Below are 498,066 nucleotides of genomic sequence, written 5' to 3' on the forward strand. Positions count from 1 at the left end.
AATTCCTTTTTTTTTTTCCCAGAACATTTTTGATCCATGGTTGGTTGAATCTGTGGATGTGAAACCCACAGATTCAGAAGGCTGACTGTACTTTTTTTTTTTTGATTTAATGTTCTTAAAATTATGTAAAACACTCATGTGATTCCAGATACAGCAGGTTATATTGAGAGAAGTCTAGTTCCATCTTGTTCCCTTCCACTTTTCCTCCTGCCTTCCCTGACAAGAAACCATTTTTATCAGTTTTTTTCCATTGTTTCTTTTTGAAAGTATAAGGAAAAACTACATTTATTTACTTCTCTTTTTTATATAGAAGTTAGCAGGCTCTAAATACCGTTCTGTTGCTTTTCTCACATAATACATCCCGAAGATCACCGCATGGCGGGATACAGACGCCTTCCTGATTCCCGTTTGCATCTGTGACAGTGCGCCACGTGCGGACGTGCCACGGTTTATCTGTGGACACGGGCCTGTGTCTGGGCTTTCGCTCCTACAGATAGGACCATGTGGGGAACCCGGTGAATACATCATTTTCTATTTTTACCAGCATGTCCATGGGATAGTTACCTAGAAGTAAGATGGATGAAACAAAATGGGAACTGCACATTTCACACGTGTTGCCAAGCCCGAGGGGCAAGAGCAGAGGCGGGGAGCTGGCGAGGGGCTTGGGCGGGATGCAGGTGCGCAGGGGTGGTCGCTGACCAGGACTCAGGGACAGCGGGGAGCGGGGAGGGGGTGCGGGTGCTGAAAAGCGCTCATGTTCTGAGTCTGTTCTGGACGTAGAGCCAGAAGGATTGCCGAAGGCCTCAATGTGAAGAGTTAGAGAAAGACGAGTCAGAGGACCCCTGAGTTTTGGCCCGAGGATCTGGTGTACGCCGGGGCAGCAGGGATGGGGCCTGAGATCAGCGGTTTGTTCCTCTAAGTGAGATGTGAGGTCGGCAGCTGGGTATTCAAGTCCAGGCCAGGAAAACAAAGTAGCACCTCACCTGCACATGCGCTAATGTTAATGCCCTCTGGTTCCTACAAGTACCCTGAGAAACAGACAAGGGGGAGGAAGAAATCGAGACAATACTGGGATTCCAAGAGGGCAAGTCAAGTACATTCAATTCAACAAATATTTATCTTGTCAAATGAAATGCTGGAAAGAGGCCTGGCATTAAATGCCACTGGTGCCTGATTCCTGCCCAGGACTAAAGATGTAAAGGTGACCAGATAGATTAGCATCCCTGTTTCCCACCACAGAGCACAATTGAATTAAACTCGATCGATTCCATGACATGCCGTGGGGGTGGGTTTAGACACCTAGGACGATATAGCCAGTACTACCAACTCCCACCTCTGACAAACGAATTTCTCCAGGGACCCTGCTTTATCCCCAGAGAAGGCTTTGCTCCCAAAAGATTCTCATTTTGAGAGTGTCGTTTCTTTGTCTAACATTTTCATTCATTGTTTATTTATATTCATTTGACAAGCATTTATTAGTCCAGCTGTGTCTCGGGGTCTCTGCAGGCTCTGAGCTCACAGAGGAAATGCAGCAGTCGGCCTAGCTGGATCCCAGTCTGGGTGAGCGTGAAGGGCTCAGTCAAAGCCACACAGTTAGGAGAAAGGAGCAGCAAACTCTGGTGTTCCTACTGTGGTCTTGGAGTGCTGGTGTCCTGCCAGCCTTGGGCAGGATTTCTTTTATATCAGGGTAGGCCTGAGCTTCAGATGATGGCTGTTTACACGCACGCATGCACACACACATGCACGCACACACGCATGCACCTGCCACCTCCCGGGCTCTGGACACAACCTAATAGCCAGGCTCAGCAGACATTTCCTGCCCTTGGCTTCAGACCTCCCGGTGGGCCCAGATCCTTCTGACCACACTCTCCTGGAAACTCCTTGGTTTCTAGAGCACCTCCTTGTTTACTTGTCATTCTGTTTTGTGGCACTACTTACTCTGGCTGCCTGAGGTCCCCAGGACTCAGCCTGAGCCATGCCTCTTCCCCAATCCCCAAGCCACACCCAGGATTCTGTGCGAATCATGCTGCGTGCTGTTGGCTCCCAAAACTCTCTCTGGCTCAGGTCCTCCAGCTCCCCTGGACATCTCCACGTGGGTGCCCCCTACTCCTTCTCCCGTCCTTTCTCAAGGCGAAACTGACCCCCGGGCTACCTCTGCAGCTGTTTGTTTTGCCCGAGACGTCACGTAGCCTGCCCTCCCAGGGTCTGGAGGATTTCAGTCCCCATTTGTCCACTGGTTTTGAGCCGACCCTGCAGTGCTCGTCCCAGTCTCTGCTTTCATAGATGACAGGATTGTGCTTTTCTTGCCAGACCCTTTTCATTACTGGGATCAACTGTCATTTTTACGGCCTCCTTGGATTCCTCAGCTGTGTATGCTGAGAGAGGGAAGGCAGGTTACAGGTGGCTTCTGCCAGGTGCCTCTTTTGGAGACAACTCTCAGGTACTCAGGCTCGGAGGGGCCACGTTACGGGATCCAGGCTCATGTAAAATTGTTTGTCCCTCCTTCCCAGGCACTGTATCCAGGGTCTGAGACAATCACACAGAAATCACAGTGTTGAAGAAGGACTAGGATCCGAAGCCAGGTTGCGAACACGTGTGTGGGATGTGTCTGAGAGCTGAGCAGGAGTTAAGAAGGGAGGGAGGTGGAGAGGCAGGGGGACTGAGCCTTCTAGGCAGAAGGGACCACATGTGCAAAGGCCCTGAGGCTCATGTTCAAAGAAGCAGAAAGTTCTTTTTCAGTGGAAGATGGGCCAGGAGCACGGATGGAAGCAAAGGGCCTGTTCTGGCCATAGTGCGCGCAGCTCTCTCCAGCCAGGACCTCTCCCTGCTGTGACTGCCGGGGCCAGCTGCTCGGGTGGAGTCTGCCTCCTGCGTCCCCTCTGACCACTCCCTGGCGTTCTCCTATGGACTCCTGTGGGAGCTCACTGCCCCTACCCACTTCGGGGCTGTTTGTCCAGCTAGCTGCCCCTGCCACTGTGGGAGGACGCCGGCACTGTCACTGGCCCCTGAAGAGAAGTAGAGAAATAGCAGCAGTGCTTTCTAAGATATGTTTTCAGTCAAGTTCCTGTCTCTCTCCCAGGTCTCACCAGGCGTAGACGCACTGTCAAGTGTGACTGTTGGCCAAGGCTCATTCCACCAGTTTGCACCACTAAGTGGAAGGCTCACTGTCCACCCCCGGGGGTCATCTGCACGATCTCCGCTGCTGGCCAGCATGTCAAAGTGCCCCTCTAAAACCTCTCCCATGTGCAGCCCTTTGACTCTCTCTTACATCCTGGACAACCTGGTGTCCAGGTGAGTCGGAGAAGGCCAGGTGGCGGCAAGGATGTGGGAAAAATGAGTGTGAAATGGTGTCCATTGTGGTTTTGATTTGCATTCTCTAATACCAATGATTGGAACATATTTTCACACGCTTATCTATTTCTATATCTTCTTTAGAATGATATCTTTTCAAATCTCTTGCCTGTTTTAAATTGGGCTGTCTTTTTATGATTGAGCTGTAAAAGTTCTTTATACATTCTGGATAGTAGACTCTTATCAGATATTTGATTTGCAAAAGTTTTTTTTCCCATTCTTTGGTTTGTCTTTTTTGCCCTCTTACTGATAACGTTGGACAAAGTTTTAAACTTTGACATAGTCCTATTTACTTATTTTTTCTTTTGTTGCTTACGTTTTTGTTTTCATATCTAAGAAACTTCCCCACTCAAGGCCATGAAGGTTTACTCCTATGTTTTCTTCTGAGAGGTTCATAGTTTTAGCACTTACATTTAAGTCCATGACCCATTTTAGTTCGTTTTTATGTATGGTGTGGTTTTTTCATGTACAGCCTTTATCATGTTGAGGAAGTTCCCTTCTATTCCCAGTTTATTCCTGAATCAGCTTTTATCATGAAAATATTGAACTTTGTCCACTGCATTTCCCATATCAATTGAGATGATCACGTGGCTTTTTCCTTCATTCTGTTAATATGGTGTATACTACACTGATTGATTTTCAGATGTTCAACCATCCTTGTATTCCAGGAGTAAACTGTATTTGGTCATGATGCATAATCCTTCTAATATGCTGCTGAATTCGACTTGCTAGTTTTTTCTTGAAGATTTTTGTGTCTGCATTCATAAGCAAAATTGATTTGTAGTTCTCTTGTGATATCTTTGTCCACGTGAATCATCTTTCAGCGTTTAGTAGAATTCACCAGTGAAATCATCTGGGCCTGGACTTTTCTTTGGGGAAGTTTTAAAATACCAATTTAGTCCCTTTACTTATTATAGGTTTACTCAGATTTTTCATTTCTCCCTGTGTCTATTTTGGTAGTTTGCATCTTTCTTGGAGTTTGTCCATTTCATCTAAATTACATAAGGGCGTATGATGGTCATAGTACCCTCTTGAAATCCTTTTTATCTATTTAACATCAGCAGTGTGTCCCCTCTTTCATTTCTAATTTTAGGCATTTGAGTCTTTTCTTTTCATCAAAAGAATATTTGTCGGTTTTGTTGATCTTTTTCAAAAAACCAACTTTCTATTTCATGATTTTTCTATTGTTTTTCTATTTTCTGTCCATTTACGTATGTTCTCATCTTTATTATTTTCTTCACTGTGTTTATTTTGTATTTAGTTTGCTCTTCTTTTCCTAGTTATTAAGGTGGAGGTTTAGGTTATTGATTTGAGGTCTTTTCTTTTTTTAACGTAGGTGTTTACAGCTATAAATTTCCCTTTGAACACAGCTTTCACTGCATCCTATATGTTTTGGTATGTTGTGTTTTTCAGTTACAATCAAAGTGTTTTCTAGATTTCCTTGTGATTTCTTCTTTGACCCATTGGTTATTTAGGAATATGTTGTTTAGTTTACACTTGTTTGTGAATTACCCAAATTTCTTTGTTATTGACTTCTAATTTATTATGTTGTGTTCAGAGAATGTACTTTGTATGATTCCAGTCCTTTCAAATTTATCGAAACTTGTTTCATGTTTTATGACCTAGCCTAAGGTCTAACCTGGAGAATGTTCCACGTTGAGAAGAATGTGTGTTCTGCTGTCGCTGAGTGCAGTGTTTTACACATGCCTGTGCTAGTTAGTTTATAGGGTTTGTTCTAGTCTTCTACTTTTTTGTTGATGTTCTGCCTAGTTGTTCTAACAATTACTAAGATATTGAAGTTTTCAACTACTGCTGTTGACTTTTCAATTTCTTCCTTTAATTCTGTCAGTTTTTGCCTCATTTGTTTTGGTGCGCTGCTGTTAGATATATATATATATATCTATATATATATATATATAGATATATATATATATATGTAAAATTATATGTTATATGTTAATTATCTACAATTGCATATAATTATAATCGTATGTATAATTTTTATCTTTCTAACTGATTGAACTTTTGGTCAGTCGTTCTCATCAGTAACATTTTTTTTTGTTCTATGATCTATTCTGTCAGATATTATTATAGCCACTCCAGCTCTTTTATGGTTGCTGTTTGCATAGTAATCTTTTCCCATTTAAAAATTTTCAATCTATTTGTATCTTCGAATCTAAAGTGTGTCTTTTATAGACAACATATAGCTGAATTTTAAAAATTACATCTCATAATATCTGCCTTTTGATGAGATTGTTTAACGGAGTTTTGTTTAGATAATGTTAATGATGTGGTTGGGTTTATCTGTTAGTTTGGTTTTTGTTTTACATGTCTCATGCTTTTTTATTCCTCTCTTCTTCCTTTACTACCTTCTTTTGTATTAAAGGACATTTTGTAGTGTAACATTTTAATTCTTTGATGATATTTTAATTATATATTTTAAAATTACTAGCCTAGTAGTTGCTTTAAGCCTTACGATATCTATTTTATTTTGTCGGAATTTACTTCAGATTTATGCTAATGTAATGCCATCGCAATGGAGAATTTACTCCTATATATTTCCATACTTCCCTGACTTTCGTGTTATTATTGTTATACATATCGATATGTTACAAACCCAACAATACATTGTTATAATTGTTAATCTATATAATATTATATAATGTTATATATAATCATATGTAGGTCTTTTAAAGAAGCTAAGAAAAAAATAAGAGCAAGTATATATTAGTGGAATTTATATTAACAACTTACTTATCATTTCTGATTCTCCTCAGTTTTTCCTGTGGATTCGATTTTTTATCTGATGTCATTTCTTTACTTCAGTACAGCTTTGTTCCCACCTGTCTTTTCTGTGCTCTTTTTGAAAAACATATTACATTTCTATCTATTGTAAGCGCAACACTACACACACAGAGAGTTTTATTCAATTGCCTTTTAATCAGTTAAGAGAATAAAAGAGAAAAAATGCAATTCTACTTTATTATACTCACCTACATAATTACCTTCAACAGCACTTTTGTTTTTTCGTAGATTCGATTTCACTGTGTGGTGTCAGTTGCCTTCTGCATGAGGAACTTCTTTTATTATTTCTTTCCTCCTCCCCAGCTTTATTGAGAAATAAGGGACCTTTATTAGTTCTTGTAATTGCAATTTGTTATCAACATTTTTTTCTGCTTTTGTTTATTTGAGAATATCTTTATTTTGCTTCCGTTTAAAATGTATCTATTTTTCCAGAGATTCTTTTTTGTAAGATTTTATTTTATTAGTTTCGAGTATACTCAGAGATTCTTAAGCTCACTTTATATTTGTTATTAAAAAGATCGTTGGCTCCAATAAGGGCGAGAGCCAAAGACACAGATGAATATTATGAAATAATGAAATATCAACACATTTCTTATTCACAATTGAAAAGAACAACAAGCCAATGGAGTAGGACATATTTGACTTTTTAAAAATTGAGATTATTGCAGATTCATATGCAGTTGTAAGAAATAAGACAGAGACGTTCCTTTTACATTTTGCCCAGTTTCTCTCAATGGTAACATTTTGCAAATCTATAGTATAATATCACAACCCAGGTAGAATCCGCTGATCTTGTTCAGATTTCCCTAGTTTTACTAGTATTCATTTGAGTGCGTGCTTGTTGTTAATACCATCTGTGTAGATTTGTGTATCTACTATTATAGTCAATATTCTGAACTGTCCCAACTAGAAGGATTTCTTGTGTTGTTCTTTTATAACTGCATCTGTCTCCATCCTGCCCCTCCCCTCCACTCCATCTCCAATCCCTGGCAACCAACGATTTGTCCCCCATCTAAAAAAATGTTGTCATTTCACAAATGTTACAAAAGTGGAATCATACAGTATGTAGACTTTGGGGGTTGGCTTTTTTTTACTCAGCTAGATATACCTAAGTTGTCATGTCTATGAACAGTTCATTCTTTATTGCTGAGTAGTATTTCATTGTATGTATGTACCACAGTTTGTTCAACTATTTACTGTTGAAGGACATTTGGAATGACTCCAGTTTTGATCTATTATAAATAAGGCTTTGTGAACATTTATGAGCAGGTTTTCACGTGCACATTAGTTTTTATTTCTCTGGCACAGATGCCCAGGAGTGTAATTGCTGGGTCATTTGATAGTTGCATGCTTAGTTTTTAAAGAAACTGCCAAACTGTTTTCCAGAGTATCTGTACCATTTATATTTCTGCCAGTATATGAGGGATCCAGTTTCTTTGCATTCTTGCCTGCATATAGCACTGTCGGTTTAAATTTTAATTATTCTGGTATTTATTGTGATTTTAATTTACATTTCCCTAATGGCTAACGATATTGAATATCTTTTCATAGACTTATTTGCCATTTGTATGTCCTCTTTGGTATAACGCCTGTGCATGTCTTCTATTTCTAATTAAATTTTTTTGAGTCCTTCATATATTCAAGATACATCCCCTTGTTAGCTATGTGGTTTCAGATACTTTCTCCTACTCTGCAACTTTCTTTTCATTCTCTTTACATGGGCTTTAACAAAGCAAAACTTTTAAAATTTGGTGAAGTCCAGTTTATCAAAATTTCTTGTAATGGATCATACTTATAGTATCAAATCTAAGAACTCTTTGCCTAACTAAATCCTGAAGATTTTCATTTTGAGTTAATTTTTGTATAAGATATGAGGCTTAGGCCAAGGTATTTTTTTCTGTCTATGGATGCCCAATTGCACCAACACCATTTGTTGAAAAGGCTATTTTTCTTCCATTGAGCTGGTTTTGCACTTTTGTAAAAAAAAATCAGTTGAGCATATTTGTGTGGATCTATTTCTGAGTCCTCTATTCTCTTCTATTAATTTATGTTCTGTCTTTCTACCAATACCACACCGTCTTGATTACTATAGTTATAGAGTAGGCCTTAATATTGGGTAGAAGAATTCCTTCCACTTGACTCTTCCTCGACAAGACTATTTTAGTGTTCTAGGGTCCACACTTTTCCATATAGATTTTAGAACAAGTTTGTTTATGTCTATAAAAACCTTACTAGGATTTTGATAGGAATTGTATTAAACCTATAGATCAATCAGTTTGGGGAGAATTGACATTTTTTATATGAAATCTTCTGGTTCATGAACATAGTATGCCTTTCCATTTATTTAGGTCTTTGATTTCTTTCATCAGCATTTTATAATTTTAAGCATGCAGATCCTATAATTGTTTTTTAGTGTATACCTAAGTGTTTTTTTTTTGAGTGATTATTACTGGTGTTGTGTTTTTACTTTTAATTTCTTCATGTTCATTGTTAGTATATAGAAATGTGATTGATTTTTATATTTATTTTGTATCCTGCAACCTTAATTTATTTAATAGTTCTTTGATCTTCTGGTAGATTCCTTGGGATTTTCTATGTAGACAATCATATCATCTGCAAACATATTTAGTTTTACTTATCCCTTCAAATCTGTATGCCACTTGTTCCTTTTATTTGCCTTATTGTGGCCAGCTGGGACTTGCAGAACTATGTTGGCTAAGAAAGGCTGGGCCGAGGGACCTCCGGACATCAGATTGTGTAAGCTGTTGAGGCCAGAGGGCTTGGACTAGAGGGCAGAGTTTGAACTTGAGTCTAAGGCAATCTCCAATAGACCAATTTGTTGTATGTTTTACTAACAAGGTTTGCTTTGAAGAATTTATTCTTTCATTTTTCAATAAGAGGTAGTTATTAGATTTCTAAAAACTGCGGGCTTTATTTAAATGAGTCATAGCATTTGGCTGAAGCAGAGAGGACTCCATCTGTTGCCTTTGCGTGGTCCCCAGTTCTGTTCTCTGCAACTGAGCTGTAAGGGAAGCAGGAGAACTTGGTGTTCGGTGAGCTCACCTTGACTGGCCTGCCTGTCAGACACCAGTAAAGATATGGGGAAGTGGACCTTCTTTCCTGAGAGCTTCTCGACTTGAGGTCCCTACATAGCCCACTGTGTTTGCGTGAGAGTGGTAAAGGACAGGAGCCAAGGGCTCCTTGTCCACTGGCCTCTGTCAGCTCTTTCCTTGGAGCACCCTTGAGTTTGCCTTTGGGTGTCAGAAAGGGGAGCATCTACTCCAGGGAGGGTTTCCTAGGTCCCCATCGCCTGCCCTGCCCTGATGCTCTGCTCTGTGTCCCTGAGACAGGAAGACACCTCATTCTGACTGCATTGGCTCTCCGAGGGCAGGTGGCGATGACTCAGTTCAGGAGGGGTCATGGGGGCATGAAACAATACAGGGAAAGGGAACAGAGAGACCTACGACCAGTCATGGCTTTGCCTTGTGCATGTCACTTCCTCTCTCTAAATCTTGCTTTCCTCATCTGGACATCCATTGCAGAGCTGTGGTGGGGGTTAACTGCAGTGATGAATGTAAAGTCTCTGGCAGGTACTAAAAATGACCAGTTTCCTTACCGCCCCCGCCCCCCACCATGGTCTGGCCTACTCTCTTCTGCGTACTCCCCTCTTTCATCGGCGACAGATCATGCTCATGTGCAAAGTGAAAGAAGAGGTGTGCTGTGAGTCAAGGGAACAGTACAGAAGATGCTGACATCCCACGCAGCTCCCGGGCGGGGGCGGGGGTGGGGACAGTGGCAGCTCTGCGGGCGGAGTGAATCTTTCCTGGAGCCTCGTGCTCAATCAGCAGATTGGCCTGACCCACTTGGCTGCTCACATACCTGCCTCTCGCTGGGCAGCTGGGGCCTGGCCTTCCACACCCATTGGAGGTCTGGGCCCATCGAGTCATACCTCTCCACTGCTGGCTCCTCTAGGACAGCCGGCCCGGGAACTCTTGAGGGGCACAGGGATACCCCACTGCTCGCCCGTTCTGCTCTAGTCCTAGAGACGTGGCTCTGAGCTGTCACAGGAAGTACCCTTGCCTATCTGACTCACTCTTATCTCTGCCGGTGGGTGGTATGCTGCCCAGCCAGTATGGCACCTCGGGATATTCTTCCTTCCATGGGGCCAGTTAAAGTGGTTGTGTGGCCCTGTGAGCAGATGCCACCAGCTTTGCCTGATTCTCCTTCCATTTCCCACCTACACAGGGTGTATCATAGGAGTTGCCTGCTCAGGTTTGGTACCTAGGGGAACACAGGCCTGTCGGATTACATCATGAATTAGGAAATGACCAGAGCCTTATCCAAGAGGGCCCCTACGTATGAGGAGTGCTGAGTGGGCCCTGCTCCATGCTGGAGCCAGCCCTGAAGCTGTTCCCTGCAGTCGTGCCAGTAGCTCCGAAGGCCCAGGGAGATAGATGTCCTGTTGGCCACTTTTTAGCAGGTCTTCGGTGGTGAACCATAGCTGCTGTCACTCTGTGCTAAAGCTCAAGACCTGACTCAGCCCAAAGACGTGATCGGCTAACCTTGCCAGCTCCCAGCCAGTGCAGAACCCCTGGCACCCAGACAACCCTGTGTTTGGGGTTAGGTGTTTCCTTTCCTGTACATCCACAAAGCAGCTTTTCCTCCCTAGCAACCAGCAATGGCTCACTTGGACCCCATGTGCTGGAGTTAGGACTGCCAGCCCTGAAGAGGCCAGCACTGGCCTCCCTGGTTTGCTCTAGCTTCCTTAACTTTAGAACAGTAAGATATCCTAGGCTTAACAATTCTACCCCTGACTTTGTCCCCTGACAATGGTCCTGGGGACCATCTATCCTATGGCAGTCTGTGGAGACCTTCCTCGCTTCTTTTCACAGCTGTGATATTCCATTATGTGCTGGACCACAGTTTTATTAGCCAACTCCTACTGAGGACATTGGGGCTGTTATCCTGAGCTTTACTGTTACAAGTAGTTCTCCAGTAAATTTCCAAGCGCATGCATTCTATTTATTTATTTATTTATTCATTCATTCATTCATTTAGTATGTTTGCGCCTGGACCTGTATAAGCTTGGGGTCCATTTGGGGTCCATGCTGAGTTTGTTTTACAGCCTCCTGAGAGGAAGCATGATTTTTTGAGCATTTAGGAATTCCAGCCAGTGCTCTACAGATAATTAAAGACTGATGAAGGAAGTCCCTTTAGAAATGAAACAAGTGTGAAGTGATTTAACTTGAAAAAAAAAAAAGGCTAAATACTCATCGCTTGAGGTTGAAACAACCAGAAGGGTGACCAGGGGACCGGACAGAGGGCTGCGGAGAACAGGGCTGCGCGACGGTGGCAGAGCTCAGCGTTGGGTCAGGGAGTGGACCAACATCCACAGGTCCGTCAGTGAATTAGGTGCGGCCTCCCTCCCTGTGGGGACAGGGTGAGCAGAGGGGAACTTCTGCAACCCAGGAAAAATCTCTGATTTTGCTCAGGGATTCTTTCTTTGTTCCTCCTTTCTCTCATTCTCTCTCTCTCTCTCTCTCTTTTTTTGATCGAAGTGAAATTTCCATAACATAAAACTAAGCATTTTGAAGCGCACAGCTCAGCGGCACTCAGTACATCACAGTGTCGTGGTGCAACCCCCACTCTGTGTCCTAAGACGTTCTCATCACCCACAAGAAAACCTCGGATCCATTGCGCGGCTGCTCCCCTCTTCCTCCTGCGCCCCAGCTCCAGGCAGCCACTGGTCTGCTTTCTGTCTCCACCGATTTACTTATCCTGGATATTTCATGTAAATGGCATCATAAAATATGTGTCCTTTCACGTCTGACTCTTTTCCGTTAGCATGATGTTTTTGAGGTTCGCCCACGTCGTCGCATGTATCAGTGAATACTTCCATTTGGTTTTTATCGTGGTAAACTATACATCACATAAAAGTTACCATTTTAATCATGTTTAAGTACAGAGCTCAGTAGCATTAAATACATTCACATTGCTGTGCAGCCATCAGCACTAGCCGCCACTGGAACGTTCTCCTTTTCCAAGACTGGAACTGTGTGCCCGTTGAACGCTAGCCCTCCATTCCCCCGGGAGCCACTGTTTTGCTTTCTGTCTCTATGAATTTGACTGTTCTAGGTATTTCATATAAGTAGTCCATAAAATTTGTCCTTTTGTATCGGGCTTATTTCACTTAGCATAATATCCTCAACGTTCATCCATATCGTAGCATGTATCAGAACTGCAGATCTTTTTAAGACTGAATAATATCCCATTGTGTGTATTTACCACATCTTGTTTGTCCATATCTATCGATGGACATTTGGATTATTTCCACCTTTTGGCTATTGTGAACAATGCAAGGATTCTTGAGTCTCGGCAGCCCGGTGGATGGTTAGAGCAAAGACATGTAGCGCCACTAAGAGAAGATGCTAAGTTTTGGGAAGGAGTCTAGAAGCGGGGTCTTCCTCCCGTGTCCCAGAGCGCCCTGACCTACTCCCTCACCGTCCCCTCCCACCCCCTCCAGCCGCACTGGTCTGCTGGCTGCTCCCTGTCTGCAAGGCACCCTCCCGCCTCAGAGCCTAAGCCCTTGGCATTTCTTCCCTGGGATGCCCTTCCCCTCCCAGGGTATTTGCAGGGCTCTGCTCGGGTGCCCCCTCCTCAGGGGCCCCCCCGACTCACCAGGACTGGCTCCCACCTTTGTCATTTGTGTTGCCCTTCTAAGCACCTATCGTGCCCTGAATGAATCGGCCTTACCTATTTGTCTTCTTGGTCTTTGCTTGTCTCTTGCACCATAAGGTGAGTTTCATGAGATGAGTGGCCTCGTCTGCCTGGCTCACCACTAGGTCACCGACGTGTGCGGTGCCGCCCGGTGCCAGGCGCCCCCGAGCTCCTGCTGAGGACCTGGTGTTCAGTGAAGCTGCGCACTGGGGCTGCCGTCGGAGCCCGAACCACTTCTGTCCCCCCTCTTGTGTTTGGATGGGATTTACCACATCCTCTGTCTTGGGTGTCCCCTGTCCTCTGGAACTCTAAACTACCTTGGATCTCTGGCACCTTCCCCAGACGCTTCCTCTGCCTTCTGCCAGGCGAGAGCCGGGCTGTACCTGAGTCGGCAGCATTCCTCTCACCGCCCAGAGCTGAGGCCCTCGTCGGCCGCTCCTTGAGGGGCTCTCGTCATCACCTCCCGGGCTTCTGTGGGGCCACTTGGCTTCCTATGACAGCCGTAGAGCGGGGCCGTCCAGCGCCTGACTCACTTGTTCCTGCCAGGCAGGGGCCTTCAGGCCTGCTGCGCGAGCCTGGCCCTCGGACCCGGTCCCTCCGCTCCCGTCGGCCACGGGCCGTGCGGCTCCACCGCCTTCCCTCCCTCGGCACTGCTGGTCGGACTTCGCATCACTTCCCACCTCCCTGAAGACTTTGGCATCAGAATGCCAGGCGCCCTGCCCACTCCGCTTGCTGTCAAGCCAGGGAAGGAAGGAAGGGAGGAAGGAACGAGCTAATGTTTTTCTCAGTGCCTCCTGTGCACCTGGCACTGCTCTGCCCCAGGCTGGGGTCACCCTGGCCCCGCTGCTGGCTCGGTCTGGCCTGGCACTCGGGGCATTCGCCCTACCCCTTGGGAACAGCACTCATCACTCAGTGGCCATGTGCCATGAAGAGTCTGACTGCACGTGTGCTCACGTGCTCACGTGCACGCTCACGTGTGCGAGCACACGCGCACGCACCGCACTCACTCGCATGCATGTTTGCTCACACAGCATCTCATCAGACCTTTTTTCTGTTCTAATCTCCAATCTCAGACCCACAGGCAGATATTTTCCTTATGAGAACGTCTGTCTCGATAGCTTTTCAGTTGGTGAGTTTAATGCCCTCAACATGTGCGAGTGCGTCAGATAGGAACATGGGCATCGCTGGGCCGCGCCCTGGGGAGGGGAAGAGGCGGCGGACACCGGAGGGAGGGCCTTCTCCTGGGCAGGGATGGGTCCAGCCACCTGAAAGGGGTTGATGGCTCCTTGGATGGGAGGTTTTGCCTTTGGCCCCAGCCAGGCCCACAGGCCTCGTAAGAGAGTTAGCCCCCCACAGTAGGCTCAGCGGCGAGGGGCCATGAGGATTAGCCCCTGAGGTGGGAGGGACGAGTGCGAAGGCGGGTTGGGGAGGTGGAGGGGCACTTCCTGTGAGAGGCCTCCCTAGCCTGTCACCTCCCTGGGAATCTCTACCAGCGGGAGGCGGGCTCCCTGAGGGGCTGGTGGGTGGACCAGTGACAGGGGGGATGAAGTGAAGCCCCGGCACCTTCCTGGCGCCCGTGGGCTGAGGGAAAGGGGGGGCGGGAGACAAAGTGCCGCATGTGGGTAGATGTTAGATTTCTTCTGAGGCAGACCCCTCAGAACTGAGACGCAGAAGATCACAGAGGAAAGAAAGGCTGCGGAGTTGGCAAAAAAGGAAAATGGGCCACCATCCCCGTACATTTTTCTGCAACTAGGCTGACACGAAGGTAGAACAATGGGCAGGGTGATGTTGCAGGCCGAAAGGAGGTGATGGCTTTCCTTTAAAAATGTCCCTTCATGCTGCACTTGGTGTTATTTAGAAGAGGGCACGATTTTCCCTCTGGAATATTGAGTCTCACAACCCGAGATGCCATTTTTGCCATTCTGGTCTTCTCTCGCGAGCTCCCGAAAGAACTGCGTTCAGTAGGTCACCACTTCCTTAGCACCGGCCCTGCCTGGGCCTGGGCTGGGTCTGGGCGTTCGGCCTCAAGCTGCACACAGGGTAGGAAGGAGACTGAGGCAGAGAGGGCCCCACAGGCACCGCGAGGGGCTGCCCTGCCCGAGCCAGGGAGGGTCTGCAGGAAGGCACAGCAGGTTTCTGGGGATGGGGACTCTGGGGACTCCAGAGGGCGGCCTGCTTGACCTGGGTTCTGATGGTCGACCTGAGTTCTAAGGAAAGGGCCTTCTAGAAAGAGAGCAGAGCTAAGCGGGCGGGGTGAGGGTCAGGCGAGTGTGCCCTTGCTGGAAGGCAGCGCAGGGGGAAGCTGCAGGGAGGAGGCTCCCCACTGTAGAGGGCTTTGAGGCACAGGGTGAACGTACCCGGGTGGGGCGGCAACCCTGGGCTGAGGGTCTTGGGGCTGGCTGCGGCAGCTGCCGCGGGAGAGTCAGACCTCTTTCAGATGCGCTTCCTGGGCAAGACCGAGTGGGCCCTGCCCTTGCGTCTCGGTCCCAGGCTTCAGACCCCTGTCTGTCCCCACACTGTCTGTCATCGGCCTAACGAGACTTACGGCCCCAGGGTCGTGACAGCACACCCTCTCTCGTTTGTGCCCAGCGTGTCAGCCCCCACTACCGCAGGGGACTGCTCTTGCCCTCATCGGTCTCCTCAGGCCGTCACGCATTCGGTCCGCGAATACTGGCTGAGCCCTGCTCTGAGCCAGGTCCCCTTCGAGCTCTGAGGAGCCACCGGTGAGCAGGTGCGGAGGAAAGACCGGCAGCTCATTTCTCTCTAGGAAGTTCTTCCCTTTCTGCTTTCTTCTTCCAGAGTTTTCTCTGATTCTGGCAGCCCGCATTCATTTATCCCTCTGGGACGCCCCCAAATCCCTGTCCCTGCCTCCCCACACGCACACCTCTGAACATGTAAGTTCTAATTCGTGTGTGATAGAAGGAGTTTGGTGTGTGAGAACACTCACTTTGAATTCTTTTGTGTAATAAATTTGAAATCACAAGGCACAGGAATTGTTTGGAGGATTTTGTTTTCTTACCTGTTATTTCCCGGGCCAAACACGCCCGAGCTGCAGGCCCTTTGTCCAAAGGCAGGTTCTTCAGCTGTAGACAGAGCCAGGCCCAAGAGCTAGCACAGTGCCCTGGCCTGTGGGGGCAAGTGGCAGAAGAGCAGGTGCCAACGGGGTGACTCTGGGAGCTGGGTGGGGTGGGAGTCCTTCCGTTATTTTACTCAGAGCTGAAAACAAGGGCCATAGATGACCCCAATCACAACTCTCTTTTACCGTTTTTGGGTGACAGATAAGTTTTCCTTATTCTAGTATAGAAAGATAAAAGTTATTGCTAGTAAAAGACGTTTTTTATATTTTAAGTTAAAAAAAAAAGCCGGCCTGATTTCTGGACAGAGAGATTTTTGACATTACTTGGGTGTTTCTTTCTCCCCATAAATACACAGTGGACATACTTTTGGACTCCATTGGCGTCCCGTGAGAAAAGAGTTGAGGGGGCTTGGGCCAGGCGGGTCTCGCTGGCCGTCTGGACGAGCGGGCTCTCGGAAACTCATACCCTGGGGTGTTTCCAGGTCCAGCCCAGTGCCCTGCGCGTAGCAGGTGTCCAGCCAGCTCGAGTATTAATGCTCCCCGCATCGTTGCCCGCCCTCCCCCCACCCCGTCTTCCTTCCTGCACCTGGAGCGGGCCGGGGGTGAAGGAGGCCCTTAGCCACCTCTGTGGGTGGAGGGCGTGTTGTGGAGCTGGAGGGCAGGCTGGGTGCCGAGTCTCCAGCCCAGTCTGAAGGCTGCGCAGGAGCTTGTCCAGCTTTCCGGACCAGAGTCCTGGCTTCTGCCCTGGTGCAGTCGGAGTGTGGAGGGTAGGACCCACCGCCTCCATGGTCACGGCATTCTCTTAACTCATCTTGACTTCCAGTTTCAGCAGAATTGGGACGAGAGCTGACAAGCGCAGCACCGTCTCCTCAGTAAAAGGCTGTAGTTGTAGAATTTGCAGGAGCTGGGAGCGGGGAAAGCTGGCTCAGCTTTATGTAGTGACTTCTGACTCCTGATTAGAGCTTCCTAGTTTTAGGAACTTTCCCCTGAGCCAGAAAACTAGGTCGCTCAAGGTTGTCCCCAGGTGGGGTCCCGATACAGATGTCTGTAAGTTTGGGGCTAGATGGGGACCTGGTGCCTCAGTGGCTTAGGCTGGATCACAACTCCTGAGCCACACTTGGGAGCCATGGCACTCCCAGAAGACAGAGCAGGTAAGGGTGAACAGAGGGCTGGCATCGGGCCAAGGCTCTGAGAAGGCTGTGGAGAGGGGGGTAAGGATTTGTCTGTTTGGCCATACGTCCGCTCAGAAAGCCGAGCCTGGCAGGGGGATCCCTGAGTGTCCAGCTGGCCTAGAGGTGCACTTGAAGGGTGTCCCAGTCCCACAGTCTAGAAAGGCCAGGAAGATCCTTAAAATAACATGCCGTGCATGCCATAGGCCTTGGTGCAGGGTGTGGTGTGCTTCGTCCAGACAAACATCAGTGTCCTGGGTTCAGTCCTTATGGTGCCCAAAGGGAAGAGTCCCTAAGGTTGGGGCCCTTGTTTCTACTGGTGTCCCACAGCGGGCCACCTGAAAGCCTAGGAGGGGATGGGAGAGTCCTCCAAGGAGCTGCCATGTGAGTCTCGGCTCTGGGCGGTGACTCCGGCCTGGCCGCCTGCCTGTCTCTGGCCCTCCTGGCTCCCGGCAGGGGCCCCAACACCCCTGGTTCCCTCAGGAATCTCCTGCTGCTGAGCTGTTACCCAGGTCCAGAGGAATGGTGGGGAAAAGGCATTAAGGCACTAAAAGCAGTAACACTCCCTCCTGCCGAATTCTAGCTGAAGAAGCCAGCTCCTTTATTCACTGTAGTGAAACCCAGTGTTTGGGTCCCTTTCCCTTGGAATTTGTGATAATTGGCTGAACCAGACCTTTGTAAAATGTGAATAGCATAAATTTGACTGTTTTCTAACTTTAGCAGGGTCATTTCCTACAAACCTTGCCTAATTACAAATTATTTTGTGTCAATTGATTAAAAAAGCCTGTGGGACTTCTGCTTCCTGTGACCCGCAGACAGGTGTTAGGTGCCTGTTAGGTTCTGGGAGGCCCTGCCCGCCTGGTGTGCTCAGTCTGACCTGAGAGACAGACAGTAAACAGGTAGTGCCTTGCAGGGGCAGCGCAAGGACCTTGGTGGTGGGGGACACATAGGGAGGGAGGCCCCAGAAGGCTCCGCGCCGGAAGTCAGGCTCTAGTGGTGCTGTGGAGGCGGCCAGCTAGCCGTGGAGAGCTGTGGGCATGGATGCAGGCGAGCCCCTGGCTTGTGCAGGGGCTCCCAGGCCTCGGGCAGCGCTTGCACCAGGGGGCACGTGGGTGATGCCCAACACCAGCTGGTGCAGTAGGAGGGAGGGGCCAGGGGATGCAGGCCAGGTCAGCCATTGAGGAGTTTGCTCCATATGCTTCAGGAGGTCTGGTACCTTCTGAAATCAAATAAAAATGTTTATGAATATGTACTTTTCTTCTTCCTAGGGATAAGAGCAAGGTTTAAATCAGATTTATAAATGGGCCCATGCTTTAGAACACTTAGAACTTGCACAGGTGGAAGGCCAGAGAAGAGTGGCATTCGTTCCGAGTTGTAAAATGTTTTCTGGTTAAATATGGTTTCCAAGTACAGAGAAAATGAGTCTCGGATGAGGGAGGGAAGTGTGCCTCTGTGGAACCAGGCACGGGGCTCGGAGTCCAGAGGACCAAGCCTGAGAGCCACCTTCCTGGACTGGTTAGAAAAGCCAACGTGTGTGGGGACATCTAGGACTGTGTCCGAACCTCGTGTGATGCCAGGGAGTTACTAGTGAGGAGCTGAGCAGGTCAGGGGAAACCATGGTTGCCAGCAGCTGGACAGTGGAACAAAGGAAATTAAAAATAGGTATAATTGGTACCCCTGGAGAAGAGAACAAAACAAATGGAACGGAGAACCAGTCAAGGGGAGACTAGCAGACTTTTCCCCCCGAAATAAAGGAACACGTAACTGGAATCCAGGAAAAATAGATATGGAATATTCAAGCGTATTTTGGTGAAGTTACTGAACTTCACAGAGAAAAGAGTTCTGTGTATCCAGAGGAAAATGGTACTCCACCTTGAAGGGGAGGGAGCCCACCAGGCTGGCCCAGAGCTCCCCCGGGAATAGTCAGCACCAGAACACAGAGGGCTGGACCTACCGAGTCCTCAGGCGAAGGAAGTGCGAACCCCAAATTTTATATCCAGCCAAGCCGTTCAAGTTTAACAGCCACAAAGATACGTTTAGACATTCAAGAATTAGGAAACATGATTCCTATGAGCTCTTTTTAAATGAATGAAGGAACGATTGGAGGAGCTCTGCTTAAAGGACTAGTAACCCCTCAATAGAGTCCTTATACAAAGGAGCTGGCAGCTAAGGCTCACTTGCCCTCAGGCAAGCCGTCACTCATGCAATGCCTGTCACAAGCACTGCAGTGCAAGAGACATTCAACCTTCAAAGTTACACTGAACTCGTGGCATTCGATGTTTCAGCTGACTGATGCCCACATATAGCTCTCACGACTCTGGGAAAGCTCGGGAGAGAGGAGGAAGTGGGCGGAGGGGAAGGTCAGAGGTAAACCCTGCGTGCATCCTCTGGCCTCTTTCTGGCAGGGATGAATCTGGCTTGAGGCGGGCCTGGCCCAGTTCTGACTGAGACTCCCCAGGAAGCTGGATGTCACTGGAGGCAAGTCTAAGGCTCTGGGTTTGTTTGGCATCACATGAACAAGTTTGTGGCCTTTGTGCTCATGTGGCCTCCTCCTGGGTTCTTGACAGACCTTACCAAGCGATGGTGACAACTTTCCCACTGATCCTTCTTAAACTCAGCCCTCCGCACACAGCCACTGACGATTACGGGGTAGCAGGAACTTACCCCCATTTTCCATCCTTCTTCTGGATTCTGGAGACTGGTTGGGCCTGAAGGGAACCAAGGCCAAATCAGATCATCCTGAGATGCTTTCAGCCTAGTGGACCCATACAGGCCTCAGGGCTGGGGAACGAGGTCCCCAGGGCTTGCTTTTCCTGCAGTTATGGCTTGGCTCCCCTCTTGTTCCCAGCCTCCCGGGGGCCTTCCTCTCGCGCTGGCGGCTCCCCTGGCCTGTGCTTGTTGGCAGCTGCTCTTATTCCTACCAGCCTCTCTCGCCGCACTCTGTGCCTTCCCGACCCGCCTGCGGTCTCATCCCAAACACTTTTCCTTAGGGACAGCAAAGCGCTCAGAGCTCACTGCCTTAAACGTGTTCTCTGCTGGCCCAGGTAGCCTGGCCTGGGACCAACTGAAGCTTGTTGTTTGGTCACAGGAAGAGTCAACTGCTAGTTTCTAAGTGGAAAGGATGGGTATCTGGGTACCACCGATGGTTTCTTCACGTGCGTTTGTCTGCCCAGGGGTGTGCGCATGCCTCAGTACACACCTGCTGTGGGGGTCGTCACCAGGCTGGCCTGGTGCTCTGTCCCTACCTGGGGCTTGGAGTCTTACTCGGAGTGGCCAGCAGTTTCGAGGGGCTGGAAAGTTAGGAAGGGAGGATGTCAGCCTCTTAGGGAGCTCTGCTTACAGCACGATCTCCCCCAGGAGCCCTGCGTGTGGCACCTTCCCTCCCCACCCCCGCTCCAAGGGGGCATCTCAGGGGCTGAGCCCGGGGGGCTGGCTGCCTGCCAGCCATGGCCTCCTCCGGAGTGCTGCGGCTGCACGCCACAGAGACCCTCCCCTCTGCGCTGTTGCTGGCAGCAGAGCAAATCCTTTTAGGCTCATAGGTGGTCAGGAAGGATGGCGAGGGCAGTCCCCAATGGCTTGGGGCTCCTCGGACACCGACCTAAGTACACCTTCAGTGGGGCAGGGCCGGGGGCGGGAGAGAATCTGGTCTGAGCAAGCCATACGGGCTCTTTTAAAGAGGGAGAGATTAAGTTTTCTCAGCAGTGGCCTCCATGTGGGGGCCCATGTGCTAAGAAGGAGATGAGACGATCAGCTGAGGCATGGGAAGAAGACATGGAAATGCCTATTCACATTTATTTCCAATCTCATCTTTCCAAACTTTTCCATTTGGGGAGATGTGTTTTATCAGTAACGTACATGCACGGACTCAGAGGGGGAAATAGTCATATGTTGGGGACGTGCAAATGTGCTTTATCGATAGGGTCAAAAAGGCAAGAGGACCCTGGCCTGAAAGCAGGGCAGGTAGAGAAATGTTTCCTGTGTGAAAACTGGAAACTTTCTAAACTCAAAATTCTCAAATTTTCCCATCAGTTCCTGTAAGGCTTGCTCCAGGACCCATGCCGCAGCCCCTTCCTCTCTGCCCGAATACACGGAGACCACCGGGGTGGCCAAGCGGGCCTTCCTGGCGTGGGTCTCAAAGGAGAGGGTCCTCCCACAGCATCTGCCCCGCCGTAATTGCCTATTACAGAAAGGTCAGCCATGAATTTATTGAAACCTTGTTTGAAGTTGTGGGGCTCTTCCAGCTGTTCTGACTCGGAAAAAAACAGGTTCTTTAAGGTCACTCCTTTCCTGGTGAACAAAGACAGTGATTCATCGGTGTGAAATATTTCTCTTTCACATATCACACTGGAGGCAGTGGGGGGCATGCCCTAGAATGCCGCCTGGTTTGCCCTCTGGACCCCCCGCCGTCTCTAAGCCTGCCTGCTTCTCCTTCCCTGTGCTTCAGCCTGAGCCGGCCTCCCCGAGAGCAGCTCCCACAGCGGCTGCAGGCTCCCTCCCACCGTGGGCCGGGGCAGGTACATCCCTGCCTGGTGGCTCCGCCCTTATAGATGTACCTGGTGTCTGGAGCACGTTTGGTCACTGGAGCTTGTCGGCCTCATGCCTTTCTTGGAGTTTTCTGACAGCGGGGAGCCCGGCTTCTGACCAGTGCAGTCCGGGTTATTTCTTCCAGCAGTGATTGTGGTATGGCGCAGGCGGCCGGGGGCACCAAGCCGGCCGTGCTCCCCTCCCCAGCAGCCCTCCTGTGGCGTGCTCCTTACCGCCCTGCGAACGAACGGCATTAAGACTTGTTTCTGGCCAGTCAACAGCCTTAAATGCTGAAAGGGGGGAAAGCTGGAAGAAATTCCTCTGTCTTAACATCCTCTACCTCTTTTGTCCATCTTTAAAAAATATCTATGCCTAGGTAAGGCATTTTAGACTCCCCCTCCGTGCCTGGCTTCCAGCCGCTCCCTCACATCTCCGTCCTCTCCTTCTCCACCTACCTGTCCTCCTGTACCTCTTCTGCTTATGGCTGTACCCCTTTCCCTCCCTGCTTGCCCGTCCTTATCCTGGCCCTCCCCAATGAATAGGGTAACCTGAGGCTGCTGGGAGGAGCACTGGCCTCGAGGGGCCTCCCTGCTGATGGTGCATATCCAGGTCTTCCCTGGGTTGGGCTGAGTCCTGCTCTGGGGGGCATTTCCTTCCCCTTTTCCTCCCTCCCCGCTTCTCCACCCAGCGGAGACCTTTGCTGAGAGGGCCTCCTGGAGCACACACCTCTTTTCACCTGGGAGGGCCCTGGGCTGCCGTCTTGGGACTAGTGTCTACGGTTGTGTCACAGACAAATCTCCTGGATCTCTGGCCATGGGTGGACCTTTGTGTCCAAGCTGGACTGGGTGGGAGAAGGCTTGGGCAGGCATGGCGTGCGGCCCGCATGGGGGTAACCCTTCCTCCATGGCTTCTCAGGCTTCTCAGCCTTCAGGTACAGACTCCTCACGGTGCACTGTTGACTGCTCCTCCTCCTGGGAACTTGTCTAACCGCACACGCACGTGTGTGTGTGTGTGTGTGTGTGTGTGTGTGTGTGTGCGCGCTTTGACTTCTGTTTCTGGCATCTTTCTGTTGATGCGCCCCACACATCTTTCCCGGACCACTGCTCTTCATGTGAACTCTATCCTGGTGCTTGCCTGTGAATTGAACCGTTAACTCTCCCAGATAAAAATATCTAGACTTATCTGAATTGAACCCAAGCTCCAACCCATCTCCTGATGCCCACCCCCCCACACACACACCAACTCAACAAAACCCAACCCAACCCTGTGATTTTGCCACTTCATTCCCCATTATCCACCCACCAGTTGGTTTCTCCCCACAGATCCCCCATCTCAATCAAAGGACCACTCCTCCTCGGACCTCAAGCCAAAATAGCCCTGCCGAACCTGCCCTCCCTCTCTCCACAAGGACTGTCGCTTGGAGTATTGCCTCATTCTCACTATTTCCTACATCCACCATTTCCCTGACACAGAGCCAGAGCAGTGTTGTTGGAAAACCTTAGAGGCCTTGCTGTCCATGCCCTTCCCGTGTTAGTTAGTTAGCCCGGAACCTCCCACATTCCCCAGGCGGCTCAGCACACACCATTGCCAGGCGCTGTTCTTGGTGCTGAAATTGCACTGATTTACACCTGCCCTGCCTGTCCTGCACAGTCACAGAGACAGAGCGTGCTCCCTCCTGCCTCCGGGCCTTCGAGTGTGCTGTCCCCTTTCACCTGGGGAGACAGCCCGTCTGTTAAGACCTGGTTTAGGTGTCTCCTCATGCTCGAAGCCTTCTCAGACTTCTGCCCCTCCCCTGGACCACGCGGGGGTTCATCTTGCAGTGATTTGTTTGCACATCTGTCTCTCCTCTAGACTGGAGGCTCCCAGAAGACTGGATCCCTGTCTGATTCACTTTTTTAAAAATTTATTTTAATTAAATATTGAATAGGTGTGTATAAAGAATATAAGAATACTCATGAAATATGTATAAGATGTAAGGATAACAATACAGTGAACACCTGCGGACCGACCTTCCTTGTAAGAGAAATAATTCATTCATACCATCATTACTTATTACAGAGCCTGGAGCTAGTCTGGGGCCAGTACGTGTTTGCAAATAACAGAATGCTCGAATAAATGAATGAACCTCTCCACTTTTCTCAATGAATTTCTCAGTTTTGCTGGGAAAACTCCAGGCGAAGTGGTTGTAACTAAACCATGCGTCTGCCCTAACCCAGCCGCACTCCGTGAGCTCACTGTGCTGCTGTCGCGTCTCTCCGTTTACTGCGCGTGTGCTTACTGAGTGCCCACTCAGGGTCAGGCATGGCGCTGGGGCCTGGGCGACGGTGGGGAGCAAAATCTCAGAGACCTCTTCTTTGCGAGCGGCCACTTAGACAGCCCTTTGGAAAAAAGGAAACATCGGAAGAACTCGAATCGCAGTGCTCCCCCCCCACCCCGTACAGCCTCACTGCGCTCCCCAAGGGAGGCGGTGTGGCGCGGGAGTTAAGGACACGAGCCGGTGGCCTGGACGTCGGAATCCCAGCTCGACCCCTTGCAAGTCACGGTGGCTTTGTGAGTTACGTCACTTCTTCGTGTGGCAGTTTTCTTGTCGTAAAATGGGCAAAATATCTCCTACCCCGTGGGTTTGCTATCAGACTCAAAGGGGTTACTATGGGACAGGTGCTTGGCACTGGCGGGGCTCGTGGCGAGGGCCCAGATGCCATTTCTGGCTCCGTAGTCCGCAGAGAGCTGTATGCGGTAGCGCTGAGGGTGTGGCCAGAAGCCGAAGAGGACTCCACGTGCCGTTCCCGCCATTCTCTCCTCCAGGGAAGGGCGGCGGGCCAGGCTGGTCATGTGCCATGTTTCCTCAGCTCTCACACTTTTGGGCCATGTTTTCCTGTTTTGAGTCATGATGTGCGCACGATCCATCTATTGAGGAAACACATATTGCGTGTCCGGCGTGTGCCCGACACTGTACTAGGCCCTGGGACACACTGTAGAGAAGGTGCCACAGAGGCCCTGCCCACCCAGAGCTGGCAGTCCAATTCAGGGGTCACAGAGGACACACAAAAGCAGTACACGTATTACACGATGACCTGGAATATTTTAAGTGCCATGAGAACAAAGAGGCAGGAGGGACAGAAGCTGCACCTTACATAGTAGTCAGGGACAGTGTGCCTGAGAGGGTGCCAGCCAGAGCGAGCATTTGAGAGAGCTCAAGTGCCAGCAGAGGCTCACGCGCAGAGGTGGGAGTGGGCCTGGCTCAAGGCAAGTGGAGGGAGGGAGAGAGCAAGCCGTAGGAGACGAGGCCTCAGAGGGAAAGGGAGAAAGGGACTCAATCTCCTGGGCCTCACGGGCCACTGCAAAGCCTTTGGCTTTTCCTCTGGGAGAGAAAGGAGGGTTTGAGCAGAGGAAGGCAGTGTCCAACTTAGGTATGTAAAGCGTGACCCTGGCTGCTGCATACAGAAGGCCACAGAGGGGCAAGTGGAAGCGGCCAGGCTTATGCGGAGCGGAAAGAAGAGGGGACAGTGGCTTGAACCAGATGGAGCAAGGAGGCAGTGGGAGTGGCCAGACGGAAGCCACCAATTTGTACTGTTGATTGACATGGGATGAGAGAGGGGAGTCAGAGGCGACTCCAAGGGGAAGCCTGGGAGGAGCACGTGTGGGGGAAGATCAGGAGCTCAGCGTGGACATGTCGTTGAGATGCCTGTAAGACCTCTTGCTGAGGATGTAGGTTTGGCATTAGACAAGAGAGAAGTCAGGGAAGAGGTCTGGGCCAGAGATACACACTTGGTAGTTATCGGTGGGAAGCAGGACTTAGAGCCTTGAGGCTGGGCAGGCCTTGAGACTCAGGGGTTGTGTGTACGCAAAAAGCTGATGTGCACACGGACTGAGTCCCTCCAATGTAAGAAGCGGGCCCTGGGATTGCGAGATGAGGCAGAACCTGCGGAAGAGTTGAGAAGGGCGTGGTCGGGAGGCAGGAGGAAACCCAGGAGAAGGTGGTGTTCCGGAAGGCAGGCGGGGACCTTATTGCAGGAAGGAGGGAGTACTCAGCGCTCTCAGGTGCTGCTGCTGCTGGTTAGGTGGGGTGGGGAACTGAAGAGTGACTGTCAAGTTCGATAATGTGGAGGCCATCGGTGACTGCGCCCTGAGCGATGTCCGTGGAATGGTGGGTAACAGCCAGGTTGGACCGGACTGAGAGGAAGGGAGGAGAGGCGCGGGAGGTGCCGAGTGGAGAGAATTCTTCGCGAGTTTTCCTGCAAAGAGGAGCAGAGAAATGGGGCAGTAGCTGAAGGGGGAAGTGGGTCGACGTTCTTTTTTGGGATGGGAGAAGCATGTTTGTATGCTAACTGAAATAGTCCAACAGCGAGGGGGAAGCGGACGACAAAGGAGGGGGAGAATTCGTGCAGGTGAGAGCAGGCCTTGGGGACAGGAGACGGGCAAGCGGCGGGGACAGATGCGCAGATTCTCCTCCGGTGGCTCCCACTTCCTCCATGAGATGGCGGGCGGATCGTCAGTGACAGTGAGAAGAGGGGCGACCTGCTAGAGGATGGAGGTTAGGCAGACGGTGTGGGGAACAATGCGGGAGGACGGGGGAGCGAAGGGCGACGGCTCCGTGCTGCGCGGACGGACGCGCCTGTGGCCCGCGCGCGGCGGGCATCGCCCTTGCAGAGCCGACTGCGCTGAGCGCAGAGGCGTCGTTTGTTTATTCACTATAACCACAGCAGAGTCGACAGTTAACTTAGGTTTCGATCCTTAATTGTCACAATCCATGTCCCCAGAAAGACTATATCATGACGCCACATTGAATTAAAACATCGCTGTGAACACAGAGCACTGCCTGTCACATATCGGGCAACGCGGATACAGTAGAAACTGCTCAGGTCCTTAGAAGAAACCACAGACCTGGCGCAGCCTGCGAGGGAGGGTCGCAGTCCCTTTGCAGGTTATAAAGGGCTCCTGGAGCTTCCGACAAGCTTTCAAGGACTGTGTTTAAATTCCACCCCCAAGTAATTTAAGTAAAAAATGAAACTATGCATTTAACTGAGAATATTTCTTGAAGATACATAGAAATTAGTCTCCTGAGAGGCCCTAGCGCCCAGGTTTTGAGTGTAAACCATAGATGCTAAAGCCACCACCATGCTGCATCTCAGAGCTGGTGGCAAAGATGGCCAGAGAGGCTAGACCCAGACCCTGGTTCTCTTACCGAAGAAGCAAGTGGTGGGTCTGTGAGACTTGATAGATGGGTACATGCTGCTTTTGGTTGATGAAAGAAGCATCCGATGGGCTTTTAATGGTGTTTCTTTTTTCTGGAAGAGTCTTCAGTAGATGGATGGTACGCCTGTCCATCAGCAGTTCCCCGGGAGCGGGAAGCTGATGAGCGGACCTCCGCAGTGGGCTCTTCCTCTCTCCTCTGAAATGGCTTGTCCTAAGATGTCCTTCCAATTGGCTCCTGAATCTTTTTGGCAAGCAGATGGCCTTTACATAAGGACAGCGAACTTAGATTCTCCTCCAGTTAGTCAGACCCTACAAGGATTGGACACCAGCCGGGGCAGACGGGTCAGGCCAGGCTGCTCCACGGGCAGCTGTGGTCGGGCCTCTGCAGCGGCTCTCAGCCAGTTCACCCTGTCGCCAGGTGCCGGTATCCACCCAAATGAATGCAGACCAAAAAAAGTATAAAATTTCAGGGAAGCAATATAAAGCATTGCTTTTGGCTTTTTTTATGCTCAGCGTCTTTCAAATTAGAAAAAGAAAATTGGCAGAAATGAACTTAAGTTGGGTAAAAAGAGAAGGAATGTGAGAGAATTGAGTTTAGCTTGATGGTTTGCTTTCTACCTCACTGAACTACCCAGTTCTGCTGGCTTGGCCGCAGCTGGGCCAGGTCGGGACGGAGGTAGGGGCCAGGCACACTGGACCTCCTTCTGTGTGGCTCCTCCGGGGCTGGATCCTAGAACTCCGGCCCCACCCGCCCTTACACTAGCAGAAAAGCAGTACTTCACCCATGTGGTGAGCTTGGTCTGGCTGCAGGCCTGCTGGAGGACTTCCAGGAAGAAGGCACCTTGGTCCCTGCTGGACATGGCATTAACTAGGCATTGGGGTGCCTCCTGCACCCATCTCCACTGTCTGGGCTCAGCCTCTGAAAGGGACACATCAGAATGTAACAGACCTGCGAGGGCAGTAGCTCTGAACTTGAGCTGTATCTTGGAGCTACTAAAGAAAAAATACTAATGCCAGGGTCCTGCCCCCGCAGAATCTCATGTAATTTGTCTGCGGTGCAGTCTGAGACTCAGATTTTTTTTTTTTTTTTTTTTTTTTTTTTGGCGAGGCAGCCCTTGGTTGACCTCAGAGATTACAAGGACCTTGTCAGCTTATAATCCCTTATTTTTTATTTTTATGCCTACAGCACCTGGTCTTCCTAGGTGGTCTATCATCCGAGTACTAACCAGGCCCGACCCTGCTTCAGTTCCGAGATCAGACGGGATTGGGCCTGTTCAGGGCGGCATGGCCATAGACGAGACTCAGAAATTTTTAAATCAGCCTAGGTGTTTCTAATGCACATAGGTTTAGAGACTTGGTACTCAAAGTGTAGTCTGCAAACTGAGTAGAGGCATTACCTAGAGATTCTTAAAAATGCAACCCCACCCCAGACTTACTGAAATCAGAATCTGCACTTAATCAGGATGTAAGAAGGACACTCATGATCCTACCGCATGGCCCGGTGCTGAGGATTCAAGTGGAAGATGCTTGACAGGGCCGAGCACAGGGCACAGTCAGCACTTGACACATGGTGCCCGTGATCATGGTGCGAGGCAGGAGGAGGAGCCTGGTGATGGGGCTTGGCGGAGACCCCTGCAGGCTGCTTCTCTAAGATGTGTCTCTAACATAGTCGTTTTCAATGTCATTTCAGCGTTTCCAGGAGACTGGACCCCAAGGAGCCCCTGGGTAGCCAGAGAGCAGCTTCCCCAACCCCGAAGCAGGCTTCTGCTACTGCTCCTGGCCGCGAGAGCCCCCGAGAGACGAGGGCACAGGGCCCAGCAGGCCAGGAGGCTGATGGCCCCCGCAGGACGCTGCAGGTAGACGGCAGGACGCAGAGATCAGGGCGGTCCCCCTCTGTGTCACCGGACAGAGGCAGCACCCCCACATCACCCTACTCCGTCCCCCAGATCGCTCCCCTTCCCAGCAGCACGCTGTGTCCCATATGTAAGACCTCGGACCTCACGTCGGCCCCCAGCCAGCCAAACTTCAACACCTGCACCCAGTGTCACAACAAGGTCTGCAACCAGTGCGGGTTCAACCCCAACCCTCACCTCACCCAGGTAACCACCTCTGCGCCGCTTCCCCCACCTGTCCTCCCACGCCTACCCTGCTTCCCTTTCCCTCTGTCACCAACTCTCTTTTCCTGCTCATTTCCCTTGGCCACCGGCATCTGTGTCTTCCTGGGGTCATATTCTGGCTCCAGAGGTGGTGGCAGAGAACAAGCCCTGGCCCTGGATGCCCTGAGGGATTCCCGTTCCTCCTGGAAGCTTGGGCAGAGGCCCAGAGCTGAAGATGCTTTCTTACCTGATCCCGGTTTGGCCTGGCAAAATGGTGCTGAGAGGGCCAAAGACCGTCTGATGGACAACTTTTCCCAGTGGGTACTCATTTGGAGAGGGCCTCTGAAGAGGCAAATTCCCCTGGCCATAGGCCAGCTTCTCCCCAATTGTGGGCCCCAGAGGGGGATGCTGGGGAGGGGAGCCAGGTCCTAGGGAAGCGGGAAACTGAGTGCCTCCTCCAGGCTCCTGTTCCAGCTAGCTGGGGCGGAGCAGCTGCCCATCTACAGGGAAACAGCCTTGGGGTAGAGACCCAGGTTGGGGGCCAAGCATTCACAATGGGTGACAGTGTCCTATACTCACCAAGCGGCCACTGCAGGGCCATTTCCATGAGATTGGCCTCCTTTCTGCCCCGGATGATCCTGGGTCTACAGCCCCACCCTGGCTTTGCTCAGGGTGCTTTGAGTTGCTGTGGGTGGCTCAGCCACGCCCCAGAGGCTCTCTGGTGACCTAGAGGCTGGCTGCTCCAGTATACTAGCTGAGCCTGGCCATGGCTTTGAAATGAACTGAGCAGGTTTGCTGACTTCCTCCCTCCCCTCTGGGGTAACCATAGAGGTCACTGGTTCTCCCCGCAAGGCTGTGCCCTTGGGCAGGGTGGAGAGTGTCTGACTGTGGCACCGGGCCTGGCCACCTCTGGGATTGTCAGCAGCAGGAGCCGTTTTGACCACATGGGTGGGGGGATGAGTGAGAATAATTGTTCGCAGGCCGGGGTCTATTTGTGACATGAAGTGCTGTGGGTGTGGGACGTGTGGTTTGAGAGAGGTAAGTGTGAGTTTCCGAGGAAGGAGCTGCTGGTGTGGGGAGATGACTCAGTGCATTTGGAGTCGTTCCTGGAGTGTGGGGGCTTCCTGAGGAGGCGTGCACACTCGTGATTATTACATCTGGGATTAGAAACGGCCCATCCCTGCACTGATCGGTTAGGTAAGTGTTTGCTCAGTATCTAGAACAGTGTGATTAAGGCCACGGCAGCTCACTTGGAGAAGCCAGAAGCACCTGGCCTCACAGGACCTGGAAGGCTTGGCAGGCAGGGATGCGAGATGCCCCTAGGGGCATCCCCCCTTGTGCTGGCCTCGCTCTCTGGGTTCCAGCCTTCTTGAGGTGCTCACTCGAGCTGCAGGCCCTGAACAACTTTGGGCGGGGTGGGCAGAGATCAAGGGAGAGCCACACACGGTGGCACCAGTTTCCTGGCGGGCCCCCTAGTCCTTACCACACAATGGGCCCCTCCATGCTTAGGACCGTCGGCGAGGTGGGAAGGGAGCCAGCCTTTGACTGTGCCTGGAAAAACAGCAGAGTGGGAGGACCTTGGCGACACTCAGTCCATCTGCTTCCTTGAGCTGGGAGGAAGTCGAGGCTCAGGGCCAGGAGGAAAGGGGCCTGCAACTTCCCGCAGGCTCACAGCATTTGGAGAAGGGCGGGCCTCCTGGCCCGGCAATTTAGGCACCTGCTGGGCTTGACAAATGCCACAGTTCTTGGCGGGAGACTTCCCAGGGCCTTCAGTGCATCCCGGAGGGCGCCGCGGTCCAGGGCGGGGCTGTGGCCGGCAGCCTTTCCCAGCCTGGCTTTCACAGTGCGTTAGGGCCGCTGTTCCATGGCGTCCAGTTCCAATGCTGACCTGGTCCGTTCTCCAGGTTCTCACTTGGTAGATGCCCTTTCCCGCCGAGGTCTCTTAGCAGAGCCTTCTCTTCTGTATGGTTGGCTTCCAGTGTGTTCCTGTCAAGGAAAAGAGCCATTAGCATGTGTTCCCAAGGGGCTGGCGGCGCCTCATTTTTGGGTCAGAGCAGGTGCCCTTTGTCACTTTGCTAAGAGCAGATTCGCCAACCTAGTCATGCTTCCACGTAATGAGAAGACAAGTCGCAAGTCTTGCTGAAAGATCCACCCTGGTCAGAGCACATCTGTCCGGCACCTCTAACTTGACGTGTTGAGGGTCCCCGTCTGAGGCCGGGAGGTTGTGCCTGGACCTGCTGGTGTGGTAGTGCTGAGCCCTGGTTGAGAAGGGCCGGCAGCCTGGGTCCCGCATCCTGTCTTGGAGGTCAGCAGCCTCCTCCCGAGGGCATGTCAGTAGGACACACTGCTCCTTGGCTTCCCACTGGCAGGGGGAAGGACACAGCAGTCCTGGAGAGGGACGGGGCCACACAGGTGACGTGCAGGGTGCCATGGCCTCTCTAAGGCTGCTAGTGAAGCAGCTCTTGGATCTTTGGGACCATGGGAAATGGGCCTCTTTGCGTGCGTCACGAGTGGAGGATCACCGGCCGGTTTGTAACTCGGGCTGCAGCACGGATTAGGAGCGTGATGGGTCTGCTGTGCCGATGGCTTCGTGAGGACGAATGAGCAGAAAGGAGGGGCAGGACTGGCACCGCTGGGCCGACGGCCACCGGAACTCGGTGCTTCCGTTTTTCTGTCTCAGATCATCTGTCAGGGTCTTTTACTTCAGCCGGCTCCCGTGGGCATGGCAGACCACGTCTGGAGATGAGACTCATGTGCAGGTAGGGCCGTCAGCCCCGTTCGGCCCCAGCGTCTGAGATCTGGAACCACTGCATTTCTGGCCCATGGCCCCAAGTCTCCCCTGTCAGCCCTGTGGCTGCCGGATAGGAACCACACTCACAGGCGTGACGCTGGCTGACCTGTCCGTGCCCAGGCTGGCTGGCGTTCGAGGCCATGACTGCCTCGAAGGAGACACTCGCTGCGTCCTCTGCCGGGTTCCTGAGTGCCTGGAGCGCACGGAGACTGCGTGGCAGTCGGGACAGAGCTCAGGGTGCCCTCCGGCATGTGGGAGGAGACCAGGTTTGGGGGAGTCTTGGCTTACTCTAGGTAATTCTGGAGCAAAAGAGCTGGGGACCCAGGGCCGGCGGCGCAGTCTCCCATTTCCCCTGGGGCCTCGCAGCCCCATTTCCCCCCCCACAGTCCACTGTGGTTTGGAACAAGCAGGGCAACGGGCCCGTTTCACGGTGAAGGCTGTTTCTTCCTGGGATTCTCCAGTCTTGGAGCTCAGGGCAGGTAAATAATTTAACCTGTTAGAAACCATGACAAAAGACTGGGGGGTTCCTTATGGGGTCTGAACATTTCTTGTTACCTCCGAGAGACCATCCCCGTGAGGGCGCTCTGGCCAGGGAGCCAGAGGTGTTAGCGCTTAAGCTCATTCAGTGCCCAGTGATGAGAAGAGGCAGGAAGATGGTTCTCCTCCTCTCTCCCTGCATGTGGGCTCCTAGACAAGTACCTTACACTTGCCGAAGGTCAGGCGACCAGCCTCGGTGGATTTGCTGATGCCCGCCCCAAACTTGCCCAGGGCAATTAGCCCACTTCTCCACTCCTCAGTGACTTAACTTTCAAGCCTGCCACCCTTTCTTTTCTAGAAGGGAGACCTTTGTTGCACTTGTCAAGCCCCTATTCCGATAGCTGGGGGGTGGGAGACAAGGCTTGGCCATGAGCCAGCTGGGTGGACGGCAGGTAGGAAGGCAAGGTCGGGGTGAGCATGGACGTGAGCTGCTGGTGTATGTGAGCAGTGTCCGGGGCAGGCGCAGCCCGCCTCAGGCCTCACAGGGGCCTCCCTGCCCTACTCAGAGTAGCCCCAGCAGCACACCCTGGCCTGGAACTCCCCCAGGTGTGAGTCTGTCCTTGCCCTGGGTGCAGCCTCGCAAGAGTGAGAGCTGTGTGGAGGCGGGGCTGACTGCGCGCCTGTGCTTCCGGGTCGGATCAGCGGAGTTTCCCCAGAGCACTACCTAAACCCAGCCTGCACCTGGGAGGCCCACCCTCTGCCCCATGGGGAGCAGCGGCGGGGGTGCCGCCCCATCCCCAGCCTTCCCGGTCCAGGCAGCCCATCCCTTCCCACCTGCCTCGCTCTTATCAGAATCACTTATAAGCCCCTCGAAGAAAACTATGAAGGTGATCATGGCCTTTGCTCTCCTGTTCCAAGGTCTAGACTTTTCTGAGACCAAGTCAAGATGTTTAGTCCACCCTGCCTCCCCGCCCCCACCGGCGAGCCTTGGGCTTCGGCACTTACCCACAGTGGGTGGTGTGGAGACTACGCAATGGCCTCGGGCCTCTTCCTCTGCTGCCTGCATCCCACTCCTTTCCGGCAGGGGCTGGGGCACCAGATGGCCCGGGGGCGGTGCTGTGAGCGCAACACAGATCCCTTCGCTGCAGCCACCAGCCTTGCCCCCTTTCCTCCGCTCCCTTCTGGCCACAGTGCCGCCCGGGCCTGTAAGGAATGAGGAGCAGGTGTTAGAAGGCCATGGATCAGCAGTGGGCTGATGGGAGGCAAAGGTGGCCTCCTCCTTCCTGGCCCCAGGAGGAGGTGGTACAGGCACGTGTGCCCTGCCTCCCCTCTCCACCTCCGAACAGAAGGGAAGTGGGGCTCCGGGCGGCAGGCCCTTGGGGAGGCCTTTCTCCCACCTCACGTCTAGTCCTTGGGCAGCCTGGTCTGCCTTGCGGTAGTCACTTTGACCCAAACAGTTTTTGAGTCAGTAGGGAAATGCCTCCCAAGCTTTGAGCGGCCCTGGGCAGCCAGCTCTGCTGCCAGTCCATGCTCCCAAGAGAAAGGGCCCTCGGCTTCTGCTTGGACCCCTTCACGGGGGAGGCCGGAGCCATCGGGGACATGCGGAAGAGGCAGCTGTGCAGAAGCGGGGTTGGCTCACAGCTGGGGCCATCGGGCATGGAATGTAACTTTTAGCTATGAAAGCGGGCTGTACAGGTATCTAAGCATGAATGTAAAATTCAGAACAGAAAATATGAAATTTTATTCCTAAACACCTGCTTTTGGATGTGAGGGCAAAAGAAACAGAACAAAAAGAGAATGGAGTAAAAATGGTAGCAAAAAGGAGAAATAATTAAATAAGAACAGGGGGGAGGGAAGAAGGGAGAGGCAGGGAGGGGAGGTGATGGAGAAGGGCAGAGGCAGGAAGAGGCAGAGGAGGAGAGCTCGGCGAAGTAAGCCGTGGCCGGCGGCGACCGTGCTGTGAGCGCAACACAGATCCCTTCGCTGCAGCCACCGTTGGTTCTGCTGTTTCTGCTATCCATTTAGCTCCGCAGGCCTGCTCGTAGCCACTCAGTCAGAGGCAGCCCTCTCCCTTCTTCTCAACCCTTTCTCCCTCCACAAGTGCTTCTTGAGTCCTTACGATAAGCCAGGAACTTCCTTTGATTCTGAAGAGTCGGGTGGAGCTGAAGCAGACATGTCGCGTGGCCCCGTGAAGCCCGCAGGCCGGCGGGAGAGGCAGACCTTCTACCAGGAGCCATACAAGCAAACACTTAGTCGCACCTGGGGGTCGGGGCCGAGGAGGACCAGGAGGAAGGCCAGGGGGTTCTTGATGTGATTGTGCAGCAAGACTGTTGGGGGCTTTGGCAAGGAGGGGAAATTAGGCCATAGGATATGACACTGAGGCTGGACTGGAGGCGGGTGGAGGCAGGGGACGCCTGAGGGGGAGCGCGTGGTCCAGGCGAAGGCCAGGGAGCAAGAGGGCACGCAGATCTTGCTGGGGTCTCTAGATGTGATTTCAGGGGTTTTGCAGGGTGGCAGTGGGAAGGTCAGCGGATGTGCATTTAAAAGCACTTTGGAAATAGATAACAATGATGGTTGCGCATCATTATGAATATATTTAATGCCACTGAGTGGTACACTTAAACGGTTAAAATGGCAGATTTTGCATTATGGCACACTCTCCATCTATCTACACACCCACACGCACCCTCTGGCTGCCGGGTGGAGGACGGCACACAGAAGAAGGGCGGGTTCTGGGCGCAGGCTGGGGCCGGACCCAGCCAGGGGCGTGTTGATGGTCGTGGAGAGCCTCAGTAGATTCCTGGTATATTTTGGAGGCTAATCAGACAGGTTTTGGAAACGTCTTGGACATGAGGGTAGGGAGTGGAGATGGAGAATTTTTCTGTTTGGGTCATGTCAAGTTGCGGTGCCTGTGAGCACACGAGTGGCGTCTCGTAGGCTGACGAATCTAAGACCCTGGCGTGCAGCCGACAGGTAGGGGCTGGAGACCTTTGAGAGTCACGAGCATGTATCGACATCAGTATGGTTCCCACTAAGCACTGAAGCACTCATTGTCAATTAGAGGTCAGTATTTGTTTAAGGTTCTTTTTCAGGTAAAATTTACACGGAATGAAATATACAAAGCTTAAGTGTACCATTCAGTGAGCTTTGACAAATGCGTGCGTCCGTGCCACCCAAACCCCTCTATCAAGATGAAGAACGTGCCCATCACTGCACAAGTCCCTTCGGGCCCTGTCCAGCCCTTCCTTGCCCCTCTGCCCGAGACAGCTGCTGCTCTGATTTTTATCCACCATATGCAAGTTTCGTCTATGCCAGAGCTGCATATAGATGGATCCTACAGAGTGTACTCTTCTGTAAAGGCTTCTTTCACTCAGCACAGTGTTTTCTGAGGTCCGTCCACATGGACCACCCTCGAGAAGCCTGGCTGAGAAGGAGCAGAGAGCACAGGCAGTAACTAGGGAGGCTCTGCAGACAGGAGAGGGTTTCTGAGAAGCGGGAGATGATGCACTGTCCGGGTTCCGAGAGGAAAGGGGTGCCAAGGGACATGGGAAATGGGGCGCGGGCCTCGAAGAGGCAGGCCTCAATCTCGAGTTGTCGTGTGGCTCCTCTTGAAGACATTGGAAACAGGGCCACCATGTGGGCCAGAAAGCAGGGGAGGGGGCAGGAGAAATTGAACCAGCCATTGTGAAGAAAAGCTTCCTGGAGAGATGGGGTGAGTTAACCTGGCAGGGCCCAGGAAGGTTAGGACTTATTTCATTTATGGTGGAGCTCATTTGCCTGGTGCCCATTCGGCTGCTCGGGTGAGGGCCTGGAGCAAAAAGCTAAGCAGTTGGGTCTAGTTCTGAAGCAGACGCAGGTTGAAAGACCGTAGACATTTAGCAGGGCGACTGGAATGACATCAGATTCAGCAGGAAAGGAAGATGCGTGAAGGCCAAGGGCCCACGGACGAACAGGAAGCAGAGGCTCAGCTGGGAGGGCTCCCTGAGGCCCCAGGGCTACTAGTGGGGAGGCCTGGGAAGTGACCCAGACAGCTGGAGGAGGACAGGGGCAGCGCGATTTGGGAGGAGATGCGGTTCGCAGGTGAGGTTGAGGGATAGAGGTGTTGGGTGGGGAGAAGGGCGGGGAAGCCAAGGCTGAGCCTCAAAGACCCCCGGGGTTCCAAAGTGGAGCTGAGGCGGTGCCGAAGTCCAGGGAGGAGCATGTGGGAGGGGAGCAGGGGAGTGGGCTTTGTCACAAAGGAGAGGTTTTACAGGGCATGGTGGATGGGCCTGGAGGGAGGGGAGACCAGGGCAGAGTAGGGGAGTCGAGGGAGATCAGGCGGTGGAGGTAGATGTGCCTAGACATCAGAAAGGGAGCGGACCCTCCTCTCCATGGAGCGCCAGGCCCGTGAGGCCTTCCAGCCTCTACTCCCCGAACTCCGGCCTTAGGTGCTAGGCAGGTTCCTAGAGCCTCCCAGGGAGACTGGCACAGGCCTCCCCTGTGGGCCAGCCCTGGCCGATCTGGCTATGGATCAGTGTGCCATGCACTATAGGACCCTGTGGTGCCCGCTCCGAAAACTGGGGCCAGCCAGCTGACAGGTGAAGCAGAGAATGGGCGCATTTGAGCCAGCCGGATGCTGAATGAGCAGGTGCTGTGTCCAACGCCGTGGGCCAGCCCTGGCTCCCTCCTCCAGCCCACCTTGTCCATGGGCCACAGTGGGATGTGTACCTCAGTCAAGGCCTGGCTAGTGACTCACAGCCCTGAAGGGCATGGAGTCACACTGGCTGGTAGAGCCCCGCAGGAACCTCTGGACTTGGCACCAGCAGGGAGGGCTCATTATAAGCTATTTCTGTGACGTTTCAACTTGTACGAAAGTGGAAAAAAGCATGAATGCAGGACCAGGCGTGATGTCAGTGCAGAGCGATCCGGCTCACTGAATGCCCGCCCTCCAGGGAGGGCTGGGCCTCGGAGGCAAGCTGCTGCTCTCCGCAGGAAGGCAGGCCGGGTGACATCTGCACCCCCCTTCCTTGTTGGTGGGGAGGCGGGAGGGGAGGGTGGAGAGAGAACCTGAGCCTGAGCCTGCTGAGGGCCACGGAGCTTCCTGGCAGCCATGGAGGTGGCAGTGAGGCAGGTCCCCTGGGCAGGAGCAGGTCCCCTGGGTAGCATCCTTTGGGGCCAGACGTGGCAAGCACAGCTGGACCCTAAATCCAAGGCTGGGGCTGAAATACAGTGGCCAGGCCACAGTGTCACCGGTATCCCTGTGGGAAAAATGTCGAAGCCCCTTCTAAGAACCGTCCCCACTCCCCTTCCGGCCAGTGGAGGCAGCAGCAGGGCGCGGCCATGCAGATAGGTCCCAGCTGGCGGCAGGTTTCACGTGGTCCGCAGAGTCCGCAGGCCTCTGGCGGGCGGTTCCACTTTCGCTGCCCTTCGGCACGTCGATCAGTCCAAGTCATGGAGCAGCTGAGAACGGCTCTTCCAGGGGAGAGAAAGTCCCTTCGGAGCCACAGAGCCCCCAGGGCCCTGCCTTTGTGAATCTCTGGCAGGCTCCCCTGGATGGCGCCCTAGGGGAAGCCACTTTCCTGTAGCTTCCGCTTCCCCTGCCCTAAACCCCTCCTGGCCTGCACACCGCCCTGCCTTCCCATCCCTACTGCCGCCCGGCCTCTGCTGGGCTGAGCTGCACGGGCATCCACGGAGGCCCCCGCCAGCCCTCTGACATGGCAGGATGGCTTCTTTTCTGTCAAGAAGGGTCACCTTGACAAAAGCTGGTATCTGGCAGAGCCATCTGCCTCGTGGTGGCCCTGGAAAGTCCCCTTAGCTCCACCACTAGCTTTTAGGACATGGGGTCTGTGGCTGGTGGCCTGCCCATCTCCTGGCCATGTGCCAGGTCAAGTTCATGGACAGCAAGGCCATTTCCTCTCATTATGGTGGGCAGCTGGCTTGGAAGGTGCCAAGGAGCTACAGTCATTGTGTATTTTTGAGGAAGATTCTCGCTGCTACTGGTCCCAGGGCCAGGGGAGTCTGCCCCAGGCCTGGCCAGGCAGACCCAGCCTAGGTGGGCAGGTGGGCTGGGGGTGTACAGCCACCTCTCACTGGCCAGTGGACAGCATGCATCCCCCTAACACAGGAGTTGGGGCCTCAGAATAGGGAGGAAGAGGCTGAGGATGAGCCCAACCTGGCAAGCTCCTGGCAATCCATGGGGGAGGCAGAATGGGAAGCCTTGCTGGGTTCAGAGAGCTCCTCCGGCCAGTGTCCTCCTTGGGAGGACTTGCACGCTGGGCCTCTCCGCCTGGGCCTGGGCTTGAGCCTGGGAGGGGCTGGGAGAGGGTGCGGTCAAGGCTCCTTGCTGTCTGGAAGAGGCTGGATAGAAATAGCTGCACCCATCTGGGCGATGAGTCACTGAGGGGCATTTCAGCCTTTTCTGGGAGAGGTTCTATTTTAGGTGAGACGCCTGTTGACAGCCCGGGTGACGGGGGCTGGTTAAGGGAAGGTCTGGTGGTGAGTGCAGGAGTTTTAGCACGTGCCCTACCTTGTTCGACCCTGTCCAGAACCCAAGGGAGGGTCACCCTGAAGTCCCAGGATAAGAATCCTTACCTACCAGATCTGTCTTCTCAGTAAGGCTTACCTCACAGCATGCTGCAGCCCGCAGGCGCACGACAGAGAAGGTCTCGGGTGTGGGCTGGGCACCCACCACGGGCACTGAGTTTGGGCTGCTGCCCTTGACTAGAGGATGGGCCTCCCCTGCGGAGGGTGGCCCCCTCCCAGGATGCCTCTGAGAGCAGAGGCAGCTGGCCCAGGAACTCTCACTTTGGTAGGAACAAGCCTCTTCTCCCCACAAGAATGTCCTGTCTAAAGGGGTCTTTGGACTGAGTCCCGGGTTTCCTCTGTGGCTTTCTCTGTCCCAATGTAGACAAAGCTGCCTGGGGTCTTAAGAAACCTCTGGTGGAGTTAACAGTTCCCAGCTGGGGGCGGTGTCACACCCCAGTGCTTTGACATCACTGTTCTTGGGTTTCTAGGGCTGGGCTTGGTCCTTGAGGGCTCTGCCAGTGTTTTGCAGGGGCGACTTCTGGAGCCATGACTTGACCTGCGTGAGGCTGATTAGCCTCCGGAAGAAGCAGGAATGCAGAAGGCTCCAGGCTCCAGATCACAAGCTCTGCAGGGCTGTCGGGGCCCTAGCTGGGTAACCACAGAGCATGTCGCCAAATCCTATCAGACCCTGGCTTTCTCTACTGTGAAGACAAAACGAGAGATTGCCCGTGAACATGCCCTGTGCGGCGCAGGGCCCCAGGGGCGCTCGCCAAAGCGCGGTTTCTCCGCCTCGTCTGGCGCTGCTCTAGGGCAGCCAGGCAGGACGGCTGAGCAGGCTACCCAGCTGGCGAGTCAGCTGCAGCCCAGCAGCCACACGGTCCTGGGGCCTCAAGGCAGAGAGCGTGCCTAGAGGCACCCGAGGGTGGAGAGAAGGGGCTTTCTGTCCCAGGGATCAGACTGGACCTACAGCCTGGATCAGGCGTGGCCCCCACCCAGCTATGGTTGAGGAGGAGGAAGGAGCCTCCCCACTGAGGCACTGAGCCTCCGATCTCATGGCTGAGGCCTTGTCGGGGCTGCGCCCCCATGAATGGGTCGTCAGGATTAATCCCGCAGGCAGGCCTGTCCGCAAGAGCACTGCTCTGTGCCACTCACAGCCCAGTGCTGACAGTACCTCACCGAGCGCTCATAGGGGGACAGGAGACAGCCAAGGAAACGAATTCGTAGATAACTTTACGGAAGAATTAGTCCTGTGAAGAAAATAAGCTGGATGAATAGCTACAAGGTGCCCGGGAGGTATTTTAGATCGCGGGAAGATTCTGGTAGGGAAGTGGCACTTGATCTGAGACCCACACAACCAGCTGCGCTGGGGGCAGAGGCCATCGTGAGCGCGAAGGCCCTGGTCCAGAAGTGAGCTCAGAGCACCACTTGGCGGAACAGGAGGCCCAGCCCGTCTGGGGAGACAGCTCAAGAGAGATGGCAGGAAAGAAGGCCAGAGATGGGGATCGGCTGGGGCGGATCCGGGGACCTCAGGGGCCATGGTAAAGAGTGCCCGTGGGAAGCATGGCAGGAACCCACTAGAGGGTTTTGAGCCTATCGGCGATGTGCTCTGATTTATATGTGGATTTTTGGAGGGAAAAAAAATATTATTAGCTCCTGTAACTTGAAATCCAAAGGTAGACTCAAGGGTTAGCGGAATCCTGAGGATTAAATGAAGTCTCTCTGTCTCGGCTCCACCTCTGACTGTCGGCTTCATTCTTAGTTACCTCTCCACGTGTTGGGAAGAAAGGCCACTAACCTTCCACAGCAGCATCCTTCTGCGTGGTAATCCAAAAGGAAGAAAACCCTCTCTCCTATTGTTCATTTATCATGTGCCAGGGACAACAGGGACTGGCTCAGACTGGCCCTGTCGGCAAGGTCACATGCCCACCCCTGCACCACTCGTTAAACCACCGATTGGCCCAACTCGAGTCACCAGCCCTTCTACTCAGGGAGGGGTTAATGACAGAAAAAACTACATGTCTGTCGCTCGAATAGCAACACGCGTCTCGTTTGGTCTGGAGGCACGAGCTATCCCATTTTCTTCAAAAACTTGTCTTCCTTAAGGAGTAAAAGGGCTTATTTCATTCCACTGACATTATCATTTACATTTGCTCGCAAGATTTTTCACCTCTCGTCCCCTCAGCGAGACTCCGTGCTCCTCTAGGACAGGAATCCGTGTCTTTTTATTTTCTGCGCCCTCCTCTCCCACCCTCTTCAGGAATTTATTCTTTCTGCAAGTTTTTGCTGAATACCTGTTGACTAGGCACTGCTGGCTTGCCTTCCCTCCTCATTTACATTTTAAAAAGTCCCTCTGTGTGGTAACAGCCTGAAGGGAACAGTTTGGGAAGGAGAGTGACCAGCTGGAGGCTACTGGGGTCATCCAACCAGGAGGAAAGTGGCGTGGATGGTGAGATGGGGCGTGGGGCGTGGGGTGGAATGATGTACACCAACCTAAGGTACAGCCGGTGGGCAGCGGGGGAACTCCGAGCAGGGCGTCCGGCAGGCAGTGGGTGGGTTGGTGCTTGCCGGGTGGGGTGGGGAGTGTGTGTGATTGCCTCTTCTGCTCCGCTCCACCGGCCCGGCAGCTCCTAGCGGGCAGGGCGGTGCCATCTGCCCTGTCAGCCCTACCCCCTGGCAGCCCGGGAACAGCTGAGCAGAGCTGGGTGCTCCTGCCTGTGCTTGGAGCTAGCCCTGGCTGCTGTGGGGCCTGCAATGACCTGGGCCACGGCACCACCGGTCCTGGTCACCATGCTGACCGTGATGCTTCCTCCTCAGGTGAAGGAGTGGCTCTGTCTGAACTGCCAGATGCAGAGGGCTCTGGGCATGGACATGACCACTGCGCCTCGCTCCAAGAGCCAGCAGCAGCTGCACTCCCCAGCCCTGTCTCCTGTCCACTCCCCAGCCAAACAGCCCCTGGGGAAGCCGGAGCAAGAGCGATCTCGGGGCCCAGGGGGACCACAGCCCCGCCCCCTCCAGGCCGAGACGACAGCCAGAGCCACCTCAGTGCCGGGGCCTGCTCAAGCGGCTGCCCCTCCAGAGGTGGGGAGGGTGTCTCCTCAGCCCCCTCACCCCGTCAAGCCTTCCACAGCGGAGCCCAGGCCACTTGGAGGAGAGACCCTGGCCAAAAGTGCCACCGCAGTGCCCTCTGGGCCTGGTGCTGCTGAGCAGACCCAGGAGGGCCTCACTGGGAAGCTCTTTGGCCTTGGTGCATCGCTGCTGACCCAGGCAAGTACCCTCATGTCTGTGCAGCCTGAGGCCGACCCCCAGGGCCAGCCTGCCCCCACCAAGGGCCCGCCCAAGATCGTCTTCAGTGATGCCAGCAAGGAGGCTGGCCCAAGAACCCCAGGCTCAGGGCCTGGGCCAGCACTTGGAGCCAAAACTGAGCTTGCAGCTAGAACAGGTCCTGGATCTGGGCCTGGAGCCCCAGTGAGAACTGGGGGAACAACCAGTCCAAAGCATGGCAGAGCAGAACACCAGGCAGTGGCCAAGGCTACTGCCAAGCCAAAGACCATGCCGAAGGAAAGGGCCACCTGCCCACTGTGCCAAGCCGAGCTCAACGTGGGCAGCAAGGGCCCAGCCAACTACAACACCTGCACCACCTGCAAGCTCCAGGTGTGCAACCTCTGTGGCTTCAACCCGACACCCCACCTGGTGGAGGTAAGAGAGCTAGACCAAGCATGTTGCTCTGGGCCTTGGTGAGGGGCCAAGGCCTGGGTCATGGGGTCAGGGGGAGCATGGGAACCGGAAAGCTGTGGAGAGCCGGGTCTGCATTAGTCACAGGCCCATACACCGCTGGTGCTGCAGAGGGCTGTGCTTCTTCTCCCGTCCCGGCCCCAGGCCCCTGCTTCCACCCAGAGAACTAACAGGTGCGTTGATAAGGTAATGGTACCCTCTGCCTCTGAGGAGCTGACTAGTCCCCTGAGGCTGGTCCCAGAGGTAGCCAGGCTCCGGAGGCCCTGAACTGACTTCCCCATTCCCAGCTATCGTGGGCATGGCCCTGATGAGAGATACCCACCTCCTCTACTCAGGCAGGAAGAACTCGAGGTCCCACCACGCCTTCAGTCTGTGACCCTCACAGGGAGTTAAAGGGCTGTTAGAGGATTGTGCCCCTGTGCCCAAGGCAGGGCAGAAGGCTTTCTCACAGTGGGGCAGGCCATGTCCTGCCGGCCAGGCTGTAGCCCGGCCAGGTGCTGTCCACCCTCCATGCCTTTCCGAGGTCATTGGTGTCGGAGTGTCAAGTCTACGTCAAAGCCACACCTTCAATCTGCATGTTCCCCCTGGCTGGGACTGGCTCCCTCAGCACCCAGGGTGCTTGCCTGCAATACTCTTTTTTGCACAGGAAAGTTTGAGGGTGCTGGGGTCGGGCCTTGCCCCTGCGGTCCCTGCTCCAAGGAAGAGTGGGGCACTGTGCGGAGCTTGGTGGGAGGGAGCAGGGGGCCCAGTGTTCTCTCGAAGCAGAGCCCAGGTGCCCCGGTATCTGGCGAAGCCGGAGCCTGCTTCTGACGCTCCCCTCACTCACTCTGCCCGGCTCAGGGCCACCCGTGTGAACCCTACCTTGGACATTCCTGGGCGTGTCCCCTTCTGTGGCATGCCCTTGGGGTCTATGGTTGGCTTATCTTGGCGAGCGGGTGTGTCCCCGCTGTGTTATGTCAGGAGATGGTCAAGCCAAGGCCCCGCCCGCACACAGTCAGCCACCGGAGCCCGTGGGGCTCCTGGACTGAGCCAGGCATGGCAGATGGCAGGGCACAGGGGTATGGAGCGGCGTGCAGACCACTGCTGGCCAGGATGGGCCCATAGAGGAGACCATGGTGTCGCCGTGGTCTGCGTGGCACCTTTTCTGACTCGTCTTGGCCAGGCCCTCGCGGGAGCTGCCGCACGATGGGGAAGACAGCTTGGCTGCGGCAGGCCATTCTTACCAACGCGCAGGAAGGGGCAGCGCTGGGCAAGGCAGGCGCCTCCTCATGTGACGCCCACGTGGTCCTCCAGGCCCCACACTGCCGCGTCCCCGGGCCCTAGGTCCAGTGGCTTCCTGGAGGATGGAGGACGGCTGGCCTCCCTGACCAGGGCGGGGAGGGTGCACCAAGGAGTCACCGCAGGGCCAGAGGAGTTCCAGTAGAGAGCCTGCAGGCAGCCTTACTGCCAGTGGGTGGGGCGCCCCGACGCCAAGGGACCGTGCGCCCCACTGGGCTGCTGAGCTGGCCCAGCTCAGAGAACCCTTATTCCCGAGAGACCTCCCGGCCTGCATTTCCTCATTTAGCAGGATATGCACAGAGGGGAGGGGTAAACTGTCGGTATCCAGGAGTGTGAATGTTCCTGGCAGCTCGTTCCAGCGGCCCCTGAGCCAGGCTAGGGGAGGGGCTGCTGATTCAGTCCAAACAGAAATGTCTCAGCCTCGTGCTGGCCCTGGATGAGTGTCTGGATTCTGATCTACACCTCTCGTTAGCTGCCGGGTTCTCGCCTTCCCGGACCCTGGAGCTTCTGCCTCTCCATGGCCAGCATAGCCCCCTGCTCCACTGCTACTTCCTCGGCCAGAACCTCCCTGGCCTCCACAGGATCTGCCGGGTTCCATGGGCCTGACGGCAAAGCTGCTGGGCATCCTGGTCCTAGCTCCTCCCGGCCCCGTGCCCTCTGCTTCCCTGCCTCCTGCGCCTGATGGCAGAGGGCAGCCTGGCTTCTCTTCCTCCTTTTTCCTCGTGGCTCTGCCTGTTAATGCGTCTATCCCTAGAGGGCCTATGGCTGCTCCCGGGGAAGGTGTGGATGGGCAGCCACGATGCCCACACCCGTGCTTCCCACCACGGAAACCAAAAACCGTGCTACCATCCACCGTCAGGGGTGCAGGCTGGCAGCCTGGGCTCTTCCTCAACTTTCCTCCTCCAGCCTCAGCATTCTCTCTGCAGACCAAGCCCTGCCGGCTCTTCTTCCCCGCTGTCACTAGAACCTGGCCTCTCCTCTCCGTCCTCATGGCCTCAGCCCTGGTCCAAGCCCTTATCCTTTTTCACCCAGACAGTGACCAAAACCTTCTCGTGGTTCCGACCACCTTGGGTCTTGCAAGATGCTGGTGGGGAGCGGCGGATGCTCACGCCCCCTCCCTTCCCTCCCACTGTTCTTCACTCAGCCCCTAAAGCAGACGATGGGCTGTCTTTGATCACCCATCAGCGAAGGGCCATTTGGCGTTCAGTGCTTCTCTGTGACCTACTTAGTGTGTTCCCAGTTAGAGGCTCCTGATTTCTCAACGGGGACCCCGGACACATGCTGCCTTGGGAATGAGTGGCGGGGCCAAGAGGTACTTCTCCAGGTCCGAGAGATAGGTCTGCCCCGGCTGTCTGTCCCGTACTTTGCCTGGCCCAACACACCCCCGCCAGCCTTGGGATGACTGTGCTGTCTGCACAGTGTGAGGGAGGGACGGACCAGGGGAGCCTCACTGCCAGCTCCCCGCCGGCCTCTCAGACCTGCTGCGGCTCCACCTGAGGCTGGAGCCAACTGTCTGGGCTGCCAGGTTGGGAATTTTCCTCAACATCGCTGAGCTGTGAAAATCTCTTTACCTTCTTTCTAGACAGGGAGTCCAGAGCACACAATGCAAGAGGCAGTAACACCAGATCCCTTTTCCCTTTGAAATTTCCTCTGAAAAAATTACCATAGTGCTATTTAGTGAGTCATTTCATAATTAAGAGTTGTTGATTCCAAATTTTTTACCTATTTATCTTTTTGAAGGATAATAATACCCTCTGGCTTAATTTTTAATTGGCTTTCAGTTCAAAATAGCGTTTGGGAAGAATTTAGTAGAATCGGAATGGTTACAGTAACACTGCCAGTTTCTTATCTTACTACAATTGCAAAATACAAGCCGTGCCCTTGAGAAGTTGGGCAAAGGGCCTGGCACCTGTGATATGTGAGGCAAGGCCTGAGGCGGGGGCATCAGGCAAGAGGCCGGCAGCTGCCTGTACTCCAGCCCTGCCTCAGGCCGCCTCTGGGGTGGTGACCTCAGGGAGCCCGGTCTCCTCCCACGTGGAACGGGGTGACAGTACTCCCGTTTAGGTTTCCGTGAGAACCAGGCGAGATGCCATACCTCGGAGACGTACACAAGGTCCAACACGCTGGCCGCCCTCGAGTCCGGAGATTGGCACCAGAGTGTCCGAAAAGGGAGTCTCTGCGCGGGGAAGAAAGCGTCCCCGCCAGCCCCCGACTGTCTGGGAACGAAGCAGCCCTGTGGCCAAAGCACGACCCTGGCCTCACGAGGCGTGCCCCGCAGGGGGGACATGGAGCTGCAGCGCGGGCAGCGCGGCCCAGCCGCAAAGACGCACGTCGGGGACGCCAGGAGGCAGAGGCCCAGAAAAGAGGCGCTTCAGCACGTCTAGGGGCAGGAAGGGGCAGGGTCACAGTCAGGAGAGGAACAGCAGCCCCCGTGGTCCAGTGTCCGAGTTTGGACCCTTTACCTCTGGGCACCCTTTGCTCTGGAATTTTCATCCACTGTCCCCTGGCCTGGCAGTGGGGCTGGGGGGTATGTTGGGCCAGGCAGCCGGACACAGGGTCTTGGTCAGGCTGGAGTCACTAACCAGACTGACATGTAGGCTGGCTCCACATTTAAAGAGGGTGTGGTCTGCTGGGTCATTTGGCCACAGTGTGGAGTGGGAGGTGACTTCCAGTGCAGCCTCGCTGGCCCATGAGGCAGAGTAGCCAGTGGTCCCCAAAGGCAGCAGTTTTCACCTGCCCGTGGGGTTCCCCACCAACTCTCTCAGACGACTCACTCCCCTTCCACACCCTGAGCTCCCCCAACTCCATCCAATGGTGTGTGTACCTGCACCTCTCTCTCACCTTTAGGTTCCGAGAGCCCTTGGGGGACTCCTACCCTCCTGCCCCCAGAAAGGAACTGGGCAGAGGGAAGCAAGGTGGATGTAGTCACCAGAGCTTCCCACTGTCCTTTCCCAGATCCCAAATCGTCCCCTGCCTACTTGCCAAAGGGGGACGGGCCAAGGGTGAGCAGGCAGCCGCTCCCCGAGGGCCGGGGCTGGTGTGGGTGACTGAGAGAGGGAGCATGCCAGCAAACGAATGCATGAGGGAGCACACACTGAGGGGGGAGAGCGAAGGAACGAATGAACGAACAAGAGAATGAATGCGCAGGGGCAGGACAAGGGCACTTTGGTGAGGGGCCGAGATGACGGCAGAGTGCACAAGGAAATTGGGGCCTGGGCAGCAGCCTGCCCGCCCCCGGGCACAGAGATTCCGCACGGCCTGCCTCCCACCCACCCTCATTCCCCAGAGGACTTCGGCCTGGGCCAGGTCTCCCAGGGCTCCACCCCTCCTGGCCCCAGTGCCACTACCCCCTGAGGGCTGGAGAAGGGCCTTCGGCAGCCAGGTCAGGTGTTTATTTTTAGCTCTCGCCTCACATGCCTCCTCCTGCCTGCCCTCTGTCTCTTCCTGCCGGCTAAAGCAGAGCCCGGAGCAAGAGGGCGACAGGGCAGCCCCTTGTGCTGCCCGGCCCCTCGTGAGGAAGCATGGGAAGGAGCAAGGCCCCAGGGGGAGGGGCAGGTGACCAGAGCTGCCAGGTTCTACTGAGGGCTGGGCCTCCAGGCTCAGGTAAGCGGGCTGCTGCCGGGGCTTGCTTCTCAGCCCTTGGCGTCACATCTGCCTCTTCTGTCCAGGCCATGCTTGCAAGGTGCCCTTGCTTCATTTAGTTAGGCTGTTGCTTCTGGGATGCAGTCCGCAGGCCAGAGGTGGGGGTCAGAGGTTTGCCAGACCACTAAGCCAGGGCAGATTATGTAACCTTGGAGCCTAACCGGGTGCGGCTGCACACAGGGCCCCATGGCAGAGTCAGGGCAGCGCTGCCTCGGGCCAGCCCTGCCCTGGGCCCTGACCCTAACCCCATCCTGCTGACCTTGGGGCTGCCTATACCACTTCCACCTGTCCAGGGTCTTTGTGCCATCTCACAGTCCGCTCTGATGGGGGGGGCGGCATTTCCATTGCATCCCCAGGCGATGCCAGCAGCATATGGGAGGGATTCCCAACTCCGACTCTGTACTCTCCCGTTGCCCTGCGCATCTCAGAGCTTGTCTCCGCCTGTCTGGCATGCTCCCAGACACCTCTAGGGTAGACCCCGGCAGGCCAAGAGAGCCTGAGGCCCAGCAAGTAGCCAGCACCCATCGCCCCATCTGAGCTTGGGATCCGTAGAGCACTGGGTGTGGCCCAAGGGAGTCAGGGCCATGGGCGTCAGCAGTGGTGCGAGGCCTTGGTACTCCCGCCTCGCTGCCGCTTCTCGTCCCAGGTGCCCACTCAGGTTCCTGCCAGCAGCTCGGCCACTAGAATGGGCCATTAGGAGAACCACAGGACACAGAACCTCAGGGCCGCAGAGCCAGGAGACAGGGCAAGGAGGTAGCCCTTGGCCCTTACCAGCCCCAAGGGCCAGCGACCTCAGCAGCCTTACCTTACTTACACACTGACTCCAGGCCCAAGTCAGGCCCTACCCCATCAGAGCCTAGGAAGTGTGACACCCCCAGGGTGCCTGCTCTCAGCCTGGCATCTTGAGGTTACTGTAGAAAATGCCACATCAGTGATTCTGCCCTGGTTTCCTGCCCACAGAGCTACACACCGCATCTCTGCCCTCGGCCCTTGCCCTAGGTGCGAGGCCCTTCAGGGAGCAGAGGAAGTACATGAAGGACCCCTGAAGAGACCCGTCTTAGCCGCGCTCCTCAGCCCGGACCTGGCTGTGGGATCAGGTCTCAGGGCAGAGTCATAGCTCTAGTCTCAGGGGGACAGTCTCAAGGCCCTGAGGGACAAGCCCGTGGAGCAGACGCACACCTGAACACACACCAGAGCTCTGTCACCTGCTGGGCCTGACCTCGGCTGGAACCCACGGCAGAGATGTGGTGTGTAGCAGCACTGGCCTCAAACAACGAGTTCCTGGCCCCAGCTCCCGGCTGTCCAGACCCTGTGCCACCTGCGGCCTCTCCTTCCATACAGTTCTCCTCGTCTGGCCAGGCGGAAAGCTCTCTATGGCATAAACAAGGACCTTTTTTGGGGTTCATCATTTCGTTCTGTGTGTGTGCATCTAAAGACTGGGGGCGGCTGCCATTTGGGGGCATCAGATCTCTCGGTCTTTTCCTCCTTGCGCCTGGGATGTCCGCTTTGGCAGACCCCTCCTCACGGTTACAGAAATAGTCACAGAGGTGCTCTTCACTATCTTTGTGACTCCATCAACTCCCCTCCCTTCTCCTCCTGTTTCCTTACAGAAAACCGAGTGGCTCTGTCTGAACTGCCAAACTAAGCGGCTACTGGAGGGCAGCCTGGGGGAGCCGACGCCCCTGCCGCTGCCCACCTCACAGCAGCAGCCGCCCGTGGGGGCCTCTCAACGTGCAGCTGGAACAGCCCCTCCGAAGCAGAAAGGGCCACAGGGGCTGGGCGAGCCATCAGGCCCCATGCCCACCAAGGACAGCCCCCTGCCCTCTAAGGCCAGCCCCCTGCCCACCAAGGCCAGCCCCCTGCCCGCCAAGGCCAGCCCCCTGCCCACCAAGGCCAGCCCCCTGCCCACCAAGGCCAGCCCCCAGGCCAAGCCCCTCAGGGCTTCTGAACCTAGCAAGACCCTGAGCAGTGCCCAGGAAAAGAAGACAGGAGTCCCAGCTAAAGCTGAGCCTGTGCCGAAACCACCTCCAGACACTACCCTGCCCCCTGGGACTCCAAAAGCAAAGACCGGGGTGCGGAGGACCGAACCTGCCACCCCTGTCGTCAAAGCCGTTCCGGAAGCCCCCAAGGGTGGGGAGGCAGAGGTCAGTCCCACTCACTTCACAGGGACCCTAGCTCTCAGGTGGGACAGTCTGGGGACAGGCTTGTTTCCTGGGGGGCTGGAATGTAGGCCCAGGCCCAGCACCTCGGGGTCACGGGAGAGGGCAGGGATGCCCTGTTGAGTCCCTTGTGGGCCTAGTGCCTGTGAGTTCTAAGCTGGTCCTGTGTCTGGCATGTTGTTGGATGCTTTTGCTAGGTTTTGCTATCATTAGATCTGGTAAAGATTCTCTTTGAGAACCTAGGGCTGATTGGGGCTTACCATGGAACCTATAAGTTATTCAAGGCCAGAGAAATGGAATGGGTGGGGGGCTCTGGTCCCTGGGGAGGTAGAGGGACCCTTCCCTAGGGCCCTGGGATTGACGGAGAGGGCTGAGCTCCCTGACAAGCTATCTGCCATGTGCAGTCAGCGTCTGCTTCTCGTCCTGCTGCAGGAGCCGGTGGGCAAGCCTTACTCGCAGGACCTGTCTCGGAGCCCACAGAGCCTCAGCGACACGGGCTATTCCTCCGATGGCGTCTCCAGCTCCCAGAGTGAGATCACAGGCGTTGTGCAGCAGGAGGTGGAGCAGCTGGACAGTGCAGGGGTGACAGGGCCACGCCCACCGAGCCCATCCCAGCTCCACAAGGTGGGGAGCAGCGTGCGGCCTTCGCTGCAGGCCCAGGGCCTGGCCCCCGGCGGCGAGCGGAGCAAGCCGCCCTGCGGCAGCAGCGGCGAGGAGCAAAAGCGGCGGCCCCACTCGTTGTCTATCATGCCTGAGGCCTTCGACTCTGACGAGGAGCTGGAGGACATCCTGGAAGAGGAAGACTCTCTGGAGTGGAGGCGCCAGAGAGAGCAGCAGGACACGGCTGAGTCCTCAGATGACTTTGGCAGCCAGCTGAGACATGACTACGTGGAGGACAGCAGTGAGGGTGGCCTGTCCCCCCTTCCGCCCCAGCCCCCAGCCCGGGCAGCGGAAATGACTGACGAGGAGTTCATGCGACGGCAGATACTGGAGATGAGTGCTGAGGAAGACAACCTGGAAGAGGATGACGAGGCCGCCTCCAGGCATGGCCTGGCCAAACATGGCGCCCAGAAGAGCGGCCCCAGGCCCAGGCCTGAGCCCAGCCAGGAACCGGCAGCACTGCCCAAGAGGCGCCTGCCCCACAATGCCACCACGGGCTATGAGGAGCTGCCCTCTGAGGGGGGCCCAGCCGAGGCCGCTGATGGCACCGGGGCCCTGCAGGGCGGGCTCCGCCGCTTCAAGACCATTGAGCTCAACAGCACAGGCAGCTATGGCCACGAGCTGGACCTGGGCCAAGGCCCGGACCCCGGCCTGGACAGGGAGCCTGAGCTGGAGATGGAGAGCCTGACAGGCTCGCCCGAGGACCGCTCCCGCGGGGAGCACTCCTCCACGCTGCCGGCCTCCACGCCCAGCTACACATCAGGCACCTCTCCCACCTCCCTGTCCTCACTGGAGGAGGACAGCGACAGCAGCCCCAGCCGCCGGCAGCGGCTGGAGGAAGCCAAGCAGCAGCGCAAGGCCCGGCACCGCTCCCACGGGCCGCTGCTGCCCACCATCGAGGACTCCTCGGAGGAGGAGGAGCTGCGGGAGGAGGAGGAGCTGCTGCGGGAGCAGGAGAAGATGCGGGAGGTGGAGCAGCAGCGCATCCGCAGCACCGTCCGCAAGACCCGGCGGGACAAGGAGGAGCTGCGGGCCCAGCGGCGGCGCGAGCGCTCCAAGACCCCGCCCAGTAACCTGTCGCCCATAGAGGACGCCTCCCCGACGGAGGAGCTGCGGCAGGCGGCCGAGATGGAGGAGCTCCACCGCTCCTCCTGCTCCGAGTACTCGCCCTCGCCCTCCCTGGACTCGGAGGCCGAGGCCCTGGATGGCGGCCCCTCCAGGCTCTATAAGTCGGGCAGTGAGTACAGCCTGCCCACCTTCATGTCCCTCTACTCACCTACGGAAGTGCCCGTGGGCAGCTCCACCACGCCCAGCTCTGGCCGGCCCCTTAAGAGTGCCGAGGAAGCCTACGAGGAGATGATGCGAAAGGCCGAGCTACTCCAGCGGCAGCAGGGCCAGGCAGCAGGGGGCCGGGGGCCCCATGGCGGCCCCTCTCAGCCCACAGGCCCCCGGAGCCAGAGTTCCTTTGAATACCAGGAGCCCCCAGACCATGACTATGGCAGGGCTGCTCAGCCTGCCCCGGACGGTACGCCGGCCGGCCTGGGAGCAGCCGTGTACGAGGAGATCCTTCAGACGTCACAGAACATTGCCCGCATGCGTCAGGCCTCCTCCCGGGACCTGGCCTTTGCCGAGGACAAGAAGAAGGAGAAGCAGTTTCTGAACGCCGAGAGCGCGCACATGGACCCCATGAGGCAAAGCGGCGGCCCGCTTACCCCCGGTACCAGTCCCACCCAGCTCGCTGCCCCCGTATCCTTCTCCACCTCCACCTGCACCTCCTCCGACGGCAGTGGGGGCCGAGTCATTCCTGACGTCCGCGTCACTCAGCACTTTGCAAAAGAGCCTCAGGACCCCCTCAAGCTACACAGCTCTCCTGCCTCCCCCAGCTCTGCCTCCAAAGAGGTCGGCGGAGCCTTTGCCCAGGGGCCTGGGACCCCAGCCACCACAGCCGTGGCTCCCGGTCTGCCTGGCCTGCAAAGAGGGTATGTGACCCTGACATCCCCAGTGGGCTCGGAACGCAGCCCGTCACCATCTTCCACGGCCCACAGCTATGGACAGGGCCCGACCACCGCAAACTACGGGTCCCAAACCGAGGAGCTGCCCCAGGCCCCCAGCGGCCCTGTGGCCAGTGGACGGACCGCCAGAGAAAAGTCCCCGAGTGTGAGCGACAGCAAGAGCGGCACCCCCCAGGGGTTCTCCTACTTCTCGGGTGCCAGCCCGCCTCTCTCCCCCTCTTCTCCCTCAGAGAGCCCCACATTCTCTCCTGGCAAGCTGGGCCCGAGGGCCACTGCCGAGTTCTCTACACAGACGCCAAGCCCTGCCCCTGCCTCAGATACGCCACGGAGTCCCGGCGGCCCAGCCTCGACCCCCATGGTGGCTCAGGGCACGCAAACGCCACACCGGCCCAGCACGCCGCGCCTGGTCTGGCAGCAGTCCTCTCAGGAGGCCCCCTTTATGGTCATCACACTGGCATCCGACGCCTCCAGCCAGACCAGGATGGTACATGCCAGTGCCTCCACCTCCCCAGTGTGCTCGCCCACCGACACCCAGCCCACCACCCACAGCTACAGCCAGACAACGCCCCCGAGTGCGTCTCAGCTGCCCTCAGAGCCTCCTGGGCCGCCTGGCTTCCCGCGGGCACCCAGCGCTGGTGCAGACGGGCCCCTGGCAGTGTACGGCTGGGGCGCCCTCCCTGCCGAGAACATCTCCCTCTGCCGGATCTCCTCCATCCCCGGAACGTCCAGGGTCGAGCCCGGCCCCAGGCCCCCTGGCAGTGCTGTGGTAGACCTCCGCACAGCCGTCAAACCAACGCCCATCATCCTCACTGACCAGGGCATGGACCTCACCTCTCTTGCTGTGGAAGCAAGGAAGTACGGCCTTGCCCTGGATCCGGTCCCGGGACGGCAGTCGACCGCCGTGCAGCCTCTGGTTATCAACCTCAACGCCCAGGAGCAGACTCATGCCTTCCTCAGCACCGCCACCACCGTGAGCATCACCATGGCCTCATCTGTGCTCATGACTCAGCAAAAGCAGCCTGTGGTCTATGGAGATCCCTTTCAGAGCCGGCTTGACTTTGGCCAGGGTGCGGGAAGCCCCGTGTGCCTGGCTCAGGTCAAGCAGGTAGAGCAGGCCGTCCAGACAGCCCCGTACCGAGGTGGGCCCCGGGGAAGGCCCAGGGAGGCCAAGTTTGCCAGGTACAACCTGCCCAACCAGGTAGTTCCTCTGGCCAGAAGGGACGTCTTGATCACTCAGATGGGCACAGCCCAGAGTGCTGGCCTCAAGTCAGGCCTGGCGCCAGAGCCTGGTGCGGAGCCCCACCGGGCCGCCCCCGCGGAGCTGCGGTCTCACGCTCTGCCGGGCCCCAGGAAGCCACACACAGTGCTGGTGCAGGTGGGCGAGGGCGCAGCAGGCACTGTGACCACACTGCTCCCAGAGGAGCCGGCGGGAGCCCTGGACCTCACTGGGATGAGGCCCGAGAGCCAACTGGCGTGCTGTGACATGGTCTACAAGTTCCCCTTTGGCAGCAGCTGCACGGGCGCCTTCCACGCTGCCCCCAGCGCACCTGAGAAGAGTGTGGTAGATGTCGCCCCACCTGGCCAAGGTAGCAGCCCCTTCTACAATCCTCGGGACCCCGAGCCTCCAGAGCCCCCCACCTACCGAGCACAGGGGGTAGTGGGGCCTGGGCCGCATGAGGAACAGAGGCCCTGCGCACAGGGCTTCCCTGGCAGGCTGTACTCCTCCATGTCTGACACCAATTTGGCTGAGGCTGGCCTCAACTACCACGCCCACAGGATGGGGCAGCTCTTCCAGGGCCCGGGACGAGACTCGGCTGTGGACCTGAGCTCACTGAAGCAATCCTACAGCCTGGGCTTCGCGGACGGACGCTACCTCGGGCAGGGCTTGCAGTATGGCTCGTTCACAGACCTGCGTCATCCCACAGACCTTTTGACTCACCCACTCCCCATGCGGCGCTACAGCTCAGTGTCAAACATCTACTCAGACCACAGATATGGCCCACGGGGAGAGGTAGCTGGCTTCCGAGAGGCCAGCCTGGCCCAGTACAGCGCCACCACGGCCCGTGAGATCAGCCGCATGTGCGCGGCCCTGAACTCCATGGAGCAGTACGGAGGGCGGCGTGGCAGCGGTGGCGGCCCTGACCTCGGGCAGTATCAGTCCCAGCCCGGGCCTGGGCTCGGTGCCCCACAGGGCCTGGCTCCCCTCAGACCTGGCCTCCTGGGGAACCCCTCCTTCCCGGAGGGCCACCCGAGTCCTGGGACCCTGGCCCAGTACCGGCCCACAGCAGCCCAGGGCGCAGCAGTCAGACAGCTGCTGCCATCCACGGCCACCGTGCGTGCCGCCGACGGCATGATCTACTCGACTATCAACACCCCCATCGCTGCAACACTGCCCATCACCACCCAGCCCGGCTCCGTACTGCGGCCCATGGTGCGCGGTGGCGTGTACAGGCCTTACGCCTCTGGGGGGGTCGCGGCCGTGCCGCTCGCCAGCCTGACGCGCGTGCCCGTCATTGCCCCCCGGGTACCTCTCGGGCCCACAGGGTTGTATCGATATCCTGCGCCAAGCAGGTTCCCCACTGCTTCCAGCGTCCCGCCTGCTGAGGGGCCTGTCTACCTGGGGAAGCCTGCCGCTGCCAAGGTGCCAGGGGCTGGGGGCCCTCCACGGCCAGAGCTCCCGGCGGCGGCGGCTCAGGAAGAGCCTCTTGCCACAGCCACCCCTGCTGCTGCCAAGGAGGCTGCGGCAGCCCCAGCCCTGGCCCCCATGGCTGTCCAGAAGCCACCCGTAGATGCTGCTCCTGGGGGCGGCAGTGGGGCCCTCAGCCGGCCAGGGCTGGAGAAGGAGGAAGCGTCGCAGGAGGAGAGGCAGCGGAAGCAGCAGGAGCAGCTGCTGCAGCTGGAGCGGGAGCGGGTGGAGTTGGAGAAGCTGCGGCAACTGCGGCTGCAGGAGGAGCTGGAGAGGGAACGGGTGGAGCTGCAGAGGCACCGGGAGGAAGAGCAGCTGCTGGTGCAGCGGGAGCTGCAGGAGCTGCAGACCATCAAGCACCATGTGCTGCAGCAGCAGCAGGAGGAACGTCAGGCCCAGTTCGCCCTGCAGCGCGAGCAGCTGGCGCAGCAGCGTTTGCAGCTGGAGCAGATCCAGCAGCTGCAGCAGCAGCTGCAGCAGCAGCTAGAGGAACAGAAGCAGCGGCAGAAGACCCCCTTCCCTGTGGCCTGTGAGGGACCCGGCCGAGGGCCTCCCCCAGCGGGCACCGAGCTGGCTCAGAATGGCCAATACTGGCCGCCCCTGACCCACGCTGCCTTCATCGCCGTGGCGGGGCCTGAGGGGCCAGGGCAGCCTCGGGAGCCCGTGCTGCACCGCGGTCTCCCCAGCTCCGCCTCGGACATGTCGCTGCAGACTGAGGAGCAGTGGGAAGCAGGCCGCAGCGGCCTCAAGAAGCGGCACTCGATGCCACGCCTACGGGACGCCTGCGAGCCAGAGTCGGGCCCTGAGCCCTGCGTGGTCCGCAGGATCGCAGACAGCAGCGTGCAGACGGACGACGAGGATGGGGAGAGCCGCTACCTCCTGACCCGGCGGCGCCGGGCTCGGCGGAGTGCCGACTGCAGCGTGCAGACAGATGACGAGGACAGTGCCGAGTGGGAGCAGCCGGTGCGCCGCCGCCGGTCCCGTCTTTCCCGCCACTCGGACTCGGGCTCAGACAGCAAACACGACGCTACTGCCTCGTCATCCACTGCCGTCAGCACTGCGAGGGCCATGAGCAGCGTGGGCATCCAGACCATCAGCGACTGCTCCGTGCAGACGGAGCCCGACCAGCTGCCCAGAGTCTCTCCAGCCATCCACATCACAGCCGCCACTGACCCCAAGGTGGAGATCGTCAGGTACATATCAGCACCAGAGAAGACTGGGCGTGGAGAGAGCCTGGGCTGCCAGACGGAGCCGGACGGGCAGGCCCAGGGGGTGGCCGGGCCGCAGCTTGTGGGGCCAGCTGCCATCAGCCCCTACCTGCCTGGCATCCAGATCGTCACCCCAGGTTCCCTGGGCAGATTCGAAAAAAAGAAGCCGGATCCGCTGGAGATTGGATACCAGGCCCACCTGCCCCCGGAGTCCCTCTCACAGCTCGTGAGCCGCCAGCCCCCCAAGTCCCCACAGGTCCTCTACTCACCAGTCTCACCCCTGTCCCCACACCGGCTCCTGGACGCCTCCTTTGCTTCCAGTGAGAGGCTGAACAAGGCTCACGTGAGTCCCCAGAAGCACTTCGCAGCCGACAGCGCTCTCCGCCAGCAGACACTGCCTCGCCCCATGAAGACCCTGCAGCGGTCCTTGTCTGACCCTAAGCCCCTCAGCCCCACCGCCGAGGAGTCTGCCAAAGAGAGATTCTCCCTCTACCAGCACCAGGGGGGACTGGGTAGCCAGGTATGGGCACAGGGGCTGGTCCAGGGTGGGGCAGGGGTCTCTGCCTAGTCTGGGGGGGCCCCACAGGGCGGTGCTTCTCCTGGGGTGGGGGTGGAGTCGCCTCCAGCTCCAGAGGCCCAGAGGAAGGGGCCGAGGACGGAACCTTTCTCGATGCGCATCTGGCGGAGCCCGCAGCCTCGCAAGGACATCCCAGGCAAATACATTCTCACACCTGGGCCCCCACAGGCATCCACCCAGACACCACTAGAAACTTCAGCCTCCCCTTACTTGTCCCACCCTGCCTCCTCCCCCTTCACCACCTCCTTAGCTCTCCCCTCCAGTCTGGGCCCCTCCTACTCCAAATCCCTACTGCAGATGCTTCCTGAGAAAATCAGTCACACTCGCAGGGACCTGGCTGGGCTGCTCCCCACACCCCAGCCCCGGCCTGGCTTCCGTGGCCCCCTAGGAAGCCCAAGCCCCTTGGCCTAGCGTTCGAGGCCCATCCAGGGAGCTGCAGCATGCTGTCTGCCTCGTCTCATCACCTGCCCCTATCTGGCCCTTGATAAATCTGTCTACACACCTTCCGCTCCCCTAGACAGGGCTCCTGGGTCATAAACTTGCCTTTGTCTGTGGTTTTAGTCGCCAGTAATGTTCTTGGACTATGAGAGGTGGCCTGCCACGGCTTGCCGTAGGAGGGGAGAGGGGGGTGGCAAGGGCCTCACGCCAGACTTTGAGTGCCAGCCTGAGGAGAGTGGCCTCTTTTTGAAGGCCCTTGGAGCCTCTGGGTACCTTAGAAAGCTTCCTGGGCAGAGTGTGGGCAGATGGGCTGAAGGAAGAGACTACACACTTGCCCTGGATGGGGGGTAGTTGCCAGAGGCATCGTGAGGCATATGTGCCTGTTTTCTGGGGGGCTGGCAGTGAGCGCTGGTCAGAGAGGCAGGCGGTCTGGCTCCAGGCTAGGGCGGACCCAGAGGTCTCAGGGGCTGGCCAGTCCACAACAGGCCAGTCCACAACGGGCGCCAATGGCGTGCAGCCAAAATAACGAGGTGGACAACAGAATGAGGAGTTCAAAAAAGGAAATTTATTCCATTAAAGGCCCACCCTTCGTTCCGAGGTGCTGGGGCACACGCTCACTCCCCTTACGACGTGGTGAAGTAGGCGGGAAGTTTTTATGTAGTTTCTTGGCAAGGCAAAATGTAAGGAGCCCAATGTCAGTCCCCAGTGTACTTGAGGGGTTTTGGTGGTCCATATAAGTCTGAAATCCAGGTGCATTCTGGGAAGACTACAAGCTAGAGGCAAAGGGAAGACCCAGAGCAAACATGCCAGTAACATGGAGTTTCAGGCAATGTGGAGCATCAGGGCAGGCGGGGAGGGCCCCACAGGGGGCAGCGTTAGGGAGCCTTGGCCAGGAAGCCGTGCAGCAGGAGACAGGGCTGGAAAGACCTAGCGGGGTGCTGGCGGCTCTAGAGTGGCGGGCTGACGGGGCTGTGGAGGGAGCTGGGGGCCAGGCTGAGAGCACAGCCCAGAGCGTTAGGCCGAGGGTGCAGGGCAGCCGGAGGGGGGTCGGCAGGCAGCGGAGTTGCGTGTTGCTTTGGAGAGGTGTAGGGCAGGAGGCAAGAAAAGACCAGAGCCTGCAACGACTGACAGACAGTCAGCGTGTTCCCCTTCCTCGGATCCTCTAGGGAGCCTGGCGGGCCCAGGACCCACTCCACTCCCGTCCATGTCACTCCACGGCCCTTGGCCCCCACCAGCTGCTAGCACCCAAACCCCGAGCCAGACCTGTACTCGCCTCACCTCAGTACACTCAGTGGGAGGTCGAGGGTGGCGAGCCCACTGGACACGTGCAGGGGTCTCAGAGCCAGGCCAGTACTGGAAAGCAGCATAGCGGGGCCTCCGCGCCTTGCCCACCCTCCTGCTGCCCAGAGCATGGGAAGGAGAGGGCCTGTAAAACGACCATAAGCCAGCGGTGGTCTCCAAGGCCAGGGGGTGGGCAGGGCAGGCCTGAGGCTGCCCAGTGAATCAGGGTGCTGACAGCATGGAGCCCGGCCCCTGCCCCAGCCCAAGCCGGGGCTCTTTCACCCTGCGCCCTGCCAAGCCGTCCGCACCTCGGGTCTCAGTGCCCCGCCCTTCCCTCTGTCTCAGGTGTCGGCGCTGCCACCCGACGGCCTGGTCCGCAAGGTGAAGCGGACACTGCCCAGCCCGCCTCCAGAGGAGGCTCATCTGCCCCTGGCTGGCCAGGCCCCCCCACAGCTGTACGCGGCCAGCCTGCTGCAGCGCGGCCTGGCAGGGCCCACTGCTGTCCCTGCCACCAAGGCCAGCCTGCTCCGGGAGCTGGACCGGGACCTGAGGCTTGTGGAACATGAATCCACCAAGCTGCGCAAGAAGCAGGCAGAGCTGGATGAAGAGGAGAAGGAGATTGACGCCAAGCTCAAGTACCTGGAGCTGGGCATCACACAGCGCAAAGAGTCCCTGGCCAAAGACCGGGGCCGCGACTACCCGCCCCTGCGTGGTCTCGGCGAGCACCGGGACTACCTGTCGGACAGCGAGCTCAACCAGCTGCGGCTCCAGGGCTGCGCCACGCCCGCCGGCCAGTACGCAGACTTCCCTGTCACTGCCGCCGCTCCCGCCACCCCCTCCGGCCCCGCCGCCTTCCAGCAGCCCCGCTTCCCGCCTCCAGCCCCACAGTACACTGCAGGCAGCAGCGGGCCAACTCTGAATGGATTCCCGGCCCACCAAGCACCCAGCTACCCAGGTCCCAGCACGTACCCAGCACCTGCCTTCACTCCCGGCACCAGCTACCCAGCCGAGCCTGGCTTGCCAAGCCAGCAGGCTTTCCGTCCCCCAGGCCATTACGCAGCCCAAACACCCATGCCGACCACGCAGGGCACGCTTTTCCCAGTAACAGCCGACGGCCGCGCACCCCACCAGAAGCCACGCCAGACGTCACTAGCCGACTTGGAGCAGAAGGTGTCCACCAACTATGAGGTGATCGCCAGCCCTGTTGTGGCCATGTCTTCAGCCCCATCTGAAACCAGCTACAGTGGCCCAGCACTGAGCACCAGCTACGAGCAGGGCAAGGCCCCTGAGCTGCCTCGAGCCACCGACCGCAGCAGCGTGAGTCTGAGCCCCGCCCCCACCTACCCCTCTGACTCACACTACGCCAGCCTAGAGCAGAATGTCCCTCGGAACTATGTGATGATCGACGACATCAGTGAGCTGACCAAGGACAGCACCTCCATTGCCCCTGATACCCAGCGACTGGAGTCTCTGGGGCCAAGCAGCAGTGGGCGTCCAGGGAAAGAGCCGGTAGAACCAGATGTCCTCGAGGGGCCCCCGCTGCCCTGCTGCTATGCCCGAGGGGAGGAAGAATCTGAGGAGGACTCTTACGACTCCCGTGGGAAGGGCGGCCATCACCGGAGCATAGAGAGTGACAGCCGACCAGCTAGCGCCCACTATTACAGCGACAGCGACTACCGCCACGGGGCTCGCGCTGAGAAGTACGGCCCAGGCCCTACGGGGCCCAAGCATCCCTCCAAGAGCCTTGCCCCGGCTGCCGTCTCCTCAAAGCGCAGCAAGCACCGGAAGCAGGGCATGGAGCAGAAGATCTCCAAGTTCTCGCCTATCGAAGAGGCCAAGGATGTGGAGTCAGACCTGGCCTCCTACCCCTCCCCAGCGGTCAGCAGCGGCCTAGTCTCTCGAGGCAGGAAGTTCCAGGATGAAATCACCTACGGGCTCAAGAAGAACGTGTATGAGCAGCAGAGGTCCTACGGGGTGTCCAGCCGGGACCAAGTGGAGGAGGACGACCGTGTGTACAGTGGGAGCGGCCGGTCCCGGGTGACATCTGCATACAGTGGGGAGAAGCTGTCCAGCCATGACTTTGGTGGCCGGGGCAAGGGATACGAGCGGGAACGGGAGGCTGTGGAGCGACTTCAAAAAGCGGGCCCCAAGCCCTCATCCCTGAGCATGGCCCACGGTCGGGCCCGGCCCCCCATGCGGAGCCAGGCCTCTGAGGAGGAGAGCCCTGTCAGCCCCTTGGGACGGCCCCGCCCCGCCGGGGGCACCCTCCCACCCGGGGACACCTGTCCGCAGTTCTGCTCCAGCCACTCCATGCCCGATGTCCAGGAGCATGTCAAGGACGGACCACGGGCCCACACATATAAGCGTGAGGAAGGCTACATCCTGGACGATGCCCACTGCGTAGTTTCCGACAGCGAAGGTAATGGCAGCTGGGGGTGATTTCTGCAGATGCTCGGCACCTGGGGGGCCTGCCTGCCCATGGGGCCCTGAGCCCTGAGATGTCCCAGTGGGGCCCGGCCTGGCGCCTCGTGCAGTGGGCCTTGCCGCTGGCCGCCCTCCTCACCTTCTCCACCCGCGCCCTGGCCCCAGTTGGGGGAGGGTGGGCCAGGGGCCCAGTGTCATGTTTGTGGCTGTGGCGCCCACTCTGGTTTCCTTGCATGGCTTCAGCTGGGCCTCCCCCTGCGGCCAACCTGGGGGTTGACGGTGTTCTGTTTTTGGTCTCTGAAGCGTATCACCTGGGCCAGGAGGAGACAGACTGGTTTGATAAGCCCCGGGATGCCCGCTCTGACCGGTTCAGGCACCATGGGGGCCACGCAGTCTCCTCCTCCTCCCAGAAGCGAGGCCCTGCCAGGCACAGCTACCACGACTATGACGAGCCCCCCGAAGAGGGCCTGTGGCCACATGATGAGGGTGGCCCGGGGCGCCATGCCTCAGCCAAGGAACACCGGCACCACAGTGACCACGGGCGGCACTCAGGCCGCCACGCTGGCGAGGAGCCGGGCCGGCGTGCTGCCAAACCACATGCTCGGGACCTGGGTCGCCATGAGGCCCGGCCTCACCCTCAGCCCAGCTCTGCCCCGGCCATGCAGAAGAAGGGCCAGCCTGGGCACCCCAGCTCTGCGGAATACTCACAGCCATCCCGAGTTCCGTCAGCGTACCATCATGCCTCTGACAGCAAGAAGGGCTCCCGGCAGGCCCACGCAGGGCCCGCCGCACCGCAGCCAAAGCCAGAACTCCCGTCACAGCCTCAGCCGCAGGGCCGGCAGGCACCTCCAGGGCCCCAGCAGTCCCAGCCGCCGCCACCCAGGCAGACATCCTCAGCAACATCACGCCAGCTGCAGACGCAGACGCAGCAGCAGCAGCCGCCGCCGCCGCCGCCGCAAGGTCACGGGCTACAGCACCCCCAGCAAACCCCAGCACAGGCTCGGCTGCCACAGCAGGGCCCGCCAACTGCCCGGGGCCTGGCCTCTGCTGCCAGCCAGCCAGCAGGGAAGCCTCAGCCAGGCCCCACGACAGCCACAGGCCCCCCGCCAGCAGGACCGGTAAGCTGGGCTCCAACGCGTGGGCCCTGCCCAGGGCGGGTGCTGCAGCTCCAGCTCGCACATCCCCCTGGTTCCAGGCTGGGCGCGGGCAGAGTCGGCATGTGGAATTCAGCTCTGGTTCTGTGTTGCAGCCACGAGCAGAGCAGGCAAACGGCTCTAAAGGGGCAGCCAAAGCACCCCAGCAGGGGAGGCCTCCTCAGGCCCAGCCACCACCGGGACCTGGACCCACAGGTGAGCCTACCCTTTGGTGCCCTCAGCTGTGGCCCAGAGAACCTGGGCTGCCCTCCCTACACCCACGGGCACCCCGGCCGCCCCTGAATTGCATGTCCTCACTGCTCCCTGAGAAGTGCCCAGTGGGTTAGAATGAGCAATGGGGTCACCAGCGCTGGGGCCTTAGGGCCCAGGCAGCACTGGGCAGGGAACCTGGAAGGGACAAGTGAGCACGGGGCCAGGACCCTGGCTTCTTACTCTCTCTTCCGACTTCATATTCTCTGTTTTCCCTTCCTTTCTCCTTCTTTACTTTCTTCAACTTCCTTTTATCTGTTTCTTCCCACCCTTTTTATTCCTGCTCTTCTCTTTATTTCTCTATCTCCCTCCTCTCCCTTCCCCTGCACAGGGTACCTGGTGTTCAGATTCCCTCATGGCTACTCTCCCACTGGGAGCCTGAGGAGCCAGGCCACGCTTGGCTCATGATGGCGGCTTCTTTCTCCCTAGGCGTGAAGGCCGGAGCCAGGCCCGGAGGGACCCCAGGGGCTCCTGCCGGCCAGCCGGGTGCCGATGGGGAGAGTGTGCTCTCCAAGATCCTCCCTGGTGGGGCAGCAGAGCAGGCCGGCAAGCTGACAGAAGGTAAGCGCTGCCCGCAGCCGGGCCCGGGGGGCAGCTGCTTCAGGCCCCGGCGGAGGTTGGGCCTGGGGAATGATTCCAGGCTCGGTCACCCAGGCGCAGGCCGCCCCAGTGGTTCTGGGGGGAATCCCTGCCCCTTGGGCTGAGTTTGGCTTCACTGCGCCAAAGGACCCTGACTCTAAGGGGGTCTGGCTCAACTTCCTGACGCCTCTCCTTTTTTCTATGTCACAGCCGTCTCTGCTTTTGGCAAAAAATTCTCCTCATTCTGGTGACCGTGCCCTGCAGGGTGAGTATGAGCTGCCTGTACCCAGCCTCCCCCAGGAAGGGTCTGAGGTGCTCACGTGGGGGCTCTAAGTCCTGAGGGCCTCTGGGAGGAGCCTGGTCTTCAGCAGCAGGTGCCGTAGACAGAGCTGCGGTGTCCTCTCCTGCAAGCGTGGGTGGGGGAGGAGGAAGAGAAGGGTCCCTGCACGCAGAGGCCCCAGCAGGCGGCCCGCTCAGTGGAGGTCCCCAGCAAGGGGAAGCTGGGGCCCCCGTCCCTTTGTCCTGCTCCACCACCCCCTGTCCCTCTTGCAGCTGAGTTGGCCTTAGGTCGGGTTGCGGGGGCCCAGGGTGCAGCTCCCCCCAGCCCTCCTCTGTAAATGCTCCACAGGCTCTTGAAGAGACGAAGGGAGATGATACCATTGCTGTGGAAAAATCTCTGGAGTCCAAGGCCTGGGCGCAGCTCTGGACTCTGCGTATAACAGTGAGTGTCAGGACTGAGGGGCGAGGGGTGCGACCGGCCGGGGCCTGGCTGACTAGACGCCCCCCAGTTCCTACAGGCAGGGCCTAGGAAGGGCCTGGTGCGCTTCCTTCGGCGGCGACTGGCCCAGAAACTACCTGGGAGGCAGAGACCACTGGGCATGGAGTCAAGGCACTGTTGACTTCACACGCTGTGACCCACAAGAAGGAAGAGCAGAATGAGCAGGAAGGCAGACAGGAAAGGGACAGAGAGGAAAGGGAGGTCACCAGGGCAGGTGGTCTCAGCCCCAGGCCAGGTCACCCCAGGGAGAGAGTGGAAGGGCCTCGGGATGGGAGCCCTGGCTCTGTCTGGGCTGCAGTGGCCAAGGCGGGATGAGACGCCTCCTCCTGGAAACTTCTCCGGCCTCGGCCCTGCCTCTGCAGGGGAGGAAGAGGAGGTACATCATTCGGGATGGTCGGAGGGTGGCCTGGGTGCTCTGTGCACGGCCGGGGAGAAACTCCTAACATGCCACGGCCCTGGGGCTCTCGTCCTCTCTCCCTGGGCACCCCTCAGGTTGAGTACAGACAATTGGGCGCTTCTCGTGGTAGGCCGGCATGTGTGCGGCAAGCCCGAATGGTCGCCAGGCCAATCAGAAGACAGCTCTGCAGCCAGGCCTGCTGGTGCTCCAGAAAGGGCCACCTGCCTCTGGAGGAACAGTGCAGGGCCTGGGAGGGCCCAGTCTTCCATCTGCTTACTCATTTATTTGTCGAGCCCTAGGTAGCGGCCGGGCTCTGTTCCACGTGCTGGGGATACAGCAGGGAACAAAACCAAGTCCCTGCCCTGACAGTCCGTTGAGGGGGACAGAGAATAAATACTTTAAAAACTAAAATTTAGATTTAAAAGGTAACCTCTGAAGGCGATGTGCTCTGAAGCCCACGACGCAGGGTTATGGGCAGAGGGATCTGCTCTGGAAGAGCAGGTGGTGCGAGTTAAGGCTCAAGGGAGGAGAGGAGGCAGGATGCGCCCCGGTGAGGGGACGGCACCAACAGAGGCTCTGATGCCACACGAGACAGGCGGGACTCGGGGACAGACGAAAGGCCTGCGCGGCCGGCGGCCAGAGCAAAGGCCGAGGGGCGGGAGCCAGCCAGGGTGGGCGTTGTAGCCAGAGAGCCTGCGGCGTGCTCCGGTTTCGGTGGCCGCAGTGCCGCACCCCCAGTGTTCTTCCTGCCTTCGCCCCACGATGGCAGGCTCCCTGCCCGGCCAAATGTCTCCTCACAGCGGCCCCGGAACAGACGTGGAGTCAGCAGTTGTGCTGAGGGAGGCGGGAGCTCAGGGCCAGGTCCCGGGCGGCACCCACCTCGGGTTTAGGGCCGGGGCTCCGTCCCTGAGGGGGGAAAGGGGCCGCAGGCGTGGCTCTGTCCTGTGTCCTGCCACTCGGCGTGCGTGGGCCGCCGAGGCTGCTCGCTCGGGAGCTAAGGCATCTCCCGCGAGTTCTAGCATTCGGCCAACGACAAGGCTGAGCCGGCGGCGCTTCTGTGAGAGTCCCGTCCTCGCGTCTTTTATGGTAATTTCACCACTAGGCTGGGTGAGGCCCGCCATTTTAAACAAAAGCCCGTCTTCCTCACGCAAGTGAAACAAAAAGCAACTTGTGTTATGTTATTGTCCCTTCCCGGCCCATCTGATTCTTCTTTCTTCCTGTCCTTCTCTCTGTGACCTCAAAGCCGCCCGAGCACCCCTGTCCCCGAGCCTCAGTGGGTGGGACGGGGTGCGTGAGGAGGAGGCCGGCCGCATGTGACGGCGGAGAGGAGCGCGGGGTGGGGAGCAGCTGCCGCAGTTCTTCACAAACTCCTTCTTTCCTTCCTTTCCTCCCTCCTTCTCTCCTCCAAGCATCTCCGATCTGGCGAACCCCTGGCCCACAGACCCTCCAGGCGGGACGTGGCGGGTGGCCTCGGTTGAGGCAGGATGTTTTCCCACAGCAGCTGTCTGGGTGAAGCATCTGCTGGACGAGTGGGACCACTGGCCCGGGGGACCTTTGATTGTCTTTCCAGAGACCCTGCTCTCCCCGGGGCACCATCTTCGAGGCGTCGCGGGGTCGGGAGGGAGGCGCCCCCTCCAGGAGCCCCGCCGCGCCCGCCCCGCTGCTCTCCTCGCAGCCGCCTTCCGCGGCCCGGCCGGCCGGGCTCCCAGCGCGTTATACACAGAGTCTGGGCGCACGCCGCCTGCGTCGCTGATGCCGCCCACCCTCCACGATGCCAGAGCTTTTTCCACAGCCTTGGAGAGGGGCTTTCACGGAGGGCGGGGCCCCGGGCTCTGCTTCCTTCACATTCCAGCTGGTCCGGACCCCTCCGCGGCCACAGGGCCCTGCCCCTCTCACCCTGTCTTCCGGGTGACATCGGAGCAGACTTCCATGTGGCTAGTGTGGGGTTGGGAGAACTTTACAAACATTAGGACCTAACACTGTCTTACTGATGAAATTCGAGGCCATAGCTCCGAAAAGCAGCGTGGGCGCTGGCTGAGGCTTCTCCCAGCCCATGGGTGGCAGCACGCGAGCACACCTGCCACCCTCTCAAAGCCATCCCCCCAGACATCACGAGCATCCCAGCAGCACCGCCATTGTCTCGACCAGCCGGCTCCTCGTTTGTACACCTGGGGATTTCTTTTGATTTCAAGAACAGCCTTAATTATTTCAGTTTGATTTACGTGTATACCTCATAAACATTTTTCTTTTGTTCCTCCTCTCTCCTCTCCCCTCTCTCTGCTCACCTCCTTTCCTCTCCCTTCCACCACCCCCCGTGACCGATGGTTTGGTTTCCTCTCTGCTCTGTCCCTGCTCAGCACAGGGAGAAAGTTGACTTAGAAGCAATAGTGGGCAGCAGGCCACCAAGAGCACAAGCCCAGGGCGCGGTCTGGGGAGGCCCCTCGGCCCGCCCGTTTACTGTGCAATTCCAGTCCTTCTTAAGCCATCACCAGTGGGCGCACTCGGAGCGGGGGGGCCAGGGCTTCTGCCGGCCGAGGAAGGGCCCAGAGCCCCGTGTTGGGGAATGTGGCACCATCCGTCCACCTAGTGGACTGGGCAGCATTCCTCCCCAAGGCCCTTCCCTTTGGGACTTCCTTTCATCTTGGGCACAGCCACAAGTCTCATCTCTAACGTTCTATGCAATGAAATATAAACCCTCAAAGACAACTGTTAATATTTAATAAATTCCATGTTATGTATAAGGAGTTAATTGCAAACATGCAATTGAGAAACTGGATAGATACGCTCATATTAAACCCCCCACCCCAGCCCACCTCGATCCCGTGTGTGTGAAATTCTCAGTCTGTGGCATGTTTGACCTGTGGCAAGACTCGCTGCTGTCAGGCGAGTCCCCGCCTGTCCCGCAGCGGAGCATGCACAGCTCACAGCCTCTCTGCACGACTTCATCCATTTTCAATGCTTGACCCTCTTGCTTGGAGTTCTTTTTGCCTCAAAACCTCTCCTTCAGGAGCGCTTCTAGCTGACTTCTGCACGAGCTAGTGAGGACCTGCTGGAATTGTCGCCTGAGCATGCTGGGCTGCGGGCCAGGCAGCGCGAAGCCCCACATGCCCTGCAGGTTTCTCTGACCAAGGTGGCAGGTAAAAAGGAGTCTCTGGAGTGGACACGCTGGGGGAGTCTGCGCGGGATGTGTGTGCGCGTGAACATTCAGGTTTCCTGTGATATTCTGAAGGTTTCCACCTGCAAGTCGCTCCCCCTCTTGGCAGTCCCTTCCCAGTGACGCACTGCTCAAGGGCAGAGCTGGGCCTTGCTGTGTCCTAGGGAGTCCAGCTCCTGACTGTACTGCTCCATGCCTCTCCTCTGTAGCCAGGTGGCTCAAAGGTCTATGAGCCAAGAGTTGGGTCCAGGGGGTCAAAGGATGCTCAGGAAGAGCTGGATATGTGGCACTTATGTGAGAACAGCTGACCGTGTCATCTTGGACCAGAGCAGGTATTCATATAGACAGTGGCTTCAAGCTGAGTTTCTTGGGAGGCTTCTCAACAGCAAAAGTTAGAGAGTCCTGTTGTGACCTTCTCTGCCAGAATCCCTGCCCACACTCATCTCTGAAGCCCGAGGATCCTGCTGCGCACCAGCCCCTCTACAACTGAGCCTGGCCCGCAGCAGGCAGTGGCCACCCGGCCCCCCCGGGCTTGGCTCCCCACCAGAGTGCTCTGGTTTGCATCGTGCACTTCTCAGGGTCCACATTTCTCATGCTCTCCCACAAGGTCTACTCATCCCTTCAGAAAGGGTCCTGGTACACCTCTGGCAGCCGTGAGTGGGACAAGAGGCTATTGGCCTGAGACCCTGGTCCTCTAGGATTTGAGCCTCACCCAACCCATAGGACACCTTCCTCTCCAAGATCAGGCCTGGGCTGAGGGAGGCCACCCTCCATCACCTCTGACCACCTCTGACTACCCAGGGCCAGGTCGATGTAGGGATATGCCTAGCAGTTGGATACATGGGGGCCCGAGTTGGTAATTCTTCTCACTAAAGGCCAGGGGATTGGGACCAGGAACAAGGACCAGACAGGCCAGCCTCCATCAGAGCCAGTCTCAGGCTCTAAAATACTGACTTTTCGGCAAATTTCCTTTCTGGCCAAGCCCTCTGAATTTGAAATTTCTGACTTCTGCCACTCCCCACCTCACAGTGCACCCACAAGAAACATCTGTACTGATCACCCCTTGTGAAGGTAGCTGGAACAGGCTTCTGGGCCACGGGTGTCCTGGCCTTTGTGTAGATGTGGCTGTGGCTCTGGGCGCACTGTGGCCAGAGGCTAAGGGACCAGCACTTGGTGCCTTGGGCAGTGGGGACCATCAAACACATCTCCGAAGGGGTACAGGGTCTCTGGGATGTAGCCCAGGCCTTCTTCACACCTGCCTCCCTAGTGTCATTAGCAAGGGCATTGCCTCCTCTGCCCACTGCAGGGCCCAATCCACTCACTGCTCAGTGACGCCACCCCTTCTCCACCGTCTGCTTAGTCCTTGGGGAGAGAGCGTGGTCTCAGGGCCCGTGAGGTGAGGGCAGCAATGGCAGCGGCTGTGGCCTGTCTTCTGGAGCCTGTGGGGAGTTTTCCGGGCAGATCCTTCGCCGTGGCAGCATGGTCCTGACCTGTTGGCCCCTGCCTGCTCTCATGATCCCCTCCCTCCATTTTGTAAATACTTGTCATCATGGACAGGCCTGATCAACTGAAACTCCTCAGAGATGTCGCCTCTGTCTCCCTGGGTACCCGCAGCGCTGCTGCTGTGCGTACTGGGATGGCACTGGAGAACCGTGGAAGTCGTGAGATATTGTGTGTGCATGTGAACAAGCGTGCGAGTGGGTTGTGTGCGTGTCTGCCTCATTCGGCCTCTGGGATCGAAGCAGCGCCTCTCTCCAAGTGCAGTGCCCCGGAGAGTGGTGGCCTCCCAGCGCCTTTCCTCCGCTAGCTTTCATGTCTTGTTTTTGCTTTCCCCTCCCTCCCTCCCTCCCTCCCTCCCTTTCTTTCCTTCTCTCCTTCTTTATTTGAGGGGGGAAGAGTGCTGTACAAAGTCAAACAAACAAGTTTACAGTTGTAAGTGCAATGACCCGAGTCCTCCACATGACCTTGTGAAGTGTGTGCCGTCCTCCTGTGCTCTGTGAGAACTCGTGGTACTTCAGCGTCCCTCCCCCTGTATTGTGACAAGGTAATTCTGTGGTATCAGAATAAAAGGACTTGATATAAACAACCTACAGACTGTCTCTGGGATGGTGTCTGAAATGGGAAGGCTTAGCTGGAGGAACGAATCCCCGAACCTGTGACGGTCCTGTCTGCTGACAGTTAAAGGGAAAAGGGCGAAGATGCAGAAGTGTTGGCAAGGCCAGGGCGGAGTCCACGCCAAGCCGTCCAAAGTCAGGGGGCCCTCCGCAAAGGCCCCCAGGTCAGGTCCCAAGCCTGGACTTGGAGGGGGTGGTTAATTCACTGCGCGGGTCATTGAGGGATGGTGCTTCCTTCGCCCCTGAGTGTCCAGGCGGCACAGTTTTCTGTGGCTCCTGGGGAGACAAGTGAGCAGGTGCTGCCCCCTGGCTGTCAACAAGCCCCACGTCTGTCTGCCTGGCCGTCTACTGCAGCCCCTAACCAACTAGGGCCGCCAGACCTTAGCCCTTCTCTAGGACAGGAGAACCTCCTTACCCAGAGCTGCTAGAAGCTTTTTTTTAGAAAGTTTTAAAAACAGATAAGTAAAGAGTATCAGCCTTGCTTCTGGTCTTCGCAGAGTAGTATCTTGATGCAAGTCCTTCCTGTTTTTCTATTTTTCATTTTAAACAGGAGTCAGAAGCTGTGTACCTCCTACTTAGTTCTACATGGTCATCACAGGTACTTAGATGGCTGTCTTCCAATGCTCAGCCTCCAGAAAGCTACATCATGATTTTACAGCCAGTCTACTGCACATGCCCTGAAGGACAGTCACCATGTCCCTAGCTTTCCTATTACACTTTGATAAACATCCCAGTCCCACCTTTCCCCCCAGATTGGTGGCTGGTGCCACTCTTTGTATTCCCAATTCTGGCTTTGACATCCTGCACACATTGGTTACTCACAAATGCAAGTGGCCTCAGAAAGTGGGGACTGTTTCTACTTAACTAGCCCAATGTGGTTGATGCGGGAAGGGCAGCTGCTGGCCAGGCAGGTGGGATCTTGGTCAAAGGCAAGGCAGGGTGCAAGGATCCAGGGCCCTTAGGTGTGGAAGACCAGCCAGGCTCAGAGTACATGGAGAAGGGTCATCCATGCTGGCCTGACTGCTGCCAAGCCTCTCCTGCCATCCTTCGCCATCATAGCCCACTCAGTCCTGTGCCACTGTGCGGAGGGAGCCTGCCTGCCCAGGTTCTGCATCCCACAGGAAGCTCTCTGGCTCTGCGTGCAGTCCAGACCCGCCAGGGCCAGGCCCACGGCACCCCAGAGCTTGAGTTCAGGCCTGGGGAGGCAGGCAGAGAGCCACCAGCTCACGATGCCACTAACCGGGGAGGGTGAGGGTTGCAGGAACAGATAACTTTTGGAGTTGGCCTGGTGGCTGATAACCCCAGGCGATACCCTGAGAGCTCAGCACCCGCCCTTCTTTGTTCTGCACCCTAGGGGGTTATCATCCCAGGGCTCCGTGTGCTCACTGGGTGCAGATCTCGGTCCTTCTCTCCGTCTGCCTGCGAGCCCCACCCAGGCCAGGGCCTGGCACCATCTGGTGAATGTTTGCCTCCTAGAATCAGGAGGGACCCGACCGTCTACCCTAGAGTGGAGGGGGTGGCGGGGGGCGGTCCCTGCTGGGAAGGCTCTCTAGGCCCCGCCCCTCCCCGAGCTGTTCTGGTTAGACCCTCACTGGCTCAGCCCCGCCCCGGCCCCCATCTTCAAAGATTCATTGGTCTGAGTCCGGCTGCTCAGGGCCTGGCCCACCCCGTCCCGTCTAGTTTCTTTCGCCTCATAGCCTGATCACGACTCAGGCTTCACCCGCTTCTTACGTGGGCCCTATAGTCCCTCACTGACCTCGCCTCTCCCGGAAGACCCACTCCGGTATTCCGTTTCCACAGTGCCGCGCCCTCTCCTTGGAGGTCCCATTCCCTCCTCTCCAGTAAGACGGCCTGGAGCTTGGCCCCCGACTCCGCCTCTCACCAGCCTCGCGCGCCCGTAAAGGGCCTGCTCCAGTCCTCGAGGCCCCTGTCCCTCACCCCCAGGACGCCCCCGGGTGCGAAGGTCCCAGTCTTCCCTCAAGGCCACGCCCCTCCGCCAACGGCCCCTGCCCATTCGTCAGAAGTCCCGCCCCGCCCACCGCGCGGCCCGGGGGAGCGGAGACCCGGGAGCCGCTCTGGGCTCCGCCCCCGAAGCCTCACTTCCGGGCGCCCGCACGCCCCGCCTTGCCCCGGCCACCGACTGTGACCATGGAGCGGCAGGTGAGGGCTCGGTCGGCGGTTCCCGTGGTCTTGGCAGCCCGGGCCGGGCCTGACACTAGTGTGTCCCCTGCGCAGGTGCTGCTGAGCGAGCCCGAGGAGGCGGCGGCGCTGTACCGGGGCCTTAGCCGCCAGCCCGCGCTGAGCGCCGCCTGCCTGGGCCCGGAGGTCACCACGCAGTACGGGGGTCGCTACCGGACTGTGCACACTGGTGTGTATATGGAGGGGAATCCGGTGGCGGGCCCACTCGGGTGGAGAGGAGGCGGGTGTGCAGGGCCCGATGCTTGCCAGTGCACACGGGTGTGTGGAGGAAGACAGGTCTTGGGATGCATGGGGGTGGAAGGGTGCACCCCCTATGGGGGGTATGTGCACACAGGTGTGTGGGGTTGGCTGTTCTCGGTTTTCAGGGTGTCATGGGACGGTTCCCATGAGTGCATGAGTTGAGGGGGTGGGAGTAGAATTTAGACTTGGGTGCTGGTTGTGGGACCTATGGGGCTGATCCCTGTCACCCTGTCTCAGACCTGGCAGGGTGCCCTTAAAGTTCCAGGGTTGGTACTGGGAACAGTAGTGGTTTCCCTCCAAGAGGCCATCACCTCAGGCTCTGGAGACCTAGGCTTGAGTTGTGACCAAGTGTTGTCCATCCTGCACCCAGAATATCTGGAGACAGATCGAGGGAGGTGGGCTGACCCTTCCTTGGGGTGGGGTGGGGAGAGCCTGTGCGGAGATGGGCTAAGCTGAGCAGCGTCATGCCTCTCCTCACAGAGTGGACTCAGAGGGACCTGGACCGAATGGAGAACATTCGATTCTGCCGCCAGTACCTGGTGTTCCATGATGGCGACTCAGTGGTGTTTGCAGGGCCTGCAGGCAACAGTGTGGAAACCCGGGGGGAGTAAGTTTGAGGGAGGAAGAATGTGAGCAAGGCCACAGCCATCTTCAAGGCATTTAGGAATGCCTGCCATGTGCCTGTGTGTAGAAATGAGGCCAGGAGCCAGCTTCCTGCCCCTTGGGAGCTCATGCCGTCTCTAGTGACATGGCCTGATAAACACTGGAGGTTTGCTCCCGACTTGGGCCTGGGGTAGAGCTCATGGAAGCTCAGGGAGGCTGAGGAGAGTAGAGCCCATGCCCCAGGGAGGAGAGGCAAGGCCAGTTGCCATGGAGGGACTAGAAGGGCTGTAGGAATGGATGTGGGTCCGAAGCCTCAAGAATCTTGCCTAAGAGGTTGTGGCCAGTAAGGGGGCAGGATGGGGCTATCTTTGGGTGGGAGATGATCCTGACCTGCCACCCCATGTCTTCCTCAGGCTGCTGAGCAGAGAGTCTCCTTCAGGCGCCATGAAGGCCGTGCTGCGCAAGGCTGGAGTCTCAGGCCCTGGGGAGGAGAAGCAGTTCCTGGAGGTGTGTCTGCATGGGACCAGGTGGTGGGCAACTGGGGCCACATAAGGCTCCGTTGGGGGAGGCGGGGGCCAGAAGCCTGATGCCTAGATGTCCTCAGGTCTGGGAGAAGAACCGGAAGCTCAAGAGCGTGAGCCTGTCGGCGCTGGAGAAACACGGGCCGGTGTATGAGGACGGTGAGGCAGCTGCCTGGGAGCAGGCAGGGCGGGCAGGAGGGGCGGCCACAGCCCTGGGCTCCCCCTGATTGGCACTTCCTCACCCAGACTACTTTGGCTGCCTGTCCTGGTCACACTCGGAGACACACTTATTGTACGTGGCAGAGAAGAAGCGCCCCAAGGCTGAGTCCTTCTTTCATACCAAAGCTTTGGACGTCAGTGGCAGTGATGACGAGATGGCTAGGCCGAAGAAGGCAGACGAGGCCATCAAGGTGCTCAGGGTCATGGCCAGTTCCTGCAGGCCCCGCAGGCCTCAGTGTGTGCCTTGCCCACACTGCGCCTGTCAGAACTGGGGAGGCACTGGCTTCCAGGGGACAGGGCAGGCTCTAGCAAGACAGGGGATTGAGTACCTTGTGTTCTCAGGGGGATCAGTTTGTGTTTTATGAAGACTGGGGAGAAAACATGGTTTCCAAGAGCACTCCAGTGCTCTGCGTCCTGGATGTCGAGAGCGGCAACGTCTCTGTGCTTGAGGGAGTCCCTGAGAGTGTGTCCCCTGGACAGGTTAGCGCTGACTCCGCCTACATACTCCTCGAGGCTGGGCGCCCTGCCTGAGCCACTGCCCCTTGTTCACACCTGCCCTGTGGTCTTGTTCACAGGCCTTCTGGGCCCCTGGAGACACAGGTGTAGTGTTCGTAGGCTGGCAGCATGAGCCCTTCCGGCTAGGTGTCCACTTCTGCAGCAATCGCAGGTGAGAAGGCGGGCGAGGCAGGGCGCTTGGCAGCTCATGCCGGCCTTGAGGTTAAGTGTCGCTCTGGTGGTTCCAGGTCAGCCCTGTACTATGTGGATCTCATCGAGGGAAAGTGTGGTAAGTGAGGTGCCCACCGGTGCTTCGCTGACACTCGCCCCGTCAGCCTGCACGACGCTCACGTTTCTGTCTGACCCAGAGCTCCTCTCGGATGACTCTCTGGCCGTCTCTTCTCCCCGGCTGAGTCCAGACCAGTGTCGCATCGTCTACCTGCAATACCCATCTCTGATCCCCCATCATCAGTGCAGTCAGCTGTGCCTGGTGAGCTGGAGGTGGGCGGTGGCGGGGCGGGGTGAAGGTCAGCCTCGTCTCCCCACGAGCCCCTCCTGGATGCAGGGATGGTGTGAGTCTTTCCTGTCCTCTCAAAGCAGAGCCTGGAGGCGGAGTGCTGGCATGGGGGGCTTTGCACTGTCAAGACGCACTGCCTTGAGAGCATTCTTTGTCAACAAGAATGCTCCTCCCTTTGCTTCTCCGCTGCACATGGCAGGCTCTGCAAGGGGCTGGGGTGTGGTAGGCAGTTACAGTCTTAGTCCTTGCCCGAGAAGAGCTCTAGTGAAAGTCAGAGGCCCTTCCAGACATCTGGTCCAGATCACTAGAAAGCAGATAGGTCAGGCACTGCCAGTCCTCTGGTTGACCATTACGTTCTCTTGCAGTATGACTGGTATACCAGGGTCACCTCGGTGGTGGTAGACATAGTGCCTCGGCAGCTGGGAGGTAAGGGGTGTGTCGCCTGGTGGGTGTGAAGCTGGTTTTCTGCCATCTGTTATCCAGGCGATGGGCTAGCCGCCTCAGCAATTCCTTCCTGGGTTCCTTCTGAAGTCTCCCTCCCTGCTGGGCCAGCCCCATGTCCAGCCTCCACAGGCAGCAGAGCCATCACCATGGGGAAGGGTTCCGATAGAGAGAGTCAGCTGGCCCAAAGCTGAGATCAGAGCGGCCCGAGCTGGCTGAGGATTTGGATTATTTCATTCTCATGCTGTAGCTCATAGTTAGATTTCTTTCTTTTCCAGTGGCTTCCTAAAGCCACTGTTCCTGCAGGGGTCTCAGAACCTGCACCAGGTTGGAACGTCCTGTTAGAGAGTCTCTGAGCCCAAGGGTGCTGCTTTATCCCACTCCACACCCCCACCCAACAGTGGTCCAGGCCAAGCCATTGAGGCAGCAGGTCTCTGGGAGGGTGGCCCTGGGCCGACAGGCTCTGGGCACAGTCTCAGGTGCTCCCAAGCTCTGCTGATCCTGGACATCAGGGGAGAGAATCTCTTTTCTCAGGCGGCCTGGTCAGTTCCAGGAGTCCAGTGGACAAGGGATGGCCTCCTCCTCTTCGGGCTGCAGGGATGCAGCATTGGGGACCTGGCCTGAACCCCAGCTCTGACCCATTATTAGCTGTGTGTCCATGGACAATGTCCTGGCCTCCCTGAGCTGCCATTTCTCCATTTGTGGAGCGGGTGGTTGTCCCTTCCTTTACAGGACTGTAGTGCGGGTTAAACGAGTGATGAGAGCAAAGGCTAGAGTTTAGTCAGCGCTCCGTGACAGGTGCTGTGCTAAGCACTATAATGGACAGGCAGCACCTGGTACCTACCAGGGGCCAAATAAGAGCAGCTCGTAGGGAGGCAGGGGTATTTCCCCCGAGCCCCTGCAGTTGCTCTCGGAAGCTCCCGAGCTCTTCCTCCCCCAGACCTCCAGAGGCCTCTGCCCCTCAGCGCCCTCTCCAGGCAGGTCCTCATCACCTAGGGTGCCCCGACGTGTGGGACTGCCATCCTGTCACCGGTGCAGGGGCCCCAGGTGAATTCCTGAGCAGCCCTGCCTGCCTCAGTCTTGACCCCCTGCACCTCCTGTCCTGGACATGGCCCCCAGGACAGAGAAGTTCTCTGTCCTGCCTTCACAGAGTGCTTCTCTGGGATCTACTGCAACTTTCTGCCTCTGGGATGCTGGTCAGCTGACAGCCAGAGAGTGGTTTTCGACTCGGCTCAGCGCAGCCGGCAGGTGAGGGGCCCTGACTGTGCTGAGAGGCGGCCCCTGGGCCCAGGGTATGCGCGGCACATGCGCACCAGTGGGTGGAACACCAAGCCACAAGGTCTCCCGGGCCCTTAAGGGCCTGACTCCTTCCCGGATTCACTTTTCCTTGGGATGTTGGCTGCCTTGGTGGCCTCAGAGGCCATCCTTGGTCCTGGTATCCTGTAGTAACTACAACAGAGCCCCTGGTTTTTTTTTTTTTTTTTTTTTGTGAGGCATAAATACAGTCCCGTTCCGCCAGTCCTTTTAGCTCAGGGACAAGACAGCTGCCACTAGGGTGGGCCCCTGAATAAACAGTACACGGGGAGCTGATAGAGATGGGACAGGGGCCTTCTCCCAGGAACTGGGTGGGCACACCCACAGTGTGCCAGGCTCCTTTTAGATGTGATATCACGCGGTCCTTATTCTGGCTCAAAGGCACTCCTTCCCTTGCCCGGCGTCACCCAGCACGTGCGACAGGGCCGGGGTTTGAATCCAGGCCCTTAGGCCACTCCCCACTGTCCTGAGTGGCCATCACTATTGTCGCTCGCAGCCCTGGCCGGGCCCGGCCCCGGGCTCCCTGAGAGTAGGGAGGAAATGGGGGCAGGACCCACGGGGTTCTTGGCTGTGGTGCCACACGCGGCCTGCTTTCTGCTCTAGGACCTGTTTGCCGTGGACACCCAGATGGGCACTGTGACTTCCCTGACGGCTGGTGAGTGGGCCAGCCAGGCCAGGGACTAGGGCTCAGGCATGTGGGGTAGTAGTGGCACTCTTGGCCACTCTGCACCAGTGACTGTCCTGTAGCCTTTACTGATAGTCTCACGACGACCTTGCCCATGCAGCACCCTTACCTACCCAAGAGCCTGCCTCCCTTGCCCCTCTCTGCTTCATATGTCCTGGCCCTGCCTCCACGTGGTCCCCACCTGTACTCCGTAAACGTACAGAACTCCCTCTTGCTAAGATCTGCTGGTCCTTCCCCCTCTCCGTACCTTAGGCAGAGGCGACTCTGCTACTCACGGCTCAGGAGGAAGCCTTGTTGGCTCCCTCATCTTACCCAGGCCTGGCGATTCTGCCCCTGTTGAGTCCTCCCTGACTATACTCTGACTATACTCACTCCTCACAAAGCTAGCAGAGTACCATGTTGTCATACAGGCCCTGCTTCAGAATCTCCTTGGACCCCACTGCCCAGAATCAGCACTGCCCCAACCCCCTGGGCCTAGCTGCCACTCCTGCAGGCTGCAGTCATCAAGGGGTGGATGGGATGTGCCATGGTGGTCTGGGGTGTCCCCAGATCTAGCAGTTCCTGGGCACAGCCAGTGTCAGGTGGATTCACAGTAGACTGAGCAGGAGGCTCCCCAGGGACCGTGGGTGTTTGTGATAGTCCCTTTGTGGGCATCCCATTGCGTCTCGGGGTAGAAGGGGCGCCCTGCTGTAGAGCTTCCAAGGAGTCTGGCTCTGCAGGGAGTTGGGTGGGAAAGGTGGTGGCCCCTGCCAGGTGCTTAGTAGCATCTACATTCTTCAGGGGGGCCAGGTGGAAGCTGGAAGCTGCTCACAATTGACCAGGATCTCATGGTAGTGCAGTTCTCCACGCCCAGCCTACCCCCAAGCCTGGTGAGTGTTAGTGGTCCCCAGGCCAGGAGGAGGGGGTTCTGTGCAGGCCCAGCTCCCCAGGTCAGAGAACTGGCCCGAGTCGGACTATGGCCAGTCAGCACGTGAGAGGCCAAGCCCGCAGCAGGAATCCGTGCTGTGCCCCCTGGACGGGTGAAGGTCCAGCATTGCGAAAGCTGCCCACCTCCCACCCTGGGCAGAGGTGGAAGGGCAGGGAGGCAGCCAGGCCCCCCGTGACGCACTCTTTCCCCTCGGCAGAAAGTTGGGTTCCTGCCTCCTGCGGGGAAGGAGCAGTCAGTGTTATGGGTGTCCCTGGAGGAAGCCGAGCCCATTCCTGACATCTCCTGGGGCATCCGGGTGCTCCAGCCGCCCCCAGAGCAAGAGAATATGGAGTATGGTGAGCTGGGCCAGGGCAGAGGACGCCTTCTCCAAGTTCCCCAGCACACAGCATCTGTGGTCACCTTTCCTGCCTCCTGCCTCACGTTGTGGGGTTTCTTGGGATTACCTCCAAGAGGTTTTCTCTTCTTCTTGTGGGTGGTCATGGGAGTAGCACCCAGGCATTTGGGTGTCTGCTCTGAGCATCAGAGCTTGGTCTCACTGGGCCAGAGCATGAGCGTCCTCGGGTTTGTGTGTTGCCGTGTGGGATTGCCTTAGCCAGGTGTCTGTCCCAGGGCTCACCCGCAGACCTGCAGCACCCGCTGAGGGCTTGCCTGGGGCAGGCCTTGGGCAGTAGCAATGGCTCTGCTAACTGCTGCCCTCTCCTTGCAGCTGGCCTTGACTTTGAAGCAATCCTTCTGCAGCCCAGTGATCCTCCAGATAAGACCCAGGTGCCCATGGTGGTCATTCCTCACGGTAGGCATCTGCCCTAACTGCCCCTGCCCTCCCACCGCCCGTCCCAGCTGCCTCTTTCATCCTCTGCTCCGTCTGCAGGGGGGCCCCACGCATGCTTTGTCACTGCCTGGATGCTGTTCCCAGCCATGTTTTGCAAGCTGGGCTTTGCAGTACTACTAGGTGAGTGAGCAGGGCCCTGCAGCTCTGTTAGGACTGTAGGGGCAAGAGGGTTTGTACAAGCACCATGGGTACCACCCTAGTCTCTAGGCCTCGCTGTAGCCCAGACCTGGTAACCGCTACCAGGAACTGCCCTGGCCCAGCCTCTGGCCCCATAGCATGGCAACACCATGGACTAACTGGGGACCTCCATGAAAAGGGCACTGTGGTCCCTAGAGAACAGCCTCAAAGCTGTTGGCCCCTTCCCTGTGGCAGTCTGTGTGTTGCTGGCCCCAAAGCCCACTTCACAGATGGGCGAAAGGGTGCCCAGGGAGCTGGGAATGCCACTTGACCGCCTTATCTGGTCCCTCCCTGGCCTCCAGTGAACTATCGTGGCTCCACGGGCTTTGGCCAGGACAGCATCTTCTCCCTCCCTGGCAATGTGGGATACCAAGATGTGAAGGACGTCCAGGTAGCAGAGGCTGGGGCTTCTGAACAGGCTGGAGGGTGGAGTTGGGGGTGTGGCAGGCAGCCAGCTGGTAGCAATGTGCTCTGCCCCACCCTATAGTTTGCAGTAGAGCAGGTGCTCCAGGAGGAACACTTTGACGCAGACCGAGTGGCCCTTATGGGTGGTTCCCATGGGGGCTTCCTCTCCTGCCACCTGATTGGTCAGTACCCAGAGACATATGGCGCCTGTGTGGCACGGAACCCTGTGACCAACATCGCCTCCATGATAGGCTCCACTGACATCCCTGACTGGTGGGTGTGCGCCTCAGGTCCCTGCCCTTCTCCCCTCCACCCCACACCCCCATGGAGTGCCCAGGCCCCCGAGCTCCAGGGGATGCGTCAGCTCAGTCTCTTGCAGGTGCGTGGTGGAGGCGGGCTTCCCTTACAGCTACGACTGCCTGCCAGACTTCGGCATATTAGCTGAGATGCTGGACAAGTCACCCATCAAGTATATACCTCAGGTACACAGCCTGCCCCCTGCCCGTGTGCTACCAGTGCGTCCAGAGCCCAGGGCCCTGCTCACCATCACGCCCCACACACCCAGGTGAAGACACCGCTGTTGCTGATGCTGGCCCAGGAGGACCGGCGTGTGCCCTTCAAGCAGGGCATAGAGTACTACCGCGCCCTCAAGGCCCGGGATGTGCCTGTTCGGTGAGTGCAGCAGGACAGCCCTGGAGGCTGATGGGCTGGGGAGCAGGGGAGGACCCTCCAACCTCAAACGCTGCTGCCCGACCTCTCCAGGCTCCTGCTCTACCCCAAAAGCACCCATGCGCTGTCAGAGGTGGAAGTGGAGTCAGACAGCTTCATGAACGCCGTGCTCTGGCTGAAAACGCACTTGGGCAGATGAAGCCCTGCCTTTCTCCCCATGAGCTGGTTGGCAGATGCCACGCTTGGCTCTTGGAGAGCCTTAGGGTCTGGCAGAGCAGCGAGCGGCCTCCTGGGCTCAGGAGTCCATGGATGATGGGTGAGCAGAGAAATGTGGGCTATCTGGTTATAATAAATGAGGACAGAGTCCGGTTCCTGCTGGTACTTCGTGCCAAGCCATTCCTAATCCCAGCCCCACCCTTGGGGTTTAGAGTACATTGGCCCCAGGTGTGGTAGCCATAAGGCTGGAATCTACATCCAGTGTGAGAAGGGGAGAGACAGTGAGAATTTCAGCCGCTACCTTTCCTGGCCAACTGGGACTCCCCCAAGCTAGCTCCCTCTGCTGCAGCCCCTTCTGTTAGAAACTGCCCTGCCCCACACCCCTCCTCTCCCCACAGTTTATGTGGGGGACTAGTGAGGCCCTGCTCCCCCACAGCACCCACGGGCTAAGATTGTCCTAAGGTTCGAATCGCTCAGCCCAGGGCTCAGGCCACCCAGGCCCTAGTAAGGAGTTGCCAATTCATTCCCTAGAAGCAGAGGCTAAGAAGCACAGGCATAGAGAGGAAAGGTGCCTTTATGTTTGACAGGAAGCCTTGTCCTTCCCCAGCAGCATGGGATTGAGGGCGGGCCTAGCTCAGCCTCATGACCTTGTGGATCCAATCCACAAAGACAGAGACACGTGTGAAGACGGCTGGCCAGCGGGGCTGTGCACACACTCGGTTGGGGATTATAATTCCCTCCAAGACCCAGCAGTCATGGGTAAAGCAGGCAAGTGGGCCCCCGTAGTCACCCTGGGAGGGGGGAGAGCTGGTGAGGTGCCTGGGCCATGGCAAGGACTAGCCCCCTTGGGGGTGAAGCGTGACATTTTCGGCTTCCCGGACCCTCCCTAGCCTGGCCAGGGGCCCTGCCACCGACCTCGCAGGCGCCCGCAGGGGCCAGCAGTGCCTTTGTGCACATCTCACTCTCACGGACGCGTCCTCGGTGCTTGAGATTGCATTCCTGATTGGAGATGACGTTCAGCAACGCCACGTTTAGGACCGAGTTGTTCTCTGTACCGTGAAGGGGATGGGAAGGAGGGGTGGGCGTCTGGGGAGGGCCCAGGGCTGGGCCCCCCGGCCTGCAGCAGTCCTTGCCGCTACACTGTGCTCTTACCTTTGCTCTCACCCCAGCCTGCGATCTCACACCTGGTCTCTGGAGGCACCACAAACCGCTCAGGGGGCAAGCAGATCAGGGCCACGTACTGGTTCAGGGTCACAGGTCTTTAGCAAGAATGAGGGCACTCAGGGCATGAGGCCACAAGGCCCAGGCCCAGCTCACCCTCTTGAATTGCCACACACCTCTCCAGCTTGAGCAGAGCAAGCTGGGAGCCTGAGGGCCCGCACACCATCTTGGCCACTGAGACCCGCTGCAGGCCTGGCTCCCCGGGCTGCGGGTTCTGGAACCTGGTGCCGAGCCACACCTCATAGCCCAAGAGAGACACATGGCTGGGAGAGAAGCTCTGCTAAGTCAGTCACGACTGTCTGCGGCCCCATGGCTCACCTGCTGGCTGCCCTGGGGAAGGTGAAGGCAGGGGTGGGACTGGGCAGGTCCCCAAACCCGAGGGAAGCTCACCACGAGGAAAAGCACTGCTGTGCAGTCAGTACCCACTGCTCCTTCACTAGGGACCCCCCACAGAAATGCTGGCCCTGCCTGGAGAACGAGAGATAAGAGAGGGAACAGTGAGTCTTGCACACAGGCTGGACCTGCCATTTCTTGGCCAGAGACAGGGACAGATTCCCACCCTGCACAGAAGACAGAGCCTCAGCTCTTCTCTTGGGGAGACGGGCAGTTGTGCCTCACCGGTTACGCAAGCTGACTGTCCAGGGTGAGTTCCCAGGATGGCCCCCCACCACACGCAGCTTGGAGCCATGCTGGTCCAGGTGAGGCGCCCTCTTGCCACACTTCTCAAACAGCACCTTGTCTGGGGGATAGCATGGGCTGGATGAAACTCCAACTACCTGAAGATGAGGGGCAGAGGGCCCCGACCCGCCTGGGCTCAAGCCCTTACCTGGGGGCTCCAGGATGGACGGCGGATGATCATCATCTGAAAGAGCCAAGTTCACCCCACTTAAGAGCCAGACAGCCAGACACTGGCGGTGGAGGCCAGGGGGCGGGGTCTCGGGAGAGTGTCACCGGGGCTCACCGCAGCGCTGCAGTGCACAGTAGTCGAATGGAGTCCCCGGGTCCGTAGTGTAGCACCAGGGCCCATGGCTATCCCCGTCCGGGTTCCGGCAGAAGTTCTCCTCCAGCTGAGCGTGTGGGGCGGAGGTGGGCGTGAACCTAGGCAGGAGCGGGAGCAAAATCATAGGGTAATCCCGAGGCCCCGCCGGGCTCCAGTTGGACAGGGCGCCGGCGTGTCGCGTAAGAGGGGCCTGGCGCGCCCACGGACTCACAGCGACTTGTGCGGCTTCTCTGCGGACCAGCGCTGGCACGGGATGCCTTTGCGGGTCTTGCTGACCGAGCCGCGGTACTTCTCGCCCGCGCCGTGGTAGCATTCTGCGGCGGGCGGATGGGGGCGGCCGTCAGCCGGCGCTCGCCGCAGCCCTGCAGCTGGGTACCATCGGCCCCACCCCCGGCCTTACCCTTCGGCCGCACGTCGTCGGTGCAGCGCCGGATCTGGTAGCAGAACGCGACCCGCATTCCGGGCCGCGACGTGAAGCACCAGGGCGCCTCCGAGCCGTCGGGGTTCCGACAGAAGTTCTCGCGCAGGTCCCTGGGCAGGCGCTCCTCTCAGCGCAGGCTCCGGCGCCGCCCCGGGCCCCGCCTCCCTCCGAGCTCCGCCCCGGGCCACTCTCCTCAGGTCCCCGCCCCGCGGGAGACCGCCTCCAGGGACTGCCCGCCACCTCACTTGCACGCGTATTTCTCCGGCGCGAAGCGGTGCGGATGCGGCGTCTGCGCGTCCCAGCGCTGGCAGGGCACTCCCGCCGTCGTGGTGTTGGCCGTGCCCCGGTAGCCCTCGCCCTTCCCGCGGAAGCAGTTGAGCGTCGTGGCTTCGCGCCTTGGCTGTACCTCGGACCCTTGGATGGACCGAGGCCGGTTGGTGGCGCAGCCGGAGCTGAGACGCGGGCTGGGGCTCAGGCCGGCCGAGCCCCACTCTCCCGGATCCCCTGCCGGATCACGCCCAGGCCCACCCCATTCTCCAGCTAGGCCACGCCCCCACATGTCCCAGGGGTCTCCCAGGCCAGGTCCTCGCGTCCTACCGCAGCTCGGGAGGTCGCAGAACTCTCGCTCCACTTGCGGGTCTGTGGTGTAGCACCAAGGCCGCTCTGAGCCGTCTGGATTCCGGCAATAGTTGTCGTCCAGGTGTTTGTCCAGGAACCTGGCGGCGGTAGCGGGGCGTGTACAAGACCCTGGCTCTCAGTCCCCGACCTACTGCCTCATGTCGGGCCCCGCCCTCCCTAAGCCCGGCCGGATTGGCGGCCGGCCCTCCCTCGCGTACTTGCCAGGCTCAAAGGGGTGCGGGTGCGGGTGCTGCAGGTCCCAGCGCTGACACTCGCGTCCCGACTTTGTGCGGTCCACTGCGCCACGGTAATCTTCGCCATTGCACAAAAAGCAAGTGGCTGGAGACACAGGGCCAGTGAGTTCGTGGCCCGGCGTGGCCATGCTCCTCCCGCTCCCGGAGCCGCTTACCCTCCCGGCAGGACTTGATCCCGCAGCTCTGGAAGCGCACCGCAGGGTCTGTCGTGTAGCACCATGGACCTCCCGGGTCTCCGTCGGGGTTGCGGCAGAAGTTGTCCTCCAAGCCGTTCCGGAGTGTGGGCAGGTACCTAGGTGCAGGGAGCTGCAATACAGTGCGTGCTGGGGGGCAGGCGCCCGCCAGGCAGGGACGGACGGGAGGTGTCTGCCTCACCTGTGGTCATTGGGGAACCTGTGGCTCCAGCTCTGGCAGGTTATGCCACCCGTGGTGATGGCGACGGTGCCCCGGTATTCGACCCCATTGCCCATGATGCAGGTCCGCACATAGTCTGGGAGCAATAGACCCACGGTCAACAAAGTCTGAGGCCCCCGCACCCCCATCCCCAGCACGTCCTCCTCCGCAGCCACTCACCTTTCTTTTGGAAGAGATCGCAGCGCCCTGAACGCTGCAGCTGAGTGTGGGGTGAATTCTGGGTCCATGGCAGCAACTGGCAACCGTGGCTGCTCACGTTGTAGTGGAAGGCCCTGGGAGGAGGAGGCACGTGGTCACCCAGTGCCCAGGGTCCTCTGCTCCTGGTCTTATTTAGGTTCTGTCACCACTCGCCTGCAGTCCAGCAGGGGCTTGCAACGCCCTGCACACTCCTCGGCATCTGCCACTTCCTCTTGCCAAGGCCCAGGCCTCCTCGCGTGTAGCAGGTGTTGCAGCTCTGTACCCCGGAGCACCTGGAAGTCATTCAGAGGCGAGCGCTGCCCTGCATGGTGGGCATGCATGTCAGGTCACGCAGATCAGCACATCCACACTTCATTCATTCAGGAGATCAAAGCTACAAGGCTCTGGGACGGACTCCGTGGATACGTTCAAGGGTCAGACCCCTGTACAGGATGGGAGATGCAGTCCCAGACAAGGTAGTGCCTATGTCGTGGGCAAGGCACCAACCAAGCTCAGGACTAAAACATGCTCTCTGTGAGAGAAGTGGGAGGTGGAGCTTGCCCTCTGGAACGTGTTTCATCTCATCTCTCAGCTGAGAACGCCAAGGCTCAGAGCTGTCATACTGCCCAGGCAGAGGCCCAGCCCAGGCATTCCAGCTCCAAGTCTGGTCTCTCACCAGCATGAGGACATATGCTAGGTACAGGCTTAGATCAGGCTCGCGAGGGATGCTACCTGCACGTGTGCGTGCCTGTGTGCCTTCCCGACACTGCCTTCATGCTACAGCAGATGTCCTAAGGCGGGCCTGAAAGGCAGCGTTTATCTGCATTCCTGGGGCCACCAGCTCTATGCAAGAAGCCAAGATCACTCACTCCTCCATGCCCAGTAGAAAAGTGAGCTTCTGGCTTGAATAGCAGCGTGGGCTGGAGCTGACCCCTTCCTGAAGGTAAATGGGGATCAGTAGGGGTTGGGGGGGCACTCACCAGGAGCCCCTGAGCACTGCGTGAGAAGGAGCAGGAGTGGGAGCCAAGCCATCCTCCTGGTTGGAGGCCGCACTGTGATCCGCTGCAGCCCCATCCGGGAAATTATGAAACCTGTCCCTACAGGATTGGGTGACTGGCTCCACACCCCCACTCCAGGCCTGCTGGGACCTGACCTGAGACCCAGTGGCAGGAATGGGGGTGGGGCCAGGTCTCAGGCCCCCTGGGTGAGGGGCAAGGGCCTTCACTCTGGCACAGCTATGAGAGGCCTCCCTATGTAGGGAGCAGGGATTGGAAAGGTTTAGGGGGGACTCTTGAGGTGCTCTGGGGTGGAGGTGGAGCCCCCTTGCAGCCTGAGTTGCTCCGAAGAGAAGGGCAGTATGAACATGGTTGCTGCCAGAGGCCTGGGTTCCAGCCCCTAGCGGTGATATTAAACCTTTCTGAGCCTCAGTTTCCCTCAGGGAAGTGGGGCGTGTTCCCCGCCCCAGCTACAGGGCAGCCTGCCCCTTTTGCTGACTTATCAGCCCCAGCTGTAGGCGGATCAGCTCACGCCCCTGAGAGTAGAGTCCGGAGAGGACGCCTCTGCCCCACCAGAGGTGCCATCCTGGGGGAGGTGAGCGAGGGCACGAGTCTGGCCTGAATGGATGTGGGGATAAGAGGAGGCAGGGACCCTGACAGGAGAGGCCTTCAGACGTCCTTAGGGGATATCCGGGCCGGGCCTCCTAGTACGGGCAGGAGTCGGGGTAGGCGGCCTGGGGCTCCCGGTCAGCACACTGCGTCCCGACATGGTCGGGCGAGGAGCGCCGGCTGCGCAGGCGGGTTCGGCGGTCGGGCGGTCAGGCCAGTCAGGGGCGGGGAACAACCTGGCCGCAGGAGGCGGAGCGGAGGGGGCCCCCTGGCGGAGGCCGGTCGCGGGCCGGTGCGCGTGCGCGGCGGCGCTTAGTTTGACCCCGGACGGGCGCCGTAGCCGAGAGGCTGGGCGGATGTTGTGAGCCCGGACGCGGCGGCCGAGGCTGGGGGTGAGTGAGGGGCAGCCCTGGCTCCGAGCGGGGCGGGTCCCCGCGGCTCCCCCTCGCGGCCCCGGCCGGTCCAGTGCGAGAGTGCTCGCCGCGCGGGGGTCGCAGCCTGTGATGCAGGGCTCCGGGCTGGAGCTGGCCTGGAGGATCCCCCGGAGCTTGGGGCTGGGCGGAGGCGACTTGGGGGAGACATGCGCTGCCCTCCGCGTCCTTGGGCTCCGAGATGGGGTCGGTTCTGCTCCGAGCCCAGATCTCTCGGTGGGGCTGGGCGGGATCGACGTGGCAGGGAGCCCCTGAGCAAAGTCAAGATTCACCTCTCACCCGGGTCCTCAGCACCTGACACAGTGGATGTCTGGAAGGTTTGCCCATCACACGGGTGACCGTGTCTAATCTGCCCTGCACCTGCTCTGGTGTGAGAGCGGCAGCGGTCACGGACGCCCGTGGGCGGCCCGCGGTGGGCGGCAGGGCAGGAGTCACCTTCCCCAGGGACAGGCGTGGTGGTACAGACTGGGCATGGGCAAGGGTGTGTGATGGGAGCGGAGGACCTGTTTGGGGTGAGATAAGAAGGGCGTGCTGTCTAAGCGAGTGCTGGAGGACCAGGCTCTAGACGAGCGCTTTCTAACAGAACTTTCTGCGGTGGTGATGGGAGTGTCCCATATTTTCCGTGTCTAGGACAGCAAACACTTGCCGCGTGTGGCCACTGAATCCTTGCAATGTGGCTAATATAACTAAGAAATTGACTTTAAAATTGTTTTAAACTTTAATTCAAATCCAAATAGCCACATGTGGCTAGTGGCTACTGTATCGGACAGCACAGGTTTAGACAGGGAGGCTGCCACCAGCAACTTAGCGCGGCTTCTGAAGCAGCCGCGGCAGCGCCCGGGTTAGGGGGGACAGCGGTGGGAAGGCCTACATGGTCCGCGATGAGGACTGGGCAAGGGTCGTGCTCCGGTGGGGTTGGAGGCAGTGTGAGTGTGAACAAGAAAACTAGCGGGACTTGGGATGAGAGAAGGGAAGATTCTCAAACTGGGGAAGGAGGTCCTGGCCTGGGGTGTCGGCAGGACTGTAGCTGAGGTGGCACCAAGCCCTCGGATGGTAGACTACACGCGGGGCAGTGTGGTGTAGGGTTCCCTCTTCTGGATATGACTTTGAACCGGCGTAGCTTATGACCGAGAAGGATACAGGGCTCTGCTGCTAGGCCCCTCGCTTTGGATGCTTTGGTCTGATTTTCCCGGAGTTGGAGCATTTGGTTGGGTTCAGCAAACATATGCCCTGTGCTGAGCACTGAGACACAGTGGGGCCCTGTCACGTGAGGCCCTACCCAACCTTCCTTCCCTGTGTTGGAAGCGGGAGCCCCTGCTTTACTCTGTCCTGGGTTGGTATGTGTATGAGTGTGCATGCATGTGGCCTCACCTGCTCCCAAGCTTTCCTGCCACCCTAGGCCTGAGGTCGGTGTGGGAGCCCTTGGTGGGCTTCAAATAGATAGCCTCTGCCTCTGGCTCAGCCTCCAGGACCACTGGCTGCCCACAAGAGATGAAGGATGGCGTCCAAGGGGGCCGGCATGTCTTTCTCCCACAAGAGCTATAGGCTGACCTCGGACACTGAGAAATCCAGGGTCACAGGTAAGGACTGGCAGGGCTGGGAGGAGGCACCTTGTGTTGAGGAAAAGAGAAGGAAGAGACAAAGGCACCAAGGGCCCAGGTCTGGTGAGCCTCAGGCCTTGCCGCACCCCTGTACCTGTCAGCCAGCTCTTCCCCACCAGCCGCCATGGAGCAGTGCGCCCCCCATGACTGCTCTCCTGACCCCTGCGGCTGGCTTAGGACCAGGAGCCTCTGGGGCCAGCAGAGGCTGAGAGCCGCACTCACTACATGACCCTTCTTTCCCTTCCGACCTGCGGCCCAGGCATCGTGCCCGAAAAGCTGCTGAATGACTACCTGTCCCGCATCTTCTCTCCTGACCGTGCGTCCACCGTAGCCACCAGCAGGTATGGCTGGGCGGGTCACCCTCCTCTCTCTGAGGGACCAGACTGGCGACTGGAGGCTGCACTGTGGGGAAGGGGGCCTGGGCCCTGGGTAGGCTGGCACGGGCTTCGTTCTCACTCTGCCACTCCTGGCTGTGATACCTCCGGCCAGAGTGTCTGCCTTCTGGGTAGCGTTTTTTCCTCTCCCCGGCAGTGCTAGAACCTCCCTCTGGGGGCGTTGTGGGGCGTAGGGGGGCCGCGCCCGTCAGCGCTCAGTGCAGCACCTCACACCTCCACGGTCAGCCCCCTGTGTATCTGTCACACTGGCCCTGCGTAGCCTCTGCCTGAATCTATAAAGCACGTCCCCCAGCAGCCCCTTTTCCTTGCAAGCTTAATGCATTTATGTTTAGTCCATATCAAAGTTATAAGGGCACTTTGACAGACACTAAGAAGGAAAAACACCTGTTGTGTTACTCTAACATGACAATTTAAGTGTGATATTTTTCTATTTATCTCACAACGTTCGTAGTTTGAATTATGGTGTATACAATTTTTTTTTAATCAAAAAAATTTTGTCACCGTCAGTCCTTTAAAAAAAAGTTTTGTTGAGGAATGATCGGCACACAGTGAACCACATATTTAAAGTGTACAACACAAAGAGTTTTAGTATAGATAACCTGTGAAACCATCGGTACCAGCAAAATAACGGGCCTATCCCTCCAAAAGTACAGATGTTTAAATCCTATTTTTGTCATCAAACAGTATCCCCTGAGTGTTTTTCTGCATTACGAATGGACCCTGGTGGGCATCTTTCAGGCCAGCGGTCAGCCCTTAGCCATGCCCTGGTTTGGAGGGGCTTTTGCTTTTGTAAACAATGTTGTGAAGGTGCCCAGGGATTTTGGGATCGTGTGGCTGAAGTGTTTGAACTGCAGTCACTTTTGCTAAATTACTTTTTCAAAGAGTCGTGCGAATTCTCCCTCCCTGCAGTGAGGCCTGGCTGTCCCTGTCACTCAGCCCCCTTGCCAGCCTGGGCTGTTCTGTCTCACGGTCTGCTTTCTGGGAAGGCACGGGGGACGGGGGGTTGGGGCGCAGCATCGTTGCCTGTTCCGTTTAAGCGGCTGTGGTGGCCACGGGGTTCCTACTTCTGGAGGGCTGCTGTCCACCTCCACCCCAAGCCTGGTCCTGGCCTGTTCCCAGGGCCATCTGATCCCTATTTCGTGTGACACCAGAGATGGTCCTGCTGCTGCTGGTGCCGTGGCTGCCAGGAAGGAGGGCAGGTGGCAGGGCCATCAGTCAGTGGTTGTGTGGATGGAGAGCCCTGGGCTGGGACCGGGACAGTCCAGAAAGGGCAGGCGAGTGCTGGGATTGGTCAGATGGCAGTCCTGCAGGCGCTTAGGGAGGCAGAGTCTCAGGCTGCCTGCCCACAGCTGCTCTTCAGGCAGGCGTGAGAATGGAGCAGCTCTCCCAAGTGCAGGCCAGGAAGAACTACTTTTGAAGAAACCTGTTATCCCTGGACCGTTGGGATATTCAGAGATATGCAGCCTTCAGCACTAATGACTGAGCATCCCACTGTGTGGCCATCACCTGGCCTTGAGCTTCTGGCTGGCTCTGTCCTGTACCCACCTGTATAGGCCAGTAGAGCACATGGACCACCTATCTGCCACATCACCTCAGTAGGAATAGGGAGGAGGCTTCGTGCATCTTCACTTCCTGCAGTTCAGGGGCAGTCGTAGCTCGCAGCAGGGGAGCATGTAGTCCCTGAGCCAGGGTTGAAGCCGCCTTGCCAGAGAATCAGTGCTTTGGCCTGTCTACCTCCTCACCCAGATCCTGCCCCAGGCAGATGAATGGGGTAGGAGCTGGGATTAGAGGTGGAAGAACAGGTGCCGGCCATCTGCGGGCTGGATCCGGATGCGCATCGGGCCTCTGCTCTGGCCGAGCTCTGCTTGTTTCCACCACCCCATTCCCTGCTATTCTTAGCAGCTGAACTCAGGGGCAGAGCTGGCCAAGGTTAGACAGAGCCCTTCCTCCTCCGGTTATGTGTGCTGGGAGCGTGAGGGGGCACTCAGACAGGTTTCCCCAGCCCCTTTGGCTGGGGCATGTGGCCGATAGGTGGTCCCTGTGCTCTACTGGCCTATACAGGCGGGTACAGGACAGAGCCAGCCAGAAGCTCAGAGGGCTGAGCCCTTCATGCTGCCAGGACATCTCTGATTCAACACACAGAGTTCCCTGGCGGTGTGGTGGGGAGACCGGAAGTCTGCCCCCCAGAGGAACCACAGGCCTGGGGTCAAGGGCCGGAGCAGCTGTTCTTGGTACTGACCACCCTAGGGGCTGGCATTTCTCCCAGTTTTCCTCTCCTAGGCACAATCAGCACAGCCACCTTCAAGAGCAGGCGGGTTGCGGGGGTATGCGGGGAGCACGCATCATTCCCTGGAGTCTTTACAGCATCTCTGATGTACAGCTACTGTTCCTTTCTACAGATGAGGGAATTGAGGCGCAGAGAGGACCCTCCTATTGTAACAGTCCTGAGGTGCACCAGATTGGGCTAGTCCTTATTTTTAGTGTAGCATATAATCTAGTCTTCTGACCTCCAGCATGCTAGAATCTAGGATTAGACACAACCCTTTCTCTGGAGCCTCAGCAGCCAAAGCTTGGGAAAGTGGGTAGGAGAGGGGTTTTGTGTCATCTGGCTGGTTTGAAGGACTTTTGGGCCCCTCGCAGCCTCTCGCTCTCCCCAGGACCCCCCTGAACTTCCAGAACCTTCCAGAGCATCTGGACCAGCTGTTACAGGTGGACAACGAGGATGAGGAGAGTGAAGGTATACGGCAGCTTCTGAAATGGGATTGGGGGGCCCTGGGGACCCCCTGGTAAGCTCACTTGTGTTCTGCATTCTGTCACACCTGTGCCTTGCTCAACCCCACATCTGCCTCTCCTCCCTTCAGGACAGGTTGAAGGGCGGCTCGGCCCATCCACTGTGGTCCTGGACCACACAGGTGGCTTTGAGGGGCTTCTTCTGGTGGATGATGACCTCCTAGGGGTGAGTGAGGACAAGGCACGGGGCCCCAGTTCAGGGCCCTCCTGACAGCCCTGGATCCTCTTCATGTGGCCCTGGCGTCTACCTTCCTTGACGAATCACAGCCACAGACCCCTGCCGATGTGGCCCATTGAGTCCTTAGCCCCCAAACCCTCCTGACATAGCCCTGAAACCCTCTTGGTGGGACCTCAGCGCCAAGTTCTTCCCAACATAGCCATGAGCCCCTTCCCATCATGCTCCTGACCCAGAGTCCCTGCTGACACAGGCCTAGGCCCTCCCGTCCTGTCCAGGCATGGGTGGCGTTGGCCGTGACGGGCACGCACCGCCAAGGCGAGCTGAGTGGGGAGTGGGGCCCTCTGGGTGCCCGGGAGGAGGTTTTCCACCCCTGCTCTCCACCCAGGTGATCGGACACAGCAACTTTGGTACTATCCGCTCTACCACGTGCGTGTACAAAGGTGAGGCCATGCTCCGCTGCAGCCCAGCGAGTGCGGGGAGGTTCAAGGGCCCAGGCCTGATGGCGGAGGCCGTCTTCGTTTACCTGCTGGGCCTGACTTGGCTTTTCCCAGGGAAATGGGTCTACGAGGTGCTCATCTCCTCCCAGGGGCTCATGCAGATCGGCTGGTGCACCATCAACTGCCGCTTCAATCAGGAGGTTCGTGTGGGAGGGGCGCGGCCCCCCCAGGGACACCTGCTACTGCAGCCCCCAGACTGCGGAGGGTCTGCCCAGGACCCTCAGCCGACTACCCTCTGACAACGTCCTGCCCCACGCCAGGGCCACCCAGCCCAGAGAAACAGCCCTCAGTCCTTCTATCAGAGCATTAGCCCCCTTCTCTGGAGCCATGTGGGTCTGAGGTTGATGCTGGTGGGCTCTGCCCAGCCCCTGCCCACTGCCCCTGGACCTCACGGACCTTCCTCCCCAGGAGGGAGTTGGAGACACACACAACTCCTATGCCTACGACGGCAACCGGGTGCGCAAGTGGAATGTGACCACGACGAATTACGGCAAGGTGAGGGCCAGGCCCACCTGCCCCGTGCCCGTCCCCGCAGCTTGGCAGAAGCCACTGGGCAGCCGTGAGGGACTCTGGGGCAGCAGGGAAGGGGCAGGGACTCAGGTCCCCTGTACTCGGGGCCAGTCTCCCCTGAGCGGCGGTGGAGACACAGCCTAGGGGGCAGAGTGGGCAGGCTGCTGGGCTTCCGTGCACATGTAAGGCCTCCTCCCCTGGCAGGCGTGGGCAGCGGGGGACATCGTGAGCTGCCTGATCGACCTGGACGATGGCACACTGTCCTTCTCCCTGTGAGTCTCCCGCCTCTCTCCATACACCTAGCCTCGACCTCCCCAGGCTGCTCTCAGTCCACCCTGTGAGGGGTGGCCCGAGGGTGGACAGCCCCAGCAGAGGCTGCTCACTGGCCCGTGCCAGCACATCCTTCTCAGCGCTGGCTCACAGCTCCTCTCTCCTGCTCCAGGAATGGTGTGTCACTGGGCACTGCCTTTGAGGACTTATCCAGAGGCCCAGGCATGGCCTACTTCCCAGCCATCAGCCTCTCCTTCAAGGAGTCCGTGGCCTTCAACTTCGGCAGCCGTCCTCTCCGATATCCTTTTGGGAAGAGGGCTGTGAGGCTGCTCGGAAAGTCTTGGGGAAGCCGAGAGGGGGGCTTCCTGCCTCAGGAGCTCCGTGGGCTGGCGGTGGGCCCCGGCAGCCATGAGGAGGAAGCCGGATACAGCTGCCGTGGGTGCCGAGGACGATAGCTCTTGTGGCAACCTTGTTGGGTGGGAACTACTATCGCCCCCGTTGAACGAGTGAAAAGCAAAGTGGCAAAAGTGTCGCCCCACGGAAAGTGAGTGGGAGAGGGTGACGCGAAGCAGGCCAGGTGACCACACGGCCCTGCCCTGGAGCCAGGGCCCCTCCTCAGGGGGCTCAGTGGGGAGGGGCGACTGCGTCTGGGCCACAGGGCCAGTGGCACTGGCTTAACTCTGCGACACCTACCCAGTGGCGGGCTACCGGCCCCTGCAGGACCCGCCGCGTGCCGACCTGGCGCGGGCGCAGAAGTTGCTGGGCTGCTTCCGGGCGGTGCTCAGGGTGGAGCTGGACGCCGTGGTGAGCCGGGGTCCGGGCCGGGGGAGCCGGGGGCCTTCCACCACCCTCCGGCCCTCACAGGCCTCTCTCCTCCCCAACACAGGAAGGGCGGCTGGTGGACAAGGAGAGCTCCGAGTGGCAGCTGCAGGGCCAGCCCACTGTCCTCCTGACGCTGGCCCACATCTTCCATCGCTTCGCGCCGCTCCTGGTGAGGGAGGGGAGGCGGCAGGCGCCGGAGACGTGCCTGCGCAGGGGGCTGGGATGCCGGGGCCCCAAGTGACAGAGCCCTCAGACCGCAAGGGTGCCACCCAGCAAGGGAGGAGACACTGCCCGCTAAGGGTCTCAGGGGATGTCCTAGAAGGAAGATGGAGGCGTAATGACCTCATGGGCCAAGGGGACAGATGTGCAACACCCCAGAGGGACAGCGGCCCTCGCGTCTCAGTCAGACCCCAGAAGGGTTCATCTGTGTCCTGGGGTTGCCTGTGGCCTTGGCCACGTGCCAGGACGGGGGTGTCCTGCGTGGGCTGGGAGGCTCCCTCCTGACCAGCGCCCGCCCTTGGTGCAGCGCAAGGTGTACCTGGTGGAGGCCGTGCTCATGAGCTTCCTGCTGGGCGCCGTGGAGGCGGGCACCCCCACCCAGGCGCAGTCCGTGGTGCGCCAGGTGCTGGACCTGCTGTGGCTCTTCATGGAGGTGAGGCTCAGGCCGGATTGCCCGGCCCCGCTGAGGAGGGGGCTCTTGGGAACGGCCGTCCTGGAGCCTGCCCCCAGCCCGGTAGCTGTGCAGCCTGGCATCTCTCCCTTAGGACTACGAGGTACACGATTGCCTCAAGCAGTTGATGATGTCCCTGCTGCGGCTGTACCGGTTCTCGCCCATCGTCCCAGACCTGAGCCTGCAGGTGGGCACTCCTGCTGCTGCCCCGAGCCCCCCGGGCCTCACCCGCCCACTCTGAGCACCCCCTCCCCACAGATCCACTACCTGCGGCTTACCATCGCCATCCTGAGGCACGAGAAGTCCCGCAAGTTTCTGCTTAGCAACGTCCTGTATCCTCCCCTTACACCCAGGCAGGCCAGACATGTGGTACCCTCTGGGGTCAGCAGAGGCCAGGGAGGGCCGTGTGCCCCTGCCCAGGAGTCCCCAGGGAGGCTCAGGAAGACCAGAGCCACTTAGTATGTGAGTCTTTCTTCTAGGACGAGCCCTCCCAGCGCCTTCTCCGCAGAGCGGGGAGGATAGGGCCAAGGTCCAGGCGGGCTGGCCAGCCCGAGCTGGGCTCCCCAGATGGCTGCGGACTCACGGGCCGCATGGAGGTGTGCAGGCACCAGCAGGGCCCGCCCCTTCAGCCGAAGCACTGCACTTCTAATCTGCGTTCCCCGCGAGGCGGGGCTCCCACAGTACCCAGGAGCCAGCGCTCCCTGCTCCCCGAATGTCGAGGATGCGCGGCTTGAGGAGGGAGAGCGGAGCTCTGGGCCCCCAGCTGGGAAGCCGGAGTTGCTGGCTGTCTCCTCTCTCTGGGGTCTTCAGCCTCTAGGAGGCAGAAACAAAGCTGAGAGATGGAGAGGCCTCCAGGCCCACTTCCCAGCCCGTCCACAGTCATCTGTCCCTGTGGCCAGCCTTGACTGTGCCCTCGTCGGAGCTCAGGCTTGGGGGGCTTGACGGCTGCAGGCCTCAGAGCTGTGGTCGGCCGGGGAGAGGGGCAGAGCAGCGGTGGCACGTGAGGGGTGGGGGCGCCGTGGTGGGCGCGTTCGGGCAGGGCATCCCGCGAGGCCCCCTTCTGTGAGCAGAGCTCCGCCTTGACTAGCGCCAGCTTCGACGTGCTCCGGTCCGCCGTCTTCTTTTACATCAAGAGCCCGCTGCGTGTGGAGGAGGCCGGCCTGCAGGAGCTCATCCCCACCACCTGGTGGCCGCACTCGGGCAGGGAGGTGGGTGGGCCCCGAGGGGTGGCTGGGTCAGTGAGGGCCCGCCCAGGGTGCCTGAGCCCCGCCCCCCACACACAGCAGAGGGGCCCCTTCCTCAGCCGCGGCCCTGCGCGGGAGGGGGGGGGGTGGCAGGCGGGGCCAGTCCTGGACGAGCCCCGCTGCCTTTCCTCCCTGCCCCCGCCCAGGGCAAAGACGGTAAGGAGGCGAAGGACGAGACCGCGGAGCAGCGGCAGCGGCGGCGCGCCTACGAGCGGGGCTGCCAGAGGCTGAAGAAGCGCATCGAAGGTCAGGTGCTGGGGGCTGCGGCGTGCGTGCACGTGTGTCCTCGGGGCGCGAGGTGGCGGCCGTGCCCAGGCTGGGCTCGGGGATCCTGCCGGTGCAGCCCCACCCAAACCCGGTCCCCTGCCCCGCCCCTGGGAGCCTGAGGGCTCAGAGTGGTGTTTCCCACCCCGCCCCCAGTGGTGGAAGAACTGCAGGTCCAGATCCTGAAGCTGCTGTTAAACAATAAAGACAATGGGGTGAGTGGCTCCCAGACCCCTGCGTGGGTCCCTGGTGGGGAGCGGGGCTGGCTGGCTCAGGTCCCCGCAGCAGGGTTCCGGCTCAGGCACGGGCGCGAGCTAGTCCAGCCCGGGCCAGCATCCTCCGCTCATCACGGCTTCATTTCTCCTTCCCCTGAAGGGTGAAGCTTCTAGGTACATCTTCCTGACCAAGTTCCGAAAGTTTCTGCAGGAGAATGCCAGCGGCCGGGGGGTAGGTGTCCACGAGGCCAGCCGACCATGGGCCCTGAGCTGCGTGGCAGGGGCTGCGCCTCGGCTCCTGGCGCCTCTCAGCTCTCCTCATCCCTGCCGAGCCCTGCTCCTCGGCTGCCCGGCTTTCCTTCCCAGCCCGGGGTCCTGGGGCAGGCCCTGGGATGAGGAGCGGCTGGGCTCCGCCGGCACAGACGCATGCCTTACGCCCTGTGCCCACAGAACATGCCTATGCTCTGCCCCCCTGAGTACATGGTCTGTTTCTTGCACCGTCTCATCTCTGCCCTGCGCTACTACTGGGATGAGTACAAGGATTCGAACCCGCACGCCTCCTTCAGTGGGGGTGAGTGATGCCAGGGCCTCCAGTCTTGGGGCATGGGCAGGACCAGGTGCAGGGCAGGCCCTAGCATTGATGTGGGGCGCCGGGCTGAGGGTGAGCGTGGCGGTAGCTGTCCGAGGCCTCCTGCCCAGTTGAGTCTACCCCGTCAGCGGGCAGCGTCTCCCCGGGGGCAGCAGGAGCCGTGCACCCTGAGACCGCCGAGCCCATGCTCGCACTGCCCCAGCCCGAGGCTCCTTTCATGGGTCCCAGCCTGCCCAGCCCTCTGCGCAGTCCGTTGTAGGGGACACTGTGGGTGGGATCCGAGGTGCTGGGGCCCTATATTTCTGCGGGAAAGAGTCTTCTAGGGTCAGGTGGAGCCCTATGTGCCCTGGATGGGGGAACACTCCACCAGACTGAGCTGGGACCTTCTCCTTGTCCCCTGAGTGACTCACAGCCAAGAAGGGCCCCTTCATCCCCAGTTGCGCAGTCCTGGAGCCGATCTGAAATGGTGGAGGCGGGGGGATTATGGGAGAGGCCACACCATATGCCTGGGTGGGTAGGTGGCCAAGGCCAGGGGTCCCCTCTGTGCTAGGTCAGCGTAGAGGGGCGGCCTCTGGGAAGGTCTTCCTACTGAGCTCTGACTGCTGGCCTGGCCTCCCAACGCCCCCCAGAGGCCTACATCCCGCCCCAGATCTTCTATAATGGCAAGGTGGACTACTTCGACCTGCAGCGCCTTGGAGGCCTCCTCTCACACCTGCGGAAGACCCTCAAAGGTGTGTGCAGACCTGCGGGCAATGAGCAAGTCAGGCTGGGTGGGAGGGTAGGCCCTGAGCCGGCTCTGCGATGAGTGCTGTGCTGTCCTCGGTCCACCAGAGGGCGCCCACGTATAGACCTTTTCAGGCACTGAGCGGCTCGCTGATCTGCTCACTCTGCCCCCTGGTTTGGGGTCCCGCTACCCCTTTCCTCAAGCACCCACCCCAGGGGACGTCTTGGAGCCTTATAGTAAAATGGGGGCGTGTGTGCTGACATAGGGGGGAACCACAGAATCCTGGAGAGGTCCCTGGGGTGGGAGGGGGATGCGCGTAGTGACTGCCCGAGCAGCATTTCAGGAAGAACACAAGTGGCTCCAGTGCAGAGGGCTGCGAGCTCAGCGCCGGCACAGCCAGGGAGGCCAGCAGTGGCCCGGCGTGGCCCGGAGACGGAAACCGGCGTGCTGGAGGGGAAGTGCCAAGCAGGGAGCCACGGGAGACGAGGCCACGGCGTCTCAAGGGCAGGGTCTGAGGGCCTTGCGGGCTGGACGGCAGTGTAGGCTCATTCCAGGGCAGTGAGGCTGAGGATGTGTGTTGTAAGACGCCCCCTGCGGCTGCCGCCTTGTTTAGAATGGGGCGAGAGGGCCAAGAAAGAGGGTAGCCAGTTGTCCAGGCAACACGAGAGGTAGGGAGAGGTCGAGGCTGAAGGAGAGGAGTCGGCGATGACCCCAGGCGTCTCTCCAGAGACCGAGAAGATGGGGCACCATCGGGGAGGGGGGCTGCAGGAGGAGGCTGGGATGACGAGGCTGTTTGAGGTGCCCAGGGACGCAGCCAGGACCGGGGCCTGGTCTAGAGGTGGAGACGGTGGACCCCCTGGGGAGCGTGCACAGTGAGGCCAGCAGAGCCTAGGCAGCCTTGGGTCTCCTCTTGTTTATAGGGCAGGACAAGGAAGGACGTGACGGAGCAGCCAAGAGAAGTGGGTGGGGAGAGGGCAGGAGAGCGCGAGGTCCTGGGACACAAGGACGGAGTGACAAGGGGAGTGTGCTGGGGTCGCCTCCTGCTGCCAGATCCCTGCACGACGAAGGGCCCTGGGATGCGCAGCGAAGGCTGTTGGAGTCAGTGGCGGGGCAGGGTGCGGGCACAGTGGTAAACGGGGCCCGCGAGACCTTCTGCCATGCTTTCCAGACGACCTCGCCTCCAAGGCCAACATCCTGATCGACCCCCTGGAGCTCCAGGCGGCCACCATGGATGACCTGGACGAAGACGAAGAGCCAGCTCCGGCTGCGGCCCAGGTGCCGCGGTGGGGGCAGGCTGGGGGCTTCACGTTAGGCTGTCCGTCTCATGCGGGCAGGGGTGTCACCCAGGGCCATCTCCCCCTCCGTGCAGGCAAGGAGCTTCCCACCGGGCAGGTGCCCTTACCATGGGTGGAGGCACAAAGCTTCCCTTCCCGTTCCGCAGCCCCATGAATCACGGGAGCCCCGAGTGGGCCCGAGTCCTGGGGGGTCGTGGGGGGCTGAGTGGTGTCTGGCCTCCTCTCTCCACCACAGCGCCCCACGCAGGCCCTGGCCATTGGGGGCGCGCTGCCTCTGCCCCGGCCCGGCTGGCTCAGCTCTCCAACCCTGGGCCGAGCCAACCGCTTCCTCAGCACAGCAGCCGTGAGCCTGATGACCCCGCGGCGGCCTCTGAGCACCTCGGAGAAAGTGAAAGTGCGCACGCTGAGCGCAGAGCAGCGGACGCGGGAGGACAGTAGGTGTCCGGCAGGGCAGGGCCAGCGTGACTCGACGGGCTCTGTGTACAGCTCCCCGCCCCGGGCAGAGCCAGGACACCCCCCCACTGTCTCCCTGTCCTGTGGCCTGACAGTCTCTCAAGGGCGTGGGAAGTGCACTCTGAGGGCAGGAAATCGATTCCACAGAAATAGGCCCTGGAGCTGCAGGAAGCTGCCCGCCCCTCCCCCTCCCCCGTGTTCTCCCTGCAGGTCCCTCCGGGGCCCAGGGGAAAGGGCTTCCTCCTGGTGTGAGGCCCATCCTGGCTCAGCAGGCAGGGGAGAGAACTCCAATGGCCTCTGACCTTGACCTTGCCCTTCCCTCACTCCCTAGTTGAGGGCAGCCACTGGAACGAGGGCCTGCTGCTGGGGCGGCCCCCCGAGGAGCCCGAGCAGCCCCTCACCGAGAACTCGCTGCTGGAAGTCCTCGACGGCGCTGTGATGATGTACAACCTCAGCGTTCACCAGCAGCTGGGCAAGGTCTCAAGCCGCTGACCCGGGCGCATGTCGTGTGGTTCTGCATGTTCGGGTGCAGCGTGTGTGTGCGCCCACACACGCGCCCAGCCCTGCAGGGTTGCCTGGGCATGACTGGGCACGGGAGCGTGTACCACAGCGACACCGATTCCTGCCAGTGCTTAGGCCCGACCTGCTTGACTTTTAGGGGAGGGGGCCGTCTTGGACCTAAGGTTGGGCGTTTGGCAGGGCTGGGGTCCGGGCTGGGTCTGGAAAAACCTGGGTGAGGCGCCCGAGGGTCACCGTGGACGTGCCGTTTCCCTTGCTCTAGATGGTGGGTGTGTCCGACGATGTCAGTGAGTATGCAATGGCTCTGAGGGACACAGAGGACAAGCTCCGCAGGTGCCCCAAACGGGTAAGGCCTGCACAGGTGGGTGGGTCTTTGCAAGGGCGGGTGTGGCAGAGGAGTGCCTTACCCAGGTCCCTAGGTCAGTCCACAAAGGAAATCTGGCCTGGCCTAACCCTGCCCCTGCCTGCTGCCCCAACAGTTTTTCTTGGCGCCCCCCCACCCCCACCCCGCCATACCATGTCCGTGAGAGGTGGGGCTGGTGCCAAGGCTGGGCGCAGCCAGAGCCCTATCGACCAGCCAAAGCCTGTGCCAAGGTGCCCCCACCCCGGCCTGCTAAGTGCTGATGCATACCCACACTCATCAATTATGGATTCGACCCTGAGTGCTTCCTCAGTCACTTGCAGAGTCAGCAGGAAGCGGGGCCTGGCTCCCCCGCTCCCCTCCTGTGGCTCTCCCGGCCTGGGGAACGGGGCCAGGCAGGCCCAGGCAGGCCGCCTGTCCCCAGCTATCCGCAGAGCCCTGGGCTTGGCCAGGGAGAGAGCAGCTGTTGGAGCTGCAGTTCGGTGTGGAATCCCCGGGGTGTCCTGGCCAGGGACTCACAGACCCCCAGCTGCATCTAACTTTTTCATTCTGAGGGATGGCCGCGGCCCTGTTCGGAGGCTTGCTTGGCTTCGACAGTGGGACAGAGGCAGGGGGCATTAGAAGAGTGGAGCCGGGTCTGCCTGACCCTCTGCCTGCCGCACGCACCAGTGGGGCCCTGTGAGGGCTGCCTGGGGAAGGCAGGGTGGGTCTGATCTTCCTTTCTCCTTGGGTGGCAGAGGAAGGACATCCTTGCGGAGTTGACCAAGAGCCAGAAAGTTTTTTCAGAAAAGCTGGACCACCTGAGTCGCCGTCTGGCCTGGGTCCATGCCACCGTCTACTCCCAGGTGAGCAGGCGGCCTCTCCAGTCTCACCGACCATTCGCAGATCCGGCAGAGCTATGCCGGCCCCTCGATGCTCCCTGCTGCCCGGGCCTCTGGCACACGTGGGCCCCCTCCCTGCTCCTCATCCTCCCTTTTACCGCCCCATGCCATGATCCAGGCCCTCTCATAACCTATGAACGTGAGTAGATGCCATTTCGAGACTCCCCAGTTCCCCTCCAGTTCATAAACCCTCTCCTAGAGGAACAGAACCTGTCTCTCCCCTCCTCCCCGCCTTGCTGCCCCTCCCCTCATGACCGCCCCCCCACCATGCATCTGGGGCTTGTCGAGGCCTCTCCCAAGCCACACCCTCCCTCTACATCTTCTCTCAGACTTGCCTCCCGCCTTGAGGCCACGGGCTTGTTCCCACTCCCTCATTCACTCATTCATTCAATAACATGTGCCCAGAGCCTGGCGTATGCCAGCTGCCGTCCTGACGCTGGGGCCACTCAGCAGCGAACCAGAAAACCAAGGCTCTGCCTCCCCAGGGCAGTCGGCCTCCAGGGGTAGAAGGACGCACGGACAGATGGTGCATTCCCTCTGACCGTCCTTGGACCCCCAGGCCCCCGACCCTCGGACTCGTTTCCTCCCCCCAGCCCCCGTCCTGGCACCGCTCCCTCTGGCGAGCGCCTGGTTGCCCCTGAGGCGCCCATCCAGGGCAGCCGTCTACCTTCTTGGGCAGGCCCCGCCCCCATAGCCGTGGACCCAGGCCCTTGGTGTCCCCATCTCTGTCCTGCCAGCTCTCCTTGCTCTTTCTCTTGGCAGCTCCTCCCTAACCCTACAGCCTCCGCCTTCCACCCCTTCCTGTCTCTCTCGGGAAGACCACCTTGCCGACAGCCCCGCCAGGAAGATCACCGCCAGGGCCCTTCTCCGCACAGGCCTTGCCTGTCCATCTCCCTGGGCACTCCCTCCCCTAGCTCCTTCTTAGGAACCTTGCCTTCCCATCTCTGTACGTTTTTCTTCTTCTATTTAAATTGTGATAAAATAGACATAACTTAAAACTTATCATCTTGGCCGATTTTTAAAGTTGTGGCAAGATACAATGTATAACCTACCATCTTAGTCGTTTGAAGGTCCCGTTCGTTCAGTAGCGCTAAGTGGGTCCACGTGGCTGTGAAACGGAGGTCTGTGAGGAGACCTGCTTCATCTCCCCAGACTGGCGCTTACACCCGTTAACTCCGCACCCCACCCCCCAGGCCCCAGCAGCCACCTTTCTACTTTTCGTCTCTATACATTTGACTTCTCTTGGTCCCTCATTCAAGTGCAGTCGTACACAGTGTTAGTCTTTATGCTTATTTGACTTAGCATCATGTTCTCACTGTTCGTCCACGTTGAAGCACATGTCAGGATTTCCTTCGTTTTTAAGGCTGAATAACATTCCATTGTACGTGATACCACGTTTCATTTATCTGGTCATCCATTGATAGACACTTGGGTTGCTGCCACTTTGGGGCTATTGTGAATAATACTGCTCTGACCACGGGTGTACAAATGTCTCTTTAGGGTCCTGTTTTCAATTCTTTTGGGTCTATGCTCACAAGTAGAATTGCTGGATCATATGATCGTTCTATTTTTAATTATTCGAGGAACTGCTGTATTGCTCTCCGCAGTCGCTCCACCGTTTTCCAGTCCCACCAGCCGGGCTCAAATGTTCCAGTTTCTTCCCATCTTTGCCAATGCTTGTTACTTTTTTTTTTTTTTTTTAACTCTTTTCCCATTTAGAAAAAAAAGTGCAGCTCACTTCCAGCATTAATTTAACATCATGCGTGGGAATGCGACGTGTTCTAGGATCTGTGTTTTCAGCAATCGAGAATCATTATATTTCGTAAATGGAAATAGAATACTATAAATAGAATGATGTCATTTGTTTTCAAAAACTATCAGTGTGCAAAAGTGACACAAAAGTAAAAGTGAGATATTTCATGGGACACTTCAGGGGTGAGGTTAGGACTGTAACCCACGAGTTACCTCGGGGTAGACGCTGCAGTGGCAAGCACCGGCGAGTATTCTCGGGGCAAACCGGAAATGGGTTAATATGATGGCCATCCTAACCTGTATGAAGTGGTATCTCATTGTTGTTTTGGTTTGTAGTCCCCTAATGATTAGTGATGCTCAGCATCTTTTCATGTGCTTACTGGCCATTCTTCTTTGGAGAAATGTCTATGCAACTCTATTTGCCCATTTTTTAATCAGATTGTTTTTTTTGGTGGTGGTTGTTGAATTGTAGTTGTTCTTTATGTATTCTGGATATTAACCCCTTACGCGGTTATGATCTATGAATATTTCCTCCCATTCTGTGAGTTACCTTTTCACTCCGTTGATGGTGCCCTTTGATGCAAGGTTTTTAATTTCGATGTAGTCCAGTTTATCTATTTTATCTTTTCTCGACTATGATTTTCTTGTCATATCCAAGAAATCATTGTCTAATCTAAGGTCGTGAAGATTTTCTCCTCTATTTTCTTCTAAGGGTTTCGTAGTGTTTGCTCATAAGTTTTGGTCTTTGATCCATTTTGAGTTAATTTTTGTATGATATGAAGCAATGGTCCAACTTTACTCTTTTGCATGTGGATATCCAGTTTTCCCAGTACCATTGATTGAAAAGACTAGTCTTCGGCACCCTTGTCAAAAATCATTTGAGTGTGCGTGTGTGCGCGCGCGCGTGTGTGTGTGTGTGTGTGTGTGTGTGTGTAATCTTTAGGGTTTTCTACATATAAGACCATGTCATCTGTGAACAGAGATAATTTGACTCCCTTCTTTCCAACGTGGAGGCCTTTCATTTCTTTTCCTTTCCCAATTGCACAGACTGGAACTTCCAGTACTGTTAATAGCAGTGGTGAAAACAGGCACCCTTGCCTTGCATCCTGCTCATGGAGGGAAAGCCTCCAGCGTGATGTTAGCTATAGGCTCGTCATAGTATAGCCCTTATTATGCTCAAGTGCCTTCTTCCTCCCGCATCTTCAGTGCTCACTCTGCTGCCTCCTCATTCAGTTTCTCCCGTCAGTAAAGGAAAAAGCCCATTACGCCCTGCCCTGACTCTGCATCCAGGTACAGTCCCCACGCCCTCCTCCTGCTCTGTCTTAGCTCATCTTTCGTTTACTTTTGGCCTCAGCACAGTCTCCTCCATTTCTCACAGGGTCTCTCTCAAGCCCCACCCCCTCCAGCCCAGGTGCACACATACCTCTACCCCCATCACAGTGGCCCCTTGACTGCATCGGCGCCATTGCCGTCTTCCTGGCCTTCTGGCTCACTGACCATGTGCATGCCCAGGCCCAGGCCCACTCTCTGACATCTGGCTTACATCTCCTCGGGGTCTTAGGTTTGAGAGCATCAGAGAGCTGGTGTACAGTCCAGATACTCCAGCGCCTCCCCGAGAGGTGCGGTCTGGGGGCTCACTCTAGTCCCCTCTGTGGGATCCCGACAGACTGTCTGGGAACTATACTGTGGGGAACAGGGCCCGTGGCAGGTTTTGTCTGCTTCCTGTGACCTCTGTTTCACCAGCAGTCACGCTGCCTCCTGCCTTCCCAGCATCTTCCCCTTGGAGCTCCAGACCGCATTTCTACCTTCCTCCTCCGTGGCCACCTCTCTGAGGGCATCTGCAGGCACCTTGTGCTCCACGCGTCCTAAGCCACATCCCTTTGCCCTGTACCAGGCCTGCTTCCCCTCCAGTGCCTGTGCTCTCAGTGGGGCTCTGTCACCCCCAGAAATGCACTCTTTTATTTTATTTTTTTATGTTTTTTAGGCAAAGCAACCCTTGGTTGACCCCATATATTGCAAGGACCTTGTCAGCTTATAATCCCTTATTTTTTTTATTTTTTATATCTACAGCACCTGGTCTTCCCAGGTGGTCTCCCATCCAAATACTAACCAGGCCCGACCCTGCTTAGCTTCCGAGACCAGCCGGGGTCGGGCGCGTTCCGGGCCGCGGCCGTGGATGTGTGCCCCACCCTTGATGCGGCAGTGCCCTTGCCCCCACCGCCCATTGGCGTGTCCCCGTTCTTGGCCCTTCGGCCCCCTCGTCTGCTGTCTTGGGCCTGCATGAGGCCGTCGCTTCCTCACTCCCCTGCCCCCACTTGCCCCAGCAGCCCCTTCTGCACCGGGCAGTGCTCCGACACAGACTTCTGGTCACGTGGCACCCTCTCGCTTAAAAACTTCTGCGCCTTTGAAAAATATAAACCCGAGTTCTGATCTGGGTGACAGCGCAGCCCTTCCAGGCAGGGTGGGCCCCCCTCACCTGCTGAGTCCTCCAGCGCCACTGCCCCCACTTCCTGGGATCAGTTCTCAGTCCTCACGTCGTGTTCCCGGAGGCCATTCTGGGTCCCCAGACTGGGCCACGCCCCCAGGAGCCCTTCCCTGGAGCAGCCCCGCCGCGCCCTGTGTGCCTCCCGCAGGAGAAGATGCTGGACATTTACTGGCTGCTGCGAGTCTGCCTGCGGACCATCGAGCACGGCGACCGCACGGGTTCTCTCTTTGCCTTCATGCCCGAGTTCTACCTGAGCGTGGCCATCAACAGCTACAGCGCTCTCAAGAATTACTTCGGCCCCGTGCACAGCATGGAGGAGCTCCCAGGTGACGGGGCCATTCAGGCTGGGAGGGGCCCTTCGGCGTGAGCACCGGGGGTCCTGCTCTGAGGCCTCGGGGCCCAGCGGCACACATCTGCGGAGGGAGGAGGGGAGGCAGCTCCTGCCCTGCCGCCTCAGACAGGCGTTTGCTAAAGCCTCACGTGGCGGAGAGCCCGGCCGGGTGCCAGCGCCACGGAACCAGCAGCTCCTTCCCGGGGCTGGGAGGTACACGGACAGAATGGATCCCCACTTTCACTTCCTTCTTGGTGTCGCTGTGCTTTGGAAGCCAGCTGGCCTCTCACCTTGCCTTCCTGGTACTGGCCACAGGGTGTGGCAGCTGCGCAGGGCAGAGTGGGTTGTCTCCATAGATCACAGCAAGGAGCCGGCCGTGCCAGGGGCCGCATAGGATCCGGGGCTTCCTGCAGACCACTGTTTCCAGGCTGGCCTGGGTGGTCCACGTCTGGCCTGCCCCTGCCTGCCTTTGCCCCGCCGCTGGCCTAGGCGCAGGCTTTGTCCTCAGAGGTGGAGCCGTGGGTACCCAGGCACTTTGGTACTGAGCCAGCCATCAAGTGTGTGTGCTGAGATGGGTTTGGGCTTGGTTGGGTCTCTTGCCAGGACCTGCCCCTCCCCCACAGTGAGTCTGTGCCTTAGCCTCTCACTGGTTGTTGGTGATTGCCGTGCCTGAAGTCCCCAGGTGCTGGCTTGGGCCCAGAATTGCCCTTGGAGCCAGGCCTGGAGCCCACTACCCAAGCCCACCCACTCTGCCCAGGGATGTGCCTGCCTCTGCAGCCCCCGCTCTCAGCCAACAGCTCTGACTCCGCACCCTGCAGGCTATGAAGAGACCCTGACCCGCCTGGCTGCCATCCTTGCCAAACACTTTGCCGACACACGCATCGTGGGCACTGGTGAGGTGCCCTACAGAAGGCTCGTGGGGATGGGGATGGGATGGCGTCTCTGGCTGGCTATTTTCTGCACAGAATGCTGGCCAGATGGGCAGGAGGCACGGGGGCCAGGGCTCATGCTAGGTACCTGCTGAGGCCTGGCCTGTCCCAGCAGACATCCGTGACTCGCTGATGCAGGCCCTGGCCAGCTATGTCTGCTACCCACACTCCCTCCGGGCGGTGGAGCGGATCCCTGAGGAGCAGTGAGTAGGGTCTGGGGGTGGAGCATGCACCCCGCCTGTCACAGCACTGGGCCCAACCTTACCCTGTGCCTGCCACCCCTTGCCTTCACAGGCGCATCGCCATGGTGAGGAGCCTCCTGGCTCCCTATGAGCAGCGGCCCTGGGCCCAGACCAACTGGATCCTGGTGCGGCTCTGGAGGGTAAGCCTGGCTAGAGGGGAGCTGGCCATGGCTGGCTGGAAGGAAGGGTTGCCCTGCCCCACTGACCTCCCACTCACCCCACCCCTCAGGGCTGTGGGTTCGGCTACCGCTATACACGGCTGCCACACCTGCTGAAAACCAAACCTGAGGATGCCAATTTGCCCAGCCTCCAGAGTGAGTATCCAGGTTGAGCAGGCAGGTAGCCCTTGCCCACTGCTCTTGGGTTCTCTCAGACTCCTCCACTTCTTCCAGCCCCTCCCTGGGCCCCAAACTCCCTCTTTCCCCTGGGGTTTCCATTCCGCAGCATCCGTCCAGCTCAAGGACACTCTGGGACTGCTCCCCCTTTCTCTCCAGTCCCACATGTGCCCTTTGGGCCTGAAGCTGTGTGTGGGTCACAGTGAAAGGGGGCAGTATCTTCCCAGGCTACTGGCAGCTTGCGCAGGGCGAGGACCCTGTTCCCTGATCTCCATCCTTGTCCCAGCACCATGTCCTTTTGCCCCTTTTTGCCATCTGCTGGGGCCAGGTCTTGGATACTTGAGTCCAGGGAGGCATAGACTGGGGGTTGGCGAGAGCTCCAGAGGGTGTCCATGGGCTTCCTGGAGGAAGGGGCAGCTGGTTGGAGCAAAGGCTGTGTTCTCGCCTGGGGCCATGGCGCAGCAAAGCCCTGTGAGCCTGAGGTCCTCCTCCCCGGCCCGGCCCGGGGCCTGCCTGCACATGCGGTACCCACACCACGCGATAGCTTGGTGGCCCGCAAGGTGTATTTCTGCCTTGATGGCCTGAAAGGTGTCCCTAGAAGCCAAGTGCCTTGTACAAAGTCACCCAGCAAGTCCTTGCGAGTTGCCTTGTTCCTGACCCCCGGGTGGAACTGAGCTGCAGTGCACAGTGGCAGTGCGGCTGGAGCCCTGTCCTGCTGCTGCAGGAGCTATTGATTCACTTGGGGGGAGGGGGGGAGGGGAGTGGGGTTTCTGCCCAGCCTGGCTGCGGCTGAGGGCTCTGGTTACTGCTGCCTCTCAGCCCAGACTTAGCGCCCACCACTTTGGCTACATGCCAAGGCCAGCAGAGGACAGTGGAGGACGGCAGGGCTCAGAGGAGGCTTCTGGGGAAGTCGGCCTTACTACGAGCAGCGAGGAGGGGTCTAGGTCCCTGAAGGGCCTGCGACTGAGAACTTGCTAGGGCTCAGGCTGGGGCTAGGGGTGCTGCTCTAGGCCTAGGGGGCGCTGTGGGGCTAGAAACAGCCACAGCCTGTGGCTTGCTCAGCAGAGGGCAGGCACAGATTTAGCCCGAAGCCCCAGGCAGTAGTGCACCCCGTCCTCCTGCCTGTGTGGCCTGAGCACTTCCAGAGCCATCTCTGTCCTGCGCCAACGGCCCACCGAGTGAGGGCAGAGGCAGCCAGGCAGGGCCGCTGACCGGAGCCCCCGACGCTGCCGCCTGCCCATGCCCCTGCAGAGCCCTGCCCCTCCACCCTGCTGCAGCAGCACATGGCAGACCTGCTGCGCCAGGATCCTGACGTGGCGCCCAGCTTCCTCAACAGCGTCCTCAACCAGCTCAACTGGGCCTTCTCTGAGTTCGTCGGCATGATCCAGGAGGTGGGTTGTGGTGGGACCTTGTAGACCAGTACGATGCAGAGGGTAAGGCACGATTTGCAGCGGCCAGGCCACTGACCACTGCCTGCCCACCCGCTGGTGGCTCAGATCCAGCAGGCTGCTGAACGCCTGGAGAGGAACTTTGTAGACAGCCGGCAGCTCAAGGTATGTGCCACCTGCTTTGACCTCTCGGTCAGCCTGCTGCGTGTCTTGGAGATGACCATCACACTGGTGCCTGAGATATTCCTCGACTGGTCCCAGCCTACCTCTGAGATGCTACTGCGGCGTCTTGCACAGGTGTGTGCATCCAGGCAAGGAGGGTGGGCGGGACCCGGGGTGCCCCAGGGGTGAGCCCACCTAGCCACCAGCATACTCCCGCCCTCACAGCTGCTGAACCAAGTGCTGAACCGCGTGACAGCTGAGAGGAACCTATTTGACCGTGTGGTCACCCTGCGGCTGCCTGGTGAGGACTTAGGGGCCCCGCATTCACCACGCCACAGGCTTCGGTTCCTCTGCCAGGAGGAGCAATGCCCGATTCTCCATTCTGCACCACGATAGCCGGACTTGGCACTCCCAGCTTTAGTGTGCCTCTCTGTGAGGAGGACGTAGGATGGGCGGATGGCATCAGCCAGGAGCCCCTGGGCAGCTTATCCCCTTCCTCCCTCCCGTAGGCCTGGAGAGCGTGGACCACTACCCTATTCTGGTGGCAGTGACAGGCATCCTGGTACGGCTCCTGGTGCACGGCCCAGCCTCAGGGTAAGTGAGAGGGACCGTGGGCCCCGAGGAAGCTGAGTATGTCTGATGTGGAGAGGGCCACGCAGGGCCTCCCTGCGGTTCAGTTTCCGCACCTCTGAAATGGACCTCCGGATCAGGCTTTGAGGCAGAGGGCAGGCGGTGAGGTCTGCACTAAACCAGGGGCAGTAGCAGCGGCTCTGAGTAGGGGAATCCGGGACTCCGGCAGAACAGGTGCCTCAGCGCCTCAGGCGGGGACAGGGTGCCACCCTGCGATGTCCAGGACAGCACTGCTGGGATCAGGAGCTGAGCACACACACCGCCGCCTGCGTCTGCAAAGGCTTCAGCAACGAGCATGTCCTACCTTTATTAAGAAACTCCATGACAACTGGATCCTGGACACTCGTGCGGGTGCCGCCTCAGCCCCCACACAGGAGTAGCCCCAGCCCCCCTTTCCTGCCTCCCTGCAGCGGGACGGGGGAGACCGATCTGAGGCCAGGGCACTCCCATTAGGCAGAGACCAGTGCCAACTCTTAAGAGGCTTCTATTCTCGAGGGACAGTGAGTCTCGGCTTCGCCCTTCCGTCACGGCCATGCTCAGCAGGCTCTTTACTGCTGAAAAGCTGGGAGCACAGGGCCATGGCACCCTTCCTACTGTCCCAGGAGCTCATGGGAGAGGCGCTGCCCTCAGAGTACCCTGTAGATAGCCCAGCCACAGAAGGAGCAGGGCTGTTCTGGCGGGGGCCCAGGCCAGGCCACCTGCGGGTCTCTTAAGGAGCCTCCCCTGCCCCTTGCCTGCCTACCAGACTCTGAATGGAGTCGTGAAGCTGAAGGAGACTGGAAGTAGGCTAGACGCTGGTGCGCGGAGAGTCCCAGCTCATCAAAGAAGGGCTTGTTTCCACCTTCCCCCGCCGGGGCAGAGCCGGGGCTTCCTTTGGAGCCCTCCCCCTTCCCATCCCCTTGGGAAGGAGGTGGAGGGCGTGCTTCGGTGCTTCACCGGCACTCCTTCATAGCTGCCTTGGCTCCTCGGGGTGGACTCTGATGCAAGGGCTCTTCCTGATAGGCCTCAGTTCCAATCCTCATGGGACATTTGGGCACCAGGTGGTCCCAAGGAAAGGAACACAGGCAGGCAGGCCCTGTGCTGAGGTGGAGCAGGAGAGGGTGGGGACCCCAATTCCTCTACCAGCGAGTGAGGCCACTGTGGTGTAAATGGAGCCCCACACAGGAGGCTGGAGGACCAAGCCCAGTGCTCCCTACCAGCGCCTGGCAGTACTCTGCGTGACGGCAGGGAGCAGGGCAAGCAGCAGGCAGGCAGTGGGGGCCCTGGGCAGCCTAGGTTATCACCAGCCCCTCAGAGCCCATGGAGCTGGTGGACTCGGAGCCGGCCTTGAACCGCAGGCTCACGGGGTTGTAGAGATCAAAGTCCTCAGCTACGGCCAGCTGCACACGACCGTTGAGGCCATTCCTGCCGGGTTCCAGAAAGACCACATGCTTGTGGACACTGGCCTTGCGGCTGGGTGCGTCAGGTGGCGTGGTGCTGAGCACGGAGGACTGTGCGCTCAGCTCCTGGAGTGGGCTGGGTGCTCGGGGCCAGCGGCGGCAGCGGCAGGTGCGCTGGTAGCAGCGGCGGCAGCCAGGACAGGGTGGTGCAAACAGGTAGAGCAGCACCAGCACCAGGCCCACGGCGCAGCCCAGCAGCGTGGTGTAGCCGGTGTTGAAAGCCTCAGGCTCAGGGTTCGTGAAGTTCACAGTCACGTTGTACTCGTGAGTCTGGCTGTGACGCAGGCGGGGCCCAGTGGCCAGGCACACAAAGACACCCTCGTGCCATGGCTGCACGTTGCGGATGGCCAAGCTGCCATCAGCCAGCACTGCGATGCTGCCGTTGCGGGATCCTGGCGCCACCAGCAGCTCATGCTGCGGGGAGACCCAGGCCACGTGAGCGGCCGGGGCGCTGGCATTGCACTGCAGCCTCAGGGACTGACCCGCCTGCACTTGCAGCTGCTCTTCAGGCTTCTCTAGGCTGCCAGCCAGGGGAGCCGAGCAGTTCTCAAAAACTCGGCTGTGCTCAAAGAAGCGCACGCGGGAGGTGGGTACTTTGAAAGCCAGACACACGTACTCACGCGCGAAGTCGCTCACAGCGCTTAGTCCCCGCTGGCGCCAGCGCTGCAGCAGGTGGTAGAGGTGGCAGTCACAGGGCAACGGATTGTTGTGCAAGTAAAGGCCGTTCTTGAGAAAGGCAGGCAGCGAAGCCAGGTCAGGGGCCTGGATACGTCCCAGGCGGTTGGAGGAGAGATCCAGGGTGCGGAGGTGGGCCACGCCCAGCCCGTGCAGGTGGTCGAAAGAGAAAGTCGTGAGTTCGTTGCAGCCCAGGTAGAGCCCGCGGAGCGCGCTCAGGCCCTGGAAGGCATTCGGGTCCAAGTGCGCCAGGCGGTTATGGAACAGCAGCAGCGTCTCGAGCGCCTTCAGCCCTTCGAGGTCGTGGCCGCTAAGCGCACGCAGCGCGTTCCATGATAAATCGAGCAGCTGCAGGACGCTGGCATTCTCGAAGACTCCGTGACCCAGCGCCTCCAGCTCGTTGTGACCTAGGCGCAGGGTGCGCAGATGGGAGAGGGGCGTCAGCCACCCGGGGCGCAGGCGCTGGAGCGCGTTGTGGCTCAGATCGAGATCTGCCGCAGAGACAGGTAACGGGGCTGGCACGTCCTGCAGCCCAAGTCCTGCGCAGCTCAGGTGGTCGGCAGCGCAGACGCATCTGTCGGGGCAGTTATGCAGCGCCGTGGGCAGGAAGTCCTCGGCGTCCAGGGTGCCTAACCCGACGCGCAGCGTGCACAGCAGTGCGCCCAGCAGCGCTGGCCAGGACATGGCGGCAAACGACCCGGGGCGGGACCCGGCAGCTCTGCGCGGGGCACTGCTCCAGGACTCACCCCCTTCCGCTCTGGCTTGACTTGCTGCTGGCCGCTCCCACTTCTCGGTTCCAGGTGGTGAGTTGCGGCCGCGCTCCACTCAGCAAACACCGCCTCAGGCTGTCCTAGCTCTCCGAGCGTTTTCCTGATCACTCAGCTAAATACTCTTGGGGAGGTGATTACCCAGGGGCGGAGCCTTGGGCTCCCATTGGCTCCTGTTGGAGGGGGCGGAGCAGCCGCGACCTCGGCCATCAAGGGACCCACGTGGCCGCCAGAGGGAGCGCGAGTCCGGCCCCAATGCCCAGCCCTGCACTTGGTTGGCGGCTTTCTGCGGCAGAGGAAGCCTGAGGAACACCGCAGCCTTTAAGCTCCTAATTACCTATTTTCTTGGAAGGATTAATGTATAAGGGGCAGGTGAACTTTCACTATCTTCTGGTAGCTCCCCTGAGCTTTTCTTAACCTGGTACCCGGGTTGTGTGGGTCCTTCATTGGGGTCTAGAACTTTCTGGAGGTGTGAGGAGAAACAGGGATATAGGGTGGGCTGAAGGAGGCAAGGACGCAAGTGGGCTGGGTTGTCACACCGCCCCCACCCCTCTGATAGAAGAGTTTCAGACAGTCCTCAGCCTCTTGACTACTCTCACACCCTCTCCCACCTAGGACGGACAGAGCCACGTCGGTGCTCCTGGCTGACCCCTGCTTCCAGCTCCGCTCTATATGCTATCTTCTGGGGCAGCCAGAGCCCCCCGCCCCTGGCACTGCCTTGCCTGCCCCTGATCAGAAGCGCTTCTCCTTACAGAGCTGTGAGTGGACCAGGGAGGGTCAAGGAACAGGGATTTGGGGGGCTGGGCCAAGTCAGGAGTCTGAAGAGCAAATCTCCAGATTAGGGGTACTCAAGAGGCACTGGCTTCCAGGGCCGTGTTTGACCTGACACCTCCTACCACCACCCCCCTCCCGCCCCCCGCACCAGACACAGATTACATCAGTGTTGAGGAGCTGGCTCAGGTAGAACAGATGCTGACACACCTGACCTCTGCGTCTGCCCAGGCAGCAGCTGCCTCCCTGGTGAGTGGCGCCGCAGCACACGGGTCCACCCCATCTGAGTGCACGTTGGCACAACTGTGTGCATGCTACATAGGCACGGTGTGCATCCACTGGTCTGGGCATCCGACCCCAGCCCACCTGCATTCTGCTCCCTGCAGCCCACCAGTGAGGAGGACCTCTGCCCCATCTGCTATGCTCACCCCATCTCTGCTGTGTTCCAGCCCTGTGGCCACAAGTCTTGCAAGTAAGTGGGCCACATGGGCACAGGAGGCTGGAGGGGGATGGGGAGGGAGGAGCATCAGGGATACACAGGCCACCCCCTCCCTCTCCCCCTCCCCCTCCCGTTGTAGAGCCTGCATCAACCAGCATCTGATGAACAACAAGGATTGTTTCTTCTGCAAAGCCACCATCGTGTCTGTAGAGGACTGGGAAAAGGCAGCTAATTCAAGTGCTACTTCCTCGGCAGCGTAGGCATGCTTAGCCCACACAGCAGGAGCCTACCCCCTTGAACCTAGACCCAAGCTGGGCCCTATTTATGAGCTAGCTCCCCTTGCCTTGCCCCCATGACCCCTGCCACATCCAGCCTCCTTGCGTGTGTGTAACCTCATTGGTGGGAGCCCCACCAAGCCCTAATTGTGCCTGAGCTTGACTTTCAGTCAGGGCCACAGTGAGCATTAAATTATTATTCCATACAGCCCTGGCCTGGCCCTTCTTCAGGGAGTAGGCTGTGTGGGGTATGCCTGGCAAAGGTCCTGCCAGATTATGTCCATAGGCGAAGGCAAGTGTCCAACAGCTTTGTCCTCATCCAAGCCTCCCCAGACAAATGGCAGTGAATCCAGGGCCTCCTGACGTGTCAAGCTGGTATTCCCCTTGCCAGTGGGAAAATGGAGGCTCAGCCAGCCCCACAGCAGCCCCTCACATGATGATGCGAGGCTCTGGCACAGACTCGCCAATGGACTTGTGGGGCAGCACGCTGGCCCCGTTGAGGTACAGCTCGTCGTTTACTATGACGTCCTCCCCCAGCACTGTCACGTTCTCCATGCGCACCTCGAGGAGGGAGGGGCAAGCCTTGTCAGTGAGGCAGACATGTTCCCTGCCCTTTTTCCCACCTGGCCCAGCCCAGAGGCTTACCCACTGGCCCACGCGGCAGCGCCAGCCCACGATGCAGGACTCCAGCCAGGAATGGGAGGAGATGTGCGCGTCTCGCAGCACTGTACACCGCCGGATACACACGCCATCCTCCACCACCACACCGGGACCCAGGCTCACGTTGGGGCCAATGCTGCAGTTCTGGCCAATGCGGGCACTTGGGTCCTGAGGACAGTGGGAAAACAAAACTGAGCCATTTGTCCCCCAAGACTGAGGGGATTAATGATGGGCCGGGCAAGGGCCTCACCACAAGCACGTTTCCCACAATGCCAGGGCCTGAGCACAGCTGCTCAGGCTTCTTCTGTCGCAGTGACTGTAGGAAGAGGCACATGCCGGTGAGAAAATCCTTGGGCTGCCCAATGTCCATCCAGAAGCCTGTAGGGAGGGAATGCATCAGGGGGCTCAGCCCAGCCACAGACCACCCCCACCCTGTGGCCTCCCTGCCTCACCCTGCAACTCCATGGCATAGAGCTGCCCCTCCTCAGCCATGACAGGGAAGACCTCCTTCTCAATGGACGTAGGCCGCAGCTGTGGGAGTGGGCAGCTCGTGAGCAGGGTCATAGTGATGGCCTGCCCTAACCCAGCCCACCCACAGTTTGTACACACCTGGATGCGCCGCAGCACGGCAGGGCTTAGGATGTACATGCCCGCGTTGATCTTGTTGGACACAAACACCTGTGGTTTCTCCACGAACCGGTGAATGCGGCCTGTGTCGGCCTCACACACCACCACACCGTACTTGGCGGGTTCTTCCACTTTGGTCACCTGAGTGCAGGGGGACCTCAGGCCTAGTCCAGAGTTCCTGAACCTTGATACGCATGCTGTCCTAAATCTCAAGGGCTGTGTCCCAAATGCTTAATGACATACTGCGAAGCTTGGCACCCACAGCATAAGGGGGTAGTTCAAGGCTGGCGGGGTGGGGGGGGGAGCTGGCCATGGGGGACAGGAGTGCCAAAGAAAGGCCTGGTCCTTACCACAATGGAACCCTCCTGGCCATGGTACCGGTGGAACTGCACCATGGCTTGGAAAGGGAAATCGCAGATCACGTCGCTGTTGAGGACGAAGAATGGGTCTGTAGTCTCAGAGAGCAGATCGCGGGCCAGTGCCAGGGGTCCAGCTGGGGTAGGAGGACAGGTTGCCTTTTTCCTGGGGGTCTGAGACCCTGGATCCAGGCTCAGCAGGCTCCACGCAGTCTGGGTCTTATCCCCCCTTCCCAGCCCTAAACCCTCCCCAAGAGACCTTCCTGTCTCTACAGACCTGTCCCCAGCGGTTCCTCTTCATGGGACATGGAGATTCGGATTCCTAGCTGGAAGGGAGAAGCCCCCGTCAGGTTCCTCCCACCACGGTGGGAGATTGGGTTGGGACGGAGGGACAGGGTCGAGTCGACTCACCCTCTGCTCCTGGGCCTTCATTTCCTTCTCCAGCACCTGAGACATGTAGCTCACAGCCAGAATCACGTGGTCCACTCCTACCTGGTAGAAAGGACAGAATCCGCCAACCGGCGGGCTTAGCCCGAGACAAGAGCGTCCGCCACCCACTTGCCGTCCCTCTTCTTGTCCTACCACGATCCCGGCCGGGCCTTACCGCGGCCAACGCCTCCACTTGGTGCAGCAAGATGGGCTTATTGCAGAAGTCCACCAGTGGCTTCGGGATGCTGAGTGTCAGTGGCCGCAATCGCGTCCCATAGCCGCCCACCAAGATCAGTGCCTTCATCGCGCCTGCAGACGGGCGGCCGGAGAGACTGAGTTCCGGGCTCCGAGGTGTCCGCGGTCCGCCTGGCCGACTCCTGCCGCTCACTCTCGCCGCCGGGCCCGGCCTCGCACCCTTTACCTGCCAGACTGACCGACTCTGGATCTACCTTGTCCACCCAGTCCGCCCTGACGCTGGATGCCGGCCACCACAAACCGGAATGCGACCGACTCCAAACTCAGGCCGACCCGGGCCGGACGATGACGTAAGCCCAGGCGGACCAATTGGCTGCCGTATACGTGGCACGGTCGCTGGCGTCAGAGCGCCGGGGCGCGGCTCCGGCGGACGCAGCCAATGAAAGGTCGAGCGCGCACGGCTGCCATGGGGACCGCAACAGGACCCGCGGGTCAGCTGGCCATTGGCGGATCCAAAGGCGGAACTGGCGCCAAGGGCGAGGCTGCCTTCCTTCCCGGTGCCTGCAGGACCCGCGCCGCCCCGCCGCTTCCGGCCCGGGAGGAGCGAAGGGGCCTGGGGCCGCGGGCCGGGGATGGCTTATCTCCCGGAAAACGTAGGTCTTCACGAAGACACGGACACGCCTGAGTTTCTAGCGGCTTTATTTTGACATACACGACCTTAGACACAAGCAGGGAGGGCAGCGCAAGGTGTACAAAAAGGGGCAGGCAGCTCGGCTCGGCCCAAGGCCAAACACCCCCTACCCCCGCACGCAAGGTCCCGAGAACACGCAACTGCGCCCGGACTCAGTCGGAGCCACGTATCCTATCCCGGCGCAGGCCTCCGGCGACAAAGACAAAAAAAAAAAAATGGAGCAAGAAAGCGATTCCCAAAGGCGAGGGCTTACAGTTCCCGGGGAAGCAAAGGAACCAGGGCCTTCCCTGGGTGCTTCATTTTTTCTTCCTCATTAAAACATTTTTTAAATCGGCACAAACAAAACCAAATTGAACAGCTTTGAAGTTCAAAGATAGCTGCACCTGGGGGCGTGCTCGTGGCCAGGTGTCAGCGAGTCAACAGTGAACTAGCCTAGGCCTTTGGCTCCTTAAAGGAGCCTCCATGCCACTGCACAGGCCCCGATGTGAGGGGAGGGGTGGGGTCCCTGGCAAACGGCCACACTGGTCCCCTTCCTCTTTAAGCACCGCCCGATCCCACCCCACCCCCCAGGGGCTGGTGTCGACTTGGCACAGGGATGCATTATAGAAAGGGGTCACTTGAGCGCTGCAGTTGTGACCCCACGCTGCACTTTGGTCCCAAGTTGGGGCTGGGAAGGCAGGGCCCGGCTGGGACAGGGCTCTGGCAGAGAGCGGTGAGTAGTGGCAAAGCGCATGTGCAGACGTACCCACCACCTACCAGATTAAAGAGCTGGGTCTCCTGATGCCGAAACGGCTCTGCCCTGGGAGGAAGCGGCAAATCCTGGGCCCACTGCTTAGTGCCAGGAAAACACTGAATTTGAGTGCGTACAACCTCTCTCGCTATGAGGTCGGGAATGGGGAGGGGTGGACTGCTCCTAAACTAGAGAACTCAGGAGGCACAGCACATCCCCAGGCTGGAGAGGGAATCCAAGCGGCCCCAGACCCTTCGTCTCAGCCTCTGCCCTGCCAGGAAATAACTGTCTACACTAATGGCTACTGCCCCTACAGCTGAAGCCACAGAATAGTAGTGGAGAGAAGGTGGTCACTGATGACCAATAATAGGCAAGCTGCCCCTCCCAAGAATGGGAACCTGCCCACCACTGGCACCAGGGTCAGAGGACTGAGAGACAAGGTCCATCAAGGTGCCCATTTAAGATATGTGAGGCTGCATCTCTAAGGACCAGAAATTAGTCCATCAGTTATCAAGACCTCTCACAGACACAAGCTGGCAAGCTTACCTTTAATGCCCAAACAGGGACATGCCGAAAGTGACCATGACAGTGGCCCTAGGCTTGGAGGTGAGGGCACTAACCTTGGCAATGGTTAGATGAGTGCAATGTCACCTCCTGGCCACATGTGTTAGAAGTGGCAGGTCTCTGTGCCATTAAGGGTTGGCAGTAAAAATAAAAACTATGAGGAAGGGGTCGCCCACTGGGCCTTCCCTATGCCATTGTCAGTGCTGACACCACACTCCAGGCCCACAGAGGGGGGCACTGGGCCGGCAGGAAAACACCCCCTACAATTCAGTTTGCTACCAGTTCTTTGTAAAAAGGTAGCACCTGCTAAGAAAGGGCACAGGGGTGAAAGCTCCCCTCAGAAATAGGAGAGAGTATTTTGCTGAGGAAAGCATGAGGAAATCAATATTTACTAACGAGGCTACACCCCAAGGGAAGGATCCCAAGAGACAGGGACTGGCAGATAGACAAACAGACAGGCTGAGGGGCCCCAGAACTGTTAAGACAAAACTCTCATTAGCAGTGTCTGGGCACCTGCTCCAGGGCACAATGTCCCTATGTGCAGCTAGGCTTGATTTCTCTCACACAAGCCTGGAGCTCCTCGTAACGGGCTGTTGCGTTGAGCCGGGCCTGGGGAAAGGGGAGCCCCTGAGCCCCGGGAGGAGCACCCCACCCAGAGGCAGCACAGCTCTCGAAGCTGGAGGACAGGGACTCTCACCCACAGTACAAGAACTGCAGATCCTGTTGGGCCAGAGCCACCAGAGACCGGGGCCTGCTGGGACACAGATTTTTCCACAGCAAGCAGAGCAAGAGCCCCTTCAGTGAGGCAAGAGATGGTGAACTCCTTAGGCCAGGATCCTGGTGAGAAAGGCTGGCTGGGGTGTCCACGCAGGAGGAGCAGGTTCAAGTGCCAGAGGGCCTTGGGATCCCAGGGCCCGCCCGCTACCGTAAGCTGACTTCAGCCCATGAATCTAGCCTCATGCAGAAGTTAGAACCAAGGATGGGTCCAGCCATGTGCAGCCGGGAGCATCAAAGAGTGGCTGACACCCGCGACACTAGAACATCCCCAAGATGGGCACTCAACTTCTCTACTACTGAGGAAAAAGAGATGAGTGGGCATAGAAGAGCCCTGCAGCCACAGACCTCAAAAACGTAGGCAAGAGAAACCAGTGTCCAAGGGCTGTTCCCTGTCCCTGCTGCCAAGCCCACCAGGGGCAAATCTTCCTTCCTAAGACAGCCGGGACACGGCAGTCAAGAGCTGTAGAGCTAAGGAGCCTGGCTGAGAGGATGTGTGTTCTGCCCTCTTTCACTTTATATATATATGGATTCCAGGCTACAGCTAAAAACATTTCTTTTAGTTTACACCAAAGAGAAATATAACCCTTTAAAAGCAAGTCTGTATCCTCACGGCGAGTTCAGATCAATGGTCCCTGCCTGCGGGTGGAGAAGAAGGGGCTCTGGAGGCCCAGAGCTGGGCCTACTGGTTTTCGTCCCGCATCTGTTCTATGATGCTGATGAGGTTCTCTAGGCCAAACACATAGCCTCGGTCCGGCCCGTCATGCACGGTGGGATCATCCCGGAAGCCCTTGAACGTGCTGTGTGCAAAGTCGATCATGCGGACATCCACCTTGGGTGGAGTGGAGGGGCCCGCCTCGGGGCTGGTGCTGCTGGGGCTGGTGCTAGGGCCACAGGGTGATGCCACCTCAGGCACCCCTGTGTCCAGGTGCTTGAGACGCATCTCGGACCGGCGTTCCAGGTAGGACTCAGCCCGGCACTCCTTGCCATCATAGATGACAAGCAGGGAACTGGAGTAGAAGCGGTAGGAGGCCTGCCGTTCCAACACTGCTTTCAGGCCCCGCAGTTTGCTCAGGATGGGCTCGAAAAGGTCGCGGCGCAGGTCCAGGCCGTTGTGCAGGTACTGATAGAGGGCATTGCAGAAGCCTTCGATGGAGAGCCCACGGCCGTAATACTTGTTCCTGCAGAGGTAATGCCCTGTGTCTAGCTGGTACACCTGAAACCCCAGGAGACAGACAAGGGTGAGTGCCAGAAGTCGGGCAAGCACTGTCTGGAAAGTACTTCTGACCAACCTGAGCTTTCCTGCTCGCCCCTCCACAACTGAGGTGCGCGGGCCAGGTTCACCTCAAGTGTTCCTACAGTTAAGCCAGGAGGGAGCAGGCCCACGCCTGCAGGTTCTCTGCCATCACCTTGGAAGCCCTTCTCCCGGCTGCCCTGGGGCCCGCTGGACTCAAACTAAGAACTTACTGACCAACAAGAGTCTCACGCTAAAGTCAAGGCAACAGGCTCTCACAGCAGCTCTGTACCTGAAGCCCAGACCAAGGGCACCAGGAAAGGACAAGAAGAAGGGTCAAGAAACATACTTCTAAGGATGTACTCAGCACCTCCCTCCCCATTAGAGAAGATTCTGGACCAATGTGGTCAAGGCGGACACTCGGCAGGGGTAGCAGACAGGTCCGTGGCAACTGAAAACATACCAGCAGCAGCACCTAGGCTCTCACCAGACAGGAGGCAACTCACCTGCATGCCACAGACCCTGACACCCAGCGTGGCTGACGTACTCTGCTCGCACTTCCTCATCTGCCGGGCTGCCTTCTCAGCTGAGGCGTCATCACCATGCTGCCGGGTGCCCATCTTCAGGTCCAGCACACAGGGGTACTTGAAGTGGTGCACCACGTTCTCAAGCAGGAGGAATTCTGGGCCACGGTCAAGGAGAATGACAACCACACTTACCACCAGCAACGGCCAGGAAAGCACAAGCGAGTTTTCCTATAAAAGGAGGCAGTCTCATCTAATGCAATTCGTATTCACCTCACAAACTCTCAAATGTGAGCTCACACCACTGGCTTATTAGTTCTTTAAAAAAATTTTTTACTGTGGTAAAATATACATAAAGTTTGCCATTTTAAATATATTTAAGTGTACAGTTCAGTGATATTAAGTAGAATCACATTCTTGTGCAACTGTAACCACCATCCACCTCCAGAACTTCATCTTCCCAAACAGAAAATGTGCCTATTAAACACTAACAATACGCATCTCTCTCCCCCTCAGTCCCTGGGAATCACTATTCTACTTCCTGTTTCTATGAATCTGCCTATTTTAGGTACTTCATCTAAGTGGAGTCATGATATTTGTCTGTTTGTGTCTGACTATATCACTTAACATAATGTTTTCAAAGTTCATTCATATTGCAGCATGTGACAAAATTTCGTTCCTCTTCATGGCTGAATGATATTCCACTGTGTGTTTATACCACATCTGTTCATGTCATCATTTTAATTTTACTCTTTGGATTCATCTTACAGCCATACAAACTAAAAAATAAAAAAGATTTGGCAAATTCACATCCATCGCTGGCACCATCAATAAATGAAGTCCTCACTCAAGCAAGCGCTTCACCCATGCCTAGGAAATAAGGAAGACACCTCTGTAGCACTACAAAAATGAGAAATTAGATTTAACATTCTCAAATGGAAATCTTTAGAAAAAGTTGGTTTAAATTCCTATGTTGCCATTTTCTGTCTTAACTTCAAACCGGCAACCTGTATCTTTAAAATTTATCCCTTAGTACTTCTAGGATCATTTGCTACAAACAGCTCTATGGTCCTGACTCCTATCATTTATATATTCATGTCTCCATTTAATCTACTGTCTGCGACAATCCTAGATAAAGGTACAGGCTTGTCACATGTCTGCCAAAAGCCCTTGGGACTCGCAACTGGACTTTAATTCCATATCTGGAAACTATTTCATGATCAAATAATCTTAGAGGACAAGAAGACACTCAGCATCATGCTGACGATGAAAATGTTAACATTTAATTCTTTAAATAACTTATAGAAAACCATTCAATCTGGCCTTTAATTAATCTCATCACCTGCTATAAGTGAAAATAAAACTTAAAGAAAGCTGTAGAAAACCTCACAGTACCTGAGAGCCTCGGCTCTTGAATCCTGCTTTGGCCACTTACTGACTGGGCAAAACACTTACTTCCTGTGCTTCCCTTCATCGAAAGATGAAAATCCTAATAGTTCTTCCTTTAAAAGACTGTCATGAAAACTGAGTAAATACAAATGAAGTGCTCAGCACACTCCCCCTCCCAGTTTCTCAGTATAAGTTATCGTCTACTACTGCAAAACACTGAATGATTATAAGGATTCGCATCTCATAATACTTTTAACTTTAACATCTTAAAATTATTTAACATTGTACAGGTATGGTGTTTAAATTTTTTTTAAAAACCAAACATTTTACTTCTAAATTACTATCTTGGGAGGGAAGAAATACACGTGTGTGCGCACAAACACACGCACCTAATTCTAGACATGGACTAATTCAGTAGCTGCTAGCCACATCTGGTGATTTAAATTTAAAGCTTAACTGATTAAATTTATTTATTCAGTAACTCAAGTCACAGCAGCCACACTGTATATACTCAATGTGCTAGTGTCTACCACACTAATAAAAAGCACAGATACAGAATACTTCCATTGTCCCAGAAAGTTCTATTGGACAGCACTCTTCTAGACTGCCAAGTTTAATATTCAGCCTTAGCGACTCCCAAAGGCAGAACAACAACATGTTGATGAAATGAGAGGACGAGAAAGAAGAGCCTATGAAAAAAGGAGATGAGAACAAAAGAGGGGACCCCGAGCAGTGGGCCTCAGCCACGGTCCTGGAAAGCACCCTGTCACAGGCCCCGCGGCAGACACCGCTGAAGAAGCAGTAACAAGGATACTGTAGAGCTTCCGGTCCTTGGACTCGGAGCGCATGCGGCTCAGCTGCTGCTTGTGACAGCGCAGGCTCCAGGGGTTGTGGCTGATCTTCTCAGAACTCAGACCGCTGTTGCCATCTAGCATCTGGAAAGGGACATCCGAGTGGCTATGCAGCTCCACCTTTGGGCTCTTTCCCTCCTGGGAGCTAAGGAAGAAAAACATACACATTGCTAACAGGCTCGGACAAGTCTCCCTCTGGGGTCGCACTGTACAGGGTGGGTCAGGCCTAATCTGTTACCCACAGACCCTGTTGGTGGGTGGAGTGGCGGCCCCAGATGCACGAGCACGTACAAATGAGTAAACGGTATTAGTGTGTCTCCAAACAATGTCCAAAAAACAATTATTTGCATTAAACTGTGTGATGAAGATACCACTTCGCACCCAAAGGGAGGCTAGTCCAAAAATAAACTGGCATGAGCTTGGAGGAGGAGGAGAAACTGCAGCTCTCATGTGCTGCTGGTGGAAATGTGCAGTGCTGCAGCCACTGCAGGAAAGGCTGGTGGTGCCTCGAAAAAAGTTAAACACAGAATTATCGTGTGATCCAATAAATACCTAAAGAACTGGAAACAGAAAAACAGGTACTTTAAACCAATGTTCACAACAGCATTACTGTAAATGAGAGCTGGAAACCACCCAAGTGTCCATCAGTGGATGAAAGGACAAACATATGCATACAATGGAATAGTATTCGACCACAAAAAAATTAAATGCTTGATACACGTAAAACTTGGATGAACCTCGAAACATTCTGCTAAGTGAAATGAGCCACACACAAAAGGAGAAATATGGTGTGATTCCACTTATACAAGGTAGCAGCAAATTCATAGCAACAAAAAGTAGAATGGCAGTTGCCAAGGGTTTGGGGCGGGAAGAACAGAGTTTACTGTTTAATATGTGCAGAGCTCCTCCTGGGGATGGTAAAGTCATCCTGCAAATGGACAGTGGTGATGGCTGCACAACAATGTGAATGTACTTACTGTCACTGGACTGTATGCTGAGAAAAGGTTGAAAATGGTAAATTTTATGCTAGGTGTATTTTACCACAGAAATTGGTAAGCATATAACTTCACACTTAACGAATATAGCATGGAGCACAGAATGCCGCCGTCAAGGGCAGGAGAAACTATTCTTTCAGACAAGAGCGTAGCACCCACAATATCTATAAGAGAATCTTTAGGAAGACGTGAAGAAAGCAGATGCTGACGTTATGCTTATGAACGTCTGTCTGCCTTTGTACTGGGCCTGGAAGAAAGAGGGAAGTTTCAGAAAAGAAAGGGCAAGACCCAAGGAACCTGAGTTTCTCAGTGGACAAGATTTGCACCTGTGGAAAGCATGAAGCCATCTGAGTATGGGAATTTTGTTTCTAAAATAAGTCAAACTGCAAAGGGGGTTTGGTGAGAAAATGCCTCCAACTGAAAAGGCTGTAACTTCACCACAACTTCATTTCCCCCAACATAAAAGTCTTGGCCTGAAGTAACCTGCATCGCTGCTTCGCACTCTGCCGAGTCGTGAAAAGCGAAGTGCTGGCGAAGCCACGTGCCCTGGAAACGGCAGAGACCATGTGCGCCGCGGGAGTGTCCATGCCACTCCCCTCTCAGGACTGCTGGCCTCTCCTCCAGCTGTGGAATGGGTCAGCGTCAAGGTGACCACCAGGGCCAGTGCGTGCCAGAAATGCTGGTGCTCCCCAGCAGGGGGGCTGGGCCGGCTGGGTGACACTGGCTAGGAGGCGCTGACAGAGATCCCACTGCTCTTCAACTAGAAGCAGAGGAGCTGTCGGTGCCTCGCAGCGTGACAAAACTATTTCCTTCTGGAGAGGGCACTGCTGCGGCCATTCATGGATGTCTTTTTGTAATCTCCTTTAAGAATCGGCAGGTGGACTTACTTGCCAGGTCAACCAAGGAAGTTTTGTGTGTCTACACAGGGCACCCATGGCCCCTGGCACGACCCTTGGTTGTAGCCCTGGCCCTAAGGAAGAAACACACTCTACTCCTGGGAGTGACTTAGAGACGCTGCTAACAAGCCCAACGGAAGTCTGGTCACTGCAGACAGAGATGTTACCTTCAGAGCAGGGCCTTGAACCTGGATATGGGCAGACCTTGTGATTCTATGTTCTCTGGCTTTTCGCCAGATGACGTAGGAAATAATTTCTGTACCTTAGGAAGACAAAAGAAAGCCCGCTCGAAGAGCTGTTCAGAGCAGCATCAACTGCCAGCTATGGGCTTGGGGACCATTCTTTGTCACCTGAACGACCAAGCGTAGGTCCCACAATCAGTCATAAGGAAGCCCCATGGGAAATGAAGAGGTGGCCCAGGAAGCCGTGCTCTGCAGGCCGGAGTCCATGTTCCACAGAACGTTCAGTATCTGGAGACCCCGACACAAAGTAGAGATGATGCCCTATTCTGGCATCAGAGATGCAGACCTGGCCACCAAGGACCCCAACCGAGGACACAAGAAGTGAGAAACCACACTCTCAGTCAGAGCCCCGTGGGGCTCTGGGCTCCTTGAGGAATGTGTGCTCCCTCCCATCAGAGAGGATGGCCAGGTGTGCCGTGTGCTGCTGGTCTGACGTCAGAGACACACTGTGGGCTGCCACATCTAAGAAAAGCCCACCTCCAACTGAGTCAGGCCGCAGGGCATCCTAGTCATAGAAACTCACTTTTGAGTGAAATTGAATATAATTTAATCATACAATTTTGATTTCACTTTGTTTCTGGAAGCTCACATTCCTTTTAGTTTACATTAGTTTATTTTGGGGGGTTTTGTTTCATTTTGTTGTAATTCAGTGGTTCTTTAGTATATTTGCAAGGTTGTAAAATATGACCACTATCTAATTTTTAGGACGATCCATCACCCCATCACCATTAGCAGTTACTTCCCACCCTCCCATCCTCCCCCAGTCCCTGGCACCCACTAACATGCTATCTCTATGGATTTGCTTATTCTGAACATTTACATAAACAGAATCATAAACATGGTTGCTTGTGTCTGGCCTCTTTCACTGAGCATATTTTCAAGGTTCATCCATGTTGCAGCATGTGTCATACTCCACTCCTTTTTACAGCAAAGTAACGTTCTACTGTATGGATAGACCACATTTTATTTATCCATTCATCAGCTGATAGACACTTGGGTTGTTTCCACTTTTTGGCTATTAGGAACAATGTCGCCACGAACATCTGTGTATGAGTTTTGTGTATGAATATGTTTCTTCAATTCTCTTGGGTATATACCTAGGAGAAGAAATGCTGTGTTTCACTTTTAAAAGAATTCACTGTTTTCCAGCGTGGCTACACTATTTTACATTTCCATCAACAATGTGGGAAGGTTCCAATTTCTCTACTTTCTCATCAACACTTTTATTGTCTGTCCTTTTGATTATAGCTACCTAGCTACCTTAGTGGGAGTTCACATTTTTTGCCTGAAATATGAAGAAACATAATTCTTTGACAACTTTCCTAATTCACAAGAAACATCTATGTCCAATGCAATAAACTAAATTTCAGGTGCGGGGAAAGGGTTAATGGCTGATAGAGCGTCTCAGAGAGGCCTGACGCCAAAGCCCTTAAAGAACACTGGTCTGGATGGCCTGGTACTCCTGGGCTCCGACATATTCCAGATTAGAAAGCTGCTGCAGCCTCTCAGGGGATCGATGCATTTTGACAAGTCTTGGGGGTATGACACATGACAAAGCTGGAGGGCGCAGGGCGTCCTTGCTTCCCAAGAGTTTGGAGAGCTGCATCTCTTAAGCAGCTATAGCCGTAATGAGGCGGGCATCGCTGGGGCGATGTGGCACACAGTGGATGGCTGCACCTACGTGGGTGGCCCGGAAACACCAGCCACTTCCCCAAACTTGGGCCCCGCTTCCCCGCACATGGTACGTCAGGACTCTAGAAATGTCTTGAGCATCTATGCTGACGGGGCCAGAGATGCGCCCTCAGACCTGCTCACCACCCCTCTACCTCTCAGAGGTCTCAAAGGACAGGCTGGCTTTCTCCTCCTTGTGGTCACTGCCACTGCCTGACCGATGCAGGCTCCGGCGGGAATGCTTGCGTCGAGGTTGCTCCCGCTCTGGGGTGTCATCCTGTTCCACGGTCTCACTTTCCACGTAAGGGTAGGCCACCAAGTTGATGTAACCATCACTGTCCCCCTCAAAACAGACAGACACCACACCTGTTGAAAAGAAGACGGCCGGTCAACAAAGGTCCACACAGGCTGGATCCATGCAATACGCACTGCTGACACTGACATGACCTGCCCTGAATGAACTGTCGCTCGAGGTAGGAACAATGACCAGCAGACATCGTTCCAGAAAACAGCTGACTATGCATTCCCACTCTAAGTCTGTTACTTACCTTTGATCTTGGATAAATCTGTATTTATTTCCATTCTCTTACTTTCAATTACTGACTTCTGTACCATTCAAAAGAACTGTGCTCCCTCGGTGACATCCACGCCTGACATAATTTAACCCTCTACTTACTGAACTGCTCTATGATGCTGTCATTTCCTGTGTCCTCTTCTAGATCTGAGTTTCCTTCTGCCTGACAGTGTCACCTAGAGACCTCAAGACTTCTCCCTCCAAGAAAGTCCTAAAAGTATGTCTCCTGCCCACACTGATCATCAGGCGATTCTAATCTTACCAGACAGAACTTCTGCTCACCAAACTACTGGCATTCTTAAGTTGAGACGGCTTTGTATTTTCCATGCTGTACTCATGCAAAACAGCTTGTTGCATCCATTTTTATTAAACAGGTTGTTCATAGTTTCTTCCAGATCATTACCAAAGCAGTTAAAATGCGATACCTAGAAACCTAACTCAAGGAGGAAGGTTTCTGGCTTTTTTAACATCCAGACTGCACTGCCTTCTAACTTCTGCATCCAACCTTCTGTCTGCTGTGTCTCTCTTCACTCTTGGTGTGCACAACTAGCTCTATAATGTGAAGATCTGCAAGAAGCATTTATGAATATATCAATATGCCAGACCAAGGATAGCCTTCTCTTCAGCCCATTTCCTTCTCCAAAGGGGCACTGCTCTAACCCCTAGACCCTTTTAGGGGAAAAAAAAAAAAAAATTCCTTGAAACATCAAAGTGAAATGGGTTATTTTTACATTCCCATTACACTGCTCAAACATATGCTTCGCTTTAGGGGGCTTCACGTCAGTACTCCGGCTTTCTTATACAGACCACTGCCTCTCCTGAAGCCCTGCACCTCTGAACTCCCTCTCTGTCTTTACCAGTCTCAAGTCTGTTCAAACCTGAATGCCCTCTGGTCTACGACCTTGTCTCCTGGGCACTCCCCATGCTCTGATCTAGAGTGTCCTCTAGGTCTGCCACACAGCTCCCATGCTGACTCCCTCTCTGCTGCAGCAGACCAGAGTGAAAACTATCTTCCATGATCCTCTACTTCCAGTTCTTGGCTTACTCCTATTAGAGTGGAATACTCAAGTAACTTCCTAAGGAAGGGTGTTCAGGAGATCAATTTTCTGAGTTCTTTGCAGGATTTTATTCAACTCCAGTACTTTATTGCTAGTTTGGCTGAAGACGGAATTCTACATTGTGTGCAAATAAAGAGTTTTACTTCTTCCTTTCCAATTCAGGTGCTTTTGATCATTTCATTTTTTGCCTAACTGCCCTGGCCAGAACCTCCAGTAAAATGTTGACTAGAAATGGAGAGCATGGACAACCCTTATCTTATTCTTGATCTCTGCGGGGAACGCCACTATTTGATCATTAAGTATGATGCTAGCTGTAGGTTTTTCACAGATGCCTTCTATCAGGTTGAGGAACTTTCCTCCTATTCCTAGTTTGCTGAGAATTTTGTTATTTTATCAAGAATGGATGCTGGATACTATCAAACGCTTTTCTTGCATTTATTGAGATTATCACTTTTTTTTTTTAGGTTATTAATATGATACATTAGTTTAGCTTTTGAATGTTAAACCTACCTGCAACCTACCCTGCATTACTCATCTCAACCCTACTTGGTTGCAACATATTACCCTTTTAACATATTATTGGATTCAGTCTGCTAAAACTTTGTTCAAATTTTTTATATCTCGGTCCTTGAGGGACATTTACTTTCTTATAACAGACTTACAGAATGAGCTGAGGCATATTCCCTCTTCGGTTTTTTGGAAAAGTTTGTGTAGAACTGGATAATATTTCTTTTTTAAATCTTTGGTAGAATTTACCACGGAAGCCGTGGGGGTGGGCCTGGAGTTTCTTTGTTAGAATGCTGTAACTCTCACTTTGATTTGTTTAATAGACAGGACAATCTAGATTATTTCTTCTTGAATGAGTTGTTACAGTCTGTTTCTTTTAAGAAATTGTCTAGTTCATCTAAGTTGTAGAATTTATTGGCACAAAGTTGTTCACAATATTCTTTTATCTTTTAAACATCAACAGAATGTGTTTCCAGTTTTTCATCACCTCAAACAAAACTCGTAACCATTAAGTAATCACTCTCCATCTCCCCCTTGCCCAGAATCCTGAGTAACCCCGACTCTGTCTCTACAAATATGCCTATTGTAGGTATTTCATGCAAGTGGGACCATGTAATTTTTGTCCTTTTGTGCCTGTCTTGTTTCACTTAGCAACATGTTTTCAGGGTCCATACATCTTGCAGCCTATATCAGAGCTTCATTTCTTTTTACAGCTGAATACTAACTATTCCAGTGTAAATACATAGCACGTGTGGTTTATCCATTCATCCGTCAATGAACACTTGGGTTGTTTCCACCTTTTGGCTATTGTGAATAAGGCTTCTGTGAATATTAGCTTACAGGTATGCGCTTGAGTATTTTCTGTTCTTTGAGAATTATCCCTAGGAGTAGAAGTGCTGGATCGTGTGGTAATTCTGCGGTTAACTTTTTGAGGAATTGTCAAACTTTTCTGTAGCAGCTGTACCAGCTATATTCCTATTTCTGCACATCCTTGTCGACACTTATTTTTCATTTTTAAAATAAATTATTATAGACATCCTGGTGTGAAGTGGTACCTCATTGTGGTTTTGATGTGCATTTTCCTAATGACTAATGATGTTGAATATCTTTTCGTATGCTTATTGGGCATTTGTGTATCTTCTCTGGAGAAATGTTTAAGGCTGTTCCTCATCCTTCGGTCCTTCAAATCTCCCCAGATAGTCCTTCCCTGATCACCTCATAGCAAGTGTTCTATTCCGGAAGCCTTACTATTTTTAGCTGCAGAAACTTAGTTTCTTCATAGCATTTATCACAATCTCTAACTGTTTGGACTATGTTTGTTTACTCTTTCTCACATTAGCATGTAAGCTCCTTGAAGGTATGGACTTTTTTTTTTTTTTGCCTTTTACACTAATGAGCACAGGATCTGGCATTTAGTAGATGCTCAAAAAATATCTGATAAACGAATGAGGCAAAGTTTTGCATAAGGATACAGAAGCCTAGATCTTCACATCCAGTACTACAGAATGTTATCGGCATTTTTCATTAGCTTGGTTGAGTTTTTAAATTACCTGTGTGTCTGGCAATACAGATGTGTGTATATATGCGTGGGTTAGTATATATACATGTATTTTCTAGATCTGTCTACTAAAAGGGCCTAAAAGTAATGATATTCCAGTACTACTCAGTATATCTAGTGCCAAGATCTTATCTTTTCTAAACACTATTCCTACAAAAAAAGAAAACAGAGTTCTTTAAGAGAAATGGTTGGTTCCTTAATGGAGGAGGAAAAATACAAGACAAGCCCGGAGAATTCTGTAGTATAACCGAAAGTAAAAAATGTAGTAAAATATATGGGAGTATACGTCACAAGAACATAAGAGCCAATGTAAAGAGACCCAGTGACCAAATCAAGGATAATTTGAGCAATAAAATATTAAGTCCATACCAATAAATGGATGAGAAGGGATGATTCTTCCTTACAGAATTGTAATTCCTTCCAATTAATACAGAAAGAATGATAGAAACATAAGTCACTATGAGGCATGCATCACAGTAATAATTGCTGTAGGCAAGAACTATTGATGGATTCTAAAATTAGTGGACTAAAGAATGATAAAAAGCAGAATATCTGTAGTCTCAAAGTGTCTCCCCTAAGATATTCATTAATTACAACAGGAAAAATAATAGCTTTACAGTGGAGAAGCCTGGCTGACAGCACCTAAACCAAGTGAACAGAGTTAAATCACCAGTAACAAAACATGTACCCTCGACATGATGAGCTGAGGAAAACAGAGGGTCATTTCTGTTGCCCAAAATATATAACCTCAGTCTGGTCATGAGGAAATATAAGCCAAGTCTACATTTAGGGACATTCTACAAAATAACTGCTAGGACTCTAAGTGTCGACGTCACGAGAGACAAAGAAAGACTGAGAAACTATCCCAGAGTGGAAGAGACTAAGGAGTAAATACAATGTGAAATCCTGAACCAGAATAAGGACATAAGTGGGAAAACAGCCAAAATTTGAATACGGTGTACGGATTAATTAATAGTATTATATTAATGTCCATTTCCCGGCTTAGGTAATTATAAGTTGTACTATGATTATTTTTTTTAATATGATGCATTTATTGATACGTAACTTTGATTATAGTATAAGTCCCTTTACCAATAATACACATGTAATAGCACCATTTTTAAAATCTAAACCCTTTAAAATTGAAATTCATTTAAGGATCTTGTAAGCAGTGTGAAAAGGGGGCCGGTTTTTTGCAGGCCCTCACCCACTCTGTATGGTGGCTGGCACCGTCGTACTGCATGGTCACGCTGCAGCCTCCTTTCTGCTGGAGCAGACCACGGCACATTTGCCACAGTGAGTTCATTCCCAGTGAGCCAGAGGCTCTTCCCAAGAGCAGAGATCATGGAGACAGCAGCTTCTTAACTTTACTGCTTCCCCCTTTTAGTTGAAGAAAAGCTATCTCTACCCAGCTATTTATAAGGGTTAAATTTACAGCATTATGCTTCTGGCCAGACAGAACAAAAAACATGCAATGCTCCCTTCTCCTTTAATGTGACTCATCATTTGGACACTGAACTTCATTTGAGTCTTTAGGACATTCTTCCAAATTAAAGTAATACTCAGCTGATATTCATCGAGGGGCTGTTCTTTAGTCTGCTAACTTAGGAGTCAAGGTTTTCTGGCATGCTCTTGACTGCTGAATGCATGTAGACAGTGGATAGGACCCAGGAGTGGTCACAGAGCAGCTGGTACAGGGGCAGGGGAGGGGAGGCGGGGTGTGCGATGATCACGATGTCTGTCAGCACCTTGTAATCTTTCCCAAGACTGAATTTAAGTCCAGTGTACTGAGCAATAAAGCAGCGGGCTTATCAGCTTGGATTATGTTGGTTACATGCAAGTGCGCATCTGGCACTCAAATCACCTCGCAGAGACCATCAACCATAGCTTTCAATTCATACATGTTTTAAAACACCATCTCAGCAGGACTCGAGAGCTCCATCGACATCGTGGGAGCATTACAGGAAACGGCATACAGGAACTCTACAATTTTTGCAACTTTTCTGTAATGTAAAATTTATTTCAAAATTAAAGGTAAAAACCCTATGCTGTTGGTCTTTGAAATATATGAATTGGACCAATAATATTTTCCATTTCCTTTCAATAAATTGGACTGCATTTGATTTAAAAAGAAGGACCAGTTTTAGTTTCACTGGATTGTATTTTTGAGAAAGTATATTTATTATTTTTCTAGTGAAAATGCAGCCAAAGCAAAGAAAATCAAGTAGATACCATGGATTCACTTCGGCTTTTAAAGACTTCTGGTCCCCAGTCTGAAAGAAGGCTGAAGCAGGGGGACACTGAACCAGTACTACGACTGACACTCTGTCCCCAGGAGGCACCTCGATCCCAACCTGTCCCAATTCTGGAAGATGTGATTTTGAAAATCTTTCTCTGGAACTGGCCTCAACTCCCTCTCCTTAGCAGCAGGACTCCATGCGCTAGCACGGCCTGTGCTTTCAGCCCCAAATTTTGCTTAACGAAGTGACTGAGCTGCTTTGAGACAACGGAGACCTACGATCACATCGCAGGGCAAACAAAACAAGGAAAACTGAGTGGAGGGCCGAGCCCAAGGCTGCTGCTCTCTCCAAACTGGCCAGTGACTAACCTTTGTACTCAGGGGTGAACTCCTTCATTTCGGGGGGTAGGGACTCGTAGAAGCGCTGTTCCCGGGAGATGAGGGGCTTGCACACAGTGTGGTCGTCGTAGCGCATCATGCTGCTGTGTCCGCCCACCTGGTGGATGAAGGGCTCCAGGAGGACTCCCCGGTCTCCTGCCCGACTTGCGTTCTTGCCATACTGCCCCACTTCCATGGTTTGACAAACACACATTGCGTAGGGGGCCAGTTGCACACTGAAGGCAGAGGATGCAGCACATGGACCACAAAAGGAGAGCTAGGCAAGTCCTTCGTGAGCTGAAAGCCAACAGTCAGAATCTGTTCAGCTTATTCTTCTTTCCTAACATAAAGGAAGAGAGGAAAAGAAGGGATCAAAACATCTGGCAAGCTATGATTTCCCTAGAGTTCGCAGAACATCTGCTCCATGAGTAAGAACACGAATTCTGTTTTGTTCGCTGCTCTGTGTTCCCCAGCATGCACAACACTGCCTAGTGCCTGAGAGGCAGCTGGTATATTTTTGTTGAATGACGCATCTTTGATCACCTCCATCCATCTTTTTATGCACAATCTCTTCCTTTCTCAGTTCTCGGATTCCATCTAAGTTCTCTAAAGGCTTTAATTTTAGAGCCACAGTATATTACAACCATAGGAAGGAAACTGTCTCTCTTCACTTCACATTCAAAAGTAAGAGTTCAGGAAAAAACCACAAGGTGACACAAATTTATTCTGTCCAGACTTCCCACGACAGTCAGTACTGTAAGGGTCTCTGCCTGACTCAAAGAAAAGGTTTTGCCTGAGAAATCAGGTCAGGCTAGATTCCCAACTTTTCTGCTGAAGGTGCAAGGATCAGGCAGGGAAAACCATTCTGGGCTGAGCTATAGAATCATAAAAAAGTTTTGCTTTTCCCAAAGGAATTCGGGCTTCAAATTTCTTCTACTTGAAATCTATGGTCATCAATTTATGACCATGTCTCATACCACAGAGCTTCCCTTTCTGTCTGACTCTATACTAACCAGTGGGACAGGAAAAGCTCTTTGTAATGTCAATTTTCTCTCAAGAAAGTAGTTGGCACCTTCTTTTAAAAGATTTTTTAAATTAGGAATATATCAGCAAGACTACATCTGAAAGATTAAGTTTAAAAAAGAAAAACAAAATATTTGTAGAATAGGAATATGATTTTACCTGCAAGAGACAAGCCATTTTTTTACCTGAACCTCATAATTATGGACTTAATGGGCTATACAAGAATACTGCTGTGTCGACAGCCTGCCACCCTGAACAAGCCCAATCCTGTCTGATCTCGAAAGCTAAGCAGCATTGGGCCTGGTTAGTACTTGGATGGGAGACCATCCAGGAAGACTGGGTGCTGTAATCAAGTTTAAAAAAAATATATATTTAATCCAAAACTGCCCAAGAAACAATGTTCTATTTCACTGCTATCGATAAAACTGTTCTCCACTCCCACTCCCCCAAACAGATTGGCACCATCTAAATGGACATACTTCTTTGCTTCTCAGACCTCCTTTAGGATAAGGCGACTCCTGGTTCCAGGGAGCTTTCCCAGACTCCACTCTCTTTGACCATGAGTTCAGCACATACCTCTGTGGTCCCTAATGTAGCCGACTATTGTTTTCTGATGAAAAGGAAACTCCCAACTACTGAAGAACAAGCCCTTCGCTGATAACAAAGGGCGCCCTTCCCAAGGCCGAGTGTGGGACACCACAGCTCTATAATCTTTCATGTGTCTCTGAAGGCAGAGAATCTGAATTCAATCCAGGCCACAAGGCTGGTACCAAGATACTAAAAAAGAACCTGACCAAGAGATAATTCATTCTCTAATAACTAGTAATGAAACTGTCCAAATATCCAGATAATTAGCTAAGAACTGATTCTGTGATTCAACAAGAGGCAGACCATAAAAGAAACTTATACTTTACACTTTTGCCAATTTAGAATCTTACTGAACATGATCGTTTACACACTCATCTGAATATATGTCAATAAATGCTATTTTCCAGAGTGTAACTAATCCTCAAAGATCCTCTGACCTGATTTCAAGTAGTTTATGCCATTTTAGACACCTACAGCTTCTGTAGTCTTCTTCTAGACTTAAATTAAGGAACTACTAACATAAAGGAAAACCTGCAAATTCTTTAAAAGCTACGAAGTAGCAAAAATGTCAGATAACTGAAAAAATGAAGGACTCTAATTTCATTGCCATGAGTTAAACAACAACAAAAAACCCCACTAGTATAAGTTTTATTTGTTTTTGTTTTTGTTTTGTTTTGTAAATGACTCCAAAGTCTTCCTTAGGGGAAACTATAAATGGTCCTCTTTTTCCCACGTGGCAATAAACGAAGGGTCCCTATTTGGTTTGCAATCTAGTGGTGTTTCCCATGCGTCTGCTATCCGGAATTCACACTGCTCAAGTACATAATGTGCAGGGAAATCTTTGGCTAGGACAATAGTAACAGGATGGTTTTTAGGTTGCGACTAATAAAAAAAATACTTGTTTTTAAAAATATAACTACTAGACATCGTCTGCAAATATCACAAGAGCTCATGCAGGAGAAGAAAAGGCTTAGGTAAATAACCTACATATTATAAACATCTCACAAGTCTATTCATTCAAATACATTAGGACTTGCAATGTTTTTTTTTTTCTGTAAAAATCACTTTCCTTTGTAATTGCACCACTCAGAAATTCTTCCTTAGCCCCGCCCCCAAATGTTCTTTGATTCCTTAAGCAAAACTGTAATTTCCCATTTTGCAGTTTCTTCATAAGACCTGCACACTCTTCTCAAGATGCAAGTGAGGGCTCACTACACAGTTAGACTTTGTTCAGGCAAGAGCTGCAGGAGCAGACAGAATCTTCCCCTCCTATGGAACTCCTAAGGCATGTGAACAGTACAAGGAAAACAGGTACAGAAAGGAATCTCTATCTGAAACCACGCTGGGAGACAGAAGGGAAAAAATGGAAAGGCTCATTTCTCAGAGTCATCAAGCTGAAAGAAGGAATGAACAGTGAAAGGCCAATCAAGAACCAAGCTATTTAAAGTTCCTCAAGTTTCCATGCTGGGGAGGACATATACCAACTTTAAAGGAGGAAAGAAAAGAAGGGGTGCTGTAGGCGTAAAAAATAAGAGATTGTAAACTGACAAGGTCCTTGCAATCTGTGAGGGCAACCAAGGGTTGCCTTGCCTAAAAAAAAGAAAAAGAGAAAAATAAGAGGGGGTTGATAGCCAAGAAAAGAGTACTTCAACTCTATAGTCTTTTATTTCTTTTTTAAAAATTGGAAACATTGGTAAAATTGGTAAAATTTTAACATTTTTAAATCTACGTGTCAAGTACATTAATATTGTATTATCCTCTGAACTTATATTTCATTTAGAAAAAGGCTTCACAATGCTAAAAGCCTGATGTCAACACACAGTAAATGACAGAAGAACATACTAGCGATGGTTCCAAAGCGGGGTACGAATACTGTCACAGTTCCCTGGAAGTGGGAAGAAAATGTAAGCACTCCGGGATCTGGATTCTTCCACTCTCTCATCTTCCTACTACTCAGTCTCCTTTCCTGGTTCTTCGTCCTGGTCCTCTCTTGAACACCAAATTCATATATCCAACCGCCTTTTTGATCTAGGAAGTTTAAATTTAACATGGCCAATACAGAGCTCCTCCCCCACCCAAAAAGAATTCTTCACGACCTGCAGTCTTCCCCATCCCCAACCCCATTTTTACAGCTGCTCTCCCCAAAACCCTGGCAGTCATTCTTGATTTCTCTTTCCTTTAAACCCTTATCATGTAATCCCACCAACTCTAACTTCAGAACATATCCAGACCCAGCTACTTCTTCCCACCACCAATGCTACCAGCCTAGTGTGACCGCCAACATCTCTCACCTCCTAAGTGGTACCCCTGCTTCTATCATGACCTTCCTAGTCTCTCCTCAACACAGCAGTCACAGTGACACTTTTATATTCAACTGAGAGAGCATGTCTTCTCACTTCGAAACCCAGCGATGTCATCCACCTCACCCAAAGTAAAAATGCAATTTCCTTACCATAGCCTAGAAGATCCCGTAAGATCTGCATTCCTCCCCACCCATTTCCTCTCTGATCTGATTTTCTAGCCCTCTCCCCACTGCCTATTAATTACCTCACCCTCGTCACAATGGCTAGACACACAGGCACACAGCCACTTCATGGTCTTCGCGCCAGCCACCCCTCTGCTTAGACCACCTTCTCCCACATATCTCACAGCTAACTCCCTCACCTCCTTCAAAAGTCTCTGCTCATGTATCTTTCTCAATAAGATCTCACTGCCCTAAGTTTAAACTGAAAACCCACCTGCATGCTCCGTCCCCCTTAATCTGCTTTTTCTTTTATTCATGGTATTTTCCCCCTTCGGACATATGTTTTATTAATAATGTCTTTTTTTATTGTTATTATGATGTCAGCTCCATGAAGGAAAGGCTCTTTGTTTAGTTCATTATATATTATCTTAAATGCCTGGAGCAGTGTCTGGTACACAGTAGCCACGCGATAAAAACAGCTGAATAAATGCATGTATGCATGCATATAATACATAACAGGTGTGTACAGTAAGCACACAACATATGAAAAAATGTTTAAGGAGGACAAGTTCTTTTTTTTTTTTTTTTAATATTAGGGTTGTAAATCAAAAAATGTACAGACTTCTAACCTAGGGCTGCCAAAACCAGAACAAAGAGGTAACATGGCTTTACAGAGGACAAAGTACTTTGGCCAGAGAGGACAGAATTCCAAATCAACGAGAATGCAAAATTCTGTGCTTCAACTCTAAAAAGAATTGATATATGAAAGAAAAACAGTTGTTAAATGTCCCTGGATAAAGTGACAACAGAAACTAAACAAAATATGGAGGAAAAAGAAGACAGCCTAGGAGGAGCATCATTAGACCATTAAGGGTACACAAGAGAGAAACAAGGGCGTATTAGGCAAACGTACCGATAGTCTCAATTATAAAGAATGAACCAGATCAAAGAACTCAAACCAAATTTAGAAATTATGTTTTTTTAATTCAACACAACAAGCCTAGAAAGTGGCAATGAATAAAAGAAAGAGAAATTGCAATCAGATATGGTGGTGAACAAGGTCAGGACTATTTTAAGAACTAGGAAGGCACTGTCTCCACAGCAAGAGCGAGACAATACCTGGTCACCAAGCTCCTTAGTGGGGCGGGCACAGACACACCTCAAAATGGGGACCAGCAGACATGCATTCTAAGAAGCCTGGTTAGAATTCCAAATTCTGTGGCCAACATATTTTTATAACCCCAGATTAACCACTTGAGTTTGACATGGAATCTTTTTATAAAGAGAAGAATCTTTGGTGCCTTCACGTTGCATAGGAATGTTTGCAAATTTCCTCAAATTTTCATAAAAATTAGTTTTTAAACTCCATATTTCTACTAACTCTTCTAAAATGAAACATATCCATTCAAATACTAAAAGCGTAATGATGAAGTATCATGCTCTTTAAAAGTCGTATGAAATTTATTTAGTTTTTTAAAAATTAAACTGGTAAAGCAGAAATGTTAAGTAAAATTCTGGCAAAATTCCTCAGCAGAAAAGAACACAATGGACTGATAAATCACTTTAACCAAAAAAGAACTCACAAAGTTTGGGTTGTATAGCTCTGGACTTTATGAAAACTAATTTCAGAAATAATAAGCTGATCTAGACTCTGACAGAAAAAAGAGCAAAAATACCTTCAAATTCATTGACAAAACCACAGCGGAAAACTAACATGAAAGCTTGTTTGTTCTCTAAAGCATACACGGAAGGGAACCTAACGCCTTTCTAAAGTCCAACCCGGTCCTGCGATCACATCGGTGCTGATACAGATTAGGTGCGCGCAGGAGGGTGTGAGGGAACAGCCATCTTTTCCCCCACCCCACGCACTGGCTTGTTTCAAGCAGATACTCTTGCTTCTTCTCTTGAGAGGAGGGAAATCAGAAGGAACATTCTGGAGGTTAAGCAGGGCTGTGGACCTGAGCCTGCCCAACAGGGACTGGCACATCCTTCACCCAGAAACCAGAAATGTGTGCAGAGGCTGTGAGCAATCTGGGAGGTCTGCAACAAAGAGAAGGCAAAAAGGCTTAAAGGTATCTGTTTTGAGAAAAGATCACTGTTTAGGCTCCTGGGGCCTATCCCAGGAGCAAAGGACACAGTGGCATCTTCCTCGAGGATACCAGGCTGACAGCAAACAGGGGGCAAGAAGGAAACATGCCTGGCGGCCGGCCTTGATGTGCTAGCCCAATCAGAAACAGCCAGAACGGAATTAGTTTAGAGCAAAGGAAAAAAAAGCTAGAATCCAGTAAACCCATTTCCTGTTTTTACTGGACTCTAAAGATTAGAACCCTGTGCGTCCACTTATATATACGTGTGTGTGTGTGTGTGTGTGTGTGTGTGTGTACATAACAGGTTCGCCACCAGAACACTGCTAAATCTAGGCTAAAATGGGAAAGGAAAAGACTCACATCAACATTGTCATCACTGGACATGCAGACTCTGGCAAGTCTACCACTGGTCATCTGATCTACAAATGTGGTGGGACAAAAGAACCATCAAAAAATTTGAGAAGGAGGCTGCTGAGATGGGGAAGGGTTCCTTGAAGTACGCGTGTGTCTTGGATATTTTGAAAGCTGAACTACTGATATCTCCCTGTGGAAATGTGAGACCAGCAAGCATTATGTGACCATCGCTGATACCCCAGGACACAGACACTTTATCGAAAACGTGATTACAGACACATCACAAGCTGACTGTGCTGTCCTCATTGTTGCTGCTGGTGTTGGTGAATTTGAAGCAGGTGTCTCCAAGAACAGGCAGACCCCTGAGCATGTTCTTCTGCCTTACACACTGGGAGTGAAACAACTAATTGTTGGTGTTAACAAGATGGATTCCATCGAGCCACCTTTTAGCCAGAAGAGATACAAGGATATCGCTAAGGAAGTCAGCACCTACATTAAGAAAACTGGCTACAACCCTGACGCAGTGGCATCTGTGCCAATTTCTAAATGGATTGGTGACAACGTGCTGGAGCCAACTGCTAACCAGCCTTGGTTCAAGGGATGGAAAGTCATTCCTAAAGATGGCAACGCCAGTGGAACCACGCTGCGTGAAGCTCTGGATTGTATCCTGCCACCAAGTCGTCAAAATGACAAGCCTTTGTGTCTGCCACTCCAGAGAGTCTACAAGATCTGTGGTATTGATACTGTCCCTGAGGGCCAAGTGGAGACCAGTGTTCTCAAATCTGGCACGATGACCACCTTTGCTCCAGTTAATATAAAAACTGAAGTAAAGTTTGTTCAAATGTACCATGAAGCTTTGAGTGATGCTCTTCCTGGGGACAACGTGGACTTCAATGTCAAGAACATGTCTGTCAACGATGTTCGTCATGGCAATATGGCTGGTGACAGCAAAAATGACCCAGCAATGAAAGCAGTAACTTCACGGCTCAGGCGATTAGCCTGAACCATCCAGGCCAAATCAGTGCCGGATATGCACCTGTGCTGGATTGTCCCCTGCTCACATCACTTGCAAATTTGCTGAGAGGAAGGAGAAGGCTAAGCATCATTCCAGAAAATATCCAGAAGACAGCCCGAGGTTTTCTGAAATCAGGTGATGCTGCCATTGTTGATGTGGCTCCTGGCAAGCCTGTGTGTGTTCAGAGCTTCTCTGACTGCCCTCCTCTGGGCCGTTTTGCTGTCCATGACATGAGACAGTCGCTGTGGGTGTCATCAAAGCAGCAGACAAGAAGACAGCAGGAGCTAGCAAGGTCACCAAGTCTGCTAAGAGGAAAAGAATATTATCCCCAATACCTGCCACCCCAGTCTTAATCAGTGGTGGAAGAACAGTCTCAGAACTGTTTGTCTCCACTGGCCATTTAAGCTTAATAGTAAAAGACTGGTTAATGATCACAATGCATCATAAAACCTTCGGAAGGAGAATGTTTTGTAGACCATTTGGGTTTTTTGTGTGTGGCAGTTTTTAAGTTATTAGTTTTTAAAATCAGTTATTTAATGGAAACAACTTGAGCAAAAATCTGTCACAGAATTGTGAGACCCCATTAAAACAAAGTTTAATGAGGAAAAAAAGAAAATGTCTCAACTGTGCTAAAACAAATGGGAAAATAGGGGTTTGAGGACAGAATTTTAAGAACACAGGTCCCAAGTGTTACACAGGAAATGAAAGAGAGAAAATCAAAAGAAAGGAGAAACAAAGGTGCCCCATCCTTCTTACCTGAAACACTGTCTGCTCACGATTTGTATGGGGCTGTCCTTCACCAGAAGCCTCAGGAATACCCATGGTGTGACTACACAGTCTGCAGGTGAGCCATACCTGAATCAAGTCAGTCTGCCCAGCACATTCACGACTGAATCTAAACACAGTCAAACCCAGAGACTGTACATGTGGAAGGACAGGAGAAATGGTTCTAAAAGGAAGACAAAAACCACAAGACACTTAAAACGAGGCTGTCTGCAACGCTAAAACATGGAGCAGGGAACTTCCCGGACGTCCTATCTCCTACCGCCGATTCCACTGACGGCCCAAAACAAAGAAAGACGCTTCTGTACAACTGAAAAGAAGATGCGAAGGGACAGTACGGGTCTGTTCTCACAACCAAGGGTTCCAACATGACTGGTAACTCTCGTTCCTTCTCTTCACCTCCCTCTTGCTCTTTGGGGGAGAACCTGCTGCTCCACACAGGGGCTGACATCAGCCCAGGTTCTCTCCTCCAAGGACCATGTTCTTGGTATCCTATTCCTGCCCTCCTGGGAGACCTCTTCCCCTCAAGGCCCACAGTGTCGAGACTTCAGGGGACAGATTCAACAGGCTATCCCTCCAATCAGCACCGCACACAACACACTATGAAATATCATAACATCCATCCTGTGGATGAAGATTTTATTAGAGAGCACTCAGAAGCAGATGAGCAACACGCAGTTATAGTGAACATGGGAAAGCCTGTAAACAGAATAGGTAAGTGACCTGTTTAATGCCTCACAAAATGCAACAGTTTAATTGCTTCAAGCAGATTATATTCTAGCTGTGTTCTATCCGACAGGAAAACGCCAGAATTACTACATCTAAACAACTTTAAATAACAAAAAAGCACTTCTATCTATGTACAACCTATAGTTCCAGACAGATGGGGACTTCCACCCCCACACACAAACCCATCAACAACTTCCCAACTTAGAAAGTGTAGTGATGTCTTCAAAGAAACATCATTCCTTAAAAGTTGGGTTCCAAATCTCTTTGCTCCTCACACTTCCTTTCCTGACCCTCATGTAACTCATGAGACTCAATCTCAAAGCAATCGCACAATAAGTTATGTACCCTTCAATACATTTAATTCAACTATTTTCACTGTCAGTGAGTTAAATCTGAGACTATTTGTCCTATGTGCTTTACAGGATGAGGCAATATATGAGAAAACACTTTAAAAGTCTATACTATACTGATGTAACTAAAGCAATGTTAAAATTTTATAGCTTTAAAAGTATTAGAAATATAAAATTAATGACCCAAGGTTCTCCTTAAGAAGCTAGGAAAAGACTAAAGCAGAAAAAAAGGAAATAAAGATATGAACAGAACTGAATAAAACAGAGAAAAAAAGAAAATACAGTGTCAAAAACAAGTTTTTTAAAAAAAATCAATATAATTGATAAATCCTTTAGAGAAATGATCAGTAAAGAGAGACACAGATTACCACTTTCAGGGTTAAAAAATGGGAATATCACTACAGATTCTACAGGCTTTATAAGAATAATAAGGTGATATTATGAACAGCTGTATACCAATAAATTCAACAACTTAGACAAAATAGACAAATGCCTCAAAAAATACAACTTACCAAAAAAATAAATAAATAAAACTTACTAGAACTGATACAAGATAAAATATAAAATCTGAACAGCCTTATATTTATTGAGAAAATTGATTTTATCAAAAATCTCTTAACAGGAAAACTCCAGACACAGATGGATTTCACTAGTGAATTCTATCAAATATTTAAAAAAGAAATCACTAATTTTGTAAAAATTCTTTCATAAAACAGAGAGAAAAAACACTTTCCAACTTGTTTTATGAGGTCAGGTGTCCTGAAAAAAAAAAACCTAAGAACAAAAACACTTATCAAAAACAGAGGAGGAGGAAAAGATTCTAAACCAATATCCTTCATGAACACAGACACAAAAATCCTTTTAAAAAATTTTAGCAAAACAAATCCGAAGATATATAGAAAAAAATAATACATCATGACAAAATGAGAATGCAAGGTTGATTAAATACCCAAAGAGTAAATCGATGTAAATCATAGTATTAACAGAAAGAAAAAAAATATGATCATCTCAATGTCCAAAGGAGAAAGCTTAACAAAATTCAATACCCATTCATGATTAAAAACTCTCCAGCAGCAAAACTAAAAATAGAGAAACTTGCTTGCCTGATAAAAGGAATTTATGGAAAAACCTGAAAAACCTCTAGCTGACATCATACTCAATGTGAATTTTTTTAAAACTTCCATTGTACAATTAAAATAGGGCAAAGATGTCCATTCTCACCATTTCTATTCCACATTTTATCAGCTAGTACAATAAGGCGAGAAAAAGAAATCAAAAGCATAAAAACCAGAAAGGAAGAAATAAGACTTTATATAGATAACATGGTTGCTTACAGAGAAAATGCTCAGGAATCTACAACTTCTGAAACTAATAGGTGAATTTGGTAAAGCCATAAACTACAAGGTCAATACACAAAAGTCAATTATATTTTTATATGCTAGCAACAAACAAAAAGAAAACAAAACAAAATTTAAAAACAGTTCATGAGAATGACAACAAGGAAAATGGCAGAGTAGGGAGCTCCAGGATGCTTCTCTCCCCCCAACCAACTACTGAGATAGCAGCAACTGCCTGAAGGAACTGTTGGAACTCTGAAGACTAGTTGGAAAACATGAAGCTTTCAGGGTAGAACCTGATGAAGAGGCTGGTGAATTTTGGTAAATTTCAGCCTTTTTATGTAGCAGTTTACCCAACCCCCAGCCTCACAGCAAACAGCAGAAGGAAGGCTGCCCTAATTCCCCATGCAGCTTCTGGAGGCTAAGGTGGGCCAATAAAGACCTTGTCCTCCAAATATTAGGGTTGTGCATTCTGATTGATGATGGCTGCTTTTGATCACCAAGAAGCAGGCAGAAGCTGATGACCATTGTTTCAACACACACAGTCTGAAATGGTTTCCAATGGATTTAAGATGATAGTAGTTGTTTTATTTTTCCTTTTTGGGGAAGCCAGACATTTAAGGAAATCTTAATCATGTCACTGGCTAACTGAAGAGATACATGAACAGAAATTTCAATGACCACATACAACAAAGAATAAATTAGTTTAGAAAAGTCACGGATAAAAGTCTCTACCACTTAATAAGCAAAATCTAGCAATCCCCGAGGAGTGGGAGAATCAGATTTCTCCAGTTACCAGAACACAATATTCAAATGTCCAGTTTTAACAGAAAAAGACAAAATGAAAAAAAAAAAATACAATTAATGCCTATTCACAGGGAAAAGACTTTTTGACTCCTTCCTCCCTAAAAAAAAATCCTCAAAGAAGCAAAGACATTGGAATTATTATTAGTCAAAAATGTTATATCAATTGTCATAAATACATTCAGTGGGCTAAAGGAAACCACGGACAAAGGAAATCAAAATGATACATGAACAAAATGAAAATATCGATGAATGACCAAAATTATAAAAAGAAACCAAACAAAAATTCTGTAGCTAAAAAGTACCCTAACTGAAATGCACAGGGGTGGGGAGGAGATCACTGGAGGGGTTCAACAGCAGAGCTGAGCACACATAAGAAGTATCAGTAAACCTGAAGGTAAGACAATTGAAATTACTCAGATGCAAAACGTAAAAAGAATACGGAAAAGTAAGAAGGACCTGTGGGATACGACCAAATGTAACAATATATGCATTATAGAAATTTCAGAAAGAGAGGAGAGAAAAGAGGGCAGAAAAAATATTTATAAAAATAATGGTCAAAACCTTTCCAAATCTAAAGAAAGACAAATGTCTCCTCATACAAGGAAAACATAAATAGATAGATAGGTAGGTAGGTAGGTAGGTAGGTAGATAGAAAGAAAGAAAGAAAGAAAGAAAGAAAGAAAGAAAGAAAGAAAGAAAGAAAGAAAGAAAGAAAGAAAGAAAGAAAGAACGAACGAACTACATCAAACTAAAATGTTTTTGCACAGCAAAGGAAACCGTCAACAAAATGAAGACAACCTACTGAATGGAAAGATATTTGCCAATGATACATCCGATAAGGGGTTAATATCCAAAATATATCAAGAACTCATACGACTTAACACCAAACATTCCAATTAAAAATGCGCAGAGGACCTGAATAGACATTTCTCCAAAGCGGACATACAGATGGCCGACAGACATGAAAAAATGCTCAATGTCACTATCAGAGAAATGCAAATTAAAACCACAGTGAGATACCAGCTCACATCTGTCAGAATGGCCATCATCAGTAAGTCAACAAACAAGTGTTGGTGAGGATGTAGAGAAAAGGGAATCTTGTGCACTGTTGGTGGGACTGCAAACTGGTGCAGCCGCTATGGAAAACAGTATGAAGGGTCTTCAAAAAATTAAAACTAGAACTACCATATGACCCAGCAATTCCACTTCTGGGTATTTATCCAAAGAAATCCAAAACACTAATTCGAAAAGATATATGCCCCTCTATGTTCACCGCAGCATTATTTACAATAGCCAAGATATGGAAGCAACCTAAGAGTCCATCAATAGACGAATGAAAAAAGAAAATGTAGTATATACATTCAATGGAATATTAACCATAAGAATAAAATCTTACCATTACAACAACATGGATGAACCTAGAGGGTACTATGCAAAGTGAAATAAGTCAGACAAAGATAAATACAGTATGATTTCACTTATATGTGGACTCTAAAAATCAAAATAAAATAGAAACAAACTTACAGAGAACAAATTGATGGTCACCAGAGGGAATGGGTGTTGAAGGGCTGGGTGAAAAAGGTGACGGGATTAAGAAGTACAAATTGGCAGTGACAAAAGAGTCACGGGGATGTAAAGTACAGCATAGGGAATACAGCCAATGACATGTAATAACTATGTATGGTGGCAGGGCACACTGAGTACTGATACTCCCTGGCTTTGTGGCCTAAACATCTTATTCTCAGTTTCCTCAAATGTAAAATGAATATGCTACTGCTTATCTCAAAAGGCTATTAAAAAAGAAATTCCTTCTCTCATCCATTTAGTTATTCAAGAGAAAAACATGCAGACCAAGAAATAAGGATTCCAGTTGAACAAGAGGAATATTCCATATAGGTTCTCTCTCCTAACAAACTATAACAAATACCTTAAATGACAAAATATAGATCCTTAAAATTTTTTAACAAAATGTCCTCCGAAGACGCAGAAAATTTAAAGAGTAATTTTCTCACCTCAACAAACTCCCACATGAAATTTTCATTCATTTAAGTCGCCACTTTACCTTCCATTCAGAAACTATATTAGCAGCTCTATAAGAATCAATTTCATTATTTAAAAGATTTGGAGAGCTTTAAAAGAGAATTCTGATAACCAAATTCTTGACTACAAAGAAACCAGCAGTTACTGTACACTGTCCCAAAAAGTCAATAGTGAAACAAAATACAATATGCCAAACAGCGCTTTGAAAAGGCAGAGTGTAAATGATTTTTAATGGGAGGGGAGATTTAAAGGATGAACACTCATCACCAAAAGCAAAGCTTGCTGCTTCCAGAAATTAGAACACCAGGTAGGATCCTCTGGTTGGTGCTAGTTTTCAAATACCACACATGGAAGATTATCAGACAAGGAAAGATGAAGCTTTAAAAAGTTACACGTGAATTATGTTCCCAAATATGTTCCACACGAACAGCAGTCTAATGAGGTAGTACCCACCGTGGTAACTGGGCCTGAACACATTACGAAGGCACAAATCGCCAAGGCCAGGCTCCACAGAGAGATGAAGGATGAATTTTGTGAACCCTGTGCATGACCAAGAAAGAAGCCTCCTGGCCTCCATCAATTAACAGAAATCTAGAAACGTAACAGGTATAGAAATAAATTCTAAAGCAAATAGATCTCCCACAATCTAGAAGCTTATGTCTACTTGCAATAGTTCCTGATTATTTCAACATCCAACCTCAATAGAGTATCCATTAGTTCCTGATTCAGTATGGGTAGATCTGGAAATCTGGCAAAACTGAAAAATAAGGCTTGAAGTTGAGGACTACGAGGGAAGAAAAGCAACAAAGCTGGGCCCAGAGTCCGTAGGGCTGCTCTTCAACTTTCCCTGACGCAATGTCCCTCCAATGCAGTCTGGGAGTTAGAGCAATTCTACTGTTAAGTATTGATTCAATGAGAAATTAAAACATATGCACACATAAATACTTGTACGAGAACATTTATTGAATTTTTATTCATAACCAAAAACTAGAAACAATCCAAATGCCCATCAGCAAATGGTATAGCCATATAACAGAATACTACTCAGCAGTAAAAAGGAGCAAACACAGCAAAATGGATGAACCCTGAAAACATCATACTGAGCCACAAGAAGCTAGATACAAAACACTATATAATCAATTCCTGTTATTTATAGTAATTACATCTATAAAGTCACTGTGAACACCGAGTTAGTAAATACTGAACCAGTGCTCCTGGGGTTAAGTTTCTGTGAGCCTCTGATCAAACATTTTTGTTAATCAATCAATACATAACCTTCCAGAATTATATACATACTATACAGAACCTCTTATGTATATTTCTGTTTAAAGACACTTTAATATATATTGTTGACTCAACAATGAACTCTCAGCCAATGGCACAAAAACTCACGCCTAAACAAAACTTTACACTTCTTCATAAGTATGGCACATCTTGTCCTTAGGAAGAATAGATAGCACTATACTTGGGAGCCATTTGAGGCAACAAAATCACCAACAAAATTTAAAAAGCCAAGGCATTTAATACATCACAAAAAGACACTTTGTTTACAGTATTAGAGCCGAAACAAGAAAGCAGACTGGCGCCTTGTCCCACCTCAGCTGGGAACATGCACATCAGGCAATTCAAAATTTTTACCATTTCTGGTCTGTGAAGGGTATTCTTTGTCCAGTGAAATGGCTCAACTTTAATACATCGCCAAATTTAAAAGCCAGGAAATTTCACATAAAAATCCAGATTTCTGGTTTTCTTTAAAGATCAAGGTCACAAGATGTGGTAACAGATGGCTGGAACTAAGCGAGTGACCTTTGAGATAGGGGCTGTGCTTAGTTGACCCTACTACTCCCCACCACTCCCCACTACATTACACCCCGCTTCCCGAATTTACTGCCACCTGGCCCCTGAGGTAAATGCATCATTTAACAACCCGAACGTTTATAATAAATTGCTGACTGAAGAAAAGTCCAAATCAGTATGTACAACATGATCTCATTTTTGTAAAAGTTACAACACAGGGGAAAATTTCCGATTATACACTAAAACACTAACAATGAAGTTAAGGATGACCCTTTATTTTTATTTCTTCTTATTATTCATATATTTTTTTAAACTAGTGAATGTTATTTATATAAAAGTTTTCATAACAGCTTTGAAATATAATTCACACATACAATTCACCCATTTAAAGTGTACAATTAATGGTTTCTAGTATATTTGCAGACGTGTGCAGCCATCACTACAACTTTAGAACATATTAATCACCTCAAAAAGCAATCCCATATCCTTCAGCTATCATTACCCTATCCTCTCATCCACCTCCAAGCCCTAAGCAACCCCTGATCTACTTCCTGTCTCTACAAATTTACCAATTTGGGACACTTCATATAAATGGAATCATATGTGATCTTGTGTGTTAAGCATAACGTTTTCCAGGTTCATTCAGGTTGTAGGATGTTAGCACTTCATTATTTTATATTGCTAAATAATATTGCATTTTATATTCATAGACATTTTATTTATCCATTATCAGCTGATAGACATTTAGGTTGTTTCCTCCTTTGGCTATCATGAATAAATGCTGCTATAAATATTCACATACAGGTTTTTGTGTGGACAGATGTTTTCATTTCTCTTGGGTAAATAACTAGGAGTGGGATTGCTGGGTTATAATGGCAACTCCATGTTTAACAATTTAAAGAATTGCCAGACTGTTTTCCAAAGCGGCTGCAACATTTACATCCTCACCAGCTGTGTGCGAGAGCACTGGGCTGGTTTCTCCACACCCTCGCCAATACTTGTCGTTATCTGATTTTTTGAGTCTAGAATAATCAAAGTTCACAAGTGTTAATTCCACCATAACACACCCAGGGTTTTATATATTTCAAGGTATTCTTCATGGACATTAAATTTTAGACTTCAAGAGTCCAGTCCTAGACCTGCTCCCCTAGCCTGCCCACCTTTAGTAAAACGAGGAGGCAGGAATAAGCGAGCTACACCCCCACCACAAATAAAACTTTTACAGAAAAGATCAGCAGCAGATTTTCTAAGCGTTCAACAAAACAAAGTCCCTAACTGGGATCTGGCACTGAAATGAACATGTGTTCCCATCAAAACACATTTGTAATGCCTCCCACATAAATGTAACTTCAAACCATAGCAGCACACGTGAGTGTCTTGATCACCTTTCATAAAAGAACCAAGATGTCTTAGGTTTTCCCAGTCAGAATCCATCACTCAAATCCTGCTGTAGTAGGAAAGGAGAAATGAAATCTGATTTAACATTGGGGCAAACACACATATCCAGTGGCACAAACATACACAAGGCCTGGCAGCGCCCTCACCCCGAGCCAGAGTGCACTAGACAGCCTTCCCCAGCTCTGCCCAGCAGTGCTCAGTCTCAGGGCAGCACTGGGAGAAGAGCAAGCAGCGAATACTGCGGACAGCAGCCCACGGTAGCGCTGAGGACAAGCGCCAAGAAGAGGGTCTAAGAATTTTAGCACCCAGGGAGTGACACACTCACCCAACACATATTTTCCAAGAGTAAAACTGGCAACTTAGCCAGGAAGGGGGTGGGCCACACAGTCCCCCTGAGAATTACTGCTTTCGGGCCTCCATTCTGCACTCTGAGCAAGGGACTCCATAAGGCACTGGAGTCAACTTGTGGTACCTACCACTTCAGGCAAGGCAGAAGATGGAGCTCCATGGCCACCAAATCCCCCGTTTCTACTTGCCCATTTCCTTATTTAATTAAGAGGGTGTTTCCAACTCTAACAAATTTAGCACATTTTTGTAAACATTTACTCCTCATCTACTATATATATGCAGGTGCACAAAGACACAAAAATAGTCTCTGTTAGGAAAAGGGATTAAGTCTTATCAGAAAAAACAAAAATTATTTTTAAAAGAGCAAATACTATTGTTTTTGTATAAGAGCAATACTACTACTGCAGTTCAGAGGAAGTGGAGCGTCCCAGGAGCTGAAATGTTAGGGGAGTGTTTTGCAAAAAAGGTGGGAAGGGCCTGAGCTGGACTCTGGAGAAAAGAGGAGCTGAAGGAAATGGATATCCCAAAGTGGGCAAAAGCCACTGGATTCAGCCGGCAAGAGGAGTTGTGTAGGGAAATAACTAACGTGTGTGGAAGGTTTAGTAAACTACTTAGTTAGCGGGGACTAGGCTAAACCCTAGAGAGGCAGGGGCTGAGGCCAGCAGGGCAGCAGCGCTGTACCTTGAATGCCACAAAAGGACATCGGATCTCATCCCATAAACCTGACGTTAGGGTAGGATCTCCATCCAGTCAATGAAATGTTGTGTTGCTCCTAGAATTAAAAGTGCTGACATTTACAGGTAAATTATGTAAAGAAGAAGTTTAAGTGGAAGGAGGATCCACTATTGTAACAATATTCTTACTCATTTGCACTTAAAAATGCCCAGCCCAGAAGTACTGTTTTTAACTATCTTTGGGTAAAATCAAGCTGAATCAAGCATTATCTACCTCTCATAAATATTCATGAGGTTGCAAAAACATTAAACAAAGGCAATAAAAGTTCTTAGATATTCTACAATTTCCTTGGGGCAGCACTTCTAACAGAGGATTACACCAAAGATGAACTTTAACGGGCCCTTGATCCCTCCCCCCAAAAAAACTGTATGCAAAAGTTAGTGTTGAGAACTTAATAAAAAGAGTGTCTCTACGCAAAGAAATCCTAAACAGGTGAGAAGTTAACAGACTAGATCCTAACTTAGGGATATTTAAACAGAAACCAGCAAGAATTTAACTCTGTGGCTGCCTTAAATTTCTAAAGGAAGCCTTAATCAAAGGGGGGAGCTGGTCAGCTTGGGACAATTTTGAGAAGCTCCTAAAATGTTAATGCCTCCCTCCTTTCTTATCAAGAACTGCCCAAGGAAATGCTCTCACCAAGGTCAAAACTCATTCAAGAGTCAAAAAATGGCAGGAGGAAAGGCAACGAAATAAAGACTACTGAAAAAAAGACTCTTCTCACAAGTAAAGCAGCCAGCAACAGGCCACCAGCCTCCTCTGGTTTCAGCGTCTGTTCTCCAAAAGGATCTCACTGAGGAGCTGGTTTCCTTCAACATTCATTCTAAAGATGACAAGATCCAAGCACACAAAATACTGCTGCCTTACTTAATGGTCTTGTATTTTAGCAATACAATGAGACTGTGCAGAGAAGCCAAGAGATCGCAGAGAAAAAAAATGTGTTTTGGAGCACTCAGAACTCTCTGGACACCTAGCCCAGGGTCTCACAGGAAGAGGGCCCTTCAGTCTGTTTTCACTGGACAAGAGACATTTAGTCTGTTAAAAGTTCATTTGGCAATTCCATACCATCCACAAGGACCAAAAACCAAAAAAAGTTTCATTTAGTTTTCTGATTCTACACTTCCTTTGTCTCGTTATACAGGAAAAATATATCTTTAGGAGATAAAAATCAACCGAGTCATCACCGTAAAACTCACTTTCTCCTAGGGTAAAATGAGGAAAATCATACAGCTCCACAAAGTGGTGGTCGAGAACCAAAAAATTACGCCGCAAAATAGAAGTCGGGCATCATGGACATTTAACCAGGCCCTTCAGGAAGAAACGAACCGTGATGTCCAAGGAGCACAGGAGACAAACGCCGGGCAGAGGGCCTGCGCCCTTCCAGATCGCAGGGCCGTGACATCGGCCTGCCCGGTCGCGGGGGCTTTCGGCTGTTTCGTCTGGTCTTAGTCTCAAGCCGTCTGAAAATCACTCGCAGGAGCGACATCTAAAAGGTTCGTGTATTTCTCACCCAGGAGCGACACAACGCCCCGGAGAGCATCAGGCTGGCACTGGACACGTTTCAGCACTGCGGGTCGGCAGAGCCCAGGGCTTCCGTCAGAGAGGCTAGTTTCCCGCTGCCCCGCGAGCCGCCCTCACGCACGGGGCTCCCGGACCCTCGAGGCCGTTCGCCTCACCTTGGCGCCACCACCTAGGAGGCTCCGCGGGCGGCCAGTCTTCAAATGATGCTCGGCCGATACCCAGCCCTGCGCGCGCCCGCTCCAACCCCGCGCCCGCCGCCGCCCGCCCCGCGGCCGTCAGGCCGGTCTACCGGCCCGGCTCCTGTCACTCACCGGACTGGCCCGGGCAGCGGGCGCCCACGGCTCCCCACGGGAGCTGGGCCCCCCGGGCCTCCAGGTTTCTGCCCGCCCCCTGGCAGGCAGCGCAGGTGGCTGAGCCCCGCAGCAGCGGCCCCGCACCAGCCGCTCGGTCCAGCTCCCGGCGCTGCCCACTGGGTACGGATCAACAACAAGATGGCGGCCAGCCGAGGGGGCGGGGGCCGGGCGTCATAGTAACCAGGGCTGCAAAGAACCCGCCCCCAGCTGAGGCTTTCCCCAATCAACAGCCTCGATGTCCGACGCCGTGGGGGGTGCTTCCCACTGACAGGTAGTTTGACCTGTCATTCAGAACCAGCCTCTCTCCGCCCGTGCCGAACGCTTCGACACGTGACTGTGACGGCACGGGTTGGCGCATGCGTGCAGTTCCGGGAGTTGCTGGCGGCAGAGGTTTTGCGGGTGATTTCGAGGCCGTAATGCCCTTGTTCTCTGCGTACGCGGCTCCGGTGCGGACCCAGCAGCGTCTTCTCACACACGCGCGCACACTTAGGGAGCGTCTGCTGAGTGCTATTTGCAGTTTTTGTCAACACCCCCGGAAGGGAGGGGTTGCTGTCCCCATTCAATGGTGAGGAAACTGAGGCGCAGAACCGGAGGCCGAGCCAAGGTCACGCTACATCTGGAACTGGAGGCACCGGGGCTCACACCTTTCCTACTGGCTCCAGAGTATAATGCCCTCTTCCCAGCGGCTTCCGCAGCATTGCCCCGCATCAGTGCAACCACCTGTGCTGCCCCAGAGCCGGATCCTGGCCCACTGCCCACGTTTGTCCTTCGGTCTAGAGTTCAGGTCCCCGCACAAGTCCTGGCACACAACGAGTACTCTTTTTCTGCCCTAGAGCATCTTGTCTTGAGTTCCTATGACAGCATATTTTGCCCTAGCCTGTCATGCTCTGCCTCTGAGGCCAACTGTGAATCCTGGATGGACTGGTCCCCCATACAGGGCACCTAACCCTGGGCGTGGCTTCAGGGTTAGGAGCCCAGATGCAGTCACACAGTCTAGACCCACATCAAGTACTACAAATAGCTAGCTAGCTCTGTGACTTTTGAGCCTTGGTTGCCTCATCTATAAAATGAGGATAACAGGCTCTTGAGAGATGAAGATTTAATTAGCCCTTAGAGGAGAGTAAGTGCTCAGAAGTCTGCCTGCAGCCACTTCCAATAACAACCCGCGCTCACATCTCTGTCCCTGAGGGCAGCTCAAAACCCTCACTTGACTGGGAACACTGTAAAATGTGTTTTTCCCACAGAAGGCACGCAGCTTCTCTCCCCACTTGGGACATCATAACTGGCTTCCAGTGACCTGAAAGGATTCAGGTCCACAGACTTGGCAGAGGGGAAAAGATTGAGAACTTAGAGATATCACAGTAAAGACCTCCACCAGACAGCAGGTACTCTTGGAAAGCTGGCAGCATCCTGGTACCTGATGCCAAGGTGGGCACAGGAAGCGGGCTAGCACTGCATCCAGCAGAACCCTGCCCTTCTGCAGGTTACTGCAGGCCACCTGGCTGTGTGTGACAGCTCAGCTCAACACAGAGAGGGCTGAGGGCCAAGGAACCAAAAGAAACACATCAGGAAGAAAAGGGAGCAGCCTCTCAGAAGGCGGCTCCCATCAATCCCTCCATGGCCACCCATGCCAGGTCTGCACCAACCCACACTTCAGTGCAAAGTCTCTAGATCCTTCCCAAGAAAACTTCCACACACAGTCCACAGACTGCCCCGTAGGTTGGTGGGGCCCTCAAATGAACAATTCCTCCTGGGCCTTTTCCACCTGCTAGAGCAGGTGGCCTCCAAGGTGACAGACCCCCTCGGTCACTGCCAGGACTAACAGCCTCTTACCTCTGGCAGAGCATTAACCACTGTCAATCAAAGTACGGTACAGTGCCTTCTTAAAGTAACCTTACTAGTCCCTAGAGTGTTCCCACAAAGTAGGGAGTTCTCCAAGTAAGAACAAGGAAACACAGATCTCAGAGCTTCTCCCACGTGTGGGTTTCAAGGCTGGGACTTTCTGCTTGTAATTTTGTTTTTTATTGAATCAACTTGAAAACACAGCCCATGATTATGCGAAGAAGAAATTCCCACGTAGTGAAGCAGCTTCTTGGCCTCAGAGCCAGCGCCGGGCTCCCGTGTGTGAGTTGAACAGGTAATCTCTGCCTGTACCTGTGCTCAGATGGTCAGGAGAGAGAGGCAGCACTGCTGGCCTCAGCAGAACTGCCTCCCACCTCTAAGGGTAGGAGAAGATGTCCCAGGACCCTTGGTGTGAGGACCACCCCCCCTTTCTCCTGTCCAACCTGTCCTCTTTCTCAGCATCTCCTTTGAGGTCTGGTTCAAATGCACAGGAAGCATCTTTGATTCCCCTGATTCCCCAACATTGGGCACCAGTTTCCCTAAGCCCAATGCCAGATTACTCTGCCTTAATTCTCTGGTACAAATGGAATATCTGGGGGTCTCTCCTCTCGCTACTTTTCTCCCTTCCCCTATGGGCAGGAACCAGATCAGCTCTGAGTCATCACTTGGTCCTGCAGGTGTTTGGCAAACATTGGCTGAGAGGTGAGTGGGGGTGAGAACAGACCCCCTTCACGGAAAGAGTAGACGATAGATGCCTGGTGGTAGGAGGAGATACTGAGATGGGTTAAAGAGAGAACGTGGGCCAAGGTGGCGAATGTATTGGGGATAGAGAAACTCACAGGAGTCCTGTGCTCTGCCATCGAAATGCTGCTGAGGGGAAGAATGAGAGGGTACAATGAGTTGAAACCCACCCACAGGGAGCCGGTGGAGGCCTGCTCCCAAGGGGATCAGGAGCCCACTTGCCTCCTTCCTCCTGTTGGTGCTGGCATGGGTGCTCCCACAGGGGTAGCTCTCCATAAGGAAGGGGGCAGGCTGGGCAGGGGAGTATTCTAGAGCAGCCTCAGTGCCCACACTACACAGGATAGTGGGTTGACATACCAGGTTTGTGGATGCCTGGAGTGTGTCCATCATCGGTGCCTCCATGAACCCCTCAGCGGACCCCTCAGTTCCTTGGATACTGAGACAAAGTAGAAGCAGGAGTATAGGATAAGGCTCCGGGGCCCGGCCTGAGTTTAAGTAATGGTCCTGACATAGAGGTATGCAAAGAAGGCTGACCTGTTTAGCAGCAGAGCCTGAGCTGGTTTGCTTGGTGCCCGTAGCACCTGGGCCAACCTAAAGTGCCGGGAGGGGGGACCAAGCATGAGGGCAGCAGACTTGCTGGCTCCAGCAACCAGCACCATTCATTTACCCCTTTATACTGGGGGTAGCCAAAGTCTGTATGCAGTGTCCGTATTGTTACCCCCGCCTTCCTCTGCGTTCAGTCCTGTGCCCACAAGAAATTCAGTTTTAGGGGCATATCAGGTTTCAAGTGGCAATCAGGGGTCAAGAATAGAGTAAACGGTCTATTGCCATGCCACCCTGAACATGCCCAATCTCGTCTGATCTCGGAAGCTAAGCAGGGTTGGGCCTGGTTAGTACTTGGATGGGAGACCATCTAGGAATACCAGGTGCTGTAGGCATTAAAAAAAAAAAAGGAAGAAAGAAAGAAAAAAAAGAATAGGGTAAATGCCCAATGCATGACACACTCGTAGTCTGCAGCCCTGGGCCTCATCCACACCCATCCATTCCAAGACCGACAATGATGGAGACAGCTTCCTTCCATTCATTGTCTCTCCGCCTCTAATGTCATGACCTCTAGAGGGAGATCAGCCCTCCTTAATATTGGTTTGTTTGCCCATCACCATGGGCATTGTTGTCAAACCTTGGCTGAAACCACTTCTCACAGATGGGGTCCGTTAGTGGGCTGGGGAGAGGCAGGAATAGGAACCCTACCCCCCGAGGAGTCTGCTGAGAGGCCAGCCCAGGGACAACAGGAGGAGGGCACCGGTCACTGTCAGCACCACCACAAACCAGGGGTCCGGCTGCCAGAAAGCCTCTGTGTCTGTCACAAGCAGGGGCGTCACCACTGAAGGCACCTGAAATGAGGTCACAGCCTCACCACTGCCCTGCCAAATGCCATGATCTTCTAAACTCCTCCAAGAGCTGGGCCACCCCATCCCCCAGATTTGCTCTCCCATATTGCTCTTTGCACTCAACGTGCCCCTCTGAGATGCCTTCCCCATCATCCACCTGGAAAACTGGGGCTCTTCGCCCTCCAAGGTCCTCTCTCCCCACCCCACAAAGGCCCAAGGACCGCCCCTCACTGTGGCTCTGTGGGTGCTGGCGGCCACTGTGCTGGCCTTCCAAGGAACTAGATGCACAATGACGGTAGCTGTGGTGCTGAGGTGGGGGATGGAGGGACCTGCATCGGCCACACGGATCAATAGCTCGTAAGTATGGGGCCGTTCTGGCCAGGGGGCCCCCGGTTTAAGGTTGTCGTGCACCAGGACGGCTCCTCGCAGGCTGAATTGGCTCTGACTATTCCCTGAAAGCAGAGTGGCGAAAGAAGGGAAGCACTGCTGGCCTTGCCCATGCCTCCCACAGCCTGGTGGCACCCAGGGTCCTCACCTCCCACGATGCTGTAGGAGAAGGCCAGGCGCTGTGGCTCCTGAGGGATCCGACATGACACCTTGGTCACCTCCATGCTACGGCCCAGGGAAGTGTGGACGGTGAGTTCTTGAAATGGGGGCTCACACTCGGGAGCATGGTCATTCACATCCTGCAGGAACATAGCCAGGTCACGCACTTCTTGAATCCCCGGGCCAGCCCTTCAGCATGCTCTGTAGACCTCAGCTGTCAGGCAATAGGCTCCAAAGCTTTCCGCATGAGGCCCCGCCCCCCTCCAGCCAACCAGTGGAGGAAACAGAGGCACAGAGTGGAAAATCAGCATGCCAGAGTGAGATTTGAACTCTTTTTAATTCTTTCTAAGGCCCTGGGGCTCGATTACCTCAATCTCAATGGTAATAGTGCAGGAGCCAGAGCGGTGGTAGGTGGGGTTCTGGTCTTGGCTATGGTCAGTCACCAGGACAATGAGCCTGTACACCCTCTGCTGCTCATAGTCCAAAGGCCCCAGGAGGCGAACCTCCCCTAGAAGCGGGGGCCACAGCCTCAGCCTGCAGAGTCAACTCTGACTCTACCCCTCCATTCCAGCCCTGGGGTGGAAATACCACTGAGACGGTCCACAGTGAAGACGGCAGACCCGGCAGAGGTGTGGTATTCAATGCTGTCACGTGGGTAATCCATGTCCATGCCCACCACAGAGCCCAGCAGGGTGCGGGGCGCTGCATCCTCCCGAACCCGGAATGTGCGTGTGACGCAGGCTGGAGAGAACTCATTGACAGGCGTCACAATCACCAGTACTGGCACCTCAGCTGGAAGTTGTTAGGCAGTCAAGGAGCTGGCCTGGGGTGCCCAACCCTGCCCTGGGGATCTGAGGAGGGAGATTCGTCCCTGCCCTGAGGGGGTCTAAGGAGAAAGAGGGTCTGGAGGGAGGGAGGGCAATATTCCTCCCCTACTGGGGGCATGTAGGAGAGGAGAGATGTGCCCCGTGCTAGAGATCCGAAATGGAGACAACCCCATCCTACCAGTTTGGGAGGGAGGAGAGATGTCCTGAGGATGGGGACAGGGGTACTGAATACCCAAGCCCCCCTGGGTGTGGCCACTCACTGGACATCGGGGGCTGACCGCCATCGAACACCAGGATGGAGGCTGTGTGCTGAAAGCAGGCCCCAGGAGCGTCGCAGTCCAGTGTGGCATTCACCTGGCCAGAGGGGCCAGAATGTGAGGCCCAGCCACAGCCTGGGAGAGCCTCGAGCCACTCTGGGCTGCCTCAGGCAAGGGCATCTACAGATGGCCTACCCTGACCCCAGTTCTCCAAACTGCAAAGCAGGTAGGCTCCACCACCATCTCCTTCACCCCGTGGTCTCCGCTCCCACAGCCCCTTGCCGCCTCCCTCCCCCCACCCCCCACCCCCAGACCAAGCACCCTTCCAGTGGGGCTGGGAATTGCGGCAGGGGGCACCTTCAGGACCCTGTCGCTAAGGCAGAGGCTGGTGGGGACAGAAGGGCTGTGGAACCGCAGCTGATAGTCCATGGTGGAGCCAGGAGAGTCCAAGTCGGTGCAAGTGAAGGTGCCCAGCACCGTGCCCACAGGTGCAGTCTCGGGGATTTGAGTCCTGGGAGCAGAGCGCAGGAGGTAGGGCGGGAGTCGGGGCTTGACCGTGAGCGGTGGCTGGAGGAGACCCGGTGGCCTAGGTAAGGCTCAGGTGTACTCACACTAGGAGTGCTGGGAGGCAGCGTGGGGGCCAGCGGTTGACCCGACGCACATTCACGGTGACATTGAGCTCAACGCTGGCCCACGGCTGGAGCCGCTCGAAGGCCTTCACCCGCAGCGCAGTGACTGCTGCTCCCGGGGCCTGCGCCAACTCCAGAGGCGCAGTGGTTCGGATCACACCATCCTCTGGGCCAGGTGGGAGGGTTGGGGTGGAGGGGACGCAGAGTTCGGCCCCGCCCCAAGCTCAACCCGGTTCCCACCCTCCCACTGACAGGTTAGGGCGCCGAGCCTGGCACCCCTCGTTGCCTCCTCCAAAGCTCGTCTGTAGCTCTGGCCCGGTCCCCAAACGCGACCTTGCCCCAGTTTCTGCCTCAGCTCCAGCCTCGTTTCTCGTGAGGGTAAGGCGGTAGTGCGGGTCACCTCTGGACAAGCCGCAGAGGCACTCCCATACCCCACTCCGCGCCCCTCACCGCGTCCGATGGAGAAGAGCGTGCAGGGCAAGGGAGACAGGATTTCGTAGCGCACGTCGAGGCCCTGGGCCTTGACCTGAACCACCTGACTCCCAGGAACAAGGTCCTCGGGGATGGTGATATTCTGGTCCTGCTTCCTGGACAAAAAGGGGGCATTATTTCCTACCCATGCCACCCCTGGAACCTCCTGCAAACCGCAGCTAGCTGGGACATTCCTGCAGCCCCTCTGTGACCTACTCCCACTTCCCCCGATGCCAGGCCCTGCGCCCCCACAGTCTCGGGGTAGGGGAGCCTTACAAGAAAGAAACTTGGCTGGAGGGAACAGGCAAAACTTTCACCACCAGCGTCCCACGGCAGCTTCGGCCTGGGCCAAAGGTCACCAGGATCTGAAGCTGGAAGACCTGACGTGACACAGAGTAGAAAGGGACTCACGGTGTACGTCTACCTGTATGTCCGTGCCCAGACTTCCCATCAAATAAGCAGCCCCCATATGACCTCCACAAGGAGCCCCGACGCTCACTCTTCCCCAGACCTGTCACTCTGCTGACAGGTATTCCTTTGAGTCCCATTCTTTTGAGCCATAAATCCATCTATCAGGATACAAACAGCCCCCACGAGAGCGATATCTGAGTCATTCACGTTATGCCTTATCATCTTAGAGTTGCTAAGAGCCAGTTACTAAGTTGTACAAGTTTTAAAGAAGGAACTTCTCTAACCTGCACTAGCCGCCTCACCCAGAACTTTTCTCTCCCGTCTTCTCTGAACACTCTCATTTCTACTCAAGACAGCATGAGCCAGGGATCCCACTTTTTTTCTGGAACTCCAGAGCCCAACATAGAACCAGGCCGAGGTGGGGGGACAGCCAGCACGGGGCAGCGAGTACAGGTGTGGGCAGTGTCTGTGAGAAGCAGCATAATGGAGGAGGCCAAGGAGGCCACGAACGAGCAAATCTCCGGAGGGTGGTGGCCCTGCCCACTGTATGCCTCATCCATGGATATACCCGGGTCCCAAGTCATGCTCACCTTTTGAGCCTGGCCTTTGAGGCCCTGCGGTGGTGCCTGCAGCCAACCTTGCCCATTGATGGAGAAAGGTCCAGGAAAATATGGAGGGTCCTGGGCACTGGTGATGTTCATCTGACAGGACAGAGATGCTGGATGCTCAGTCCCCAGCCTCCAGTGCCCAAAGTATGCCTGCCAAAGTCCCCAACAATCCAGCAGGTACCTGCCCACACCCAGTTCTACCAAACCCCGCCACTGACATTCACCCTAACCTGGGACCCCAGACCCCTGATCCTCAATACTTTCTGCTCTAAACCATTTATTTTGTTTTTAAACTACATTTCCTTTTTGGATTACAAAAGTGATACACTTGAAAGAACTCAGCCCCTGAGAGGTTCCTGTAGGAACGGCCATGGTCACTAGCGGCGAAGGGGCCCTCAGTGGCTCTCTCCAAGGGCATGTATCATGCAGAGGCTCAGCTAAAGGGTTCCTCTGAAGTTCTCTGCTTGGCCAGGCAGGGACTGAGCTCGGTCTCCCCATGCTCACTCCTCCACTTCACTCCCCCTACTGCCCATGTGCTGGTCTTACCTGGGCTCCCTGGAGTTCTAGGCCTGGGAACAGCAGAGTGTATAGCCGGGCCCCAGGTGTGATTGTTTCTGGCACCTGAATGATTTCCCCAGCTGGCCAGAGGGGAAGTTAGGAAGCTCTGTTCAGGCTACACCCGCCCACCCCTTGCCTGCTGCTGCTGGCCTCACCTGGGCTGGCAAATGGGCCAGCACACTGGATATGGCCAGGGTCCCGCTGCACATCCACAAAGAGTGATCCCTCCCACACGTCGTTGCCACACGTGTACTGCAGCTGCAGCTCATAGTGGTTCACTGCCAGGGCATCCAGCCGGGCTGAACTGCTCAAGGTCACCTATGGCAGGTAGGCAGTGCCATGTGGGGCCTAGGCTCTCCCACCCGCCACCTCTGGCTTTTGTTTCCCCATGGTTCCCAGCTGTGCCCATGACCCTACCTCTCCCATGTACATCCCTTGCCACGTGGTTAAGCTGGGTGGGTTGAAGAAGGTAGAGGGCGGCTGCACGCCGAGCAGCTTCAGGGAGGGCATGTGAGAAGTACAGCTCAAGTTGAAAGAGTGAAGGATGGTGCCAGGTCCCTGGTTCTCGGAGACATTTATGATCCAGGGCAGGTCGTGTACAACTATGAGGAAGAGATGATCAGGCTGGAGGCCCCCGTGCTCAGGGAACCACAGACTAGAACATAGTCCTGCCCTTCTGCCACAGGGCCTGGCCGAATCTTGGGACCAAGCAGCCAGAGCCCGCCCTTGTCCCCCACATCCATCCATGGGTCAGCTCATTTCATAGATTAGAAGTGAGGATTTGGTCGAGGAAGCAGCCAAGATAAGAATGAGGGTCAGGGGTTCAGAGCCCTTTCCTGGCTTTCCTCCAGCCCCTGCCATCCATGGTAGACTATCTGAAAAGGGTCAGGACTCTTCTCCACAGTGGAATGGGGAGGTGAGAACCGGGGTTCCCCCAACCCACCAGCTCCTTACCAGGGACAACCAGAGCAAGAAGAAGTGCCAAGGGTCTGAGTAGCACCATCGTGTCCTAAAGATACAGACAGCAGAGGAGACTTCGGAAAGCCAGAGGTGTTTGTCAGGCCCGTCCCGTTGCCAGGTCAGTTGCTCAAACACACTGGGTAGGCAGGACTTCCAGGCCTCCCAGACTGCAGTGTCACCCATCCCTGGCGACTGAGCTCTAGGCTCCAGACGGGCATCCAGAGGCCTAGAGAACCCTATTTTTTCACTGCTTCCAGGGATTTCCCTCATTTGTTACCACAACCAAAAGCGGGTGTGAGGGGAGAGGTATCAGCTTCAGTTGGGGAAACAGGCTCGGGGAAGGCCTTGGAGACAGAGTAAGACAGTACCCAAGAAAATTGGGCCCAGGACCTGCTACCCCACAGAGTCTGAACTCTAATTACCCACACCCCATTAGAAAACATTATCTGACTACAAAGCCAAGCCCAACCTCAATAAAATCTCTCAAAGTTGTTTACCTGCATCACGCTAAGCGAATCCTTGTTGATAGAAATCAAATAGTAGTTATGGGATATTAATTGGATACAGCACAAGGTGGCCTCCTGGAGTGGCTAGGGATATCATTTATTTTGATCCGGGTGACAGTTGCACAAGTGTCTACAGACAACCTTTATTAAGCTGTTCTTTTGAGAGTTGTCCATTCATTGTGTGTGTGTGTGTGTGTGTATGTCAATTTTTAAAAAGTTGTCTGTACTTGCTCTCTCCAGTTCCTTATCTCTCACTCTCACTCTCCTACTCACTACAGTCAAGCTTGTCACTCTTTCCATGAAACTGCCCTTGTCTGAGTCTCCAGAGATTTGTGTACTACTGAATTCAGTAGTTTATTCTCCACTCTCAATTCCTTGGCGGCATTTGATGCTTGCTCCCTGTGGCTCCTTAAGTGCCCATACTCTCTATTTCCTCCCACCTCCCCAGCTGTTCCCGCTTAGCTCCTTGGCTGGTTCTGCTTCCCTACCTGCATCCACTGGGGTGTTCCATGGCTTAGTCCCGACTGCTGCTCTAAACTCATCTCTCCCATCACATCTGGGCACATAGCCTTAGGTACCATCCAGTAGTTCTGTCTCTCAGAACCAAGATTTCAGTGCTGATCTCTCTCCCCAAGTCTAGTCACACACCCATTCAGTGGCTGACCCCGCATCTCTTCTCCGATGTCTAACAGGCATCTCAAAGGTCACATGTTCACAAAGGATCATTTGGTTTTCCTCCCCAAACCCACTCTTCTCCAGTCTTTCTTGGATCGATTCATGACAATCCCATCCAACCAGATGTTCAGGCCAGATCTAGGAGTCATGCCGAATACCTTCTTTTCCTACCCATATTCATGCATCAGGCAGGTTTGATTTTAGCTCCAAAACATATACCAAAGTGACCCCCTTCTGTGCACCAGCCCCGGCACGGCCCAGACCAGCCCCTCCCTTGCTGGATGAGGGCAGGAGCCTCCATTCTGATTACAAACAGCAGCTGGGATTATCTAAACAGGAGCCAGCCCAGGTCACTTCCTGCTCAAAAGCCCTCAATGCTCCCCATCACATCAAGAACAAAATCCCATATTCCTTTCTGAAGCTGCTAGGCGCCTGGTTTTGCTGACCTCTTCACTACTGCAACTACCAACATCATAGACCCCTTAGGCCTTCTTGATGTTAAGCCCTGTTCAGTTCCTGTCCTCTCAGGGCCTTTAACTGGCTTATCCTTCTGCCTAGAATGCCCCTCTTCTTGATCTCCCCACGAAGGCTCATCCAAACAGAATGCCACCTCCTCTGAGAGTCCTCTCTCCCAAACCAGCCCGTCACCCTCATTCCCCAGCATTTTTCTGTCTACTGACTCGTCTGTCTCCAGTTAGACAGTATCCTTGAAATGAGCCTGAAATCATGGAGGACCTCTGGGAACAGGCTCTGACCATTCCCGCCAGAGAGGGCCGCCCTAAGCCCCTGCATTCACTCTCAGTCTGCACGTGATGCTGGGCCGAGGGGATGCGGATGTCACCTCAGGAAATGCGGCTAACCGCGCGCTCCCCACAAGAGGGCGGCCGGGCCTAGCTTGGGCCAGACGCAGGGCGGAGAGGCGTGGGCGGGGCCTTGGCTGAGGCCCCTCCTCCGTGCTCCTGCGACGTCCCTCGCTCCAGGAGGCCTCAGAGGAGGCAGGACCCTCCCATCACTTCCAGGGATTGTCAAGGCCCGCTCCAGGAGCGGATCCAGTGGGTTGGGCCCGAAGTGGGCCACAGCACTGAGGAGCCCGAGGACTGGGGGCGCTCCGCCGGTACATGGGCGCAGCCGGGGACCCGCGTGCCCACCGGGTCTTTGCGGGAGGGACCGCAGTTCTATCCAGGGAAAAATGGGGAAGCTGAGGCTACAGCGGGAAAGCGACTTCTGGGTCGCGCAGCGAACCCGGAGTCAACTCAAACGCGCGGGGCGTCGGGAAGTCCTGGGCCAGACCGCGCCCGGCTTTCAGCAGCAGCAGTCCCGCCCCTCGGCATAGGGCTGATGCTGAGAGCGGGAGTGGGCGTGGGGATCGTCCACACGCGCCTGGGGGCGGGGCCGCTTCGGCCCCGCCCAGGCCCCATTGGCTGCGGCGGCAGGGGCGGGGCGCGGCTGCCAGATGTTGGGGCGGTGGCGGCGGCGGCGGCGGGAGCTACGGAGAGCGAGGAGCCGCCGGACAAGATAGAGGGTGAGGGCGCCGCTGGCCGGCCCGCCCGGCCCCGTCCGCACCGCTCTCGCTGGAGTTCGCAGAGGAACTGGCAGGCCCGGCGAGGGCTCCGGCACGGGCATGCACAGCACTCGGCTTGACAGCTTCCTGGGCCAGCTCCGCTGGGAACTGGTGAGGCTTGGGAGCGGGTGTGATTCGTAAGGACGTGTGTGGGGTGCCAGGGTTCCGTCCCGCCCGAACGACACACAGGTTGGGGGCCGTCCCGAGTGCATATCCAAGGCAGGATGGGGGCGGGGCGGCCCAGATGGCCCAGATGGCCCGCGTCGGGTTTCGGACGGTTGAGAGTTGCGCTGGGCATCAAGTAACAGCAGCCCAGCTGGCTGTGCCGCCGGGGCGGCTAAGGGAGCTGAGGGGGGTAAACTTTTGGGGTGGAGCAGTCCGCTGCAGGAGACTAAAGAGCTGCTCGTGCTGCTTGGAATGCCCGCTATCCTAGGCTGGCCTGTACCTTCTTCCTCTACCCCCACTTGGCAAGTGCTCTGTCCTTCTCCGAAAGACGGTTTGGGCTTTGAGCAGCTGAATTCCTCAAGAGGCACGGATGCTCCCCCACCCCAGCCCTGAGCAGGACCTACTTCCCGAAGCAGGCCCGCAACCCTGCCTCCCGCCCTGGTGGCGGGTGCCGACTTGCCCGGCTCTGCGTGCCGAAGCCTGCCAGACTGCCACCAGGTCGACTTATGGGAACCACACGAGCTTCGTGTGCCAGCACCCCCATGCCCTGTACCCACTAGAGGCCTTGCCGCCTAGGTCTGCAGGCCCGTCCAGCTCTTCTGGGCCTTCCGTTCTGAGACTGGCCCCCCGGAAAGCAGGCGTGGCAAGCGCTGCCCCTCCAACTTCTGTTCTCTCTTTCTCTGCAGCTGTGTGGCCGGGACACAGGCTCACCTCCCATGCCTGGCCCTCTTCCGCCACCCCCTAAACCTGGCTCAAGTGTCCGGCTCAGCCACCGGCTCAGGGCCTCAGATGTCTTGGATGAGGACTCAGTCTGCTGTGTGGAGGAAGAGGAGGAAGAAGGTGTAGGGACAGGACGCAGGGGTGTAGGCTCGGGGGGCCCTAGGGAGCACACCCTGGATTGGGACTCTGGCTTCTCCGAGGTGTCTGGCAGCACGTGGAGAGAGGAAGAGCTCCCCGTCCTCCAGCATCCAGCAGCCCCAGCATGGCGCCCCCATAGACAGCGCCTCTCGGCTAGCGGCATCCCCCAGTCCAGTGGGGTCCCTGCGGCCAGGGTACCACCTGCCCACCGACCGCGGCCCAAGTCCACCCCAGACGCCTGCCTGGAGCACTGGCAGGAGCTGGAAGCTGAGGACTGGACAGCAGCCCTGCTGAGCCGAGGTCGCAGTCGCCAGCCCCTGGTGCTGGGGGACAACTGTTTTGCTGACTTGGTGCACAATTGGATGGAGCTGCCTGAGGCAGCAGGTGAGGGGGACGATGGAGGTGGGCCCCGTGCCCGTGCTCGGCCCCCCCAGTTCCTGCTTGGTCTCTCTGAGCAGCTGCGGCGCCAGCTGGCCAGGGCCCGCCGGGCGGCCATGGCAGGAAAGCGACTGTCATGCCCACCTCGCCCTGAACCCGAACTGCCTGCAGACATCTCACGCTTTGCAGCTCTCATGAGCTGCCGCAGCCGCCAGCCCATCATCTGCAACGATGTTGTCAGCTACCTCTGACCCTGCCCTCCAGCCTGGGACAATAAAGGCCTTTCTCTGGACTGTCCTGGTTCCATATGCCTGAGTCTCCAGGAGGCAGCCCCAAGCTCTTTGAGGCACAGCCCAGGCAGGCGAATCTGAAGAGCCTTTCCCTCCCTCCAGAGGTCCCTGTGTGCCCTTGTCACACCCATGTGCATTGCCGCCTTTCGTCCATCCTCTTCTTTCCTTACTCTTTCCTTCAACAAGCATTTATTGAGTATCTATTGTGGTCACAGGATTCAGGGCTCAATATTGCTGTGCAGCGGGGCTGCTTCCTTGCACAGCTCGTAGTGCAGGGGTGGAAAGGTAGTGTCTTCGTCCTCACCCTCACAGCTGAGCTCCAGTACCAGCACCTGCTGCTCTGGCTCAGGCACCTGGCCTGTCACCTGCTGCACCAGTTCTGTCACCCTGGTGTGTGTTGGGGGGAGAATTGGGGGAGATTTGGTAGATGAGCAGTGGCAGGAAGAGAGTAGCCTGGCATGGACTAGAGGGTGCTGCTGGGCCATAAGGAGCCTGAGCCAGGAGCAGGAGCAGCTCAAGACAGGAAACATCTGAAACTATTTTCAGAGCGGCTGGGGCTGGCAGGGCAGGCAGGAGGCAGGAAATTGCTAGTCCCCTGGGAGTGGGCTATGAAAGGGGGCTGACTGAGCAGGGTGTGGAGAAGCTGGTGGGGGCTAGCCAAGCAGGCAGCTCCTGGAGGCCCCTCCTTGCCCCACCCCCAACCCATTTGCTGGCTCCATTTGGCAAAAGGAAGCTTCAGGGTGAGAGGGGACCAAATGGGGCTGGGAAGAGGAAGGGCTTCGCGTCCCTCACTTCCAACCTCCAGGGACAGAACAAGACTTGGCTAAGGCCAGGTGTGGGCTCACCTAAGGGACAGGCACTGGGCCTGCTTTTCAGGTGACCATCTCACTGAGTAGAGCATGGCCTTCCCTTGCAGCAGCATATTCACCTTCAGCCCATGTTGTTCCTAGAGAGAGATGGGTCAGGTGCCAGCTGGACCAGGTTGGGCCAGACTTGGGAGTGGGAAGGAACAGGGCACACCTGGAGGTGGTCCAGGAGTGACTTCAGGGTCCTCTCGGGCTGCCCAGCAGGCACCTTCAGTCTGTCCCAACAGGTCCATGTCAGGCTGTTGAACTGGGGGGTGATGGTGGAGAGAAATGAGAAGCTTCCCTCACACACCCTCCCCTACCCCAGTTACCAGCAGCTGATGGCCCCTTTCCTAGGGGAGGAGCTGGACTAGAGGCAGGAAGCAGAAGCCAGGAGTGGGGGTGGAAGGTGGGATCTTGGCCCAGAGTCTCAGCACCCTCCCCGCCCATGCTGGGGCCAGCACAGGAAATGGGGCTATGGGGCCCCCACACAGGGAAACAAGCGATCCATCACACAGGCAGGTTGTGTGTGGGGGGTGGGGGGCGGGGCTTCCTGAGGAAGCAGGAGCAGGGCCGCTGAAGTCGCTGAAGCTCCGATAAAGCAGCTTATTCCTCAAATGCAAGGCTTGGAGCTGGGGACGGGGGTAGGTTCATCCTGTCCCCTTGTGCTGTACTTCCAGGGCCTTGGACTACTCATGGTCACACACAGGCAAGGGGCACAGTGGCCACTGGGTGGCAGGCAGGCAGCCAGGGAACAGGACAGGAGGCCCTGCCAACCCCCCAGAAAATATAGAGGGGTCAAACAGAGACAGGACCAGAAGTGAGTGGGGAGGTCCCCCCTCCACATCCACCATGGACAAAGGCAGCTTGTGTGCTAACTAGAGGCAGGGCCCCTCACAAAGGGGCTCTGTGCAGCTGTGCCCTGAGGGACCCCAGAGCGACTTAGCAAAGGGCCCGCGCAGGCCTATGACCTCTCCCCTCTCCCCTGGTGAGGACATTCTCTCCACCCCCTCTTCTGTACCCCAAGGAAATGCCAGCTACGTAGAGCCGCGGCACATAGCCAGGGCCATTCATAGCCCTGCGGTTGAAAGAACACATGCACACAGGCCCAGGAACACCCACTCGTGTACTCACACGCACACCCATGAGAGCCCACATTGAAGAAGAGCCCTGCACGCTCATCTGGTACACAGATGTGCAAGCATGCTCTCTCCACGCCCACATGCCACAGGGCCAGGGATGCCCGGATCTCAGCACACTCACACTTGTGACACGAACGCACATCCCCACAGGGCTGCAGACCCCACATCCATGGTGGCAGGGAGCTCAGTGCCCTTTAACTCAGCTCGGGCCAGCCAGGATCCCCATGGCATGCAGGCGGAAGTCAGGCTCCGCTCTGAGCTAGGGCCCTAGTCCCCCCTCCCCACTACCTCCCCCTCAGGGGCACTCCTGGGAAGGAGGGGCTATGGGGAGATGTCTGGCTAGCTAATGAGTTAAAGCTGCAGCTCCCCCAGACAGGGCAGCAGAGGGTTGGGGCGCGGGGCGGGGGGCTGACTGCTGCTTCCTGTGTCTGACAGGCCCCAGCCTGGCTTTGCAGCAGCAGAAGGGGGGCTGAAGGGAGTCTTAAGGACTCCCCCATAGTCTGGGTCTTGGTTTGAGCCAGAAGCCAGAGCAGGGCTTGTTTCCATAGGTGTAGGGAAAACCCAGGCTTGGTTGGGTGGGGAGTCAGGGGCTCACCTTCTGGATGGCTGGGGCGCTAGGCACCCAGCGGCTGAAGGAGTTTTCAGCCAGGTGCAGATAGCTGTGGCGAAAGGCTCTGAGGGGTCGTGGCCCGCCCACCACCTTGTACAGCTCCAAGCCCACCAAGCCCGCCACAGCCGCTGTACTGGTAGCGATGGCTGGGATAATCTGGCCCACGATTCGCTTGCTCTGTCAAGGACAGGAGATTTGGTCTGGGCCCAGGATGTAGGGCTGGATTTTGACCCAGACCTCCAGGCTGGAGCCCCAGCAGGGTTACCTGGGCACGGTTAGCTGGTGGGATCCCATAATTCTGAGCTCTTAGGCTTGCTGCTGCCGTCACAAAGTCCACATGGAAGTTGCTGTCATCATCCTGTGAGGCCCAAGTTACAGAAGCATTAACACTGTTCTGTGCCCCTCACCGTGGCTGACCATGTGCCACTGCACAGATCTTCCCACAGTTCTCTCTGTGGATGCTCACGGCTCCCTACTTATCAGATAAGGGAGGAAGCTTTGGCTCAGGGAAGGTGAGCTGCTTCTGGGGTCCTGCCGGGAGAAGTACTCAGGCCAGGGGGCTCCAAAGCTACCCTCTTAGCTCTTGACCTTCCCCATAACTCCCTCCAGCCTAGCTCTACACCCCTACTTGAGCTCCTACCTTCTCAAACCTCAGTGGCCTCAGCGGGGCATCCACACTCCAGACTTTCAGGGCTTCATGTAATCTCTGCACCTGCTCAGGGCCTGTCAGGGGAAGGAGCTATTAGGGCAGTCCTCAGCCCCCATCTCCTGCATTCTCCCTGGAGCCCGGGGCCTCTTCTTGGTCTCTGCCAAGACCTATGGTCTCCACCATTTTCAGGAAGACCTCTGTCTGATGGATGCTGCTGTCTCCTCCACAGCAGCTCCAGCCCACCCGCTCCTTCTCCGTGTATATGTGCATGTGTGCGTGTGTGCATGTGTGCGTGTTATGTGTATCTGTATGCACTCGCATGTGCTATGTGACGCTGTCTTCACCTGGGCACCATAGCTAACTGCTCCCCAGGGCCCAATGGTTTGTGCTTTTCTGCTGAAAATCTGTTAAGGGAATGGGGGCTGGGGATGGGGTAGACAGCAGGAATAGCACACACTGAGGGGCCAGAGGATGAGAGAGAAGCAAGGTCAGAGGGCCTGAGAGATAGTGAGTTCCCCTCAGGGTCCATAGGCGCCCTCTTCCTTTTATGGCACAAGCTGAGGACAGGGTAAGGCCCTTGGGTGGCAGCATGGGGGAGGCAGGGCCAAGGACCTCACCAAGCTTAGCAGAGGCCAGGTCACTAGGAAAGACGGGGGCCAGGTCCTGGGGGCCAGGCAGTGGTAGCACCTTCAGCATTTCCCTGAGCGCAGGCTGGTCCTGGGAGCCAGGCAGCCCATGCATCTGGGCGTACAGATTAGCCGCCGCCAGCACATAGAGGACGTGCATGTCCTGCAGTCAGACCAAGAGCAGGGGCAAGTACGTGAGCGTGAGTGAGCATGTGTGGGTGCACGGGGTGGGGGTCGCTGCCCTTTCGAGGCTCCGTTTGAGTGCCTGCCTCTGCCTCACGTGTGGACACCTACATGTGCCCAAACGCGGCTCCGTCTCCCAGCATCTAAGCATCTCTACAGAATGCGGAGGTGCCCATTCCTGTCCTCGGAGGCCACATTCCCATCCTGGGACTCCCAAGAGACCCCCTACTCACTTGACCGGCGTCAAACTCCAGGGGCTTGGGACGCGGCGTGGGATCCGACCAAAGAAGTGTTCCATCCTTAAGCAGAGGAGATTACGATCGGAGGCTGCCGGGCTCAGTCCCCGCGAGCCCTCAGCCACCTGGCCGCTTAGCCACCCACTTCATTAGGCCTGAGTAGCTGCGCGATGCCATCATGGAAGCTTAGTTGCCAGTGACCGAGGGCCCACATCACACAGTCTCGCCAGGTCCGTGGACGACTTCTGAGGGCACCCAGCACCACCGGCAGCAGCGCTGGCAAGTTTGGCCCGTCCGTGTCTGCCAGTGAGGTAAGTGCCCTGCGGAGATGGAAGTTTGAGACTGAGCCCTGAAGACTCTGTTGCTGGGGGTCCTGGACTCCCATCCACCCTTATTGGTGGCCTTACTGTTGGCGGTTGATGGCCTCGGCAGACTGACGAAAGAGCCCCTCAAATTCACCCCGGGCCCACTGTTGGGGAGAGAGGAACCATGAGGTATCAGTGGGGAACAGGTCTGTAGCTGAGAACTGAGCCAAGGGGCAGGGGATCGGGGTCTCTGGGGTGCTTCTCACCTGCAGGGTATGCTCGACCGTGCTGGGGAAGTACCGCACGGTGCAGACGGGATACGGGGCATCCTCAGAAGGAGTCGAGGCGGGAGCTTTGTATTCCTCAGTCACATGCGGTATGAACACAGAAGCACTGCCCCGGGTGCCCTGCGTGCCCGCCTCCAGCAGTGGCTTCAGATAGTGGGTGCAGCGGGCAGCCACGTAGCGCCCTGGAAGGGGGACAGAGGGTCAGGAGGGGGGCTGGCATGGCCTTAGACAAGGGGCTGAGCACCAAGGCTGAGCACTCACGGGCTTGGAAACTGTCCAGGGCGGCAGCCACGCCATCCACACGGGAGAAGAATTCGTCCCCATAGATGTGCTCTGTAGTGGAGTCCAGAGGGTGAGTGAGCGGGGTCACCCTCAAGTCTGAGTTCAGGCGGTGAGCAGCCTCTGCAGCCACCTTTGCCTTGGGCTTCTGAGGAGAGAAGAGGGAGATGCTGGGTGGGGGGCGAGGGGTTTTGTGAGAGGGCAGTCCAGGACCGCGGGGTGGGGCAGGAGCAGGCACTCACGCCAATGTCCTGGGTCCTGAAGAGGAACTGACGGCTGAGGTTGGAGCGCTCGATGTGGTCCATGTCTGCGACAGTCACGCCCCCGCTGCCCCCGGCCCCCAGGCCCACCAGGGCGAAGCCTTTGAGCAGCTCGCAGCCGATAGCACCTGCGCCCACCTGCCAGCAGGAGCGGCCTTAGCCAGAGGGCCTGGCTCGTTGGCCCTTCCACAGACGCTCCCAGTCTCACCACACAGCTCACCAGGAGGTAGCGCTGATGGCTCAGCTTCTCCTGAAAACCAGCCCCAAACACTGCGATTTGCCCATCGTAGCGGCAGCATCTCTAGGAGACAGACACATAGGTCAGCGATGGCCGCTGTCCTGTGCTGCGCATCCCTCTCGCACTGAGTTTTCTGGGTCAGGACTTCGGAACTGTTCCTCCTGTTTCTACCCTAGTCATGAGTTTGGATGAGGCGTGCACCCCCTACCCCAGGTTCTCACCGGGGAGCAGTCCTCGGGATTGGGAAGGTGCTCCTCATCTTCCGGGAGGCAGTCAAGGGCATCAAAGTACAGCCACTGGTCCAGGGGCATGAACTTCCCGGAGACTGCCTAGAGGCCAGCGCTTTAGTCTAGGGACTGATGCCACATCCTGGCCCCTCAGATCCAGGCTGGGGGCTGCACCCAGGTCGGTGAAGCCTCCAGGGTCACTGTCTGGCACCCACAGCGACCTCTGCACCCCTCCCAGCCCCACCCTGCCTGTGCCTGTGCCCACCTTCAGCACTTCCTGGGCAGCCACTGCACCCAGCACGGCTGCCATGGGGCTCAGGCTACCAGCACTACTCAGGGCGACTGTCCGCACGAGAGCCTCGTCCAGTGGCTTTTCCAGTGGCTCTCCTTCTGTCCCCCTCAGTGGGTCCAGGGCCCGAGCCAGGCCCACCACCCTCTCTGCATCAGCCTGTGGGGGAGGACTCTGTGGGCACAGCAGCCCTGGCCTGAGCGCCACTCCCCCACTCAAATCCTTCAGGCAGCCACCCCACTGTTGTTCCACAGAAAAAGAAGCAGAAGCCTGAGTAGGGAGCAGACGATGCGCCCTCACCAGAGGACGCCCAGCACCAGACCTGGGTGCAGCTTCCAGCCCGGATCTGAGCGGTTAAGAGGCAGCAGGGGGCCCCCAGGCTTTGTGCCTGACACTTTTGGGGTCTCAGCCTCTGGTCTGGAGATGTTTATCATCTCCTTTATAAAAGTGGGAAACTGGCTCTGGGATTCGAACTTGGATTCGTGACAGCCATTGGTGCCTCTGGGCATCTGAGACGCTGAGACAGCGCAGGGGCAGGGGCAGTGCGGCCACTCACAGGGTCCCAGGGCTGGGGCGGACGGCCGCGGAGCTGCTGGAACTTGTGCAGTGCACGGAAGGCCTGATGCAGACAGTGGGCTCGGTGAACGTCCTGGGGACTCCGGGCCACCACGCGGGGCTGGAGCAGAGCTGCATCCAAGGGCTCCTACAGGTGTCGCTAGTCTCAGGGACAGATCCAGAACGCTGTGGGCCCCTCGAGGCTCCCAAGCGCCCCACCTCAGATGCACTTGCACTCACATGGCTCACAGTCCGGGAACTCGTGACCTCAATGACAGCCCCGCCACGCGAGTAACAGGAGAAATTGGACGTGTCTCCAATCTCCAAGGTCCCGTCCTCTGGGGGAGATCCGGCCTAGTTAGCATGACCTCTGAACCCCACACCCCATCCTGTCTTGCATCTGTGTCCTCGACCTTGCCCCAGCCTGAGGAAGGCAGAGGCAGAACCTATCTTCAAGGACCAGGCTGCATCTGCCCCCAAAGGGAGCTGGGGCACTGGGCCTGGAGTTGGAGTGGGGTTGGCTCACCCTGCACGCGGATAGGCCGGGGATCACAGTGGTTGAGCTCGACCATGCCCTCAATGCCCGAGAAAGTCACCAAATCCCCATCACGGAAGTAGTGGGCACCAGCCTCTTTTCTCAGGGTGAGAATGCCAGGGGAGCCCTGGGGAAAAGGTGGCTTGGCTCAGGGGTGCCTGTACCTGCCTTCCACAGCCTCTGGCAGCCCCTCCTTGGCCCACACCTTAATGCCCACCTTGGAGATGTGCTGAATGGCAGCTGTCAGGGGTTCTGCCTCTGTAGGGTCCTGCACAGTGAAGTTCTCACCAAAGTCACAGAACAACTGCCTGTGATGAGGTGGTAGGTGTCACAGAGATGGGTAAGTGGTTAACCACATGACTGTGATAAAAGGTGGGGGACAGCAGGGCAAGCCAAGAGGGCCAGAATGCCGGGAGGGGCTGGGGAGCTGGAGTTTGAGGGAGTTACTGGAGCAGGCTGGGGCGACGGAAGCAGAGGGGCGGACAGAGACCAGGATGAGGAGCGGATGCGAGGATAGGTGTGGGGCTGGGTGCAGGGGTATTCGAGCAAGCCTGGCTCTAAGGACAGCCGTCTGAGATATGGCAGGTTAGGCAGGCAGTCTCACTCACCCCACGAGGCCCCGGGTGTCAGCCACCAGAAAGCAGACTCTGTGTTTGTGGCACAAGGTACCCACCTTCAGCTGTTCCTCTAGGTTCGAGGTAGTCAGCACCACCACCTGAGTGGACCTCATGGTCAGCAGGGCCACAGCCACTGCCCAGCCTGCTCTGCACCCATGGGCTGGAGAAGGGGGCTGGACTGGCATGGAGAGAGGGGCTGGGAGGGCACCTGGAAGTTCTGCAGCAGGTCCTCGGTGATGTCGCCTGTGTAGACGTGAACCTGAACAGCTCCGTTGAGTTTGGCCAGAAGTTCCTGAGATGCCTCGGCCCTACTCCTTGCCAAGTCCTTCTCTGAGAGGAAGAACTAGAGAGAGAGACCCAGTTTGGCTTGAGCAAAGAGATATCTCTTGGGCCCTACCCCCACCCTGGTCTGAGAAGCCATAGCCCCCCGGGACCTTCACCTGGGCAGCCAGGTCGGACCAGCAGGTGGGGTGAGGATCATGCAGAGTGAGGCTGCCCACACCCATGAGGACCAGGTTCTTGGCCACCTCAGCCCCCAGCCCCTGAAGACCTGACAGCAAGACCTTAGCCCCCTGAAGCCTCTGCATGGCTGGCAAGCCCAGCACATACCTGTGGATGGGAGGTAAGAGAGCAGTCAACTGGAGATCAGAGCTCAAAAGGCCACCCCTCTCCCCTCCCTACCTCGGGCCTCACAGCTGCCGCGAGTACAGTTCCTCGTCCAGTAACTTGGAGGTCTCCAGGACATCCATTCCGAGGGCTGGGGCTGGACAATGGGCTGCAGAGCTTACAGATAGGGGCCCTGTGCGAGGCGGTGCCAGCAGACGCCAGTGCCCAGCTGTGGCTAATGCAAACAGGCACTAAGGCTAAGGGAGCGAAAGACTCTGCTGGCTATAGCTTCCTTCTTGGTTTCTCTGTCATTTCTGGGGAAAACAAAACTGAAAGTGAAACTAGACTCAGACCTGGTTCCTGATCCTGCCTCCAGCCTGCACTGGCCTGGCAAAGGTGAGTTTTGGCAGCCCTGAGTCACAGGTGAGGTGGGAGTTCTGTTTGACCTCTGGGGGAGCAGGTAGGGGGCGGGCCATGGGAGGGACCCATGTGGGTTGCATACAAGTCTCCTGTGGCTTCCTAGGTGTCCGAACCCTCAGGCCCCTGTGCCCCTCAGGTGCCACTGCCTGAATGGGCTTCCTGCCCGCAGAGTGCTGGTGGCAACTCCTTGTTCTGAGGACTTGCCCCGGGGCCTGGTATCCCCCACACAGAGACTGAGAGACCCGGGAGCAGAGCTCGTCCCAGCCTCAAGGCTGTGGGAGCTTATGACCACTATGTTGTCCCACCCACAGGGCCCCAACCACAGACCTGGGTGGAGCCCGGCACCTTTGGGAGTGCCTGCTGGGCCCTGAGCTATCTCCTCAGAAAATAAGGATTCCTCCCTGCCCACAGCTGCAGACCAGGACAGAGAGCTGGAGGACAGTCCTGGGTGTCCAGTCAGGGGTCAGTCCCAGGCCTCAGAGAGGGCAGTCAATCTCCCAGTGCCAGCCTTCAGAGTGGGAGGCATGGTGCAACCATGATCACGTGTGTCCTTATTTTTCCTTTAAAATTGTATTTTGAAATAATTATAGACTCAAAGGAAGTTGCAAAAATAGTACAGAGCTTTTGGAGGGTGGCGACAGAGCCTATGAAGGCGGCCCAGGAGCCAGAGCTGTCACATCCCCTCCCGATCCACTTCCCCTTGCAGCCAATAAAAACCCTTCGAACTGTTAAAAAAACAAACAAACAAAACAAAACAGCAGAGAGAGGTCCCGGGTAACTTTCACCCACAGATGGTCATTGTGCCTTCTTAGGAACTTGGGACCAGTCCTCTGGAGGATGGACCACAGCTCCCTACAAAACTCTGCAATAGCTAAACCAGGCGCTATCACGCTAGCTATTTATTTATTTATTTATTTATTTATTTATTTATTTATTTATTTTTAAGAGAGGTAAAATTCATATAACATTAAAACAACTATTCAAAGCGTGGCAGTGAGTGTACTCATGGCGTTGTGCGAGCACCGCATCTCTCTAGTTTCGAAACTCTTTTATAACCCGCTGAGGAACACCGCGCCACAGTAAATCGTCCCTGCCCACCCCCTAACCCTGTCCCCTGGCAGGCACTCATATTCTTTCTGTCTCTAGGGATCCGCCTAGTCTGAGTATTTCATATGAAAGGAATCATACAAAAGGTGACCTTTGGTACCTTTTTTTTTTTTCACTTAGCATAATGTTTTTGAGGTTTATCCAAACTGTAGGATGTATCAGTACTTCCTTCCTTTTTACGGCTGAATAATATTCCATTATATGCATAGGTCGCCATTCGTTTATCCAGTCACCTGTCGATGGACATTTGAGTTGTTTCCACCTTTCGCGTATTATGAATAGTGCTTCTATGATCATTCTCGAACATGTATTTGAGTCCCTGTTTTCAATTCTTTGGAGTATATACCTAGGAGAAAAATTGCCGGGTCATACGGTTATTCTGTGTTTAACTTTTTGAGGGACCAACAAAATGATTTCCACCAGCCATGTGCAAAATTTCTATTTCTCGACATTGTGGCCAACACTGGTTTTTCCTTTTTTAAAAAAATTATACGCATCCTAGTGAATGTGCAGTGGTAGGTAATTGGCGGTGGGGTTGGGGCCGGGTGTGTGTGTTTTCATTCAATAAACATTTTTTGAGTGCGTCGTATGTACTAGGTAGAGAAACCAGGGCCAGATTCTCTCTGACTGGCTGTTTCAGTCAGCAAATGTTTCAAAGTCCATCTATATTGTAGCATGCTACCGAATTTCCTTCTTTTTAAGGCCAAGTGAATATTCCATTGCTTATTCATTCGTCTGTCAATGCACGCTGGGTTGCTTCCATGTCTCAGCTATTGTGGATAATGCTGCTATGTACATGGACGTACAAATATCTTTGAGATCCTGCTTCCAATTCTTTTGGATTATACCCAGAAGTGGAATGGCTAAATATGGCAATTCTATTTTAAATTTGCTAAGGAACTGTCGTACTGTTTTCCACAGCAGCTGTGCCATTTCACATTTCCATCAACAGTGCACGAAGGTTCCAATTTGTCTAAATCTTTCCCAACACTTTTTTTATAGTAGCTATCTTAATGGGTATGAAGTGGTATCTCATGGTAGTTTTGATTTGCATTTTACTAATGATTAGTGATACTGAGCATCTTTTCATGTGCTTATTGGCCACTTGTAAATCTTGGGAGAAATGTCTGTTCAAAACTTTGGCACATTTTCGAATTGAGTTGTTTCATTGTGTTGTCGTTTAGTTTTAGAAGTTCTCTATACATTCTGGGTATTATCTCTTATCAGAGAGATGAATTGAAAAGACTTTCTCCCACTCCGTGGGTTGCCTTTTTACAATGTGGATGATGTCTTTTTGGTGTTCTTTTTAAAAATGTTTAGTAGAATCACCGGTGAAGCTGGCCCTGGGCTTTTTTCGGGGGGAGTTTTTAAAAATATTTATTCAATCCCCTTATTAGTTATAAATCTATTCAGATTTTACATTTCTTCTTGAGTCAGTTTTGCTAGTTTGTGTTTCTAGAAATCTATTCATTTTAATTGGGTTATCCAATGTATTGGTGTACAGTTATTCACAATATTCCCTTATAATCTTTTTTATTTCTGTAAAATTGGTAGAAATGTCCCTACTTTCATGTCTAATTTTAATCATTTGAGTCTTTGCTCTTTTTTTCTTAGTCAATTTATCTAAGTTTGTCAATTTTGTTGATCTTTTCAAAGAACAAGATTTTGCTTGTGTTGATTTTATTGTTTTTTAGGATTCTAATACCGGTTGCATTGTGTGTATTTATTCCATACCACCAAGCAATTCTCCAGCACCAGCTGGGTGTCCTACAATTCAACTTAATTCTGAAACTACGTACCCGGAGATAGCATCAGATCTCACAGGCTAAGGGATAGGTCCTCCTCCCTCAACTGCAGATGCCAATCATAAGTCTAGGTTGTCACCTGTATTACAGACTGGCTATAGATTAGAGGTTAAATACACTTGCTAAAGTAGCCCACAGAACTCAGGGAAACATTTTACTGACTGGATTACTGGTTTATTATGAAAGGACATAACTCAGAACACCCAGACGGAAGAGACGCACAGCGCACAGGGCAAGGGGTGGGGAGGGGCACAGAGCTTCCACGCTCTCTCTGGGCACGCCTGTCTCCCAGCACCTCCACATGTTCACCAGCCCAGTCCCTCTCTGAACCCCATCCTTTTGGGTTATTATGGAGGCTTCAATACATAGACGCAATTGATTAAATTGTTGGCCATTGGTGATTGGACTCAATTTCCAGCCCCTCTCCCCTTCTAGAAGGTGTATGGCGGGTGGTAAGACTGTAAGTTCCAACCCTCTAATCAAAAGGTTGGCTCCCCTAGCAACCAGTCCCCATCTGCAGGAGCTTTCCAAAAGTCACCTAAGTAACATAATAAAAGGCACCTCTATCAGTCTCACCACAGGAAATGCCAAGGGTTTTAGGAGCTCTGAGCCAGGGGTATATGGAAGACCAAATATGTATTTATTATGAATCACACTCTCACATTTTTCTATTTTCTATCTAATTTATAGCTAATCTCATCTTTATTATTCCCTTCCTTCTACTAACTTTGGCTTTAGTTTGCTCTTCTTTTCCTAGTTCCTTAAAATATACAGCGGGGTTATTTAGATTTTTTTTTTTTAAATGTAGGTGTTTATAGCCATAAATTTCCCTCTCAGTACAACTTCTGCTGCATCCCATAAATTTTGATATGCTGTGTTTTCATCTTCAATCTCAAGTTTTTCTAAGTTCCCTTGTGATTTCTTTTTTGACCCATTGATTGTTTAAGGGTGTTGTTTGAAGGAAGATGGCAGAAAACTCCAGAAATCCACCCCTCCAATGAAACAACTGAGCTGAGCTGAAGCAAGTATTTTGGAAATGTAGAGTCTGGTGGAACTTTCAGCATCCAGAGGTGGAATTGATGAACAGGCTAAGTTTCAGTAAACTTTGGTGAATTTCTACTTTTTCTCATAACTGTCAGGGAACCATGTGTACGGAAAGTTTCCACATACCCCTTCATAGTACAGTTTCCCATTAAAGAACATCTCCACTGCTCCCAATTTTGAGGGGCAATTATAAATCACTACAAATGTGTGCGCAGTTTTGTGCGTTCTTAACTTACTTAAATACCTAGAGCACAGTTGCTGTTTAGCTTGGTGAGAAACTGCCGAAGGGTACCATTTTTGCATTCCTATCAGCGACACCATGAGAGTTCCTGTTGTTCCGCATCCTTTCCAGCATTCAGCGTTGTCAGTGTTGTGGATCTGGGCCATTCTAGGTGTGTAGTGGTATCTCAATGCCATTTTAATATGCACTTCTCCAGTTACATGACGTCGAACGCCTTTTCATATGCTTCTTTGCCATCTGTGTATCTCCTTTGGTGAGGCGTGTGTTCAGACCTATGCCCGTTTTTTAAATTGTTTCATTATTTTTTAACTTTAAGAGTTCTTTGTATGTTTTGGATACCGGTTCTTGATCAAATACGTTTTTGCAAAGCTTTTCATTCCCAGCATTTTTCATAGAGTGGAAGTTTTAATGAAGTCCAAATTATAAAATTTCCTTCCATGGATCATGCTTTCTTTCAGTGTTGTTTAAAAAGTCATCACCAAACGCAAGGTGGCCTGGATTTTCTCCCATGTCACTGTTATTTTCTAGGAGTTTTATAGCATTGTGTTTTCCAGTTGACTAAGATCCGTTTTGAGTTAATTCTTGTGGTGTGAGAACTGTCTAGGGTTTTTTTCCCATGTGGATGCCCAGTTGTTCCAGCACCATTTGTTGTGGATTACCCTTTCCCCATTGTATTACCTTTGCTCCTTTGTCAAAGATCAGTTGACTATATGTGTGTGGGTCTATTTCTGGGCTTACGCTGTTCCACTGATGTATTTGTCTATTTTGCCAGTACCGTAACTGTTTTGATCACTGTACCTTTACAGTATATCTTGAAGTTGAGTAATGTCAGTCCTTAGACTTTGTTCTTTTGCAGTATTGTCTTGACTGTTGGTCTTTTCCTTTTCTGTATAGACGTGTGTAGAGGTAGAGGTTTGTTGAAATATAAACATTTGAGAACATGTAAGATAGAATCCATATGAACTTTTGAATCAGTTTGCCGATATCAACAAAATACCTTGCTGGAATTTTTATTGGAATTTTGTTCATTCTCTAGATCAAGTCAGGAAGAAGTGACATCTTGACGATATTGTGTCTTCCTATCCATGCACCTGGAATCTCTCCGTTTATTTAGATCTTTATTTCATCAGAATTTTAATGATTTCCTCACATAGATTTGTACATATTTTGCTAGATTTACACCTAAATATTTTGATTTCCTCCTCCTTGGTACTACTGTGATATTTTTAATTGTTCACTGCTGATAAATAAGAAAGCAATGGATTTTCGTGGCTCTAGCGATAGTGAATCTTTCATTTCAGTTATTGTATTTATCAGTTATAAAATTTATCAGTGAGCTTCTGTCAAATTCTTCTTCCTGTAAATGAGCCGTACTCTCCTATTTATTTCTATGCTTGGTGAGTTTTTGTTGAGAACTGGATAGTCTAGTAGAGTTACTGTAACTCTGGAAATTGAATTCTCCCACACCTAGGGGTTGCTAAATTTTGCTTCTTGAGAGCTGAAGCTGTTCATTTGTGACTTTTTCAAAATGCTTTTGTAAAGTGTGAGTTCCTTGTGTTTGGTCACTGAAGTTTCTGTTCCGTTATCTCTGTAGTCAGCTAAGTGCCTGACAAAGACTTCCTGGCTAACAACAATAACAAAAAGGCACTGGGTACCGCCTTGGCCCTTTAAATCCTCTGACAGATGCTGCCACCAGAGAAGGCTGAACCCAAGGCAATTATCTCAGGGTACATCAGATTCGCCAAAACACACCACCTCAGATTTTTGGAGGGCAAGGTCCCCACCCCTGCCCTGGCACCCATCACCTGCTTTCAGAACTGGAGCTGCTGCCCCCACGGGCTGCAGGATGGCGGTTGGTGGCTGGTTCGAGCACAGGCTCTGCCTTCATTCAGGACCTTCCTCGTTGTTGCCTGATCAGGTTCCAGAGTTTGAAATAGTTGATTATAATTGCGTCTCTGTGTCCCCATGAAGCCCCGCACGTTCCCCAGATCTGCTGGAGAGCAGCTGGCCACTCCCGCCCTGAATTAGTCACTTACCCTCTCATTCCCCATGTCAGGCCCATGCCGGGCCCTGCAGGAGTAGGTGAACTCCCAGACAGCGGTGAGGGGGAATGTTAGGGGGCCTCATCCAAGCTGCGGGTCAAGGAGGAAAGTTTTCTAGGAGGAAGTGCTCTTGAAGCTAAGACCCAAAGGCTGGCAATTTGGCCGGCAGGGTCGAGAGGGGGAAAGGCGGGGGGTGCCACTGGTTATTCGCTGTGCTTGCTGTGAGTTCCCTGTAACGAGACCTCGGTTTACCGATTTCCCTTCCTGCTTGTGGCTTTTGGGTTAGAGTTTGTGGCCAAAGCTGCAGTGATTTCATTCTTGCTATGAGAGGGCACATGCCTAAGAGCGGAACCGCTGCATGAGTCCAGGTGAAGGTCGCGCTTTAGAAAGTCATGCCAAACAGTCTTCCAAAGGGCAAACGTACACTCCCAGAGCCAGGAAGAAGAAAGTCTATCATTTTTACTTTTAACATAGAAATCTTGCCCTCCCCCCATCTTCTCCCCCACAACCATCCCCCATTCCCCATTCCACTTGGCCCAGGCCACACCTAGCAGCGAGTCGGAGGCAGGCAGAAGCCGCCTGAGAAACCTCAAGCCTTTTGGTCCACACGGTCAACAAAAGACCCGGGTCTGGAGGAGCAGAAGCAGCTCCACCACATCTGGTTAAGGCCATGAACGGGAGCCAGCCCCGCCGCAGAACGGCGACCGGGTCAAGCGGGTCGCAGCTCCCACAGGTCGGCCCAGCGTGGTGGGGGTGGGGCAGGGTAAGTGCAGCAAAAGGACCATCCCTGGGCCTCCCCCTCAGTCCATCTTCTTGCCTCAGGCAAGCCCCTACTCCTCTCGAGGCTGCTCCTGGAACAGGGGCCATGCCCCCGGGCCCCCACTGAGCTAGTCCTTGGCCTGCAAGTCGAGGCAGGTATCTGGCCATTGACCAGACCCACTGTTCTCACGACCACAGGAAGGTATCCAGCTTAGCCTGGGATGGCGGGAGCATTTTCTTGGCTCCCGCTCTCTGCTTAGTCTTGGCCTTGGGCTTAACAGGCAGTGGGCGGATCATAGTTGTGTCAGTCTGAAGGTAATGTCAAGGAAAAATCCCCGAGAGGGGACTGGAACGCAGGGCAGGGAAGGCTGAGACTGAAGGGTGGGCTGCCCTGCTGTGCTGAGCGAGGTCTGGCGCTACACACCTGAGGCTGCAGTTCCTGGCAGGCTGGGTCTGGGGGTGCAGGTGAGGGATGGTGTGGGCTCTACAACTCAGCTCAGCCAATGCACAGAACAAGGATACAGGCTGGATGAATTTTGTCCGGCCTCCGAGACCATCGAAGCCTGTCCTTACCTAAAGTAGAAAGAAGAGGTGAGTGGGCCAGGCTGATGGGCGGGGAGACTGGCCACCCAGTCCCCCCTGCCCCAGAGAAGGCTGGCACTTGCCACTGTGGGAAGCCATACTCACTGCATCTGTGCTGCGACAGGGCTCTGTCCTGGCCTTCTTGAGCTGTTTCTGGCCCAGGACAGCGTTCCGGATGAAGACAGGGAAGGCGCTCGCCAGCTCCTCATCCAGTTCTCCCACACAGTGCTGGCCGCCCAGCGAGAGCTGGGACTCCTGCGGGGAGACCCCAGAGGCAGACTCGATGAGCTGGATGGCAGCACGGGGGGGGGGGGGGGGCAGTGGTAGTGGAACAGGATCAGGATCTCTGGCGCCTCACTGGGAGGCAGGAAGGATAATGAGTAGGGTTCCAGGGGTGGCTCCAAAGTGCCTCAGTCCTGGGCCAGGAGAGACGGTGCTCAGGCAAGCCCCTGCCCTCTCCAGCTGCACACTGCGTCCTGCCCAGGGCTGGATGGTGACTGCCTGAGCTCCCTCTGGGCAGCCTTACCTGCCTGGGGCCTTTGGGCACCTTCCTGGGAATGTCCTGAACGGGAGAGCTGCAAGGGTGAGACATAAAGGCGAGAGGCTGGTGAGCAAGACACAAGGAACAGGGCAGTCAGGCTCAGCACATGCCCCTTGCAGAGCCACCGTGTGGCACAGCTGTCATGGCTGTGTGCTAGGCAAGGCGCCTCAGTGACCTCCCACCCCAAACACAGGTCTGTGAACAGTTGGACAGCCACAGTCACCCACGGCAGAGGCAGGAGAGGCTGGACCATGTTCTGATCTCGTGGTTTCCGGTCAGGGCTACGCTAATGCCGCGCCCTCAGGCACCTCGCCGTGTCCCAGGCTCTACATGGGGTGGAAAGCTTGACTGAGTCACCACCCACAGGAGGAAAGCCGGTCATCCCCTGATACAGACAAAAGCATGTGTGAGCTTGGGGCTCACTCTGCCTGCCAAGAGAGGGGCCACCACTTCCACGAGACCCTTAGTGAATTAAATACCCACAGAGTACTCTCAGGACGCAGGGCTCAGCCATCTTCCTCGACAAGCTAGATAAGCCACACGGGCAGGGTCTGGGCCAGAACAGACCATAGGTCCAGGCCCTGGTCCCCCGTTCCCAGATCCAGAGCTACACGCTGTTTCCATCCAATTCCTGGGGACCCTGGCAGCTGGATACCTTCCCAAGTGGGTGGGAAGATGGTGACCTGGTGGCTTCTCAAAGCCATGAACACAGGGGCAGGATCCTGGCCTGCTGACTCTGGACCCCTCTGCTTCTGCCCACATAGCCTGTGGCGAGGCTACATGAAGACCATGGCAAGGCTCTCTACCTGCTGTGAGTCTGGGCCTGGGAAGGGTGACCCAGATCAGGGGCGTCCTGGGTGCCCTCACACCCCTGCAGGCCCCGGCTTCCCACCTTCAACCTTTACAGCTAGAGAAAAGTAACCCGAGGAAGCCCGAGTGTGGCACAGGCACGGACAAACCCCGACTGCAGCCCATGTCTCCTAGGTTTCTCACTGCTTCCAGGCCTGGCCCCGCACGGCACTGGCACCTCCGCCCCTGAGGTCGGGGAGAGGTGGAGCGCCCAGCTGGCTTTCCCTTCTGCCCTCCCCCAGGGCCTCATCCAACTCTACCGCCCAATGGCTCAATTTCTCTCTCAAGTCCAAAGCCTTTGATTAAGAGGCAGCCTGCTCAGCCCTTGACCTCCCTCATCTGAGTAGCACGTACCCACCTGTACGTATGAGAGGCGATCCCGTCCCCACGATTGACTACACTTGGCCCGCTCGGCCAAGCAGATGGCTCCCCACTCCCAATCTCACTGCATCCCTAGTGCAGGTCCCGCCCACCCCACCACAGTTCTACACAGCTCCACACCTGCCCCTGTGGGCTGCCGCCCGGGCTCCACGGTTTGATGTGGTCTTGCTTCAAGCATAAACCTGAAAGGTTCACTATGGAAGAGAAAGTTCAGAGTCCATGGCTCAGGGCTCTGGCGGGCAGGTTCTCAAGATATTGGGAGCCCACCCCGCCAACATCATCGGCCCAGACTTGCCCCCACTGGAACCTCTGTGTTCTCTCCAAGTTACATGCCAACATCTTTTCTTGAAAGATGATGGTGAATATTAATGAGATAAGCAAGGGGAGGGCTTGGCGCAGAGTGAGTACTCAGGAGGGGAAAGAAGAGGTGTGTGGAACCGAAGCCATGGCCAAGCCCTGGTCACCCTCACTGCCCCATCGGCCACTCAGCACTATTAGGACAGGGCCTGCAGAGCTCTCCGCCCTCCGGGCTATGGACGGGGCCAGAGACCACCACTTACTGTGTCTTCTCTGTGCAGAGCTTCTTGGCATGGCCATGCTGGATGCCAGAGGGCCGGGCTGGAGGCGTGTCTACGTCAAAGGTGGCATTGAGGTCGATTTCATCACTGAAGGCTGGCCGGCGAAGCTTCAGCATGTCCACAGGCGCTGGGCTACCAGACACAGAGAGATTGGTTACTCAGGGCCACAGTGGCAGCCCAGGACAACAGCCCCTCAGGCGGTGGAGCGAAACATTCAAAGCCTACCTTCCCAAAAGAGAACGAAGGCCCTGGGCAGACCCATCACCTGTGTGGCATGGAGGCAGTCAATGTGTCCTCCATGAACTCATGGCACCTGGCCAGCCTACTCTAAGCAAAGGCTTCGCCAACTCCCTTCCGCCTGCACGTCAGGGACCCTTAGGGTTCATTGAGAGAGGTCTTCTGAATACCCCCTCTGTAGCTGGGGGTGATAAGTCACCTCCTGAGGCCTCCCTAAAATGACAGGAGTGAAGGATAATCCTACTGCAACAAATGGAAGGGGCAACCACCCTCAGTACCCACGGCTTTCCCCAAAATTCTGGGAGGGAGCACGGCCAGGGGACAGCGGAACTACACAATAAGCAGAAGCCACAGCAGAGGGCTACGAATGCAAGGGGGACAAAGGGAAGGTCTGGATGTGCAGGAGCATTAAACAGGCCTGAAAACTGGGGTAATGATGGAAGGTCGGAGCTTGGCTCCACCCCTTCCTATATCTGGACTGCCAGAAGACCAGGCAGCCAGGCTGCTACCATGGGCCAAGAAATGGAAGACTCTTTCCCAAAGACATCAAGCAAACCATCTGTGGTGATTTAGGGCAGCCTGTACTGGACCCAACAGTAAAGCTCTCTGCACCGTAAGTTCTGGAAGACTCAGTGTGATGTCAGTTCATTGCATACTCCCCCCGAACCCTATCTACATAGGCTAGGTTCCCAGGCAGTCTTTCTGTTATTCCTCCTCAGAGGGTCACAGGCGGCCAAGGACCCCCAGGCATGGGACGGAAGTCCAAGAGAAAGGCCATGACCTAAAAACACTGACCCCAAGAGAAACAAGAATGCTAGCCCATAAAACAAGGAATAGCATATTTTGCAAAGGATGCACTCAGAGAGCAAGAAAGAATGCTTGCAAATTTAAAATGGGATTGCTTAAAACGGAAGGAAATTCTGACACATGCTCCAACATGGATGAACTTGAAGACAATATGCTAAGTGAAATAAACCAGTCACAAAAGTACAAACATTATTAGATTCCACTTACATGAGGTTGCTAGAGCAGTCAAATTGATAGAGACAGAAAATAGAGGGCCGGCATTGCCTGTGAAGGGCTCAGGAGGTGGTAGAGGCACGGGGAGCTGGTGATGGCCACACAGGGGGCCAACTATGGCTCGACCCATGGGGGCTGATGGAAGGTGGTGGCCGAAGAGCTGTACCTCTCGTTGGGTGCACACTTGCTGCCCACCCCGTCTCTCCTGCCACCACCACCACCACTATCACGGCCTTGCAAGTGCATCTCAAGTTGGGCTGGCTACATTGCAAGAGCTCAACAGCCACACAACGCCAATGGCTACTGTACTGGACCGTGCAGTGCTAGATGGGGAGGCAGAAAAGAAATCACGTGGATTCCACGTCAAGTGGGAAAAGTGAATCCCATCCCGGAGACCACATTACGTTTAATTGTCCTCTCCCTCCCTCCCTCCCTCTCTCTCCTTTCCTCCCTCACTCTCTCCTTCTCTCTCTCTCAGAGGTAATCAATATAACATTGTATATTAGTTCTAGGTATATTACATGATTTCTTTTTCTTGTGATGAGAACTTTCAATAATAAAAAAATAAAGCATAATGGTGATTGCCAGGGGTCAGAAGAGGAGGGAATGGAGAGTCAGTGTTCAATGGGTAGAGTTTCCACTGGGGAAAATGGAAAGTCCTCTAAATGAATGGCAATGATGACTGTACAACGATGTGAATGTACTTAATGCCACAGAACTATACACTTAAAAATGGTTAAAGTGGTGAATTTTGTGTTATATTTTACCACAATAAAAAGTAGATCGATGAAGTTAAAAATTATGAAAATTAAGAAATTCCAATTAAAATTAAGAAAACCTCCCAGAATGTAATAGAACACAAAGGTAAAACCATGAAAGACCCGGCCAGGAGGTGAGACGTTAGACCTGCAGGTGTTCCAGAAAGGGAGGCCGGACAAACCAGAAGCCGCAGAGTCTCAAAGGTACAGCACAAGACAGTTCCTGGAGCGAAGGACTCGTGTGTTCACACTGAAAGGTCACACCAAGGGCCAGGGGGTCAATGGAAAAGACCCACTCAGAAGTGCTGTGGGGAAGTCGCAGAAGCTCAAGGGCAGAGGAAGCAGCCTAAAACTCTCCCGAGAGGAAACATAGGTTCGCCTTTCTACAAAAGGATCAAGAGGGAGATAGGCATCAATTTCTCAGTGGCAATACCGGATTTCAGACAGCTGGAACACAGCATCTGCAGGGTTCTGAGGGGGGCTAACTTTCTGAACTTTAGCAAAGCAAGGAAGCCGATCGATAAAGGGTAAGACATGAGATACGAGAAACAGTGGCTCCCACCCGGGAGAGCCGGGGAAGTCCCGGGACGAGTGCCTTGCCAGCTCGCCTCTCCCCCTCAAACTCGGGGGCTCCCTGTAATGCTTTCTGACAGCGTGGAAAACTGGAACTGCCCTGGCTATCTACTGAGGGGGGTGGGTGCCTGGGCGAACATGGCTGTGCGCTCCGCACGCATGGGGTGGCAGGAGGGAGAACATGCATCTCTGCAGACTAATCTGAAAAGACATTCCAGGGAGCCATATTTCAAAGTTATAGAATGACACTAAAGTACTAAGAAACACCTAAAATCAAACCCTGAATGACCCCAAATTGCTGTGTATTTCTCTGAGATCTTCATCTGTAATGAAGCAGAGATCTAGGAGGGCACATCAAGCTGGTGACCTGGTATGCTCTGGGCTAGAGTGCAGGTTCAAGGAACCACTGATGGGTGATGAAATGAAAATCAGAGATGTACGCACTCCCACCAGAGCAATCGTCCTCGAGCACCCTCGACAGCCTCCATTATCCTTAGGATGAAACCCACAATCCCAGGCTGTGAAGCCCTGCAGCGATTTGGTCCACCTGCCCCTCTCCCCCAAACACGCCTTGCTGTCAGGCCTCAGGGCCTTTGCACCTGCTGTTCTCGCTGCCGGAACTGCCCTTCCTTCAGATCTGAATACCGGTTGATGGAATGTGCCTATATATTGTGATGTATCAGGAAAGCTTAGGCTTCTTCCAGACCCACACGACAATCTGTCAACTATCACAGGGGAAAGGTGAAGGTAGGGTCTTTAAGGGGTCCTGTAGTTTTGAGGGTCTTGACACCAGAGCACAAAGAAGATAGAGCAAAGCTGCTGAGGATTCAACGACTATTTTTGAGAGCTTAGGGCTCTAAGAGAGGACCCTGAATTTAGAGCAGACTGTGCTTAGTTAAAGGAAGGGCCAACATTAAAAGCGACAGACCTGCCACCCAATTTTCATGCTCACAAAAATACTAGAGAAAACAAGGAATGAAGTCACCCTGCGTGCAGCTTGGTGGGAGGCCCGGCCCAGCTTTGACAGATGTAGGCCTGTCAGATGCGGTGTCCTGCTGGCCTGACAGATGGGGGAGCTGAAGCAGTCCTCCTTGTGCCAAGGCGGGCTGCGGGCTCTGGCACGGGGCCCACTCGGAATGGAGTGGGCTCATCCCCACTTGGAGCTACAGACCAAATTCTATGATGTGGTTTGGCGCTTCACCATCTAACCCCCAAGGCTGTCTATCCCACTGACCCTCAAGCTCCAAGAGGCCAGGGGGAGCTTGATGCACAGCAGGCACTCGGTAAGGACCTGTTGCGAGAGTCCGGGCCCCAGAGCAGCCTAAAGTGGAGAAGAGATGCACAGAAAGGCAGAGGGGCAGGAAGGCAAGGAGTGCTCCGCTGCGCTTGACAGTATGATTTGGCTAAAGCCTAAAGATCCACCGCAGCCCTCAAGTCTGGCTCCAGGGGGCTTTAAGCACAGTGCCAAGGGGTCTGGGAGTGTTGGGTGGAGGAGGAGTGGTGTGATGCCCAGGGGCTGATAAAGCTGGGCTGGTAGGATGAGCGGGAAGACAGGTCACAAGCCATATGGACAGGTGGTAGCCAGAAAAGGGGCAGGAGGCACCGCAGAGGTTAGACGGGCAGGCTCCAGCAACTGACTGGACGGGGGACAGAGGGGGCATGACGATTTTCCAAAGGACATTGAAAAGTAGCTCAAACAAAAGGCTGGTCCCTGGCGCCAGCGTTTTTCTGTCTGGGCCCTCACTGGGCAGCTCTGCCTCTTGGCTCCCTCTGCTGGCAGCTTTAATGCACACATTCCCGCGATCAGAGGGGACTTGTTTTGGTGGAGGATTTTGCTTGTTTTTAGAACCTGGGGCAGACAGATGCATTTGGTGAGCTGTTGCATGAACGGGCTGCCCCAGACGGTCAGTGCCCCTGCCCCGCCTCTGACCATCTCTAGGTCCTCCCTAGCCTCCCCTGGCCTCCCCTTGTCAGAGACCAGAACTTGCCTCGCAACTGCTTTCCAGCTAAATCTTGGCTGCCTCCCAGGGCAGGAGATCCACAGGTTTCACACCCACATGGACCACCTGCCCACCAAAGCCAGGAGCAAAGACCCCTACCAGGGCACTCTTCCAGCTTGGGGTCCCTGCACCATCCCAGAGGGTCGACGAACCTCTCTAAAACCAGGCGGTTGACAGTCTCGCTGGCCACTGGCGGCAGGTTCAGGGTTTCCTGCAGCATCGTTAGCTTTTTTTTCAGGCTCTTGAGGAAGAAACAAGAAGAGTGTGAAAGAAAGGCGGAGGCACCAAGAGAGACTGACAAGGACATGACCGACAGGCACGAAGGGCCGGCCCACGGGGAACAGAGCGAGGCCTGAGACCCCATCATTAGGCTCAGGAGTCCAGGACCACCAGGCCCCAGCACCTCTCTCTGGTGAAGACCCTCCCCTGGTGACCTCAGGAACGTAGGTAGAGGACAGACTGTGAGGGAAGACCCATGGGGCTATCTGCCCTCAGCCAAGGCCTAGGCTCCGGATCAGGGTCAAGGTGCACATCGTGACCCACCCTGACCCGGGAGGATGCAGGGAGCCCAGAACCACCACCACTGACTGGCGCACAGGTTCCCAGGCAGAGCTAGCCCAGCTCTGCGTTCTGCTCTGGCCAGGGGTGACCCTCACCGCGATTTCCTTGTCAGCGCTCTGTAAGTCCTTCTGGGCCGATTTCAGCTCCAACTTGGCCTGGTCCAGTTCAGAGTAGACTGTTTGCAACTATAAGGTGGAGGGAGTAGAGGATGAGCAAGGGGCGGCCATGTGCCCTGCTCCTGCCCTCTGCTACCCAGTGCATGCTCACGGTAGCCGAGGGTCCAGAAGAGTGTGGGAGTACGGGGGAAGATGCTAGCTCTGTGGGGCTGGGCTTTAGTCTGGAAGTGTCCATCTGGAGCTGCCTAGGAACAAGGGCTGCTTCCTACACCCTATAGCTCATGGGCGCACCAGGCCCGGAAATAAAAGCAGCCAAGCTGACCATATCAGGTTCCAGGAGTCTTCCTGCTCTGGGCCCGGTACGAACACAGATCTCTGAAGCTGTCCCATTTGGGAGCTTCCTCTCCGGCCAGCTGAGAGGTGCCCAGGAGCCAAGAAGAGCAGAGGGGAGCATAAATGTGCACGCGTTAGGAGAGTACCTGTATGACCTGCCACCCTAAGTGGACAAGCCACAAAACCAGAGCCGGTGCCCAGGGAGGACCTGTAACCGGTTTCTGTGCATGACCCAACAGCCCCATGCAGTCAGTGGCAACATCAGGCCCCAGGGCCTTGCTCAGGAGACATGAATGAGCATGAGAAAAGGACAGCCACGCCTCCCTTCCCCCTCTGCTCCTCATTAAGTTACCTTGCTTCTGGAAGAAAACAAGTCCTTCTTCAGCTTGTCAGCTAGCTCTCCTGAGACCTTCCGAGCCTCTTTTAGATTCTCGTACTCTCTACGAAGGAGCCATGGAAAGATGTCAGAATGGGCCACCCTGCTGGTCAGACCGAGCCAGAGCACCAACCCAGCAGCCCAGCCCCAGCCTTCACACGTCCTCCTTCCTACTCCGACTCCCGGGCCCAACGGCGGGGCTCTGCGGAGGCCTGCATCCATCGCCAGGACAGCCGGCGGGTCTGTTTCCTGCCTGTCCTACAGGCACTGGTGATTGGAGAGGGTGTGCAAGAAGTTGGCCTCATGGAGGACCTCACTTAGGAGGCCCCCTATACCACCTGGCCCCCACAGGGGCCATCTGGGATCCTCTGTGACTGTCAGCTAAATGGCCCTTTCCCCAGCACCATACCCACAGCACTGGGGAATCTGAGCCAAGTGTCTGATGCAAGGCAGGCAGGTTCAGTAACCGTGCTGATGGGAACGGGCTCCAGACATGACGGGGCTTACAGTTCACAGAGCTGTGCCAGCCTCCCTAGAAATAAGGCTTTAATTCACTCTCAGTTCACTCAATAACTCTATGAGGCAGGTTATTACTATCTCCATTCAGGAAGCTAAGGGTCAGAGAGGCTGAGAAACTGGCTCCTGGCCACACAGTGAGAGGTGGGGTCCGTTCAAACAGACAACATGGCTCTGGGACTTGTCCCTTAACTCCACCTACTCTGCTTTGCAACAGAGGGGCAACAGATGGCAAGGCATGGCTGAGGCGCTATGGCTTAGCTCCTAGGCGTGGACACAGGGGCCCGAATACACACTTCTTGAGGGACACGCAGTACACAGCCAGCTGCTCCACCGCTGAATGTCCCACACCCATGTCTCGGATCATCTCCTCCACCTCGGGCCTCTGGCTCTGGAGTAGGAGCTCAATCCTGAAAAACACCCAGCCCACGGCATTTAAAATCTGGAGGCTGATGGGTAGGTACCCAGTGCAGCTCTGCCTCCCTTTTCTGCTGTTGCTATGGTGACAGCCTAGGCTGCTAGGATGCTTTAGCAGGCAGGTCTGCCCAAAGAAAGGCCCCACAGCAGAGCTGCGCACAGGTTCAGGGATGCTGCTGGGGAAGAAGAGGGGCTGACAGAGGTCCTCGAGATCAGGGCTCCCCAGAGGTACTTAGAGCAAAAGACCTGCCAAGTTATCTGTCCACAGACAACGGAGATAGGAAGGAGCGTGGCAAGGGTCACCACAGAAAGTAGAGAAGCCCATAGAGGCTGAGCAAAGAGACCCCGTGCCTACATCCAGATGGCCTGAGCCCTCTACAGCCTATGGAGAATTGAGCCACAGAGATGACCCAACCCCTGCTGCTGTCCTGAGAGCTGGGCCCCCAAAGCTCACCGCTCCATGGTCTGCATCTTGCTCCGGAGTCGGCGGGCCTCCTCCCGCGCTTGTTTGGTCTCGTCCTGCTGCTGCTCCAAGAACTTCATTTGTTTCTGAAGAGTAAACACTCCCATACATACCCGTTGCTTGGAAGATCCCAAGGCCATGGCTAACGTCATTGCGAAAGCTCTACCCTAGGACCTTCTGCTTTTGAAGATGCTAATAACCACACATCCCCAAACCCCAGAACATAAGGCTGGGGGCCCCACTCAAGCTCGTGTTTCTTTCTGCTAAGAGGCCCTAGGCCAGCGGCTTCCTCACCTCCCTGCTTGCTTCCTCTTAAGATATGTCTTACCATATGCTCAGCCCACTACCAGCATCCACAGGCCCGTTGTGGACTGCCAATGCCCTGTGGCCTGGGCCTCATGGTGCACGTCATGCAGGAAGCTGAAGAAGCCCAAAGCACAAATCCAGGCCTCATTCTCCACCATCTAGACCCATGAACAGTGGCCAGGATAGCAGAACTGAGTCAGAGGCAGCTGGCTGGATAGCCAGCACAAGAACACTCCATCGCTACCTGGGGATGCCATCAGAGACTCCTGCTCTGCAGCCAGGTGCTGGTTTGCTCCTTCCCTTCCACTGGCCGACTTTGTGATCCAGACCAGTCACCAAACAGAAAGAGAGACAATGAACACCCTGGGGCCCTGTCTGTTCACGAGGAAGGCTTCTTTTCCCTTTCAAAGGGCATCCAGAAAGGACTGCTCCTTCCTACAAGGCCAGAATATCAATTGTGGGTTTAGATCAATCGCCTCATGCCCCTTGGAGAGCAAGAAGCTCAACAACCCAGGCTGATACAAAATTCATCTGGGTCTAGAACGGCTCGGCTCGCTCCACAGGCTTTGATCTACCCGGTCAGCTCCACACAGCCAACTTCAAAGGCCTCTGCTCCTCCCTGGGACACTGTTTGATCTGGCCCCGGAGAGCAGCCCAGCCAAGGACTAGAGTGCGAATGGAGGTTTCTACAGGCTGGCTTCGTCAGTGGAGTACAAACCACTTTTGGAAACATGGCTCAGCCTCAGCGAGGTCTCGGCTGAGCAGCCCCTCCATGAAGCACTGGGAAGGCCTCACTTCTTCCTAATACTACCCAGTACAAGATCTAAGAGTGCGGCCAATGTGGCCCTTTTCTTACAGGCTGGGCGGGTACAGTACGGGAGGCCTGGGGAAGAAGGGATTTGCCTCCATTTTACAACTGCGCAAACCTGGCTACTGACCAAGGCAGAAGCAGAAGCTAAGCGAAGAGTGATGAGCCCAGGACTGGGGCTTTATCTCCCCACCAACTTGTGCCCCCAGGACGTGGGGACCCACCTTGAGGGTGGAGCACAGCATTTCGGCTTTGTCCAAGGCCTTCTGCAGAGATTCCACAGTGGCGTTGCGCTCCTCCAGCGTGTCCCGCAGGCTGTCGATGATGACCTGGCTGTCCCGTTTCTCCCTTTCTGGAGTAGGGATGGAGGTTGGAGAGGGGAGAGTTCCGACCACTCATCAGCATGAGAACCGGGGCCTTTGGCTGCAGCACCCCACCCCAGAGTCACATGAGGAACAAGTCCTAGGCCAGAAAGTTGGGGGGCTGGCTTCTCTTTCTGGCATGTGCCAAACCAGGGAAGCCAAGACAGAGCCTCTTTGTTCAGGGCAGGAGACCTTTTTTCTGCTGCCTGGAACTATCTGAGTAAAGATTTCCCTGCTCCCCATTCCCATGGGGATAGTTAATTCATCATCCTAGAACTCATGCAGGTTCCTGCCAAACTGGCAGCTGACAAGTACTCTGTCACAAGAGGTAGCCCCCTCCCAGCCTGGGTCCTGGACAAGAAGCCTCAGACAAAGAGAAGAGATTCATCCGGTCTAGGTAGACGACTTCGGTGACCTCCCTTTCCTCTCCTTTTCTGCCAATCGTAAGAGCTGCCAAGACTCTTGGACATACAGAGCAAGGGGAGCCCCCAGCTCTGCCACAAAGCTGGAGACCTTCCTCCCACGGCCCCTCCCACCAGTGCCCAAGTCACAGGCCTCCCAGTGCCCCTTGTCTCTTGCTAACTCACCTTTCTGGGAAAGCTGGGCTCTGATATTATCCAGTTCATTCTGCAAGGCAATGTCCATAATAAGCAGCAGGAAGGCATCACAGCTGGCCTCTGCTCAGCCTCCCCTAAGGCTGAGGGGAGTCCCAGGAGGGGATATTGAGGCCTGTAGGTCCAAGGAGGCATGGACCCTACTGTACCTCAAGGCCAAGTTAAGCCAACAATGGAGAGATGAGCCCTGCTGTATCTCTATATGCCTTTTTAAGAAGTAGGTAAGGCTACAGCCATGCTACCCTGAACAAGCCCGATCCCGTCTAATCTCAGAAGCTAAGCAGAGTTGGGCCTGGTTAATACTTGGATGGGAGACCACCTAGGAAGACCAAGTGCTGTAGGCGTATAAACAACCAAACACACAAATAAATAAAAGGTTGTAAGCCGACATGGTCCTTGCAATTTGTGAGGTCAATCAAGGGTTGCCTCACCTAAAAGGAGGGGAAAGAGAGAAGACGAAGGAGAAGAAGTAGGTAAGATGGAGGAAAAGGATCTCAGGTACAAGAATCCAGGACGAGGAAAGAGGCAGAAGAGAATCAAGAGAAGTGAAGTTAGGTCTGTGCGATCAGTCTTAATAGCACAAGTTTCTGTCACTTCCTAGGCCCTGTGCTGGCCCTCACCCCCTCTAGGCATCAGCTACACTCTAGGCATCAGGGGTCACAGAACTGGGATGACCAAGGACCTTGGGCCACCACTCCTTTCCTCCACCCTAGGTCCTGCCTGCTTCACAATCTACCTCTCTTCCAAGCTCTAAGCTGGCTCTATGCCATGAATCTTCAGCCCCAGAAGCCAATACGTTGGTAAACTGGGACAACTTTGTGTCCCTGGGTGAAACCTCACATGTGGTAGGCTCTAGCCAGACTGTTGTGAGCATCAAATGAGCCTCTCGAAGCCCATGTGTACTATTCAGAGCCACTGCCGCAACCACTGAGACGCTGGGGCAGATCTGAGCCCAGCTCCCATTCAGGAATCCAGATCATTCAACACCCCTGTGGGCAAGAGAGACACCTATTCCATCAGCAGGAAGACCACCCTCTACAGAACCGAAAGGCTCGGCCAGGGGTCCCTGGTGGAAGCTGAATGGAATCCAGGCAAATCTTCCTCCAGGTCAACACAAGACTCAGAATCCCACATGTGACCAACACTAAGGCCCAGTCTCAGTGGGTACATAAGCCCCCTGTGGTCAAACTCTCGACCCAGGACTCTGGGGCCAGGTGCTTTTGGTGGCTGGGCGGGCCTGTGTAGGCTGAACGTCTGGGGGTGGAAGTTGCAGTTGAGAAGGGCACGTACGCACTGCCTGGGAAGAGATACTAGCCCCAAACTATCCTAGGCCCACTGGCTCCCGCCACATCTGAGCACAGTGCCTTCCACGCCCTTGCTCCAAAATACTCAAGATGTTGTCTCCCTGTCTCCTAAATCTGGCTTTGAAAGCTGGAAAGATGAAGATGCCTTTGTTGTCTTTATCGCAGGGAGGACACAGCTTAAAACTGGGAGCAGTTACCATGACGATGAACATGCTGGCTTTAAGCACAAAAGCTCCACATTCTTGAAACAGTGAGGTTCCAAGGACATCATGGCATCCTGGAGCCAGGACTAAATGAACCCTGATCTGAAAGATGCCCAGCAAATTAACCCTTGGAGACCAGATTCACTTAAAATCCCCAATCCCACTTCCTCTGCCAATCCAGCCCCCTTGGTGCACAAAGAAAGCTATATCTTAGATTCAGAGGAAAAGCAGTAGAAGAGTAGGAGGGAATCCACCCATTCTCTCCTGCAGTGTGGGTTTCTACCATGACCGCACGGCTTGATTCCAGGGGCTCTGCCCTCTATTTCTGGTCTAAGACAGACACAGGCACCTGGTATATACCAAGTTTTCCAGGCAGTTTTAAGACACAGCCAGGTTTGTGAACAGTGGGTCCACACATCTATCTTTCCTGGCTGAGGACTGGAAGCAAAGTGGGCTGGGAAGGAAGGCTGTAGATCCTTTGCAAGGTGAGGGGACCTTGGGATAGGCACTCCGACCTCGGGTCGGGACTGCTCTGGACTCCCAAGCGGCGGGCTCACAGTGTACTTCTCCAATGACTGTGTCTCATCATCACTACCAAGTCCCCCCTCCAGAACTCCACCCCCACACTCTACAGACCCTCCCTGGGTGGGACCAGAAACTGAACTCTCAGAGGGCTTAGGGTTCAATAGAAAGAGATCAGTTCTGGGTACCTTTAAGAATTCTGCATCCAAGCCTCCCTCCTCCTCCTGGGCAAAGTCAAAGAAGAGCTTATTGATAATGGTTCTTCTGCCAACCTGGAAGGGAGACCAAGAAAGAGCAGGACTGTATAGTTGGGTCACAGGCAAGGAGGACGGGATGTACGTGCGGCCTGACATGCAGCCAGGCCTGTGCTCAGGCCTGACCTGTCACACGGCATATCCCCTGGAGTCAGACAACCTCTGCAGCCCTGGTTTGGTGGTTACTGAAGTCACGCCACTGCAGACTCATGTGGTGACCACTCAAAAGACCCCAACTCTAGGGCACTGGGCATTGAGAAAATGGGGAAAGGCACGGAAGGGGGCCAGCTACCCACGGGCATGAGCAAGCCTCCTGAGCCACTTAACAGCAGGAGTGGGGCTCAAACAGCCTCAAACCATGAGGGTGCAAAAGGGTCAAGATATTACTCAGCGTCTTTCCTCATTCTTGGCTCCTGGTGAGGAGAAAATGTCTTCAGCTGAGGTGTTTTCACCCCAGTACCCTCACCTGGATTCGGCACTGTGGGCAAGTCCGACTTGGTGCTGTATCAAACCACTGGATTAGGCTGGAATGAAAAGCAGAAAGACAGACTGGTGAGCCCGGGCTTGGCTGGAGACACTCAGGCCGGGCAGGCACCCTGACCACAACAGGGGCTGTCCTGCTCCTCCTCGACCCAGTGCCTGCCCCCAGGAGGGCAGTGCCACAGGCAGGCACAGCACAACCCACAAGACCCAATTAGTAAAAGCACTCTGACCACTTGGCCCTTTGGCTTAGCCCTCCCTACACCTGAGCTGCTCTTTTGTGACCATTCTAGGCTTTAACTAGGGGACAACGGCCAAAGAGCTATATTTTCAAGGGAAGGGTAAACTAGAAATAAAGGCAAGTAGCAGTAAAAGAAAACACAGCCCAGCTTTGCATCATCTATCTAGCTAGTCCAACAAAACTTTAAAATAATCTCCTACTAGAAGTCTCTCCCACCACGCAGGGACAAGAGAGAAACAGTCCTTTCTGGAAGATGATACCATCATCAAAGTTTTTTCTAAAAATAATTTTTCAAATACTATGTACAATGTACAATCGAAGCTAACTATGCAGAATGGAATACTACACAGCAATGAGAATGAAGGAGTCTACAACTAAGAACTTTATTATGAATGAATCACATAAACATAACACGGGAAGAGAACAGATACAAGAAACCGTATATTGTGTATGACTCCATCTACACAAAGGAAAAAGTACGCAGAACTCATCTATGCTGCCGGAAGTTCAGACAGCAGTTATCCTTCTTGTGAGGGAGAGGCAGCCAGTGGGAATAACTGGAAAGGTGCACAAGGAGGACTCTAGAGAGCTGATGTCTCGTTTCTGGTCTTCAGTTTGTGAAAATCGTGCAAGCCATGTACTTAGTATATGCATATTTTTATATAATAAAAATAATTTTTATTATATAAAAACACTTCAATAAAATGTTTTGTGGTGTTTTTTTTTTTTTAAAGTAAACAGTCATGCAGGGGAAAAAGCACTACAGTGCAAACCAAAACATATCCACAGAGACTTCAGATACAGAATTGTCGGACACCGACCATTTCTTTTGATAAAGGGATCAAAATCGAGATTGAATATATCAGGAGAGAGTTGGAAAATAAAAGGTGGCATAGTAGAATTTAATAAGAACCAAAAAGAAATTCTAAAACTGAAAAAACGGCCAAAATTAAAAATTCAGTGGATGAATTTAAGAGCAGTTTAGACACACTTCAAGAAGTAATAAACTGAAAGACAGGTCAGAGGAAACTATTAAAAAGATAAGCAATATAGAATCTATAAGCAATATAGATACTGTGAGAGGGTCTAGCATACATAGGAGTTTCAGAAGGAGCGTTAGGTAGAATGCCCTCCCCACCAAGAAGTCTATATTCTAATTTCTAAAACCTGTGAATACGTTATCTTATGAGACAAGGGTGATTTTGCAGATGTGATTAAGGGTCATCAGATGGGGGATTATCCAGGTGTGCCCCGTGTAATCACAAGGGTCCTTATGAATGAGGCAGGAGTGTCAGAGTTATACAAAGAGACGGAAGCTATAACACTGCTGGCTTTGAAGATGCAGAGAGGGGTCATGAGCCAAGAAAAGTACAGCCCCACTTATGACCCTTGACGTTAACACAATAAGACCCATTTTGGACTTCTGACCTCTGGAACTGTAATATATTTGTGTTGTTTTAAGTCACTAAGTTAGTGCTAATTTGTTATAGCAGAAATGAGAAACTAATATAGAAAGAAAATACATCATGGAATAGAGGCAACACATAAAGAAATAATTGCTGATAATTTTCCAAAACTAATTAAAGAAATCATTGTACAATCTGAAGGAACTTAATGAATCCCAACCAGGCTAAGTAAAAATAGTAACAAAAAGATAGCTGACGTGCCTACATAATTGTCAGACAAAATAGACTTTAAGTCAAAAAAACATTACAAGAGACAAAGGATTTCACATATTAATAAAAGGTTCAATCAAACATGAAGAAATAACAGTTATAAATACATATGCGCCTAACAAGAGCTCAAAAATATATGAAAGAAAATTGGACAGAATTGAAGGGAGAAATAACTCTACAATAAAAACTGGAGACATCAATACCCCACACTTTCTTCCTTTTTAAAAATAATTTTTAATTTTTCAACTACAGTTGAATACGATATTATATTAGCTTCAGGTGTACAACGTAGTAATTAGACATTTATATAACTCCCGAAGTGATCACCATGACAAACCTAGTACTCATCTGGTACATTACATTAGTACAATATTATTGACTAAACTTTCAATGCCGTACTTTACATCCCCATGACTATTTTATAGCTGCCAATTTGTATTTCTTAATCCCTTCCCTGTTTCACCGCCCTCCTAAACCCCCTCACATCTGGCAACCATCAAAATGTTCTCTGTATCTATGAATTTATTTGTTTGTTCATTTATTTTATTCTTTAGATTCCACATACAAGTGAAATCATATGGTATTTGTCCCTTTTTTTTTTTTTTTTTTTTTACTTATTTCACTCAGCATAATACCCTCGTGGTCCATCCATGTTATTGCAGATGGCAAGATTTCATTCTTTTTTTTATGACTGAGTAATATTCTATTGTGTATATGTACTACTTCTTTATCCATCTATTGTTGGACACTTAGGATACTTCTATATCTTAGCTATTGTAAGTAATGGTGCAATGAACATACAGATACATACATCTTTGTTTTATGGTGACATTGGTTAATAAAATCTAGTAAGTTTCAGCTGCACACTTTAACGGTAAGGCATATATATATTTACAGTGTGTTCACCTTCCATAGAGTTCTTTCTGTTAGCACATATTTGACCCCCTTTACCTCATCTACCTCCCCCTCCCCCCACAAACATCTTTTTGAATGTTTTGGGTTTCTTCGGATAAATACCCAGAAGTGGAATTACTGGGTCCTTCTTTGTCATTTTGTTTTAAAGTCTATTTTGAAAGGTATACGAATTGCTATACCAGCTTTTGTGTTTGTTTCCATTTTCATGAAATATCTTTTTCTATCCCTTTACTTTCATTCTGTCTTTTGATCTGAAGCGAGTCTCTTGTAGGCAACATATGAAGGGTCTTATTTTCTTATTCATTCAGCCAACCTATGTCTTTTGATTAGAGCACTTAATCCGTTTACATACAAAGTAATTGTTAATAGGTATGTATTTAATGCCATTTTATTACTCATGTTATTTTTCTTCTTAAAGAGGTCTCTTTAACATTTCTTGTAATACTGGTTTGGTGGTGATGAACTCCTTTAGCTTTTTCTTGTCTGGGAAGCTCTTTATCTATCTTTCGAGTCTAAAGGATAGTTTTGTTGGTAGAGTAATCTTGGTTGTAGGTTTTTCATTACTTTGAATATTTTGTGCCAATCCCTTCTGGCCTGCAGTTTCTGTTGAGAAATCAGCTGACAGTTTTATGGGAGCACCCTTGTAGGTAACTTAACTGCTTTTCTCTTGCTGCTTTTAAGATTCTTTGTCTTCAACCTTTGCATTTAAAATATGATGAGTCTTAGTGTGGGCATTTGGGGTTTATCTTGTTTGCAACTCCCTGTGCTTCCTGGGCTTTCGTCTGTTCCCTTTGGCAGGTGAAGGAAGTTTTCCATCTTATTTCTTCAAACAGGTTTCTAATTCCTGTTTGATCTCTCTTCTGGTACCTCTATGATGCAAATGGTATGCTTGATGTTGTATCAGAGGCTCCTTAAACTATCTTCATTTTTTTGGATTCTTTGTTGTTTTTGCTATTCTGATTAGGTGTTTTCTGCTACCTTATATTCCAAATCGCTGATTTGATCCTCTGCTTCATCTAATCTACTACTGATAGATACTCTCTAATGTATTATTCACTTCAGTTATCGTAGTCTTCCTTTCTGATTGGTTCTTTTTTAAGTTTTCTATCTCCATTTTTATATTTCCTATCCTTTTGTTAAAGTTCTTACTGAGATCACTGAGCATTCTTATAACTAGTGTTTTGAACTCTGTATCTGGTAGATGGCTTATCTCCATTTTGTTTAGTTCTTTTTCTGAAGTTTTGTTCTTTCATTTGGGACATGTTTCTTTGTCTCATTTTGGCTGCCTCCCCATGTTTGTTTCTATGTATTAAGTAGAGTAGCTGTTATGTCTCCTGATCTTGGTAGAGTGGCTTTATGTAGTAGGTGTCCCGTAGGACCCAATGGCACAGTCTCCCTTGTCACCTGAACCAGGTGCTCCGGGTATGTCCCATGTGTGGGTTGCGCCCTCGTGTTGTAGTTGAGCCTCGATTGCTGTTGACATGTCAGTGGGAGGGGTTGACCTTCAGGCCGATTGGCTGTGAGGACTGGCCATGACTACAGTGTAGGAGCTGCTGTGTGGGGGCCGACCCTATGGAGCAGGACTGGCTGTAGTAGGGCTCCGGTGCCTGCCGAGTCTGCCCTTTGGGGGTGGTTTGTGGAGGTGGTTGGATGGTGCTCTGGTGTGATCTGAAGCTGGCTGCCAGGTGTGTTGGTTATGGGGCCTTTTGGGACGGGCTCTGGTGCAGGCCAAGGTTAGCCTCCGCCTGTGCCCTGCTTGGGGCCACTTGATAGGAGCTACAAAAGTGATCTTCAGATGGTTGCTACCTGTGCTGGGCTTGGAGGCGCCTAGGAGAGATTAAGCTGTGAACTGAGGCTGGCCGCTACTAATGCTGGGATTGGGGCCACTTAGCAAGATATAGGGGACACGAGGGGCCGGATGTTGCTTGTTTGTGGTTTGTGAACCTTTGAGAGATTTTAGTAAAGTCCACGGCATGAGCCAAGACAGGCTGTTTATATGAAAAACAAAAAAACACTGGAAGGGGCTTGGGTGAGACTGCAAGTTGGGCAGGGCAGGTCTCACGGAATCATCAGGGTGAGGAGAACGATGTTCGCTAGGCTGATGGAGACTCAGGTGCCTACCTGTGCATGCAGGCAGGGTGTGGGAGGGCTCAACAAAGGAACAATGACTTCTGTCAGCACTTCTGTCAGCGAGAAAGCTGCCCCTCCAGCCCTCGCCCTGAAGCCAGACAATTCGGTTCCTCCTCATGCGTCTCTGGTGCCTTTGGAGCTGCTGCCCAGTGCCGGAGCCCAGAGTAAGTGAGTCCGTTAGTGAGTAAATCCATACACAGGCCCATACACAGGCCCTTTAAGAGGAATGCCTGGGACTCCATCCGCCCTCTGTATCACCCAGCCACAATCTTCACTGGTTTTCACAGCCAGAAATTATGAGGACTTCTGTCCCTGGCACTGGAACCCTGGGCTGGGGAGCCTGGTGTGGGGCTGGGACTCCTCACTCCTTAGGGGGGACCTCCGTAGCTACAATATCCTTCCTGACCAGACCGTTCCACATCTCCAACCTCCTACCATCCCAGAAGTAGTTCTGTATGTCCTTAGTTACAGACTTTTGTTGAGCTAGATTTCAGGTGATTCTTAATAATGTTTGTTCTGTAGTTTAGTTGTAATTTTGATGTGGTCATAGAAGGTGAGCAGTTTACCTACTCTGCCATCTTGACTGGAAGCTCAATGTCCTATACTTTCAATAATAGATAGAACAATTAGATGACCAATAGGGAAAGAGGACTTGAACGATGCTATAAACCAACTAGATCTAACAGATGTATACTCCACCCAATAATGGCAGAATACACATTATTCTTAAGTGCACATGGAACATTCTCCAAGATAGACCATATGTTGGGCCACAAAACAAGTCTTAATAAATTTTAAAAGACTGAAATCATATCTTTTCTGATCACAATGGAATGAACTAAAAATTGGTAACAGACAAAAAGTGGAAAATTTACGAATGAGGAAACTAAAGCATACACTTTTACACAACCAATGGGTAAATAAGAAATCACAAGAGAAATTAGAAAATACCTCAAGATGAATGAAAATGAAAATACAACATACCACTCCTTATGAAATACAGCAAAAGCAGTGCTAAGAAGTAAAATGATAGCTATAAACACAAATTTAAAAAGAAGACAGTTATAAAAAACAAAACAAAAACAGAAAACAAGTGTTGGCAAGGATGTGGAGAAACTGGAACAGTTGTGCATTTCTGGTAAAAATGTAAAATGGTGCAGTCAATGTGGAAAACAGGAAAGTAGTTTCTCAAAACATTAAACATAGAATTACCATATGATCCAGCAATTCCACTTCTAGGTATAACTTAAAAGAAATGAAAGTGGGACTCAAACAGATACTTGTACAACAATATTTACAGTAGCATTACTCATAGTAGCCAAAACATGGAAACAAACCAAGGCCCATTAATAGATGAAAGGATAAAAAAAAAAAGTGATATTTCCACTCGATTGAATATTATTTAGTCATAAAACGGAATGAAATTCTGACACGTTAAAATATAAATTAAACTGGAAAACATTAAGTTTAGTGAAATAGAATTTGTTCAAGAGAACAAATATTGTATGATTCCACTTATATGCGGTACCTAGAATTAGAAAATTCCAGGAGACAGAAGGTAGAATAGAGGTTTCCAGGGGCTGTAGGGAGGGGAGAATGGAGAGTTATTATTTAACGGGTACAGTGTTTCTGTCTAAAATGATGGAAAAGTTCTGGAAACAGACAGTGGTGATGGTTACACAATGGTATTAATGTACGTAAGGCCAATGAATTAAAAATGGTTAAAATGGAAGGCATCTTTGAGCTCACCGAGGAAAGCTCACCTTCCCAAATTAAAATAAATTTATGGACAAAAATTTATCATTGAAATTAAATGGTAGCAGCCACGCTCAAGGAATATTGCAAGAATTTGATCTCTTCATGAATCTTATGATAGATAATGGCAACCAGCGGACAACAGAATAATATTGAAATGGTGGCAAAACGAGGAAATAGTATTTTAAGTCTTGGAAAGAGTATAAACGATGGCTGTTTATAAATCAACTGCTTTCACATATCTTCTTTCCAAAGCATCTATTTTAAAATTGGGTCGTGCACTTTTTCATATTAAACTTTTTTGTTAAATAAATTTTGTAACAGTCCAAAAAAAGATGTTAAAATAGTAAACTCTTTTATATATATGTTTTTACTACAGTAAAAAAAGTATATAGTAAAAAAAAAAAAAAGGAAAAAATGGTTTAAATGGCCCATTTTCTGTTCTGTAAATTTTACCCCAACAAATAAAGGAGTAAAGGAGCTCTAACTCAGCCTTTCCACAGCTGTCAGCGGAATCTTTTCCCACCAGCTGTACTCAATAGAAGGGTTCTCTATCGGGTCGGCAGGACAGCCTGAAAAGGGAGCATCTCCTTGCCCTTTGATGTTAACTTGAGTTTGCTTACGTCACCGAATACACTGCAGTGTTGACCAAAGAGGTGAATCTGGATATATCATTCCACACAATCAAGCAAACCGCAACGAATCGAGTAGCCAAACTCCTACCAGGTTTCTACCTCGAAGGAATAAAAGGGCTCGTCATTTTGGTGAAAGCTCACCTCTGCCCGTCATATCTCTTTGCAAGCGGATCAAAGAAGCCCTTACTCAGTCTTCACTGAACCAACTCTGTTCCCCCAGACTCAGCTCAGCTGTCACCTCCTCCGGAAAGCCTGCCTTGATCCGCCTCTGCCAGGTTGGGAACTCCCATAAGGCTCTGTCTAGTGACGTTCTAATCACCCGTCTGGACTCCAGGGACTGGTCGCCCGGAAGTCCGACACTTCACAGTCCTGCAGCCTTACCGGGGCAAGTGCCCGGCCCGGAATCAGCGGTCACTCACCACTGCAGGTGGAAGGTGTGGCCGCAGTGGATGGCGGCCACGTCGCGCGAGTGGTCGAAGAAGTCGGAGCAGATGGTGCACAGCGCACGGATAGGCATGATGACTGGATTCCAGGGGCCCAGGTGGCCAAGGAAACCGCGACTAATTCAGCTTTGTGGCTGCCCCCCACTTCCCGCCTCCGAACGCTTCAAATTTGGCTCCACTGAGCGACTTCCGGGATAGGGCCGGAAGTGGTTATACGAAACGTGGAGGCGGAACCTGAAGGTTGGGTCCGGATTGGACGAACTCTCAGGGGCGGGACTTAACGAACCTACCGCCAAAGAGAAGCCTGGGGCGGCTCTCGGGAGCGCAGCTGGTACCGCAGGAACGCAACGTTGGGTCGAGACCCGGAGTAGCTAAGTAAGCTACCCGCAGGACCACTTTCGGGGGCGAGACAGTTCGTTATGTTCCCAAACCAGAGCTGATGCGAGGCGCGCCCGGCACGGGCTCCTCAGCCCTGTTTTCTCAAAGCAGCTTCTGCACTTCGGGAGAGTCAAGACTGCGGCGGCGGGGGAATGGGACGATGATCCCAATGGACAGTGGGCTCCCTGCATTTGGGCAATGCTGGACCATACGCTGGAAGCCTACAGTTCCCACAGACCAAAAGAATGCTCCACCCTACCAGCCCTCGGCTCTCAAATGATCCCTGTAAGATAGGCATAGGACCTAACCCCTTGGAACGCCCCAAGCTCTCACCCTGGCTTCATCCTTAAGTTCGGAGGTGGCAGTGCGTTACCCTGACTTTAGCTCTTTCAGGAGGATCAATTACGCTTCCGGACCATAGTGGGGTTGGAATTTTGGAAGCCCTGATGTGTCATAGACCAGCGACTAACAAATCCTTTTTCTTATTCCCACATCAGAGAAGTTACCTATGGGGTCTTCCCTGAAAAAGAGCAGCATCCCCGGTGAGTTCATCTGGGCACGTGAGAGCTGGAACAAGTCTTCCTAGGAGTTTTCACACCTATTTTTTTGCAGTGTTACACCTCTCTCCCCAAAAGAAACCTTATGCAGAGCCTCATAGTATAAAGCCGATTCATTCCACCTGAAGTAGACTCAGAGTGAATGTTTTTGGCCTATGTGGAAAGCACAGGTGTTGTTCCTAGGAAGGAGGAATCAGCACGAAAGGAAACATAAAACCTTTGTGCGATGCCTACCCTGAACCTTCTCACAACCCAGGGAAGCCCACTTTGGCCATAGACAAGGTCTCTCCCTATGGTGGCTGGTCCTTGGTGGGTTCTAGTTCTGTGCCTAAGACCAGGGCTCCTTGTTAAACAGTATTTGTCAGGATGGCAGCCCAGAGGTTATTCCCTGGCACAAGTCCAGCACAGGACCCACAACCCACATGGATTACTAGAGCCCAGAGGGCCCTGCCACCATTACCAAAGAACACACTGTCGTCAGGATGATCTGTAATCTCAGCCCAAGCAAGCCACATGGCACTGAGCACAGGCCACTGTGAACCCGCTCCCAGCCTCTTCCCTCCCCACTGCCTTCCAGGGGTCCCTCCCCAGTAAGACAGAGGAAGCAAAGGCAAGAGAGTAGCCAGAGGCTTTGGCAGGGTGACATTTATTTGCCAGGTTCAGCAGGCATACATTTAGCCCACTGACCTTCATACACCAGAGCAGACCCATAGGCATGCAGGAAGAAGGGCAGGACTGCCACCAGAGTGCTGAGCGAGGGCCATAACCAGTGTTGGCCGCCTGCCCAGGATGTGGTGGGGTCTGACAAAGGGTACCTGCCAAGAGCTTCCATCAGGAAACTGGGGAGCCTTACTCCACTTCCTCATCCCAGCACAAGCAACTGAGCAAGGCTCAGTGGCACCTGAGCCTCTAAGCCCCAATAGAAGGAGAACTGGGTCATAGACATAAAAGGGGTTCCTCTCTGATTTTTTGTTGTAAGAGAGAGAAAAGGGCAAACCCACAAATCAGACTATGTGACATGGCCATGCAACAGTCCCCCTGGGATGGAGGAGACCGTAGGCTGATCCTGAGGGGGCCATCTGGGAGGAGCTGGGGATATCAGCCCTCTGTTTGGCCCAGGGTAAGGACCCAGCTGGGTTGGTGCACTAGGTGCTAGGCCTGCACTATGCCCTCCCAGTTCTCATTGCCACATCCTAAGTGCCCCTCCTTCTCCGTACAGGTTCATGGACTCAGGGCACAGGGCAACACACTGTAGGACCCGGGAGGGCAGGAAACAGCACAAGGGGCTTGGAAAGGGCTTTCTGGGGACAAAGATGGAAGTTTCTACCCTCCTCATTCTTTTTCACTTCTGAGGACCCCCACAGCTACCAAGCAGTGCCCCCAGCCATGCACCCGGCCTTGTCTTAAAACATATTGCCCTAGATTTTTGCATTCTCGATGCCGGCCTGTGTCCACTCCTAGAGCAGCCCACATACCACAGGCACATACCTTAATGTGTAGGAGCCTAAGACCGCTGACAGGGCCTCGCTGGAGGACCAGCTCTCAGGGCAAGGCCACCCAAGTTTAGGGCCTGGGAGAGGATGAGACCTGCAGGGCCCGCCTGGGGGTGTGAGGCAAAAAGGAAAGGGAAAGGGGAGCAGGGACCTCCTGAGTATCCCTAGAGCAGCATCCCACAGAGAACAAAAACTGATAAAGCTAGCGAAAGACAGAAAAGCCACGAGGAATCCATGCAGGGTCTGGGGCCGGTCCTGCCTCTGGCCTGCCCACCACTCACACACATACACACAGGAGATGAGACTGCTCTCCCGTGGCCCCCAGACATGCCCCACGTTGGGAGGCAGGGGCTGGGGGTGGGGAGCGAGGGCATCATGCCATTGACTCTATGTACAGTGAAAAGCCCCTCATCCACTCTCCCACCCTCCTGCCCGTCCCCACCCCCCCGCCAGCCTGCCCACTCAGCTGGTCTCCTCCCTCCGAGACTCCTGGGCAGAGCCAGCAGCCTCTTCCCCTTTACTAGATGGTGGAGCCTGGCCTGTTGCGCCCCCTGGGGCTATGCTGTCCGGCTGGGACAAAGCCAGCTCAGGGGTGGCAGCTGCCTTGGTGGCCGGTGTGGCACTGCTTTGGGAGGTGGGCACAGTGCTCTCTTCTGTGGCTGGTGTGGCTCTCCCATCGGTGGCCGGAGTAGCACTCCTGTCAGTGGCTGGGGTGACGCTCCCATCGGTGGCTGGGGTGATGCTCCCGTCGGTGGCTGGGGTGACGCTTCCGTCGGTGGCTGGAGTGGTACTGCCATCTGTGGCTGGGGTGGCACTACGGTCTGCAGGGGCTGCATTATCACTCTTTACAGCAAGAGCAGCATCACCTGCTGCGGCTGAGGTGGCACTGCCCCCAAGGGCTGGGGCAGCTCCACTCGCAGCTGTAGCGCCACCTGCAGCCCCGGAAGTGGCAGTGTCTGTGGCTGGGGCAGACTGAGCTGCGGCCGTGCCAGACTGCTCAGGTGCCCGGAGCCGTTTCATGAGGGTGGTCACTCGGACAGCTTTCTGAAAGGAGGATAGCGAGAGAGGCTCAGAGTGGGCTTATGGAAGCTGGATCCATTCCTTGGCGAAGGCCAAACCCAGACCATCCCATGGCTCCCTGATTACCCACCCCAGGGCTAGGGACCCAGATGCTCAACACACCCACTTAAAATAGTAGCTTATGCCACATAGTGGGTGGAGCAAAGCCTGTGTGTGATGCAGGCAAGAGACCGTGGGTGCCAAAAGGAGCACTTGGGATCAGTCCAGGAAAGAGAGCCATCCAAGCCTTACCTTCCACTTAGCCCTGGCAAAGTTCTTTTCAATCTGGGCACAGACACCATCCTTGATGTTCTTATCAGAAGCAGCATTGCCAGAAATCCTGGAAAGGGTGCAAATGTGTCTGGCTTTGAGGGGGATGGACTTTCACGGAGACTCTACCCAGCCCTTTCCTTGAAGATCCAGGGATTACCAGGCAGATCCTCTTGGCTGGCCTGAGCTCTGGCTGCCCCCCAAACCCCACCCAAAGCCTCAAGGATAGGGGCTGCTAAGGAACTCCAGCCTCTCCTCCCATCCCCCCGGGCCCTGCTCACCATTCATGGGAGATGGCCTCTTCTGCAGTGATCCGCTGATCTTGCTCCACCTCCATCAGCCTGGTGACCAGGTCTTTGGCTGGGGACAAAGCCAGGGAGAGGCTAGGCATGGCACCCCATCTCATTGTCTAGAGGTGATGAATGGGCTGGGGGGTAGGAGCAGAGTCCAGCAGAGGAGGCTGAGAACAGGTCCCCCACACCAACCCTTCACTCTACCCAAATGCTGGGCACCTCCTCACCCGCCTGTGAAATATCATCCCAATATGGAGAGTCAAATTCATAGTCGCCAGCCAGGATCTTCCGGAAGAGATTCTTGTCATGGTTCTCGTAGTCATCTTCCTCCACCTCTTCATAGAAAGGTGGATTCCCTGAAAGCCTGCATGGAAGCCAAAGGGCAAAGTCAGCCAGGAAGGCCATGGACATCAGCTTCTACCGTACCTAGCTGTAAACTTCTTTGCTTGCCATCCACTCACAAGATGTACATGATGACTCCAATGGCCCAGCAGTCCACAGGGCGTCCATACCGCTGCCGACCTACCACCTCTGGGGCTGCAAACACAGTACCAATTGGTCAATATCAGGCCTGGCCAAGCCTGGTACCATTCACACCCACTTCCCCACTACCCAGAGCCACTCCTTGAGAGCTGTCTCCCCACCCTGCCCCTGCATCCCCTCTGCTTGCCCAGGTACTCAGGGGTCCCACAGGGTTCCTTGATGAGGCCATTCTCTAGCTTAGCCAGGTGGAAGTCGCTGATGACAATCTTTGAGTTCTTCAGCCGATTGTAATAAACCAGGTTCTCCAGCTGCTCCAGCCAGGAATGACATATGGGTGGGCAGAGAAAGACTCCATGAAGTGAGGACTTCAGAGGCTAGACCAAGGCCCCAAAGTGCTTCCCACCACAGCCCCAGGCCAGCTGCCAACTGACCCTTCGACTAAGTTCCTGGCCTCACCTTGAGGTTCCTGTGCACAATCTTGAGTGAGTGCAGGTAGGCCACGGCCTCCAGGACCTGCCGCACCACGTTGCTCGTGTCTCGTTCCGAGTAGTAGCCCTGGTCCAGGATCCAGTCAAACACCTCCCTCCCCGTGGCCCTGAGGGACACCAGCCCCTGAGCCCGGTTGTGGGCGGGATTGGGAGTGGGGCAGGAGCACTCGGGCAGGCTGCCTACACCAGCGAGCTGGCTGGGCAAGACCTGGGACCTCAAGGGTCCAGAAAGGGGGCTGGCCGCAGAGGGTAGAGGAATCCTGGGACCCTAGGCCCACACTCACAGCTCCAGGAAGATGAAGTACTCCTTGCGGGTCACAAACACGTCCACCAGTTGCAAGATGTTGGGATGTTTCACCCTGGCAGCAGCGAGAAGAGCCAACAGTTAGGGCTGGATGAACCCCTCAGAGAGGCTGTGCTTGTCACTGTCAGCCACAGCAGACCAACTGGCCAGAGGATGATACTGCTTGAGGCCCCCTGCCCTCAAAGCCCTGCCCTGTGACCTCCAACCCCACCCCACCGCAGCCCCAGGCCTCACACTTACATCTTGAGGATGCCTATCTCGTTCTTGGCCGCCTTCCGCACTTTGCGCCCGTCTCGCTTCTGGAACTTCTTGCACGTGTGCAGCTTGCCCGTTGTCTTGTCCTTGGCCCGGAAGATCTCACAGAACTCCTCACTGCAGCCGGCAGGCGCCCCGCTCAGCCCTGGCTTCAGCATGGGCTGCACTCCACACCCCTTTCCCCAGCTCTTGCCCACCCACCCTTGCCCACCAAACTGGCACTCACGTCTTGATGACCTGTCCCAAATCATATCTGTCAGTCACCTCCGATGGCTGATTATAGTTCTTCTTGTCACCCAGAGTCACACACCCAAACGGCATTGCCAGGCTGAGCTGTGGGCAGGATGGGGTCTGGCTCAGCTACACCGCTCCCTACTTTTCTCTGCACCATAGAGGTTGCTTCTGGGAGATCCCAGCATGGCTCAGGCCAAGCCAGGGGCAGAGTCTGGGGCAGGAAGGGCCAGAGGATAGTCAGGCTCAGATCCTACCCCTGCTTTTCTGGCCATACCTCTAGCCACTCGGTTTCGCTGCCTGAACTACTATAGCCCAGCTTAAGAAAAATGTATTAAACTGACATATCAGGGAATCACATTATATTATACACACTGAAAAGATCGATCAAATGATTTATTTACATTTCAGCCATTTAACAGATAAAATGAGCTATAACTACCCACCCTTCAGATAGTCATCTCCAAAAGTCTGAAGATAACCAAGAGTTGGCAAAGATGTGGAGAACATGAGCACTGTTGGTGGAGGGCAAGTCTCCCCTTTGAAAAATAATTTGCTAAAACTCCAGGAGTCGAACATATCCTGTGAACTAGCAATCACACTGCTAAACACATGTCCTACAGAAATGCATACGTTTATGCATACTCATACAACAATGTTCATAGTTGCAATATCCATAATTGCTTAAAACTTGAAACACCCCAAATATCCATCAACACTGTGATATTGTGTATGTATTATGGGACAGTAACACAATGGAATACTACACGACAATGGAAATGAAGTAGCTACAGCTATACCCAAGCATAAGGTGAATCTCACAAAACAGTGTTAAGTAAAAAAGACACAAATGAATATATATATATAATGTGATTACATAATCTATAATCGATGTTATTAATTATAGATTTGATATAGGGTTCAAAACAGGCAGAGCTAAGCTCTACTGTTTAAGGACATAAACATGTTGGTAAAACTATAAAGTAAAGCTAGGAACCAGAACACTTGGGGGGATTATGCTGGACCTGTTTCTGAACCTGAGTAGTAGTTTCACAGCTTTATAATAATTTGTAAAAATGTAAATACAAGTTTTGGCACATTCTGAGGTTTTTGTTATATTTCACGATAAAAAGTGTTAATAAAATTTATGACTACCCATACTGAAGAATACTTCGTAGTTATTAAGAGGAATCAAGTCGATTAAAATACGCGGTTGTGGACAGTCTCTGAAATGCTTTGTTAAGTGAAAAAGCAAGGGACAGAATGGTGGTTAAGGGCTGCTGTTTTTTGGTAAATTTTTAAAAGTTTATATACCCATGCACACTCACAAATCCTCTCTGGAAAGACAACTAAGAAAATAAGAGTTCTCTTTGGGGCAAAGAATTGGGTGTTGGAGGGACAGATTTACATCTTTTGTTTACTAACTTTCTGTTAGGACTGCTGTTATGATTACTTTCATTAATTTCATAAATACTGCATGCAGGCACAGTGCTTGGGGGATTCCTCAGAGGGAGGACTCCCTTCTGGGTAGAGAAGTAACGAAAGGCTTTGGCAAGAAGCAGCATTAGAGCTGGGCCTTAGAGGGGAAGGATGCACCAGCAAGCATGCAGGGGTAATAGCCCAGAAAAGCAAGACAAGCCCGGCTAGTGCCTCACTGCCAGGGCCCACAGGGGACGTGAGCAGTCAGGTCCAGGGGACGGGCCCTGGCCAGGTGGTGTTCCAGGAACAATGGCGACCACTGCAACTGACTGCAGTGGGCTCCAGGCATTCTGGCACCTGTGGCAAGGCGCCCTTCGGGTCTGCAACCCTGCCAGCCCTATCCTTACCTGCAGTGCTGGGTGGACTGGCTCCAGCCCTCAAAGGAAAGGCACTCGTAGCCCTTGCTCAGAGGTAAACTTCGGGAGGGGAGTTGGTGACAGTGCCAGGACCTTTGCAGACCTGACCCAAAGTCTGCCACCATAATGCCTGGTCACTGTGACACTGGGACTACAGCAAGCTCTGCACCAAAACTGCATGCAAACTGCTCTGCCTCTGCCGGCTGCACGTACTGTCCCCTCACACGGATCAGCACTCGCTGCTCACAGGCCGGGTTGGGCCTTGCCATCCCAGATGATCCCCTACCTGGGGTCACGCACAGCCACAGGATAATGCAGATGGGAGGAAAGAACTTGGACCAGAGGAGTTCTGCCAGCCAGGGTCAAAGGCCAGGACCTACACAAGCCCCACAGCCAGCCCTGGCTATTGCTTGCTTCCTCCCGGGCAGAGGCCATCTGCTTCCCAGGGGTCACAGTCCTTTAAGTTCTCCTCAAATTTGCCCTCAACATCGGGGAGCAAATCCCATTATTCCTTCATCTGTGTTGTTTGGGCTCAGGGAACGCAAACACATTTCATCAGCGTGATTCAAGCCAGAGCTTAAGCCATCTTGTGAGGCACTGCAGAGGCGAACAAGAGACGCTTTGAAGATCGTCCCCGACTGTGTGTCTTTGCCACCATGGTCACAGCCCTGCTCCTGCGTCTGCCGGCGAGGAGCATGTGGCTGGAATCCCACTCTCACAGCTGACAGCAGAGGCACAGCCACCCACCACTGCCGGCCACCCATCTTTGCGCCCTGACAATCCGGTGGGGGGTGGGGTGGGGGTGGGGATCGGTCCTCATTCCTGTGCAGCAATTCCCTTCTCTGGCTGGAATCCAAGGCTGTGTACTGAGCAGAAGGGTGGCACCTCAGCCTGCAGGTCCCTCAAGAGGGCTGGGAGGGACCTGTGTCCCCGCTCTGTGGCTTTGCTTACACCGTTCCCTCTGACAGAAATGCCCTTCCCCCAAAGCCTCCCAACAGTATCCTATTTGTCACGGCAGTTATTTATAACATGAAAAAAATCAGCCACTACCTAAACATTCAACAACAGGTGACTCGCCAGCTCAACAGTGTCCACTCAATGGCAGGAAGTGTGGGCAATGCCTGTCTCGGCCCCCTGCGGAGCACCTTCCACGCGAGCTAGGTGCTGGCACCAGAGCTAAATCTCTTCTTTTGTTGTGATTTCTGACATTCTAAGGTTGTCTGTGCAACAGATTGTCTAAAACAATCCTGATGCTCCAGACTCAAAATGGCCCTTCTCTGAAATATCTTCCACAACCTCCACCTCCCCCCGCCCCACCTCACTAACTCCCTGTTCTGACGCATGGCGTGGGAGGTTTGCTATACGCCTGTCCCTGATCTTCGCCCAGCTTTTGGCCATCCACATGCACTTGTGTCCACAGGGACCCAGGGCTGCTCTTGAGGTCCATGCCTTTGCTAACAGTCACATCAGCCCGAAACCATGTCTTAAAGCCTCATGGCCAGGGCAGGGACAGATCCGCCTCCCTGCTACCAAGGCCGCCCTGATCTCAGCCAGTTTCTTCTCCTCACCAGCCTAAGGGCGCTCACTTGTTCCATCCCCAGCCCGGCCCCGGGGCAAAGCGAGAAGAAAGGGGGGCCCTGCAGATTAGCGCCTTGGTCTCCTCTGCCCCCACGGCTCTACCATCTGCCACCCACTGCTGCTGCATGGGAGGCTGCCGGTGTGTGTACCAAGCTCCCGGCACCTGCCTCCAACAAGGGGGGGTCTCGGCCCAGAGGCCGGGAGGAACAGCCAGGGGACAGCTTCCAGAACCGGAAGGCCAGGCAGAAAGGGATTGGCATTCCTCACCCTCATGGCCCCTGACAGCCCAGACTCAACACCCAGCAGCAGAGAGCGCTCCTTCCAGTGACATGGGATCTGTGCTATGCCTCGGGTCCACACTGGGACACGGGAGGGCACAGGAGCCCTGTAGCAGCCATTTCCCTAGGGACATGGCTCTTCCCATTCTCTGCAGAGAGACCGGTGCACAGGGGACTGTCTGAAGGGAGCTTGGCGGAAGTGCAGAGCCTGGCACTGCCACTGCCTTCCTGCTGGCTCTAAGGGAGCCTGAGGGCCAAGCGCTCCCCAGTCTGACCCCTGGGCTCAAGCGATAGAACCTCAGGAAACCCCGAGGGAGCCTCTGCCTGTTGGTGCCCTGGTAATAAAGGGTCCTCTAGAGGCCCTACTGCACTTTAAGGTAAGTCAGGCCCAGGGGATGCCTGAGTGGGACAGAGGACAGCTGCAGGGGCCCAGAAGTCCCACCTGGGAGCCCTGTCCTCTTCTCCACTAGGGTCAGTCTGCTTCAGGTCCCACCTCCTTAGCCATAAACAGGAGTTTCCTGCTCCCTGCTCCCCTGCCATGTGGGGCACCAGAGCTTGCAGCAAACCTAGGGAGGCCAGGAGGGGCCCAGGAGGCCTCCCGCTGCCTCCCAACAACTGTGGACAACACCTCCCGATTTAGTGGCAGCTGTGAACACCAGCCTGCAGGCACCCCCTTCCCTTCTCTGTTCTCCTCTCTCAGAGACTGGGGTCAAGTTTCCTGCCGTAATGCCCAAGGCCTGCCTGGTCCACCGCTGAAGCCTCACTCACAGGACCAGGGGAAATAGAGACCTCACTCAGGGTCTGGCGTCAGGAGGCAGAGCCAGGCTTCTAGCCTACCATCCAGCTGCCCTGCCCTTCAGGGAACTGGGCAGGGGGCTGCCCTGGCTGGGCCTTGGGCTCTAGCTAAACCACAGCCCACAGTTCCTGCTGCTGACTCTCTCCTATCTAATGAGGGAGTAAGGGGGGTACCTTTCCAGTCTCGGGGGTGGGCATACTGTCCAGGGCTGCCTCTAGAAAGTTCAGCCCTCAACATGTAGGCAGAGTCAAGAGCCAACTGGCCCCTCCCAGGCACCTAGGGTCCCAGCCTTTGAACCCCTGAAGGAAAACCCACTGCCCCCTTATGGGTGGAGGAGGGGAAATGCAGGGGAGGGCTCCAGAGCAAAGGGTCGCTACAGTGATGTGATGGGAAGTTTTGAAACCAGGGGAGGGGGCAGGGAGCAGCGTTGGCCAAACTCTTTCTCCAAGAAGTCCCTGAGGCTTTGGTATGGTTCCTCTCTCAGGGTTTCTCTGACCCTGGTCCCGATCAAGGAAGGGGAGGTAGGGAGCAAGAGGGACTGAGAGAGGGGCAGGGACACAGAGAGACAAAGGCAGAACCTGCTATGGACGTGAAGCAAAGAGATGACAGAGTAAAAAGAATGCAGCCACCAGGATACTGAAGGAGAAGGTGGGCAGGAGGTTCTGAAGGGGCCTGTGGGCGCCCTAAGGCCTCCACGGCCCTGTGCTCTGAACGCCTGGGCCTGAAGCTGCAGGGGCGCCTGGACCTTGGAGACTGAACCCTCCCGCAGGAACTCGGCGTGGGAGGCACAGCGTAGCCCTGGGGGAAGAGGCCAGCGGTTGCCATCCCCTAGGTCAGAGGTTGCCATCCCCTAGGTCAGAACGGAGTTCCTCAGCCCCTCCCCTGTCACCACAGCAGCTTAGGTAAGGCTGGTCCCACCTGGAGAAGGTACAAGCGCGGGGGATGGAAATGAAGCCTGGAGACCCGGCCGCGGCCCTTCACGGTCCTCCTCTCAGTGGCCGAGCTCTGCCTGGACTCCCCGGCCACACACACCCACCCCCTTCCGCTATCTTCTTCAGGCTGTGGGTCCCCAGGGCCCCTCTTGCAGCTCTGCTTGATTCTCCGCCACTGCCGTCCCTCTCTTAACAGTGGGTCCTGTCAGGAGAGCCATAAATGGCACCCCAAGCAACCTATAAACAGGATGACAACCACCTTCCCTTGCCTCAGTTTCCCCGGATGGAGATCATGGACTCTGTGGCCTTCTCCCAGGGCAAGGACGGATGGCCTACTAGTGAATGGTGGCCAGGACATGGGCTAGAGGGGAGGGCCAGCAGCAGATATGGAGAAGATAGTCTATGGCACCTGCAGGTCCCCACCAAATGCTGTAAAAGAAAATGAAGGGGTCGTCTGCTGGACCCTAAAGGGAAGTAGAGGAATGGATATCCCAGCTGAGAAAATTGCGTTTCCCCCTCCGCCCCCCACCCCCTGCCCCGGGCCCCCTCACCCCGCCCCCTGCTGCAGATGGCTAAAGCTGACAGGAATCAACAAGGCTCCCCGCCCCCCCAACCCCCACCAGGTCTCCCAGGCTCCGCAGGTGGCCTTTGGGGGGTTCAAAGCCTGGGCCTTGACGGAGGGTGGCAGGACAGGGGCCCGACTGTTGCAGACTGAGCTTTTGGTGAGGGACAGAGGGCCCTGCTGCCCAGGAGGGCACCTGGTGGAGCAGGCTCTCCGAGGGGGTGCGGACAACAGCAGTTCGGCAGAGCCGTGGGGGGCTGGGAGAGGCTAGGGTCTCTGCCAGACATCACGGGCTAGGAAATGCAGACTCTCACTGCTCATTGTCCACCTCCCCCCAGCCAGGGGCCCTGCCTCCTGCCGCGGTGCTGCCCTGACCCCCTTCCCCAGTGCTGCTGACTCGCCCCCGCTGGCACAGCAACACACATGCGGGAGGCACACGTGTGAGCACCAAGCCCCGCACCTCCCAGCAGAAACATGTGCGTCCCCCGCCCCCACCGCCCAGCGCTGAGTCGGTGCCCTGGACCCCCGGCTGGGCCCCACGTTTGGGCTTGGAAGCTAGATCTTGGCTGGGGGCTACTGGCCCGCAGGGGGTTGGAGCCCCCTCCCCCACTCGGCAGCCCCGCCCAGCCCCCTCCAGGTTGTCGCCCATAAAGAACTCTCCGTTGTCATGGAAATTAGTGACTGCTTTGTGGGAGGGAGGGGGGCGGGGGCAGTTGGGAGGGGCAGGAGGCGGCTCTGCGAGTCAGAAGCTACCGCTCAGCCTTCGGCCCCTACCCCCAGTGGGGCACCACGAATGTCCGAGGGTTGAGAGTCTCACATTTAGGAGCCTTGCGAGACTGGGGATGAGGGGTGGGCAAGGTGGTGGTGGGGACAGGAAGAGGAGATTTGCCTGGTCTTGAGTCCCAGAGGCTTCCCCTGGGACCCCCGAGCCGACCGGGGTGACAGGGAACTTTAGCCCAACCAACCAACCTCGCACGCCGCCCCCTGAATCTGCAGAGCCCGCGTGCTCTGTCCTCTCCGGGGCCCCAAACCCTCGCAGGGCCCCTGCATACTCGGCGACCCAAACCTCGAGCCAGAGACCCAATCCCCCAAGACCCCACGATGTACGTTCGGGAGGCGCCCCCCGCCCGGCCCGCCCCGCACCTGCAGCGCCGGTCGATCACAGGGAGGAAGCGATCGCGACTTCAGTGGGGGCACCGAGGGCTCCGGGGGCGGCGGGAAGAATCTGCTCCGGGCACGCGGGGCAGACGCGGCGCCAGCTGCAGCCGCTTTGGCTCACGAACCTCCAGCATCTCCCGCCGCTCGCCCGCACCGGATTTGCACCCCGGGCCGGGGGCGGGCTGGGGGCGGGGCTTCCCTCAACCGGCTCCGCCCCGTCCCTGGAGGAGCCGGAGGCCCGAATCCCACCCCAACGCAGGCGGATAAAGAAGTGGTAGTGGAGTCGGTGAGCACTGACCTGCCTGTCCCCGCCTGGCTCTCAAAGGCTCCCTTAGGCCCTGGGACTGACTGGGCAACAGGGGTCGGAAGGTCCTTCTTCTTACGCCCATTGTAGGGACTGGGGAGTGGGAGGTGTGGGGAAAGCCTGAGTCCCGGACCAGCACAGGAGTCTCTTGGCAGGGGGTAATCCCCAGGGGACCCGTGCTCTACCCAGTTCCCAAAACATGACCCAAAGGGTGGAACTCGCTTAGAAAAACCAAGTAAGCAGTTGCTGGGGTAAGCTGCGCGGCAGACTAGCATCCCCTAGCTAAGAGTAGTAAACACGCGCGGGGGGGGGGGGGGGGACGTGTGTGCAAGCGGTGTGTGCAAGAGGTCCGTGAGGGCTCCAGACCATGGAGGCAGAATCTCCTTTCCAGCCCAGCCTCCGCTCCCACAAGGCCAAAACCTTTTCCATCCGCAAGACCACGTCAGGGGGTCTGGCTCAGCCTGCCCCTCCTTTGTGGCACTAAATCTCCTAAGCTATAAAAGTCACCTATGGCATAGTGTGGAATCTGCCTTCTTCTCAGCTGTATCAGCCTCAGACACTTCATGAGCAGCACCACCATCGGTGGCCTGGGCTGAGATGTGGGGATACAGGAGAACTGGCCCATAACCACACCTGTCCTCTGACTGGAGGAGGCTGCGAACTGCCAGGCAGGAGCTCTACAGGAGCTCCTTGATCATTTCTCTGTCCCTTGTCAGGCAGGCACACGGACCCAGTGATTGCCCGCTCCCCTCACAAGCCCTGAGGCCAGTATCTGAGGGCCAGACTTATGCTTCCCAGTGCCAGCCCAACCTTCCTAGTTAGCTTTCTGACCCCATCCTGGGTGGGGTCCTCTCCAAACTCTTCACCATGTTGAGTGAGTCTCTCCTGCATGGCTCCCCAAGGCCGCCGGCAGGAGGGACTGCCCAAGGGAGGAAGCCGGGGCTGGGGCTGGAAGGCTAGCCTGGGAAACGACTGTTCAAACAAGGCCCCTCAATACCTTCCTCCAGAGGGGGTATTGAGGAGCCCTTTACATTCTTCCCTGGCTTTGGGTCACCTGTTCCAGGTCAGGCTGGTGCCACCTCTGGGTGGTCTCGGTCCTGGCACCAGCTCCACCAGTGAGCAGGAATCTCCCGGCACGCTGAGCATCTGCAGCGCAGAGCCTGTCTCTCATCTCGGTGCACTCAGTTCGTGTCTGCAGAATGAATGAATGGCCCGGCACTCAGTCCTTCCTTCCGTCTGCCCACCGTCCTTGAAACACTGGTTCTCTGAGTTGTATGGTGCAGCTGAGCCATAGCTCGCTGACCTCACACATGTCACACACGTTTTCTGTCTTTCCCAAAGGTCATGGATATCCAGGCATGGAGAAACTGGGCTGAGGAGAGGCTGGAATGGGGGGTTTAGAGGTAGGGGAAGAGGTGACTTGCTAGAGCCCTTCCTGCTGCTGGCAGTGCTCCACCTTTTCTTGGTCCTGTGCACACTCCATGTGCCTGTGGGTGAGAACACGTGGCAGGGTGTGCATGCACACGTGTGAGTGTGTCTCTGTGTGTGCGCTCTTATGCTGAAGGAGAAGGCAACAGTACAGTGTGTGCAGTGGTGCCCAGGGGCACGTGTGTCTGGATTCTGTGAGCACCCAAGCGTGCTTGCTCGCACGTGCGCTTGGATGCTGTAACTAGTCCCTGGAGCTAATGGTCCCTGGACACACTGGTCCCCGTCCTGCCTGGCATAGGCGTCGGGACTGTGGAGACTGAATCAGGATGTGAGGGCAGGACATGGGAAGAGGCTGGGTCATGCCCAGGGGTAGACAGAGGCTGCAATTATCCTATGTCATTGGCTGTTTCTAGTCTCTCCACCTAAGGCAGCCCCTCACTCCCAGATGTGTGTGAGTGAGTGTGTGTGTGTGCGTGTGTGTGTGTGTAGTGGGGTGGGGAGGTGTAGCCAGGTCTTTGCCCTTTGTGAAGAGGGTAACCTAAAGAGATGAAAACCTAGGATTGGAACTGCGTCATGGCTTGCCCCTCAGCCCTCAGCCAGAGAATCACGGGCAGGGCAGGGCTCCATTGTCTTGGCTCCGATCTCCAGCTGCCCTCCAATCAAAAAGTAGCAGTAACAGCTGAATGCCATCCTTTCAGCTTTCCTAGAACCAGGGACTGTGCCGACAGAGCTTCATTCCTAACCCGAATCTCAGGGCCAGACAATCTGGGGCCGTGGCTTCTAGCCACCCCCTGGCTAGAGGATGGCGGGAGGCCCTAGCACAGGGCAGAGTTTGGGATAAGAGCAGAGTCAGTTGGCACTGGCATTGCCTGGTAACCTCTATGAGGACCTCCTGAGGAGGCCTGTACTCTGACCCCAATGTGGGCGGGGCCTGCCTGGGTTGGGAGGCTGAAGAGAGAAGGGAACCCAGAGTTGGCTATTCTAGCTCCCACCAGAGCTAGACCAGTCCTAGAGTGGCAAGACGAGGTGCGAGGCTTTGTATCCACAAAGCCTACAGGGCAGGCCAGAGCCTCATCTCCCAGTTCAGGCTGTACCTCTGCCCCCAGAAGCCAGGACTTATCTGCCCCCCTACCCTGACTTCCTGCCCCAGGGCAGGCCAGCACTCCCATGCCTTCCTGTTCTGTCTGGTGGACAGAAGCCCCTGCCAACCTAGCACAGAGCTCTCCAGCCAAAGTTCAGACTTTAGGAGGTACCTGCATTACCAGGTGAGCTCCCCCAAGAAGCCCAGACTCTGACAGGAGCTGCCTCTTGGGGGCAACAATGCTCCAGGCCCCCAGCCATCTTTGAAATTGTTGGGCTGTTGTCTATGTTGCTGGGCTCAGCCCCCTGTAGAGGGCCCAAGATGGGGGAGGGCAAGTAGTCTTCTCCTCTGGAGCTAGGGGAGGGGGCTGCCCCCCCTCGTGACTCACTCCAGGCTGTGTGGGTTATTACATTATGTTTGAAATTGCCATGGCAACCAGCTGGCAATCAAGGGTAATTGCGCTTGTCGCCAGGGCAACGGGGCAAAACCCACAGCAGCCACTCTCTGTGTTTGCCCTTGGGGTGCAGTAAAGGTCAGGCTAGACCAGAGCCAATGCCAAGGGGCTCTAGGGCTCTCTAGAAAGGATAGAATTGCCAGGACCTATAGAGTGCCAGTGTACAGAGACAGGGTGTGCCTTAGGAGTGCCGAGGCCCCCATCCCTGACCCCGTGCCAAGACGCCTGCCCTTTCCACACCATCTTGGGCCTAAAACATGCCACAGAGCTCCAAGTAAGCAGAACCAGAACTTTTATGCGCTCACAGGTGGTACTTGTAGATGGCCCATGGGCCTTCCTCCTCGTACTCACGGCGGCTGAGCCATAGGCTCTGGAAGGAATCCCGGGACACCATGATGGAGCCTCCAAGCCAAGCAGCAACAGCACGGTGGGGAGAGGCCAGCACAGTGGCGCAGGGGCCCAGCTCCTGTCTCAGACGCTCAGGAAAGCCGCTCACCAGGGTGCTGCCACCATCCAGCACCACGTTGGCCAGCAGCTGCTCCTGCTGCTTGGCCTCCAGCCGGCTGATGCTTAGGAGGGCTAGTTGTGGGAGGCCTGGCTGGTTGAGGCCTAGCAGATTGGGCTGGAAGAGGGCCTCAGGGCAGCGGAAGCGCTCAGAGCCTAGCTTGATGACCTGCTTGTCTGGAAGCACAAAGTCTACCCGGGCCTGGGTCTCAGCGTGGGCCATCTCGGCTGCCATATCCCTGGTCACGTAGCAGCAGGCCTCTTTAATCTGGTTGACCAGGCTTGCCTTGGGCGGTGAGTGGCCTCCTGCCAGCAAGAGCTGGGCCAGGTACTCCGTGAGATCAGCCCCGGCCACATCCAGCCGGTAGGTGTCAAGTGGGGCTAGATCCCCAGTGAGGATGGGTGCCACATAGGAGGTGCCATGGCCGCTGCCCAGCACCAGCCCAGTGGTGCGCCCGTAAGCGTAGAGCGCCAGCAGGGCCTGATGCACCGTCTGCATGGCTGGCACGTGGAAACACTCAAAGAGTATTTCAGCCACCTTTTCTCGGTTGGTTCGCGGCGAGATGGGCGAGTCGGCCACGAGCACTGCCAGCTCCTCGGGCTGCATGCCCAGGCTGCAGTAGAACAGATGCTGCCACAGCACCTCCAGTGCATCCCAGTCGGAGACGACGCCTCGATTCAGCACCGAGCAGGAGCCCTCCAGGTTCTCGGGAACCACGTACCGGGGCTGGCCCTGGACTGACTGCTGCAGCAGCTGGACGCGGGAGGGCACCACGCTGAGCACGTGGTCCTCTCCAGCCAGTCCGCACTTGGTGAAGCCCGTGCCTGTGTCAATCACCACAGCCGTCATGTTCTGGTAAGGGCCCAGCGAGTGGCGGCGGAGCACTGTGGGCTGTACCGGCACATCGTCCTTGGTGGGCACCAGCTCGTAGCAGGCCCCATGAAGCAGGGAGCCTGGAATGTCTTTAGCTGTCAGCTTGAACTGGGAACTCTGGGGCTCGGTGCTCACCATGGCCATGGGCAGGACCCTGCAGCCAGTGCCAGGTGTGGTGAATGTGATCAGAGAGAGCTGCTCCTCCCGGGCCCTGTGAGGGCTGCCGGGTTGCCAGGATGGGCGCCGGGGTGTGCTGGAGCTAGTAGCAGCACCCATGCCCACCTTTTCACTGCTCACGTAGACGCAGGTCTTTTTGGGAGCCAGGGACCCCCGAAGTACCCCCGCATGGGTGGATAGACCCAAGGGCTCACCTTTCTGGCATGGGATGGAGGCCTGGCCAGGCTTCCTGGTGGTGGTGGGGGAGCAGCCTCTTGAACGGATGGGCTCTTTGGAGATGGGGGGTTCTTGGGGAAAGAGAGGCTTCCCAGTGAGAGAAAGCTGCCCTGCAAGAGGGGCTCCTGTGAGAGGGGGCTGACCAGGAAGGGGAGGCTGCTTGGTAGGCAGGGGCTGCTCGGCTAAGGGAAGGTATCCAGAAAGGTGGGTCTGGCTGAGAAAGGGCCACTGCTCAGAAGAGGGGGGCTGACCAGTTGGAGGAGGCTGTCCAGCAAGAGGGTGCTGCTCAGCTAGTGGGGGCCAACCATGAAGGTGGGCTTGCCCAGCACCTTCAGCCAGAGGGTTGTCAGGGTGAGCAGTAATGACCTCTTTCTGGTTGTGCCTGCCTATACCCCCCTGGGGCAGAGCTCCGGGCGCCTCCTGGGGTTTGGCTGAAGGAACAGGCTCATGAGTCTGCTCTGTATTCATCCACTGTGGTTGGTTGGCCTGGACCATGGGGGTGTCCTGCATCCCAGAGGCATCCAGCATCCAGATGGTACGACTAAATTCATCTTTTTCAGCATCAGGTTTGGACCAGCCAGGATGATGGACATGGCTTAGTGTCCTCTCACCAAGTTGAAGGGGCATCCCCAACGGAATAGGCCTAGTGAGCATCCCCACCCTGATGGGTGACTCAGTACCAGGGGTGACTTGTGACTCCAGATTGAGCCTAGCCTCCTTGGGAACCAAGGCCACCTCTCGGTAGCTGCCAGATGAGAGGCTAGAGGGCACAGGGCTGGACAGCATGGGTGAGGTGGACCAAAAGCTGGAGCGATTTCTGTCAGGGGGGAAAGCGGGCATTGCCAATGGCCGAGTGGACACCATATTTTCAGAAGCATGAGTGGATGGGTGGTTGGGCATGAGGCCCACCAGAACTGCCCGTGAGCCCATGGGGTCATGACACATCAGCCCCATCCTGGTGTTGCCCGTGGCCATATCAAACACCAGCACGTGGTCTTCCTGAGTGTCCCAGAGCTGGCAAGTAGGGGCACTGGAAGGGGCGCTCTGCATGGCTTCTCTAGGACACTGGGCTGGGGACTGCATGTGGCGGATTGCTTGGTCAGCAGAGAGTGGCACACTGGAGCAGGTGTTGTCACGAACGTTCAGGGGCTGCTGCACCTGCTGAGAGCAGCGGATATGGCTGCTCCTCAGGGACTTGGGGGTACCCGGGGTTCCTGAGGCTGCTGTGGGGTTGCCTGGCCTGGAGGTATAGATGAGGGTTTTCTCTGCTGAGTTTTCAGGGTGCTTGGGTCCCACCTGCTTTCTGGCAACCTCAAGCTCCTGGGCATGGTCTGGGGACTCTTTCGCAGTGACTGCTGGGGTGGGAGGCTCCTCCTGAGAGCAGAAATTCGTTCTGTCCTGGCGTTGGGTGCCACACTTCTTGAGCAGGTCGTCTTGGGACAAGCTCTTGGTGATGGCAGTGCTTTCAGTTAAGTGGTCGCGGTTGCAGGTGTACGGTTCAGCTGCTCCTGGCATTGGTATTGGACCCAGAGCTGGAGTATTTGCCTCAATTGGAGTGGGAGGAGCCTGAGCTGGATACAGGCATTTGCCCTGGCCCTGGTCTTGGGCTAGAGCCAGAAGAGGACCTTGGGCTGCAGCTGAGCCATCCTCCGCTGAAACGAGGCCGGGTACCCACTGGCTCTTCCTAATCCCCAAGGGGGGATTCTGGTCAGGCTTGCAGGAACCTTTGCCCCAGCCTACCAGGACTTTAGCGGGAGCCTTGCTGTCCCTCGCAACCTGCACCTGAAACCAGGAGCGGCATCCGTGCTGGACCATGTCACTGGTGCTGTCACTGCGCGTGAACAAGGGTAGGGCCAGGGTCTCATTATCCATGACGAGATGCACTTGGGCTTCCGTGGTGGGGCTTGGAAACAGGCTAGTGGAGGAGAGTCTCGGGGCATCCTGGGAGGCCCACTCATAGCCACAGTGGGAGCTAACCTCAGCAGGGTCCTGGGGTAGCTGGTGAATGGGCTCAGGGATGTGGGCCTGGGAAGCTGGGCCACAAGCCCCATCAGTCATGGCCTCATTGGACAATGACAACCCCTGCCTGAAGTATCTGGACCCTGAGTTTATCAAATGTCCCTGGGACTCTCTGAGGCCACCCCCCAGCTGCTGGCTGCAGGCTGAGGGGTGGCCCTGGGGGCCCGATGGATCAAGGCCCCCCACCTTCTTGGTGACTTCCATAGTCCTACTCCATGCTCTAGGTGCCCTGCCCCCACTTCGTTGCCATGGCAACTCCACACATCACAGCCCCCAGTGACCTGGGGAGGTGACAGAGTGTGGGAAACCAGGGGCCCCACCCCCTTGAGAAATGGAGGCCTGCCCAGGGAACCCTGGGAGATAGAAAGGCCCAGGGAGCCTGCCAATTCTAGGCCCGCCTCCTCTCCCCTTACCAGCCACGCGCTCTCTCTGCCCAGGCCAGCTGTGGAGTGAGGGCAGTGCCGGGGGAGCAGGGGGCTCGTGTAAGCCCAAGGGAGAATCGTAAGGAAAAGATGAGGAAGCCGCTGGGCTCCCAGTCTATCTCAGATGCCACACTTGGCTCTTTCTCCTCATTTCCCATGTGGCTAGTTGAGACTAAGCCCTGACCGAGGGGCGCAGCTACAGGTATGTGCCACGAGGCCCTTCGTGGGGTCAAAGACCCTTTACCACGCAGTCCTGGGAGCTAGAAGAGGGCGAGGGGCCCAGGCCCAGGCCCAAGCTCCCCTCCCCCATGTTCCTCAGCTCCCGCTCCAGGGACAGCAGCTCCCTGGCAATCTTTCTGCTCCAGATGGTTCTCTGCCTGTGCCTCACAGAGCCCCCTCCCCAGAGCCACATGTCCTTGAAACCTAAGACCAGTATCCCACAGAGGTGGGGATGGGGACTGCAAGGGTGGGGGTGGGGCCTCAGCTCAGAATTCTCAAGTCAGAAGGTTCTAGCTCTTGTTACATAGTGTCAACTTCACCTTGGCCAGAAGGCAGACAGATCAGTGGGCACAGGACTAGGCTGCAGTAAACATGGGGCCAGCCAAGTGGCAAGTACAAGATGGGGACACAGTAGTGACATAGTGGTTACGGGGTTGTCCACACAGTGGGCACAGGCTGGTTCCCAGTGGGGCATGGTGGGTGCGGGACTGGACGCACGGCGTGCTCAGCTACAGTGAGGACAAGTTGGACAAAGGACTGGACCCAGGGTGGGCATCGTAGCTATTAGACCAGGTAGGCAGTTCCACCCTGCATTTCCTAAGTGAGCAAACAAAGGGCCACGGAGAAGTGGAACCTGCCTAGACCATCGCCCGGGACCAGACATGCCCCACAACCACAGAGGGCAGGCCTGGGCAGCAGTTTGGGGAACCGCCCACTGCCCAAGGCCTGGGACTGGAGGTCCCCGCCTGGGGCGGGGCAAGCCCTTCTCCCCTCCGCCAGCTGTGAGCTCTGGGCCTCTTCCCTCTGTCTTCTAGGGCTGTGTCCTTTTAGCCCTCAGTCTTTCCACCCAGGAAACAGGTTTGTGGAGAACGCAGCTGGAGGCTTGTCCTCTGAAGCCACATGTTTTCACAGAGGTTAAAAATAGTGCTTACAGTTGGCCGTGGGGTGTGAAGCGACGTGACGAGGGACCAAGGCTAGCACTGTGCTGCATCTGCGCCTTCCCGACTTGACTCGGCACTGGGCAGAGCCTGACTCAGCCGGGTTTCAGGACCCCAGGGCCCCCTCCCCCTTCCCCGGATTCTGCCTTCGGTTAAGAATGGGGACAGATGTCTCTGGACACTGCTGCTGGCCACACACCCTGGGAAGGTGGCAGAGCCCAAGGGTCTGTGGGATGCACACACACACACACACACACACACACACACACACACGCACACACACACACACATACTTGCTGGATACTTCATTAATCTCTGGCTCTGAGAAAATCGGGTTTGGGGGATTTTCTTTTTCTCACAGTAGGAACAGTAGTAGCAGCCTTTAGTGCCTATGCAGCACTTGAGACAAGATGCACCTGGGAGAGCGGCGGGGGCATGGAGGGAGGCCCCAGAAACCCCTTGACTGTCCAGACACTGAACCTTCCCCCAGCTCCTGCAGAAGTGGGCTCGATCTGGTTTTCAAGGTTGTGTATTTGTGAACAACTGACCGGACGGGCGTGGCCCACAAATGAACGAAAGCCAAAGAAGGCAGTCTGAAGCCAGAAGACCCTCCTGGCCTGAACAAACAGCCCTTATAGCAAGAAGAAGGGCGGCCGTTATTGGTTGGGTCCTTCCTCTGCGCCAGGAGTGCTGAGCACTTGGAACCCAGCCCCACAGCAATTCAATGAGCCTGCACTATCATCCTCATTTGACGAATGAGGAAGTCAAGGCACAAAAGAGAGAGAATTCACAGAGTTCTCAGCTAGTGAGTAAGAAAGCCAGAATCCAAAGCCAGGCCACTAGACTCTGGACCCACACTTCAGGAACCTCTGGTACCAGGGTCCTGTGGACATGGATCCTGCTGAAGAGAGGCCAACATGCCTCCCTTCTGAGTACCACAGCCCCACCCACGCTGTGACCCCCATAGACTTGCTCCTCCTCCCTATCGCTTAGTGGGTGGCCTCAGCCTGGGAGGGGGTGTTTTCCCTGTTGGTGCCATTAAGCCACTGCCCTCCCCCCAGGAGCTTAGTGGTGCTGAGTAGGGGCCCGCTACACACCCTGAAGGATGAGGCTGAAGGTCTTTTATACTCAGAATTCTTGGCAGCCAACCCGCTCCATTTTATCCACCTGAGGGGAGGGGCAACAGGGCAATGAGGGTCCCAGGCTGGGGCCTTTCTGCCCAGCTCCAGGGATCCGGCAGGGATATTGACCCTGTACCCCTCCCCACCCTGCGTTTTTAAATAGTCTTTCACCAGGAAGAAGGGCATCCAATTCTATTTCTGATTCTGGAAAGTGAGGAGGGCCAACGTGTTTCCATGGCAACCTAGAGAGCCCCTCCCCCAGGCTGAGCCCATTCCCCAGGCTGAGGGCTGTCTGGGATGGAGGGACCAAGAAAGAGCTCAGTTCAAGGGGAAGGCCAGACAGAGTCTCCTCTGCGAGGGCAGATCCAGGCATTGCCTCCTCCCACACTTCACCTGGGCCCCTCCAGGCAGGCTTGGGCGAACGGCCCCCAGCCCTGTGGAGACAGTCAGACTTCAGGAGGTGGGGAGAGTCAGGTCACTCTGAGAGAAACTTCTTTCCTGTGGATTAGGCTGGCACCCACTGGGGAGGCTTCAAGGGTGGTGGGCAGGAGGGGCATCAGCAGAGAGGCAAAGAATGCCCCATTCTACTGGATGCTTCGTGACTACCCAGGTTTCCCAGACCTGCTTCTCCAGGGCACATGTGTTTTTGGCTCTGTCGTGTGCTCGGCAGACAGCTCTGTCAAGTCCCTGGCCCCACGCTCTTACAGTATACCTGCTCGTTCCTCCTGTGCCCTGAGAAGACTCTGGACATCTCCGAACGTCTAGGAGCAGAAGGAGCCTGAGGGCTCCCAGCACAGTGAGCCACTGGAGGCTGGAGTGAAAAGCAGGCCTGTTGCCCAGAGGTTCATCCCTGCCTGCTGTCCAGGGGCCCGGACCCCAGCCCTTCAGCTCAGAGGCTGCAGATGGGTAGACTTCAGATCTGTGGAGGGCGGGCATTCCAGATAGGAGTGCAGCCCACGTAAAGGTCTGAAAAGCCCCAAATGGCCATTGTGCTCTAACTCCCTGTGGGTGCTGATGGAAAACCGAGATTCCAAGGAGGAAGGATTCGCTCTTGGTCTCCCAGCGCCACACCCAGCTCTCTGTCTGTGTGTTCCTCTCCTGACCGACCTCCCTAGAGCTATATCCAGGTGACCCGTGAGCCCTAACCCCTGCTTCCCTGTAGTCTCCTGGCCAGAGTGCATCCATTCCGTGGAGCCAGCTCCACGTCTGACCCCAAAGGGATACAGCCAGGGTGCACAGAACCCTAGCCCTAGGGAAACTACAGTGGGTAAAGGGTGATAATCCACTCCTATTCCAGGCTGCGGAAGGCAGAACCCAAGAGTGCCAGGAGGATGTGGATTTGAGCTCTAAGGCATAGGCAAATTTAAATAACAGATGTTTAAACAACCTTCCCTGCAAGCCTCGGTGCAGTGACCCCTCTGCTGTGATGTGTTACAGCTTAAAAATAGCCCACAATGAACCGCTCTGAGCTCCAATTGACTCAAGCTTACGTAACTTCGGGAAAGATGGCCAGCCGCAACAGCCTGGAGGGAGGGCAACAGCGCAGCCGCCCTGACTGCTGCCACAGCTGGCTTAGGGGCTGGAGGAGCGCCTCACCCTCTCTGGGAGCAGCCCCCGACCCCGTGGCCCGCAGAGGCGGGGGCAAAGGCAGTGCTGCCAGAAGCACACGTGGCTTCGCAGTGGCTGAGAAGAGACTTCCGACCAGACCTGCAGAGGGGACGTGAGCTCTGCCCTCCTGCAGGAGCCCAGGACCAATGGAGGGCGGGGTGACTTTAAGAACAGATGGCTGGGTCACCCATGTGGACAAGGAGATTGGGACCGCCCAAGAGATTCTTTTCCTCCTTTAAAGAGGGGTGTCCCCAGCTCTGAGAAACATGTCAGCTGGACCGATGCCTGGCTGAAGCTGTCACTGCCATGGAGCCCAGGCGTGGCACTGACTCCGTTGGGGTCTCTGAGTCTCTGCGGTCCAGGCTGCACAGGCAGGACTTGTAGTGTGAGGGAGCGCGCGCCGACTTCAAAGCTGATTGCGTTTCCTGATCTGTGCCACCAGCTGCTCTGAGTCCCCTGATGCATTCCCAGATCCCGAGTGCCAGTCCAGGACTGACTACAAGTGTACAGGTTGCTAAACCAATGTGAAGAGGAGCAGAGAGGAGACGTGAGGGTGCCCCTGGCACTGGGAGCCTCGCGTGCTCCCTCTGCCTCTGCCCATGCCGAGCCCCAGGGATTCAGCAACTTCCCTCAGCTCCCACCACCGGAGCTCGAAATAGAAACCATCATGGACTTGGCCTCTGTGCTCCCACAGAGCAAAAGAGAGACTTCCGAGGGCCAAACGCGGGGGTATCCTGCCATCTTCACAGCACAAGGCAGCCTGTCAGGGCCTTTAGTGCCTCTGCTTCCCTTCCAAGCTCAGGGCTGCCATTCGGGTGGAACAGAGGTTGCTGGAGCATGGGTAGCCACGCAGACGCAGAAGCTTGTCCCGGGCTCTTCATCCCACCAAGCGAGACAAGAGCTCACTCTGCAGGGCAGCACGACAGTCCCTGCTAGGCCTGGCATGAACATCCTGGGATCAGAGACAGAGGATGCTCAGAGTATGGAAGGAATAGAGAGCAAAATTCTCTGAAAGGCTGGGGCCAAGACATAAAGGGAATCTTAGACCCGGCTCATCAAAGTGCAGGGGCCATGGGGAGGCTCAGGAACAGAACCCCTCTTCCTCAGAGAGGCGGGAGCTGTGAGTTCCTGTCTGGGATGGACTGGAAGGGGTGGGGGTTCAGGAGAAATGGACGTTTCTGAGTGTGTCTGAGGGGTGTCAGAATGAGGTTGCTAGGATCCAGGTGCCATGTCTCTGGACTGAGCTATGTCAGGCAGGCTCTGCCACCCGCTGGGCATGTGCTGCATAGCTTTGGGTAGAGGACTCCCACCAAGAGAGGACCAAGAGTGAAAACCACGTTCCAGGTCACCATCCTTAGACCAGAAGAACCCAGCCCACCCAAGAGGCCATCACAGCCAGAGGCGATCATGGCAGCTGCCCCGGCTCTCTTGGCATCTATGCTCACTGGGTTCAAAACTCCAACTGAAACAAGCCCCAAAAGAGTGGGAGGGGAGACTGAGGGCGCTTCAAACAATCCCCATTCCTCCAGGCTGGTGTCCCCCACTTTTGGGCTGCTTGGACTCCCACATGGGCAGAGCAGAGGCCGTAGGTGAAGAGATGCTCGGTTTCTGGGGTCTGCACCGAGGGCAGTTCTTCAGGCCAGCATGTTTTTCATCAGGGCCTGGAGGGTGGAGGCTCAGTGCTCAGCTACCGATTCCTGGGATCGCTTCTCCTCAGTCAGAGGCAAAAATTTCAAGGGATGCAGCCCAGGCCTCCCTGAGCCTCAGACACTTGCGGCAATGCCTGTGTCTCCCACCCCATCTCAGCACTAGAGAGCCCCACACTCTCTTACAGGTGAAGGGAGTTAGTTCATGGAATGGCATCAGAGGTAGACCCAGAGCCTCATGGTCTGCGTGAGTGACTGATGAAGCTGCTGTCCCAGGAAAGTCCTGGGGTTTGAAATAGAACTAAATCCGGAGCCCTCTGGTGTGACCCCATAAAGAGCATTTGGATCCCTGGGAAAATTCTCTGAAGGGCTGGGGCCAAGGCATAAATGGAATCTCAGGCCAGGCTCATCAAAGTCTCCATCAAATCAGATCAGTCCGCCCCATGCATGCCTCCAGGTGCCAGACGACAGTGACACCGATGGGCAGTCGGGAGGGTGTGAGTCATCTGCTGCTGCCTCGGCCCGGCTCCCATCCTTGCCTCCCTCCAGCCTCTACTGGCACCTGCTTGTCCCCATCCCCAGCGGGCTGCGGTGGAGAGAAATGAGGCAAAGGAGCTGGCGACTACTCTCCACAGCTCCTGGTGGCGAGGCTGGGCCTGGGAGACACCTCTGCTCATGTTGTCCCACGCTAGTGGCGAGCCCATGCCTGCCAAGGCCACCAGTGATCTTTCCCCTGCAATGGCCACGCATCATACCTGACATGCTACTCAGCCTCCCCACAACGGAAAGGCAGCCCTGCCTTCACTAGCTCTGGAAGCCTCTTAGAAGCCTCCTGGTCCCCCAGGCCTAGAACTCACCCTCCCTTCCTCATCCCCCTGGTGGCCTAGTCAGGAATTTAACCCCAAAGCAGTTCCAGCTCTTGACACTCCCGGTAGACTTGGGACCATCATGGGGCTCTGAGCTTGAGGGTTGCAGCACTGGTGGAAGGGGGTGCAGATATGCCACGATCCAGGAGCCCAAGCGCCTGCTTACCTGGGCACCTCCACCGGAGGATCCTGGGCCCAGAAACAGGCCCCAAACGCCACATTCTGGCTGCAGGGGAAACCTAATACCCCTTGAGTTTCTTTTCTGTCTCCCTTCTCTGGGACCCCTCTCCTTGCTGAGCTTCTCTCTTATCCAGAGACCCCCTTCCTCCGAGCCTCTCCCTTATGAACACGTGAGCCAGTGGTCTGCGAACGGCCGAAGCTCAGTGGGAAGGAGCCTCAGTCCAGCTTCGAAGAAGCCCTTGGGCCTTCTCCTCACTCCCCATCCAGGGCCTGGCGCTCTAAGTGACCCTCAGACATTCAGGATGAGGGGAGGCCACAGGGATTGCAAGTCGGAGGGATAATACCAATTAACTGGTGTTATAGGGACCACGGCTGTGGGAGTACCGAGATGTTCCACTCGCCTCTCTCCCGGCCTCAGGAGCGAAACAACTGTCCACGCCCCCCGCAGAGACAAGGGGTCTCTGCCTGAATGCAAGGCTACTACCTCCTCGGCACCTGTTTCGGGTGGGCGGCAGTGGTCTGACAGGCAGACAGAGTCTGTCTCTATCCCTCTCCAGCTCATGCGCCCCTAATCTTTGGACATCTGCAAATGACTAGAAGAGTCTCGTTTTAAGCTTTACCCACCTGTCCCCAGGGTCCTTAGGCTTCCCCAAAATGGGCCTCCTTCTGGCCTGAGGTGACAGTCCGTGTGTGACAGGACAAAGAACTGGGGACTCGCAGGAGAGGGAGGGTACTCCCCTTGGGGTGAACTGGGGTCTCCCAAACTGGCAGGATAGAGGCTATGAGGGTCCCGAGCAAGAGACGGGAGCCACCACGATGCATGCTCTGGCACCCCAGGTATCCCCACCAGCAGGGCCCAGCTGCCTCTCAGCAGCCAGGGAACGGTGAGGGTTAGGATGAGACCGAAGCCGTTCCCCCTCTCCGGTGGTACCTGCTTCTCTAGTGGCTATTATAGAGTGGCCTTGACAAATATAAATAACCTGGGCAGTCAGCACCTTGACGCTGATGCCTGGAAAGTGTGGAGCTGAGACCTTGCTGCCGGCTCGTCTCTCTCAAGGCTACAAGGACAATGCTGGCAGGGGTGGGGGATGGGGGAGCAAGGCTCCATGCCCTGACAGAGTATGTGGTGGGGGAGGAGGCTGGCGGTGGCGCAGGGAGCTCTGGTGGGGGGCTGGGGCCCAGGGAGGAAAACAGGCAGACTGGGTGGTGGGAGAAGCCCTCCTGGCTGCTGCGTGCCTGAGTACTCACCCCACCCGTCTCGGTTCCATCCCCGAATCCTAGGGGGCCTTAAAACCTGCATCCGGTCTTGCCTACCTCCCTATTCTCTGGAGCCTTCTTGACGACCGAAGCCCTTTCCAGCCTTAGGATCTCTGTCCCTCCAGCTCTGCTCCCGGCACAGCTCCCGCCTCACAGTCTCAGCAGAACTGTCCCCGGCTAGGGTGACCCTCACCGCTGCACTCTCCTTTCTATCTAAAGCTGCCCTGCGTTCTCCCAAAGCCACCTGTCTTTTCCTTTCAGACCATTTACCACGATTTGCGCTTAAAGAGTTATTTTGTTTAATTTACTAGTTCATGGGTCAATGTCTGGTCACCGTTGAGTCCCTGGTGCCCAGTGGGCCAGGCACACAGCTGGCGCTCCATAAGTACTCGCTGCATCCAGGATCGCCCTCACTGGCTCCCTCTGTGCAGTGAGGGGCCAATGTGCCCTGCTCCCCTCCTATAGCTCCTGAGTGTTAAGGAGCAGGGACAGGGCAGAGGGCAGCTCAGGCCACCCCCCGGCCTGGCGTGGCCTGGAGGCAGCGTGGGGTTGACTCCTCGGAGGGGCCATGCAGGTCCGGCCCCTCAGGGTCTGCCCAGGGCTGAAGTCACGTGGGTCGTGTCGGCTCTGAGAGGGGCCGGGGCCGCCCAGTGCTCCGGTGCACGGGTGTGGACGGCGACTGTTCTAGGGGCACGTTTGCCTCTTCCGAGGTGCTAAGGCCCAGGTTCACGTAGGCTGCAGGCAGTTGCACGTAGTGGTCCCCACGCAGAGCTGCCGCCAGCTGCTCTACTTCTCCTGCTAGTGCTCCAAAGGTGGGTCGTGCCGCAGGGTCCGCTGCCCAGCAGCGCTGCATCACGTTGTACCTGCAGGAGGAGGAGAACGTCAGGGCCAGGGCATAACCTCACCCTCTCTGTTACCCTGCCGGCAGGCCGCGCAGGCGTGAGGACCGGTAACGGCACCCAGGGCCTGGCAGAGCCCAGTCCCGGGCGGCTCTTCTCACTGCGGTTGCTGTTCCGGTCCTGCCTCCCCAGCCTGGTAGAGGTCGAACTGCCTAAGAGGTTAAGCGCCTGGGCTCCTGTGCCCTCTGTGTCCTGGCCTAAGTGACTCTGGACAAAGTCCTTAATATCTCTGTGCCTCTGGGATCCTCTGATCCCAGAACTCTGGGGCATAAGGTGACAGGATGCTCACGAAGTGTTAAGCTTAGGGCCCGGCTCACAAGCTATCAGGGTTATCATCACACGTCTAGGGAGGAAGCCCAGGTCCAGTGAAGTCGGGGTTAAAAGTCCTGAGACAGGGACGTGAGAGGCAGCACCCGTGGCACCAGGGTTCTGCAGCTGCGTTTCTCTGGGTTTGCCTGGTGGGTCCTAACACTTGCCCCTTTGTCTTGGGAATGCCATCCCTGCCTTAAATGATACTCTAAGTGCCCTACACATGACAATTTCACATAATTCTCAGACTCTCTGAGGGTGGTACTGTCACTGTCCCAACTCTATAGATGAGGAAACTGAGGCCCAGAGAGGAGAAGGGCCTTGACCTGGTGTGGTGGATGTACCACCCAGATCCCCTCTTCATTCTCCCGTGGCTGCTGACTGCTGGAGCCTGAGGTCCTCTTGGGGAACTGCCCTAGACAGAAGAGAACTGCCTCCTCCAAGTTCACACTTCCTCCTCAGGGACAGCTGTGACCAGTCACTGATTAGCCTGATGCAAAGACCTGGCCCCTCGATCTTCATTTCAGAAACTCTAAAGGGCCATCCCCGCACGAGCAGCCCCCGTGGGGTGGGCTGCAGCCCATTTCATCTGCATCGCAGCCCGATTTCCCTGCCTGCCCGGTCCTGCTTCCCTAGCCCCCGACCTCCCAATAGACCCCCTGCACATAAATCTCCAACTCAGAGTTTGTTCCAGGGAGCCGCACCGGGAGGCAGACAGGCAGTGAAGTTGACTTCCCTTACTTCGAACCGGAAGTGTTAGTGAAGTGAACAATGAAGACCAGACCCCAGGCAGCCAGGGCTGTGAGGCGGGGGTACTCGTTCCTTCTGGAATGCAGCCTGAGAGAAGACCCATGACCTGGTCCTTCCTGATCTAACCACAAAGGCCTGAGCTGCTTAAGATGAACTTGGACACCAAAGCCGCTCCACATGCACTTACGGCAACACAGCTGCCATGCCTCCAGGAACAGGGACTCTCTGAACCTAGATCCAGTGGAAAAACATCTGATCTAGAGGTGTGGCGGGGGCCAGTGTGGGAGCTGATGGAAGCTTTCCTTGGGTGAAGTGAGTGGAAAAGATGGAAAACAGCCCCCCTTGGCGGGGGTGGGAGGAGAGGAGTGCTGGGAAATCAAATCACTGGCCTCAACCCAGACTCAAAGTTGGGAATGCTGTTACCGTGGCAACCATGATATCATCCCAGCACCCAGCCCGGAATGGGGGAGGAGCCAGGCCACAGATGAGGAAACTAAGGTCCAGACAGGGTCCCTTTCTGGGTCAACCAGAAGATGAGAGCCAGGCAAGAAGCAGGCAGGACCGCTGTCTCTGGCTGGCTCCTTGTCTCTGGGGCCCAGCTCCCTCCCCATCATCACCGCCACATACTCACAGAGAATCAGGGCAATACTCAGGCTGGGGCAGGCGGCGACCCTGGGCCAGGAACTGAGGGAGGTCAAAAGGGTCAATGTGGGGATATGGCGGGGCGCCCCGGGTCAGCAGCTCCCATAGCAGCACACCAAACGACCACTGTGGGACAGGAAAGGTGAGGAGACTTAAGCCTTACTCAAAGTTTGGGGGAGGTGTAGCCCCCAGGTCTTCTACCTCCCAGATCACTCTAGCTGGAAATGGGGGCTCCACTCTCCTACCAGAGCCCTTCCTCAGTACCTCACAAGCATCTTCCCTAAGTCTCCTCCCACCACCTGAGCCTTTCGGAGTTGGCACTGGGCGGGGCCTGGAGGGCCTGTGAGGAGCCAATGAATTCATAGCTTTCTCCTGCCCAAGAGGTAGGCAAAAGGGCTTTGGGGAGGGGGAGCTGCCCAGCTTGGCGATCCCCTGGGCTCAGGTCATTATCCACAGCTGAATGGGCAAAGCTCGGTGTTCTTCCAGGACACTGAAGCTACGTAGACTGAGGGAGGTTGGGGCCTCACCACATCAGACTTGGTGGTGAATTTGTAGGTCTGCAGGCTCTCCAGCGCCATCCATTTCACAGGCAGGCGAGCATGGCGGTGCTGTTGGACACTGTAGTATTCCTTGTCCAAGACGCCACGGGCCAGGCCGAAGTCAGCCACTTTGACTGTGAATGACTCATCCAGCCTGGGAGAGAGGAATCACAGATGAACTGGCCCCCACCACACCTCGAACCTACCTGTTTCAGGTCTTCACAGGGTTTCAGGGCCACAGAATCCAATCTAAACTGTACTGGACAGACATGAAAACAGGCCCAGAGAGGGGAGGCCATGCCCAGGAGTGTGTAGCAAAGGCTGCAGCTTAGGTCCTTCCCTGAGGTGCCGTTGGGGCAGCTATAGAGCCTGGTGCCCTGGCCTATTGCTTCCCCACAACTGCTTTGGCCCCTCACATGCAGTTCCGAGCAGCCAGGTCCCGGTGCACAAACTTCTGTTCTGCCAGGTACTCCATGCCACGGGCTACCTGCAGGCCAAAGCTGATGAGGTCCTTCACTGTAGGGTTCTGGGGGCAAAGATGGGTTAGCAGGCAAGTGCAGAGCAGCTCCATCCCCAGCTGCCTCCCAAGCCCCCTGGCCCAGGGCCCGCTGAGCACCGACCCGCTGGGGTGAGCGGATGAACTGGAGCAGGTCTCCGTGGCGCATATAGGGCAGCAGCACCCAGGGCAACCCTTCGGGTGGCAGCACGATCCCAATGAGAGCCAGCACGTTTGGGTGATGCAGGCCGCGCATGATCAGCCCCTCGCGCAGGAAGGCCTCCACCTCCTGCAGCTCCGTGATGCCTGCAGAGCAGCGTGCGTCAGGCCCAGGGCACAGGCATGCTTTACAAGGGTCAGATGGGGAAACGGAGAAGAAGAGTCTCTTGGCTAAGGGTCACTCAGCGAGGTGGTGGCACAGCAGGGATGAAGACTGGCCCAGCCTCGGCCCCACTTACGACTCAGCGACTTGATGGCGCAGTGGATCCGATTCTGGGCCTCGTCTGTGTATTCTCCGTGGTAGACGACTCCAAAGTGGCCTGATGAGGGGACATGATGAGACGTGCCCCAGTGCCAGGCGCTCGCGCCACACCTTCTCATTGGCAACCAGACCTCAGAGAACCAATTAGTCAATCCGACATTAAAAGCAAGCAGAAGCTACGTGACGGCACCCTCCCAGGCCCGCTTAATCTGCACCAGAACCTCCTGGAGACAGAACTAATTACTATTTCACAGATGAGCAACTGGAGGCTCAGAGGGGTTACGTGGTTTGCCCGAGGTCACACAGGTTAAAAGAAGGTCAGAGCAGAGCACTGTCCAACTGTCCCTTGAGCCAATGTCATCTCAGGATTGCAAACCTGCCCCAGCACCACCTGGCCTGGCCCCATACCTTTTCCAATGACTCGGTCACTGTGGGTGGCTACCCGCTCATGGGGAATGAGCACATCCTTGACCTCAGCCAGGAGTGCAGAGTCCAGGACTCCCAGCTGGATGGACTCTGTCTGCAGCAGTGGGATACCAGACCCATCCCCGCTGTCTGAAAAGGATGCTCTGTGGACCCGAGTGGTGGAATCCAGACCAACCACGGCAGGGGCTGCTGCAGAGGAGAGGGAGTGAGCGTCTTGTCAGGCAGAGGGTATGGCCCCAGCTTCTGGCACCTCTACCATCTCACCAAGGCCATTTCTGTAGTCACAGCCCGAGCGGAACACAGGCAGAGGTGTGGCTCCAGTGGTTTGGTCCAAGGAGGCTGGGTCATCTGGGTTCAGAGAAAGGACTGTGGAAAGACAGCCCATGGTGGCCAGACTCTCCAAGCTCCTAGAGGCCAACCCTTACCGCGGAGGTGTGGGTGGACCCCCAAGGCCTGAGCAGAGAGAGGACATAGGGACTTGGAGATACCATTGTTTGGGGTTAGGGACTGAGTCAGGATGGGAGTGGAGAGCTCACCTAGCTGCCTCCTTCGCCGGTAGTTGAAGACCAATGCAGTGGCCAGTATAGCAACAAGCAGGAGCAGGGCCAGCAGGACACCTAGGAGCATCCCCTGTGGGACCCCTTCCGGGTCCAGCCGCACCACTCTGCCCAGGATGTGACATTCACCATCCACACACACCTGGGGGCAGGTGACAGCTCAGGCCCAGGCTGCAGGCCTTGGCCCAGGTGTCCTGTGAAAAGCCAGCTAGCTGCCTACCTGCAGTGGGGCGCCATCCTTGTCCAGTTGCAGGGAGACGGGCAGGGGGCAGATGACGACATCCCCCCGGAGCTCGTGCTTGCAGCTCTTACCACCCACAGTCACGTTCACACCCACACAATCAGCCACAGCTCCTAGCCCAATGTACTGCAGAGACAGTCATGAGGACTGGCCAGTGCCCCATCTCCCTTGGGCAGGCTTCAGCCCTAACTCTCCACCATCCCTGGCCTCCATCCTCCACTTACCTGGAACTTAATGGCATGCTCCTCGGGCTTCAGTGGGGCCAGGTCCGTGCTGGGTGGATGGGGTGGGGGCAGGAAGCGAAAGCCAGGAAGTGTGAAGCCAGCAGCTCCATCCCCCCGGGCACTCAGGCTCCCTGTCACCCACTCCTGGGGGCCTTGGACCACGTATTCTGGCAGGCGGCACCAATGCTGCTCCAGGAGCTGCCCCTCACACTGCACGGAGCCCACACGAGAGTGGTTAGCCAGGCACCCCACCTATGGCCACCCCAGTCTCATCTGGCATGGGGTGGGGCTAGAACTCAAGGGACCGGTCCAGCCTTCCTCCCTCCCGGTCAGTGCCCACTTGGAAGCTGCCAGCACCCACTCACCCTGTTTTCTACTGCACTACGCCCGTCATGGAATGACACCACTAGGTGCCACACTGAAGTCAGATGTCGGCCACGGACAGTGACATGAGAGCCACTGTGGAGGAGAGCAGGGTGGTGGGCTTCAGGTGCTCTGTGAGCCTGGCTCCCTCAGTCCTAGGAGACCAGAGTGTTCAAGGTGACACTTACGCGTAGCCACAATTAGGGCTGATGCCCAGCACGACGGGATCTTCCAGGTAGTCAAAGGTCCAGGAGCCAGGCACCTTGGCACCCCCCACCTGCAGGTGAATGGGAACGCTGGCCAAGGCAGTGCTGGGGGGTGTGGCGCATAAAAGCTCTTCATCGCTGATCCTGCAGAACAGGGAGACTGGGCTCAGGGTGGAAGGTCCAGAAGGATGGCCCAGCCCTCCTTCTCCAAGGGTCTGCCAATCCCTCCCAGTTCCTCTGCTGGTCATCTGCCCACCTGCCCATACTCCATGGGTTTATCTAAAGATAGGGCAGTTCCACTAAGACCTCCAGAAAGGTAGAGAGGAAACGAGTTCCTCATGGCCTTGGCTGGAGCCAAAAGACTCTGTGATCCTCAAACCACCTGTGTACTGGAAGGGCCAACAGACCCTTCTTCCTGAACCCGACCATGTGACTTAGCCCTCCTCCCTCTGTCTTGACAGGGATTCAAGCCCCACCCAGTGACTTGGGTTGATCCCCATGGCCTCCCATCATCCCCTTGCCTGACAGCATTTACCGTTCCAGTGGGCATTCAGTCCCATTGACCAGTATAGCCCGGCTGGTACCTATAGACAGGCCCTGGCCCTTAAGGGTGAGACGGGTGCCCCCTGCCCGTGGGCCAAAGAGAGGTTGTACTTCCTTCAGCACTGGCTCCTAAGAGGATGTAGAGGTAGCTCAGCTTAGTGTTGGAGACCCTCCACTCCAAGCCCTTCCCTGCCCAACTGGCCAAGAGCACAGACAAGGCAAGCTGGCCTTACCATGAAAGAGAAGCCTTGTATCATGGAGGTGCCATCTACCTGGAAGTACTTGCCCGGTGGCATGTTGGTCACGTTGAGGCTGATGTTAGCAGGCCCGGCTGCCTGTGTGCCCACGGGCTCCAGCACACATTCAAGCTCCTCTACAAAGCCCTTCGAGGAAAGTGGGCTGGAGCACCAGGGAACTCAAGGTCAGCCGGGGTCGCACAGGCCTGGTTGCATGCCCAGCACAAACCGCAAGTCTGCTTTGAGCCTGAGGATGGTCTCTCTCCATCCATGCCTTCTTCCATGGCAGGTAGAGTCTAGCATGGCAGGGACTAACTTTACTCGGACTATGACTCAAGAGATAGGTAGAGCACATGCAGGCTCAAGAAGGGACAGAGTTGTCTCCCTAGACACAAAAGCAGCCAGAGCCATTCCAGCTTGCTTCATGCCTCCTGGCCCCCAATAAGCAGAGGGTAGGGTCTCACAGGGGAGGGACTGCTGGGTTGCCTCCATCAGGGATAGAAAAGGCAGGAGGGACCAGTTGTACCTGTGGTTTGAACTGTCCTTGGGCAGCAGTCGGCAGGGACTTTGGCCCACGGTGATCTGATGGGTGCCTTTAGGCACCAGACCCGCAGGGTGTAGGTAGAAGTTGGAGCCACACAGGGTCAGCTTAGTGCTGCCCCTCAGGGGTCCACTGTGGGGATGGAACTGGAGGGGGAGCAGAGAGCCTGAGTCTCTCTGTAGCCTCTCAGCCCTGCCTGCTTCCTCCAAACCATTCTGCCGCACCCCTTACCTGGCCCACACCCCGGTCATTCTAGGTCACTTGATGGTCCTCACTCAAGCGTTTTTCTGTCCACATCTTTGCATGTGCCATTACCTCTGCCAAGAATGCCCTCCTTATAGCTATTGAGGACACCCCAGGCCTGAGGACAATCATGATCATGGTCAAGACCTACTGACCCCCACCCCAGGCGCAGCTTGTCCCACCCTTATCTGTGCCCTGCAAGGCAAGCCATACCTCAGTAAGCTCAGGTGGGCAATGGTCCTGTTGCCAGGAGCCAGGACACTCCTTCTGCCGGCCACACATGCCCCCACACCAGCCACAGCCCATGAACCGCTGTGCCCGCAGACATCGCTCACAGGTGAGGAAGTGGCGGCAGCCAGGACCCTGGATAGGTACCTGGAAAACCTTTGAGTGGCAGAAAGGTGGCTCAGGGGTGGCTGAAGAGGGATGGGCAGCGTTGGCCCCAGAGTCCATAGATCAGTAGATCAGGGTGGTGAGACCTGTGGGTCAAGGCCTCCCTTAATTGGATAGGAAGGCTGTGCTCCCACAGCCCTGGCCCCGGGCCCTGCCCCTCTCCACCTTACCTGGTCCCCAGAGGCAAAGAACAGGTGGTCTCCAAGGCGACTGACATCTCGTCGCATGGGCTGCCCCTTGCTGCTCAGTGAGAAGTTGGACACATACAGCAAGTAGTTGAGAGACCTGGCCAGCTCCACCTGGGACAGTCAGCTGTTAGCAAAATGAGAATGGGGATGGGGACCCAGGGACAAGAGGCTGGGGAGAGGAGGGACCTACCTGTAAGATGCGCCCATCGGTCGTGCCCATGTGGGCCACTGTGACATTGTCGAGGTGCGTCACGTACAGCGCAGTGACCTGCACTGGTCCTAATAGCCCATTGAACAGGTCCACACGTGAGAGGCTGCTGCTGACCAGCAGAGGGAAGTGGCGGCAGCTGTTGTTGGGGCTGGGGGCCTCGAGGCCAGGCTGGGGGGATCAGGGAAGGAGTCAGGGCTCGTCCCCACATACTGACCCCTTAAGGCCTCTGTCAGTGACCATAGCAGCCCAAACTCCCACCCCTCACCTGGCCTGCGTGGAGAAGGCCCCAGGCCTGCCAGTGACTGCACCCCCTCATGGGGCTCTCAGAGGCGACAAGGCCAGGGAAGAAGGCCCAGGCTGGAAGGCCAGACTCCCTCTACACCTTGTCCTACCTCTCCTGCCGTGTCCGTCCTGATAATGAGTTACCGAGTCTTACAGACTCAGCCCCATTCTGTCCTCACAACCCATCTGCAAAGTGGGTGCTCTCTTCACCTCCATTTTACAGGTAAGGAAACAGGCTCAGAGAGGTCCCCACACTTGTCAAAAAGGCCTTAAAGCCCCTCAGGAGAGGAGCCAGATTGGAAGTCTGAGCTTTTGACCAGGGTCCTCTTCTGCCCCCTGCTGGTTCTTCCCTGCACTTCTGCGAACTCTGTACCCTCTTCAGGCTTCAGTTTCCCCACCTGCACAGGGGGGCTGACCTCAAGTTGGCCAGCGTGGGGTTGGTAACATGGTCCTTTCCTGAGACTGCAAAGGTCCTTATGTACCTCCAGCTGCTACCTGTACCTCCTTCAGGGTACGACAGGGATACACCAAGGCCCGAAGGCCTGGGTGCCAAGCTAGGCCCCAGGAATGGGGAAATACTAACCTCTCCTCTGCTCTTAACACAGTTGAAGGGGGGGGGTTGGGAGCTGTTCCAAGGCAGGGCTCTGGAAGCTTCTGGGAAATCAGGAAGCCAGGGTGTGAATGCAAGGTATCGGAGCTGGGAGCAAAGTGCAAGCAGAGCTCAGCAGCCCTCACAGTTGGGAGCCTCCCTTGCTAACTCCAAGGGCCAGAGCCTTGCGGCTCTCATCAACCAAGTACGCCTAGCCAGTCATCAGACCTCAGTGCTGATCAGGAGCCCGGAGGGTGAGAGCAAAGACACTCTGGGTCTGTAACCTCAGTGGGTTGGGATTGGGGCTCTGTCCTCACTTGAGGAAAGAAAGGGGCTTGGTCCTAGCCGGATGCCAGTCAGGTGTTTTCAGCATGACTCAGGGACAGGTGGGGCTGAGGGGTAGAAAAGAAGCCCTACTCCAGTCGGGGCCACACCCCTCCTGCTTGCCCCTGGGTTCCAGGGCCTTAGCTTTGGGTTCCCATGCTTGTCTAGACACCTGCGGCTCCTGGAAACACTTAAGTGTCCAATGCCCCACAGAGGAGGGTGACTGCTCCAAGGCTCACACCCTATCTGAACCCACGGAATGTAGGTAGCAGCTCTGAGCCCCTCCAGTTTCCTGAGACCAGCCACAACGAACCCGTAGTGGGGGCTGCCCTGGCGGCTGTGTGCCCAGACACTGGACAAACACCATACTAGCTGGTTTGCACACCTCCCAGGGGCTGGGCCAGCCTGTGGGCAGGGCTTCAGATTAGTCCTCCTCGAGCCTGGCACTGCCAAGTCATGCCAGGTATCTAGACCACTGACCACTAGCCAAGTTGGGGAGAGATTCTGACTTCCCAGAGGGAAGGAGAAGAGGGCAGGCAGGGCTACCAGGCCCAGACAAGGGAGCCCCAGCCCAAGGGCCTCCTCGGTCTAAGTGGGCTCAGCTGAGGGAGGCAGGGTGCAGATTCCCCCCTCCTCCTTGTGTGTAATTCTTCCCCCACCTCTGAGCCACCCATAGAAGCTGGAAAGGAGTCAGTGGCGAATGTCACAGCAGGGCCAGGGCCACAGGGCAGCCAAAGACTCAGAGCAGTAACTGTGGGTCAGCTTGTTGAAAGACCCCTTGTCCATGTCATTCACCCCATTTCCTTGGCTTAATCTCTTGAAATCTAGGGTAAGACTGTTTCAGCGGCTTCAAGGAATCAGTTTTGGTTTTGACCTTAGCATTTTAAGGACTGTCATATTTGTATCTCCTCTAGCTCCCTGACACCATGGCTGGAGAGAGCCTGGGCGGGGTCTGCTGGAAGAACCCTCCAGTTCAGCATGGGCTGGGAGACCCCCTGCCTGGGGTGAGTGAGAAGGGGGGACTGGAAAAAAGTCTGGGACACTCAAATGATGACCCAGTTCCAGCCAGCTGCTCCTAAGCCTTTACTCATCCACTGGATGTTTACAGTTGCTTGCACAAGACTGGGATGAGTCTCCTAGAATCTACCAGAGAAAAGCCGCCTTCCCATCATGTCCTGGGGCCTCCCAAAATCACCCACAAAGGACAATCAGGAGTGAGTGTGTCACTGAAGCCCAAGCTACACAGGCTCCCCCAAAAGCCCCCAAATTTCCCAGGTGCAGAAAGCTCCCCAGAACAGGGGTGGGGGGGCATTCTCTGACAACTCCTGCCCACCCTCTTTGGAAAGCAGAGCAAAACAAGTGATCCCATAGGGAAAGCGAAACTGTGTTGGTGAGCAGCCGAGTCTGTGAATCTGTGAGCATCTGCCTGGGTGTGTGTGGGGAGGGGTGTTTTTTGAGTGTGTCCCTGAGGGCATGTGTATTGGGCAGATAGAAGGGGACACCCGTCATTCTACCCAGAGTTTGGCACTGTGTCTGGCAGATAGACAACTATGATACAATCCAGTTCTCAGTTAACCAGGGAAACTGCCTAAAAAATCAGAGGCCATGGATAGGTGAGCGGATGGGAGAGCAAAATGGGTAGTGACAGGAGCTGGCCCGGCTGGGAGATGAGCCTCCAGTGTGGCCTGTGCCTGGCTCGCTCCCTCACACCACCCCCAGCACTAAGGAAGAGTGTAGAAGAGGAAACTTCCCCCCTCTTTCCCTCCCTGTTCCCAGACCCCCTCAGTGGTGGAGGAGAAGCAGCCTAGAATTAGTAGCCACCTGCACGCTGCGCACAGGGAGGGCCCCTTCTTTTTCTGCTCACCGGGTTGGGGCACAAACTGGGCGACTGGAAGAAGTCGAGACCTCGCCGGAGGCCCGGGAGGACCGGTGGCTCACAACAGCGTTCTACACCCCGCTCAACGAGAGTGTCCAGCAGGTCGATGGGGAAGGCACAGACAACAGAGCTGGGACCCACGCCAGGGTCGCTGTCTCTGCTAGTCGCAAAGACCCCAAATAGCACTTCCTGGCCCTCGGTGATGCTCAGTTCAGCGGCCAGTCGGCCACCCACCATAGCCGTGTGGGCAGCCCGTAGCACTGGGTAAGGGTGCCCGCCCTCAGAGGTCCCGCGTCGCCTGCGTTTGGGCGCATAACTGCAGTCAAGGACCAGCTCGCGGTAGCTGCCCAGGCCCGTCTCGCCCGTGCTGAGCCGGGCCAGGCGCGTGTGTAAGGCTCCAGGAGCAGCTGCCACGCTGACTGGCTGCACGGTCAGGAAATAGACAAAGGCTCCTGCGTGGAAGCTGTACACGTATTCGATGCGGTAGGAAGCGAGGTGCGCGGGTAGCACGGACAGCGATGAGAAACCTGGAGCGAATCCCGAGGCATCTGCTTTGAGGCGCCGGATAGACACCGAGCGTGGGCTGAAGCTAGCGGCCACCTCCGCGTCCAGTGAGGATGCCACGTAGAAGTAGGAGGCATGGCCCTGCTCAACCACGGTCACGAGGGTGCCCAGAGGGCTGGCCACGCAGTCGGGGCAATCTTCAGGCCGATTGTGGAGCGCGGAGAAGAGGCAGTCTGGCGGAGCCAGGCGCAGGGTGGTCCCATTAGGCTGTAGTTCATGCAGGAAGCAGCGGCCATGCAGGCTGGAGCCGCAGCTGACCAGTGCGGGCAGTGCCGGCTCCAGCGCCAGCACCTTAGCATCTGTGTCCTCCGCTGCACTGCGGGGATCCGGGCCACAGGCCGCGCACGTCTGACAGTCCGGGTCCCCCGCAGGACCCGTAACCAGGCTCTCCACGGGCTGTAGGCCAGGCCCAAGCACATGCAGGCGATTGCGCGTGGCCACGAACACAGCACTTCCGTTCCCTTCGCCCTCGTAGGTCAACAGGGCCTGCACCGGCCCGCCGGCGGAGAAGCTGGGCACCGCGTACTCCACGTCAAAGTTGCGGGAGGCGGAGTAGGGGGTGCGCGGGCACTGCCAGGACCCGCCCACCGCGGGCACCCCGGGCACCGCGGGAACCGCGGGAAGCAGCAGCAAAATTAATAGCGGCAACAGAGACAGCTGCGAGGGCGGCGGGAAGAGCTCCATCGAGGCCCGGACGGGGTCGGGTGGAGATTCCCGCAGGCCAGGACCTGGCTGGGGGCAGACTCAGGGCTGGGACCAGCATCCGGCACCGGTCTTGAGAGCCCGCGGGCAGCGGACTCCAGCCCAGGGTTCCGGCGATGCCCACCCTCCTCCCCTGCCCTCGGATCTGAGCACCTGGCGCAGGCGAATACACACACACACACACACACACACACACACACACCACCACCACCACCACCACCACCCCCCGCCCCCGACAGGAACTAGGGAGGCCGCCTCACCTGCCGCCCCAGCTGCCGCTCCTAGTCTGCGCTTAGAGCAAAGTAGGCGGGAAGGTGGAGGCCAGGCGGACGCGGCCGGGGGCTGGGGGCGGGGATGTGGGCGTGGCCTGTGGAAGGCCTGACCGGACCGGCCCAGTCGCTCCACCCACTCGACTGTCCCGGCGCTCGGAAGCCTGGATTCTACTCCTGCGAGCTCTTCTCTCAGAGGCCTGGGGTGGGTGTGGCTGGAGTGACCTGGAGAGAGGTAAGCGAGCCTTAGCCTTGCCATCCAGGCTCCCACAACGCACTGGGCCGGGGCGTGGAAGGGGCCAGCGGCACCCTAGTACCGGTGAGGGGGTCGAGGACCCCCTGGCTCATTTCTTCTTTAGGAGCCAGTTTACAGCAACATCCTCAGTTGCTGGTTCCCTGGTAGGGCCTGGGGGACCCACCTGGTGGGGAACAGAGACAAGTAATGTGTTTGGGACCAGCGGGGAGACCTTAGGAGACCCCAGGAGTGGCACCATCCTCTGTGGGCTTGCCCTGGACTGTCTGCGACAGAATAGTATCGGAGGGAGGTACATTTACGCCTTGTCTGCTCAGGGTTGTAGGAATTACAAGATGTGGCCCGCGTGGCTGGACCACAGTCACAGGAGAGGCAGCTTCTGTGGAGGCCCACCTCTAGCTGGGCACCGCGTACTCCACGTCAAAGTTGCGGGAGGCGGAGTAGGGGGTGCGCGGGCACTGCCAGGACCCGCCCACCGCGGGCACCCCGGGCACCGCGGGAACCGCGGGAAGCAGCAGCAAAATTAATAGCGGCAACAGAGACAGCTGCGAGGGCGGCGGGAAGAGCTCCATCGAGGCCCGGACGGGGTCGGGTGGAGATTCCCGCAGGCCAGGACCTCCACACTGCCTCAGTATGTGGAAGCTGTAGGACAGGAAAACACGATGCTGGCCTTCCTTTCTGGGTCCGACTGGGCAATCCCCACCCCCACTCTGCCCCCAATATGGAAGAAGCATGGGCACCTCTAACCAGCTCTGTAAGCCTTGCTGGGCTCAAAGTCTCTCCGTCTCTGAAATGAGGATGTCGTTCTGGCTAGGTGGTTTCTCTTTCAGGCTGGGACGTGTATGGAGCAAGGGTACGGGTGGGTGTGGGGGGTGGCACCTGGACCTCAGCAGCTTCCTCTTGGTAACTGGTGTGGATGAAAAAGGGACCACATATGACAAGCTCAGGAGAGGCCAGCATGACTAGCCCTACAAACTCAGAGACTGAAAGTAACCACGTAGAGTGGTCTAAACATAAAAATTCCTAACTTAAAGCGGGTCATGGAGAGTCGTCACACCCTAGGCCTGTAGCTTCCTTGACAAAGGTTAATTTTTACCTTAAGCGGGCCGTCTGTTGTCTTTTTGCATCTAAGATAACATACCTTTGAAACGTCTGAGTAATTTTCTTTCCCAGACCCCCTCAAAGGCACAACTGCCAGCACCGGTGCACCAGACAACCACGGCATGAGAACACAGAAGCCCTTATTGTTATCTCGCCCCCCGCGTATCATTTCTATGTGCTATAAATGTTAACCATCTTGTACCCAGCGATGTAAAAGAAGTATGTCTCTGTCTTGCTTTCTATCCAATCCTGGAAATTTCCTCACTTTGCTTTCTCCTGCCTTTTAATCTGCCTCCAGCAGATTTCATGTGACCCTCCTTACGTCTCCTCCTTTGATTCTAATGTATAAAGTAAGTTGAAAAACTGCCACTCGCCAGAGCATTTTCTCAATCCGTTGAGATTTCGTTTCCTGGCAATTGTCAGTTTGACTCAAATAAACTCATAAAAATTCTCTACAAGTTTGGATATTTCTTACTTCAACGCTGGTCCGCCCTTAACACTGGAGAGGGGCCCTATGGGACATCCTCAAACTGACAACCCCCTTCGGCCAAGTAGGTCTGGACCCCGGGTGACCTTGGGCTGAGGTGAGAGGGACCTGTGAACCATGGGCTTTGGAGGGTAAGGAGGGTGGAGTAGAGAGGAGTCCTCAGCCCAACAGGATTCAGCCTGGCCCTAAGAGCTGTATCTCCTCAACTTCTCCACCCAACCTGTATTCCTGTTTCCTCCTTCCAGGAGCACCTTTTTCCACTCCTCCTCTTGCAGCTTAGGTGGCACCTCCTCCAGGAAGTCTTCCTCATCCAGACGGTGGCAGGTCTATTTTGTGGGTCTCATAGCCCCTATACTACACCCACTCTAGCACAATTGACTTTGGATACCTACTCCCCACTTCCCCCATTGCTAGTGCTGGACTCTCCTCCCCCTCCAGGCTGAGCACCTGGTGGCAGAGGAAAGAGCACCGGTCAGCCACACCCAGAGCTAAGAGGATAAGGTGCCTGAGGTAACGTAAAAGGCACTCCCTTCTCTAACCAGAATTGGCCAGGAAATGAATAAACACAAAAGGAAAATCTTGGCACAGTTTCTGTGTGTTCCGCAGTCAACATGTCTAAAGATGGTCATACAGGGCAAAACCAAAATGAAACATTCTCCACCTGGCGCAGAGACATGGTTCTGGTAGCCTGCATCCCATCTCGGGACAGAGATTTCAGGGGTCCTCCTTGATCACCCAGTTCTCCCCCCAATATGGGAGAAGCATGGGCACCTTTAGGGAGGGGGTGGGGGTGCAGCAGTCAACAGTTGGTTCTCTGCTGCCTCCATGTGGCCAAGCTGTTGGCTGCCCCCAGGCCAGTGTCCCCATGCTGGTGGCCTTGGTCTTGACAGCAGGTGTCCATAGGAGTGCCTCTTCCTCCACCCCCATCGCTGGCTCTGCAGGAGGTGGGCAGGGCAGGCAAGCCCTGTAGGGGAGGTCGGTTAATGGGGCCTTGCAGTGCCCAATACAAGCGCTCCCCCCAAGGTGTATTCACAAAGCCTGGCCCATATTTGGCTTATGCCAACTGCCCTGGCATCTGTCACCTTGAAGGAGTGCTAGCCACTCTGCTTTCTTGGGGCTCTCACTCCCCTCTGAACGCTACTTCAGAGAACTAGTACCAGCCTCCTTCTCCAGCCCAAGACATCAGCTTAGTGACAGCAAGGGGAAATCTCTTACCGTAATAGAACCCCATCATTCTGCATCTTTAAAACATTCAATGGCTCTCCACCGCCAGACCTTTACCTGCAGTTCGAGAACCCTAGATTTCGAAGACTCTTTCAGCTTCACTATAAACCAATCATACCAGGTCCTTCCCTTCGCATAGGCTGGTTCCTCCACGAGGAACATCTTTCCTGTCGGCCTGTTATCCCTTCCTCGATGTCCAGATAAACTCCCCACTCCCAGGTGCCTACTCTCCTAGATAAACACTCATCTAATTGTGACCCCTCCTTCTCACCCTTGCTCAAAATAGGAGCTGGACTGCGGAGAAGCTGAGACCCCTACAGAAATCAAGACAGTCGACAAGGGTGCCTCGGGGCTGACTACTGACCGGAACACGAATAACAGGGACAGCTGGCCTGGCGTCACCCTGGGCCCAGAGGCCATGGTTTGGTGCCCTGACCAGAAGCATGGGGAACGGAAGCAGGAAACAGGCAGAAAAAGAGACCCAGGGGACGTGTGCAGAGTGAACACCACCCAAGCCTATATCTACTCCCTGGGGGCTTTGGAGTCTAGACAGGTGGCCTGCTGTCATGCCCATTCTAATGTGATCCAGGCTGGGGCAAGGGTAGGGGCTATGCTGCCATTTCCTGGCACAGTAAGTAGAATCATTCCAGTGCACCCTTGGCTCATGCCACCCACACATGGACATACCCTCCAGCATGGGTTGGTTTTGGTGGCAGAGTATCTTGGCCTAGCTCTGAGACTGCGTGAGTGTGATTCACTCTACAGTCTGGAGACCATATTCAGTAGACACTTTTCTCCTATAAACACTCCCTAGGTCTTTTACTCCCCTGGTTGATGAGATGGTTAAGTTGTGGCAGAACTGAGAGAGCCCCTCTAGCAGTAAGGTAGAGTTCTTCCATACTGAGCCTTGGGCTCTGCCCAAAGGGGGGTCTTGTGATAGAAAGAACGGGACTGGGCCTTCACTGCTGAGCCTCATGTGACCTATGTAGGCTGGGCCACGCCAGGGAACAGGGTGACTGAAGAGGGCCCAGTGTACCTAGTGGCATCAGCCCTTCTCAGGACAGAATCCACTCATGCCCAGAGATCAGCTGGGTCTTCTCTCAGGCCCTCCAGCTCACTCCTGGGGGCCACTCTGAGGTCTTTTCTGAGGCCATTCTTTTCTGAGGAATGTGCTGGCCAGAGGTAGGGGAGCTCAGGTGGACAGCCCTTCATGAGAAGGCCCAAGCTGGGACAAATTCCCCAGAGTCCTACAGCTACAATAAGGCTGGACTCCGATTTGTCTGCGCCAAACACTGTGCCACCTCACTAAGGGCTCCCGCCTGCTCCGAGCTCAGACTCTCCCCACCTGCCAGTCCCATCTTACTCAGCTCAGCCCCCGCTAAATTACAGCAATCCATTAAGCAGGGCCACAGCCAGGGCTCTCAGTGTGGTTGGGTGGTCCTTTGGTGGACATGGCTAGAGACCCCACTAGGAAGTGAAAGGGAAGGCACCAGGAGCTCAGATTGAGTATGGGGGAGGGGCTGTCGGAGGCAAGGCCAGTGGGTGCTAGAGAATCCTTTCCAAGTGGCCGCACTTCAGCTGAATGAAAACAGCCCCAGTCCAGGGTCTGACTCTGAGCTCATGTGGCCTGATGCAGTGTGAGGGAGGGAAGAGAGGGGCTCAAGTGCACATGTGCCCCGTGCATGGAGAAGCATATCAGGCACTAGGGAGGAGGATCCAGTGGCTGTATGTGAATGAGTGGGTGAACAAAGGAACCAGTAATGAGGCCTGACGAGTGTCTCCCCCAAAGCCCTTTAATGCACGCACTGATCCACAGTCCCTGCCTGCCGCCTGGGCAAGAGAGGCCGGCTCCACCTGGAGGCCCCCACACTCCCAGGGCCCAGCGGGCTTGGGAGGGCCAAGCTCACACATGCCCATCAGTAGGTGAGGGGCGTCAGGATGAAGAGGCGGTCTTCTTCCTTGCGGATCCAGCGCATCAGCTTATGGATGGCACTAACGGCTGATGCCTTGGTCCCCAAGGGGCTGTAGCACATGTAGAGCTCAAAGGCACCTGTCACCTGGAAGAGGGGGAACAGGCTGGTCATCCAGGTTAGACACCCCTCGTGAGCCTTGACCAGGACCCCAGCGAAGCCCAGCCCCTCCCACGGTCGCCTTACCCAGGCCAGGAGGTTCTCGTTGGGGCCTGTGTAGTAGATGGTCTTGAGAGGGCGGGAGGCATTGTGGGCGCGGCTGTGCAGGTACTGGTAGAGGCCCAGCAGCCGCTCCTGCTCCTCTTCACTGGTGTACGGGGCCTCAATCTCAGGGCTGGAGATGGGGAAGTGGGTTCGCAAAGGAATGACTTTCATTGTCTTCTCTGGACATCTAGGAACGCCCGCTCCTTGCCAGGGAGACTCTGCCATGTGTGTTACCCTCCAAATGCTCCCCTAGGATGGGACATTGTCTTCCCGCCACAGAAGACTCCCCAGGATAGGGTTGGGACCACCCAGGCTGCCTGTTCCCAAGTTCATGGCATCTTTGGGGACCCTCCCTTAGAGAGGCCAATCTGAGTTTAGGTGTCTAAGACAGAGTGACAGATCTAAAGTGGAAGAAAGGTGAGCTGGGAACCCTCGGGACCCAAAAGGAGAAAAAGGAAGAGAAAAGCTGCCACATCTGGCCCCAGCCCCCGTCCCTGTTGGAGGAGGAAGTTGGAGTTTTACAACCTGGATGGGATCAAAGTGACCTCTGAGGCAAAGTTGCTCCAAGGCCAGGCACCCAGGAGCCCTGTTACAGCTTCCTTCCCTGGGTGTATTGGGCGTTTCCGGGGCATCTGGGTAATGAAGTAGAGAGGCGTATGCCCGTGGAGAGTAGGGTGATAGGGAGACAGGGCCCCTGTGTCAAGAGTGAAACAGACCCGGCCTGTCCATCCATTCCCAGAGGGGTCGTCAGCTACAGGGCTGCATCAGGCTCAAGCCCAACCAGGAGGCCCCACGCCCCTGGCTCTCTCAAGTAGTGAGAGACCCTCCCTCACCTGGTGAAGAGTCCTGAGCTCTTTGACTTATAGAGGAAGTGGCGCAGGTCGGGGATGCCCACTTGGGCAACACTGTAGAAGGGCGTGCGCAGCGCCTCTCGCAGCGCCGCGTGGGCTCCGCGCTTCCGCAGGCGCTCCTGGAAGCGGCGGCGGCAGTCCGAGACTGCGAAGAAGTCCTCGCGGTCGGTGGAGACAAGCAGGAGGCAGAGGTCGGTGTCAGGCTCCAGGTAAGAGATGTGCGCGTGGAAGAAGCCGGCTGCGTTGAATTTGGGCAGGCACACGGGCGTCCAGGCTTCTCCCTCACGGAAGGACGAGGAGGAACTGATGAGGTTGAAGAGCAGGTGCAGGTCGATGGGGTGCAGGAATTGGTCCTTGCGGCGCACAAGCGCCACGAGCTGATTGCGCGCCAGCAGGATGGAGAAGACGAGGCTGCGCGCGCGCGCCTGCTGCAGACTGGCGCTCACGGCGTCGCGCACCGCCGCCGCCAGGGGCAGGCAGCGCGCCGCCCCCATTAAGAAGCTGGGGTCTCGAGCCATGAGCTGCAGCAGGTTGTCAGTGATGCGCTCCGAGCCCGAGAGCAGGCGCCGCAGGTCATAGTTCTGCTTCTGCTGGAAGATGTGGCTCAGCTGCGCGCCCGTCAGAAGGCTCAGGATCTGGTAGTAGATGTAGAGCAGCTCCTGCGCCAGTTCCTGCGCCGACTGCCGCGTGCGGGCGACTGCCACCAACACCAGTGGGCTCCGGCGAACGAATACTACCTTGTAGCCATCTGAGGACGGGGTGGGGGAGTCAGGGTGGGATGTCAGCTTCAGCCCTTCTCCGGAAAGCCCTCCCGGACTGGCGGGCTGGCCGAGTCCGGATCCCTCTGAGCCCCGCCTCCCGCTCAGTTTGTGCTTTCCACCCTCCCCCACCCTCCCTCGGAGCTCTGCACGCAGTAGGGGCTTCAGGATGATGAGGAGAAAAACAGCAGCTCAGGGCCCCCTTTTCCTGCGGGCTTCGGGCCTGTCCCTGCAACTTGCCTCATAGACTGGCACCAGCTGAAATGCTGGAAGCACTTCAGAAAAACACATTCTTGTGCTGAATGGCAAGAGCTGGGTGGGCTCAGGACCTGGGACATTCTGGTCACCTCCCCAGGCTTCTCACCCTCTCCAAGGGCAAAGCCCATATCTAGCCCACCTTTGGCCCTCAGGGTGGCCCTAGAAAGCAGTCAGAACTGTTCCCCTCTGTTCAGATGAGACCCTGAAGCCCAGTGAGTGGAGAGACTGCTCTTGCTCACACGGCACATTCCGGCCGTCTAGGCCAGCCCCGGAGGGGAGGGGGGGGGTCCTCAAAACTGCTTTGAATTAATCCTGGCCAGGGAAGCCCTTCTGGCACCCCTCTCCAGGCGGCTCACCTGCGTGGATGGAACGGATGGCATTCTTGTCCGCTTCCAGGAAGGACACGAGGGCCACCATGACACCCATGGTGCTGGAAAGTGCCTCCTCTGACCCATAGCGGGAGTACACAGGCTTCCCTGCCTCGCTCAGCACGAAGACATGCTTCTGGTGCAGTCGCCATGCCTCGGCAGCCTCCTCCTCATCCCCCTCGCCTGTGCCCTCCCTAGGGGGCTCTGTGGCTGGTCTCCCAGCTGCCCCTGCGGGCTCCGCCCAGTCCTCAGAGCTTCCTGGCAGCATCTCCTCCTGGAGGTCTCGGGCGACACCGGTCAGCTGTGTACTCAGCTCACTGAAGTCCTGGCTGATCTGGCGTATGTCTGCAGGCAGTGGTGGTGGACCCCCAGCACCCTCCTTGGGACTCTCCCCAGAAGCTGCCCCATCCTCCGATTCGGTCAGGTCCTCGTAGGAACGGGCATGGACGAACATGGCACCCTCCTGCCCAGCACCTGCCGGCCGAAAGCGCTGGTGCTTAGAGCAGTAGCCACTGGCAGACTACCTCACCAGCAAGGTGCCTCGTCGACACTCTAGCTTCACTGCCTGTCCTGATGAGGCAAGTCACTCTTCCCTCCTGCTACTGTCTGCTAGGGTCATGTCTCCCTGCTTCCTTCAGACCACCAGTCTCCTCCCATCGCCCTGGGAATGAGACCCAAGCTCCTCATGGCTGTGGGGGCAGCTGGTATCTGCCTGCCTCTCTCACTCTCATCTCGCGCTCCTTGCACACCCCAGTCGCACTGGGCTTTGTCTATCTGCTCTTGGGACACCCTCAACCCCATCCCACACCTACCTCAAGGCCTGTGCACCTGCTGTTCCTTCTGCCTGGAAGGCATTCCCACCTCCTCACATGGCTTGCTCTTTGTTACACTTCAGTTCCCCGCAAAGATGTCAGTTGCCTCCTCACCTGACTTCCAACCCCAGGTATGCTATCGTGTTTCCCTCCTTGATTTCCCTATGGCACTTGTCCGTTATTGTCCTTCTCCCTAACTAAAGTGAGGTTCCCCTCCAAGGGCAGGAGCCTGGTTGTTCACTGCTGTGTGCCCAGCATCTCTCCTGTGCCTGGAATACCTCCCGTGCTCAGTGAATCTCTCCCTGGGAGAAGGCGCCCCGACCCTGCTTAGGCCATAGCTCCTGACCGACTCCTCTGTAATGGCCCCATTAGCCTGTGGCTTGCCCGAGGGAGGGACCATGTCCGTCTCCCTTTACTGATTCTTTCTCCCCCCAACCCCCCCACCCCACCTCTTTAATTTCCCACCCCATATTTCCACCCCTGACTTATGATGTTGCCGTTTCCCCTTAAGAACTGGATCTCTGAAGGTGGGCCATCTCCTCCCACAGGATTATTTCTTTGACAGAATAGTTCAACAGATATATTTTGGGTTTCTATTATGAGTTTTGCACTGTATCAGGCACTGGAGATACAACTGCTCTGTGGTCAGAGAGCTCACAATCTTGTGGATGAGAGATGGGCAACATATAAATAAAATTACAAAGTAACTCGTCTTCTGTACAGAGCATGGTCAGAGCGGGCTTAACTTGCGAGGTGACATTTAAGCTGAGAGCTGAGGGAGGGAGAAGGAGGCAGGCAGGTACATTGTAGGCACAGGGAATAGGAGGAGAGCCCACGCTGGCAGCCAGACAGCACAGGGCAAGTGGCCCAACATGAAGTGCAGAGGATGGCCGGAAGCGGTCTGAGCGCGGTTCCCTGCAGCAGCCCCGGCACCTAATAAATACCCAGTGGGTGGCTGAACACATGCATGAATGAATGGGAAGGAAAGAGTGCTTGGGAATCCCATTTGCCCAGAGGCCGCTCTAGCTGTCAACTGCCTGGGGCTGTCCGCCCTGCCGTACCTGGCTCCATTCCCTGGGCCAGCCCTGGTGTGGGGCTCTCGGCTCTCTCCACACTTTGCCCATCAGAAGGAGCCAATGTGCCATCGGGACAGTCACTGCTTCTCTTCCTCTGCAAGTCAGCAGCCATCCTTTGGGCTCTCCTGTGGGACAAACAAAAGCGTCATCAAGGGGAAGGTACTGTTGGCAGGGGTCACTGGCAGAGTTAACAGTGGGAAGCACAGGAAAGTGTCCCTCCCCAGAACCCAGCTAACTCGAACCTCTGAGGAATGGGCTCTGAGCATTCTCCTCTGGTTATAAAAGGAAGAATTCATGGTATCTATTCATTGAAGAAAACTTGGAAAATACAAAAACTTAACAAGAAAAAATGTCATCATTTTCTCACCATTCAGGATCTTTCACTAGTCACATTTTAATATATTTCTTTCAAGTCTTTTTAAAAATGTATATAAGATGTAAATAATTTTTGTTTTTTGTTTTTTAATGATCTGATAACAGCAGCTAGCACTTATTGAATGCCAAGGCAGTGTGCTAAGAAGTCGATGCGGATTATATGATCTAATCCTGATCACTGCTCCCTGAGGCAGGTGCTCCTATCGGGCTAGCTTTCCAGATGAAGGAACTGAGGCTGAGAGAGTTTAAGTACTTGTTGCAATGTCACCACAGAAAAGACGCATGGGAGCTGGGAGTGGAAAAGATTCTCTATCCTGATACTTTTCACTGCACATCCGACCAGGAACATTTCTTCAATCAAAACGGAGTTCAGCAATAGTTCTTTTGAATATTTAGACACTTGCAAAGAAAGAAGCGAGGCAGAGGAAACGGGCTCGCCTCTCTTCAGGCTGGAGCCCGGCTTTTCTGAGTACACGTCTGTACCTTCTGCATTTGGCACCAGGGCTTGCCTTACCAATTACAAACAACTATCAATGATTTCTATTTCTAGCCACGCTCTCTCTTGTGACTTTTAGAGGCACACATTTCCTTGATGTTTGACCTTAGATGTCTTACAGGATCTCAAAGTTCTCGATCCAACACTGAGTTTCTGGTCATTGCCTTAAAATGTTGTTCCTGTCAGAGCTGTTCATCTCAGTGAAACGCAATTTTATCCTTTTAGTTATTTGGTGGAAAATCTTGGAGTCATCCCTTATGCCACCACACCTCAACAAACCAAACCACCAGCAAGTTCTGTCGGCTGTACTTCAGAACACCGGCACACCCAGCAAAATGTCTCCCTAGTTAACATTTTCCCCATAGAATGCCTCTAGGTTTTTAACACCCAACCCTAGTAGCCAGCCTTCAAGACAGTTCCCCAGGAAGCCACAACTTCCGGTATCCATGCCTTTGTGTGCTGCCTGCTCCCATACTGAGCAGGGCTCATCCATGTAACCAGCAGGATAATGTGAAAATGATAACATATGACTTCTGAGGCTAGGTCATAAAAGACATTGTCACTTCTGCCTTGCTCTCTTTGACCACTCTCTAGGTAGAGCCATTGGCCATGTTGTGATGACACAAGCAGCCCTGTGACGAGAAACTCATGGCAAGAAACTGAGACCTGCAAATGGCCAGTACTAACGTGCCAGTCATGTCTTCTGGTGACTGCAACCTCGTGAGACTGTGAGCCTGAACCAGCCAGCTAAGCTGATCTCAAATTCCTGCCCCACAGAAACTGTATGAGGTGATAAAATAGTCGTTGTTTTAGGCTGCTAAATTTGGGGATAATTTGTTACGCAGCAATAGATGACTAATACGACAAATGTGTATTGATTCAGCTTCTGTTTTTACAGCATCAAAACGATCCACATTTTTAACAAAGTAATATGCATTTAAAGCCTTAAATTAGGTTGTGGTTCCATAGTGCAGCGGTTAGCTTTACATGCAGAAGGTCCTGGGTTCATGTCCCAGTGGAGCCACAGTCCATGGTCTATGGCTATTCCACCCTGAACAAGCCCGATGTCTGATCTCAGAAGCTAAGCAGGGTTGGGCCTGGTTAGTACTTGGATGGGAGACCACCTAGGGAGACCAGGTGCTGTAGGCATAAATAATAATAATAAATAATAATAAAAAAATAAAGCCTTAAATTACATTCCAAACAGAGCTAATGGAAGATCACTGAGTGCCAACAAAAGGGGCTTACTTGCATCATGCTGCTGCAGGCACTAGGAGAGGCCATGAAACTGGATCAAAGCAACACACATTGCTTGGTGATCAGGAGGAACTGTTTTAAGCATTTTGTATCCTAACGCTATAATTTATTGGGCATATATCAGGTATATATTTTCCCTGTGTTTTAGCATCATTTTAGAAAATTGGGGATTTGGGGTTGCTGGGGGAAGCATTATGCGTTTTCCCTTTTAAATAATGGGAAACAGACACTGAGTTAGTGATTCCAGACAGAATGTCCAACTTCTGCGTCACGGATTACTGATGTTAGGTGGGAAACGTCCATATCAAGACTCTGTCTACTTCTCATCACCTCTGCCACTACCGCGAGGGGCCAAGCTGCCGTTCTCTCTCTAGAGGACCGCTGCAGCCATCTTCTAACCAGTCTCCCCACTTCTGCCCTTGCCCTGAACAGTCTGTCCTTCTCACAGCACTCAGGGAAACAGAAGTCAGGTGACATAATTCCTCTGCTCATGACTGTAACAGTTCCACCTCACTCAGTGAGAAAGCCAGTTTCCTCGCAGCGGTGCACAAGGCTCACTCCATCCACACTCCCCCACCCTCATTACTTCTTTGACCTCATCTCCTGTCCCGCCCCTTGTTTTGCATCAGCCCAGCCACACTGACCCCATCGCTTTTCTTAAGTGTAATGTAAAGTTAAACCCTGGGTACTCTACTTCAGAACTTTGCCCCTGCTGAACTTCCTGTCTGAACCACATCTCCCTGCATTCCGCCTTGCTCCACACCTCACCTGATCCGCTGCTTGGGCTAGATATCAATTTGACTTTCTCACTTCCTTTAGGGTGCTGCTCAAGTGTTGCATTATCAGAAAGAGCTTCCCGCAATATCCCTGATTCCTACCCCCCTGGCCCTCCTTTATTTTTCTACATTGAAGGTCACCTGTGACCTGCCATATATTTCAAAATGTCAGCTCCGCACTCAGGACATGTTTAATTAATGTTTGCAAGATAAATAACTTTGGAAGGGAGAAGGTGAAACATCTTAGAAGAACACCCCGTTACAATAAAGCCTCTGGAGCCCCCTGACTGTGGGGGAAGACTTGTCCTTGCTAGCAGGAACAATGGCTCTGGAGTCAGAGGGAGCTGGACTAACCTGGCTTGGTTTTATAAATCTGTTTTCTCATCTATAAAGTGGGGATAATGATAGTACTGATTCATTGAGTTGTGCAGGGTTAAATGAGATAATTCATGTAATTTGGTTACCCTGGCACAGAGTAGGCACTTGTATACTCAGCTGCCATTCGCACATGTTTATTCTCACTTAGCATTCAGATCACGTGTAGCTGTACTTATACATGATCCAGTGGTCTCTGCCATGTAAATCAGTTCTTTGAAAGTTTGCTCACTCTGAGCGAGGTCCTAAATGAACTGTCCTGGGAAAATGAGCTTCTGACCGTGTGAAGCCAGGTAGGCTCTGGCCTGAAGTGACCCATCTGTGATGTTGGGCCAAACTGCTGTCTATAAGACTAGGGCCCGGATTCTGGTATTTATGGGCCCTGGAATTAGGTCTCTGCTGTTCTTATAAGTCTCTCCCGAGTTGAATTGTGGCCTTGCACCTTTGACTCAAAGACCCAAACAAGGTCTGCAGAAGCAAACCCAATGTTCCGAAGGCCCCGTACCTACTGATCTCTCGTAGGCTTCAGGGGACTGAGCCTAGCCTGGCTGAGTGGTACCCAACATGGTACCAGCATTAAGTGGGGACAGGGTCAACTGATCAGGGCTAGTAGATGCCTCCTTCACCATAGTTCTCCTGCCAACCTGAGGTCACACAGCATCTCAACATCTCCAAGGCCAATCTGGGGACTCAGTCAGAAGCACTCATGAAGCAAACAGTTCTTCAGACACTTAACTCTGGAAACTAGGCAGGTGAGTGACTCACAGCAAAACCCACCCAAACCCTCACTGGAGCCATAACCTGTCTAGCTGATGCTCCTGGGAGGCTGAGCCTGAAGCCGTTAAGCAAGAGAGGTCTCTTAGAACTAGTCTCAGATGCTCGCTTGGACCCTGTTCTCAGAGAGTTCTTCTAGAAACTCCCAGGGCTTGCTACTTTCCCTCCAAGTTCTCTGCTATGACATGAGCAATGCCACCAAGCTGGCTGGCTCAATCAGCCCTTCTAGTACACCTCCCTCCCCCAGGTGCCCGCCCTGAAAGGGGGAAGGACCTTGTAAGAGCCCCTCCCTACAGCCGCCTCTTCCTGCTTAGATAGTGCAGCATCCAACCTTGACTCTTTGGGGAGTGGCCTCCTCAAAGCGGGGTGCCAAGATCCACGGGTGTACGGCAGACAGGACCCAGGTGAGGGTGTCTGTGCTGTAGCTGCTTCGGCATGATGTCTGCTCCACGAAAAGAGCGGGGCCTGGTACTAGTCAGGGCTGGTAGCCACTCGTCTCTCTGACAAAGGCTGTTCACCCTCCGCTAGCAAACTAGAGCCTGGAAAGGGTGGCTCACCCAATACGAGGGGCAGCCCAGTTATCTGAACTCGGGCACCCTTCAGAGCTAAGTCCCAAGCCCAGGACACTTTCAGGAGGTGTCCCACTCAGCCCACAGTCGCCTCTGCCGCTCTTTGAAAGAAGCCTATCGGCCGAATGTGTGTGCTTTGCGGAGCGGGTCCTACCTGGCCACTGCACCCTAAAGGACTTCGCCTTCCCAGCCAAAGGATGGGTTCCAGGCCTCGCCTTTTGTATTTCCCAGCTAGAGGGACAACTGGCTTAGGGAACCCCAAAACACCCAGTGCTCCTATCGCAAAGAGCAGCGTAGACGGCAGGAGACCCCAGTCTTCAAGCCCTTCCTTCCAAGGATGACAGCTCTCCAGTCTCGGCGGCCCCAGGGTACATGGGTTGGCAGGCGGACTCACCTGTTCCTCCGGGGGAGTCAGGACGCGCAGAGATTGCAGGTCACTGCCTTCTGCCGGACCCCCGAAAGGGCACTGCTGTCCGGCGGGGCCGGAACTCAGGGCGCAGGTTCGCGGGGTCACGGCACCCTGCGGACGCAGACATGGCCACGGCGCGGACCACCGCCCCTTCCTACCTCCCCTCGCCCGGCCGCCGGCCCAGGAAGACAGCCGTCGCCGGCCTCTCGCGGCAGAGGCCCGGCTCCAGCGGCTCAGCCCGGCCCTGCCCGGCCCCAGGGTGCGTTATGGGAAATGTAGTCCATAGCGCACCTGCGGCGCCTCGGGGTGGAGGGGCGGGGCGCCGGGTCCCCGCTGCGCTCGGGCGGGGCCTGACCTGGGCGGGAGTTGTCTCACTAGGCACCGCCTTCTCCAGGCACCTCCTCCGAACCCTAATCCCCACGTGGACCGCAGACCCCATTCCCTGGCCCTTCTGCCCTAGCCAACTGGATGTTTATTTAAAGGGAGAGAAAGAGATGTTGGTGTTGCTTCCTTCACTGATCGTGGGAGGACGGTGCAAGTTTGAGGAGCTGTATAAATGTCATTAGTGGGCCCGGCACATTGGCTGTAAGAGATATAGGCGCACGGATTGTTGATTTAAAAAAACAGTCTGTTAGTCACGTTTTGATATTATAGTATGAGGCTCTAGCACAGTAATTCTCAAATCTGACTGCACATAGAATGATCGCGGGAACTTTAAAAAAAAAAACACACACAAAAAACACGAATGCTTGGCCACCACCCCTAGACAATTTGATTTAATTGAACTGGGATGGGACTCAGGCAACAGTATCTTAAAAAGCCTCCCAGGTGATTTGCCAGGGCAAGGAACTACTACAGAATTTGTAATTTCCTAGATGCAAAGTAATAAAAACAACAGGAAAACATAAAGCTTTCCCAAACAATTTTATTTCTGGGGAACAGTTTGAAGATGTAAAATTAGGGATTAACAACAATACTGCTTGTGTTTTCTCAGAAGCAATTAAATCACTTTACAGCCTCGTGGTTAATTCACCCAGTGGTTCTGGGATGAAGGAGAAAGCCTGAAATCACTCCTTTGATTTCTTCTGCTGTTTAAGCATTTACAATGCAGTGTACTGTTCGTATCTTAGCCCTACACGGGAATTGAGGGAGAGCTCTGCCCTTGGGCTCAGCTCGTGGTCTCAGATGGCTGCCACTTGGCACTTACCTCCACAACACTGGCCTGTGACTGACATGGTGACAAAGCTGTGACCTTTTACCAGAGATGGCTTTGCACGGGGCTATTAGACTCTTGCAAATAATTTAAGATTTCTCCTCTCTTTTAGGTAAAAAATGCCAGAAAAATGCCCAGTCTATTTATTTTCCTAGAAAGGAGAGGAGTCGCCTTCATTTTCTTTCACTGGCTCAGGTGTCCAGGCTCCCTCCCTGAGGGTAAATATCATTTATATTGTTTTGCTTTCGTTAATCTCACATATCATAATGTAAGAGTTTCAGCCAAGAAGCTCTCATATAGCCAGAAATATCCTGGCTATATTCCATTAACCAAAAATTGGACCCCATCGAACCGATCCCAAGAGAAGACAAATTTAAAGCTTTCTAACATACAGAATCAGTTTCCTTCACATCTCCATGTTGACCTAGTTTCCTCGAGTCTCATTCTTGCTTTCATGCACATCGGCTCCACTAGATAGCACCAGTCATTTGGAAGTATTGTTTCCACCTAGCCAAGTAAGTGACCTATACATACCTTATGTGCTTCTGGCTAAGATTTGTGCCTAGGACACTCTCACAGAGCTGTCGACGTAAGTAATGTCCAAAACTGTAGAGAATTTTTATGAGTTTGAGCCCAAACTGATGACAATTGCTGGGAAGCAAGCTCTCGAATGCTCTGGAGAGTGACAGCTTTGCACTTTCTTTTGTGCATTTGGTATTAAGGAGGGAATGTAAGGAAGATTACACGGAGGTGTGGGAAAGCAAAACTGGGATTGGATTACAGAATAGTTAATAAGATTATGTGCTTTCTTGAGGGTTAACCCCCCTTCCAAGGGTATTCTGGTATTTCAAAAGTATGTTAACCTTGATGCACAAGAACTATGGACAGGACTCACCTAAAACAAAGATAAACCTTTTATTGAAAAGCTACATGCCTCAGGCGTGTCAACCCACCATGACCTACCCAGTTAGGAATATTTGATCAGATCACTCAGTGATGTTATTTTCAGTAGAACTTTTTTTTTTTTTCATCAAATCATTGTGGTCACTTACTAAAACATTTTAATGTTATTTAAAACTCCATTTTAATCCACCCATTGAATTATATTTTAATATTGGGACAACCCTTTCCTTTACTTTTGCTGATAGGATTATCAAGAAATAAATCTTGGTCTTCTGGAATAATAATAAATATCAATCCCATGATAACTCTACTGCCCTATGTAATTGATGCTGCTTGAAGATTTGGGCTTTGCCACAAACAACACTATATGCTATCCTGCACCTTCTGTCACCCTCCAGGTAGGGGGCACCTTAAAACCTTAGCTTTCTGTTTTGTCTAGGCCTATGATTTTCATGGACCCAGCATGTCATCTCCACAGACCTCTTGTTCTTCCCCTTATTCTCTTCTTTCATAGCTTTAATGGACATTTCAGAACCTGAGGTACTGAGAAGTTGTGGCTAAAGTGAAAACTCCTGATTATATCCTGAGGGTTCGATTCGTCCTCAGACCTGTTGCTATTGTGCTTATGTGACCCCAGAGCAAATCCTTTAATAATGACTCTTACAGCGTCTTCAGCCATTTTCCCCTTATACAAATACAAAGTATCTAATGTGAAGTATTCTGAGCTAATCATAATAGTTGGTCCTTCCCTGGAAATTTTGAAGGGGTTTTCATTCCTGCCTTTATTACTTTGCAGCTCCTGGTAAGGCAGCTGGTTTTTCTGCTCTGCTGGAAAATTTCATCTGTGGTCTTGAATCATCTCTATCTACCTCTCCTAGTTCCTGTCTCTCATTTTAACATTTGATCAAACTCCTACTTTCGATGTTGAAGAGCCATGGCCCCAAATGAGACTGCAGCAACAAGGAACAGATAGGACAATATCTTTCTCTTTGTTGTGTCCTGTGAGGATGTAAGGGCTGAAAATGAGCCCACCTACCTGACTGGACCCTGTTCTCCCCATTCCATGTGAGGACACTGCTTTGGTTTAGCTTTTCTAAATAGCTCATACTTCCTGGTCTTAGGCAGTAAAAACAACCTTACAAGTACCCTGGGCCTATGTAAGTAAAACAAACAAACAAACAAACAAACAAAAACAAATCCAGATGCTTCCTCTAAAAACTCTTATTAATTACCTTAACAAAAGGGGGAAAGTAGTCAGGAGCAGGTGCCTTGGAGTAGGACTGATCTGGGTTGAAATCCTCCCACCCTTTACTTTCTTGATGTGGGCAAATTACTTAATCTTTCTGAGCTTTGGTTTCCTAGCTATAAAAGGCATATCATATGGTTATTGTGAAGATTAGATGAGATAATAAAATGCCAGCCCAACGCCAGGCATGTAGTGTGATAAATAGTAGTAATTATTACTACGCAAGAACACTGGGCATAAGGCAAGGCTAATTAGTCACTTAATATAGTTCACCTCTTTAGAGCATAAGTACTATCTGATAAGGGAGCCTGATGCACCAATAATGGCCCAGTTTGTGAAGCAAAGTCAAAGTACCTACAGTTTTTGTAGCTGTTCTTCCTCTTCCCTGGAATCTCTTAATGATGGTGTGTCCCAGGGCTCAGGGCTGGAACTCTGCTCTCCTCATCCAAGTTTTTGACTTTAGATACCAGCACTAGTAATATGCTGATACCTCCCATATTGGCATCTTACTCTCAACTCCAGACTGAGGTATCTAATTACCAATTTCAGTTTTCACTTGTCTACTAGATGTGGAAAACCCAAAACTGATCTCTTTCTACCAGAACTGCTCCTCCCTCATTCTTCCCTCTCTTCCCTCATCCAAATTGGTCTCCTGTTTCCACTGTGACCACACAGGTAAAAGTATCATCCTTCTGGTTGTATCATTGCAGCAGTCTCCTACCTGGATGCCCTGCTTCAACCCTTCCCACCTTCAGCCTATTCTTTACACAGCAGCCAGAGGGATCCTATTAACATAGAAGGCAAATCATGATATTATTTTATTTAGAGCCCTCCAAGAGCTTTCCATTTCCCTTCTTACAGAAATCACTCATTTAAGCAGAAACTGTATATCCTGTTTAACTTGTCTCCAATAATTGCCCCCGACTCCATCTCCACTAGGGCAGCAAAGTTTTTTTTTTCCCCTGTATTCCCTGTACTTGATACAATGCTTGGCACACAGCAGGTGCTTCAGTTATTGAAGAAATGACTTCCAGACAAGATGCCTGAAAAATGGGAAGTTAATTTTAGAGACTATTTAACCCAACAACCTCCTTTCTTTACAGATAAGGTTTGCTTTATTTGAGAATGCTTTGTAGGGTGTTTCTTGTAGCAAACTTCTCCGCCCCCATGATGTTGAATTTGGGCTATAAAATCTGTTTACTTTCCCTAAGGGTCCACTGACAGGGATGCCAGGTGGCTGGAATTAGCAAGCATTTCAACAATGTAGACAATGCACCTGGAGGCCTAGAGCTGGCCATTTAAAGAATATTAGCCTGAAAGAGACTCTGGAAGTGAGTTGTAAACTAAAAGCTGTGATGTCCTTCTTTTCCACTAGATTGCTGATTTGCAGATAGCTTCCAGTTCCTCTGTGACCTCACACAAATCACTCTTGGCCAGATTTATTGCCTGAGAACTAGCAAGGCCCTGTGGAAGTTTGGCGGACTTTGCTTTATAGGCAGGGCTGCCGAACCTTCAATACAGCTAAGGATATTATAAGCTTACCGCCTGGTGGTCTTGAGCTGGGGATGCCTAACTTGAACAAGGTATGAACTTCTGTGACTACCGCTTCTCTAATTCAAGTACTTCTCTCGCACCTATCCTCGGTTTTGGGCAAAAGGGCTAAACTCCTGGACTGGAAGGGCCAGCAGTCCCTTGGAAGATTTCACCGTTGAAGGTTCCCTTCCATTTCCTCCACACTAACGGACAACACTGCGGCCTCGAGCTAGGCAGGCCAATGTCGTATTCACGCTTTCCGGCGGTGATCAAACATCAAGAAGACCATGCCACCACCACTGGCTCAAATCCAAAGAGAGCGAAGGAAGACGACTAGCGTAGGCCAGAGGTCAAACCACAACCCCTAGCAGGTCCTGCGCAACGGGGCGGAGAAGCGCCCTCCCATTGGACGCGGGCGAGCAGCGTGCCCTCACGCCCCGCCCCCGCGAACACACCTCCCTCCTTCCTCCGCCCCCCGCGCGGGGCACGGCGGGAGTGGAGTCGGCGCGACCCGCCGGCGTACTCCATATCCCGGCGGGCCGAGCGCTGAAGGCGGCGGCGCGGCGCCTTTGTGGAGGCAGCGGCCCGGCGCGGAGGAAGTTCCGGTCCCCGCGACGCTGGGTCGGTGGCCGCGGCTGAAGATTAGGAGGAGCGGGCCGTGGAGGCCGCGCTGCCTCGGTAAGGGCCTGGGGAGGTAGGGAGGGCGTGCCAGAGCCTGCGGGAAAGCAGCTGGCCTGGTAGGCCGCTCTGGACGTCGCGGGCCCACGCGGCCTGGAAGCTGTGGCTTCGGTGTCGCGGGGCGGCCGCGACTTCGCTCGGGAAGAAGAGAGCCAAGTGGCGGTGTGGTGAGGGAGGCACCGCCCACGGGAGGAACGCCTTGGAACGGTCTCGGGTCCGGGGCGGGGCCCGGCACGGCGGTCAAAATACCGGTCCATCCTCGGGGCTGCGGGCTACGGGGTCGCGGTCTGGCGCGCGGTTGCTGTTCGGTGCTCCGGCTCTGCGGAGCCGCAGGCGGGCCCTGTATTCCTGCTTTTTCCCCTCCTGCTTTTGCAGGAATCTGATTCAGTTCTAAGGTATCGCTCGACAGCTTCGCCCTCAGACCTGGACAGACAAGAGTGGGCTCGGCGGGACCACAGGGCGCGAGAGCTCAGATCCCAGCACCCTAGGCAGTGGAACCTGGAGGGGGGAGGACTGGTCTGGTGGGTTCTGCGCCCGTTGGGCGAATGTGGGAGGAGCAGGATGTTTTCCTCGTATTCACTCTTTAGATTCGTTTTGGCGTTGTAAATCTATGTGTGTGTGTGTTTTTAACTTTAGAATTGATATTATGCTACTGGGTTCAACTCTGGGAGTGTATTTTTTAATAAAAAGAAAGGGCGTTTTTTCATAAGGTAATTGTATTTTTTGCATATTCCAGGTTTGCTTGTGAAGGTCAGAGTTGCTGGATCTTAGTGAAGGATTTCAGTAGACTGATGCACCTGGTCACCTGGTTCATTTTCTGAACTCTGGATTGTGTCCTAGGTTTGTTAGTTTCCAACTTCCTGTTGAGTAATGTCTCCAGTGTTAATGGTTTAATGAGGTCAACATCAGCAAACTTGTGAGGACTCTAGGGAGAGGTATCAGGGACTGATGAGTTTTGGTAGGACTGGCAAGGTCTGCAGTAACTAATGATGTTAACATTTGGATGAAACACACAAAAGTTGGACCTGAACCTTATCTCATTAACACTCAACTAGTACCTGACCTATAGAATAGGCACTTGATCTCTCTAGACATCCTTAGCACCCATATTTGCAGAATTCTGTTATCAGACTTGGGTTTACTTTTGTTGCCTTTAGGATCCTAGGTTCTTCTGTCCTCTGTGAAGACAATTGTCGAATGAGCTCTATGGTCTCATTGCAGAAACTTGGGGGCAAGGTTATACTCTTCTGCTAATGTTTATTGTATATACTGGTATTAACTTGGTTCAGAGTTGTAGTAATATTAAAACTATCAGAAAGTTCTCAGATTTTAAAGATCATAAATCATTCCTTTGATGAACTCTTCTAGCTATACGTCAGATGTTTAGAATTATTTTTTCTGCTAGTCTCCCACCATACACTGTTTGTCACATTCACTTAGTGGGGCATCTATTGAGTGCCTTTTATAACCCTCCTATCACACTGTGGGACTCAGTTTAAGAACTCTAGAATCTGATAGAGTTTTAGTCCCTGACCACTCCACTGCTCAGTGTTATTGGACAGACTACCTAACTTCAGTTTCCTCATATGTGAAATGAGGTTAAGAAATGTAGCCACCTCACAGTTTGTTGTGAGGTTAACGTAGTACTTGTAATGCCCTTAGAACAGTGCCTTGTGTGTAGACTGTTCACTAAATGTTAGCCACCAGTGTTACGTTTTTTCATAAAACAGCTTTTTGAGATATAATTCACACATATAATTCACTTATTTAAGTTGTATGATTCAATTTTTTTGTATGTTAATGTTACTAATTTTTTACAAAGTTGTGATAAATATATTTTTTATTGTATTATAACAAAAGTTGCCATTTAAATCATTTTTAGATGTAGCATTCTTTAATTACATATGCAATGTAGGGCAACCATCACCACTATTTTGAAAACTTCTTCATTACCCCAAACAGAAACTCTAATCATTAAGCAAGTAACCCTCATGGCCCCTGCCTCCAGCACCTGGTAAGCTCGAGTCTATATTCTGTCTCTAAGAACGTGCCTGTTCTAGGTAGTCCATATAAGTGGAATCATAAAATATTTCCCCTTGTTTCTGACTTATTTCCCTTAACATAATGTTGTCAAGACTCATTCATGTCATAGCATGTATCCAAACTTCATTCTTCTTTAAAAATTAGAAACAAAGTTGAGTTATAGTTGATATATATATATATATATTTTTTTTAATTTATGCCTATACCAGGTCTTCCTAGGCGGTCTCCCATCCAAGTACTAACTAGGCCTGACCCCGCTTAGCTTCCGAGATCAAACTTTTTTTTTTTATAGTTGACATCTTTATTGTCTTTTAAGGCTGGCTAATATTCTGTTGATGTATATAGACCACATTTATCTGTTTATTTGTTGGTACATAATTAGATTGTTTCCACCTTTTGGCTGTTGTGAATAATGCTGCTATGAACATGGATATACAAATCTCTCTCAATGTCCTTGCTTTCAGTTTCTTTGATATACCCAGAAGTGGGTTTTGTGATAATTCTATATTTAAGTTTTTGAGGAACGGCCATACCGGTTTTCCACAGCAGTTGCAACATCATTTTACATTCCCACCAGTAATGCACAAAGATTCCAATTTCTCTATAATTTTGACACTTGTTATATTCTCTTTTTTTTTTCATAATAGCCACCCTAATGGATGTGAAGTTTTCTCTCTTTCTCTTTCCTTACCATTTTTAAATGTACAGTTTAGTGGTATTAAGTACATTCACAGTTTCCTGCGACTATCATTACCATACAGCTCCAGAACTTTTATTATCTTCCCAAATTGAAACTATGTACCCATTAAATAATAGCTCCCTATTCTCCCCTCCTGGCCACTGGCAACAACCATTCTACTTTTCATTTCTATGAATTTGCCTATTCTAGGTACCTCGTATAAGTAGAATCATAAATCATACAATATGTGTCCTTTGTTGACTGACTTATTCATTTAGCATGGTATCTTCAGGGTTTGTCCATGTTATAGCATCTATTAGAATTTATTACTTTTTGAGGCTGAATAATGTTCCGTTGTATGTATACCACATTTTGTTTATCTGTTCATCTATTGATAGACGTATTAGTTCTTTCCACCTTTTGGATATTGTGAATAATGCTGATGTGAATATGGGCATACATATATCTATGAGTCCCCGATTTTGTATCTTTTGGATGTATTTCTAGAAGTGGATTTGCTGGGTCATATAGTAATTCTATTTTTCATTTTTTGAGGATCTGCTATACTTTTCCACAGTGGCCATTTGACATGCCCACTAGCAATATGTAAAGTTCCTCACCAACCTTTTGTTTTGTTTTGTGTTTGACAAAGGCCATGTTAATGGACGGGAAGTGACATTTCATTTGTGGTTTTGATTTGCATTCCCTAATGTTGATGATACTGAACATCTTTTCATGTGCTTATTAGGCATTTGTATATTCTTCTTTGGAGGAATGTCTATTCAAGTCCTTTGACCATTTTTAATCAGGTTTTGTTATTTAGGAGTTTTCTGTATATTTGGGTACTAAATAAACCCTTATTGGATATATGATTTGTAAACATTTTCTCCTTTCTGTTGGTTGCCTTTTTAAATAGTGTTCTTTGATGCAAAAAAGATTTTACTTTCAATGAAGTCCATTTTGTCTATTTTTTAAATTTTGTTAACTGTGCCTTTGGTGTCATTCAAAACACCATTGCCAAATCCAATACATGAAGCTTTCCCTTTATGTTTACTTCTAAGAGTTTTTTTTTTTTTTCTGGGTTAGGTTTTTTTGTTGTTTTTTAGGGTTTTTTTTTTTTTTGGCTTTATTGAAATATAGTAGATAGTTGCTCGTATTTACATTGTACCATTCACTGAATTAAAAAAAAATTGTAGTCGGCATACAATAATAGTTGTACAGGATAGTGATTAGTGATCAGTATAACTCACAAAGTGATCACCCACTAAATCTAGTACCATTCTTCACCTTACACCTTCATTACAATTATGAACTATTTTCCTTATGCGACACTATATCTTCTTGTCTATTTTGTAACTGTCCATTTGTACTTCTTAATCCCTTTGCCCTTTTTCGCCATCCCTCCCAACCCCCCTCTCATGTAGTAGCCCTCAAAATATTTCCTGTATCTGTGAGCTTATTCCCATTATTGTTGTTTATTTTGTTCTTTAGATTCCATATGTACGTGAAATCATGTGATATTTGCCTTTCTCTTACTTCATTCAGCACAATATCCTCTGGGTCCATCACCATCAAGGCAATAACTTTTTCCTTTCCCTTCCTTTTATCCTGTCCTGTGTATGTCTTTTAATCTGAAGTCTCTTGTAGGCAGCATATGTAGGGGTCTTGTTTAATTTCTGTTCAGCCACAATCTTTTGGTTGGAGCACTTAATTCTTTTCCATCTGGGGTACTCGTTGATAGAAATGTAGTTATTACCATTCTTTATTCCTGGTTTTGATACATGTTTTTTCTTCTTAAAGAAGTCCCTCCAACATTTCCTTTAATACTGGCTTGGTGTTGATAAATTCCTTTAGCTTATTTTTGTCCGGGAAGCTCTTTATGTGTCCTTCAACTATGAATGATAGCTTTGTTAGATAAAGTATGCCTGGTTGTAGATCCTTGGTTTTCATTATGTTGAATATTTTGTGCCAAGCCCTTCTGTCTTGCATATTTTGTTTTAAAAAATCAGCCTCCAGTCTTATGGGAGCTCCCTCGTAGGTAACTAACTGCATTTCTTTTGCTGCTTTTAAGATTCTCTCTTTGTATTGAATCTCTGGCATTTTAATTATAATGTGTCTTGGTGTGGGCCTCTTTAGGTTCATCTTTTTTGGGACTTCTGAGCTTCTTGGGGGATTGTATGTCTGTTTTCTTTACCAGGTTATGGAAGTTTTCCATCATTATTGTGTCAAATCTTCAACTTCTTGTTTTCCTTCAGGTACCCCTATGCCACGGATATTTTTACATTTAATGTGTTCCATAGGCTCCTTAAATTATTGTTACAGTCTTGGCTTCTTTTTTCTTGCCATTCTGATTGAGTGTCTTTGGCTTTTCCATCCTCTATCAGTGGTTCGATCTTCTTTAGCCACTCTGTTGACTCCGTCTAATATACTCTTCATCTCAGATAATATGTTTTTCATTTCTGACTGGTTCCCTTTTATAATTTCCATTTCCATTTTTATGTATTTTATCTCTTTGCTAAAATTCTCTGAGTTCATCTACACTTCTCGTAAGTTCATTGAGCATCTTTATAACCAGTGTGTTGAACTCTGGATCTCTGTTCTGTTCTCTCATATGGTTTCTGCTTCTTTGTCTTCCCATTGTCTTTTTGTGTCTGTTTCTATGAAATAAGCAGAGCTCCTACGTCTCCAAGTCTTATTAGCATGGCTTTGTGAAGTAGATGTCCGGTGGCACAGTCCTGAGAGGGGTTCAACTCAGGCCAACTTTAGCTCTTGCCTGTGTCCCTCTGGGGCCACCTGTTAAGATTCAGCAAGCAATCCACAGATGCTGGTGCCTCAAGAGGCCATGCCAGAAACTGAGATCAGCTGCCACTAATGTGAGTCTTGGCACTGCTTAGCAAGAAGAACCTTGCAAGTCTGAGTCCGGAGCAGCAGTGGACTCACCCAGGTCACAACGGGGTGGGGCCCGAGTTGGGGGAGGTGGAGTATCAGGGAATCCTCTGGGCGGAGCAGCCTCTGTTACCAGTTTAATGACCTCTCACCTATGGTGGTGCTGAGGCCGTACACTGGGGTGGAGGGAGGAGAGGACTCAACAGAGGAACAGTGGATCCCGCTAGCACTTCTGCCTAGGAGAGAGCCTTGCTTCCTCCGGCCCTCACTCTGACAACTGTGTATCCTCCCTTAAGTCTCTGCCCACTCCCCGCCCCCGGCCCCAGTACAGCCAGCCTGGTGCTGGTGCTCAGAGTGAGCAGGTCCATCATAGCTAAAGTCCACTCTCGGACATGGCTCCTTTAAGAGGCGGCTGCCACTGCCGTAGCCTCTGACCCACTCAGCCTCAGAACCAGCCAGCCTTGCCACTTCGCCCCCTCCTACTTTCTGCTGTTGCAGGGTGGTCTCTTATTTCTTTCCCTAGTTGTAGTGCTTCTATTCATCAAGATTTCAGGCGACTTTGCTTGCCGTTTGCTCCGTGTTTCTGTCACAACTTCAGTGTGGTCACAGGAGGGATGAACAAAGTCTCTATCATTTACGCCATTTTTTCCGTGATCTCCGAAGGATTTTATCTCATGTTTAGGTTTTTGATCCATTCTGAGATAATTTTTGTATATGATTTTAGGTAAGGGTCCTACTTCATTCTTTTGCATGTTGATATCCAGTTTTCCTATGACCATTTGTTGAAAAGACTTTAACCGATTGCGTAGTGTTGGTACTGTTGTTGAAAATCACTTGACCATATGTATGTGAGGGTTTATTTCTGGGTTCTTTATTCCATTGTTGTTTATATCTGCCCTTATACAAATACCACACTTGATTACGATAGCTTTATAGTAAATTTTGAAATGGGAAAGTGTGAGACCTCCATTTGTTTTTAAAGATTTTTTTTTGGCTGTCCAGAAACCTTTGGCATTCCATATGAATTTTAGGATGGGTTTTTCTAAGAGCATTGGCTTCAGAATTGTATGGTCTTGAATTTGCACATTGACTTTTCCTCATATTTGTTATATTGTTTCAGGGCAAGTGTCTCGACCTATTTGATCCTCAGTTTCATAGTCTATAAAGTGGAAGTGTTAACAGAACTTACTCCATGAAGGACTTGTGATGATTAAATGAGAGAACCCATGCTAAATGCTTAACTGTGGCAGTCAGCGCTCAGCTTGCCTTTATTAGTCTGGTTTCAGAGAGTAGGAATAGACATACCCAGGAAGGTCCCTTCTAGCTTAAAATTATTATGATTTTCAATACAATTCTAAGCATAGTAGCAGTAGTAATAATGTTTAATACATTGTTGCTTTAAAGTTTTTCAAACTTTTTTTGGAGACATAATTTACATGTAAAATTCACTCATTGTAAGATTCAGTTTGATGCCATCATCACTATTTAGATTTAGAGTATACCAACACCTCAAAGCATTGCCTAGTTCTGGTGAACAAACAATACAATATACAGATAATTCATTATTGAATTGTACACTTGAAACCTGTATAATTTTATTAACGAAAATCACCCCAGTAAATTTAATAAAATTAAAAAAATAACAGGATGGCATGACAGTGCTTTGAAATATTAGCTAAACACAATAACTGACTAGCCAGCTAATTAAATAAATAACTAAATGCATAAAAAGGTTACCTAGTTCCCGTTTGTTTTTATTCCCATTTCCCACTTCAACTGCAAGTCCTAGCATGCACTGATCTATTTTGTGTCATTGTAGTTTTGTTTTCTAGAAATTTCCTATAATTGGAATTATACAACTAGCAGTCTTTTGTGTCTGTCTTTTTTCACTTGAAATGTTTTTTGAAGTTCTGTGTTATTACATTCTTTTTTATGGATATCTCACATTTTGTTTATTCAGCTACCTGTTGATGGACATTTGAATTGTTTCCAGTTTTTGGCTGTTGTGACTAAAGTTGCTATGTATATAATTGCTTCTTATGCATGATCTGATTTACTCTTTATGGTAATCATACCCAGGCAGTATTAAAACAGGCAACAGGCCTATAGTCTTGAAACTTTTACCTTGGACTACCTGAAAGAAATAAAAATTTTCCCGCTAAAACTTTGAAAACCTTATTTACTACCTTGCACGTTTCTAAGGTAGCATTTTAACATCTCTGTAATAAATAGCTGCAAAGGATATGTTTTCTGGTATAATATATATTGGATACATGCTTTGAATGTGTATTTGTCAAAACCTTGGAGCTGCAGACTTAATTCATGAAAAATGTCTGTCATGTAATTGGCAAATCAGATTTAACGTTATTTAGCCAAATCAGACTGCATCAATGGGAATGCATTCCAAATCTCCAAAAAATTTTAAATTAAACCCTTTAAATAGTAATAGATAATATTTACTGAGCATTTATTTATCAGGCATTGTCCTCACGAATTTACATTGTTGTTTTATCCTATAACTCTATGAAGTACATATTATCTTTATCCTCATTTTACAGATTAGTAAACTGAGGCAATAAGTTAAATAAGTTGCTTAAAGTCTAGTGTGGCAGAGCCAAGATTTGCCTCCAAGGAGTCTAGCTTTGAACCCAAGCAGAGTATGTCCTAAGAGTGTACTCTTTAGCCCTGTACTGCCTTATAGAGCTCACTCTTAAATTAGCAATCTGACTAATTTGCTGCTAGAAGGGACCAGGACATAAGAAAGAATATTTAAAACCTGGGAAATTTCTGTTCATAAAAAAGCAGCTCTAATGAAGTATTAAAATGTTTCTCTGTAGTAATAAAGTCAAAATGCAAATTAGTATGCAAGTTTGAGATTCCTCTGGGATAGCCAAGTGACAATTTCTGGCAGGCATTCGGACTTTATAGACATCTAGGCAGGAGATGGAGAAGTGGAAATTATCATTGAGGTGGTAGATATGGTTGAATTGGGAATGGATGAGATTGCCCAGAGTCAGCTTGGCTGCTATAACAAAATACCATAGACAAGGTGGCTTAAAAAGTATAAATTGATTTCTGACAATTCTGGAGGTAGGGTCAAGGTCAAGGTTCTGGCCGATTTGGTTCCTGGTAAGGATCCTCTTGGTTCTGGGTGATTTGGTTCCTGGCGAGGATCCTCTTGGTTTGCAAACAGCTGCTTTCTTGCTGTATTGTCACATGGTAGAGAGATCATTTCTCTTTTGTCTGTTACAAGGACACTAATCTCATTCATGAGGGCCCCACTTTCATGGCCTAATTATCTCCCCTAAGCCCCACCTCCATATACCATCACTCTGGGGATTAGGGCTTCAACATAAGAATTTTAGAGGGACACAGACATTCAGTCATCCCCATGGCACCTGGGGATGACATGTGGACCAGGAACAGTGTTGGGGAACAGTATAGAGCCCTGGAAGATTAGCAGTATTTGGCAGACATTCATTTATTTATTCAACTATTTAAAGATGTTGTGTGTGTTGCATAAGAGAGACTTCAGTATGTTTACAAACAAAAAGGAAGCAGTCAACAGAGTGGTAACAGAGGCAAAATAAGTTAAGTAATAGAGCAAAGTAAAAGGGTAGGTTCTTCAATCTACAGTCTTCAATATTGGGGGACACAAAAACATTCCAGAGAGAATGTGGGCATGTAAATTTTTAAAGGAATTAATAAGTAAATCTGAACATAACTGAGTTTTTAAAGAATGGATCTTGCTCCTAAATGTAAGGGCTAAAACTATTAGACTTTTAAAAGAAAATGAGGAAGCTTCATGCATTGGATTCAGCAGTGATCTCTTGAATAACAACAGAATACAGTTAGAAAAATAATATACAAACCGATTTCATTAAAATTAAAACCTTCATCAAAGAACACTAAAACGGCAACCCAGAGAATGGGAGAAAATATTTGCAAATCATATGTCTGACAAAGGCTTAATATCCAGAATATATAGAAAACTTCAAAACTCAACAGTAACAAAACCTGAATAAAAAATAGGCAGAAGACTTGAATAAACATTTTTCCAAGGAAGGGTATACAAGTGGCTAAAAAGCACATGAAAAGATAGTATCATCAATGATTAGGGAAATGCAAATGAAAACCACAATGAAATACCATTTCTTACTTCTATAGGCGGCTATTTATCCAAGACAAATAAGCAAACAAAACAGATTGGTGAGGATGTGGAGAAATTGAAACTTAAAACTTAAATTATTCTACTAGAGCTGCATAACAAAATACCACAGACTGACTTGAAACAACAAAAGTTTATTTTCTCACAGTCTGGGGGTTGAAGTCCAGATCAAGGGTCTATCAGAGTTGGTTTTTGGAGAAGCCTTTCTTCTTATCTTAGCTTTTTCTCTTTGCATGCATTCCTGATGACTCTTACTTTGATACTTGTCCTGTTGTATTAGAAACCCATCCTTACAACCCTTTTTAACCTTTATTACCTTCTTAAAGGTCCTATCTCTAAATATAATCACATTGGGGACTAGGGCTTCAGCGTATGGATTGGGGCAGGGGATGAGGCTTGGCAAGATTAAGTCTGTAACAGAATCTTGTGTACTGTTGGTGGGAATATAGAATTGTGTAGCTGCTGTGGAAAACAGTATGGTTGTTCCTTGAAAAATTAAAAATAGAATTATTATATGATCCAGCAATTCCACTTCTGGGTATATATCTAAAATAATTGAAAGGAGGGTCTCAGAGATATTTGTCCATCCATGTTCATTAATCTCAATAGCTAAAAGATGGAGGTAACCCAGGTGTTCATCATTTGGATGAATGGATAAACAAAAGGCGATATGTAAACACAGTGGAATGTTATTCAGCCTTAATCCCTTCTCCTTTGCCCTGAGAATACTCACCAGCTGCACTGGAGGTTGCAGCATTTACCCTGAGATAACCTGTGGATTACAGTCCTGACCTCACCCCCAAAGTTTGCCAGACATCACCTATGCTTTTCCGAGAATTACATCAAAACGGGACTGATGCAGTTGGAACAGCTTATTTAAACAGAAAACAGATCCCAAATGATCTTTAAAAAAGGATTGTAAAGGGGACGACTCCAGCCAGATTCTTTGGTGAATTTATGGCACTGAATGGTGTGACAAGGAGATGACGATGTTGTCAGCACTCCGCGATGATACTGTGATTGTAGACAACAGAAATGGAAAGAAAACTAATGTGTCATTGAGAATTATAACGAGAATATGGGAGCAGTGGACTAGGCTGATCAGATGCTCAGTTATCCAACTGAGCACAAAAGGCCAAGTTTTGGTAAAAGAAATTCTTTTGCCACCTTCTAAACATTGCAGTGCCGAGCTCCTCCACTCCTGTTCAAGAAGGACAATCCTGAACACACTATCAGCCACGTAAACTTCAGACTGACATTAATTGAAAGAATTCTGGAAAAGTATCACAAACCAGGGCAACAATGTCTTCGAGGTCTCCTGTCTGGAAGACATTCCTCCAAGAGCATAGCACCAACATCAGGGAAACTAGCTGGTTGCTGCAAAGGTTGCTGCTCGCACAGCGACAAGGACGGCGAGAAGGTCCGGAGAGGACTGCAGTATTTTTGTGTGGAATGTGAATGAAGTTCCGCTTTGTGGCGTTCTGCGCTTTGAAATTACAACAACAAAAATTATTAAATACTGATCATATATGTTTCTGTTACATTAAGATTAGAGACATTTTCTATTTAGAAATAACTCCAAGAATAGTTTTTTATATTTTATTTTCACATTGAAAACCAGTCAGATTTGTGTCAACCTCAAAGAGTGTGTTTATGTAAAATTAAATTAATGCTGGCAGCGAGCTGCACTTTTTTTCCTAAATGGGCAATGGGTTAAAAAAGGAATGAAATTCTAATAGATGCTGCATTATGGATGAACCTTGAGGACAGTATGTTAAGCTAAATAAGCCAGTCACAGAAAGACGAATATTGCATGATTCTGCTAGTATTATGAGGGACTTAGGGTCAGAATCATAGAGACAAAGTAGAGCGGTGGTTGACAACGGCTAGGTAAAAAGGGAAATGAATACAGAGTTTCAATTTTGCAAGATGGAAAAAGTTCTATAGATGGGTGGAGATGATGGTAGCACGGCAATGTGAATGTACTTAATACCACCGAACTGTGCACTTAAAAATGGTAAATAGCAACTTTTGTACAATGTATATTTTACAACAGTTTTTTAAAAATTAAAAAAAAGAATGGATCTTATTGATGCTTCTTATTCATCTCCCCTTTCTTAATAACTTCTATTTCACTTGACCCAAAAGGCACCGCAGCATTTGAAACCTCATTGAAGTACGCTACCCCAGGGAGGAAAACCCTTCAGGATACCGAACAGTGTTTATCTCAGCTCCTACTGAAGGATATTTGGGTGGTTTCCATTTAAACAAACTATTATGCTGATCCTCGTCTGATCTTGGAAGCTAAGCAGGGTCGGGCATGGTTAGTACTTGGATGGGAGACCACCTAGGAAGACCAGGTGCTGTAGGCTAAATAATAAAAAATAAGGGATTGTAAGCTGACAAGGTCTTTGCAATCTGTGAGGTCAACCAAGGGTTGCCTTGCCTAAACAAACAAACAAACCAAAACTTATGAATAAAGCTGTTGCAAATGTATTTGTACAAGTCTTTTTGTTTCATTTACCTCCGGTAGATACTTTGCAGTGGAATTGCTGGTCCTAGGGTAATGTTTGTCAGACCAGTTTCTAAACTGGTTGTACCATTTTGCATTCTTTCTAGTGGTTTACCAGAGTTCTGATTGCTGGAAATTTGCGTATGTTTGATTTGATGAGTCTTGTTAATTTTAGCAGTTCTAGTGGGAGTGTGCTGTTACTTCATCGTGGTTTTAATCTTCCTTATGATTAATAATAGCGCTTGTCAGATATGTGTTGCAAATATTTTCCATTCTATAGTTTGCCTACTCAGTTTTAAACATTGTCTTTTGAAGAACAAGTTTTAATTTTAATCTTTTTCTTTTGTGAGTAATACTTTCTGGATCCTTTATAGGAGTGTTTGTTGACACCGAGCTCAGAAAGATTTTCTCCTGTTTTCGAAGTTTTATCATTTAGCGTGTGCATTTATTTCTGATTTAATTTTAATTTTGAGTATGCTGTGATGGTAGGCAAAGCAGGTGCCAATGGGGAATCAGGATATGATTCTGGAGAGAGAGAGCCTGAGAAACTACTGCCACATCCAGGGAAGGCAGCAGGCCTGCAAATTCCCACTCCAGCTCTGAGGAGGACTCTTCTGAGGCCTTGTAAGGGCAGTAAATATACTTAATATCTTTTAATGGGAATTTTTTGGTGGGGACGAGAGTGCTGTGAGCAGCCAGTAATTCCAGTTCCTATATTGCATATTAAAGTTGCTAGTGTTTAAAAGCTCATAGTTGGATTTTAGTTGGGTAGGTGTTCAAACCAACAGCGCCCCCTTGATGCTCTTAGCTGAGTGTCTTCTGGGGCCTAAAGCATTTACTTTTGGAATAATGAGTGTTTAAAGCAGAATAAAGCGTCTGCATACTGCAGCTATAACTAATAGAGTAGGTCCCTCCGTGCCCCGGTTCTGCTTTGTTGGCTTTTGGAACCTAAGTCATGATTAAAAAGTTTTTAGCTCTGAGTATTGTTATTACGCAGCTAGAGTTGAAATTCTTAGACCTGTGCAAAATAGACCAGAATGAAAGCATTTGCCAAGACTGGCTTCATTAATCAGGAATGAAAGGTGGAGGAGATTCGAAAATAGTCTGCTACCATCACAGTTCAGTCTTAAAGGGTGCAGACTTGCAGATGGAGAGGCTTTATCCTCAAATCCACTGGTTAGCTTCCAGGAAACCAGAGTCTTTGGGTTCTGGGGAAGTGTGTTCGAAAGCTGAAACGTAAAGGAATTGATAGAAGGGCATTGCTGGGAGTGTAGCCTGTAGCTTAATGTGATGCTTGCCGTCTTCCAGGACCAGCTGACCCCCTGTTAGCTGCTATTCATGTGGAACCATCTTTCACTTAAATCTTCAAAACTCTCATTTGACTGCTTATTACTACCACCAGATCTGCACCTGCAGCAGCTTCACCCAGCCTCACATCCTGATCTTGAGAACTCACCGTCGGGACATTCTACTCACTGCTGTGTAGCATCTGTGTGGAGTGGGATCTGGGCAGTTTAGGTGGCAGGTCCTTCCCATTCCTCCTTTCATGTTCACTGCCAGCCACACTCGTGTATAGAATTGATGTTTTAGTGCCATTTATTTTCAGGGTTGGGTGATAACAGACTCTTTACTTTTTTTGTTTGCTGTGTATATCAACCAATATGAGCTTCAGCATTTAAAGCCTTAGCTTGGCATTCAGTTCATCCCACAGTGCCAGTTCTGCTTACCAAAAGTGACCCTTGCTCTATGTCAGCAGCTCAGAGTTTTTACCCATTTAAAATTTGAGAATAGTTTGAGATCATTTTGGCCCCAAGGCTCCTAAATGATTTGTTTTGCTGGATTAAACTGCATGTCTGTAGGAACTCCAGCTAACCTAAGAAAATCTTTGGAGGGAACCACTGCCAGGTGGGTCGACAAACCCGTTGTCCTATTCCCTCCAGCAGTGTACGAGTGTGCCAGTATCTCCACGTATTTGGCAACTTCAGATATCTCGCTGTGGTTTTGATGTGCATTTTCCCTTATGGGTAATGTTGAGAGCATTTTTCCTGTGTTTATTGGCCATTGGTATATCATCTTTGGAGAAATGCATGTTGATAACTTTTGCCTATTTAAAAAATTGTGTTGTCTTTGTTAGAGTTATAAAATAGTTCTTTATATATTCTAGATCCAAGTCTCATCAAATATGTGATTTGTACAGCTTTCTCCAATTCTGTGGGCTGTCTTTTCACTTTTCTTGATTTCCTTTAAAGCACAAAAGTTTTACATTTTGATGTAATCCAGTTTATCTATTTTTCTTTTTGTTGAGTTTCTGGTATCTGTCTTACCTAAAAAACCATTTCCTAGTCCAAAGTCATGAAGATTTATGCCTGTTTTCTTCCTAAGAATTGTATAGTTTTAACCTTTTAGATATTTAGGTGTTTGCTTCATTTTGACTTAATTTTTATATATGGTGTGTGTTAGGCATCCAACTTCATTCTTCTCGCATGGAGACATCCAGTTGTCCCAGTATCATTTGTTGAAAAGACTGTCCTTTCTTTATTGAATTGTCTTGCTACCCATGTCTAAAACACTTGACTGTAAATGTGAGGTTTCTGGACACTCCATTCTCTTCCATCAACCTATATGTTTATCCTTATGTTAGTGCTACACTGTCTTAATTTCTGTAGCTTTGTAATAAGTTTTAAAATTGGGAAGTATGAGTTGAGTCCTCTAACATTGTTGTATATATTATATTATATTTATTTATTTATTTATTTTGCACAGATGATACTATATTACAAATAGTATTTTGCACATTTTTATTTTTCAATTACAGTAAATATTTAATATTATATTAGTTTCAGGTATACAGCATAGTGGTTAGACATTTATATAACTTATGAAGTGACCCCCTTTCATAAGTCTAGTACCCACCTGGCACCATACTTAGTTTTTAAAATATCATTGGCTTTAGACCCTATGCTGTACTTTACATCCCCGTGACTATTTTGTAACTGCCAATTTGTACTTCTTAATCCCTTCGCCAATTTCACCCAGCCCCTCAGCCCTCCTCCCATCTGGCAACCATCAGATTGTCCTCTGTATCTATGAGTCTGTTTCTGTTTCATTTTTCTTTGTTTATTTTGTTCTTTAGATTCCACATATAAGTGAAATCATATGATATTTGTCTTTCTCTGTCTGACTTATTTCACTTAGCATAATACCCTAGTTCCATCCATATTGTTGCAAATGATAAGATTTCATTCTTTTTTATGACTAACATTCCAATGTGTATATGTACGATATCTTCTTAATCCAGTTGTCTGTTGATGGACACTTAGATTGCTTCCATATCTCAACTATTGTAAATAATGCTGCAGTGAACATAGGGATGCATATGTCTTTTCAAATTAGTATTTTGCATTTCTTTGGGTAAATACCCAGAAGTGCAATTGCTGGATCATAGGTAGTTCTAGTTTTAATTTTTTTTTGAGGAACCCCCAAACATTTTTTTCATAGTGGTGGCACTAATTTACAATCCCACTAACAGTGCATGAGGCTTCCTTTTCATATATATCCTTATCAACACTTGACGTTTGTTGATTTATTGATGATGACCATTCTGACAAATGTGAGCTGATAACTCATTATTGTTTTAATTTGCATGTTGTCTCTGATGATTAGAGATGTTGAGCATCTTTTCATTTGTCTGCTGGCCATTTCTATGTCCTCTTTGGAGAAATGTATATTCAGGTTCTCTGTTTATTTTTTAATCAGATTTTTTTTTGTGTGTAAGTTGTATACACAAGTTACTTATATATTTCAGATATTAACTCCTTATCAGATGCATCATTGGTGAATATCTTCTCTATTGATGTTCTTTCATTTTGTTGATGGTTTCCTTCACTGCACAAAACTTTTTAGTTTGATGTAATCCCATTATGTTTATTTTTTCTTTTATTTTTCCTGCTCAAGAAACATCCCCCCCCAAAAAAAAAAAATTTACTAAGAGCAATGACAGAGTTTACTGCCTATGTTTTCTTTTAGGAGGTTTGTGGTTTTGGGTCTTATACTTAAGTCTTTAACTATTTTGAGTTTATTCTTGTCTATGGTATAAGAAAGTGGTCTGGTTTCTTATTTTTGCATATATCTGTCAATTTTCCCAATACCGTTTTTCGAAGAGACTATCTTTACCCTATGTATATTCTTGCCTTCTTTGTCATAGATTAATTGACCATATAGGCATGGTTTAATTCTGGGCTCTTGTTTCTATTTTATTGATCTATGATACTTTTTATGCCAGTATCATGCTCTTTTGATTATTATAGCATTGCGGTATAGTTTGATAACAGGTAGTGTGATACTTTCAACTTTGTTCTTTCTCTCAAGATTGCTGTTTTGAACTTATTTTTAAATTTAATATGTAATAGCTTATGTCAATTTACGTAGCTTATTTTTTGGAGAAGCGTAGTGTTTCAGTAGTACAAATATACTGTATTGATGTACATTTAGATTTTATAATCTTTCATTAGTACAAACAGTGCTGCACTATGTGCCATTGTAAACATGTCACTGCACACTGTAAATTTCTAGAGAATGAATTCCTAGAAGAGGAACTGGTAAGTCACAGGGATGTGCACTGAAAATTTTGTGAATTTTATGTTATTTCTTAACTTCTTCCCATTTTGGTCAGAGAAGATACTCTGTATGGTATTTATCTTTTAAAATCTATTGAGACCTGTTCGTAGCCTAACAAATGGTCCATCCTGGAGAATATTCCATGTGTACTTGGGAAGATGTGATTTTTGCTGTTATTGGGTGGAATGTTCTGAATATGTTAATTGGGTTCAGTTGGTTTATCATGTTAAGTTCTCTATTTCCTTACTATATTCTGTCTGGCCAATCTATTCATTATTGAAAGTGGAGTTTGAAGTTTCCTACTGTTGTTATAGAAGTATTTATTATCCCTTCAGTTCTTTCAATTTTTGCTTCATATATTTTGGGGTTCTGTTATTAGGTGCATAATGTTTTATCTTGTCATATTTTTTTGAACCTTTTAATCAATATATAATGTCTTTTGCCTTTTGTATCTTCTTGGACTTAGAAGTCTTTTTTGTGTGATATTAGTATAGCCAACCCAGCTCTCATTTGGTTATTATTTGTGTGGAATATCTTTTTCCATACTTCGTTTTCAACCTGTTTGTGACTTTGGATCTAGACAGCATATAGTTGGATCATGGTTTTTAATCTATTCTGCCGGACTCTTGTCTTTTGGTTAAAATAGTTTAAACCATTTACTTTTAAAGTAATTACTTTTCACTATTTGTTTTCTATATGCCTTATAACCTTTTTTTGTTCTTTCATTATTGCTTTCTTTAGTTTTTAGTTGTTTTTAGTTTTTTATTTTTTGTAGTGAAACGTTTTGATTTCATTCTCATTTTCTTCTGTGTATGTTTTATAGATTTTTTTTTGTGGTTATCATGAGAATTGCATTTTATATCCTGTAGTTCTAACAACTTAATTTGAGTTTATACCAGCTTAAGTTCAATAGCATACAAAAACTGTTTCTACGATTCCTTCCCTCTTTCTGTTATTGATGTCGTAGATAACATTTTTATAAATTGTGTTCCCATTGGTAATTGTTTTTTTATGCATTTATCTTTTAAATAATGTAGAAAATAAAAAGCGGAGCCGTAAGCCAAAGTTAAAATACTACTAGTTTTTGTAAGTGCACCTGTTTTTATCTTTGACAGAGATCTTAATTTTTTCATGAGGCTTCAAGTTATTCTTTAGCTTTTTTTCATTTTAGCCTCAAGAACTCATTTTAGCATTTCTTGCAAGGCCCATTTGTGGAAACAGATTTTCTTAGCTTTTGCTTATCTGGATATATCTTAATTTTATCCTCATTTTTGAAGGAGAGTTTTACCAGATAAAAAAAAAATTTTAAGTTTTATTTTCCAATTATAGTTGATGTAGAATTCTTTATTGATAGTTTATTTCCCCTGCAACATTTAATATATCATTCACAGCCTTCTGGCCTCCAAAGTTTCTGATGAGAAATTGGCTTATAACTTTATTGAGGATCTCTTGTACATTACAAGTCTCTTCTCTCTTGCTACTTTCAAGATTCTTTATTTTTTGACTGTTGGATCATAATGTGGCTTGGTGGGAGTTTATTCTACTCGTACTTCATTTAGCTTCATGTATTTGTAGATTTATGTCTTTCATCAAACTTAGGGATCTTGGGGGCCATTATTTCTTCAAATAGTCTTTCTACCCCTTTCTTCTGAGACTCACATAATCATATTTTGGTCCCCTTAATGGTCTCTTCAGGCCCCTTAGGCTTTGTTCACCTTTGTTCATTCTTTTTTCTTTCTGCTCATAAGAAAATTTCAATTTTCCTGTCTTTATGTTTGCTGATCCTTTCTTCTGCCGGTTCAGCTTGCTGGTGAACCCCTCTAGTGAATTTTTCATTTCAGTTATTTTACTTTTCAGCTGCAGAGTTTTTGTTTGGTTTCTCTATTAATTACTGTCTCTTTGTTGATATTCTCATTTTGTTTACGCATTGTTTTCCTGATCTTTCCTTTAGTTCTTTGTCCATATTATCATTTAGTTCTTAAGCATATTTAAGAGTTATTATGAAGCTTATGTCTATTAAGTCTGATGTTTGGGCTTAGTTAGGGATGGTTTCTGTTGATTTGTTTCTTTGAATGGGCCATGTTTTCCTGTCTCTTTGTATGCTCTGTGATTTTGTTGTTGTTGAAAATTGGGTGTTTGACCATTATAATGCGCTCACTCTGGAAATAAGATTTGCTGCTGTCTTGGGGTTTGCTGTTTGTTTGTTTGTTTGTTTGTTTGTTTTGTTTTGTTTTTTTTGAATTGTTGAAGACTCTAGTAGTCTGTTTTGAGATTGTTTCTAAATTGTTTTTGCAAGGATTATTCTTTGTCATGTGTGATCACTGATGTCTGCGTGTGTTTTATTTAGCTCTTGTTTGCTTAACATTTCAACCAAGATTTCCTTGAATGTCAGGAGCTCAAACAAATCAAAACAAACAAAAAACATACTAACAGGTACAAAAAAAAGAAAGAAAGAAAGAAAAGCAGGAAACAAAACCCTCTCTGTTTTTGCAGATTGGTTCTGTGTTGAGGTGCTCCTTCATCACTTAGCTAGGCCTGCTGTGAGCCTGTGGATCAGCACAAGGGGAGAGCGTGTCTTCGCAGGTCTTGTCTGATCATGTGTCTTGCCTGAGTATGTGTGTGGCTTTCTTAATTCTCCCATATAGGTGTTGCTTTGGGGTGTCCCAGTTTCCCAAAGTGTTTTCACCCCAACTTCTCCATATATGTGAGTTTATAGTCTGCTTTGCAGCCTTCCCTCCCCTATCCCAACCCCAGAGATTTGAGGTAGGTGAAACAGGCAAGCACCTTGCATCAGTCCTTCAACTATCCCCCAGACGTGTTAGAACAGGTGTACACAATACTTTGCAAATCAAGGTTCCGTCTGATTTGTGGGAAGTAGCTGGGAACTGGACTGCCACTGCCCCAAGACCAAAACCACTGCCATGTTAGGGGTGGGGCAGGGATGAGTAGTAACACTACAGAACTCTCATATTATTTTGAAGATTTTTTTTCTTGACTGAGCATTTGCTTGGTTGTCGTAAACCTTTGACTGTTTTCTAAAGCTCCAACAAAGTTGGTTCAAACAGTTAAAGCTTGTTTTTTGATGTTTCTGTGGAGGAAATAGACTTTGAAACTTCCTAATCTGCCATTTTGCTGACCTGCAGGTTTTTTCATTTTCTTGATAGTGTACTTTGATGCATAAAAGTTTTTTAGATAGAGATGAAGTGTATTTTGTTTTTTCTTTTGTTCCTTGTGCTTTTGGTGTCATATTAAACCATTGCCAAAGCCAAGGTCATGAAAGTTGGCTTCTTTTTTAGTAGCTGCAGCAAAGTTCTTGCAGTTGACTTCTCAGCTTCACTTGGGATATATGCTCATCATCAAAGCATCACTTTGGTGAGGGTAATAGATGATTCTGGTTGGCCAGGCTGGATGATATAATGTCAACCCACAGGGACCAAAAATGGTGTTAATGCTAAGATGCAGCTGTTTCCAAAATGGAAGATAGAATGGCTGCTGGAAAAATTAGCAAATATTTAGTAAATGTGAAGCATTCTTAGTCCACTGAGAAGTTTATGGTGTCTCAATACACATTTTTGATTTAAAATATATTTTTCTTGTTATAAATTCATATGTAAATGTTTAAAAGTGATTTCCAAAAATATCCCTGTCAAGCGGGAGGAAATTAGTTGAGTCTTTACTTAATGTTCTAATGTCCTAATTTTTGTGGTTTGTTTTGTGCAGATACTGCTATAACCAGAGTTTTGTAGCAAAAGGATCTACTTATTAGGCCCTCGTGATATAGAGATGTGGGGGGATTCTCGATCTGCTAACAGAACAGGACCTTTTCGGTAAGTCTTGAAATCTGAATATTGAATTTGTCAGTATTTTAATGATAAAGATATAACATTTTTTTGTCTACCATAAAGGGGGCTATTTTCTTTGTATAGAAATAGCCCTGGTATTTTAAAAGTAGAAGCTATTTTTAAAATTTATAGTCATTTCTTAAGTGATTTTGAGACTGAATACCCAAAATGCCAAGTGTTTGGTATTATAGTATTTTTTAACCATTAAAAATTATCTCCCAAATAAAGAGCTTATTTATTTATTTAATCTCTTTTATCAAAGTAATACATACTTCACTAATAAAGAAAGCTAGCATAAATGTTTATAAATGTACATAAAAGTTTCATTAAATTCATGAATTTATGTCTAGAATCCAGAGGTGGGTGTGTCTTGTCGGTGACACATTGTCTTTCAGCTACCAGAAATAGTTCTGAGAAAGAAAAATTGCTTGATGCCATTTTCTAAGCTACATTTCAGTTTTAGGGGTTACTGGGTACAAAGATAAGTGGAGAAGGTGGTACCATTCAATTGTAAATGGATTATATTTTAGATTTATAGGGAGTTTATTTTTTATAACCAATATAACAAACACCGATGATAGTATTTTAAAACTTTTGCATTGTGTTTACAATTAATAAAATGCTATAAGAATGGTTTCACTTGATATATGACAAAGAAATCTTACCTTTAAAGTGATGGTTAATGCTCCAGTTGAAACTCCTGTTACTAATAAATTTTCTTTTGGATTGACGGTATGCAAGATTTTATTGTGCAAATTCAACAGATGTTCCATTCATTGTTCTCAGGCTTTGGGTTCAATGAAAAATTTAGGTAGAGAACTGAGTTTTAAAAATCCATATATATTTAGTAAGGCTAGTGTTTCAAAAATACTAATTGATAGGGTTCTTTACTTTCTGCTCAGTGATCTTTAAAATAAAGCAGTGGTGGTGATACTAGGTATGTTCTTCCCTTCAAAATATTAGGGCCTGGGTCAGTGGCCAGCAAACTACAGTGCTCAGCTTGTTTTTGTTTTATTGGAACACAGCCGTGGTCATTCATTTCCAAATCATCTGTGGTTGCTTTCATGCCACAGTGAGTGGCAGAGTTGAAGGGTTGTGACAGACACTGCAAAACCTAATGTAATTACTATCTGGCTTTTTATGGAAAAAGTTTGCCGATCCCTAGTCTAGATCAGTGGGCTTGTACTTCAACATTGTTAAATATTTAGATTATGATCTGATTATTTTGTAAGTGAGCCTGCTTCTTATAGAATTAACCTATTTAAATTGTTTAGGTAAGCCTTCAGAAACAGTAGGTAACTTTTGCTGTATTCCTTAATTTAAAAAATCTTTTTAGAACATTTTTTTGACCAGTTATTTGAATTTATATTTCCCCACCTAACTTTAGTTTAACTATGTCATTACATATTATTTTTTAAGATCTTTGACTAGAAGGGAAACATAGTTTACAGAGCATAACTTTTTGGGGGACTAATTTAGATTACAAAAAGGTGTCTTGCATCTGTCGCCATGCCACCCTGAACAAGCCCAATCCCGCCAAATCTCGGAAGCTAAGCAGTGTCGGGCCTGGTTAGTACTTGGATGGGAGACCACCTAGGACGACCAGGTGCTGTAGTTGTAAAAAATTAAAAAATGAGGAATTCTAAGCTGACAAGGTCCTTTTAATCTCTGAGGTCAACCAAGAGTTGCCTCACCTAAAAAAAATTTAAATTAAAAAAGAAAGATATCTTGCAGGAAAATGATTTAACAACTTCTTAAAATTTTTTTATTTGGTTAAAAATTATTTTCATAGCCACTGTTATTTTATATTAATAGAACTATTCCTTTACTAGTCTGCATAAAATACAGTTCTGAGAACCCTAGTACAGTAAGTTATTCTAGATCTCTGTGATCTTCTCAACTTAAGAGGGTAAGATAACCCTTAGGACAGTGTTCACAGTCGGGTATATTCTGGTCAGAAAACAGGCAGATTTAGGTGACTCAGCATTCATCCCCTAAGTCTGCTGAGGCTTAAGTCTTCCTATTAGCTATTGGGATTTGAATGATTAAATATGAGAGACACTAGAGTTAGTGATAGTGTCTTAATTTTAGGGTTAAATTGTATTACTTATGAAGAACATTTAAACTCGTTTTCTTGTAATGAATCACATAGACATAACTAATGTTAATGGGAGCTAATGGAAGTTGTTATGTTCTGAAAATCCATTTAATGTGTGTCATTCTAAGGTTTAGGTTACCGTTAACTTCCTAAAACTTTAAGAAAGGGTTTCTCTTGAACTGAGTAATCTAAAATCAGTTGTCTTTTGAATCTTCCTAGTGTAATGGTCTAGTTTGAGATTAGATGGGTTATATAATAGAACCTAATCTATTCTGGGAGAAGAGAACTTAGTTGGACATGATCTCTTAATATTTTCGTTTTACTGCCTAATAGCAGATAATCCTTCAGATCATTTGTTTTCCTTTTTCACTCCCTTCTCTCCCCCTCATGCTCAAGATCCTGGGTACCTAATTGCCTATTTAAGTTCCTTAATCATTTACCAAAGCCAAAACATGTAAAATGACCTGGAGGTTAGGCAAAGGGAGGAAATTGGGCCAGTTCTCATTTATTGCTTGAGTTCTATAAACTGGGACCGTGAATTTAATACTATGCTTTTTAAAAAAACATATTACCATAAGGCACTGAAATCCACAATATCAGCTTCTTCATTTGGGACCTGGGGATAATGCTTGAAGGCCTAACGCTTTCCCTAGGTCCCTTTTAGCATTAAGCTTCTGGATGCTGTTGCTTGGCTTAGTCAACTTATACATGCTTTGTGGCATGATTCATGCTGCCTTGGGTAGTTATGATAGTAGGACCCAGGTGAGAATGCTTCTAGGGAGGGCCACTGTAGAACTGGGGTTTAGATGCAGCCGGGTATGGTGCTCAGCTGGTGATTTATAACCAGTGTTTTTCATTTTGGGCCTGCATTCATTCCGATTGATGCCCATGCTGTAGCTGTAATCAGATATTTTGGAATGTTTCTCCTGTATGCAGCAATGAGAAAGACACCTGAAATTTACTGTAAGAAATTTATAGTGCATTGATTTTTCTGATGTATAGGAACCATCATTTTGATCTAGGATAAGTTCCCTGGCTGTAGGAAATGGAAATTTCTGTAGCCTGTCACCATTGCTAGCTTATCTGGTGTTGCGGATTTTCCCTGTTGCAGGACTGGGTGAAAGCTTTTTCTGCAGCAGTCATATTGAAAACCTTGTGTTGACTTTCCTCGTGTTCTGAAATGGGAGCATAAAAGTTTACTCCGCCACTTCGTCCTAAAATAGCAAAACCTTGCTGTTTTCTGCAGATCTAGGACCTTGTTACAGAACTCTGCCAAAAAAAAAAAAAAAATGTTTACAGAAGAATGTGCTGTGATTAGAGAAGAATATGCTGGTGTGTAGATTTCAAACTCTCTGGACAATATGAATAACACTGTCTTTGTTTCTACAGTGGGAGCCAAGAAGAAAGGTTTGCTCCCGGGTGGAACAGGGATTATCCTCCTCCTCCCCTTAAGAGTCATGCTCAAGAGAGACACTCTGGCAACTTTCCTGGCAGAGATTCACTTCCCTTTGATTTCCAGGGGCATTCGGGGCCTCCCTTTGCAAATGTAGAGGAACATTCTTTCAGCTATGGAGCTAGAGACGGACTGCGTGGTGACTATCGAGGAGGGGAGGGATCTGGACATGATTTCAGGGGGGGGGATTTTTCATCTTCTGATTTCCAGAACAGAGATTCCTCACAGTTGGACTTCAGAGGTAGGGACATACATTCTGGAGATTTTCGGGAGAGAGAAGGACCGCCTATGGACTATAGGGGTGGAGACGGTACTTCTATGGACTACAGAGGTAGGGAAACATCCCACATGAACTACAGAGACAGGGATGCTCACACCGTTGACTTCAGGGGTAGGGATGCTCCTCCATCTGACTTCAGGGGCCGGGGCACTTATGATTTAGATTTTCGAGGCCGGGATGGATCTCATCCAGATTTTAGGGGAAGGGATTTATCAGATTTGGATTTCAGGACAAGAGATCAGTCTCGTTCTGATTTTAGGAATAGAGATGTATCTGATTTGGACTTCAGGGATAAAGACGGAGCACAGGTGGACTTTAGAGGCCGAGGTTCAGGTACTAGTGATCTAGACTTTAGGGACAGGGATACACCACATTCAGATTTCAGAGGCAGACACCGGTCCAGGACTGATCAGGACTTCAGGGGCAGAGAGGTGGAAACATGTATGGAATTTAAGGATAGGGAGATGCCCTCTGTGGATCCAGACATTTTGGATTACATTCAGCCCTCTACACAAGATAGAGAACATTCTGGTATGAATGTGAGCAAGAGAGAAGAATCCACACATGACCATGCAACGGAAAGGCCTGCTTTTGGCATTCAGAAGGGAGAATTTGAGCATTCAGAAACAAGAGAAGGAGAAACACAAGGTGTAGACTTTGAACAGGAGTCTTCATCAGACTTTCAGAACAGCCAAAGTCCACTTCAAGATCAAGACAAGTCACAGCTTTCCGGAGGTGAAAAACAGAGTTCTGATTCTGATCTGTTTAAAGAAGAAGGTGATTTAGACTTTCTTGGCCAGCAAGACACTGATTATAGAAGTATGGAGTACCGTGACGTGGATCACAGGCTGCCAGGAAGCCAGATATTTGGCTATGGCCAGAGCAAGTCTTTTCCAGAGGGAAAAACTTCCCGAGATGTCCAACAGGACCTTCAGGTATGTTGATGAAGTGGATTACTTTTTTGTTTTTTCTTTTTCATAAGGCATTTCTGATTTCAGAATGGATATCTCCATATAAAGGGCCTTCAGCTCAGATCATATTTTTGAGGTGTGTCTCTTCAATATGTTGCTTTATGGTACATATTTAAATGCCTTGGAATAATTCAGTTTGAAAACATCTATCTTTGTGAGTCGATTCTCTCAGCTCTTGCAGAGTCAGGCCTTATGGCTATTTTGGGTTTATTTTCTTATTTAGACTCATTTAGGGAATGCCTAGGAATCTTTCCCTGGTCATGAGGATGAGGAAGTAATGTTAATGTCCCAGGTAGATGGATCTTACAGCTAACTTAATTGACTTAAATGTTGAACTTCTAGATATAATATATAATCTAACATATATGTAATCTAAGTGAGGAGAGTTGTGTTTGCAGTTGGACAGTGAAAGTATTTTAAAATAGATTTTACCCATCTCTACTCAGGTTCTTGTTATATTGGACAGTGATCCTAAGACAATGCCTAACCAAAGAACAATCTTGAGAATGTTAGAGCTCGGTGACCATGTAATATATTGTTCATATCAGGACACTTTCAAGAGTAAAAGTGGACACTATTGATAATTATGGCAGGACAGTAGGCATAACTTGGAGGTGGGATCACTTAGTTATAAGAGACTTTTTCTCAAAAGTTAAATCCTTTTTAAAACTTTTGGAATGGAGGGAAATCAGTTGAGTAGAGACTTCTGTGAACATGGAAAATGCAGATTTCTCTGAATTGTGCTGTCAAGTAGTATAGTCACGTAACACTTTTTGACTTTGTTCTGGAATTTGTTTATAGATGACATCTTTGATAAATGATACCTGGTTTAATTTTTTTTCCTATTTTCTCATTCAGAAAAGAAAATATAGTTTTGAGAATGTCCCCCATCTCCCCCCCACCCCAATTATAAAAGTCCTGGTCAGTGTTGTTTCTCTTAACATTCCGCTTTACTGTTTCAATTCTCTCTCAGTGAGCCTTGGTCTTAGTACATTTGTATTCTGATGACTTGAATTCAAATTTTGGAACTCAGAAAAATATAGAAAATTACACTTTTTTTGTATCTTTATGTGATGCAAGTCAATTTTGATCCTGAGTACCTGTGTTTCATGTTCGTTTTTATTAGCATATGTGTTTATTTCTAAAAATAATTTATTCTGGATTCAAGGATCAAGATTATAGGACTGGCACAAGTGAGGAGAAACCAAGCAAGCTTATTCGATTAAGTGGGGTGCCCGAAAACGCCACAAAAGAAGAGGTAAGTCTCTTTTTCTTGTTCTTTTTTTTTTTTTTGATCAATTAAATTTTTTTAAACTTTTTATTTTGAAAAATTAAAGATTCACAGGAAGGTGCAAAGAAATTTAAAGGGAAGTCTTGAGTATCCTTCACCAGCCCCTGGCAGTGTTAACATCCACTGTCGTACGATAGCTAAACCAGGAAATTGGCTTTGGTACACCCAAGAGCTCATTCAGATTTTACTGGTTATAAATGCACTCACTGATATGAGGTTCTTAGAAAATGGGGTGCTGCCTAATTCCTCAGTGTTAAAGGACTGGCTGATTAAATTACAGCTGAACATACAGAACAGTTTGATCAGAATAATACATCAAGAGCAAACCGTGTTTGCTTTGTGCCAGGCATTAGTTCATTTACTGCTCATATTATATTCACAGTATCCTATGAATAGGTAGTCTTAATCCTTCATTCCAGATATTAAGCACTGTATGCCAGACACTGGTCTAGACACCGAGTGATATAGGAGTAAATATTATGAAGTCACTGCCTCCATGGATAATAAAAATGTAGGCAAGAGGTAGATAACAATTTCAGGCAGTGATAAATGCTCTGAAGAAAACTAAAGAAAAGATTTAGAGTGTCACGGGGGTAGAGACTATTCTATTCTAGATCAGGTAGTTAGGGCAGGTCATCACTGAGGCATCAGGCCTGAATGCAGTAAGAAAACAGTTTATTTGAAGATGAGGGAAGAACTGACTGGGCTGAGGGACTGGAATGAATTCACGGTCTCATCTTATTTTTAACAGATTAGAAACTGAGCGCTGAAATGTTACACAGCAGGTGAGCAGGAGAGGTTCGGAACGCAGGCCATCTGATTTCAGGGCTTGAGCTTGAGCTCGTGACAGCTGTGCTGTTCTGCCTTTTTACATATACTTGGGAGTTTTTGAGTAATGATATTCAACTTATTCAACTGTTTTGAATGCCAAAGTGCGTGGCTTAATTTTGCCTTTATAAAGTAATCATAGCTTTAAATTCTGTAGAACAAAAAGAAAATCTGTAGAGTAAAAGCCAGTAGGGAAAGTATAATACTCAATATTTGATTATGGTTTGTATCATTACTATAAATACTGTATTCTTGCAGATTCTTAATGCCTTTCGGACTCCTGATGACATGCCTATAAAGGACTTGCAGTTGAAGGAGTATAACACAGGTGAGTTGCTTGGGATGCATGTGGCCTTGGGTTAGGGTAGGGTCTTTGTTAGATCTCTGCACTGCGTGCTAGTCAAAATATTTTTAAGAAACCACAGTTAAGATGTCCAGAGGCCTCCTGTTGGCGCCTTCAAATAACAGCCAGCTTTAGTATTAGCTGTGGTTCGTTGGGGTTGTTTGTGCACACATGGGCGATGAGGGTGCATGCTCCAGTCCTTCTGAGTGCCTGTGCGATAAAGTGAGTGCTGCAGCATTTGTCCTTCAATACATTTTATATAATTAAATCATTAAACTTGCTATTTATGTTCTTCGTGGTGGTGGAATGTTTACTTTGGAGTCTTAGGATTTAATAAACGTACTGTATTCACTTTTTTTATGTTTCATTGCTTCACCATGAAATTTACAACTTTCCAGAGAAATTGTACAAAGTAGTTATTTCTTGAATTTTCAATCTTGCTTTGAGAACTGAGTCCTGCAACAGCTATTTTGTTGATATCCATAAACAGATAAAGAACATTCTCTTTGACCTTTGTTCTGTGGTCTGAATTGCAGATTAAACTCTCTAAAATATCCTAGTATTTTAGCGTAATGAGTTCGGTCATTTCCTTCAAATCTTACTACAGAAAATGTAGTCAGAAGAGAAATGCCAAGCACTTACGGTATTGACCAATATTTTTAGGACTACCTAATATGAAATGGTTTAAAAATGAAAGTAATCTTTGCTCTATTTTGCAGAATTTTAAATTGAAGAAAGTAGAGCATTAATCTTTCACAGAACTTAGATTTCAGTAATCCGTGTTAAAGAACCCTTCAAGTAAGAGCATGCCATATTTTTGAGGATATAGCTTACTTTTAAACAGTTTACCATGGAATTAAGTTTTTGTGTTCACTAGATAGCTTCTTCAGATTGGTTCTGCAGAGGGAAACTATCCACAAAAATAACTTTTTGTGCTTGAAATAATCTTGTGCTGAAATAAACTTAAATTAAGTCCAGAAATTTCTGTAATTTGAGAACAAACTCAAACATTATTTCTCAGAAAACTAATCATTTCTTTGTTTTAAAAGCAACTCTGAATTTGTGGAAACATGACCAAGAATACTTATGTTGTTTTTGCACACTTCGCTTTTTTTTTTTTTTTCTCTTTTGTGGGGGCGGGGGTTGCACGTGTCTCATACATATTTTCTTCATTTACTATTACCTTTGGGAACTAAAAGTAGAATTTGTAGATGGCAGTCGCTTTGTAACTGGTAGGATAATAACCTCAGCTTTGATCTTGTTTTACGAACTGTGCTTTCATTGGTATATTTAGGGAAGAAGAGCTGTCTTGATGTTTACTTTACACCAACTTAAACTCTTCCGTTCTTTAGTACTTATTGACTTTATATTGTCAGATTTATTAGCAGAATAAAACTTACATTGATGTATAGGATCCACAAAGGAAGCTCTTAAATTGCTGGCCTTGGTAGCCATGAGAGTCGTGATTGACCATCCAAAGATATTGATGTAATTGTGAAGTCGTTTAGAACATTGGTTTAAAAAGTACACCTTTCTGGAAATACAGTCTTCTCTTGGCATTTTATTATATGAAGTGATAGTATATTAAATACATATACGTGTATTCTTTTTTTAATGAAAGGGTTGGATTACCAATCCCATGTTATCCATATTACATCTCTGTGTGGCAAGAGTGAACTTTTGAAAATACCACTCAGATCATGTTACTTCCATGCCTAAAATCCTCTAATGGCCTTCTATCTCACGCAGAGAAATTTCCAACTCCTTGTCCTGCATGAGCTGGCTCTTGGCTGTTTTCTGACCTCATCCTGTGCTGCTCTCCACCTTCTCACTCTCCGGCCACACCAACCTTTGCTCCAGTTCATGACCACGACAGACTTCTTTCTCTGCCGGGGCCTTTGCTCTGCTCTTCCCTCTGATTCTCTCAGAGGCCTTGCCTCACCATCCGGTCCAAAATCACACTCCCCATTTTGCATCATATCCTAATTTGTTGTCATAGGATCTATTGCTGATATTTTTCTCGGTGGTTCTGTGCAGCTTATTCTTCTCACTAGAGAGTTAGCCCCATGACAGCAGGGGCCTTGTCTGCCTTGTTCCATCCTGTTGCCTCAGTGCTTGACAGCCTGCCTGACACTGGCGGGTTCCCAGTGTGCATAGAATGAGTGCCTGTTATGTGTATGGAGAGCAGCTGTGATGTCTTCTGAGGTGAGGAGCGTTAAAAGGAAGCTTAGGTTTCACAACGGTGCCGTCTCACATATGTGCTGAAGAATATGCCTTGGCACAGTCAGGTATTCTGAGAACTTTAACATTTATTTTTAAAAAGATCGTGTGTGAATTTCAGTGACTTTTATAAATGGCAGTCAGTTTTTTAAGGCAGTGTGGTAAGCTGCAAAGACCATGTAGGGTGGATGCTGCTCATAAGAGGGGTGTTGTAGGGTAGAGTTCATTCTTCAGTTCATGTAATGGGGAGCCGGCCTGTAACAGAAAAGATCGATGCCTGTTTACTGACTCTAGTTAATTATTAGTTTAATTTTTGTCTCACTTAGAGCTGTTTAAGTATAGAGGCACAACTTTTATCCAAAATCTGCCAGGTCAGTGGAGTTTTGAATTTTTCCGAATATAGAAAGGTAATGTGGTCGTTACCTAGATCATACATGAAAATATATCCCTAATGGGATGTATATCAAATACACATCTGATATACTATGAAGAGACTCAGTGTAGTGGAGGTCAGGATTTATCTCCAGGTGACTTCACTGAAAATTTACCCAAAAACTTGATATTTGAGGGATTTGGGGATTTTGTAATTGCAGATAAGGGATTGTGAACCTATATATGTTGTGTATATTTGAGATTTTATTTTGCCATTTGCAAATACACTATAACCCTATTCATTATAACTTACCTTGAGTTATATGATTATATTCCTGGGAAAAGATTCAGGAGTAAAATGTCTTTTGGTGACTAGGCAAACAAATTCTTATATACACATACAATGCAATACTACTTGGCAATAAAAATGAAGAAACAGCTCATACATAGCAACAGGGATGAATTTCATTGGCATTATGCTGAGTAAAAGAAACAAGACTCAAAAGGCTACACACTGCCATGAAAAGGAATGAAGTACTACTACATGCTACAACTTGGATGAATCTTGAAAACATGGTAAAAGAAAGCTAAACGCAAAAGACCACGTATTATGTGATCCCATTTGTATGATATGTCCAAAATAGGCGGTCCGTAGAGACGGAAAGCAGTTTGCTATTTTGGTAGTTATCAGGGGCTAGAGAAGAGGGAAAAGGGAAGTGACTGCTTACTGGGCATGGGATTTCCTCTTGGGATGATGAAAATGTTCTGGACCTAGATAGTGCTGGTGTTTGCATAATGCCATGAATGTACTTGATGCCACTTAACTGTACACTTTACAACAATGCGTTTTATGTTGTGTATATTTGATAGTAATTTTTAAAAAGGACAGCATAATATAAGATTTTATTTATACAATATTTTGGAAAAAGCAAAATTAGAGGAATAGAAAGTAGTGGTTGTCGTAGTGTTAGGGGAAGGGTTTGACCATAAAGTGTGGAAGCATGAGGGAGTTTGGGGACATAATGGAACTGTTTTATAGATTGATTGTGGAGGTGGTGTATCAGTGTTAAATTCACTGAAGTTGATAACTGCTGTGGTTATGTAAGAATAGCCATCGTCTTAGGAAATACACACTGACATTTTTAGGAGTAAATGGCTATGATGTATGCAGTTTTCTCTCATATGGTTTAGAAAAAATACTTGATGTACATGGAGAGGAGAGGAAGAAAGTAATGATAAAGTACGTACACAAAGTGTATCGGATGAATCTGGGTAAGGAGTATATGAGTGTGTTCTTTGTACTATTATTCTTGCAACTTTTTTGTAATTAGGAAATTATTTCTGATTAGATGTTGAAAACTGACATACAACTGATGTATTTTATTTTTAAATGATCAGCAGAAATCTTATAAGATAAAGACTACAATGAACAGCTTCTGTCAACAAGTAGACTGTAGAGCAGTGGTTCTCAGAGTGGGTCCTAGACCAGCAGTGTCAGCAATCCCTTAGATATTTCTAGAACATGTTAGGACTACGAATTCTCAGCCCCTGCCCCCTAATCAGAAATGCTGGGGGCAAGGCTCAGCAACTGCTGCTTTAACAAGCTCTCCATATGATTTCGATGTGCCCTGAATTACGACAACGACTGTATTAGATTAACTATTTGTTCATATTCTTTATTCTAAGAACTTTTTTTGCATAGTTTAAAAGAGACATGGTAAGCAAGTGGACCTTCTGTAAGTAGAAAAGACTCATTCATATGCGACCGAGGAGCCCACGGCAAGCCCATGCCTGGCCCACCTGATTCCAGTTGTGCTCTGCAGAGCAGGAACAGGAGCGACGGTAGTTTTGATGTCATGTCATGTCCTTAGTTGTTCTTTCTGTTTACGTAGCATACTTCCTCCAGAGATCTTGAAATGGTTGTAAATGTTCTCATTTCTCACGGTGAAGGTAGACACAATTGCTTTTGGTTTTCGGGTAGACTTGTGTATATATACAGTGTGTAAGCTTGCCGTGATGTTCCTTCCAAAGGAATTCGTATCATTTAAGCAAAAACAAGATCGTTTTGGGATTATTTTTCCTAAAAGTCTGAAACATAGGACATAACTCTGTAATAACTGAAGTGCTGCAGAATTATTTTCATGCTGTTCCATTAAGTAGTGTTGCAAAGTTAGAAGGTGAATAAGGTGGTATTAATAGGAAGAGCTTGGATTCAGTCAGTGTTCATGTAGTGAGTGGGCAGTTTCTGTGGCCCTGCGGAGGAAATTTCTTCGTAGGAAGTGAGTGTTTGCAGTGACCAGGTTACTTGGTCTCCTACCCTAGCATTTTGGGTATGCCGAAGGTGACATTGTATTAGAGGCCCCATACCTTCTGCATTTATTAAGGGTAGTAACAGGCTCATATCTTCTTGTTTTTCAGTTGAAATGGTTCGAGTTTTTGCCTTCATGTTGATAAAACAGAAGTGTCTTCCTTGAGAAAAGAAAAAAAACCCAAAGAGGACCTTTCCGTTTAGGGACAGAAACGCATTGTGAAATGGATTGACGTGACAAAACATGCATAGTTTATGGTATCCCAAATGGAGTAGCGTAGAGACACCACAGCGTAACATTTAGGACAAATGTATTATAGTTGGAAAAGGCAAATATGCAGTTCTGTAGTATTTTTGGCATTAAGGGAATAGACAAGTAAATATTTTTAGTTCTTAGGGAAAAACTGACCAAAGGCTAATTAGAAAATATCACATGTACTTGTCACATTTGTAAAATTGCAGAAGGTGTTTTCAACCAGGAGTTTTATCAGGTTTGGTGTCAGATTTGGGGAGAATGTTTATGGATGAGCCTTATGGAAAGGTGGCCGATCTTTAAAAATCAGAATGTCTGGAAAGCTAAGAGGGCTGGGTGAATCTTGGGGCAGCAGGGGATGGACCCTGTGGCTGAGCGGAGAATAGCACACCTAGAGAAGAATCGCAGGATGCGGTGCTGGAGGGATCAGGGGAGCCTGGCGAGAGGTGCTAGGGTTAGGGGTAATTCTAGTCAGCTTTGGAATTACCTCAGATTTGCCTTATTTATTTCATTTTTAAAGTTTCCCACTCCAAAGGCTTCGAGTAGAAGATTCTGTTAGAAAGTATGCGAGTTTTGTAATCCTTACTTTATTTTAGTGGATTACTTCATGTGAGATGTTACCGTGGTGTGTGTGTACATCCTGGGAATGCAAAACCTAGCAGACTACCTTGAGCAGAGACGAGCAAGTTGTTTCTGATTATGATATATTTTAAACGTTGTTAGGTGGTAGAGGTTCACTGGACCATTGCAGAGAGTGATAGCTTGAGGTCCCTATTGCCTTTCCAGGGGCATTGAGGCTCTAAGGTTTAGTGTCTAAGGGGTGTTGGAGTTTAGTTCTGTCAGCTAGTGAGGGGCAGGGTGGCCTAAGAGAATACAAGTATCTTTTCAGGGCTTGGTCAGGGCTGGCCACTTTTGAGGGCTTGTTGCTGACTTTAAAGGAGAAATCCCAGTCTATGGCCATGCCACCCTGAACAAGCCCAATCCTGTCTAATCTTGGAAGCTAAGCAGGATTGGGCCTGGTTAGTACTTGGATGGGAGACCACTTTGGCCGACCAGGTGCCGTAGGCATAAACAATAAAAAATAAGGGATTATAAGATGACAAGGTCTTTGCAATCCGCGAAGTCAACCAAGTGTTGCCTTGCCTAAAAAAAAAAAAAAAAAAAGTAAGTCCCAGTACTGCTTTAGAAAGCAAGATTTTAGGATTGCTGGTTTAACTTAACTGTAGAATAGCGTTTTTCTTTTGGGTAGTTAACTTTCCTGACACTTAAAGGGAAATTCATTTTCTATTCTGGGAACTGACTCATTCAGTGTAAGTTCCCTTGTTAAAACCCTTTAAGTTAGCAAGGATGACAATGGTAGATTGCAGCCTTGGTAGGAAAGTTGTAATATTGTTGACTTTTATTGGGCTCCCCACATGCTGCCTTTCCTTAGGGCTTTGGGGTATTTATCGTTCTGGATCTGAGAATGGGACAGCTTCACAACCCAGCATCACTTTATTTAGAAACAGGGACCACAAGCTTGGTTGTTTGGGGTTGGTGGACGGTGTAGCCTTGGAGGTCTCTACCCAAACCACACATGACATCCGGAAGTAGAGCAGATAGCTGTTTGAAGAATGTAGCCTCTCTGAGATGAGGAAGGTGTTCGAACTCTGTTTACAGTTCTCTGTCCGTCCTGAGTTCCTCGCTCATCTCTTAGTAAAATTGCTGCTGGCTTCTGTAGTCCTCACCTGTGTCTTTGGACAGAGGTTCAGGAGGCTACGGCCATGTATATAATGGAGTCTTCCAGGTATATAAGGCTGTATGAGGCTTCCTGCATCTTTTGGTGGTTAGGAGAACTCACTGAAGAGTCTCCTCCTTAGGAAGAGCAAGAAGAAAAGGATCATTAGTCAGCCTGGATGGTGGGGGAGCCTGCTTCCCTCCCCGCCTCAGTCCCGGGAGGAAAAGTCACACAGGTGCCTTCAGTGGGCAGCAGGTAGAGACTATCCATAAAATCTGTTTACAGGATTTGAAAATACTTTGACTTCTTCCTTTCGCTTTCCTCTTGCACCAGACCATCTGGTCTGTGCTCCTCTCTTCTAGCTTACATTTTCTACCTTCAAAATGAAAAATAAGTCAGTGTTTACCTTGTTGCCATGTTTCATGTTTATTACTTAGATTTTCTACCTAATTTAAATATAAGCCTTCTCAAAACTAGGTGGTGGTGATGGTTGCACTACCTTATGATTATAACACTGAATTATATGCTTCAAAAAGGTGCATGGTATGTGAATTATATCTCTGTTTTTAAAAATAAGCCTTCTTGGAAATTGGTTGACAAGTCATATAAAGGTTGATTTCTTAAAAGTGTTTTCATGAGTTTAGAGCACATTTACAGTTTTGGCACAGATATTAATGGCCTACTAACTGGTAGTTATACTTTTCTGGTAGAGTTCATAATTCATTGTCCCTAGTCTCAGATATGCTAAAAATGTTGTTATATCTTCATCTTTTTAATTAAAATAGCACTCTGTAACCTTGAAAGACTGGTAATTCATTCTTTGATGTTACTTGTAAACATGTGCCATTCTTTCTAGTGTATGGATCTACCTTTGAAACTATTGGACAGTATTATTGTCTGTTTATTGATTCACTCATTCGATCAGTATATACAAGTGTTGAGATATGCCAGTGAACACAAGCAAGCAATGTAATCTTTGTCTATAAGGGGCTTTCATTTTCATGGAAAAATGGATATCTGGGATGAGATTCTATATTCCTCTTCTGAATAGGCTGTAATATCTTATAACTCAATTTTTCTAAAGGAATCTTGGAGTTCTCACATATCATGAGTTCTTCTTGGCTGAAAGTTTGAAGAAGTTACTACTGTGGGTAATTTGATGAAAAATGTTCAAATCCTAAAGTCACTAAAGGATGAAAAGAATAGGCTACAGGGAAAAGGGCTCAATACCTAAATAGATGCTTGGAGGTAATCATTGGTTGGAGATCAGCAGATAATTTTTAGTGACGTCCCCTGAGTTTCAGAGAGGCGAAATAGAAATCGGGACTTTTCGCGGTGTTACAGGACACGATCACGCAGTAGTAGAGAAGAGCGCATGCAGATGGACCCAGCTTTTGGTGTGCTCCCTGGAAGGCTCTTGTACCTCCGTTCCAATGCATATTTTTATTTTTTAAATTTATCTGGGGTAACATTGTTTAATAACAAAATTTCAGGTATACAGCTTTGTAATATGACATCTGTGTACTCTGTTCTGTGCTCACCACTAGTCTCCTCCACTGCATATTTTTTAAAAAGACTTTTCAGCCTCTAAAATGTATTTGAGCTGTAAGGATTTATAAAATCCCAGAGATGAGCTGTTTTCTACCCAGCGGACCTTTTGGAGACCTTGAAAAGTCTTGGGTGCTTCAGTCTCAGTGTTGGGGAAGTTTCTTTATCAGTTCTTCCTACTGAAAGAGGGCTGCTTTCCTTTAGGGGTCTTTTTAAATGACCAGGAGCACTTTGAGGATGAGGGCTCTGACACCTTATTTTTAAACCACTTCAAAATGTACCTTACAAACCAGGATAGGGGGAATCTTAATATTTCTTTTGTGGGACTTAGTTCTGGCTCTGTTGAGAGAATGTTAGCTTTGCTGTAGTATTCTCTTTTCGGTTGTATTGGGCCTGGTTTAATGGGTTTATGGGTTTTGGGGTGTTTTTTTTTTTTTTACCACTATTTTTAAAACTAAATTTGGCCTGGAAATAAGCTATTCATTGTCTTGATCTCTATCTTCTATGGTTCGTTTACTTACTTTTGGTGCTCGGGATCAAGAAAAACAAAACAACATGTTATTTTTAATTCGAATGCCCACAGGTGCTTTTACATTTTCAAAAGTGAACTTTGGTTGTCAGTTGTCAAATGCATATTAGAAAATACCATGATACAGGAGCTGAGGAGGGGCCTATGGATTAAAACTTCATAGCTCTTCTGAGGTAAAGTGACTAGATAATGTTATTTTTAAAAATGATTCAAATGTTCCTGAATGATGGTTGACAGGGTAGGAAAACCGTTGCATAGCATAAGCTTCATTAGGTTTTTCTTAGTAATTTACCGACTGGATTTGTGCCACAAACTAAATGATTTTCTGCTTTTGCTTGCCTTCAAATCAAAGAAGAAAATATTACATTGTCTTATATCACACTCTGAGCTCCAAAAATTCCTGGAAGCAATGTAGATGATGTATGAATTGTGGTTACAAAATATTTATATAAGTATTGAGATGTGTTTCTCAAACCCCAAAGTATTAGTTAACATGTTTATGCAAATTCTGAAACTAAAACATCGGATGAGTAGAACCACACAAGAAATTTGTCCTAAAAAGGTATTAATGGACTTAATTTCTAAAACTGTCCAGTAGTGTTATGTTGAGGTAGTAGAATTTTCTGTTCTGTTGTTTGTATCATTATAAATAATTTAAAATACTATATTTGTTAGAAAATTTAAAGTTTTCATTTTAGCTTTTGGACTAATATCAAACCCTAGAAAGTATTCACCTTGTTTATCAGACAGTAAGTGTGCTTGACAAGTGCATGAGCATATCTGCTGAAATGGACCTTTTTTTGGGAAACCTTAACCAGGAGTAGTCCTGTATTTTAAAATAGTTGCGTGGAGGACAAATGCTGTCGGTAAGTTAGCTGATTACAGAAGCGTTTACACTTGAACTTGGGATAAAGTGATGGTGTGGGGCAGTGCCGACTTCAGGTAAATTGAGAGATGGAGGTCTGAATATGTTCAGGAATGACATCAATGGAAAGCAGTATTTGCCTCCCATGTCATATAGGCAGAGGGATGATGATTTTTTTCCCTCCTGACATCAACCAATTCTGGCACCAAGTGGTTGTCCTATAATTCAGTTCTCTTGTGACACTAACTACCATCCAGAGTTAGCATCAGAATCTGTAGGTTTAAGGATTCAGTCCTATAAGACTGTCCTTACCTTCAGGTGCCACTTACAAGTGTCAGAGCCCCAGGTCATCAACACTTCTGTTGGAGGTTCTCACGTCCCCCTTTTCAGGTTTGATAATTCATTAGAATGGCTCACAAGACTCAGGGAAACCCTTACCAGTTTATGATCAGTTTATTATAAAGGACCAGGTGGAGAGGTATATAGGTATGTAGGTCTGGAAAGGTCTTGGAATGTGGACTTGTTCACCAATCCGAAAGTCTTTTGAACCTTATAATTTAGAGATGTTTATGGGGGTCGCATTATGTAGGCGCCATTGATTAAGTCACTAACCATTGCTGACTCACTCAGTCTCCAGCCCCTTTCCCCTGCCCTGGAAGTTGGGGCATCGTGGAGGCTAGAAGTACCAAGCCTAATTCAGGGCTTGGTCTTTCTGATGACCAGACCCCATTCTGGAGCTATCTATGAGCCTACCAAAAGTCACCTGATTAGAAGAAAAGATACCCATATCACCTTTGTCACTCAGGAAAGTCCAAGAGTTTTAGGAGCTCTGTGCCAGAAAACTAGAACAAAGACCAAATATCTTTTGATGACACTATAGTTGGGGATCCCAAACCCGGATCTAGCTTGTACCTAGTGTCTGGTTGGTTATTGATTCTGTTACAAGGCATAAATGACCTAGGCTTGTGGTCTGATCAAAGTGTGAGTCTTACAAAATGCCTGTTGCCTGACCCTCCTCTGGATGCTAGTTCGCTTTTGGAATAGCTGAGTGGCTGGGCCAGTGTGATCTGTTCTTATTCTGAGCAACTTACAGCTCAGAAGCTACTGTTATTGTGGAACCTTCCCAGAATCCCTTAGAACAGTGGTATGTGTGCCTTTTTTGCACGAGAGCCAGGGCAGTGGGGAAAAAATGTTTACGGACCATATTTTTTTTTTCCTGGTCAAAATGAAAATAGCTTCATGACCTTTGGGAGAAGCAGATATATTCTTAGTATACACTAGAAATCAGTGAGGAAATGCATCAGTACTATAATTTTAGCAGCAGCACAGAGGCAGCTGTCTGATCTTTAGTCCCTGACAGTGCTATGTAATAGAAACTCAGGGGTACTGAAATGCATTATCTCACGAACCCCTGAAACCACCCTGCAAAGGGGTTACCATCATTGCCACTTGGCACACGGGCTAACCCAGTCCCAGAGAAAAGTGGCTTGACTGAGAGCCCATGGCGAGTGAGCTGTAACTTCTGCCTATGTGTAGAACTATAGACGTTATTTTCTCTGTGTTGTTCCAGTGAAGACGCTCACTACAGCTGATGCGGCATTGATTGAGCGTCATCGCATGCCAGGTACTGTGCTAGTTTTGGAGTTACAGAAATGAAACGAAGACCTCATGCCTTGATCAGGGACCTCTCTTCTCTGGATCTGGGATCGTGTCTCTGCGTGGGCACTTCGCTGCAGCATCGATGCTGCTTCTCTCTCGAGTGATTTTTTGCCGTGCCTGCACCATTTTTCCTCCCAAGCTGCAGTGTTCTTAGCTGGGGGAAAAAAGCAGATCTTTAAAGACTCCTCTCTTACTCCTGACAGTTGCTCTATAAGTTTTTTTGTTTGTTTTGAAGTGAACAAAAATGGGACTATATCATTGGCTCTGTAAAAGATCATTGATCTCAGATAAATAAGTCCTGGGAATGCAATGTACAGCATGGTGACTACAGTTAACAATACTGTATTGTAAATTTGAATGTTGCTAAGAGAGTAGGTCTTAAAAGTTCTCATCACAAGAAAAAATTGTAATTATGTGTGGCGATGGATGCTAACTAAACTTATTGTGGTAGTCATTTTACTATATATTTATACGTATCAAATCATTATGTTGTATACCTAAAACTAGTACAGTGTTATTTATATGTCAATTATAGCTCAATAAAAAAAGGATTCTTGTTGCCTTGAGGTGGTCTGTGCCTGTCTACTTGTCATAACTCTTATTAGGTTAAACTCTAAGGGCAGCGTTCACATAGCATTGTTATTGTCAGTGAGGTCGAAATGAATAAGGGTGATGTTTCCTAAGAAATGTTATCCTGGGCCCAGAGAACCATCATGAGGATGAAGTGACCCTAGCATTAATTTTGGACTTTGAAAACTACTTGAAAATACAACACCCCCCCCCCCCCAATTTTTTTTTTTTAAATAACCAGTTGGTACAGATATGGAGAAAGAAATAGAATCATAATGCTGTTTTCAAAAATTCAGCAGGTATTCATCAGTGTACATCTTGCCTGTTTTATCTGTTTTATTACAAACCAGCACCTCTTATATGCATAGTCGAGGGGGGAGAGAATTGAAAGTGCTTATCCAGATGTCGAAATGATGAATATCATGTGGGCTGATTCCATTCTTCCCAGATGATGGTTTGACATATAAATCAGATATTTTGCTGTTTTTCCTGATGCATGTTCACTTGAAGTTTTAACAGATCAAAAGTACCTGTTGGAACTCCTTTGTTCTGTTATTCTCATTGATAGAAATTCAAATACTTGGATCAATTCTGTTTTGAGTCTTACTAAAACCTCTAACTTGATAATATTTTACTTTTCTTCTAAAAAACCTATATCCCCAGTGAAATGGAATTCGGAAAACAGCACCTATAAAACTAAGCCCTCTTGAATCTCTATTAAGATTTTTTTATGGTGCCTTTATATTCATAGAGCTTTGTTCCCACAGAGATAACATTTCTTGTTAAGAGAGAAAATGTGTTTTCTTTTCTCTCAAAGATAAAGAAATAAAATAAAGAAATCTCCCCCCCCCCCCGTCCCCCACCGCCTATGCCCTTTAAAATCTTGATCTTTTTTACATTTCATATTTGGTATGTGTATTCTGGGTTTTTTCAAAGTCAGCTGGTACTCTCCTAATGGGAAATTCAACCGGACTTCTTTATGTTATTTGGCTTTTCCTAGATCAGTTCGAATACAGGGCTGCTCATCTCATTTGTCTAAATAAATAAAAGTCAAACTTGGTGTAGACTTAACAATTAACATGAATGATCTGGAGCCATGTCTGTCAGCATCACTGAGTCAGCTCTTCTGGGTGCAGAGACTAAAGAATTGGTTCTGGGAATGGGTATTACTTATCAGGGCTTTATTTTCTGTGCCTTGTTCCCCCATAAACACCTGCTTAGCTTTTATCACAGATACTTTTTGGGGGGAACAGGTAACCACATGGTTAATGAAAATGGAAAAGAATGGAAAATTTAATGTTACCTTTATAGAGTTCCTCCCCTGGCTCTGTTCTCATCCTTCTCAGCTGCCAGAAAAGTATAAGGAACGTTCACATTTCTGGGAGAAATCTATGTTATCAGGTTATAAAATGGAGTAAGGAATGCTTTTTAATAGTCATATAAATAAGTACTAAGACCTATGTATCCGCCCACCAAACTTCTTCCCAGCATGTGACGATGGAAGAAAAAGGTAATAAAAGAGACTTTTTGTTTCTCTTTTTAGGTAAGAATCTGTCTATGGGACCGTTAACACTGGGTTTACCATTTTGATGAATCCAGATAGTTCTTAGCAATTCTGAATGCTAGGTTGGTTGGTTGGTTGTCTTTAGAATATTTAGGTCTCTGGGTGGAATGAATATCTGCTGTCTACTCGATTTTTTTTCTGTGAATCCTAAAATTACATTTGAGAAATAAAGAAGAAAATCCCATTTATTTCACTTGAATAATCCAATCACTGTAATCATTTTTTTGTGTGTGTGCAGTTGTGTGACGTTACATCCTTTTCAGATTTCTATGCACCTGTGCTTGCTTAATCCCTTGCCTCCGTCTCACACCCCATTTTCCCTTTCATGAAGTGAGCACAAGGGGTGAGGATGTGACTTAGCTATGGCTTCAGTTGGTCTCTATTCCCAAGTGTCTCTTGAGTGTGAGCATCCATTGTGCTGGCTGTGATTCTGTTATTTAAAGTGATATATTTTTCATACATTACGGCCGTTAAATGCAAGCCACCCTCTTCATCTGGTGTCAACCAAAAGGAAAGCGATCTGTTGCGACGCTGGAGGAAAAACTGGCAGTGTTGGACTTAACCTATATTAAGAGATGGTATGTTCTTTACCTTCCGGTGTCCGAGTATGGTTTTTTTTTCCCCAAGTATGATTTTGACATTGCATGGTTTTCATCTCATATGCTGACTAGTCTCTAACCTCTGAGTTAGATGTGACTTTATTGTATTTAATTCTAGTCCTTTTTCCTACACATATTTTATGTAATTGTCCTCCTTTTTAAAGCTTTTAAAATATATTAAGTATATATCAAGTATCTTACCATATTGTAACTTTTATCGCCATCATTTATAAGACTTTGGGGTTTTTGTCATTTCAAAAGAATTTGGATAGCCAGAATCATCAGTCCATGAGAGTGAATGTCTTCTAACTCGCACATTCAGGCCCGTTCAGTGGTTCTGCCAGAGATATTTTTAGAATAAGATTAAGTGTTGTGCTGTAAATCTCAGTATTTCTTAACTATAGACATAATCTTACCAGTGCTCAAGCATGTCGGACCCTTCCTGTACTCGGGCTCTGGAGGGTTCAGAATTCAGACTCCTCGTATCGGTCGAGGATCAAAGGGTGAGAGGCTGTCCTGTGTAGTGTAATGGCGTCAGTTCAAATCTGGACACACAGGATGCCTGGGATCAAGATTGGGTACTTTTGAAATTTTTATTTTTTTTTAAGTTTTAGGCATTATTACACTTTAAATGTGTTTTCTCGTTTGATAACTAAAGTTTCAGGGAAAAGCAACCGAGCGTTGGCTTTGTGAATTTAATATTAAATCTGAAGTACATCGTCAACATACAGTATTGCAGGGTTGATGTATAAAGATGCTGTTACATGCTCTTAACGTCTCCTGCAAACTATATCTTTCCCTTCCCAGTGACAAAGCATGACTTGAGTGAAATATGAATGTTGTCATGAATTCTCTCTCTCCGCAGATTCTGCGCTTTCCTGTGGGCCACAGTAGTTACTTGTTTAAGCACAGAAAGGAAACTCAAGGCCAACTTGGCATTAGTGCCATGTTTTCATTTTGGCAGTTATGGAAAGGATTGCTTTCCACACACCTGGACACTCCCTTGCCATGTGTTATAGCAGTAATCAACACACCTTGTTGTATAGCGGTGATCAGCACACTTGAGAGGACATCTGCCTGTTCTGAGGCTGGCCTTTCTGTTGTTGTTGGAGACGTGCATTTGAGTGTTTGCAGTAGATACCTGGTAATAAAAGTCACCTTAGTTGCTCTTGCCATTCTACAGTTTCCCAAGAACATGCAGAGCTCTGTACACAGTGCAGAATGTTTTAGTATGAGATGTTTGGGAATTTGATTAAGAAAATCCACTAGAAAGGAATTAAGTAACAAAAACAATTTCCATTGTTAATAGGATATACATACAAATAAAACACAGTTTCCCTAAAGTAGTTTCATGTTTTCAAATAGTTACCAATCAAAGGAGACTAATGTTGTTTGTAAATTTATATGGGGGTTGCAGGGGTTGGTTTTAATCTGTGTTGGTCAAAGCTGGGTACCAAAATTGGGTAGAAAATCTCCGTCAGCCTAAGGTGGTGCTGAGATTTCTGATAGCTTTCTTTTCTTCTTCCTTATTTCCTAAAATTCAAAGCAAGAATCACCCTAGACCATTGTAACATTCCATAATGAACTTGGAATATTTAACAAATCTAAAGTTTAAGCTTTATTACTATCATAATAAAACATTTCAGGTCATTCATTCCACATGACAAGGAATCCACACATTTTACCAACTTCAGTCTACTTTTTAAATTATATTTTCTGTTGCCCTAGTTTTTTGGTTTTTAATTTAATTTAATTTTATTTTATTTTATTTGGTTTTTGGCCTTCGATACCGTAAATCGATACCAGTTTCCTGTTGTTACATATGCTTTGTGCTTGGGATCGTCCTCGGTTTTATGTTGTTTATCTTTTCCCGAGTTTTACTTCTCATCTCAACAAATCACATCTTTTTCTTGCTGTTCCATTTGCACAGTGTCGCTCCTAAAGATGAGCCGCTTTATCCTATGAGGCAGTGGGGGAAACATGGAAGCCACTTGAGGAACATTGCACTGAAAAGTGTATTTTTGTAGTCAGATGGTGGCATATCATGGAAATCGTTGAGTGGGTTAGGGTTAGAGTTCAGCATTCTGTAAATCCCATGACTTCCCAGTCTCATGGGTCACAAGAGCCACAGATAACACTTGCTCAGGAGAAAGGCGAAGGATGTTATAACTAATGATACGTACAATCCTTGAACATGTATTGATTGCTAACAACTGCTAACAACTGCTGTCTCTCCTCCAGCCTACCCCACCGCCAGTCTTTGCATAAGCACAAATTTGGACCCAGCTCTTTATGCTTTTACACCTTCTTCCTTTCATAAAGATTTTAGCTGGTTTATGACTTGAGTTGAAACAAGGAAAAAATGAGGAGACCTGCAGTGGTCTGTCCCCTGCCAACCAGAAGCCTCCTGTGGTATCCAGACAGAATAGTTCCCTCAGTCTGTCAGCACTTCTGTCTTTGAAGGTGGTTTCTGCTTGAAAAGTGGTGACTATTAGCATAGCTTTGGGATAATTGCTGCTTCTTCCTCTTTCGGGATACTTTTTTTTTCCTCAGATACTTTTCTATTCTTGTTGACTTTGTTTTTGCAGAAGATACAGCCTGTGGTTAAAATGGTTTGGGTCCCCACTTGAACTTTCTGTGGGAGTACCCAATTCTGGGGCACCCTCGCCACATCATCAATGCAAAAGAGTGCAGAGGATCTTCTTGGTTAATAGAAAAAGCCATTTGGAATGACTCTCAAAGTCCAGAAACATCCAGACTTTCCTTCAGTACTTTTTTCTGTTTGGGGTAGCAGCTTTGCCTAGTACAGGGGAGGGAGGGGCTAGCTGGGAGGGCTTGTGATTAAGGGGTTCAGGAACAGGGGATTTAAGTGTGTCTTTTGTGTTTGCAAGGCACTAACACCACTCCCGTCTGTATTTAAATGCTGTCCCCAGGTTACGACTATGGCTATGTCTGCGTGGAGTTTTCACTCTTGGAAGATGCCATCGGATGCATGGAGGCCAACCAGGTTGCTTTATACTTCGGTCAAATGATGCTGGAAGGATATATTTTTATGTACGGGAGGGAGGGTTTCAAATGATTAAACTTTGGAAAGGCACCAGAAATCTATATTTGCAGCATCCCACATTCCAACCAAAAAGTGGTTGTGGAGAGAAACTCTAAAAGAGGCTGGGAAAGTTCTAGAAGAATTAATGGGCATAGAGTGTATTTTAAAAACTAGAGCCCAGTTGTAGTTGGACTATATTCCAAAGACAGTAGATGGGGGAAAAAAATGACAGGTCTGCAGTGCTTCCCTGTGGAGTGCGACTGAGCTGGGGATCCTGATGCAAAGAACGGTCCTTGAGTGTCTGATCTCAGGGAACTGCCTAGCACAGGAATTCTGGGTCAGTACTTATATCCAGACCTAGGATGAAGACCGCTGATGGCAGCTCCTTTGGCACTCAGGTCCTGCCTGCATGTGCTTCTTTCGCAATAGGGCCATTGGGGAGGAGAGAGTTGTGGGTTATTTGTGTCTGTTGCATTAATCGTTGTTCTTTGCAAACTGGAGTTTTGTGCTCAGGTTCTTGGCTGCATATAGTTAAAGCTGGTGAATCCGAATCTGTACTTACCTTATGTTTGAAACACCTAGATGTATTCAGCTTGTCACCTAGATCTCTCATCTGGGTCTTTAATTGAACCCTGCCTGGTAGTTTTGAGAAGAATTATGAAACGGATAGAATCTTTCTTGTGGTGTTTCTGTGGGAAAAGTTGTGTTTTTGTCGTGGTGTCTTAGTTGCTCCATTCGTAAAGTGGGAGAAAGAAGCTTAGTGATAATATTTGATTTTTATGTACCCACTGCCTATTTTTTACTGTTAAGATTATTGGGGTGACGTTGGTTAATATCCACTGCCTATTCTTAACAGCGTGAATGCAGTGTGCCCAGAATCTTAAAAGAAGGCTCTGCCGGAGAAGAGTAGTACCGCATGTGAACTCTTGCTCTCGTATGGCCTGATGCCTTTTTATCAGCTTGATCTATCCCGCTTGCTCACTACACTTAACCTCTTCCCTTCTTCGGCCGTATTCTCCCTGAATGGAGATGACATGTTCTAAACCCTTTGGGAGTGAGCACCAGTTAAAGGAAACTTGACATATCCATTCCTGTTTTTGGTAGTATAAATACTGCTAGGTCCTCAGAGAATGATTGGATTAGGACCATATCCCCTCGACAGGGATCTGGTTGACTAATTTGTTGCATATCCGTCCTTGAGTCAGTCATTTAACAGACACTAATTATATATATCAGAAACTGTGCAACCTTCTAGTATTTGGAGAGAAGAATGAAGGTCCCAATCTGTATGCTTATGGTTAATTCCATTCTGACAATCTGTCCTAATTTGAGAACACTCATTTAATTCATAAGCATCTTGTTCCTATCTGTGAACAGTCTTTAAGTCTTTCGCTGCTGTACGAAATAATAATGTGAGTGTTGGAAACATGGAGGAGCCGTGGCAGATGCCATCTGTTTTGTACCGTTCTCCTAACTGTGCGTTTCTCCTAGGGGGGGGTGTTGCTTTTTATCAGAGCCATTTAATCGTTGATCTAAATGGACAGTGTTGTGCCTTACCTGCCTCTTCCCACCATCCCAGCAAAAAATCTTGTCTAAAGTATCTAGCTCCCTAAAGAGTAGTGTCAAATAGAATTAGGGTAGCCTTCTTTTAAAATAAGGTTTATCCTTAGGGTTTCTATTAGAGCCACATCTGGGAAAATGTCCATTTACATAGCAGTGTCGAGGGGGTGCAGCCTATAGACTTTTCTCCCCCATATTCCCCTCCCATTCTGTGAACACTCTTTAGGGCCCCCAGATCCCGGATGAATGACCCTTGCCCAGTGAATGGGACATCAGAACAAAGGAGGAGCAGGGCCAGAATTCTTCTACGTGTGAAACAGAACGTTTTGACAGGTAGCCATTCCTCGTGCGTAGGGTACCATATGGCACTCTGTGCAGGAGTACAAAATAAGAGAGAGCCTCTGTCTTCTAGGACCTTATAATTTTAGGCTAAGAAAGGCGACAAAGATTATGTGGTACTCATGGATCCCATAGAGTGTTCTCTCAAATAAATTCCAAGTTTTTGTCTTATGTCATTTTCAATATTCAATATTAATAAGACATCACCATATTCTTATTCAGGCGACCCCATTTCTTAGATTTTTATTCTTGCCTCGTCATGGGACAGAGGGCCTGCTGCCAGCACTGCCACACAACAGAATCATGTTCCAGCAGCACTTTTAATAGCCTTTACCACAACGCAGAATGTGTGCAAATCATTTTCATAGAAAAAAATTTTTAGAATGAGTTCTCCAGGGAAATTTTTGTGTGTAGCATAGAAGAGAGCCGTGTAGGATCTGCAGTTAGATGTTACTTCCTGGCTGGGTTGTTCCTGGCGAGGTTCTCGACCGTCCTCAGCCTCAGTTCCCTCTGTTATCGGTACCTCCTCGGGCTCCGGTGTGGATTAGATGAGATCATCCATTCACAAGCGCCTGCTGTGTGCCTGGCATTTTTCTGGATGCTGGAGATGCTGCAGTAAACAAGACAGATTGTATAACCTCTGTTTTCATGGTAGAAGACAGAGCAGAAACGAGTAGACAGATTTAAAATAATATATGGTAGTGCTAAGCGCCATAAAGATAGCAGGGCATTGAGAGAATGTGTGGTGGGGGCAGTTTTAGATGCAGGTGGTCAGGGAATCTTCTTGAGAAGTGACATTACATTTGAGTAGTGACTCTGAGTGAATAATGCTTACACAATACTGCAATAGCATCTGGTACCTAGTAAGCATTTCAAATTAGTCATCTCCTCCTCCTCCTTCATGTCAAGTCATATCCAATCATAATTCTAGGAAAGTAAATATATTTTCACATTTGGATGTTCTTTAAGGAAATGGATATGGATCAAGCTCCCAAGAACACAGTAGTTCAAGATCTTCTGAGAGACATAAGAATGTGAGGGAGGAAGTCATTACTCCTTTGAGTATGTAAAGCAGATGTTATGGAACATGAATGTCTCTGTCTATTCATCCACTCTCCTTCCCTCAGTTTTACTTATAGACCATACTGGTACAAATTCTGAGTCACCGTCTGCTAGGCACCTCTGAGTAGAGTCTATGTATGCTCCTGAGGAGGTGTCTATGAAATACTTTGGATTGAATTTTTAATAACTCTTCACTATCCTGACTCTTGATGTGAATTTTTTTCCATTTATCATTGACAGTACTTATAGGTGTAGGGGAAAGGAATAAAGGAGCCTTCTGCCAGCTGGCTTTGTCACGTATTGTGGGGTGTATGCGTGTTAATGATAGAGTATATGGCTAAAAAAGGATGTGGTTCAGGATGGCGACCAAGGCCCCTCCATCTCCTTCCCAGTACCTTCATGGAAGCACCAGACTGTAGGATGCTCTGCAGCAGAACTGAGCACTGTGGTCAGGGGACCCATCAGGGTGTCAGGCAGCCCACAGCTGTCTGTCTGGGAAGGTCGTTTCTGACAGAGGTCTCTAGGCTCAGACCCGCACCATCTCTGTCTAGGAGCAGCGGAAGGCCAGCAAATACTGTGAGGCAGAGCCTTTCATTCTACTCCATACTGGGAAAGGTCATATTAGCAGTGTCACATACCCTCCGGTTTTTTTGTTGTCCAACTCTCTGGGGATTGGGGGTGAATATTCATTCTCTCCTTCTGCGAAGTGTGCCATTGTACTGGGACTTGGGGAGGCAAGTAAGTAGCAGGTGTTGAGGTAGCAATTCCTTGCAGTGGTTACCCACTTATACTAGCTCTCTCAGACTGTTGTCATTGGTCTGCAGGAACTAGCATTTTATTTTCTCAAATTTGCAGGTGTGATTTTTTTTTTTCTCCTATTCACATTCGGCCAGTCATTAATTCCCTTACAAAAGCTAGCTCTGGGAGAGGAATTCATTTCTCTGGAATTTTTACTCAGATTTCTTAGCATCAGTGGCCTTCTTTAGCCAAAAATGACTTGGCTATGTGACAGAATTATCTTAACTTTATAAAGTGCGAGGAGACGGATGCTGTTAGCACCTGACGTGAATATTCCTTGAGACGCTGGTCTTCTCTGGTGTGGGTAGATAAAGGCTGCAGAATACATGAAGTTTTATGAAATAGTGTTTGTGTGTGTGTGTCAGCAAAGTTACAAGTTTGGGTTTTTGAAGATAACTAGGATGGCCAGGTTGTTTCTGAAGGTATGTACAGAAAGCCACATCTTAAATGGGCTGTGTCTTTGTGATTAAAATGATATCAATAGGGAAAGCTGCTGCTTTGGGACACGGGAAGACTGTTGTGAGACCATGATGGAGAAATGGGTGAAGGCCCAATTTGTTGGAATCTTATTCAAGTTGATGTCAACACTGCATGAAACACTTCAGTCGCTCAAGTTGCGCGCATTCCAAGTTAAAACAACAAAATATTTATAAATCCCTGCAAAGTTGTTGTGTTGCCTTAAACCCTCATCCCGAAACTACGTCACTGAAGAGAGTGTGGACTCCTGACCAGAGCTCTAACTTGTGGCTTGAGTCGCGCTTTTTTTCCTGGAAACTTTAATTTCAGTACTTTCTCCGAATTGCCCGCAGTAGAGGTATTGGTAGGAAATTGCATCCTAAAATGGATGAATCAACAATTATTGAAGATTCTTGCACTCTAGAGTGTTTCGGAATTAAACATGCTTTTAAGGATTAGTGATTTGATTCTGTAGTTCGGTCACCTATCCAGTGATCGAGTCTTAACTGGGCACGGGGTAGTATGTTGTAGGTAAACACAGACTCTAGAGGCAGACTGCCTGTGGTTGCACGCCAGATGGCAGATAGCCTAACGTCTATGTGTCTCAGTGTTTCTCATACCTGTAGAGATTAAATGAGCTATGCCTGTAGAGTGATTACAGCTCCTGGCATGCAGGGACCACTGAGCATGTATTCGTAATTGCAGCAGCTTTTCATCTGACTGGACCCAGGAAGTCTTAAGTTAACAGTAACTACAGTCTTGGCTTCATGGAGTAGGTGGCTGAAAAGGATGTGGTGACAGAGCTCAGGAGGATTATTTTTGCATCGGCAATACTTCCGATTCAGCCTGTTGACTGGACCGATTATAAAAGGGGCTGCTTCCAGGTCTTTCTAGGAGTTTCTATTTCCTTGGCCTTCAAATCTTAAATTCTCTCAAGAGAAAGCGGGAGATATACCTGGGGCTTGGAATACGGGCAGACCACACTGGAAATAATCTGGTCTGTGGCTTTAAAACCCTAAGCTCTGATAACCAGCTGCTGGCCTTGCCATTTCTCAGACTTTCTCCAGTAATTATAAGAGGTGCTTTTCACTGGATTCAGTTTAATTTTCTTGAACTTGAACAATAAACATTTATCATTTGGCAGTTGTAAGGGGAACTTCCAATGTGTGTCTCCTATGATGAAGTTTATAGTTACTTTGGTCATACATGTATCATGGTTCACTTCTGTGAGTTGAAGTAATTTAGTTCTTAATTTCTTTTAAATTGGAAATGTGCCTACATAGTTTAACTTTGTGCTTTGATATCATATCTCTTTCAGCTTGTATTTTTAGTTAATGTTTGACTTTTTATAAAAATGGGGTTATATGAAGTGCTAATTTTTAGTCTCGTGGCCTTTTGGAACTTGATTATTGATAGTTACTGGAAAAGCAGGCAGAATATGTGTAATTCCAGTAAACTAGCTCAGGGTTACAGAGGCACAGTTCATGTGATCTCGGTTTTAACTTTGGTTTATGACTTTGTATGTACCTCCAGACAGTATAGGGCGAGAAGCACAGACAGGTTTAGGGTTCCAGCTTCATCACTTCCTAGCTCTTTTGTAACTTCTGAATCTCAGTTTCCTCATCTGTAAAATGGAGGAATAATCATAGTACCTTCCTCAGAGCAATTGTGAGATTAGAGTACATAACGTATGTGACGTGCTTGGTATGGTGGCTAGCATGTGGTTCGCGCTCAGTAGCAAAAGGTGATTCTATGACACCGAACTCTGCTTAGTTGTCCTCCTTTTCCTCGGCTGCTTAACTGCCTCTTGTAACTCAGATACCTGAAAAGTGGTGGTGCTGCTTTGAGGGGCAGCTAGCTAGGTCCTCGGCAGCCAGTTTGCTTGGTGGTGTTGCCCAGGGCCTCTTCCGTGAGACTGAGACGTCTGGACTGAAAGAGCCTGGGTAGCCTGTCCTGACAGCGTCTGAGGGACACACGCTCAGGCATCCAGGCATGTGAGAGCAGAGGGCCATGGCCACATCACTTCTGTGATAGAGAGCCTTATTGTTTCTCATGGTTCTTTTATCACAGAATTTTCTTAGTCCACAGGTGGCATTGGATGTCGTTAGGTGTCCTCTCCATCCCAGCTGAACTTGGAAGTTATGATAAGATCCTATTCTCCACAGGGCCAAGTGGCCCGGTGTCATTACGCCCTCTAGCTCCTTTATATATGAGCTAGATGTATTACATATAACGTACGTTTAATATGGACATGTTTCTTGTTGAGAGTATCGATGGCGATGGTATGACTTTGATGATCATGGATAAGCTTATGTATCTGGATTAATCACTATTTTACATCTCACATGGTGAGAGTAGTAATGCTAATATTGTGTATTACCAGAATCAATGGTTAAGTGAAATTTATGTTTAATCTGTATGAATGCTATTTCCAAAGGAAAATATGTAGGAGAAAAGTTTATCACAGAAAATAGATTATTGGTTAACAGGCACTTAAGGAGGGGATGAGGTGAGCAAGAGGGAAAGTGAGCGACTGCTAATGGATAAAAGACAGTGTCTCTTTTTGTTCTAGAATTAGATAATGGTTATCGTTGACCAACTTTGTGAATATATTAAAACCCACTGAATTGTATACAGTGTTATAAAAGTGAATTTTATGTATATGAACTGTATTTCAACATTTTTTTTTTTTTAAAGTCTTTAAACTTAGCATGGAAACTAAGTTCAGGGTCCCAGCCTGATGTGAAGGAATGAGTCCAGGTCTAAAAATAAATCTGGAATCATTTACAAAAAGGAAGAAAGGATGTGAAGGGTGGGGAGGAGTGGGAAGGGGAGGGAGAGAGAGAAAAAGAAAGAAAAAAAATTAGTTTGTCTTGAAGCTAGAGATTTGAAGCTAGAGGTTTAAAACCGTGATCTCAAAATGTATGAAGAATTTCTTTGCTAAGTAGGTATCTGTAGCATTTAAGCGAAAAATCTGAAAGATGATGGATGAAATTGGAAACAAGCCACATTTGAAGTGGCCCCGTGGTTTGTGCACAGCAGTTGCTCAGTGCAGTTAGGGAGGCTTTCTGCTTTAGTATCCACACGATTACGAAGGAAAGGAAAGGAAGACTATTTTCAAGTGGTTTTAAAATTAAAACGCCACTTAGGAAATCCTCGGGCTTTTTTTTAGAGGCAGTATTCCTTCCTGCTTTCCTGGAATTGTTGACCAAAGCTCAAAGCTTGGGGCAGGGTCGGGGAGACGTGAGTCACTGCTGAGTAGGTGCCTTCCCAGTGTGTCGTTCTCAGGGATGCTTTCCAGCAGCACTGACGGTGTTGCTGTAGTCTTTGACCTCTTGTACAAGGTAACAGAGGGTTGTTTTTGTTTGTTTATTTATTCAGGAAAAACGTTGTTGTGATAATTTTTATATCATAAAATTCACCCATTCTAAGTGTACAACTCAAAAATATTTAATAAATTGACCAGGTTATGTAACCATCATTATAATTCAGTTTTAGAACATCTTCATCACTCTAGGAAGATCCTTGTTCAGGGGATATATGTGTAAGTCAGTATATATAAAATATGTATACACACACATATTTTAAATGATTTCAGTCTTAAAGAAAAGTCACACAAATAGTACAGAGAATTCTCGTGTGCTTCGTACTCAGATTCCTCAAATGTTAACTTTTACCACATTTGAATGCAGATTTTTGAATAGCAATGATCCCTTCTCTTGAAAAGAGGCTTTATTAACTTGTCCTCCCACCACACCCTCCTTTGGTGGTTGGGTTTGCTCTTCTGGTGGGGTGAGTGGATGCTTTGGAAGGTGATTGGGGCTTAAGTTATCAAATCAATGCTCCCATGAGGGTCCCCTGCTAGACAAGGGCTTTGGTTGAGGTTGAAGGATGGGAAATAAGGCCAGAATCAAACCTCCCACTCCTGGGCACAGTGAGATTTTAGTGGGGCTTTTCAAAAAAACCAACAAATGTGCTCCTCCATGAGAGAGCTGGCATCTCTGTGCTTGGTAGCATTAGACCAAGAAGCAAAGCAGCCAGGGGAAAAAGGAGTAAAGTCCACTGGCCTGATGATGGTTTTTGTAAGACAGCGGTTCTTAACAGTGTGGGCAGGGTAGGAAGCAAATTTGACACCCTCTTCTTTCCTCGCCAACCACTAGACATTTGGCAATGCCCAGAGACATTTTTGGTTGTTACTACTGTCATCTAGGGGATGGAGGCCAGGGATGACACCAAACATCCTACAATGGATATGCCCATCCTACAGTGGGCCCCCCTAGTGAAAAATAATCTGGCCCAAATGTCAGTAGTGCCAAGGCTGAGAAATCCCGGTGTAATGCAACAAAAGATGTGGTTAGTCAGAGAGGAGGACCCCAGGTTGCTATGGATTGTCTTTTAATGAATCTCCTTGCCTCCCTCCGGGTCCTAAAAAATTGGATAGGGGTGGGTGGGGTTAAGAGTGTAGCGAGTGTGCAGACCCGGCTCCTGCCCACCCTCCAGACTACCAGTCACAAGCTTACCCTGTGCCCTTGGGATAGGAGCTGTAAAATGGAACCTATTTGATGTATTGACCAGAATAAGTTTTTCAGATAACCAACGGTGACTTTTAGAATCAGCCTGGGATATAATGAAGGTTTTCTGTTACAATCCAGTAGACAGGCCTGCTGGATGTGGGGGGTGGAGTCCAGATGACACGCATTTGGTAGCAGTTACTGGAAAAGCCAAACAAGTTGAGATTTCTCTAAACAGTACAATTGTACTTAACATTTCAGATAGTTTTCCAGGGAACATTTAAAATATGGGTGCTGATTTTCATAGCCCATGATTTATAGTGTATCAAACATTTGAAGTCTCTTTGGATCATCTTTTCATTTGGCTTTATTTTGGAAGAAGGTTTTACAGAGCCGTGTAACCGGGGCCAGCTTGCTAAACTAATTATAGAGACTAAGCTCAAAGTAAAAGGTGCATATATTTTTTCTTACTAGGACTTTGCTCTAAATGGGATCTACTCTAATACTAATTGTTCTGTCTGGGATCACACTGGAAATATCAGAAGCAACTCATTTTAATTTTTGTTAACATGGCGAATACTAAGCACCTCCTATGTTATAGTGAATTCAGTGGACATGTCTCATGTTCTAGTGGGACAGGACTGGTTACAAGTTTTTAAATTTCTAAACTTTTCATTTTGTAATAATTTCAAACTTTATTATTATTATTTTTTAGGCAAGGCAACCCTTGGTTGACCTCACAGATTGCAAGGACCTTGTCAGTTTACAATCCCTTATTTTTTTATTTTTTACAGCTACAGCATCTGGTCTTCCTAGATGGTCTCCCATCCAAGTACTAACCAGGTCTTACCCTGCTTAGCTTCCGAGATCAGATGGGAAAGGAGTTGTTCAGGGTAGTATGGCCGTAGATGGAATAATTTCAGACTTTAAAAGGGATATAAAATAGTAGAAAAAATACCAGATACTCTTCACTCCTATGTTTCATAGTACAGTCATCAGAATCAGGAAGTTAACATAGTTACAATATTGTCTAATCTACAGAACTTTTTCTCATTTTGCCAGTTGTCCCACTAGTGTCCTTTTTCTGGTTTGGGATATGGTCCAGGATCCCATGTTGTGTTTAGTTGTCATATCTCCTTTTTTCCTGTGATAATTCCTTAGTCTTTCTTGGTCTTTCATGACCTTGATACTTCTGAAGGGTACTGGCAGGTGTTTTTCAGGGCATCCCTCAATTCGGATTTGTTTGTTTCCTTGTAATTAAATTCAGGTTATGCATTTTTTGGTAAGAATACCACAGGAGTAATGTGTCCTTCCCTGTACATCCTCAGGTAACGTGTGGTTTTGTTCCCATCACTAGTGATGTTAACTTAGACCACTTGGTTAAGATGGTGTTTGTCAGATTTCTCCATGGTAAAGCTATTAGGTATAGTTAATTGGATTTATTGTAATTAATTAACAAATCTTATGGGGACATACTTTGAGATTATATAAATATCTTATTTCTCAGCATACCCTTCTCCCTTAATTTTAGCATCCACTGATGATTCCATGTCTGACTGCTACTGCTGTGGGGTTTGTCTAATGGTAATTTCTGTTTCCGTCATTCCTTATACATTTGTTAGAATTGTATTATTAGGAAAAGCTGTCCTTTCTCCCTTATTTTCTTAGTGAACAGAACAAAGTATATGGTATATACAAACATGGATATCTATCTCTGTGTGTGTGTGTGTATAGTTAAGAACTATTTCATGATGAAAACTTCAATTCCAGTTGAATGTCACAGAGTTCATTTTAGCTTTACCCCAGTCCTTATTTGTAATTCCTTTTTGCTAATGGTGAAAATTCTAGCTCTCATTATCTACAATATACTTACTTGCTCCACCCTAAAGTATACATAAGTAGTTTCAGAATTGTCGATTCGTACCCCTGTGAAGAACTATAATAGTACAGCATTTGAGTAGTTCTTTTTGTCCTTAGCCCGAGAGTATGTAGTCAAAATAAATTTTCTAAGGTTACTTAGATTAGTTCTTCACTACCCTGCTCATTTTCAATGTGATCGGTATTCATTCTGCTGTAGAAAACATGGAAAACAAGTTAAAAGTGAGAGTTAATGTATCCAGTCATTTCCGTACTGCTATTATTATTTTTTAATTAATGGACTTTTTTTCCCCTTTTAAATAGACTTTGTTTTTTAGAGCAGTTTTAGATTCACCAAAAGAAAAAAGAAAGAGCATGAAGTACAGAGAATTCCCATAATCCTATCACAGCGCTGCCCCCACATCACAGCTTCCTTAACCACACCGCGTGGTACATTTGTTACAGTCAGCGAACCCACATTGACACGTCATGATCAACCAAAGTCCCTAATTAACATGAGGGTTCACTCTTGGTGTTGTACATTCTCTGGGTTTGGAAAAATGTATAATGACACGTATGTATCATGGGAATACCATGCAGGGTAGCTTCACTGCCCTAAACATCCTCCGTGTTCCACCTGTTCATCCCTTTCTCCCCCTAAACCTCTAGCAACCACTGATCTTTTTACTGCCTCCAGTTTTTTCCAGAATGTCATATAGTTGGAATCGGACAGTATGTAGCCTTTTCAGATTGGCTTCTTTCACATAGTAATATGCATTTAAGGTTCCTTCATGTCTTTTCACAGCTTGATAGCTCTTTTTTTTTTCTTTTTTAAGTTCTGAATAATATTCAGTTATCCGAATGTACCGTAGTGTATTCATTCACCTACTAAAGGACATCTTGATTGTTTCCAAATTTTGACAATTATGAATAAAGTTCCATAAAATACATCCTTGTACAGATTTTTGGGTGAACATAGGTTTTCATCTTCTTGCATAAATACCAAGGAGTGTGATTGCTGGATTTCATGGTAAGAGTATATTTAGTAAGAAACTGTCAAACCATCTTCCAAAGTGGCTGTAGTATTTTGCATTCTCACCAGCAGTGAATGGGAGTTCCCATTGCTCCACATCTTTACCAGCATTTGGTGTTGTCAGTGTTCGGGATTTTGGCCATTCTAATAGGTATGTTGTTGTATCTCATTGTTTTAATTTGCACTTCTCAGATGACATGTGCTGGGGAACATCTTTTCATATGCTTATTTGCCAACCATAGAGGGTTTTTCCCTCCTGTGATGTTCTTTATCAAATTGAGAAGGTTCCCATCTATTCCTAGTTTGCTAAGAGTTTTTATAATGAATTGGATGTTGGATTTTGTCAAATGCTTTTTCTGCATTTATTGATCATATGACTTTTTTCTTCTTTAGCCTGTTGTGATGGATTTACATTATTTTTGAAAGTGAACCGTCCTCGAATACCTAGACTAAATCTTGGTTTTGGCGTATAATTCTTTTTATATATTGTTGGATTTGATTTGCTAATATTTCATTGAGCATTTTTACATCTAGGTTCATGAGAGATATTGGTTAGTAGTTTTTTTCTTGTAATATCTTTGTCTGGTTTTAGTATTAGGGTAATGCCTGCTACATAGAATGAGTTAGGAACTGTTCCCTGTCCTTCGGTTTTCTAGAAGAGATGGTAGAAATTTGTTAATTGTTTGGTAGGCTTAATTGATGTACCAGTCTGGGCCTGGTGTTTTCAGTTTTAGGAGATTATTATTGATCCAGTTTCTTTAATAGATGAAAGACCCACCCAGATTGTCTTTTTCTTGCATGAGTTTTGGCAGATCGTATTTTTCTAAGAATTGGTCTTTTCCATCTAAGTTACAAAATTGGTGGGCATAGAATTGTTCATAATATTTTTATCCTTTTAATGTCCACGAAATCAATAGTGATGGCCCCTGTTTCATTTTTGATGTTAGTAATTTATATTTTCTTTTTTTCTTAGTTATGTTTAATGCCCCATAACATACTTTACCGTGATTTAATTCTTTATTTAATATTTTGAGGTCATTTTATTAAACAATGCTGTGAAGAATATCCTGGTAGATTGTCATATATCATTAATTATTTCTTTAAGTTAATTCCTCTAGGTAGGCTTGCCAGATTACATGGTAAGTATATTTCATGACTTCACAAATGTAGTCAGATTGCCATCCAGAAATTACCCAATTCTTTTAACAACAGCGTTTGAGAGTACCTGTCTTCCCTGTATGCCAACCAGTGAGTGCCACATGTTAGTAACAAAATGCTTGTACTGGGTAGTGGTACGTGGATATTTGTCATTGTAGTCCCAAATTTTCTATGTGTTTGACATTTTTCTTAATTTTTAAAACCATGTTAACAGTGTAACAAGAAAAGGGAATGATTTAATTTCCTGTCCTAGGTTATTAGTGAGATAGAGCAGTTTTATATTTGATTACTAGTTATTTGTATTTCTCTTATAAATTCTTGGGTTCTTGATATATATATATATATTCAACTAAAAGTAGAAAAACAGGACATCTTAGTTACCCTGTCTAGTCTTAAAGGCAGATACATATAGGGATATCTATTAGAAATGTTGAAAATAAGTGTATTATCTGAATATGAAGTGGAGTTTCCCAGGAATTTATCCCTCAAAGAAAGATATAATCAAAAGATGTTTTCAACTTAGGATAAACTTCCCCACAGTGACATTCTTCACATATTCAAAATCTGATATATCTCTAGCAACTTAACAGTTTAAATGAAGTGCTCTAGAAAATTTCTAGATGACCTAAAATGGCTCTATTGGTGATTGAAAGAAGTGTGGGATGTAAAGACTTAAATAAAGTAAAATAGAAGTATACAAATGGAAGGGGCAATGTTTCTAAATCTTTTTTTCTTTAACTACTGCATACATGCAAAAAAAGGAACACAGATCATAAGCTTGCTGTTCAGCAAATTATCACTAATTTAATATATCTGTTGGCTTAGTCAGCTTGGGCTGCTCTGACAAAATACCATAGACGGGGCAACTTAAACAGTGGAAATTTCTCACAATTCTAGAGACTGGAAAGCTCGGGAACAAGGTGTTTGTTTCCCGCTGAGGGCCCTCTTCCTGGTTTGTAGAAGTCTGACTTCCTGCTGTTTCAAGAGAAAGATCATCTTTCTCTGGTCTATGAGGGCACTGGTCTCATTCATAAAGGCTCCCCTCTCATGACCTAATTACCTCTCCAGCATGTGAATCGGCCGAGGCGGGGCCGCACAGACATTCAGGCCACCGCACCTGTGTGATAAACAGAATGCTGCTCCATGCGCCCAAGCCCCTCCCGCCTCTTTCAGTTCTTCTCCTTTCCATCCTTCCCAGAGGTAGTCACCGGCTTGGGTCTAATACCATAGAGGCCGTTGACTCGCTTTTGAGTCTTGTTTCTCTTGGCGAGTAGATGTGCTCGTTTCTGAAAATATACGCCCACGAATGGGCCTGTGGGATTTTGTGTGTTCAGTCTGCCGTCTAGTAGTTTACATTTTCATTAATTGCTGCCTAGACAGAGTCATTCAATAGCTGTTGATCCCCCTACTGTAGTAGTTCTCCTCTGTGGTTTCGCTTTCCACAGTTTCAGTCATGTGTGGTCCGAAAATATTAAATGAAAAATTCCAGAAATAAACTCTTCGTAAGTTTTAAACCGTGTGCTACTCTGAGTAGGGTGATGAACTCCTGCGCCGTCCCGCCCGCCCTGCCTGGGACGCGACCCACCCCTTCGTCCAGCGTCTCCGCACTGTGCCCCTAGCCGTTAGCCACTTAGGAGTCTTCTCGGGTATCAGATCGACTGTTGTGTCACGATACGTGTGCTCAGGTCACTCTCGTTTTACTTAATAATGCCACATTCACGGAACTTTTACTGCAGCATATTGTTATAATTGTTCTATTTATTGTTGTTTATCTTTTTTATGCGCCTAATTTATAAATTAATCTTTATCATAGGTATGTATGTATACGAAAAAACATAACATATAGGTTTCGGTACTATCCACTGGGGGTCTTGAAACGTGCCCCCACAGATAAGGGGGACTACTATGTTTATATGTCTGCCAGTGTGTAGGTATTGAGGGTACAGTCATAATTAAGACTGTTATTTTAAATTTTAATATACAAGACTAAGTATAAGTAGACTAATTTTATTCATGTCCTTAAAAGTTTATTCTTTCAAGGTCAGTCAGATTGCATTTTGGCCATCTTTTTGTTGGGAAATGGAGGTTTCCTTCTAGTTAAGAGTCCTCTAATTTTCAGGTACATGCGGTCATTGGGAACCTGAGCTTTGGGTAAGAATCGGGGTGTGATAAGGAGGGTGCGTGAGGCAGTGGTGGGCATGGTGAGAGAAGAGCCCGGAGGCAGTGCTCACTGAGAGGCCGTAGGGCCGGGGTGGGTTAGGCAGGCCTGGGTATGGCCAAGAGGAAAGAATGAAATAACTGAATTCCTTTGTTCTGGCAGTAGTCCTCCAGCCCTGAAAGCTTTGGTTTGGTTTTTTGTTCATTTGTTTTAATTGAGATATAATCCACAAAGCATAAAATTCACCTTTTCAAAGTGTACAATTTAGTGGTTTTTCCTATATTCACAAAATTGTGTGACCACTAATTCTTGAGTATTACCCCCAAAAGAAACCCTGTACCCTTTAGCAGTTACTCCCATGTCCCTCCACTCTCCCCCACCCTATGCTCTAAACGTCCACTAAGCTACTTTCTGTCTGTGTGGATTTGCCTGCTCGAGATGTTTCATGTAAATGGGATCATGCATTTTTTGTGGTTGGCTTCTTTTACTTAGCATTATTTTCAGAGTTCATGCATGTTATGCTATGAATCAGTACTTCATTCCTTTTTATGGTTGAATATTCGATTGTATGGATGTAACTCATTTTCTTTATTCATTAATTAGTTGGTGGACATCTGGTTTTTTTCCACTTTGGGCTACTATGAATAATGTTATTATGAACATTCATGTACAAGTTTTTGTGTGGACATATGTTTTCAGTTGTCTTGGGTATATATCTAGAAGTGAAAATGCTAAAGCTTTCAGTTTTTTCCAGGAGCTTTCTCCAAATGGATATCCTGTTAGACTCATATTGGGAATATTCACAGTTCCAGTGGCCAGTTTTCCATTCTGGTTTGGATGCTTCGGGCGTTCTCATTACCATTTTGAATTCTCCCTTGTGCTGTGGGGGTTTATTGACCAAATGCTTCAGGGCACTTGTTGCCCCGGACATGGATCAGTCTTTGCTATTTGGGTTTTGAGCATATCTATGATCTGCAGTTGACACTTGAACAACTGATTTTCTTCTTTGCATTCCTTATAGGTTCTCAGATTCGACCATTAAATGGCACGTTTATTGTTTCTGCCTATGCATCTGATAATGTTCATGTTATCTAGTTCCTTGGGGTATTTTAGTTTAAAGGTACAGGGTAAAGGTCCTTTTCTTTCCTTTCCTCCCCTCCTTTCCCCTCCCCTCCCCTTGAGTTGATTCCTGTGTATCGCGAATGCAGAGCAATGAAGGATGTTGGGTCCCACACACGCTGGAGGAGTGCCAGCTGAGAGACATGTTTGTGTTTGTTCCTATCAGGTTTCCAAGCTCGGCTGGACCTCTTTCAGGTCAGAGAACATTAGTTTGGGCACCTTGCCTGGAAAAATGTTTCTTGTGGCTCTTCTGAGTACTTGAGGTGAAGGGGGCTTTCTGTAGTCAGACACTTGCTTAGGTAGTTTTAAGATAGTACTGGGGCCCTGAGAAATATGGAATAAGGGAGTAAATAGCTGAACCAGCCAGAGGGTAATGACTAGCAAAGGTCTCCATACAGTAAAGCAGATGTCACTGATAAAATTGGACACCTCAGGATCAAAAGTTCATGAGGGCCGGGACCATTTCTTTTCTTTTTAACACTTTTTTCCCCTTCACTACCCAAATGGTTTAGAGCTCTACCTGACAACATGCTACACTAAATAAATGTTAACTGGATTAATAAATGTTGAATGAAGTGGTTTCTGGTGCTGTATTCCTTCTTCATCACCCCTAGGGATCTTAATGCAGAAGGCCCTAGTCCTCTCAACCTGAGCAACCTCTGGACTTGCCAGATTCTGGTACTTCTAATAGCTTTCCGCCCTGTAATCTTTATAGCAAATAGTAGTATACTATTTCTGTTCTGACAGAGATAGCCACATCTTTTTTGTTCTAGCTTCTAAATTCCTGTCTTGTTCTCGTGCTCTGTACTCTGAAAGTAGTGAAAGGAATAACTTGGAAAGTGCAAGGTAGGTTGTCAAGGGCCTTGCATTTAGTCTTTAATTTGAAGACGTGAGGGATACACAAGAATGTAACATAATTAAAATGACACTGTGGGGAAGCTCTTCTTGTGGTAGCATGTGGATTTGACTAGAGGGGAAAAACTGCAGAGGGAAAGGTCTCTTAGGATCTAGAGCAGCAGCTGAGATGTGGGGAGATAATGGCTTGCACTAGGAACGGAAGCAGATGCAAAACGGAAAGTCAGGTTTGAGCGTTTGAAGTATCTCTAGGGTTTGGCAACACTGAGTACTGAATAGAGGGGCAAAAGAGAGGGCAGATTCAAAGGCCACTCAGGTTAAAAGGGTGGTAGTACCTTGGATAGAGATAAAGCATATGGAAGGGAAAGGCATTTGGGAGGGGGAAATGAATATGATTGTTTCAGACGCGTTGAGTATGAGGTGACAGCAGGACCAACAAACAGGTCACCGTTAGAGATGAAGGACTGGACCTTGAGGGGCGGAAAAGGAGGTTTTTCATTGTCGCTTTTTATGCCTTTTGTTCTACTACTTAACTAGGTTTATTCTACAGCTTTCTCTTGATAGTCTAAATCTTTTGAGGAAAATACCTACCTCTGCCTATCACCAGTAATTTCCAAAAGCATCTGTATCGGTTAGGATTAGATTCGGCTGAGGAACAGAACACTAAAAATAACAGGCTTAGATGAGTATTTCTGTCTAATAAATGAAGTGTAAGTCATAAGGCTTTCTTATGGTGATGCCAAGATCATCTGGGACTCAGGCTCTTTCAGTTCTCATCATGTGACTTAAACTTTATTGTCCAAGATAGCTGCTTGAGTGTTAGCCGTCACTTTGATTTGCTGACTTAATGGGAAGGAACCAGGGCTGAAAATGGACATGGCCCTCCCTTTGAGAAAACTTCCTAGACTTTGCAAGCACTATTTATGTTTATGTCCAGTTAATTAGAATTTAGTTATGGCCACACTTAACCACAAGGGGGGGCTCAGAAATGTCTTTATTCCAGGCAGCCTGTGCCCAGTTAAAAGTCAGGGCTTTACATCCAAGGAAAAGGAAACAGGCATTAGGAGACTACTCAGAAGGAGTCTCTTAATTTTCCAGATTAAGAACCAGTCTCCAAATTCTTTCAGATTATAGAATTTATTTCTCCAAACCTTAATTGTCCTTATAATAATCAAAATGTACTAAATGTTAAATATGTATAATTAAAATGTATACTTTTGTTCTTGTATCCTTTAAAATGACAGACTGATGACTGGTAGCCAAAGCCTCTGTTAGGGACTAGACAAACATTGGTATCAGTGTCTGCAATTTGAGTATATGATCATTAGTTTCAGAAGCCAGAGAACTTACAGTATGGTAAAGACCATGCATTGCCCGGGCTGCTTTGGATATAGTTTTTCTGCATGAGTTGTTCTAAATCTTATTACATACAAACATTCAAGATTTAAGGAGGGGACAGAAGTAGAATGCCTTTTGTCTGAAAGTACCAGCATTTTTGTGAGGCCTATATTAGCAACGATAAGAATATATCCTCAATCTACGGCCATGCCACCGTGAACGGGCCCGATCTCATCTGAGCTCAGAAGCTAAGCAGGCCCGGGCCTCGTTAGTACTTGGATGGGAGACCACCTAGGAATACCAGATGCTGTAAGCATTAAAATATATATGTATTATAATATATATTATATATTCTCAGAGAAAGATAAATATCGTATGATTTTATTTATATACAGAATCTAAGGAACAAAAAGAACAAACTAATCAAAAACAGACTCACAAATATAGTGGACATTTTGCTGACGGACAGAGGGGAGGGGGATTAGAGGACTGGGAGAATGGGGTGAAGGGTTAAAGAAGTACAAATCAGTAGTCGATAGATGGCCACGGGGATGGGGAGCACGGCATAGAGAAGGTAGTTAGCATTAATATATTGGCTAGGTGGAAAACCAGAGGAGAGAAGGAGCAGTTAGGGGGATCATTTTATAAACTATATAAATGTCTAACCAATGTACCGTATCTTAAAACAATTTAAAATATGTATGTTTGTGTGTGTGTGTATATATATATCTTGATATTACTTATTTCTGGGCTTTCTCACTTCTTAAGTGCGGCTTACCACTTCTCCTCCCCGAGTCACACTCAGCTTTTTCTGTTGTGCGGGCGGCTCACAGCACACTGCGCACCTGAACTGTTGGCTGTGTCAACATAGGTGACACCTTTCAGCATGAACTGTCTCACTCTCCTTCTGTCTCTCTTCACTAGCAGCCGTATTAAAGAACTCTTTCTATTCCGTACGTTTCCTGATAGGAATTTCAGATAGAGTTATGTGCTGTTTGTTTAGAGTGAACTTGTTTCTTGTCCTCTTGCTTTAAAAGCTGATCTTCTGAGAGTACTCTTAAGTTTTGTAAACGGCGAAAACCCCCATACCTAGTTAGCTGTGAGAAAATATTTCTTCTTGCATAAAAAATACATATCCTGTTCTGGCTAATGATTTGGGGGGTGAGGAGGTGGTAGGAAAAAGGGTAAAGGCATTTTTAATCTATAAAACTGTGGAAGTCTTCCCCCAGATGTGTGTTGTAATGTCGACCGTCTTCCTGAGCCTCAGATTGGTTTGCACCACCTGACACATAGCCTTTCAAGGGGACAGAACATGAAGTTGGAACTATCTTAGAAAATCTAGACCTGCAGGCTGTTCTGCATAGCGGAAACCTTAAGATGCTTCCTAACATTGCTCAAGGCTCTCTTTTTTAATGTATTTTTTTTTTCCAGGTTTCCTGAGAAAGAAAATTTCAATTATATGATCATTTATCTTAGTTACTTTGATAGCCTTCAAACAGATATAAGGGATGCCTTCTAGTCCACTAGGTGGTCTGAGGGTGTTTAATACATCCAAGGGTTAATTAAGTCTGTGTTAGATTTCTTGGACATATAAGTCTGATCAGGAGGGTTTCTGGATGGCTGTGACCTGTGCCTTTGTAGCACTTAGCGTTTGGGAGTCGTTAGAGCTTTCTTGACTTTGTCTTCTCCAAACTCTTGGATTACCAGAGATTTCTGCCCTGTGCTGAGATCGTTCCCTCATTCTCTCTATATAACTGCGGTAAGCACTGTGTATGATACTATATACCGTGATACTATAGCTCAGCAAATGTTGCTTCCTCAATATGGAGTAATTTAGCTTGCTTATGTCTTAAATGTGTAAAGCCACCCCTTGTTTTTATTAGGGGCTGAAATGTGATGATTCAGTGTTATTTGCCAGTGAGAATGAGTAGAACTAAAATGATTAGGGACTTAACCTCCTGTCCCAATAGACCTTTTCTGACTGGAAGCTTCCATTCTTAGCCTTGTAGCTTCTGTCAGAGTGGCATTGGGTCTGTAGCTTTTTGCCTAGAATAGAAGAATGGTGGTGGGTGGTCACCTCTCCAAAATGGTGGTTAAACAGTATGCATTCAGAAGTCTGGCAGCTCTCTCTATTTTATTCATCTTTTCAGGGCAAAAGAAAATATCAGCAGGGTTCTCTGAAATGTCTGAGTAAGGACATTATAAATTCCTTCAAGGACATCGAAGCCAGAGAGCCTAATAGGGAAAGACTTCATGAGAGCTAAGGTTCTTGGTTGGGAGGTGGTAGATAAAGAGCCAGTAGAAGTAACCTCTTTTCAGTGGTGAGGCCGGAAGTTAGCTGCTGGCCCTTTGGAGGATGCCCGGGGAGCTTCGTGCAGCCTTTGTGGTGGGCTCAGCAGTGTGGCCTGTGCAGTGTATTAGGACGCATCTGCTCTTGGCTCTTCTTGCCACCTCCCGCCATCTGCTCTGTAAGAAAAACAAATGGGAGAGAAATGGTTTGCTTCTGTTATTCAATAAACGCAGCGAACTAAGAAGTTTTTCATTTTCCACATTGATGTTAGAAACTCCCTTCTGTGGTGATCGATTTAGAGACCCACACAATGACGCATGTGTATGTCTTGAATTTAACCTCTACTTTTTCCGGAAGAAAAGAGCCAGGGGAGCTAGGACAGTAGTCATCTCAAAATTACAAAAGTGTTGTAGAGCTGCCTGCCACTCAGCTGGGTGGGAAAATGGTCCTAATTACACTGAAAGGGAGCCTCTCTTTTATCTGGGGCTAAAAACCTCTGTCTTGCATACCCCACAATGATTTTAGGGTTAATTGAGAGAATTGTTAAAAAAGAGCAAGCTGTGTGTCGTTTCTGTATCTGTTCTGCTTGATGAGTACTCCAATTGCATTACAGTGTGGTCGAAACCAACTCAGAAATGAGAAAAATGAAATAAAATGGAGGTTATAGAAACCTGAACTCTGAAGGGAGTTCTGAGGATTATCAGTAAGATATGTTCAAGCATAATCTTATACTTCCACTAAGAAATAGATCCTATCTTTGTTAGGAAATAAATTTTCGATTAGCAAGGGAAATCTTAACTAGAGCGAGGTCCTTATAAACATTGGATGAAACGGTGCTCTGAAACATACAAAGTTATAACCAAATGTTTCAAAAATATCTGCATTTGAGTGGTTCACAGTTGTTCAGTTTCTCTTAAGTTCTAACAGCTGGAGCTCGTAAGTCATTTCTTTATGGGAAGATGTTTGTGGCGAACAAATTTGCTAAATGCCCATCTGCCTAGCAGTCTCGTTGTCTGGTAGAGCCTCATCTGCTCGAAGGAGAGAAAAGATTTGGGGCTGTTTTGATTATTTACTTATTTATTTATAGATTTGTTTATATTTCGCCTCTTCGTTTTTGACACAGATGACTCTTAGATCAGGAGAGTCTTGTGGATCCCTGGGTAGATAATTCTACTCTTTCTGAGTCTTCCTGGACCTAAGTTAACGAAATGATCTCCGAATCTGCGGATCGCTGATACTCTTTTGTAATGATGAGAGGCATTTTCTGGAGGAACTTGGATCTTATTTTGAAATATACAAAAGACTGGAAAGGAGAGTGGGTGGGGTGGATGGAATAATCAAGTCTCTGTATGTCAGGGGCTGGTCTACGGTGTATTGCATTGCGTTCCTGGGGCAAGAGTTCGCTTGAGACCCTGACCTTGGCCAGCTCTGAGCCTGGCGGGTGGGGCTTAATGAAACACAGGCCAACCATGTTGCCTCAAAGAACAGAAATAAGGTTTTAGCAAGACACTGGTTGTGTCCTCTTAGGAAATGACAGATTAACTGGCAGGTAGTGAACAGTGTTAGTGTTATTCAGGAGGATTTCAGAAAATGTTTTGTTGTGCTTTCATCTCGACAAGAAAAGATATCTCAAGATAAGTGGCAGCCAAGAAGGCAATGTCTTCTTGCTCATCTACCTTAAATTAATTGGACCCTGGTTTGGGATCTGTTTCCAGTGCAGGGCCCATCAGGGCCTCATCTCCTGGATGCTCAGAGGGCAACTCCAATCCTGTCGGGTGTAAGGACAAAGCTATAGCGGTGTCACAGAGCATTCTGTGCTTCCCTCAGGATTTCTGGCCTGTACTCCCTCCCTCCCCCTCCTCCTTTCCTCTTTCTGTCTCATTTTGTATTTAGCCTTTGGGAATGCCGAGTTTTACAAAATAATGGACTGTAACAGATCCTTGTCCCAGAAAGAATGAACGTGGTTGCCTTGCAGAACATTTCTATAAAAACTACCCTTTTATGCAAAGAGGAATGACACACATATGTTTAAACCTGTTGTTCGTTCCTCTTGTTTCATTCTTTCTGCAGGTCCATTCGATTGTCATGCTTGTTGAAACTCTTGATAGGAGCTGCTTATTAGCAGCCTTCTTTGTCTTAGGCACAAGTAGCTGTAGGTGGTTTAAGAACATAAAGACCCCCTTGAGCAGGCTAGTTGGGGGGTTGGCAGGGTCTTTATGGTAGTCTCTCTCAAAACTCCCTATCGGTCCGTTGCTTATGAATCTCTTTAGACTTTACCTTGTGCCTCTTTTTTATGAGAAGCCACCTCTTTGGTGTGGCAAGTATTATGAGTTGGCTGGCTCCTTGGACATTTAAAACAAAAAAGAATCAGTATGGCGAAAAGAAAACTCGGCTTCGTACGTTACTAACTAGCTCTGTGATCTTTGGCAGGCTGCTCCGTGTATCTCAGCCATACTTTTTCCCTTGTGGAAGTAAGTTTTATATATGCTCTACTTGTGAAGATGGAGCGAGATGACATTTGTGAAAAATGCTTTTGTAAACTGTACTTGCTTTGTGAATAAAGATTGCTATCTCTGATAAACAGTACCAGTTCTCAGCCACCAAGTAACCTGATTCTCCCATCCTGTGTTTGGAAGAAGCACAAATCTACGAAGAGGGATTGCTGAGTTTTCAGTGTGAGTTGTATTCACAAGGCTCACATACTTTTTCCCTGCCTTTTGATCCTGTCTGCCTCTCCATGCTTTAATGAGATGATCTTTTATATCACACAGCAACCTATTCTCAGTACAAAGTTTAACTGTGACTGTGCCTGTGTTGGAGGTCTTCAACAAAGATGCAGAGCTCCTGGCCACGAATGTTCCATTTTCCCTGTCTGTTTGCCTTGCACCTCCCCAGCACCTTAAGAATCCTTGGGCTTGATTATGAGCCAGCTGGAGCGTAGCGTAGAGTTTTAATTTTCTGACCCAAGTCCTTTTCACAGATTGACAGTCACAAAATGGAGTTACGAAGTCTCCAAGAGCAGCAGCTAAAAAGGGAAATGGAAATGTGGGTGTCGAATTCAGCCGCCCTCAGACACAGGGTGTGCTCCCCCGCAGTGTCTCCTGTGGAGGAGAAGGACTGGCTTTGCTGTCGGGAGGGCGAGTGTCCCCAGCTTTTTGCAACTTGACTTTCAGACCCCTTGGGATATGCTTAGGAATACCTGTATATGACTGTCAGGCAAGAGCTTTGGCTTGGGAGGATTTTAGCAGGTTTTAATCTCCTCTAAACATAATCTAACACTACTGAGAAAGAAGGTACCTTTGGTTTTCCTTTTAAATATATGATGCCTTTTTAGGAGCCAGACCTGGTTATCAGACGCGTGGTCTTCATGGTACCTTTGCTTTGAGAGCTTAATAAATGACCCAATAATTCGATCAATGAATGAAAATTCTAATATGCAAAGATGGTAGATAATAGACAATTAAAAATGGACGACCAAAAAGTGGTGAAAACATCCTACCCATTTATTACCCAACAGATGGCTTCCCTGCGAGGTACTGGCAGATCTTTGCTCTATGAAATCTGAAGAAAGGACATCACAGGGATAGGGAGGGGGGTAGTGTATGTCACACCTGCACTTGGTTTATATATGTATGATAACAGCTGGGCAATGAGATCGCGGATGAGCCTGTTTATTTCCATTCAAGTTGTTCTTGTGTCTTTGTTCTTACTAAAACAACAGTGATGTTAAAACCATTCCATATTCTTTAGCAGTGGTCTCTGGCAGCCTTATGTTGAGCTTTGTGCAGATCAAAAAGAAAGGGCCGCCTTAGTTCTAAGGGATGAGAAATCATCGCCTTTGTAATACATGAGGTAGAGGTAATCTTCTCAAGGTTGATAGACCAATGAGTACTTCGGCAGGGAATTTTATTTTCCTGCGCTCACAGAAAGAAAGTCATCCATGGCTCCTGGAACTGCGTATTTGTTACCTGGGAAGTATAAAGTGCTCCTTGCCTTATAAATTCCTGCATCTACTAATGCCTCCAAGTGGTGAAATCAAAATTTGCAGTTGACTGTAACTCCCAGTAGTGCCTTGTTCCGATGGCACTGTTCACTGTTCTAGTGGCAGCCCACACGTTTTATGGGCTGGGTGTACGATGTACTCTGTGACAGCAGTGCTCCCTCCAGAGCCACTGCGCGCTAAGCATGCCTGTCTTCTGGGGACAGGTGGAGCCATTCAGTCTTTTTTCATAAGCACTTACTAAGTTCCTTTTACCAGGTACTGTGTGTGCTTGGTACTGATAATAAAAGACCAGCAAGATTACCCCAGATGCTAAAATTTGGCCCAGCAATTGACAGCTAGCGCTGAGTGCTGTCATAAAGATGCAGGTTCTGATGTGCAGTGACCATTCCCTCTGACAGCGTGGACTTTCAGTAGGGTGAAATGAGCAGTGAAGTATCACTACCTGACGAGCAAGGGGACGAAGTGAGTGACTGTTTGACCCTGTCTGGTCTCCGCTGCTGGTGCTGGTTCTTGTCTGGCACTTAGGTCTTGAAATACATTTATCGAGCCTTCACTATATGCCACGCTAAACTCTTACATGTGTTAATTTACTTAATTATCATAACCACCTTATGAAGTAGGTACTGTCATCCCTGCTTTACAAGTGAGGAAACTGGAGTGCAAAGAAGGTAAAGACCTCACTGAAAGTCCTGGAGTGGAGGCAGGATTCACACTCAGGGAACGTGACCCAGAGTCCATGTTTCTAAATGGTGTGGTATCCTGCCTCTGGGTGGAAGGATACCATCTCGAGGGTAGAAACTTAGCAGCAGCAGTTCCCCGACCCTCCTTACCTGCCAGAGCTTTGCTCTTTCTGGATTGGCTCCTCTCCTGAATACTAAGCAGGAGGTAGTGGATGTGGCAGGAGGTCCCTCCTCTTTGGCCCCAGCTGTGAACCAAGCTCTGCCTTCCACCAGCTGGGTGACCCTGGCTCTCTGACACGTTTCCTTGTCTGTAAAGTGGAGATAATGTTACTTCATGGCATCACTTGGGGGATTAAATACAATAACACCCTTAACAGTTTCTGGCTCTGAGTAAGCACCTAATAAATGTTAGCAAAATTTTATGATCGTCCTCTAGCCTTGGGAACAAGCCAGGAGATGATTTCTCAGAAACCAGATTCTAGGACCCAGGTAGGCAGGCAGTTTTCCTTTGGTTTTGACAAGACAATAATTTTATTCTATGTATTTCTCTTGACTCTTTTGGTGTGAAAAGCAGAGAGGTAAAGCATTATTTGACAGATGTATGGATTCAAGCAAGAAACTGAGGTCCAATTGCAAAGAAATGCCTTGTATAACTCAGAGCCCTGTCTGAGGAGACACAGAGGACCCTAGAGGGCGGAGCATGAACAGCGCAGGGGCTAGTTCCAGAGTCGCATCTCGGTTAGTTCACTTACAAGTGTGGGGAGGGTCCCTTGTCAGTAGGCAGAGATATTTTTTCCTCTGCTTTAACGTGTATCTGCTGGCTAGTGTTTATTAAACAAAACTAATTTTTGCTTGATGTGAAATCTGCGACTTGTCCAAAATGCAGAGGCAAAGGAGTTCTGTAACTGCAGGCTTGTCGAGCCCTTTCCCCGCCTGTTCCTGGGCCGGACTTTCCCGAAGTGCTTATTTGCCAATCACTGATTCTCAGATCTCAGGGCCAGCTCACTCTGTAGGCTCCGAGCCAGAGTGCTGCTGCTGCCACCACCACCACCACTGCTGCCACCGCCAGCCATTCAGTTTCCTGATTTAAAAATGCGACCCGCTGTGAAGCTGTCCCCTTCTTCCTTCCTGTCTTCGGTGTTGTACCTCTTTATCCTGGTGCTTTTGCCATGCAGCCAGTGTTCCACAGAAAGTTTTCAGGCACCAAAGTTAAGAGCCCTTACTACCCCTCCAAGGAGATTTGAGTTAGCCATGGAGAAGAAGATTAGAATCGAGAAGGCTCCTGTGCCTCTGTGCTGCAGAAGGAAGTTTGCTCCTGGATAGCATGCTAGCTCCTGACCCAGGTGGGAGACTTTCTGGGGCTCATACGAGAGTACACCACATGACCTCTGGAGGAATAGACTGGGCCTGACCTGCCCAAGGACAGCGCCCCAGCCCGCAGGAGCCAAGGCTGAAGACTGATTTCACCTTCTCCCCTTCCCTAAGCTTGAGCTTGCTCTCCCACACTGCCCCGAGTCTGTGGCTTAAAACAGCCATTTCCTTTTGCTGATGAATAAGCTCACTCTTCGTAAAATGTTTCAGCTTGGGGACTGGAAAGGCTCTCTGTGCCTTCCCGTCTCTCCATGTCTCTGAGGATTGATGTTGATGGCTCTGTCTTTGTCTTCACAGGGAACTCTAATGATCCATGACAAAGAGGTCACCCTCGCGTATGTACCGAGCCCGGATTTTTGGTACTGTAAACGGGTAAGTGCCAAGAATTCCTTTCCTTAGAAGTAAGGAGCTGATGCCACAGCTCCTGGTAGCGTGCATTGCCAAGGGCAAAGCTCTTCTTCCTTGGTTCACTTCATATGAACTAGAGGTCAGGGCAAGGCCGTCCATAGTTCCTGCTTCCCAGCTGCTGGCTGTGGCCTTAGAGGGTTCTAGGCCTGCAGTTGGAAATGCTTTTCCAAGGGCATATGTCACACTTTCTGTTGATAATGAACTGAAAGAATAACGGTTCCTCAACTTAAAACCTCTCCCTCATTACCCTTCTTCAGGGCTATTACAGGGGAATTAGTGTTTGGAATGATGGATTTAGAGAGGCTGGTCCTGTGTACATTTGGGGGATATCCAGAGGTTTCCAAGGATGTAGAACTTTAGGTACCGAGGCAGTTTACCTCTGCTAAACTCCATATTCTTGTGGAATGGCATATTAGCTGACTTTAGTCTATATTCATTAGAAGTCCAATTTGATTGCAGTTGAGTATGAAAATATAATTTGTCATTTTTCATTGCTACTAGTTTCAAAAATAATTATGAAAAATTTATGACGTTTCTGACCCATGAGTCATTCAAAGTATTAGAAAACTTAATAAAAATCAGTAAAAACTTTAGCTTGATATTTTATTAATCTCAATGAAATACAATTTGGATAACTGTGGTTGTCATTAACCAAAGCGCTCATATTTCATGGATGTACTACCTTAAGATGTCAATTTAGGAAGACACTTAACTTTTTTAAAAATTGTGGTAAAATACACATAACATCAAATTTGCCATTTTATTCATTTAAAGTCATATAACTCAGTGGCGTGCACAATGTTGTGCAACCTTCCTTCTACACTATCTAGTTCTAGAACTTTTGTATCACCCCAAAAGGAAACCTTGTGTCTGCTCAAGTTAAGCAGTCACTCACCATTCCCCTTTTCCTTAGTCCCTGAAACCACTAGTCTGCTTTCTGTCTCTGGATTCGCCTATTCTGACGTTCCATATAAGTGGGATCATACAGTATGTGGATTTAATGTCCTCCTCCTTTCACTGAGCACATTTTCAAGGTTCATCCGTGTTGTAGCCCATATCAGTACTTCACTTTGACGACTCAGTAGTACTATATGGCTCTACCACACGTTGTTCGTTTATCTTTTATCAGTTGATGGACCTCTGAGTCGTTTCCATTTCTTGGATATTGTTAATAAGACTGCCATGAATATTTGTGTCTAATTTTTGTTCGAATATCTCTTTTCAGTTTATTTGGGTATATATCCAGGAGTGAAATTTTTGCATCATGTGGTACTTTGTTTTAACTCTGAGGAACCACCAAACTGTTTTGCACAGATAGTGGCTGCTCCGTGTTAAATTTCCACTAGCAATGTCTCAGGGTTCCAGTTTCTCTATGTCTTTGCCAACATTTGTCCCCCCCCCCTTTTTTTTTGTAAGAGCCATTGTAGTGGGTGTGAAGCAGTATCTCATCGCGATTTTGACGTGCGTTTCCCTGATGACTGGTGACACTGAGCATTCTTCCAGGCGCTTATTGCCTCTTATATATCTTTGGAGAAATATTAATTCACGTCTTTTGCCCATTTTTAATTGGGTATTTGTCTTTTTGTTGTTAAATTATATACTCTAGATATTAAACCCTTGTCAGATACATGATTTGCAAATGTTCTCTTCCATGGTGCGGGCTGTCTTTCAGTTTTTTGATAGCATCTTTTGGTATGCAAAAGTTTTAATTTTGATAGCGTCCAGTTTATTTTTTTCTTTTGCTGCTTGTCCTTTGGTGTCATGAAACCATTGCCAAATCCAAGGTCGTGAAGATTTACCATTCCATTTTCTTTTAGGAATTTTAAAGTTTTGGCTTTTACATTTAGATCTTTGATCTATTTTGAGTTAATTGTTCATGATGTGAGGCAAGGGTCCAACTTCATTCATTCTTTGGCCTGTTGATGTTCAGTTGTCTCTGCACCATTTGTTTCCTTAACTATTCTTTCCCCATTGAATGGTTTTGGCCCCTGTGGAAAAACAATTGACCATAGATCTAAAGGTTATTTCTATAGATTCAGAATTATACTGTCAATCTATATCTTTATGCTTATGCCAGTGCTACCCTATTTTGATTACTGTAGCTTTATAGTGAGTTTTAAAATTGGAAAGAATGAATCCTTCAAAAGTTTGTTCTTTTTCAAAATTGTTTTGGCCATTCAGGGTTTCTTGCAATTCTGTATAAATTTTTAAGATCAGCTTTCCATTTCTGGAAAAAAAAGACCATCAGAATTTCATAACATATAATATTTTAATAGTGTTTGCCTCTATGTCTTAGGGTTCTAGGTGATCCCCCCCTTATATTTTCAATATCAACTATCATGCACTCTGTTGTTTCTTTTTTAATTGGAAATCGAAGACGCTAGCATTTAAAGAGAAGATTTTGACTCTTTTTTATGTTAATTGGCATAAAACAAGTCTTGATATCTGATGTCCAAATTATATAGCTATTGCCAAGGCTATTGCTTGAAAGAACAGAATGGCTTGGATACATTGTCCCTTAAAATAATAGGCCACTTGCTTAGCTATCTCAGAGGTACTTTTAATTTCTGCACTTTTTTGGGAAAGGTTGAGGTGCCAGCTCTTCGTATGCAATCTTTAGCCTGATATGGAATGCACCGACTTTTTAAAAATATAGCAGGATTATTTACCATAGTCAAAAGATGGAAGGAAACATCCCACGTGTCCATCATCTGATGATTGGATAAGCAAGATGTGGTATAGCCATACAGTGGAATGCTATTTGGCAATAAAAAGAAATGAAGTCCTAACACATCCATGCTGCAACATGGATGAACCTTGAAAAAGCTATGGCAGGCACAAAAGATCTTACATTGCACAATTCCGTGAGACGGGGGTGATGATGGGAAATGAGCCTACTAGGTTTCTTTTCGAGTGATGAAAATGTTGTAAAGTTAGATTGTGACAATGGCTGCACCATACCATATAGTAAAATCATTTATTTGGACACTAAAACAGGTGAATTTTATGGTATTTAAATTGCACCTACTGAGGTTAGGATCCTGGCTCTGCCACTTAGAGCCCTGCTGTAAGAACCAATAGCCCCCATATCCTAGTGACTTAAAACAACAGACATGTTCTCCACTTACAGTGCATGTCGGTGGCTTTGGGTCATTGCTAACAGTTTTGCTCCATGGCTTCTGGGTTCTCATCTGGCACCCAGGTGGAAGAAGCAGTTCTGATGTGAGACTGGTGTTCTCCTGGCTGAGGGAAAGAACAAGCGGCTCATTAGCACAAGCTGTAGCTCTTAAAGGTGCTGTCAGACCTTTGTAGCTCACGTTCACTCACACTCCATTGGCCAAGGCTGAAAGTGGATTGGGAAAGCGCTCTCAGCCTGTGGGGCAGCACAGTCACTTGACAGTGGGCAGGGCTGTGTATATGATCCGTTTACAGAGAAGGGAACAGTGAAATGATTGACCGTGATGGCCCTTCTCCAGGCCTCAGTTGCGTCATCTACAAAGTGGAGGTGATAGTTGTCTGGATCAGTAACGACGACATGTAAAGTAGGCATGGAACATGGATGTGTGCTATTTAGTCATTAGTCGCTGCTGCCATTATTCTCGCCTCTCTTCCATATTCGGCACACTTTTTCCTACAAGGCTCTACCCATATAGCATCCTCTTCATGGGTCCTGCCTTTTGGTTTCCTGCTAGTCACCACACTGCCCTCATAGCTCTTGGAAGTTCAGGGGCTTTGGGGCTAGGCTGTATGCATGCCATTTTGCTCATAGATTTAGACAAGAGCTACATTCACGTTGCAAAGTGTTTCTTCCCTTGTTCTGGGCTAGTGAATGTTCTTTTTCTTTTTAACATTCTCAGAATAGCTGCTAAAGGCACAACTTGCATGTCTTCCTTCTCCTTCCTTGTCCTTTTAAAAAATGTGTTTTAGAAATTGATAATTAAATTCTTCTCAGTTCCAGCCAAGCCTAAGTGGGGGCTGTCATAACCAGTTCAGCACCAAATTTTGGGTGCAGACTGTAAGCGGCAATGGCTTTGGGGCAGTCATATCCATAAACCACTTAACAGTCCAGTTTCCTTAGCTAAGTTTGTTACCTATAGAAATCCTTGTCCAGGGCAAGACATTTGGAGCCGTACCAGAGTCCAGAAGCCCTGTTAGAAGGCAGCTCTCGAACAGCAGCTCTGGTGGGGGGCGGGGGGGCTTTCAGAGCCCTTCAGGCTTACGGTGATCTGAGATATGGCTTATTTCATTTTGGGCAGGTGTTCCTGTGTCGGATATGCATAGGTTTTTTAAATGGTTTTCGTCGCATTGAGTTCTCTCTCTTGCTCTTGCAGTGTAAGACCAGCACGGGTGGACACCGATCTTCGTGTTCGTTCTGCAAGTGCCCAAGGGAAGGTGAGTGGTGGAGGCGGTGGCAGTGGTGGTTTTATTTCATGAACTAAGCAAACAGATTTTATGCTTTCCTTTGCTTTAGAGTAGTCATGCTTAAATATAAGTTGATCTGTAGTTCTTAACCCATTTCCTGTTTGCCCCAAGAATACTCGAGTGACTTGCGGATTACAGTCCTAATTTTACCCCCAAAGTTTGCCATGAAATATCTTGCTTTTATTATTATTTTCATATCTCTCTAGTATATTGATAGTCTTTTTAAACAAATGACATTCTATTTATAGCATTCTGTTTTTAGTAGTGGTATTTCCACTTAATAAAAAATAATAATTCTCAGTTGCTGAAAATATCAAATCCTAGAAAACATAGCATTCCTACGTGTGGTGTTAAATTAATGCTGACAGTGAGCTGCACTTTTTTTTGTCTAAATGAGAAACGGGTTAAAAGTGCAGCGTGATATCCAACTTCGTGTGACCTTGTAGTAAATGACTTTGGATCTCAGAGTCCCACCAGGGAAAAGATATGGGTTGCGGGCTCTTCACACTGAGGTGATTAAATGGACAGCTGAGCAGAGGTCAGTAGTGCTGTGATTTAGAGCAGCGGTCCCCAGCCTTTTTGGCACCAGGGACCGGTGCTCCTTTGAGAATCGATAATGCCTGATGATCTGAGGTGGAGCAGCTGAGGCGGTGATGCAAATACAGACGCAGCTTCACTCACCCGCCTGCTGTGCGCCTCCTGCCGTGCAGCCAGTACCGGTCCGTGGCCCAGGGGTTGGGACCCCTGATTTAGAGTACATTGAAGAGTGCAGGGCTGAGCAAGAGTCTACGTGGCATTAGTTCATGTGACTCCTCACTTCATTGAAGCTATTGGTAATCTTTTGCTATCGATACTATTTTCTCATTTACACTCTATGTGAATATTTTAGGATCTTCAACAGAAAATAAATTTGTTAAAGAAACAGTAAAAATAGAAAAAGAGAAAATAATCAGGATTGAGGGTGTACGTTATTTTTATAAAGGAATAAACCTACCAGCATGTCAGTCACTTGACTTTAAATTTCTCCAGGGAACCTCTAGGTAGACAACCTTAACGAGACTGTTAAAGGCGTCCATAGCAGTAGTCCTGTAATCGTGACAGTCATGTGCATGTTTCTGATATTATCCCTTATGGGAAGTTGGGGTGTCACTATAAAATACAGTTCGGTGCATATCCATGTAGCCTTCTGAACAGCCTAACGTAGTATGCATAGTTTCTCAGCTGGGCTTTTGGCTGACAGTGGAAATCCTCTCTGACGAATTGGGGAAGGCACTGCATGCTCTAGAAACCAAACCACCAAGTGGGAAGTTCAGTAAATTACTGAGGCTTTTAGCCTGTTGTGTTACTTGAGGCAAAAATGTGTTTTTTTTCCCTCAAAAAGACTTCTTTCTCGGGCTATTCTAACAGAGATTGTTCATTGAAAAACATTGGGCGCCTTACCGCTAAGATGGCTGAGACAGCTTTAACCTGGAAACAGCACAAGTGCTCACTTGCTGCCTATCACTGCTGTTAATCTCTGCATTGCTTCCGGAGAATGTCTCTTTTTGAGTCACATGTCTCTTTTTGAGTCACATGACTTCCTGCGAACCCTCAAAGAATGGATGAATTGTAAAAATATGCCCCTCGTTAACTGGGCAGATTGTTCACATATAGAAGGAGATTTGCAAGGAATCACTTATATTTTGAAGGACATTTGCCCATTGTAATTATTTGCATGTGAATGAGCTATGTGTAGATAGGTCTTTTCTTAGCTTGTCCGTAGGAGAGGGGCCTGTAGTTTTACAGAATTGGGGATAGCTGTCTTACTCCCATAACTCCGGAAGAAGCAAGGCTCCTAGATGTGTTTGGGATATATGTTTCTACCAAACTTAGCAAGCGCCATGCGCTGTCTCCTTAGCTTTGCTTAGTCTGTCAGGACTTTTTCGTAGATATTTCTGAGACTGTTGAAAGCATTGCAGTATCAGTATTTGATGGCAGATGAGGAAGCACAGCGGTTGGGTATTTTGGATAAAACCTGGAGATTCTCTTTCTGTTTTTGTTCCTCTAGTGACAGAGGCCAAGCAAGAATTAATAACCTACCCTCAGCCTCAGAAAACATCCATACCAGCATCATCAGAAAAACAATCCAGCCAGCCCCCGAGGTCCATTGATAAGGAACCTGAACCCAAAAAGCGGGAAGAAGGACAAGAACCACGCCTGGGACATCAAAAAAGAGAAGCTGAAAGGTATCTGCCTCCTCGAAGGGAAGGGCTTGCCTTCCGAAGAGACCGAGAGAAGGAGCCATGGTCGGGGGAGACACGCCAGGATGGGGAAAGCAAAAGTAAGTGGTTCGTCAGGGCATGTGCCAGGCTGTGGCCACTGCAGTTGGCATAGGTGGCCTGTGTCGTGGGTCGGGACCAGCTACTTCCCTCAGCCTGATCTAGAGGCTTCTGCTTTCTGCCGGCCTTGCTGCAACTGGCTGAAGGAATCCTCATTCTTCAAATAGCAAGTTGCTATTCAGATGCAGCAGGGGGAGACCACCTAGGAATGCCAGGTGCTGTAGGCGTTTTGAAAAACAAAACAAAATGCAGCAAGACATAATTTTAGATTTCTAAGTATTGGTGAAGAAAATCATGAAGTCTTTATTTGACCAGCATTTTGTTGTAGAACCAGCCTTGCTAGAGGAAGTAGTATCTACTGTCATCTGCAGTAAAAAAAAAAAAAAACAATCAGGTTCTGAGGACTTTAAAAATTAACCTTTCTCTCTCTTTCCTTGTCTCTCTCTGTTCGTGCTTGGTTTGTTCAGCAATCATGCTCAAACGCATCTATCGTTCCACACCACCTGAGGTGATCGTGGAGGTGCTGGAGCCCTACGTCCACCTGACTACTGCCAACGTCCGTATTATCAAGAACAGAACCGGCCCCATGGGCCACACCTACGGCTTCATTGACCTTGACTCCCATGCGGTGAGTTTCCCCCACCTTACTGTGGCCTAGGGACAGCTGGCTCTAGAAACCTCAAGAAAGTCTAAAGGATTTCTTTCCTGATGGAATTCTCATGTGCTACCCGGTATCATAACCTCTCTCGTTCTTTCCTTTGGGTTTACTGTTTATTCACGTGAAGCAACCACCCTTGAAACTTAGGACTCTGAGTGGTTTCCCAGATCAATTTTTGTCTTGTGGCATTTATAATCTCCAGTTAAAATAAAGGAAACTTAGTCACTTGTGAAGAATCTGGGTACTGAACCTTTAAAGAGTTTAGTAAATTTTCTGATTTCTCAAACTTGTTCTGCTCAACCACAGATGGTTTTATATTTGATGGTAACACACTTCTTTTTCCTCAGAGTGTTGCTTTAATATGCTTGTGGCTTAAGTTTTTAGTTGTGGGGACCTTTTCTATGGAAGTAACATGAAGATGATAATGAAAATTATTGGTGTTTCATAGATTTCATGCTCAAAAATCACAAACTAGATCTGATACGAGGACAGTTGCAGCCTAAAAGAATAAGATTTGAGTTTCTGAAATATATACCAGAAACTGAACAAAAACAAAAAGCAGAGTCATAAATATGGGTTGATTATGCTGTCTTCTCTTCTGGAGCAAACCTTAAATCTGTGTAATTCAGAAAAAGGGATGCTCAGCACAATAAAATGTTTTCCAATAAAAGCAAAAAAAGAAACTGACGTCTACTCTGACCACTGTTCTGGTCAGCCCTTCATTAAGAGTTGCCTGTTTTTACCAGTGTGCTCTTCCTATGACAGTAATGACCAAAACATACTGTTCAGTAAATTTTCCTTTTGAGAAGGAAAATTCCTGTTCAGTTCTTTTTCAGAGGACATGGCCTTTTCTCTCTTTGGGCTCACGTGTGTCTTTGGTTCCCCAGGAAGCTCTTCGTGTAGTGAAGATCTTGCAGAACCTCGATCCACCATTTAGCATTGATGGGAAGATGGTAGCTGTAAACCTGGCCACTGGCAAACGAAGGTAAGGCGGAGGGGTGGGGTTCGCTCGTGCTGCCTCCGCTCGGGGCTCTGCGAGGAAGCTCCTGTTCCTGGCCGGCAGGGCAGAGGTGGTAAGACAGGATGCATTCGCAGTGCGATTGCTTCAGACATGCGCAGATATGTTTTCTTTTTCTGAAGCTTGCCTCGTTCCAACTGCAGATTTTTTTTCCCCTTAAATCATAGGCCAGGTACTTCAGTCCTCCCTTTTGTGACTGCCTGGTATCTTTGGGTGCCAACGATATACTCAGTGATAATATAGTCGTGGATGTGCAGAAAAATCTTGATACAGCCTTGTCCCTTAGAATCCTGAGGAAATGCCGTCCTGACTTCCCACTCCCTGACCTCGTTCAAACCTCAGTGGCCCTGGGAACTCTGATTCCTCTTTACTCCTTCCCTCATCTCGACCCAGGAGAGGTACTGGAAAATGGCTGCCTCAGAGAGTCAGGCTTACAGGGATGGGGACAGTCTGGCTCTTGCCCCCTCAACTCAGTTGCTGTTTCGCTCCAGCAGATGGCTTTGTAGAAGTCCCACTGCTCCTCCCCTCGGGAGTCTCTGCACCACCAGACCTGCTTACTGTCGGTGCCGATTCCTTTCCCTGCAAAATGGAGGAAAGGGAGTTGGCCAGTCTGTAGGGTTAGACACTTCCCAAGTGGTTTTGGTAGCAGGCGCTTGACAAGTTGTATTGTTTGTTGCAGAAATGATTCCGGGGACCATTCTGACCACATGCACTACTATCAGGTACGCTTCAGCAGTTGGGGAGTGTTCTGCTAAAGTCCTCCAGTGACTGAAAGAGTGACCTTGAATTCTCTGCGGGGCTGACTATAGGTTAATGGCTGTTGGAAGTTCTATGATTTTAATTTGCCTTTCTTTGATAGGGTAAAAAATATTTCCGAGATAGGAGGGGAGGTGGCAGAAATTCAGATTGGTCTTCAGATACAAATCGACAAGGACAACAGTGTGAGTGACTTTTGTGTTGTTTCTGTTGTTCTTTCTGGTTTGACTACTCATTCATTGAAATCTTGGTCACAAAGTTAGCAAGAGATGCTGCTGACTGCGGGTGCTCATTCAGAGAGAGCACCACCCACAGGTTCTGCACCTATTTGGGTTGGCCAGTCTCATTCTTGGTGAGTCCCCAGCAAGGGCTTCATTGGCCAGGTACTAACACTGGCTCTGGTTTATTCTCTCTAGCATCATCTGACTGCTACATATATGATTCTGCTACTGGCTACTATTATGACCCTTTGGCAGGAACCTATTATGACCCCAACACCCAGGTAAGTCTTTGGCTGTGTTTGCCTTGTCAATGATTCTTTTGAAAAGAGTACCTATAATTATTACTTTGAAGATTTTATCCCCTGGATTCTCTGGTTGCTCATTGCATGAAAAGTAGAAAAGTTTAAATCTGTGGAAACGGAATATTTCTCCATTCTAGGCAGCTGCTTCGACTTTTGTACCTCATGGCTAGTCTGGTGTTTTAAAAAGTTTAGATCTTATATTGAGTCGTATTTATTTAGGTGGATTTTAAAGATGATGACTTTTATTTTAACTGTTGTCTGTCTGGAAAACCATTGTGGCATTACAGCGCTGCTCTTGCTACAAGGCACTGGCAGTAGTCTGGATGTGTCCTGGCCGCTTGGGGTGGGTTTCGACTGTTTGATAGGGTCTCTTCTCAGGCTTGGCAGTGAGAAACCTGTTCTTTCCCCCAGAAGGAAACTGCGCTCCTCAGACCTGGAATCACTGGGGAAGTGAAGCATTCTGTAGACTTAACTGTTTCCCACTGTGTTGCAGCAAGAAGTCTTTGTGCCCCAGGACCCTGGGTCACCTGAGGAAGAAGAGATCAAGGAGAAGAAACCCACCAGTCAAGGAAAGTCAAGTAGCAAGAAGGAAACGTCTAAAAGAGATGGCAAGGAAAAAAAAGATAGAGGAGCGACAAGGGTGAGAGGCCTTGTGAGATGAGGTTGGAGATGTGCTTTGTTAAAAACCAGGCAGTCTCTGCCTCTCACAGCCAGGGCTCTTTTACAAATGCAAAAACCGCGGGCGGTAGAACAATGACTCAGCTGTAACCCCAGCACCAGCTCCAGTTTCACTTTGCCAAGTTCCCCCTGTTCAGTGCTTGGCTCTGTGTACACAGTTCTGTGAGTGTTTCTTTAGCAGAGGATGCCATTTCGTATTTTTTATTCACTTTCTATTTGATCATAGTTTTTCTATGTCTACAATATTTTTAAATTATTATCTTGGCGCCTCACTAGTAAAAATGGTACACTGGTAAAAGTGTACCCTTGTTTTCTTTATCATTCCTGCATTGTTTGTCTTGTTTTCTAATCTTATACTGTTATAATGTACACCATTTAGCATTTTATTTCTCCTTTTAAATTATTCCCTTAGAATAAAATTTCAAGGTCAAAGTTGAACATTTTTAACATTTCTTAACATAAAATTAAATTATTTTCCAAAGAATTATATTGATTTACCCTTACACCAGTTACGTATTAGTAAAAATGGATGAATGCTTTTGGTTCAATTCATTACTTGTCTCTTTATTCCCTTCTAATAGTGCTAGTTGTTGGCGGGGCAGGCTAGGAACTCAGATTTTAGAGTCACATTGGCTTAATGTTAGATTCTGCGTTTGCTACTTATTTTTTCCAACTACATTTGCAATCTTTTCTGTATTCTTCCAATTTTAGTATATGTGCTGCCTAAGTGAGCACCTAATCTTTTCTAGAGTGAGGCTATTAATGCCTGTCTAGGAGGATTGTAGTAAAAGCTGAAGAAGATAATGCATGTAAATGTCTCATCTGGTTCCTGATAGTAATCTCTCAATATATACTAAATGTTATATGTTTAAAGGTTTTTTTATTTTGAAATCATAACATTATAGCTATTTCACAAATTAGGAATGTTGATATAAGAAACATCCAGATCTATAGAGGCTTTTTTTTTTTGATAAGGTTATTTGAGTGAAAGTGACAACATGCCAGGAAACAAGATCTCAGATGCTGGAGGAAATAACAGTTTTGCAGCTTCTTTTATACATTTGAAATTAAGGAGGGAACGGAAGGAAGATTACATGGAAGTGGAGGAAAGCGTGGTGGGGATTGGATTACAGGGTAGTTAACAAGATTATGCGCTTTTTTTTATTTTGACAACGTATTTCATTTACTTATTTTTTTAATTTTTATTTTTTAATTAGAATTGGTTTTAAATATTAGTTTCATCATAGTCGTTAGACATTTATATAATTTACAAAGCGATCCCCCCAGTTAGTCTAGTCCCCACCTGGCACAATACATAATTATGACATTAGTTTTTGCTATATTCCCCATGCTGTACTTCTCATCCCTGTGGCTGTTTCGCAACTGCCAGTTTGTACTTCTTAAGCCCTTCACCATTTTCACCCATCCCCGCCAACACTCCCGCCACATCTGGCAATCACCCGTTTGTTCTCTCTCTCTGAGTCTGTTTTCATTTTGTTTATTAATTTACTTTGTTTCTTAGGTTCCACATATAAGCGATATATGGTATTTGTCTTTCTCTGTCTGACCTATTTCACTTAGCATAATACCCTTTAGGTCCATCTATGTCAGTTGCAAATGGTAAGATTTCATTTTTCTTATGGCTGAGATATTCCAAAGTATATGTACCATAACTTCTTTATCCAATTGTCTGTTGATGGACACTTAGATTGCTTCCATATCTTGGCTATTGTAAATAATGCTATGGTGAACATAGGGGTTCACATATTTTTTCGAATTAGTGTTTTGGTTTTCTTCAGATAAGTACCCAGAAGTGAGATTGCTAGATCATAAGATAGTTCTATTTTTAACTTTTTGAGGAACCTGCAAACTGTTTTCCATAATGGCTATGCCAATCTGTAATTTCACCAGCAGCGCATGAGGGTTCCCTTTTCTCCACAGCCTCTCTCGCCAACACTTGTTTTGTTTTGAACTATTGCCGATAGCTATTCTGGCAGGTATGAGGTGGTATCTCATTGTGGTTTTAATTTGCATTTCTCTAATGATTAGTGATGTTGAGCATCTTTTCATATGTCTGTTGGCCATCTGTATGTCCTCTTTGGAGAAATGCCTGTTCACGTCCTCTGCCCCTTTTTTAATTGGTTGGGTTTTTTATTTTATTTCATTTTGTTTTGGGGTTGAGTTGTATGAGTTCTTTATAAATTTTGGATATTAACCCTTTATCTGATGTCTCGTTGGCAATATCTTCTGCCATTCAGTAGACTATCTTTTAGTTTTGTTCATGGTTTTCTTTGCTATCCAAAAACTTTTTAGTTTGATTTAGTTCCATTTGTTTATTTTTTCTTTAGTTTCCCTTGATTATGTGCTTTATTGAGTGGGGTATTACTATTACTATTTCAAAGGTAGGTTAACCTAGATGCATGAAAACAATGGACAAGGCTGGCTTAAAACCTATCTCTAAAGAAGTTATAGGCCTGGGGCATGACTACCCACCACGACCTGCCCAGTGAGGAATTTATGATCAGATCACCCTGTGAGATTACTTCCATAGAACCCTTTTTTTCTCTCTCCACAGGAGGTTTGGGAAATTAGACTAATTACAACAGGGTTAACTCTTAACCTAACTATTATGAGTGTCATATGAGAATTACCTTTGGTTTGATCAGTTTCAGGAAAATGCCAGTGAGGGGACAGCACCCCCAGAGGATGTCTTTAAGAAGCCCCTGCCTCCCACTGTGAAGAAGGAAGAGAGTCCTCCACCAGTAAGGCTGAGCGGATGCCCTGGGCTAAGGCTGGGGCTGGTTCCTAATGGGAAAGGAAGTTCAAGGCTGATGTCTCACTTTGATGTTGGTCCTTTAAGCTCTTTTGTCTCCCAAAGGACTCCTCTTGAGTATAAGCATGAAGTAAATTTTCATATCTGCTAATTAGGAACATAACTGGAGAATCAAAGACATTGATCTGTCTTCTTTCCTTTGACCCTGCACCGTTCCCACCAGTACGGGGCATGCCTGGCCTTTTTTAAGTTATAAACTTGATTGTGTCAATTCTTCTCTTCTAAACAACCAAAGAAACCCATTTTCCTGGCCCTCATGTTTCCTGTCTTAAGTTTTCTATAAGCTGCTGATAAACACTCTTTGCCTGCTCCACATCATTAATTCAGTTCGTTGTGATGCTTCTATCCTTACCACGCCTTTGCCTTTCCCTTTCCCAGGAGCTAGATCTGTCTACCTGAGTGCTTATCTTTCAGTTACTTTAGTCCACTTTCTAAATCCTTTTTGCTCTGGAGGTTCCTGTAGCCTTAATAAAATGTGTCCCTCCTCTTCTCCATGTGACTTGGAGATGACCGCTCTCTCTTCCATTTTTGGAACTTGTAATTTTATAACTGTTCTCCTATGTACTAAGTTGGTTCCCTTGTCTTTTCCTTCTCTTCACCATTCTGTTGTTAGAGTCACTTCTAAGGGAACTTTTCTGGCTTACCTGAATGAGTGAGGAGAAAAGTCAAGCTTTGACCACGTTGCCTCCATCTGAGAAATGACCAGTGTGGTCAGTGGGCCTATTATAAACCCAGCTCATCTTTCAAACTAAAGGAAGAAACAAGATGCCGACATCAGAATATCCAGAAAACAGGCCCCAAAATATAGGTTGGGTTTGAGTTTGGGGTTAATCCTTGGCCTTCTTTTTCCAGCCTAAAGTGGTAAACCCACTGATCGGCCTCCTGGGTGAGTATGGAGGGGACAGTGACTATGAGGAGGAGGAGGAGGAGGAGCAGCCCCCTCCTCAGCCCCGCACAGCGCAGCCCCAGCAGCGAGAGGAGCCAACCAAGAAGGAGAACGAAGAAGACAAACTCACTGACTGGAATAAACTGGCTTGTCTGCTCTGCAGAAGGCAGTTCCCCAATAAAGAAGCCCTGATCAAACACCAGCAGCTCTCAGACCTGCACAAGGTATTAGGGAAAGGGGCCCTGACCATAAGCCTTAAAGCAGCCACTGGGAGAGGCTTGGAAGAATTTTTTAAAACCTGTACTCATAGAATGCCTTTTCTTCTCAGCAAAACCTGGAGATCCACCGGAAGATAAAACAGTCTGAGCAGGAGCTAGCCTATCTGGAGAGGAGAGAACGAGAGGTGAGCTTCAGTGGCCTGGTACTGCCTTGACTACAGCTCTTTGTTTTCTGGTGTAAAATTTATAGGCTGTTCTAAAGACAGAGAATTCAGAGGCTCTGAGAAATGGTATGTACGTTTCTCAAAACTCATCAAACTACATTAAAATAAGTGCATTGTATTATTTACAAATTATACCTTAATAAAGTTGGTATTTTTAAAGCTGGTGCTAAGGGTCTCTGGGTAGATCAAATAAATAGCACTCGTCTTTCCTGCTCAGTTTTTAAAATCAATGAAGGAGTGTTAGATAGGGCTGCTGAAGTAACACCCTTTACTGCTACTAAAGGCTGTTAGAGGAAGTAGTTTTCCCAAGAAAGCCAAATGGGCTTGCCACCTAGACCACACAATAAGGCAGATCACCTACCCAGCCTCAGGCTCCACCAGCACAGGGCAGGCCTTAGGTGATGGTAAGGAACCAGGACATGGAGGCCTATGGGAGATCTCTTCTTTCTCCTCAAAAGAAAAAAAGACAGCTGAGCCAACCTTACCAGCTTATTATTAGTCCCAAGTTGGCCGGTCAAAGGAGCCACTGCTTTTTCAGGAGGAATGTATGAAGGAGTGAGAGGTCTGGGAGCTGCCAGGTGAACGTCCTTTCCATTAGAAGTATCAGGAATAAAGTGAAGCTTCTTCACTCCTCTGTCCCTCAGATGGAAATTTCAGGGTCTGTTCTTCTGGTCACCAACAGGGAAAGTTTAAAGAAAGAGGAAATGATCGCAGAGAAAAGCTCCAATCTTTTGACTCTCCAGAAAGAAAACGAATTAAATACTCCAGGGAAACTGACAGGTAAGCGAGGAGTCTTGACTTAGTGTTGCCCTCAAGACCTAATGACGAAACCGTCTCCTCCTCCGCTGGCGCAGCTGTTTTCCGTCTCAAGGAGGTGAGGTTATCAGGAGCAGGTTCTGTCTGCACTCTGAGTGTGAGGTTCGCTCCAGCCTTTTGACCACGTGTCTTTACACAGGGAGTATGTATATTCGCGTGGAAGCTTGGCTGGCTGCTTAGCTGCTCAAAGCCAGGGCTGGAGTGGCCGTTGTTGGAAACCCTTACTCCCCTCTTTGGTCATGCTGTGCCCCTTGTGGGCCCGATAAGCATGCCATGCTCTTCTTGGGCCTTTTCTCCAGGGTACTGAATGAGTGGTTGGCTGCTGATAGACCTATGTGGTCTATAGCTCCCTGTGCATGTTTCTAGTGAGGTCACCCCCAAGTTGTGGGCCCTGAGTTATAGACTTCATTGATAACCCTCTGGGTACAGATGCTGCACTAAATGCAAGGAGTACTCAAGGGGACAGACATGCATTGTCCTGGGCTGTCTGAACACAGAATAAGGAAGGCTTAGGTGACTCTGTGTCTCAGGGCAGACACAGAGACCTAGTAGAGAGGAGGGGGCATTTTAGTAGGAGGGGACTGCGTCCACCGTGGGTGAGAAGGAGTACGGTCATGGTGCATTTGGGAAGGTCTAAGAAGCTTGGTGGAGCTAACCACTAGAGATGTGTGGTTGAGTGGCGGGAGATGAGGCTGGCTCAACAGATCTGGAAGCCAGTTCATGAAGTTCATGCCCCCTGAATGCCATGCTAAGACTTTGGCTTAGGGCAGTGGAAGCTTATAAAATGATGACAAGCAAGGTATTGATCTAGTTAGACTTGAGCAGACCTGTATGTTGTTCAGTGAAAGAACTAGAAGCCAAGGTAGATTATGTTTGTGGGGAAGAGAGAAATTACATATGGAGAAAGTCCCCTGAGGGAGGCCAGATGGGGCTGGGGCTCTGGTGTTTCAACTTACTTGCTCACAGCCCACCATACGAGGTTATTTTTGAATCATGGTCCAGTAATTGTGTGTAACTTGAAAAGAAATCTTCATAAAAATACTTCTTTACTGTGTGCAATAAACTCTGCTATTTTTATTCTACTCTTCTATTTGCATTTTTAAAAAGTATTAATGTGGGACAACCTAATCGATGCAAATCTCATTGGGTCATTCTCTGCAATTTGAAAGACGGTGGACTCGGACTAAGGTGCTGGAGTCAGCCAGGAGGAAGGACACCTTAGCCCTGAGTCGGTTGGGCTTGATGCAGGAGACCCTCTATTTCCTGAACCCTTCGCACCGCATCCTACTGGCTCTCCTCCTCCTGTGCTGGGTGGTTCCGGATATTCTCCAGGCCTCTGCCTTCAGTTTTCCTTTATTCTTGCTGCTCCACCCTCTTTACCTGAAGTTCTAAGGCAGCGGTCCCCAACCTTTTTGGCACCAGGGACCAGTGCTCCTATGATAATCTAATGCCTGACAATCTGAGGTGGAGCCGAGGCGGTGATGCTAGTGCTGGTGAGTGGCTGCAAGTACAGATGAAGCTTTACTTGCTCTCAGCTCACCTCCTGCTGTGCAGCCTGGTTCCTAAGAGACCACAGATGGTACCGATCTGTGGCCTGGGGGTTGGGGACCCCTGGTTTAAAGTACCCAAAGTCTCAGCTGCCACTAACAGGTTAACAAGTTCTCTGGCTTCACCTTAATTCAGTTTCGTTTTCTGAACTCGAAACCACTGCTTCTGTTTACCTTCTGGGCATCTTGATCTCTTGGACATCTCTCCGGCTTCTCACCCCAAACAGTTACTCAGTGTCATATCCCACATCCCGCGCCAGTCCAGTCCTGCTGAACCTGCTGTGCTTCTGTTTCAGAGTAATAATATCACTGCGTCACAGTCCACTGGTGTGACACAGCCTGTATTGTTAGTGGCCATATTTCTAATTAAACCTCGCCCCCCCTTTCTAGCTCACCTCAAACTGGACTCCCTAATCTAAATCTTTGCTCTTCAATCTTCTGTCCATTCTCTACCCTACCACCAAAATGACCTTTGTAAACAGAAATCAGCTCCTACAACTCGTCTTTTTGTGGAGGTAGAACTTGCCTAGAGGGAAGCTGGGGTGTCAGGGGTTTTTTTCATTTTTTTTCCCCCCAGTTGGTTGGGGTTTTTTTCCTGAAGGATGAAATCCAGAGTCATGATTCAAGCATGATGTTTAAGTATTTTACAGTCTGACCCAAGTGGCCTTTTGTCAATTACTGCTGCTCCTCTCCTGGGCGAATTGTATTCTTTCACTTCTCCTTGCTTGTGTCTTCCTTTCCTCTCATGCTTTTTTCCTAGTTCATAAGCTCCTCATTTGTCAAGACCCAGTTCAGCTGTACTTTTTTGGAATTACTATCATTTTGGATGATGCCCCTTCAAGGTTTGTGTTCCCTCTGCTTTATTTCCATAGCATGTCCACTGTTGCCATATCCATGGCTGAGCTCTTCAATGTGCTATAAGCATCAGTTGACATATTTTCCTTCCACGTGAACAGGGTCAGGTCTTGGTCATCTCTGTATCCCCAGGATGGAGCCTGTTGCATAGATAGCAAACACTCAGAGATATCATTTAATATACATAAGAGGAAACAAATCTGAACCAAGGGGACAGAGGTTTTTATTAGGCTCACAAACAGATCACTTTGATGGTGTCTAAGTATGTCTGCTTCTTTTGCAGTGATCGTAAACCTGTTGGTAAAGAAGGTCTTGACAACAGCAGCAAAGGAGGCTGTGTCCAACAGGCCACTGGCTGGAGGAAGGGGGCAGGCCTCGGATATGGCCATCCTGGACTGGCTTCAGCGGAAGAGGTGAAATGGTTTTCATCTTGTTAGGGTCCCCAGTGGACCTGGATTATACTTAGCTTCCTCTCGTTCTGTGGCCCAGAGCTATTTCCCTGCCTTTTAGCTGGGCTTTCTCCACTGCCGGCTGAGGACATGAGGGCTGAGGAACCCATCAGTCTTGGTTACTGGGGTATAGCTATGCATGCTGCCCCTGAGGCTCATCTTATTTTTACATGGAATAAGAGGTGAGGCATTGTGGGAATTAGGCAGTTTGAGACTGAAGAATAATTTGGTGAAGGGATTCAGGGAACTAGGAATAAAAGGTATAAAGGCACGTCTGAGAGGGATTGTCATCAGAGGTCTTAGATGGCTCAATTTGAGGATCATGAAGTTAGCCCTGGTTCCCAGGAAGGCTTTGGCCCCCCTCAGTTTTCAGGAAGAGTAGAGAAAGCGATAAGAGGAAACACTGCCCGTTTTGTGTTGGCTTAGTCCCCCTCTGGAATTTCCAGCTATAGGAGATTGGCTTCTGATATTTCTGGTGTCGAATCCTAGATCCCGAAATCCTGGTGTCACCGCCCTCCTTACTCATCTTGGGTATTGTTAAACATCTAAAAATTCTTCTGTATCCTGCTCTTTACTGGTCCTGAAATGGTTGTAATCAAAGACCATCCCTGAGGCTAATTTAATTTCTAGAGCTCACTTTATTATTTGCCTTTGTTTTTCAGACTGAAGGCCGGATGAGGGGGCCCGGTGTTGGGGCTCCAGGAAGAACCAGCAAGAGACAGTCCAACGAGACTTACCGAGATGCTGTGCGAAGAGTCATGTTTGCTCGGTATAAAGAACTTGATTAAAGCACGGAGTTGAGTCCCGTAGGACACAACCTCCTTCTTGTTTTGTTTGTCCGTCTCTCCTTTTGTTTTGTTACTGTTCTTGCTGCTAGAACTTTTTTAAATAAACTTTTTTTCAATGTGATTTTTTGAGTTGTTAAAAGTTTTCTCCCATAGATGGGTGGGGGTAGGTTAATGGTGGAAGGGAGAGTTCCTGGCCGTGGGCCCATCTGCCATGATGCTGAATGGAGAATGCTGCAGCGAGCCTTGAACCACCGTCTGCTCTCAGCCTGGTGGGTTGCAATGACCTTTGAACTCTAGCCTGTGTGAATACTATCAGATTTTTTTAATGGTTTTTCTAATCTAATTAGTGACCATAGCACCTCATTGTTTGCTTCTATTTCTTCAATAACTGCCTAGGCTGAACTGTTTCTATAAATTGGTTCATTATTCTGATGACCTTTGAAAGTCCTCTTCTTCTGAGTTCCCCATTGTTGGGAGGTGGGGCAGCAGCAGTTGTGAAAACTCTGAGCGCCTGCTGGGTGCTCATGCTTCACACACGGTGATCACCACAAGCTGGCACAGTAAGAGTTACCACTTCGCTGCAGCCATCATTCAGCTTTTCCTTCCCTCCATGGCTAAAACTCCCCAAGAGGTGTCTCTCCCTTTCAGATCTTTCTTAAATTTTCTACCATATCACTCATACCATTTCACAGGGTAGTTTTCTTAATTCTTTACAGTTAAAAGGACTATATCCTATGAACCTGTTAAAACTTTAACAAATAATTTCTCAGGATGACATATTATCATAGTAAGAATTTCATTTTTCAGATATTTCAGGGGAAGACTATTTTAGGAAGAGAATTGTGTGTTTAGAAGAACATCTTCATTGTATAAGGTGGGAGCTTATAAACTCTGTAAAGAGCCAGACGGTCAGTATTTTAGACTTTACAGTCAGGTTTCTGTTGCAACTACTCAACCCTATTGTACTGAGAAAGCAGCCATAGGCAAGTGATTATAAACAAGCTGTGTTCCAATAAACTTTACAAAAAGAGGTTGCAGGCCAAATTTGGCCTACAGGTTGTGCTTTGCCAGCTCCTGTACTAAGGGCAGAATCTGGGTGCATCAGGCAGGACCAAGGAGGGCTCTTTAAAAAGAAAGGGAGTGGGGACTGGCATTTTGGAGGGGATGTGCAGTGAGTCGGAGAGAGAAGGGGAGGTGGCCATACACCAAGGAGTAAACGTTTCTAGCAACAGTAATGATAAATGTGAATTTAAATTGTTTGCCTCCAAAAGGGAAAATAGCCTCAGGACCACCGTGGATTTGGGAGGGAGGTGCCGCAGGTTCTGGGCCTGGCTACCGCCAATGCCGAGTTGCAGGTGGCCCATTTGAGTCTTTCAGTCCCAGACAGATGCACTCCAGGAGCCCTTCTGGTCTAACCGATGGTCTGCAGGTACACCTGCGGTGCATCTCATTACTTTCTGTCTGACCATCACTGAGTAGGTCTCAGAACACTTTGGAAACTGGTCCAGGTTTGTCCTTAACCAACCAGACCAGGTTTTCCTCTAACCCTGTGCCATTGTGTTGGGCCAAGAGTAAGCTATGGACATCAAACACTTCGCTGTTGAAGACTCATGTAGGGGCTACTTAGTTGACCCAGGTTATGTTGGCTGCCCAGCAGAAGCACCATCAGGTTATTAAGTAGTCGTTCCATGAGTGGTTTGAGAATCTACTTTACTTCCCATTGGGGCTTGTAGCAAGACCAGTGTTGTTCTCTGTGGCCGTGGGACTCAGTCTACTGGAAAGATGGACGTTAAGGAATCACTGACATGATAAGATTTTTGCTGGAGAAGTACAGCGAACTATTGTGATGGTCTGACATAGACTTCTCATTTGGTGGCAGCAGCATCTTCCCTGAAGACAGACCTCAGAGACTAGTTTGAGCCATTGCCTAGTTTAATTTTCTAGTTTTATTTTGCCACTTTAATGGAGATTTTGCTGTTGGAAATAAGGTTTAAAGTATTCAATACATTTTAAAAGCAGTACTTTGAGTATTGACGAAAGTAGAAATGACATGAAGAAACTTTCCTGGGAAGTTCCCTGAGGACTTTGATCAGAATGCCAGCTTCTTAAGGGCAGGGATCTTGGGTAATTTTTTTCACTATTATATTCTAGCACCCGGGACAGGACCTAACAATTGGCACTCAATAATTGAATAATACTGAGCTTGTAGATCTATGAAAAATGATTATTGAATTAAATTTTGATTGCATCTCTGTTTATCAAAGCCCATCTTGACAAAAGAAATTAGTTTGTTGGTATAGGCAAGAGTTCTCACATAAATCTCTTTTACTTTATATTCTATGGCAGTAGTTTCCAGCCTAGGACCAAAACATGTGAACTAGTTTTTTTCTTTTGCCAAGTGGTGGAAGATTAAGGTGGTGGGAATGGGGGGAGGACTTAAGATTATTATTTCATTAAGAAGAAAACTTCTACATCAAAAAAGCAGGAAAGGCAATCAAAGAAATATCCTTTATTCTATATTGAACACATGTGGATTTACTGTTTCCTTACTTAGCTGGAGACTTAAACTTTTCTAGACCCACATTAGCCAGAGTGGACTTTGGGGGCACAGCTCTGGAGCTCAAGGGGGCAGTGTCCAAAAGAAGGGCAGCAAATTCTGAATGGAATCTTTTTTTCTAGGCACCTCTCTCAGAATGACTTTGTACCTTTTATGAGCAGCCATATGGCTTTTATGGCTGGCAAGGAGCCCAACCCAGCAACACCTCAAGAATGTTCGGAAATGCTTGTTGAACTGATTTGGAAAGAAGGCAATTGACTGCTGGTGGTCATTAAGCCTAGCAGGTTCTGGATTCTTGGCATCTGCATCATCTGTTGCAGGGTTGCAATAACCCCATCTACATTTAACTTTTTAATTAAATATTTGAGTACCTTCTGTGGACCACATACATTAACTTTTTCTGGTAATAAAAGTTTTACATATATACTCCCCCCCCCCCAAAAAAAAAAAGTTAGAATATCATCACATATTTCTATGAAAAGATAGAAATGTGCATGCATGTAGAAAGGGGTATGGTCTGAATGTGCTCACCCCCACTCCCAATTCATATCTTGAAACCCTAACCCCCAAAGGCAATACTATATTAGTAGGTGGGGCCTTCAGGAAGTGATTCAGTGATGAGAATGGAGCTGTCATAAATAGGACTAGTGCTCTTATCAAAGAGCCCACAGAGCTCCTTAGACACTTTCATCATTTGAGGATACAATGAGAATTGCAACCCGGAAGAAGGCCCTCATCCAACCATGATGACACCTTGATCTTGGACTTACCAGCCTCCAGAACTGAGAAATATATCTCTTTTTATAAGCTACCCAGTCTATGGTATTTTGTTATAGCAACCCAAAAAGGCTTTAGATGATAGGTTAGGTAGATATAGATAAATAGAGAGGAGAGAGGAACAGAAATAATTTACCCATTATTCTGAAATCCAGATTCCTACCTTTCCACCTATTTTCATGTTTTTAATTACCCAAAGAATTTCCAGTGTTAGTCACTTGATGTCCTTGATGTAGAAGGATAAGCCATAGTTAGAACAGGTTTAAAAATGTTTCAAGAAAAAGATTTTTTTAAATATATTTAAAGCTTCTGGTTTGAAATATGACATCCACTCATTTTTGAAAGATTTCTTATAGAGAAGAGTATATAGGTGCGATTTTCCATAACTGATATCAGTATCTTCCTCTGTCTTGTCAAGGTCTATTTTTCAGTCCGTGTATGTGACCTGAAAACTCAGTTCCATTAATAATACATTTATCTATAATGCCAGGGGGCAAGTTATGCTAACTGGATGCTTAGGACTACCACCTCACTGGCCAGAGTCCAAAACATCTTTGAATCACCCAAGGATTCCTGCTTTCTGCTACAAATGATACACTTTTAGGTTTGGTGTTGGGTTAATTTGTTCATTCAACAAATATTTACTGAGTGCATACGATATGCCTGGGACCAGTGGAGGCACTGGGAATATAGTAGTGAACTAAAAAGTTTCTGACCTGGAGTTTACATTCTAGTGGTTAAGGGCGTGGACTCTGAAATCAACTTACTAGTTCATATTCCTAGTTCCACCATTAGCTGTGTGTGACCTATTGTCTCTGTAAAACAAGGACAGTGATGATTGCTTTGGCTATTTCTAGCAGTTGCAGCTAGAAGTGGTCAGATCCTAGAACTATTTTGAAGGTAGAATCAAAAAGATATGCTGTTGGATTGGGTGCGTGGAAAAAGTCATAGATTTGTCCTAAGTAATAAAGTGGGGAGTTGCTATTTATGAGCTAGGGAAGGCGGTGAAGGAGATAAGGTTTGCTTTTGGCTGTGTTAACTTTGAGATGCTACTAGACTTTTCAAGTAATAACTGTTAAATTAACCCTGAAAAATGACTTTCCTGAGCCCTTGCTTAAACTAGAGACCATTTCTTCACCAGCAAAATAGGTTATGAAGATGAAAATGGATTTTTGTAAAGTAGCCTACTAATCTAATCTGGCGGCCAATAATGCAATATGCGATCAGCTAACGTCCCTTCTCTTAAAGCCAGATTAAACGTGATATTTTATATCATGTCATTGAAAGCAAACTGTAGTCTCTAAGGCACTTGTCAGAAAGGCAAAGAATTACTGTGCCTAATAAAGGTAAGAGCTCTAATCCCTGTCTGCAAAGGCAGTTCTGCAACTCCGCCGCGGTTTAGAAGAAAGCGAAATACGCAAGAAATTAACACAGGGCGTAGTGACAGGCGCCCTGGCTACCACATTTCCCAGCAGCCCTCGCGCAGCCGGGTCCTTCGCGGATTGGCCGCCGCCTCAGGAGGCGGGTGTTGGGGGAGGGGGCGGGCGCGAAGTACTGTGGGTAGGAGACGGCTGTCGACGGAGGCGCCATTTTGTGAAGCGGCGGTATCCTGTTAGAGATTCTGGGGCATAAAACCGCTACTTCTGGTACTTCAGTCCCTTTTGAGGGTAAGTGCGGCGGCCAGCCGTGACGACCGGCGGCTCTTGCGGTTGTGGCAAGGCCTGTGGAGCCTTCCTGTCAGCCGCGGGCGGCGGCCGATCAGCCCCAGCTGGATCTCTCGGGGGGCTAACCTACCCGGGGCATTGGAGGGCCGCGCCCCTCTTCGCTGCCAGCGCTGTCAGGTTTCAGAGGGCGTCCTCCCGCCCAGCCTTAAGCTTGCTGCCTTTGGGCTCTGTGCTCCTGCTGGGATGCGTTTCCGACTCCCCAGCCCAAGTGAGCTTGGAGCCATCTCCTCCTGTCCCTCGGGTACTTCTCAGAGGCGCCCCGGGCAGTCTCTAGCCACGATCGCCCCGCAGCTGCACCTAATCCGCCCTCTCCAGAAGGCTGTTTGATGAAGGCTGATCTGCTGGCTCAGAACCTCTTGGGGGGTGGGAGAGGCGTGTGCAGGGAGGAAGGGAAAGTCGGACGCCCAAGTCGGTCGCGCAGGCCGTGGCGCCGCCATCTCGGTCGCGACACCCCGCGGAGGTAGGTCCGGGCACTGCCCAGGAGACACTGGGTGGTATCAGCAATTCTGCCCGTGGCCTTATTTCTCCCAGATGGTTCTCTTCCATTTATTAATTGAGCAAATGTTTGTTGGGTGCCTGCTCTCGAGCAGGAGCCAGGCAGGGATGTCCGTTAACTAGTTTCTCGGACCTCGCAAGCATCGAACGCGTTCTAGCTGTGTGTGTGATGTTTTAGCAGTGCTTGGGCGCTGCGGGGCCAGGCTGTCCGCCTCAAGAGCCCGTGGTGGCCCAGGACTGGCTCAAGATGTGGTTATTGTTACCGAAGAATTAAGTCGTGTCGAGGTTTGCCCTTGTCTGATTGGAATAACTTTGGATCAGCCGTTGCGTTGTAAATGGTGTTGGTTTAAATCAGTTCAGCCATCTCGGCTTCTAAAAGGTTTTAAATTTTTCATCAGAAATTTTTAATTTTGTTCCTTGTATTAATAATACATTTTGATTAATGTGTTAACGATCATCTACCCCTTTGGAGTTTCTTTGATGCAGAACACGGAGCTGATTGCAGCTCTGTCCTTTTTGCTTTGTAATTCTAAAGTAGGTGCAGAGAAGGAATCTTCTACTTGCATCCTTTACGGGTTTGTTATTTACTATAGAATCTAATATTTTAAAGTATGCTGTCATCTTCCTACTTTGCTCGTTGTTAATAAAATGTTAGGATGATTTTAATGTTGACAGTTGGTCCCCACCTTCTTCCCTCCTTAGATAATCACTTCTGTAGCTTTAGTGAAATTCCAATCTCAGTATGTCTCAGCTTATAGAATGATTGACTTAAATGATCTCTCAGATTTGTAGCAACCAATCTCTCTTTTCTCCTAGAAAAAAACAAAAATTTGAACCTTTTGGAGCAGTGTGCTAGATCTTCAGTAAGACAATGGGTTCAGACAAACGGTAAGTTACTACTTTACATGCCTTTGATGTTAACATTTCAGTGGGAACTGAAAATTTTTTATTTGAGTGTTTCTGTCAGGCATTTCTGTGAGTATCTACATGAGCCTTGCTCTCACAAGCTTGCAGTTTAGTGAGAGAATTAAAGTACATTGGGACCCATGCTATGAGAAAGGAAGTTGAAGGTGCTGTTAGATAGAACACATAGGAAGTGTGTGTATTTCTGGAAATGGCCAGGAAAGCTTCCTGGAGAAAGTATTCTCTAATAAAGCCTGAAGGGTAAGTAAGAATTAGACAAAAAAAAGGCAGGGTGGAATGGGTCACTGAGGGCTCCCAGTGTAGATAACAACTTGTGCAGAAGCCAAGAAGACCTACATTCTGGCACTTTGCACAGTACCTGGCTGTAGTAGTAAGCAGTCAATGAGTGCCACTTCTTATCATCGTCCCCAGCATAGCAAGATAGTCCAGATTTATAGAGCTGAAAAGTTTTGGACCATAGGTTACATAAAGAATTAGTGGATAATTAAGATGAGAGTGTTTGCCTGCTCTGTTATCTGTGAATTCTCACACTCAAACCATTTGCTTTAAACACACAATCTTTACTTACTCAGCCATCTGCCTCCTTAGTACTGAGGCCAGTCCCAGGATTGGATCAAATCGATGGCCCAGAGGAACTCAGAAAATGTTCATTCACGTGATGTCAGTATTTTAATTCTGCGTCAGCAGTCCATGGTTCCAAATAACATATTAAATTAACATTTACCCTTTTAGGGTGTCTCATCCCCACACTTTACATCATTAAATAGGCTTAGACTACTTGTTTTCATTGGTTTCTTTTATTAAATGTGTATACTCTAAATGAGGTCCTTATAAATCTTTCTTTTGTCTTATCCTTACACAGTAGTTTTATGAATCTGGTAAACAATTTATGAAAGAGCTATGTATAGTTGTGGTCAAATGGGTGTAAGCTTCTTGTTTTTAGATTTTCCCATGAAGCCCAGTGCTGCCCAGTAACCAAAAGTAAACCTGATGTTATAGGAAATAATGTTCTCTGACAGTGCTAGTTATGTCTAAGAAATAAACTACTTATTAACTGCCTGATGGAAAAAAGACTTACTTAACTTACCCAAGCTGTTGGTTCGTTTTCCAGTAGTGTGACACCCTTGAGAATGGATGCATCAAGATGGGTGAAATGCTAATAATTGCTTTTTTCCCACCTTCGTTCTCTAAGCTCTGAATCAGGGATGGATGCGGTGATACATAAAGCACAGGCTTGAGAAAACACAGGATGACTCGGACAACCTGACCCTTTCTCAGAAACGTTAAACTCAAACATTTGATATCTGTATTTTCAGATTTAGCATGAATTCCTAAAAATTACCTTTGCATTTAGGAGTGTAGATGTTCTCCCAGTGGTTGACTTATGAACTGGAATTTGGCAATTAATTATAAAGGATACATTAAACTATTTGGCTGTCTTATAAACTGAGCTATGGGATATGTGTTTTCAACCATGTTTTTTAAACGTACAAAATGTGATTTGCTGTAAAGTAAATGAAAATTCTTTTCCCCGGCAGAGTGAGTAGAACAGAGCGTAGTGGAAGGTACGGTTCCATCATAGACAGGGATGACCGTGACGAGCGTGAGTCTAGAAGCAGGCGGAGGGACTCAGATTACAAAAGATCCAGTGATGACCGGAGAGGCGATAGATATGACGACTACCGAGACTATGACAGTCCAGAGGTGAGTGACCAGCAGCTGTTCATAGAGTTGTTAGAATTATGCTAGCATTCTCGAAATAAGTATACCGAGTATGGAAATTCTCTCCTCTTGAGTATTATGTTCCAATGCTCTATAATTCTGAAATCTATTGAGTTAACTATAACCCTCAAAGACAAATTTAGCCTTATAGTAATAGACACATTGGCCAGGATTTACATAGGGCTCGCCATACGCCGGGCACTCTTTCAGGCACTTCACTTACATGAACTCACTACAACACTTCGTGTAGGTGTTATTCCTGTTTTAAAGATGAAGCAATCGGGTGTAATCATATACCTGCCCTATGCCCCAGCTAGTGTTTCTAAAAGTTGTGTTTCAGTCACCATAGCTTTTTTCATATTCCTTTCCACATGCATACATAGATTGAATTGTGCTACCCATATAATTTTGTAGTTTTTCCATTGTTTCTATGCACATAATCTTTGTAACAGGTAATAGTATCGCGTTGCATGTTGGTATACTGTGCAGTGAATCATTAAACCATTCTTCCCAAACCAAATGACAGGTTCGGGGGCGTTGTTTTGTGTCATTTGTTAGGTTGGGTTTTTTGTTTGTTTGTTTTTTTGTTTTTCTTTTTTTTACAGTTTTAAAAAACATTGCAGTTAGCATCATCATGGAGTTCTTGAATCGTATGTTGTTCCCCTTTGGGAACAACAGATTGTTAGGAATGGATCAAAGGGTATAAGTGCAGTGTGATTTTAATTGTAATTTTGTTTATTGTAAATCAGAGAGAACGTGAAAGAAGGAACAGCGATAGATCTGAAGATGGCTACCATTCAGATGGTGACTATGGCGAGCATGACTATAGGCATGACATCAGTGATGAGCGAGAGAGCAAGACCATCATGCTACGCGGCCTTCCCATCACCATCACGGAGAGCGATGTAAGGGGAAACAGCAGTTCTAATGAGCAGTCTAGGAGGCTCAGTGAACTTCGAGCTTCTTCCATTATTTTCTCATGTTACTGTTTTATCTCAAGCTAATGTCTCAGCTACTGAAATGTTTCTGTGTTTAGGGTAGAGTTCTCTCAACTTGGTTCAGAGGTAAATTACCATTTATATTTAGGCTTTAAAGCTCAATGTAGCATTTTCAGAAGTTCCTTAACTGCAAGGAGCCAATTTTGCGTCTTTAGTTTTCCTTACAAAGTAGTCAATACATTAATATTGAAAATTGGTTACTTATTTGGTGAGCATGTATGCACAAAAACACTTTTTTCATGGTTTGACTACCCTTTGATTTGATGAAAATTATACTATCCATTTGAAACATCTGAGAAGCCTATTAAAAAGGAAAGCCAATCCCTGATTCCCCACTCAGACTGGCCAGCTGGGGCCTTGGTGGACTGGACGCTGCCTGATTTCCAGTGGTATGTGTGGCCCTCACCCATTCCTTCCCGGTGCATCCACCACCCACTTACCCTGAAGGCCACTGCTAATATGTCTTTTTCTGCTTGAAGGCTACTTTCTGTGAAGCCTTTCCTGATCTGCCAGGCAGGATTTCTTCTTTCTTACTCTCTTCCCAAAGCACTTAAGAATTCATGACAGTCATGTAGCACTTAACACTGTGGCTGTCAACATGGCACATCTCATTTCCCTTATAAGACTATAGATCTCTGAAAATAGGCTGTCATGTGAACTGGTTATCTCTATGTCCCCAACCTTTGAATGCAGGAAACTGCTCAGCCAATGTTATTGGCGAAATGAATGTGAAATTTTGAAATATGTTTTTAAAAGCTATAAACGCACAAATTTCACAGCATCATCCCAGTATCTTATTGTATTGGAGTATCCAAAGTAATGTTCTAACTAATGTTTAATGAATTTTGGACATAGCTGAAGATAAGTATTGGGTTCACACAGCTTTGGTCTTCTAAACACTAGAAGTGACAAATGTGGCATGGGATGTTAGAGTTGATGGTGGGTAATTATAATTTGTAATTCATTGCACACCTGCTATGCCCCTTACTATGTTAGATGCTACAGTGATGCAGGGCCATGGATCCTGTCTCAAAAAAGCTTATGGATAAATAGCTAAGGTCAGCAGATGAGCGGACACCAGAGTAGAAAGGGATTGGTGTCGAAAGAGGTACTGTTGAGAGTCCTGCAAAATGGCTCTGAAGGCTTCTTCGAGGAAGGTTGTTTCTAGTGGAGGGTGAGGAAGCACTCCCGGGAGGTATTAGTTTAGTTGAGTCTTAAAGGATAGAAATATTTTGGTCTGGTGGAGAACTGGGGGGAAAGGTGTGATGGACAGACCTTCTAGGCAGAGGACCATATGAATAGACCTGGGAATAGAAAGATACTGAATCTAGATAAGGCCTTGCAACCAGCTTGATTTGACTGAAGTCAAGGGCTGTTGATAGAAGAGAGATGGATGGGAAGGTGCTATTGGGGCCAGATGCTGGAGTCTTTGAAAGCCCAGCTAAGTATAAAAGAAAGTTCCTGAGGCTTTTGCCTGGAACCAAAAGCCATACAGGTTAGAATGATGGAAGGACAGAATGGTGGTGGGTAGATAGTGAAGGCAGAGCTGATTTCTGGTAGTGCCAGCAGTGAGCATGTGGAATAGGGGATGCAAGAAATGCTGCAGGAGCCAACTCTGGAAAGGTTGCTTGTTGATCAGATTGTTCCCTCGAGGACCCTGTTAGGCCTGTTGCCCTGGGAACCCACAGAGGAAGTGGGTGGCATAGGGAGAGCAGTGCCCTTGCTGACACTTTAGGACCTCTCTGCTGGTAATGAAACAAGATTATGATGCTCGTGTGTTTAGGCTTTCAGGAAATAGAAGTCTCTACCATAGATGGCTGGTTTTCAAAGTAGAATTTCTGAGGTTCCCAAATATTGGACAGTATTCTTAGAAAATTTGATTGTCGGCAATTTTAAAACATTTTAAAATTATGGCATTTAATCTTCTCCAGAACTTCAGTTTATCACCTTCATTATCATTTGCCTTTTTAGTTTGTTCCCCAATTGACATGTGAATTCTTAGAGTAACTGTCTTTAGTAACAGTGTTGCTATATATGTTACTGTATCACTACTGTTATAGTAACTGTCTTTAGTTACTCTGGTGGCTAACTTTTTAGTTACTATGTTGCTAAACATGAACCTGAGTCACATGATTTTGTCTGGCTCAATGTAGCACTTCTCACTCTGAAAAATAGTTTTCCTTTTTTGTGGCAGTTAATGTCTATAAAGTCACTGAATACTGAACCATTGCTCCTGGGGAAAAATACAAAAGTTCCCGTGAGCCTCTCTCTGGTCACAGTATTTTCATCAATGGATCAGTGCATAAGCCTGTTTTATGTGCACTTCTGTTTAGAGACACTGCCTTATTGAATACAGTTGATTTATTAGCATTGAATTCAGTGGCCAACAGCACTATAACTCATGCCTGAATGAAGCTTAGCAAAAATTTTTTTCTCTCTGTAAGGGACATCATGGCCTCGCACTTACGAACACTAGGTAGCACTTAGCACTGCAGTTGGAGGGTCATCTAAACAGTGAAATCACCAACAAAAAGTACAAGAATCTGAAAAACTTGGCACTAAATAGACTGTAAAAAGAGTACTTGTTGACAATATTAAGGGTGACCCAAGGCAAGGTATCATTGCCTTCAGGCGGGAACATGTGCACCAGGTGACACAGATCCTTCACTGCTCTGCAGATGTCTGTGCATGCACATGACAGCACCACAAGTATTGACTTGGAGTTACAAATTTAGTGAGTAGGCAAGTTCGCAGATCCAGAATCCTCAAGTAACAAGGATCGACTATATAGTCCTGCAGCCTTTGCACATAATTGCAGAAAATTGGGGCCACTAAGAATCTCTGTTTCACAAGGTTAGCCCTGTTTGTTTTCCTGGAAGTTTCACTTGCTATGATGATGGATAAAGAGATTAATTTTTTTTTTTTTCCATTTCTTTTTGCAGTAAGGACTTGGTCTGCCAGAATTGTTTCTTGTGAGCCCAGTTAATGTTTATATTGATTTAGGAGCCTAGCAATGTTCGAACTTTGTTCATTTTCACTATTAAACTAAATGGAAGAAAATAATTTTTTTCTTAAGATGGTGTGCAGAAAATGTTTACTTTCGGAGAGTTCCTCATCTTTTGGCTATTGTTTTTTAATCATTAGAAGACAATGATACATCCTCTGCCTCTTTTAAATCTCATTTTCCCTCTGAGGGACCACATTACCATGAGCAAGGCTTGAATCTAACAAATGTGCCTGAGGGAAATTCCCAGGCAGCATATAAAGAATGTCTCTAAGGCTGTGAAAGTACATTGGTTTCCATGATAAGTGTTCCTTTTATTCCATTTTTAGAATAATTACATTTGGGTGATAGAAGTTAAAAATTGGCTAATTAAACAATTAATGTAATCTCCAGTCTTTGAACTTCCTTGTATGTGGAATAGTTTGGCCGAAGCCTAATTAACTATGTATAAAATCCTGTGCAGATTCGAGAAATGATGGAATCCTTTGAAGGCCCTCAGCCTGCGGACGTGAGGCTGATGAAGAGGAAAACAGGTGAGAGCTCGCTCAGTTCCTGCTGTTCTGGTTCTCTTCCCCATGACCACCTCAGTCCCTAAAGACCATCCTGATACCCCCAGTCTTCAAGCACATGAATTCAGAATGAAAAGTTTGCCATGGCAAAGGAATGTGACTCTTTGAAAACGATGTTAGAGAGCATCTGAGGACCTTATAAAAACTTTGTTTTTAGGGACTTTTTTTCCCTTCGGTAAGTAGCGATTTATAAACTCCTTGTTTGACTGTTCGTAGTCGGTTGCATGGTTACTTTTTAAGCGTGGAATCAAATCCAGTGGCATTTAGTTCAGGCGGCTTGGTTCCTTGCCATGGCAAAGTATCAAGAAGATCCCCAAGTCAAGTCACATTTGTAAAGCTGCTTCCCAATTGGCTTTGTCACGCAGTGTTGAAGCAGTGGGAGAGAGATTCACCTGTTATAAAGGAACTGACTAACACGAGTATCCCGTCTATATCTGAATGCTGTCTCTAGGTGTAAGCCGTGGTTTCGCCTTCGTGGAGTTTTATCACTTGCAAGATGCTACCAGCTGGATGGAAGCCAATCAGGTTGCTTCACTCACCAAGTCTAGATATTCATGAAAATGGAACAAGTCTGTACAATTTAAAAAAAAAAGGTTGAAGGAGTGGTTTGTTCCAAAGGAGTGACTTTAAAAAACGAAAAGCTTTGTATATATTAAAATTGATATACTAGACTGATAGTACCAAGGACTGCATTGCAGAATTCACTCTGACTTTAGACATGGCTACCTGGCAGGGCATTGTTAACCACCGAATACCTGTCTGGGTAATTACCAAAACATCTCGATGTTCCCGTTTTCCCAACCTGATTATGTTCATTGAGAGTAATCTTAGAATATCCAACTCTCAATTTCAACAGAACAAAAGAGAGGTCTGCTGCGGGCATTTTATAAATAATCTCTTATTTCTGCCTGGAGACCACAAGTTTCCTGGAGGCATTACTGCTCGAATGGGTCTTCAAGGACTATTTAAGGACCTAGTAGAATTTATGAACAATGTCTGGTGAGATTAGCCTGGGCACTGGTGTCCTGCTGCTGTCTAATCTAGTTAGAGTGGCATTAACATTCTAATCTCCCTGAGAATGCCTGTTACAGTCTGTTCAAAGCGAATTATTGATGGTTCTTTGATGTAGCATTAACCGAAGTGTCAAGATAATGTTCAGTGCTTGGCACTTATATAATGTTTCTGCTGAACTCCAAAGCACAGTATTAAATACCTTAACCAAGTGCATTCTGGGAAGTTTGCTTAACTCATGTTGCTTTTGTGCAGCATTTTATGATTTGTCACCCATAAATGAGAGTTATAGTCTTTGATAATATATTGCCATCTGTAACAAGACTCACTAATGAAGGTATCATTTTGATTGATTCGTTAGATTTTTAAGCCTCTCATTTTCTTAACCCAGAGGTGACAACCTGTTCTCGTTAAAGTTCAGCTTCATTCATTTCATACCATGGACACCATCCTAGTAAATTCAGAACATACATAAGCTTCATGTGAGTCTGTTTTCTTGACGTGACCGCATCCTCTGATGCAGTGGACGTATCAGAATGACTTCCCTGGGAGTTTAAAACTCTTGAGAAATTAAAACCTGTACGACATTTAAAAATCTCCACAATTTTAATGTATACAAAGCTGTGCTGATGTGTAATACTTCATTACAGTTCAAATTCACTCCAGAAATAAAAGGCCAGTAGGATTAGGGACTCAGTGGTAGTTTGGAGTCTCCCCCAGGACACATCTGTTGACATATCTCCCAGCTTCTTTATTTTTGCTTCTGTATAACACAAGGACCAGATGGCCCTTTAGCACCTTCCCTCTTGGCCAGACATGCAGTCTTGCCTTTAGATGTTGCAGAGACAACATTCACAGCATGTCTTAACTCTTCCAGGATTTGCAAGAACCAAATTGCTCAACAGTATGTATGTTTTTAGAGGGGTTAGAGTCCTTTTAAAAATCTGGATATCTAACCTACCGAAATCTGTTCTGATAGTGTCAGAACACCCCACTTCCTTCCCCTCCTCCCCCCAAGAAAGAAGAAAGGTGCTCCTATTAAATGAAGGCTCTTTGGGGGCAAGTGCTGGGTTTACTTTTGGCTAGACTGACTCAGCTTGGAGTCTGGACCTTTTCAAATTAAGTCCCTTTTAGTCACATGGTTGACTTGAAGGATGAGGTGGTGTACAAGCATTTACCAACTTTTCCTACCCCCTGAAGAAACTTCATTGGCCTCCTGGTTACTCATTTTGAAGAGAGTACCATCTATTTCAATGAAAAACACATCTGTCACCTAGGACATTACATGGTTGCAGTTGGCAGGAAGAAATCTCATTTAGCTGTTTTAGAGTCGATGGCATTCAGAATAGTCCCTCTTGAGAGAGAGTCGTAACCAGATTCCCTTTAAAAATGAGTTTCCCTCCCTTTGTCCCCCAAAGGACACATCCTGAAGCAGGAGTTTGGGGGAAGGGGAAATATTAAGCCTTTTGCTTTGCATAGGATGGGGGACTGGGGGCAAACCGAAGCGAAGCCCAAGGACACCATGCTAAGGGCTTAAGTAGGAGACAACTCAGAATTGGGAGAGTTGTGTTTTCTGCTTTTTGAAATAGACTGTCACTCTCAGGCAGCCTGTCAATGCTGAATGTTAGGACTCCTGTCTCTGCTGGAGACAACGGCCTGGTGCATGTCAGCGTTTAGTGTTTGGCAGCTTTCTCAGCACTCCCTGACTCCGTTTACCTTTACTCCGCATCCCATTCTCTTACTGCCTATCTGAAGGATTGGATGGGCAGAGTATAGGTGGCGGTGGTTGGTCCTCCCCGTATGTTGTCCATTTAATTCCAGAGCACTGATTTTTCCGAAGTGTGCTCTGCCCTGGGAAAATGGACACATGTTCCCCACAATGGGAATAACTAATTCCTTTTTTTTTTTGCAGAAAAAATTGGTGATTCAAGGAAAGCACATTGCAATGCATTATAGTAATCCCAGACCTAAATTTGAAGATTGGCTTTGTAACAAGGTAAGCCTGTGTTCTCCTCAAATAGAACTCTTTTGGGTTTTTGTATGTTCATCCAAACAAGGAAATGAAAGTATGCAATCACCAGCTTTTATCATAGGGTGGTATTTGGGTCGTCCTGTGTACACATTAGAGGATAGAATCTCTGGAACACTGGAGATTTTGTTTATTAAGATCCAGGTTCTAACTAAGCCCCGTGTTTTAATTAAGATTTTAGGTTTGTTTTATTTTACTGTTTTTTTGTTTCGTTTTGTTTTGTTTTTTAATTCTAGAGCTCTCAATTTTTGGCAGGCTCTTAATTACATTAACTAAAATACTTATGAACCCTGCTCAAGTTATGTAAGGTCTATGATAGTCCCATTACCAGTGTACCATTTTGAACTTGGATGTTACCAGTGACATTATGAAAGTGCTCAGACTCTTTGTTCTGCATGCCTCCCATGTCCAGTAGGAGGCTAGACAGTGTTCCGTTTACATTGTGTTTGTGTACACAGAACGGTCCGTATACTGCTCTTCTGATACAAGGAAGAACTTTGCCAGTGGCTTGCTGCAGGGGTTTGGGGTGAGATGACACTTTTCCCCAACTTGATAAAAATGAAATTCTACTTCAAAATACTCCAAGATTTGGTTTTCTTGGAAGAATTCACATAACAAAGCATTCTAATTTTTAGGTTAATGTCCCTTTGTCTGGATACATGGTAGCACTTTCTGCTTTTTATGTTGCTCACTGGGACTTGCCCACGGTCCCACCGCTCTAACCCGCATTGTCACTAGTCAGCCTGGTCTACTATGAGAAATAATTACAGGTAAAACTTTTTTTTTCCAGTGCTGCCTTAACAATTTCAGGAAAAGACTAAAATGCTTCCGATGTGGAGCGGACAAATTTGGTAAGCCCAGATTCAGCTGTTTGGAATATGCATTAAAACTTGACTGATTGGGTTTTCTGTGAACCAGAGGAAAAGTATAGATTATAGGGCATTTAATCGAGTAACTCGTGTATTTTCCTTAAACCTTCTTACCTTAGGTTCGGGAGATGCTGCTGCTGGTTATGAGAGCGCAGAGTGTTCTTTTATTTTTCAAAATTAAGTCTGCTTGCCTGGTTTGCAGTCTGCATCTGCTTTTCTTTAGTACAGAGATCATGTCATTTCCCCCACGGGCCCAGTTTTTGCATCCACGTTTATCATGTCGAAATTAATGAGATTTTACTATAGCCACAAATACTTGAAAAAGAAATCACTTCATTTACTTAAAATTAAGACTTTATTGTTTGAATATATTTCTTTATTAAAAAGACATTGCTTTATTTATCGTTTGCCTTCAATCACGGAGTCTCCCGCTCTCCTTCCCTTCTTGTAGACTCGGAACAAGAAGTGCCCCCTGGAACCACCGAATCGGTTCAGTCTGTGGATTACTACTGTGATAGTAAGTTCACGTGTAACCTTTTGGCCCGTTTATGTTAGAAGCTGACCCTAGTTGGAAGGTTTTGTTCTCTTACCCTGTTTTAATGAGCAGCAGCAGCTTCTCGTCCTGTAAAACACTGGTTTTTAGAATCTTCTCCATGTCAGAGTGAAAGATATACTAAGACTCTCCCGGAATGGATCTGTTTGTTTGTTTGTACTTAAACGTGCCTTGAAAAGCATATATATGTAATTTGTCTCATTCACCCCCAGCAATCATACTTCGAAACATAGCTCCACACACTGTGGTGGATTCCATCATGACAGCGCTGTCTCCCTACGCATCCTTAGCTGTCAATAACATTCGCCTCATAAAAGACAGGCAGACCCAGCAGAACAGAGGCTTCGCGTTTGTACAACTGTCTTCTGCAATGGTGAGGTGCTCGCTGAATCTTTCCCTTTATAAGAAACTGAGTTTTTGAGAGGCAGTTGTGCTTCATCCATTTGTGATACTGTCTGTAAGGCCCCTGGAGCCCACAGTTCAGGACTACATGTAGTGACAGTTATTGCAGTGAGAAATTACAGGCTGATTACTTTGATAAGTGGTAAAAGTAATGCAGATACTTCTGGATAACTGGCAGAACTGGTTTGAGCCACAGGTTAGTTCTTTGTACTTTGTTTTAGAGTGAGTTAACACTTATTCCTTTAATAATACTAGATACCTTTATGTCCTGGTGGAAGGAGGGATATTTTATTTCTCAAGGTTTCTTATCTGTAGACAGTAATGAATGGCTAAATTTTTTTAAAGAGAAAGCTCTGTTTCTTCTAATAGGGTAGGTAGTAAGGAGAGATTTTTAATTACACGATGAAATTGTTCTTCACATTCTCCTTCAGGATGCTTCTCAGCTGCTTCAGATATTACAGAGTCTGCATCCTCCTTTGAAAATCGATGGCAAAACTATTGGGGTCGATTTTGCAAAAAGTGCCAGAAAGTGAGTGGCTTTATTATCCTTATTTCAAGCTGCCGCATAGGCACACACGTCCAGAGATGCTTTACTAACTGCACCTTAGGCCCTTGTTCTCTACCCTGAGACACTGTCCTCCCTAGTTACCAGTTATCTCCTCTTGGAGCTTATTCCCGCCTGTCCTTGATAACCACTTGCCAGAAAACTTCAGAGCAGGACAAAAGCAGACGTGGCAGATGGATTTAGAATATGTGCTCTGCTGACTGCTTTAAGATAGCGCAAACCTATCTGGATATAATCCTTCCAGAACAGCATGCTAATAGCTTCATGTATTTAGATCTTCAGTCTAGCAATGTAAATTTCCCATTTCCAGTATCATTGCTCATCCAACACCTCATTAGGTGGCAGGGTACAAAGCAGAACAGTGATTCTACCGGGATCCTCACACACTGGGGACTTTGCTCGTGGAAACCCATTACTGCTCCGAAAAGTGGCCTTGCTGGCATTTGAGACCTCCCAACAAAGGCTGGAGTGTATTGCCGGTCCCTTGGCCATGTGGGGTTGCTGGTTGCCAAGATGGAATCACATGATTGGATCTTTATGGTTTCAGAGACCTGGTCCTCCCAGATGGTAACCGGGTCAGCGCCTTCTCTGTGGCAAGTACAGCCATTGCTGCTGCTCAGTGGTCGTCTACCCAGGTGAGACAGAGGATCTTTTTGCTCAAAGTAGTATGGTGGTATTGCTCACGTCACAGAAGTGAGCTGTGGCGCTTGGCGTGGAAGCTCTCCAAGCTCTCCATTTGTAGGGGGCACTTTCTAGTTTCTTTCCTTGGTGTCCACTGAGTTTATCTGTTCCCTCTTTTTTTTTTTTCTTTTTTTTTTTTCTTTTTTTGGCATTTTGCAGTCTCAAAGTGGTGAAGGAGGCAGTGTCGACTACAGTTACCTACAGCCAGGCCAAGATGGCTATGCCCAGTATGCTCAGGTAGGTCATGTCGACCAGCATCCACTTTGTGGCCTCCAGAGTGTGTCTGAGACAGCAGCTTTAAATGTGGACTTTTCTTCAGTACTCACAGGATTACCAACAGTTTTATCAGCAGCAGGCTGGAGGATTGGAACCTGATACGTCATCTGCATCAGGTAGCAAACTTCATCTCCCTTTTCTTTTCTGTGTGAACACCTCCAGTTGAGGAGCTATACCTAGATGTTCCAGCTAGACCCAAAGCTCTTAGTCCTTTTCTCTGTAAGGCTTGGGGTGAGGGGACATTCAAGTGCTCACCTGGGTTCAGGTGAGCAGAGAGAGAGAGAGGCCCTGGAGCCTGGTGCCCAGACATCAGTCAGAAGGTCCGCTGTAAGAAGCTGTTGTTTTAGTTTTTGTTCCAGAATTATAAAAGCCTTATAGTTAAATTTTTTCTTAACCGTAGTATAGATAGGGATTCTTTCATCCCTTCCTTCTCCTTAGCTGTTAATACAGAATGTTTAACTTCGTGTGTCACATTCTAGTAGGATTATAAAAATGAAAATGTCGTAAGTCTGGGGTATTCAGTGTCAGCTTATTGAGGATTGACATATACAAAGACAGAAGGCTAGACTGGGCATTACAGATAAAGATATTTGGCCTAGAGTTCAGTGCCTCGGCTCTTCCTAACCCTCGTGTTTATATCCTCAGGCACGGCAGCGACCACTACCTCATCGGCTGTAGTGTCCCAGAGTCCCCAGCTGTATAATCAAACCTCCAATCCACCCGGCTCTCCGGTAATCCTGTTGTCCTAAATATAGAACTGGCGACTGTTGGGAAAACTCTGTTTTGCTGTACAAGTATTATCCTTCCTGCTGTCTGAGCCAGGATTGAATAATACACATTCCAACCTTAACTTGTCTCTGTCTGACAGTATTAGGTGATAATTTTGTGTATATATTAATTGTAAGATTCCAAACAGGGTGTGTTTATACTTCCTGCATGCTTTAACTTGACTTTAGGAGGAAAGTTGTCAGCATGTGTCAGCCTCAAGGATTGCCTTAGATCGTTGCTACAGTGTGCGTGTCAGGGGAGCCCTTCCTCCGGGGTGATTGTAGTGGTTTAGTTATCTTAAGAGGCTGTACAGTTGAAATTATATTGAAGCTGCTGTTCTTTCCAGACTGAGGAAGCACAGCCTAGCACTAGCACAAGTACACAGGCCCCTGCTGCTTCCCCCACTGGTGTAGTTCCTGGTACCAAATATGGTAAGCCAACCTCATGGGGCTCCTGATAGTCGGAAGGTCCTAGTTGTTGCCTTTGTTTAATAAGAGTTCCTCCCCCTTCGTGGGTATCAGAGGGACACTTGGGGATGTGAGAAAAGAAGACCATTAAGGCCTGCCGCATCTCAGCTGCTTAGAATGTGAACACAGCCAGTTGCCTGCCTGGGATGACCGCTGGGGTTTGTTTTTGCAGCAGTGCCTGACACGTCCACTTACCAGTATGACGAATCTTCGGGCTATTACTATGATCCAACAACAGGGCTGTACTATGACCCCAACTCACAGGTAACTGCGCTGTTTTCCTCCTCGGTTGCACAAAAATGTCTCAGTTTCACTTAGCCCATTGATGAGGCAGGAAATGAAATATCCTCTGCAGTGGAGCAAGCGGCCCAGGTTAGTTTTGACTTTTCAAAACCATCAAGATGTGATTTTTATTTTAGGTTTTTTGTTGTTGGTGGTGGTGTTTTTAATTTATGGGTTAGAAAAACTTTTGAGGTATAGTGTACATGCAGAAAATTGAAGTGTGCAGTCCTTTGAACATCGACGTGTGTACACACGTTCCCGGCGCACCGCAAGTCCCCCCGTGGCCCTTGCTGGCCAGTACTCTCCCCCTTCTGTACCTACGGTTCTGACTTCTGTTACCGTGGATGATTTTGTCAAGTTAAAGGTGACAGGTGACTGTTAACCTTTCCATGAAGACCTAGATAGAAGTTTTCAATTGTGATTCTTCTGTACATTTTTTTTTAATTGAGGTAATAGTCACATAACATTAAATTCACCATTTTAACCATTTAGAGTGTACAATTCAGTGGTTTTTAATGTATTCACGGTGTTGTGTGACCATTGCTACTATCTAATTGCAGAACATTTTATTGCCCCCAAAAGAGGCCCTGTACCCATTAGTACTCCCTAGTCCCTCCTCACTGCGGCAGCCACGGTCTGCTCTCTATCCCTGTGGGTTTGCCTGTTCTGGACATTTCAGATAAATACAGTCAGGTGACATGTGACCTTTTGTGTCCACTTCCTTTTACTTAGTATTCCTGTGTATTCTTGAAGATAGAAATTAGATATGTGGAGGGACATTTTATTTCTGGTGGTGTATGTAAATTTTAAAGAGGAAAAGCGACTTTAACACTCTATAAATAAACAGCTATTTATGACCAGAAGCTGTATATATAGAATAATAAAATAAGTGCTTTTAGCAGGAACTAGGCTTTGAGAGCTTGTGGTTTCCGAGAGGTGTGAAGCTACACGGGACCTGCCTGAGCAGGCCGAGCCTCTGCGTGGTGCTTCCGCTTCTCTCCTTTGTGAAATCTGATCATTTCCCAGGCGGTTCTCCTTGGTGGCCATAGAAGTTGTGACTTCTGCGTCTGTGACCCATACCATCTTCCCCGGAAGGGATGTAACAGTCTCTCCTGGGTCCTTGTTGGGCAGGTAGAGTGAGTGACTGGGAAATACAGGACACAGATGCTACTTATCTGCTGTGGCAGCTCTTCCCACAGACTGTAGATAAGTTCCCTTCACCTGTCACCTCCGTCCAGGCTTCTGAACTAGTCTTGTTTTACAGCACCACGTTCGGTTGCCTCAGAGTCCCAAGGGTTCTGTATGGTTAAACCTGGGGACGGGCTTTTAACTGGTTGTCACGAAGGATGTGTGAATGAGACCTCCTCCTGAACTACCTGTTCTGGCCATCTGGTTCGTATGAATGGTCCATCTGAGGACAGGAGTCAGATTCATTGCTCTTTGGGTGCCCTCAGGGCCCAGGGATTAAACCAATAGGAATTAGACTGTCAAGAAGAAACCATTAATTACTTTCGCCCAAGAAGTTCCCCACCTTGGCTGGCGGTCATCATCCTCACCTATCCCAGGTGTACAGCAGCTCCTCTGAGCAGGAAGTGTTACTGGTTCACAACATACTTTGTGTGTGTTTAGGTTTTTTTGACAAAACATTATTGTGCCTTTTTGACAAAATAATTCTTTAAGTTCATGGTTCGCCATAGCAAAAAGTCTGCATAATTTTTTTTTCTAGTACTACTACAACTCCTTAACTCAGCAGTACCTTTACTGGGATGGAGAGAAGGAGACCTACGTGCCGGCCGCAGAGGCTAGCTCCCACCAGCAGGCGGGCCTACCTCCTGCAAAAGAAGGGAAGGAAAAGAAGGAGAAACCCAAGAGCAAAACAGCCCAGCAGGTGAGAATATGATCCAGCCAGAGGACCCACCGTTCTCTCTAGGGTATTGGGCTTAATTTTTTGTTTTGTTTTTGGTTGTAGAATTTATGTTAGCTTTATTTGGGTTCCTAAAAACTGGGCCACACATCTTATTTACACCAAGTTCGCAGAAGATTTTGCCATTTCGTAGTGTTACCATACATTGTATGTTGGTTTGTATATGTACTTAAGGGGAAAATCCTGAAAGACTCATGCTTTTGAGCGGTTTTCATTAAAGGCTGTGGTTGTATGCAGTAGCATCTCATGGAGACATTTCGAAGGAGAAGGGCAAAAGCGGCTTTGTTACAGAGCATGTGGTTGAGATAAGACCCTTAATGGCTTGGTACAATGGCACAGGAGATTAAGTGTTTTCCAAGTCTGTACCTAAATGTTTTTCCTCGCGGTTGTTTTGACATTAGATCGCCAAAGACATGGAACGCTGGGCTAAGAGTTTAAACAAGCAGAAAGAAAATTTTAAAAACAGCTTTCAACCTGTCAATTCCTTGAGAGAAGAAGAGAGGAGAGAGTCTGCTGCAGCAGATGCTGGCTTTGCTCTCTTCGAGAAGAAGGTAACAGCAGCAGGAGTGGCCATACTTCATAATGGGGACTTAAGTAAAACGTGAGGCTTAAGGCTTATTCTGTTTCCCAGGGAGCTTTAGCTGAAAGGCAGCAGCTCATCCCTGAATTGGTGCGAAACGGAGACGAGGAGAATCCCCTCAAAGTAAGGATGCACCACCCATGTTTCAAAGACTTATCTGTGGTGTGTGTCTCGCTCTGAATCTCAGCTGCGTCTTGGCTCATGTGATTTCTACTTAAAACTGGAAGTGGTCGCTGTTGGTGGGTATTTGGAGTAGAATCCCTGTTCGGGGCTTTGTTTTCCCTGTGTGAGAGCAGGTGAGATGAAGTGAATGAGGCCTGACTTCTTAAGCTCAGTTGGGTTTTATTGCATTTGTAAGTAGTTTTATTGGTCTGGGAAGAGAAACTTAAGACAAGAAAGAGTGTTACTTTATCCAGTTACATAGCGTCACTGTCTTCCTGTTGTACACTCCCAATGATCCACTTTCCTTTTCTCCCCAGAGGGGTCTGGTTGCTGCTTACAGTGGTGACAGTGACAATGAAGAGGAGCTGGTGGAAAGACTTGAGAGTGAGGAAGAGAAGCTGGCCGACTGGAAGAAGATGGCCTGCCTGCTCTGCCGGCGCCAGTTCCCGAACAGAGACGCCCTGGTCAGACACCAGCAGCTCTCGGACCTGCACAAGGTGGCTGTGCTGCTCCAGGCCGGTCTGCGGCAGGGAGGGGAGGCAGTGAGACAGTCAGAGCCCTGACAGTAGTGAAAGTTCAGTAAATGCCCGTGCTGAGGCCTTCTGGAAGGCCGTTCCCGATTACACAGGCAAACCTCAGGTGTCACAGGCTCTGGTCCAGATCATTACGGTAAAGTGAGTTGTGATCTTTTTGCTGGTGGAGGGTCTCGCCTTCGATCTGTAAAAAACACACTATCCATGAAGCGCAGTAGAGTGAGGTGTGCCTGTGGTCTATGGTAGGTGTTAATAATCTTGTGTTTCTAATTAGGATGATCTGAATTCTGACTGTCTGAAATTTCTCATACAGCAAAACATGGACATCTACCGACGATCCAGGCTGAGCGAGCAGGAGCTGGAAGCCTTGGAGCTGCGGGAGAGAGAGGTGAATGAGGGGTGACATGCCACTAGAAGGAGTATCTTGGGGTCGCTGCCTTTAGCTTTTATTTGTAGCGCTTGATTCTATGTCCCAGGGGTAGAGTAGGATTTGTCACATACTCACCTGGCCGCTGTGGTCTCTGTAGACTGGACTCAGACTGTGCTTTGTGAGCCCTGCACTGTCCCTGTGTGGGGAAGCACGGAAGACTCCCCGAAGACTGCTCACAGTCCCGAATGCCAGATGCTTGCTGGTGAAAGACACTGGATTTGTGGAAGGAGAGGGATCTCTTGGCCTAGCCAGGGACGCCTTCGTGGGCGATGAAGGAGGCTTCAGACTAGGCCCAGGGGACAACAGGGTGTAAGATGATTGCAGGCGATGTAGAAGGAAGCAGTGGATAGGGCAGGGCAGGGCAGAGCGAGGGTGAGGGCAGGCGAAGGCTGTGAGGCCAGCAACAGGCAGGGTTTGGTGGTTACCGAGGCACTTTGAGGGCCAGCCAGGCAGGGCTGTAAATGCAGATAGAAGCTAGTGGGTAAGTTACTTGGAATTTCCTACCCCAAGTAGTTCCGAGGTATCTGTAGTTAGGGCTGTTGCTTTCCTGTTTCTTTCCACTTGCGGTGCCACCTCCGGAAGGACCGCTCAACAGGCCTGCTGGAGCCTCCTTGGCACTGTCTGTCGCTGGAGGTGGGCCTGTCCAGACGCGGAGGGGAAGTGGCAGCTTTGCCCTCCTCTTCCTCTAGGACCTTGGCAGGCTGAGGAGTGTGACGAGTGGCGGCTGGCTAAATGAAACTGCTTGTTGGAGACGTCATTCTTCCCCAGGCTCCACGCACAGTTCATGTCTCTCAGCCTGCCGTCTTAGATATAACTAAATGCAGGGAGGGAAGCCAGGGCCGTGGACCAGTACCAGTCCATGCCTGTTAGGGACCGGGCCGCACAGCAGGAGGTGAGCAGTGGGCCGGTGAGTGCAGCTCCACCTCAGATCATCAGGCATTAGATTCTCATATGAGCACTGGTCCCTGGCGCCACAAAGGTTGGGGACCTTAGAGCCAGAATATTTGGTACATCAGAGGCCGGACTCCGTGTTAAGAAAATCCTTGAGGTCCCGGAGCGTAGACGCGTTAGGCGCGTACAGAGTGAAGTGTGAATGTCTCTAGCAGTGTTTGTTCTGCCGCGTAGATGAAGTACCGAGATCGAGCCGCAGAGAGACGGGAGAAGTACGGCATTCCAGAACCTCCAGAGCCCAAGCGCAAGAAGCAGTTTGACGCTGGCACTGTGTACGTGTGATGCACGTTTTCCACTTCCTTCGCTGGGGCTCTGGCCGTTGTGAGTAACTCTGTGTTTGCCACCGGCAGGAATTACGAGCAGCCCACCAAGGATGGCATCGACCACAGCAACATCGGCAACAAGATGCTACAAGCCATGGGTTGGCGGGAAGGCTCGGGTTTGGGAAGGAAGTGTCAAGGCATCACGGCCCCCATCGAGGTAAGCAGGATCGGGCTTCGGTGGCGACGTGAGCTCGATGTGCCACAGCCTGCCTTTACCTAGGTCACGCCATTACTGCTGGAGTGGGAGCGCTGGTCCCTGAGCTCTCCCGTCACCCTCCGTTTAAGATGCCCGTTGGGAGGGGTGGCGCAAGCACCCTTGCTTGATTTTTCCGGTGTTTTGGTATCTTTCGATAAAACCTATTGTGTCCTAAGGACTCTGTATTTCTACGTCCTTTGTTATAAACCCTTATCTAACACCAACTCAGATCCGTGCCTTGGATTTTTAAAAGGTAACGTGCTTTCTTTATAAGCAGTTTCGGTTACGTATGAAACAAATTATAATTTAGTAGTATTTTCGTTCATGATGAGAAATCCCTTAGTTGCTGAGAGCCCTGACTGAGAAACAGTCCCGGGGCCAGAGCCACACCCAGGGGCCTTGTAGATAAGAGCCGGGGCCAGTCATCATGCCCTCTCGGACTCGGAGACACTGCGTAGGTCAGGCTCTACAGACCGTCTCTATCCTGTGCACACGAGTTCTGCTGACACCAGGCTGTCCTGCTGTGATCTGTGCCCGTAATTACCAGGTCTTTCCTGGGCTTCAGGGGAGCACTTGGGGCATCTTCGAGGCACGGATGCTCAACAGTCACTGGGCGGTGGCGGTCGGGGGCTGTGGCTCCACCTGCCTGTCTTCCTTCAGTCTGCGAACCTGCTCTGGGTCTCCAGTGCAGTGCATAGCCCACCTGCCAGCTGCTGACAGCGGTTTTGTTCCCCCAGGCTCAAGTCCGGCTAAAAGGAGCTGGCCTAGGAGCCAAAGGCAGTGCCTATGGACTGTCAGGTGCGGATTCCTACAAAGATGCTGTCAGGAAGGCCATGTTCGCCCGGTTCACTGAGATGGAGTGAGGAGGAGGCGCTCCAGGAGCACAAGGAGCGGTCCGTCTTTTCAGTTCACTCTTGCCACCCGTCTCTTAAAGGGCATGCCTTGTGTTAATGGTTTTTAGGGCGAACCACTGCATTTGGCAAGGTTCTTCCGCTTAAAGGAACTCCCCTCGTATGGGATGACAGGTGAATGGCCTTCCTTCCTGCCAGAGGGCTTGTGAGCCGGCCAAGGGGACAGTGGGTCTTTTATACTTCAGTGTACATATGTAATGTAATGTGTTTTACATGTGTAGCCTACGTTGTGGCCCATCCACCCCTCACATCCCCGGGGGTGTTGCGATGCCCTAGGTGGTATGTGACACCAAAGCCGCCTCTGTCATTTGTCGTTGTGCTGTCTTTTCTTGGCAAAAGCCTTGTGTATATTTGTATATTACACATTTGTACAGAATTTTGGAAGATTTTCAGCCTACTTGCCAAATCTGGCTCCTTTACAAAAGAAATACCTTGAAAAATGAGTGTCTGTTTCTTTTTATTCTTGGGCGACAGGGTGGGCGATGCATGTCTGAGCCCGTCGAGCCTGGCGATAAAATAAATGTGTTAAAGTTACTTCTAGGTAGTATTTTATACTATTTTCCATGCCCCAGTCATATTCAGTTTTTTAAGTTCAAGGGTTTGTTAACATGTTTTAAAACTCGTGATGGAAACGCAGTCATAACTGAGTCAGCTTTTCCACTTCCAGTTTCTGAAGACCAAAGCAAGTGTGAGCGCTTGTGCTGCCCCAGGTTTCACAGACTGTGTTCCAGATGTGCAGGGGCTGCGGGTATTACTGCTCTGCAGGCCGCGCTGCGGGTGACACCTGGTCCACCCTCCGCCAGGGCAGAGACACTGGGCTGCCGGCTCTCGACCCCAGCAGAGCTCCGCCTCCTGTCACCTCAGCTGCCGAGGAGGTGTGCAGGAGTGACGCAGGGTTCCATTCGGAATGACGTCACTCCATCCTTGTCATTTTGTCCAGCAAGACCATGCTGTGTCCCTGGGTCCGAATGTGCTCCCAGGACCAGAGGAGGTGGTGATTGGGGGTACCCACACTGCCGACCTGGGTGAACTGCTCAGGCTCCACGCTTGGCATGTAGTTGCGGGGTAGGGGTGGGGGAGCGGGGGTAGAGTTGTTCTTAAGCCAGAACTCGGCGTGTTGTGGATGGTCGCATTTTCCTCTTTCCAGGCAGGCCCAGCCTTAACGAAGTTAGGATGGAAAGTACTCAGGAGCGGTTTTCGTGGCATGGGTCCTCACCCCAGCTCTCAGGGATGCCTGGGAGAGGTTGAGCCCAGCTTTGCCCGGCAGATGTAGAGGCAAATGCAGAAGCCCCAAACTTGGGTTCCTGGGATGAAGGCTTGGGAACCTCAGTTGAGAGTCCGATCTACAGATCCCTGCGTTCCCAGGTCAGCCCTGGGGGGAGGACGCAGAGCCCTTGCAGCACGTGGAGGTGCTGGTGCTCTAGCCTGAGCAGCAATCAGCAGCCGCCTTACGTGGATCTGACGCCTTAGGCGCATCTGACGGGTCAGTCTGAGGCTCGTCCAGGTGAGCGCACACATGGGATCTGGGATGCTCTTAATTACACACATCTAGCTCATCAGGCTGAGTGGAAGCCGCCTTTCCTGGGGGAGCCAGGACTCCAGCCAGCTTGAACCTTGACTTGACTTCCTCACACTAGGAAGGGCATTTAAATCTGGACCACAGCATCTGCTGTCAGCACGGGTGTGGGATTTCCTATGAATGTGAAGGTAGTGTGTGTCTGTAAGGCTCTGAGCCACCCCCTTTATAGAAAAGCTGGCGACCTCCTCTCCTAGCTTGCTCCGTAGCCACATCTGTCACCAAAATACCTAGCCAGGTGACTATAGCCCTCACTTTGCATCTGAAACCATGGCCCCATTTCTTGAGTCTGTACCTTGGCCTTGAGCTCAGGGGAGACCATATTTGGGAGATCCTGCTGGTGCTGAATGGCTCACTCCCTGAGGATCTGAGGCTGAAGCCTCAGGGGCCCAGCCAACCCCGTGCCAGCCCTTCAGGGTCTGCTCCAACCCCAAGCCCTGGGTAAAAGTGTGCTGTGTACCCCTGGCCGCTGCTTCTCCGGCCACGTCTGACACAAGCGCGGTGAGAGCAATGCACACTTCCCAATCACGGAAACCCAAATTCCAAATTTGGAAGGGTCTCTTGCTGAACTAGAGGGAGCCTCCAGGGATCCCAAGCCCAGCCTGCCCTTGGCTGGGACAGCTGCTGCAAATGAAGTTCAGGGCTTTGAGGGCCGTCCAGGGGCAGCTGTCATGGCCGCGCATCAAACGAGTTTCAAAGCCCAGATGAGCAGCCAGGCCTGAGCTAAGCTCCCCAGGCACGCAGTCTGGCTGAGGGTCTCAAGGGCGCCCAGAATCCAGCCACCAGCCACCCTGATTCCCTGAGGGACAAGGGACGAATGCCCTCAAACAGGTGGGCTGGGGGTGCGGGGTGGTGGGAATTGTCCTGGTGGGGGTGACTGTGCTGCCAGTGGCCACCAGGTGGCAGCACTTTATCATCTATCTGGCAAGACTGGATTAGGTGGTGGTGGAATCGTGTCTCAGCAAGTCCTGGGGTGCAGGAGGGACCCAGGGCCTCTTCCAGGTCTCTGGGATTCAATAAAACTTGGCCAGAACTCCAGCCTTGAAGCTCTGTGTGGAGCCAGGCACGCACGGAGTTTGCAGGCTTTGCAAGTTCTTGATAGGTCCCCTATCCTGAGGGATCCCCACAAAAAAGTTGTTGCCCAGCTGTGGGGCAAGGGCCAGGCTGGCCCTGTGCCCGATAAGTGCTTCAGCCTCTTAATTCTTTCCAACCCAGGGAAGCAATGTCTGCAGCCAAAATGTATTTCTGCCTCTCGCTCCCTTCACCCATCGGCCTGATTATTCACCCTCCCGGAGCCCACGTCGGATCCACAGCCTCTGTCTCCACGGCCCTGGGAGTTGGGGCTGAGCTGGCCCGGGGCTCTCGGAGGCATGGGATGCCCACTGTCCTCATTCTGACCCCTGAAGGGTGGGAGGAGGGAGCTTTCCAACAGGAGGCACAAGCCAGGGGCAGAGCCCTCTCATCCCACTTAGTCCCGGTACCGCTTTCTTCTGGTTTCAACAGGAAACTGAGGCTCAAAGCAGAGCAGTTGCTGGAGGTTACCAAATTGGGAAATGCTGAGCCTGGGTTCTGATCCAGATGTCCCTGCCTGGCCCAGCTGGCCCCTAGCCAAATGACTCACTTGGTGAAGCTGGGTCCCTCGCTGCAAGCGCAGGGTCAGGCTTCCACTCTGGGCAAGACATGCTCCAGCTGATGTGTCGGGGGTGGAGTGAGCTCAGCCTTGGGACAACCCCCCACCCCCAATGCCCTGGGGAGAGAAGATGGACGGGGAGGCAGGAGAAAAGACAACTGCAGACAAAGCAAGGCCCAGAGGATGCTGGGAAGAGAAGTGGAAAGGTCTGAGGCTGTTAGGGGCGGGAGGAAGCTGCGGGGGCCAAGATAACGCAGGGCGGGGGCCGCCGGGTCTGGGGGAGTCGGATCCGCTCCACCCCCTGGCTGCCACCAGATAAGACTGCCTAAGACAGCCAAGCAGCAATGGGTGAATTCTGCACACAGACGGGGAGGTGAGGCCGCAGCAGGCAGTGGGGAGAGAGGAGGGGCACGGAGCCCTGGCCAGGACCCTCGCTGCCTTTCCTGCCCGACCGAGGCCCCCAGCGCCTGGCGCACCCAGGCCAGGCTGCCATCTCCAGGCAGGCACCTCTGCTCCAAGTCTGGCAGGACAGAGCTATTTGAGAATGACTCATGGATGTAATTAAGTGTCCCCCCACTTCCTTCTCGCTCGGCTCTGGGGGTGGTGCAGATGTGGGAGCCCAGCCTGCTGTGCGAAGTTTGGATTCAGTACCCCATGATGCCCAGGCCAGATCTGTGGGGCCTGAAACAGGCAAGGCTGGGCTCAAATCCTGGGGTGGGGGGGCACCATGCGGGCGCTTCCTTTCTTCTTTCTCCTCCACCCCCTGGCTGGGCTGAGGGGCGACCCTGCGCGCTCACGGGCATGCAGCAGGAGTGCACGTGCACGTGCACGCACAGGCCCTGACGGCAGCGGCAGCAGCGGCAGCAGGCGAGCTTCCCCGGCACTCTCAACGTGTGCCGGAGGCGGACATGCAGCTACCTGCAGACCCCAGTCTCCCCCCACACCCGCCCTCATACATGAAGCACGCGAGCTCACGCGTGCCGCTCCCCAGCTAACCACCTGTCGGAGGCAGGCCACGTCATGAAAACTCCCCCTGTGCACCCTGCTCCAGCCCCAGGAGGCGGGAAGCAGACTCCCTTGCTAGCCCCAGAAGGAGGAAGCCAGTTGGGAGGCGGGAAGGGCAGGCACACCCTCGCTCACGCACGCAGTCACTCTGCGGCTCCCCCGTTCCCAGGGAGGTGGATCTTGGGGGCGTCCACCCCGAAAGACTCCTGAGCTTACCAAACAAGATCCACTGCTCAGCTCTAGGGTCAAAAGGCAGAGCCGAAGGGGGAGGGGAGGCCGAGAAAGGGGGCAGATGCTCCTCAAATAGATTGATTGGCTCAAGGCTCAGGACCTTTCCTTCTAATACCTGCAGCTTCTCAAACAGACTGGTAAACTGAGGCTCAGACACGGGCAGCAGCAAACCCCGGCTGACACCAACAGCTCGTGGACACCCAGGGCTCTTGCCTCTGCCCATTGTCATTTCCCAGGGTTGGCGACCTATCCCACCCGAGACGGGGAAGCCTCTGCCATTTCCTCAGACTGGGAGACCCTAGGACCAGGTTGGCTCTTCCAGCCCCCTCTGGCTAGATGTCCCCAGAATCACTGGGCTCTGCCATCGCCCCTCGGGACTCTCCTAGGACTGGGTGGACACTGCTTCGCCCCTCAGACGAGGCTTGGCTGTGCCTCTCCTCTAATACCGGGCGCCCCGACCTGAGCCACTCGCTCGAGCCCCACCAGCCTCCTGCAAACCCTGAGCAGTAACCACACGCGCACCCCCCCCCCATATTTCTGGTTCTTATTAATGTAAATGAAATCTGCTCCAAGCGTCCTTAATGGAAAGCGTTCCTGGAATTTGACTGTGCACACGTGGTGGGGGGGGGGCACCCTGGGATTAACTCTTGTGCAGCCAGACAGACTCATCGGGCTGCAGTGAGCCTGGGGCCTCAGGCTGGGGTGGGGCTTGGGAGAACCAGGACGGTCACCCAGCCCCTCCCAGAACTGCGTCCTGGGAGGACGTCAAGGACAAGGGCATCAAGGGTGGCAGAGCATCGTCCATACAATACCCTCTGCCCTGAAGCCAGTTGGCAGGTCCAGAGGTTTCTCAGAGCCCAAGGAAGGGGGCCTTGACAGGAAATGAAGAGCCCTAGAAAGTCCTTCATCAGGGAGGGGCCCAGCCAAAGGCTGCAGGGGCCAGGGGGCAGCTGACAGGCTGTCTGTCCATCGTGCCCTCACCTGGCTCTAGCAGCAGGGCCTATCTCTTTGAACCTCCTCACCCTGAAAAAGAAGACCCCGCCTCTGGGATGCACCCCCATCTCTCCTATGCCCACCTTACTCCCAAGATGGATCTGCCAGGACAATCAGCTTTATAACTATGGGGCAAAGAGGGGAGCTGTAGACCCCAGAGTGGAAGTCCAGCGACGGCCGGGTGTGGGGGTGAGGGGCAGAGAAGCCCTGGCTCGGAGCCCACAGCGCGCCCTGCCTGGCTCCCTCTGCAAAATCTGGATGCTTGTTCTGGCACGGCCCTTGCCGGCCCCAGCGGAGCGGTGTTTTACTGCCTTTCGTGGCCAGGACAGGGATGTCTGCTTCACTGGCGGAGGTAGAAAAAGATTCTAAGATTTCAATTTCTCCCAGGTGTGGCTCCGTCTGGAGGATGCCTTGGGGAGGCTGGCTGAGGGGCCAGCACCTGGGGGGTGGGGGTAATGCAGGGAGGGGGAGGGGCTCAGGAAGGGGAAGGAGGCCACAGAGGGCGTCTCAGGGAGGGAAAGGGGACTCAGAGGGGGTAAGGAGGTGGGCCCGGGGAGAAGAAAGGGGCTCTGTGAGGGGCAGGGGGCTCGAGGAGGGGCTGGAGGGAGAGGAGACAGAGAGGGACCGACTTCAGTGGGGGACAATAGGCTGAGATCCTCCCTCCCACCCACACCTGTCAGGAAGGCTGGGGGAGGGGACTGACCCACTTAGCTGTCTCCCTCCCGGGCTTCCACTAATGAGGCTCTGGGCTTTGGGAGGCAGCCTCCCCCCCAGGCTGTGCCTGAGGCTGTCCCTTCCCCCACAGCCCATCATTATCTACCGGGGGTGTTCACTGGCTCCAGCAGCCCCCTTATCTGCAGCTGTGCCTGCTTATGGCAGTGAGGAGGAGACTCTGGGTCCCCAAATGTGCCCTCTCTGCCCCTAGCTCCCTACTCCCCAGCACCGAGGAGATGAAGGCGCCCAGCTCCCTGCTGAGCAGCTCGGCTCTGAGCAAAGAGCTTTGATTCCACCTGTGGGTCCCACCAGCATGCCAATGAGGAAGGGGGCGGGCCGTGCGCGCAGGAGAGCTGGGACCGAGGCCCCGACCGGCCTCCGCTCTGCTCACCCTGGGGTTTCCAGGGCCTGAGGTCAGGAGTCCCGCCTGACGAGAGGAGAGGGGCTCGTGCTGGGTGAAGGGGGTCTCCCGAGAGCACAGGGCGGGGAGTAGCTTGCGCAGCCCAGTTCTGGGAAGACCGAAGCGTGGCTCAGGGAGGACGCGGAGTATGGACCCCAGTTCTGCAGGCAGGCGTGGGGAGGTGTGGGAGAGGCGGGCGTGGGGCACGGCTTGCGGACTGTGGCCCTGGGAGCAGGGACGGGGTGTCTGTCGGAGCATAGCTCTAGGAGGGCTTTGCGGGTAGGAGGACACGATGCGGGAGCCCAGGGCTCAAGGCTCCTCGGGGGAGGACGGTTCGGGGAGGAGGCTGCCATATCTCCTGTAGCCTTGGCCTCTTCCGGCTACTCCTCCCCCACATTCCTGGGGTGCATGGGGAGGGCCGGTTGCTGGAGCATTCCCAAGTGCCCCCAGGCTTTCCTAACTGTCCCGCTGTCCATCTGTCCGCCCCCTCCCCAAAGATCCCAAGGCCCAGGTGGCACTCTCCCTCACAGCATCCTCATTAGGGAAGGGCTTTGAGATCCTGAAGCATCTGCCCCCACCCCCACCCCCACCCCCAAGCCAGCTGCAGGCTCAGGCCCCTGGAGCCTGATAAATATTTATGACAAGATAAGCTGGATCTGCCAGGTCCCAGCCCAAATCTTTGTCCTGGGGTTGCAGGGAGACGTCAAAACCACAGAACTTGAGTTTCTGGGGGCAGAGCTAAGTCTCCAGGCCCTGGGTCTGATCCTGGGTCCGGCTGGGCCTGACTGGGTGGGTAGACCTCCCAGGCTCCACAGTAGTGAGAGGCTGAAATGGGGTGCAGCTCAGGAGCAGGGGGTGAGCAAGGGGGCTGCCTCCAAGGCGCCACACTGGCCAAGGCCACTGTCCCTGGCCCCGGCAGGTCTCATATTGGAGTCAGGGGTACACATTGTACTTGAGGCACATTTAATTTCTGCTCCGGTGCAGACAACTCTGGTGCCCAGGGTGGGACCGGCTCCGCACAGGGGCACCTGAACCAGGGTATTCAAAGCAACCCTGAAATTGAAAAGGGATCTTCGTCTTTGTTAATGGAGAATCCGGTGAGCTTCTGGGCATTCTTGGCCAGGGTGACGGTGGAGAGAGGCGATCCAAGGGGTCACCCAGCATTCCAAACCTGCCCACTAGGAGCAATCCCCATACTGCAGCCAGCCTACACTGCCAAGAGGGCTCAGGGCCGCTGATGAGAGGTGGGGCCTAGGGGAGGAGCCCCACCTCCCCCACCTGGCGCCTGCCCCGTGGGCCCCAGATCTTTATCTTTCCAGGCTCACCGGCGAGCCGCCAGCCCCCCTGGGTCCTGCCTGGCCGAGCCTTCTAAGAGAAAGTGAAAGACCAGGCACTTGTTGGTGCAGGGCGGAGGCGGACGTGGACCGGCCGCGCTGGGGGCCTCAGCTGCGGGAGAAGGCGGGCCTTTCGCATGCAGTCCGAGGTGTTCCCAGGTGCTGCCATGCGTCACGTACCAGCTGAGGCTGCAGTGCCTGCCGCCGACTTGGCACAGCCAGGGATGAGGGTGGGGACCGTGACTGATGCAGGCCCCGGCCACAGGGCTTGGGGGCAGCTCCGGGATTCCTGCCCTGAAGAGGGGCTGGCCATCTCGGGGGAAAGTGCCTCTTGGCCAGAGCTCCCAAGTCCTGGTGGGCAAGCTGAACTGCGCCTGTGGTCCCTGCGTGGAAGCGCCTACGTGTGTGTGTGAGAGAGAGAGAGAGAGAGGCGAGGGCTGGGTGCACCCGAGCCCCTACCCGCATCGGGGTCAGGGTCTGTGCCTTCCAGGCCGGGTGGTAGATGCCTCATCTGACCCCAATCCGGCGCTGCCTTCCATGGCCTGGCTGTGCCAGGGCAGGTGTTGGCAGCAGCGGGCACGTGGGGCCTTCGCCAGGATGGTTTCTGTGTTCAGCAGAATTGCTGTTGCTGAGGGCCGAGGGGCATTGGAAATTCATTAACCTGGGACGACGTGATCTAGCGGGGAGGAGAATCAGAGCAGGGAGCCCTGGGCCGGGTCTCCCCTCCCAAGCTGGGGCAGTTGGGCCGGGGGCCCTGTGCGAAGCATGGACCTGCCCTTGGGCCGGGGGAGCCAGGGAGGCTCCTCCCACCCACCAGCGTGCAGCCTCCTGGAAGAGCAGGCCCAGGCAGCGTCTTAAAGGAGGGCGGGAAGCATCGGGGTGCCTTAGGTTCTTCCTCAACTTCTGCAGTCAGGAGGTGTCTCTCCCGGCCTGAGGGCTGCCTTGCCCTTAGACCAACTTGCTCCTCTCACTACCCACCCCAGGTAGCCCCTGGAGGGTGTCACACCACCTCCCTGGGTAGCCCAGGAGGCAGCGGCCTGCCTGATGCTCCAATGTCTGCTCAGAATCTCTGCCCAGGCCATGCTCTCAGCAGAAGGAAACTCTGCGAGTGGGCCTGGGAGTCTAGATTGTAACAAGTCTGCTTGAGGCTGGCAGGCTGGGAAGGTAGACATCCCCATATCCTTTGCTGACTGTCCTGTACGCGCGCGCACACACACACACACAGACACACACACACACACACTGAGCCAGGTCTCCAAGGCCACAGGCAGCCCATGTAATCTCTGAACCTTGGCTACACTAATGCATTAATGGAAAAGCCTGAGAGTCCGGAGCCGAGATGCTCCCAGGTGTGTCTAACAAGCATCTTACGGCGTCACGGGGAACCCCAGAGACTGACTCTGATGGTGGATGTCAGGCCGCGGGGCCAGCAAGCCTGAGTGTCCAGCCCTGGGCCCTGAATTCACGGATGTGAGCGGGCCAGTTGAGACCAGTGATTGCAGAAGTCAGTTCCGAGCCGACGCCATGACCTGTCAAATCTGACCTGTGTTTCTGTCTGCCGGGCTGTCTTGGGCTTCCCGAGAGTGTCCTCGGTGGTGACAGAGCAGGAGCCCTTCTGCCCCTCCCTGGACTGTCACACTAAAGCAGGGTCCTGGCGGCAGGTCTGGAGCCCTGGAGGCTGGGTCCAGAGCGGACGCCTGCCGCCTCCGGAGCCGCCCTCCAGCCGTGTGTGAGCTGTCCTCGGGGTGCCACGCAGCTGTCCTCCGGGCCTCATGGACCTGTTTCCTGGCCATTGCACTTTTCTTTTTTGGGACCAGTGACTGATGTGGCTCTCAGACCACTACTCCCTAAGGTCAGGGGCCACTGGGATGCTCTCCGAGCCTGGCTCTGCCCAGTTAGGCAGGTTCAGAATCCCGTCGGGGCTCCTAGGCCAGAAACGTGTGAGATAAGGGTGGGTGGTGGGGCTTACTCCCAACAGTCTTTCTCCTCTGATCCCACTGCCAGAGCGGAAGCACCCAGCCTGGCCTCCTGGCCCCCAAAAAGGTGGGAGTAAGCGACCCCAGGCTGCATAGCACCCCCCACACCACAACTGCTATAGCCCAGGCCCAGCCTCCCCCGCCCAACCCCTCCCCTCCGGCCACATCCCAAATCCCCAATCCCAGCAGCAGACCTCGGTGTTTGCCTGTTGCCATGGCAATGGGATGCACCTTTATGTTACCATGGCAACCAGCCAGGGGTTTTTAAAATTCAGTTGAGGTAATTTCCACCCCTCAATCCTCATCCTCAGACACCTCATTCTTCTCTTTTCTTCTCTGAATCTTAGAAGGCTGAGGGGGGTTGGGGTGTGGCTCACAGCCACCAGCCAGACGGCCAGGCCAGACGTAGAGAGTCGGAGGGGCTGGTGGGAAGACTCGGTCCCATTCCTCCTTGACTCCTCCACCCAGGCTAGACCCTGGGGAGTGGGGCCGCCTTTTCCCCATCACCTCTCTAGGCCCAGGTTTACAGTGAGAAGACAAGGGCTCTGCATGGCTGGGCAGGCAGAAGCCAGCACACCTTGGGGAGCCAGGTCATGGGTGCAGCCCGTGAGGCCGTGTGCATAATGCAGGATCAGGGCGGGTCAGCGGGGACCCTCCCCAGCCTCCCCACTGTGTCCCCAGGGCTCATCTGAGGGTCTCAAGGCATCAGGGCCCAGACCCCGGACAACAGGGGACAGATGTTGTTTATGCTGCGTCCTGCGGCTAAGTAGCTTAGCTTAGTGGAATTCCAGCTCCCCGGATTTGGGCAGAGGGCGTCTGAGAAGGATGGAGAGATGGGCGTGCAGGCACAGTCCATTACCTGGTGGCCCCTCCCTCTCAGGTCCTCCGGGGCACTGGCTTCATTAGTCAGGTCATCGTAAATTCACAAGGCCCAGCAGCCCCTCCCTGACCCCATCTGCCTCCTGGCTGGGAGAAGAGGAGCTGACAGCCCAGGACAGACAGGTAGGTACCTCCCTGAGCAGAGTAGATTGGCCACCAGGTGAGTGAGTGCCAAGGCCAAAGAGAAGTCACTTCCAGCTTCCCTGTCTCTTGAGTTCAAGGGCCAAGACCCCATAGCAACAGCACTTCTGGGGGATAGATGGGTAGGCCAGCCTCGGTGGAGTACACAGAACCCCTAGCTGGAGCCCCACCGCCTGAGGCCCTGCCCACTCCTGCTCCCCCCTCACCTAATCAGGGGCGCCCAGGAGGCCAGAGGCTGGTTTGGGAAGCACTGCCCTCCCCATGCTCGGTTCAATAGCGACCCCGACCCCAGCATCCGCTCCACTCGGGTCAGGGGTGGGGGGCTCCCTGCTGTCCCCACACCAAGGGCCCACAAGGCCCTTTCAGGGTCCACAAGTGCCTGAGCGCCTGGGTCTGTGGCCCCCCACATGCAGAATAATAAAGTCTGTGTTTGCCGCTTTTCAGGAATCATCGTTCCCATCAGCCCTGTAGGCTCCCTTGGCCCAGACGAAGCCACAGGTTTCTCGAGGGCAGATATGGTTAACTCTTTTCTAGTCTCCTGCCAGCCAGCGAGAGAGGTGGGGGACGGAGGGTTAAACCAGAGCCTTCTGGGAAGGGACGATGGGGATGGGTCGGGAGGGGGTCACAGGACGGAGAAGTGTTGTGGGCGCCACCCACCACCCGCCCACTTGTCTTCTGTCCCTCCCAGGCTCCCAGACAGAGGAGCACCAGGCTAGGCTGGGAAGGAGGGAGCCCAGACCAAGCCCTAGAGGAGAGTGGAGATGTCCTCGGTGGGGACACCCTGCTCCCTGAGCCTTTCTATGGGAGTCTCTGCTCACATCCCAGTCACATCTACAGCCCGACCCCCCTCCCCCAGGGTTATGGACCCAGGGGGAGCCATCCCTCCTACCCCAGTAATCTGTGGCTCCTGGGCCCCCCAAAGAGCTTCCCAAGACCAGGGAACTGATCAACTGATCGTGAGCCAGACCACGGCTCGGTCACGGCCTCCATCCACACTGCTAGGGGTTCCTCGTCCGAGTGACAGGCGTCTGATGAGCCTTGCTCAGTGAGAGCTGCTGACAGGGGCTGGACACCAGCGGCCACTGTCTGGCCAGGCAGAGCCTCTAAGAAGGTCCACTGGTCCTGGAGGCTTGTGCAACACTGGAGCCCCCATTCGAAGCCAGAAGAGGGGTGCAGAGGAGAGAAGGGCCATCAGGACAGGACAGGGGTGAGCCAAGCCTTCGGCTGGGGAGGATGGGAACAGAGACCGCCCCTTCCTAGGACACCTGATGGCCTAGACTCTTGGCACCTTCTCCCCTCTGGGATCAGAGCCAGCATCCTGTCCCCCACAACCCACATCACACATCATGAGGGGAGCAGGCCTCATACTCACTGGTGGGATCCCTGGACCAGCCTGATCCCCAAACGCCAAGGAACAGGAAGGTGCTCTGTCCCGGTGGAGAGGGGTCCCTGGGGCTGCAGAACCGGGAACCGGGGCCCAGAGCCTGCCTCCCCAGGGGCCTTTTAGAAAAGAAGCTGGGAAAATGCCAGCAACTGTTGATAGACCGTGGAATGTGCCAGCCCGAATCCAGGCCGCATGCCCTCTTTCTTGGCTGGCCACCTGCTGGCCAAGGGGCCAGCATCCCTGCTCTAGAGCTGGGGGACCCCAAAGGTTCAGAGACAGCAGGATACCTAGGTAAAATCTCACAGCTCATGATCTGCGCCACCCCGGGAGCCAAAGAGTGGGGGCGGGGGCGATGCCTAATTCGGGGCACAGTGTGGTGGGAGAGGGCTCTTGGTCTGGGACGAGGTGGGTGCCCTCATCAGTGGGATTCTCCAGGTAAAGATTGAGAAGACCAGCCCCCCCTTGGGTGGAGCTAAGGCTGTCAGACTATCTGTAGGGGTGGGCATAGGGGTGTCTGCTAAGGAATGGAGAATATAAATTTATAAATTGTTCTGTCCGTGGCTGAGGTGACTCAGCCACAAGACCAGGGGGCGGATCAGAGCTGGGAGTACAGGGTCACTGGGTGTCATCGCGGCTGGCTGATCAGGCTGGAAACATAGAAACTCAGGAAGTCTTCTCAGCCCACCCGCCCGATGACAGTGTTCTCCGTAGAGCCCCTGAAGGAAGCACCCCGGACCCCCAGCCGCCACGGCCCAGCCAGTGTCCTGGTGCTCGGACAGTCCGTCCCCCTCAGATCTCTCTGGGCTCCACGGCGCCGACTCCCTCAGTCCTGGCCCCGTCCTCTTGGAAGATTCTGAGCTCCGGACAGGCGGAAACCACGTGTGGCTAATGCCCAACACCGCTCCTCACCCACCGCCCACCTTAGAGCCCAGGAAATATGGGCACATCAGCCAATGAACTTGCCTTCAAGCTTGGAAACGTACCTGCTGTACCCCGTGATCCGTTACTCCCTCAGCTGGCTGAGTGGCTGCCCAGTGCCGCCAGGACCTGGGGACCAAGCGTGACTGACACAGAATGGTCCCCACCCTTCCAGAGCTCTCAGTCCCATGGGAAGGGAGGATAAAGCAGATACAGAGCGGTTCGACTGTGAAAGGGGCCACAAGAGATGTACGATACCAAGGAGAAGGGACTAGGTCGGCTTCTTCCAGAGGAGGTCCCTAGGCGGAGCTGGCCGGGTCCCTGAGCCTCCAGTCTGCAGCCCCGTCAGGAGGCAGGAAGAACAGCTCACGGCCGGAGCTGCCTCCACTGCCTTCCCTGACAGCGGGTCTCAGTGGAGGGTGGTGTGAGGAGTATGTGGGGGACACCCGTTGTCCACACGGATAGCCTGGGGATGTGGGGCCAGGACAAGGCAGCGGGCAGGGCCTGGGGTCACTGCCAGTCAGCCACCTGAGCTACAGGCAAGCTTAGATCTTACCACCTGGAGACTGAGAACGTAACCAGGAAGTGACCGAGGGAAGGTCAGACCAGAAACAATGGGAGCAGAGTGTGGGGGCCGCTGGTCACCTCGGCCTTATCTGAACTCAGGTATGTCCTTTCCCAGCAGGCACGGCACAGCTGCTGGGGGCGCATCCCATTCCCGGGCACCGATTCGTCTCCCCCAGGGCCTGCCACGGGGTGCGTCGGGGTTCACGCCCTCCCAGGGCCGCAGGGGAAGCCCATTTCTCACCAGCCTCCTTCCTGGGGAGCCATCTGTCCAGCCCAGGTTGCTTGCAATGGGCGCCAACATCTGGACAGACAGCCGTAGAGCCGGGCGGAGTGGAGGTGGGCGTGGGGAGCACCCCCAGCCCTGCTCTGGAGCTCTCAGAGTTCCCACAGCCACCCGCTGCCCAGTCGTGCCCGGTGACCATACAGACCTCCAACCCCTCAGCCCCCTGACCGCCGCCACCCACATTCAGCCAGGCCGGAGCTGGCACACCCCGGGGGCTCTCTGGGGCGGGCGCTCCCAGGGACGACCCCTGGCCAGTTCGGACCAGCTGTTCTTCTTGCCCCTTGGCCCACGTGATTTTACCAGGCCCGACCTGCACCCCTGGGTGGGACCTGCCCATCTGAGACTCACAGTCAGTCTACTCAGGGAAAGAAGGGACTGGCGGGCCCCGCCCCCCATCCTGTTTCCCTCACACCTGGCATTGCCCCGGGCGGGAGAGGGGAGGAGGGTGCTGTGACCTGGGAGGAGGAGCAGCCTCTCTGGGCCTCGGAGCTCTCTAAGAAACGGGAACGATGTGCTGCCAGGACCTGGGGACCAAATGTGACCGATTCAGGGGTGGCCTCCCTTCTCCCGGAGCGCGCGGTCCCACAGGCAAGGAAGACTAGCCGTGGGGCTGCTGAGGGCGCAGGGCCGGAGCTCTTGGTGCCTGGCACCCTCAGCCGGCGTGGGCCTCCGCCTTGCCTGCTGCCAGGGGGTGGGAACAGGGGGTGTACCCACCTCAGTGCGTCTTTCCCCAGAAGGCCCGTCAGTGCTCTGTGTCTCCCGACGGGGAAGGGTGGGGCCGTGGGGTCCTGGGTGCCTGTGGGGCTATGCAGGGGCTCCCTGAGGACCCGCGAGAAGGGCGCACGGGGGTCCCTGACGGGCCTGCCTGTACCCTTGCTGTGAGACCTGGGCCGGTGGGGAGCATGAGGCTTGCCAGCCCCTCCCTCTGGTACTCCCGAAAGCTGCCGAGTTCATCCCCCCAGGTTCATTCCCCATTTCCTGTAGGTCGGGTCTCAACCTGACAGGCATCCCCTCTCACCTCCCAATCGCCATTCCTCCCGCCCCTTCCCCCTCCCCCTGCCCCCTTTCCACTCCCCACCCCTTCCCCCCTACCTAATCAGGACTCACCCACCCCCAAGGGGGGGCTTCCTCTCACAGCGTCTCATTCCCACCAGAGAGCAGAGGAGGCCATGGCTGGGCCCCTGCCGCCCTGCAGTCCCTGTCCTCACCCCTCTGCCCTTCAGGAAGCCCCCACCCCATCCTGAAGTACCCCACCCTTCTGGGTCCCCCTCCTTAACCTGAGGTTCAGCGTCCCTGGGCCCCCACCCCCAGCAAACTTGGCTCCTTTCGGCTCCCCTCCCTCGCGGGCAGAGGCAGGGCGTTCAAGTCCATTTAATCTTGGCAGAATGCAATTTCCTGCTTCAGGGAGCTGGCGGGTTTAGGAGGCTTAATGAGGGGGGAGGGGGGTGCCGGGGAAGCTGGGAGGCTAAGCGGAGATGGGAGATGGAGAGCAGCCCTTGAGAGGGGTGGTCCAGGAAGCTCGGGGATGTGTGTGTGTGTGTGTGTGTGTGTGTGTGTGTGTGTGTCTGGGGGTGGCCTGGGGGGGTCTTTGGGATCACGCTGGGGTCAGCTCTTCAGCTTCAGGCTCCCACTGGTAGGTCAGGGCTGTCAGCAAACCTCCCGCCCCCAGCTATGTGGAGTGAAAATGGGGGGAGGGGAAAGGCCTCGAAGTGGCCCACTGTCAACCATAAAATGCGGGGAGGGCCAGAAGCACTTGGGTCTGAATGACCATGGGGTGGGGGGTGCGGGTCCTAGGGCGCAGGTGGGGGAGAGGGGTCCCAGGGAAAGTGTGCAGGTGGGGGTGTTGGAGGTGGGTTATGCACTCTGGGCAGGTCCTGGGGATGGCGTGCAGCTGGCAGGCCCCAGACCCCCAGGCGGGGGAATGGGCCACTGGGCTGGAATTTCAGCCCCAATGGGATGCTTATCTGGATACCACCGCTGAGGAGGTGGAGAAGATAAGGAACAAAGGGGCCTCTGAGCTGCTGGAAGCCCCGCACCTGGTGGGGGCAGGGCAGCCGGGAGCCCTGCCTGACACCCCGAACACAGGCAGCTCCTAGGGGAAACTGAGGCTGGGTGTCCTTGCGGGGTCCCTGCCTGCAGCTGCGCTTGGCTCCTGTCTGCGTCCCTCCCCATCTCTCCCCTCCTTGCCCCCACCGAGCCCCAGTGGGTGGGGGGCACCGCTCATGAACTCACGACAGAGAGTCCCCAGGCCTGATGGGCAGAGGCGGGTGGCCAGAGACTTCCTGTAGTGCAGGACCACAGGAAGCAGGCAAGGGGACAGAGCGGAGGGGTACCGCTGGGAGAAACAGGTAGCCTGGTGTCCCCCAGGAGCGACGCCCTGGATAGGAAGGCTCTGCCAGGCCTGGGTCCCTGGAGAGGGGACAGGAAAGGAGGGTGGAGAGGGCTTGAAGGCTCTGGAAGGCAGGGCTGAGGCGGCTGGAGGCACCCCAAAGCCAGCTCGCCGTTAGCACCCACTCTTTCTGCTGGGAATTCTCACGTATGGGGCCTGAGCTGAAGGCCGGCGGACACCACCCAGCCCCTCGGCGCGTCGGGCCCTCCTCTGCTGGACCTGTTTCACCACCGGTCAGTAAGGGCGCGAGGACAGGATCCCTCAGGAGGGGCCGTGCCTCTTAGAAGCAGGTGGGCCCTTCCCCGGGCTAGGGGTGGTCAGTAGGCGTGCCTCGATGGCAGCCAGGTGTGTAGAGGACACTAGGAAGCTGGGGAGGGCAGAAGGTCTGAGAGCGACACAGCCTGTGGCCTTGTGCCCTGGGAGCCTGAAGGTGTCCCACTCGCCGCCCCTGGTGCAGGTCCTCCAGGCAGGGCACCCTATCCCTCAGGGGGAGAGCTCAGTCTACCAACACCCTGTGCTCAGGGGCGGCCAAGGCCCGCGGCCCGGGGCTCTCTAGGGCTGGCCTGGTTCCTCGGCCTCTGCTTCCCGCTCTGGCTGGCTCACCAGCTCTCTGGGGCCGGCGGCTGCCCCCTCGCTTGATCTTCCTCTGGCCCGGGTCACTCCAAGGGCTGTTCCAGGGCCCACATCTGCCTCTTTGCTGAGCTCAGCCCCAGCCCCTCCTGGCTCTCGTAAGGCCAGTCAGAATGGAGGTCTCGTGCCCCTGCTGCTCCCCACCCTGCCCCTGTCCCATGTCCATCTCTAGGTGGTTCTGACACTAAGTCTGGCTAATGACACAGCTCCACAGTCTGGCCTCCGGGACTCACTGACACATCCCGCCCCGGGCTCTAGCTCAGCTTGTTCCTGCTGCCTTCGGGCTAGACGATCTCTAATCAGTTCTTTAAGGCCCAGAGGCAGCGTCCCCCTCTGTGCAGCCTTTCCTGGCGCCCGAGCAGAGGCAGTGGCGGGATGCAGGGACCTGGCCCTGCCGCAGTGCACAGGTGCAGCAGCCCCGGCCTGCCGGCCTCGCCCTTTGGGCAGGTAGAGCGAGGCACAGGAAGGTCGAATGGCTCAGTGGCCCCGCCTGCACCTGCCACGTTCCACTCCACTGGAGGCGCCAGCGGCCGCTTGGACAGCAAGGCCAAAGCCGCAGGGCTCTGCCACTGGCCAGGCTCACACCAGTCCCCGCACTTACACTTACGTGGGACTCGGGCTCCTCTAGAAGCCGGGCCCTTTTCTGCCTGGGGCCCATCTCCCAGCCTGCACGAGACCTCTCCAAGGTGTCGGTCCGGGAGAGGCCTGGGCTCTGCAGGGACTTGAACCCTCGACCCTGTGCCATCAAGATCTCCCGTAGTGGCCCCCAGCCCTCGGCCCCAGGCCTGTAAGCCTAGCCCACCACTCCTTAGCAATAACGCTATTGAAATTTCAGGCCACACAGGGATGGAGAATCAGCAGTGGGGAGTGAGGATTTGTCACTCCCAGTGAGCAGGAGCCCAGTGGCAGTCTGGCCCATTCTACCCATCCCCCAGAACCAGTTAGGGGAGACTCCACCAGCCCGTCTGGCGTTCATGGTCCGGGATGGGAGTGAGAAATGCGGAGGTGCCAGCCTCTGTGGATTAGTACTTGGCACAGGGTTGAGCGCATATGATGTCTGTAGAATGGTTGAATGAATAAATGACATTTGACTGAGATACAAGGCAGCGTGCGGGGTTCTCTCCGGAAGCTCAGAGGACAGAGACTAGCTGGGTAAACAGGGAGGCTTTGGGGGTGACGGCATTTTCGCCAGGCAGGAGAGACCAGGAGAACCTCCCTAGGGAGATGGGAAGTCATTCCCGGCAGGACCCTGGCCTGAGCAAGGGCTTGGAAGCAATGTGCTTGTGGAGGCGATGAGGCTGTGGCCTCCAGGAGCCACGGAGGGACCCGAGGACCTGCACAGCCAGTCTGGGTGCGTGGCTCCCCGGCACTGAGGCTTCACCGGGAGCCCCTGCAAGAACATCTGCCTGACCCGCCGGTCCCACCGCAGGTGACCCGGGGTTTTCTGATGCGGACTTTCGGGAGCCTCAATTTGTTTTCCAGTTGGCCTGGCCTGGTGGAGGGTGGGGTTCGGGGCACGGGAAGGTGTCGAGACCCCGTCCTAGAGGAGAGCAGAGGGGTAGGGGCCAGTTCTCTAGAGCTCAGTCTGCGCAGGGGTGGGGAGGAGTGCTCTTGATCAACAAGCGACGATGGGAACAGGTCCTGGCACCCCCCACAACAGGCCCCCTCATGAGAAAACGGCAGGTCCCGGGGAGCAGAGGAGGGAGGGGTGGTGCCTGGGGGTTTAACATGGTCAGAACTTCTCCCAGACTCTGGCCGGCGGGGCCATGCTTTATGTCCCTCCCCAGCGCAGCCTTGACCTCCTCTTCAAAGGCCCCTTCCCCAGTCGAAGGCCCCAGGATGATGGGGACCCAGCCTGGACCATCTTGTGTAGCCCAAGGCCACAGAGCCTGAGACCTGAGCAAACCAGTGGTCCAGGCCTGGGTCCCCTCTCCGGCTGACTAATTCCCACAAGAAATAATAGTGTTATTCAGAGAATGGGCCCCAGAGAGCCCTGCCTGGCCCCTCCCATAAGAACTGGGTCCCCACAGCCTAGCCTGGACCCAACCAGACCCTTGGCTGGGAAACATGGGCTTCCTAAGGCCTTGTTCCGTCCCGCAGCCTTGGGGTGCTGCCTAAGATCTCAAGGGATTCAGGTCGTCTCAGGCTGGGGTACAGATGTCCTTGGCTGGGAGGCACTGACTGCCGGTGTGGCAGCTGCAGCAAGGATAGGGTGAGGCTTGAGACAGCCCGATGTCAGGGAGGGAGCTGAGATGTTGTCCATGGGACTTGCCCCTCAGGGGAATCTGATGCCGGCTGGGATGGAAAGAAGTTGGGGCAACTTGTGTGGCCGTGACTGAGGTGGAGGTGGCCCAGAGTAGGTGCTCAGGCAGGCGTGCACACCCAAGTGCATCCTGGGTTGCAAGAGCAAGGTCCCCCGAGTTAGTCTGGGGGAGCTGAAGATAGACAGGCCGGAGGGCGGAGCTCGGGTTTCTGAGCTCTTTCTTTGCAGGTCCTGCTCCCCCCCTCCCTGCCCTCCCCCCTTCCTTATCCTTCCATCTAGGCTGGTCCCTGTTCCCTCCTGCAGGCGAGCTTTGCAGAAACTTGTCCTCTGATTAAAACTTAAACCGCTGTCTCAGGAGCTGGGGCAGGGAGGCTGGCCAGCTAGGTCGAATGTGGAGGGTATACGGGGGCCAGGGAGGAGGCCCCTTTCCCCACCCCAAAATCTCAGGTCAGACACGTTGTATGGGCTCCAAGGGGACCGAGGGGACCGTGGCCAAGTTCGAGGATACCCAGTGGCACACCCGTGATTCAGCCGAATCCCTGTCCCCTCTCTCCTGAGTGCCCACGGTGTCCTTTGTGGCCCCCAGGAGCTAGAGGGATCCTTTAAAATCTTAAGTCGGACTGTGTCATATACCTCATTACTCTCAGGCTAGTCTTAGTCTTTTCTCAATCCAAGGCTGCACCCCAAATTCTAGGGATTCGAGCCTTGTGTCCCCCACTCTTGTTCACTCTGAGCTCACATGAAAAGCGACTGCTGATGGGTCCGAGGGGACCTTAGTCTGCAACCCCCAGACGAGTTCGCCCAGGCCCCTACCCCTCAAGGCCTCGGTTTTCCCTTCTGTTAAATGGGCACGTGGTGGCGTTTTGACCAGGGTGAGCAAGAGGCCTAATCCTTCTTAGGATTCCACATATGGCACAGTTGGACTCAATCCCTGGGTGCAGGGTCGGAGTCCGGGGATGGCCAAGGGGTCTGTTCTGTTGAGTTATGTTTGGAAATCAAACCCCGACAGCACAGGAAGGCACCCTTTCCTGGGGTAGGGAGCACGGCCTTGGCTTTGCTGCCCTGCCAACCACAGCACAGGGAGCAAAGAGGCTTATCATCTGGGCGCAGTGCTTAGCTGGCACGAGGTTGGCCAGGGCAGGCCCGGCTCCCCGCCGCCTAGCAGTAGCTAGCAGTAGCGCTGCTACCTGAGCCTCCTCCCAGCCACCGAGGCCTGGAGCTGTAAGGAGGAGTCTCTCAAGGACCCCTCCTCCCTGGCCAGTCCCAGCCCTTCTGTGCCACAGAGGACTTGCAGCCCAGAACAGGAGACAGTGCTGGCCAAAATCTTCCATTTCCTGGCTCAAGGCAGATGGAGACCAGGATGGGACGCTCTGGCCTGAGATCTCTGGTCCTAGGGAACAGACCGTGACCTCCTATTACAAAGCCCTTCCTTGCGGAGGACCTGGAGCCAGCCTTAGGGAAGAGGACCAGGATGGCAGGGTGCCCAGGGTCTGCCCACCAGCCCCTCTCCCTTCCGGGGGGCTGCCTTCATCTGGGCCCCACTTCCCCGCTGGGAGTGATGGACCAGGGGAGGCCAAGCAGTGGCTGTCACGGAAGGGACATTCCCCAGTCATTTGGAACTAAGTAAGTCCAGATCCCAGCTTGCAAGCCTGGCTGCAGGACCTTTGCTGGGCCCCCTCCCGCAGGACCGTGGCCACACAGACACATGAAGGGGGCGTGTACAGCAGATGTGGGCCTGGGAGGCGGCCAGGAACCCCACAGGATTAAGGCCTATCGCAGCCAGCTTTGTCAGGGAGCTGCCCGGGTCTCCCCTAGCTCCGAGGTATATCACCTCTGCCTCAGGGACTATGCCTGCCCCTGGGGGGCTCACAGCTGGAGCTTCACTGCCTTTTAAGCAAAAGCCAAGTCTGCCTGAGTCCCTGCTCAGCCTAGCTCTCAGGTATGAGAGGTAACAGCCAATGAGCACCACCCTGCTCCACACCCTGCTCCAGGTGAGTGGGAGCGGAGGCCCCAGGATGAGGGTAGAAAGCAGCTCACAGCCCCTGATCAGAGTACAGCGCCCCCTCCCTGCCCCCAGCCCCAGCCTGGGCCCCCGCAGGCTTTCAGCCGGGAGCCCTGAGGCTGGAATGTGCCTGGTGTGGGAGGAAGAGTGAGGAGGATGTAGCCAAGATAAAAGGGCAGGAGTCAGGGAGGTGGGCAGGGGGCCGCACAGTCGGCCACCTGAGGATGTGGCTTTAACTCCCAACAAAGTAGGAGCCACTGAGAGCTTTGAGCAAGAGAGAGACATGACCTGGCTTCCATTCTGACAGGGTCTGTCTGGATCCTGGTGGACTAGATCACAAGTTCTGCAAGAGCAGAAGCTGAGAGTCCAGTAAGGAGCCTCCAGTACCTGTCAGGCGGGAGTCGAGGTTGTCTGTGGAGGTGGTGCCTGCAGAGACAATGGCCGCAGAGCTGGTGGCCAGGGAGAAGGTAGGAAGTGCTCATCTGATATTTCACATAGTTTGAAGGTGAAATTGAAAGTATGTGTTGATGGTTTGGATATGGATGTGAGCGAAAGAATCCAGGCCGATTCGAAGGCCTTTTGGCTTGAGCAGCTGGAAGGCTGGAACTGCCCCAGCTGAGCTGGGAGAGGCCAAGGAGTTGCTGGGAGGGGCTCCCAGGTCTGGCTCCAGATCCAAGGTCCTTTCCGCACAGACTCTGTCTCCTCACCTGGGCTCCACTTGAGCCCCAGAGGCCAGGGCTGCCCAACCATTAGAGACCCAGGGCCCGAGCACCCAGAGACAAGGCCTCTGCCAGGGAGGCAGAGGAAACCCAGAAGCCCCCATCCAACCTGGTGAGGAGGCAGATAAGGATTGAGCTCTAAGCCCAAAACCTGGGCTTCCCAGCAGGGACCGGGCCAGCCCACGTGGTGATGGATGGACGGACGGCTGTCTGGCCTCTGTCTAAACAGGATATGCTTAGGCTAGCCGATGGTCATGGGTCACTTGGAAGCCAGCCAAGCTTGGGCCCACCCAACCCCTACCTCCCTCATTTCGCCGCCATGCGCAGCCACACACGGGATGGGGGGTGCGGGGTAACATTTAAGGATCAGAGACCTACGTCTCCCACTCTTGTTCACTCCGAACTCACATGAGAAGCTGTTGCTGATAGGTCCGTGTGGGGGCCAGCTGGAAGGACACTGGGGGTCCTGGGGCCTGGACAGGATCTCTAACTGGCTGGGTGGGGGTGCAGGGCCTGCGGGGGCCCAAGGAGACTCTTGACCCAGCCATTAGGCTTGCTGGGAGATAATGTCTTCCCAGACGCCTGAAGGATCTAGAAGGAACTGGGAAAAGCGGTCCAGGCACGGGAGAACAGCGCGTGCAAAGACCCAGAGACGAGGGTGTCGAGATCCTTGAAGAGGCTTGGGACGCCTGGCTCCAGTGCAGAAGGGAGGATGAGGCTCAAGAAGGGAGGCCAGGCCACTGTGCCGGCAGGGGACGAAGGTGGCCCAGGGCTCTGGTCTAGAGGAAATACAGGGTTTATGCTGGCGCTGAGGTCTGGGGAGAGCATTCCTGGTAGAGGGGACATCATTGGCAGAAAAGGCCTAGAGGCAGCTTTGGGGAGCAGCCAGAGAGGTGGGTCATTCCAGCTCTTGATGGGCTCAGAGCCAGCCCCTGGGGCAGGCAGGGAAAGAGAAGGCTGAACCGAACCCCATCCTGCGCCTGAACTGCGGGTGACTCCTCAATGCCCGCCCCCTCCTGCTGCTGCCTAAGCAGCCTCCCTGTCCCCTGTCCCCCCTCCTTGGCCCCCTTTCCAACACTCCCCCTCTCTGGGATCCAGTTCCGGGCGAGTGGGGGCTGGGCCAGAGAGCAGGCAGCGCCTGGGGCAGCAGGGAGATGAGAAAACCAGAAAGTGGGGAAACCTGAGCCAGCAACACTGGGGCTGGGCGGGCCAGGGCTTGCTCAGCCTGCCAGGCCCGGGAAACAGGTTCCCTGGAGACTGGGCCAGAGGAGGGGAGCGCTGGTTTATCGCCACCTTCACTCGGGGGGCATGGCAGGGCTCTGAGGCCCAGGCCTTCCAAGTCCAGCCTTCTAAGTTTGGCCTTCCGGATGCAGAAGCCAGAAGGGCCGTCTCTCTCAAGGTTACCCGGTAGAGTGGGCTTCTCCCTCCCGACCTGAGGACAGAGGTGGTAGGGTAGACAGAGGATGGACAGGCAGCAGGAGGCCCAGGGCCGCACTTAGGCCCCTATAGCACAGCCTAGAAGAGCCAAAAGGAAAAGAAACAGGCATGAGCCCTGCCAGAAACAAAGGCTGGGCCGGGCTGGAGGGCTGGGGGGTGGGGAGAGGAGACCTTCAAAGCTCTCCTGCCCGCTGGCGGCTCCATAACCCAGGGTGGGGGCTGGGACAAAGGGGGCCAATTCCTTCCTAACTGCAGCTCGCACTGTTGGGCTCTATGTGGCACCTCAGAAGCTAAGCCATGAGCCCCAAAACTACACAGTCTGGATGTCGTCTCGAGGGCCTATCTTGTAGGCACTCAGAGCCCATCTGTGAAAGGAGAGGAGGCTGCTTTAGAAGGAGGACCCCAGAGGCCGGCCTGTGGGGGAACCAGATCTGGCCTAACCATCTCTACGCCCCGCCCCCACCACCACCTTGTGTGTCCAGACCGGTACCAGGGTGGGCAGTGGGGAGCTGGAGAAGCATGCCTGGGACCTGCGTGTCCCACAGAGGAGGGAGGGAGGCCTGGCTGGTGGTCAACCCCACGGGGCATCCGGGGTGGCTCTCAGGTGGAGCTGGCGCAGCTGAGCGGCTTTTGGAGGGGAAGACAGAAGGACTCTGGGTGGCAGAAAGAGCGTCGGGTTCGGGCAGCCAGTCCAGAGGGGCTGGGTCACAGGGCGGGGACTTGGCTTCTGGCCACTTGGCTCTTGGCTCTGATTCCCTCTCTTATCTGGCGCTGCAGAGATTTGCTCTCGCATTCATTCAATGAGGACATCCTGACCTCCGTGAGTGCCAAGTGGGGCTCCACCACTCGCCTCCCCTAGCTCCTGTCTGAGTTGCAGGCCCTTGGCTCCACGTGGGCCCCATGGCCTGGCCCTTCCCTCCGGGAGCCTGCCCTTAGCTCCTAAAACCGCCGCCTTCTTCCAACACCGCAGCCTCCTCTTCCTCATCCGTACAGTGTGGACGCCGGGACCTGCTTCAAGGCATGACTGTGAGGTGCTTCAGGTGAATAACTACAAACCAGCTTGTAGGGCCCCCACCGTAGCATCTGGAGCTGGTTTCAAAGGGTGTTCGGACCCCTGAAATGGAAGGCAAAATTGTGGGAGGCACAATTTCCTCCTAATAATGCAAATTTCATACATCCATACATACACAGATATGTATATACATGAACAACACATATAGTGATACAAAATCCTCAGCCCAGCGTGGACGCAGGATGAGGGCGCAGTGCGGACTCACTGCTACGGTCATCATTGTTCTTACTGATATTGATTACTCGGCCCTCTCAAATTGTTTAGGAGAGACCTGGCGTCCCACTCTGTGTAACAGACTCGGCTCCAGCTCCCTTCCCTCTGCCTGTCCCCTGCCCTGCAAGGCCTCTGGGCCCTGGACCCGTTCTGCGTGTGTGTGAGTGGAGCTCTGTGGACAAGGCAATTGAGTCTCTTTCCTTTTCTTTGGCAAGTCCGCACGGTTGGTTCTTCTTTAGTGATCATGATGATCATCATTATGCTGGGGGTGGTGACAGAGGTGGCCAGGCCATGAGGAGACCAGGGAGGCTGGTGGCAGGGACGGCACTGGAAACTATAGTGATGGTAGCATAAGCTGCGCTGCTGATGGTGGTTGGTGGTGGTGACCTTAGGGGTACAGGAGAGTGAGGATGAGGAGGGATGTCTGTCACAGTGTCTTAAATGAGGTCTGACAGAAAAGAGAGATGTAGGCACTGGTCACTGTGGCCACATGACTCCGGGCTGGGGTGTCCTCCCTCAGACGGTCAGCCTCTGCCTGGAACGTGTGGCCAGCACTCGAAGGCCCATCGGCAGGATCCCTAGCACCCCACTGCACCCCACATTCACAGTCAACCAGCCGATCGGTCAGAGGGAGAGATGCCTGCTCCATAGGGCCTGGTTAGCCAGGAGGAGAAGGGGGAGGAAGAAGGAGGAGGAGTGAGAGGGGGAAGAGAGACAGGAGGAAAGGAATGGGGAGAAAGAGGAAGGAGAGGAGAGGAAGAAGAAAAAATAGGGAGAGAGGAAGGACAGGGAAGGGGAGGGGAGGGCAGAGAAGGGGAAGGGAAGAGAAGGAGGGAGAAGAGGACTGTGCAGAGAGGAGGGAGAAGGGGGCGGAACAGGGGAAGAGGGGGAGGGAGAGGCCAAAGAGGGCCCATGCCCCTGGGGACCTGGGCAAAGTGCTCGGGGCAGGGCCAGACTGTGGGCCCGGCTGGTTTGCCCATGGCCTTGGGGGTTGGGTTGGTTGGTTGGAGGGCCCCTCCTGGCTCAGATGCTAGGCCTTGGGGTCATCGCGAGGCCATTTGGAAGCCAATGTCCCTTTTAGGAGAGGAGGCCCAGCCTATCTGGCTTCTCCAGGGTATGGAACCATAATGGGTGGGTCCCTAGGGCTGCTGGCTTGAAACAAGGCTGGCGGTTGAGGGGATCACAGGGAGCCCTTGAGTGGCTGGACGGAGCTGTTGGGCTGGGCTGCCGCTACCCGGCCTGGGCTGGAGGGTGGGTCAGGTCCAGCTGTGCCAGCCGTCCCAGGGGCTGCACTGCCACCTGCTGAGCGGCCGGGGCAGTCCTGGGTCCTGCGCGGAGGGGCTCACGCCAGGCGCGGCCCACCGCGAGTGAGAAGGAGCGACACCACAGGGGGTGCGCAGGTGAGCTCAGGCTCATTGCTCCCCGGCGCACTCGCCCTTCCCGCCTGGGAGTTGAGCGCCCGGGTAAACACCGGGCGCGGTGTGCGCGGTGTATCCACGGAGAGACAAAGCCGGGGCGGGGCGGGGGCGCCGCCCGCGAAGCCGGGGCGGGGGTGCGGGGCGCAGATCAGCCTCCCCTGGCGCGGCCGGCCCCCACCGCCTCCCAGACCCCAGCCTAGCCCGCGGACAGGTGGAGCGGGGGCGGGGCGGCGGCCGGGCGGGTCCCGCCCCGGGGGTGGGGCCGGGCGGGGCGGGGCCGCGCTATGCAAATGTCGCCCACGGGCGGCCAATTGCCGGCGCTCCCCGCGCGGCTCCGAGCGCCCTGTCCCGCCGGCGGCCGCGAGACCAGAGCGAGCGAGCGAGCCAGCGAGCGGGCGGCCGCGGTCCGGCGAGCCCCGAGCGCAGCGCAGGGCCAGGGCGCGCGGCGAGGAGCGGCGCAGCCCCGCGCGGCAGCCCGGCCCCAGCCCAGCAGCCAGGCGGGCACAGCGCCACCGGGCCGAACCGAACGCCGCGTCCCGAAACCGAGCGCACCGTCGTCCGCGCCCCGCTCCCGGCGCCGGGGAATGCGCCCTCGGCGCGCCGGCCAGGGGGCGCCCGCAGCCCACCCGGGGGGAGGCGGCCCCGAGCGCCCCTGAGCCTTCCCATGGCCCGGGCCGGGGCCCGGGGCCTCGGCTGCTGACGCGCTCGCAACCCTCGGAACCCGTTAAGCCCGGGCCGCGGCGCCGACCCCGGCTCAGGCACAGCGGCGAGAGGGCGCGGGCAGAGCCATGGCCCCGGGGGGCCGCTAGCGCGGGCCGGCCCAACCGGGAGCCGCTCTGCCGCCGCCGCCCGTGAGCCCAGGCCCCGCCGCCGCGGAAGAGGTGAGTGCGACGGGAATCGGCAGGGAGCGGGCAGGCGGCCGGGCCACCCCGCGATCCTGCTGGGACCCGCGGCACTGCAACTCCACGGAAGTGTCCGGGGCGCGGGGCTTGGAGAGCCAGGAGGCTCTCCGCGGGCGCAGGCGCCGCAGGACTAGGGTGGGCGCTGTACCTGTCCGGTCTGTCCCGACCCTTTGCATCAGTGCGACAGGGGAACGTGTGGACGATGTGGCCTGCGGGGTCACCAGTGTGCAAAGGAACTTTTTCCCGTAAGGTTCTGGATGGGTGGGTGTTCCTTTACGCCCCCCACTCCGACGTTCTGGAGCGGGAGTCCGACGCCCCTTCTGGCACAGCTCTCTCTCCCGCTAGCGCCTCAGGCAGCGCTCTGCCCGGGTAGCTGCGCCCGCCCTGCCTCAGTGTCCCGATCTGACGGTCGTCTGCTGGAAAGGAAGCGCTATCCTGGCTGCCCCCACGTGGAGGGTCTCCCGGACCCGCAGGGCAGGAGGACCGCCAGCCCCTAGGCTTTTCTCCCAGCACTGTCCCAGCCCCTTGACCCCCCCAGCTATTAGCTAGGGTTTGCTTTTCCTGCAGGGAGCCTTGCTCATTTAGGGGCCCTGCTGTATGTGGGGTGTAGGTGAGCCGAGAGAGCCTGCAGTCAAGCCCCCATCTGGGCAGGCTGGGGCCCCAACGGTGAAGTAGGCAGGGGAGACTAGGAGCTTGGTGGGCTCTTCTAGAGCAGGTGGGACCAGAGAGTGTCAAGGTGGCCCAGGAATGAGGCAGAGATGGCAGGAGGGGTCATCTGGAGCTGGGGCTGGGGGCCTGGCTGGATAAATAACTTCTCATTCTTGAGATAACTGTCTTGTGAACACCATGCCTCCTGGGGGCCGGAGCGAGCTGAAGGCGCTGGTGGGTCTGCCCTGGAGCTGGGCCAGCTTGGGGGTTCCTGTCCTTCTGAATTCACCCAGATCACCTCCCAGAAGCCCCTGTCCTATTTGCAGAGATAGGCAAATTGCACCCAAAGGTTGGGAGGCTCATCCCAGCCCAGGGGGTTGTTTGAAGCTGGGGCTTTATCCCAGGCTGCAGAAGGAGTGTAAGGTGTCCTGGAAGGTGAGGGCACTGGGCAAGCCTCCCCAACTGCTGCACCTCAGTTCTGAAGGAGCCGGGTCCGGAAGTGCTGGTGGGGGAGAGACCAGTAGCCCAGCCCCAGGCCCCCCCGGCCCTGCTAAGCATACCTTGAGGGGGAGGCTAGAACCGAGCCCAGGTGACCTTGACTGGGAAACCCCAACCATGAAAGCGGGGGTTTCAATCCCAGCTCTGCTGGGGTGGCTCTGCTTCCTGGTCCATGGGGTGTTGCGGGAAGGGGAAAGCCAAGGAGCCTGGAAGGAGCTCTGGCCTCGGAGGGGGAGTGTCGGAGGAGCCGGGTAGGGGGTGGGGATGCTGTTAATAATTTCCTCCCCATGTTCCCCACAGCCCCTTCTGCCTTTCTTCCATCCAGGCAGTTCTCGGCTCAGAGGAGGCAACCTCCTTTCCCCGAGGCAGGCTGTCCGCCCCCCTCACCCCCACTCTATGCCTGGGAGGTCTGGAGCAGGCTGGACAATCCGGCCACCTAGCCCCCTACCCTGCCCCCAGGTGCCTCCGGCCCCCCTCGAGCCACCACCCCTTCCCTGCACCCCTTGCCAGCCCCAGCTCCTCGGTCCTTTGTTTGAGCGTCTCTCCTCCGTCCCTCCCTCTCTCCTCCCTCTCTCCTCCTCCCTCCTGCCTGCCTCCCTCCCTTGCTCCCTCCCACCAGCCTTCTTTCCTTCCTTCTCTGCTCTGCTCCTGGTGGGCTCCCAGGTGGCGGTGGCTGTTCCTTCTCTGTCCACCCACCTGGGCTCGCCGACTGGGGACTTCTCCGAGGCCGGGGCTGAGTAGAATGCATGTGGGGGCTTGCAGAGGGGAAGCCGGGACAGAAACGCCCTCCCCTTCCCTCCCTCTGTCCTCCTCCTCTCCTCTCCTCCAGCCCCCAGGCTGCGGAAGAGGGGGCTTGGGCCTGGGCCTGAGGCTCCACCAGACTTGAACATTCCTCATTCACCCCTTTAAGGGGCCGGAGCATTGTCGGAGGTCTCTGCAGGGGTCCATTAGGGTAAGGCCCTCCACCTGCCAGAGCACCCTGGAGGATCCAACACTGTCCTCGGTGACCCTGACCTTGTCACCGTGAAAATGGAAGCAGGAGAAATGGGGTCACGGGGAGGGGGGAAGTGAGTCAGCCCGAGCCCCCTGATACTGGGATCAAAGCTCTCTGAGGGACCCAGACTGCATCTCGCTCTCCCTCGGCCAGGACAGCATCTCCCAGCTTCCTCCAGCCCCACCCACTAGCAGGTCAAGTTCTTGAGCAAACACATGCCTGCGAGGACGTGCGCGGGCATGCGGACGTGCGTGTGCATCCACAACTGTTAGTGGGGGCCTCCCAGGTGTACCCCGAGGGTGATGGTAGCTACACAGCCCTTTCTCCCACCTGCCCCCCTCAACAGAACCTGCCATTCAGTCAGCATCAGCTTGATGCCCCAGCAGACAGGGGGAGGGGCTGGTTCGGATCCTCCCCTCCCCCAGCCAGCCTCCCCAGAAGGGAGCATCCGTGATGAGAGGTGTGTCAGGCACTCAGGAGAGGGTGTTCCCACAGAGGGCACCACGTGGGGAATGGGCGAGGGGGCCCGAAGCTGCGCTTCCTGCCCGAGGAGGAGCCCGAGCGGCTGGCCCTGGCAGAAAAGGCAAGGGTTCTGGGAAGCTGGGTCTGGGGAGGGCCCCAGGGTCTGTCAGGCAGGGCCTGACAGTCAGATGTGGAGTCTGGGCCTCGCCCCAGCACCCCAGCACCCGTCAGCCAGAGCAGGGCCCTCACAGGCATAGTACCCCTCGCCCGGGCCCAGGGTCCTGAAATTGGCCTGGGGTCGTGCCTCCCATGGGAGAAGGCAGTAGCTCGGGCAGGGCAGCCCCGGGGAGCGGGGCTCGCGCTGTCATGCTCGGTGCCCCCACCGCCAGTGCATCTGGGCGGGGGTGTTGGGAGTTGGCGCCGGCTTTTGCCGGGAGGGAGCAATATGTTGCGACAACTGCTGCTGGGATGCGTTTACCCAACAGCCAGCCTGCCTGGGGAGACAATATTTGAAAAACAGTATCAAAACTTGGACCCGCGGGGGGCGCGGGAGTTCTGCAGGGGAGGCGGCAGGCCCGCCCAGGCCCGCCCGCCGTCCTGCTCCCCTCCTTCACCCTCTGGACGCAGAGCTGGCACTTTTCCTGGCAGGAAGTCCTTCCTGTATCTGACCTGGATCCCTCCTGCTGTGATTTCCGTAAAAGTAGACTCTGCAGTTCTTTGCCTCTCCTTTTCTGGCTGCCGTCTCGCTTTCGCTTTAGGCCATCTCCGTGTGCCTCATTCATCCTCCACTCTCTCCCGTGCGCCCCACCCCAGTCATCAGATCCAGATTGCCCTGTACTGGGAGGAGAGGTTTTGCCGGAGCAGGCAGGGCTGGACGCACCCCTTTCCCCCTTTCCTTGAGGTGTGAGAGGGAAGAGGCGGTCCATTCGGTTGGGGCTGGATACAGGGAAGAGAGCCTGTTGGGAATGGATGGAGAGGGCTGTGGGATCGCCTGCTCGAGCTGGGCGCTGGGAATGGAATTCAGGATGCTGGGGCGAAGGCTGGGGCCGGTGGGTCTCCAATGTTCCCTGTTGACTCTGCTGACCCCAGGCCGCACCTGGTTGTTTGGTCTTCGGGCCTATTGGTTACACCTTCCCAGACAAAGGCAGGGATGAGAAAGTATGTGAGGATCGCACACTGGGGCATTCGTGGCCCCAGGCTGAGGGTGTGAGCAAGGAGACACCCATCACCCTCTTTGTTCAGCTAGGGAAACTGAGGTACCTTGGGCAGAATTACACAAGGAAAAGATTGTGTGTAGGGCAGGACTCCTCTATCTGTCTCACACATTCCAATCTTGGTTCCCCCTGTCCAGGTGTCCAGACAGCAGAGCCTGCTTCCTGGGCCCTAGGCCCCTCCCACAATGCCTGTCGCTGGCCTCCTCCTCTGGGCTTCCCTGCTGACTGGGGCCTGGCCAGCCGCTCCCACCCAGGACCACCTCCTGGCCACGCCCCGGCTCCGGCTCTCCTTCAAAGGTAAGAGGCCACCTTGCCGGTCCCCACCGTCATCCTCTGTGCTCAGCACTTGGCCCTGTTGCACAAAAGGGTGAGGAGAGGTCAGGGCAAAAAAGGTCCCCCTGAGTGTGGGTGACCCGCTGGGGAAGGCTGGAGACTGGGCCACTCAGACATTTTTGAGAAGGGTCCTGAGTCTGGGCGCCTTCTGGACTCAGATGCGAGGTCTCAGCTGGGTGGCCCTGAGTCTGCGGGACGGCTTCTCCTTCAAACTCGCATTTGCAGATGCCCTGCCTTACGCTGCTACGCTTCTGGCCTCGGCCTGGGCGGTCCCTGGGGTGGAGGGTCAGACAGTCCTGCAGACACTGAGGCCTCAGGAAGCTGGAGGAGCAGAACCTGCTCCACGGGGGTGTGGGTGCTTGCAGAACCTGCTGGGGGCCTCTGGGTGGGAGGGTCTCCCAGGACTCGGGGAGGCCGCTGTGATGGGAGGGTAGGCTGCCTGGTGAGTTCTGGGGGAGCACACGCTGTGGGACAAGCCTGAGCTCCCCAGCGGGCACTTTGCCTTGGAAGTCCCTGAAAGGTTATAATAGTGGGTTAGGGTCTGCAGAGTGAGAAGCTGGTCCCCAAGCTCCATCACCTTTACACCTGATCTCCTGGGCGCATGGGACACATACCTAGCTGTCCAGGTGGAGCACTCGCTAGCCACTTCCTCAGAGGGGTGTGTGTGTGTGATCAAAAGGGTCTGCCCTCAGCCCAGGGTAAGGGGTAGTCGTTATGCTGAGACCTGGGGGGCCTGGGGTCACTGCTGGGTTCTCAGCCTTTGCCCTCCTCTAGCCCGAGGTTACTTCGTTCAGCCGCTTGCCCTGGGTGGGGCTGACTCAGCCCTGGCTGGCTAGGTTTCCGGGCACACATATTGGGGTGAAAGGCTGGGCTGACCTCTTTCCTTCCTCAGGCTCGGCCAAGGCCCAGCCCCCACCTCACCAAGTTCCCATGTTCCCCTGGTCTCATCCCGCCCCTGCAACTTGATGGGGGCGTGGGGCTTGAATTTCTAAGGATGTGCCGAGAAGGAGTCATGTTCAGGGCCCGAGAAATAGGCAGAAGAGTGAGTCCATCTGGTTTGTAAAGGCAGCCCCCCTCTCTTAGGCCTGGAAGATGGAATATTTATCCATCTGATACCCCCGCCCTTTGCTGGCAGAGTTTCTCAGAGGAGATTAATAAATCTTGAAGTGCCTGATCCCCCCTCTTACCCGCTTCCCAGTCTGGGGTGCAGGTGGGGGGAGTAGAGCATCCCCTCCCCCTATTGGAGGGTGGGGCTTGGTCTCCATGGCCCTGGGACCCAGGAACCCAGATATCCACTCTGGGTGTTATTTTTGTCACCACCCTGGAGAACCATGAGAGGAAGCAGGGGAACAAGATATAGAGAGGTCCTCCGTATGCGTCTTTTAAACCTTCTTGGACCTCCAGGAGCAAAGGCTTCTGTTCCAGTTTTCCACAGAGAGAAACCGAGGCTCAGGCCAGGGCGGGGCCAAGGTCAGGCAGGAGGCAGAGGCGAGGCCAGAAATAGAAGCCTGGTGTCCTGGCCTCCTCGACGCCTGACGCCCACATCAGTCAGGTCGATTCCCTCTCAATTAGCTCTGAAGCCGACACCCGCGGTGACTAAAAGCCCAGCTCCTGGCAGGCAGCCTGTGGCGGAGCCGTCCGCCCTGGCATCCTGGCGTGGGGCTGAGCGATACCTGGGGCCACCCCATCCCGGGGCCTCCGTGCCGTCACGTGCACACGCAGGCTCTCCTGCCCCGAGTGGCCTTTCTGGTTCCCCATTTGACCCTGTGTCTCAGTTTTATGCTTAGACGTCACTCAGTTTAGCAGAGACTTGAGCACTTACCATGCACCAGGCCCTGTGCTGAGTACCGGGGACTCTGCAATGAACAAGATTGGGTGTTTAAAGTCAGACTGGCTGAAGGACAGTGGGACACACAGTTAACCTGGGAGCCCTGTGCCGGGCGGCCTCGGCCGGGTCGTGGATGTGAAGTGGGCCTCGTTGAGGAGTAAGCCTTCACCAGGTGTTGGTGGAGTGAGGACGGAGACCCAGGCCTGCGGAAGCTGGGATCCCACGGCCAGGTCAGGCACTGCGGAAGGGGCGGGGGCCTTCTGGCCGCACGAGACGGGCACAGAGAGGGTTGCTCTCAAGCATTGGTGGTCACTCTGGCTCCGTGCCTCAGTATCTCCATCTGTGCCATGGATGGATACGGCAGCTGGTATACTAGGGCTCAGTCCAAGCTCATCCCCTCCCCTGCCTGCATCCTGCTGTGTGTGCTAGTTTCAGCCCGGTTGGACCAGAACTTCCAAGCCGGAGGTGCTAGCATGAAGGCCCATAACTGCCCAGGGCAGATAAAGGAACAAAGGCAGGAACTGGGCTAGACTCGGGTTTGCTGCCTGCCCATCCGCCTGGGCACCCCAGCAAGGCCTGAGGGTATAAGGGAGAAGAGACTCGGGGCTCGCTCAGAATGGGGGGATCCTACGGCCCGCCTCCTAAGCTTCCATCAGCAGTATAGCCAAGGTCAGGCAGAAGCGAGGGGTCAAGTGGGGAAGATGGCCAGGAGCAGGCTAGGTATTATTATTCATTGAGAGCTCGGGGATGCTTGGGACTAGAGAGCCCGGAAGCCAGGACCCTCTCCCCGCTCCACCCCTCCTTGTTTGGGCCTGGAGTCTTAACCCCAGAGTCACTGGCCAAGTCTGGCGAAAAAAAACTACCCCCCCCCCCCACCGCCGTCCCAGAGGGCACCACCTCTGCCGAGGGCCCTGCCAGTCTTTTGTTCAGCTTGGGGAATGTTTACTTTTTCCCAGGAAGCCACCCACGATACACCCCTGCTGCCCGGGCTGGCTTTGGCCAAGAGGTATTTGTTGGGGAAAAGGGGTCTCGTGATGACATGAGGTGGCTGGGCTACTGAGGAAGCCGAGGCAGGAGAGCGGAGATGGAGCAGAAGGTCATCGTGCCAAGGGAGGTCAGGAAAGATGCAAATAATAGAAATAACAGTCCGTGTCCCCGGTGATTACAAGTGGCTGTCCCTCCAAGGCCTGAGGAGGGGCCTCCCCAGTTTTCCTGCCCTGAATGGCCTTTCCTGTTCCCCCTGTAATCCCTGGGTCGTCTCCAAGTCACTTAGGAGCAGGACTAAGACGGAGCCTGGCTCTGCATGATGCCTGCGGCTGCCCCAGGTCTGAGAGCGGAGGGTAGGGCTGGGGATGCAGACACAGCCCTGTCCTGCGAGCCAGGGACAGAGTTCCAGGATCCCGCAGCACCCGGTGCCGCCTTTCCAGCCTCATTTCCCAAGGCGGGGGCTGGGGTTGCACCAGCAGCTTCTCGTGCCCCAAGGGAGCTCCCTCCCTTCAGAGAAGGAAAACCGGCGTCCTGGAGAGGAAAGGGCTCCCGTGTCCAGAGCGGTCCTGGGGACTGACCGTCTGTGACTCGCGCATCACTGGCTTGCCTGGTGGAGAAGGATGTTCTGTAGCTGGAGGGGGAGTGGGTGGGTGCCGCCCGGTCCCACCTGAGCCTCGCCTCTGAGCCTGGGGGGCAGCGCCACCACTTAGAGCATCTGCGAGCGCTTCAGAGAGCCCGTCTCCAGGTTTCCTTGTTAAGAAATGATGAGATTTGGGGGTTAGGAGGGTCACAGTGGGTGGGGGTGGGAGTGGGGGGTTGTGCAAGCCTTGATGAAGCACGGCCCCACCCCCAGGCCTGACTGCACAGGCCTGGAGGTGGGGCTGGGGAGCTATACAACCCGCCCTTGCCCCCCAGGGGCTCTCTGGCCAGCCAAACAGGCTTGGAACTTAAGATTGCAAGGGAGGAGGTGAGGAGCCCCCTGGAGTTTCAAGGACTGGGTGGCACCAGGGAGCTGGGCCGTGGCCAGGTTGCTCCGACAGCTATAGGGAGATTTGGAGCTGTGAACCGGGATGGGTCTGTATTCCAGGATGAGCCAGGAGAAGGCAGGAAGGAAGACCTGACGTGTGAACTTGAGCCCAGATGCCTGCATTTGGGATCAGTTTTCCTGGAAATGGGAGCTGCCTCACTCCTGAGAGGCCACTTGGAAGAGGCCACTTTGGGAGTTGGGAAGTCCTGTGCGCTGGCTGCTGGCTCCTCAGCTGGCCAGAAATGGCCCTCAGAGAGTGGAGACAGGTCCTTGTGCTTGCAGAGAACCTGCATGAGTCAGCCAGGCCGGGGGGCTGGGACCTTCAGCTGTGGTCCTTCCTGGTCCAGCCAAGCTCGGGATGGGACCGCCACTGGCCGGGCCTCAGCAGCACAGGCCTTGTTTCTGGTTCCCTGGCACAATGCCCACCCCTCCCTCCCTGGCTCCAGCTTCCCTTGGCACCGAGTGAGGAGCTGGTGCATGCTCAAGGAGTAAATCATGTTCCTTGGCAGCCCCCACTGCTTCGTAATCGTAAAGAATTTAAAGAGAAACCGCCAAGATAAAAATCGCATCCCAGCCCATAAAAGCATCTTTCACCCTGCGGCTTGGGAGGCAGCAGCCTCAGAGTGGGCTCCTGGCTGTCTGCACCTGTGTGTGGGTGCCCCCAACCCTGTGACCCCTCCAGAGGTGGGGGGGGTGCCTTCAGAGCCGTGGGCACCTGGTTTCTGACTTCTGGGAGGCCTCCTGCTCCTCCCCTAGGGCAGGAAGTGGGGCGCTGAAATTTAGTAGAATGCAGGGGTGGTGGTGAGGTGGTGTCGGTGGTTGAAAGGACTGGCCCTGAAGGCAGACAAACCCCATTCTGTCCTCAGCTGTGTGACCTGGAGGGGCCCTGGGCATTCCAAGGGCCCTGAGGGCTCAGGGTGGCCCGCTTGCATCCTGGCCATGGGGAGACCTTGAGGAGCAAAATCCCTCTGTGTCCCAGCTCCCTTGTCTGTGAAATGGGGCTGCGGGTGGGGCCAGCCTCATCGCGTTGTCGGGAAGGTTAGCTTTGGGAGTGCAGTCGTGGCCCTGGCGAAGAAGTCTCAGTAACTAGGAGCTCCTCTGAGGAAGGCAGACAGGTGGGGGTGATGCCTGAGGAGCTCCATACTGCCTCACCCTTCCCTCTGGGTTTCTAACCTCTGGGGAGGGAGACGGTTTGGAACGGACTTCAGCAGGCACCCTGAGTCCTGTGGGCAGAGCCGGGTCAGGAAGAGGAGCATGGCTACTGTGGGCATCCAGGCAGGCTTCGTGGAGGAGGCTCCATCTCAAACAGGAGAAGGGAGACTGTGGGAGAAGGAAGAGCAGCAGCAGAGGCAGGGCGTGTGTGGCGTAGCACCTGGGGAGAGGGCAGGGTGCTGGGTGGAGTCTTGTTCTTGGTGCCAGGATGTAGCTTGCACTCTCTCCTTGTGATTTTTAAGCTCTTTTTAATCCCGGCAGAGGTACCACGTACACATTGTGGGGAAAACCCTATGACAGAGATGCGTTTGGGGAGGGGATGCCTTGGAGGGCTTGCTCCCCACGATCAGCTGCAGTGACTTCCCCTGCAGCTTGTGCTGGGGTGACCAGACCTGGCCCTCTCACTAGGGCATCTGCACACTGGGCTGAGAGCACACTGGCCTGGCCTGGCCCGGCCTGGCCTGGTGTGTCCTGGGAATCTGAGCCCTGCCTCAAGGGGGCCCTTGGCGCTTTGGAGAAGCAGAGAAGATTCCTGCTGCATTTTTCTTAGAAATAGCAAGGGGGCCTTTGCCAGAGGCCTGGATGCCAGAAGGCTCTGGTCTGAATCCCAAGCCCAGCTCACGTGGGTGCCTGAGCTTGGCAGGCCTGCAGCCCCCACCCCCCACCCCCAAGGTGGCTGAGCAGCCCCAGGGAGAGGGCGGAGGCCCCCTGGACTCCAGACCCTGACCACTCGTCCTGACCCAGCAAAGAACGGGGCCTGGGTGGTGGCTGTGGGGGACGCGGGAAGCCAGCCGTGGGGGAGGGAGGCCGTAGCGAGGCTGACTTGTGGCGTTCTCAGTGGAGCTACCCTGCAAGTAAGTGCTGGCTGTTTGCTATCTCTCCACGGGCAGGGACAGCCCCCAAATCACAGGCCCCTCTGGGGACCGACAAGCCTCTGGAGCGTGAGGCCTCAGCTCGAGACCCCCCTTCCCCCACTCTTCTTGCTTCCTTCCTCCCCCTTGCCTCCACCCCTCCCTTCGCCACCCTGACCCCTCCTCGGCTTCCTACCCGGACATGCTCTTTCCTCTGAGGTCTCTGCGCCCAGCCAAGAGCCTTGTTTCTTCCCACTCAGCGCTCGGCGCTGATGCCCTCATTTCCCTCCCGGGCCAGAGTCCGCCGCCCGCGTCCCGGCCGGTCAGCCAGCATCGCTGGCTCCTGCGGGTCACACGCTGTCATTGTCAGACTAGTGGCTAGAATGTGGGGGCCTCGTGGGTTCCTGTATCACCTGAGGTCGAGTGGGTGACCTCTGCGCAGAGCCGCCCAAACTGTCATTTCATTCCACCCTTTCCCGTCCCGGCCAGGCCTGTGTGAAGGGCTTCCGGCCTTCCTTCCCAGGCCGTCCACTCAGCCTCACTGCATCCCCCGGGGCCGACCCTGAGCGCTCCTCTGTCTGCGTGGTGCCTCAGTTTCCCCATTCGAATGTCAGGGAGGGGGTTAAGACGGTCGGGGACATCCTGGGAATCCTTGGGTGGGTGAAGTGAAGGGGCCGCAGTGGGGCGGCAGGGAGGAAGGCCGGCCCGGCAGAGGGAGGGTCGTGACACCCCAGAGCCCGTTGGTCCCATCCTAGCCTGTCTGTCTGGTTGATTTATCGGAGTAAATGAGCCATGCAGAGTTTGTTGTCTTTTGCAGTCACAGGGAGGAGGAGGAGGTGGTGGAGGAAGGAGTGAGGGGTTTCCGGCCAGGTCTGGAATGTGGGAGGAGGGGTGGCCCCCAGGCCCGTGGAACTGGAGGCCCCGATGATGATGGCCGATGATGATGGCCGATGGCTGTTTCCCTCTCCCCACCTGAGAAATGGGTGGGGGCAGCCCTCCCCCTCAGGGCCGGCCCCCCTCCCCACCCTCATCACATCGGGGCACATTCCGGGGTGTGTGAGTTCCTAGCCTGGCCCAGGCCACCCCATCCCACCCCACACACAGGGCCGCCCTGGCCCTCTAGGCTGGCTCTCAGCCACACCGTGTGCTCCCCAAGCCCGGCTAGAGCTCCGAACTCAGCCTGACAGTGAATGCCCAAAGGCGTTCTCATGATTAGCCATGCACATTAGGATCCATGTGGAGCCTCTTGGCCCCCTGAGCCACCAGCCCAGACAGACGTGCACCTATCAGGCACCACGGGGCTTGGGAGATGGGCAGAGATCAGTGGAGGCACCTAGGCTGGACCGCCCCCTACCTGCTAGGATGAAATGGTTGACAGTCACTAACATCCTCTTGGTTCTGGCCGGCCTGTGTGCCAGGGAGTGACCTCGCTGCCCTTTGCCTCCTGGCTTTTCCTGGGTCTGCGATGAGCTTTCCCCCTAGCCTGTCCTCTCCTGGGCGGAGCAGGTGGGCGCTGGGGCGGAACGGCCGTGGGAACAGTGGGCCCGGGCCTGCGGGGCCCAGCCCAGCCCCAGCCCCAGCCCCAGCCCCAGCCCCAGCCCCAGCCCCCCACCCCCACTCCACCGTTAGCCCAGCTGGGTGGCTCCTCGGCTTCGTCCTGTCCAGCATGCTGTTTACTCAACAGCTGGGATGTTTACAGCAGTCCTTAAGAAGGGGCCCGTCATTCCAGAGGGTTCCCGTCTTGGAGCTTCCACCGGGGGCTCCTGTGACTCACTGCCTCCCCACACTCCTGGGCTAGGCCTGTAAGGGATTCAGGAGCTGTGCCCATCTCCACCCTCGCCAGGGCTGGGCCAGTGGTCCGGGCACCAGCCCCTCCACCCAGGAGGGGTCCCTCAAGAGGAAGGGACATTCCCAGGAAGTGGCAGCTCTAGGTGGTGAAATACGGTAACTGGGTCCCCAGTTCAGACATTTAAATTAAATTCAATCAGAGCAGTTATTGAATATAAACATGCCGAGTCATTTACATGTTAATTATGTTGAATGGACTAAGAGGCCATAATTAGTTGCTAATTGGGTAAGAGCGGCTGTAATTGGTTTTGTTGGCACGACCTGGCTCACCTGCCTGGGGGGAAGGGGGGCGAGTATGGGTGGCTCCTGGGGAGGCTTCTGGGTCTCCAATCTGGGGAGCCTGGCCCAGGGATGGGACTGAAGAGGACAGATGTGGAGGAGCTTGGGGCCAGGGGAACCTGGAGCCTATCCCCTCGGGAGGAGGCAGCTTAAGCCCAAGACAAAACCCTGGATCTGGCTTCTAGGGCTTTCTATCAGAACATCCTGAAGGGGAAAAAGAACTGGCAGAGCCAGCCCCTGGGTCAGCAGTGACAGCCTCCCCTGCCCAGCCCCATGTGGGACCTGGACCTGAACAAATGGGAAACGTCCAAGCAGGGGTACAGGAGAACAGGAGGCAGGTGTCACCCCGTGCTGGGGCCCCGGGTCAGCCCGGCCCATGTCGGAGTCTGGCCTCGGGGTGTGAGTGAGGTGGGTGTGCTGAGCAGGGGGAAAGGTTCGTGCCAAGGCCTTGGGGCTGCCCTGCCCCCAGCTCAGCCTGGCTGGGGCTCCCAGGGTTGCAGGGCTGTGGCCAGGGGCCGAGACCTTCCGGCTGGCCGGCCACTCATTAAAAGAGGATTAGGCTGGGAGCCAGGGGGCCAGCCCAGACCCTGGGCCTTCCTCTGGGGCCGCTCACAGCCCTGGAGGAGTGAGAAAGGGGCTGGGGGGCACCCTTCCTTAGAGCCCATGGGTACATCTAGTAGGGACTGTCTGGACTCCGGCACTGCTTCTCCTTGTCCACCCGTGTCCCTCTGCAGAAGGACTGACAAAGACCCCGGCCAGCACCCCTGCCCCTGGTGCCCAACCTCATTTCTCTTCAGCTCAGGGATTAGGGCTCCACCAGCCCACATGAGGTCAGAGGTCAGGGCTGGGCTGCAGGGACCTGTCCATCACCCCCCAGTCCCCGAGCACAGCCAGGAGAGGTGACCTGTCAGTCAGGGCCTGCCGCTTTGTGGAGCTGCAACTGAGGGGGCGGGCGGCCACCTCTGCTCCAAGAGCCCCCCCTTTTGCAGCAACCCCTTCCTCACTGGCAACAGACCTGGTGTCCTAGAGACGGGGCAGCAGGGGTCCCAGGCCACCTGCCTCCTCGGGGTCTGGGGTCTGCGGGCCGAGGGCGGCAGACACGCCTCCTCAGTGCTGCCCCTGCCCACCGCCTCCTGTAAAGTAAGGCATCATTAGCTGCTTCCAGAGAGGAGGAAATGGAGACCCCGGGATTAAGCCCCCTCCACGCTGAGAATGTTCCTGCCTCTGGACCTTGGCCAGGCCGTTCTGGGCCAAGACCCCGAGTGTCTCATGGCCATGGGGGAGGGCTAGAGGCTGGAAACGGCTGCGGAAATGAGGTGTCTGATGCCAGAAAAGGCCCTTCCTTCCCATTGACGGGAAAAGCCTTCCCGGACGTCACCCCACCCAACCTGTGCCCAGCCTGGGCGAGGATGTGGGCGTGGGGTGCCCTTCCCAGGAGGTATTACCCGGGCACATCAGCTCCCTCCCCAAGGTCAAAGCTTATCCAGACCTCAGTCCCAATACCTACAGAACCCATTGCTCCCCAGCCCCTCCCTCAGTATTGCTATGGGGGGGCCTGGGACAAGTGGAGCAGAGGTGGAGCCTGGCCTGAGGACATGCCAGGCCGGGTCCACATCAGCCACAATACACACACCTGTGCCCCCTTGGGCCCCAGGTCCTTGGCCTAAGTCCCTGCTCCTTAGTGGGGCCTGGGAGCCAGGAGGATCTGGTCCCGCTGATGCTGTAGGTATCAGAGCAGGATAGTGAGGGCTACTCGACCACCTCCTGCCCTGCCCCGGGCTTCCTGGAAGGAGGAGGGCCCCCCACTTTCTTTGCACTGTCGTAGGGTGGGAAGGAAAGCCAGGACACCAGTTTCGCTCCTCACTCTGTGACCTGAGGTGAGCCCCCCTCTCTCCTGGAGCTGGGGGTGCAGGGCTGTCATGGGGCCCCTTGTTTTAATTCTTTCCTACAGTCTGGCGTGAGTGAGATGAGCATTCCAGCCGTGGGTTGATAAGGCCAGAGCCCTGCACCCAATTCACTCCGGGGTCCTGGGAGGCTCCCACGCCCCCCATGTGTTTCCCCTTCGGTAGGCTGGCTTTGGATGGGTGATGTGGGGTTAGCTCTGCTCCTGTGGGTTGGCGGTAGGGTAGAGACAGGATGGAATGAAGGGTTGGGGCTAAGCGATCAGGAAGCCCCTTCCTGCCCATCGCCCTCTCCGCTCCCCACCCCGGCACTAGGAGATGGCGAGGCAGGGATGGGACCGAAGGTGGATGTCCTCCAAGGGCTGGTAATGTCTGGGAGGCCAGCTTCCACGGGGAAAGAACTTGGGACCCCACCCCACTTTCCTCTCCCGGCCAAGGCGGAGATGGCCCATGAGGGGTGGGCGGGGGGAGGGCCCAAGGATGCTTAGCCGTCAGCATTTCTCTGAGGTCAGAGCGGGATCGCCTTGCACGGCAGTACTAGCAGGCCCCAAGAGATGATCTAGGTAGGAACATGAGGCTCAGAGAGCCAGAGTGTCCTGGCCAAGGTCGCGAAGCCCACATCAGAGGCCCACGTCAGACTCAGGTTCCTGACCCTTGGTCCCACCCCTCCCACACCCCACACAGTCTCATGGGGCACCTTGCCCCAGCCACAGTTTCCACAGTGACCAAAACATCGTGTCCTGTGACAACGGAGCCACTGACGCCATATCCCTGGCCACTGGGAGGAGCACCGAGGGTCCTGAGTCATGTGCCCTGCTGGTGGAGTGCGAGTCACTTTCCGGCCCTGGCTGTCCCAGTGGGCAGTCCCCACCACCAAGCCTGGCTTCGCCTGGGCTGTCCCTGCTTTAGTTCAAAAGGCCACGGACCTAGGTGGTGATTCCCCCCACCCCATGCACTCTGGCACGTGACCTCCTTTCTCTGCGCCTTGATGACCTCGTTTGTAAATTGGATGTTGTGAGCAGGGGGCTTTGCACATAATAGGTGCTCGGTGACTAAGGCTCCCTCTATTCTCACCCCTCCGGAGCGTTGAGAGGTGGGCTGTCAGATCAAGGCTAGTCTCCCGCGGCCTACCTACCTCTCACTTTCCCCAGCTGCTGAATGGTCTGTCCCCTGCCTTTCTCACAGATAGGACGGAGCCTGGAGTGCTGGGGCTTTGAGCCCTGGAGGGGAACTTGGCTTGGACATGGGGAGTCAAAGCATGGCAGAGAGGGTCTGGATCCTAGAGGCCCAAGGCTGGGTGGGGTGGAGAATGGGAATTGTGGCTGGTAGAGTCCCCTCCCCCCAGCCCTGTGCCTGTCTGAAGGCTCCCACTTGAGCCTCCGCCTCCCCCCACTCCATTGTCCCCCAAATGCCCCCTGGCCAAGCAGGATGGGCAAGTGCACAACCAAGGCCGTGCCCCCAGCCAGGGTATAAATAACCCTGGCGGGCTGTCCCAGCCTGGGGGGGCTCCGCTGGCAGTCCCACTTCCTCTCTGGCCACTTCCTGACCCTGGGGGTGGGGGAGTGTTTACTTTCCTGTTGTCACTATGGCGGGGTGGCCAGGCGGGGGACTCCGAGTGGCCCAACAACAGGTGCAGGACAGGTGCCCCGGCTGCCCTGCCCAGGACTTCAGAGGCGCCGCCGGACAGGCGGGCGAGGCCGTAGCCAGGCAGGGATCGGCCCTTTGATCCCTCGGCGTCCCCGCGTCCCAGAGGTTGGCCAAGGTCATCACCTGTATTCTCTCGTCGCCATAGTCAGGGCTGGACAGGGCAAGGCCTTCGCTTGCCCCCCGGCCCCCAGACGTGGGCTCTGGATGTGCTGTGGGAGACCCCTGGCTGCCAGCCCCCCGCACATCCGGGAGCCCTGCCCACAGCCGCACTCAGGCGCAGCCCCTCCAGGCTTCCCAGCACACAGCAGGGGTCAGGGTCAGCCGGGCCAGCTGCCCGAGTGGAGGGTGACCTTGACTGACGGACGAGGCCACCTGCTGGCCCCACCTCAGGCAGCATCTAGGGCCCGGGATCCCAGCTGTTCTTCTCCAGGCCTACACCCCTTGACCGCCCCACCTGTGAGATGGGTAACCGGCTGTAAAATGGGTAACTAGCTGTAAGATGGGATACCGCGTATGAAATGGGGACCCACCTGTGCAGTGGGGACCCACCTGTGAGATGGATCGTCAGCTGCGAGATGGGTTTCCAGCTGGGGACATCCCCGAGGCGAAGGCCTCATCCAATGCAGGGCACACGTGCACATGCGCGTACCTGGGCGCCGAGCAGGCGAGCGCGTGCTCTTCTGTGTGCTGCCATCTCCAGCCTCCCGTGCTGGTGAATATTCATCGCCCTCATTACAGTCTTTCCTCTCCTGCTGAGCTAAAAATAGCTAGGGCCGGGTGGAGGAGGAGCTTGCCAGGGGGACCCCTCGGTGCGCCCCCTCCCAGAGGAAGGTTCCCGAGTTTCCTGGAGTCCTGGGTCTGTCACTGGCCAGATCCCCTCCTATCCTTCGTCTCTAATGAGGAGGACTTTCTCCTAGCAACCTGGGGGTGAGAAGGAGGGCTGGACTCACTCGGAAGAGAAACCGAGGACTCAACTAGACCCTGCCCCTGCCCCAGGGGCGCTGCCCGACTCGGGGAGCGCCTCTTTCCTGGGAGGACTGTTCCTGGCTACTTTGAAGTGGCCCGACAATTCCACAGTTAGCAGCCTGGGGGAGCCTGGGGGAAGCCTGGGTCTGCTGGGCAGTATTGCTCCAGCAGGGCTTGCCAGTGTCCTGGCTAACCCTTCAGACAAGGTGACAGCTTTGCCCGCTGTCTGGGGGCAGCTGGGCTGAGGACAGGGCACCCCAGCTCTATGCCCACATCTGAGGGCTGTCCAGGATGCACCTGCCCCCACCCCCCTACTCATTAACCATTTTAGGCCCCTGTGGGACGCTGGTCCCACCCCGAGCGCGGGAGCATCAACCCCCCCTCCGAGCAAAGACTCTTTGATGCTGTCAGGCTTCCTGGCTCTTGCCCACTGCCCTTTCATCGGACCCGGAGACCGGCTGGGGCTGCCGATGAATCAGGGCTTCAGCTTTGGGTGTGGCGCCTGCCTGGCCTACCCGCCTGTCCCACTTTCTCTTCCCAGCAAGTCAGGGACTAGAGAGGGCGCTGAGTACTCCCTGGAGGGGCAGCTGGGGGGTTAAGATGACCGTGTGCTGGGAGCACCCTCTGCCGAAGGCCGGATGGCGGGACGGCGTCCTCCGAGGGCCCTAACCGCCGCCCTGCCCTCCGCCCGCAGAGCTGAAGGCCACAGGCACTGCCCACTTCTTCAACTTCCTGCTCAACACGACTGACTACCGCATCCTGCTCAAGGACGAGGACCACGACCGCATGTACGTGGGCAGCAAGGACTACGTGCTGTCCCTGGACCTGCACGACATCAACCGCGAGCCCCTCATCGTAAGGGCCAGCCAGATGTGGGGTGGGGGGGATGAGGGGCACGGCCCCAGGGCTGGTGGCCCAGTCCAGCACCCTCTGACCCCCATCTCCGGCAGATCCACTGGGCGGCCTCCCCACAGCGCATTGAGGAGTGCGTGCTCTCAGGCAAAGATGGCAATGTGAGTGCGGCGGGGTCCACAGGTGGGGCGGGGGGCGGGTGACCCCAGAGCGGCAGTGGGAAGGGGCCGGCATCTGGGTACCTCCCCGGCTTTCCGTCTGGCCCCAGGGTGAGTGCGGGAACTTCGTCAGGCTCATCCAGCCCTGGAACCGAACACACTTGTACGTGTGTGGGACTGGCGCCTACAACCCCATGTGCACCTATGTAAACCGTGGCCGCCGGGCCCAGGTAAGCCCCGCCCACCCTGTCCTGTCCCCACGGGTGGCCACATTTCAGTGGTCTGATGGGAAGATGGGCTTGAACCCCAGCTCTGCCACTTCCAGCCCCGTGACCTTGGTGAGTGACTTCTTTCACCTCTCAGAGCCTCAGTGTCCTCCCCCGAACCGGGGGCTAATAGCTGCCTTTCTCACAGCTCGGTGTAAGGAGGAGGCAGTGAGCTAACGTTCCCAAAGCTCTTAGCACTGGCACCTAGTAAGCGCTCGCTCCATCTGTGGCAACAGCTCTCTTGGCTAAGCCTGTGGACCGTGCCCCTGCGGCCAAGCCAGAGGGCCTGGCAGGGGCCTCAGCATCAAGAGGGTCAGCCTCTGCCGCAGGGTCTGGGGAGAGCTGCCCCTTTCCAAGCTCTGCCCCACCCCGCCTGCTTCTGCCCTTTTCCATTCCATGTGGGCATGAGTGTGAGCTGGCATGACTTTGTAGGGCGTGTGTAAGAGTGATGAGGCCAAAGGGCACATGTGTGTGCAGGTGTGCGCCGAGCCGTGTGTATGTGTGCATGCACAGGTGCATACTGTGGGGGCCCAGGTGCTCATGTGTGTTTCCGGCATGTGTGGTATGAGAGGCTGGCAGCCCGAGCCCGCTCCCCCAGCCCCTGCCACCCCTGGCTCTAACCCCTGTTCCTCGTCTTCTCAGGCCACGCCCTGGACCCAGATGCAGGTGGTCAGAGGCCGAGGCAGCAGAGCCACGGATGGTGCCCTCCACCCGACGCCCACAGCCCCACGCCAGGTGGGCCTCATCCCTCCCGGCCCTCGCCAGGCAACACTGAACAAACTCAGCCTGGGCCCGGCCTTCCAGCCAGGAACCCGCACCCCAGGCCCGTCTCCCCAGGGTTCCCGTCTCTGTGCCCCATCCCAGCCCTTCCCCCGCAGTGACTCTGACGGCAGTCTCAGCTGCATTCATGTCAGTCTTAGTGTGACCCCTGCAGGCAAGAAACCATGAAGCCACTAGGTGGGGAAGATAGGAGCCCTGGGGACAGCCATGCCTCAGCCCTCAGGACTCCTGTGTAGACATGCATGAACGCACACCAACATCCACTTGGGCACACACTATGCACTCTCAAGCCCAAACCTCACTCAGCACCCAGAGAGGCAACATACCGTGGTACATGTATGCAGGGTGACACAGCACTCTCAGGTGCCCACGCCCCGGAACCCCGTGGTTCACCGGTTGGCACAGGTGTCCTGCACACTCCCGGGGGCGGGAGGGGCAGAGCTGTCTGTCCACTAGTCATGATCCAGGACCGGGCTGGGGGCCGGGGCTGGGCAGGGGCGGGCAGGGGGGCAGGGGCTGCCGGTGAATGAGAGCGAGTGGTCGCTTGGGCATGTGTGTCTGTGGCAGGGACCGCGCAGACTCGGCATGTGTGTGCCCAGGGTGTGAGCAGTGGGTTCTGCGTGCCGGCGGTGACGCGTGCCAAGCTGTGTGTGCAGCCCCGTGTGTGCAGGAAGTCACGCGTGCAGAGTGCAGCTGGAAGCGGGCCTGTGCACACCTTCCCATTACCACCCCTGCCACCTGCTGCCACCTCCTTCCTGCCTCTGTGCCTCGCCTTTTCCTCCCTTCTCCCCGTTAGCTCTTCCTGGTTCCAGTGCCTTCGCCAGCCTCCCCCTAGCATCCTGAGGGCCGGGCTGGGAGGCACCGGGGGCTTTGTGAATTCCGTGTGGTCCGGGCTGGACCCCTCAACTCCTGGCTCCCTGGGGAGACGTGGAGCTGGGGGCTCTGCTGAGGGGCTGGAAAAAAGCCCTGGCCTACTAGTCTGTCCTAATGAGCAGAGGTAGGGCACAAAGCCTGGGGACACAGCGACCTCAGAGCCCTCTGACCTGGTGGGACCTGATGGACTCCAGGCCCTTGGCCAGTACGCCCTGCCCTGCTCAGGTTGGCAGCCCCTTCTTGGCCCGGGACAAGTAGCCACAGCTCAGGGTTGTGCCTCTGTAGCCCAAGGGGGCTCTAGCCAGAGTCTTCCTGAACCAGTTGGCATGGAGGGGCTTCGGCCACTATAAGCCCATCTCATGCCCCTCTCATGGCCCCCTAAGCAGAGCCCTCTGAGACCTGGGACCAGGCAGTACCACCGTTGGAACCCACAGGGTGACTCTGCCCTGGGAGACCTGGCTGGACAGAGTTAAAACACAAGAACCAGGGAGCGAAGAGGGTGGTGCCAGGGTGTCCCTGGGGCCCGATGACCCTTGCCCTTCCTGGCTGTGGGACCGGCCCGGACAGTGATGAGCCCCACTCTGCCCTGCAGGACTACATCTTCTACCTGGAGCCTGAGAGACTCGAGTCAGGGAAGGGCAAGTGTCCGTACGACCCCAAGCTGGACACAGCCTCAGCCCTCATCAGTGAGTGCTCCCTGGTTCTATAGCGTGGCCTCTGCCTCTGGAGTGGGGGGCTGTGGCACGAACACTTACCCCAGGGTGAACATGCCAGCCCTGAACCGCCCCCAGTGGGGCCCTACCTGGCGGGGGAAGGGGTACAGACAGACACCCCAGTGTGAGCTTCGGGGCGGAGACTCCATCCTGAGGTGTGAGCCTCCATCCAGCCCCTCTGGCGGGGGTGCCTAGGGGACCAGGTCCTACTCTGAAATCCACAGTGTTGTCCTTGCAAAGGCCAGAATGCTGCAGCCACAGGCTGCCCAGATAAGGCAAGCCAAGTCTGTGTCGGGGGAGGTATAATGGGGTGTTCTTGGTGTGCCTAGAAGGCTGGGATTGGCCCACAGAAAGCACCCCTGGAGTGTCCTGGCCCCATGACCAGCTGCGCAGGCGAGGGGGAGGGGCGTTGGTCTGGCCAGGTGTCTGGGAGGGCTGGCGGAATGTTCTCTGAGGAGGGGTCCTGTCTGGGGCCTCAGGAGCAGCTGCTGCCCCCACTCCCAGGTTGGGCAAGCCCACTGCTGACCCTGGTCCCTACATTGCGCCTGTCTTCTGGCTGCCCCTCAGAGCAGCCGCTGGGCACCATGCCCCTTGCAAGCCTGGGAAGGACCCCTGGGGCAGGGGATGGGCATTATCCTCCCTGCCTTGGTGGGTGAGAAGGTCCTAGCCTGATGGCAGAGCCCAGACCAGGGAGTCTGATGGGAAGACAGGACCTGCCCCTGGGTTGTCCGGAGGGAGACATGGAGCCAGCATAGTTGTTAAATTTTCAGGTATTTGTGAGTCAGCTGTTAAGCACAGCTGTTATTTAAAATTAAATTATATACACTTATAATCAAATTACTTTTAAAAAAAGGTAAACATACTCAAAACTTATTGCTTTCTAAATTGTTTTACTGCGTTTTCTTATTACCTATGCTCTCGAGGGTTTTCACGTCTACTGCGTCTGTGGCGGAGAAATACTGTACAGTAGTGTTGGCAGCGTTTCCCAGCTCCACCGTCGGTGACCGGGGGTTGGTGGCTTGCAGTCAGCCGCGTGGGAGTATTTACCCACGGAAATTGCCTCTTGCCACTAATCAGATCTCATCGCTGCTAATCCCGGGTCTCCCAGAGCCAGTTAAACATTTACCAGCACCCCACTGGTGATCCGATCGTGCCCTGGGGAGCCCGAGGGGGAGACAGGACCCTACCCTGGGGGTCGATTGGGCTGCGCCCTGTGCCCAGCAAAGCGCGGTCCCCCTGACCGGCCTTCCGGCCCCCCGCAGACGAGGAGCTCTACGCTGGCGTGTACATCGACTTCATGGGCACGGACGCAGCCATCTTCCGCACGCTGGGGAAGCAGACGGCCATGCGCACGGATCAGTACAACTCCCGGTGGCTCAATGGTGAGCGCGGCGGTGTGGGGGCTTTTCCAGCCCTGTGTCGGCCGGGGTGGTACGGTCCCGAGCCTGGACTGTGCGGGGAAGGAGTTGTTATCGCCCTGCTGACCCCGGCCCACCTGCAGACCCGTCCTTCATCCACGCCGAGCTCATCCCCGACAGCGCCGAGCACAACGACGACAAGCTCTACTTCTTCTTCCGCGAGCGGTCGGCGGAGGCGCCGCAGAGCCCGGCCGTGCACGCGCGCATCGGGCGCATCTGCCTGGTAGGCGCTGCGCGGGGCTGTCCCCGCAGGCCAGTCCGGCCCCTCAGCCCGGCTCTGCCCAGGCGGAGCGGTGGACTGATGGGCCCCACCCTCCGCCCTTGTCCCCCAGAACGATGACGGCGGCCACTGCTGCCTGGTCAACAAGTGGAGCACGTTCCTGAAGGCGCGGCTGGTCTGCTCTGTGCCCGGCGAGGATGGCATTGAGACTCACTTCGATGAGCTCCGTGAGTAGCCCGTAGGCGGCGGCATCCAGTGGCCAGTGCAGGAGGGACGGAGGCTGGATGCGTGGGCAGAGCACCTTTGGTGGGCTCCCCAGGGCAGGAATGGACAGGGCCCTGGGACTCCTGGCTAAGGCACCCACCCAACGCCTTCTCCTTTTGTCCACAGAGGATGTGTTTGTCCAGCAGACCCAGGATGTGAGGAACCCGGTCATTTACGCTGTCTTTACCTCCTCGGGGTGAGGCTGGGGCCGAGGTGGGGGTCAGCAGTGGGAGGGTGTGGCTAGATTAGGGGCCATGACTTCTGGAGGACTCAGGCCTGGTGGCGTGCTGTGAGGAGGGGGCAAGCTGGGGACAGGCCCTGGGCCGGGTGTCTGCCAGGTTCACGGCAGCAGCCTGCCCTGCCCACAGCTCTGTGTTCCGAGGCTCTGCTGTGTGCGTCTACTCTATGGCTGACATCCGCATGGTCTTCAACGGGCCCTTTGCCCACAAGGAGGGCCCCAACTACCAGTGGATGCCCTTCTCAGGGAAGATGCCCTACCCACGGCCTGGCACGGTGAGGACCACCCCCCTTGCTCTGCCTTTCTCACAGGCAGGTGGGGGAGGTGAACCATGTAAATATAAACTCTCCATTTACCCGCAGTAAAGCTGAAATGAACACATACGCACGTATACACGCACACGCACACAGAACCCCAGGCGCCCACGGCGTCCGGCTGTGAAGGAACCCAGCCAGGATCCTGAAACAAAGATGGTGGGCTGGATGTAGCAGGCCGCTCTGTATGGGGGGAGGGAGGGCTGTCTGGGATCTAAAAGTTGGGGGAAAGAGTCTTCAAGGTAGAAGATTGGAGGTCAGTGTCGCTGGCTAACTGTAGGCAAGGGGGTGGGGGTAGACAGGGACCAGCCTGCAGGGCCTTGGCGGTGTCAGGAGGTGGCTCGTTTGGTCTTGTTGTGACATGAGCCTCTGTAGGAGTCTGAGCAGGAAAGCGGTGTGTTCTGATCAAATGCAGTGACAGTTACGGCTCTGTGTGGTCAAGACAGGTTGGGGGATGGAGAAGCTGGTCTCAGCAGGGATCAGGGAAGGCTTCCCCCCGGGGGTGAACCTGGAGGCTGGCAGGGCAGGGAGAGCATGGCCAGGGCCTGCCTGCGGTCCCGCTAAGCGGTGGCAGAGGGGTTGGGGCAGAGGCGGGGGGACTGGAAGAACGTCCAGAGAGGAAGGAAACAGAGTTATGGGGACATGGAAAGGGAGTGGTTCACTCTGCTGAATGCTGCCACGAGGTCACGGACCAGGAGGCCAGGGAGGTGGCCATGGGAACCTTGGAACTCCGGCTGGAGCAGGACCTGCAGAGAGGCCGTGTGTAGGGCAAGAGCCTGGCTGGGGGTTCTGAAGGGTGGAAGGGACAGAGGTGGGAACGGACGGAAGAGAGGCCTCTCCCGGAGGTCATGGGTCCCCTGAGCCCCGCCTAGGCGGCCTGGGCCTGACGCTCTCCCCTGTCTGCAGTGCCCTGGCGGGACCTTCACGCCATCCATGAAGTCCACCAAGGACTACCCTGACGAAGTGATCAACTTCATGCGCAGCCACCCGCTCATGTACCAGGCCGTGTACCCCCTGCAGCGGCGGCCCTTGGTGGTCCGCACGGGCGCTCCCTACCGTCTTACCACTGTCGCCGTGGACCAGGTGGATGCAGCCGACGGGCGCTATGAGGTGCTTTTCCTGGGCACAGGTACCCACTGCTGCTCCCGGCCCCTCCCACGCTGGGCCCGCTGGGTGGAGGGTGCTGATCCGTGGGGCTGGGACCTGCACTGCCAGGGGTTGCTGTAGGCCGGTCGAAGTCACCTCTGCCACCATTGTCCTTTGAGGCCTTCTTCCTGGTGCCAGGGTACTGAGGGTGTACAAACCCCATCCTCATCCCCAGGGGCTGGGAGAACAGGGACACTGGGTGCCTGGGGACCCATGTATGGGCAGGAAGGGGGACAAATGACAGACACTTGCAGGATACGTGGGTCCAAATACTGTGCGCACAAGGAAGGGCACCCAGCGCAGTTCCAGCAGCCTCCCCGATGGGGAGCTGCCTCCAGCATCCTGTTCTGAGCAGTGCCCAAATGGGGGTCGGGGTGGCAGGGGAGGACCCTGGCCCTCGCACCCCTTATCCTGGGCCAGTCCCCTCAGACCTCTTCCCATCATTGGGGGAACGCCAACCTTGGCACAGAGCTGCCGCTCCACTGCCCTCTGGGGTTTGGGCCCTGGTGGGGGAAGGGGCTGAGGCTGGTACCCCTTCCCCAGCATCCTCAGCCCCACTGAGGCCCTGCCCGGCCCGTTCCAGACCGCGGGACAGTGCAGAAGGTCATTGTGCTGCCCAAGGATGACCAGGAACTGGAGGAACTCATGCTGGAGGAAGTGGAGGTCTTCAAGGTGGGTGTGACACCTCTCCTGTCCTCACCCAGGCCCTCCTCAGGGCCAGCTCCTGACCTCCAGCCTCCAGGGCAGGGCAGGGAAGGGCTCCGCAGGATCCAAAACTGACCCCTGTCTTCTTCCAGGACCCCGCCCCTGTTAAGACCATGACCATCTCTTCCAAGAGGGTGAGTTTTGGCGAGGTGGGCTCGGGGTAAGGATGGAGCCCGCTCCCCGTTGGGGTCATGCCTTTGGTACTGGGGTGGGGACACTGAGGGAAGGAGCCTGATACGCCCCTTTCCTCCTCCCTCAGCAACAACTCTATGTGGCCTCAGCGGTGGGTGTCACCCACTTGAGCCTGCACCGCTGCCAGGCTTACGGGGCTGCCTGTGCTGACTGCTGCCTGGCCCGGGACCCCTACTGTGCCTGGGATGGCCAGGCCTGTTCCCGCTACACAGCGTCCTCCAAGAGGTGTGGACACCCAGACCCAGGGCCCTGCGTGGGGGGTTGGAGGTGGATGGGGTAGTATCCAGGGGAAGTCTGTGGACCCCCCGAGTCGTGCGCGTCCAGGGGCCCCGGTGGGGGCGGGCCTCCGTAGACATACTCCTCCAGGAGCTATCCTCACCCAGGCGGAGCCGCCGGCAGGACGTCCGGCACGGGAACCCCATCCGGCAGTGCCGCGGCTTCAACTCCAACCGTGAGTGCGCTGAGTGCTCCCCACTGGGGCTCGGGGTTTGGGGGCTGGGACGTCCCCAGCCACCACCCCCTCAGGGTTTGGATGCCAGTGGCTCATCCCTTGCCTTGACGGGTGGGCGCCCCGGTGTGTGCTGCTCGGGGCGGGGCCCTCGCCAGCCGCCGTCTGCCCTGAGCGGGCGCCGTTTTCACGCGGCGCGCTCTCGTCCCGCAGCCAACAAGAACGCGGTGGAGTCGGTGCAGTACGGCGTGGCCGGCAGCGCTGCCTTTCTTGAGTGCCAGCCCCGCTCGCCCCAAGCCACCGTTAAGTGGCTGTTTCAGCGAGATCCCAGTGACCGACGCCGCGAGGTGATTCCCTGTGCCCCGCAGTCCTGTGGGTGCGGGAGTCCCTTATACGGTAGAAATTCCACGCGGATGAAATGTCAGAGGGAGAGAGCCTGGGGCGGCCTCGTCGTACGAAAGCGCCTCCGCGCGCCCTCCCGAGCTCATTCGGGCGAACGTGGTCCTGCGGAATCTCCGTGCGGTTTCCATGTTGTAGGAAACCGTTATCCGCGCGCCTCTTTACGGGAAAACTCCACGCGTGTATCCGTCGGAGGTGTACCCCATTGTAGGGAAACCGTGTGGGTGGGCTCCAGGAGATGGAAGTTCTGTGGGGCAGCCCTCATTTTACGGCAATGTCCTCCAGGCATCCCTCGTAACATGAAAATTTTATGAGGGAGCCCCGATCGGGTGTTCTCATTAAATAGAAATTCTGCACTCCAGAATTCGCTCATTGTACCGAATCCCCTCATAGTCACCTGTCCTGAAATGGAAACGTGTATGGATGCCTCAGTCAGATGTTACGTGAAACCTTCCTGTGGGTTTTTCTTGTTTCACGGAAATTCCACACGGGTGCCCTTACGGGGCATGGCCACAAGGTGGCGCGACCCGGGAGCTGGCTGGGGCAGCCGGGCCGGCACGCGGCCCTGAGCCCACCCCCTGCCCCCACAGATTCGCGCGGAGGACCGCTTCCTGCGCACCGAGCAAGGCTTGCTGCTTCGCGCCCTGCAGCTCAGCGACCGCGGCCTGTACTCCTGCACAGCCACCGAGAACAACTTCAAGCATGTCGTCACACGGGTGCAGCTGCATGTCCTGGGCCGGGACGCTGTCCATGCCGCCCTCTTCCCGCCCTCGGCTGTGAGCGCCCCGCCGCCCCCAGGTGCTGGCCCCCCGACGCCTCCATACCAGGAGCTGGCCCAGCTGCTGGCCCAGCCAGAAGTGGGGCTCATCCACCAGTACTGCCAGGGCTACTGGCGCCATGTGCCCCCCAGCCCCAGGGAGGCCCTGGGGGCACCCAGGCCTCCCGAATCCCAGGACCAGAAAAAGCCCCGAAACCGCCGCCACCACCCGCCGGACACATGAGGCCAGCTGTCTGAGCCCCAAAATGGGCCAGCCTAGCCCTGCCCCTTTTAATATAAAAGATATATAGATATATATATATATATAAAAAAATATCTATATTCTATACACACCCTGCCCCTGCAAAGACAGTATTTATTGGTGGGTTGTATATAGCCTGCCTCAGCGGCAGCATCATCCAAAACTTAGACCCGTGCTGGTCAGAGACGGCAGAAAACAGAGCCCACCTAATCATGCCCAGCCAGTTGGCAGGGCCAGGCCAGGCCCGCACAGTCCCCCAGACTCAGCTGGGCGTCCACCTGCTCGACAGCCACCGCGGGGATCTACGGGACACAGGGAGGGAGCACGGACTGTACACCTTTGCCAGTGTTGCTGTCAACCTGAGCCGTCGGCAGAGACGTGGATTCGAGGACTGCTTTGGAGACTGGGGGTGGGAGAAGGGCTCAGATGCTCTCAGAGAGGGAAGAAGGGGCCGGCACAGGGTGCCGGCCCCCGCCTGGGAGTGGGGCACTCAGTCAAGGCCAGCCCCTTCCCGGGTATTTATTCTCTATTTATTGGGGACAGGAGAAGAGGAGCCCCGCATGGGTGGGGCAGCCCCTCCTTGCTTCCCTGCCTGGCCCCTCTACCTCCTCTTCACTTTTTCTGTGCCACTGTGACTTGGGGGCTGGAAGAATAGCAGAGTGGCCAGGCGAAACCAGGGCTGGGGGGACAGAGGGCCATGGTGGAGGCCCAGGGCCCGCAGGGGCTCCCCGCAGCTCCCTTCTGCCCACTACTTCAGATGATGGGTGTAAATAGCTCTGGGGGGCAGTTGGGTAGATGGACGGGGGCTCCCGGTGGCCCTCTGCCGCCCAGGCCACAGCCGCTCTTGGGTTCCATCTTGTTAATAAACACTGGCTCTGGGACTGGGCTTTGGCTTCTCTCCTGGGCAGGGGAGGAATGGTGGGAGGGGGTTCAGTGCACCCCAGATCCTGTTCCTCCTCCCTCCGCCGCCCCGTTTGGCCCGGCCGCCAGTTCCCACACGTTCTCTTTGGCATGTCCAGCTTCCATTTGCTCATTCAATTGTTTGATCATATTTGTTCAACCTCCTTCTTCACCTGGTTTGGAGTCCAGCCTTGTGCCAGGCACTAAGGACTCAGAATCGGCTGGACAAAGCCACAGCCCTCACAATCCAGCTGCCACCATCCCCCGCCCTGAGAAACAATAAAATGCCCATCCTTCCTGCCTGTTTCCACCTGGCTCCCGCCCGGGGCCCAGCGTAAGCCAATGAGCAGAGTTGGGGAGATCAGGGTAGGTGAGGAGCTGCTGGAGAGGGGCTGCGCAACCTCCAAATGCAGCGAGTCGGGCCCTGGCAGGAGGAACTAAAAGCTGGTGAGGCTGTGGGTCCAGCAGGGCTTAGGGCCATACTTAATGGCAATGGGAACCTCGCAGGCTCTGGGAGGCAGGGGATTGACCCATTTAAATACCTAACATACAGAAACCAAGTTTTTATTGATTTATCAAACCTGGGCTCTTTCACCACTCCGAACTCCTAGGAAGTGTGTAAGGGGCTGCAGGGCTCATAATGTGGGAGGTGGAGGATGAATGCAACCCAAAGGCTGAAAATGGCACAAATGATCTGTTGCTCCGGGACAGATTCTCCCTCCCGAAACGGGGTAGATGTTGAAGTCCTTGGTGGGAGCCCGTACCCATGCCCTCTGAGTCAGAGACAACCTTCAATGCTTGGTGTCTGGGGTCCCGGCACCCCCTTGTGGTCTCTTGGGTTGCAAACAGTTGAGTATTAAAAGGCAACCAGGTTTCCGGAATGGAGTCCAACCAAGAGGCTCAGGGACCCTGTGGGGTCCCAAGGTCTGGGCCCTGTGGTGGGAGCTGGCGGATTTCCAGAGCCTGGGAACTCAGCACTACAGGCTCAGCTGAACCACTGCCACCCAGCGGTATACCCCGCCCGTCCCCCCCCCCCCGAACCTGCACACAGACCCCAGACCCCTACGCTGAGGCAGGCATCCCCCAGAGATACCCCTAAGCAGCTCCTAGAGCACCCACAAGGGACAGAACAGGAGCAAAGCAGATGAACCCCCACCCCTCCATTCCCCGGGAGTACTAGACCTTCTCTGAGACTCAGTTTCCCAAGCTGACAACAGTTTCCCAAGCTGCAAAACATCCCCTGGAAAAGCCTGGCCACCTCTACAGGTCAGAGACTTTGTTGCACTCAAGTACACATGTACAAATAGGGAGAGGCACATGAAAGTGTGCACACAGACAGGCACACGCACATAAATGTGCATGCTCACAAGCACACTAATATGCATTGCACATGCACATATACATTCATGCACACAGACGCACATATTAATCCACGCAAACAGCACATGAGCACATGAAGAGAAATGTACAAAAGCATATGCATGCACACATGTCCATAAATAGGTGTGCATAGGTGTATGCATGCACTCACAAAGGCACACACTGGCATTCGTATACACATAAACATACACACTGTGTCATGTCATTGCCTTGCTTGGTGCCAATAAAGGATAGACACACCCCTCCAGGCACACGCAGCAGACATGCACACCACCCACATCCACCAGCATCATGGAGGCACGTAGAAGCCCTGCTCAGGTCAGATCCAGCCCTTGGTACAGCACAAATGCAGTGTCTACCTTCACCTCTTGACTTTCTGCAGGGCACAGAATCCAGGTCCAGAGTCACCCAGCCCTTCTCAGCCACCTTGTGTCGTGTGGCCCTCTGAGTCTCAGCTTCCTCACCAGCACAATGGTGCTAATGATGTGGGCACTTTCCCCAAGGGCTGGTGTGAGCTCACAAGATAAGGAGCAGTGCTGAGCCCAGCGCTGGGCGCAGGGCAGGTGCTGGGTGCATGCTTCTCCCTCTACCTGCTGTGGTCAGCCCCACTCCCACAGTCTGCACCCCTGGGACTTGAGGTTCCTTCCTCCCATCAAACATGTCTCTCCGCCTTTCCGGGTCTCTCCTGGAGGGTTGGTGCGGGGTGGGTAGAGGGGGTGCAGAGTCAGCAGTTGAGGGATTGGGGCCACACCAGCCCGATTAGAAGGGCTGGGGCCTGAGCTGGATTCACCTGTCCTTGTCTCTGATTGGCTCTTGGGTACCCCCAGCACCCAAATCCCACTAAGCAGCCCCACCAGGACCTGCACAGGTCTGTGGAGAGCCAGTTGATTGCCAGCCCTGGGGCCAGAGGGGTATCCGGGGAGGCCAGAGGCTGGCCTGAGCCTGGCTCTGGAGATCCCTCCATCCAGAAGAGCCAACTGACCACCCCATTCCTTCGCCTACTGCCACGGCCATGGGGGCTGGGGCCAGCGCGGAGGAGAAGCACTCAAGGGAGCTAGAAAAGAAGCTGAAAGAAGATGCCGAGAAGGATGCTCGCACCGTGAAGCTGCTGCTTCTGGGTAGGGACGTGGGCGCAGACGGGACCACTGCCACCAGGTCAGAGGCCCGGGGTCAGGCAGGCGCACCTTCTGTGAAGCAGGGGTGTGACTTGGGAAGCAGAATGAGCCTGACAGGCGATGCCCTGGCTCCCCGAGACTGGCTATGCCATGGAACCCCTCTCCAGAGGGCCTGCCTCAGGCAGCCTCCGGCCCAGAGAAGTGTGTGCCCGCCACTCTTGTAGAGGTGTGGGTACAGCCACTTTAGCCCTGGCTGGGCTCCCTGGCTTGATAGGCCTGCTGAGCAGGGCTCAGAAACCAGGGGCCTCCTTGGGAGCCCCACACTAGGGCTGCTCCCTTGGGAAAGGGAAGGCCACAGTTGTCCTGAGAGTGGGAAGCCTCTAGGACCACCCAGAGCCACACACAGTGGCCCTTGGTTTCCAGAGTTTTACTGTTGGCAGATCTGCAAAGCAGCTAAAGGGGGCAGAGGGATACTAAGGCCCAGTAGGGCACAGATAGGCCATGCCCATGGCCCCATGGTGGTGAGGGGACATGGGACTGACCCAGGGCCTCTAGGCCACTGCCTCCCTCAAGGGGAAGCAGGAGCTGCTCTGAGAGGGCAGTGCAGACTCCATCCAGGCTCTCCAGAGTCCAGTCAGGCAGCTGGATGTAGGCAGAGGCACCAAGCCACGGTGCCCCGGGTAGACAGAAAAGCTAAGCTGACAATCCCATTAACTGTGCCCAGCACCCTCGCGAGAGCAGGCTTAGAGGGGCTGTCAGCAGTGTCTGTTCCCCATCCAAAGGCGCTAATTCCCTCTGAGCCTCTTGGAGTCACTCCCCTCCCACCCCAGGTGAAAAGCTGGGTTGACCCGGCTCAAATAATCCCCTGTGCACAGTACCAGCTACTTTCACAAGGTGGCGCTCCAGCCCTTTTTATTTTGGTCTCAGAATACTAAAGACTGCGTTTACCAGAGTCTTGGAGGTTCCCCGGCACAACTGAGGTCTTTGAGCCCCCTCATCAGCCCTCTTCTGTCACTCCTGACATTTATAAACGTTCTTCTGCCAGGGTGGCAGGGCCTTACTTTGGGGAATGAGGGGAAGACAGGTGGGAATGGAGGCTGGGCTGGCGCTCTGTGTCTGCCCCGCCGCGTTGCCGGGAGTGGGGGGAGTGGGGGGAGTGGGGCGCGGCAAGGGTGTAGGGAAGAGGTACGGTCAGGGCAGCTCTGAGCTGAGGCTTCCCTTCCAGGTGCCGGTGAGTCCGGGAAGAGCACCATTGTCAAGCAGATGAAGTGAGTGGCCCCCGGCCAGTTCGGAGGCCCCTGAGGTGGGGGGTGGAGGGGACGTGCACCCAGGGCCTATCCTTCCCCACCTGACCACGAGGCACTGACTCCGGCTTGCTCTGGCCGCAGAATTATCCACCAGGATGGGTACTCGCTGGAAGAGTGCCTCGAGTTCATCGCCATCATCTACGGCAACACGCTGCAGTCCATCCTGGCCATCGTGCGCGCTATGACCACGCTCAACATTCAGTACGGAGACTCTGCGCGCCAGGTGTGCCAGGAGGCGGGCCGAGCGCGGTCTCTGGGGACTCGAGGCGCGGGACCAAGTCCCCGGTCACCACCAACCACTCCTACCCTGTCCCCAGGACGACGCCCGGAAGCTGATGCACATGGCGGACACCATCGAGGAGGGCACGATGCCCAAAGAGATGTCGGACATCATCCAGCGGCTGTGGAAGGACTCGGGTATCCAGGCCTGTTTCGATCGCGCCTCCGAGTACCAGCTCAACGACTCCGCCGGCTAGTGAGCGCGCAGGCCGGGCGCGGGGGCGCGGGGTGGGGGGGAGCCTCGCCACGCCCACGCACCGCGCCCACCCTCACCCGCTTGTCTCCCGCAGCTACCTCTCGGACCTGGAGCGCCTGGTAACCCCGGGCTACGTGCCCACTGAGCAGGACGTGCTGCGCTCGCGAGTCAAGACCACCGGCATCATTGAGACTCAGTTCTCCTTCAAGGACCTCAACTTCCGGTACGACGCCAAGCCCTGGTCCTCGCTTCGGGGCCCTGCGGGCGAGTTCACCACCCGGAGCCCCTTCCCATCACGGTGGCCCCATCCCTGGAGAGACACTGCCCCCTTCTCGCATGCACAAACCTCAGAAAGGCCCGGCCCCGCCAGACCCAGGTCGTGTCTGAGTGCGCTCCAGCCGGCGCCGGGAGGCGAGGGGATGGGTGCCTGTGGGCGCGCCCGGGAGGCCCGACGCGCAGGTTCAAGCCCCGCCCGCCCCACAGGATGTTCGACGTGGGCGGGCAGCGCTCGGAGCGCAAGAAGTGGATCCACTGCTTCGAGGGCGTGACCTGCATCATCTTCATCGCAGCGCTGAGCGCCTACGACATGGTGCTGGTGGAGGACGACGAAGTGGTGAGTGCCGAGCGGGGCCTGTGTCTGCGGTCCGTGGGAAGCAGGAGACGCTGCCGTGGGAGCGGGGAGCGTCTGGGAGGGGACGTTCGTTCCAGAGCCGTCTGAAGGAGGAGAGGAGGCAGCCAGCAGGCTCGCTCAGGGGTGTTCCGGGGGACCCTGACCCGAAGCTGTCTGCGGGGAGGCGCCGGTGCCCCGGAGTCCAGAGGGGAGGGGTCGCTGCCCGTGTCCCCCGGTGCCGGACGGTTTCTGCCCTCCTCAGAACCGTATGCACGAGAGCCTGCACCTGTTCAACAGCATCTGTAACCACCGCTACTTCGCCACCACGTCCATCGTACTCTTCCTCAACAAGAAGGACGTTTTCTCCGAGAAGATAAAAAAGGCGCATCTTAGCATCTGCTTCCCCGACTACGACGGTGAGAGTCCCGGCCCGGCCGCCAGAGGGCGCCCCACGCCCACGAGCTCGGTCTGCGCTCCTCCCGTCCGTCCGCAAGGATTTGGGACAGGGAGTGAGAGCGCCTTTCCCCGCCAGGGCCCAACACGTACGAGGACGCGGGCAACTACATCAAGGTGCAGTTCCTCGAGCTCAACATGCGACGCGACGTGAAGGAGATCTATTCCCACATGACGTGCGCTACCGATACTCAGAACGTCAAGTTTGTATTCGATGCTGTCACCGATATCATCATCAAGGAGAACCTCAAAGACTGTGGCCTCTTCTGAGGTGGGCTCCTCTCAGCCGATGCTCCCCTGTCCTGCCCCTTGGTCACAATGCCTCAGCCCTAGCCCCAGCTCCCCGGATCCAGTAGACCCGCCGCAGCTCTCCAGACCCACTCCACTGTCTGGCCCCTAACTCCCAGATGCTTCTGGGCCCCACCCCGGCTCCTCAGGCTCCACTCCACTGCCAAGGCCCTTCCCCTAGCTCACAAGTCCCACCCACTTAATTTCTTTGGGCCACAACCCCTCTCCAGGTGTCACTGCTTCCAAATCCACCTCCACAATGTCTCTCAGCCTAAGCTCAATTATTTTGAGGCTGGGGATATTGACAAGGTTCTTTCTTCTTTTCCCAGGTTACTGAACCTATGTGCGTCCTGAGACCCTGTAGCCCTAGCTGCCTTGTAGCCCCAGCCGAAAGGACCCTATCGACTCTCCCCCCGACCCAGGACTCCTGGGCCCCAGTGTGTAGTCCCACCAGCCACAGACCCAAAACCCTGAGCCCCATTAGCCTTGAGGCCCTGCCCCTGCTCCATGACTCTCAGGCCTCCCAGAGCCCATGCCCCCAACCCCAGCACCGCCCTTCACGGCTGGGCTGCACTGGCCTCCAGGACTCACCACAGCCAGCCCCAGCTAAGAACAAGCAGGACTTGGGGCAGCTAGAGCACACAGTGACTCAGCAGTGCCCGGCTGACCAATCTCCTGCAGCTCTCCCACCCCAGGGGGCCCATGACTCATGAGATGGGTCTGGGCTCAGCAAATAGCCCTCCCCCCAGAGTTTCATGAAGGGCAGGGGGGCAGGTGGGGATCCCTCCTCCAAGCAGGCCTGCTGCTTACCATCAGCTCATTCCAGCCTTGCCACCGCCATGTGACAAGTCTGACACCTGTCTACCCAGTGGCCAGTGACTATCTTTCCCAGCAGCTTCAGGGGTCCAAAGTCCAAGCTAGCTCTGGCCTGAGTAGCTCCTACATGGATTAGTTAGTGAGTAGGGGCAGGCCTGGGAGCTCCTGGGTGCTAGGGAGAGGCTCGAGCTGGACCTTTCCCCACATACCAGGCTCGGAGTAACCCCGTAGCCCCTCCCCCCACAGTCTCTGCCCTCTGTCCTTGGACACCAGATCCACATCCTCTCTCACCCACCCACCCACAGTACTCCAGGCCAGCCTGCCAAGGGGATGGTCTGTTGACGGAGGGTACTGTTGACACCAGCTGTGGCCAATGGTCAAACTATCCTGAGGGGTGGCTGGGGCAGAGTCCGGCTCCAATCGATCAGCCCCACGCATAGAATTTGGGACAGGACAGAGGCCTAGGATGTACCCAGAGGAGTCTACCTCAGGTGGAGTCACAAGCACACCCAGGTGACCCTCGTCTCTGTCAGCAGTTTCTCTCACCCTTTCTGTTCAGAGCCCATTCCCTGGCAGGGCTGTGCCTGAACCATCAGGGACAAAGGCCCATGTCCCCACATCCCTGCTCCCTTCTTCTCATCAATCGTCAGGTCCTTGCTGATGCCCATGGGCCAGGGCCTGTGCCGGGGCAAGGACAGGAGCTCTCGTCTAGCAAGGCCAGGGCACGATTTGCACTTCCCTCAGCTAGATGCACCGACTCAGCAATAAACCTTTGCATCAGGCCCCCAGCTGTCCTTTCTTGGGGGAAGGGAGAGAGTGTTAATTATAATGAGTCATGAGCACTTACGAAGTGCCCAGTGCTGGGCTGGACAGGAATGGGAGGACAATTCCTTCCAGGTTGAAGCACCTGGCCTGACATGGCACTCTGGGGAGCATGGGACCAACTTGTGCCCTTTGGGGAGGGGGTGAGGATGAGATGAACCATGGAAAACGTTCGCAAGGATAGTCTTGGATCAAGAGGGAGTTTCGAAATGGAAGGTCATTCTGGCAAGACCGGTGAGGAGTATAAGATACAGGAATATGGGCTTGGGGGGTTCACAGGAGTTCAGTGGAGCAGGAGCAGGGAAGAGAGACACGTGCCTGAGAACTGGACTTCCTCCACAAGATGATGGGTCTTGGAAACCTTTGAAGCCAGGGCATAATTGGCGGCCTGGGCTATGGGTGAGGCAAATACGGCATCGCTCCCGGCGCAAAATTTAAGGCGGTGCCCAAAATTTCAGTAAACAAGATGAATAATATATTGATGCAAGAATTTGAAAAGCCAAAATGACTGCCCACTCCCCAGTCCATGATGCACAAAATACAAAAACTCTAAATAAAGACAAGATCCGAGAGAGCCCTGCCAAGCCATGTTGGTAGCATTTTGGATTCTAAAGCAAAAGCAAAAATGTCCACTCCTATATACAGTCTTATGTATTTTTAAGGGTTAATATTTTTACAGAACTTGAAAGTAGTTAAAAGATTGAAATAATTGGCAGCAGGTATATTAAAACTCGAAGCATTATTTTAACCTTAAATATTTTACTTACACCTAAAACGGAATTTATAATTTTATTTTCCTGGATTTAATGGAAATAAAATCATCGATGATATTTTTCAAATTGCTTCCGGGAAAAATAATCGTTAAAAAAATTTCATAAAACATGTATATAGGGGCGCACATTTTTCCCGGGGGCCAGTGTGAGTGAGGATGAGGAAGGTGAGAGGTAGGGCCGGTGGATCCAGGAGGGGGGTGTATGTCCTCATTACCCGGCGGGGCCGGGGTCTGCAAGAGGGGCTCAGCGACGAGGGTCTGAATCTGTGCAGATGACCTAGTGCCCGTGACGCCCCCACCACGCTGGGACTAAAGAGGAATATTGAAGGGACTTAGTTTTTCGGACCTGTGGCCACTTGGGGAAAATGTCCAGGAGGGAGATGGAGAGCTGGGGCGGGGCAGAAGGCAGCATGTGGGCAATATCGTCAATGTCCAGGTGGATAGCGGAGCTGTGTCCCTGGGGGGGGGCGGCTAGAAAGGGGAGAGTGAGGGTGCGCAGACCTGAGCCCCGTGTGGGGTGGGGGAGCACTGCTAGGCTAGGGAGCCCAGGCCTGGGGGGAAGTTAGGGCTCGGGCCAGTGGTTTAGGACCCCACTGGGTGGTCTGGGACCCGGCCGATCTGGGGCTGCTCGTCTTAACTAAAGGCTCTCTGTCTGAGCAGTTGACTGGATTGGGGTGGAGCAGGGGAGAGCGGCAGAGGGATTTAATGGAGAGACTCAAGGCAGAAGACAGGAGGCTTTGAGGACCTGGAGGTGGTTGGCTAGAGAGGGAAGACGCCGTCAGGCGAGGTGGGTTAATGGTGTCTGCCGCGTAGCCGCCTCATCTTGAAAGAAAGGTAATGAGCTTCCCAGCCTTCCTGGGCGAGGGGCAGAGAGAAGCCCAACACCACGTAGGGGCTGGACTCCACCCTCCACGAAGTCCCCTCCCATGCACGGTTCTGCCCACAGAGTCTGGGATTTTGGACCCATATACCTCGGTCCCACGGGCTGGGGACACCACCTGGCCTCAAGCTACTCTCTGTCCGTGGCTGCAGGCCTCCACCGCCCCGCTCACCACGCCGAGTAATTACGCCCTAAGGAGCAGGATCAGTGGGTGCTCAACGCCTGATTCACCGTCCAGGGCAGAAGAGCAGAGAGAGCTGGCCCAGAGTCAGCACTGTGGCCACACCCTAATCCTGTAGGTAGGGGTCATTGACTGCGGGCACCTACAGCCACCACCATCCCTGCCTGACCTGCAACCTCCAGGTGCCCCTGAGGGCCCTCCTGGCCTTCAGCTCTGGCTCTGGCAGGACTAACCTGGCCCGGCCACTGACCAGAGATTAGACAAGCCTGGCAGACGGTTAATGCCACTGACGTCAGGGCCTGGTTGGGTGGCCACTGGGGGCTTGACCCCTCCCCACAGGCAGTAGCTCTGCCCACGTGACCTGGGCTCATTAAGCCGCTTCAGTGGCCAGAGAAGCTGGGGGCCAGATTTCAGGGGAGAGAGGGAGGGCGTGCCGGGACTGTGGGGGCAGGCCTCAGCCACGAGGTCACTAGCTCTGGGGATCCAGGTTGAGGAAGGGCTGGAGAAGAGCGTGCCCTCTCTATTTCCACGCACTGTATTGTGCCAACCAAACCCTTGCTCACGCTCAGGAAGAAGTGCCCCAGACACCGAACTGGGCCGAGTAGAGTCAGGAGCTGCGGGCATGGGTCCTCCCCACCGCGGAGCAGCCCTCCGACATGACCCCAGGCCACGAGTCCTGCCCCTGCATGCAGCCCCACGCCTTCCAGTGCTAATCTCACACTCACATCCAGTTTCCCTGTGGCGAAGCTGCTTCTCCCACGCGGAGCACCTGCCTCTTCCCCGCCCCGGCATGCACCTCTCTTCCCCTGGCAGAGCTAAGCCCACGGGCTGCTTCTTCGCCAGGCTTTTCCTCCAGCCTGGGCCAGAGCCTCCCTAGCCGCATGGCCTGCAGAGAGCGCTTCGAGATGCTGAGGCTGGGGCTGTAGGGGTGGATGGCGCGAGCAGCCACAGGAAGCGAAGGAAGCGCTGGCTCTCCCCAGGGGCTCGGGCAGGATTCCCAGAGGTGATCTGCCATGTGGGTGCTGAAGGGCAAGTAAGAGTTTGCTGAGGGGGTGGGACAGGGTGGCGACCCAGAGGGGCAGAGGCATAGGGAAGTGAGAGCAGAAACGTGTGTGACCCACAGGGCAGTGGGGAGGTGGAGAGGTCACCTGGGAGAAGGAGCGGGCTGGCAGGATATCAGGGAGGCCAGCGGGCTGTGAACAGGGCGTTCGAGGAGTCAGTGGACAGGGATGCTGGGCTCTGGGGGGAATGGGCTTGGAGGTGAAGATGGGGCCTCACAAGCAGAGAGGGTCTTGGTGCATTGCGTGAATGGTGGCGTGTGAGAGGAGGCTGCCTGGCTGGAGGCCGATGACGTGGCTGAAGAGGAAGAAGACCGTGAAGGGCTGCTAGGACCCTGGCGTGAGGGTCTGAGCCATCCTGGGACCCTCGGTTCTGCCTCACGTGTCCGGCAGTCTCTTGGGCCCGCGTCTCCGTTTCTAGAGATGGGGACGTAGAGGTGGAGCTGGGCGGAAGGCTGAGATCAAGCTTCCCCCAGCCTCCACTCCAGGCGGCTGCCCTCAGCGCTGGGGCCACGCGGACGGACGGACGGACGTTCTCTTTGGTCTATGGGAGAAGGTGTCCGGCAGCTCTCGGAGCCCCATCCTGGCTGCCAGCTGTCCGGCCGCCACAGGCTGGGCTGGGAGATTCGGCAGGTGGCGGGAAAGGCCTTGGGCGGTGTTTGCACTGGCCGGGGCCCAGGCCTAGCATCAACAAACAGGCGGCCCTTCCCCCAGCCTGGTCACAACTGACCTGGTGCAGGGAACCCACATCATGCCACCTCCGGGCCTCCCACAGCACCCCAGCCCAGCCAGTTCTTGCTCCCTCCATTTTGGATGGAAGACCTCAACACCCACACACTGGGTGACCTTAAATCCAGGCCCCGCCCCTCAGGAACTGCCAACGGGAACACACAGCCCTTTGCAAATGGCTTCTGTGAGTTTTCGGGCTATCTGTGGGTGGGAACTGAGGGCAGACCTGAGACCTGGTCAGCACCTCTCCCTTTGACTTTGTCCCACAGGCAGTCCCCTCTAGCCCCTTTGGAGGGCGAGAGTCTTAGGGTCCCTCATGACCAAGGTAAGCTCTGATCTGGAGATGACGCCCCAGACCAGAAGGGAGAACCGATCCCTTTCATTTTCCAGCCATCGGCAGCACGGGCGCTTGGGTGGTTTTGAGGTTTTCAAGGATTGCCACCATCCTAGTCCTCCCAGACCTCTGGAAATCCCAGCCAAAGCTGAGGCCCCTGCCCTTGGCTCACAGCTTCCCCTCAGGCCAGGGGTAAAGACAGAGTCATTTCCTTGTGACGCGGAGGGAAACTGAGGTACACTAAGGCTTGGTTGTGGTGGTGTTGAGAGTCAGTAGGAAGAGAGTCCAGGAGTCCTGACTCCCAGCCCAGGGCAGGGAAGGGGTTAGGCCTCTCCTCTGGGGCCAATCTCCCTAGCACCAGGGATGAGAGCAGACATGGCAGAGACATCCAGCTTGCTAGAAACAGCAGAGGCCATGGGGTTAATCGGATCAGAGCCTGCGGCTGAGAAGCAAGAGACACAGCTGTTCTGGGACACGCCCCCCCCAGCTCTCCCCAAGGTTAAGGCCTCCCCCAACAACCTGCTAGCTGACCCTGGAGGCCTTACCCACCAACCACCTCTGAGCATCCTTGGGTGAAAAGCCTTGGGTGAAAAGCCTTGGGTGAAAAGCAGGCAGGGGTGGGATAAGAGTCCCCGCTGAGCACGGGGTCACCCTATAAGCCCCTGTACTAGGGCGCCAAGTCCCAGGCCCCACTTCCCATGGACAGACTGACAGCTGTCTCCTACTCCTTAGAAATAAGAAAATGGGCAGGGAGATGCCAGGCAAGGCTCAGCGTGAGCCCAACTTGGTTCCCGTCGGGTCCTCACGGCCCCCACGAGGCTCGCGGAGGGCGAGGCAGGCACGAAGACGCCTGGTCGCCTGAGCAAGGTCTGAAAGTCCCCCATTCAAGCACCTTTCACTGAGGCTGACTTGTTACCACTCCTCTTGGGTTAAGAGCCGAGCCGCTTCTGCCTCGGGGAAGTGCGGGCAGAGCCTTTCAGGGGTTAAGGGGGAAACTCAAAGGGAATCTGCTTTGGACTGAAGCGTTCCCCCCAAAAGACTCAGCTGAGCCCACCCGGGGCAGCCGCTCTCCGACCGAGGGGCTCCTTAGCGCTCCCGCGGCCGGTTTGCTGGGTTGGCCTGGCCGCAGCCTCTCCGCAGACCAGCCCCTCCTCCCGCGGGCCGACCCGGATTGGCGGGCGGGGGGCGGGCCGGGGGCGGGGCCGGGCCGGGGCCGGGCGCCCTTCATCCCCCGCCGCTGCGCTCGGCCGGGAGCAGAGAGGACAGCGCCGGCGGGAGCGGAGCACCGCGCGTCCCCGCCCGCGAGGCCAGGTACCGCCGGGGGCGCCGATCCCCAGGCCAGGGGCACCGGGCGGGCCGAGTCCTAATGTCCACCCTCCAGTCCATAGCCGGGCTCTGGGCAGCTCTGGCCGCCCGCCCTGCCTCGGGCAGGCGCCCCAGCCTCCGGTGCGCTCGGGACTCGGGTCTAGTGATCCGCCGGTCAGGACTCTCAGCTCTGAGCTTAGCTGGGTCGCCTTGGGGCGTCTCAGTAGGGCCGGGGGGGGGGCAGCGGGACGTCTGAGGCACGGCCCGCAGGGACCGGCTGCAGAGGGCCCCGGAGGGGGGCCTAAGAGGGGCTGAGAGCAGGCCCTGGAGCGTTGCCCCGACGGGCGCCTGACAGGCAGATCGGCCCGGCTGGCACGCGAGGACTCCGGGTATATTTATCCCGGCGGCGCTGGGCAGGGGCTGGAGGGCGGATCCGGCCGGGCTGCCTGAGGGGCCGCGGGGCACATGTTGGTCCCACAGCCCGTGCCATTTGCAGCCGGGCCGGCGAGCACCGGGCGCTCGTGGCTCCCTGGCCTGAGGGCGGGGCTATGCGTGCGCCCCGCTCCGCGGGCGCGGGCCGCTGGTGCGAGGCGGCCCCGCGCATCCGCGGAGGTTAAGGACCTGGACTCGGTTTGCAAGAGCCCGCCCCGCCCCATTGGCCCCTTGGATTGGCCACAGCGAATGCGTGCGTTTGTTTACACCCCGGGAGGGGGAGGCCGGGGGCGGGGCCTACGCGGATCCACCCTCTCCCCCACAGTGACCTGAGCCCTGAGCCCAGGTGTAGGCTCTAGGACAGGTCTGAGGGGGTCTAAGTCAAAGATCCTTGCACTGTGAGGGACACCTCGACCCCGGCCCATTCTTCCATCAGCCTGCCGGTTCTGTCCTCCCTCCCGTGACTTCCTCGGGCCACTGTGCTGTCTGTCCCGGGGAGAGGCTCTTGGACCTTCCACTCCTTCCTCTTCAGTTCGCTGTCTTCACGGGGGCTCAGTCCCTTCTGGAAAGGAAGCAGATCCCTCAGAGGTTCTCAGTCTGGAGCATAGAAAGCCGGGGCGATCTGGGGGCAGTTCGATTTTGCAAGGGGGAGATCCCGCACAACCACGGAAGGCTTCCCGCAGGAAGCTCCAAAGGTGGGAGGAATCAGGGGTACATGAGGCCAGGCCCGGCATGCCTCCAGGAGGGCTGGAATGACTAGAAAGCAGGACTGAGTCTGACTCCTTGGCGTTGGGAGCCGGGGACTGTGCCTCTGAGAGAGGTTGAGGGCATGTGTCTCAGAACTTTCTTCTGCTTGGGCCAATAGAGCCCAAGCTCACTGGCTTCTCAGATCACCCCTTTATTCAGTGCTGGTTCCTTTGGCCCATGTCACAACCCTCCCCCCACCCCAGTCCAGGGCCCCAGGTGGCCAGACCAAGAGAAATGGTTGCTCTAGCAGCCTTGGAGCCCCAGGCAAATGGGCTGGCTGGGCAGTTCACGGTCTCCGGATGAGGTCAGGGAAGGGTTTGGAGCTGAACTGAGTATGCCTCGGTTTGAGGGGAAAACCTGTTTTGGGGAGGTTGGGGTGTATGTGCAGCCTGTGCTATAGCAAGATAGGAGCCCTGAAAGAGAACGTTTTAGTGCCGACATGGCGGGAGCCGGGTGCCACTTGGAGCAGGTGAGGTGGCTTGGGGCCTTGGCAAGGACCTTGAGCCCATTGCAGTCATTTAACCTTTACTGAGTACCTACTGTGTGCACCGTGCACCCTCAGTCTGGTGGGTGGAGGGCTGGCCTTGGACTCGGGATAAGAAGACAAATGTAGGGTGGGTGGGGTGTTCTAGAGGACCAGGCGGGGCTTCTGGGGACCAAAGGGAAGGACCAGCTGCTGGGGCAGTAGGGGCTTTCCGGCCAGCAGACCGGAGTAGCTTGGTGTTGAATTTCCGCTCTGCGGGCCACGTCCTGTACACAGTTTCTCGGCTGGCACGTCTGCACACGTGCATGGCCGTTGAGGACGGGGTCGCTTCTGCTGACCGTCGTCTCCGTGAATCTTCCCTGCTGTGTGTGTAGGCCAGACCTGGGCGCTGGACTAGGGGCCTCTTCCCAGCGGAGCCTGGCCCTGTGGCCGTAGCGGGCCCTGTCCCCCACTCTGGATGTCCCCGCACCTGGGGACATAACTTGCCCTGGTGGGAACATGGAAATGCTGTGGCAGCCTTCTCGTGGTTCTGCCCGCCATCCCGACAGCGCCCAAGGGTGCTGCGCCCCCACCTGCGCCTCCGGCCCCTTCTTCCCTCCTCGCTCCGTCCGGGGCTCTCTGTCTTTCATCGGCTGTCTCTTGCCATCTCTGGCTGTCTCATCCGTCTCCTTCTCCATCTGCCATCTCTGGCCGGTTGGCCATCTCTGGTTATTCGTCTCTCTTGTCCCCTGTCTGAACGTCTGTCCGTCTATGTCTCTCTGTAGTTTTTTCTGCTCGTGTCCCTCCGCATCCATCGGCATCCCTCCGTCTCCCTGTGCCCCTGTCCGGATCAGTGAGCATGGAGGCTTGTATTATGTGTGTGTTTTCTCTCCCCGTCTTTCTCTCCCTTCCCTCTGCCCCTCTCTGCTTCTTCCTGACACTGGATGGAGCCTCTCCTTCAGGCTGACCTTGCCTTTAGCCCCCCCATCGGGGTCTTCAATGAGTCCTGAGCTGCCCCCAGGCCTCTGCTCCAGCTTTCTTTGGGGCCAGAAGTCCGGCTGTCTAAATATTTGGCCGCCTCCAGGGGATTCCGGGTCAGCAGGGAGGAGGATGGACTGGCTAGCTCGGGGTCTCCCCTGCTCCTGGGGAGCCACAGACACGTGATGTCCTGTCCTTTGCCTCAGCTGGACCTCAGGCTGCACGTCCCTCTCAGCAGGCTGGCAATGGGGGGAGGGGGCTGCTGCTGGCTCTGATCCAGTCTTGAGCCGAGAGATTCCAGCTGCAGCCTCCTCTGGCGGCAGCCTGAACAAGGAGGGTCCGGGCCTGGGCGGGAGGGGAGGCCTAGGTGTCTGAGGCTCAGCCCAACTCTGAGCATCTGGTAGGTGTGTAGAAAATGTACCCTGTCACAGGAAAGTCCACCTTCCGGCCCCAGCTGGGCTCCTCAGATCCTTCTAGACACTTCCGGATATCCAGAACACAGAAGCACAGACCCCAGCCATGAGGGCCGGGGGCTGGAGGGGGAGGGATTGGCGTGGCCAACACGGCGACACTCTGGGTCACCCGCCTGTCCCTGGATGCGCCCTTCCTGCCCGCCACCCCCTCAGTACCAGCCAGGCACTGGCCACACACTAGCCACTTACCTAGTGTCACTGACAGAGAGGAAGTAGTGGATGAGAAGACTGGGTCTTCTCCGGTCAACATCTGGAGTTGCAGGTCTGGAGGAGGGGCAAGAGGTGTGTTTTAGTGCCTTTCTCTCCCACATACCTGTTACTAGACCCCTGACCTCAGCAGCCAGCCCCCTACCGACCCCCGTGGCTGCGCCTTGACAACACACAATTCAGATGTATCCCCTGAACCCAGTTTCCCTGCTGCCTGAGAGCTTGTCCAGGGAGACGGATTTCCCCTGACGTCTGGAGAAGCAGGTGGGTGGAGGGGTGCCAGTCCGGAAGGGGCACCTTGTGTCAGCCGAGAAGGAGAGTGGTAAGGATGGCTGTGCCGGAGCGGGGGGCAGCCTCGTCCCTCAGCCCCCGGGAATAACAACAGTGGACCCTCTTCTGAGATCGGGCTTGAGGTTAGGGCTGCCCGGGCAGCAAGCTCTGTGGGGCCGCGGCCACGGGACTGAGGCGAGGACGGTGCGCTCGCCTCCCTGTAGCCAGCCCGCTACTACAGACCCGCGTCCGTCCTGATTATTGGGGAAGAAGGCGGAGGGGTGTGCTTCCCACAGAAGCCGATGCAAGCGGTGGCCCCGCGGTGGCCTGGATTCCTGGGCCTTGAAATCTTTAATTAGCCAAACTCAACACCCTCCTAGGTGTGCCTGACGAGTTCTCACCCTGTGATGCCCACGTGAGCAGGGTGAGCAGGCGTTGCCTGCTGCACTAACCCGGGGCTCCTGTTCTCTCTTGTCCCTTATCTCGCAGCAGAGCAAACAGGCCCCAGGGCAGTGGGCTGGGCCATTGATTTACTGCCCAAACCCACGGCTGCACCTTGACAGATGCCCTTCTGATGACCCACCAGAGGTTACAGCATCTCCCCACCCCAGAGCCTGACTGGGAGCTCATGACCTGCTCTGGGGGCAAAGGCCTCAGGGAGGCTCCTCACTCTGTCCCCAGCTTTGGTCAGACTTCGAGGGATCCCTGGAGGGACAGGAGGACACTGAGGTCCTGAGTGGGCACCACAGCGAAGCAGGACTGGGCCAGCTTCGGACTCGGGGTGTCCACTCGGGGATCCCCCCCGGAGTGAAGCTTTCCTTAGGCAGCGGTGATCCTCTGGGTCCTCCTGACTCTCTTAGAGAAAGAGGCCTGGGAGGTGGCCGTCTTGAGGGGTGGGAACCGTCAAAAATGAGTGCCAGCTTCAAGGAATAGCTGGGGGTCCACATCCCAGGCCAGTGCTAACCTCCACCCTGGGCCCCCGGCCCTTAGCCCTGCACTAGACTGAGGTACAGACTCCTTGACCTGGCCTTCACGGCTTTGTCAGGCTTGTCTGTGGCCCTGGAACCCTCATTTACCCTCATAGCCTGTCTCGTACGACACCTCAGGGCCTTTGCCCATGCCATGCCCTCTGCTTGAGTCACTCTTTCCTATTTCCACATCTGGGGGACTCCCACTGGAATTTCGGAACTGGCTGTAACACCTCCTCCTCCAGGAAGCCTTCCTTGATGCCTCACTCTCCCCCTTTTTAAGTCCCAGCACTACGTGGCTCACACTCAGCTGCATCAGGTGCCATAGGGTGAGGGATGTGTTTGGGAGTTTTGTCCCTTCCGGACTGAAAGCCGCTTGAGTAAGGATATTCCATGTCCTCTCTGAGATCTCAGGCCAGCTCAAGACCCAGCAGCACTAGACAGGCCCTGAAGGTCTAGGCCCAGGTCACGCTGGAGGGTCGGGGGACCCGGAGCCAGCACCTCAGGCACCTTGGCCCATGGTCATGCCACCGTGGGCTGTGGTCTCCCTGGAAGCAGTGTCTGGCTGCGAGGGAAGGATTTTAAGGCAGAGAAGGGTGCTTTGTCTAGGCTGCCGACTCAGCATACTCTCAGGGCTTGTCCCAGCCTGCCCAGGCCAGGAGGCCTGGCAAGGGCCACCCTAGCTGAGAGCCAGGGGGCACTCCTGAGTGACTCTGGAGACCAGGTGCTGGCACCTCCATGCCCAGCTGGGACCCTTGGAGGCATGTGCTGATTATGAGCCTCTGGGCTGGGGCGTGAAGACAGGCTAGTCCAGGACTCTGGTCCAGGGAAGAGGGCGTGAGAAGAGACGTTTACATGTCACAGTCCTAAGCCGGCAGGGCTGGAGGAGAGAAGGGTTCAGGTGCCAGCATCAGAGCAAGGAGAGGCAGGCTGAGGTGTACGACGAGGCCAGGGGCAGGGTCCCCAGGACCGACATGCCTGGGATCCGAACTCTGGTCAGGGGCTACCTGAGGCACAGTGCGGTGATCCTCCGGTCAGTTCTGTGTGGCCTCTGGGACACTTGGGCCTGAAACCTGAGCCTAGCCACCCCTACCCACCCCACAGTCCCAAGTGCTAAGTTTGAGACCCCTGGGGATCCAGGTTCAAGAGCAGACCTGAGGCCATTGGGATGCGCAGTGGGGGCAGGGGATTCAGAGCGGATGCCGGGGTCCCGAGCAGACGGTGCCGTGGCGTCATGACTGGGTTCTGGCTGGCCTACCTGGCAGTGTTGCCGCGGCCATTGTCACCGCTCTGGCCTCGGCTCTCTTGCTGGTTGGTCTGGCCTTCACAGGATCCTTGTAGATCCCGGGGGCACTATACCAAGGTAGCTTCTGGGCATGGTATGGGTGGCTCCCAGCCCCCACGGTGATGGGAGAGGGGCCAGTGGGCTGTCTGGACGGCGGGTGGGGCTGGGGGATGGAGGGAAAGGGAGCTGGCTGCTTCGAGACCCAGCAGAGCCATGCCCTAAGCATGGGAAAGGGGGCAGGTCCAGTGGTCCAGGCCCCTCTACAGCTGGCTGAGGCCCTGAGGTCCCGGCTTGGGGCTTTAGGAAATTGCAGGGAGCTCAAAGACTCCTGGAGGATGGGCACCTAAGGGTTGGGGGAAGTCCCTAGCAGGGGAGGAGAGGCTCAAAGGAGAACACGGCCCTCAGGCCAGGGCTGTGTGGAGGGTGAGACCTGTGTGGCCCAGAGAACTGGGCCCTGGGGCACCCATTTCCTGGAAGGCCCCCTGAGGGCCCTTTGCAGCCAGGCGGGCAGGGCCCAGGTGTCCAGCCACCCAGCACCGCCTCAGGCCTCCTGGCTCCGGGGGGGTAGCCTCTGCGCCTGCCGTTCCCAGCGCCAGCTCTCAGCCCACAGAGGGCCCTTTGTTCTGGCTGCCAGCAGTGCCCGCCGGGCGGCTGGGAACGGAGCCCGCAGCCCTCACCCGCTCCCGAGGCCTCCAGCCGTCGGGCCGTGCCATTCTAGGTTGGCTAGGAGGCCCCTGGCACACAGGGCCGGCACAGGAAACTGTCTCCTGGTATCAACGTCAGGGACAGAGAGTCAGTCCAGGGCCCACCCCCGGAGAGGGGCCCAGAGGCCTGGGACTCAGCATACTAGGGTCCTGGCACCATGGGCTCTGGCCTCAGGTCATCTGGCTGACCTTCATTTCACAGATGGGGAAACTGAGGCCTTAAGGACTTGCCTAGGCTGGCATGTGTGTGTGTGTCAGGGAGAGTGCTAGGTACTAGCCGAGGTGTCCCCCTCAGGATGTCCTGGAGAGCTCAGGTGTCTGAGCTCTACTCCCCCAAAGGTCTCTGGGTGGCAGCAGGCAGGGCGCCATGTGCATGAAGGTCCTGAGCGACCCCCTGGGAGGTGTGTTACGGCCGAGACCCTGTGGGAAGCTGGGCCGTGGGCCCCAAAGCAGGAATCATCAGAGGGACCATTCGCTCTGCAGACTTCTGAGTGCATCGCTGTGCGAGCCAGCACTCCCGGTGGGGTCCCCGAACCATGGAGGCACCTCTGCAGACGGAGATGGTGGAGCTGGTGCCCAACGGCAAACACTCGGAGGGGCCGCACCCGGTCACCACCCCCGCAGCAGGCAACCAGAGGTGAGCAGAGGAGGGACCCAGTCGTGGGTCAGGGCAGGGAGCAGAGCAAGGGGCGGGAGCTGAGCTGCCTGCCGTGGCCTGTGCCTGCAGGGACGAGGGCCCCCGACGGAGCGGTGTGGAGGGCGAGGGCTTCCTACAGAAAAGCCCCGGCAAGGAGCCACACTTCACGGATGTGAGCCAGGGCAGCGGAGCGGGCTCGGGGCGCCGTGGGGAGCTCGGGTGCAGCAGTGAGCTGCTCCGGGGGGCAGGAGGGGGGCGCGCCGAGACGCCCTCCCGACCTGCTGACGCCCCCCCATCTCACGCCGGTGCCCGCAGTTTGAGGGGAAGACATCGTTTGGGGTGTCGGTGTTCAACCTCAGCAACGCCATCATGGGCAGCGGCATCCTGGGGCTCGCCTTCGCCATGGCCAACACGGGCATCATCCTCTTCCTGTGAGTGCCGTCAGCAAACCGTCTAAAGGCGGGAGCCCTAAACGGGCCACCGACCGTGACCGTCTAGGACCTCCTGGTTTCCTTTTCAAGACCCAGGCTGCAGTGGGTGGGCACTCACCCCCAACCCAAACATGGCTGAGAAAACAGCCACGGCCGAACAAACCCACGTCACTGCCCAGTGAGCCCACTGAGCCGACCACGCGGGGCCAGCCTCGCCGGCCTGCGCCTGCCTTTCTACCACACGCACACGTGACGGATGAACGCCCACGGCCAGGCCCGCGTGGGCACGCGTGTTCTCACCTGGGAGAACACGTTTGTTTTAAGAACTCGAGGGGAGGGGATACCTGGAGGGCCTCTTCTGGGTCATGGTCCCCCTCGGGTCAAACTGGGTGGCGTTCACCACCCCTGGGGTCCGCCCATCCTGCATCCACATCGGCCGGGGGTCCAGACGCCTGCGTCACAGACCCCACACGCGCACAGCTCTTTGCCCCCTGCCAGCCAGAGGAGCCCGGCAGCCTTTCTTCATCCATCCCCCCAGGTTCCTGCTGACGGCTGTTGCCCTGCTCTCCAGCTACTCCATCCACCTGCTGCTCAAGTCCTCAGGGGTCGTCGGTGAGCCTCCAGCCAGCCTGTAGCAAGGGAGGGGCAGCTGGGAGGAGCACGGCTAATGTCCCGACTCCCCGTACCCACAGGCATCCGTGCCTACGAGCAGCTGGGCTACCGTGCCTTCGGGACCCCGGGAAAGCTGGCGGCGGCCCTGGCCATCACCCTGCAGAACATCGGAGGTGCGGCGGGCGGGCGGACGCAGACACACTGTGGGTGGGTAGCCAGTCTGCAGTCCGGCCGGTTTGACTGACCCCCGCGCCTGCCTCCCCCTCTCCCTCCAGCCATGTCCAGCTACCTGTACATCATCAAGTCCGAGCTGCCCCTTGTCATACAGAGCTTCCTGAACCTGGAGGAGGAAACTTCGTGAGCTCCAGGGTGGGGCGGGGCTGGGTGAGGGTAGGATGCCCTAGACAACACTCTCTGTCCACCCCGGCCCCAGAAGCCCAGTCTGGGCTGGTGGGAGAGATCCCAGAGCCTCTAAATGGCTGGTGGAAGGGCTGCCAGCGGAGCGGACATTCAGTCCGCCCACATTAACGAGGCACCTAGGGGAACCCGCAGGAGAGCCATGTGGGGTCAGGCTGAGGAAGCTGGGCCACGCCTGGCCCAGGGCCCAGCCTGTGGGCACGGGAGGACCTGAGAGCCTCAGGCTTAGCTCTAAGCACCTACTATTCCTGACCTGGCTTGGGCGTTAGCCACCCCTCCCCACTGGGAAATTAAGCCCACAGTGTCCCAGTTGCTCATCGTTAGCTCTGCCAGCACTGATGGCATCGACCACGTTTGGCGAGTGGGGGCAGAGAAGGCAGCAGGCCCTGCCCTTGGCAGCACAGCCCAGACAAGCAGAGCGCTGCGAGTCTGGGAGGCGGGGAACAGCCGGAAGCCCCCCTCTTCGTGGGCCTTTCCCAAGGAGCTGGCCTTTGGACTTGCCCTCGAAGGGTGGTCCCGGTTTTCATCCCTTAAGCCCCTGCACCCCCTGTCCCTTGGGGTGGGTGGGGCAGGATGGTGCAGGATACAGATCCAAGGAGGGACCACAGGGGTGCGGGTTGTTGGCAAGTCCCTGACACCCCCGTGGAAAACACCCCACCTCCCTGAGCCCCTCGGGACCACTCCCTGGGCAGCCTGGACCCAGACCTGAGTGTCCTGAGAACGACGAGAGCAGGGACTCTGATCTGACGGTTACCAAGCAAGCGCAGGGTGCCTTAGTCCTCCTGCCCCAGAAGGAGGAGCCGAGAGTGTGCCCATTCTGCAGATGGGGACGGAGAGGCTCGGCGCTGTAAACCAGCGTTCTTTAGAGGTCACTCGGTGGCACCACTGGTGACGGCAGCTGCGGGTGGAGGCAGGCGGCCCCACCCAAGGCTGCGGGGGGCGGGGCGGCTCTGATCCCGGCTCCCTGCTCCCATCCCGCAGGAACTGGTACCTAAACGGGAACTACCTGGTGATTCTGGTGTCTGTCACCGTCATTCTGCCCCTGGCGCTGATGCGGCAGCTTGGTGAGTGTGGCAGGGCCAGGGCCTCGGAGGGAGATGTTGGAGGGATGTACGGGAGGGGACCCCCCAGTCTCACAGCCCCCCGCGCACACTTCGCAGGCTACCTGGGGTACTCCAGCGGCTTCTCTCTCAGCTGCATGGTGTTCTTCCTAATCGCAGTGAGTCGCCCTCTGCTGGTGGAGGGAGGGGGCGGGTCTCTGTGCTCAACCTGTGTCAGAAGGCAGCTCCTCCCAGCCTGATCTAGGTGCGGCTGCACAGTGACTTACCAGGCAGCGGAGCCTGGCCCTGATACCCTCCTCCTCACTGCCCCCAGGTCATCTACAAAAAGTTCCATGTGCCCTGCCCGCTGCCCCCCCACTTTGTCAACGTCACAGGCAACATCAGCCTAGGGGAGTCCATCAAGGAGGAGACGCATCTGCAGGGGGAGACTGACGCTGTGGCTTTCTGCACCCCAAGATACTTCACACTCAACATACAGGTTCTGACCGGCCTGGGTCGGGGCAGCGGCCCAGTGAGAGTTGTGGGGCTGCCCTGACACAGTCCCCATGTTCCCCCAGACAGCATACACCATCCCCATCATGGCCTTCGCCTTCGTCTGCCACCCCGAGGTGCTGCCCATCTATACAGAGCTCAAGGAGTAGGTTCCATGGCTGGGAGAGGGGGCGGGGCCGCCTTGAGCTGCTCTGGGGGGAATGGACATAGGCCTGAGAGGGGCAAGGGAGTGACAGGAGCCAAGTCGTTCAATCAAAGCTCTCCAGAGCTACCACGGGTGGCACTGGGGACAAGAAGGAGGCTTCCTTGCTGACGGATGGCGAGGATGTGGTGCCAGAGACCCAGGCACGTGAGGATCTCCGAGTGCTGTCCAGCCCGGCACCGGTCCCCGCCTCTGTCCCCCACAGCCCCTCCAAGACGAAGATGCAGCGCATCTCCAACCTGTCCATCGCCGTCATGTATGTCATGTACTTCCTGGCCGCCCTCTTCGGCTACCTCACCTTCTACGGTATGGCTGGGCAGAGACAGAGGCCAGGCTGGGGGGCAGGGGGCTGGCCAGTTGCCATGGCACCCCGCATGCTATAGGTGCTCATTAGGCGCGTGCCGCCTAACTGCGCCCTGCCGCTGTGGAGGTGAGTCTGTTGCCACGCCCCACGGTGTCAGGGTCAGGGTCGACCCAGGTTCAGAGCCCAGTCCCCCTGCCTGGGCCGCCTGCTGACCGCCCTCCCTGCCCGCCACAGACGGCGTGGAGTCGGAGCTGCTGCACACCTACAGCAAGGTGGACCCGTTCGATGTGCTGATCCTGTGTGTGCGCGTGGCCGTGCTGACGGCAGTCACGCTCACGGTGCCAATCGTTCTGTTTCCGGTGAGCCAGTGAGCAGGTGGCCGGGCGGCCAGACCAACGGGGGGGGAGGGGTGGGACCGAAGGCGCTGACGGATGATGACCACCCCCCAGGTGCGCCGTGCCATCCAGCAGATGATGTTTCAGAGCCGGGAGTTCAGCTGGCTGCGGCACGCGCTCATTGCCATTAGCCTGCTCACTGGTATCAACCTACTGGTCATCTTCGCCCCCAACATCCTGGGCATCTTCGGGATCATCGGTGAGGGCCTGGCCCTGCTGGGTGTTGCCCCAGAGAACTCCCCTTCTGCAAATCCTGGCAGACTCCTGAGCTCGTACCCTACAGTTGAGCGATGGCTGCTGGCCATGGGCACGACTTACCCTCCTGTCTGGGATTTTGTCGGGAAGTCTATTCCGATCCCCTCTGAGGGCTCAGAACCACTGAGTCGGTGTCCCTTGCTGGGGCGCGGCGCGGAGCCCAGAGGTCAGAGGCCTCCGCGAAGGAGGGTCTCATCATTAGGCCTTGTCCCCATTTCACACATGAGGAAACTGAAGTTCAGAGTGATTAAGGGAGGAACAGATCCATATAGCTGATAAATGGGATGCCTCGATTCAGCCCTAGGATCATGGGAATGCAGGTTTGGTGCTCTGTTGACCATCTCGAACCAGTTGGGGCTCTGAGCTGGAAGGGCAGCAATTCTGAGACATATTTGGGGTGACCCAACCCAAGAGACTGACCCCCTAACCCAACTCTGCAGGGACCAACACACAGGCTGGGGGTTGAGTATTATGGATATCGTAAACAGGACTCTCACTCATGTATGTTCAAAATCTTACTCAAAATGGGTTAAGCAGAAAAGAAGACATTAGCTCAAATCATGGAAAAGCCTTCAGGAAGAGCTAGATCCAGGAGCCCAAGATCCCGAAGGTTCCATCTCAATCTTGTGGCTCGCCTCTCTTCTTTGCTAGCTGCATTTACTGACAGATTCTCTGACTCCAACAGCCCCAGCCTTCTACCCTGGTGGGCAGAGAGCAAGGGCAGGGGCCGGCGGGCTCTCCAGAATCCCGCAGATCTTTCAAGCAGAGAGAGCCCCGCCCCCAACCAGGACTGTTTGACCCCACGGAAGGGCGCGCCCTTGAATCTTAGCCCACAGGTGGCTGCCAGCCTGCAGAGGCCACGCCTTTTTCTTTGCAGGAGCCACATCCGCCCCGTGCCTCATTTTCATCTTCCCTGCCATCTTCTACTTCCGGATCATGCCCACTGAGAAGGAACCTGCAAGGTCCACCCCTAAAATCCTGGTGCGAGGGGCCTGGAGGCTGGTGGGCTTGTGTGGGCTGAGGAGGTTGCCCTGACCCCCGACCTCATCCTGACTTCTGACCCCACAGGCCCTTTGTTTTGCTGTGCTTGGCTTCTTGCTGATGACCATGAGCTTGAGCTTCATCATCATTGACTGGGTCTCAGGGACCAGCCAGCATGAAGGAAGCCACTAGGACACCCCCATCCTGTTCTGTCTACGTGTCCTAGTAACCCTGCTCACACTCTTTCACCTGGCCGGTCGGGGGGAGGAGAAAGACGTGGTGAACACTACGGCATTTGGCCCTGCCCCACGCCCTCTCTGTGGAAGGTTTTTCTTAAAGAGCCAGAACCAAGGCCCTCGGGCCACTACCTTGCTGGGCTCCCAGGCGGCAGGGCCTTCCTGTGCTGGGAGCAGGGTGGGCTGTGCCCCTGCCCCCCTCCCGTGGCCTCGGATCCCACCCGAGCCGCTTCTCCTCCTTACACAGGGGCACACGCTGAGCTCACACAGCCTGCAGGGGCGCGTAGAGCTGGGACCGGGGCCTGCAGCCATCCCCCCACCTTGGTACTGGGCCACAGTCTGCACCCTGGGGCCCCGTCTCCCTCGGCCCCCTTGCCTTCCCTCCTTTTGTCCCCTGGGTCCCTTGCAGGCATTTGGGCTCAATTCCTTGGAGACTTTTGTCCCCTTCTTTCATCCCCTCCACCGGGAACAGACCCCAACACCCTATGCCTGGAGCCAGCGGGTTCTTCTGAGGGTGAAGCTGGTGTGGGTACCCCGAAGCGGCCCCTGCCCTGCCCCTTCCCCAGTCCTGGGGAGGCTGGGACTCCACCCCACGCCCGGGCTGCAGCTCACATTCCACTGCCAGAGGAAGAGAGAGGCCGCGGCCCGGAGCGTCTCTGCCCCTGAGAGACAAAGACCCCGGGAAGCCGGCCTGGGGGAGGCCGGTTGGCAGCCCCCTTTTATAAATATTATACATGAGACCAGCTGTGTTTTAGATTCTTGATCTCCATGGTCTCTGCGTTCCTGGAGGGTGGAGTGGGAGCCGGGGCATGGGTGGCAATGGAGGTCGCTCCAGCTTCTTTCCCTGGGATGAGGGTGGGGACAGGGTGAGTCTCCTACCCCACCCCGCCCCCTGCCTCCCAAACCAACCAGCGGTGTGCTCAGACCCGGCTCTGGGCCTGGGCCAGGCTCAGCACAGACCTGCTTTCTCACGGGGTGAGGTGGGGAGGAATTAATGAGGCCCCAGGAAATGGGACAGAGAGAGGCCTCCGGAAGGAGGCAACGTGAGGTGCATCCCCAGCAGCCTCACGGAGGGTCTGAGCTGGGGGCGGCTGCGGAAGCCCTGCGGAAGGCCCCCTGCCCTCCCCTGGCTGCCATGTCAACCCTCCGTCAATGCCACGAGTCTAGAAACAAAAGTGCAGGGACCCTGTATCCTGTCAGGCTGATCTTTGTGTTCACAGCAAAACCCTGAATAACCGTGACTAAAGGTGGGTTAGCGAGTCCCTGTATGGGGGGGGCCTTGAGTTTTGAGTGGGGGTGTCCAAAGTGGGGTGGGGGGCTGCAAGGACGCAGGGCAGCCCCAGGTACCCGGGCCCGGGTAGTGCTTGGAAGCTGCCCACGGCCCGGGTCAGGCCTGAACCAGCTGGGACCCAGAGGGATGGAGCTGCCCGGGCGTTGGCACCAAACCCTCATTAGGAGAGACCCCATGCCCGGCGAGGCCTCTGAGGAAAGGGCAGCAGGCAAAGTCCAAATCCAGTTTGAACTGGCAAGGAGGCTGCCAGCATGGGAAACCCCTGAAGAAAGAACTTTCCTCAAGCTGGTGGCTGGTAGGCCTAGGGCAGTGCCAGCCAGTCAGAGGGGGGCTTCCTGAGTCTGGTTCCCAACAGCTCCAGGCGCCTGACTCTAGCCTGGGGACTCACCCGGAGCCCCATGGCCCCAGAAAAGAGTTGGACTCTGGCCTACTAGAGGTTGCGGCAGCCCAGAGTGCCCTGGGGTGAAGGGCTGCCCCTGGGGGTCTCTGGCTTCTTCCTCATCAGATGCGGCTATTGCCCTTCCTGGGACCCGGGGCTGTTGATGAGTGGGAGCCAATGCAGGTCAAAGTTCATCCTGCAAACAGACCCTGAATCCAAAGAAGGCTGCAGGTCAGAGCAGCAGGACTGTCCGGAGTCCCTTAATACCTCGGGCTTGGCTTCAGGCCTCTCAGACGAGAGAGGTATGTACCGACAGTGGAAGCTCCCCCCGTTGCTCCCCCGCCACACACACAGCTGAGGTGGAGGAAGGACCCTGGCCCCGAGGCCATTCATCCCTGCTCATCCAGCATGGTCTCCTCCAGCCTGACCGGTGGGCAGCAGGCCCCAGGCGGTGAGTGCAGGCGATGGGACCACTACATCGTACACCCACACCAAGCGTCCACGCGACTTTGAAAAGGAGTAACTTTCATCGGTAGCTGTCAAGTCCTAGACACCCAGCCTCCACGAGGATGGGTCTGCGGGCCCTTTGTCGTCATGAAGCATTTTTGTATGTTTTGAAGAATTTCCCAGATCTTTTTTTTTTTTTCCTTCTTTGCTCTAAAAAGTTGCTCTTAAAAATATGTATTTATTTTGTTCTGCTTAGACTATTGACAAGACAGAACAGCCAGAAAGTCCAGGACAGAGGTCTTCCCTACTTCTTTTCACTGTTTTTCTTATGACTGCTCGTAACAGAAAGAAAACAAATATAGACCAGGAAAAGAGACCAAAACCTGGGCGTTGCCTCCCTGCCCGCACCCAGCTCACCTGTGTGCATAGGCACATACTCGCCGATCAACGCAAGAGAGAGTCAATCGTTCGATCGGCACGTGTTCACAAAGATTCCTTCTGTGTCAACGCCTGTGCGCACAGCATGAACGACGCGAAGCCCCTGCCTTCCTTGAACTTACGTTCCAGAAACAGGAAACATAATCCCGAGGTTACATCATTTGTCAGAAGATGCTCAGTACGATAGGGAGTGAAAATGGCAAGGTGAGGGCAACGGAGAGCAGGGGCATGGAGGTGGGTCAGGGTGGGCCTTACTGCGGAAGGGACGTTCGATCAGAGATTTGAAGATGGGGACAGCCATGTGGATGCCTGCAGGGCTCGGTCGCAGACAGAGGGTTCGGCAAGCGCAAAGCCCCGAGGCAGAATGTGAGATGAGCAGCCAGGAAGCCACTGTGGCTGACGTTAGGTGAAGCAGGAGAGAAGAGAAGGGGTGAGTGGGGGCTGATGAGGGGGCGGATGTTGTGGGGCCTTGCCAGCCGCCATGAGGACTTTGGATTTTTCTCTGGGAAAGGTAAAAAAGCCAGGGTCCTAAACACTGACTCAGTAGCACCTCTAAGTTTTCAGTGGATTATTCTGGCTGTCGCACTGAGACTAGATCCTGGGCGGGGGTTGGGAAGCCAAGGGCGACACCGGCAGAAGGGCTGCTGGGGTCATTCCAGACGCACACGTCCAGTGCCTCGGCCCAGGCGGTGCCACGATTGGGGTGAGACGCTGAGCTTGTCCTGAAGGTGGAGGCAGCAAGGTTCCTTAATGGTTTGGGCAAGAGAGGAGGGGCAGAGATAAGTTGAGAGTGACTCCAAGCCTGTCTAGGGACCCAAATGCCATTGCACCCCCTGAGGGACGCTGCGGGAGGAACAGGCTTGGGAGGGAGACCAGTGTGACGTCAAAGTGGAGATGTCGAGTCCACCGAGTTCAGTAAGGAGAGCAGCCAGTGCTGGACCTGGGAAGCAGGGAGAGTGGACTGGACGTAAAGCCAGGGGCTTGGATGAGATGGGGGAGGTGAGTGTAGGCAGAGGAGGGCAGCAGTCAGGGCTGAGCTCTAGAACATTCCTGGGAGGAGGTAGGAGAGATGAGGCAAAACCAGCAAATGAGCTGAGCAGGAATGGCCAGTAGGCAGGAGGAAATCCGGGAGAATGCGGGCGCCGGGAGCCCGGCCAGCATCAAGTGCTCCAGGAGGTGAGGGTAGAGAAGAGACCAAGGGATGAGCCGCTGAGGACTTTGACTGGGGCTGCTTTGTGGAGGGAGAGGCAACCTGGCTGGCATGGTTGGAGGAGAGCTAGGTAGGAACTGGGAAAACCAAGTGCAGACAACTTGTGTGAAGTGAGAGGAGCAGGCCCAACAGGCTTTTAAGAAAGACCGGGAAGAAGCAGCTATAGGCGGTAAGAGATGAGAAGAAGCTGGTAGGCTGGTGGATTGGGGGTAGGTCAAGGACTTCTGGGCCAGGGCCCTGGGGAAACTGAGCTAGAAGACAATAGATGGAGGCTGGATAATCAGCATCGGGGAGTATGCAAGGGTGGCTACTGTCTGGCGGCCAAGTCCTGGTAGCTAGGAACACTATAGGTCCAAGATGCAGCTAGGGACATCAAGGAGCATGTGGAGAGACCCTGAGGAATCATCAGTCTGCCTTGACCTCAATTTAATGTCATCCAGCAACTAACTTTCAAACAACTTGGAACAGTAACAATGGACTGAAAGTTACTTAAAAGAAAGACCAGCCCTGGAAAAAGTCTAAAAGAACAAAATTGTATTCAAAACCACACGAGGCTGCAAACCTGCCCTGCCACTCACACAGCGGGACCTGGGATTAGAAGCGACCGAATCCTCCAAAATGGATAGAAGGCGGCCTCTGTTGCCCCCTGGCGGTCAACATTAGAAGTCTGGGCTGCACCATGACCCACCCAACACGTTGCCGCAGCGGGGTAGCTGGGCTGGTCAACTATGGGCTCTGCAGCCAGGCCCTGAGCCTCCAAGTCATTCCAGAAGGCTTCCTGGCTGGCGCATGAGAGGAAGGCAGGCAGAAGGTTTGGTGCGGGGCTGAAGGAGAGAGGTCGTTCAGGAGGGGCGGAGGCCTCAACACCTGGTGTCGTGGACATGTGAGTGAGGAGCTGCTAGTCCCACCCTTGGCCGGGTCCTCAAGGAGCCAGGCCCGGACCCCCTGGGGGCTGCCTGACCTTGGAGGCATTCCCGGAGGGAAGGAAGGGGCCAGACTCTCAGACTGACCCTTGACCAAGGGTTCTGAGAGCCCCTCCAAGTAGTACCGAGCTCCTCTTCTTATCCTGCTGACTTCTTTGGGGTGAAACTGCCCAGAACCCTGTTTGACCATCCACCCTTGCTGACCAGCCTCACAGACCCTCAGAGCCCCTGCCTTGTTCTTTCAGCCTTCCCTAGACTGTACACAACACCCCAGAACCCTGCTCAGCCCCCACCCTCAGGCACCACCTGTGCCCCCTTCCTGCTTCCCCTATTCCCACTGGGCACAAAGATCCCTGGGACCCCTGCCAGGCCCCCACTCCCCACTGCGCACCGGTTCTGGGCTGAGCACAGGCGATGGCCACGGAGCCGCCCGACCCTCAGGAAGCAGGGGAAGTGCCCACGGGATAATCACCCAAACCAGCATCTAATCTCCACTGTGCATTTGGGGAGGTGGAGGCGAGAGAGAGTCCTGGAACAGTGTGTGAAGGAGGGTGGGAAGATACCAGGACCAGAGGAAGCAGAAAGGCGGGTATCGTAGGATGATCTAAGGATGGGCCGAGGTGGCTGGAGGGCGGCCTTGGGGCTGCGGTCAAAGAAGGGCGAAGGCGCTAAGGCGCCACAGGGAGCTCCGAGCAAGGGGACACCGAACGGCTGCTGCCCTGTGCAGGGAGGGCCTCTCTGGCCCCCGAGCGGCAGATCGGCACAAGTAGTGCCAGGACCGGAGGCGAGCAGGCCAGTCAGGAGGAGAGATGACCGAGGGATGTAAGGGCTGGGCCGGTCTCTGCTCCCGCGCTGCAACCCAGGCCCACCAGGGGGCGCCATTGCCCCGCGAACCCGTGCCCGGTGGCTGTCGGCCACCGAAATCTCGCACTTCGGCCTAGAGAGGCCCCGGAAGAGGCGGGGCAGCGCGCGCAGAGGCCGCTTCCGGCAGCCGCTTGGCAGGGGAGGCCGGACTTGGGGGAGGCCGCCGTGGGCGGGGCGTGGGCGCCAGACCCTGGGGAGGCGGGGCTGTGAGCGTCCGGACCGTGGTGGGCCCCGGCAGCGGCAGGAAGGGTTGCGGGGTTCCAAGGCAGGTGCGGGGTCAGGGCGGGAGGCCGAAAGTGGACGAACAGGCACTGGTCTGCGAGGCTGCACCTTGCGCAGCTCTCGGCCCCACTCCTGAGGCTCCCAGCGTTTTTTCTTGCGAAATACAGTTCTGAGGTTCATGGGGAGCTTGGCGCTGGCCAAGACCTAGGGGCAGGGCTAGCGATGGAGAAATGGGATGGAAACTCCAGCAGGGAAGGAGCACAAAGGTGGGGAAGCGGGAATGGGGGCGTCAGGAACCCCTTTAGACTGGTTTTCTTTAAATGAACAATGTCCACATGGAGGCGAGGCCACCCGTGGGTAGGACTGAAAGGGGCTCTCCAGCCCAAACCTGCTGGAGGAAATAAGCTCAACGCAGCCATAGTGCCCCCCATTCCCGCAGAGCTCCCTTCTAGGGCACGTGGGCAGCCCACTCTCCACAGGCTTCACTCCAGGAACCTCATCTCCTGTACCACATGGCCGCCACCCCTTGCCTCCCTCCCTGTCTCCTCTCTTGTCCACAGGAGACACTCCTCTAGTAGCTAGAAGGAACTTTGAAATAGTAGATCTTGTCACCCTGTCTTACCACCCTCCAGTAGTTTGTTGCGCTTGGAACGAAATTTAAACTCTTCCCTGCCCATGACCCTGATGATGTGGCCTCTGCTGACTACCCCCTGGCGCTATTCCATGGCCTGGACTGTGCTGTAACACCATGCTGGTCCTCACCTTAGGGCCTTTGCACTGGCTGATGGCATCTCTAAAGCTTTTCTCCATGAGCCTGAAGCAGTCCCCAATCAGGTTCAGTTCTCTAACTCTGTCTAGTTGCCTTCAGTTGCAGCATTTGCTCCCTGCAATTAAGCAGAGTAACATCCCATGCTCCCAGATCTCAGTGACCAGCATCCCTCCCAGGACATTCTCCTTCTCTCCCCACTCCCAGTCACAATCTACAGCCTTTTGGACACCAGGGACTGGTGCTATGAGACTGTAATGCCTGATGGTGGAGTTGAGATTTCTTTGCTAGGTCTAGAGAGCAGCTGCAAATACAGATGATGCTTCATGAGCTCGTGAGCTGTTCACCTCCTGCTATGCGGTCTGGGTTCCTGACAGGCCACGGACCAGTACTGGGCCATGGCCAGAGGGGCTGGGGACCTCTGATCTACAGGAAGCCCCGGAGTCCAAGTGGCTGAGCCTTGGCGGCACCTCATGGACTGTTTGCTATTGCATCACCTTCATTACAGCTGTTTTTGCTCCTTCATTAAATTAAATTCCAGGAAGCAGTGCTAATGAAGGCCTAAGGAGTCGTGGGAGAGGCTCCCAGCCCCAGCCTTTGGACAGCGTGACATAGAGGCAACAGTGTGAGCAGAGGAGTGGCTCCTGGGGGTAGGGTTGATTATCATTTCCCGGGTCCTCTAAGGAACCTGGGCTTCTCAGGGGAGGTGGCCTTTAGAGACTGTGTATGTGGCAGGTTCAGTGGCAAGTTGGGCCATGAACTCTTCAAGGACAAGGAGGAGGGCTCGGCTCAGGCCTCAAAGCCCTAAGGGTTCCCGGGTCCCCAACCAAGGTGCTGAGCAGGTCTCCCCCAGTCCTATCAGTGGCACCCTGAGTGCTAAGGCAAGTTGGGTTTGCAGGGCCAGACATGAGTCACTAGCTTTGAGATGCTGGTACCTGCCGCAGGCTCAGACTCACCCCTACTTCGGCATCCCCTGAGGACTTGGGAACCCCCTGCCTCTCAGGGACGCCTCATGGCAGCCCTCCGCCACACCACTGTCCGCCGCGCTCTCACTGTTCTGGCCGGGCTGGCCTCCTTTCCATTCCGGGAGCACCCAGCCCCTTCCTTCCCTAGGCTCTTTGCACTTCCAGTTGCTTCTACCTGTCATTCTTCTCCTGGCTTGTCACCTGACTGGTCCCTTCTCATCATTCACTTTCCGCTCCTCAGACGCTTCTCTTCGGCATACACCTCCCAGTGGCTCTCAAGTTACCCTGGTGATTTCCTCCCAAACTGTGGGGTTCATTTCCCTCTACTTTGTTTGGTAGATGCGCTTGGAGGGCAGGGTCCGAGCCACTTCCGTCACCTTAGGGATCTCAGCACAACAGGTTCACAGTAAACTAGTTGAAGAGATGACTCCTCCTTTCCCCCCATGTCAGGTAAAGCTTCCTAGCCCACCCAGAAACTTCTGGCAAGGAGTGCCGGGGCCTCAGTTCTCAGGCCAAAGCCAGTTGTCTCTGAAGGAGGTGGATGGCCAGGAAGAGGGACCCTGAACCCCGAAGTCTCCCAGGCTTAGGACTGTCCCTCTGGGTGGGAGAGAAGCCTGGAAAGAGAGGTTTGAAAGAAGGGGTTAGAAGGCGGGGTAGCTGACTCCAATCTCAGAACTGCTGCTGGGCTAAGAAGCAGGAAGGGGGAGGTGCAGGAGATATACCAGGAGGCGGAGCCTGGCTCAGGGCTGCAGGGCGGGGCCAGCTCTAGCCACGGAGATCTACAAGCTGAAGCTGCTGAGGCTCTGACTACAAGGCTGTCATTTGGTGGTCACGAGACCTTGCCAGGGCTCCCTGCCACCTGGGAGCCATGGAGGTGGGGTGGCCAGTATCTTGGACTCTGGAGATCCCTGTGGGCTGCTGCCTGTTCCTGGACTGTGGGTGGGGGCAGACACACCCACCCCGAAACTGCCTTTAGGGAAGTGCCAGGCAGCTTCCCCTTCCTGTAGGCTGGGGTGTCACAGCCCACTGAGGGGGTCTCTGTTCCTCGCCCTGCTTAGCCTGGTGTGAGTTAGGAACTCAGGACAAGCTGGACCTACTCTGTGGCCTGTGGCGAGCCCCAAGGCTATTCTAGCTGTCTGGGTGAGCTGGCAGCCGCCACTTCTCCATTTCGACTGAAGTGCCACCCTTAGTTCTGCTGGATGTCATGTTACTGTCCTCTGTGGTCTAGTCCAGGCGATGCTGGGCTGGCGTGCACAAGGGCAGATCATACCGCCTCTGGTGCCATGAGGCCCTGCCTAGGCAGCCACCCCCTGCCCCTAAAACAACATCTTTCAAAAGGACTCCTGGGTTCTCCAGTGTGAAGGAAACAAGAGCCTGTAATGTCCCTCACTGGATGACCGTGGATGAGTCCTGGCCAGCTGCAAAGCAAGGGGTTCCTCCAGATCTGGCCCTTGATTTTCCCCCAGCCCTTTCCCAAAGCCACCCTGCCCGCGCCACCTCCCTCGTTCCTTCTTCCTGGAACAGCTCCTCAGTCTCCTCTTCCTCTAGCACTCCCCCACATCACCTCCACCGAGGAGGCTCCCTGACTTTAGTTTCTCCCTTCTCTGCACACAACCGTGGCAAATATCTTCACGGTGTCAGCAGAATTAGTTATTTATACCTCTCCCAGCTCCAGGATAGGGGACCACTAGGAAGGTAGGGTAGGGTTTGTGTGATTCATTAATTTAATTGGACAAATATTTACCTGCCACCCTCGACGACTATGCTGCAAAGAGTCTGGGATCAGTAACCTAGGTGGGAAAGACTCACCATCAAGATACTGGGATCTGACTGGGGATGGGGAAGCCTCAGGACCCTGGGAATCAGAGAAGTCCAGCTCACAGCCAGACAAGGAAAAATGGAGAGGAGGAATGAGTGGGGAAGGGGCTCAGGTAGGAAGAGAGAGGGGATGGGGCGAGCAGAGCAAGTCAGAATGCTGGGGTGCTGGTGCGATGCAGGTAGAGGGAGACGAGGAGAACCTGGGCCAGAGGCAGCCTACGCACGCCCTTGCAGAAATCACTACCATAACAACTCACCCCGCTGAAGGCCACACAACATTCTGAACCTGTGTTTCCTCCTTTGCCCTGACCTCAGCCAGTGTGCTGGGTAGATAGTAATGTTAGGCCCATTTTACAGAGAAGAAAACTGAGGCACAGGGTGTTCCTGGTACTTGTCCAAAGTGATCCGTAGCTGGTGAGTTCGCGGACTGCTCCTCAGAGTCCTTGCTGTCAGCCTCCACTCCACCACCTCCGTCTCCTGCGCAGTCCAAAGCAGTGTGTGTGGGCTTTACCCTCAGGGCACTGGGGAGCCACAGACGGTTTATTAGCAAGAGAGTGATAATTTCTTTCAGCAGGATCCCTTTCAGCCCAGCTGCCATGTAGAGGATGGATTGTAGGAGAAACAGCAGAGTCAGGGAGGAGGCTGAGGCCTGGAATAAGAGACTGTGGGGACAGAAAAGGGACACATTGGAGGGGAGTTGAGGAGGGGAAGAAGCTGACAGGATGTGGGGGGTGGGGGGAAGTCATGGCTCTGGCTGGTGAGAGGCCACAGAGTGGGAGCCCAGGAACAGGGCCAGTGGGGGGTGTCCCAGGTGTCTGGGGGAGGCTTCAGAGCAGTGGTGGACACAGGGTTAGTGGTCATCGGAGAAGCTGGGCTGGAGATTGCTGTGTGGGGTTCTGAGCCACTGGAGTGGGAGGTATGTGACTGGAGTAGCAAACAGAGGCCTGGCCATAGCCCTGGGGACCCCCATGGAGATGGAGAGGGAGCAGCAGGAGAGGTGGAAGCTGGAGTTGCTGGACTTGCTAGAAAGAACACATAACTGGAAGGGGAGGCTAACTGGTGGGAAGGGTGCAAAGACCACGGGACCTGGCCTGGGGCTGGGGAAGGCCTTGCCTCCCAGTGGCCGCATCGCCTCACCTCCATTGTTGGGGTCTGTGTCTGCCCACCTCTGGTGAGCCTGGCCTCTAAGGGGCTGACAGCTTCTCCCTGTTGCCCAGCAACTGCAAGAGCTGTTGGCTGTTGCTAGGAGCAGGCTGGGGAGGCCTGAGGAGGGAGGATCGCTCTCAAGCACAGGGCGGAGCTGGTGGGGGAAGAGGCGAGTCTATTCACGGACAGGCTGTGTTCTGGGCGGTGCGTGCCCATTTTTATAGTGTTCTGTAGATTAGAGGCATGTATACAGCATACCGCTTAGTGTTTGAGTCCCTGGATGGGCATTATGTGTTTTCACCATGTCTGCCGCATGCTTGTGGCAGTGCCCGCCTGAGCTTTGGCTCCAGGAAGGAGGGAGCCCAGGGGGGACTGTTGGAGGACTTACAGGCCAGTGGCTTCTCAACAAGGGAGCCATTCAGATGTGGATACACAGACCATCCAGGGAGAGCAGACGGCCTGAGGACTGGGGGCTGAAACAAGCTGTGTGTGGGGCGGGGGGGGGGGGGCGGGGGGGGGAGGGCATCTGCTGAGAAGGGGGCTGTGGGTGGCCGAGCATCGGTGACCAAGCATTGGTGGCCAGCTCCCCTCCTGACTTAGTGGATCTTCCTTCTTTTTGGGCTGGGGCCTCCCTGGTTTCACTAGAAACACGCTGCCTCCACCGCACCTTTGTCCAGGCATAGGGTTCCAGCCACTTTCTAGTAGGGACAGGCAATAAGATCATGGACCCTTATCTAGAAGTCAGGTGGCATCTCTCTCCCTCTTTTCCTCCCTTGGATCCTGACTGTGTCCCAGGATGGCTACCTGCCTCTTAGAAGATCAGAGAAGGATGCATAAGTCTTTGATGACTAGAGAAGTCTCCCCAGCAAAGGTGTACGGGTGGCAATAGACTTTTTAAAAATGCAACCCAGAAAGACAAGGGGCCAAACCCTCCTTAGGACGGAGAAAACCGTAGTCTAGGGAGGCTCTAGGCTCTGTAGATCCCGAAACAAGTTTATTGGGTCCATTAAGTTTAACAAGTGACAAGAACACGCCTCCTCCACCTTTGAGGGTTGATTCCTGCTCTGCCCGCGAAGTGCACCGGATCCCCACCCTCGGGCTACAAGATCCTCCCGCCGTCGGGCCGCCGAGCCCCAGGCGCTTCACACCCAATCGGAACCCTGCACCGCCTGCGGCCCGCCCGGAGTCCAATCCGTCTGGGCTTGGCTCTACCCCTCCGGCTCTCCCTCGGCGTGGCTCCGCCTCCAGCCCCGGCCCGAGCCTGGGCGGCACCCAACTGCGCCTTCGCTCCGCCCTCGGGCCAATCCCCGGCCCCGGGTCTCCCGTGGCCCCGCCTCCGGGTCCTCCCCGGCCCAGTCCCGGGCCCGGCTCGCTCCGTCCCCTCCCCCGTCCCGCCCCGCCGTCCGTGCGCGGAGCCCTGAAAGGCGCCGCCCGCAGAAGCTCGGAACTGCGGACCCGAGAGCTACCCGCAGAGAGCCGGCGGCGGGAGCGTAGTGGGTCGCGCGGGGCCGAGCCGGGCCGGGGGCCGTGTGGGGGGCCGGGCGGCGGCCGGGCCGGCGGACGGCAGGATGGGCTGCACCGTGAGCGCCGAGGACAAGGCGGCGGCCGAGCGCTCCAAGATGATCGACAAGAACCTGCGGGAAGACGGAGAGAAGGCGGCGCGGGAGGTGAAGTTGCTGCTGTTGGGTGAGGCCGCGCCCTGCGCTGAGACCCCTGATTCCCGGCCCAAGACCCCTAACAGGACTTTGACCGCCAGGCCAGGGCTTGGAACTCCCACACTCGGGCTGGACCCCCTCAGCTGGACTTGAACCCACAGACTCGGCCTGGCCACGACACCCAAATAATGGTTCAAAACTCCGGGTTGGCCTAGACCTGCGATCCATAGCCCAGATCAGACCCTCAGTTCATCCCAAACCCCCACACCCAGCCACCAGTGCCCCAATATAAACTGCCCAGAACCCCGCTAGACCACCTTGCCGACCAGCCTCACGGACCCTCAGAGTCCCTGCCTTGTCCTTCCAGCCTTCTCTAGATTGTACCCAAATCCCCAGAACCCCACTCAGCTGCCACGCCGAGGCACCACCTGCTCCCCCTACTTCCATTGGTCATGAGGATCCCCGGAGCCCCTGCCAGGGCCCCGCTCCCTCCTTCCTCCTCTGTGCCCCATCTCTACTCTGGACCCTGTATCCTCCGCCCGTGCACCCTGACCCAAAGCACCGCTCAAGCGGGAAACCAAGACTGTTCATGAGCCCCCTCTCCAGCCAGGACCCCCAAACCTTTAGAGACTCCCGCTGTCTGTACCTGACGCACCAGGTCCGTCTCTGCATGCATCACTTCTCAAACCCACTGCTCCCCCTCCCGTAGGTCCCCTCCCACACCCCGGCCTTCCCCAGAGTCCCTCACCCGCCTGCACGAGTCGGGCCCTGCTGGGAGGAGGGAGCCCCGACCCCCAGGTGGCTGGACTGGAGGCTCTACTGGTCCCTCTGGGTGAGGGACGAGGCCTCAGCTTCTCGGGGAGATACCTCTAGCCATCCATTTCCCAGTTTCTAAGCCTTTCCGGGCTGGGAAGGGGGAGGCCTGGGCAGTGGGAGAGAGTGTGGAGGAGTTTGGGTCGTGGCGCCTCCAAGGCCAGGGAAGATGGTGGCTGCTTGAGGGCTGGGGGGAAGTGGAAGTGGTGAGACAGCCAGCCGACATATTGCTGCCCTGGCAGGCGGCTCGAAATCTGCTGGTGGGTGCCGGGCGCTCCGCGGCCCCCTGGGCCGGAAGGCCTGGGACCTGGCCTCTGGGAGTGTGTGGGCCTCGGATCTTGAGGCCCCACGGGGGGGGGGGGACGTGTTGGACCAGCTGGATGAGGAGTCGGGGGGCCAGGTGGGGGCGGGCATCTGAGGTGGACTTTTGCAAAGACTGTGGGCCCTGTAGTTGTCCGCATCCAGCTTCCCACTGGGAACAGGTGTGCCCAGTGGCAGCCTGATTTGGGGGAGGTCTCAGGGTTGGAGGGAGGGAGGTCCCCGCGGCAGCCCTGGAGGCTGGACGGTGTATGGGGGGTGTGGCTCCTCAACCCTAGAGCTGCTGTGGGGTCCGCGGGCTGTGAAAAGTGGGGTTCTTCACGCTGGGCGTGTGGCCGAGAGATAGTGTGTCTTCGGTCATTCGCTCATCTGTTGACTGTCCCTGGGGGCCTGGCCTCGGGGGCACAGCCCCGAGGTTTCAAAATGGCATCCGTTCCGCTGCCGCTGCGGGAGGAAGAGAAGGGGCGGGAAGGGGCGGCGGCCCAGCCTCCTGGGCTGTTTTGCGTTGGGCGCTTGCCTCTTCCTGTCTCCGAGCTGCCGAGCTGCGAGAGCGGCAGCGAGTGGGTGTCGCCGCGGTGGAGTGCCCGTCGCCGCTGCCCGCTGGGCCCGGGAAGGGTGCTTCCTGTACTGCTGCTCCCGAGTGCCTGGCCAGGGACCTCTAGCCAGCCCCCTCCCAGGCCGGTCACAGTCATCGTGGCGGCTGAGGTGTGGGACTGGGCCGTGGGTCTGCGGGGACACTGGGCTCCTGGGCTGTTGTGTGTCTAGACCCTACCCCACCAGTCTTGCTCCCGGGAGCCCAAATCAGGTTTTGGGCCTGGCGACCCCTCGCACAGTGGGCTGGCACAACCAGGGGTGCAGGGTCCCCAGCATTTTCTCGGCTGGGGACTCCATCTTGGCATCCTGCCCCTCTGACTTTGCTTTGTCCATAAAATGGGCTTCACAGTTTGGGGCCAGAGGTGTGCCTGGGCCCATGGTGGGGAGAGTAGTGGCCTCGTGGAGATTTCTGTGGGAGTGTGGGATGGGTGCTAAGACCCTGCAGAGGGTACACTGCCAGGGGGCTGGGAGACCAAGCTCTGCCAGAAATTGAGGACCCAGTCTGCCGTGGCTGCCTGGGGAAGGGTCCAGGCTGGCCATCACTTTCCCGTCCAGGTACAGGGAGGTGATCAGAGCCCAGCTGGGCAGCTTCGGCGTGCTGGGCACCTGTCCCACATAGCGGGAAGGACTGTCCAGGCAACGGGACTCACACTGGGCAATTGCCAGCCTTCCTTCCCAGCCAGAACCACGCCTGCTGCCCCACCCACGTACTGGCTCCTTCCAGTCCTGGGGAGTCCTGCCAGCGGGCAGGCACATCGCTGTCACCCAGGCAGGCGCAGATGTAGTACACACTGGTGAGAGAGGGTTGCTCCTGGCAGCTTGGTCGGCGGAGCAGAGTTGCCGATATCAGCCCTACTGCAGGGATAACCCCCATCCCCACGGGCTACCCCAGGTGGAATCTGGGGCCTGGGGCTGGGCACTTAGGGGAAAGGAAGCCAGAGTTTGTGTTTGGGGTGTCTGGCTGGGATAGGCTGTGTGGGCAGCCTACAGAGAAAGGAGAAACGGTGCCCACCGTTGGCCCCTCGGAGCCTTCAGGTGTGACTGCGGGGCTTCTCTCTTGCCCCTGGCACTTGGCACCTCTTCCTCTTCCCCACTTCCATCCAACTCGCTCCTACTCGATTGTTCTCAAGGCTCCGCTCAGGGGTCACTGCCCAGGATCCTTCCTCGACAGCCCCCCTTCGCCAAAGCTGGGGAAGCACCTCCTCTGGCTCCTCGTGCCCCCATCATCGGAGCACGGCATTTGCTATGGGTCACAGCTTCCCTCTCTTGAGACTACAGAGGCAGGACCGTGTCCCGTTCATTTCTGAGCCTTCCATGCCAAGCATGGAGCCTGGCACCTGTTGGACGCTCCTTGTCCATTTGTCGAATGAAAGAAGTGCTGCTGGTCTGAACTTGGTCTTGGGGATGGGTGGCTGGAGGAAGGAGTGAGACCGTGGTGGTCGCTGCGCTACAGCCTGGCATATCGTGGGAGGTGGCGAGTGACCCGGATTGGGGGGGATAGTGGGAGAGAATTCTTTAGCCTTTTCTCCTCCTGGTCTCCCCACAGGCTATACTGGCCCCTCAGGGACAGCCCTTTCCCTGCTGTGTGCAGAACTCTTGCTGGCCAGTCCGCACACAGTATGGGTGGGCTCCAGCCGTTCCTGGGGCGGAGTGGCTCGACAGTCCTTTCAGCTCAGGCTGTTTGGGGACTATTGCAGGCCTGTCTAGCTCTTGGGGCTGGGCCTGTCCTGCAGCCCAGGGGCTCAGACCAGAGCAGGATTCCTGGCCTTGCCTGCACACGCAAGGGCTCAATTAGTTTTATCAAAAGAAAAAGAAAAGTATTTTGTGGCCTTTGTCCTGTCTGTCTCTCGCAAAGGGTCTGGCACACTGGGTGCCTATTAAGTGTGTATGGGAAGAATGAAGCTATCGAGCACATCCGTGAACAGGGAGGGGAGAAGGCCTCCTGGTACTTGGGGCTTGGTGGGAAGGCCTGAGATCCCGGCAGGCTCCGTAATTGGGGAGGGTCCCCAGGACTCCCTAGATCAGCTCTTGGGGTCACCAGAGCTAGGTTCAAATCCCAGTCCCACCTAGTGCACTGGCTGAGAAACCTAGTGACAGGTAAATCCTGGTAGGCACCCTGATCTCCATTCCTAACCCGAGGCCCGGGGTACCTGCCTGCAGCCACAGGTGTTTGGGGACAGTACATCAGAGCCTAGAGGTGCGAGAATGAGTGAGGGACCCTCTGCTGACTCCTGCAGAACCAAGAGTTTGGTAGGAAGGGATCTTCCCATCCTAGAGCCTTCCTGGCCCCAGTATGGAGGCCCTGGGGAACCCCCTTTTATGTCCTCAGGCAGCTGTTCACAGCAAGTGGGGAGACAAGGCCTGTAAACAATTGGTGCCAGCTGGAGTGACAGACAGTCCTGGGGACCTTAAGCCCAACCTCTGGCGGCCGAGCAACCTTCCAGGGGGTCTGGGTATCCAGGCCCGCCTCCAGCCCCCCTTCCCCCCCTTTTCTCCAGCTTTCCCCATCCCGGCTGGAGCTCATTAGCATTTGAATGGGAGGCGGGGCAGCCTGGGCCTCTTGAGTCTCTTCTTCCCACCCCTCCCCCAGGCTGGGCGCGGCTTTGTCTTCCTGAGCGGGCAATACAGGAGCTTCTGTACCAGGGAGTGAGCGAGGGTCCAAGTCATTTCTGACCCCTGCTGCCTGTGTCCTGTCCAGTCCCGCCGGGCTCAGCCCTTGCCCACAACCCCAGTGTTGCTACAGGCAACCTGAGAGGTCACACCTCCAGGGTAGGCGTGAGACCGGGTCCTTTAGGGATGCCCCCAAACTGGGAGACTGGGTGAATCAGGGTGGCTTTGCAAAGGAACCGGTGCTGGAGCTCCGCTGTGGGGGGTCTCAGGAGGGCGGGGGTACAGAACCTAGGCACAGGGCCGAGCAGTGGTAAGGACACAGAGAGGCCGTCGTGGCTGGAGGCAGAAGTCGGCAGCTGGGGAGCACAGCGCCCGCCCATGCCAGGCCGGAGCAGCCTCCAGCCACCCACAATGCCTGAGTCGGAGCCTAGGCTGCCAGGTGGTGGCTGGCACAGTCAGGGGTCCCTTGGGACCTGGGCTGGCCTGAGCTACAGTCACGGGCTGGCATTATTGGTGTCCTAGGCCTGAGAACGTTGCCCAGTAAGTGACGGCAGGTAGTGCTGGAAGGGGTCCCAGTGAGGTCCCTAGGCCTCCGGCACTGCCGAGGCTGGGATTTGAGGTCACTTGAGCCACAGTCAGGCACACTGGTCCTGTACACCTTGCCCTTGATATCGATCCCTGGCTGTGTGTCTCTTGGTCTTTGTCTCTAAGAGCCACCCATTCTTTTGGCAGGAGCAGGATGGAGGAAGCCTTGTCCACATAATCTCTTAGCCACGGAGGGACCAGGGCCTTGCCCCACCATACCCTTTGGTGCTGTGAGGGAGGCAGGATTGGACAGATGGGGACAGGACCGTGGCCAGACTCTGTCCCATCTTCCCAACAGCTCGGGGTGGGACTTGACCTAGGAGTTCAGTGAGGGGGATGGAGTCCACAGGTTCTGGCTGGGCCTCAGCTCATGGGCCCCATCTAGGGATGCCTAGCAGGGTGCCTCAGGGAGGCAGAGGACTAAGCCCTTTGATGGTGGCCCTGGTACCTGATCTGATGCTCTGAGGCAGCCCCTCCCTCAGCCACAAGTACAGGGTGGGGCCCTCTCTGCCCACCCCACCCATCCCTACTAGCCTGAAGCTTTTGTTCATACTAAACCCAACCCACCCTCACCCTCACCCTCACCCCCAGTGCTGCTTCTTGGGGCTCTGGCCATCTTGGTGGTCTGGGAGGAATAATCTCCCTGGAATAACCAACCTCTTGCCGGGCACTTTCGCATGTACATCCAAGGCTTGGCAGCGAGTTCCAGGCCAGTGCAAGCCAAAGCCTGAAGTGGATAGCGTAAGGCTTGTTGTGAAGGTAGCCTTATGTCTTGGTGGGTTCCGGGGTGTCAAGGCTCCTACAGCCTGCATAAAGGAGATGTTCATGGCAGCACCTACTGTGCCCGGGGCAGGAAGAGGGTCGGTGGAGTCTGCATGGCAGGGCTGGGCCTCTTGGGGAAGCGGTGTCCACACCAGAGGAAAAGGAGGAAGCAGCTGGAGGAGGAGGAGCCCAAATGAGGAAGAGGCCAGAGGGCCGCCAGTGCTTTGTGGGGGGGTGAGCCCTGGCAACCGGGGGATCTGGAAGGTGAGCCCCACCTGCGCGATCTCATCTGCATAGTCCCCTGGGTCCCCTACAGATCGCCGCTGGATTGGAGTCAGTCCAGGCGGCTCCATCCCTTGGCCTGGCCCAGCATCCCCTGGGCCCAGGATCCCAGGGAAGGTGGCCTCGTCTCTGAGAAGGATTCCAGGCCCCTCCTTTGACCACAGGAAGTGGTGGCTGGGAGAGGGACGCCGACTGGAGAGCTAGCAGGAAAGCAGAGGGCTGCTCTTAGGTTCCCGAGTGGCCATTGCCCTCCAAAGCCGGAAGGCCGGCTGCAGGCCGAGATGAATGCCCGGAAATGGAGCAGCAGCCCCGGGATTAGCTCACTCCGGGTTTCCCCTGCCTGGGGGTAGACAGAGGGGTCCTTGGTCCAGCCCAAGGATCCCTGCCCTCTACTGCCCACTGGGCCTGGAGGTGTCTTCCCACGGCCTCTGGTGATAACAGCAGCTATCTCTGAGTGAGCCTCGACTCCGTGGCGGGGGCTGGACTCTTCCTGGTCTTGTTTAACCCTGTGAGCCTGGGACTGACGTCACACCCATTTCACTGATGGGGAAACCGAGGCTCGGGGACATGACATGACATACCCGATAAGTGCAGATACCAAGATACGATCACCATCCTGACTGCCCCCAACTGCCATGGCCAGTCAGGAGCACAGACAGGTGCCGTGGTGTGTGTGTATCCCGTGTGCCTGGGCACCTGTCTTCACCGGCCTCCATTCCTTTTTCAGGCATTGAAAGGGGACTGTCTGCCCTGCTGGGCAGGACCCAAGACTACAGGAATCTTTCTCCTGCTCAAAGTCAGAAATCTGCTACGTGGCCGCAAGCGACCCCGTCCTCATGCAGCTGCCTCCATTTCTGCTTCATAGCCCGTGTCCCTCGTGGTCATACTCAGGCCATCGTCAGGCAGCCTGGCACTTTGCTTTGGCCCTGACGTGATGCGTGCTCCTCCCACAGCCACCAGGCTCGAGAGGACTGAGCCCAGGCCCAGGGGCTGTCACAGTCCAGGGTGGGGGCTCCTGAGCTTGGTCCACAGACTAGGAGTTGCCCAGAGGCGAAGGAAGGGTGTTCCTGCAGCGGGCTTCCGCTGTGAGCACGGGCCATGCTGGACCTGCGTGGCGGCTGAATGTCTGCAGTGTGGGCTGACGCAGCATGGCAGGTGCTGAGGCTGGTCCTCGTGCTCCGAATCCAAGTTTTGTGGCCTTCCCCTCCCCAGGGAGGTTCCCAGGGGTTCTGCTTGGCTCCTGTGTGACCTGGGGCCTGTCCAGCACCTTCTGGCTGCTGCAGAGGGTGAGACCTGTATCCTTAGGGGCCAGCATTGAACAGGTGTCAGGGCGTCCTCTCTTCCAGGCTGGCCTTCCTTGCCCAGTGCCTCAGTTTCCCCCTATATAGTGGGCAGGGCCCCACCGATGGAGACCCACCTCTGCCCCCAGAAAGCCCTCTCTGTGTCTGGTGGCCCTTGCTCAGAGAGCATTGACTGGACAGCAGGAGGCAGTCCCTGGTTCTTAGTGCTTCTCTGGTGGGCAGCGTGAACCTCAGGAAGCCGCTGGAGGCGACCCAGGTGTGCAGGGCCTGGTGGGAGGGAGGTTCCGGGTTCGTTGGGGCGCCCAGGAGAAGGCAAGGCCACATAATGTGGATGGGGGTGTCCCAGGGCCCATCCGCGACCCCCATGGTGCCAGCCTTGCTTGAGCCTCCTTGGAGGGAGTGAGGGGGCCCAAGAGGACCACCTGGAGGAAGGAAGAGACGCCGGGGGCGGGGCTCGGGGCGCCTTTGTGTGGCGGGCCCTCTTCCCCTCCCTCCCGTTCCCATTGTTCCCCGGTGCAGTGTCTGCTGGCCCAGGGCTTCCCAGGCTCGGGAGGGGGCGATGGGTGAGGGTCCAGGCCCCTCCCCCAGCTGCCCTAGCTGACGCCGCTTTTCAGAAACAAATGCTCCCCAGCACTGCCCAGCCCCCACTGCCTCCGCCGGCTTTCTGGCTGCCGTGCTCCCCCTGGTGGCGGTGAAGCTGGGGGCCCGGAACGGCGGGGCCGGGCTGGAGACGTGGCGCCTTCCCGGGATGGGAGTGGGAGGTGGTGCCCGGGCTGCCTTTGGGGTGGGCTGCACCCCTGCCTTCCAGCCTGTGCCCCACCGGGGCAGGCCTGAGGGCTGTGGCAGTGGGGGCGGGCCTGGTGCTGCGGGTTTGAGCCGGGCTGCTGCCCAAGTCTCTCCTGTGGTCACAGCCACTGCTGCTTATGAGAATCTCTGCCCTCAGGCCTGCCACGTGGGCTGGCTGCTCTCCGTCCCCCCGTGGGTTCCAGGGGAGCCCACCAGCTCGGGAGCCTCTGCAGGGAGGCCTTTTCCCCAGGCCGAGTGCAGGCGGGCAGTGAGCAGTGCCTGCTCCTGGGCAGGAAGGAGGCCACAGCTGGGTAGAGTGCTGGGTGGTGTGGAAGGGAAGTGACGAACTCGAAGCAGTAAGCCAGCAGAGGAGTGCGTGGCTTTGACTCCAGCCCCAGGTTGCACAAGTCCCGGCTGCTGCTGCTGAGTCAGCCAGTTAGCCACTGGTCATCACCCTCCCCTGCTCTTTGTCTGAAAGCCTCAGAAACTCCTTAAAATGTGAGGGCCCCAGCGGGCCGCTCTGCAGGTTGTGGTTGCTGTGGCTGCAGGAAATGAGAGGTCTGGGGAAATCTGTAATCCTGCAAAGAGTAGAAAAATCGTGTTAATAACTTTTATCTCAATGCCCACGGTGAGAAGAGCTTTGTGCTTAACCCCCGCCCCTCTCCTAGGGGGAGGTAAGGGAGGTGCCAAGAATGGGCAGGGAGGTCTCAGGAGCTCTTGGAGGTCTCAGGAAGGACCAGTGTGGGCACCAGCGTTGTGGCGGGTCTGAACATCCCTCTGGGAGAGGATCTGAAAGTGGGAGATGGGCTGGATGCCTACTCGAGGCTTGGCGGCCTCTGTGGAGGGGAAACCGAGGCCAGAGAGGGTGGCAGCATGCCAGGGCCTCCCTGGGGCAGAGTCTCTAAGACACAGAGACTCCGAGGTGGGCAGGCTGCAGTGATCCGAAGGCCGGATCAAGCAACAAGAGCTGTGGCCGCATGTCTGCTGCAGGGGCCCTGCTGGCCTTGCTCAGGCAGGTGGCACGTCTGTCCCCTCCTCCGCTGGGGCCCAGTGCTCCCCAAGTGGAAGCAGATATTCTAACACAGGGCAGCCCTCTGCTGTCACCCAACACGTCAAGGCAATTACTGTCCCGGGGGCCCAGCAGCTGCGTCCCGGGGCAGGGGCTGCAGAGGTTTCTCTGGTGAGAAGAGGTACAGCCCAGTGGGAACACTGAGGCCACCCCAGGGAGTCTCCGTGGGCCCCTGTGATCTCATTCAGCTAGAGATGGCGTGCCTGGCGGGGCCCTCTGTGGGCGGGAGACTCCTGCCGCCTTCTGTTAGCTGCGTTTCCCGACCCAGCATCTTTGTGGCAATCTAGCGCCAGCTGGCGAAGCCCCCTCTTGAGGGGGAGGTGCAGGGCTGGGTGACGGACTGGGTGACCAGGGTCAGCAGGGTACAAGCAGACTGCGAGCCAAGTATCAGCGTATCTGATGGGGAGCGCCGCGAGCCCTGATGGGAAAGGGGCCCACTGGAGGGGGGGCCAGTGAGGCTGCTACGCCACAGGAGAAACTGGGGGGCTGCCCGAGAACCAGGGTCCTCATCCCTCCCATTTCACCCGGGTGTCATGCTGCGGTCCCACCGACCTCTGCCCTCGGCCTCCTGGTCTGCCGTAGCTGCTCCTGGGCCCTGACCCCGACTCTGTCCTGATGTTCCCCCACTGCTTCCTGCGTGGCCACCGGTGCCACACCCTTGTCCTGCCACTCCTTCCTGCCTGCGTCCAGGGATGGGGGCTCTGTGACCTCGGTTCGTCCACCCGCCAAATGGGAGTCTTTCTGCAGTGACCCCTGCTCAGGGCAGAGGGTGTCCTACTAACTCTTAGACTGTGAGAGCAAGAGAGACCGAGGCTCTGAGGGGACGGGGGAGTGGACTGTCGGCCGACCGCAGCAGGGAGCAGGCATCCTGGCTCCAGCCCGGCCTGCCCAGGTGCTGCCGCCTTGGTGTGTCTGCCCGGCGCGGCTCTGCTAGGAAAATCAGATGCAAAGCGAGTTTGCGCTGTCATCCCCTTCGCTCGGCAAGGTCACTGCCCTGCCCACTCCACTCACCAAGAGAGCGGTCCAAGGGCCAGGCAGGGGAACTGGTGCTCAGGTGGACAGGGGTCCCGGAGTTACATGAGAGGGGCCAGGCCTCAGCCTAACCTCGGGTCTCTGTGCCCTGGATAGCTGTCCCTGAGCCTCGGCTCACCTGGCGGGAGACGCGTGATTGATCTGACCTGTCACTTCACATCCCTGGCCTCCGCGGCCTCACTGGGCCCCAGTCCTGGCCGGGACGCCATGGCTCCCCGTTCTGCTCCAGGATGTGCTCCCTCCGCTCTGTGGCAGCAGGTGCCTGGGAGGGAAGGACAGCCGGGCAGTCACCGGGCCCTCGTGGCTAACCAGACCGATGCTGCCATCCCTGTCCCATGGATGTTTGGAAGGAGACTTGGGAATTTGCTATTTTTAATACCCAACCAGAGCATCTTCCCATAGGCTCTGAGAAGGGCTGGGCAGGCCAGGCATCATGGTCCCGGATGTTTAGTTTAGGGCCCTAGGGGAATGGGCATCACCGTCGGGCTGCTCTAGGCTCTCTCCACATGTCCCCAGGGGAATACACTGGCACTGGTGCCTCCGGTGTCCAGGGGCAGAACAGATGGAGGGGCTCACCTGGCCACCTCCGGCCCAGCCTGCACCTTTGTGCCACTCCTAGTGCTCCCCTAGCCTGGGAAGCAGGCCTGGAGCAGTCCGAAGCCATGACCCCAGGCAGCTGGTGGCGCTTATGAGGCGAACCCAGACCAGTCTCTGTAGGGAGACCACTGGGGTGGGCCTGGGTTTGGGCACAGCTGTGCCCAATTTCTCCTGCTTTTATGTGGATCTGGGGGGGCAGGTAGGGCGGATGCAGGACGGCCAGGGCTTTGGGGGGCACCGCAGAGACTAGGCCCAGCGTCCACCTGGGATGGCAGGGAGCGGACCCAGTGGCCCAGCTGCAGTACAGGGCCCTTAGTGCAGCTCTGAGAGGAATCGCAGGGCAGGCAAGGTGGGCCACACACAGGGGACTGTAACCACGTGACAGCAACCTGTCCCAGTTCCGTTATTTGTCAGGCGGGGTGAGAACAGAACTGCCCCTCGGGGCTGTGCGGTGAGTGGATGTGCTGGGCACAGTCGCGTCTGCCGCGGGGTGCGCGCGCCCCGCAGCCTCGCCGCCGCGCCGCGGTTATCGTTGCCGTTTATTCCTGTTGCCACGGGAGTTCGTGCGTTCGCCGTTTCCGCTGCGGTCGTCTTAACTGACCCTGAGGTGCGTGGGGGCCAGGTCCCCAGGTGCGACCTCCCCACCCGTCTCGCTGAGCTGCTTAGAGGGCCAGACCTGCCACTGTGATCAGAAGGGTTGGGACACTGGGGCATGGGGCAGATGTGACCAGCAAAGGCCTGGAGGTGGCAAGAGGCAGTTCCAGACAGGTATGGCTGACGGCGATGGGCAGGAGCGGAGGAAACGGGGGGCAAAGGTCGGGAGGGCGAGCTGGGCCCATCCGAAGTGCCTTCAACCTGGAGCTCGGGATAAGGAGCAGTGGGGAGAGAGGGAGGCCCTGCTCCTGCCCCTTCTGTCCCCCAGTCAGGGAGAATGGGTGGCCCTCCTGGTCTGCACACTTCCCCGCACAGACTCCCTGGGGAATGCGGGTTCCTGGACTGCACCTCTCCAGGTCTGGCTCCGTGTCTAGAAGGAGACTTGGGAATTTTTGCTATTTTTAACACCCACCCAGAGCATCTTCCCACAGGCTCTGAGAAGGGCTGGGCAGGCCAGGCATCACGGTCCTGTGTGTTCTCCTGCCCTCCCAAATCCTGGCTGCGTGATCTTGGGACCAGACTTGCCTTTCCTGAGCCTCAGTGCCCTCATCTGTAACCTGGGAGCAGACACAGTGTCTGTTTGTGGGGCTGCCATGACGGTCACAGGAGAGTGCCAGCAAATCCCTTGGCAGCGGCCAGGGGGAAATACAGGGTGTGGTCTGCGAGGCCAGGGAAGCATCTTGAGTCAGTATGGGGTGTGCGTGTGTGTGCCTGCGTGCATGCACGTTACGCTGTGTGTCTCCCGGCTCCGGGTCGCCATCTGCTCGGGGGCGGGCTGGGCCTCGGGCCATGTCTGGGAGGCAAGAGCAGGACACCATGCCCATCCAGGGCCCTCGGCAGCTACGTCCCAGACTGAGGCAGAAGTGGGCTGCTGCCCTGCTGGAGTGGGCAGGGCTCCGTCCTGCCAGCTCTGTCCAGGGGCCATGTTGGTGAGCGCAGCCTGCGTGGCGAGGCCGCATGTGTGAGAATAACAGGGTGATGCCTGCAGGGCTGGAGCCAAAGCCCCTGAACTCAAGCAGGGCCGTGGGGCGCCACGGTGGGCAGTGGGGATCGTGCGAGGCAAAGGTCTGGGGAGAGTCCGCTGTGGGGCTCAGGTGGCCTGCGTTGCCTTGACTACTGCCAGCCGCAGCCCTGACAGCCTCCACCTCATCGTGCCATCGGTGGGGAGGGCGGGTTCTGCCTCTGGACCACCACTAGTCGCTCGCCTGCGTGGCCCGCTGGGCCGCTCCCTGACCACCTGCGCCCTGCCGTCTGTTCCAGGTGCCGGGGAGTCAGGGAAGAGCACCATTGTCAAGCAGATGAAGTAAGTGCTGGGCGTGGGAGGGGCCTCCGAACCTCGATCCCCTGCACTGCCCAGCCCTTCTTAGCCAGGCCTGGGACTTTTCAGAGTCATCCATCCTCAGGTCCCAGTGGGTTGGGGGCAGTGTTGTCCTCTCTGGAATAGGTCCCTGCAGCCCCGGCAGCCCTGGGTGGCCCAGTGAGGTCCCTGTGGCATATGGAGTTTAACCCCTCACCCCTGGCTGCAGGATCATCCATGAGGATGGCTACTCAGAGGAGGAATGCCGGCAGTACCGGGCGGTCGTCTACAGCAACACCATCCAGTCCATCATGGCCATCGTCAAAGCCATGGGCAACCTGCAGATTGACTTTGCCGACCCCTCCCGCGCGGTATGTGGACTCTCACCCCCACCCCTGCCTACCTCCCAAAGGCTTTTGGGCAAATCATGTCCTGGGGAACCTGAGAACGCCCCAGCCTAGGCCCCGTTCTGGACGCCTCCCTGCTCTCGAGGGGTGGGGTGGGGGTGCACTCCTGCGACTGGCTGACCATCTGCTGCTGTGCCCAGGATGACGCCAGGCAGCTGTTTGCGCTGTCTTGCACGGCCGAGGAACAGGGCGTGCTCCCCGAGGACCTGTCCAGCGTCATCCGGAGGCTCTGGGCCGACCACGGTGTGCAGACCTGCTTTGGCCGCTCGCGGGAGTACCAGCTCAACGACTCGGCCGCCTAGTGAGTTCCAGGGGCAGGCCTGGGCGGGGGGTGGTCTACACTACAGGCCAGACTGAGAGCCTGAATACTCAGAAACATGCTGCTAGTCTCTCTTTATGAAGCTGTTGACCATCAGTAGAGGCCTTGGTGGGTCTGGGTTCGGGATGGGAGGCCAGGAGGAGGGCCCAGCAGGGCGGCTTGTAGAGTCCCCGCCAGGCCATCTGAGTCAAATCTGCCCTTAGACGCTATCATTATACGTTTGCTGCCACCTGCTCTGTGCCAGACCCCGTGCGGGCTTCCGGGACACAGTGATGAGTGGAATGATAAGTCTGCAAGCAGCAACAACTTAGGGTGTCAGTGTGTGGGAGTCAGGGTGGGTCCAGAGGAGGAACTGCCTCGGCTGAGTTCTGAGCATGAGCCGGAGGACGGCGAGGGCTTCCAGGCGGGGGACACCGTGTAGACTCCTGGGGTAGCAGACTGCTGGCTGTGCTTGAGGTCACAGAGGAAGTTCAGGCTGGCGGGGGGTGGGGAGACACAAGGGGGAGGAGAGCGACTGAGAGGTGACAGATGTGCGTAGGGGAATCGGGGGGTCCCAGGAGTCGCAAAGGCCTAGCCCATAGGGTGATGCCCCAGCTTCCTTCCCTAAGGTACCTGGTGCAGGGTGCTGAGCACCCCACGGGGAACAGGAAAGACAGGTTGGTGGCCAGCCCTGATGGCCGCAGGGCTGTGGGGGACATCCACAGGCTCTGGATGGTGCCCCCAGATAGGCTGCTGACCCTCACCTCCTCCTCCCTCCTCTGCTTAAGCCAGGCCCTCTGCCTGGAAGCCCTTTCCCACCTCCACTGCCATCTAACCGTGAGGCCGCCGGGAGCGAGGACCTCAGGAGTGTGGGCGGGAGGTGGTCTGCCTGGCCATGGTTTCCGGGCCCTGCCCCAGTTACACGGACAGTCTCCTCCATCCTCCTTGCAGTGGCCCGAACTTCTCTGTGAGCACACACCCGTCCCAGGAGCTGTGCGGCCACTGCCAAGCACGGGGGCCTCCGGGCCTCGGCGCCAGCAGAGCTTCTAGATCCTAGAGGCAGGGAGCGGTGAGCTCCGTCAACCCCTGCCCCCTCGGTGCCCAGGATACTCAGGGAGCGCAGGCACAGAGCCGTCTTCCAGGCCACCTCCCACTCCTCCCTGGTCCCCTTCTTCATTCCCCATTAAACACCCACTGGGTGCCCGGTGCTGTTCTGGGTGGGGGTTCAGCATCGAACACGGGCCCTGCTCTCCCGAGCAGGTTTATGCCTTGATAAGATCACTAGGGTGGGGAGTGGATTGGGATACCGCAGGGGACAGAGACTCCCCGCCTTCTCACAGCCATCCTCCAAGGCTGCCATGGAGCGGCGGGGTCCCAGGGTGAGCCCACCTGTTGAGAAGGAAGAGGCTGGTGTGGAACCCGCCATGAGGCCTCCAGACTAGAGGCTCTCAGTAGGGGGCGGGGCACGGTATGCAGGTCACAGCACATGCGTCATGGTCCCCCATGGCCCTTCCTGTTATTCTGTTCTGTCTCTGTCTCTGAGGTCATTTCCCTCTGGCTCGGCTGCTGGTGGGAGCCAAGGGCTGGCCCCAGGAGGGAGACATCGGCCCTAGGCCCAGCCCCCAGGCCACAACGAGGATATTGAGGCAGGCAGCGGGATGGCCCCAGGCCCCAGGGGTGTGAGGGTACTCATTAAGGGAGCTGGTAATGAGGAGCTCCTGGGGCTTCCACCAAGCAGGTGTCAATGCCCTCCCCCGAGGAACCCAGATTTTACTGGGTGCTAGGCAAAGAGCCCACTGGGCCGGGCAGGCCGTAACCTGTCCAGCTCCACATCGAGGGGACACGCCAGGCTGCTCTGCGGCCGGTGCCATAATTGCTCTGATTAGCATCCCAAATCCCTCGCCCAAGAATTAGCTTGCTGCCTCCCACCCCCCTCTCCTGCAGCTCCACCACCCCGGATCCTGTCAGGGGCAGGCCTAGCTCAGAGCTGGGTGCTGGGGCTGGGCCGGCCTGCCACAGAGCTGCACCTGCTCCCGGAGGCCTTAGCCCATAGGACGATGCCCCCGCTTCCTCCCCTTCTCCGCGTCCGGAGGCAAGGGCTTCCCATGCAGATAAATTTAATGCAGGGGTCCCGGTAAAGAGGCCCAGTGCTGGCCCCCACTGACCCCCCCACCCCACCTCCAGCTACCTGAATGACCTGGAGCGCATCGCACAGAGTGACTACATCCCCACACAGCAGGACGTGCTACGGACCCGTGTGAAGACCACGGGCATCGTGGAGACACATTTCACTTTCAAGGACCTACACTTCAAGTGAGTGGGCAGAGTGGAAGGGTGAGACCTGCCAGCCTTTGAAGTGACAGAGGGCGGGACCCTTACTCCAGAGCCTGCTTGCTGCTGGCTGTGTTGGGAAGGAGGGGCTGGTCCAGGGTCCCCCGGCCTCACTCTGAAGTTTCTCAAGCCTGCGTGGCCACCAGCGGCTCGGCCTCTGCTGACCCTGCCCTGTGTGGCCGCAGCCTTCCTTGCTGACCAGCCCGGGCCCAGAAACGGGAGGTGGACAAGTGTGGAGGATTCCACGAAGGCAGCTGCCCACTCTGAGCAGGCCCCTGTGCTCGGTTAGCTGACCCGCTCCCAGAACCCCCTGTTCCGGAGCTGAGGCAGCCCTGTGTCCCACAGGATGTTCGATGTGGGTGGGCAGCGGTCTGAGCGGAAGAAGTGGATCCACTGCTTTGAGGGCGTCACAGCCATCATCTTCTGCGTAGCCTTGAGCGCCTATGACCTGGTGCTAGCCGAGGATGAGGAGATGGTGAGCGGCCAGGAGGCCACTGGGGGCTGGGGATTGGGGGCCGGTGGCTGGTGCTGACGGCGCCGTCCTGCCCCCCAGAATCGCATGCACGAGAGCATGAAGCTGTTCGACAGCATCTGCAACAACAAGTGGTTCACGGACACGTCCATCATCCTCTTCCTCAACAAGAAGGACCTGTTCGAGGAGAAGATCACGCACAGTCCCCTGACCATCTGCTTCCCTGAGTACACAGGTGCGGGGACTAGGCCGCTGGGAAGGGGTTGCTGGTGACCAGGTGGCCCACCGGCGCCCCCTGCTGGACAGAAGGGTAACCACGGGACTCTTGGTGGAGTAGGTGCTGCCCAGGCGTGGCTACTCGGAGCCTGCACACGCCGCCGGGCCCTTCTCAAAACACACCTCATATCCTGTGCACTCACGTGCACAGAACCTGCGGCGCGTGTGGGACGGGGCTGCCTGCCGCCCGCACATCGTGCTCCTCACGGTTTTGTCTCTTTGTCTCCCACAGGGGCCAACAAGTACGACGAGGCCGCCAGCTACATCCAGAGCAAGTTCGAGGACCTGAACAAGCGCAAGGACACCAAGGAGATCTACACGCACTTCACGTGCGCCACCGACACCAAGAACGTGCAGTTCGTGTTCGACGCCGTCACCGACGTCATCATCAAGAACAACCTGAAGGACTGCGGCCTCTTCTGAGGGGCAGCGCAGGGCCCGGCAGGATGGTGAGCCAGAGGGGGGCCAGGCAGGGAGCTGGGTAGGAATAAAGTGGGGCCACCGAGCCCAGAGAAGGGATGCGGTCGGGGCCGGGGAAGGTCCAGGTGGGGGTAGGGAACTTTGGTGCCCAGTAGGAGAGCAGAGGACGAGGAGGAGCACAGGGAGGTGAGTCAGGAGGGCCCCTGAGTGCAAGGCACCGAGGAGCTAGCACAGGTAGGTCTGGGCTCCATTCCGCCCAGTGGTCCAGACAGCAGATGCACCTCGCGGTGCACCGGGAAAGAACTAGAGGGCTGTCCCCACCTTCCTTGGAGAAAACTCACTTCCTCAGGCCATTGGCCTAGCCTGAAGGGGGCTGGATGACGAGGGGCCCAGCTGCCTGCCACTAAACGTGGCCAGCTCAGTGCTCGTCCCTGTTGTTTGCCCCATGGACCTATCTGAGGGTCCTGGGCTGAGGCTGGCCCCACTGGCCCTGGGGGAGGGGAGAGGACTCTGCCAGTGCTACAGACGCCCCTCCCCACACAACCCCTCAAAAGATCCTGGCTCCCGGATGGCCGCTGTGTCACTGGTGACGAGTGGATGAGAAGGGTGAGGGTCACTGTCAAGGGAGATGGGAGGAAAGGCACACACTGGCCACATCCCAACCCATGCTCTAACTGTCCCCCATCTCCAGGGCCACCGCCAACTATGCTCCCCCAAACCCCTGAGGAAGATGGGGGCCAAGAGGACCACGCTCCCCGCCTGCCCCTCCCCCAGCCGCTTTTCTCCTCTTTCTGTATTCTTGGCTCCCCCGTCCCCTTCCTCAGCCCCAGAGACTTGGGGGAGGGGTTGCCACAGGCCTCCCTGTTTGAAGCCCTTCCTTGTCGCAGGTGCTGGGAATGGCCGCGGTACCCCCTTCCTGGGCATCTGTTCTGGTTTTAACTATTGTCTTGTTCTGTGTCGGGGGAGGGGAACACATATTCAGTCTCCCAAAACCTGTGTCTGGAGGGGCACCCACTTCTCCAGCCTGGGACCCCTAGCTTCACCCAACACCAGCCCCTGACCCAGTCCAAGTCCAAATGTTTACAGGGAGCCTCCTGCCCCCCACCCCCACCCCTCAGCCGCTTGGAGGCTCCAAAGGAAAAAGCACAAGAAGCGTGAGGCGCCACCGTTCCCGGAGACCACAGTCCACCCGCTCATTCTCGTAGCTTTTTTAAAAAACGAAAGTAAAGCCAAAAAAAAAAAAAAGAGGAAGAAGTAAAAAGAAAGAAAACTGCAAACCTAGAAAACTTTTTAGAGAAAAACTATTTAAAACTGATCCTGACCAGCACCCGCCCAGCTCCCTTCCAGTGACTCCGTGCCTTGAGTGTGTCTGCGTGTTTACACCTCTCCCTCTGCTGGCTGCCCCTATGCAGGCGGCGGCCCACCCTGCCCGCCACAGAATCGGGTTCCAAGGGCTGTTCCGGACAACTGCCAACGTCACGGAGGGCCCCTGCCCAGCGGCCCTGGGCCCTGGCTCCATTAACCTAAATGTAGCTCCTTAGCGCTAACTTAGGAACCACCGCTGCCTGCTGAGGGGCCACGCCCCTCGCGCCCTCGCCCCAGGCCGGGTCCTTCAGCGTTGAACACTTCCTTGCTTTTTTCACGTTTTATGGAATTGTTCACCTGGTTTGAAATAATAAAATGTAGAAAGAAAAATACCAAGTATCACTCAGTATTCTTCTGTCCCGGAGGTAGAAGCCCAGGCTGAGATGTCCCAAGGTGATTGATGGTGGATCTGGACCTGAACCCTCGTGGTGGTTGGGTCCCTGGGTGCTCAACTCTCCAGATCAGAGTCGGGCCCAGTGCTCAGTGCTTCGGGTTGCCCACTTGGGTGAGGCATACCTGCTCAGCCCGTATGTCTCCCGTCCTCCCCGCGCGTCTGGAGTCCTGGGCCTGGGGGAGCCGACAAGCCTTGCTGGGACAGCGGGGGTCAGATCTCTTAAGGAGCTGTTCTAAGGGACTCTTCCACACTGGGAGCAGGGGAGGTGCTGCGTGAGTCTAGTGTAGAAGGAAACTGACCCCTCAGGCCCGAGGCCAAGAAACATTGCTTCAGTCACACAGCCAGGTAGTCGACAGCTACCTGCACACCCTCCAGTCTCCCAATCCAACATGTTGCCCAGAACTGAGGCCCCTTGGGCTTGACTAAACAGAAAATTGGGAACAACGTGGGCCTCTGCCCCAGAGAGTGCCCTCCAAGGCCGGGGCGGGGGTGGGGACAGGCAGGTGCTGTACTTCAGCGTGGGAGTGGCCCAGGCAGCGTCCTGGAGGGCTGCAGGGCTTCGGCTGTACTGGGACTAGGGCTCAGAGAGTGCGGAGGCTTCCGGGAGGCCATTGGGAAGTGCACGCACGTTGATGGGTAAGGAAACAGCGGGGGTGCCTGCGGGGTGGGGCGGGCAAAGCACCTGATCACCACGGTCGGCTGAGCCCCTGGGCAGGGCGCGGAGGCGAGCTCGTCCACCAGAGGGCGCCGCAGCCCGCGCTCGGCCCCAGTGGGCGCCTCACCGGGGCTGACGTCACCGGGTACAGCGGAGGCCGCCGGGCACAAAGGGAGCTTTGTGGGACCGCGGGAGCTGCGCGCCCGCCGCAGGACAAAGCGTCCTGGGCCGGGGTCGGCGCCGCGGAGACGGCGAGGTGGGGGCCGGGGACCCAGACCCCGCCTCCGCACACCTGCCAGTCCGCTAGAGGCCCGGGCCCGGAGTGCTGGCAGGAGATGAGAGGCTGCAGCGGCCGCATCGGAAGGAGATAAATGCCCCCCCAGCCCCTGTCTCCGCCCCAGTTCCTCAGGCCTTTCCTGCCTCGAGGACTGAGGGCCCATGACAAGAACAGGACCCTTTGCCCAACCCCAGGATCTCTTCCTTCGGCAGTCAGGTCTGGGCCCCACTGAGCCCCAGATATGCAGGAGGGGCTCCAATGCCCCCAGTAGTGATGCCTGCCCAGCAGGAAGCAGCCACCGGAGATGGTTCCTTCCTTTCCTCCTGAGGGAACCTTACACAGAGGGGCCATTGAGGGGCCTGCATTGTCTGCCTGATGCACTCAGCGCCTCCCTCCCTGGGTGGGCCATGCAGGATCTGGCCAGGACCCCCTTCTACCCAGCTTGGCAGTGTTTCTGGGTGGGGTTCTGGCAAGCAAGGTTTCCCTGGGTGCAGACAACTAGGCCCCCACCTGCCCTTGGCCTTCCTGCCCCTGCTCTGATTTCCAGGGCATAAGGCTCCATTGTCCCAGCATTGGCGGGGGCGGCCTCTCAATTCCTCCTTGTCTTTGGCTGTTGGGAAATTCCCAGACAGTGGGGAGGTGGCAGGAAGGGGGGTATCCCAGGTGTCCTGTACACCAACAGGAGGGACTCCATAAGGTTGACTCCTGGGGATCCCCCACTGCCTGGAGCTGTCCAGGTCTGGACTTCGGCCATCCCTCATCCCTGGGAGCAGCTGGGTAAACAAAGGCAAAGATTCAGTGCTCCCTGCCCCTGTGTCCCCCAGAGCTCTTCTAGCCTCAGAAGGCCCATCTTCCTGGCCCCACCCAATGCCAGCTGCAGCCATGAGGCCCGGGACCCTTCGACAGGCAGAGCCAGGCAAAGGACCCAGGCTCCAGCTCCCAGACCAAACCTTTGAGTCCCTTTAATGAGGTAGACTGTCTCCAGCGAATGGGGACAACCCTAAGGCAGATCCACCTCCCAGAGGGCCCACCCCACTGCCAAATAGCTGCTCAGGCTACTGATGTGCTGACCACCTTGGTATATTTAATCCATTTGGGGAGTAGGGAAGAGAGAAAGAGACAAGCTCTGAGTCAGAGATGCCTGAAGAGAGGGTGGTGTATGGAGACCCTCCGGTGAGGAGCCAGGCAGTCAGTCACTCCCCAGACCCCCTCCCAAGAGGCAGGTAGAGGCCCAGATGGCAGCTGGAGAATGGGGAGGGAGCCCCCCCCCATTAGAACTGGGGCCCCTGAGGCTTCGGGGACTGCCTAGTCCTGGAGGAAGCTGTCACCATGTTCCAGGGGAGTTCTGTGAGTCCTGTTGATGTCAGGAAAACCTCCCATTTCCCTCAGAGCCCCTCAGAATCATGCCGCCCCCAAAGGCTCAAAGTGCCAAGCCAGCTACCAAGGTGGAGAATCCAAACCCTGATTGCAAACACCCGCCCGTGGCATGGCCAGCCAGGTCTGAGTTGCCCCGGGAGTCAGGGAGAGAGCAGGAACGTAACTGCAGCTGCTTTTGGCTGGGTGCTGGGTCCAGGTCCTCTCCAAACAACTTACCCCAATCCTGTCTGTGTCTGTTGCCCTGAAGAGAGATCCCAGGGGCCTTCATCCCTTCCGTGGGGTTGTACATTCCCCCAAACCTCCTTGGACCAGCTAGCCCCTGCTACAAGCCCAAGGAGGGCCTCACACCAGCTGGGCTATGTGTGCAGCTGTGTGACAGCAAGTGTGTCCATGCCTGTCAGCAACTCAGCCCCTCAGTTAATCATCCGGCGATAAGGACCAGTGTCCCAGGAGGCAGAGGTCCCTCTCTCCTCCCTGCCTTGGTTTTTCTTCTTGCAGGAGCTATAGCCCCACAGGTGATCTTGGTTAGGAGAAAAATCAATTTGACATCAATGGGAAACCACTGAGTCTGCTTTCTGGCCTTGTTGTGGGTGGAGGAAGTGAAAGCCTGAGGGGCTGGTTCAGGGTCACGGCAAGGCCTGAGGCGTTCCTTCTCCATCAGTCCCTCTACCAAGGCACAACAGGCCCAGGTAGATGGAAGGGCTTCCTGCAGGCACTCTATCTCCTGCTGCCCTCTGCCTGTCCTCTGCTGGGTCCAGGGGCCCCCAGTGACGGGGTTGACAGCTGCTGGGAAACCCACAGGCCTGCAGAGGCTTGACCAGGTGTTACAGGCATTTGAGGCTTCATGGAGAAATGGATGATGGACAGTGAAGAGTCCAGCTGGTGGCAGAGGGGTAGGCCTAGGGGCTGGAAGGCACAGCCCAAGCCGAGTCCTGGTGAAGAAAGCTGCTGCCTCCCGGCAGTGGGGTGGCTAGAGCCCTGGCAGGCAGGCCTGAGCTGAGTTAGGCAGGGCGGGTGTAAATGCCAGGAACCCCCAAGCTTCAGACTTCTCTGAGTCAGGGACTGGGCAGGGGGACGGTGGGGAGCTACACAAGGGAAGGCTCCAGAGTAGGAGGTGGCAGAAAGACCCCAGGGACACAGCCTCAGGGGTAAGGTAAAGGGGTCAGGGGTCAGGCTGCGTGGGTGGGGGGCATGGGCTTGGGCACTGCCAGAGGGGATCTGAGACCTGCGGAGAAGGAAGATCAAGGGGTCTCCAAGGGCAGAGGAGGGAAAGGGGTTCAGGCGGAGCCTCAGGGAAGCCATTGTGCTGGGGGCCGGGTGGGTGGGGGTGTAGGCGAGTGGCAGGGGAGGGAAGGGGAGGGAAGGGCAGAAGAGAGGGGAGCTGAGCCTGAGGAGGGCTCCACCAAGCCCTACTGGAAGAGGCGGCAGGGAAGCGTCTCCCTCGAGGCCGCCAGCAGAATGTCCATCGCGGAGGTGGCGAAGAGAGTACACACGCGTGCACACACCCCACACGCACACACCCCGTGTGCCAGACCTGCCCAGGCTCCCATTTACAACCGCTGGACTAGTGAGGAGCATGATCTGAGAGGTTCCTTCCCGCTTGGGACACACAGCTGGGAAGCGGAGGTGTCAGGATTCAGCCCCGACCCTCTCCGGCTACTAGTGGGTTGATCCCTCGGCATCCCTCACACCTGCTAGAGCCTCTGGAGCCCCCTACAGCACACTGGGGAGTGTAACATTGTTAACGTATGTTAATGAGCACAGGGGCCACCGGAGTCCGCTTTTGCAGCATTCCCGGCACAGTTCTGCCCCCTCCTCCAGGCTGTGGAGAAGCGGGGAGGGAG

General features: G+C 53.0%; 22 protein-coding genes, 2 long non-coding RNA genes, 1 other non-coding gene and 8 pseudogenes across 54 annotated transcripts; 16 read left to right on the forward strand and 17 right to left on the reverse strand.

Moving 5' to 3' along the window:
• The first annotated feature begins 24,938 nt into the window (after positions 1 to 24,938).
• On the forward strand, positions 24,939 to 69,305 carry BSN (bassoon presynaptic cytomatrix protein). 2 transcript variants are annotated; one of them, XM_016149942.2, is made up of 13 exons: positions 24,939 to 25,052; positions 28,529 to 28,694; positions 28,785 to 28,937; positions 41,521 to 42,402; positions 48,969 to 49,502; positions 49,950 to 56,603; positions 58,725 to 60,798; positions 61,107 to 61,921; positions 62,053 to 62,152; positions 62,636 to 62,767; positions 62,996 to 63,050; positions 63,414 to 63,506; positions 65,370 to 69,305. In XM_016149942.2, exons 4-11 carry the CDS (start codon positions 41,551 to 41,553, stop codon positions 63,034 to 63,036), a joined length of 11,202 nt encoding a protein of 3,733 aa, XP_016005428.2. In that variant the 5' UTR covers positions 24,939 to 25,052; positions 28,529 to 28,694; positions 28,785 to 28,937; positions 41,521 to 41,550; the 3' UTR covers positions 63,037 to 63,050; positions 63,414 to 63,506; positions 65,370 to 69,305. The 2 variants fall into 2 exon arrangements, with proteins under 2 accessions (XP_016005428.2, XP_036075658.1); XM_036219765.1 differs by lacking the exon at positions 24,939 to 25,052 and having other exon boundaries at positions 28,539 to 28,937.
• On the reverse strand, positions 28,016 to 28,134 carry LOC118602227 (annotated as a pseudogene).
• LOC118601745 (protein bassoon-like) lies at positions 28,503 to 29,580 on the forward strand (the record flags this gene model as incomplete). Its single annotated transcript, XM_036219681.1, has 1 exon — positions 28,503 to 29,580. A coding segment is annotated over one exon (864 nt), but the record flags the coding sequence as incomplete, so codon positions are not given.
• A 1,971-nt stretch (positions 69,306 to 71,276) lies between the features above and the next one.
• On the forward strand, positions 71,277 to 79,851 carry APEH (acylaminoacyl-peptide hydrolase). The gene is made up of 22 exons (XM_016149950.2): positions 71,277 to 71,388; positions 71,464 to 71,596; positions 72,148 to 72,274; positions 72,684 to 72,777; positions 72,875 to 72,950; positions 73,038 to 73,201; positions 73,353 to 73,490; positions 73,586 to 73,677; positions 73,754 to 73,794; positions 73,874 to 73,995; positions 74,388 to 74,448; positions 75,614 to 75,711; positions 76,381 to 76,432; positions 77,243 to 77,331; positions 77,587 to 77,725; positions 78,097 to 78,180; positions 78,259 to 78,339; positions 78,699 to 78,787; positions 78,884 to 79,074; positions 79,181 to 79,283; positions 79,367 to 79,473; positions 79,564 to 79,851. The coding sequence occupies exons 1-22, from the start codon at positions 71,377 to 71,379 to the stop codon at positions 79,667 to 79,669; spliced, it is 2,199 nt and encodes a 732-aa protein (XP_016005436.2). The 5' UTR covers positions 71,277 to 71,376; the 3' UTR covers positions 79,670 to 79,851.
• Positions 79,852 to 80,242: 391 nt separating this feature from the next.
• On the reverse strand, positions 80,243 to 85,221 carry MST1 (macrophage stimulating 1). Of its 2 annotated transcripts, none has more exons than XM_016149952.2 (18): positions 84,772 to 85,221; positions 83,966 to 84,113; positions 83,774 to 83,886; positions 83,576 to 83,690; positions 83,356 to 83,492; positions 83,165 to 83,285; positions 82,926 to 83,044; positions 82,574 to 82,742; positions 82,308 to 82,438; positions 82,119 to 82,221; positions 81,869 to 82,005; positions 81,741 to 81,769; positions 81,526 to 81,653; positions 81,298 to 81,375; positions 81,024 to 81,170; positions 80,839 to 80,945; positions 80,602 to 80,735; positions 80,243 to 80,477 (listed from the first exon to the last, which is right to left on the reverse strand). In XM_016149952.2, exons 1-18 carry the CDS (start codon positions 84,863 to 84,865, stop codon positions 80,316 to 80,318), a joined length of 2,172 nt encoding a protein of 723 aa, XP_016005438.2. In that variant the 5' UTR covers positions 84,866 to 85,221; the 3' UTR covers positions 80,243 to 80,315. The 2 variants fall into 2 exon arrangements, with proteins under 2 accessions (XP_016005438.2, XP_016005437.2); XM_016149951.2 differs by having other exon boundaries at positions 81,526 to 81,646; positions 81,734 to 81,769.
• RNF123 (ring finger protein 123) lies at positions 84,354 to 112,932 on the forward strand. Of its 10 annotated transcripts, XM_016149943.2 has the most exons (39): positions 85,739 to 85,787; positions 87,289 to 87,406; positions 87,687 to 87,768; positions 90,480 to 90,559; positions 90,684 to 90,778; positions 91,176 to 91,230; positions 91,342 to 91,427; positions 91,696 to 91,782; positions 92,002 to 92,069; positions 92,240 to 92,365; positions 92,757 to 92,871; positions 92,954 to 93,058; positions 93,416 to 93,541; positions 93,654 to 93,746; positions 93,818 to 93,891; positions 94,653 to 94,767; positions 94,950 to 95,049; positions 95,224 to 95,282; positions 95,443 to 95,514; positions 95,733 to 95,853; positions 96,501 to 96,602; positions 97,764 to 97,870; positions 98,126 to 98,324; positions 98,675 to 98,820; positions 99,125 to 99,208; positions 99,961 to 100,068; positions 104,490 to 104,667; positions 105,491 to 105,565; positions 105,717 to 105,804; positions 105,896 to 105,983; positions 106,073 to 106,157; positions 107,430 to 107,569; positions 107,675 to 107,863; positions 107,954 to 108,029; positions 108,238 to 108,322; positions 111,855 to 111,997; positions 112,165 to 112,259; positions 112,397 to 112,482; positions 112,589 to 112,709. In XM_016149943.2, exons 2-39 carry the CDS (start codon positions 87,325 to 87,327, stop codon positions 112,707 to 112,709), a joined length of 3,936 nt encoding a protein of 1,311 aa, XP_016005429.2. In that variant the 5' UTR covers positions 85,739 to 85,787; positions 87,289 to 87,324. The 10 variants fall into 10 exon arrangements, 9 of the variants coding, with proteins under 9 accessions (XP_036075664.1, XP_036075663.1, XP_036075661.1 ...); XM_036219771.1 differs by lacking the exon at positions 85,739 to 85,787 and adding an exon at positions 84,354 to 84,734 and having other exon boundaries at positions 112,165 to 112,932; XM_036219770.1 differs by lacking the exon at positions 85,739 to 85,787 and adding an exon at positions 85,331 to 85,381 and having other exon boundaries at positions 112,165 to 112,932.
• Positions 103,918 to 104,034, reverse strand: LOC118602597 (annotated as a pseudogene).
• Positions 108,626 to 111,860, reverse strand: AMIGO3 (adhesion molecule with Ig like domain 3). Its single transcript, XM_016149953.2, has one exon. It carries the CDS (start codon positions 111,154 to 111,156, stop codon positions 109,630 to 109,632), a length of 1,527 nt encoding a protein of 508 aa, XP_016005439.2. The 5' UTR covers positions 111,157 to 111,860; the 3' UTR covers positions 108,626 to 109,629.
• On the reverse strand, positions 112,902 to 115,341 carry GMPPB (GDP-mannose pyrophosphorylase B). 3 transcript variants are annotated; one of them, XM_016149960.2, is made up of 9 exons: positions 115,218 to 115,340; positions 114,972 to 115,105; positions 114,779 to 114,859; positions 114,645 to 114,693; positions 114,362 to 114,504; positions 113,994 to 114,152; positions 113,837 to 113,915; positions 113,635 to 113,762; positions 112,902 to 113,552 (listed from the first exon to the last, which is right to left on the reverse strand). In XM_016149960.2, the coding sequence occupies exons 2-9, from the start codon at positions 115,098 to 115,100 to the stop codon at positions 113,154 to 113,156; spliced, it is 1,167 nt and encodes a 388-aa protein (XP_016005446.1). In that variant the 5' UTR covers positions 115,101 to 115,105; positions 115,218 to 115,340; the 3' UTR covers positions 112,902 to 113,153. The 3 variants fall into 3 exon arrangements, with proteins under 3 accessions (XP_016005446.1, XP_016005447.1, XP_016005445.1); XM_016149961.2 differs by having other exon boundaries at positions 112,902 to 113,285; positions 113,370 to 113,552; positions 114,972 to 115,340; XM_016149959.2 differs by having other exon boundaries at positions 114,972 to 115,341.
• A 332-nt stretch (positions 115,342 to 115,673) lies between these two features.
• IP6K1 (inositol hexakisphosphate kinase 1) lies at positions 115,674 to 151,734 on the reverse strand. Of its 2 annotated transcripts, none has more exons than XM_016149955.2 (6): positions 151,551 to 151,734; positions 131,858 to 132,206; positions 125,708 to 125,918; positions 121,712 to 121,893; positions 119,491 to 119,666; positions 115,674 to 118,966 (listed from the first exon to the last, which is right to left on the reverse strand). In XM_016149955.2, the coding sequence occupies exons 2-6, from the start codon at positions 132,078 to 132,080 to the stop codon at positions 118,433 to 118,435; spliced, it is 1,326 nt and encodes a 441-aa protein (XP_016005441.1). In that variant the 5' UTR covers positions 132,081 to 132,206; positions 151,551 to 151,734; the 3' UTR covers positions 115,674 to 118,432. The 2 variants fall into 2 exon arrangements, with proteins under 2 accessions (XP_016005441.1, XP_016005442.1); XM_016149956.2 differs by lacking the exon at positions 151,551 to 151,734 and adding an exon at positions 140,154 to 141,748.
• LOC107513361 lies at positions 125,925 to 131,851 on the reverse strand (annotated as a pseudogene).
• LOC107513292 lies at positions 138,368 to 141,336 on the forward strand (annotated as a pseudogene).
• A 1,817-nt stretch (positions 151,735 to 153,551) lies between the features above and the next one.
• On the reverse strand, positions 153,552 to 161,349 carry CDHR4 (cadherin related family member 4). The gene is made up of 20 exons (XM_016149966.2): positions 161,331 to 161,349; positions 160,828 to 160,882; positions 160,291 to 160,475; positions 160,029 to 160,191; positions 159,862 to 159,953; positions 159,298 to 159,408; positions 158,573 to 158,676; positions 158,276 to 158,412; positions 157,808 to 157,991; positions 157,554 to 157,707; positions 157,200 to 157,293; positions 156,701 to 156,904; positions 156,481 to 156,620; positions 156,102 to 156,252; positions 155,798 to 156,018; positions 155,427 to 155,569; positions 154,710 to 154,766; positions 154,533 to 154,611; positions 154,274 to 154,301; positions 153,552 to 153,746 (listed from the first exon to the last, which is right to left on the reverse strand). Exons 1-20 carry the CDS (start codon positions 161,334 to 161,336, stop codon positions 153,691 to 153,693), a joined length of 2,364 nt encoding a protein of 787 aa, XP_016005452.2. The 5' UTR covers positions 161,337 to 161,349; the 3' UTR covers positions 153,552 to 153,690.
• On the forward strand, positions 154,995 to 155,113 carry LOC118602601. The gene has a single exon (XR_004950735.1). It is a non-coding gene; the product is annotated as a 5S ribosomal RNA (ribosomal RNA).
• Positions 161,350 to 162,983: 1,634 nt separating the features above from the next.
• On the forward strand, positions 162,984 to 165,316 carry INKA1 (inka box actin regulator 1). The gene is made up of 2 exons (XM_016149974.2): positions 162,984 to 163,686; positions 164,427 to 165,316. The coding sequence occupies exons 1-2, from the start codon at positions 163,636 to 163,638 to the stop codon at positions 165,225 to 165,227; spliced, it is 852 nt and encodes a 283-aa protein (XP_016005460.2). The 5' UTR covers positions 162,984 to 163,635; the 3' UTR covers positions 165,228 to 165,316.
• Positions 165,317 to 165,438: 122 nt separating this feature from the next.
• On the reverse strand, positions 165,439 to 175,063 carry UBA7 (ubiquitin like modifier activating enzyme 7). 3 transcript variants are annotated; one of them, XM_016149971.2, is made up of 24 exons: positions 173,831 to 175,063; positions 173,590 to 173,758; positions 173,358 to 173,492; positions 173,141 to 173,247; positions 172,750 to 172,840; positions 172,524 to 172,659; positions 172,238 to 172,335; positions 171,999 to 172,145; positions 171,419 to 171,601; positions 171,148 to 171,255; positions 170,909 to 170,989; positions 170,671 to 170,826; positions 170,411 to 170,576; positions 170,129 to 170,331; positions 169,965 to 170,026; positions 169,703 to 169,877; positions 169,555 to 169,620; positions 169,130 to 169,301; positions 168,504 to 168,586; positions 168,129 to 168,221; positions 167,849 to 168,040; positions 166,287 to 166,379; positions 166,112 to 166,212; positions 165,439 to 165,653 (listed from the first exon to the last, which is right to left on the reverse strand). In XM_016149971.2, exons 2-24 carry the CDS (start codon positions 173,734 to 173,736, stop codon positions 165,485 to 165,487), a joined length of 2,964 nt encoding a protein of 987 aa, XP_016005457.2. In that variant the 5' UTR covers positions 173,737 to 173,758; positions 173,831 to 175,063; the 3' UTR covers positions 165,439 to 165,484. The 3 variants fall into 3 exon arrangements, with proteins under 3 accessions (XP_016005457.2, XP_016005456.2, XP_036075056.1); XM_016149970.2 differs by having other exon boundaries at positions 173,843 to 175,062; XM_036219163.1 differs by lacking the exon at positions 171,419 to 171,601 and having other exon boundaries at positions 173,843 to 175,063.
• Positions 175,064 to 175,107: 44 nt separating this feature from the next.
• On the reverse strand, positions 175,108 to 204,308 carry LOC107513364 (TRAF interacting protein). Of its 2 annotated transcripts, XR_004950438.1 has the most exons (16): positions 204,099 to 204,308; positions 196,314 to 196,371; positions 195,782 to 195,865; positions 193,538 to 193,577; positions 192,813 to 192,940; positions 191,466 to 191,560; positions 190,891 to 191,004; positions 190,055 to 190,142; positions 189,349 to 189,438; positions 188,845 to 188,933; positions 184,087 to 184,236; positions 182,282 to 182,330; positions 181,861 to 182,010; positions 181,696 to 181,746; positions 180,178 to 181,482; positions 175,108 to 175,628 (listed from the first exon to the last, which is right to left on the reverse strand). XR_004950438.1 is itself a non-coding variant. In XM_016149972.2 (15 exons), exons 1-15 carry the CDS (start codon positions 204,194 to 204,196, stop codon positions 181,360 to 181,362), a joined length of 1,407 nt encoding a protein of 468 aa, XP_016005458.2. In that variant the 5' UTR covers positions 204,197 to 204,308; the 3' UTR covers positions 176,114 to 181,359. The 2 variants fall into 2 exon arrangements, 1 of the variants encoding a protein (XP_016005458.2); XM_016149972.2 differs by lacking the exon at positions 175,108 to 175,628 and having other exon boundaries at positions 176,114 to 181,482.
• On the forward strand, positions 193,790 to 193,908 carry LOC118601820 (annotated as a pseudogene).
• Positions 204,309 to 205,684: 1,376 nt separating the features above from the next.
• CAMKV (CaM kinase like vesicle associated) lies at positions 205,685 to 217,227 on the reverse strand. The gene is made up of 11 exons (XM_016149975.2): positions 217,058 to 217,227; positions 209,929 to 210,035; positions 209,688 to 209,819; positions 209,428 to 209,502; positions 209,112 to 209,250; positions 208,843 to 208,963; positions 208,634 to 208,709; positions 208,400 to 208,536; positions 208,161 to 208,239; positions 207,862 to 207,949; positions 205,685 to 207,594 (listed from the first exon to the last, which is right to left on the reverse strand). Exons 2-11 carry the CDS (start codon positions 210,021 to 210,023, stop codon positions 207,013 to 207,015), a joined length of 1,524 nt encoding a protein of 507 aa, XP_016005461.1. The 5' UTR covers positions 210,024 to 210,035; positions 217,058 to 217,227; the 3' UTR covers positions 205,685 to 207,012.
• A 3,238-nt stretch (positions 217,228 to 220,465) lies between these two features.
• Positions 220,466 to 224,333, reverse strand: LOC107513295. Its single transcript, XM_036219792.1, has 2 exons — positions 222,342 to 224,333; positions 220,466 to 222,251 (listed from the first exon to the last, which is right to left on the reverse strand). The coding sequence occupies exons 1-2, from the start codon at positions 224,331 to 224,333 to the stop codon at positions 220,641 to 220,643; spliced, it is 3,603 nt and encodes a 1,200-aa protein (XP_036075685.1). The 3' UTR covers positions 220,466 to 220,640.
• A 7,993-nt stretch (positions 224,334 to 232,326) lies between these two features.
• MST1R (macrophage stimulating 1 receptor) lies at positions 232,327 to 250,210 on the reverse strand. The gene is made up of 21 exons (XM_036219504.1): positions 246,350 to 250,210; positions 243,934 to 245,237; positions 240,854 to 241,042; positions 240,646 to 240,774; positions 240,296 to 240,466; positions 239,825 to 239,985; positions 239,296 to 239,461; positions 239,055 to 239,191; positions 238,502 to 238,663; positions 238,316 to 238,409; positions 237,951 to 238,160; positions 237,706 to 237,852; positions 237,465 to 237,627; positions 237,193 to 237,294; positions 236,911 to 237,117; positions 236,480 to 236,560; positions 236,146 to 236,327; positions 235,942 to 236,051; positions 235,514 to 235,679; positions 234,976 to 235,112; positions 232,327 to 233,249 (listed from the first exon to the last, which is right to left on the reverse strand). Exons 1-21 carry the CDS (start codon positions 246,465 to 246,467, stop codon positions 232,994 to 232,996), a joined length of 4,392 nt encoding a protein of 1,463 aa, XP_036075397.1. The 5' UTR covers positions 246,468 to 250,210; the 3' UTR covers positions 232,327 to 232,993.
• A 110-nt stretch (positions 250,211 to 250,320) lies between these two features.
• On the reverse strand, positions 250,321 to 260,117 carry MON1A (MON1 homolog A, secretory trafficking associated). 2 transcript variants are annotated; one of them, XM_016149982.2, is made up of 6 exons: positions 259,859 to 260,117; positions 254,828 to 254,967; positions 252,943 to 253,428; positions 251,553 to 252,318; positions 250,702 to 250,849; positions 250,321 to 250,602 (listed from the first exon to the last, which is right to left on the reverse strand). In XM_016149982.2, the coding sequence occupies exons 2-6, from the start codon at positions 254,952 to 254,954 to the stop codon at positions 250,462 to 250,464; spliced, it is 1,668 nt and encodes a 555-aa protein (XP_016005468.1). In that variant the 5' UTR covers positions 254,955 to 254,967; positions 259,859 to 260,117; the 3' UTR covers positions 250,321 to 250,461. The 2 variants fall into 2 exon arrangements, with proteins under 2 accessions (XP_016005468.1, XP_036075398.1); XM_036219505.1 differs by having other exon boundaries at positions 250,454 to 250,621.
• On the forward strand, positions 256,747 to 256,862 carry LOC118601874 (annotated as a pseudogene).
• Positions 260,118 to 265,271: 5,154 nt separating the features above from the next.
• Positions 265,272 to 356,813, forward strand: RBM6 (RNA binding motif protein 6). Of its 7 annotated transcripts, XM_016149985.2 has the most exons (22): positions 265,291 to 265,446; positions 266,183 to 266,286; positions 286,072 to 286,178; positions 289,681 to 290,959; positions 292,164 to 292,253; positions 293,373 to 293,442; positions 310,595 to 310,668; positions 337,593 to 337,667; positions 342,035 to 342,095; positions 344,173 to 344,445; positions 344,911 to 345,071; positions 345,989 to 346,086; positions 346,799 to 346,841; positions 346,979 to 347,060; positions 347,292 to 347,377; positions 347,892 to 348,038; positions 350,743 to 350,838; positions 351,762 to 352,019; positions 352,124 to 352,198; positions 352,920 to 353,017; positions 355,739 to 355,868; positions 356,567 to 356,739. In XM_016149985.2, the coding sequence occupies exons 3-22, from the start codon at positions 286,135 to 286,137 to the stop codon at positions 356,690 to 356,692; spliced, it is 3,366 nt and encodes a 1,121-aa protein (XP_016005471.2). In that variant the 5' UTR covers positions 265,291 to 265,446; positions 266,183 to 266,286; positions 286,072 to 286,134; the 3' UTR covers positions 356,693 to 356,739. The 7 variants fall into 7 exon arrangements, with proteins under 7 accessions (XP_016005470.2, XP_016005471.2, XP_036075454.1 ...); XM_016149984.2 differs by lacking the exon at positions 266,183 to 266,286 and having other exon boundaries at positions 265,272 to 265,446; positions 356,567 to 356,813; XM_036219561.1 differs by lacking the exons at positions 266,183 to 266,286; positions 310,595 to 310,668.
• LOC118601818 lies at positions 299,560 to 299,678 on the forward strand (annotated as a pseudogene).
• On the reverse strand, positions 320,225 to 320,343 carry LOC118602655 (annotated as a pseudogene).
• A 4,758-nt stretch (positions 356,814 to 361,571) lies between the features above and the next one.
• RBM5 (RNA binding motif protein 5) lies at positions 361,572 to 383,818 on the forward strand. 3 transcript variants are annotated; one of them, XM_016149993.2, is made up of 25 exons: positions 361,572 to 361,693; positions 363,062 to 363,133; positions 364,708 to 364,873; positions 365,641 to 365,796; positions 369,357 to 369,426; positions 369,914 to 369,987; positions 372,386 to 372,469; positions 373,293 to 373,353; positions 373,823 to 373,888; positions 374,137 to 374,297; positions 374,758 to 374,855; positions 375,439 to 375,526; positions 375,732 to 375,809; positions 375,892 to 375,964; positions 376,494 to 376,579; positions 376,963 to 377,047; positions 377,256 to 377,347; positions 379,092 to 379,253; positions 379,691 to 379,840; positions 379,921 to 379,992; positions 380,349 to 380,528; positions 380,878 to 380,952; positions 382,120 to 382,217; positions 382,296 to 382,425; positions 383,202 to 383,818. In XM_016149993.2, the coding sequence occupies exons 2-25, from the start codon at positions 363,117 to 363,119 to the stop codon at positions 383,325 to 383,327; spliced, it is 2,448 nt and encodes an 815-aa protein (XP_016005479.1). In that variant the 5' UTR covers positions 361,572 to 361,693; positions 363,062 to 363,116; the 3' UTR covers positions 383,328 to 383,818. The 3 variants fall into 3 exon arrangements, with proteins under 3 accessions (XP_016005479.1, XP_036075456.1, XP_036075455.1); XM_036219562.1 differs by having other exon boundaries at positions 361,575 to 361,697; XM_036219563.1 differs by lacking the exon at positions 382,120 to 382,217.
• A 10,333-nt stretch (positions 383,819 to 394,151) lies between these two features.
• LOC118601767 lies at positions 394,152 to 398,373 on the reverse strand. The gene is made up of 2 exons (XR_004950588.1): positions 398,121 to 398,373; positions 394,152 to 397,930 (listed from the first exon to the last, which is right to left on the reverse strand). It is a non-coding gene; the product is annotated as an uncharacterized LOC118601767 (long non-coding RNA).
• Positions 398,374 to 409,945: 11,572 nt separating this feature from the next.
• Positions 409,946 to 438,037, forward strand: SEMA3F (semaphorin 3F). Of its 2 annotated transcripts, XM_016149994.2 has the most exons (19): positions 409,946 to 410,430; positions 414,405 to 414,564; positions 427,841 to 428,001; positions 428,097 to 428,159; positions 428,267 to 428,386; positions 429,065 to 429,157; positions 430,668 to 430,761; positions 432,051 to 432,170; positions 432,290 to 432,429; positions 432,539 to 432,653; positions 432,817 to 432,886; positions 433,059 to 433,203; positions 434,149 to 434,371; positions 434,972 to 435,060; positions 435,186 to 435,227; positions 435,353 to 435,510; positions 435,669 to 435,736; positions 435,947 to 436,080; positions 436,723 to 438,037. In XM_016149994.2, the coding sequence occupies exons 2-19, from the start codon at positions 414,453 to 414,455 to the stop codon at positions 437,131 to 437,133; spliced, it is 2,358 nt and encodes a 785-aa protein (XP_016005480.2). In that variant the 5' UTR covers positions 409,946 to 410,430; positions 414,405 to 414,452; the 3' UTR covers positions 437,134 to 438,037. The 2 variants fall into 2 exon arrangements, with proteins under 2 accessions (XP_016005480.2, XP_036075289.1); XM_036219396.1 differs by lacking the exon at positions 429,065 to 429,157 and having other exon boundaries at positions 409,947 to 410,430.
• Positions 438,038 to 440,175: 2,138 nt separating this feature from the next.
• Positions 440,176 to 445,277, forward strand: GNAT1 (G protein subunit alpha transducin 1). Its single transcript, XM_016149996.2, has 9 exons — positions 440,176 to 440,549; positions 441,772 to 441,814; positions 441,935 to 442,076; positions 442,171 to 442,328; positions 442,423 to 442,551; positions 442,812 to 442,941; positions 443,201 to 443,354; positions 443,471 to 443,662; positions 444,009 to 445,277. The coding sequence occupies exons 1-8, from the start codon at positions 440,444 to 440,446 to the stop codon at positions 443,659 to 443,661; spliced, it is 1,053 nt and encodes a 350-aa protein (XP_016005482.1). The 5' UTR covers positions 440,176 to 440,443; the 3' UTR covers position 443,662; positions 444,009 to 445,277.
• Positions 441,429 to 444,643, reverse strand: LOC118601664. Its single transcript, XR_004950485.1, has 2 exons — positions 444,490 to 444,643; positions 441,429 to 443,301 (listed from the first exon to the last, which is right to left on the reverse strand). It is a non-coding gene; the product is annotated as an uncharacterized LOC118601664 (long non-coding RNA).
• Positions 445,278 to 450,486: 5,209 nt separating the features above from the next.
• SLC38A3 (solute carrier family 38 member 3) lies at positions 450,487 to 463,866 on the forward strand. Of its 2 annotated transcripts, none has more exons than XM_036219693.1 (16): positions 450,487 to 450,582; positions 457,587 to 457,740; positions 457,831 to 457,912; positions 458,056 to 458,171; positions 458,710 to 458,783; positions 458,864 to 458,956; positions 459,059 to 459,140; positions 460,182 to 460,264; positions 460,361 to 460,419; positions 460,575 to 460,739; positions 460,819 to 460,898; positions 461,161 to 461,261; positions 461,494 to 461,618; positions 461,709 to 461,853; positions 462,787 to 462,890; positions 462,978 to 463,866. In XM_036219693.1, exons 2-16 carry the CDS (start codon positions 457,640 to 457,642, stop codon positions 463,080 to 463,082), a joined length of 1,515 nt encoding a protein of 504 aa, XP_036075586.1. In that variant the 5' UTR covers positions 450,487 to 450,582; positions 457,587 to 457,639; the 3' UTR covers positions 463,083 to 463,866. The 2 variants fall into 2 exon arrangements, with proteins under 2 accessions (XP_036075586.1, XP_036075587.1); XM_036219694.1 differs by lacking the exon at positions 450,487 to 450,582 and adding an exon at positions 451,683 to 451,703.
• An 11,141-nt stretch (positions 463,867 to 475,007) lies between these two features.
• On the forward strand, positions 475,008 to 493,851 carry GNAI2 (G protein subunit alpha i2). Of its 2 annotated transcripts, XM_016149998.2 has the most exons (9): positions 475,008 to 475,281; positions 487,914 to 487,956; positions 488,180 to 488,321; positions 488,498 to 488,658; positions 490,840 to 490,968; positions 491,332 to 491,461; positions 491,540 to 491,693; positions 491,967 to 492,183; positions 492,846 to 493,851. In XM_016149998.2, the coding sequence occupies exons 1-8, from the start codon at positions 475,164 to 475,166 to the stop codon at positions 492,155 to 492,157; spliced, it is 1,068 nt and encodes a 355-aa protein (XP_016005484.2). In that variant the 5' UTR covers positions 475,008 to 475,163; the 3' UTR covers positions 492,158 to 492,183; positions 492,846 to 493,851. The 2 variants fall into 2 exon arrangements, with proteins under 2 accessions (XP_016005484.2, XP_036075600.1); XM_036219707.1 differs by having other exon boundaries at positions 475,039 to 475,281; positions 491,967 to 493,851.
• The last annotated feature ends 4,215 nt before the right edge of the window (positions 493,852 to 498,066 follow it).

The sequence above is a fragment of the Rousettus aegyptiacus genome, unplaced genomic scaffold, assembly GCF_014176215.1.
Source record: "Rousettus aegyptiacus isolate mRouAeg1 unplaced genomic scaffold, mRouAeg1.p scaffold_m13_p_4, whole genome shotgun sequence".
NCBI classification, from domain to species: domain Eukaryota; kingdom Metazoa; phylum Chordata; class Mammalia; order Chiroptera; family Pteropodidae; genus Rousettus; species Rousettus aegyptiacus.

Coding starts and splice junctions, on each gene's coding strand:
- RBM5 (XM_016149993.2), top strand. Junction 374,856..375,438: donor TTTGCAAAAAGTGCCAGAAA/GTGAGTGGCTTT, acceptor TTATGGTTTCAG/AGACCTGGTCCTCCCAGATG. Junction 375,965..376,493: donor TGATACGTCATCTGCATCAG/GTAGCAAACTTC, acceptor TTATATCCTCAG/GCACGGCAGCGACCACTACC.
- LOC107513295 (XM_036219792.1), bottom strand. CDS start 224,333: ATGGAAGTCACCAAGAAGGTGGGGGGCCTTGATCCATCGGGCCCCCAG. Junction 222,252..222,341: donor GTCAGCCCCCCTCTTCTGAG/CAGTGGCCCTTT, acceptor CCCCTTCCTGGT/CAGCCCCCTCTCACAGGAGC.
- INKA1 (XM_016149974.2), top strand. CDS start 163,636: ATGCACAGCACTCGGCTTGACAGCTTCCTGGGCCAGCTCCGCTGGGAA. Junction 163,687..164,426: donor GCCAGCTCCGCTGGGAACTG/GTGAGGCTTGGG, acceptor CTTTCTCTGCAG/CTGTGTGGCCGGGACACAGG.
- CAMKV (XM_016149975.2), bottom strand. CDS start 210,023: ATGCCGTTTGGGTGTGTGACTCTGGGTGACAAGAAGAACTATAATCAG. Junction 209,251..209,427: donor TACTTCATCTTCCTGGAGCT/GTGAGTGTGGGC, acceptor GGTGTCCCTCAG/GGCCACGGGGAGGGAGGTGT. Junction 208,537..208,633: donor GGAGTCATCATGTACATCTT/GTGAGTGGATGG, acceptor GCTTCCATGCAG/GCTTTCAGGGAATCCACCTT.
- GMPPB (XM_016149959.2), bottom strand. CDS start 115,100: ATGAAGGCACTGATCTTGGTGGGCGGCTATGGGACGCGATTGCGGCCA. Junction 113,916..113,993: donor CCGTGCTGCGGCGCATCCAG/GTGTGTACAAAC, acceptor CCACTCCCACAG/CTGCGGCCTACGTCCATTGA. Junction 113,763..113,836: donor CTATGCCATGGAGTTGCAGG/GTGAGGCAGGGA, acceptor CCCTCCCTACAG/GCTTCTGGATGGACATTGGG.
- SEMA3F (XM_016149994.2), top strand. CDS start 414,453: ATGCCTGTCGCTGGCCTCCTCCTCTGGGCTTCCCTGCTGACTGGGGCC. Junction 428,387..429,064: donor ACCGTGGCCGCCGGGCCCAG/GTAAGCCCCGCC, acceptor TCGTCTTCTCAG/GCCACGCCCTGGACCCAGAT. Junction 436,081..436,722: donor CCAGTGACCGACGCCGCGAG/GTGATTCCCTGT, acceptor CTGCCCCCACAG/ATTCGCGCGGAGGACCGCTT.
- RNF123 (XM_036219766.1), top strand. CDS start 89,780: ATGTGTGCTGGGAGCGTGAGGGGGCACTCAGACAGGTTTCCCCAGCCC. Junction 92,366..92,756: donor TTCGGCAGCCGTCCTCTCCG/ATATCCTTTTGG, acceptor ACTCTGCGACAC/CTACCCAGTGGCGGGCTACC. Junction 107,864..107,953: donor TACTGCGGCGTCTTGCACAG/GTGTGTGCATCC, acceptor CCGCCCTCACAG/CTGCTGAACCAAGTGCTGAA.
- MST1R (XM_036219504.1), bottom strand. CDS start 246,467: ATGCTTCTTCCATATTGGGGGCAGAGTGGGGGTGGGGATTGCCCAGTC. Junction 241,043..243,933: donor CCAGTTTGTGCCCCAACCCG/GTGAGCAGAAAA, acceptor TGATCCCCCCAG/CCTGGCCTCGAGGCCCCCAG. Junction 238,410..238,501: donor AGCCCTAATTGTGGCTACGC/GTAAGTGTCACC, acceptor TCTCCTCCACAG/TGGCTCTCATGTCACTGTCC.
- BSN (XM_016149942.2), top strand. CDS start 41,551: ATGCAGAGGGCTCTGGGCATGGACATGACCACTGCGCCTCGCTCCAAG. Junction 49,503..49,949: donor CCAAGGGTGGGGAGGCAGAG/GTCAGTCCCACT, acceptor GTCCTGCTGCAG/GAGCCGGTGGGCAAGCCTTA. Junction 61,922..62,052: donor GCCCCCCGCCAGCAGGACCG/GTAAGCTGGGCT, acceptor TCTGTGTTGCAG/CCACGAGCAGAGCAGGCAAA.
- CDHR4 (XM_016149966.2), bottom strand. Junction 157,992..158,275: donor GCTCTTCTCCATCGGACGCG/GTGAGGGGCGCG, acceptor CACCTGGCCCAG/AGGATGGTGTGATCCGAACC. Junction 156,253..156,480: donor CTATTACCATTGAGATTGAG/GTAATCGAGCCC, acceptor ATGTTCCTGCAG/GATGTGAATGACCATGCTCC.
- GNAT1 (XM_016149996.2), top strand. CDS start 440,444: ATGGGGGCTGGGGCCAGCGCGGAGGAGAAGCACTCAAGGGAGCTAGAA. Junction 442,077..442,170: donor ACGGAGACTCTGCGCGCCAG/GTGTGCCAGGAG, acceptor CCCTGTCCCCAG/GACGACGCCCGGAAGCTGAT. Junction 442,552..442,811: donor TTCAAGGACCTCAACTTCCG/GTACGACGCCAA, acceptor CCCGCCCCACAG/GATGTTCGACGTGGGCGGGC.
- LOC107513364 (XM_016149972.2), bottom strand. CDS start 204,196: ATGCCTATCCGTGCGCTGTGCACCATCTGCTCCGACTTCTTCGACCAC. Junction 181,747..181,860: donor CCTGTCGCAGCACAGATGCA/GTGAGTATGGCT, acceptor TTTCTACTTTAG/GTAAGGACAGGCTTCGATGG. Junction 181,483..181,695: donor GGACAAAATTCATCCAGCCT/GTATCCTTGTTC, acceptor CATTACCTTCAG/ACTGACACAACTATGATCCG.
- UBA7 (XM_016149970.2), bottom strand. CDS start 173,898: ATGGATGTCCTGGAGACCTCCAAGTTACTGGACGAGGAACTGTACTCG. Junction 172,336..172,523: donor CCGGCCTATCCGCGTGCAGG/GTGAGCCAACCC, acceptor GATCTCCCCCAG/AGGACGGGACCTTGGAGATT. Junction 169,878..169,964: donor GAGGCCATCAACCGCCAACA/GTAAGGCCACCA, acceptor CCATCTCCGCAG/GGCACTTACCTCACTGGCAG.
- RBM6 (XM_016149984.2), top strand. CDS start 286,135: ATGTGGGGGGATTCTCGATCTGCTAACAGAACAGGACCTTTTCG. Junction 293,443..310,594: donor GTTGAAGGAGTATAACACAG/GTGAGTTGCTTG, acceptor TGCTGTCCCCAG/GTTACGACTATGGCTATGTC. Junction 337,668..342,034: donor ATTTTTGGTACTGTAAACGG/GTAAGTGCCAAG, acceptor TTGCTCTTGCAG/TGTAAGACCAGCACGGGTGG.
- AMIGO3 (XM_016149953.2), bottom strand. CDS start 111,156: ATGTCCTGGCCAGCGCTGCTGGGCGCACTGCTGTGCACGCTGCGCGTC.
- MON1A (XM_016149982.2), bottom strand. CDS start 254,954: ATGGCTGCTGACTTGCAGAGGAAGAGAAGCAGTGACTGTCCCGATGGC. Junction 253,429..254,827: donor GGCCCAGGGAATGGAGCCAG/GTACGGCAGGGC, acceptor TTCGGCCGGCAG/GTGCTGGGCAGGAGGGTGCC. Junction 250,603..250,701: donor ACGAGAACCTCCTGGCCTGG/GTAAGGCGACCG, acceptor CCCCTCTTCCAG/GTGACAGGTGCCTTTGAGCT.
- MST1 (XM_016149952.2), bottom strand. CDS start 84,865: ATGGGGCTGCAGCGGATCACAGTGCGGCCTCCAACCAGGAGGATGGCT. Junction 83,887..83,965: donor AAGCCCCTGCTGGACTGCAG/GCGAGTGGTGAC, acceptor TCCTCCTCCCAG/GGCCTTCCACTACAACGTGA. Junction 83,045..83,164: donor CACCCCTTTGAGCCTGGCAA/GTACGCGAGGGA, acceptor TACCGCCGCCAG/GTTCCTGGACAAACACCTGG.
- GNAI2 (XM_016149998.2), top strand. CDS start 475,164: ATGGGCTGCACCGTGAGCGCCGAGGACAAGGCGGCGGCCGAGCGCTCC. Junction 490,969..491,331: donor TTCAAGGACCTACACTTCAA/GTGAGTGGGCAG, acceptor TGTGTCCCACAG/GATGTTCGATGTGGGTGGGC. Junction 491,462..491,539: donor TAGCCGAGGATGAGGAGATG/GTGAGCGGCCAG, acceptor CCTGCCCCCCAG/AATCGCATGCACGAGAGCAT.
- SLC38A3 (XM_036219693.1), top strand. CDS start 457,640: ATGGAGGCACCTCTGCAGACGGAGATGGTGGAGCTGGTGCCCAACGGC. Junction 460,265..460,360: donor GGCGCTGATGCGGCAGCTTG/GTGAGTGTGGCA, acceptor CACACTTCGCAG/GCTACCTGGGGTACTCCAGC. Junction 460,420..460,574: donor TGGTGTTCTTCCTAATCGCA/GTGAGTCGCCCT, acceptor CACTGCCCCCAG/GTCATCTACAAAAAGTTCCA.
- APEH (XM_016149950.2), top strand. Junction 74,449..75,613: donor AGTGCCTCGGCAGCTGGGAG/GTAAGGGGTGTG, acceptor CTGCCTTCACAG/AGTGCTTCTCTGGGATCTAC. Junction 76,433..77,242: donor TGTGACTTCCCTGACGGCTG/GTGAGTGGGCCA, acceptor TACATTCTTCAG/GGGGGCCAGGTGGAAGCTGG.
- IP6K1 (XM_016149955.2), bottom strand. CDS start 132,080: ATGTGTGTTTGTCAAACCATGGAAGTGGGGCAGTATGGCAAGAACGCA. Junction 121,894..125,707: donor TCCTTTGAGACCTCTGAGAG/GTAGAGGGGTGG, acceptor TTTCTTCCTTAG/CTCCCAGGAGGGAAAGAGCC. Junction 119,667..121,711: donor CAAGGACCGGAAGCTCTACA/GTATCCTTGTTA, acceptor ACCGTGGCCCAG/AATTCCTCCTGCTTGAGAAC.